This window comes from Zalophus californianus, chromosome 16 (assembly GCF_009762305.2).
Source record: "Zalophus californianus isolate mZalCal1 chromosome 16, mZalCal1.pri.v2, whole genome shotgun sequence".
Lineage (NCBI taxonomy): Eukaryota > Metazoa > Chordata > Mammalia > Carnivora > Otariidae > Zalophus > Zalophus californianus.
Window position 1 is genome coordinate 46780696 of NC_045610.1, and position 565574 is coordinate 47346269.

The 565574-nt window shown below is 41.5% G+C and overlaps 9 protein-coding genes and 2 long non-coding RNA genes across 40 annotated transcripts; 5 read left to right on the top strand and 6 right to left on the bottom strand.

Annotated features, from left to right (window-relative positions):
• Positions 1-40285: 40285 nt before the first annotated feature.
• LOC113939214 lies at positions 40286-72326 on the bottom strand. The gene is made up of 4 exons (XR_003525167.1): positions 72039-72326; positions 44349-44522; positions 41504-41747; positions 40286-41297 (listed from the first exon to the last, which is right to left on the bottom strand). It is a non-coding gene; the product is annotated as an uncharacterized LOC113939214 (long non-coding RNA).
• A 735-nt stretch (positions 72327-73061) lies between these two features.
• Positions 73062-426300, top strand: TANC2 (tetratricopeptide repeat, ankyrin repeat and coiled-coil containing 2). Of its 14 annotated transcripts, none has more exons than XM_027624902.2 (28): positions 73062-73334; positions 133940-134034; positions 177974-178045; positions 205511-205693; positions 253649-253759; positions 277757-277905; positions 283911-284097; positions 297872-298135; positions 312991-313116; positions 335150-335431; positions 339514-339647; positions 350153-350384; positions 363008-363174; positions 366352-366959; positions 382197-382305; positions 390148-390270; positions 390828-391064; positions 396875-397060; positions 399248-399341; positions 404821-404954; positions 405942-406065; positions 410181-410356; positions 410676-410808; positions 411366-411395; positions 412213-412304; positions 414411-414557; positions 416983-417083; positions 418685-426300. In XM_027624902.2, exons 2-28 carry the CDS (start codon positions 133968-133970, stop codon positions 420627-420629), a joined length of 6213 nt encoding a protein of 2070 aa, XP_027480703.1. In that variant the 5' UTR covers positions 73062-73334; positions 133940-133967; the 3' UTR covers positions 420630-426300. The 14 variants fall into 14 exon arrangements, with proteins under 14 accessions (XP_027480703.1, XP_027480711.1, XP_027480713.1 ...); XM_027624904.2 differs by lacking the exon at positions 73062-73334 and adding an exon at positions 96346-96396; XM_027624903.2 differs by lacking the exon at positions 73062-73334 and adding an exon at positions 128000-128020.
• LOC113939211 (hydroxysteroid dehydrogenase-like protein 2) lies at positions 85468-87395 on the bottom strand. Its single transcript, XM_027624916.2, has one exon. The coding sequence runs from the start codon at positions 87350-87352 to the stop codon at positions 86096-86098; it is 1257 nt and encodes a 418-aa protein (XP_027480717.2). The 5' UTR covers positions 87353-87395; the 3' UTR covers positions 85468-86095.
• LOC113939213 (U6 snRNA-associated Sm-like protein LSm3) lies at positions 129515-129865 on the bottom strand. Its single transcript, XM_035724479.1, has one exon. The coding sequence runs from the start codon at positions 129863-129865 to the stop codon at positions 129515-129517; it is 351 nt and encodes a 116-aa protein (XP_035580372.1).
• On the bottom strand, positions 404879-419001 carry LOC113939215. Its single transcript, XR_003525168.1, has 3 exons — positions 418902-419001; positions 405962-406101; positions 404879-405009 (listed from the first exon to the last, which is right to left on the bottom strand). It is a non-coding gene; the product is annotated as an uncharacterized LOC113939215 (long non-coding RNA).
• Positions 426301-428248: 1948 nt separating the features above from the next.
• LOC113939887 (cytochrome b561) lies at positions 428249-441673 on the bottom strand. 11 transcript variants are annotated; one of them, XM_035724436.1, is made up of 7 exons: positions 437881-438104; positions 437153-437297; positions 432478-432692; positions 431415-431513; positions 431017-431120; positions 430396-430553; positions 428249-430164 (listed from the first exon to the last, which is right to left on the bottom strand). In XM_035724436.1, the coding sequence occupies exons 3-7, from the start codon at positions 432680-432682 to the stop codon at positions 429972-429974; spliced, it is 759 nt and encodes a 252-aa protein (XP_035580329.1). In that variant the 5' UTR covers positions 432683-432692; positions 437153-437297; positions 437881-438104; the 3' UTR covers positions 428249-429971. The 11 variants fall into 11 exon arrangements, with proteins under 11 accessions (XP_035580329.1, XP_035580326.1, XP_035580333.1 ...); XM_035724433.1 differs by having other exon boundaries at positions 432478-432695; XM_035724440.1 differs by lacking the exons at positions 437153-437297; positions 437881-438104 and adding an exon at positions 441550-441673.
• Positions 441674-462142: 20469 nt separating this feature from the next.
• Positions 462143-481244, top strand: LOC113939154 (angiotensin-converting enzyme). Of its 2 annotated transcripts, XM_027624758.1 has the most exons (25): positions 462143-462403; positions 462941-463108; positions 463701-463797; positions 464468-464611; positions 465082-465273; positions 465824-465921; positions 466297-466469; positions 466858-467081; positions 467396-467540; positions 467839-467937; positions 468196-468318; positions 468645-468856; positions 469519-469655; positions 470725-470883; positions 471156-471243; positions 473251-473394; positions 473551-473742; positions 474920-475017; positions 475222-475394; positions 477222-477445; positions 477758-477902; positions 478237-478335; positions 479899-480021; positions 480367-480554; positions 480723-481244. In XM_027624758.1, exons 1-25 carry the CDS (start codon positions 462143-462145, stop codon positions 480950-480952), a joined length of 3936 nt encoding a protein of 1311 aa, XP_027480559.1. In that variant the 3' UTR covers positions 480953-481244. The 2 variants fall into 2 exon arrangements, with proteins under 2 accessions (XP_027480559.1, XP_027480560.1); XM_027624759.2 differs by lacking the exons at positions 462143-462403; positions 462941-463108; positions 463701-463797; ... (7 more) ...; positions 468196-468318; positions 468645-468856 and adding an exon at positions 469053-469387 and having other exon boundaries at positions 480723-480952.
• Positions 481245-488684: 7440 nt separating this feature from the next.
• LOC113939873 (angiotensin-converting enzyme-like protein Ace3) lies at positions 488685-501801 on the top strand. Its single transcript, XM_027626559.2, is given in 16 exon segments — positions 488685-488705; positions 488707-488773; positions 488872-489008; positions 489417-489575; positions 489850-489937; positions 490140-490283; positions 491080-491271; positions 491387-491484; positions 491585-491757; positions 492078-492301; positions 492425-492569; positions 494447-494545; positions 495006-495128; positions 498727-498911; positions 499446-499855; positions 501489-501801. Coding segments are annotated over 15 exon segments (2250 nt in total). The 3' UTR covers positions 499841-499855; positions 501489-501801.
• A 910-nt stretch (positions 501802-502711) lies between these two features.
• On the top strand, positions 502712-524974 carry KCNH6 (potassium voltage-gated channel subfamily H member 6). Of its 6 annotated transcripts, none has more exons than XM_027568611.2 (13): positions 502712-502988; positions 503779-504009; positions 509072-509233; positions 509336-509541; positions 512735-513160; positions 514486-514885; positions 515955-516154; positions 516385-516637; positions 519733-519926; positions 521493-521577; positions 522155-522323; positions 523041-523227; positions 523521-524974. In XM_027568611.2, the coding sequence occupies exons 1-13, from the start codon at positions 502913-502915 to the stop codon at positions 523803-523805; spliced, it is 2874 nt and encodes a 957-aa protein (XP_027424412.1). In that variant the 5' UTR covers positions 502712-502912; the 3' UTR covers positions 523806-524974. The 6 variants fall into 6 exon arrangements, with proteins under 6 accessions (XP_027424412.1, XP_027424413.1, XP_027424414.1 ...); XM_027568612.2 differs by having other exon boundaries at positions 509072-509179; XM_027568613.2 differs by lacking the exon at positions 519733-519926 and having other exon boundaries at positions 521497-521577.
• Positions 524975-528370: 3396 nt separating this feature from the next.
• DCAF7 (DDB1 and CUL4 associated factor 7) lies at positions 528371-561945 on the top strand. The gene is made up of 8 exons (XM_027625600.1): positions 528371-528730; positions 549013-549171; positions 549919-550030; positions 550379-550497; positions 553481-553690; positions 554642-554759; positions 557077-557314; positions 561880-561945. Exons 1-7 carry the CDS (start codon positions 528593-528595, stop codon positions 557247-557249), a joined length of 1029 nt encoding a protein of 342 aa, XP_027481401.1. The 5' UTR covers positions 528371-528592; the 3' UTR covers positions 557250-557314; positions 561880-561945.
• On the bottom strand, positions 535536-536066 carry LOC118356365 (60S ribosomal protein L27a-like). Its single transcript, XM_035724547.1, has one exon. The coding sequence runs from the start codon at positions 536025-536027 to the stop codon at positions 535581-535583; it is 447 nt and encodes a 148-aa protein (XP_035580440.1). The 5' UTR covers positions 536028-536066; the 3' UTR covers positions 535536-535580.
• Positions 561946-565574: the final 3629 nt, after the last annotated feature.

The following is a 565574-nucleotide window of genomic DNA, read 5'->3' on the forward strand; positions in this document are numbered from 1 at the left end:
TAACAGTAAAGCAGCAGGGGAATCGGGAAGGGAGGGGGTTGATGCTGCTTTGAGGGCAAATTTTCTCCCGATTCCTGCAACATCAGGGGTTTCTAAAAGATCAGTCAGTTAGTTGGTCAATTGGAAGTTGAATGTGTACTCTGGGTATCACACCACTATATGGCCATTACTTTCATAGAGCTCCTGAAGAACACTAATTTCACGAGGTGCTCCAAGAAAGGTCTACAATCACTAAGTTTGGGGTTTTTGCACAGTGCAAGTCCCTCTTGGAAATTCATAGTGTACATTAGCGTTTTAAAAGCTCTAAAAACTCCTGCATAGAAACTTGTTTTTAATTCAGTGTTCCTCCAACATCGTTCACAGCAGGATCCTTTAGTTATGTAAAAAAGTATGAATATCCTGTGGACACACCGCTTGAGAGACAGTGTTCTAGAACACTCCTAATCTGGTGTTCCCAGGCCCTTTACAACCTGGGCCTGCCCTTGTTTCCCAACTTGACCTTCCTTTATTTTCCTACATTCCAGCTACCATGAACTCTTCCCTTGTACATGCTTCCTTCTTCATTATAGCAGGTGATTCATCATCTGCCCAAAAATGGAAAAAAAGCTGAGCCTTCCTCACTTCACCCCTGCCCCCCATTTCTGTATATTAAGGCCTACATCAGAAAGGACACTTGATCCATCTCTGCCCCAGCCTCCCTGTTACTATAAATAATCCATTCTCTCCTTTGATCCCTTATGTCATACTATCTATTACTTTTAGAGCACTTAGCACTTTTAAATTTATGTAGGGCCATTTATGCATTTCTTTTTAGAAGACAGAATCCACATCTGATTCTTTTTCATATCTCCACCCCAGAATACAGCACATTTGTAGGATTGTTAGGGGGTGCAGAAGTGATCCTATGATCCCTAAGGTTGAAATAAATTTTTCAACACTCAGGCCAGAGATGGCCAAAAATCTGGCTAATCTGTTGCTGACCCACACTCACCTGTGATGCAAAGACCCATCAATCACCCTGTGATTTCCCCTGGGGCCCAGACAGTTCCCCAGAATGCTTCTCAACATAGTGTTTTCAACAGTCATAATCACTGGGGTAGGGCTGGCATGACAGAGAAAATCTAATTGTTATCCCTGATTTGGACTTTTCCATGAAGTGAAAAGAGAATTTAGCAAGCCGAATATGGGAGCTGTTAATACTTCAGGAACTGTCCATGGCAGAAAAGAGCAATTAGCAAAACTATTCATTATACTTTCATGTTCATGTCTAGTCTCACGGCTAATTATTTGTATAATTAACATGTTACCAAATGCAAATAATTGATGAGCCTGATTTCTTGGAATGAAATACGAGTCTTGTGAAATGTAAATAGCTGTGAATTATCAACAGCTTCCCTTTACTTCGGCTTTCTGATAGAGCAATGCCTGTAAATTAAAGAAACAATGTAAGTATAATTCTCATTTATGTTAAAAAAAAACTGACTAAATAAAAACAATATGATGTGTTTAAATGCATAGAAAAAACAGAGGCTTTAATTCTCTACCACTTTCCAGCTGGGTGACCTGGGCAAGTTACTTAACCTCCCATTACTCATGTTCCTTGTAAGCCTTCGTTTCTGCGCTTAGGGAATGGGTCCTAGGGAGCCCGTAGTTGACAGGGTTGTTTTGAGAATTAAGTGAGCTAACTAATTTGTAAAGAGCACCCAGTAACTATGAGCCTTTGTTTTCACTATTAGACTTAGATTGCTTCGATTTTTTTTTTTTTTTTACAGTAAGTGCCTAAGAAACATTGGAGGGAAAGGGATACACCAACACCACCGCATCTATTCATTCCTGAGACGCGCCCATGGTCTACAACGTGGGCTGATGGGGACAAAACTGGGTTGGGGCAGACCACACTTAAAGCCCATGCAACTTTGTAACCAGAGCACTAGCAAAAACTTTGTCAAAACTAAAAAAATGGGGGCACCTGGGTGGCTCAGTTACCTGAAGCGTCTGCCTTCAACTTAGGTCATGATCTCGGGTCCTGGGAGGGGCTCCCTGCTCTGCCTGCTTCTCCCCCCACCCGCTCTGCTGCTCCCCACTGCTTGTGCTTGTGAGCTCTTTCTCAAAATCTTAAAAAAAAAAAAAAAAAACTAACAAAATGTGAGCTCTGCTACACCTCAACTGCACAAACATCTATACATGGCATTCTGGCCTTGAACTGGGGGCTTCTTGTGGTGCTTTTGGAATAAAAGTCCTGGAGGACATTAGTTCCTAATGGAGACCAGTTGCATCACAATTCAACATTGGATTTAAGGAGTGGTGTTTACTAATCTCTCCTGGTTTAAAGGGAAATGTCTTCACCGCTTCATCTGCATTTTCACTTATTCAGAACGCTTCCCAGGAGGATTACATGGGGATTCTTAAAGTCCCTACATCAGTCCTTTTCTGCAGGTAACAAGGGCAGCTCTGTGTATTCTCAGCTTTTCCTAAAGGCCTTCATAGAATGCTCTTTCCTCTTATTAAAGAGTCAGTTACTGTGAGAAGGCTTACCTCTGGTTGCTTCAAACATTAAGATGCTAGAAAAAAGTTACATAGGAACCAACATGACTTCATGTTATACCAATTCCCTATTGACCTATGGCATGTGAGGTCATTCCCGTTTAAGGTCACATGTTGTAGCAAAATAGTGTATACTGAATATCTCCTATCACTTGCTATGGTAGGAGCTAAATATAAACCGTATGATTTACTCTGCACATTTACCTAATGTGGTAGGTGTCCTTATCTCAGACCCAAGGACATTAACTTATTGAGCTGAGATCACAAGTTTTTAGTAGCAAAGTCAGGATTCCTAGCTAGAGTTCAACTGACACCAGAACTCATGCTCTTTGAGACCACACTACCCCCTTAAGAGTGGAGGGAGGCAGGAAAGAAAACATCCCTCCCCCCTCCCCTGACTGGTGATGGGGTCTGATTCCTAACCACAAGTCACTAACATTTAATCTTTTTTTATTTTTTTATTTATTTGACAGAGCAAGACACAGGGAGAAGGAACACAAGCAGGGGGAGTGGGAGAGGGAGAAGCAGGCTTCCTGCGGAGCAGGGAGCCTGGTGTGGGGCTCGATCCCAGGACCCTGGGGTCATGACCTGAGCTGAAGGCAGGGCAGACACTTGACAACTGAGCCACCCAGGCGCCCCTCCCTTTAGGTTACTTTTAAAGTAACAGTACACTTGATTTTTACCAAGTTATAAAATTTCTTTGCCATAATGCAGTTCATGTGGAAAAGTGTTATTTACTCATCAGACAACTAAACGAAATTAGAAAAATGATGCATGAGGAAAGAGTTTAAAGAAATAAAAACCATCAAAAAAACCCTAAACAGAAATTCTAGAGCTGAAAAATACAATGCCTGTATTGAAGAATTCAATAGAGATCTTTAAAAGCAGACTCAACAATGCAGAAGAAAGAATCAGTGACCTAGAACACAGAAAATTTGATATTATCCATTCAGAGGAGCAAAAAGAAAGTGACAAAGAATGAAGAAAATGTACAGGAATTATGGGACACAAAAGAAATAATATACACGTTATGGGAATGCCAGGAAGAGAAGAGAAAGAAAAAGGGGCAAGGAATATTTAAAGCAATAATGGCTGAAAACCCCAAATCTGGAGAAATGGACATCAAGATTCATGAGGCCCAAAGGACCCAAAGTAGGTTGAGCCTGAGCACCAAGATGTATTAAATTGTCAAGACTCAAAGAATTTTGAAAGCAGCAAAAGAATAGTTATATGCAAGTGTACCCTCATAAGTCTCTTGGCAGATTTCTCAACAGAAATGTTTTAGACCAGAGGAGAATGGGATGATATGTTTAAAATATTGAAAGAAGGGGCAAATGGGTGGCACAGTCATTGGGCGTCTGCCTTCAGCTCAGGTCATGATCCTGGGGTTCTGGGATCGAGCCCCATGTCAGGCTCCATGCTCAGCAGGGAGTCTGCTTCTCTCTCTCCCTCTGCCCCTCCCCCCTGCTCATGCACTCACACTCTCTCTCACTCTCTCTCTCTCTCTCTCTCTCTCAAAAAAAGTCTTAAATAAAAAGGTAATGCTTCTGCTGCTTGGGATATGACAGATGTCTTAAAGAGTCCTCCAGCCCACCTCACAGTGACTGCTCAACAGCTCACCATCAGTGGTTCCCCATTGACTCTATCTAGAATATTCCATTTAAGGGTACTACAATTCTATGAAGTGTCATTATTCCCAGTTCTCTGATGAGGAACCTGAAGTCAGTGAGGTCCATTGACTTGCCCTGGGCCACACAGGTGCAAAGCCCAGTATTCTCAGACCCTAAAAACCTCAAGATGCAGAAGATCACGGGGCGCCTGGGTGGCTCAGTTGTTAAGCATCTGCCTTCGGCTCAGGTCATGATCCCAGGGTCCTGGGATTGAGCCCTGCATCAGGCTCCCTGCTCCGTGGGAAGCCTGCTTTTCCCTCTCTCACTCCCCCTGCTTGTGTTCCCTCTCTTGCTGTGTCTCTCTTTCTGTCAAATAAATAAATAAAATATTAAAAAAAATAAAAAAAAATATTGAAAGAAAAAAACCTGTCAACCAAGAATTCCATAACCAGCAACAATGTCCTTTGGAAATGAAGGAGAGAGAAAGACTTTCTCAGAAAAACAAAAGCTGAGGGAGTTCATAATCACTAGAACAGCCTTACAAGAAATGCTAAAGGGAGTTCTTTGAGTGGAAGTAAAAGGATGCTAATTAACATTATAAAAACATTAGGTAGTTTAAACTCACTGGTAATGGTAAAGAAATATATAGTCAAAGATTCTATAATATGATAATGGTGGTGTGTGATTAGCTTGCAACTCTGGTTTAAAAGTTAAAAAACAAATGTACTAAAAATAACCATAACTACAATAATCTGTTATTGGTTATGCAATATGAAAAATATGTAAATTCTAACATCAACAAACTAAAATGTGAGGAGGAGAAGTATAAAGTTTAGGCATGGTATTGAAATTACCACTTTTAAAATAGGGTGTTATAATTTCAAGATATTTTATGTAGGCCTCATGGTAACAAGAGAAAAACCTGTAGTAATTATAAAAAAGAACATGATAAAAGAGGTCAAAACTTACTGATACCAAAAGGCATCAAAACATACAAAAAAGACAACTGAATGTGAAAACAAACAATAGAGCTATAAGAGCCAGAAAACAACAAATTGGCAATAATAAGTCCTGACCTATCAGTAATTACTTTAAATGTAAATAGATTAAATTCTCCAATCAAAAAATATAGAATTGCTGAATGGATTAAAAAAAATAAAAAGATCTAATGAAAGTTGCCTACAAGACTTACTTTGGCCTTAAAGATACACACAGACTGAGAGTGAAGGGATGGAAAAAGATATTTCAAACAAATGGTAACCCAGAAAAAATCAGACTTTAAAAATGGTAAAAAGAGGGGCACCTGGGTGGATCAGTCATTAAGCGTCTGCCTTCGGCTCAGGTCATGATCCCAGGGTCCTGGGATCGAGCCCCACATTGGGCTCCCTGCTTGGCAGGGAGCCTGCTTCTCCCTCTCCCACTCCCCCTGCTTGCCTATCAAATAAATAAATAAAATGTTAAAAAAAACAAAAATGGTAAAAAGAGACCAGGTCATTATATAATGATAAAATGATAAATCCATCAAGAACATACAACAATTGTATATCTTTATGCAGTCAACACCAGAGTACCTACATATATAAAGCAAAAATATTTCTCCTTTTAGCTCTGCGAGAAACAGCAATACAAAAATAGTTGGGGACTTTAGTATTTCACTCTCAACAATGGATAGATCTACCACACAGAGAATAAGGAAACAGCAGATTTGAACAACACCATAGACCAAATGGACCTAACAAAAATATACAGAACGTTTTATCTGTGTATTAGCAGAATATACATTCTTCTCATGTAGAAGCATTTTCTACAATAGACCCTATATTAAGCCACAAAACCAGTCTTAGCTCATTCAATAAGACTGAAATCATACCAACTATCTTCTCTGACTATATGATATACTATTAGAAATCAATAACAGGAGGAAAACTGGAAAACTCAAATACGTGGAAGTTGACACTCTCCTGAGCAACCAATGGATCAAAGAAATTAAAGGGAAAATGAAAGAGTCTTGAGACAAATGAAAATAGAAACACAACCAAAACTTATAGGATACAGCAGAAATAGTTCTAAGGGAATTTCATAGCAATAAACACCTACATAAAGAAACAAGAAAGATCTCAACCTAACTATGCCTTTAGGAACTAGAAAACGAACAAGGGTGCCTGGGTGGCCCAGTTGGTTAAGGTCTGACTCCTGATTTTGACTCAGGTCATAAGATCCAGCCCTGCACCAGGCCCCACAGTCTGCTTGTCCCTCTCCCTCCCCCCACTTGTACTCGTGTTCTCTCTAAAATAAAAATTTTAAACAACAACAACAACAAAAGATTTGAATGACCCTGAAGATTCTACCACAAAACTATTAGGATAAATGAATTCAGCAAAGTTGCAAGATAAAAATCAAAATTCAGAAATCTATTGTTATTTCTATACACTAATAATGAAGTAGCAGAAAGAGAAATAAAGAAAACATTCCAATTTACAATTACACCAAAAAGAGTTCAATACATAGAAATAAACTTAACCCAGGTGGTGAAAGACCTGTACTCTGAAAACCATAAAACCTTGATGAAAGAAATTGAAGACAACACAAATAGAAAGACATACCATGCTCATGAATTGAAAGAAATAATATTGTTAAAATGTCCAGACTACCCAAAGCAATCTACAGATTAAATGCAATCCCTATCAAAATACTGATAGTATTTTTCACAGAACTAGAACAAATAATCCTAAAACTTGTATGGAACCACAAAAAAACCCTGGAATAGCCAAAAACAATCTTAAGAAAGAAGAACAAAGTTAGAGATACCATAATCCCAGATTTCAAAATATACTACACACAGCTATAAAAGAGTATGGTACTGGGGCGCCTGGGTGGCTCAGTCGATTAAGTGTCTGACTCTTGATTTTGGCTCAGGTCATGAACGCAGGGTCATATCTCAGGGTCATGAGATCTCAGGGTTGGCCCCGATCTCTGGGTTGTGGGATTAAGCCCTGCATCAGGCTCCATACTTGGCATGGAGTCTGCTTGAGATTCTCTCCCTCTCCCTCTACCCCTCCGCCTGACTCGTGCACTCTCTAAATGAATAAAATATAAAAAAACAGTATGGTAGTGGTACAAAAACAGAAACATAGGTCAAAGGAACAGAACAGAGAGCCCAGAGATAAGCCCATGTTTATATGGTCAATCTATGACAAAAAGGCAAGAATATACAATGGGGGAAAGATAGTCTCTTCAATAAATGGTGCTAGAAAAACTACATAGCTGCATGCATACGAGCGAAACTGGACCCTTTCTTACATAATACACGAAAATAAACTCAAAATGGATTAAAGACCTAAATGTGAGACCTGAAACCATAAAACTTCTAGAAGAAAACATAGGCAGTAATTTCTTTCACATCAGCCTTAGCAACATTCTCCTAGATGTGTCTCCTCAGGCAAGGGAAACAAAAGCAAAAATAAACTATTGGGACTATATCAAAATTAAAAGCTTCTGTAGAGTGAAGGAAATCATTAGCAAAACAAAAAAACAACCTTCTGAATGGTAGAAGATATTTGCAAATGATGTATCCAAAATGGGGTTAATATCCAAAATATTTAAAGAACATCCTGCAACAGCAAAACAAACAAACAAACAAAAACCTCCAAATAATCTGATTAAAAAAATGGGCAGAGGACCTAAATAGACATTTTTCCAAAGATGACACACAGATGGCCAACAGACATGTGAAAAGATGCTCAACATCACTAACCACCAGGGAAATGCAAATTGAAACCACAAGGAGATATCATCTTTCACCTCTCAGAATGGCTAATATCAAAGACAAGAAGTAACAAATGTTGGAGAGGATGTAGAGAAAAAGGAACACTTGTGCACTGTTAGTGAGAATGTATTTGGTGTAGCCACTGTGGAAAACAGTATGGAGGTTTCTAAAAAAATTAAAAAATAGAAATATCATATGAACCAGTAATTCCACCACTGGGTATCTACCCCCAAAAACAAAAACACTAATTCGAAAAGATATATCCATCCTATGTTCATTGCAGCACTATTTACAATGGCCAAGATATGGAGGCAACCCAAGTGTTCATCAACAGATGAATGGAATATTATTCAGCCATATAAAAGAATGAAGTCTTTCCATTTGCAACAACATGGATGGACCTGGAGGGTATTATGCTAAGTGAAATAAGTAAGACAAAGACAAATACCATTGCACTTATAATGTGGAATCCAAAAAAAAAAAACCAAAAACAAAAACCAGAAACAGACCCATAATAAGAGAGAATAAAGTGGTGGTTGTCAGAGTGAAGGGAATGGGGGATGGGCAAAATGAGTGAAGGGGAATTGGAGATACAGGCTTCCAGTCAATTGTTGTACCCCGAAACTATTTAACACTTGTGTGTCAACTATACTTCAATTTACAAAAAATGTCATCACTGGGCGCCTGGGTGGCTCAGTTGGTTAAGCGACTGCCTTCGGCTCAGGTCATGATCCTGGAGTCCCGGGATCGAGTCCCACATCGGGCTCCCTGCTCGGCAGGGAGTCTGCTTCTCCCTCTGACCCTCTTCCCTCTCGTGCTCTCTATCTCTCATTCTCTCTCTCTCAAATAAATAAATAAAATCTTTAAAAAAAATGTCATTAGTGATACAAGATCTGAATGGACACTTTCCAAAGGAAAATATCCAGAAGGCCAATAAACATATAAAGTATTCAACATCATAGTTAATCAGGGAAACACAAAAACCACAGTGAGATAGTTCTACTAGGATGGCTAAAAATGTGAACAGTGATGACACAAAACTTTGGCAAGAATTTGGAACAACTGGAACACTCATACATTGTTGACAGAAGCATAAAATTGTAAAACCATCCCGGAAAACAGTTTGTAGTTTCTCACAAATTTGAACTTACACTTATCCTATAATTTTAAGCATTCCACACCTGGGTATTTACCCAAGAGAAATGAAACTAGAGGTCCATAAAAAGGCTTGAACAAAGATATTCATAGCAGCTTTATTCATAATAGAAAACTAACCCGTACAAATATCCATCAATTGGAGAATGGACTTTTTTTTTTTTAATTTTATTTCTTTATTTTGTGAGTGAGCGAGCATGAGCAGGGGAGGAGCAGAGGGAGAGGGAGAAGCTCACTTCCTGCTGAGGGCAGAGGCTGATGCAGGGCTCAATCCCAGGACGCCAAGATCATGCATGACCTGAGGTGAAGTCAGATGCTTAACCAACTGAGCCGCCCAGCCACTCCTGAGAATGGATTTTTAGAACTTTGGTATATTCGTGCAATAGAAGAATACTCAGCAATAAAATGGAACTCCTGATAATATGCAAAAACATGGATGAATCTTTTAGACATTATGCTTGGCACAATAAGCCTGACACAAAAGGGTACACGCTGTATGGTTCTATTTATATGAAACTCTAGAGCAGGCACAAGTAATCAGTGGTGAAAAAATCAGAAAGTAGTAGCCTGAAAGGGTATAGGATGGATTGGGAAGAAACATAATGGAACTTCCAAGGTGACAGAAATATTCTAGGTCTTATCGATGAATGTATTTGTCAAATTCACAGAATTGTGTACTTAAGATCTGTGCATTTCATTTTATGTAAATTTGACCTTATAGGAGAAACAATTTTGAACTCTAGTAGGTTTGCTTTTCACAGTGGAATAGGTTAGCAATTCTGAACATTTTTTCTGTTTATTGCAAATGAATAAAAATATTCAGGATAATGAGATCCAGACTTCTTACTATAAAGAACACTTAGTATGGAAAGGATGTGAAAAAAAAAAATACACCTTTCAGATACAGAGAACACATTGGTGGTTGCAGAGGCAGCAGGGGTGGGGTGGGGTGAAAGGGGTCAAAAAGTTATAAGATATAAGTTCTAAGTTATTCCAGGTAATAAGTAAGTCCTGTGAATGTAATGTACAGTATGGTGACTATAGTTAAAACTGTATTGTATATTTCAAAGTTGCTAAAAGTCGATCTTAAAAATTACAAGAAAAAACACCTTGTAACTATGTGGTGATGAATATTAACCACATTCACTGTGGTAATCATTTCTTGAAATAATATCATTACACTGTACATAAGACTAATATAATGTTGTATGTCAATTATATCTCAAAGGAAAAAATGGATGTATCCAACACTGTACTGTTGGATACAATACTGGTTTGGAACTGGATATCAGTATGAACTCATGATTGTGTGTGTGTGTGTGTGTGTGTGTGTGTGTGTGTGTCTGCTTCCTGTCAGAGCCTAGAGACAATATCACACCATTAGAAATGAACACACTAAGAGTAAAGAACTTGGTTTCAAAATGTTTCCCCCTGAAAGGAGCCACTGGGGAAAAGACTAATTCCAGGGTTGAAATAGGGAAACTACAAGATGAGCCTAGCTCTTGTTGAACTAGAGAGTGCCTGAAAGATCTCCTATTGGCCAAATCAGAGAAAATTGGAGCATCATAGTAAATAATGGTAGTGATAGATTATAACCTGTTCAATAAAAAAGAATTCTATGAGTCCATATTGATGTAAATAAATGAAATGTATGAAGAGAAAGTTTTTTTTTTAAGGTTTTATTATTTGAGAGAGACAGAGATAGCGAGAGAGAGCGTAGGAGAAAGAGGTTCCCTGCTGAGCTCAATCCCAGGATCATGACCTGAGCCAAAGGCAGACACTTACCGACTGAGCCATCCAAGCACCCCAGAGAAACTTCTTTATAGTAGCAAGGCAACTGATGAACATAGAAGAAATGATGGTGTTGTATAGTCATCAGTGGCTATTAAAACCAGTGGGTAAATTTTTTTATGGGAAACAACATATTTACATAGTCTCAAAGTATTTCCCAAAAAATTACTACTCACAAAGGGAAAGATAGAAACTTTATATTGGAGAAACTGAGCAAACACTATCTAACCAAGTGATATATTTTTTAAAAAAATTTATTAGAGCATGAGCAGAAGGCGGAGAGGGAGAGCATCTCAAGCAGACTCTCTGCTGAGTGTGGCACATGACTGGGGGGGGGGAGCTCCATCCCATGACCCTGAGCCAAAACCAAGAGTTGGATGCTTAACTGACTGCACCACCCAGGTGCCCTCAAGTGATCATATTTAATATCATCAACATTGGGACAAACTTCCATCATGTGACATTTCCAATTTATTCTCGAGTTGCTCTGAAAATTGGATACATACAGGAAAGGAAGGGAGGGAGGGAGGAAAAGAAGGAAAGGAAGGGGGGAAAAAAAAAGAAAAAGAGGCAAAATCTAATTGGCCAACACAGGGGTATAAGGGAGCTCCTTGCCCTATTCTTGGAACTTCTCTGTAAGTTTTCAATTTTATCAAAATAAAATGTTGCCCCACAACGTTGGAAAAGATGCTGGGAGACAATCCCTCCATAATCTCCCATATTTCTCCATTACATGATCAGACCCATGATAGCTTTTGTCCCAGACTAGTTTTTCAAGGATATTTATATAGTTAAAGAGCCTTAGAAGATAAAGATTGTATCCCCTTGTAGAGCAAAAGGGCAGGTTTGTTTACCGTCAAGTATAATAATATAATGTGTCCCACCAGGGCAAAGGTTGGGCAGGTTCACTTGTAGCCCATTTTGAAAGATTCAGATTCCCTAAATTCAGGGTCCTCAGCCTTGAAGCAAATTTGCGTGCACAACATCTACCTGGGCCCCTGTGTGTCACTCTTTTAAGACTCTGGGGGGGTGGCATGTTCGGTGGAATTATGGAGCTCATGCTGCTTGATCTGCCATGAGTAATAAAGTCTTATGCCTTGTGTCAGCATTCATGAAACAGTGATAGGCTAACTCCTTAATTTGCAAGTAGGAGGAAATCTTAGACCCTTCACCATTCTTGACAAAAGGAAATATATAAACAAGCACTGTCAACCAACTTGATAAATGTGGATATGTGTTGTTTTACATTACCGGGCAGCTAACAGAAGTCATGGGGCGCCATATGTATTTGGGGAAAGTGTGGCTAGGAAGGAGTCTGGAGAGAACAGATATCAAACAGGGGAAGGAGGAGCAAACAAAGACAGCAGAGCAGTCATGGGGGAACAATGATTAAGATCAGAATTCTGAGATTTACAATATAGAAGCAAGTATCCTACAGACGTTAACAGTGGTGAAAAGATTCATTTTGAGGGGGTTGTGTATTTACTTCTCATCACTTATGTACACATAAAATAGAGACTCAGAAGAAATTCTTCATTTGAGTTTTAAGCTAATTGGGGTCAGAGACTGTGACTTATGTTCCTTTATTTTGCCCCTAGTAGCATATGACTCAGTGGTCAGCCCAATAAATGCCTTTTTTTTTTTAAGGTTTTATTTATTTGACAGAGAGAGAGAGAGAGAGAGAGAGAGCACAAGCAGTGGGGGGGCGGCAGGCAGAGGGAGAAGCAGGCTTCCCACTGAGCAGGGAGCCCAATGTGGGACTCAATCTCAGGACCCTGGGATCATGACCTGAGCTGAAGGCAGACACTTAACTGACTGAGCCACCCAGGTGTTCCCATAATTTGGCTATTATTGATAATAAATGCCTTTTAATTGATCAATTCTATAAAAAATAGCCCTATTTTTGTGCTGGTAGTAGTGAAGAAAGAAAACAAGTTTTCAGGAATACCCCTCATACTATTTCACTAAAAAAATGCTTTTTAAATCTTCATTATAAGAGTAATAAATGTTTATTATAATAAAAACAGAAAATTAAAAGAAAAAATTTAGATCACCTTCATTCTACCATCTGGAGAGAAATCACTTAATATTTTTGCTTATTTTCTCTTTGTACAAAATTAAAATTCTATTATATATAATTTTGTATCTTGCTTTTTAACCTAATGTTATATTGAACTATGTTTACATCATGAAATTTTTTTTTTAAAGCATGACTTTCATGGCTACATATTATATCTAATGAATCTACCATCATACATTTAATTATTTTTCTGGAATGGGTCATTTTTATGTTGTTTCCAAATTTTTTGCTTTTGCATGATAAACTGGTTATTTGTTTGGGATTAATTTCCATGGGTGGGATTACCGGATGAAGTCATTGTCAAGTAGCTTTCTAGAAAAGTTCTGCAACTTTGCCATTCCATATAGAAACACACAAGTATGAATGTATTGCCTGACAAAACCTTAATCACATGGAATAACCAAACTTACGAACATGTGTTTTTAAGTTGTGATTATTAGTGAGGTTTATACTTTAAAATTATTATTAATAAAACAGTATGGTACTGGCATAAAGACAGGCACATAGATCAGTGGAACAGAACAGACAGCCCAGGAATAAACCCATGCATATATGGTCAATTTATGACAAAGGAGCCAAGAATAGACAGTGGGGAAAAGAGTCTCTTCAACAAATGGTGCAGGGAAAACTGGACAGCCACATGTGAAAGAATGAAACTGGGCCACTGTCTTACACCACATATAAAAATTAACTCAAAATGGGTCGAATATTTGAACATAAGACCTGAAAACCATAAAACTCCTAGAAGAAAACGTAGGCAGGCAACTCCTTGACATTGGTCTTGGCAATGAAAATTATTTTGGATTTGATACCAAAAGCAAAGGCAACAAAAGCAAAAATCAAATGGGACTACATTCAACTAAAAAGCTTCTGCATAAGCAAAGGAAACCATCAACAAAATGAAATCTTAAAAAGAAAAAGAAGAAAAAACCGGAATAGGAGAAAATGTTTGCAGATCACATCTGTTAAGGGGGTGAATATTCAAAATATGTAAAGAACTCATAGAGTTCAATAGCAAAAACACAATCTGATTTTTAAAATGGGGAGAAGATCTAACAGACATTTTTCCAAAAAAGACATACAGATGACCAACAGGTATGTGAAAAGGTGCTCAACATCACTCGTCACCAGGGAAATGCAAATCAAAACCGCAAGGAAATAGCACCTCACGCTTGTTAGAATGGCTTTTATCAAAAAGACAAGAAATAAGCGTGAGGAGAATGTGGAGAAAGGGAACCCTGGTGCACTGTTGGTGGGAATGCAAACTGTGGTGCAGCCCCTATGGAAAACAGTATGGCACTGCCTCAAAAAATTAAAAATAGAACTACCATATGATCCAGCAATTCAACTTCCAGGTATTTATCCAAAGAAAATGAAAACACTAACTCAAGAAGGTATATACACCATGTTCATAAGAACACTATTTACAATAGCTAAGACATCGAGGCACCCGAAGTGTCCATCGATGGATGATGTATAAGGAAAATATGGTGTATATACACAATGGAATATTATTCGGCTATAAAAAAGGAAATCTTGCCATTTATGACAACCTGAATGGATCTTGAGGGCATTATGCTAAGCGCAATAAGTCAGAGAAAGATAAGTACTAAATGATCTTAATTATATGTGGAATCTAAAAAAAAAACCAAAACAAAAACCAAAAAAAGCAAAACAAAACCCAAGCTCATAGGTACAGAGAACAAGTTGGTGGTTGCCAGAGGTCAGGGGTGGGAAGTGAGTGAAACAGGTGAAGGGGGTCAAAGGAACAAACTTCCAGTTACAAAATAAGTCATGGGAACATAATGTATAGCATGGGGACTACAGTTAATACTGTATTTCACATTTGAAAGCTGCTAAGAGAATAGATCTTGAAATGTTATCACAAGAAAAAAGTTTTTGTTGGTAACTACGTATGGTGGCAGATATGAACTAGACTCTGTGTGCTATAATGGAATACAGAGGGAGGAGCTCAAGCTTAGCAGCCAAAATCCCTGGGGTTTAATCATTCTTCAGTGTTGTGAAAAAGTCAATTAGATAACATTTATGAAATATATACTATATACAAAGTACCCAACATAATGTCTGACACTCAGAAAATGTTGGTTTTCTTCTCCTATCTGGTTTTCTGGGACTGCAGAAAAGGAAATTCTTTGATAGCAAACATGGATAGGAACATTCTATTTATTATTTTTTTTAACTTCAGACAGGCAAAGGAATGAAAGAAATGTGCCTTTCTGTTAATAGACTGACTGCCCAGATCCCAACTTAACTAGATTTCCAAAAGGTAAACCTGATCTTATAACATTTTTAATCCAAATGTCTATGTACTTCACGAGAACTGTTTTCTTGTTGCCTCTACCTTCATTGTCAAACTGTCAAAACAGTCACTTCCTACTGAAGTTATATTTATATAAGCATATAAAGTGCTTTTTATTAAATTTACTTGTGGTTGAATTAGATGGAATCTTTTAGAGGAAATAAATCATTCTTATAGCGGTAAGGAAGTTGACCTTATGGGCACCTTCCTGAGAATGATATTTCATTATCATTATTATGAAGTGCTGGATCAGCTTTTGGTAGCTGCAAGACAATCTGAAGTCTGGAGACATGGAGCAGTACCTCTCACATCCCTACTTTATCAGGCTTTCTGCCTGGGTCCTACCCACCTTGGGGGTGGCTTACTTTGTTTTCATTCTTCATGTCTGTTACATAGACTGATGCATTTGAGACAAAACCACTAAGGAGGCAAGGAGGAGCTGTCTTCAGTCTAAGCATCCCACAGAAGTCAAGCCTTGAAAGATGGAAATGATAAAGAAGCTGTTTACTGTGGTCCCTTGTGAAAGAGGTCATTTGGCACACAAAGGGAGAATTTAAAAAGGGGTTGGGAGATAAGAGAGGATAACAAGTTTAGGCCCTTGGCTTCTCAGCCTGTAAATCCTGGCTCTGGTCAGACTGGGATACACGAACTTTCCAGAGATTGCTGGAGAAGAAATCACCTGCTGGCTGTGTTCTGCTGGTTGGATTGGGAAGGAACAGGTTTACCCAAGAACTCAATTTTTACTGCAGTTACATATGCCAGCACCAGGGGAAATGGATGGTAACCAATTGTCTGTATGCTTTTTGTTAGTGCCTCCTTTCTGCTGGGCTGGGCTGCGTCATTACCGGAGCCCCTGAGAATGCTTATTGTCCATGGGAGTAATTTCACATCCTACCGATTTAGCGAAAAGATGTGAAAATTGATCTCCGGCTCTGTGGTGAGATTGGAATCAGAGTGCAGGCTACAAATGCCTTGGAAGTAAGTATGTGCCCATCATTGTTTTCACTGGATGTTGCTGTAGACCAGCCTCCAGGAAAATGAACTCTGGACGGGCTTTCTGTAGAAGTTCAGATGTGTTCCCAATCTGGTGAGGTAGGCTGTCAGTTTCATTTATTGTTAAATTTTTGTAGTGGTTGTCAAGTAAGGGGTTGGCAGCCCTCAAGAGCACAGTTCTCAGTTTCATCCACAGACAGGAGACAATGTAATTTGACACTTACTGCCAAGGAGGAACCTGTCCTTCCAATTCAGCTTATTGTTTTGTTTTGTTTTGTTTCTTATGGGCTCTGTATGATTTCAAAAGTCTCTTCAAAAGGGCCTCAAAACTAGCCTTAAATAGTATTTCTTGGATTGCTTTTAACAATGGCAGTAAGGCCAAAGCTTCTGGTCTTGACAGAAGTGGTTCCTTTACAACTTGTTTTTATCTTGCCAGGATAAGCCAAAAGAACTTGAAAATGTGTTTTCATTAAGGCTAAAGACCATGTTTTAGCCGGTATGTCCCACAAGGAGAGAACAATCTGCAAATTTGTTTCTTACATCTCTCTTTAGCTTTCTGCTCCCAAGGCAAAAAGTAGGGGGTTTTGTTTGTTTGTGTTTTTTCGAGGACTGGCCTTCACTTTGCGCAATGAACACATCAACAAAAATTTGTGTTGCCCTAAGTTCTGCCTTTTATTTAAAGCGACGTTCATTTAACAAGAGCTGTAATCAAGATAAAAAAATCTTTGAGATTAAACTTGGAAACAGAAGGCTAAATACAAGCAGAAATATAAACGATTTTGCAAGTCTTCTTCCCTTGCAGGTGACATTAGCCTAACTTTGATCTACAGACATGATATCATCTACAGGGTGTACCCCGTGCCAAGCGACTGCATTCTTTTGACCAAAACAGTGGTTTTGTGCCGCCTTACAGATACGGCCTGAGCAGCTTCAGAGTCAGCTTGCATCTTCACAAACAGGTCAGAGCAGATCTGAGTCACACAACTCCTGCAGACAGAGCCTCATCCCCCATGACCAGAGGGAGAGTTTGCATTTGTCAATTACTTCCTCCAGGGCCTGGCTCAAGATTCATTTCCTCCAAGACTCCCTCTTCTACAACTCACTTCACTCAGCCATCCCCTTCTCCCACATCTGCTTATTACTCATCTAATACTCTTTGTTCTGCTCTGCCACGCATGGTTATGTTTTGCCTCGTGATCATTCTCTAAATTTTTACTTTATCCTTCAGCTAAATTAAAATTGCCTTGAAAGTAGGGCCTGTCTGTTCCTTCTTCTGTGTACTCCTGCGGCATTTAAGTATAGTGCTACACGTATAATCGTTTCCTAATAAAAGAGGAATGTTTTGTGGTTGTTGGGTTGGGGTTGGGATCCTGCCTTTGCCTTCTGTTCCTGAAAACCAAATTCACTGCTTCAACATTCACGGGTTTTCCCACGTCTGCTAATGGCGACGGGATGTCATCTTGGCATATTCCTCTCTGCTCTGAAATTTCTCTCCTGCCATCTCATTGGATTTGATAGTTCAGAGGTTAGACTGTCCACAATCAGGAAGGCAGGGGTGAGGAGGCAGGGAAGAACCAAGTCTGTGCAGAGTGATATTAAGTGGATAGCACAGGATCCAAGAGGGGAAGGCAATAAACCTGTAAGTGGCAGAGGGAAGTGTTGCGGGATGGGGTGGTTAGGTAGTTGGGGTAGGACACAGCAAAGAGCTTGAGATCTTCCTAGGAGGCTCAGGTGGGGGAGAGGCTGGGAAAATTTAGAGCAAAAGTGTTCAGAATCAATGTTGATTTGAAGAATAGGCAGAGGTACAGTCTAGTATCTCTGAAATAAAGGTACAAGGCCTCACACATTCCTGGGGGATACAGGACAATGTGCTGGGGGAAATATGAAGCCATAGGGTAAACAAGGCACTTTTTCTGGAATGTCTATTTTACTAAACAATTTAGGAATCTTCCAGTTGCAAATGAACTAGCCTAATAAGCAAACCTACCCTGCCCTATTATGGAGGGGTTCACTTTACTGGAAGGCCTATGATGCTTCAGGTGTGGTTGGATACAGTGCTCCAATTATATTCCCAGAGCTCTAGCTCTCTGTCTGCTCTGCTTGGCTCTATTCTGTGTGTAGGCTTTCTCTAAGTTGCATTTGTTCGCCGGCAACTCCAGATCCTTATTTCCCTTGCTGAGCCACCCAGAAGAAGAAAAAGAACTTCTCTTGGGGCTCCTGGCTGGCTCAATGGTAGAGCATGTGACTCTTGATCTGGGGGTTGTGAGTTCAAGCCCCATGTTGGGTATGGAAATTACTTAAAAATAAAATCTTTTAAAAAGAAAAAAAAAAAAAAGAAACAGACTGCTGTTGGGCCTTGCTGGAGATTCGTGCCAGTAGGGTACCATGGTCAGCCCTGCCAGGGTCAGTATCCCAGCCCTGTGACCGGGGATCAGTGCCATCGTGAATGCTAGCTCAACAGCAATGATGCAGCAGGGGACTCGGGTTTTCTCCAAGGAAAGGAGGCTAGCAGAAAAAAACATCATGTCCATGACATGTCCATGTTCAGTAATCTAACACATTTTTATAGTCAAATAAACCCACTGTAGGCTACCAGCAGGGGTGGGGTACATGGTTTACTTTTTTCTGCTGATAATAGAACTTTGATATGAAAAGGTTTGAGAAACACTGGTCAATATATAAGCCTTTTTAAACCCACAGCTACTGTGTGGAATTAGGTGTGATTGTACTTATCATACTGAAAAGCTGTGCCTTTCAGAGAGAAGCCTGACAGTGTTTGTGGATGTTGTAAAATTAAAGGGTGTTAGAACCAAAACAGATGAACATAGGGGAAGGGAAGGAAAAATAAAATAAGATGAAGTCAGGGAGGGAGACAAACCATAAGAGACTCTTAACTCTAGGGAACAAACTAGGGTTGCTGGAGGGGAGGTGGACAGGGGGATGGGGTAACTAGGTGATGGGTATTAAGGAGGGCACGTGATGTAATGGGCACTGGGTGTTACATGCAACCGGTGAACCACTAAACTCTACCTCTGAAACAATAAAGTATATGTTAATTTGGTTTTAAATAAAAATAAATTAAAGGACTTTTTTCCAATTTCATGGACAGCATTAATCTCCTTGTTCCTTGTATTAGACAGACCTACTTCGTTGACTTGGTGGGCAGCTGTGATAAGAGCCAATCACGGGTGTTGCCACCCATTTCACCCCAATGGAATGGACACCCTAGAAACTGATAGGACAGTAGAAGATAGGACTGGAGCAGCAACAGGAAAATATGCAGGAGCAGGAAGGAGAACTGGCCTGGAGGAACACATTGCTTTGGTCAGCACACAAGGTATCCCACTGCTTTGATCTGATCTGCACATGTTTGGCCTGCTAAGCACCCATCCCACCCAGGATTCATGCTCCCCAAGTAAGGGCAGAACCAGAATGAAGGAGTAGCATGCTCTCAGTGCCCCACCTTTATCCCTTTACCTTACCACGTCTAACACAGGATCACCAGACTTCCCGTTTCTACCACCTCCATTTCCTTGCCTGACGGTGCGCCTCCTGGCTGTGCTGGTGTGGCTGGCTAGAAGTGCTGGGTATCATTTCTCCCATGGCGGCCCTTAGCCAGTGCCTGATTGGCAGGAGCTAAAGAAATACCCCATCTCCTCATCTTCGGATGATATTCCTCTGAGGTGCATTCTACACTGGCTCTCAGAACGTGCCCAGTGGGATTAAGTTCCACTTGTTCACAGTAGTAGCTGGCTTGGTAACACACATCTTTTATGGTCTGCTACCCCTTCCTTACATCACCCTCTCCCACACTTCTATCACTTAAATAAACTACTTGCACTTGAATCTTTATCTCAAGGTCGACCTGGGGAGGAACCCAAGCCAAGATGGAACTTTCTGGTAAAGGCTTGGGATCTTTCCTTAGGCTAGGGAAGGCTTTCTGTCATTTTGGATAGGAATGGTGGGCCTATTGTGCCAATATTCACTAATGTCTCTGTAAACTCATTTGGTTATTAACCCTTATGATTAGGGCTATTCTGACGTTATGGTACCACTGGAGAGCCGATATGACCCCATAACACCTCTATTGGTTCATTATTGTTGAATAACAATAGTGATCCACCATAATAATAATCCCTTGTTATTACAGTTCATGCATCTAGCAATTGGTTGGGATTGGCTGATCTAGACTGGGCTTGCTCATGCAGGCACAGTCAATTGGGGCACTCCTATAGGCTGAGCTTAGCAGGGGAACTCTGCTCCACGTGTCTTTCCTCACACCCTGGGACCAGTCAGCCAGCTTGGGCACATTCTCTTCTTGGCAGCGGCAGAGGCAGAACAGTAACCTACTGTAACGGGAGGGGATTTCCTTTGGCCATGCCATTTCCGAACACCTGTGTGCATTTACATTGGTCTGTTAAAATAACGAAACGAAAAATCAGCCCTATCATCTTGTTAGCATGATTCATGTATTTATATAGATTTGATTTTAATTTTCCTTTTCTTTTTGTAAATTTTATGTACAGATTTGAGTTTTCATAGTTTTAGCTAGATTTTCAAAACATATGGTGCATTTGTTTTTGACTGAAATTTGGTGGTGTTAGCGTCATTACCTAGCACCCTGATTTTTTTAATATAACCAGGGTTTCATTCTATGTCCTCTTCCATTGAAGTATGACATTCCATTAAGACATTTCAATATTAGTCCTTCATTTCTAGCTGTACATAGGAGGAGGAAAGATCTTCTACATGGACATGTCTTAAATGGGTTACTGTATTTTAGAATTATAAACATTTTTCATTACTGGAAAGTGTAATGGGGACCTTCTGCATACCTGTTTAGAACCAAAACCATCACGACACAGTTTTTATAGTGTCTGTATATTTGTGATGCAATGGTCTTGTAAAGGTTTTTACTGAAAACTACCATTAGCCAGTCTTTCTTACTGACAATAAATTATTAATAAAATAAAAAAAAAGTCAGTCAATTGAGCGTCAAGCAATTGAGCAAGTGCTTTTCTGAGCCTCTGTTTGCATCCTATGAGTGTTCTTTAGCAGATGTAAATCAAATGGTCAAACTCAGAGTCAAAGGGTGGAAAATCTATTCTTCCCCTTTGGGGGCGGGAATCTGCAAAGTCACATGGCAAAGGACATGAGAGATGGAAGAATGAGGAATTGAGGCCAAATCTACTGAGCACCTAAACATTGGTCCTCGTAAGTCCACTTTTCTATTTGTCCCCGGGAAAGTTCTGCAGGAAACACTTGGCTCTTATCAACTTAAAGATTTATTTGAGAGAGAGAGAGAGAGAGAGAGCGAGCACACTCTCATGAGTGAGCACGAGTGGGGGAGGGGCAGACGGAGAAGCAGACTCCCCACCGAGCACGGAGCCCAATGTGGGGCTCCATCCCAGGACTCCAGGATCATGACCGGAATCAAAGGCAGATGCTTAACTGACTGAGCCACACAGGTGCCCCTCTCATTAACTTTTGTTAACATGTAAATTACATAGTACATTCTGACTTGCCTCTTTTTCTTAAGAAAGGATTTCCTATGCATTTTTCTCTTATGCAATAAACCTGCTTTTATTACTTTAAAATGAATCCAATAAAGGTGCCCATCTGAACTCGCTTTAGTACTGAACTAATGAATTTGAAGCGAAGTGTGTATTTCAATAGCTGAAGCATGAAAGGAATAACCAATTAGCAACCAGGAGCACTGCTTCAAGACAACACGACACATTTCCAGAAGTGTTTAATCGGAGGATTCCTTTTCATGATGAATCAGACAGCCTTACTTCTTAAACCTGACACGGACTATCTTCGGGCCTTCCCCAGACATGCTGAAATGGGAGGAAAATGGAAACACCTATCATCAGTATTCATGCTAGTCCTTTTTTGTATGCTCTGTCCATCAGAGGAAGGAAAAAAGTTTTATGACTCATTGTTTTTCAAGGATGCTGCTTCCTCTGCAGTTTTACAGGTTGTTTTTGGATAAGATTTTCTCCTTGTTTATATACTGCCCACTGGAGTTCTTTTTATATCCCAGGTCTGTATGTTTAGGGGCCCATCAGCAAACTTTGTAATACTATTTTTCTGCCCCTCAATTGTCTTTGGTGCTTTGAAGTTTGCATGATATGCAAAAGAGAAAGAAAATGTACCTAGATTCAGCCAATGCCATTAAAAACAATCCTATTGCTTGAGCCATCCCTCTGATAACCTTTTACGATAGTTTGGGTTTTCTTAGATCTGCTTTCTGGGATGGCCTTTGGTCCATTTCTGAAGGGGTAGGCTTCTGGGGTACTCCCAGGGAATTGTCCCATAATCTGTGGGAGCCCAGGAAGGAATCTTACAGTAATTCTGCTACAGTAAAACATTCGCCTCGAGGCCAGAATCGAAAACAGCAGTTGGAAGGACATTTGGAAAGGGGCGGGGGGCGCAGTGTGGGAGTACAAGAGAGGTGGAGAGGGAGAGCTTTTCACATTTGGATAAAAACACTAGCTATAAGGCAAAACTGAGACAGGGCCAGCATCTTCCACCCTTGAAACTATCCCATCTTCTCGGGCTTGTGTCTCCAAGCCAGTGACTTCAGTGCTAAGAGCGCTGACCGGGGTCAGTGCACCGTGCTTGGCAACCAACCGTGAGCACCAAGATTCCTGGATGCTGACCAGCAGCACTGGCTTTTCTTCTACCACACCAGACGCACAGAAAGATTGCTGCTTCTCCCACAGCCAGTTAGCGTCCAAAATGCAGACCAGTTTCCTGGAGTAACTAGAAACTGAAGGACTCATTTCAGCGCTCTGAAAACTTTGGGGAAGAGATGCCCCAACTTTAACCAATAAGTGTCACTGCAATCAAGGACACAGATTATAGAAGGTTTGGGCCAGAGCCTAAAAGAAATAAACACAGGGATGTAAACTAGAAATAGAAACATCTGCATAATCATGATAGAAGAGATGGTGGCGGCCAGTCTGCAAAGATGGCCTCCAGTGAGCCATGCCTCTCAGTACTAACAGTAGTGCCCTTTCGAGGTTTCTTCCCTTGAATCTGAGCTGCCTTGTGACTTGTGACTATTTGAATAGGGCTTAAATGACACTGTGGGACTTCGGAGTCTAGGTCATAAGGAGCCTTGCAGCTTCTGCCTGGGTTTCGTAGGCAAAGGGAGATACTCCTTTGGGACACCCCCTCTCCAGCCCAGCCACCAAGCCGTGAAACTCCAAGCCACACGGAGAGTCCAGGAGTAGGCACTCTAGCTGGCAGCCCGGCTGTATTCCCCCTTGACAGCCAGCATCAACTGTCACTTCAGAGGACTCAAGCTGCCACTTGACTGCAACCACATGAACTATCCCAAGAAAAACTGCTCACCTGAGACCATTGAACACACTGAACGTGAGATAATCATGTTGTTTTAAGCCATTCGATTCAATGGTGTGTAATCCAGCAATAGGTAACCAGAAGTTATACATTTACACACATGGACATGTACACTGATGGATCAATTGATCGACTAATCCATTGAACGGCTTTTTATTTACTCACTTGTTCATTTATCTATGGAACATACATGGACCAGGCACTGTGCTAGTCTCTAGTAACACAGTGGTGGACAAATTAATTATGGTCCCTGCCTCCAAAGAGCTGATAGTGGGGGCGGGGGGTGGGGGGGAAGATAATAAGCAAGCACACGCACAATTGTAAGATTATACGTTATGTCAAGTTTTAGGATAAAAAAAAAGACCTTGGTGATGTGCCAGAACAAGAGAGGGAGACCTACCCTAGCCTGGGTGATCAGGAAAGGTCACTGTGAGGTGATGATTTTTAAGTGGATAGCTGACATATAAGAAGGGGTGGGGAGTGCAAAGAACTTTCTAGAATAAGGGAGTAAGGAGGACCCTGAGGTAGGAAGGAGCTTGGGGTATTGGGAAGACTGAGGGGAAGCCAGCATGGTGGGGCTGGAGGAATTCTCGGGGAGAGAGGCTGGAGAGGGAGACCTGGGCCACAGTGGGCAGGCTTGCAGGCCGTGGGGAGGAGTTCGGATTTTCGGATTTTCTCTTAAATGCAATGGGAAACCATTAAAGGCTTTTAAACAGGAGTGACAAGATCCAATTTACATTTTAAAAAGGTCACACAGGCAGTCTGGTGGATAAAGGATTAGTAGGGGGCAAGAGGGGCATCAGGGAGGCCGTCCTCTGGGTGAGAGAATAGAGGCCTGGGACACTCCAGTCAGATCCCTAAGAGGCACCACGTGGCACCTGCTTCCCGCCCTGTCACTGGGGCCACTGCTCCTCAAACAGCTCCAGCCACATTTGTCCTAAGGTAGTTGCTTCACGGAGAGTACTTCTGATTGATGACAAATGCCACAGGCCTATCAATTCTCATTCAGAGAATCTAAATTGTTTCAGCAATGCAAACAGCATCCTTGCTCTGGCTTGACAGATGAACAGCACTGAGCGCCGACCCACCCCCGTGAGGCGGCGTGTCAGGTAGTGCTCCCTAAGCCTGCCCAGCTCACGCACCGCTCTCGAGCACACCCTCATTTTACACAGGCTACCACGCCATGGGGCGGGGCGGCGGGGGGGCCTGTAGGAACATCACCACCGCCAACAAAAATCCCACATCGTGAGACTGCTGAGGTCTGAAGTGCCAATCCATTCGGTGGACCGGATTTACTGCCTGGATGAGGCAGTGTTTCCCGACCAAGCCATTATTACCAGCCGATACTGGGTCCTTGTGCTGTTACATTAGTTGTGAATAAAAGGGAACCCCAGTAACCAAAGCCCCCAGTCCCCAGAGGCTAGAGAAAACCCATCAATAGTCATTATTCCCCAAAATTGTCCTTAGATATTTAGCTCTGCATGTTCAGCTTCCCTCTGACTTCTCAGGGTTTATAGATTGTACTTTCATAGAAACGGCCAGTCATGTTTCTGACAAAAAAACAAACAAAAAACAAAAAAAACAACCCTGCATATGTAGAGCCAAGCGTGTGTGGCAGGCACTGAACTGAGCCTTCTGGGGAATGGATCTTGCCACCCATCCCCAACCGTCCCCTGGACTTAGCTTCCCCCAGGTCTCCCACCTCCCCCAGCTCCATCTGCCCGCTGTCTGCCGTAAGTCTGGGAGTCAACCTTGACCTTCTCCTTCCCTCCTCCGCCCTCTCACCACTCACAGAATACCCTTCCAAACCATTCACTTTGTCCCCTTTGCTCGGGGAGTTCAGGATGTCCACAGCAGCTGCCTCTCCAGTCTCTGCACCCAGACTCCTCCCACCCACTCTCTGCAGCCTCTTCTTAACTCCCCAGACTCCTCACCTCCTGCTCCCACCTCATCCTCTATGCAGCAGTTGTACTGATCAACTCTCAGTCCCTCAACTCTGCTTTCTCCCAAAGCTGGGCCTTCCCATATGCCAAGGAGCCCGCAAACGAGGATCCGCGGGCCTGCTGCCTGTTTCGTAAATAAAGTTCTTCTGGAACACATCCCTACCCATTCATTTATGTGTTGTCCACAATACGACATGCAACATACAATACTCAACAGCAGAGCAGTGGCGACAGAGATTCCACGGCCTGCAAAGCCTCAAATATTTACTGTCTGGCTCCTTATAGAAAAGCTTTGCTGTCCTTGCCATATACCATGCCTTCTGCCCGAAGGCTCATCTCCTTGTCTCCTTTTGCCATGTCCACTCCTTCCCTCCCTTCACCTCGTTAACACCTACTTATCCTTCAGCTCTTAGCCTAGTAATAACTTCCTCCAGGAAGTCCTCCCTGACCACACCCCACCCCCTCTATAGGTTTTTCCAGCCCTCTATTTTTGGGTTACAACAGTAGCTACATCTGCCCACCAGTATCTCCCACTAGACTCTGAGCCCCTTGAGAAGCTGGAGGCTGGGTCTGTCTTGTGGGACTGCTTCTACATTTGTGGGCCCTGGGGCAAGAATATAAATAAAGTCCCATGTTCCGTGTGTTCAAATATTTAAGCATTATACACTACATTATAAACTACAAGCTCACACAGTTAAATAGTATGTCTTTATATTCTTACCCTGAAAAGTATTCCTTCATATGTGGTGAAAAATACATGTAAAGCTGTGATTCTGAGGGGATTACGAGTTGGCAAAATAGTAAAGACAATTATTACGAATGTCTGAGTGTTCCACTAATAGACCAGTCATGTTTAGATGGATGAGTCATGAAAATGACACACAATTTAAGAACTAGCGTATATTTTATAAAATTTATTTTTCTTGTCTTCGTTTCAGCTTAACCACTAATTATGTTACTATAATCTGATTTTTACACAATGTGTATTCAGTTGCTCATAATCTAAAGGATTAAAAATAAAATTAATTGTATTGAAAGTACAAAATTTGGGTTATTTTCATCAAAAGTATATTGAAGTAGGGGCGCCTGGCTGGCTCAGTCAGTGGTGTGTGCGACTCTTGATCTCGGGGTTGTGAGTTTGAGCCCCATGTTGGGTGTAGAGATTACTTAAAAATAAAATCTTTAAAAAAAAAGCAAATTGAAGTAAAAATAAGCAAATCATGAATATGCTATTCTTCTAAATTATTAAAAACTAGATCTTAAAAGGCAATAAGTATAATTAATCAATTAACATTGTTCAAAGCTATATTTTAATTTCATAAAAAATAATGAAATCTTAGCAAATACATATAAATAAGAGGATTCCAATTCTAGTGTGCAATGTCTACTAGTTGACAATGTAAAGAATTGGTATCATTCTTCATGTGCTATATCTAGACCTATGCATGCACAAATATGAATTGTTTAATACAGTTAATATCATACTATTTCATAAGCACCCTTAGAACTAGGAATTAAAATAATCTGAAGACAAGCAAGGAAACGGACCTTTGGCCCCACTGGGAAATCATACTTTGTTTTGCAACAATGTATTGCATTCATACAGAAAGGAAGTTTTGACAACTTATTTGCCTTTTCTCTTACCTTAAGCCCTTCCACTGCTCAAATCCTCCTGACAGGCCAAAGAAGTATCCTTCTCAGACATCAGTAGTGATACAACCCACATCTTTGGGGCATTGACACATTGTCTTTAGCCTTTTCAGTCTTAAGGACATACTGCCAGGGATGTAGCCAAGAGCTTTCCTGGGGCCCAAACTGTATGGGTTGCAAGAAGAGTTGTTGAGTTATAGGCCATGCTGTGCCAAAGCCAAACTCAGGGACCCACGTAGTCTTTCTTGTCCGTTTCTGTATGTATCTGTAACCTGCATGGCCGTCTCAAGTGAAGGGCCCTCTCGCCCCAGTGTAAGGGTGACACAGCTCTCATCCACTGTCATATCCCTACTTAACCACAGAGTCTGGAACATAGTAGGTACTCTGTAGGGGTGAACTTAGGTACACTGTGAAGGGATTTTTATTCTTTTGGACCAATGAGCCACTAATATATAAATTGACTCACCTCTGGCCTCACCGCCAGACATGTAAAGCCGTCTACTAGAGTGGGGGTCAGCAGACCTTTTCTGTAAAGGGCCAGATAGTGAACAGTTTAGGTCCTATGGGCTATGTCATCTTTGCTGCAAATATTCAACTCTGCTGTTGTCATACAAAAGCAGCCATAGACAGTAATAGATCTACAAGTAAGTGTGACCATGCTCCAATACGACTTTTTTTTTTATGTATTTTTATGAAATGAGTGTATCTCATTTATTTATTTTTATTTTTTTTAAAGATTTTATTTATTTATTTGAGAGAGAGAGAGAATGAGAGATAGAGAGCATGAGAGGGAAGAGGGTCAGAGGGAGAAGCAGACTCCCTGCCGAGCAGGGAGCCCGATGTGGGACTCGATCCCGGGACTCCAGGATCATGACCTGAGCCGAAGGCAGTCGCTTAACCAACTGAGCCACCCAGGCGCCCTCCAATACGACTTTATAGAAACAGGTGGTGGGCCAGATTTGGCCAGTAGGTGGCAGTTTGCCAACCCCCCCACCCCCACCCCCCGCCCCCACACTAGAGTATAGGAGTTAAGGGACAGTGCGGAAGGAGAGAAGAGGGAGATGGGAACTGTTTAAGAGGCGGGATTCCTAGGAGCTGGTGACTGCTAAGGACATGGCTAACCTACTCTGATGGCCTCTATTACTATGGCAAGGTACTGGGAGTCTCAGCTCAAACTGCCAAGGGATGCTAAGGGCATCCTCCAGCTGGCTTTCCTTCATCTGGGCTGTTTCTCTCTGCTTGCCTGGCTTGTCACCATGACTTGTCAGTCTTTCTATAGGTATCTGTTTTCTGTCTAGCTCAGTGCTTCTCCAGCCTGTCTGTGCATTAGAATCACCCAGGCAGTTGAGGAGAAAGACCTGTCTGGACTCTACCAGGTGTGTTAGTCTGCGTGGGCTGCTGCAACAAAATACTACAGACTGAGTGGCTTAAGCAACAGAAATTTATTTTCTCATGGTCCTGGAGGCTAGGAGTCCAAAATCAAGGTACTGTCAGGGCTGGTTTCGGATGCAGCCTTTCTCCTTGGTTTGCAAATGGCCACCTTCTTTCTATGTCCTCACGTGGCCTTTTCCCTGTGCAAACACTGGCAGAGAGAACAAGCTGGTGTCTGTTTCTTTTAAGGACACCGGTCCTATCAGATCAGGGCCCCCCACTCTTATGACCTCATTTAACCTTAATTACCTCCTTACAGGCCCTATCTCCAAATATAGTCACATTCGGAGTTAAGAGCTTCAACATAGGAATGGGTGGGGCACCATTCAGTCCTGTGATACTGTGATTTTTAGGAAATATATATTTGGCCCACTGTTCCTGGCACATAGCTCCTAAAACCCTTGTAAAGAGCCCCTTTGTAAAGGGGTACCTTTTGTTACAATATTTAGTTTTTCCTCCGTGCCTGAAATAGCTTCAGAGCTGAAAGTGAGTGTCTTTTGTTATTCATAACAAGCCCCTTTCAACCACACAGAGTTTATGTTAATGAGGTGACTTTTGGAAAGCCCCTAAGGATGGGGGCTGGTTGCCAGGGGAACCAACCAAGACTAGAGGCTTGGCACTTTCAGCCTCCCATCTCCACCCCCCCCACACCATCTCTGGGTTGGTGAGAGGGGCTAGAGATCGATTAAATCATTGGCCATTGCCTATGTAGTGAACCCTCCAGAAAAATCCAACGGGATGGGGTTTGGAGAGCTTCTGGGTTGGTGCATAAGTACGCATCCATGTGCCGGAAGGGTGACAAACTCCAAACTCCCCTGGGACAGAAGCTCTTGTGCTCAGGACCCTTCCAGACCTTGTCCTAAGTATCATTTCCTTTGGCTGTTCTCATTTGTAGCCTTTAATGTTCTTTGTAATAAACCAGTCATGTAGTAAGTAAGCTGGTTTTCTGGGTTCTGTGAGCTGCCCTAGCAAATGAATCAAACCTGAAGAGGGGAGGCTGGGAAGTTCAGATTTATCACTGATCTGTCAGAAGCACAGGGGACGACAGTCTGGACTTGCAACTGGCATCTGAAATAGGGAGCAGGCAGTCCTGTAGACCTGACATTTTCTCCAGTGTCAGAATTGAGTTATAGGACATGCAGCTGGTATTACAGAATTGCACACACACATCTGGTGTCAAAAGTAGTGTCGTAGTATTGAGAGTAGAGACATAGGAGATGTATTTTTCCCTTCTTAAGTCCACATTACCAGGTTTGGGGATTAACTGGTTTCAGATGGGGTCCAGGTACGCAGGTAATTCTACTGCTCGCAGTCGAGAAGCCACTTAGATTCGATATTCTGGTTCTGATCTTATTAGCCCAGCTCGGTTACCCCTCCGGGATAAATCCAGTTAAAGAGCTCACCATTTCTGTGCTTGGTTGAGCTCTCTTGATCGGCCCCACTTCAAAGGAAAGAGAACTGGACAGGATGTGGAAGGTGGCAGCAGGCTCATTCGCTTGGTGGGAACTCTATGGAGGAAGAAGTCTACAGGGAAAGGGGCTGTGTCTGGCTTGGTCATGCCAACTTTCAGATGCCTATGAGAGTCACATGCCATCAGCAGGTCTGGAATTGAGAGGTCTCAGCTACAAACAAAGATTTTAAGTCTGCATCAGCAAAGTAGGTGGGAGTGAAGGAATGGGAAAAGGGGGTCAGAAATGGAAACCTGGAGAACTTCAGCACTTGAGAAAGGTAGAGAAAGTTTCCAGCGGACAAAACTAGCCAGGAGCCATTTGAGTTGGTTGAAAAGCTAGAGGAGAGGACAAAAAGGAGGAGAAAATTATAAAACGTAACCAAGAGGCTAGGTTCAAAAAAAAAAAAAAAAAAATCTTAAGCATCTCCTGGACTTGACAGTTAGCAGGCGTGGGAGACTTCGTGAGGTGTTTGGGGCCTGTGGATGCCCTTGGTTTGTCCCTGCTCTGAGCCCTGGGAGGCTGACCGGTATGGGCAGCATCCATGGATTTTCTGGCCCTGCTGGCTTCAAGTCGGGCTTGGCCAATGGGGAATATTAACAGGAAATCAGAGGGAGAAAGGAGAGAAGTGTCGAGGTATCTGTCTTGTTTGGCTCCCTTGACGTGGGTCAGCGTGGCCAGCCTGCATTCCTTCCGAAGGCCATCACTCTTGTTGGGTGGTCCTCTCCATACAGTACTCTCTCAGCCTATGCTCCTGTGAAGGCTCCTTCCCCTTTTCCTGCAGGCCTAAGGTAAGGACAGCTTCCCGCTATTACCAGCCCCTGGGGTGCCGCACTATTCTTTTGGCTTCAGTATCCTGTCAGCATCTTTGTAAATAGTCCCTATATTAAACTCTCCTCAAATTACCCCATTTGTGCCCTTTGTTTCCTGCTAGGATCCTGACCGATGGAGGACGCAATCCAAACGGCAGTGGGTTGGGGAATGAGTGGGAGAGTATGGAATATACATTTTGAAAAGTACCATAGAAAAGTACAGATGATATAAAACTATGTGCTACCAGAATGAAAAAAAAATTATCATTTTACTTCAGATTAAAAAAAAAAAAATAGAGTAATAGGGGCACCTGGGTGGCTCAGTCAGTTAAGCATCCAACTCTTGGTTTTGGCTCCGGTCATGATGTCAGGGTCCTGGGATCTAGCCCCAAGGTGGGGGTCTGCGCTCAAGTCTGGAGTCTGCTTGTCCTCCTCCCTTGCTCTCGTGTGAGCTCTCTCATAAATAAGTCTTAAAAAAATAGAAGACGAAGTTTCTTTGGTTTTCCATCCCAATCCCTCTCTTCTCTCTTAACGGAGGCTACTGCTCTCATGAATCAGGTATGAAACCTTCTAACCCTTTAAAAATATATATACTTTATACTAGTATGTATGTTTTAACAATTTACCTAAATGCTACCATACTAGATCACTCAGCAGATCCTTTCTTTTCTCACGAATACATCTTTGAGGATGAACCATGTTCATATTTAGAGAGCTAGGTCATTTGTTTTAACTGTTGCATAGTATTTCATTTGTATATCTATTTATTCTGTTAAGGAACATTTTTATGATGCCAGTTTTTCTACTATTAAACAATACTGTAATGAACATCTTTGTACCCTTCTCCTGATAGGAGGGTTTCTCCAGAGTATATAAATAGAAGGGAATTACTGATCATGGTTTATATATTTTTAACTTTACTAGGCATTACCAAAGTGACAACCTCCCCAAGCCCCCAAAAGTTTGTGATTTTTGAAAATCTGATGACTGCAAAATCAGTATACAAAAACCAGTATACAACTGTTGCTATTAAATATAAATGTATTAGGGCATGTGGGTGGCTCAGTCGGTTAAGAATCTGCCTTTGGCTCAGATCATGATCCAGGGGCCCTGGGATTGAGACTCAGGTCATGATCCTGGGACCCTGGGATGGAGCCCCGTGTGTCAGGCTCCCTGCTCATTAGGAAGTCTGCTTCTCCCTCTGCCCCTCTCCCTATTTGGGCTCTTTCTCACGCACTCTCTAATAAATAAATAAAATCTTAAAAAAAATAAATATATTTTCGGGGCGCCTGGGTGGCTCAGTGTTAAGCATCTGCCTTCGGCTCAGGTCATGATCCCAGGCTCCTGGGATCGAGCCCCACATCGGGCTCCCTGCTCAGCGGGAAGCCTGCTTCTCCCTCTCCCACTCCCCCTGCTTGTGTTCCCTCTCTCGCTATGTCTCTCTCTGTCAAATAAATAAAGTCTTAAAAATAAATAAAAATAAATATATTTTCAGAGTGGCTAATACATGCACACGGTATGAAATTCAGAAGGCACAAGAGCATACACAGTGGAAAGTGACTCCTCCCCAACTCCTGTCCCTTAGACACCAGAGCTCCGCCCAGTTATTGGTCTCTTGTGTTCTTCAGATACGTTCTCTAGTTAAATGTGTGCAACACGACATGAAAATAATTGTTTGTATCTCACTTCTTTTGCTTCAGTAGATTCTACACAGTTTTATAGACTCAACCTTAATTGTGTTCATTTTACCATAAACCCTATTTCCTCAGATCCTGCAATCCTAGGTTTGGGTGACAACCTGAAGAGCCCCCAGTCCTAGGCTCCTCACCTCCAATTTAAGTTCTACTGTCCCAGGGTTTCCAATGGAAGCTTGTGGACTAGGTTTTTTTTTTTTTTTTTTTTTGTCCATCATGGTACAGTCAGGAAAAGTCACTGCTGTATGTATTTCCAACAGGAAGGGCTTTAACACAGGGAATTAGAGGCTTTCACAACTCTAACAAAGTTGCAGGAGGGATGGAGGTTAGGAACCCTGTCAGAGAATCTGGAAGGGCAGGGATCAGAAGGAAGCCACTGCTATTGATCTCGGCTGCCTGTAGAGCGGATTCTCAGAACACCTAAAAACTGGAGGCAAAAATCCCAGGTCAGACATTCTTGCTACTGCTGCCCATAATATCCTCCAGAAAACAATGGCTTCTCCTTCTTTCTCTACCAAATATCATACAAGTGACTTTCATTAGTGGAGTCTAAGCAGACCATATTCTCTTGTGGAAAAAGAGTCAGTGCCCAGAAAGGCAGATAGGATACTAAGTATCCACAAATGGCAACCTGCAGGGTTCCCCAGAAACTCCCCTCCCTCTATACAGGAGTAATAACCAACTTTGTTGGGGCAGACACCATGAGAATTTATGGGACAGCCATCATTTAGGTCATAGATTTTATGTAGGCCAACAACGACTAAGCGCCTTTTTTACCTTCCAAATGGCCCAGTATGTGAGAAAGATTTTGGGAAAAGTAACAGAAAAGGAAAGACAAGACCCAGTTCCTGTCCTCAAGGAAGCATCATTCATTCAATAAACTTTGAGAACCTACTATGTGTTCGCATCAGAAACCTTAGGAAAGCAGAACTTGATAGGGACACATAAATATGCAAAGGATAAAAATCTGCATAGGAATGATAAACCTGAAATTCAAGATAGAGATTATTTATGGGTGGGAGGGGACACAGCTACAATTGTGCAAGTAATATTTTAAACTGGATGAGTATAGACATTTGTGTATTTATTTTTACTTCCAGTTTTTCCTGTGGCTGAAATAGTTCATAAAAAAAAAAAAGAACTAGTCAGGGTCTCTGTCCTTAAGCTTACATTTTTAATGGGAAAGGTCTCTCTCATATAAACACACACACACACACACACACACACAATGGAATAACAATGTCAAAAATTGATGTGGGGAATAGCCAAACTGTGGAAAGAGCCAAGATGTCCATCGACACATGAACGGATAAAGATGTGGTATATATATACAATGGAATATTATGCAGCCGTCAAAAGGAATGAGATCTTGCCATTTGCAATACGTGGATGGAACTGGAGGGTGTTATGCTGAGCGAAATAAGTCAATCAGAGAAAGACATGTATCACATGACCTCACTGATATGAGGAATTCTTAATCTCAGGAAACAAACTGAGGGTTGCTGGAGCGGTGGGGGGTGGGAGGGATGGGGTGGCTGGGTGATAGACATTGGGGAGGGTATGTGCTATGGTGAGCGCTGTGAATTGTGCAAGACTGTTGAATCACAGATCTGTACCTCTGAAACAAATAATGCAATATATGTTAAGAAAAACAAAAGAAGATAGCAGGAGCGGAAGAATGAAGGGAGGGAAATCGGAGGGGGAGATGAACCATGAGAGACGATGGACTCTGAAAAACAAACTGAGGGTTCTAGAGGGGAGGAAGGTGGGGAGACGGGTTAGCCTGGTGATGGGTATTAAAGAGGGCACGTTCTGCATGGAGCACTGGGTATTATATGCAAATAATGAATCATGGAACACTACATCAAAAACTAATGATGTAATGTATGGTGATTAACATAACAATAAAAAATTTAAAAAATTTGACGTGGGGGGCACCTAAGTGGTTCAGTTGGTTAAGCATCTGCCTTCGGGCTCAGGTCATGATCCCAGAGTCCTGGGATTGAGTCCCACAAGTCCCATGGTGCTCCCTGCTCAGAGGGGAGTCTGCCCCCTTCCCCTCGCCCCTCCTCCTGATCATGCTCGCTCTCACTCTCAAATAAATAAAATCTTTAAAAAAATTGACGTGGGGCTGAGAAGCTCTCTTGAGTAGAAGAGCTTTCTGAAAACCAACCCTTGCAGAGTTAATCAACTAGATGCAGTAGAGAAATTATATATGAACTCTGCAACAAAGGGTAAATTTAGGGTTGGCATGAACTTTTTTTAAAATCAAGGTGATCATACTTAAAAATCTTTCTTGCTTTGGGAGGTAAGACAGAATGAAGCTAAAGCTGCACCTCATGCTGACTTTCTATGAATCGACATCAGACAGAACAACTATAGAGCAAACACATAAGTGCAAAGGGGTAAGGAGGTGAGCAGCAAGAGGTGAAGGGCAGGTGGGTTTTGAGATTGGCTTTGGTGGGCCGGAAGATGAAAAGGAGATGTAGGGTGCAGCACAGCAAAAAAGAAAGCGGAAGAAAAGGAGAAAAAGACGGCAAACATTAAAAATTCACTTGCGGTGAAGACTATATTTTAGAAGTCATAGAAAGTTAAAAGAATAAGACATGTTCCCTGGCCTCAAAAAACTTAAGTATTTGCCCAAAGGCTTGGACTGCCTTGAATGATACTAAATGTGCTGTGGGCTTCACAAGGATGGTCTCAGTTAATTCACCTGCTCACCCCATGAAGTGAGCACTTCTAAGCTCGGATTCAGGTGAGGAAACTGAGGCACAAAGCAGTTCCACAACTTGCTCCCCTCCATCAAGAAGCAGAGCCCAGAGTTTGTTAGCCCCTTTCTTAACTGCTGCCCCTTCCAGGCAAGAAAGACTTGGTGGATGATGGAACTGATAAGGTCTGGAAAGATTTGTCTCTAGAAGGTAGAAACCTAACTTGTTCATTCCTCAGCCCCCTCCCCAGGTCCCACAGATTTATTTCCTGGCTCTGTGCTATTTTGGGTCATATTGCCTATTCTCCTGCCCTCTCTAATCCCCTTTTCTACACTCTCATTTTCTCTCTCTGTCCCTCTCCTCTCCCAAAGCCTCTCCAAGGCAATACATATACACCAAACAGCTATGCTTTTAAGTTTTCCAAATGGGTCGTCCTTCTTGCAGTCTATGTTTGGATGAGATGCAATAGGTAATCCCTAAAGAGCCTTTCAGACTGTAATTTTCCCTCTGTCCTGCATCGTTGCCATCAGCTTAGAAACATAGTTTAGCTCTATCTTAAAAAAAAAAAAGTAACGTTTTTTGAGAACCTGTCCTTGACCCCATATACTCTTGCAACCCTATTTCTGTATTCCCTACTTCCAGTGTCTTAGAAAAAGTCGTCTGTAGCCACTGTCTTCATTTCTTACCTCTCTTCAACCCACTTCATTGGCTCCTGTCCCATTCTCTATGCTGATAACTCCCAAATTTATTATTTCTAGCCCAAACCTTCCTACTTCACATCTAATTTGGATGTTTAATTTCCAAATTAACATGCCTCAAGGCAAACTCTTGTTTTCCCAGCCTGATCTACTCTTCTCCCAGCTTTCCTTATCCAGCAAATAACTCTAACAAGAGCCCAAGCCAGGAATGTGGGGCTCACTCATTCCCTCCCCTCATTGAATCCACCACCGAGTGCTATCTACTCTCCTATATGTCCAGAATATCCCAAATCTGTGTTTCTCTCCATCTTTATCTTCGTCCAAGCCACCATCATCTCTCATCGGAGTTACTGTTATAGCCACTTTATATAATCCACTCTCCACATGGTAGCCAGAGTAATATTTTAAAATGCAAGTCAGATAATATCATCTCTCTCCTTAAAACCCTTCAAGGTCTTTCCCTTACATTTAGCCATAAAATCTGGCCTTCAAGGCTTTATGTGATCAGGTTTCTGGTCCTCTGACTGGATCACCCCCTTCCTGCTCTCTAAGCCACCAGCCATACTTGCTGTCTTTCTGTTTGTTGAACATATTAAGTTCTGGAGCTTCTGTACTATTTTTTCCCTCTTCCTAGATTATGAATTCCCTTGATCTTCCATTACTGGCTTCCTCCCACTATTTGGGTCTCAATTCAAATGTCACCTTCTTGGAGTGGCCTTTCCTCATGACCCAGTTTAAAACACTCATTTCCTGTCACCCTGTCCTATTTTCATATTCGCACTTGTCACTCCCTAATGTTCCATTTCTGTGTGGGTCTAGTCGCATTGGAATGCAAGCTCTGTGGGTCTAGTCGCTCTGTTAGAACTAGAACCTTGGATTTCTTGTGTTTTGCCATATGCCCAGCACCTGGAATGGTGCTTAGCACTAGTAGGCACTCAAATATTAGTTGGATAAATCAGTGAAAGATAAGACCCTTGAGGGGCACCTGGGTGGCTCAGTTGGTTAAGCGTCTGCCTTTGGCTCAGGTCATGATCCCAGATGGGACAGAGCCCTGTGACGGGCTCCCTGCTCCGCAGAGGGCCTGCTTCTCCCTCTCCTTCTCCCTCTGCTCCTCCTCCCACTCATGTGCACGTGTGCACTCACGCGCACGCGCTCTCAAATAAATAAAACCTTAAAAAAGAAAAAATCCTTGAAACTTGGGACTACTATAACTCAAACTTTTATTTTTCTTTAAGATTTTTTAGAGAGAGAGAGAAAGAGAGTGGGCCCAAGAGCAAGCAGGGGAGGGGCAGAGGGAGGGGGAGAATCTCAAGCCGACTTCCTGCTGAGTGCAGAGCCCAATGAGGGGCTCCATCCCAAGACCCTAGATCATGACCTGAGATTTCATGACTTAATGAAATTAAGAGTCGGACGTTTAACCTGACTGAGCCACCCAGGTGCCCCATGACTCAAACTTTTATATAACTTTTCCCAACTGCCTAATGACATGGCTGCACCTCTTTTAAGCTCTCAAAATAGGATGATGAAAATATGCAACACATCTACCTTAAAAATTCTAGCAGCATGGGGCTCCTGGGAGGCTCGCTCAGTCGTTAAGCATCTGCCTTCGGCTCAGATCATGATTCCGGGGTCCTGGGATCGAGCCCCGCATCAGGCTCCCTGTGCAGCAGGAAGCCTGCTTCCCCTTCTCCCACTGCCCCTGCTTGTGTTCCCTCTCTCTCTCTGTCTCTGTCAAATAAATAAAATCTTTAAAAAAAAAAAAATTCTAGCAGCAAAGGGAAAGTGAAAATCTTAATGTGGGCTTCATTTTAACAAAAATTTCTGATGAAAATTTGTTGTGATAAATGAAAGTTATACCAACAACAATCCTCTGAACATGGGAATTTTTTCTAGGTTTGGGGTTCAAGTCTTAGAACCAGTAAGTGGGTGATAAGTCCCAAAGGCAAAGCATTCCCCAACTACCTTCATCTGTCACCCTTGGCCTCCTTTCTTCCTCTACCTTGTAAACTATAGGAACAATTAAGTATTTAAGAATTCTTCTCTTCCAACAAGAAACAGTGTCAGTAATTCCATGCCCTGGAGAATTTAAGGTCTGTATTATGAAACACTTTTTTAAAAAGTGGGTTATAGGTACTTTTCTATCCACTCTGTATAACTCTCATAGATTGTGTAATGCCTTACGAAGGGCCTGGATGCTCACCACCCACATCTCCAGTCTAAAACTAGGTTATGAGTAAAATGAAAACTCGGCAAAAAAAAAAAAAAAATTTCCTCCTGCTTCTCATAGAGTCCTCAGCTCAATTCCTATCTGATAGCCACGGAAATCCAGAGCATGTAAAGAGGTCAAGTACCTAAGTAATTACTCAGCTAGTAATGAACAGTAGCAGACACTCCCTTTGAAATTGTGGAAATTCTCGGGCACCTGGGTGGCTCAGTTGGTTAAGCGACTGCCTTCGGCTCAGGTCATGATCCTGGAGTCCCTGGGATCGAGTCCTGCATCGGGCTCCCTGCTCAGCGGGGAGTCTGCTTCTCCCTCTGACCCTCTTCCCTCTCGTGCTCTCTCTCATTCTCTCTCTCTCAAATAAATAAATAAAATCTTAAAAAAAAAAAAGAAATTGTGGAAATTCTCATTTCCACACTAAAGCCAAGAGAACACAGCCCAGCCCGGCAGGTGAGAAGACTGAAGAGGTATTTTCCTCATTTACCTGACAGCTCTTGCCCTCCTTCAACCAGAACAAAGCTAGCCTGCCACACCTAGGGTTCAGGAAATTTTCGGGAGGAGGAGGGGTAGGATGGAATGGAGAGGCTTTATCTGGTTGAACTACGCGTAGTCTGGGAAAGTGCCCAAGTGAGAACAATTGAATACCAAATCATTTTCCCACAAGGCTGGCAGAGGTCTCCATAGACCGTTAAGCTTCAACCACTCTGTAAACTCTAAGACGATCTCTTTAAGGTCCTACTTTCCTCCCCCTCTGGGGAGAGGTTTTCACTCCTCTTCAGGAGGTTAGCCTGGGAAGATACACGGTTATCTTCAAACCACAACAACAAAGCCCCCGGTCCTCCTATAGTTCCCGTGCTCCACCCTAATGGAGTTTAGGAAACTGATAAGGCAGCTGTGAAAATAGAGGGTAAAACATTCTCTTCCATTCAAGGCATTTGGCATAGTTTGCACTTTTCAAAAAAGGGGCCGGGAGGTGGTTATTTTCCACTTTTTAAAATGGTTATGGATCAAAACACAACTAAGCAACCACCCCGCATCGCAGAATCAATCTGTCCGCTCATTAGTTCATAGGTAGCTCATATGTATATATTCACTTAGAACTTTGTATTTTTTAAAAGGAACTTTATATTTTATATATTTTTATATCTGTATCTTAAATATATTTATATTTTAAAATGTCCACATAATGTCGAGAATAGTTCGATGAACTCCATGTACTTGATAACCTGGCTTCAGTGATTCTCCATGTAAATCCATTCCATGTTAATGTTCTTATAACAAGACAAAATTTTATTTTGAGAATAAGCCCATGTGTCTTATGGGCTATAACATTTAATTTGTTATGATACATAACTTCTTTAGAGTTTTGGGGCAGAAGTGTAAAACTTCACAATTCTAATTGGCTCTTACTCTGTCCAAACGATTTGAAAAAGCCACATTATGCAATTTTTTAAAGGCAGTTTTAGCACTTCCAAGTTAAAGAGGATCATAAAAGCATTGCCAACGAGAGGTCCTATCAGTTTTGCTTTAATGAACACACACGCAAGCGGTAACCGTAAGATTATTAATTATCTTTGTATGCAAAGAGGTGTTTCAAAGTTAATGTAAGGTGTGTTCACCAGCTCACACTGTCACAGCAAAACAACACAGCCCGGGTGGCTTACACAGCATAAATTACTTTCCTCTCAGTTCTGGAGGCTGGAAGTCCGAAATCAGGGTGCCATCTAGGTCAGGGTTCCGGGGAGGGACTTCTCTTCTTACTGCGGCCTCACAGCCTCACGAGGCTGAGAGAACTAGCAAGCTCTGTGGTAAACCCTCTTAACAGGGCACTAATCCCATCAGGAGGGCTCCACCCTCAGGACCTCATCTAAACCTAATTGCCTCCCAAAGGCCCCACCTCCAAATACTATCACCCTGCAGGTCAGGGCTTCAGTGTAGGAATCTGCAGCTTGAGGAGGGACAATGGACACAATTCAGACCACAGCAAAAGACACGTTTTATTCCTTCATGTTGAACGCCCTCTTTCTTTGCAAATTATAATTATGGAGACATTATGTTTTTGCCGAGCACACACTTTTTATTCATGGTGCAAATTCATCACATCACAAATTCCATATTAGGTAAATTTTATTGAATAGGCTTTACAGTATATGAAATACCTGTCTGGTCAGTACCTGCCAAGCTGTTACTCTTCTCTTGGCCCAGACATTTCCCCCTAAATAAACTGATAAGGGACAAGAAGTAATAAGGAGTGGGTAGGCTTTCTGAGTCTCTCCTGGGCCTGAAGGTGGAGGCAGGGTTGTGAAGGCTGGTTTCGGGGTTTATAATCATCAAAGCTTACCTAATAATACTCAAATGGATACTAAGATCTTCTAAAACTAACCTGGATTTAAATCTTGCTTGTGTTTTTCTAAAGATCATTTTTTTTTTTTTGACAGAACTTAGGATGCTTACCAGGAGACCTGTAAAAATCCAGGCCCTCAAAATTCCCCTTGAATTTTCAAGTGGGTAATCCATTATTCTGCTCCTGTCCTGTGGATGCCCAGCTCTTGGTGGCTGAACTCTCCCACAAAGGTGACCCCACTGGAGAGGTAGGTCATGGTTGCAGAGCACTGTGGAGAGCTCACCTTGGGGTGAAACAGGGCATCAGTTCTCTTCATAAGGCCTCTCTGACTGGAGATGAAAGTGCTTTGGGGACTTGGGGCCCAACCTTGTGAATTAAGAGCAGAAAAATAAAGGGTACTTTGTGACAGGTATTTGAGTTGCCAACACCCTGAGATAACTTAAGCGCTCTCTAACTGACCAGAGCGAAACTTCGTCTTGCCATTTTCCTCGGAAGCTGGAATATTGAAAATCAGAATGCTTAGTTTGAGGAGTAGCAACAAATTTACTGTAATATAGCTCATTGTGACATATACCTTATTATACCTAATATTATTATTGCTTGTGAGGCTTGGGAGTTCAGGAAGTTTTGAGTTCAAATCCTAAGATGGAGTCGCCATGTGACCTCAGGCTAGTTTCTAGGCCTCCTTGTTTTTTTGTTTGTTTTTGTTTTTTTGAATCTGTAAGACAGAGACAACAGCACATACTTTCATTAAGTGGTTGTAAGGAATAAAAAATATATGTAAATAGCTTGGCATTCTATCTGGTATAGAGTAAGAGCCAAATAAATGGTGGCTACTATTATTAGCTTAGCATAATTGAACTTCAACAATTATAATTAACTACACTTGCAAAATCTGAGTAAAAGATTGATTTACTTACTTACCTCAACAACCAGAAACACCTTCTCAAGGGAAGGGAGGTAGGTTTTTAAACTCCTCTCAGTGTTAAGTTTGTAGATCTTTGGAGTATTTTAAAAGATGGCAAGCAGTTTTTTTTTGCTTGTTTGTTTTTTAGCACTTAGAGTATCCTTCTGGTTCATAGGATATTGGTCGCTTATTTGCCACTTACATGAGAAGCTGTGTCTTAAGTCTCACTTTGCAGGAAATAGTAGGAATATTCACCAAGCCCTTTTCAGAAACAAGAGGTAAGATATTCAGCCAAGGTTTTGGGGATAACTATACGGTGCAACAACATAAATAAGGGGTCTCAATGTAATATACAACCCCACTCAAAATAAGTGTGAGTTCACTCCCCCAGTGGTATAGGAGTTGGCTGAGTGGACTGATCTGACTATTGCAATCACAGTGAAAAGACCAGCTTGAGCTGATTGTAGCCCTGGGGTACACCCAGTGAAATAGCCCAGCCTTGATATGCCTCTGTGTCTCATTTGTGGTGAGGAAAGCAGTATTTGCCTCCGAGAGTGTGAAATTCATCTGTAGATTTCAAGGGGGAAAGCTGGAGGCTGGAGACTATGTGAGAAGACACGAAGCCTTTCAGGAAAACACTGTGAAGTGGTAATATGAAAATGATGCTCTTGAGTCCTATTTCCCCATCAGTAAGGTGCTTGAGAATAGTTGGTCTGATTAAGACAGAGAAAAAAATATTCATGTGCCAGAAAATGAAAAGTGGGTCTTGCCTTGTGGTCTCCTTGCTCACTACCAACACTTTTTTTTTTTTTTGGTCTATTAAGAGCTAGGAAGGGGTAGTGCAAAATTCTGCATTTATGAATAGTGTAAATCAAGTTTTACTAATTGAATTCTAAAACAGGGGGTGATTAGAAAATTGTGGAGTAGAATGTTTCATCAGTGTGAAGCCTTGCCAGACGCTGCAGTTGGTATAATAATATATCCCGGGTACAGTTATGGCAAACGAGTGCCAGGAGCGCTCTAGTTAATCTGGATATGATAGGATACTGACAATCACGCACGCTCAGTGGGCCTGGGTCGGTGTGTTACAGGTGATGTGTTCAGTCTCCTTAATCCTGAAGGCTTTCACAGTGCTTCTCAATCTTGCGTAATGTAATGACCCCTTCTAAAGAGAAGTGGAAATGCTCCACTGATCCTTACATTTACTTAAATTACCCCTAGTATGTTATCTTAACGTACCAACATAAAACGAGGTGCAGACTCCTAGTATTTATAGTTCTTATGAACCCAAGACTTTTATTTTTCAGATTAAATTTAAATCAAACTATCAAGCCAGTGATATTTAAACTGACAATACTAATTTAATGAGACGGATGATATTATTTTGCTGAAACTATGTAACTGATTATAAAGTAAACATGCTACCGATTGCCACAGGGCAGGTTCTTTTGATCTCAGTGTATTTATAATGGCATTTTTCTTTATTTGAACTATTAGGTTACCTTCCTTAATATAGTGATAATGCATCATTCACATACTAAGGCCAACTCTTCTTTTTTCATTTGCTTTGGAAAACTGGAGAATGTTACACTGTGTCAGTTTGATCACAAACACAAAGCAAGCAGGAGCAAAATTGAGGCAGTACTCAGTTATAAAGTGGTCATTTTATTTTTAATGAAAATGTTCTGTCTCTGCACTGTCCAAAGCCACATGTGGCTATTGAGCACTTGAAGTAGACAAGCATAACCCAGGGACAGGATTTTTAATTAACTTTCATTCAAAACAGTCACTTGTGGCTAGTGGCTACTGTTGGCCAGGGCAGAATCCTCGTTCATGCATTTACTGTATAGTTTTTTAGGTTATCATTAAAATGAAATCACTAGCTGTGTGAGCAGGGCAATGTATTCTAAACCTCATTGCCTTCATCTATGAATTGGGGATGAGACAAAACACATTTAATCACTTAGCGCAGTGCTAAGTGAAAAGAAACAACATTTAACCCCTAGGGATGCGCGAGTGGGTGAAAAGTTGGGAGGAAGGCTGCCCTTGCTCATAGTCTCCGTCACTGCCCTCTCAAGCCACCCCCGGCTGCACTTTTTTGAAATATACGTTAACATTTTCTCCATCCTATGTGAAATGCCAGTAAAGGCATCTTTAGACAACATTGCTATTTTTATTAATCTATAACAATAAAAACAGTTGTCTACTATGCAAATTTAGCTTTGATTCGTCACCTGCCTTCCACTTAGATTGTCTCTCTGATGTCTCGGTGGCTTAGTTGGTTAAGCATCTGACCCTTGATTTCGGCTCAGGCAAGGTCGTGAGATAGAGGTCCTCCCACCCGCCCCCACCATTGGGCTCCATGCTCAGCAGGGAGTCTGCTTAAGATTCTCTCTCTCCCTCTGCTCCTCCCCCCTCTAAAAAAATAGATTGTCCCCCTGAGCCTCTCCTATATTGAAATTCTGCAGCTGCCAGTGATCTTGAATAACTGTCACAGGTGCATCAAATAGCCAAGGTGTTTAGAGCTCATTTTTATTTCTCTGGAAAACAGGAAGCCTAAGCCCCCTTCAGGGTATAGTGGACCATTATGGAGTTGGTTATGTCACACTACTTACTACCTCTGTTGCTGCTCCTACAGAGGATGCCCTTCCACTCCCCAGGTCCCATATGCCCCATTTGTACCTGACAAACATTTGGTATCGTTTTCCAGAATCTGCTCAAGCTTCACCTCATCTACGGAACCTTTCCTGACCCTTCCAGGTAAAGCTTACCTCCCTTACCATGGCCCTCACCCTGTACTTGGACAGAAACTTGCATCATAGCAATCATAGTTCTCACATTTATTTTACAATTTATTCTTACCTTAGATTATTGACTGAGTTGTTTCTTCCACCAAAAATAGGTTGAAGTCCTAACTTCCAGTACCTCAGATTACGACCTTATTTGAAAATAGGGTCACTGCAGATGAAATCAGTCAGGTGAAGATGAGATCATGCTCAAGTAGGGGTGGGCCCTGGATCTGTTAGGACCAGTATCCTTAATAAGAAGAGGAAAAGAGAGACACACAGGGGAGAAGGCAGAAATTTAAGTACTGCAGCTTATAAGCCAAGGAATGCCACCAATTGCAGGCAACCCACCAGTGGCTAAGAAAAGGCAAGGAAGGATTCTCCTCTCCAAGCTTCAAAGGGAGTACAGCCCTGCTGACACCTTGCTCTCAGACCTCTAGCCTCCGGAACTGTGAGACAGTAAATTTTTTTTTTTTTTTAATCCACTCAGTTTGTGGTTCTTTGTTACAGCAACCCTAGAAAGCTAATATACTTTACAGAAATCATAAGCTCCTTGAGGACAGGGACCTTGCTTGATTTATTTCTGTGTCCTTTATAGCTGTCAGTGTCTGAACCAATATGTTGGATGGATAAATGAAAGAACACAATGCCTATTCCTTTGCCTTGATCTGGTCTCAACCTGGAACTGCAGAAAAATCACTTTAAATAAATTCAGTGCTGCTGCCTATGGTCACACAGGCTAGGTACTGCATGATTCCAGAGTTGTGTGATGTGGTGACCTTCAATTATTTATTGTATAACTGAATCTACATAAGGAAAGTCAGCAGACAGTGAACCCCCATGCCATCCTGTTAGAAGAACCACCGCTATTGTGAGGTTCAGCTCTTTGCCCAACAGCAGAAAACCATAAATAATTATCCTCTAGATGAGGGACTGGTAAACTACAGCCTTGAGCCAAGTCCACCCTGCTTCTGTAAATAAAGTTTTACGGGAACACAGCCACATTCATTGATTGACATTGTTTATGGCTGCTTAAATCCTACAATGAAAGTGATGAGTGGCTGTGATGTAGCCCATAGAGCCTAAAACAGTTATGGTCTGGCCCCTTACAGAAAAAATTTGCAAAGCTCTACTCTAGATAATATAAATTGGTAGACATTGCCAGAATGTTTTATATTAAGTGGTAAAAATCCCACCTTGAAACGGAAGCAATTCATTTTATCACACCTTGGAAGATTCTCTACTACTACTGTTAACGTCGGCACGCCAGAAAGAAAATTATGTAGAAAGTAATTTATTTCTTCCTTGAAATAGGAGACAAGGATTAAGAAGAAACGAATCTATGAGCTTATTTATGTGTGTATGTGAATAGGGGGTGTGGGTAGAATAAGTTCCAAGCAAATATAACATATGTAACTTATACAATTAGGTGCTCTACATAGGGAATTTTTTTGAACTGTGTCCAGCTCCCCAGCTTGGAGAGAGGTGAGAAGCGGAGAAATGGATGGAGATCTATTACAAAGTCCAGGAGGAAAATGCTATTCCAATGTTTACGGGAACAGTTCTGCCTGCAGTTTTATTCTTTCTGGAAAGTATTGTGGAAAGTCTTAGACCTTTCTGAGAGGCCCCTTATGCATCAAGCCTGCCATGTGACCCCATCACCCTGGCCTCAGCTGATTGGGCCAATGCTGGATGCCTGATGCAAAGGTCAAAGGTCTAGGTAATGGCCTGGTACAAGGGCTCTGCCCAGTAGGGGTGAATACTGGCCCCACCAACCACATGCTGTCTTTGGGGGGAGTTGAGAGACTTATGGAGACAGTGAATCTATTTATCAAGATTAGCAAAGCAGAAACAGAGCATACTTGTTACCACAATGACAGGGTAATTGTTACCTAAAAAGAAAAATCTGCTCACAAAAGTAACATTGCATCGGGATATTGCCATTTCCAGAGGGCTAACTATGCCACTGGTATGGTCCAGCTTGCACCATTTTTGTGTTACTGTTAGAGGATGGGTTTAGTTCATGGTCAGCTCAGTTTCTGGATTTCATCATTTCATCTACTCTCTTCCCATCCTCCGCTCCCTTGTCTGATTGTCCTTTATCTGCCACTGCCTTGCAAACTCTAACCCTCCACCAACCCAACCAATTACTTTTCTACTCTTCCAAGTGGGCAGTTAGGGCTTACCAGCCCTAAATATAGTACCCAGCCACTGTGTTGGTGGGGTTATAAACGCATGGTTTCCAGCCTCAGCTTGACTATCTGGATGTTCTTTTATGTGTCCGTATTTGACTCACTCACCTATTCCTCGCAGCTGATAGTGCAAACCTTCAGCCCTTGCCAGGCTCCCATTTCCACCGCTCACCTTGCATCCTACATCAGAGAAAACAGACCTACCTGGCCTCAATTTCCAGACTCTCCCCAACTTTTATAAACCTGCACCCTTTCTTTCCTGCTTCCTTGTTTCTAAGAGGTGAAACTCTCCTGTTAAAGCTAATCCTTTACCTAGGTTCCAAATCCCAAGACCTTCCATTCTTGATTCCAGCCTTGTTCCTGTGCAATTGATTATTCCCTCTCATTCCCGTATCTACCACTTCTCCCTTGTTTTGTTTTCTCCCTTGCCACTTCTCTATGGTTTCTTTCCTTGAGCATATGTAAACGCTTATGTGTCCCCTCTTTAAGGCCCTTTCCTGACACTTCATAACCTACTAGCTACTATCTTATTGAACTCATTCATTTTAAGGCTGTTCACCTTAAGAGGGAGAGGAAATTCTAGTCAATATGGAGAACTGAGGTAACTTAAAACAACCCCATCCCCAAGTCCAAGTATATAGAAATGCTTAAAAGACAATAAGCTATTTGTTTCTCAAACTTTGTTCTGAAGCATCACATAGCCCTTCCTGACTGATATCAAGAAAATGGCAGAGACAAAAGACACCACTTTAAAGTGCTAATGAATGAGAATTTTCTAGAATTGAAAAATGATAGTCTTCAGATTAAATGAGCATATTGAGTTCTGAGGAGGACAAATAAAAACAAATCCACAATCACACACATAATAATAAAACTGCAGAACATAAAAGCATTCTTCGTCTAGTTAAATCCTCATAGCAATCCTATTATATAGTATCATTATTCCTATTTCATATGTGAAGAAGACAAACCTCAGTAGATGGCTACAAGGTAAGTAAGGTACAGAACTGGAATTCAAACACAAATCTATCTTCCAAAACCCACCCTTTTTCAAACCTCATTTGAAATCTCACTTTGACTTTACAACACTCTATTTTTCCCACTTTATAGACAAGAAAACCAAGGCTGATAAATGCTAGATGACTTGTCCGAGCACAGAAAGCTGGTAAATGGCAAGGCTCAGGTTTGAACTCGGGTCTTGTTGGCTTTAAAGCCTAGACTCTTTTTCCCATATTGTACTGCTTCCCATACTTCCTAGGGAATTTGGCTTACATATTGTTATTATTAAATTTTTACAAATTTACTCTCCAACCATAATGGCCTTCATCCTGCTCCCTGAATATACCAAGTACGTTGTAGCCTTGGAGTCTTTACATTGATGGTTCCCTCTGCCTGGGATGCTCTTTCCTCAGGCGGCACGATGATCCTCAGGTTTCAGTTCAAATTTTATATTTAGAGGCCTTCCCTGACTACTCTCATCCCTGATGTTCTATCCCTTTACTCTGTTTCATTTTCTTTGTAGTATGTATAGTTTTCTAGCATTAGAAATCAACTTGTTTAGGGGCGCCTGGGTGGCTCACTTGGTTAAGCATCTGACTTTTGATCTCAGCTCAGGTCTTGACCTCAGGGTCATGAGTTCAAGCCCTGCATTGGGTTCCACGCTGGGTGTGGAGCCTGCTTAAAAAAAGAAAGAAAGAAAGAAATCAACTTGTTTACTGCCTCTCTCCCCATCTCTAATGAAAGCTCTGTGAGAGTGGGTTCTTTGTTCTACTTCCTCAGTGCCTAAAACAGTGCCTGGCACATTACAAGTTGCTCAATAAACACTGTTGAATGAACAAATGAACCACAGTGTCTATACTTAGCACTGACCCTCATAAGAATTACATGAAGTGCCATGGGAACACATGAGGGAGCACACCTCATCAGCAGGATAGGGTCTGAGGCAGCCTGGAGGCAAATTCAAGGTATTAACTACATCCCTGCCTTTGAGTTCAAAGAATATCAAATGTTTTTTACTTTAAATTGATCTACACAGGGTCATATGAAAAGGTTTACTCACCTGCCCTTGACCACGGAGCCTGACATCTTACCCCTTGCACCCTAATATTCACTCACGGGGTCAGAAGTGCTTATTCCTACAAAAGAACAAATCTGAGCCTCTCTATTTCCCCTCCCCACACATGCTCCTTTCTTGTCATCTTTTCTATTCTTTCATGTGGCAATGACCCTGTGAGGTAGGGATTATGACACCCCCAAACAACCACTCCATTTCATAGATAAGGAAACCTCAGTTCAGAGAGGCTAAGTGACTTATCCGAGACCACAAAGCTAATAAGTACCTGAGCTTGGATTTAAACTCAGGTAGGATGGATGGTATTATGGGTTGACTTGTGTCTCCTCCAAATAAGGTATGTTGAAAGGCTGCCCCCCTGGTACCTATAATCCAATATGATGGATGTCCTTATAAAAAGAATGGCATGTGAAGAGACAGAGGGAGAACTCCGTGTGATCATGCAGGATTGGAGGGATGTGTCTATAAGCCACGGAAAACCAAAGACTGCAGGCGAGGCACCAGAAGCTAGGACCAGGCAAGGAAGGATTCACCGACAGGTTTCAGAGGAAGTGTGATTTCAGACTTCTTGCTTCCAGAACTATGAGACAGACAATAACTTTCTCTTGTTCGAAGCCACCCGGTTTGTGGTTCTTTGCTACAGCCACTAACTAACTAGGAAACTGATGCAGTCTCTCCTCTGTGCCATACCATCTTAGATATTTAGGGCAGGATTGACTTATAAGGAATGAGCAGGGAAAGAATGCATACTTAAAGAGTCTAGAGACTTCATTTCAGCTGAAATCCCAAAAACAGAACCAGAAAGCACCTGATGATTTATTCACATTATGATGTCCACAAATGTGAAGAAGTAGGTCCTCCAGTTGACCGAGTCCAAGTTCATTCACTAGAAAGTGTACACCAGGAAAAATGAGATGTTCCCCTGGGTATCCGCCCCAACATGTGTTTGTCATTGCCCACCTCCTCACCCCCAAATTTAGGATGACACCTAGGGACCTAATTATATCCAAGATGCTTTCCCCTTCTTTCTTCTTCTCCCTACTCCCTAACCTCAACAACCACTGTTTTTTTCTTCAGCTTACCCTGGTTTTGTTTTAAATCTGGCAGTGACATCCAAAAGCCTTTCTTTAATCCCACCGGAAGGAAACAGAGTACCAAAATATCTAATCCCTGCTCTACCACTTCAATCCACATGTATTCCTTTGAACAATGTCATAACTCTCTCTGGTGCTGCTGTCGAGACAGGGAGGTGGGGGTGGGGAAGGCAGAGGGAGAGAGAGAGAGAGATTCTATGTAGCCAGGAGAGGAACAGATAGGGTAAAAAGGAACGTGAAAGTAGACATGGGGGGGTGACAAAGGGTCACCCACCTTTCCTCTTGGAGTGGATGTTCTAAAGCTTCTTGACCCTTGGGAAATAAACATTTTCCAATGCTTCCTTGCCTTCTGCTCTGAATTCCTTATTCTGATTTTTAGAAGTGAAAAAAATATTTTGATTTAAGCCATATGGCCTTTTTCTCCTTACGCTGGGGCTGTGGAAAACTCTGAGGGGCAGGTGTGGAAAGCAGTGGCAGCAGGGTGGGTGGGTACATAGGGTCTGTGAGTCTATAGCTTGTGCAGTTCTGTAGCTATGGCAACCATGTGCAATGACACTTGCATAGCATCATAACATGGCCCTAGAGTTACCCCTGGCTCCTCAACTATATCTCTTCAATGCACTATCTGCGCTGCTGTTTCCTAGCTACCATAGCTCCGTTGTATTTTTTTTGAAGTTGTGCTTAAGTATGTTTCTGTCGGCTGTGCTGCTTGTCACTACACTTTAGTTCAGCTGGTAGCAAAACCAAAAACCCATTTCTCATAGACTGTTAGTTGTTAAAAATTGTCAGTACTTACAAACATTGAGTTGTAAAGAGTCTTGAGCCTGTGGTCTGGACAAGATGACCACTTGAGACTTTTTCTAGTTCTAAAGGCCCATGCTGGATTCTTTTAGAGTGCATGATAGAATCAACTGACTGCCTGCCTACTGAAAATTATTATTTTTTCTTTTTTTTTTTTGACACTTGTTATAATTTCCCAACTATAAAAGTAGTAAAATTAAAATTTACAACAGTATAAGCAAATATAGCCTATGGAGCTTGTACACAAGAAATATACATATATGTACCCCATAAATGAAAACTTCATTGTGTTAATTCTGAGAATATATACATGAGTAATTTCTTTTATTTATTGTTAAGAAGAATCTCCAAATCCTCAGAAATATTTCTGCTATAATTAAATTTAAATGCTTTTTAAAAAATTCATGTGAGTTGGCAATTTACTATGTTCATATTTTAGCTTCCTTATGTTTGGTCATTAATTGTGGTATCATAAACAGCTAGGATTTACAGCCCTTAACCTTCCCAGGCCCAAGCAGAAGCAAGATGTCAACACCCATAAGTTATGAGCAGGCTCCCAAAGGAACTGTAATACAAAATACACTTATAATTGAATTAACTCAGGAGAGGATTCTGGGAAGATGACAGCATCAGTAATTTTTCATTCTCTCTGAATCCTTACATAAAGGACTGAGAGAAAAACTGGATACCAAAACCCAAAACCTGTGAACAATATTTACAATAGACCTAGGTGACAAGATACCCCCACAAAATCCAAAATATAAGTGGGTGGGTACAAACCACCATGAGCCACGAGACCTTCATGGTATCAGTGTCTGTGTGGGAGAAAGGATAAGGAAGATGCATCTGATGGACCTGAGAACAGGAAGACCCCCAAATAGCCAATGAGCATTGGCTGGAAAGAAGGTAAGCCAATTTGAGAAGAGCAGCTGAAACTGAAAAGAGGAGGGGTTTTGACCCTTATCAATATCAAGCCCATGAGAAAAGGTCTGATGGGGCTCCTATGAACTCTCAAAATCAACCCCTTTTAGGACAGAGACTCAAAGCAAAGAGAAACTACTTAGGGTAGAATAACAATTTAACAGGACATGGACAACAAAGATGAGAAAGAAAAGCCCCAGACCAAAGTGGTACAATATCATAAAGTATGCTGCTTTATTTTTTAATACTTTCCAAAATCAACAGAGGAAGTTCTGTGAAGTGAGGAAAGCTTTCCTGAATGCCACCTTCTAACAAAAGTTCCGGAAAACTGATTTCATATTATAAGGAGCAACAGAAAACTATAAAGGTAACATAGTTTATATAAGGAAAAAAAAAGGAGGGGACAAGAAGCTGAGTAAAATCCCTTCAGACAATGAGAGTGCTCTGGAAAGGTATACTTACAAAACAGAGCAAAACTGTAACCTACTACTTCCAAATGAGCTAAAAGAAATTAAGAAAATAATACAAGATATGAAATAACAACAACAAAAAAGAATTAGAAACTCAGAAATGATGTGATAGGACTCAAAAAACAATTAGAAATAAGAAAACAGGGGTGCCTGGCTGGCTCAGTCGGAGGAGCATGCAAATCTTGTTGGGGTTGTGAGTTTGGGTCCCATGTTGGGTGTAGAGATTACTTAAAAATAAAATCTTACAAAAAAAAGAAATAAAAAATTTAAGAAATGATGAGTATTCTAGAAAGAAGAGAAGATAAATTCAACAGTAGTGCCCAAAGAGAAACCAATACAAGAAAATATTTAATTTTTTTTAATGAAGAAAGAGACAAAAAAGGATTTGAAAGTGACAGATATTAAAGAGTGACAAAGAGGATCCAAAACACAGATAAAAGAAATCTGTAAAGAAAACAAAAAACAAGAGAAAAGAACAAATACTAAAAACTATGTCCAAGAAAACCTTTCTGGGAAAAAAAAAATGTAGAATGAGTCACTGACAGAGTACACTACCACATTCAAAGTACAGAATGAAAATTCTAGTAAGATTATTGGATTTTAAAGAAAAAGAAAAAAATCCTTTGGGCCCCTAGAAAAAAGGAATGTATGACTTGAAAGGGAAAGGAAATGAGATTATCATCAGGCTTACTTTTTAAAATTATTATCAGAAAAAGGAGTCATATCTTTAAGATAATTAAGGAAAGAACAAAGAGTCAAGTAAGAACACAGTCGAACTGTTAACAACCTCTAAGAACTCAAGGAATATTGTTTCCATGAGCCCTTCCCAAGGAATTTACTAGTAAATGAGCTTCAGACAAACAGAATGACTGGAGAGACATCAACATAAGAAATGGTGGTGAGCATTAAGAATTACTGGTATAACTAAGACTTAGTGGGGGCAAAAAGAGATTATTATACAAAATGGCTGTATGCTCCAAAGTGTAGATGTAGCCCAACTACAAAATATGGGAGGAGAGCATATGCAAAAAAGTGGTGGTGGTAGGGCACCTGGGTGGCTCAGTCAGTTAAGTGTTTGCCTTCAGCTCAGGTCATGATCCCAGGGTCCTGCGATCGAGTTCTGCATCAGGCTCCCTGCTCAGTGGGGAGCCTGCTTCTCCCTCTCCCTCTGCTGCCCCCCCATTTGTGCTCTCTCACTCTTTCTCTGTCAAAAAAAAAAAAAAAACTTAAAAAAATGGTGGTGGTATTAGTATTAAGACTGTCCAGAGGAGACAAAAGTTGGACTTCAGGGTCTATATTAGGATTCTCCAGAGAAACAGAACCAATGGGATATAGAGAAAGATATGTATAAGAGGAGATTATAGGAATTGGCTTAAGCAGTTACAGACATCAAGAAATCCCATGATCTGCCATCTGCAGGCTGGAGAACCAGGAAAGCTGGTAGATTAATTTAGTTCAAGTCTGAAGGCTGAGAACTAGAAAAACTGATGATGTAACTCCTAGTCCAAGGCCAAAGGCCTGAGAATGGGGGCCTGCTTGTATAAGTACCGGAGTCAAAAGGCCTGAGAACCTGAAATGCTGATGTCCAAGGGCAGGAGAGGATGGACATCCTAGCTCAAGGAGAGAGAGAGAGAGAGAGAGAGAGAGAAAGAGAATTCACCCTTCCTCCACCATTTTGTTCTATTTGGACCCTCAACAGATTGAATGATGCCTGCCCACATTGGTGAGGGCACGCTTACTCAGTCTACTGATTCAAATGCTAATCTCTTTTGGAAACACTCTCACAAACACTCCCAGAAATAATGATTTACCAGCTATCTGGGCATCCCTTAGCCCAGTCAAGTTTGCACATAAAATTAAGCATCAGAGGGTCCATCAAGGAGAAAGAACCCTGATAAACAAACAGGGGTTTTAATGAAGAGTCCTGGAAAGGCTATGCCCTAGGGCAAGCCTCTGGGCAAGTTAGTCTTACCCGGATAAAGATGAGGTTCCTGAAGTCTGTCTCACTGCCAGAAGAAAATGAAATCTTCTGTGGAGAGTAATATCATCATTCAGAGTCTTGTAATTTCTCATTTACAAAGTCTAGCATTCAATTTAAAAAATCAGTAATGCTGGGAAACAGGACTAAATGACTGAAAATCAAGAGACAAAACAGGGGCGCCTGGGTGGCTCAGATGGTTAAGCGTCTGCCTTCGGCTCAGGTCATGATCCCAGGGTCCTGGGATCGAGTCCCACATCGGGCTCCCTGCTCCTTGGGAGCCTGCTTCTCCCTCTGCCTCTCTCTCTCTCTCTCTGTCTCTCATGAATAAACAAATAAATAATCTTTAAAAAAAAAAGAGACAAAACAGACCATGGAAATAAACCTATAGGGGACAATCATACTTGTCTTATTTATTCAGTTGCAATTAAAAAAATATGATTAGTATGTTTAAGGAACTAGATGAAAAGATGGAGAATTTCACCAGAGAATTAGTATTAATAAAAAAAATCATTATAAATCCTAGAAGTGAAAAATATAGTAACTGAAATCAGAATCCAATAGATGCACACTTGTGTACTGTAGGTGGGAATGTAAATTGGTGCAACCATTGTGGAAAACAGTATGGAGGTTCCTCAAAAAATTAAAAATAAAAATACTATGTGGTCCAGTAATCTCCTAGGGATTTACCCCAGGAAAATTAAAACACTAATTTGTAAAGATATTTGCACACTTAGTTTATTGCAGCATTATTTACAATAACCAAGATACAGAAGCGTCCATATCAAGTGTCCATTGATAGATGAATAGATAAAGAAGATGTGGTACACAAGCGCATGTGTGCACATGCACGCACACGCGCGCGCGCGCACACACACACACACACACACACACACACACACACACACACACTGGAATATTACTTAGCCATACAAAAGAATGAGATCTTGCCATTTGTGACAACATGGATGGACCTAGAGGGTATTAGGCTAAGTGAAATAAATCAAACAGACCAAGGCAAATACCATATGATTTCACTTAACTGTGGAATCTAAATAAATAAATAAACAAAAAGCAGAATCAGCCCCATAAACATAGAGAACAAACAAATGGTTGTCAGAGGGGAGGTGGGTCAGGGAGACAGGCAAAATGGGTAAATGGAAGTGAGAGATACAGGCCTCCAGTTATGGAATAAATAAGAGACAAGAATAAAAGGTACAACACAGGGAATAGAGTTGAGATGGTATTATAACAGTGCTGTACGGTGACAGATGGCAGCTCTACTCATAGTGAGCACAGCACAATGTACAGACTTGTTGAATCACTATGTTTTATACCTAAACCTAATGTAACATTGTGTGTCAACTATACTTCAATTAAAAAAACAACAACAACTCTGCAGAAGAGATTAGTGAATTAGAAGATCGGTTGATAGAAAATATCCAGATTGAAACATAGAGAAAAAACTATGGAATATAGAGAAAAGAATATAAGAAACATATGGGACATGATGAAAGATTTTGTTATTATTGTCAGTGGAGTCCCAGAAGGAGACAAGAAATGTGTCAGGAGACATATTTGAAGAGACACTAGCCAAGAATTTCCCCTGTCAGAAGACATTAAGTCACAGAATCAAGAAGCTCTGTAAATCTGATGCAAGATAAATACAAGGAAAACTGCACCTAGTCAAACTACTGAAAACTAAATGCTAATATTAAAGTGTTAAAATCAGCCAGAGAAGGGACGCCTGGGTGGCTCAGTCGTTAAGCGTCTGCCTTCGGCTCAGGTCATGATCCCAGGGTCCTGGGATCGAGCCCCACATCGGGCTCCCTGCTCAGCGGGAAGCCTGCTTCTCCCTCTCCCACTCCCCCTGTTTGCGTTCCCTCTCTCGCTGTGTCTCTCTCTGTCAAATAAATAAATATAAATCTTAAAACAAAACAAAACAAAACAGCCAGAGGAAAAAAAGGCACATTATCTTCAAATGAGCAACAACAAAACTGACAGATAACTTTTCCAACAGAACTGATGGAAACCAGAAGACAATGGAGTGACATCCAGATAATGGAGTGACCAGAAGACAATGGAGTGGGGAAAAATTATGCAAAATATTAGCAAAAATTATGCAATATTAGCAAAAATGTTCTCCAAATATTAAGGTAGAACAGACATTTTCATAAAAACAAGAACCTACAGAGTCCAGTGTCAGCAGGTGGTCACTAAAAGAAATAATAAAAAGAATTCTTCAGTACAACTCAACAGAATCAGCAAGGAGCCCAGAAATTCAAGAAGGGAGAAACAGGATCAGAAAGAAGACATCTAAATTAGTACTGATTGTTTAAAACAACAACGTCTTGTGGTGTTTAAAAACTTTTCGGGTACCTTTTATACAGAACATCATTGTCATTCAAACCCAGCCTGTATATTCTTGCCTCTGTGCCTCTGGTCTCTCCCTTGCCCATTCCTCGAGGCTAGATGTACATCATCACGGCTTCGGGAAGAGATCACTGGCCACTCCTTCATTTATGTCTCCTCCTCACCCCTCTAACTCAGCAGCACGTCATGTGGGTCCCTTATTCAGACCTCAAATGGAGACAACTTTTTGCTCTATTTTTTGTTTTTATTTCACTCTGTGTTTTTTGGTTTCTCAGATAGAATGTAATTTTAATGTCCTTTCAAAGTGTCTACTCTGTGTTATCTATATAGTATGTGCTAAACAGATGTTGAAAAATTAAATTTGTTGACAAATAAATTGGTAATGAGTGGGCTGACCTTTGTTTTCTAGGATAGAATCTTCCCTCCATTAGTTAATTATTCTGAGATTTGATAAAGGCATCTACTATAAACATATACAAAAAAAGTTTTAGTAACTGGGGTGCCTGGGTGGCTCAGTTGGTTAAGCGACTGCCTTCGGCTCAGGTCATGATCCTGGAGTGCCGGGATCGAGTCCCGCACCGGGCTCCCTGCTCGGTGGGGAGCCTGCTTCTCCCTCTAACCCTCCCCCCTCTCATGTACTCTCTCTCTCTCATTCTCGCTCTCTCAAATAAATAAATTAATTAAAAAAAAGTTTTAGTAACTCCTTGGATGAAAGATCCATGAGGGACAGATTGGATACTCACATTACATCCATAATTTCTTTGAAATTGATTTTATGCCTGTTTTTCTTTTTTCTTTTTTTCTTTTTTCTCCCCTCCCCTCCAATTTTATGCCTGTTTAATAAAATCTTTCTTGGTATCATTGTCCAATGTATAAGGCTGGTTGCAGTATGTCACAGGTATGGCAGTTATTTAATTTCATTTCATTTATTTATTTTAACATTTATTCATTTTGGAGAGAGAAAGAACACATGCACACGGCTTGCGGGGATGGGTAGAGGGAGAGAGAGAGAGAGAGAATCTCAAGCAGCCCCCCGCTGAGCATGGAGCCCAATGTGGGACTTGATCCCACAACACCGAGATCATGATCTGAGCTGAAATCAAGAGTCAGAGGCTTAACCAACTATGCCACTCAGGCACCCCTTAATGTGAGTCATTCGTACTATTCCTGGATGCTAAAGAAATAAAAGTCACAACTCTTGAGTTCTCCAGACGATGTAAAATCTAATTGGAGGCTAAAACATATATATACAAAACAAGTTGAGATGAAATCTAAAGAAATATTTCAGTAACTGCCAGAAAATAAGGTATCGTGTAGACTAAAGCTACAAGAGATAAGAAAGCTAAAAATAGTTAAGTGATCACACTCAAGATGTGTGCAACTTTAGTCTACACGATACATGCAAAGCACAGAGGCAAAATAGTAAGTCATGTTCAGGCAACTATATTACAGACAAGCTTGAGGAACGGAGGGAATATGTGAAGCTAGAGAGAGGCAGGGGGGCAGTTGACAGAAGACATCAAATATGTTTATTTTTGAAATAGTGTAGAATTTTAGTTCTCTTTTCAATAGAAATAACCTTTATGTCAACAGCCCAGTCAGAGCCCTTAGCTGATATAATGACGATCCCAGCTTTCTAGGCTACTATCTGCAATAATTTTAGCCATATGAGTATAATGGGAAAAACATACTGCAAGAGAATTATTTTTGAAATGTACTGCATGTTGACATTTGGGAAATTAGATCCTGAACGAAGTGCATCCTAATTATTTGAGGTGCCTTCCCATCATCAAAAGATAAATTCAGTCCAACAGTTAACAAAAGAAAATCTGCATGTTAGATTAATTTAAAGTTCTGTTCTTTGGCAAGGTTCTTCTCTGAACTTTTGGTTACTATTCAGATGAATAACTGTGGGCAGGGATTATTCCTTGCCTAAACAATCTGGTCTGAGGAGTTCAGATGCCCTCATTCAAACATATTTTAGGCCAGTCACTGCCAGCCTAGCCCCATCTTGTGAAGACTTCTGTTGTGCCCATTCTCTATGTACCCAAATGTGTCAGTGCTAGAGATGACCCTGATCACCTGGTTTCCTTTTCATTTTCTGGAAAAAGCACAGCCACACTTTCTCATGGAAAACAAATGAGTCTTCACTTCTCCATCCCCACTCAGCAAATTCCTCTGGCACCATTGGCCCATCTCATCATGAACATACGTTTGCTTTAGCCCTTCTTCCTCCTCCAGTAAGTTTTTGTGTTGATGGGCTTCTGGGCTTAGCCATAGTCAGTTCCGCAGCCCTACATCCAGGAACACAGATAAGGAATGAGTTTGACAAAGGGCCTTCTGAGAGATATCATAAATGCTATTTCAAGGCAAAGCCTTCCTTGTTTACTGAATGCATTCAATTTGTGTGCTGAAGAGAGCAATGTGTTGAGAGCATGGGAAGATGGACAGGGAGAAAATGGGACCTCACATGAAGAGTAGAGCATGAATCTGGAAATTAACTGGGAATGCTAAAGAGGAAGAAGGATATAAATGGAAGAGTGAAGGGTCGATAGTTTCCACATTCTTTGTTCATTGAACTAAGCATGCATATAACTGTGGCTTTACATATAAAATAATAGCTCCTGGCCATGAACCTGTACTTTGGAGTCAGAGAGACCTGGGTTTGTATCCTGGATTTACTGCACACCAGATTAATGATTTTGATTCTATTACTTAACCTCTCTAAGTCCTTGTTTCTTTATTTATAAAATGTGAATGCTAATAGTATCTCCCTCAATGGAATTATTGTGAGAATAAAAAAGATAGTACTGACAAAGAGCTTAGTACTTTACCTAACATGCAGCAAGCACAAAATAAATGTTACCTTTTTTTTTTTTGAAATTTATGTTAGTGTAATTTCTCTAAGGCAAACTGGTTTATACTAAGAGGAATGCCTAATTAAAAGAATCTTCTGCTGAGTCTTTGGTGGGCAGCAAATTATCACCCTCTGACTGACCTTTTTTGGTGCATCTGTATTTTCATTGAGTTGGCTTAAATCAAGTTGCACCTGTAAATATAAGTATGCCTACGGTGTCACTGAGCAAGTTTTCTTGTAGAAAGCTAAACATATGTTTAATAAATAGTGAATAGAGTTTGTAATTTCCACAAAGCAGATTTGGTGAATACCTCTAATACCCCAATTCTGTTGTGATTTTATATATATATCTATATAAGTATATATTTATATTTTACATGTAAATTTTAAATATAGAATATATAGTAAATATATTTATGAATTATTATAATAAATATAAAATACACATATTTTATAGATCAGGAAACTGCATCAGAAGATTAAAGTTACAGTGCTTGCTGGATACATCTGCTTTGATCATTTTCCAGGTGTCTTATACCTAAATATTGTCCAAAACTGAACTCATTATTTTGGCCCACAAACTTCCTCTTCTTATATTCCTTTTCTCAGTTAATGGTACAGCCATCTACCCAGTGACCCAAGCCAGAAATCTGTGAATCATGTCAGACTTCTCCCTCTCCCTTACTCATCATCACACCAAATCCTATAGAGTTTAACTATTAACTATTTTTTGGGTCTGACTTTTTCTTCTCCATTCTTACCACCACTGCTTTTATTCAAGCTTCCACCATTCCTCACTCAAACTGCTGCAGTTGCCTCCTAACTGGTCTGATACCAGCCATGCTGCCTTCATAACAGTCTTCTATACAGCTGCCAAGACGGTATGTCTGAAACACACTGATCATGTCAACCCCCATCTTTTCTTAAATTTTTTATTGTTATGTTAATCACCTTGTCAACCCCCATCTTAAAAACTCGATGGTTCCCTTCTTCCTCTAAATGAAGCCCAGGTTTCTTATGGCCCTCATGATCCCAAAGCACACCTCTATCTTAGTCCCAACCAAGGTAATTTAAAACGTAATGTGTATGTGATTGTCTCCCCTTTTAGACTCTGGGCTCTTTAAAGGTAGAGGCAAAGTCTTTTCAGTGTTTTTATCTCAGCACATCTGGCTGTGTCAGTAAAAAATCATTAAATTCAAGTGAAATGGTTGACATCAGGTTTGAAGTCAGGTGGATCAGGTAACACTTTTTAACATGGTCATTATTCTTTAAAAACTGAGATTAAATCCACCATTTTAGTATACTCAGTGGTTTTTGGTATATTCATAGTTGTGCAAACATCACCACTATTTAATTCCAGAATATTTTTGTCACCTGAAAAAGAAACTGCTTACGTGGGGCGCCTGGGTGGCTCAGTTGGTTAAGCAACTGCCTTTGGCTCAGGTCATGATCCCAGGGTCCTGGGATCGAGACCCACATCAGGCCTCCTGCTTGGTGGGGAGCCTGCTTCCCCCTCTCCCTCTGCCTGCTGCTCCCCTTGCTTGTGCTCTCTCTCTCTCAAATAAATGAATAAAATCTTAAAAAAAAAAGAAACTGCTTACCCATTAACAGTAATTCTCTATTATTCCCTCTTCCTCTTCACCATCAAGAAGGTGAAAAGGTAATCCACAGAATGGGAGAAAATATCTGCAAACCATATATCTGATAGGGGACTATTATCCAGAATATATAAAGAACTCTTACAACTCAGCGATAAAAAGACAACCCAATTAAAGAATGGGAAAAGGATTTTAATACCTATTTCTCCAAAAGAAATACACAATGGCCAATAAGCACATGAAAATATGTTCAACATCATTAGTCATCAGGGAAATGCAAATCAAAACCACAATGAAATACCACTTTACACCCAAGAGGATAGGTATAATCGAAACGACATACAACATGAAGTGTTGGCAAGGATGTGGAGAAATTGGAACCGACATACATTGCTGGTGGGAATGTAAAATGGTACAGCTGCTCTGGAAAATAATTTGGCAGTTTCTCAAATAAACATAGAGTTACCATATGACCCAGCAATTCTACACCTAGTATATACCCAAGAAAACTGAAAATGTATATGCACACAAAAATATGTAGATGAATGTTCATAGCAGCACTATTCATAATAGTGCCAAAGTGGAATACAACTCAAATATCCATAAACTGATGAATGGATAAATAAAATGTGATATAGCCATACAATTAAATATTATTCAGCTTTAAAAAACAATAGGGTACTGACATATGCTACAGCATAGACGATCCTCAAAAACATTACGCTAAGCGAAAGGAACCACACACAAAAGACCACACGCTGAATAATTTCATTTATATGAAATGTCCACAGTAAGCAAATCTATAAGAGACAGAAAGTAGATTAGTGGTTGCCGAGGGCTGAAAGGGTTGAGAGGAAATGAGGAATGATTGCTAATGGGTAAAGGGTTTCTTTTGGGGGCAATGAAATGTTCTAAAATCTATTGTGGTGATGGTTTCACAACTCTGTGAATATACTAAAAAACCACTGAATTATATACTTTAAATGATGAATTTAATGGTATATGAATTACAACTCAAAGTATTATTAAAAAAAGGCAATAAAAGGGGCGCCTGGGTGGCTCAGTCATTAAGCGTCTGCCTTCGGCTCCGGTCATGATCCCAGGGTCCTGGGATCGAGCCCAGCATTGGGCTCCCTGCTCAGCGGAAAGCCTGCTTCTCCCTCTCCCACTCCCCCTGCTTGTGTTCCCTTTCTTGCTGTGTCTCTCTCTGTCAAATAAATAAATAAAGTCTTTAAAAAAAAATAAATTTAAATTTAAAAAGGCAAAAAAAAAAAAGCAGTGTATAAATATAAAACTGGCCACTTATACCTAAAAAAGGAAAAAGAAAAAGAAAAAGATGCTTAGCCTGCCTTTCCTGTCTTAAGTAGGGCTAAACTGAGGATCTGATCAGGTTGGCAGGAATTTTCACTAGGATGAATTGCTTGGAGCAAGAGAAAGGAAGGGGAATTTAAATATCCTTCGAATAAGAGACAGTAGGGGTCAAGGGGGAAAAGAAGCAATTGTATGTTTTCAGGTTCACCCCAAAACTCTGGTTTTAACAATTGTTTCCAATTTGGGCTGCTAAGCCACTCTTGGAAACAGGTATCTAGTCCTGCTTATTCTGATCGAGATCTTGAAAGCATAAATGAAAAGTGCTGGCACAGTTTATCCCAGTCCAGGACCTGACTTCGATGCCAGATTTAGCCTTTGGCAACTTCTTTCTGTTGAGAGTCCCTGGGGACTTGTTTGACCTCCTTTTGGAGTGTTGCAAGAGAATTCACTTCTGGACGGTGGCCCGGCAAGCAAGGAGTGGCTCAGCAGGCTGCCTAATCCTCTATTAAGTTAATGATAAAGTGTACCCGGGCACCATCCCCTGAAAAGCCAATTCCCTATATGTGGGGTTTGGACCAGGAATTTTCCAGATAACCAAAAGTAATTCCCAGCATTTAATATTATAATCATCTTGAGAGGAAATCTTTCAGAATGCATTGTTTATACTCCTGCCTTTTTGTACTCAGGCTTTTTTCAACTGATAATGAAAGTATTACATGGCCACCCAAAACTCGGAAAATATAGTGCCATTTTCCTTCCCTGTAGTCAACCATTGCCTATAGTTTGGTGTGTATTCTTTCAGACCTTTTTAAAAATCTGTTTATAAGCACACACACACACACACACACACACACACACATGCGCGGCACACACACTTATACCCATAGCAGGTTGTTTTTAACTTTTTTTTTTTTAAACATAAATAGGATCGTACTCTACCTTCTGGTCTATCACTTGCTTTTCTATTTAATAATATATGGGAGATCTTTCCATGTCAGTACATATAAATCTACCTCCTTTCTTAGGCCTGTATATCCTTCTATGGTATGGTTATATGTAATCACTCCCTAATGATGCATATTTCCTATATTTCCAATTTTTATGACCAAGAATGATGAAATAAGAACTCTTATACATCTTTGTGTGTGTGCATACAAGAGTATTTTGGGGGATGTCTTTGAAGAAGTATGATTATTTACATTTTTCATACTGGAAATTATCTTTAAAAAATTTATATTTTGAAATAATTTCAAATACACAGAAAAGCTGCAAGAATAGCTTATAATACACTGCCATATCCTCTTCAGCTCAATCCCCCAATTGTTATCATATACGTATGATTATTTTTTCTGATCCATTTGAGACCGCTGGTCCATTGTGGCCATAAAGCCCTTACTTATAAACACTTCAGTGTATACTTCCTCAACACAAGGGCATGCTCTTATGTAACTTTAGTGCAGGAATCCGAATCAGGACATAGAAATATAACTTTGAATTCACACCAATTTCTCCAATCCAACATCACAGAGTTCATTTTAGGCTTCTCACTTTCCACATTTGTAACACCCGTCTCCAACAGAAAACTGCTTTCACCATCCTCCATGTATTTCTTCATTTGTCCAACACCCCTGAATATGACAGATCTCCCTGCCATGCCAGTTGTCTCCTCTGCCCCACCCCTACTGTCTGCTGCTTGCTTGGCTCCACCTATGCCAATCCTAGCCATGCCAACCTCCACCATGCTGGCAGCTGCCTCTCCAGGCCTTGGCCCTGACCATGCCAATTGCCGAGTAGAGGAAGTTAATTATTTTTGAATGATGTGATGTAAGAGATATACATTTTTTCCTTTAAATGAATAACCAGTATTCTCAATTATTTGAAATTCTTTCACATGTTTGTGTCAGTAGCTGAGGATCTATCCTTTTTCATTAATCTATTCTTCTATTTATGAGCCAATATGATACTTTATTATTTTTTTTAAAGATTTATTTATTTGAGAGAGCGAGAATGAGAGAGAGAGAGTACATGAGAGGGGTGAGGGTCAGAGGGAGAAGCAGGCTCCTCGCTGAGCAGGGAGCCTGATGTGGGACTCGATCCTGGGACTCTGGGATCATGACCCAAGCTGAAGGCAGTCGCTTAACCAACTGAGCCACCCAGGCGCCCGCCAATATGATACTTTAATTACTGTGATTGTATAACAGGTTTTGATATCTGATAAGAAGACCCTCATGATACTTAACAAAAGTCTAGCTATTCTTAAGTATTCACTCATCCAGATGAATTTTAGAACTAGCATGTCAATTTTGTTAAAATTCCTACTGTAATTTTGGTTGGAATTACCTTGAATTTGTAAATTATTTGGGTAAAATGGCATCTTTACAATAATGAGTCTTCTCATCAGGGAAAATGGTATGCCTCTTATGCAGTTTTTCAGTTTCCTTCAGTGAATATTTATAGTTTTTTTGTGTGAGTATTGAACATATAGTTTGTTCCTAGGTTTGCAAAAACTTGGGGGGGCAGGGCATTATTAATGACATCTTTTCATTTCATTTTCTTTCCATATATTTTGTATGTTGTCAAGATTATGCTACATATACAATTCTGTACCCTGTTTTTTAACTTAATATTTTGCCATATAAGTTTCCTAATAAAAATATTGTTTTTATGGTTGCATAATTGTCCAACAAGTATTTTATGTGCCATAATTTAACCATTCTTTTTTTTTTTAAAGACTTTATTTATTTATTTGAGAGAGAGAGAATGAGAGATAGAGAGCACGAGAGGGAAGAGGGTCAGAGGGAGAGGCAGACTCCCTGCTGAGCAGGGAGCCCGATGTCGGACTCGATCCCGGGATTCCAGGATCATGACCTGAGCTGAAGGCAGTCCCTTAACCAACTGAGCCACCAAGGCGCCCCTATTTAACCATTCTTTAAGGGTTGGTAGATTGCTTCTGATTTTTAAAATGCTAAATACTACTGTGATGAACATCTTTGTGCATAAATCTTTGTTTAACACAAAATCAGGGTAAGTTGAAATTATCTTCATACTTTTTTAAAGTTTTAATATTTTGCTCTTATTCAATTACTTATTCTTACAAACTGTACCTGCATTCTTCCTAACTCTTAGTCACTTTCTGGACATGATTAGAAAGTAACAAAATGGGGCATAAACAAATAGCAGTTCCATAACCCAAACTGATGCATGAGAGTCTACGTGGGACCAAAAGCCATGCAAGACTGACCACGGAAGGCCATTATCTCCTTGTTCTTGCAACTTTAGCCCTTACATTCTTTCTTCTCATTGTTCATTTGTACCCTTGACTTCTTTGCATTTCTCAGTGTGATATAAAATCTCTCACATCTTCAAAATTTTATTATGTGCCTTATGGAACTATTTACATAAAGCTGAGTGCTGCATAACTCAGGGAATGTCTTTATACTGAATGTAATTTAATTTTCTTGATTCCTCAGGGTTAATATAGAATCAATTTTAGAAATTTCTTCCCTAAGGCCTATGGAGGTACGTAGGACTGTTTTCTCCTATGCTAAAGGTGCTAAATTGTTGTTTGTTTTTTTTAAAGAGTTTATTTATTTATTTGACAGAGAGAGACAGTGAAAGCAGGAACACAAGCAGGGGGAGTGGGAGAGGGAGAAGCAGGCTTCCCGCTGAGCAGGGAGCCCGATGTGGGACTCGATCCCAGGACCCTGGGATCATGACCTGAGCCGAAGGCAGATGCTTAATGACTGAGCCACCCAGGCGCCCAATTGTTGTGTTTTTTGATCATTAAGTAAATTTTTATGCCTTTTTTCATCTCTGCTGTATTTAAGACTTCCAGCTTTCTCTTCTCACTGCTATCTGCATGCCTGCATGCGATAGTTTCTCCTCCCTCTTCTAGTTTACTGCTTTTAATTTTTTATGAGTTTGGAAACCAGATTGCCAGGTCTTTTAAAATCGATTCCAAATAAAAATTAATAGCCTCTGAGAAAAGACTTCGATGAATTGAAGCTCTAGCAGTAATGGGCATGATCTTCAGGGCATGGACTTTGGTGATTTCTGTTTTGTTTTTGCAAAGGTCTTTTTTCATCTTTACTTCCCTGGGTCTTTGCTTGCTCCAGATAAATGAGATTGTCAGATAACCGAGTTCCACATAAATGAAGTTCCATTACAATTATTATATTGGTAACATTAAGACGCCTCTTTTTCTTTTCCTCTGCTGAATTTTGATTCTTTACTTTCTTTTGTTCCTTTCACATTGTGTGTCAGGCTGGTTGACTCAATCTAGAGAAAATGTTAATTGGGCTTCAGATGTGTGAGATAAGGTCCAGTGGAAACCTTCACTTCCCTTATCTTTTCTTTCTTGCACCTCTTTTTAATAATTAAAACTTCTCTTTATTTCACATCAACAAAACTACAATTCCCTTATATTTAAAATAATTCATTTTTTATCTAAAGATTCTTTTGATTAAAAAGAAGTGAAGCATATTCCATTATATGAAGGAAAGCAAAGACAATTTACACAACTACTGTATTCTCATCTTTACTTTTACTCATGGTTAATTGATAGGGCTGGGTTCTAAACCAAGATTGTGTGGGCATTCTCTGTAAAGGCCAGTCATTCCCCATTTGCTTCTAATTGCCTCTCCTAATATTTACTAACTACCTTGTAACTACTTAGGTGCTTTGAGTGAGGGGATATAGCAGGTTCAATAAAACCCATGCAATATTGGAGAATCAACTCAAACATCATGTTTTATTAATGGTGGGTCAGTGGCTTCATCTTTGTGTTTGGGTATAATAAATACCCTTGATGATGATGTCTTTATGAGGATTAAATTAAATAATGTAACATATGTGTGGCACCTGGGTGGCTCAGTTGGTTAAGCATCTGACTCTTGGTTTTAGCTCAGGTCATGATTTCAGGGTTGTGAGATCGAGCCCAGCGTGGGGGGGGGGGGTCCCCTCTCAGCGGGGAGTCTGCTTGGGATTCTCTCTCTCCCTCTTCCTCTCCCCCACCCTCTAAACTATAAATAAATAAATCTTTAAAAAAAAATATAACCTACGCAAAACACCTAGGTATAGGCCTATTACATCGAATGATAATAGTCCATAGACACCTGCTATGTATAGGCCAGGTACTTCTACATGTACCAACTTAAAATCTTCATATCAATCCTATAAAATATAGTTTTTAATTTGCCATTCACAGATAGGTAACCTGAGATCTAGAAATGTAGAATAACTTTCTTGAGATCACACATTTAGTAAATAATTAAATTAGGATTTGAGTGCAGTCAGTCTGGATCCAGTGTCCTTGCTCTTAGAACACCTGTGCTATCTATAGTCTCTCTGCATCAGTATTCATTTTCTTCCCTTTCTCACCAAAATTCAACCTGTTTACTGGTCTATTTCCACTTGGGTGACTTTCCAATATCTTGAATCAAGAATTCTTACCTGGAGCCCATGGGTGGGTTTCAGTTAATAGCTTTAACCCCTGAATTAATCAGAATTCTCATATATAAATTGCAGAAATGCAGCTCAAACAAGTTTAACCATGGAGGAATTTCAATAAAGGACTAGGTTATCTCCTGTAATTCAAGGATAGAAATGTGATGGACCCATGGACTCAAATGCCATTAAGGTATGTTCCCTCTCTCACTTCTGATCTTTGTTTTTCTCTATGAGACTCTCTTTTCCTTTTTCCTCTCATTCTGCATTTAAGCATTTTCTCTTTCTCATGCTCGTGTTAGGAAACAGATCAGCTAACAGCATCATAGTTTCAGCTACTATGGAGAGACTGATTTGAACCTCTGGATATAAAGCACAAAAATTCCAGACAGGGCTCTGATGGGCCAAGCTTGTGTCAAGAGCTTTTTGGCAGTTAGTTCCAAGGGTATCCATTACAAATGTGTAGCATGTACAAGTATGAATAATTTTTTTTTAATAAAAGAGAGAATCCATTGGTTCCATCAGATTCTTAAGTGATTTGTAATTCAAAAGCAATAAAAAACTACTACAAACACAAAATATGCCAACACCATCTCTTTCTGTCTTCTCTTTCAAACCATTCCTGTTGACTCCCCTGCTTCTGTCATAGGTACCATGGTCTTCTAGAGTTTTATCACCTTGCTGTATTTTGATTTCTCACTCTTTACCCTTTGCATTCAGTTATTCAGAAAGTTCTGTTAATTCTTTCCATGCAATAGCTATTGGAACTATTCCATTCTATTCCCACTGCCACAATTCTTGACTATCAGCTGTCACCTTCTTTAGCTCATAAAATAGTAATATCTTCTTAACCATGTCCGTATCACTAGTCCTTCCGTGCTGAAATCCACCCAACTAGATAAAGTTTTAAACACTGTCTTCTTGTCATTCTTCTATTCAAAGACATCATGGTATCTTCCTTTTCTGGGCAGCACCCTCTGCAGTTTGGTCCTGGGCCATTTTTCTAACCTCTCACCAACCAGATGTTGGTAAGATGTTACTAGATGCTTTATCTCTTAACTAGTAAATACTCTTCTATTCATCCACACTTGTTGCTCATTGGTCTGTTTCTTTCGATTTGCACCTTGTCTATCTGTAGTTCACACCAATACTTGTCTTTGTTAAGAAAGCAACTCACCTCCAAAAGGGACTTATTCTTTGACTTAAGAGTTCTTATACTTATTCCCTGCTTTAAACTTTTGTTGATTCTCTAGGGTCCTCCCTGGAATAGTTCTTCCTTCTTTCCATCTGTATTTTTTCCTATTCTACTTTCCTCAAGTAGCAGTCTCATACCATTCCAGTCAAACGTATCTTTCTTCCTTTTAAGGATGATCACAGAACCTACTGTTTAACTCATGTTTTAACACTTAGTTCTATATTATGCTGTATTAATATTTAAATATTTAAAGTATTTTGTTTCCTGAATAGATTATGTGTTTCTAGTAGGCAAGACATCTCTCAAATTAGTTAAGTATACTCTGTGGTACTTACCACAGTTATAAGCATACAGTTATAAGCATACAAACATACTTGTCAAGTATTTATAAATGTCAATGTAAAAATATATGGAGTTTTGCTTCTTCATACTGTACATGAATTTTTCAGTTTCCGGAAAAAAAGAGATATACTGGAAACTTTTTTTTTTTTTTGACAGAGAGAGAGCACAAGCAGAGGAAGCAGCAGGCAGAGGCAGAGGGAGAAGCAGGCTCCCCGCTGAGCAGGGAGCCCGATGTGGGGCTTGATCCCAGGACCCTGAGATCATGACCTGAGCCAAAGGCAGACGCTTAACCGTCTGAGCCACCCAGGCACCCTGGAAACTTCTTTTAAGTAGTATTTCCTCTATGTGGAAATGCTTTTAAGTGTTAGTCTTGAAATTATTAAATATTCATCAAAAGACCAAGGTGGGGGTTGGTGGGGAAAATGTTGAAGCTATTGAGTTTGGAATTATTAATTGCAGTTAAAAAGAAAGGAGATTATGAAAAACAATCAATGAGAAAAATCTCTTTTAAATCAACTTTTGAGATATACTTTCATGGTATAATATGGTTCACATTTTCCAAATGATGTATTCTGTGTTCTCATTTATATTTCATAGGCCATTATCTTGAGGGTAACTGATAGAGGATAAAGTTTGTTTGGGTTTAGATTGTGGCTCTGCCCACCCATTCAGTGTGATCTTGACCTGGGCATTTAACCTCTCAAAGCCCCCCCCCCCCCTCAACAATCTAGAAAACTGAGTTAATATTGATGGGATGTTGTGAGAATTAAATGAGAAAGAATATTTAAGGCATTTGGTAAAGCATTTGTGGCCAGTAGGCAATCAATCAATAGTGGATATCATTATTCTTTATTCAACAGGGAGAGAATTGAGGAAAAAGGGTAGGCAAGGTGAGCCTGATGGTTTGCTTCAGAGACTTAGAGGTACCAGGGGAAGACATATGCAGAGGTGAGTACAAGTGTGCAGAGTTGATAGACCAAGAAAGGGCATTTTGACTGGTACAGATGGCACTGATGAGTTGGTAGGTATAAGGTAAGGTTGGGCTAATTTATGCACATTTGCATGTTCCTCTTACATGGCATGCATTATGTTTCCAAATTTAAGTTACAGACTAAATGGTCATTTTGACTAGAATGGACTTTTAGTAGGTTAAAAAATTAGCATTCTCAGGATTTCAGGTATCACTGACAGAAAAGCAAATCAGGGAGAAGAGCTGAGAACAGGGTTGACTTCTCTCTACAGTGTTGCTCACCATCCCTACTATACCCCACCCTTACCTCTGTCAGGGACACAGGGTTTCCTCCACAAAGTTAGACTGTGGCAGCAAATTGCAAGACTTAACAGCAGTGTTATGTGGAAGAGAATGGGCTGAATAGAATCATGCTGGATGATCAAAACAGCAAGGCAGGGAGTTCATTCAGTGGGTACTCGTACTGCTCAGTGTGAACATGGGATCTGGGAAAGGTCAGCCAAAAGAAATGGAGACTGATCTTTGGGAGTATGATGAGGACAGTGAGTCAGAGTTACTCACTTCATCAGAGCAAGAGACCCTGTGGGTCACAGCTATTAGAGCTTACTGTGGGAAAATCCAATAAAGAGAACTCTGCTGCTAAAACTGAACAATTACAGTGTTTTTCTAATTTCTAGGAAAAATGGACTTCAAGGTTTTCATTTTGTGAATTGTTATTAAACTTTTGGTACTTTCTACTTTGTGAAAAGTTGCAAACAAATTTTAAAGGAAAAACATGGACCTATTATTTCTTAAAAATACATTTTTTTAAAATATGTGAGAGATCTGCATAAACATAATATAGCTAGATTTAGTGCTGGTAAAATTGTCATGTCCATATGGCAGAATTAAATCTATCAATATTTCATGGTGTTCCACAATGAGCACAACAATTTCTAAGTACTGCTACCTGAACTAGTTTGAAAACTAACACAGTACACCCCTGACTGCCTTTTGTTATTTCTTGTGGGAAAGAATATTAGCCTCAGTGAAACTCACAAAGGCTGAGATTCAAAGTAATCTTTAAAATAAACAAACAAAAAACCCAAAGGAGAATCGAATAGGGTAAATCTGGGTGCAAAAAGAATAAGCTACTGCTTCCTAAGCACTTACTCTATACCAGGCTTTGTGCTATTTTTCAAAGATAATTTCATTTAATTTTTACAACCATTTTGTGAGGTATCATCACTCACATTAGACAGATGAAGAAAAGAAGGCTTGGAGACTTGCTTAAGGTCACATAGCTGGTAAGTGGTGGGTGACACTGAGATTTATTTATTTTTTTGACACTGAGATTTAAACCCAGGTTTCCAGACTCCGATCATGATGATGTTGTAGTAGTGCCTCTTTGTGTGTATGAATAAATCTTTTTGCATATATATTAACCCTTAGAGTCATTAGTTAGGTCAAGATATTGAACATTTCTAGCAACCCAGAAGGCTCCCTCTTGCCCTGTCAAATCCCCCATAAATAATCACTACCATGCGACTATCACCATAGATAGGTTATAGCTAGAGTAATCTAAGTTTTTGGAGTTACCACCAAAAGATTCCATATATCAATCCTTCACCTTGCCATTTTAGCTGTAGTATTCAAAGCTGCTCTAACTTTTCAAGCATTCGTTATAGAGACTAGCTGTTGAAAATGGCTTCATATTCAATTTCCTGTATTAGTCCGAAGTTAATACTAATTTTTAAAAAAACAAAGAAACTCCTGGATGAAGTAGATTCAAAGAACTGTTAGCAAACAAACAAAACTATCTTGGGAACACCACAGACACAGGTTCCTTGACTGAAGTAATTTAGGGGCATCTATTTACAATCATGGCGTCTCATTAGGGAATAGATGACCAGGAAAGGTCGTCTCAGTTTATGGACGGGAAGATTAGCCTGGCAGAGTATGTAATAGTGATTGCTTTGCATCATTTTACAGCCCACGGAAAAATTTATGTCCAGACATCTTCCACAGTTGACTTGCTGTTTTATGATGCAAAGGAAAGAAAAAGGGGAAGATCTAGGTGTAGGGTTAATGGGGGAAGTAAGACCTCCGAGGAGGCTTTAATGTGGTGGCTTTCCGTGCCTTGCCTACTAGCTCTTAAAACCACATTACCTCTTGTCCAGTCGGGCAGCGACAGAAGCAGCGTCACAACCTCAGCTCAGGCTCTCAAGCTGCGGTCGGTGAATTTTCAGCAATTATTCTAGATAACATAGTCTCCCTTCTCTCTCCTCCCTCCCCATCCACCTACCCACCCAGGGCTGGTTTTGCACCTCATTCTGCTTCCCACCACAGCCAACTGTGGCATTTGAAGCAGTTTACATATTACAGTTGGGCATCAGGCAAAGAATAACCGACATATGTAGAGTTTGATGATTCCAGGAGTGATGTGTACGTAAGGTGACTGAAGTGGGGGAAATCCAGAGGAACGTTCTGCCCATTAAAGCAGGAGGACAGGCCCAGAAGTGAGCGCACGTGACAGCAGCAGCACCTCAAGAGTGACATCACCCCTCCGGGGGCGGAGCCGAACTATTTAGGGCCTTGTCTGCTATTGAGCTTCCACCCTTCTTCCCCACCAAAACCCTCGACCCCACCAGTCAGAGCCCCCTGAGGAAACGAGAAATGCCCAGAGCTCACAGAGCGGCACAGTCAGGGCCCAACCTCCCGGCGCAGGGAAGGATTCGGTCTTCACTCTCTCTCCCAGCCGCTCCCCACCCCCAAACTGTGGAGGGGGCGGGGGCGCGCGCGCTCCACCGCGCACGCGCCCCCACGCACGCGCTCTCCCTCCGCGCTCGCGCTCCTCCCCACCCCGGCCCGGAGGGGGCGGGGCTGCGGGCGGCCTCGGAGGGGGCGACGCCCCCGGCGCGGCGGCGGCGCTAGCGAGCGGCCGGCCGGGCGCGGGTTGCTGGGCGCGCTGCTCCGGCGGGGCCCGCTGGCACAGCCGCCTCGCGCGAGCCGCCCGTCGGGCGGGGGAAGCTGCGAGCTCTCCGAGCGCCGGGCTCGGGGCTGCCGGCGCTGCCCTCCCGCCGCCGCCCTCCGCGCCTCCTCCGGGCGGCCCCGCCCCCGATCCCATCCCCCTCGCGCTCACCTCCCGGCTGTGCCGCGCGCGAGGCGGAGCAAGGCGTCCGCCGCCGCCACCGCCGCCGCCGCTGCCGCCGCCGCCGCCGCCGCCGCGCTGAGGGGCGAGAGCCTGCACCCGCGCCGCCGCTGACAAGAGGACCGCCGCGGGCTGCGCTTGCCCGCCGCGAGGCCCCGCCGCGCCTTTCCGGGGCGCAGACCCACCGCGGGCGTCGGAGCGCAGCGAGGTGCTCTGGGAATCGCGGGCGGCGCCGGCTGGCGGCGCGGTCCTCACTGGGGATCCCGGGGGCTGGGGCTTGACCCGGAGTTGCAGCGAGCCCCTCAGAGCGGCAGGTAAGAGACCCGGGGAGCGGCGGAAGGAGGGGTCGCCTCAGTGACAGGGGCGTTCGCCTCCAATGCCTCGGCTCCAGGGAGAGGGGCGGGGGCGAGCAGGGAAGCAGCGGAACGGGCAGCGAAGTGCCTCCGGTGTCCAAGGTGTGGGGAAGGTTGGCTCCAAATGTGGCACTCAGGGTGGCTTCAGATGGGGCCGGGGACGGTCACTTCGGTGTCACCGAAGGTGTCATGGAATTTGGTACCGAGAGAGCCTCTAGATGACGGGGACCCAGGATGAGATGCGAGGCAGATTGCTAAACGTGGCAGGCAATGTGGTGCAGAACGAGTTGCAAAATGTGCCCCCAGAATGCAGCATAAAAAGTAGTTGTGAAATGTGCCAGGTAAGGCGCAGGGTGGATTGGCCTGTGTGGCACTGAAATTCATGGTAGAAGTGTTGTGTGCGATATTAACAATCCCTCTGGGAAAGGAGATGTAGTGTAAGAAAAGATTAATAAGGCTCATTGCTAGATATTTTATCACAGGAAATCGAGAGGAGCTATGATATGCTATTTTTTGAGATAGAGATAGTACGTACCCACGTGAAAGAAAAAAAGCATATTGTGTCTGGTTGTGAGATGGGAAAGAAAAAATAAGGCTAAAATAATTCCAGGTTTTGCCGTCAGCTTGGAGAGAAGCACTGTTATAATTGTATCCTGTCTTTTATTTCAGTTGTGTAAAATGGGTTTCACAAAACATAAACAATGATAATAAACATTAGGAAGATTTGGTGTTTCGGGTGTCTTTCTGTTCTCTGCTCCTCTCCAGGAAAAGAAAAACAATAAACAGAAAAACACCACATCTTGATCATAATTCTGAGTTCAAGATCATTAGGCAAAGGGATTTTTTTTTCCTGTGTGCCCCTGTCTTCATTTTCACACAGGTGAAAATATCTGGAATGAGGAAAACAAAACAATATGGTGAACAAAAGGGATAAATTTTCAGGCATTTTGAGGGGTTGGAGCCAAAAGCTGTTGCAGTGGTTAATTACAGTGAATGACAGTAGTGATCTATTCTTGCATGTTCTTGGTGTTGGGGTGGCAAAATGGGGAAAATATTGAATACAGTAAATGTAGCATAAAAAGCAGCAACATGGATACTGTCAGCATTTCCCAGGTACATCATCTTAGGAATGTGAGCACAAGAATAAAATATTAAATATTCTTTCTCTATCTCTCTGTTTCTGTCTTTGTATATGAAATTACCCACATGCTGCGAAACATTGTGACTTCCATTTAAGAAGAACATCTGTGTTTTGAGAGGATTGTCAGAAAATAGCTGGAATTTCAGGAGTAACAAAAGATAGTTCAATGAGCTGTGTAATATAAGTTACATATGTACATTCAATGAGTGTCTGGTATGAAACAAGCAGAAATATCTGGCTGTGTTCATTAGAATATAGTTAATGATTGAGATTTTAGTATTTTATGTTGTGATTATTGTAGAGAAATTGAATGACTTGCCTGAAGAATGTTGTTCTTATAATAACAGTAAGTAATTTGCTAGATAATCTGAAAATTCATACTATGGGTTTCTTCCTGCATCCACATTCAGCCACTGAGGGATCATTTGCTTTAAAGACAAAACTGGATTTTACTTGGTGATTAATACTGGGTTTTAGTGTTTTCTATAGATACATCCCTCATCTTGAGGCTATGTTGGGGCTAAAGCAGAGAGGAGAGGGCCAGAGGAGAATAAAGAGCAGTTCTGTTGGGTCTTCCTGTTTTGTTCTGACTGTAAGCCATATGTACTGCCACCCCCTACTGTCTGTAGGAAGAGGTGTTGCAGAGCCCCATTCTTTTCTTGTTATCACTGCCCCCTTGTGTAAGGGAAGAAATTGATAGTTGCACTTGGGAAAACCACTCTCCTCCGATTGTTCTTGACAGGGTGGTTATGTGGATCTGTTAATGATCTATTCTTTTCCGAGTTGCAGGGCTTTAAACTTACTGTTAGTCAGGCTTCAGATTTAATGTCTGTTTTTGATAGTATCTAATTTTAATCAGTAATTCAAATTGTTCAGAATGTTTTTAATATGTTTGGGAAGATGGAGTACTATTACTAGAAGTACTAGTTTTAATGCTCACCCTTATATAGCCCTTACTCTGTGCCAGTCCTGTTATACACGTTTTAATCAGTTTCAGCACCCTGTGAAGTATGTCCTGTTATTTACATTTTACTGATGAGAAACTGAAACACAGAGATGTTCAATAACTTGCATAGGACAGTCAAGAATCAGATTTAGCTGGCAAGTGGAAGAGTTGAGTTTCAATTCAATAAGTAAGTAGTAAGACACATAAATATTAAGCCTACAGATATAACAAAAATACAGTTACTTATAGTATGACCATTTCTTTTATGGGATTTATTTTTGTAATTTATCTCTGGGATTATGAGTAGAAGAGTATCAGTACTTTCTATGTGGTTAAGGAAATATTTGTGATGGAGGTTGGTTTTGGGGGGACTTTAGAGATAAAAAGTTACTTTCAAGTAATTTGGGGTGTGTGTGTGTGTGTGTACATAGTGTGCAATAAATGTTTACTGGTGCTTTTAAAGAGAGTACACCACACACAGACATCTACATACCATCTCTTTAAAAGCACCAGTAAATCTTTACTGCTAACTTTCTCAAGGAAAATGAGGAGAAATTGTCTGTTTTTCCTGCCTAATTCATACTTTTATGATCTATTTTATTTTAAAAAGTAACAAAAATGGATTGGATGAATGTGTATATTTTACCACTTCCATCAATAATCGTTGGCTCAGATTTTTGTCACACTTAACATTGTTTCATATATATTACATATGAAATCATATTTATGTGTAAAGTATAAAGAATAAGAGGGCCCCTGGGTGGCTCAGTCATTTAAGCGTCCAACTCATGATTTCAGCTCAGTTCATGATCTCAGGGTTGTGAGATGGAGCCCTGTGTCAGGCTCATGTGCTGGGTGTGGAGCCTACTTAAGATTCCCTCCTTCTTCCTCTGCCCCTCCCCCCTAAAAAAAAGAAGAAAAAAGAATAATAATCGTCTCTTGTATTTGAAACAATTATTTTGTTCTGTAAGCCAAACTTTCTGCCATTCTATAAATCACATAGCTCATATAATCAAATACTTCTTTCATTTTTATGTACATTTGTTGATAAGGGAATTCAAGATAATCTATTATGACTAAGACTTATTCAAGATGTATATTTATATTCTTTAGTATATTTGTCATAGATTTAGATCATGCTGTGTATTTTAGATTGGCTGATAGTTCCTTTTAGCATACTTCATTTATGAAACCTAATTTGATGTTTGCATCTTTATCATAAAGTTTTACTAACATTATTAAACATTTGATTATTTCCCTTTTCCGTGTTTGATTTTTGGACTGTCCCATGCTGGCTCTCTGGCTTTTCCCCATATTTGCCCATAAATGCAAATTATGCGTTTTCATTTATGCATTTGCTCTTTTCGTATTTTCTGAAAGATTTTGCATGCATTATTTTGAATGGAGAAAAAAGTAAGCCTAGAAAGAAGTACAGTAATCCCCTCTTATCTGAGGGGGATACATTTCAAGACCCCCAGTGGATGCCTGAAACCATGGATCGTACTGAAATGATATATACTGTTTTTTTCTATGAGTACATACCTACAATAAAGTTTAATTTATAAATTAGGCATAATAAAAGTTTAACAATAATAAGATAGAACAATTAAAACAGTATATTGTAATAAAGTTATGAGAATGTGGTCTCTCCTCTCAAATTATCTTATTGTGCTGAATTCATTCTTGTGATGACTTCTTATCATTTTATCAAGATGATAAAATGCCTATGTGATGAGATGAAAAGAGGTGAATGATGTAGGCGATGTGATGTAGCCTTGGGTTACTATTGATGTTCTGACTATACATCAGAAGGAGGATCATCTGCTTCTGGACTGTGGGTGGATTAGCAGGGGACTACCATATACTAAGCCAGTACTAGTTCCAAAAGGGGAATATTAGGATAGTTGATTTTTTTTTTAGATTTTATTTATTTATTTGAGAGAGAGAGACACAGAGCATGAGCAGGGGGGAGGGGCAGAGGGAGAGGGAGAAGCAGGCTCCCTGCTGAGCAGGAAGCCCAACAAGGGGCTCAATTTCAGGACCCTGGGATCATGACCTGAGCTGAAGGCAGACGCTTAACCGACTGAGCCACCCAGGCATCCCTAGGATAGTTGATCTTGATTAGATGTAAGGTAGAACAAGTATGCAATAGAAATGCATCAAAATTCTCTCCTTGTCATATTTCTTCCTTTTACAATAGAATTAAAATTGAATTTCTGAGACCTAGTGATTGGGCATAGTAGTTGAATGTACTTACACAGAATCACCAATGTTAGCTGGACTATTTTTACTCATGGTTCCCAGATTTTATTTTAAGGAGCTAGAACAATCTGTCGCAGATGGCTGTTTACTTTTCTAGTACTAGTTTGATCAAGGTAACAAATATAACATAGTTTGGAAGCTAGTTTAATTATTTGGAATTTTTTTTTCCCTTTGTGAATGAATTGAAACTCAGCATTGTCATATCTGCTGAGTGCCTGTACTTAACAAATACTATTATTATTTGGAGAGAAGGCACCATATAAATATACTGTATAAATAAATAGTTTTTGTTCTAATACCATGAAAACTATCACCTGGTTTATTTGAATAGCATCTTTTTTTTTTAAGATTTTATTTATTTATTTGACAGAAAGAGAGATAGCAAGAGAGGGAACACAAGCTGGGCGAGTGGGAGAGGGAGAAGCAGGCTTCCTGTTGAGCAGGGAGCCCGATGTGGGGCTCCATCCCAGGACCCTGGGATCATGACCTGAGCTGAAGGCAGATGCTTAACGACTGAGCCACTCAGGCGCCTTTCACTTAAGTATTTGTTGACTCCATACTATGTATACATAGTTTTACTACTGTAGTCTTTCAGTTGAAAGTGGACATTTCATATTCTTCCTTAAATCAAAACTAATAGTGTAATTCAGAATTCTGTGTCCTAATATTCATACTAGGAAAAATACAGGTAAAAAAACCCAGTGTATTAAATTTGTCACTTCCCTAAAGTTTTACTGGTCAATGTTGGTAAGTTTTACTGTTTTCATTAGGTGGCAAAGGTATCATGAAAAGGAAAACAGTGGGCGCCTTGGTGGCTCAGTCGGTGAAGTGTCTGCCTTCTGCTCAGGTCATGATCTGAGGGTCCTGGGGATGGAGCCTTTGGTAGGGCTCCCTGCTCAGCGGGGAGTCTGTTTCTCCCACTGCGCTCTCCCCACCCCATGCAGGCGCACTCATGCTCTCTCTTTCACAAAAATAAATAAAATCTTAAAAAAAAAAAAACAAAAAAAGGGGCGCCTGGGGGGCTCAGTCGTTGAGCGTCTGCCTTTGGCTCAGGTCACGATCCCAGGGTTCTAATCGAGCCCCACGTTGGGCTCCCTGCTTGGCAGGAAGCCTGCTTCTCCCTCTCCCACTCACCCTGCTTGTGTTCTTGCTCTCGCTCTCTCTCCCTCTCTCTGTCAAATAAATAAATAAAATCTTAAAAGCAAAAAAAAAAAACAAAAAATAAAGGAAAACAGTGCTTTAAACATTCCTTTTTATAAATATCAAAAGTATTGCAGACCTAAAATTCACAAAGCAATATATATAAGCAATAATAATGGAAAACTTATTTACTCCAAATAGGTATCTTTGGATTAGGTAGCCATGCTTTATTTCCTTGTCTGTAATACCGTACTTGCATATCATTAACTGATTATATCAGATGACATCCGATTATAGAGATTGACAACATGATGAAATATGGCACCAGTTTTTTATTGCCATGGCAACCCCACCTATGGATCTAGCCTTATAAGTAGATTAGTTATTAAGCTTGGGAATGGGACTGGGTATGTAGATACTGTGATTTAATCATTTTAGTCATAGAGAATCTGCCTCAGGTCGAGGCAAATTCCTTCTGTTTAAATGAAGGAAGTCTTTTCTTAGCCCTTTACAATCTTGGGTTGTGGGATCCCACAGTTTCTAGCTCTAGTTGCTGAAATTTGGTAGGGTAAAGCTAGTCAGGTTATGGAAGCTTGGTGGGTATTTGTTGTTACTCTAGAATTCTGTTTTTGTTTCAGTTCCAAGGAATTCTGTAGGGTCCCTCCGGATTGGGAATTAGGGTGAATGAAGGTAATTAGTTTTATTAGACATATGGGATGAAGATTTACTACATACCCAAATCCTGTTTTAGCATCAGAGAATCTTAGCTCTTTCTTTTTGGGGTTTTGAAGAGGAAGAAAGACTTCTTTTGGAAGTTATCAGACTTTCCTTTATTTTATTTTATTTTGAGGGGAAGAGCAGAGGGAGAGAGAGAATCTTAAGTAGGTTCCATGCTCAGTGTGGATCCTGAGGGGGGCTCTATTTCATGACCCTGAGATCATGATCTGAGCCGAAATCAAGAGTCAGATGCTTAACTAACTGAGCCACCCAGGCGACCCACACATTTCATTATGATAGAATGACAATACTGTTGTTTAGTTGTAAGAAGCTTTTGAAATTCTACAATCGTGAGACCCATTTTATAGTAGAAAGAACATGAATTTGTATGTTTTTGAATCATGAAAACAGATTCGAATTATTACTTTGTCACTTACTAGATGTATGAGGGGCTAAAATCTATCTTGCAGGGTTTTGGTGATGACAAAGTGAAATAATGTCAGTGAAAATCCTTAGGACAATGTTTAATACTTAAGGAATGGTCATTTTTATTAGGCCTTGGAAATCATCCTGGATTTCTCTTTATTTAATGCATGCTTCACCCAACTCCTCCCCACAATTTTCTACTAGCATTGTCAGTCCAGCTTTTCCTTGTTACCTTGTCTTGCTCTCCTTTTCAGCCTTCCAAGGCATTTAAAAGACCCATGGTAATTAAGTTACTGATTTATTTTTATCCTGAAATTTTCTCTTATGAAAGATTTGATGAGAGCTGAGAGAGAGAGTTCTTAACTGCAAATTTAAAAATAGTTTTAGAAGTGAGATGCTGTTGGGCAGGCTCCTGGTGTGCATACCTTTTTGGGCTGTTTCCCTTTAAGTACCACAAACGTGACAAAAAAAAATTAGTTTTTAATCTCCTCTATAAAATAGCTAACCATGGCATTTCTTGAGACAGTCAGCTCTTTGACAATTCTTTTTTCAATTCGATCACGTAAATGTCATAACATTTCTCACTTTTGTGACTAACTGGAATTTTCTGTGATAACTTTATCCCCCCATCACCCATGCTACATGTTGATAGCTTTTTGTAATTTTTCTTTTTTAAAAATTTGTGATAATCAGTTAAGGTGGTTGCTTTTCTTTTGTGATTTACTTAATAAAAAGGCCTTGTCTGTTTACAGTGTAAAATAATACATTAGAAAAAGTTTATCCCTCTTTCTTTAGTGTAAATAACAAGTTATTCAAAATCTCGTTTTTTTTCCTGAGTTTCCATTACTTCTGTAGCATTTTGCCCAGTGTATCATGCATAGTTATTCACTGAATATTTTTCTTTGACTCACTTTCTCTTAGTTTTCTCCTTAGTTGTCAAAATACTCATGAATGGGTAAGTTTGTGCTAGTTATAAAATAAAAACTAGTTCATCCTGAAGACATCTTGCTTATTAATGCACTTGAGAAAGACCACTTATATGCAACTTTGGTTCCAGATCGGTTTGTTTTGTATTTTTAAATAAATGAACTTCATAATAATTCCTCTCCTTGCTTTATATAATTTAATTCTAATTTTGTCTTTGGATGCATTAAAGGTAGTCATTTATTAGTTGTCAACTAATGCTAATTGTCATACTTTTAGTAGATAACTGTTCTCTCCCCCCCATTCTACCTTTATTAGAAAATTATGAAAGTAAGACTCTGCTTGCAACCACGCAAATAAATAGGGGTGAATAAAGGAAAAGTTAGTATTTTCCTCTCCCTACAGGTCTCTCCCTTCTCCGGTTTTCCTCCTTGGAGTAGCCAACATTAACCAACACTGAGTATTTTTCAACATCTTTTTCTCACTCAAAATCATATACGTATATACACACACATACAGGCTTTTTGTAACTTGCTTTATTCTTTTAAGAATGTATCATGGCATCTCTCCAGCTTAGTAAATGGAAATCTAATTTTAAAAAGCTGAATAACATTCTAAAGCATACTACACCATAATTTATTCTGTTGTTCCCCAACTGATGGACATTAAGATTATTTTCTTTTTTCTTTTTTTTTGCCGTTATAAACATTAGTCCACTCTTACTCATGACCAGAGAAGCAGACATTTTTTTTTTAAGATTTATTTATTTTAGAGAACGCATGTGCGAGTGTGGGAGAGGGAGAGAGAGAAAATCTCCAGCAGACTCCCCACTGAGCATGGAGCCCAGTGTGGGGCTCGATTTCATGACCCTGAGATTATGACCTGAGCCGAAATCAAGAGTTGGACATTCAACTAACTGAGCCAGAGAAGGCGCCCCAGAGAAGCAAACATTCTAAATAAAATATTAGCAAGATGAAACTAGTAGTGTTTTTAAAAGATAATACATCAGAGTTTATTCCAGGAAGGCAAGGACAGTTAAATATTAACATAATTTATTATATTAAAAAATTGTAAGATCAAAACTATATGATTACCTCTCTCTTTTGGTATGAATTGGAGGACTTTGTATTGTATTTATACAAAATAGGATAAGGAGATGCCTGCCTTTGTGGACAGTAGTCCAAGTTTTGTACAATTCTTTGACCCTCAAAGTTGATAGAAGCCTTTTTTCTAGAGTCTTTGGGGGGACTTTGTGGGGCCTGGACTTCAGCTTTGACTTTGGCCTGACTCCTGGACTTTGGTTGCTAAAGCCTGGTAGTTTTGACACTATGGAAATAAGTGTACTTCCTGAGACTGGGATGGATGATAAGGGTGAGCCTGTCTAACTTAGGGTTGGCATCTTTTAAGATGTATTTGATTATTCTGGGCTTAATGAGCACCTTGTGGCCTCTGTACTAGTGCTCATTGTTTGGAAATATTGGCCTGAATCTTTTTGAGGCCTTTTTTGTGTTTGTTGGCAGAATAAGCATTCCTTAGGATCTAAGTTTCTTGAAGCTTTCTAGGGCTGATCGTATATGATGTTCTTGGATTTAGCCATTTCTGTACTGCCAGCCCCAACTCTGAGAGTGGTAGAGACTGGAAAAAAAGAAACATATCACTATCTTAATGGATGCCAGAAAAACATTTGGAGTAATTTCCTCAGTGGATGTGGTACAATTTCTGAATCCTTGCTTGAGTGAAAATGTGTATCTTTTATCTTGGCTGAATAATGTTCTTGGGTCATCAGCCCCCCCCCCTTTTTTTCCTGCTATATAACATATACACCACTGTTTTCGAGCTTGCGCAATAGATAAGTCTGATTCCAGTCTGATTCTCCTTTCTTTATCAATAACTGGTTCTTCATCTCCTACACAGTCTTGCCACCCTTATGTACCCTGAGATTTTTAGATCTACTCTCATTATGCACTTTAACCCTTTTATAGCCTGGGAAACCCAGTACTGCCGGTTCATCTCTCATTTCCTAGACTCCTGTCTATAGTTCTTTATTTCCCCCTTTCTGACCCTAGTCCCCATCCCCCCATTTTTCTTATTCTTTAATGTTTAGTAATAGTATAGTAAAATAATTTTGGTTGTTCTGAGTTGATATTCTCAGGTATACATTGTGCTCTTTCAAGATGTAGTTTCAAATCTTTATTTCAGGAAAGTTTTTTTTAATTACTATTTTTACTATTCTGTTCTTTGCTTGGATTTCCTTCTTCAGGGCTTCCTATCACTGTATGTTCAGTCTTCTTTGTTTTCAATATTTGTCAGTTTTTCTTAAATCTTTTTAATCTCTTTGAGTTTTAAAATTTTCTTCTTTTTTACTTTGTATTTTTCTTAAGGAGTATCTGTTTTTATTCACTATTTCTGGAATGGTTCTTTCCTTTTGTTTTTAATTATTTTGAGTTTTGTCATTTTGAGTTTTTATAATTCTTACATCTGTTGTTCTTTCATGTCTTATGTCATTCTCTTAAGGTCTTTTAGTTCATTTTGAAATAGCATGTTACAGTTTTTGTTTTGTTTTTTTAAGATTTTATTTATATGAGAGAGAGAGAGAGAGAGAGCAAGCAAGAGCACAAGAGCAGGGGGCAGGGAGAAGCAGACTCCCTGCTGAGCAAAGACCCAACCTGGGACTTGATCCCAGGACTCTGGGATCATGACCTGAGCCAAAGGCAGCCACTTAACTGACTGAGCCACCCAGGCGCCCCTAGCATGTTACAGCTTTGATCTGTTATGTGGGCATATCTTTCTGGCATGCTTTCGTCATCTGTAGGGATGTTATTCTGCCCCTTATTCTCTCTTCTTGTAACTTAGTATATGGAATTGACCTTGATACTTTCCGTGACTTGTTTTTATTTGGAATTAATTTCAAAAAGTCTTTTAGAAAGTGGCAGGATTCAGGGAAGATCTTTCTAACTTCATAGAGCTTTTCCCGTGGTTGTTTTTGTGTAGTGTTAAAAAAGTATGGTGCTTGTGTTCTGAGACTTCCTGGCTAGTAGTTTTGTCTGGATCTTTTCTTTCCTTCGTCTCTCTTGTCTGATCCCAATTTTCACCCCTTTATGACCATTGAACCCTTTCTCTATGCCTTCTGGAGTTCACTGTCAGTCATCTGCAAAACTCCCTTTATCTTTAACCTCTTATCTAAACATGAATATCTTCTTGCTTTCAGTAAACTTACCTCTCCCCTGAGGGTGCTACTTCCCCATGGAGTTCTTGAGTGGTGGCTCCTCCTATTGACATGGGTTAAGTGTTCTCTTTGCTCTCTCTTATCTTCGGGGGCTCACTGGTACCCTCCTACTACTCCAGTTATGATTATTGGTGATTACAGTATCCACACAGATGATCCTTCTGGTATTCTGGTCTCTTAAGTGACTTCCTCTCCTCTACTGCTCTTGTCCTTTGCCTCAGCCATTCACTTTTATGGCATATCATCTGCCGTATGTTTTTAAACCCTCAGTGCATCTGCATTAACTGGGGAGCTTTGAGAAACTATAGGGATCTAGGACTTACTCCCAGAGATTCTGATTTGGTTAATCTGAGGTTTGACTTGGTATGTTATTTTTAAGTTTTCCAAAGTGACTTTAATGTGCAGCCAGGATTGAGAGTCACTGTTCCACAGCTCGTTATTACGAATAGCTATAACTTGCTATAATTTCTGGCATTTTATTCTCCAACTAGCACCTCCAATTTTTCTAGCTCACTTCTGAGTACCCAACAACCTTAAATCTTTGACCTCACTGGGACCTTTTAATTTACCACCTTTTCACTTTTCCTCGATACATACATGTCCTCAATTCCTTTTCTGACTTGGTGAATTCCCTTTTCACTGTTCCTCGATGCATACATGTTCTCAGTTCCTTTTCTGACTTGCTGAATTCTCATTGTAATTGCTCTTCTGCATCTATACTCAACCCCCTTGACCTCTGTCCCTTGGTTGTTCCTGCCTGGCAAAACCCAATCCTGGTTAAAACCAACTCTACTTTTTTACACCTGTGCACATGTACCTGTATACGGCTGGAGCAAAACAACTAGGTTAACTATAAAATCTTAGTTAATACCCAGTGACTTTAAATCCAGTGCTTAGTGCTGCCAAGGTACCCTACTTTATTATTCTAGTTCTTCCACACTCTCATTTGCTTAGATGAGTACATCTTTTCCTTGCATGCAAATCTTCAACATTTCCCTTTGCATCCTCTCTTTCAGCTGGTGACCTTCCTATTTCATTAAGAACATAGAAACAATCTTTCTACCACCTGCATCTTTACCAGTTATTGTGAATTAACTGTCTTTTCCTCTGTTGAAGGTCATTCCCACCAATTGTTCCTTTGAGCCCACCCCTTCTTGCCTTCTCAAGGACATTCTTCCTGCAGTTCTTCCTGTTTTTCCTTTTCTGGATCACTATCAGTAGCATAAAAGCATATTCTAATTTCTTTCACCTGAAAGAAACACTCTCTTGACCTTACTAACCCTTGCATCTACTACCCCATTTCTTCTTCTTCTTTTTTTTTTTTTCTGGGGAGAAATTATTTTATTTTAAGATATTTTTACACATTTAAAAGAGGATACATACTGAATTACATTAGCAAAATTACATTAATAATAGGTAACTTATACCTGGAAAGCTAGTTAGAATGAAAAACTGTTTTTGTTTCATTAGTCTTCACTATTTATTAGTTTATGTGATTTCCGCAAAAATGCATTATAGAAGATCTTCCTTAAAACAAGTATATGAAAATCTAAAATATCATTAATATTTCATTAGCATACAATCCCAAACTGAAAAATTTAAAACAGATTAATCTCCTTTTACATGGGAGATAAAGAAGAGCTAATTTTACTCCTTAAACCGGGTCATACCTTTCCCACAATGAATGAAATCTAGCTCTCAGAGGGCAAAACTCAGAAAATTCCATGGGCAGACTGTCTTAGAATTCCACTTAATGAAGCTTATGTTTAATTAGTTAGCCGTTTTAATTACAATTTCAAGTCTTATAGATACAGAAATTGTTTTTTCCAAAACAAATTTGCATATCCTTATAATACGAAAGGGAAAAAAACAAACAGATTTTAACTGTTGATCCCTTTTACTTTTTGAGCTTAGTGATCGACATTTTTTTTTCTTTTCCTTCATAACTTGGCATTCAACTGATTCATTAGCTTCTCCAATCTGATTGCTAGGGTCATGTTTCCTTTAATCTTCAATTTTCCTGACATGAATGCCATTGTTGGTTTTAGTTTTCCTGAAAACATTTTTACAAAATCATCAGTATACATACTCATCACCACATCTGCCTGATCAGAGGGCTCTCCGTATCCAACATTCCCACCTTTGCTTTTAAGATCAAGAAACCACGTTCCACCATCTTCACCTGAGAGCTCAAACTGATAAATTGCTTGAGTGGCTTGAACAACATCATCACTGAGAGAGTCCTTAACAATTCTAAATGTTTCTGCCACAGCTCCAGAACGTGGTTTTGGTGGTGGCTGTGACTTCTCTTCTTTCAATTCCGGAAGAGCATCATGTGATTCCATTTTCTTGGTAATTGTATCTGGGTGTTCATCTAAGAAGAAATCTGGTATCAAAGGATGGCCTGGCTTAATTGCATAGATGTCAAAATTTTTTATTCCTTCTTCTCTTAAGATATTTTCATCAATAATAAAGTTTCCAGTAAAACTTTTTGGCTTTTTAAAAATGGAATAGGCAGCATCTGCAATGATATCAACTTTTCTGCACTGGCTTTCAATACCAGATCCTCCCAGCATATCCATAGCAGCAGTGTGGATGGCTGTTTTAGGCCATAATGCATTGACTGCAATTTCACCCTTAAATTCTTCTGCCATTCCAAGCACACACATAGACATACCATACTTAGCAATGGTATAAGCACAGTGCTGTTTGAACCACAATGGATTTAGGTTCAGTGGTGGGCTGAGATTGAGGATATGAGCAATTTTACTCTTTTTCAAATAAGGAATACATGCTTTAGATGTCAGAAAGGTGCCTCTGGTGTTGACATTCATCATCAAATCCACTCTTTTTGTAGGTGTTTCCAATGTGTTGGTCAAGCTCATAGCACTGGCATTATTCACCAAAATATCAATTCCTCCAAATCGCTCCACTGCTTTCTCCACTGCATTACTGATTTGCTGTTCATCTCTCACATCAACAGCGCATGGCAAGGCCTTTCCTCCAGCTGCTTCAATCTCTTCAGCAGCAGTAAAGATTGTGCCTGGAAGTTTGGGGTTTACATGGGTGGTCTTCGCAGCAATGACAATGTTTGCTCCGTCCCGTGCTGCTTTCAATGCAATAGCTTTACCGATGCCACGGCTTGCACCTGTGATAAAAACTGTACATCCTGCTAGCCTCCCGGTGTTGGGTAACATGACTTCCTTAGAGCAGAGGCGGCGGCAACAGCAGCGGGAGCGAGCATACCTACCCCATTTCTTCTATCATTTATGCTAGACTCCATAAAACAGTTATCTGTGTTGACCTTACCGAACTCTCTTTTTTTATAGCTTTATTGAGGTAGATTGTACATATTTCAAAATTTACCCATTGTAACAGTACAGTTGGATGATTATGGGTAAATTTGTAGAATTGTGCATTCGTCACCACAATCCAGTTTTACAGTATTTTCATCACTCCCCAAAATTCTTTGAGCTCATTTGCATTCAATCTCCATTCCTAACCTTACCCTTAGGCTACCACTCATCTGGTTTTCTTTCTATAAATTGGCCTTTGGACATTCATATAAAAGAAATCATAAGTTTGTAGTTTTTTTTTTAATAATACGCAGTCTTTTGCTTCTGTCTTCTTTCACTTAGCATGTTTTTGAGGTTAATATTTCATTCTTTTTTGTTGTTGAATATCGTTTCATTGTATGGACGTACATATCCATACATTTTGATTATTTCCAGTTTTTGACTTTTATGAATAATGCTGCTGTAATCATTCATGTACAAGCCTTGGTGTGGCTAGATGTTTTAATTTCTTCTGGATAGATCCCTAGGAGTGGAATTGCTGGGTTTGTGGTCCATTTTGAGTTAATTTTTGGATATGGGATGAGGTAATTTCTAAGTTTGTTTTTTCTTTTTTTTTTTTTAAAGATTTTATTTATTTATTTGACAGATAGCGAGAGAGGGAACACAAGCAGGGGGAGTAGGAGAGGGAGAAGCAGGCTTCCCGCCGAGCAGGGAGCCTGATGTGGGGCTCGATCCCAGAACCCTGGGATCATGACCTGAGCCGAAGGCAGACGCTTAATGACTGAGCCACCCAGGCACCCCTTAAGTTTGTTTTTTCTACGTATAGATATCCAGTTGCCCCAACACCATTTGTTGAAAAGACCATCCTTTCTTCCAGTAAATTGTTTTGATACAATAAAAAAAAATGAGTACTTGGGGCACGAGAAGGGATTATCATCCATGATACAGTGGCTGTATCAGTACGTGGAACTTCCTGTTAAATCATCAGTCCATTAGTTTATTGTTTGCTCAGAACAGGACTACAGCCTCAGGCTAGGAGATCAGACACTGCCTCTGTTCACTTGCCACTGAGATGGCTACTTTAATTGGTAGTGCTATAAATTGAGTCCTGTTCAGCAGCAGCAGTAGTAGACCTCCTGGTTTTCATGGCCTGGTCCCCCATGCTTGAGCTACTACTTGTAGGGGGCAGGATTGGGGAGAATGAGAGTAGCCCCAGGCAAAAATGCCACAGGCTTGCATCGTTCTTACCCAGTGTTGCTTAGTTTGCTTGAATAACCATTTCTTAGTTTGTTGTATGCCTTTAGTTGATTTCCAGATCCATTCTCTTTGAACCCATTCCAGCCAGGCTTCCTCTCCCACCATTTCATTGAAACTTCTTGTTGTGGTCATCAATGAGTTTCATATTGCTCAATCCAGTGGTAGTTTCTTAGTCTCTCCTGCTTTATCTATCAGTACTGTTAGATACAATTGATTACACTCTCCTCCCTTGAAGTCTTTGACTTCCAAGATAACGCTGTCTCTTGGTTGTTCTTTATCACTGGATACTCCCATTTTTGTGGATTTCTTTCACTTAGTCCTCCTCATTCTCATAGCCTATAAAACTTGTAGTGCGTTAGGAATTTTCCCTCTCCTGAGGACGTTATTTCTCCTTCTGCCATCTCAAGTGATGCCCTTCCCTTTTTTTCTTCTCATAACCCTGATACCACTGGATATGAAGATAGATACTCTCTTCATTTCCCCCTTTCAGCATTGAAATTATTCTCCTCTCTTCCCTAAAATTCTCTAGCTTTGAAATTCATGTCATCACATATACTACGACCCCTATTGCGGTTGACTGTACTTCCTGGTTCATCTCCTACAATGACTTCCGATGATTACTACCTGGGATTAGACCAAACTTCACATGTTAAGGGCACAGTCATCCACAGGACAGCTTTCACTTCAGACACCAGCTGCAGGCTTGGGGGTTCCCAGAATTACCCTTACTTCTAACCAACTGGCTGCAAATGTGGGAGTTCCTGCTACTTCCTCAGATTTGATAATGTACTAGAATAGCTATAGAACTCAGGAAAGTGCTATACTTACACAGTTTTACTGTGGTAAAAGGATATAAAACAGAACCAGCCAAAAGAAGGGACACATAGGCTAAGGTCTAGGAAGCTCTCAAATGTGCAGCTTCTGGTGTCCTCCCGCTTTGGAATCAAGACACATCATCCTCCCGGAACATCTTCCTTCTGGCACATCTGTTTATTTACAGTACACAGAGTATTACAAACCCTGAAGCTCAGCCAAAATTTGGTGTCCAGGGGTTTTATTGGGGTTTTGGTATGTAGGCATGATTGATTGAATCATTGGCCACTGATTAAACTCAGTCTCCAGCCACCTTCCCCTCACTGGAAGGCAGGCTGTGATATCGTGGCTTAAAGCCTCAACCCTCTGATTACGTGGATGGTCTTTTTGGTAAAGCCAGCCCCCATCCTGAGTCATTTTATTAGCATGAACTATTTAGGGGCCCACCATGAGTCATCTCCTTAACATAGGCCATCAGGGTCCACCATGATTAGCAATGACACTCCTGTCACTCGGGAAATTCCTAGGATTTAGAGACTACCTCCCAGGAACCAGGAACGAAAGTCAGCCAAATTCTTTATTACACAGGATTCCTTCCTTCTTCTTACTTTTTTGTTTGTTTATACTCCCCTTCTCTCTCACCAGTACTATGTCTGATTTCAATTCTTGGTGATTTAAACCATGTAGATAGTTTTTCAACATTCAGATCTTTCAGTTCTTTGAATTTCCATCAGTAATCTTGTCTTCCACCTTACCTAAATCATTCATTACCAAAGTTATACCCTAGATCTTGACTAATAATTACAACCTCTCCATAATTTCTTTTTTTAAAAAAAAAGATTTTATTTATTTATTTTGAGAGAGAGAGAGATCACAAGCAGAGGGGAAGGGCAGAGGGAGAAGCAGGCTCCCCACTGAGCAGGGAGCCCGATGCAGGACTCGATCCCAGGACCCTGAGATCATGACCTGAGCCGAAGGCAGACGCCCAACCGACTGAGCCACCCAGGCGCCCCCTCTCCATAATTTCAATTTTATGTATCCATTCTCTGATCACCACTTGCTCTTTCTAAATCTTTTTCCCTTTAGTACCCTGACTCCAATAATTCTTTAACTCCACTAGGACCTCTAATCTATTGATTTTACCACTATTTCTGTCTCACACTCTTAATAGCTTCTTTCCCTTCCATACTCAAATCACACAAAATCATAGTTCTCCTTTGCACATACCTTTGACATCATTTCTTCTTTCTTTATTCATTGTCCTTGCTGTGCCAAAACCACATTACTAGTTAAATCCACTTACCACCTGTTCCATGCCTGAACACATGAAGCTGAATGTGGTTAGTGAAGAACATATAACGTTGGGGCGCCAGGGTGGCTCAGTCGTTAAGCGTCTGCCTTCGGCTCAGGTCACCATCCCAGGGTCCTGGGATCAAGCCCCGCATTGGGCTCCCTGCTCCGCAGGAAGCCTGCTTCTCCCTCTCCCTCTCCCGCTCCCCCTGCTTGTGTTCCCTCTCTTGCTGTGTCTCCCTCTGTCAAATAAATAAAATCTTTAAAAAATATATATATATATAACCTTGATGATTGGTTTCATTTTAAATTCATGACCATAAACCTCAAGTGGAATCCTAATGCTTCCAGGTAATCATGGTATATATCCTTAGTCTAGTAGGTGGGAGAATGAATGGATGATTATTTTACACTTTTTCCCTCTTTTTTCCCTCTCATCTCACTTCTTTTTTTTTTTTTAATTTTATTATGTTATGTTAGTCACCATACAATACCTCATTAGTTTTTGATGTGGTGATCCACGATCCATTGTTTTCGTATAACACCCAGTGCTCCATGGGTGCCCTCCTTTAATACCCATCACCGGGCTAACCCATCCCCCCTCCCCCCTCCCCTCTAAAACCCTGTTTGTTTCTCAGAGTCCATCGTCTCTCATGGTTCATCGCCCCCTCTGATTTCCCTCCCTTCATTTTTCCCTTCCTTCTCCTAGTGTCCTCCATGCTGTTCCTTGTGTTCCACAAATAAGTGAAACCATCTGATAATTGACTTTCTCTGCTTAACTTATCTCACTTAGCATAATCTCCTCCAGTCCCATCCATGTTGATGTAAAAGTTGGGTATTCATCCTTTCTGATGGCTGAGTAATACTCCATTGTATATATGGACCACATCTTCTTTATGCATTCATCTGTTGAAGGGCATCTCGGCTCTTTCCACAGTTTGGCTATTGCGGACATTGCTGCTATGAACATTGGGGTGCATATGGCCCTTCTTTTCACAACATCTTTGTCTTTGGGGTAAATACCCAGGAGTGCGATTGCTGGGTCATAGGGTAGCTCTGTTTTTAAATTTTTGAGGCACCTCCACACTGTTTCCCAAAGTGGCTGTACCAACTTGCATTCCCACCAACAGTGTAAGAGGGTTCCCCTTTCTCCACAACCTCTCCAACATTTGTTGTTTCTTTCCCTGTCCATTTTTGCCATTCTAACTGGTGTAAGGTGATATCTCAGTGTGGTTTTGATTTGGATTTCCCTGATGGCTAATGAGGATGAACGTTTTTTCATGTGTCTGTTAGCCATTTGTATATCTTCTTCAGAGACGTGTCTTTTCATATCTTCTGCCCATTTTTACTTGATTATTTGTTTTTTGGGTGTTGAGTTTGAGAAGTTCTTTATAGATCTTGGATACCAGCCCTTTATCTGTAGTGTCATTTGCAAATATCTTCTCCCATTCTGTGGGTTGCCTCTTTGTTTTGTTGACTATTTCCTTTGCTGTGCAGACGCTTTTTATCTTGATGAAGTCCCAAAAGTTCATTTTTGCTTTTGGTTCACTAGCTTTTGGAGATGTATCTTGAAAGGAGTTGCTGTGGGCAGTGTCAAAGAGGTTACTGCCTATGTTCTCCTCTAGGATTTTGATGGGTTCCTGTCTCACATTGCAGTCTTTCATCCATTTTGAGTTTATCTTTGTGTATGGTGTTTGAGAATGGTCGAGTTTCATTCTTCTGCTTGTGGCTGTCCAATTTTCCCAGCACCATTTATTGAAGAGACTGTCTTTTTTCCATTGCATGTTTTTTCCTGCTTTGTCAAAGATTATTTGACCATAGAGTTGAGGGTCCATATCTGGGTTCTCTATTCTATTCCATTGGTCTATATGTCTGTTTTTGTGCCAATAAAGTGAGCAATCTGGATGAAATGGAGGCCTTCCTGGAAACCTATAAGCTGCCAAGACTGAAACGGGAAGAAATTGACAACCTGAATAGGTCAGTAACCAGTAACGAGATTGAAGCAGTGATCAAAAACCTCCCAAAAACAAGAGTCCAGAGCCTGATGGGTTCCCTGGGGAATTCTACCAAACATTCAAAGAAGAAATAATACCTATTCTACTGAAGCTGTCTCTCATCTCACTTCTAGTACTTCCATTCTTTTTCTTAGCTAATGACATTTCTTCCTACTTTATTGAAAAAGTTGAAGAGAACTTCTGTAGAATTCCACAGTCATATTTACTCATTTATCAGCATTTGCATTCACATATTCTGACAGTTACTATAGAACTATGCCTACTTCTGCCTGAGGCAATTCCTCTATTAGTGCACTAGATTGTATCTACTCTTGCCTACTCAAGAACATTGCCTCAATTATTTTCTCCTTCAATTTTTTCTTCTCTAACTGACTCATTCCCATCAGCATTCAAACATGTTATTTCTCTCATGTTAAAAAAAAAAGTTTTCTTGACCTTACTTTTCCCTTCAACTATCACCTGATTTCTCTGTTCCATCTTGTAGCAAACCCTTCAAGAGTTGTTTATAATGCTGCTCCATTTTTCTCCTCTCATTCTTTTTTTCAATTTTTTACTTTGAAATTAAAACATACAGTAGTGTTAAATCTCACAGGTAAGGGCTCAGTTTTACCAGACTGCTCCCTCTTACCCCACTTCAGATTCCAGTCTCAAGTTCAGGTTATCACCTGTGCTTCTGACCAGCTGGCTGTAAATTAGAGGTTCCAATGACCCCCCCTCCTCAGATTCAATTAATTTGCTACAGTGTTCATAGAACTCAGGGAGACACATTTACCAGTTTATTAAAGATCATGATAAAGGATAGAGATGAACAACCAGATGAAGAAATACATAGGGTGAGGTCTGGGAGGGTCCCAAGAGCAGGAGCTTCTGGCCTTGTGGAGTTGAGGTGTGTCACCCTCCCTGCGTGGTGTGTTCGCCAGCCTGGAAGTTCCCTGAACCCCATGCTATTGGGATGTTATAGAGGCTTCCTCATGTAGGCATGATTAATTATTTACTCTTTTTCTAGCCCCCCCTCTTTGGAAGATGTGGGGTAAAACTGCAAATTCCAAGCTTCTAAGCATGGTTTGGTCTTTCTGGTGCCAGCCCCCATTTTAGAGTCATCCAGGAGCCCACCCAGAGTCACCTCATTAGAACAGAAGATGCACTCCTAGTGCTGTCATTATTTAGGAATTTACAAGGGTTTTAAGGAGCCCTGTGTCAGTGATAGGTCCAAGACAAATATCAGAACAAGAGATGTTCCTAGTGTTTGTATCACTTAGGAAATTACAATGGTTTTAGGAACTCTGTGCCAGAAACTGGGGACAGAGACCAATATATATATTTTCTATTATTTCACAATATTCTGCTATGGAAGAACCAGCCAAGCCTTCATCTTCCATTCCTTAATTAATAATATGAACTCATGGATTCCTACTTTATTTGGTGGGTTATGATCTATTTCTATCATTTGATGCTCAGATTTTTCCTGGTTTGCCCAATGGGAGCAGCTTCAGACTGGTTCCTTGCTAAATGCACTGATCATTATTTTGAGCACTTCCTTACACTTTGGAACAACATGATATTGCAGGCTCAAGTTTTGCTTTCCTATCCCAGCAGTAGAATCAGGCATTTCTCCATGGAACCTTGGATTTTTTTTTTTTTTTAATCTTCCTTTTAATTGAGGTATGATTTACAAAGAATCATATGCAAAAATATTAATGTTTAGTTTAATGAGTTTTAGCAGTTGTATACATCTGTGTAACTATTACCACAAACATGATATATAGAACATTTCTATCATCTGAGAAAGTTTACTCATGCATCTTTCTATCCAGTCCTTCTCCCTTCCCCCAAACAAGAGGCAACCTTTTTTTTGACTTCTGCTACTATGGATTAGTTTTGTGTAGTCTTCTACTTCATATACATGGAATCCTACATTAAGGATTTTTTTGGTTTGGTTTCTGTATCAGTCTGAGTCTAGTCATGAGAGAAAAACTACATAGTAATTTGAATAGCAAACATTTAATATAAAGAGTTACTCACTATAGCAGGAAAATGGAGTAATGAGGCTAGTAAGAAGTAAAGAGAAATTGGGAATAGCAAGTATACAGAGAAGACACTACTAGATTGAATGAAATAGTGTGTCCAAGGAAGAGTGCTTCCCCCAACCCCCAGCTGACATCCAGGCTTTGTTGGAAAGGGCATGGCCATGACTCACTTGAATGGCAGAGAAATTGCTGAAATGCCACACTGAAAGAACATTCTGGAAATCTGCCTTCCAGAATTGCTGGAAATCTGCCCTGCCATGGAAAGCTATACAAAGGGAAGCATCTGACTAAAGGTACTCTAGTATAAAACCACCAGAAGGAGAGTGTTTGGTGAAGGTGCTGGTTGCTGGGTACTCTTGGCTACCCTGTAGCCCAGGGGGCAGGACATTGGATAAGTCGCACATGAGGTAGTAACCTGATGTTGGAGAAGCTGCCTTTGCTATAGGAACCAGGTGCTAGAGAAATCCTGTGCACTGTAGGAGTCTGCTGCACACAAAAACAAAACTTTTCTTCCACAAAGTCTCTCCAGTGACTTTTGGTAAAACTTAGCATTGTGTCAGCTGGCAAAGGAAAAAATATTTAAAGGTCTCAGATCCATTTTCACAGAGCAGGCAAAAAAGGATGACTGTGGAGCCGAGAGTCAAAAAGTTATTAGTGCAGGTTACATTTTCTTTGGAATCTCCTAATTTTTGGTTGTATGCTAGGCATTTTGTACAAAAGAATAGTAGAGACCTAGATAAATATATTCACCTCCAGAGAGGGGCATGCTGCTACTTCTGCCCCATAACTAGAGTAGGAGGCTCAATCTGATTTATCTTTGACCTGTGACTGGGTTTTGTTGTTGTTTAGTTAATTTCATTTCACCATTGGCTTCAAATGTGTTGAGGGTGGTGTCAGGACTTTTTTGTCAGGAGGGCTTAGTATCTGAATACTGGCAAGTTTTCAGAGATTTCTTTGTACTTTACAGCTTAGCCCCCGGGTTCTGAATGCAGAACATTTCTCTCTGTTTTATGTCCTGGCTGCCAGATGTTTTTGGCTTATCCTTCCTGTGTTTATTCTTCTGAAAAATTGGCATATACATGCATATTTTAAATTTTCTCTTTCTTATAGAAAAGGTAGCATAATATAATACTCTTTTGCATTTTGCTTTTTTTTACTTAACAGTATACCTCAAATAATTTTATATGTTTTATAGAGACATTTATTCCTTTTTTTAAAGTTCTATATAGTACTTCATAGTGTATATGGGCCATTGTTTATTTCCTTTATCTCCTATTTTTTTTTAAATATTCTTTTTTTTTCAATTTTTTATTTTTTGAAAGATTTTATTTATCTGTTTGACAGAGAGAGACACAGCGAGAGAGGGAACACAAGCAGGGGGAGTGGGAGAAGGAGAAGCAGGCTTCCTGTGGAGCCCGGAGCCCGATGCGGGACTCGATCCCAGGACCCTGGGACCACGACCCGAACCAAAGGCAGACGCTTAACGACTGAGCCACCCAGGCGCTCCTTGATCTCCTATTTTTGAGCATTTACATAGTTTCCGGTATGTTGCAGTAAAAAATACTGTAATAAGTAATCTTTTGTTTATGTATTAATGGAGTACCTCCTGTTTCCAACTCCTTCTAAACAAAATTATGCTCTTACTCTTCCAGTGAAACTTCTCTTATCAAAGACCTCAGTGACCTCTATGTCGTTCAATCCAATAGTCCTATCTAAGATGAAGATTTCATATGATCTCAGTCTGTATTCATTCCCTTGATAATCTCACTCAGTTTTATGTCCTATTTACTGTCCAAATGCTGGTAACTACCAGGTATATGTATCCAATCCAGATTTCCTTCCCAAATTCCAAACTTCTATATCCAGCTGCTTACTTGACATTTGTAGTTGGTTGTCTAATAGACATTTCAAGCACATTTACCCCAAATTAAACTTCTCACTTCCATTTCTCTCTTCCCCCCAACTATTCTACCTGCAGTATTTTCCATCTTGTTGTAGAAGCTCCTTCCTTCTACTTATTCAGAATGTTGGAGTCATCCTTGATTTCTTATTTACTTGCCATATCCAGTCTATGAGGTGATCTATTGGCTGCCTTCAAAACATACTTAGAATCTGACCACTACTGACCACTTCCACCCAGGTCTGAGCTACTGGTATCACTTATCTGAATTACTGTAGCCACCCAATGACTGGTTTGCTTCTATAGTTTCTCTTCAAAATAGCAGCCAGAGTGATCTTTTAAAAATATGTCAGATCATGTCTTTACTCTTGTTAATGTCTGTCCTGTGAATTTTCATCTTACTCAGAATAAAAGCTAAAGTTCTTACAAGAGCCAGTATGGCCTACATATTTTGGCTCAAGTCAGTTCTCTGCTCTTACCTCCTTCTCTCACCCCTCCCTCCTGCCCCTGATTCCCCTGGGCTTTAGTTATACAGACCTTCTTGCTGCTTCTTGAGTAAGCTGAGCATGGTTCTGGCTTATGACCTTTGCTTCTACTATTTCTTCTGTCTAGAATTTTCTTTCCCCAGATATCTGCAGTTTATTTCATCATCCTCTTCAGGTTTTGCTTCTCCAGTTCACAGCTGAAACCTAGTCTTCCTTTCTCTCAACCCCCAGTATTTCTGTCCCCCTTCCTTGCTTTTTTTCCCCCTTCTTGGGTTTATCATTTTCTGACATACTATGCTTTACTTATTTATTTATATAAATAGTTACATAGACTCTAAGCTTGCTAAAAGCAAATATTGCTGACTGGTTCCTTGCTATATTTGTATAGAATAGTGTTTGACACATAGTGAATAATCAGTAATTACTTGTTGGATGAGTTGAATGAATTAATCCTATCTGGAACTCAGAGCTCTTTAAGTCTTAAAGCTTAAATCTTTTTTTCAGCTTAGAGCATTGGTTCTTAAACTTTAGCATGCCTCATGTCTTTTGATTAGAAGGGAAGACTGAAATTTCATTTACTATAAAAGTACATTCAGAACAATTGTTTTAAATGTTACGAATGCATGTGAAGATTATAAAAAATTGGTAGGAAAAATAGGATTTTAATAGATCTTGTAAGGCTCACAAGGAGATGGAAAGGGATGATATTAACGGGGAGGACTGGGATAATTTGTGGAGAAAAAGATTTAAACATGATAATAAGTAAGTTTGCTTAGCTAGTAGGTAGGGATCTGGCAGAGTGTGGGTGAGTGGGGTTTAAAGTTGTAAAATGGATTAACTTAAACTTTGTCCTTAAAACTTCACCTCTCTTTTTTAATCCCTAGTTTTTTTTTTTTTTTTTTTTTAAGATTTTACTTATTTGTCAGAGAGAGAGAGAGAGCACAAGCAGGGGGAGCGGCAGGCAGAGGGAGAAGCAGGCTCCCCGCAGAGTAGGGAGCCTGATGCGGGGCTCGATCCCAGGACCCTGAGATCATGACCTGAGCTGAAGGCAGACGTTTAACCGACTGAGCCACCCAGGCATCCCTTTTATCCCTTTTTATTTTCTGATTCTGTCTTGCTCTGTCTTCACCTTTTCTCTGCCCCTTTCTCTGATTATTGAATTACCTATCTATTCTGACTACTTTGCTTCATATCACGTTCTATACCCTTCTACATTCTGATTCAGAAAATTATCTTGGTGATAATCTCTTTCTGCTGTTGTTTTCTAACTTATTATTTTAAGGGAAGAGTACTTACTGGCTGTTATTTTAAAAAGTAACTAAACTTATTAATCTTTATCTGTCATTAACTCTTCATTGAAAAGTTTACTTTATCTGAAACAGAATTCTTAGTTTTAGTTGTGTGCCCCCTTCCTAACAGTGATCTCAAATTCACGTGCTTCATTCCATAGCATTGAGGGCTTGCACATTGTGGTGTGGGTATGCGGTATTAGTGAATGAACTTATAAGCTATAATAATAGAATTTTCACCCAAATGCATTTTTTTTCTTCTTTGTACCTCACCAAGGACACCTTTCTTGATTAAAACTATTCATTCTTTGATTCTCTGCTGTTAGAATTTTTATCTTAGTGAATACATTATAATACCCCAGTTTTTAATAACTGGGCTGTGTGTGTGTGCATGTACGTATGTTAGTTGACATCCCACTGTTTCATTGCTTTACTGATGAATAATTTAACACTACTTTACTGATGAATAATTTAACACATTCTGTTAAATGAGAAGTTTTGTGAGATAATTGCCTTTATTGGTCTTCTGGGTGTTAGATTCTTTTCCTAGGTGCTTTTACATACTCTATTAGGATTGTGTTCAGCTGCATGTAACAGAAACTCAAGTGCAGTGGCTTAATCAGATTGGACTTTTTCTTCAGGTAACAAAGAAACCTGGACATAGGTAGTCCAGGGTTTATGGCAGTTATGCAATGCCATCAGGCTCCTTCTTTGTTTCTTCTCTGTTATCTTTGAAGGATGGCTTTTGTTCAGTGGATTGCAAGATGACTACTTTCTCCCCATTTTAGCTTTTTATTAGCAAAACAGTAGTTTTCCTTTAATCCTTGCTCTTAAGCCTTATGATTTCATCTCACTGGTTACAAACGGGTCACGTGGCCACCGTGGGCTGCAGGGGAATCTGGGAAGTTGATATTTTAGGCCCATTACTTTCTCCAAAATTAGTATTCTGATAACAGGGAAGAGAGTGAGAATTTGGGGTAGGTAACTTTAGTAGTTGATAGGTGGTATCAGATCATACATCTTTATTCCTTACAATAGCCTTGCAAGTTAGATGGTGTCATTTTCATTGCAGAGGAGAAACTAGGGGTCATAGAAGCTAAATAACTTGTGCAGATAAAGTAATTGATAAAGCCAGGATATGAATGTAAGTAAATCTCTGTCCAAAGATCATATTCTTTCCATTATGTTGTGTGATCTCTATGTATTGTCCACTTAGCAGTCTGATTTAAGTAAAGATTTTGTACAAATAATATTTAAGATATTTTTTAGAATGTGGTGCTCTTTCAGAACAGTTTATTGGTTTTTAAAAAAAATACAGTGAGTACAAGAGGGTTCCTGCTGCTTGATCTTTTGGATATGTAAAAATGATGAAATTCTTGTATCAGAATCAAGATAAACTGTGAATGCCATGTGTAACTTTATTGAGATCTGCTCAAATAGAGGATTATCACATCTTATAAAGACCATAGCTGGCTTTTCAAATTAAACTAGATACAGTAATGTTTAATAACCTGGGAATTGTCGTAAAGCAGATCATTTCAGGTTTCTTTTACTGAGTTCACTAGTATTCTGTGATTTATAATCATCACCTGCCTAAATACTAATATTCCTTAGTGTGTCTGACTAGAAAATCTAATGTAGCAAATCATAAAGTGTCACCAATTTGATATTTTGATAAATGCTTTTATTAAGAATAAACTTGTTCTCACATTGGCAAAATATTCCGCATTTTGTTTATATCTTTTTAATTTCTTACTTGCAAATTCTGGTACTTCAGATACTTGTTAGGACCATACTTTTCTTCTTTGTCATCTTATGGATAACTACTCATTAAAGTGTATTTGTGTAGCTTACTTATAAATGTGTCAAAGAGCTTATAATGAGATATGGCTAGGTAGAGATATTAAAACAAGTAGAAATTATTATTTGCACTGCGAGAAAAACCTAAGTTCTCTTCTCCTCCCCTGCCTTCTTCCCCCACTGCCAGGGTTCAAATTCCGTGGATCCTAGTGATCATAGTTCAGTTGGAGAAGGTGGTGGTTTGCATTAAGGAATAATGATGATAATGAAGGTATAGTAGGGAGTAAACATGCAACCCAGTGGAGAGAAAGTGGTTTTTTTTGTTTTGTTTTGTTTTGTTTTTAGGAGTGTTGGGGGCAGGAGACTAGAACGTATTAATAAGAGAAGTCACATGTCACATAATACGGATATCCTCCATAGTTGTGACAGTGAATGTAGTAAGTCTCTGCTAAACACTCTTTTTGATTCACCTGTAATATTTTTGCTTGGTGAGAGTAATAATTTTTCTTAGAAGATAAGGGATAAATACGTGGGAGATCAGATTACTTCAATCTCAGGATGTCTTAGATGGGACCTGCTTTCTTGCTTTAATTACTTATAGATTTTCTTCAGCACTTAAGCTTTGTTAATACTATAATGAGGTTTTCTCTGGTTGCATGTTGAGAATAGCAATGGTGTTCATGTGTAAGAATGATTTTTGAAGTTTAAATGCAGTTGATGTATAGTGAGAGCATGTATTAAGGTGAATAATTGCTTTGGGTTATAGCCCAATATAGGCAAATCAGGAATTTAGAGGAAAATAGATAAGGAAAAACATTTTTTTTAAATGGTATACAATTAGGGCTACATAATTAGGGCAAAAATAATAAAATGATTCTCACTGAGTATGATTTAGATATCCCAGATTTACAAATCCAGCACTGAGGCACAGCTCTTAAGTTTTTGAGAACACCACATCAGCACCAGCTCTAGTTCTTCACCATGCCCTAGAACTGAGCTTAGAGACAGAAGGAAGCAAGACTAATACTCTACTTCCCTTCAAGATGGAGAAAAGGAGCCAAGTTTATTTGTAAACTTTCCCTTGAACTTTATTTCCAGGAAGCTAGGAGAAATTATTTTACTTATGCAAGTCTACTTCTAGGAAGATGACATTTTAAAAAAGAAGTTGGCAGCCAGTATAAGAGACATGTTATAAATGAACAAGTAAGGAATTTAGAAAAGTGATGGTGGTTTGTATCCCCAGTGAATACTGATTTTCAGTTAACACTTTCATGTATGTCAGTTGCTTAGCAAGTGCCAGACTATGCTGAAGTCCTTTATTTGCTTTAGTTCCCTTATTTTTTAAAACATATGAATGGAAAGTCACTTTTATATTATTAGCCTCAATTTATAGATGAGGAAACTGAATCTTTGAAAGGCTCATTACTTTGCTCACACTCAGAAAACTAGTAAGTGGCCGTGGAGAATAGCCCCAGAACCCCAGTTCTTACCATTACACTAATATAATTAACTGTTTTTTTGTTTTTTTTTTTCTGTTTGGTATGAAGAGAGAATCAAATATGACAGCGATGATTAAAGGCAGATATTGGGAAACTTGATTTCTAATGCTGGTTCTGATTTGGTGAAAATTCTGGGATAGTTAAATAATCTGCCTTGCATCTACTCCTAAGTCATCTTTGTATCAAGCCTGGCTTGTCTTCTGATGTCTTCTGCTTCCTATGTCTGTCAGCTTTAGAAATCGGAGGCTGGTCCTGGCATTATCTTTAAATGTCCAAAGTAGATCGCTGGGAGTAGTATAGAAGCCAAGTAAAGGTTGTGAGTAGTGTTTTCCAAAAATTTGAAGATGGTTCATATTTGGAGGATTAATGGATTTAACTTGTGTCCATATTTCATGATGAAACCATAAAAAATTGCTTTGGAGGACAGATATTCTGATAAGAGTGGTTGATTTCTTTCTATAATCATTATAGTCATCCCTGGCATTAACTGTTTTGGTAAAAAAAAAAAAAGTGTTCTTGTGGGTAACTTATTTTGATCTCCTTAATGACAATGCAGTTATTCGGCTAACTGCTTATAAAATAGTTTATTGACAGTCTTTGTTTGGTTTTAGGTTATTGCAATGTCTAAGAATATCTAGTCATTGCTTTCTAAGAATGTTCATTAGAAAACAGCAAATTATTTCCCATCCTCAATACTGTAGGAATTGAGATTGAGTATTTTCGTTCTGCTCTATCACTTATTTTGAAAATGTGAATTTATTTTAATGTGATTGATATACCAGGGAACGAGGTGAGCATAATGGGAAGTTCACGTGCTTATGCACAATTTCCTCTGTGAGAAATACTAGGGAAATGCAGAAAACTGTACCCAACCCTGAGATCAGAGCTGCATGCTCCACTGACTGAGGCAGCCCGGCCCCCTAGGCTGTCAAATTTCTTTCTTTTAAAATTTTTTAATTTTTAAAAAAATATTTATTTATTTGACAGAGAGAGCAAGCACAAGCAGGGGGAACGGGAGAGGGGGAAGCAGGCTTCACGCTGAGCAGGGAGCCTGATTTGGGGCTTAATCCAGGACCCTGGGATCATGACAGAGCCGAAGGCAGACACTTAACCAACTGAGCCACCCAGGCGCCCCTAGGCTGTCAAATTTCTTGAAGGCAGTGCACTGTTGCTATCCTTAGTATCCAGCATGACACTGGGCACCTTAGGAACTGTTTGTTTACTTAAACCCTCTTACAATCTCCCAACACATTTTGTATTTCTCTTGTGGTACCTAGCACCTTCTATTTTGAATTGTACTTCACTTCAGTTTTCCTTAACTCTCATTACCAGACTGGATGCTCCTTTTAGGCAGGAACTGTTACTAACTTAAAATTTTTTTTCTCCAGTAGCTTCTCAAGGCCTTATACTTAGTTTGTTCTTAATGAACTTTGAATAACTAGAAGATCAGAAGACATTTTATTTTAAATTTTATTTATAGGTTAATACTAGGAACAGATTTGAGGCAGCCTTGCCCATCTGTATTTCACATGTTTTAGAAGTAGAGAAGCATTCCTAAGTCCAAGAATATAATTTGTAAAGAATTTTAGCTAACATATGTTACTAAAATAAAGTTTTTACTGTGTAGATGTGTTTTGGTTGTTTCTTGATGTTATTTATAAGAATGCTTAGTGCCTGGACTTAGTCCTCTAAAATAGCAGGTTAATTTTAACTTCATAGTCCTGCTGGACTGGTTCATTATATGGTTTGGAGAAACCAAGGGAAAGCAAATGATGCAGGAAGTGGTAGTGGTAGTTCTATAAATACTCTTTTGATTTGACCTTTTACTGAACTGGTGACAAAACAGTTCTATAATGTAACTTTAAAGTATTTTATTAGAAAATGCATATATTAAAAAGGATCTAAATTTTTAAACTTCATTTCCATGATTTTGTGGGTTTTTTTGAGTGAATTTTTTTTTAAAGATATTATTTATTTATTTGAGAGAGAGAGAGAATGAGAGACAGAGAGCACGAGAGGGAAGAGGGTCAGAGGGAGAAGCAGACTCCCTGCTGAGCAGGGAGCCCGATGCAGGACTCGATCCTGGGACTCCAGGATCATGACCTGAGCTGAAGGCAGTCGCTTAACCAACTGAGCCACCCAGGCGCCCCATTTCCATGGTTTTGGATTTTTTTTTTATATGTGCCACTAGATATGCATTGAGACATTGTAGATTTGTGGGATCACTCTTTGAGAAGCCAGTCAACTTGAAAGGCAAAGATTTTCTCGATTTTCTAAAGATCTTCTAGCCTCTCATCCTTCACCCTTTGAGATCTTCTTTGTGGGGATTCGCAGAAAATTTATACTGACTCAATGAATAATTAAAAAGTTATACTGACATTAATAATGAATAAATGCTTTTGGGGTGATGAAAATGTTTTGGAACTAGACAGAGATGGTGAATGTAGTACATTGCACATTGAATTTCATTTATTATTTTTTAAGTTAAAAAGTATATTTTAAAAATTTCACCTTTATCTCCCTTTTCATACTGTACTCATTTTCTTTGGGAACATTTATAAAGTTTTATGTGTATTTTCTCACAGTTCTAAATATATATATACATACACACAGGTCTGTAAACACATTGTTTTAAAAATTATAATAAGGCCATACTTTACATACTGCTCTGTGACTTGCTTTTTTTCACTTAAGTGTAAAACTTGGAGAATTTTTCATCTTACAATAGATGCACTGTACACTGTTTAAACTCTACATAATATTCCATGGTTCATAGTATCTCATATGTCAAAAATTTGATCATTTCCCTATTAATTGATCCTACCTTTCCCCATCTTTCCCTCATTCTCTTCCTTCTTTCCATTTTAAAAAAGCAGTTAATAAACTTTTATTTTTTAGAGCAGTTTTGGATTCACAGCAGAGTTGAACGGAAAGTACAAAAGTTCTCATGTCCCCCCGTTCCCACACATGTGCAACCCTCCCCCCGTCAGCATCCTACACTATAGTTGTATACTTTTGTTAAAATTGATGAATTCCTACATTGACACACCATTATCACCCAAAGTCTGTAGTTTACATTAGGGTTTACTCTTGGTTCATTGACTATTTCACTGAATTACAAAGTAGGAATGGCTGAAGAGAGAATTAGTGATTTGCAGATAGATTTGAAGAAACTGTCAGAGTGCAATGCAGATAAAGAGATGGAAAATATGAGAGTGGTTAAGCAAGAAAGAGCCTTTCCCTTCTGTAGTAAACACTATTGGTTCCTGCTCATATTCCCTTAAGCCCACTTTAATACTTCGAGCAAATAGAGGGCTTAAAAAATACTTTTCAAAAATTGACTCAAGAAACAGAAAACCTGAATATACCAATAACCATTAAATGACTTGCATCAGTAGAGATGGATAGGTAGGCATAGGTGAGAAGATGCAGTCCTGTTACTCTCTTCCTTTAGTTGAATCCTGTGACTCCTTGTAAAAGGGAATACTTCTCCCTCCCCCTTTAGTCAGTAGAGTATATACTCCACTATGTGTCTTTGTCAGGCCACATACAAAGCATCCTTTCTGGGCATCCTCAGTTCATAGATCAGATTTTTGGTTGGATTCTCTGTTCCAGGGAAAGTGTTGCCCTTCTACTCCTGAACTACAGTGTCTCCCCAGCCCTTTCCACTCTGCGTCTTCCCTACTCTTTCCATGTCCTTCTGCATTACTGATACCATTCTCAAATTCTTGCCCTAAACATCAAACAGACAAAATCTACAATCTGAGGCTTGTGCTTTAGAATCAATGAAAGGGAACTCATTGCTTCCATGTGTGGTAGAGGGAGGTGTCCTTTTCTTTGAGAGGTAACTGAGGACTCCTCCCTAAGGCATTAAATATTGCCTCCCTCTCCTCTGGTTACTGTGTCCTGCTCACTTGTGGGATGGTGATATGTGTTGTTAATCTGGTCAGTGAAGGAGGCTCTTGTCTGCTCCCACTTGGAGCACTACTGGCTAATCTTTGCTTATTGCTTATCTCTCTGCCAGTTCTGGCCCTGGTTTGGTTGTACTATTTTAAGCTGGCAGGTATTCCTCTGAATTATTAGATACTACTTCTGAGAGAGTATACACCTGTTTCCAAAACCCATTTTGCTGGAGGACTGTAGTCCCTTATACAATATCCCATTAGTTAGTGATAATTTCTGACATTCCTGGAATAGAGCATTATTACCTTTAGTCTCCCCTATGAGAAGTGTTCACTGTTCACTTTCTCCCCTTTACTGCTATAGGATGTTACAGATCTTCCCACTTTATACCAATATTCCACTCTCATTTGGGAGCAGTGGCTCAAGTTTTAAGGGTATGTAAATCAAGGCTGCTCCAGATACATATATAGAACTCAGGTGACATCCACTCCTCCTAGATAATTACCTCAGTGGTTTAGGGGTGGAAGCGGTTCATTATGCACTGCCAATAATTAATACTGTGATCATAGTTTAAGGGTCATTCTTTTTGCCTTGTGACATTCAATTTAATGCTGGTAAGGACATCTATGAAGTTTTTATCAATCTGTATTTATGAAGGTATATACTCCATATATATATATATATATATATATATATATATATATATAATTTTTTTTTAAGATTTTATTTATTTTCTGACAGACAATGAGAGAGGGAACACAAGCAGGGGGAGCGGGAGAGGAGAAGCAGGCTTCCCACCGAGCAGGGAGCCCAGTGCGGAGCTCGATCCCAGGACCCTGGGATCATGACCTGAGCTGAAGGCAGACGCTTAACGACCGAGCCACCCAGGTGCCCCTATACTCCTTATATTTTTGGGTAATTATTTACCTCAGTGATAAACTCAAACTTATTAGTGGTATATTAGTCTTTCCCTTGGATGGTTTCTTTTCTTTTTTTTTTTTTTTTTAGATTTTATTTATTTGAGAGAGAGAGAATGAGAGATAAGAGAGCACAAGAGGGAAGAGGGTCAGAGGGAGAAGCAGACTCCCTGCTCAGCAGGGAGCCCGATGTGGGACTCAATCCCGGGACTCCAGGATCATGACCTGAGCCGAAGGCAGTCACTCAACCAGCTGAGCTACCCAGGCGCCTCTCTTGGATGGTTTCTGAATAGGGAATGCCATATGTTTATTTTCTCTGAATCCTCTTGATACAGTATTGTCCCCTCATTCATCTGAAGTGGGTGTATAAAGGGTAATTGTGCAAAGGCTTATGGGGGTTGTAAAGAGTCATTACAGGGACATTGATTTTTCCACCGTTTAATATTGCTGCTTGCAGGCCTTCCCCATCTCTCTCCAAAACTAGGCCATAGATTGAGTACCTGCCTTGTAAGTACACACAGTTGCCCCTGGTGTTTTCTGGCTGATATCAGATGCTAAGGCCAGCCAGATTCTCTCTAGTCAGCTTGGCAAGGGGCTTAGTGAGAGCCACGTAGTCTGTTATATCTGCTTAGTCTCTCAGATATAATTTTCTCTAAAGATGGTGCAATTAGGCCTTTGAGCAAAATCTCTCTGTTTCCTTGTTTGAGAAATTATGGCTCTGCCTCATAGCTTCTTTCACTGAGTTATGGTAGAAATGACACTCATCCAAGTGATGGTTTTAACTGTCCCCTCTAGGCAATATAGCACTGTGGGGGACATTGTTGCTTGTCTCCTTAACTTACATTCTGTTTTCCCTTTGGTTTAGTAGCTTCAATTTTAGTGTGAGATGCTGTTTTTCAATATTCCATCCACCTGGCCTGAGTGGGGCTAGAGGTGGAGGACACGACATAGGCCTCAGCTAATCACTACATCACATTGCTTTGGTTCAGTAGTACACACATGACCTAAACCATCAAATCAGAGTAAATCTCAGAACAAAGACCTTGCTCTCTCCTGCTGGACTGGATGTGCTGATGATGTGAGTGTGAAGTTGTTGGGAACCACAATGGGGAGACTGAGACTAGATCCAGTGTAGGTGAAACAGAATCAAGAGTTGGATCCTTGGGACACCTGGGTGGCTCAGGTCATGATCCCTGGGTCCTGGGATCGAGTCCCACATTGGGCTCCTTGCTCAGCGGGGAGGCTGCTTCTCCCTCTGCCTGCCGCTCCCCCTGCTTATGTTCTCTCTCTCTTTCTATCTCTGACAAATAAATAAAATCTTAAAAAAAAAAAAAAGAGTTGGATCTTCTCATCCTCAAGCCTCGGTTGCAGCAGAGGTCAACTTTACCCCTGGTTATTCTCTAAAATAAACAGAAAATTCTCTATTTTGCTTAAGCCAGTGGGGATTGAGTCTGTTTCCTTATTACAGAAAGTCTTAACTGCTGAGGGTACCTTAAAGACTTGCTTCTCCTATTCTTTGTAAGTCCTTCCAGATAGTTATGTCTCTACTAGATGTTGGGATATTTGTATAGACTCAGACTTGGTTGTCATTCCAGTTTTTAAAACAAACTTAATATGATCCCTTAGATAATTGTGACAGAGCTGTCTTTTGAAAATGTGTAGCTCTCGTTCTCTTTTTACACAAACTATATTTCCATTCATGGGAGTAGGAATACATTACTCCTGCCTCAAAGCTGTTTCTTTAGTCCCCTTTATATTTTGACAAATTGCTGAAATCAAAACTGTTTATCACCACCCTTTGGAAGGTGCCGGCTAAGATGTGTAGGTGGTGGTCTCCTGGGTCCTTGGAGCTTCTGATTGTATAAAATTAGCATACAGTACATATATTAGGAGCTTGATCAGATATTGCACCCCATTTGGTAACCAACAACCTGGATGTTATTATCTGAAATCGTAGTTGGTCAGTCTGATGTGTGTTTTTTTTCAGCACCACTGAGCAGTTATCTTAATTCTGACCCTACCTAGAGATAGCGCCAAATCCCACAGGTTAAGGGCTCAGTGCTTGCTACAAGATTGCTCGTTCCCTCCCAGAGCCCATTTCAGATGCCAATTGCAAGTCTAGGTTGTCACCTGTGCTTCTGGCCCCACTGGCTATAGATTGGAGGCATCAGACATACTGTGCCCCTTCCTTGCATTCAGTTAATGTGCTAGAGTGGCTCAAATAATTCGGAGAAACTTTTTGCTTATGAGATTATCAGTTTATTATAAAAGGATACAACTCAGGAGCAGCCAGATGGAAGAGATGCATAGGGCAAGGGATGTGAGAAGGGGCACAGAGCTTCCCTGCTCTCTAAGTGCACCATTCTCCCTGAATCTCTGTGTGTTCATCAACCTGATGGAAGCTCTCTGAACCCCATCCTTCTGGGTTTTTATGGAGACTTCATTAGGTAGGCACAGTTGGTTAAATTTTGGGCATTGGTGATTAATTCAACCTCCAGCCTTTCCCTTCTTCCCCAAAGTTTGTAGAGTGAGACTATAAGTTCCAACCCTCTAATCACATGGTTGGTTCTCTTGGCAACCAGCCCCCATCCTGAGGTTACCTAGAGGTTGTCCAAAAGTCATCTTATTAACATAACAAAAGAACATTACCACTCCCTTGGCAAATCACTAGGGTTTTAGGAGCTGTGTGCCTAGAACAGTGGTTGAAGACTAAGTGTATATTTCTTTTTATAAAATCACAGTCTAACAGTTGGTATGAAATAGTGCATTGGTACGGGCAGACTTGGAGAGTCCACATACTGCTGAAGTGTGGTAACTTCTACTTTTTTAACCCCAATATTCTTTGAGAAATTCCAGGCATTCCACAGTTCACCTCACCAGCCCCACCCCATTCAAATCTTGTGGTTATGTGTATGTGCGCCAGGTACAACAAATAGACCAACCGAAAAATGGTTGTGGCTTGTTCATCATAATGAATTTGATATGGCTCTTCTTACTGTAACCTTCACTTGCTGTCCCACCAATTTCAGGGAGGATAGGTGATATTAGAAGCAATGCTGGGGGGTTGAGTCTTAGGCAGTGTGGGGTCTGAGTAGTTTCAGTTGGGGGTTCAAAGATTATTTCCTGATCTCCTTTTCCAACAAATGGGTGGAGTTCTTGTGATGGATTTAATTTATCAGAACATGCTGTATTAGACAGCAGTGTAACAGAAACTAGGTTACCCTTACCAAGGAGGCCTCTGAGTGCTTCCCATCTTCCTTAAGATAAGGCTTAGAGTAAATTTTTATTGCATTTGTTATGGCTATTAGCACAGTAATGTGTCTCTCTGAAGCCACATCTGTCTGTTTCACTAAAAAGGGTGTTTTTGTCAAGATGGGTGTAGGGGTTCAAGTCCTGAAAATAGCTAGTTCAGTCTCAGAATGATATATTGACAAGTTAAACCAATCTTTATCTTGCTAATATTGATTGCCTCTTAGAGCAAAACTCTGGTGAATTATTATTACACTGATTATCTCTATATCCTGGCTCTGTATGAATCAGGGTCCTGGTGTGATGATGATGATGATGTGTGTGGGTGTGTGTGTGGGTGTGTTTTGCTGATTGTCCTGGAAAGGGATGGACTAGGGAGATACGTCATTGTAACTTATTTTTCTTGTAATCTAGTTATTACTGTATTAGTTTATGCCTTTATTCTGCGAATATTTATTGAGCACTTTAAAAAAATTATTTATTTTAGAGAGAACACGAGCAGGTAGAGGGGCAGAGAAGGAGAGAGAGAATCTTAAGCAGACCCCCTGCAGGGCATGGAGCCTGATGTGGGACTCAATCCCACGACACCAAAATCATGACCTGAGCTGAAACCAAGAGTTGGATGCTCAACAGACTGAGCCACCCAGGCACCCCTATTGAGCACCTTTTATGTGTGGGAGACAGAAAGTGCAAAGATAAAAAGTTTAATTTTTCCATTCATAGAGCTGATACACTAGTAGGAGCAAACAGTTAAAAAAGCAATTATGATAGAATGTAAGTGTTAGAATTGTAAGCGTTTATTATAAGGGAAGGACAAAGGAGGGACAGGTAACCAGAACATGGCAGGGGTAGTCATGGGAGTCTGAGCTAAAATTTCAAGAATGAGTAGGAGTTACACAAGCTGAGATAGAAGTATGTTTGACTATCTGATCTATATAAATCTCTTTATTTTGTTAAATCTTAACAATAAAATAGTTATACAATACAAGGCTTTGAAGCCTCCTAAAAAAATAATGATCAATATTTAATGGGCTTTTACTCTAAAAAATAATATATAATGGGCTTTTTCATAAGCCAGGCAGTATGCTAAGTTTTTACATGAATTACTTAATTTCACAGCCATCTGTAAGATATAGAAAGTTTAAGTAACTTGCCCAGTATAACATAACTAGGAAGTGGTAAGACAGTGATTCTTTCCTTTTGATCATTGTGGTACATTGCTTCTTTTTATTATAGTCATCTAGTGAGTTTTTTCCTACAAATTTTTTTTAAAGATTTTATTTATTTATTTGACAGAGAGAGAGAGAGGGAGAGCCCAAGCAGAGGGAATGGCAGGCAGAGGGAGAGGGAGAAGTGACTGACGAGCCACCCACGTGTCCTGAAATAGAACTTTTTAAGATAGACTTAACAGGGGTACCTGGGTGGGTCAGTCGTTACGTGTCTGCCTTTGGCTCAGGTCATGATCCCAGGATCCTGGGATCGAGCCCCGCATCAGGCTCCCTGCTCCACAGGAAGCCTGCTTCTCCCTCTTCCACTCCCCCTGCTTGTGTTCTCTCTCTTGCTGTGTCTCTCTCTGTCAAATAAATAAATAAAATCTTTTAAAAAAAAAGACTTAACAAACACACCCAAAATCTCGTTCTTTGAAAAGAAGAGTAGGTAAATCGCTGACCAAGAAAAAGGAAAAAATGTTTATAAACAATGTTAATCTAATTTCTTTATACCTCACATCACCATATCAGCAAATCCTGTAAGTTGCACCTTTAAAATATATATAGTGAAGTACTACAAGAATAAAAGGGGAGATAGTCCAAGATGGTAGAGGAAGAGGAGATCTTAGTTTCATCTGGTCCCAGGAATTCAGCTAGATAGCTATCAAATCATTCTGAACACCTGCAGACTCAACCAGATGTAAGAAAAGAATAGCTGCAACTCTACAAATAGAAAAGTGATCACTTTCTGCAAGAATAACAAGACGGAAAAACTCACCTCAAAAAAAGAGAACAAGAGGCAGTACGGACTGCCAGGGACCTGATCAGTATGGATATAAGTAAGATGTTGGAACTAGAGTTCAGAATAACGATTATAAAGATACTAGCTGGGCATGAAAAGAGCATAGAAGACACTAGAGAATCCCTTTCTGGAGAAATAAAAGAACTAAAATCTAATCAAGTTGAAATAAAAAAGTATTAATGAGATAAAATAAAAAATGGAGGCTCTAACTGCTAGGATAAATGAGGCAGAAGAGAGAATTAGTGATATAGAAGACAAAATGATGGAGAATAAAGAAGCTGAAAAAAAGATAAACAACTACTGGATCACAAGGCGAGAATTCAAGAGATAGTGATGCCATAAAGAAAAACAATATTAGAATAATGGGGATCCCAAAAGAAGAGAAAAGAGAGAGGAGCAGAAGGTATATTGGAGCAAATTATAGTGGAGAATTTCCCTAATCTGGGGAAAGAAGCAGGTGTTCAAGTCCAAGAGGCACAGAGAACCCTGCCCTCAAAGTCAATAAAATAGGTCAACACCTCCACATATAATAGTGAAGCTTGCAAATCTCAGAGACAAAGAGAAAATCCTGAAAGCACCTCAGGACAAGAGGTCCGTAACCTACAAGGGTAGAAACATTAGGTGGGCAGCAGACCTATCCACAGAGACCTGGCAGGCCAGAAAGGACTGAAATGATATTCAGGGGGCTAAATGAGAAAAATATGCAGTCAAGAATACTTTATCCAGCAAGGATGTCATTCAAAATGGGAGAGATAAAAAGCCTCTAGGAAAAGCAGAAACAAAGAATTTGTGATCATTAAACCAGCCCTGCAAAAAAATATTAAAGGGGATCCTTTAAGTGAAGAGAGAGCCTAAAAGTAACATAGACCAGAAAGAAACAGAGACAATATACAAAAACAGTGACTTTACAGGTAATATGATGGCACTAAATTTGTATCTTTCAGTAGTTACTCTGAATGTAAATGGGCTAAATACCCCAATCAAAAGATGCAAGGTATCAGATTGGATAAAAAAAGCAAGACGCATCAATATAAGAAACACAAGAAACACATTGATAATAATACAGTAATAGTAGGGGACTTTAACACCCTACTCACTACAATGGACACATCATCTATGCAGAAGATCAGCAAGGAAACAAGGACTTTGAATGACACACTGGGCCAGATGGACTTCACAGATATTTTCAGAGCATTCCATCCAAAAGCAACAGAATACACATTCTTCTCAAGTGCACATGGAACATTCTCCAGAATAGATCACAAATCAGGTCTCAACTGGCACCAAAAGAAATGGGATCATTCCTTGCATATTTTTGGACCACAGTGGTTTGAAACTTGAACTGAATCACAAGAGGAATTTTGGAAAGAACTCAAAACATGGAGGTTAAAGAGCATCCTACTAAAGAATGAATGGATCAACCAGGAAATTAAAGAAGAATTAAAAAAAATTCATAGAAACAAATGAAAATGAAAGCACAACTGTTCAAAACCTTTGGGATGCAGCAAAGGCAATCCTAAGAGGGAAGTGTATAGCAATACAAACCTTTCTTAAGAAACAAGAAAGGTCTCAAATACACAGCCTAACCTTACAGCTGGAGAAAGGAGCTGGAGAAAGAACAGCAAATAAAGCCTAAACCCAGCAGGAGAAGAAAAATAATAAAGATTAGAGCAGAAATCAATGAAATAGAAACCAAAAGAACAGTAGAACAGATCAACAAAACTAGGAGCTGGTTCTTTGAAAGAATTAATAAGATTGATAAACTCCTGGTCAGACTTACCAAGAAGAAAAGAGAAAGGATCCAAATAAATAAAATCATGAATGAAGGAGGAGAGATCACAATCAAAACCGAAGAAATACAAACAATTATAAGAACATATCATGAGCAACTATATGCCAACAAATTAGGCAATCTGGAAGAAATGGAGGCATCCCTAGGGATGTATAAACTACCAAAACTGAACCAGGAAGAAGTAGAAAACCTGAACAGACACATAACCAGGAAGGAAATTGAAGCTGTAATCAAAAATCTCCCAATAAACAAGAGTCCTGGGCCAGATGGCTTCCCAGGGGAATTCTACCAAACATTTAAAGAAGAATTAATACCCATTCTTCTGAAGCTGTTTCAAAAAATAGAAATGGAAGGAAAACTTCCAAACTCTTTCTATGAGGCCAGCATTACCTTGATCCCAAAACCAGACATAGACCCCACCAAGAAGGAGAATTACAGACCAATATCCCTGATGAACTTGGATGCAGAAATTCTCACCAAGATATTAGCCAGTAGGATCCAACAGTATATTAAAAGGATCATTCACCACAACCAAGTGGGATTTATTCCTGGGCTGCAAGGGTGGTTCAACATCTGCAGATCAATCAACTTGTTACACTATATTAATAAAAGAATGGACAGGAACTATATGATCATCTCAATAGATGCATAAAAAGCATTTGACAAAGTATAGCATCCTTTCTTGATTAAATTTCTTCACAGTGTAGGGATAGAGGGAACATACCTCAATATCATAAAAGCCGTATATGAAAAGCCCACAGTAAATATCATTCTCAGTGGGGAAAAACTGAGAGCTTTTCCCCTAAGATCAGGAACATGACAGGCATGTGACAACATAGTACTAGAAGTCCTAGCCTCAGCAATCAGACAACAAAAAGAAATAAAAAGCATCCGAATTGGCAAAGAAGTCAGACTCTTACTCTTTGCAGATGACATGATACTCTATGTGGAAAACCCAAAAGACTCCACCCCAAAATTGCTAGAACTCATACAGGAATTCAGCAAAGTGGCAGGATATAAAATCAATGCACAGAAATCAGTTGCATTTCTATACACTAACAATGAGACAGAGAAAGAGAAATTAAGGAGTCGATCCCATTTACAATTGCACCCAAAACCATAAGATACTTAGGAATAATAAATCTAACCAAAGAGGCAAAGGATCTGTACTCAGAAAACTAGGACATTCATGAAAGAAATTGAGGGAGACATAAAGAAATTGAAAAACGTTCCATGCTCATGGATCAGAAGAACAAATACTGTTAAAATGTTTATGCTACCTTGAGGAATCTATGCATTCAGTGCAAGTCCTATCAAAATACCATCACCTTTTTTCACAGAGCTGGAGCAAGTAATTCTAAAATTTGTATGGAACTAGAAAAGACCCTGAATAGCCAAAGGAATTTTGAAAAAGAAAACCAGAGCTGGGGGCATCACAATTCTGGACGTGAAGCTCTATTACAAAGCTGTTATCATCAAGACGGTATTGTATTAGCACAAAAACAGACACATAGATCAATGGACCCTAAACTCTGTGGTCAGCTAATCTTTGACAAAGCAGGAAAGAATGTCCAATGGAAAAAAGTCTCTTCAACAAATGGTGTTGGGAAAATTGGACAGCCACATGCGGAAGAATGAACCTGGACCATTTTCTTACATCATACAGAAAAATAGACTCAAAATGGATGAAGGACCTAAATGTGAGACAGGAATCCATCAAAATCCTAGAGGAGAACACAGGCAGCACCCTCTATGACCTCAACTGCAGCAACTTCTTGCTAGACACGTCTCCAAAGGCAAGGAAACAAGGGTAAAAATGAACTATTGGGAGTTCATCAAGATAAAAAGCTTTTGCACAGCAAAGGAAACAGTCAGCAAAACCAAAGACATTGATAGAATGGGAGAAGATATTTGCAAATGTCTTATCAGATAAAGGGCTAGTATCCAAAAATCTATAAAGAACTTCTCAAACTCAACATCCAAAGAACAAATAATCCAATCAAGAAATGGGCAGAAGACATGAACAGACATTTCTCCAAAGAAGATACCCAAATGGCCAACAGACACATGAAAAAATGCTCTAAATCACTTGGCATCAGGGAAATACAAGTCAAAACCACAATGAGATACCACCTCACACCAGTCAGAATGGCTAAAATTAACAAGTCAGGAAATGACAGATGTTGGGGAGGATGCAGAGATAGGGGAACCCTCCTATACTGTTGGTGGGAATGCAAGCTGGTGCAGCCACTCTGGAAAACAGTATGGAGGTTCCTCAAAAAGTTGAAAATAGAGCTACCCTACAACCCAGCAATTGCACTACTGGGTATTTACCCCAAAGATACAAACGTTGTGATCTGAAGGGGCACATGAACCCCAGTGCATGTGCCACATAGCACCAATGTCCACAATAGCCAGACTATGGAAAGAGTCCAGATGTCTATCGACAAATGAATGGATAAAAAAGATGTGATACACACACACACACACACACACACACACACACACACACACAATGGAATACTACTCAGCCATCAAGAAAAATGAAGCCTTGCCATTTACAATGACATGGATGGAACTAAAGGATATTACGCTAATCAAAATAAGTCAATCAGAGAAAGACAGTTATTGTATGATCTCATTGATATGTGGAATTTAAGAAACAAAACAGGATCATAGGGGAAGAGAGGAAAAAATAAGATGAAATCAGAGAGGGAGACAAAGCATAAAAAACTTTTAATTCTAGGAAACAAACTGAGGGTTGCTGGAGGGGAGGGGGTTGGGGGTAACTAGGTGATGGACATTAAGGAGGGCACATGATGTAATGAGCACTGGGGGTATTATATAAGACTGATGAGTCACTGACCTCTACCTCTGAAAAATAATACATTATATGTTAATTGAATTTAAATAAAATGTATAACAGTTCTTTAAACAAAAAAATAAAACATAGCAATTCTTTTTTTATTTTTAATTTTTATTTTATTTTATTTTTTTAAAGATTTTATTTATTTGAGACAGAGAGAATGAGAGACAGAGAGCACGAGAGGGAAGAGGGTCAGAGGGAAAAGCAGACACCCCGCTAAGCGGGGAGCTTGATGTGGGACTTGATCCCGGGACTCCAGGATCATGACCTGAGCCGAAGGCAGTCGCTTAACCAACTGAGCCACCCAGGTGCCCAGCAATTCTTTTTTTTTAAAGATTATATTTATTTGGCAGAGAGAGAGAGAGAGAGAGAGAGCACAAGCAGGGGGAGGGGCAGGCAGAGGGAGAGGGAGAAGCAGGCTCCCCACCCCGAACAGAGAGCCCAACGTGGGGCTTGATCCTAGGATCCTGGGATCATGACCTGAGCCGAAGGCAGGCGCTTAACTGACTGAGCCACCCAGGTGCCCCTATGTATAGCAATTTTGACCAGTTAGAACGTCATGTCTGTCATGATGGTGGTAGTCCTCATAATCTCTTACTTGGGCTGCTCCAGAAGGTTCCTAATTGGTCTGCCTGCAATCTTCTGTTTATGGAGTAGCCTTTCATGAAAATTCTCGTGGTTTCCCATCATACTGAGAATAAAATTCAGTCTTTACCAGGATCGACAGTACCCTTTATAATCTGAACCCTGGCTACCTCTGTGACCTCATCTACCATTCTTTCTTACTCTTTTCCAGTCACGCTGGCCTTCATTGTTGGTCCTTGAACATTCCAAGCTTATTCCTGCTTCAGTATTTTTGTAATTGGTTTTTCTCTGGCCTAGATCTTCATATACATTCTGAAGGATTACCTCCTCATTTCATTCAGATCTCTGCAAATGTCATCCTCTCAGACAAGCCTTCCCTGATCTTATTTGTGTAATATAACACCCTATCTCACTTTCTAAACATTGCCCTTCTTTATTTGTCTTCATAGCATTTTTCACTAGTTGAAATTAAATCATGTATTCATTTGTTTACTTATTGTCTCTTTTCCCTTCTAAATTAGCAAAACTCTTGTGTGGCTCTTGTTTTTTTTAAAGCTTTATATTTCCCTGCCTAGAAGGTTGCCTGATACACAGTAGAAAATGAGAACTTTTTTTTTAAGATTTTTTTTCTTTTTGACAGTGTACAAGCAGGGGAAGCAGCAGGCAGAGGGAGAGGGAGAAGCAGGCGCCCCACTGAGCAGGGAGCCCGATGTGGGGCTCGATCCCAGGACCCTGGGATCATGACCTGAGCCAAAGGTAGACACTTAACCGTCTTAGCCACCCAAGTGCCCCGAAAATGAGAACTGAGAGTTGAAGGTGGGAGAGAAAAAAAAATCTAACTACAGATATACCAGAGATTAAGAATAAGTGTAAGTTTTGGTTAACAATTTGAAAAATTCGAAGAAATGATTTTTCCAAGAAAAATATAAACTATGGCATTTAAAAATAAATGGAAATCTATTTATGTGAAATATCTGGAATAAATGAATCCATAGAAACAGAAAGCAGACTAGTGTTTACCAGGGGCTGGCTTCTGAATTCTGGTATATTTAGTATATCAGACTGTGCCCCTGCACTGCTGAATTGATTGATTTTTTTTTTCACAGTATTAGCTCTTCTTCATATATATCAACTGTGTGTGTGTGTGTGTGTGTGTGTGTGTGTGTGTGTGTGTGTGTTACTGTTTAGGTGAAGCTTCCTTATGTCAGTTATCTCCCTTTTTGTCTTTTAATTTCATTCTTTTTTTTAAAAAAATATTTATCTGAGGGAGAGAGAGAGCAGGAGCAGGAGAGAGAGCACAAGCCAGGGATAGGGGCAGAGAGAGAGGGAGAAGCAGGTTTCCTGCTGAGCAGGGAGCTCGACCTGAGGCTCAACCCCAGGACCCTGGGATCATGACCTGAGCAGATGGCAGATGTTTAACCAGCTGAGGCACCTAGGCGCCCCTCATTCTTTTTTTTTTTTTTTTTAAGATTGTTTTCTGTCCCTGTTTTATGAAAGCCATGTCTTATTGTATTGTCTTTTGGATTTGAACTGGATTCTTTTAAAGGGCATCTGTTTCCTTTGGTTAGTTGAATCATAAACTCCATGAGGGCAGGGACTACTGTTTTGTTCATTGCTGTATCATTAGCACCTAGGACAGTACTGGTGCTTGGTAAGCATGAAGGTAAATGTTTGCTGAATGAATGACTGGAAACATGCCCCCTTTATTCTGCAGCATTTTAGAAAATATACTTCATATTGATTTATGATATTTATCTGTGTTTATCACCAGATGTGGGGTATGGTGTGGCCTTGGTTTTGCCTTTCATTTATTGAGCCTCTAGTATATGTTGTCAGTGTGTAAGTACAGGGACAGCAGTGAACATGACAAACATGGTCTTATTGCCTCATGGGACATACATATGTTTAGTATGAAAGTCAAACACTGTAGGTTATTAGTGTTAATAAAAGATCAAGAAGAAGTTGTTTAAGTATTGGGAGTTATAATTGCTGGAGGTAATCTATTCTGGGACATGAGTGAAGGTATATGCTGACTGGTTAGAAAAGTGAGGTGGGTGAGAAAGAATAAAGGATGATCGAACAAATTAGTGATGATGCTAATTTACTGGGCTAGAAAGTACTAACTAAAACTAGAGGAGAGTGAGATTTGGTTATCCAGGTAATAGGTGGCAGAATAATGGCAATGGATGAACTAGAGAGGGAGGGCATTGAGAAAGGATTTTTATTTTTTTAAGATGGGAGGATCTTGAGCATATGGAAATGCTGATGGAAGGAGCCATTAAAGGAAGAAATTCAAAATCTAGAAGTCAAAATATAAAAGGTCCCAGGAAGAATGGAAGAGAGTGGGATACAGAGCAAAGGTAGAGGATATGACAGTAATACACTTATCTTTCTGTTTTTAGTGTTAGCAACAGAGATACATTTATTTTTATCCTATTTAGATTGATAACACACTTCCTTCTGGAATGTATTTATATGATTTTCTTTTTTTTAAATTTTAATTATAGTTAACATACAGTGTTATTAGTTTCAGGTGTACAATATAGTGAGTCAGTAATTCTACACATTATTCAGTGCTCATCAAGATAAGTGTACTTTTAATTCCCTTCACGTAAGTAATAATACATTTATTTTAATAGAAGGACAAGGTGTGTGTTGATGGGCTCAAATCTGTATGTTTGTTGGTAGGTAGTTAAAAGAGTTCTTTCTGATAAATTTGAAGGTACGTATTTTTCTTTGTGTAATAGGAGCCAAAACCATTGTCCTGAGAGTGATGGGGAGAAATGGAGAGTCAAACAATGTTCAGAAGGAATTGACTAGAGAAAAACAGTAGATTGCTGAACAGTGAAAGGGGTCAGTTGAAATTTGCAACTATGGATTTCTAGTGTTATCAGTCTAGTCTGGCTAGTAATGCGACTCTGTGCAGTAGTGCTTAGTGGCCTTGATAGAGTAGAATCAGCCTGAATTTTGATTTTTGTTTGGTGTGTGGAACCAGAGAACAAAGGGGCTAGGGAGTTTGGGATTTTGGTGGAAGAGTGATTGAAATGATAGATCCAGTATTCTCATTTGGTGATAAAGAATTAAAGACCAGAGGAGAAAAGCCTTCATTTATATCACCATATTTGTTGAAACCACTTCCAAAAACCGGGGGGGGGGGGGGGATGTTCTATGCATATTTTCTTGTGCTGTTGCATGCCATATTTTCCTTTATGTGACCATCTTTTTCTTTGGTGATCTAACTAGAAAACTTTAATATTGTATAGGTTGATGGCAAGATTTGAGGCTAAGGTTAGGTTTCTATATACCTTATACATCCATGGCTCACCCCAATGCTATTGTTCTTTTGTGGTATGTTATGAGAACTCTTTAGATATGGTGTAAATTTTTTTTTTCGGATTTTATTTATTTATTTGAGAGAGAGAGAAAGCATGAGCCAGGGGGAGGGGCAGAGGGACAAGCAGACTCCCCGCCGAGCATGGAGCTCATTGTGGGGCTCGATCCCAGGACCCTGAGATCATGACCTGAGCTGAAGTCAGATGTTTAACCGACTGAGCCACCCAGGTGCCCCAGATATAATGTAAATTTTTAATCAGTGTGTGTAGTGTAAATTTTTAATCAGTGTGTGAGGTTTATTTTTGTCACAACTGTGTATTATTCAGTGTCTTTCAGTTTGACTGTTGAGCTGAGTAATAAATGATGTGGAATAACTTGTTGTAAGAAGATAGAACCAGGGTGCCTGGGTGGCTCAGTTGGTTAAGTGGCTTCCTTTGCCTCAGGTCATGATCTAGGGGTCCTGGGATTGAGCCCTGCATTGGGCTCCCTGCTTGGTGGGGAGTCTGCTTCTCCTTCTCCCTCTGCCCCTTCCCACAATTTGTTCTCTCTCTCTCAAATAAATAAATAAATAAAAATTTTTAAAAAGATTTTATTTATTTATTTTACAGAGAGTGAGAGAGAGAACACAAGCAGGGGGAGTGGGAGAGGGAGAAGCAGGCTTCCCGCTGAGCAGGGAGCCCAATGCAAGGCTGGATCCCAGAACCCCAGGACCACCACCTGAGCTGAAGGCAGACGCTTAATGACTGAGCCACCCAGGCGCCCTTAAATAAATAAAATCTTTAAAAAAAAGTATAAAATCACTTTTAAACTGGTGACACCCCCCTCCCCCCCAAAATCAAGTGTTTTCACTGAGAGTTGAAAACTTTGCTCTTATATATAAAGAAATAGAGCTGTAGAGTAGTACAGTAAGTAGTTTTTAAATAACAGCATTTGGACAGCCCCATTAATAGTGTGGCAACTCTGCATGCTTTCATAGGTGTTTGAGACATTGTTATATGGTAATAATAACTATATTATACATGTTGGTTGCTATTCTGATTGAGTTCATTTCCTATTGTTCTTGTAACAAGTTACCATAAATTTAGTGGTTTAAAACAACACAGAAATATTATATTTCTTACAGTTCAGGAGATAAGAAGGTTGAAATGGATCAGATATGGGGTAAAACCAAGGTTTTAGCGCAATTGTGCTCCTTCTGGAGGCACTACCAGAGAATCTCTTCCTTGTCTTTTCCAGTGTCTGGTAGCTACCTAAATTTTTTGGCTTATGGCCACACCACTTTGACCTCTCTTCTGTCATTACATCTTCTGAGATTCTTCTGCAGTCTTTTCCTGTTTTAAGGACTCTTGTGATTACATTGGGCTCATCTAGATAAAATCTAGGATAATCTCCCTTTATTAAATTCTTTAACTTAATCACATATACAGAGTCCCTTTTACCATGTAAGGTAGTAAGTCCTGGAGATTAGAATTTGGATACCTTGAAGGGGGTCCTTTATTGACTTTGTTCTTTTTTGAGAGTGTTTTGGCTCTTCTGGCTCCCTTGAGTTTCCATATGAATTCTAAGATTGACTTCTCAATTTCTGCAAAAAGTTACCTGGGATTTTGGTAGGTTATTGCATTGAATCTATAGATCAATTTGAGGAGTGTTGACGTTTTAACAATATTACACTTTCTAATTCATGAACAGGGGTGTCTTTCCATTTATATAACTAGGTCTTTTTTAAAGTTTTTTCAGTGATGCTTTGTAGTTTTCAGTGTACAAGTCTTGTGCTTTTTTTGCTCAGTTTATTCCTAAATTTTTAAATATTCTACTTGATGCTATCACAAATGGAATTGTTTTCTTGATTTCATCTTTGGATTGTTCAGTACTATAGTATAGAGATACAACTGATTTTTGTGTCCTGCAACTTTGTTGAATTCTTTTATTAGCTCTACTAGTTTTGTTGTTGGATTCTTTAGACATATATAAAGTCAAGTTATCTGTGAATATAGACAAATTTACTTCTTCCTTTCCTGTTTAGATATTTTTCTTTCTTTTTCTTGCCTAATTGCCTTGGCTAGAACTTTTTTAACAATGTTGAATGGAAGTGATAAGAGCAGACACTCTTGTCTTAATCTTGGGGGGAAAATAGTGTCTTTCAGCATTAAGGATGATGTTAGCTATAGGTTTTCATAGATGCCCTTTATCAATTTGAGGAAGTTTCCTTCTGTTCCAAGTGTGTTGAGTGGTATTGTCATGGAAGGGCATAGTCTTCTGTCAAATGCTTTTTCTTTTTCTCTTGAGGTGTTTATTAGGGTTTTGTCCTTTATTAGTATGGTGAATTACATTGATTTTTCAGTATATTGATGGTTCAATTCTGTGAATGACCTTACATTTCTATAATTTACTCATTGATTATTGAACGTGAGAAAATTCATCTGTGAATTGGTGATTTGAAGACTCATAGTCTTGAGATTTACATTACATGATCAGTTTCACCTTCATCAGAGTTTAGAGTGCTGTCATCTGTCTTTTTTGCATTCATCTTCTCATCTAATAATTGTAAAATATTTTCCTTTAACAGTATTCTTCTCTTTGACAATTTTGGCAGAAAATGAAAATTCCTGTATTCTCAAATACGTTCTGTGAGAGCTTAAAAAAAATGTCTACAAAGCTGGCATCTACAAACTTCTATATCTTGTTGAAAGTTGATGCCACACTTTTTAGCAAAGTGATAAGAAAAACCAAAGGAGGATGTAGTGGTGATAATTTATTTCATTGTTGAATCATTCTTTGAGAAAATTCCAGCATGGAGATGCCTGGGTGGCTCAGTAGGTTAAGCATCTGCCTTTGGCTCGGGTCATGATCCCAGGGTCCTGGGATTGAACCCCACATCGGGCTCCCTGCTCAGCGGGAAGCCTGCTTCTCCCTCTCCCACTCCCCCTGCTTGTGTTCCCTCTCTCTCTGACAAAAAACAAACAAAAAACTAAGAAAATTCCAGCATGTTTCTTTTTCTTTTTTTTTTTTAAAAGTTTTATGATTTTTTAAAAAAGATTTTATTTATTTAAGAGAGAGAGAGAGCAAGGGAGGAGCAGAGGGCAAGGAACAAGCAGACTCCCTGCTGAGCTTGGAGCCTGACATGGGCTTCAATTTCATGACCCTGAGAGACCTGAGCTGAAATCAGGAGTTGGATACTTAACCGAGCCACCCAAGCACTCCATTTTTTCCCTATCTTTTACAGTGAACATACATTGTATAATAATAAAGCGATTTTTTTCCCTCAACACCGTTCTAAATCCTGTTATCTAGCTATTTCACATTTTTTTTTAGGCAGTGCGGCCTGCAGGGGCTCAGATGATGCTAGTAGCTGTGTTTGGGTAGGAGTGGCAAACTGGGGACATACTGATCCTTGGCCTAAGATATAAAGATCCAGAATCTGGGATGAATTGAGAACTCACTCAATTGTAAATCTATCTGGACAGACTATGTGGGATAAAATGTTTGGTTGAGTTGCAATTTAGAAGTTAGGACACTTAGCCTAATGGGGAGGAGGGTTGGGGGGGGGGTGTTGATATATATACATATAAGGAATTATGCTATCTTGTAGATATTTTTAAAATACATATTTTTAAATTTAAGGGTGTGTATTTAATTGCTTAGTATCTCTTTCATTAAAACCATGTATTATAAAATGTTACCACTTTTTTCCAACATTTTCATCACGTCTGCATCATTAACCACTGCATCCTTTCATATAATGTTTAAACATTTCTTTGAATTTTTGTAAATGTGTGTATGTGTGTTTTGTTGCCTTACAAAATTTTTCTGAAGGGAAGCTCTAGGTTGATAAATGCTGGAGAATGGGTAGCATTTACCTTAAAGATACATAGTTTATTTCTTGTAGTTATACCAACAAGTTGTTTTCAAGGGGACTCTGAAGGCAATATCCAGATTAATATTGTAGAGAAAATCATAAAAGGAGATTTTGTTGGTTATCTGGGTAAGGAAAGATAATTCTTAATCCATCATTTGGGTCAGTATGCATTCTCATTTTTGTAATTAGAGTTCTACAGACCTTATCTTACTTTTACTTTTCCTTATTTTTTTATTTTTTTACTATTTGAAACATTCTCTTCTGATCCTATAGAACTTTAAAAGCACTTCAGTGGTATAGTTTATCCATTAGGCATAGTTCTAATGTCAAGAAACTCGTTTCTAGAATTGGAAAACAAAAAAATAAGAATAAGCCAGTCCATCACAAAACCAAAAATGAGAATAAAAATATCAACCACTCAAAATGGAAAAGGATATAGAAAAAAACTATATATTTTTTAAAAAGCCAGCTTATAGAATAAAACAGGTCCTGTGTGGAAAAGTTAAGGGGAATACCGTGATTATTTAGCCTGAATAGTGCAGAAGTGCTTAATAGTTAATTCGATTTCATCATTATTACATAAACATTTTTATAAAGGGGGATATTGTGCTCCTTTTTTGAATAAAAGAGTAAGTAAAAGTCTTTATGCAGGAGGGATGAACACTGAAAATGAAAATCGATTGTCCACTAAAAAAAAATAGTGTAAGAATATATTGAATAATATATTGAGTGTCCAGCCTTGGTGGACCATTAAGAGGAGAATAGTCAATACTTTCAATGGTTTAGACCAGGTGTCACAAACCTGAAAGCTTAGGGGCCATGTGGATAACAAAATGTTTGAATCAGTTAAGTATAAGACAATTAGAAATGATTGGGGGACTGTGAATTGCTTGTTTGTTATCCCTCTTCCAGAGATTTTTTCACTTGCCAGGAATTTGATGATTTCTCCTGAGAGAGTTACCATTTTTAAATTTGGATATATAATTTGGAAAAGTAAGATGAAATTTAGTCATATATTACTATCATAAAACCAATTAGATGGAACTGCCATTTCCCACTTAGCTTCAGTTTTGTGGAGTTTCTGTATTAATATTTTATTACAATAAATTTTTGGATGATGTGTTAACTTGAATAAGAAAGTCATTTTATCAAAATGTAACTATGAGATGGATAATTAGTTTTAAATAAGTATTTTATGTTTCATTTCATTATGCACTTCAGTTTTTATAAAATATTTTAGGACTAGCAAGAAAAAAACCTCTATACTTCAAAAAGTGATCATTGTAATTATTTTATTGCACTCATCATCATTTTCTACTTGAGTTAACTTTATTATCTTGGTTTATTTTTAGATGTGAGGTTTTTATTTATTTTTGGATCCTAGTCTTAGTTTTTGTTCTAACATTAATCTGTGCTGTTACTTTTTTCCTTTTGCAACTTTGAAGAACTGTACATATATATTGGTAAGGTCTGATTTAGGTAGAAGTTTGAAGTATGACTAGAATTTTCTTGTGTTTTTTTCTCATGCAAAAATTTAAACTTGCCTAGGATTTCTGTGTTTCCCTGACATTCTCTGGTGTAATATCACTCAAGGTAGTGCCCATTGTTACAGTTATTTCATAATCTGCTCTTGTTTATTGAAACTTACTTACATTGTCCCCTCTTACCTCCTTAACAGGTTCGCTAGTCTGATGAATGAAGTTTTTGCTCAATTTTTCATTCATTTATTCATTCAAGAAGTGTTGAGAGTCTCCCATGAGCTAGGCATTGAGGATAAAAAGAGTAAGACCAAGTTTCCCCCCAAGGAATTTGATTTAGACAGTGAATGCAAACTGAAGAAATATAATTAATTCAGTCAATATTTATTTGGCACCCACTGTTTACCGGGCATTATTCTCCAGTTATAGGTTTGCACCAATGAATTAAACAAGCAGTTTCCATGTCTTCATGGCAATAAACAAACAGGTATATATCATTTTCAGATAAGAATTTGAAGAAAAATACAGCATAGGAAGAGATGGGTGAGGGCTTTGGAGCATAATTCATGCCACAGAGTTGTTCCCCCTTGAATTAAAGGAGCTGGTCTTTTATATCCCTGTATTAATATCATTGGTGGCTTTGCTTAGCTTAGTCAGTTCTCTGAAGGTGGGAGCACCTCTGAGCCATTCACACCGGAGGAATGGGTGCTCTGATCCTGTAATGGGGATCTGCATAGGATATCACAGAGTCCATTAAAGCAGGATATCTTTTCTTTTCCTCCTCAGTGTGTTTTGTCATAATTTTTCTTGGTGCATTTGTGAAGATTCATCCCAACCTATTACACTATCATACTTTTTTTTTTTTAACTCATTAGATTAAGGTAAAAGAAGTTAAAGTATGTGCAAGTGTCACACAAAATAAAAAGCATTATTTCAAAAACCAGAGTCAAATGGAATAATACTTGTGAAACTTTTAATTTGAATCACTAGACTTAGAAATTCTGTAGTTTCGGTTAATGTTTTAAATAGATTTATTGTATCCCTTGTGTAAGCATAGGCACTGAGGAGGGGGACAAAATGCTTGGGTTCAAATATGGTCTTAAGCATTTATTAGCTGTATAATATTAGCATGCTATTTCACTTTTCTTTACCTCAAATTTTTCTTCAAAATGAAGCAAATACCACCCATCTTAAGGGGGTTTTGATGAGGACTAAATGAGATTCTATATGTAGAATATTTTACATATTTTGTTTACATTTGTATGCACAGAAAATCTCATACATAAGAAAATAGTTATTCTCTTTTAGGAAAATAAAAATTGAGGAGTTATAAGATTTACTGTTTAAATGTTATGGCATATTTTAAAATGACGTATATTTCATATATATCATTGCATATAACACAATTTTTTCAAGTCTTTGAAATATTAGTGAAGTAAATCAGACAGAATTTCTACTTCTCAGATAGTCTCTTAAATAAGGGGCAAAAGAAGCTAAGAATAACTCTCAAGATGAATATATTTCTTTTTTTAAAATTTTTTTATTGTTATGTTAATCACCATATATTACATCATTTGTTTTTGATGTAGTGTTCCATGATTCATTGTTTGTTCATAACACCCAGTGCTCCATGCAGAATGTGCCCTCTTTAATACCCATCACCAGGCTAACCCATCCCGCTACCCTCCTCCCCTCTAGAACCCTCAGTTTTTTTTTCAGAGTCCATCATCTCTCATGGTTCGTCTCCCCATCTGACTTACTCCCCTTCATTCTTCCTCTCCTGCTATCTTCTTCTTTTTCTTTTTTCTTAAAATATGTTGCGTTATTTGTTTCAGAAGTACAGATCTGTGATTCAACAGTCTTGCACAATTCACAGCACTCACCGTAGCACATACCCTCCCCAATGTCTATCACCCAGCCACCCCATCCCTCCCACCCCCCACCACTCCAGTAACACTCAGTTTGTTCCTGAGATTAAGAATTCCTCATATCAGTGAGGTCATATGATACATGTCTTTCTCTGATTGACTTATTTCACTCAGCATAACACCCTCCAGTTCCATCCATGTCGTTGCAAATGGCAAGATCTCATTCCTTTTGATGGCTGCATAATATTCCATTGTGTATAAGATGAATATATTTCTTAAATGCTTGAAATATTCTTTTTAGGATTCATCACCTTATTTATCTTCACTGATTAAAAGGGTAAGTTATTTGTTGGTGTTCACCTATTTTTTTATGTTTTACATTGTATTAGTGACCTTACTAAGCTCACTTACTCTAATAGTTTATAAATTCATTTAGGTTTTCTAAGTATATAATCATATTGTCTGTGAAAGTAGCATTTTTATTTCTTCTTTTCCATTCTTTATATTTCATCTTCTTACCATTTTGTAAAGGCTTAGACTTCCAGGATTATATTTTTTTTTTTAAGATTTTTTTTTTTTAAGATTTTATTTATTTGACAGAGAGAGAGAGACAGTGAGAGAGGGAACACAAGCAGGGGGAGTGGGAGAGGGGGAAGCAGGCTTCCCACAGAGTGGGGAGCCCCATGTGGGACTCGATCCCAACCTGAGCCAAAGGCAGACGCTTAATGATTGAGCCACCCAGGCTCCCCTCCAGGATCATATAGAGTGCAAGTGGTGCTAAGAAGTGGTCACATCATTCATCTCATAAAATATTTTTATTTATTCACCATTAAGTATGATGTTTACTATAGGTTTTAAAAAAGATACGCTTTTATAATATTAAGGAACTTCTAGTTTTGTGCAAGTTTTCTTAGATCATGAATGAGTATTGAATTTCATCAATTACTTTTGCTTCATCTATTGATAATATGATTTATTTCTCTTGTTAATGTGGTAAGCTATATTGATTTTCATATGTTCAGTCATTTTTGTATTTCTAGATTAAGCCCACACTTGGTCCTGATCAGTGAATTGGTAGATTTGATTTTGCCAATATTTTGTTTAGGGTTTTTCCTTCTATGCCAAAAGAGAGGTCTGTGATTTCTTTCTTGTAACTTATTTCTTATAAAAACCATACTGACTTTTGTTATCAAGCTTATGCTGTCTTGGGAAAACAAGTTTGGAAGTGTTCCCTATTTTTAGTGTCTGGAACAATTTGTGTAAGATTGGTATTATTTCTTCTTAAATGCTGGTAGAATGCATTGTTGAAATGATCTGAACCTTGAGTTTCCTTTGTGGGAGTGTGTTTTTATCGTACATAAAAAATTTCAAATATATAGAAAATTTAACATAATTTTACAGTTAACACATGTATACCCACTACTTAGAATCTACTGTTAACATTTTGCTGTATTTGCTTTATTACTATCTGCCTTCCTATCACCCCTCTATGCATCCATCATTTTATCTTATTTTTTGATGCATTCCAAAGAAATTGGAGACATCATAGGCTTTCTTCTAAATATTTAAGCATGAATGTAATTAAGTAGAGTTCAATGTTTTTTTTTTTCTTTGTGATCACATTTATTGAAAGGGTTGGAAAAAAATTAAAATGCCCTTTAGCTTAAGAATTTTTTAGTTATCCGCAAATCAACTCGTTTCAGGAGTGGAAGAATCCTTGGTCATTTCTTAATATCAAAATTTATGTAGGTTTCTCTTTTGAATGTCTTCTACATTTAAAGAGGCAATCATACAAAAGCTTCTATATTCCATACATGATAAATTCTTTGTTTCAGCCAACTCTTAAAGGAGGGGCAACTAGTACAACACCATCTCCCCAGACAAAAAGCATTGGAATATTCCGTTTTGTTGATTTATATATCTTTTGATTTATATATCTATATATATTTTGTTGATTTATATATATATAGTATGTTTCCTCATCAATTTCTGTAGTAGTCGCAGTTTCTTCCACATCTCCCAATATCATATTTAAATGCTGATCATAAGCATGTAATCTGCCTCGAAGCTCTCTGTCATTTCTCATTTTCACATAAATTCGCTCATCCAGGCTGAGCCTGATGAGATCCAGGGGCTCTTTTACAGTGTTGGTAGTTTGTTGCTGGTCCACGTCGTCCGCCATGTTTCAAACCCTGGGCCTCAAGTAGAGTTCAATGTTTATTCTTTTCTTTTGAGGTAAAATATATATGGAGTATGAGTCATAAATCTGATGTGAACATTTGCTGAATTTTGACAAATGCATACATCTGTGTATTCCAAACTTCTTCAAGATACAGAATTTACCATCATCTTGGAAAGTTTCGTTGTGCCTTTTCTCAGTTAATCCTCACATTTACCCCCAAGAGACAGCCATTATTCTGATTTTTTTTCTACCATAGATTACTGCATACACTTTTATGTAAGGTTCTTTTATTCAGCATATTATATTTTGAGATTTATCTGTTGTTGATTATACGAATAGTTCATACCTTTTTATTGCTGAGTAGTACCTAACTGAAAATCCCAGTTTATCCATTTTCCTATTGATGGACACATGGGCTACTTTTGGGCTGTTATAAATAAAGCTGCTGTGAAAATTGTTACATTAATCTTTTTATGCACATATGTTTTAATTCCTCCTGGGTAAATATGTAATGTGTGGAGTCCTATGTTAGGAATATGCTTAGCGTTATAATAAACCGCTAGACTTCTGCCTAAGGCAATTGTACTGTTATACCCTTGAAAACAGTATATTAAGAGTTTCAGTTGCTCTTCATCCTCGTCAATACTTGATATTATCAGTCTTTCAAAAGTTTGCTTTTCTGGTGGAGTATAGTGGTAGCTCATTGTAATTTGTATTTTCCCAGTGACAAATTGGGAAAGTTAATCTCTTTCAATATGTGTGTTGGCCATTCATAAACTTTTTATAAGTGTCCAAATTTTTCACCCATTAAAAAATGTGATTGTCTCTTTGTTGGGTTGTAGGTGTTCTTAATATATCTTGGATATCAGTTCTATGTTAGATACATGTTTTGTGAATAATTTCTCCCAGTTTGTGACTTGCCTATTCATTTTGGTTATGTTATTTTTTATGAGTAGATGTTTTTAAAAATTTTAATAAAGCCCAAATGTATCCATTTTTTCTTTTATGGTTATTGCTTTCTGTGTTCTAAGAATCCTTTGCCTATCTCTAAATAATAAGGATATTCTCTTGTGTTTTCTTCTAAAAGCTTTATGATTTTAGCGTTCATGTGTTGTTTGACTCTTGATTTATTTTGAATTAATTTTCATATGTAGTGTGAAGCACAGATTAGGGATAATTTTTAAAAAATGAATATCTATTCCACCACCACTTGTTGAAAAGACTTCTCTTTACTCATTAATGACTTGGTCCAAAAAAATGACCATGTAAGTGTAGATCTTTTTCTGGACTACCTATTCAGTGTCACTGATCTGTCTGATGATACTTATGAGAGAACCATACTGTCATGATTTCTGGAGATATAGAGTAAGTCTTGAGTTCAGGTCATATAAATGCTCCAGCTTTTTTGTTAGTTTCCAAGATGGCTTTGGATGTTCTAAGCTCTTTGTATTACCATATGCATTTTAGAATGAGCTGCTCAATTTCTACAAAAAAAATGCCTGCTGGAATTTGAGGTTTTGTTGTCTCTTTAGGACATTATAGAGAGAATCAACATTTTGACAATATTGAACTTTCCACTCTATGAACATGGTATATCTCTACTTGTTTAAGTTTTCTTTAATTTTTTAAAGTAACTTTTGTAGTTTTCAGTGTCTTTTATTAAGGGTTTTTGAGTCTGTGTTCATGAGGTATGTGGTCTATAATTTTCTTTTCTTGTAATTTCTGTTAGGTTTTGGAATTAAGATCATACTGCCTTCATATAAAATATGTTTGGAAGTATTTCTTCTATTAAGGAAACTGTATAGAATTGGTATTGTTTGTACCTTTAAACAGTAGACTTCACCAGTGAAATAATCTGGCCCTGTAGTTTTCTTTCTGGGAGGAGTTTTGATAAGTTCAATTTCTTTAATAGAGATAGGCCTGCTTCAGATTTTCTGCTCAATTTTTGGTCAGTTTTGATAAGTTGTATTTTTCAAAGAATTTGTTTTATGTAAAACATTAAATTTGGTGTAAAGTTGTCATAGTATCTACTTACTTAAAACAGCCTTTAGTTCTGAAATGGTGTCCCCTATTCCTTTTTAATGTTGGCAGTTTCTCTCTGTCTCTGTCTCTCTCTCTCTCTCTTTTTTTTTTTTTTATTAGCTTTGCTAGGGATTTATTAATTTTACTACTTTTAAGAAATCAAATGTTTTGCTTCATTGATTTTATCTGTTTGGGATTTGTTTTCTATTTCATTCATTTCTACTCTTGTTCTTTCCTTTTGCTTTCTTTGATTTGCTGTTTGTTTTGAACTTTTTGAAATAGAAGCTTAGATACTGATTTCATCCTTCTCTTCTAATACATGCATTCTTTACATTTGTTTACAAGCATTGTTTTAGTTTCATTCTCAGTGTTTCCATAGTTTATATTTTCATTATAATTTATTGCAAATATTTTAAAATTTCCATTGTGATTTATATACTTTTATTTTTTGACTCATAGGTTATTTAGAAGTATGTCACTTAATTTTCAAGCAGTAGGGGAGTTTCTCAATTTTTAAAAATTACTCACTTCTAGCTTAATTGCCTTGTAGTTAGAGAATATATTCTCAAAGACTTAAGTCCTTTGAAATGTATTGAGACTTGCTTTATGACTCAGCCTGTGGTTCATTTTGGTATGTATTTTGTGTATAATTTGTATATTCTGTTTTTATTTGAAAGAATACACTATATTAAGTCTAGTTGGTTAATTATGTTGTTCAAATTTATATCTCATAAAAACTTTTTTTCATCTGCTTGATCTTGTAGCTATTGACAAAGGTGTGTTAGTCTTCCATGTGATTATGGATTTGTCCATATCCTCTATTAGTTTTGTATATTTTTGCTTTATGTATTTTTAAGCTTTTAATTGGGTCCATTCATACTTAGAAGTATGATATTTTTTGTTGATTTGACTTTTCATTTCAAACATTTTAAAATTGTGAATAGATTTCTTGGTTGGTGCCTGTTTTCTTTCAGAATTTTTAGGAAGTCCATTGTCTTCTGCCATTCTTAATTTCTATTGAAAGTTATTTCTGTCTGTTGATTTTTGCTTATTTAAATTTTTTATTTTTTTCCTCTAGCTCTTTAAAGATTGATTTATGTTAGGAAATTCTTTGTTGTTATTATTTCAAATATTGGTTCTTTCTTATTTTCTCCTTTCTTCTGGGATTTCAGTGATATGTATGGTAGAACCTTTCAGTGGATTCCATATTCTCTCACATTTTTTTCAACCTTTATTTCTCAGTGCTTTGGTTTGGATATTTTTTGTTAGCCTCCATTTTAGTTCATGTTTATTCTGTTTAGTCTGCTGGAGGCACCAAGTACTGACAACACTTTTCAGAAATTTTGCTATGAAGAGTTAGGATATAGGAGCAGTAATTGGACCATGTGGGAATAAAGAGAGGGACTTGCTTATTTGTTTTTGGTTAGGACATACTACCATCTTTCTGTTATGATTGGAATGATTCAATAGGGAGAAAAAAATTAAAGCTGTGTGAGAAAGAAAAGGAAGATGGTCTTTGGCTAAAAGTCCCTGAGGAGGTGAGAGAGGACATAATCCAAAGCACAACTGGAAGAATTTTCCTTTTGATAGAAGTGGGACATAAAAAGGATAGGCACTCATTCATGTATATTAGTGGTCTTTGAGGTGAATTCTGGCTTGGTCAATGGAAAATGTGCACCTTCTGGAAGTTTCTAGACTCTTAAACTTTGGGGATGTGTGTGTTGGGCCTATGGGAAAGTTGTCCACGAATAGGAGAGTCAGGGAAAGGGTAGCCTGTATTTATAGCTACCCAATTCTTTATCTATGGTTACTTTATTCTATGGTGAGTACATTCTTTGTACCCTTATTGATATCTACCTTTATCTCTTAGGATACTCAAAGTATTATAGTATTTAAGTTAAATTAATTAGATGTTTTTGTCAAATTGTTAAAATTTCTGTACTATATATTTAAACACAGTTCCTGATAGTGCATTTAAAATTAATTATTAATAGTATTTTGAGTAGAAAATCAAGTTTTCTAATGTATTTTCCCGTATTTTTTCTTTTATAGTTTTTTTGAGTACTAGAACACCACAACCATGTTTCGGAATAGTCTCAAGATGCTTCTTACTGGAGGGAAATCGAGTCGTAAAAACAGATCAAGTGGTAAGTGACTATGTTACATTTATTCTGTGTGATATTTTAGAAAGGGAAGTTCTATTAGGGATCTGAATTGATGCTACAGCGTTATATATTTATTTATTAAATGGTTTATTTGATTTAGAAAAAAAGAAAGTTTACATTCCTCTAGGCTGTCATACTCTTTAATTAAGAGGTAAGAACACTTGAATACTTATCAAGAACAGTCAGATAAAGGAAAGTTTGTGGAGGAAACATATTTATTTAAAATACATGAGAGAGTAGTGCCTCTGTGCACTACTTATCAAAAACTTTCTAGACCTAAATTTACTTTTTGAATTAACATGTGAAATTATTTCAGTCCTAGGCACTCTTTGGGGAATGAGACTGTTAAAACAAACTATCCTCAGAGGGTTGTACAGGAAGTGAAATACAAATTTTAGATTTCTACAGTCATTAAAATAAAGTTTATAAAGGTTGGTTTAAGAATAAGGAGATAATTCTTAGGCTTTTAAGGTCAAAACAAACAAACTATATATACTCTTTTGGAGAAATGTTGATGAGAGATGTACTAAATATTTGTTTTCTGCTGGTGGGTTATAAATATTTATTCTTTTAATCTTTTCAGTTTCTCAATTTTTCTGCATCTTACAAGTTATTTTTTTGATAGTTTTGAGATTTGCCTTATAGTTCAGCATATGATCAATTTTGGTGAATGTTTTGGATTTCACCTGAAAATAATGTGGATTCTGAAATTATTGGGTGCAGTTTAGTTAATGGTGGTACTCAAATATTTTATCCTTTTTTATTTTAAAGAAATTATTTACTGAGAAAGATATGATTAAATCTCACACTAGGATTATTGAATTGTCTGTTTCTCCTTCTTGTTCCTGACAGTTTTTGCTTTATATATTTAGAGGCTATTTTATAAGATACATTGAAATTTAGAATTGCTTTATCTTCCTGGTGAATTTGACTGTTTCACCATAATGAGATGTCCTCTTTATTTCTAATAATGTCTTTTGTTTGAAAGCTGACTTTGTCTAATATTACTATAGCTACCCTAACTTTTTCTTGATTAGTGTTTGCATAGTATGATTTGTTCTATTCTTTTACTTTCAGCATTTCTATATGATTATACTGTTAATAGAATATATTGAGCTTTCTTCTTTTATTCATTCAGACAAGTTTTTTCTCTTAAGGGAGATGTTGGTTAATCCACATTAATTCAACCAATGATATATTTGGATTTAAATATAACATATTACAATGTATTTTCTAATTGTCCTGCCTGTTCTGTGTTCTTTTTCCTTTCTTGCTTTATTTTAGATTGATCAAAAACATTTTTTATTATTCCATAGCTCTTCTTTTTGACCTGGAAATTACATATTCTGGTAATTCTTTCTGTGGTTACCTTAAAGATTCAGTTATCAATTTAAGTTTGATGTCAATTGGTACTTTTACTTTCTTCTTGGACAGTGCAAGAGCATTAGATTCTTTTCACCTGCGTATGTATTTTAAACTCCACAAGACATTATTATTGTTTTATGTAGTCACCACTATTTAGGTTTACTTACATATTTGATCATTACATTGATTTTCTTTCCTTCCTTCCTCCCTCACTTTCTTCTAGATGGGATAACCTTTTTTTTTTTTGTCTGGAGAAGACTCTATCATTTCCTTCCTGTGGCAGATTTACTTATCTTTATGTGAAAATATCCTCATTTTGTCTTTATTTTTTGTAGGATATTTTTGCTGGGAGTAGAATTCTAGGTTGGCAGTTATCTTCTTTCAGCACTTTCAAATATAGTTCATTGTCTTCTGGCTCCTTGAATTATTTCTGGTGAGAAGTCAGTTGTTAGTCTGCTGCTTCCTTAAAGGTGATGTGTCTTTTTTCTCCTTTTTTTTAGTTTTCTAGGTTTATACTGATGTGCCTAGGAGTGGTTTTCTTTTTTCTTCCCTTTTTTTTTTTTTTTTAAATTATTGAAGTACAGTTGACATACAATGCTATATTAGTTTCAGGTATACAACCTACTCATTGCTCACCATGGTAAGTGTAGTCACCATCTGTTGCCATACAACATTATTACAGTATTACTGACTATATTCCCTATACTGTATTTTCTATCTCTGTGACTTATTTTATGTACCTCTTGATCTCCTTTACCTGTTTTGCCCATCCCCCAAACCCCTCCCTTTTGGCAGCCACCAGTTGGTTCTCTGTATTTGTGAATTTGTTTCTGTTTGTTTATTTGGTTGGTTGGTTTTGTCTTTTAGATTCCACATATCAGTGAAAACAAATAGTATTTTTCTTTCTCTGTCTGACTCATTTCACTTAGTATAATATCCTGTTCCATTTTCTTTTTTTTTAAGATTTTATTTATTTATTTGACAGAGAGTACACAAGCAGGGGGTAGTGGCAGAGGAAGAGGGAGAAAGCAGGCTCCTCACTGAGCAGGGAGCCCGATGCGGGGCTTAATCCCAGGTCTCCAGGATCATGACCTGAGCCGAAGGCAGACACTTAACTGACTGAGCCACTCAGGCGACACTTTTAGTGTGTATTTCTTAAGGACAAGGAGATTCTTTTACATAACCACAGTATAGTTATCAATCTCAAACAGATTAACATTGATATAATGCTTTTATCTAATCTACCATTTTCCAAATTTTGTCAATTACCCAGTAATTTCCTTTGTGGAATTTTCCCCTTTGTTTCCAAGATCTCATCAGGATAAGGCATTGCATTACTTGTCATATCTTTTTACTCTCATTCAATTTGAAGTAGTTTCTCTGCCTTTTTAGACAGTTTTGTAGAATAAAGTCTCTCTCTCCCTTTGAAAATAAGCAGAATGCCCCTAATTTTGTGTTTTTGTTTTTTTTTTATGATTAGATGCAGGGTATGTATCTCTGGTCTGAATGTTACCTAAATGCATGGTTTTTCTTTGTGGGGCATCACAACCAGAAGCAGACAGTGTCTCTCTGTCATTCATTAGTGATTCTGATGACCAATCAAGGTATTCTCCAGGTTTTTCTGCTATATGGATACTGATTTTCCCCTTTCAACTTAAAAACAATTGACAGATGCACACCATTTTATTCTTTATATGGTTTCCAGTTCTTTGTCAGCATTCTCAGTCTTGTCTCTTATCTCCCCAAATGTAGTAAATATGTATATTTTTAAATTTTTTTATAAAGATTTTTATTTATTGAGAGAGAGAGAATGGTAGAGAGAGAGCATGAGAGGGAAGAAGGTCAGAGGGAGAAGCAGACTCCCCGCTGAGCAGGGAGCCTGATGCCGGACTCGATCCCGGGACTCCAGGATCATGACCTGAGCCGAAAGCAGTCGCTTAACCGACTGAGCCACCCAGGCGCCCAGTAAATATATATATATATATCTATGTTTATCTAAAAATCTGTGTCTGATAACTAAATATGTCTGTTTTTGTTGTCTTTTTCTTGGTTCTTACTAATGTTATTTCGTTTCCTCCTGCGTCTAGTTAATTTTTTGGAGTAAGCATTTTATTTTGGATGAAATTTAGATTAAAAAAAGATTTTATTTATTTATTTGACAGAGAGAGAGAGAGATAGAGAGAGAGAGCACAAATGGGGAGAGCAGCAGGCAGAGGGAGAGGGAGAGGCAGGCTCCCTGCCAAAGCAAGGAGCCTGATGCGGGGCTCGATCCGAGGACCCTAGGATCCTGACCTGAGCCAAAGGCAGATGCTTAACTGACTGAGCCACCCAGGCACCCCTGGATTAAATTTAGATTTAAAGAAAAGTTACAAAGATAGTACAGCTAATTCTCCTACACCTCTTACCCACTTTTATCCATTGTTGCATTTTTTTTATTGTGGTCCATTTGTCTGAACTAAGAAACCAACGTTGGTACACTACTGTTTATTAACCTCCAGATTTTTATTTGGATTTCATTAGTTTTTCCATTCATGTCCTCATTCTGCTTCAGAATCCAATCCAGAGAACTACATTGCATTTAGTTATTTTGTCTCCCCAGACTGAGTTTGGCAGAAGACAATAATTGACATCATTCCACTGGTCACTTTTTGATTACACACACACACACTCATATGTATCAGAGATCCAAGCTGCTTCCAGATTTGACATTTAAAGAAATGGTTTGTCCAAAATTTGTTTTGTGGCCTAGAGAACCATGATTTTCTTAGACACCTTTAGCTGTTCACTTTTGACACCAGCACCAGCATTTTCTCTCACTTCACAACTACTATCTCATATGAGATAACTATAGAAATCAATAAAGCCTTAATAGGATGCAGTTGTGGATAGTCTTTTTGCCCTGAGTACCAGATAAGTAACTTATATATACATACTACTCTTATTAAAGGTAGGCATCCTATTTTCACTTTAGCGAAATTACAAATTATTATATGCTAGGCTTCTGAGTAGTACTGCTCTGGTAGAGATATTAGTAAATTCATACATGTCAAGGTTCTACTGTAGTAGTAAAGCTAATTCCTTTGATTTACTAGGTATTTCATTATGTCAGTAATGATTTTGGGGGGTCTTATTTTAGTATTTATTCTCCATGGTTTTTCATGTAAAATGTTTATAATTTAGAGTAGTTATAAGTTAGTTATAAAAATAGTGCTTTGTATTCTGTATGAAAAGAACCCTATTGTAGAGAAGCAGTACTTTTCTTCAAACGTACTCCAAGGCAGGAAATTCTAGAGCAAGAATAAATTTTATATTTAAAAAAAAGTGTGCTTATGGAATGACATCATTAGTGTTTTCATCATTACTTTTTTTAATTGTTAACAAATAATTGGGTGGACTTTATTCTTTATATTAACTTTTGTTCATAGCTTATTTTTAGATTAATAAGGTGAGTTTTCTCATAGGCATAATTATTGTTTTGTATTAGAAAACCAACTTAGTATTAGTTTAAAAAGAATTTGTAATAAAGGGAATTTGTTATAATTTGTCTTTTAAATAGTTGATCTGAACTTTTGTGTAGGCCACTGGATAAATATTTCATAGAAATAGATTTTATATCATATAATAACAAATGAATTTTCTCAGGCAATGTTTTTTCCCAAGGATGTGTGAATATCAGCTTTGAATTTTATAACTTAATTCATATTTTCCATGTAAGAATTGTTTTTGATGCATGTGGGACTAGGTACTCCTAAGTTTTTATGAAAAAACAATTATATGACTCTCTTGAATTATGAGTTATAAAGGAAATCTTTGTGTTTCTATGCTGTTTAAAAGTTCTGTGTTTATATCTTTTCTTAACTTTGTCTTAACCTTATTACTTAAAATCATGCAAGTAATTAGTAAAAGTTAAAATATGCTTCTTTGATATATGCCAGTGCTATTGCTTGGTATCACTGTAATGGTAAACCATCATTCAAGTATGAGCAGGAAAAATAACTGCTAACTTCAGATATTCAAGGACTCAGAAAGTGTAGTACCCCAAGTGTAACAAAGCTGTTGGGAGAAACAAACTTGAGGCTGTCTCCCAGCAAAGTAAAAAATAAATGTGAAGAAGGCAGGAGGTATAGAAAGAAAAGTAAGTCAAAGTAAGTGAGTAAAACTTAGAGTTAAATACAAATAATCACCAGGGATGCCTGGGTGGCTCAGTTGGTTAAGCATCTGCCTTCGGCTAAGTCGTGATCTCTGGGTCCTGGGATCGAGCCCCGTGTTGGGCTCTCCTGCTCAGCAGGGAGTCTGCTTCTCCCTCTCTCTCTGCTCTCCACACCCCCGCTCGTGCTCTCTCTCTCTCTCTCAAATAAATAAATAAAATATTTAATAAATAATCACTGATAATGTACTACAACAAGTAGACTTTATGTCAGGAATGCAAAAATGTTGGCATATCAGAAAATCAACAGAAGTTTTTAACTTAGAAAAAATTTTAGGGGTGCCTGTGTGGCTCAGTCAGTTAAGCGTCTGCCTTCAGCTCAGGTCATGATCCCAGAGTCCCAGAATCCAGCCCCATGTCTGGCTCCCCACTCAGCGGGGAGTCTGCTTCTCCCTTTGCCTCTACCCCCTCTGCTCGTGCTCTCTGTCTCTCAAACAAATAAAATCTTTAAGAAAAAAATTTAAAAACCGTATTGTATCATTATATCCTGAAATAGCATTTTATGAAACTGAGCAGTCATTAAAAACATCATCAAATAGAAAAAACGTACTTTAAATATAATAAAGACTAGTCACCAAATCCAACATCTAAGCATTATATTGAACAAAGAAATATAGCAGCCACTTCTATTAAAACAGAAATGTGATAATGATATCTCCTGTTACCACTTTTTTTCACAGTTGTTTGGAAAGTTCTAGTATACAATAAAGACACGAAGATAAAATTACTAGTATAAATATTGGAAAAGAAAAGACAGTGTCATCTTTATATTAGAAGCATTTGCTATTGGTAGTTTTTTCCTTTTTCTCCCCCCCCTTTTTTGTCCGTAAACCGTTGAAGTTAGTTAAAATCTTCATTGCTCTATGAATAGTGAATGTTCATAATAAACTATAAAGAAATATATACAATAGTATTTAATGCAAATATACTGTAAAAATATCTTTTCCCTTCCAGGGACAGCATGTTTTATTTCACTGATAAACCGTGAAATTACAACCTAAGTTTTTCAAGGATTTTTACCTTTTCTGTAATGTGTTCTAACAAAATTTGGTTAAAAAATACAGTCCCATTTAATAAGAGGACAGCATTTTACTTGTTTAATTTAGGGCTGTAAAATCTTTTGTAATACAACCTAACCCTGTCATATTTTTGTTCTTTACTATTTGCCTTTCTGTTTCTCTGCCCATCAATTTGTTCAATTTGTGATTGGCTGTTGAGATACTCTTATGAAATTCGTTTGTCCTTGCCAATTAAGATAGGTTGGCATGGAACTTGAGGTGAAAAGTCATTAGAGGAAGTGAGAGAATGTGGTCATATAATAGAGAATAAGGATTCTTACTTGGGTGGTAGAGGACAGGGAGCTATAAAAATTAATGTGCCCGGAGAATGAAAAAAGTGGTGAGCAACCTTGAAATTGCATCTTGAAACAGGTCTGATTTGACTGGTTTTGTTTATATTTCTGATATTTGTAGCAGTTCAGAATTAAGGACACTTCTCACCAGATAGACACATACACTCACACTCATGTTTTCACATTGATTCTCAGTTTAGTTTTCATCCTCTTTTTTCAAAGTTGTTTTAGAGTTGTGCTAACTTCACAAGATGAATTGTCATGGATTTCGTCTTTCGCTGTGTGTTATGTATCATATAAATTATTTATTCCTTGTAAGGTTAGTAGAACTCATACATAAAAATGGCTGGCCACATATGTTCCTTGTTCTTTTTTCCCCTGCTTCCTGTCTTTTTTAAGATTTATGAAATTTTTTTTTTGAAAAAATTTTTTATATTCTATCCATTTTCTTGGTATTTTAGCTATATCTTCTTGGAATTTTTTTAAAGAGATTACACAAGGGATTACAGCATGCATCTTTAACTTTATATGGTTTAACTTGAATTTTTATTTTACTACTTTGTTAGCACTGTAATGACCTTATGATATTTAATTCTCTTTATATCCCAGTCTTTGTTATCTTATATTTTACAAAATGGAGTTTTATCTTGGATTCTTCTTCACCCTGCAGAATTTCCTTTGCTTTTCTTGAAGCGTAGGTCTGCCGGCAGTGAATTATCTCAGTTCTTGTTTTCCCATGATGTTTTTATTTTACCTTCATTTTTGAAGCTTATTTTCCCTAGGTATGAAATTTTAGATTGGTAATTTTTTTCTTTCAACACTTTAAAGATGTTATTCTATTATCTTTTGACTCTTATTGTTTCTGATGGAAGGTCAGCCATCATTTGTGTTGTTTCTCCTCGCCCCCTCCCCCCAAAAAACTTGGAATGTAATGTGACTTATTATTTAATTTGGTCTGTTTGCTTTAATTTTTTTTTCTTCATTTTGGCTCTTAGCACTGGGCTATGATATTGCCTAGGGATATGGCTTTCTTTCTGTTATCTTTTTCGGATTTCAGAGAGCTTTAGTTTATGTGTTGATGTCTCATCAATTGTGGAAAACCTTAGCCATTATTTCTTAAAGTATTTCTTTTTTTTTTTTTCCATCTGTGTTTTGGAACTTTAGTTTCTATATATTAGATTCTTTGATGTTATCCCTCATGAATATGGAACTGTGTTCTTTTTGTTTTTGGAGTTTTTTTTTTTTTTTCCTCTTTGGTTAATTTATGTTGGCCTGTTTTCATGTTTTTTGATACTTTCTTCTCCTGTGTCCAGTCAGCCTTTAAGCCCCGTTAGTTAATTCTAACTTAGATAGCATTTTTCAGTTATAGAATGTTCATTTGGCTCTTTTAAAGATAATTACATTTCTCTACTGAAATTTTCAACCCATTTTTTTGTTTTGTTTTTAACCTCTTTTTTCTTAACTTATACATAATAGCTCAAAATAATAGCTTAATAGCTGATGTCTCTGCTAAGACATGGAGGTCATATGTGCATCTGCTTCTATTAATTATTTTGCCACTTGGTTATGGATCATATTTTCCCACTTCTTCATACATCTCAACATCTTTCTTTTGTTTATCAGACATTGTATTTAAAAGAACTATAGTGTCTGGAGTAAATAATATTTTTCTCCAGGGAAGGAAAGCCTTTTCTTATGTAAGGCGTATGTGATGAGAGTCTGATCTTTTGGATTTGATGGACTGTTGAAGTGGATAAGGGCTAGGTGATAGTTTAGTTTGTTTCAATTCACATTTATTCCATATATCTAGGGTGAGATCTCTTCTTTGTGTTTGTCAGTCCTCACCCTTTAGCAGGACTCTGGCTAATTCCACCTGATTATGAGGTTGTCACCAACTCTGCTGTCAGGCTTTTAGTCCTCCATGTTGTTGCCACCATGAACTTGATAGAAATCCTATGTGGAGAATCACTGGGCATGGACACCTAGCTTTGAATATAGGATTCCTTCATCTTCTCTATCAGGAGCTGGTGAACTGTGGCCTACAGGCTAAATCTGGCCTACCACCTGTTTTTGTAAATAAAATTTTATTGAGACATAGCCATACTCACTTGCTTATGTTTTGTCTGTGTCTGCTTTCATGTTACAAGAGCAGAATTCTGTAGTTATAACAGAGACTAAAATGTTTAATATTGGGGCACCTGGGTGGCTCAGTGGGTTGGGTGTCTGCCTTTGGCTCATGTCATGATCCTGGAGTCCCAGGATTGAGCCCCCTGTCAGGCTCCCTGCTCAGTGGGGATTCTGCTTCTCCCTCCCCCTGCTCCTCTCTCTCTCTCTCTCTCTCTCAAATAAATAAATAAATAAAATGTTTAATATCTGGCTCATCAGAGAAAAATTTGCTAGCCCCTGTTTTATACCATCAAGCCAGTTCACACAATAGATAAAAATTTTGCTAATTTCTCTTTATCACACTGGAATCTCTGCCTGTAGCAGACCAGTCTTCCTCCTACTACTCATGCGTTGATTTTGTAAGTGACCATAGCAATCTTAAATAAACTTCATCAGATCATATCACCCCTAATCTTAGAACCCTACAATCGGTCTCAGTAGATCTTAGAATAAAGTTAAAAGTCTTTCACTAAGCTTATAGAGCCCTGGGTAATATAAACACCGCTTAATCCCCAACCTTCTTCTTTTTTTTTTAAATAGACTTTAAGAGGGCGCCTGGGTTGCTCAGTTGGTTGAGCATCTGACTCTTGATTTTGGCTTAGGTCATGATTTGGGGTTGTGAGATTGAGCCTTATGTGGGGTTCCATGCTCAGGTCAGCATGGGGTCTGCTTGGGATTCTCTTTTTCCCTCTCCCTCCACCCCTCCCCCTGCTTGTGCATGTGCACGCTCTAAATAAATAAATAAATACAATCTTAAAAAAAAATAGACTTTAGGGGCACCTGGGAGGTGCAGTTGGTTAAGTGTCCAACTCCTGGTTTCAGCTCAGGTAGTGATATCAGGGTTGTGAGATTTGAGCCCTGCATTAGGCTCAGTGCTCAGAGCGGAGTCTGCTTGAGAATCTCTTTCCCTCTGCCCCTTCTGCTTGTGCTCTCCTTCTTTCTCTAAAATAAATAAATAAATCTTTAAAAAAAAGTAAAATAGACCTTATTTTTTAGATCACTTTTAGGTTCATGGCAAAATGAGGGGAAAATACAAGGGCGCCTGGGTGGCTCAGTCGTTAAGCATCTGCCTTCAGCTCAGGTCATGGTCCCAGGGTCCTGGGATCGAGCCCCACATCGGGCTCCCTGCTCCGCGGGAAGCCTGCTTCTCCCCTCCCACTCCTCTCTCGCTGTGTCTCTCTCTGTCAAATAAATAAAATCTTAAAAAAAAAAATGAGGGGAAAATACAGAGATTTCCCACATACCTCTGCTGCCACACATGCGTATAATACTCACTGGTTTCTCCTCTCAGTCTTCTCACTGGTCTTCCTTTTCGCCCCCTACCATGTTCAGACTCCATCTCATTACCATTTGTGTCCTGAGAGTAGATACCATTTTTTGAGATATTTTACTTTGTTTGGTTTGCGTTATGGTCACTCTTTCTTGTAAGTGTAAGCCCTACAAGTTTACTGACTGTTTTCCAGCATCTAGAATATGCCTAGAAATTAGTAGATCTATAAATATTTGCTGAATGAATGAACAAATATACTGTTTTCTCTGACTCACTATCATCTGTCCTCACTCTCATCCGGCTGCCATAGTAATTTTTTTAGCTAAAAAATTCTTAGCTTGACAGGACCTGACCTCACCTAACTTCTCAAGCCTTACTCCTTGTAATTCTTATTTCTTTTCCCTGTAATTCTTATTAAGAAACTTTCTACTTTTTCTAAATCAGACTTCATAATGCTTTTTATTATTAATGTTGTACCCCTTTGATCATGACATTCACTCTGGAATAAACTTGCCACTTCGAGTTACCTCTTAAATCCTATCTAATTAATCATTAAAGTCCAGCTTATGTCTTATTTTGGTTCACAGTTATCAGTCTTTTGTCTCATGTGCTATAGTGCTTATTGCCTGTATTCCTAATATGAAACTTGTATTGTTTATGAACTTTCTAGAAATGTTTTCCTGATACAGATAGTTTAACTATCTTAAGGGTAAGGGACGTACACTTCTTTCTGTCCTCCCATCAGTTCAGACTGTCACTGTATTTATATATATATCCATATTTCATTGAATGTGAATATAAGAGGTCATGTACTATGGTAAGCACTGTGAATTGTGTAAGATTGATGAATCACAGACATGTACTTCTGAAACAAATAATACATTATATGTTAAAAAAAAAGATAGTAGGAAGGGAAAAATGAAGGGGGGGAAATGGGAGGGGGAGACGAACCACGAGAGACTGTGGACTCTGAGAAACAAACTGAGTTATAGAGGGGCGGGGGGTGGGGGGGAATGGGTTAGCCTGGTGGTGGGTATTAAAGAGGGCACATATTGAATGAAGCACTGGGTGTTATATGCAAACAGTATATCATGAAACACTACATCAAAATAAATAAATAACGTAAAAAAAATAAGAGGTTATGTAAAGTTATTGTCTTTGATGAAGCATGTATTGAGCAACTGGTACCTTACATTTGCATACGTTCTGTTTCACAAAGGCAGATGACTTTAACATATATTACCTCATTTAATCTTAATAGCAAATACCATGTCAGTTTACAGATGAGAGAAAAAAGACTTGCTCAAGATAAAAAGACTTTCTCAAGTGTCTACAGCTAGTAGACAGCCGTAGTAGAAACTTGAATTTTCATTCTTCATATATTGCTGTCACTGAATAAATGAGACAGTTAGTAATGGAATTAAGTCTAAACCGAGATCTGAAAATTTTATCTTTTCTTTGAAGTAGCAAGTTGGATGTTAAGAGATCTTAAATTGCTAAGGATTATGTCAAAGCAACAAATAGGCAAGAGTTTAGTGGCTTCTTGTGGTAATTGAGTTTTTTTTTTTTTTAAGTTGTGTGCATTTTTCCTCTGATTTTTTTCCCCTTATTTTTCATGGAAACGTGTTAAAAATGGGTACCAGTTATATGCTGTGATTTGACTGTCATTTTATTATATGTTTATTATTTGAAAAATTGCCTTAAATGTAAACTAATATTAACATCTCTCCATGGCTTTCCTGATCATTTTATTATATTATTATTATTATTATTATTATTATTATTATTTTAGAGAGAGAGAGTGTGAGTGGGGGGTGGAGGGGCAAAGGGAGAGGGAGAGGGAGAGAGAGAGAGAATATTAAGCCGGTTTCATGCTCAGCGTGGAGCCCAGTGCGGGGCTCTTCACAACCTTGAGATCACGATCTGAGCCAAAATCAAGTGTCAGATGCTTAACCAACTGAGCCACCCAGGTGCCCCTGCCTTTCCTGATTATTAAATGTACAGTAATACAGTTGATGTTAATTAAAAACAATTTTTTCATGCAGCAGAATATTGGTCTCAATCGTTTTTCTGCCCATATATTCCTGTAATATTTACTGAAAATATTAGGGATTCTTAACTAGAGTGGCAAATATAAAGATTAGAATTAGATGAGTTAAGTTGGATAATGCTTCTCTTCCAGTTGTGGATGTTTTCTCCTGTTCTTACTGGCTTAAGGTAGAGTATTTGGGAATGGTCAAGTGGGGAGTTGGCAGAATGGAATGACAAATAGTGAAGGCCATAATGAGAAATTACAACAAGGAGGTGCCCCATACCCCTTCTTTATGTCCCCCTTTCATATTTTGTCTCTGTTGTAATTATCACTATCTTATTGTATATCTTGTTACTCTGTTTTATTATCTGTCTTTCCTACTGGAAAACAAGTTTCATGACAACTTCATTCTCTTTTCCACTGCTGTATCCTTAGCACAGCCCTGGCACCTAATAAGCACTCAGTAGTACTTGTTTTATGCATTAATAACATTTGTAGGAAGTTAACTCTGGGATCAGTTCGTAAAATGGACTGCAGTGAGGAGATACTAGTTAAGAGACAATGAAAAGAGTAAAGAAGTGACAGTAGGACCAATGAGGTTATACAAGGAAGACATTTTTGAGGTAAAATATGAAGGACTTGATTACTAGAATATCTGGGAAAGGAAAAGAATGAGCAGAAATAATTTGATCTGAAATTTCTGGTTAGAGAGACTAGCTAACTAGTGACATTGCATCATTTTGGGCCCATATTATATGCACAGTGATCATATATTAAATGAATAACTATCCAGAGATAAGTTTTTACCTTTTGCATAGAATTTTGCTTTTCTTTTTTTTTTTTTTAAGATTTTATTTATTTATTTGACAGATAAGGACATAGCGAGAGAGGGAATACAAGCGGGGGTAGTGGGAGAGGGAGAAGCAGGCCTCCCGCCAAGCAGGGAGCCTGATGGGGGGCTCGATCCCAGGACCCCGGGACCATGACCTGAGCCAAAGGCAGACGCTTATCGACTGAGCCACCCCACCCAGGCAACCCTAGAATTTTGCTTTTAAATGTAATTTATTTAACTCCATAGTTTATATCCATTCTTCTGGGTTCCTTTGTAGTTTACCCTTATTTGAGCTTTGGGATTATGCTTCCCCTGGGCTTTAAGACAAATTAATGTTACAAGCCCTTTTAGCCCTGCACTGCAGTACATCAGCCCAAAAATTTGTTTCCAAGGTTGTCTGCTTTCACAGTTTTCTGTTTCCATCCTTGTTGCTGAAGAAGGAAGTGAGAGAAAGCTATGTAGGATTTTTGCTGTCAGCAGAATTCCTTTTGTGACTAATTCTTTCCAATTTAAGGGACATTGTTTTTATTCTTGTAATTAGTTTGTGCCTATCCTCCAGGTGCCCATTCTTTGCCTATTGCACAAGATGCTTGAAATTTAAAATACTGATTGAAGTTCCTCTGATGAAGCTGTCTTCAGTTACTAATCCAATCATATATTTTAAATAACAGAATTTTAAAAGATTAAATCATTTAAACTGGTTTAATTTGGACACTCTCCTGCAGATCAGTTACTTTAAAAAGCCAAGTATATTTCAGATATGCCACTTACAATCCTACATTCATAAATCAGAATGTGCAATGAAGAAAAATAAATATTTAGGAAATGGATTCTAATTTCTGATTTAAAATAGTGTTAAAACATATAATTTTCTTTTTAATGCTTTTTTTATATAACATATTTTGATATATAGTAATGCTTTCCCCAAGTTAAAAATGGTAAATTATTTTAACACTGTCAAATTTTTCATCTAAGTACATCTAGTTTTTTGTTTTCTTAGAAAACTTTAATTATTTCATGTAAAACCCTCTAGATTATAGATTGCTGCTTTTGCAAGTTTGTAATACTCAATACTACCTCATGGTTTCCTCATATGTAATAGAATCATGCTTATTTGTGGTATGTGGTAGGTTTTTTGGGGGGGGAGGGGCAGAAAGAGAGGGTGAGAGGGCATTTTAAGCAGGCTCCACACCCAGCATGGAGCCAGCTGCATGGCTCAATCCCATGATCCCCCGAGATCGTGGCCTGAGCTGAAACCAGGAGTCCAACTCTTAACTGACTGAGCCACCCAGGTACCCCTGTATGGCAGTTTTAATGAAAATACATACATGTACTCATGATAGTAAAAGGTTAATGATAGAGCCATGAAATGTGTGAGATGCTGAAAGGAGAAAGTAATCTTTTAAAAATTGCTAGGGGGTGGCTTTCATAGACTCTTGTCCTCAAGGATCTCTGGAATATAGTTCTGTAAATCGGGAACATCTTTAGTATAAGTTGTATGTCTTTAAACAAACTCAATAATTGGGGCTCCTGGGTCACTCAGTCTCGGTTAAATATCCAACTCTTGGTTTTGGCTCAGGTCATGATCTTGGGGTTATGGGATTGAGCCCAGTGTTGGGCTCCATGCTCAGTGCAGTCTGCTTGAGATTCTCTCCCTCTCTGTCCCTCTGCCCCTCCTCCCACTTGTGTGTGGGCACACATGCGCCTGTCTCTTTCTCTCTCAAATAAATAAATGAATAAATAATAAAAGAATCTCAGTAACCAGAAATTTAACATCATAAATGTGTTCTGCAACCTCCCCTCCCCATTTTCATAGATTTCTTATATTCAGGTTTTATTTGACTTCCTGGAGAAAATAGGTTAACTTAATTTTTTCCAGATTCAGAGTGTTCTAAGAGTCATGATTTTCTTTTCTTTTCTTTCTTTTTTTGAAAGATTTTATTTATTTATTAGAGAGAGAGAGATAGCATGAGGCATGCGGGGGATGGTGAGGAGCAGGGAGGGAGAGGTAGTAACAGACTCCCCGCTGAGCAGGGAGCCTGTCGCAGAGCTCCATCCCAGGACCCCAAGATCACAACCTGAGCCTAAGGCAGATGTGCTTAACTGACTGAGCCACCCAGGCTCCCCAAGAGTCATGATTTTCTTTCATTCATCCCTAAGTATCGTCCATCAAAAGAACTGGTTCTTTAAAGAGGTTTCATAAGGATCTTCTATGTCTTACCAAGATATAAAGTAAGCTGGTCATGTTTTTAAACTAAAGATGAACAAGCTGGGGTTGGTTTGGTTTTGTTTCTTCCTAAACCACCCTTAATCTTTTAATAAGTTGAAGGAATAAGTAACATTGAAAATGTCATCTTTACTATTAGAATGCCTGAAATTCTTGCATGGGTAGCTCCATGGTTCAGCAATTTTCAAATGAAGTGTCTTTTGTAAAATTACTTCATGTAATTAATAGGATATATTAGTAATTAATAGGATATATCAGATATGATAAAGATATAGCTTTCACCCTAATTCTGTTCCTATAACAAAATGGTTTTACTATCCTCAGATGAGTTTATGGTATTGAAATGTCCTTTCTGTATGTATTGTCAGGGGACAAAAATTCCTGACCCCATCAAGATCCTTCTTCCCAGACTAAGAATCAAATTGACATGAGACAGATTAACAGGAGAAAATCAAATTTGGTAAACTAAGTATGGAAAATCCATATAGACATGGAAATTTCGAAGGGAGGCATCATAATAAGGTATATATGTCATTCTGAACTAAGGAGGAGGGGAAGGGGTCTGGGGCTTCAAAGGGAAGAATGCCCTTCACAGGAAGATGAAAAAGAGTAAATATTTAGTAAACAAATGTTTGCTGGGCCAGTCAGACACAGTGGGACGCAGAGGACTTTGATCAAACAGGTCTTGTTAGGTTCCTCCCCGTATATACCATACTTAGTTTATATAATAATGTAGTTATCTGTGGGGATAGCTCTGTTCCTATAGTAGATTCTCTAAATTCTTCTTAGGCAGTTGAGGTGAGGTAAAGCACTTTTCCCGAATTTGCTGGGTTTTGATTGCTTTTTAACTCAAGATGATCTTTATGCTAAGGTGGCCCACCTTAAGGCAGCTTGCCCTTGGCTCTTACAGTATATAAAGATATAAAACTTGGAAAAATATTTTACTCATCTGCATTAAATACATTCAGATTCAGGATACATTTATTGAATATTATGTGCCTTGCACTATATTAAATACTTTAACCAAAATTATACTCTTGTATTAGTCTATATTGACTTGAATTACCTGTAAAAATTTGAAAATTGTGGGATGATTTGCTCACTAAAGATTTTATTTTAGGGAACTTGCCATTTTGATTAGGAAGGAACTTGGTATAAATATCATTTATGGTTATTGTAAAGCATTTAGTAGTAGTCTGTGCTCAGACCAAGAATGTTATTGGGAACAGAGCTGTCTCTTAGACATTTTGTATCCTTGGTCCAGTTTTCTTTTTTCTTTTTTTTTTTTTCTTTTTTATTTATTTTATAAACCCTTGTGTCGAGGGCTGACTTTCAATAGATAGCAGCGAGGGAGCTGCTCTGCTACGTACGAAACCCCGACCCAGAAGCAGGTCGTCTACCAATGGTTTAGCACCAGGTTCCCCATGAACGTGCGTTGCGTGACGGGCGAGGGGGCGGCCCCCTTTCCGGCCGCGCCCCGTCCTTGGTCCAGTTTTCTTAACAAACATTTGTCACGTGGCATGAATTTTCTGAAAAAGCCATATTATTTCATCTTAGATTTTGTAACTTTGTGACCCTTTAGAGTAATGCTGTTCAATAGAACTTTCTGTGATGACGGATATATTTTTATAAGTCTGCATCCAGTATTGTAATAGAAAGAACTTAGTACTGCCCCCAAGTATGGTTAATCACAAATTTTTATTATTATTATTATCTTAATGTTTATTCTATATCAAACATTGTGATACATGCTGGGGATAGTTCCTGTTCTCTGGGAGCTCAAAGTTTAATATAGGAGAGAGATTCCTTTTTTTTTTTTAAGATTTTATTTATTTATTCATGAGAGACAGAGAGAGAGACAGAGAGAGAGAGAGGCAGAGGGAGAAGCAGGCTCCCAAGGAGCAGGGAGCCCGATGCGGGACTCGATCCCAGGACCCTGGGATCATGACCTGAGCCGAAGGCAGACGCTTAACCATCCGAGCCACCCAGGCGCCCCAGGAGAGAGATTCCTAACCTAACAGTGATAATACATTTGGGGAATAGGCAGGAAGGAGGGGAGAATGCAAGTTGAACACTGAAGGATAAGTATGAGTTAGGGGTCCACATAGAGAACGTAGCATTTGCCAGTAGGTGAAGATAGGAGACTATATGGTGCATTCCAGCGTCTGTAAGAATTCTCTATTCCTGGAACCTAGGGTGAGTTAGAAAGTTGCTAAAAAGAATGGCCAGTTAATCACTCTTCAGTTAATGAAGCGTTTTGTGTGCCGTGCTGAAGAGTTTGGATTATATCTTTAAAGCCACAAGGGAGCCATTGCAAGGTTTTGAAAAACTGATGAGTAAAAAAAGATTTTAGCATCTAAACTCAGTACCCCTGCCCCAGATTTATTAAATTTGAAATTTCTAGAGGAAATGAGAATTTTCTGTTAAAATTTACATTTGATTAGATCCTATGTAATCTTTTCCCTGGTCAGAGTTATTTGCTGTTGTAGCAGTTAGAATAGTTAGAATTACCAAAGATCCAATTTAGAATGACTGAGATATGAAGGGAATTTATAAGTTCACATAATAGAGAATTCTGGTGGTATGGTGATTATAGGGAATATAATTATAGGCTCAGCAGCATCACCAAGGACTCAAGTTTTTTCCATCTTTCTGCTCTGCCATTTTCAGCATATTGGTAGTTGTTTTCTGACTTGTCCTTACAGAGCTGCAAGAGAGCTACCATACCTTCAACATGTATATCTGCACACATCATTGTTCAGAGACTAGTGGAACAACTGGACTTCTTGGGTCCATTTTTAAGACTGAGGAAAACTTAGCTGAAATCCATCTTTCTCCCACCCCCATTTGCTTCACATCCTGTTGGCAAAGCAAAGCATGTAACCTTTCTTAAACCAATTAATGGAATTACAATTGTTATTATTAAGATTTGTTTATTAAGGTTCATCTCCTCCTAAGGCTAGGGAGAGAACCAACCTAAAACACCTAAAATAAAATCAGGGTTCTGTTAGTGTGAAAGAAGGGATTGGATGGGCAACCAGTGGAGCCTGGTTATAAACTTTGGTTTACTAATCTAACTATGGGGTTTTTTGTTTGCTTTTAAAATTAGCAGTCTTCTCCATACCAGGAATTAGAAGGACAGCCCATGTTTGCCCCTAAATAGGAAAGACAGGACTTCCTTATATTTGTCAATAATGTGTATACTTTGCTATGAAGTTTGCAGGTGAAATAGAGCTATAGTGACGTGTCAGTCTCTTTGAGTCTTACCCACTTTGAGACATATCTTCTTTAAAGACTTGGTTTCTGACCTGCACAGCTGAAGACTGGGTCCTGAACCATTGGATTTTCCTGTATGAGAGGCCTTGCCTGGGAAACAAACCAGCTGATCATCCTAGAAGATTTCTATATTGTTCCTGACCAGGGTAATTCTTTTCTAGTCTAGAGTAGGAGTACATGGGAGATTTGTTCTTACTAATTTTTTTCTCCTGAATGTATATATTTTTAAAATTTTTTATTGTTATGTTAATCACCCTACATTACATCATTAGTTTTTGATGTAGTGACCCATGATTCATTGTTTGTGCGTAACACCAAGTACTCCATGCAGAACGTGCCCTCTTTAATACCCATCACCAGGCTAACCCATCCTCCCACCCCCTCCCCTCTAGAACCCTCAGTTTGTTTTTCAGAGTCCATTGTCTCTCATGGTTCATCTCCCCCTCTGATTTCCCCCCGAATGTATATTTTTAATGATATGAATCCTTTCTGTGTCTTTTGTTAAGGGGCCAGCTTTTTCAAACTCAAATATTTGGAACAGATTTGTCTGCTTTTTTGCCGTCACTTCCCATCCTAACCACAAAAGACTTGGCTGCTTGAATTTTTGAATGTTCGGTGGGAGAAAGACAATATTGAACAAAAATTATTTTTTTAAAAATAATGCCTATCTGTACTTTTTTGCTCTAAAAATTTACTTCATGCCTCGTTCTATTACTTCTGATATTATTCATATACTAGTTAATTAGTGCATTCATTTCTTTACTGAGAATATTGTGTTACCTTGTGATTATTCTTTGTTCCCATCTTAAAGACTGAAGGCCAGACTGGTAATAAATCTCCTTTCTGTTAACTTTCCAATCACTTTATATTCTGAGGCTGAAGTACTGTTAGATATTATTTAGATACTTCTTTCTTCCCCTCCTGTCTGTGTTCTGTCTTTTCATCCCTGATTATATTGAGAGCACCTACTAAGGGTCAGGTAAAATACTGAGGGATATAGTTTACTTAGAGATATAAGACATAGTCTTTACCAGATTTTACTCTGTGGTATAAGTGAACCATTAATATTAAAATATAGTGCGAGCAGTATTATGAAAAAGTTCGGCCAGGATACTATTGGAGTACAGAGGAAGAACTCCATGTCAGATGTGAGGAGGATGGAACAATTCTTGGAGGAGGTGCTATCATCATTTCAGGCAGAGGATACAGAAATTGTAAAGGCTGAAGTTATGAGGGAGCTTGATACATTTAGGAACTACATGCAGGTAGTATGTATGTTTGGTACCTTAGTTGGCTTTCATTTTTTTATACCTGCTTTCTGCATGTCTGTTTCATTCTTTTCTGACCTAAAACATTACTTTCCTCTACTATTCAGTTCAAATAGTGGAGCATAGCTACTCACAGCAGTTGAGTTGTACATCTTGTAGTTCAGGGGCCCGGAGGTGGATACCAACTCAGTCGTTTTGTTTTCAAATCTGTATGCCAACGGGTAAGATTAACTCTGGCCTAATTTAGGTCTGGTATTCACCCCTGGACAAATCAGTTATACTCTGGATTGGGTTTGGGTAAGGTTTGTCATCATGTCAGCTTGGGTTAGGGAACTCACCCTAGTGGAAATCAGCCACAGCAGAGGGAGGGAATAAGTTAGTAGATGAAATGCAGATCAGTAAAGGGCAGTTCCCAGAAAGAGATGTGTGTGTGAAGGTGGGCAGGGCAAAACGACACATGTCATTGTTAGGAGCAGCATCAACGAGGTGAGAGATTATGAGGGCTGAAATAAGAGGGTGGCAGTGGAGATGGATAGATACGGTGAAAGAATCAACTGGACTTGATTGATTTTCAGCTTAAATGAAGGAGGTGCCATAGTTTATTTGCTCAACAAGAATATTTGCAGAGTGCTTGCTTTATGCTAGACACAGTTGGAGGTACTGGAGATAGAGCAGTGCTATAGATCAAGTTATTTTCCTAGTTATGTAGTAACTACAAAACTTATGGGCATTAAGGAGGGCATGTGATGTGATGAACGCTGGGTGTAATACGCAACTAATGAATCACTGAACATGACATCAAAAACTAATGATGTACTATATGTTGGCTAATTGAATTTAAATAAAAAAACTCATTCAAAGATGATACTCATGTTTCTGGCTTAGATGATTGGGTGAATGGTGGGTTCCATTCACTTGAAGTCTGAGGGGGAATGTAATGAATTCATTTTTGGAGATATTAAATTTGAGGTGATAATGGTATATTTAAGAGAAGTTAGATATGTGAGTTAGGGGCTTAAGATAGGGCAGAGTAAGAGGTCTGGAATTGGAAGTCATGACCACATGGTATTGGCTGAAGTTTTAAAAACTTATCAAAAGGTAATATTTACTTTGTGTGTATCTACAGTTCAGTGAATTTTTTAAAAATTTACTTGAGAGAGAGAGAGAGAGCACGAGCAGGGAGAGGGGCTGAGGGAGAGGGAGAAAGAGAGAGAAAATCTCAGGTTGAATGCACTGAGCACAAGCCTGACACCAGACTTGATCCCATGACCCTGAGATCATGACCTGAGCTGAAACCAAGAGTCGGACACCCAACCGACTGAGCCACCCAGGTGTCCCTGTACAGTTCAGTGAATTTTAACATGCATATGGATGTATGTAGCTGCCACCAAAATTAGTATAAATGATGCTACAAGTTACATTATGATACTCCATTCTAGTTACATCCTTACCCCACCCCTCATCCTGAAAAACAATTAACTATTTTCTCTATCTCTGTATTTTTTGTTTTAAGAATGTGATATAAATGGAAAATGGAATAATACAGCTTTTATGACTGGCTTCTTTTATTCAGCGTAATGCCTTTGAGATTCATTCACGTTGTTGTGTCCAGCAATAGTTAGTTGCTTTTTATTGCTGAGTGGTATGCCGTTGTATGGAGGTACCGTAGTTTCTTTATTCATTCACCCACTGAAGAATGTTTAAGTTGTTTCCAGTTTGGGGCAGTTATGAATAAAGCCACTTATAAACATTCATGTACAGGTTTTTGTGTGACTGTGAGCTTTTATTTCTCCAGGGTCAGTGCCTAGGAGAGAGCTTGTTGAATTATATGGGAGGTGTATGTTTAGCTATAAGAAACTGCCAAACTACTTTCCAGAGTGGCTGTACCATTTTCATTCCCACCAGCAAAGTATGAGATTTCCAGTTGTTCCACATCCTTGCTAGCACTTGATATACCATATCTTTTAATTTTAGCCATTCTGTTATGTGAGTAGTGGTATCTCATTGTAGTTTGTTTGTGTGTTTGTTTTAAGATTTTGCTTATTTGACAGAGAGAGAGACAGAGAGAGAGGGAACACAAGCAGGGGGAGTGGGAGAGGGAGAAGCAGGCTTTCCGCGGAGCAGGGAGCCCGATGCGGGGCTCGATCCCAGGACCCTGGGATCATGACCTGAGCCAAAGGCAGACGCTTAACAACTGAGCCACCGAGGTGCCCTTCATTGTGGTTTTAATTTGCATTTCTCTAATGGCTAATGATGCTGAACATATTTTCATGTGCTTATTTGCCCTTCATATATCCTGTATGGTTAAGTGTCTCTTTAGATTTTTTGCCCATTTTTTTTTAATTTGGTTGGTTGTTTTCTTACTGTTGAGTTTTGAGAGTTCATTATATATTCTAGATACAAGTCCTTTGCTGGATATGTGATTTGCTTTTTTTTGGTTGTTCTCATAACAGTGATTTTTTCAGAGAAAAGTTTTAAATTCTGATGAAGTCCAGTTTATCTTTTTTTTTTAATAAAAAAATGGGTCATGCTTTTGGTATCATATCTTAAAACTGTGTCTAACCCAGGTCATAAAGGTTACTGCTATTTTTTTCCCTAAAAGTTTTATAGTTTAGATTTATGGTCTATTTTAGGTCTATATGAGGTTAAGGTTGATGTGTGTGTTTTTTGTATACGGGTATGCAATTGTTCCAACACTATTGTTGAAATGACCGTCCTTTCTCCTTTGAATTGCTTTTGCATCATTGTCAAAAATCATTTGGCCATATTTGTTTGGGTCTATTTCTTTCTTCTTTTTTATTTGAGAGAGAGCACGAGTGGGGCTGAGGGAGAGAGACAGGAAGACTCCCTGCTGATCAGGGAGCCCGATGTGGGGCTTGATCCCAAGACTCTGAGATCATGACCTGAGCTGAAGGCAGACACTTATCTGACTGAGCCACCCAGGCGCCCCTCTTTGGGTCTATTTCTGCACCATCTGTTCTTTTCCACTGATCTGTTTATGTATAATACCAAACTGTCTTGATTACTGTAGTTTTATAGGAAGTCTTAAAATGGGGTAGTGTGGTTCCTGTAACTTTGTTTTTCTTTTACAAACTTGTTTTATATAGTTTAGATCCTTTGCCTTTCCATATACATTTAGAATCTGTATGTATAAAAAAAAAAATCCTTCTGGGATATTGGTTGGAATTTCATTACATCTACAGATCATTTGGAGTAGAATTGAAATCTTTACTATGTGTGGTCTTCCAGTCCATGAACATGATACTTTTTCCCTTTATTTGGGTCTTACCTGATGACTTCCATTAGCATTTTGTAGTTTCTAGCATACAGATCATACATTCATTTTGTCAGATTTATACCTAAGTATTTTCTTTTTTTAGCTGTTGTTAGTGGTATTCCTTTAAAATCCTTTAAAGGATTTAAATTCCTTTAAAATTCCTTTAAAATATTGATTGATTTTTGTTTTTTGAGATTGTACTGTGACCTTGCTAAACTCAACTCTTAGTTCTAAGAGGTGTTTTGGGGGGTTTTGTTTGTTTTTGGTAGACTACTTTGAATTTTTAAGTGGACAATAATACCTTCTGAGAATAAAGGTAGTTTTATTTCTTCCTTTCCAGTCTGTATGCAATGACTAGTACTTCTAGTAAGATGGTAGCCAAGAGTGGTGAGAATGTGTGTTCTTGCCTTGTTCCTGATCTTAAGTGGGAAGCATTTAGTCTTTACCACTAAGTATGATGTTGGCTGTAGGTTTTTTGTAGATGTTCTTTATCAAGTTGAGGAAATTCCCCTCTATTCCTAATTTTCTAATTTTTTCATGAATGGATGTTGGATTTTGTTAAATACTTTTCTGCATCGAGGGATATGATCATGTGATTTTTCTTCTTTGAATCATTAATGTAATAGATTACATTGAGTGATTTTCAAATATTAAACAAGCTGAGCATACCCAGAATAAGCCTCTTTTGGTCATTGTGTATGTTTATACACTATTAGATTTGATTTGCTAATATTTGTTGAGGATTTTTGTTTCTTTGTTCAAGAGGGATACTGGTCTATAGTTTCCTTATTTTGTAATGTTTTTGTCTGCTTTGATATCAAATTAATTTTGTTCTCATAAAATGAGTTTGGAATGTTTCCTTCTCTTCTGTTTTCTGGAAGACAGTGTAGAACTAGTGTTCCTTATTTAAATGTTTGGTAGAATTCACCTGTGAAACCATCTGGGCCTGGAGATTTCTTTTTTGTAAAGTTTTTTTTTGTTTTTACTTTTAAGATTTTTATTTATTTATTTGTCAGAGAGAGAGAGTAGAAGCAGGGGGAGCGGCAGGCAGAGGGAGAAGAAGCAGGTCTCTGCTGATCAAGGAGCCCAATGTGGGGCTTGATCCCAGGACCCTGGGGTCATGACCTGAGCCAAAGGCAGACGCTTAACGACTGAGCCACCCAGGCGTCCCTGTTTTTTTTTTTTAACTACAAAATTTATTTAATAGTTACAGGAATATTTAGGTTACTATTTAATTTGGGGTGAGTTTCAGTAGTTAATTACTTATTAAAAGATGTTTTTGAAGACCAAGTTTTGCTGCTAATTGGCCATGTGACCTTGGGAGAGGTACCTTAGTGTTAACCTCTCTAGTCCTTAATTTGTTCATCTGAAAAATTAAAAAGATTTATTTGATTTCTTTAAGGTTTCACCCAGTTTTTAAATTCTATAATTTGGGTAGGATAAGAGTGTATGTGTTTGAAGTTTATGTGAGAGGATTGTGAGCCTCTGTTTCTTGTTTCATCTGTTAGTGTTTGAACATTGGTTTACCTTGATTCACTTAGCCTTTTAACAGATAAGTTCTGTGTTTTCTTCTTATCAATGGATTATTTGGTGATGAAAGGTATGGTTAGAGGCAGGCCTGTTTATGCATTTATACATGATATAATTATGGAAAATGAAAAATTACTTTCATAAGCTAATTATGTAGGAAGACGTAAGGTACAACATATGCTAGTTTTTAATGTTATATTTTTTGAATAATTAAATTACCAGTTTAGAATTTATACGGTGTTAGAAATGCATTTCTCTTTTGGTGATTATACTTCTGAATCTTCATAATTTGGTGATTATCCTTCTGATTTGAAAAGTCACTCATTTTTAGCTACTTAATGGCGACAGTATCTGTATAAGTATTTTATGTAAAATTCATTTTTAAAGGTGCACACTATTGTGCATCCTGTCCATTTATTGTGTTAAAGCAAAGTGAAAATAGCATACAGATCTGCTGCCGAAGGAAGCATTAAGTTGCAGGCTGCAGCTGGAGGATTTTACGTAGGCACCTGTGGGTTTGAGTGCGTTCAATATACAGACTGCAGTAGGAGGCTGGCACTGCCTCTGCTGACTCCAGTACACTCCTTCACTGCTGTCTGCCGATTTCTCCACTGTCCAGAAGACAAACAAAATGGTGCAGCACGTAGAGGGCATGGGAAAAAAATAACCGTCAACATGATTCAAAGGTGGGTTTTCTGCATTGAATAGCAGAGAAAATTGTTTAACAAGATTAAAAGCTTGGATATAGTTCAGTATGTCAGAAATCCTTAGCTGTTTTAATGTGGCCATTTAAGAATGAACATGTATAGTTCTGAAATCTGCATACCCCCTATATATAGAGGTTTCAGGTATATTATTGCATGTGTGACATTAATAAATGTATGCATGGTAGATTATAAACAGATTTATATTTGTACTAAATATGTGTAATGTATACACACACACATATGCGTGAAGGGTTTTTTTACTATTAATACTAGATTGTTAAAAAAGTAAGCACTTACAGGTTTTATATTTTCTCTGTTGCTTATTTGTTGCAGCTCCTACCAATGTCTTTTTCCTTATATTGTTCATTTTATAATAGTAGAGAGCATTAGTAAAGCATTTCTCTGGTGAGATGGAAAATAAGTAGAATGAACACTGGAGTTGGCACTTCATATTTTATTGATGACTGTAATGCAGTGTGAGTTCGCATTGCACATAGTCATCATTTAAATGATTACCTCTTTTATGAAAGCAAAATGTTTGTAAGAACGGCCATGTTGTAGACAGTGAGTATAAAATAAGGAGAGGAAGTAGGACAAGTAAAATTTCTCTGTCCTTGGTTTCTTGAGCAATGTTTAGCATTGACTCAAGGCACTGTCATTTTAGAAGTACAGTGTAGAAACAATTGAACATCAAGCATAAAAAAAAACCATGGAGGTTTAGTTTCCCACCCCCTCCCGGAAGCACTTTACTTGTGTACTCATATATTTTGGGTTTCAGTGGCTGCATGTTACTGGGGAGCTGTCCAGTTGAGACAAGATATATTTACTTAAGCCACACCCAACAGATTGAGCTTTTTTATGCATTCGGGCACTATTTTAATCCTGTGCTGATTTGTAACCATCATATGTGGGATGCCTTTGAGTTGTAAAAAAAAAAAAGGAAAGAAAATACTAGATTCACAGGTTCCAGCTTAATGTGTTCTTGAATATCTGAGTTGTTATATTAATAGCACAGAAGAGCAGTGTTGAAGTTATGCAGCATTATCTCTAGCAGAGACAGAGAGAGAGAGATTGAGAGAGGAAATATTTGTATGGTGCCAGTACAAGTGTACTGCAAGTATTCTGGTCCTGTAGGTAACAGGGCTGCCGGTATACTATTTTTTGGTTAGTGTTGTAGGTGTTAAATTGGGGTTTGACATTTAGAGTTCAGATTTTCTTTGAGAAAATATTTGTCCAAGTGTTCTAAATATTTCACTTAATTTTTCTTTGCTTTAAAAAATTGCAAAAGATTAAGCCTGAGTTTGAAATCTATTTATAATATTTTATTCTATACTAATGACAAGCTGGATGTGATAAGAATTAACAACTGTATGGCTGTTTGCCATTGTGTTGGATTACCTCACCCACTTTACTATAAACAGAAATAAGAAGGATCAGCATTCATTTTAGTAGTCTGCAGAGTGCCCATATTCTGTATTTTCACAAACTCTTTCTTTCAGACAAAGCAAATTCACTGTCTTCTTCCCAAAAAGAAAAATAACCTTCCCATCTATACTATATTCCTTTGATTTTATTGAATAACACAGAAGAATAATACGGGATTTTTATATGCCAAATTTAGGGACAATAACTAGCTAACTACGGGTTGAAATATACTATATTATTAGAATGTTTCATGTATCTAAAATGTTATATAACCCTGATGGAATGTTGCAGATGAAACAAAGAAATCTGATTGGTTCCTCAGAAGACACAGCAGCCTTGAAATCTGTTCTAACCAGAGGCTTCTACAGCAGACTGGATGGCTAGTTAGCATCACAGTAAAAACATAAAAAATGCTGTGGAGACAGGGAGGGGTTTGGAGGAGAAAATGAAGTTGTTAAAGCACTTCAGGATTTTCTGTCTTTTGAGCATTTTATTTCCTTGCAGGTCCCCCCTGACCTCAGCCTCCCCCCTCCCCCGCTTTGCTTATTGTTACTTCAGGGGTGTTATATTCTATTAAGTTAGCAAACTTTCTAAATAGTATTATTTAGTCAACTAGAAGAGCCTCTCTAAAAAGAGTTTTACAAGTGATAGGGTGGGTTAATGAATAATAACATTTCAGAATATTTATTAAATATAGATGAGTGGGACTTGTTGGGGGAGGAGGGAGGATGTGATGGAAAAGAGTTCTGAAGAACAGAACACTAAGAGGAACTCTTTGGCCCTACCCTTCCGCATCCTATTAAATTTGTATTAGATTTGTCATCTAAGACTTCAGTGATGCTTGGTGAGGGCACATTGTTATTGACATTCAAACAGCCTATTGCAAGTCAAAACAGGTGGAGAATTGTTTGCTGTCTGCTGGCTATTAGAAACATCCTTGAAATGTGAGAACAATATGTTAGCTTTTATGTATTTATTATTCTTGGCTAGATGGTCTGCTGGAATATAGTTGTAAATTGTGGCACCAAATATCCAACCCCTTTATCCTTTTATCCTTTTACAGAAAATATTCTGTGTAGTTTATTTTATTAAAATTTGAAATTCTTATATTTAAACAGTAGTATGTCAGTCTCATTTATAGGATCTGGGGGAGGGAAAAATTACTCTGAGCAGGAAATGAGCATTTAAATTAAGAAAATTAATTATATTGAAAGGAAGCGGAGAAGTATCATAAAGCATAAAGAGTAATATCTAATACATAGATACATTCTGATAAAAACGAACTCTATCTTTTAGGCTCCATTTCTGTGCTCATTTTCTAAATTATCCGATATGCTAATAGAGTCAGGCTGAAGGCAGCTGGCTGCTCCTGTAACAAGCTGAAAACAAAATGGCTGGCAAGGATTAGTACTGTAAATTTGTGATAGAGAGCTGGATGCAATTAAGCTATCTTTTGTTGAAGGAGCCTGTCACAAAGCAAGTTGATGAGGGGATAACTGTTGTAGTTGATGTTTTAGACAATAAAGAAACATCTTTTTATTAAAGAAAATGTAAAAGTACTCTATTACAGCATAAAAACAAAAGATTTTACGCTATAGAGAGTAATTCGTTTTCAACTAAGCAATAAAAAACTCTTGTTAATGTTCATTTAACCATCATTGTCTTTGTGATTCTAAGACCCAGGTATTTACTGAGTGTTTTTTATGAATCTTTCAGATTCACAGTATGGTTACAGGTAAAAGAAATAAAAAATGAATACATTCTTAGAGGAGGGGGCAAATTTAGAGATAAGTTTCTGGGAGTTTTATACATTAATGAATCTTTAGATTAACATTAGATTTATTTATTTATAAATCTTCTAGAAGGATAAAAGAAATGGGATAGCAGGAAACTTTAGAGACAGTGACTTTAGAAAATGACTTCATCCATAGATTTGTAAAGTAGTAAGGGTTTTTCTCTGTGTAACTCTAAGGCTTTTCTGTTGATGTTTAGCAATTGTCGAAAGATCAAATGACACTGAAATGGTTGATAGGCTGGGAAAGATTGAGAAATAGCTTCAGGAATTCCTAGTTCCTTAGGTTGAAGACCGTACATTAGCTCACACGTCTGTCGCACTGTGTCATGACTATATACTGTGAGAGGGCAGACAATATAAATTTGTCATACCTCCTTCTCCAACACCTAGTGTAATGCCCCAGCACTTACTGGGTGCCGAGTAACTGATGAAGAAGAATAGCAGCACTTTGTGTATGCATTCAGAGACACACAGACGTACATAAATACATACATGATTTTACCCATTTAATTTTCAGAACCTTACGGAATGAATTCTATTACATTTGACCCTTGAACAATTTAAGGGTTAGGGATGCTGACTCCCACATAGTTGAAAATCCACACATAACTTTTGACTCCATAAAAACTTTATTAATAGCCAACTGTTGACCAGAAGCCTTACGGATAACACAGTTGATTTACACAGTTTGTATGTTATATGTGTTATATACTGTATTCTTACAGTTAAGTAAGCAAATGAAAAGAAAATGCTAAGAAAATCATAAGGAAGAGAATATATATATAGTACTGTACTCTATTAATAAATAAAATCGTGTATAAGTGGTTTGCACAGTACACGTTGTCAAGATCAGCTGTACTTTATTTTACTCATTTAGCAGATAAAGAAACAGGCAGAGGAAAAGAAGTTCAGTGACTTGGCCAAGTCATACAGTAAGTGTTGGAGCCAGGATTTGTACTTAATGTGGTCCTGAAGCCTTTTATCGTCTCTTCCTCCAGTGACTGAAGATTGAGATGTTAGTATTCAGCAGGATCCCCAGCCCTCAGGAGGACACGGTGTGCATATAATCTGGCAGAAACTGCAGAGCGGAGAAAACCTTTCTGCTACCTCTCTTTCAAAATTGCTTTAACTGATATTTTGTTTTCTAAAAACCTTTTCTATCACTTAGCTATAGTGGATGACCCATTATCATCATCAGCTAATGTAGATGGCCTTTCTAAAAGCTACTTAAAAGCCCATAGCAGGTGTATTCAGGAAGTAGTTGGAAAATAACAGGAAGCTCTGCTCTCCCAAAATGGCTGCCGACATCTAATCCGTCATCGTGGGCAGTCGATTAGAACTTCTGAATGCTTCTCAACTTTGTTTTCTCTTGTCCTCTTCCATTCTCACTTCCTAATTTAGGATTTCCTCTCTTTCCACTTAAATTATTACGTCTCCAGTCTCAGTACCCTTTAGTCCATTCTCTGTTTTGCTACAACAATGCATTTTCATAAATGTAAATTCCTAGAACTTTCAAAATAAAATATGGCATGTTTTTTCACTAGTTCTCATTGCTATAACCATATCCTAACAGATGCACACGTACGTAGATCATACGCAAACTCATATATACAGATACAGAATTTGGTAAAAAAAATAAAGGAGTTGATTGGATCTCCTTTATCAGAGATGAAAAATTCTAATATAAATGTATCCATGAACAATTTTTAGTATTGTATGTTTTCTAAAATTTTCTGAGTGGTATTGTTCTCTCTGTGGAATTCTGCATCTTGCTTATTTTGCTCTTGTTGGTATATATGGATTTGGTTTATTTTTTGTATGTCTTGTGTAGTATTCAACTTTATGAGCACATTTCTTTTTTCATTTCTGTCCTAATAGAAATCTGAGTTTATTTCACTGTTTGTTTTGTTCTGTGTTATTACAAGTAATGCTGCAGTGAATATCCTTACACACATATCAGTTTTTCTAGGGGCTATACCTGGAAATGGAATTGCCAGGATGTAGGTGATTTGCATTTCACTTTTACTAGATAATTTTTGTGCTTTGTCACTGTACCAGCTTATAGTCTTCTCAGCAGTGTTTGACAGTTCCTGTTTTGCAGTATCCTTGCCAACATTCATATGGTCAGACTTCTTTTTCCCTAATCTGGTACATGAAAGGTAATATCCTACTGATTTAATTTCTGTTTCCTTAATTTCTAGTGAAGCCAAATATCCTTTGATGTGTTTTTGGCCCTTCACATGACCTCTTTTGTTAATAGCTTCCTTATATTCTTTGTGCATTTTTTTGCTTGGATTTATTTATCTTTGTCTTATTGATTTACAGATATTCTTTATATATTCTAGACAGGGTCAAGTCCAGTTGACCACCTGTTCTTGTGCAAACTGTGAGTGAAGGATAGTTCTTACAATTATTTTGTGATTCAGAAAAAAAATAATATGTGAAAATTATATGTTTTGGTGTCCATAAAGAAAGTTTTATTGGAATACAGCCACACTTGTTTATTTACATATTGTCTATGGCTGCTTTTGTGCTAGATGGTAGAGTTAAGTAGTTGCAACAGAGAACATATGGTCTGCAAAGCCTAAAGTATTTATTCTCTTTACAGAAGTTCATAGATCCCTGTTGTAGATGGATCCTTAGTCTGTCACATTTATTGCAGATATCCTTTTTTAGTCTGTTCTGTCTTAAAACTTTGCTTTTGGTTATAAGTCTAAAACTCTAAACCTCTGTTGAATGTAAGTTTTAAATTTTAATTTATTCATTTTTATCATTCTTAATTCCCCCTATATTGTTTCAGAAAAAAAATTTTTTAAGGTTTGATGTTTTGATTTTTCATTTTCAGATTTTTTACATTTTGATTTTTTTCTTTTTCCCCTTAATTTTTTAGTAATTAGATTGAGGTATGACAAAGGGATCTAGTTGTTTTCTCTCATATGGAAAAAGTTAGTTTTTGTACCCTATTTGTTGTTGAATAGCCTTTCCTTTCCCCAGTGCTTTATAATGCTATTTTCTCGTATATGAAGTTCCTTTATTTAAATGTGAGTCTGTTTTCGTGATTCTTTATTCAGTTACTTACTTTTTTTTGGTTTAAATATTTCTTTTTTTTTTTTAAGTTATTTAAGAGAAAGAGAGAACACATGTAAGCGGGGGGGGGGGGAGGAGGACCTAGGGAGAGGGAGAGAGAGAATCCCAAGCTGACTCCCCTCGATTACACGACCCTGAGAGCCAGACCTGAGCTGAAGTCAAGAGTTGGATACTCAATCGATCAAGCCACCCAGGTGCCCTAATTAAATATTTCTATATTCTACTAGATCCTAATGATTCCTGTTATTCAACTACTTAATCATTGTTATATTTATGTTTCCTAGTTACTTAAGAGAAAAATACAAAATAGTAGTGCTCGGGAGTAAGGACCTTATTAATGACAAGTTTAGAGAAGGGACTATTCTGAATTTTGTATATTACATATACCAAGGTTTTTCCTTTAAAAAACCATTTTCCTTAAAACACATTGATCTTAAATTTTTATATTCATTGCCATTGTTATAATCAAATAATATAGGCATATGGGATAAATAAAGTATAATTGGTGAAAAAAAAATTAAGGCATAGTTAGATTATATATATATATTTTGGCTTTTTATTATTTTGGTTTTTCAATGAGTGCCAAGTACATTTAAAGATACTTATCAGTCAAAACAGAAAGATGTGCCCTTTTGGGGGGTTGAGGTGGGAGAGGGGGAGATTTGATTTTTAATCTGTCAGTAGCTATCATTCTATCTTTTTAAGGTGTAAGAGGAATAAATTTAAGGGTTTATTTTATTAACATATGACATGAAATAAAAATTTTCTATTACTAGTGCTTTTGAAACTTACTTATCCTCATATACAAAGGCAGGAATTTGGGGTCAAAACCACTTTATCCTGACTCCCCAGGTATATAGTAGTTGTTTCTCAGGTTTCTACTCTAGATATCTTGAGGGTAGAGATCAGAAACTGAACGAAAGCCAATATTAGGAAAGCAAAGGGAGATCTAATTATAAATGAAGCTGGAAAAGAATCTTATAGACCATGTTAAGAATTTGTATCTATTCTAATGGGGATCACTTTAACATTTTAAACATTAAATGGGAAAACTATTACATCTGCATTTCTAAATGATTATTCAGCCGTGTTGTGGATAAACATTTAGAAGAGAATGGATATAGGAATTGGAGACAGGTTAGGTATGGACTCAAGGGACCTTAGGAAGGAGAATCAGCAATATTTGGTGATGAATTCATTGAGATGGGGAGCTCTGATAAAGAGTGTCAGGCTTGAAGGGGTGAGGAGAAGGTGAGAATTTCCTGTTTGGATATTTTGAGTTTGAGGTATATATAAGACATTCAAGTAGAGATTTCAAAAGGCAATTAATTAGAAGATGGACCTCTCCAATTTTTACACAAATAGATGAGTAAAATGAGCTCCTTTTACATTAGAATAATGTATTTAAAAGTAAAACATAAACAGTTGTGTTGAGAATTGAGAATCATTACAGAGCTCCTGTTTGAGAATTAACCTGTTTGGTTTAAAAAAAAAAAAATCAAGGGATTAAATAATTTCACTTCTGGCTGTTCATGTGTCCCTCCTTCTAGTCCTAGATCTAGAATTGATGAGGCACTACATAGAGGTTAAGATTAAGTTAGATTGTAAATTAAATCCTTGGTCAAAGTGACTTATTATTTCTCCTCCCCAGTCTCCCATCTTCTGTGCTTCATTTTGGTTAATGGTTAAATGGTTCATTTGGTTAAGTCCAGTGAAATTCCCAAATCAAGAATTCTAAGGCATCCAGAATTCCCTTCTTTCACTCATTTCACTCATGCAAATTATTTCAGATATCAGCTATTGCTCTAGGCATGGGGGATAGAACAGTGAATACAAAATTATTTGCCCTCATGGAACTTATATTCTAGTAGAGGAGATGGTTGGCCATTAAAGTAAATAAGTAAAATATAGAATCTGTTAGTGGTAACTACCAAGGAGAACAAGAAGCAGGGAAGGGAGAAAAAAGGATGTTTATGTAAATCTGGTGCCTGTGGGGGTACGATTTTAGATAGGGTGTGGAGCGAAGATGGTTGTTGAGGGGACACTTAGATACCTATATGAAGGAAATGAAAGAAGAGGCCATACTGATACCTGAGAGAGAAATATTCTAGGCAGATGCCTTGATATGGTTAAATCTTTGTTGTGTTTATTTTTTATTTTTATTTTTTAAGGGTTTTATTTATTTATTTGACAGTGAGCAAGAGAGAAAGAGCATGGACATGGGGAGGGGCAGAGGGAGAGGGAGAAGCAGACTCCCCACTGAGCAGGGAGCCCGCCGCGGGGCTCGATCCTAGGATAGGACTCTGGGATCATGACCTGAGCAGAAGGCAGACGCTTAGCCGACTGAGCCACCCAGGCGCCCCTCTTTGGCATGTTTAAAGCGTGAAGGGAACCAGTATGCTTCAGTGAAGTCAGAGGCGTGAGAGTAGTAGGAGATGAAGTCAGAGAGGTAATGGGGGCCATATTATGTAGCACCTTGATCTAAGTACTTTGACTTTTACTAAGATGGTGAATCCTTGAGGAGAGGAGTGTCCTGATGTGATTTGTGTTTTAACAGAACCATTCTGATTGCTGTGTTGAGAATAAACTGAAGCCAGGCCGGGGCAGAAGCAGAGAAACCAGGTCATAGACAAAGGTGGCTGGGACCAGGGTGGCAGGAGCAAAGGGTGAGAAGTATGGATATATTATGAAGGTACAGCTGATAGAGTTTGCTGTCGGAATGCATGTGCAGTGTGAGACAAAGAGAGGGGTTAAGGATAACTCCCAGGTTTTTGACTTGAGCAACTAAAAGAGTGGAGATGCTGTTCACAGATAGAAGGAAGACTGTGAGAGGGGGCATGTGAGGCTGCGTCAGATTTTGAGATGCCCGATTAATGTTCAAAGTAGAGATCTAGGGTAGGCAATTCCAGAAGTACTGAGCTTGTTCACAAACAAGGTTCAGGCTGGACATTCAAATTTGGGAACCGTCAGCATTTAGATGAAACATAAAGTCATGAGTCTGTTTGAGATAAACAAAGGAGTGTACATAGGGGAGAGTACAGATTAGAGAAGTGAGCCCTCGGGGCACTGGGCCATGTAGGGATTGGGGAGCAGAGACAGAACAAGCCAGGGAGACTGAGAGGGAGCCACAGAGGTAGGAAAGGGTGGAAAAGAAAGTTAAGTGAAGAGAAAGCTTCAAGGAAAAGAGAATGGTGAACTGCATCAAATGTTGTTATAATAAGGCAAGAAATAAGAAAACAGAACTGACCACTGGAGTTAGCAGTAGACTTTACAGGAGATCATGGTAAATGTGAATTTGCTGGAACAGCGTGGGTGAAAGCCTGATGAGATTAGATTGAAGGAAGAAAGGGGAAAGAAAACTGATGATAGTGATTAGAACACCTCTTTCAAAAGGATACAAAGTCTTTGGGGTTCTTAGTCCTAAATATGCCACAAACCTACCCTTTCTTCTGTATTCTCAGTGTTAATGCATTTAGTCAGGCTTTCCTTTCCTCTGGGCTTATTGCAGTGATCTCTTTGCTTCTCTGACCCTGTAGTGCCATCTATATATGCTCACCAAATTTGTCTTTTGAAAACACTGTTCAGATGATGCTACTCTCCTGCTCACTGTCCTTCATTTTCTTCCCCACACTTAGAGGATGAAGTCTAATCATGAATAATGATTATGCCTTTTGTGATGATGCTTCTGCCAACTTTTCTACTTTGATATCCTGCCTCTTCCCCATACTTTCTGTGCTCTAGTATACCAGACTCTGGATTTTCCTAAGTGCACAATGTTCTTTTATTCCTGTCTGTTTTATAAATAAAATCTGGTACTATTCCTGAACATCCCTTCTCATGCTTTAGGAGCTGTGGCTTTCCCGAGACCAGGTTAATGTGAAGAAGCAGAGGCTATTTTAGTTTTCACAATCTTAGGAAGCTTTACATCTAGGTGACAAAATCGTCTTGGTAGTGTAACTTCACAAACCCAGCTCAAAAGAGTAAATTTAGTCTAGTTAACTATACGTTAAAACCTTATTCAAATTATACAATATTGTCCTGGTTTAGTCCATAAACTCCCCAAGTCACCAAAGTCAGTAATAAACAGGGAGTGAACATATGAATGTAACTTTTGTCCTCAATTTAGAGATCATATTCTTCAGTACAATTAGTATTTTATTTACCTATAGCATCTCCCGATTAGCACTGAAAACTTGCAGGTGGATCCAGTTCATTTCTGTATCAAAGCACCCCTAATCTCTACGAATATTTTTCAACTTTGGCTGCATGCTGAATCATCCAGGGAGTTTTAAAGAACGAGTTATGCTCGGGTCTTCCTCTCAGTATTCTCATTTCATTGATCTGGGGGGTAGCTTGAGCATAAGGATTTTTTTAAATCCCTGGATTTTTAGATCAGTCTGGTATGTGGCCAAGATTGAGACTCATATGTATCCTTCTCAGCATCCAGTTTCAACAGATAAGAACACCAAAAATAAATAAAGTAAATGTGTGTATGTGTATATATATATATATATATATATATACCTGTTGTTGACATTCAGTTGTATTTTTAACTGTTAAGTTGCTGTGCTGGACTGTTTTTTGTTTTTTTTTTTTTTTCAAAGCTTCACTCTCACAAAGTGTTTAAAAAGCATCAATTGACAAAAATAAACTCAAAATTCCTTCTTAGCTCTATCATTCTGTGAATCTAAGAAGTGCTTATCTGTAGAGATATCTATGCTTACTAACAACTCCAAGCAAACTTTTAAACTGAAGAATTCAAGGGAGCCACACTAAGTACCCGATTTGAGGGGAAGAAGTTTGAAATCAGAGATTATTTCAAATTCACCTTGGAATTTTTTTTTTTTTTTGGTCTCCTACCAACTGCACTGTTGAGCTCTCTAACATGTCATGATATATTTATGTACAGACAGAGAATGGTGGAGAAGAGAACAGGCTTTAGAATAAAGGCCAAGTTTCAGATCCTGGATCCTGTGGCCATGTTTGCCTGGAATCTCAATTCCTATTTCCTGACCTAGCAAAAAGAAAAATGGTATTTATATCCTAAGGTTTTATTGAGGATTGAATGACATAAATTTGTAAGACATTTGGCACAGTGTCTGACACATAGTAAGAACCAAATAGATAACGTCTGTTCTCATTAATGTTGGCACAGCTGAAGAAGCTAGAGCTTCAGTTTTCTTTTTCAGTTATGTAGGGTATGTAAACATGTATACCTATTTATTTAGTTTCAATATATTGATAGCATGCATTCTAGAAATTAAATGATGAAGAGAGCAATTTGCCTCTGTGGTCTTCCTCCTCTCAACCTATATCCCAAGTCTAATCATTAGAAAAACATCAGACAAACCCCAACTGAGGGCATTCTGTAAAATTCCTGACCAATACTCCTCAAAACTGTCAAAGTCACCAAAAGCAACAAAAGTTCCTGAGAAACTAGTCTAAGGAGTCTAAGAATACATGATGACTAAACATAATATGGTATCATGGAATGGAAAATAGACATTAAATAAAAACTAAGGAAATCTAAGTAAAGTGGGGACTTTAGTTAATAATAATGTATCAATATTGATTCATTAGTTTTGGCAAATGACTAATCTAAGTGGGAAACCAGGTGTAGGGTTTATGGGATCTCCCTGTACTATCTCAGCAACTTTTCTGTAAATCTAAAACTATTCTAAAATAAAAAGTTTATTAATAAAAAACAAGAAAAATACATAATTGTAGATACCTTTATTTTTGACAGTTGCACTATTTAATTCTGTGTTAGGCTTGACATTTTATATATTCGTTGTGCACCTTGAAAGCCCAGTCATCAAGTTTTAAAATACTGACATTATTACTGGTGATTGCTCCATTTGCAATTAGCAAGTCTACTTTGTTTTCCTTTTATTACTCATCATCATTGATGCATAGCTCCATCATGAGAATCAAACAATTCTGTGTTTAGAACTTTTCTTGAACTACAGATCAGACTTTCTGGGATACCTTAGGCAATTTTGGATACCTTAGGCAAATGTAAGTTGATAACTCATCATAGGGAAGTTATGTTTCATATTTAGATTTAGAGTGTAGAAGCTAGATCTATGAAAACCTGTGAAAAGTGTTAACTATAGTATTGATGGCATTATGTTAAATACTTTTTTTTGGAATAGAATGCTTCCTTTTTTTCTTTAGAGGAAGAGACACTATGGATGTTTTCTTAAGAATCACTTTTAGGGGGTCTGGACTCACCTATGAAAATTCTTATTGATAATTAAGATCTTTGAGATTGATGTGAAGGATAAGGTATTTGTGCTTTAGAATAATGCCACTCTTCTTTTCAGAATAATAGTTTGGATAAGAAAAGGAAAACATTGAACTTCTTATACTGGGTCTCAAACCTCATCAGTACCACTTATTTTTTCCTTGAACTTGGATTGGTTTTATGAATGCATTAATTTTAGATCTGGCCCTTGACAAAATTGGTTTGGTTTTATGAATGCATTAATTTTAGATCTGGCCCTTGACAAAATTAATTCAACAGTTTTTTTTTTAGAATACCCTTGCCTTCCTAGATCTTAAGTTGGCACTGAAAATATCAAGATGAAAAAGGCTTTCAAAGGCATACTTTGAACTTTAGTCCAAAGATAGTCATGTAAATAATTAATCATTATGCAGTGTGTCAATGCTATAAAACAGATATGTATAGTGTGCTATAGAAGCACAGAAGAGGGAACAATTAATTCTTAATGGGAGTCTCCCGAAAATCTTACAGAGAAGATAAGGAAATGATATTTAAGCCATCTTTTGGTGAAAGGATGTTGTTATTGATCATGACGATGATAGATGAAGACTCCAATTATCATATAATAAGTGTTTACTTAGTGCCAGATGGCATGCTGTGTTTTATATACATTACTACATTTGTTTTTCACCACAACTCCATAAGTATTACTAATACCAGCTTCACAGATAAAGAAATTGAGGTTCAGAGAAGTTAATTAAATTTCCTAAGGTCATATAAATAATAGTAGTTCAAAGATTGAGTCCAACTTAGTTGTGCTAGACACTAAGCCCCATTAATATGTGTTGGATACAATTTCCTTACATTGTTAAGTAGAGGCAACTGCATTTTACGTAGAGGAAAAAGTGTGAATAAGTTGATGGAGGCCTTACAATGCATTTCCTCTTTGCATATCATCAAGTAGTTTGGTGCTGCCCGAGTATAGGGGAATGGTTGCCGGTAATAGAATATTTGTCTCAGAATTGCTTATACTAGGGGTTGGCAAACTTTTTCTGTAAAGGGCTAGATAGTAAATATGTTAGGTGTTGTAGGCCGTAGACTTTGCAGCTACTGAACTGTCATTGTGGTGTAAAAGCAGTCATCAACTGTATATCAATGAGTTATCATGACTGTGTGCTAATAAAACTTTGTGGACATTCAAATTTGCATTTCATATACTTTTTATGTCATAAAATATTACTTTTAATTTTCAGTCATTTAAAAATGTAAAAACTTTAAAAACTATTCTTACTTAGCTCCACTGGTTGTACCTTAAGCTTAGTATGTCCAGAACTGAGCTCCAAATGCTCTCCTCATCCTCAAACCCATTCTTTCACAGTCTTTCATATCTCAGTAAATTGCAGATCCATTGTTTGGCCCCAAAATATTAAAATTACCCTTGATTATTTCTTTATTTTTCTCTTCTGGCAGCTGATTGTGCTGTACCTTCAAAATGTATCCAGAATCTGATCTCTTCTCACTACCTCCACTGCGCCCTTCATCCAAGTGTTCATTCTTCTTCTGGATTTTTGCAGCAACCTCTGAATTGATTTCTGTCCACTTCTGCTCTCTTTCCCCTTCATGACCCCCCCACCACCACCTTAATGACTTCTTTGTTATAGAAGAGAGCAGCAGAGATTTTTGAAACCAGACACTTTGAATTTTAGGATTGCAGTATGATTTGGGGGAAGTCACTTTACTTCCCTGAATCTCAGTCTTACATTTAAAATGGGCATAATACTTGTTTCATAGAATTGTTATTAGTATTGAATGAGATAATATTGTAAAGATCTTTCTGGTACTGCACCCGGCAGAGAATAGGTAATGGAACAAATAAATTGTGGTTCCTTTTTCTCTTTTCTACTCCAAACAGATGAGCTGCTTTTCATCTTTTCTGGTTATTAAAGTGCTTATGTAGCCAGGGCGCATCTTATCTATGTACCGCTTCATAAGTGACATTTGGCTAATAAATAAATCTATCTTATGTTCCTGGTCCTTCCTTTTGCACTTTAAAAAAAATTCCATTCATATCTTTCAGTTCATGTCTGCCTTTGTTGGCATTAAGTTTATACAGTTCTTACAGATTCATGCCTGATTAGTAAAAGGCACCAGAGTTTATACTTGAATAGTAAAACTTTAATCTCTTTGTATTGTATTCTATTCAGTTTTAATACCCTTCCCATGCCTTCTATTAGGGTCATATATTTAAGTTACCAAAGAAGGATTGAAAACAACCAACTTTAAAATTTTTTTCATAAAAGCTAATCTGTTATTGATTCTAGCACAGTATTTAACTGAGAACACTAAAGATGAGCTTGGCTTACCAAGTTCAAGGTTACTTAAATTGTTAATTTTTCAACTCTAATATTTTGATCCTGGGTTGAAAAGAAGAATCATTTAAAGTATCCCCTTCTTACAGGAAAGAAAATATTTTTCTTGGAATTGTTCAGGCACTTTCTTACTAGACTTTCTCTAACTTAAGTTCCTTCATAGAAATCACTACATACTGAATATCCCTATATGGTTGGTATTTCTTTACCAGGCCTATTTTAGTGCTTTAATACCCCTCAATTGAAAGTTATTTACACTTTGAGATAAATTCTCCAATGACATTTTTCCCCTTTGAAATAATGGGAATAGGAAATCTATTCATGTTTCTCAGTATTAAAAGTATATTGTTTTATATTGCTGGATTTAACTCAGTGTGCAGATAAAAAAACAAATGTTCTCTGCTGATTATCTCAAATCCAGGAAACCTAAGCTCTCGTTTTAAAAGCTAGTACTTGAGTTGAACAGTCAGGTCTTTTCTTTTTATTTCTGTATCTGTTAAAACAGGGGGCTTTCCTCTGCAAAGTTCACAGTATAATCTGAAGTAAGTCTTTAACTTAAGTTTGATGAGTAAATTCTTACTTCATAGACACAGCCCCGTCCCATCTTCTACACTCTGGGGTGAGGTAATCAGTCTTGTGCAAATAACTTGCTTGAAGACTGAAGGTCTTCTGTTTTGTCCATAAATGTAGATATAAGTGTCCTGCGTGGGAGGTCTTATCTGTACTTTGAATTGTGTGTTAAGTGAAGCAAAAACATTTAAAGTACTGTATGTCATTGTAGTCTTGTTATTTTGGATAATGGATTCATTGGTTGCATAAGCATACCACAAACACTTTTAAAGAGGTTGAAATTTTTTCCAACATCATCTTGGGGAAGTGGTGAGTTTATTCTTCTTAAAAAATCTTTACTGTTTACTTCTACCTGAGAGTTAATCTCAACTCTTATGTTCAGTCTACACTGGAGTAAGATGTGGTTGGTTATAGGGTTTCAGTCTTAAGAGTGAATTGCTCAAATTTACTGCAGTGTATTTCTGATTTAATTTTGAAAATTTAGGCAGTTAAAACATTTTAGATTATGATGGTATCAAAATTGATTTTTTTGTCTTATTATTCACTGGCTTGCTGACTTAAAACTATATCTTAAGCCATTTCTTGCCTATATTTCTCCTCTCGGTTGTTTTATTGATATCCTAACATTCCACAGATGATGCAAATTTAATACTATTTGAAGCCTAGTTTTTTTTTTATTTTTTGCCTCGTATTGTTTAGGAAGACAGCGCTGATGAGGGAAATGTCTATATTTTATTCATATTACTTCTCACATACTTTAAGAGCATGTTTTTTTTTAAAGATTTTTTTTTTAATTTACTTATTTGACAGAGAGAGAGAAAGCCAGAGAGGGAACACAAGCAGAGGAAGTGGGAGAGGGAGAAGCAGGCTTCCTGGCGGGGCTCGATCCCATAACCTGAGCCGAAGGCAGACACTTAACGACTGAGCCACCCACGCGCCCCTAAGAGCCTGTTTTGGTGTTAAAACAAATTATATATATAAAATTTTATCCACATAGAAAAATCAGAAAAATGAAAATTTAAGACCCGCCTGAATATGAATGTTGCTTATTGTAATTGATTTACAAGTAAAGGAGAAGAAAGATACTTGCATAAAAAAATTAATTACTAGGATGAAAAATTGACTAGTATTGTCTTTACGCATCCTGATTTAAGATGCCATAGATTTCTGGTATACTTTTGTATTTTGATAAAATCAACATTGGGGCCCCTGGGTGGGTTCAGTCGGTTAAGCGTCTGCCTTCGGCTCAGGTCATGATCCTGGGGTCCTGGGATCAAGTCCCTCATTGGGCTCCCTTCTCAGCGGGGAGACTGCTTCTCCCTTTCCCTCTGCCTCCCTCTCCCCCTGCTTGTGCTTTCACTGTGTGTCAAATAAATAAATAAAAATTTTTTAAAAAATGAATGTTTATTCCACAATAATTTAGGACTGCATAATACTTATCTTTTTCTTTTGTTTAATCTGTTGAAAGACCTAAGTTATTTGATCTGTATAATTTCCCACAGTCTGAATTTTGTTGATTGTGTACCCAGGAACAATTCAACATTTTCCTCTGTCTTTTGTTTTTCCTGAACACTGACAGCTAGATTCAGAGGTTTGACCAGACTCAGGTTTGATCGAAAACTGTAGTTTTGCTCCTGTCATCAAGAGGCATATAATGTCTGGTTTTTACTCTTTTTTAATGTTATTAGTCATTGATGCTCAGTGCCTCTGGAGCCATTAATTCATTATGAAATGGTGATATTCTCATTTTTTCTTTTGGTTCTCATTTATTATCTGGAATGATTTTATAGAAGATCTCTCTTATGTACTCTTTGGGTACCAGTACAATTTATATAGGAAATGTAGCATGAATTGCTTAGTTCTTTCCTTTTTCCCAGATTTCAAGATAATGAACTGGATTCCTGTCATCCTCAGAAGGTGACCAGTTTAGTGTAGTGTTGTTTTTTAAACATCATTGTGATCTCATGACCAGGGAGAGCCCACTCCCCACTGGGCTTGATCCCAGGACCCTGAGATCATGACCTCAACTGAAATCAAGAGTCAGCGCTCAACCAACTGAGCCTCCCAGGTGCCCCAACTTTCTGTTTCTTTTAAGATCTTCTGTTATGTTTATTTGTTTGTTTTCTTATAGTTCAGTCTTCAGTACTGAAATGATTTTTGTTTTATTTCTAGTTCTTTCTTGGTTTCTGTTTCCTCATTTCTGAGTTTTTCTGATTCTGATTTATATTGCTCTTTGATGTATTATATAATTTTCTTATATCTTATAAGACGTATAAATGTAATTTTTATTAGTAAAACATATAGCCCAAGGGATTATTTGACATACTTTAAACAAATAAGCAGCTGTAATTAATTTAGACATTGCTTTAAATCTTTAAATCAAGGCTTAGATACTGGGATCTGTGAGTGAACTTCAGAGTTGATAACATTATTCATTACATGCGAAGTAGAGTGTATATGTATGGGGATAGGGAAGGAACTGCTTGACTTTCTTTACACTTCCAGAGGGAAGTGTAAACTGTCCTCACAAAAATATGGGTAAGAACCTTTGATTTATATAGGAAAAAGTCCTCAGATATTTCAGTGATTGAGATTATAAGAAATGAGAACAAATGCTAGATATTATAGTTTTTAAAAAAGATTTATTTATTTATTTTAGGGGGGGAGAGAGAGCGTGTGTGGGGTCGGAGGGGCAGAGGGAGAGGGGGAGAGAGAATCCAAGCAGACTCCCCGCTGAGTGCAGAACCTGATGCTGGGTTTGATCTCACAACACTGCAACCCTGAGATCATGACCTAAGCTGAAATCAGGAGTTGGACACATAACCGACTGAGACACCCAAGTGCCCCTAGATAGTGTAATTTTAAGATGCAGATGGCACCATAGAAGATATTACATCAATTCCATTATCTATTTGCTTATGCCCTTTCTACTTTTAAATAGATGGAGGGAGCGAGGAACCACCGGATCGAAGACAGTCAAGTGTAGACTCTCGCCAAAGCCGCTCTGGGCAAGGTAAGCTTTCATTAAATTTATTATTAAATTGAAAAGATATCAGCTATTCCTTTCTAGTACTAACTCTGAGGTTTGGGGTTTTCTCTGGGTCTAGTTTATTTTATTTTATTTTATTTATTTATTTGAGAGAGAAAGAATGAGAGACAGAGAGCATGAGAGGTAGGAGGGTCAGAGGGAGAAGCAGACTCCCCGCTGAGCAGGGATTTCCCCATGTGGGACTCGATCCCGGGACTCCAGGATCATGACCTGAGCCGAAGGCAGTCGCCCAACCAACTGAGCCACTCAGGAGCCCTCTCTGGGTCTAGTTTAGATATTCTAGTTTCTCCTTTAGAGCTTTAAATGTTGTAATCTAAAAGTTCTATGATATCATTTATTCAAGATAAAATGAAAAATTTTCTCATGTCATTTTTTTTAAATGCTAATACCTTAATAAGATTTTAAGTAATTTTGAAGCTTTGTGATATATATCTGGATATCACTTTTGGAATATCACCTAAAGTAAATTTTTAACAGTAACATTTGTATTAGCACACTGGCTTTTTAAAATTTAATCAATACAGTATTTGTTGTCTTATCTCAGAAGAAATGGTTTTTGGTTATAATTGCTATTTTAAATTAGGATCTTACTAATTATTTTCCTTTTCTGTTGAAAATTTATTATCTGCTGTAGACTGGTTTTTTGAAGTGACAACTTCCAAACTAGGTAAAAACATCCTGTATCAGTGAAATCTTCAGATAGGCCTTCCCTAATTAACTTATTTAAAATTGTATGACTAGTGCCCCCACATTCCTTTTTCTTCATAGTACGTATCACCTTTGTATTTATTTTATTTTCTCTGTCCAAAACTAGAATGAATGTTTCATGATTATAGAGATTTTTGTCTGTTCTGTTCATTATTGTATTTCTAGTGCCAAGAATAAGTACCAGGCATATAGTAGTTACAAAATAAATATTGCTGAATGAATGAAATGATCTCTAAGAGAATGGAATTGAGAACCCGAATTGATGAATATATTACAAAATTTCAGGCAGTCATTTTGACTGATGTATGATTATTAGAGAATGTTTACTTATAAATAAAATAAAGCTTTGATTTACAAATGTATGGTGTTTTTTATCCTGTAAAAGTTTCTGGTTCGTTTATGCCATAATCCTATTACCTTTTTTCTCCAAGTTTGCTCTTCCCTAGTTTTGGAGTTGTACTGTTTTTATAAAATTATTTGTTGCAGAATAAAAAGAGGAATAATATATGCAGGTTGATTTGGAAATTTTAACTTATACTAGTACTTACTCATTCTTAAATAATATGCATGGTATTATATCAGAAATTTGTCTGATTTTTTTTCCCCTTAAACATTTTTATATGAAAGAAGAACTTAAAATGAATTACAGTATATAAGTATATCAAATCAACACATTGTACACCTTAAACTTTCATAGTGTCATATATGTCAATAATATCTCAATAAACCTGGGTGGGGGGGAAGAAAGAAAATGAACACATGTATGAAAGACCCTAAAAATAAAATCAGTAGAAATTAATAGAAAAAAATTATACTAATTTTTATTAAATATCATAATTTGTATTAAATGTCACAGATATAGATATGGGAGATTATTTATTTATCTTATGCCCCATGGGCTGTGTCAGTTAAAATACTTTTCAAATCACTGAGTGTAGTTGAGTTTTAATAACAAAAGCTGAGGGGCACCTGGGTGACTCAGTTAAGTGCCTGCCTTTGGCTCAGTTCATGATCCTGAGGTCCTGGGATTGAGCCCTGCATCGGGCTTCCTGTTCAGCTGGGAGCCTGATTCTCCCTCTCTCTCTGCCCCTCCCCCTGTTTGTGCTTGCTCTCTCAAATAAATAAATAAAATCTTTAAGAAAACAACAAAAACAAAAGCTGAACCTAATAACAGCAAAATCAGTGATCTCCATGACCTTGAGCACAACTACCTGATCTCAGTTAGAAATTACCAGGAATTGCATCATCATTAGAGTTAACTAATAGTTAAAGCGTGTTTCTTACCTTCTCTGAGATTTTGTTTGTAGTATCTCTTTATTCAAAAGAGAAATAAAAATTACAAAGCCATCTATAATGAGCTGAATGAGCATCAGTATTATCAGGAGTAAAGAGATGGGATAAACAGGCACTTCCACTTTTGCTCCTTGCCGAAAACCTGCTAAACAATTGGTAAAGGGGGATTGGAGAAAAGCAAACATCAACACAATTTAGAAACTGGAGAGTATATGAATAATTAAAAACTGAACCCTAAGCTCAATAGCAGAGAAAATCAAGAAAACAACCTCAAAAAACTCAAGAATGGTGGCATGTAGAAATGGAGATGAAAGGAAGATTAGCTGAAAGTCAGTTGAAGCAGCATTTGATTCCTGAGACCTCTTCCTCAAAATTAGCTAACCAGTCAGCTGGTCAAGTGCCCAACTCCCTACTCTTATCATTGGCAAAACCCAGAAATTTATTCTTTGGAATAAAATAGAGATTCTAGACTGGGAGACACCTACCAGGCATAGTTGAGGGCAGTCCTATACTGAAAATAGGACAGTTGGACTCCAGTTGTCTTTATCCTGTTGGCACTAGGATACTGGCAGGTAGGCTTTCATATTTCAGGCAGGAGGTTGGCATAGTCTTTTCTGAAGAATCTGACTAAAAAGAAAGACACAAAATGTAGCCATCAGAGATTCCTTAAAAAAACAGCCCAGCTAGATCGCTCTATGTATCAAAGCTCTCAATCAGCCTTTTAGTCCTCTTCTCTTAAATATTAGCAACTAACCAAGGGTTACTTTAGATATTTGAAGAAACCCTCTAATGTATGAAAGATAGAGATTAAAATAAGTAGAATAAAGCAACTTGGAGAGAACTTGGAGAAATTTTGCAGAGAAAAATAATGGAACGATTATTAACATTCTTTGGGAAATAAAAGAAACGAATACAGTCTTTTAAGACATGTAAGTTTTTGGTTTGGGGCTTTTTTTTTTTTTTTTTGCCTGCCTTGTACCCTTTCTTAGGAATCTTTAGGATATGATCCATCAAAATGAAAAAGACAAATAAAAGGAAGAAATGGGTTACAGGAAATAGGAAGTTCAACAAAGGAGAAAGGTAAAGAAATCTTTAAGATGACAATGAGAAGACAGGGAGAGAGGAAAACCAAACCAGATTGGAGTAGGTTAGAAGCCTCCAGAAGGGTTGTTTCGCGAAAATGAGATTGGTAGAAACCTGATGCATTTAATTGTCTTCAGAAAAATTTTAAACAACTGGCAAAAGGTTTAGGGTTGAATTGGTGGTGAATACATAAAATAATAAGTAAAAAAAAAAAAGTCCTAAATTCAAGGGAAAACAAATAATGTGTAGGAAAGGAGATATTCTTCAGAATAAGCCCTCAGTCCTTGGGGCAGGGTCTGGGGTAGCTGATGTCTATGCCTGTCATACCACTTTACGTGTGGTACGAATATTTCCATTATTTGATTTGGACCATTATGGTTGGGAAGCAGGACTCTGAAGCACAGTGAGCAAATCTGGTGTATGTGGCTTCTTTTTGTACAGTTGATAGATTTGATTTGCTAAAATAATTTTTATTATTTTTGCATATATGTTCACGTGGGATATTGACCTTTAGTCTTCTTGCCTTACAATGTCTTTGTCTGATTTTGGTACCAGAGTAATGCTGGCTTCCTAGAGTAAGTTGAAAGTTGAGAAGTATTTCCTCTACTTCAATTTTCCTAGAATGTTTTGTGTAGAACTAGTATTATTTCATCCTTAAATGTTTGATAGAATTTCTCAGAGAAGCCATCTGGGCCTGGAATGTTCTTTATGAGAAAGTTTTAAGATACAAATTAAATTTCTTGAATAAAATATGACTATTTGAATTATCTTTTCTTGGGTAACCTTTTAAAATCTGTAGATCTTCAGTGATGTCACCTCTTTCATTCCTGATATTGGTAATTTGGGTATTCTTTCTCTTTGAACCGATCATTCTGGGAAGAAATATATCAATTTTATTCATCTCAAAGAATCAGTTTCAGTTTTCATTTATTTTCTCTGCTGCTTTCCTGTTCTATATTTCATTGATTTCTGCTTTACTCTATTATTTCCTTTCTTCTTTCTGCTTTGGGTTTAATTTCTTTTTCCTTTTCTAGTTTCTTGTGGTAGAAGCTAAGGTCATTGGTTGGAACTTGCTTTTCAGTATAGGAATTTCAGTGCTATAAAATTTCCCTCAATGTACTGCTTTAGCTGCATTTCACAGAATTTGATGAATATGATTTCATTTAGTTCGAAATACTGTCTGATTTCCCTTGTGATTTCTTCTTTAACCCATGTGTTATTTAGAAGTGTGTTGATATAGTTTCCGAATATTTGCGAATTTTCCATATATCTTATATTGATTTCTAATTTAATTTTGTTCTTGTCAAAGAACACTTTCTTTGAGTTGAATCACTTTTATTGAAACTTGTTTTGTGCTCCAGGAAATGATCTATCTTATGTTCAGTATGCACTTAAAAAGAATGTGTATTTTGCTCCTTTGGGGTGGAAGGTTCCATAAATAACAGTCTGGTCAAGTTGATTGATAGTGTTGTTCAGGTCTTCTCTACCTTTGATGATTTTCTGTCTGCTCATCCTTTCAGGTAGTAGGAGAGGAATATGGAAATCTCAAGTTATAAGTATGGATTTATCTCTCTCCTTTCAGTTATATCATACTCCTTATACTTCTGTTCTTCTGGTCAAAAGGATTCCCCTCCCTCAGAGATTTAAGTATCCTCTCCGTGAGAGCTGCTGATAGTGAAATAGGTTTGCCCCGGGGGCAGAGCTGGAAGAAAAAGGTAAAAAGAAAAAAAAAAGCCAGGGGATTTTTCCCTCAGTCCCTTATGGAGCCGCCCTCACATCCTTCATTCATTCTGCCTGACCAGGTAGAGAAGACTTGTTTTGCATCTTTCTTTTCACCCCTGCTCTGCTGTTCCAGGATTTGGGTTTCCGTTGAGTTCAGGCTGGGAGTTTGGGGACATAAAAAAACAGTAGGAAATGCGCCACTGAACTAGTTGTCCTACAGATTGGTTGTCCAAATTCTGCTTTCCTTCCACAGTTTGCCTGCTACCATTTTTTTTTTTTTCAGTCTTCAGATTGCTGTTCTACTTTCCAGGGTTTTCATTTACATTCAGTAGTTTTAGTTACATTCAGTTAAGGTGGAGTGTACTTATTCCATCTTAACCCAGAACTAGAGTGCTTCCATTTCATTGTATTTTGTGTTTGCCTGTCTGGAGGGACGATATTCAAATTATTAAACAATTAATATGCCATGAACATCAACTTACCAGAACAGATGGCAGTCTGTTGAGAACAAACGCTAACTTTAAACAACTGATAGGCCTCTGTAGGTGCATAATGCCTGATACCCTGCCCTGCCTGCTTGTGGATTCAGTTTCTACTTAGTATCTCTTCTCCAATGATAATAGCAGACAGTAAGGTAAGGAGTCTGGTGAGATGTCTTATCTGTTTGGGCAAGATAGCTCTCTCCTGTGTGTTAACTAGCTAGCCTGACCTCTGATCTGTCTCTCAGGTCCAGTGGACTCTGACTCAAACATAACCACACTCCCTGCTCTGGCTTGGGGCAGAGACCTATGATGTCTTCTGCTTATAAAATGTAGGAGATGGGAGACGCCTGACTCGTTGCAGTGAGTCCAGTCGTACTCCTCTCATTCAGATTGCTGCCCCTGGGCACTTCCTGCTCCTTGCATCTATTGCTTCTGTGCTTAAAACAGACCTGGAAAAACTCATCTTTCACAGTTATCCTCCTACACATGCTCTGGGCTCTAATTTCCTCACTCCAGTTGCATCTAGTTGCTGTCATCCATGGATTTTTTAACATTTATCCTCTATTATTGGCTTTTTGTTTTATTTTATAATGCTTTAAGAATTTTTCTTTTTAAAATACTTTTTGTCATTCCGCACTACCTCTGTTGTTGCCGTTAGTCTGAATTACCCTCATTTCTTTCCTTTACTACCGTAATAGTGTCTTAACATTCTTGCCAACTTACCGTCTGTTGTCCATGTGATAGCTAGAGTGCTCTTTATTAATACAGAACAAATCATGTATTTCCCCAGACTTGAAATAAAACTCCTCAGTAACCTCCTATCACATTCAGAATAAACTCCAGCCTTTATCACTCCCTACAGGACCCTCCCTGAATTGCCCTTTTCTCTAGTGCTCCAACTCTGTGCCCTCCTACTCCCTCCATTTTCTACTTTGTGTCCTTTCTGCTGGCCTTTTTGTTTAAACATGTTAAGAGTGTTTTCTTTTGAAGGCCTGTATACTTGCTCTTTCTTGAATAAAGGGCTGTAGATTTCTGCTTAAGTCAAAGAGACCTTCTGTGACCATCCTACCAAATACCCAACCCTAACCTTCATAGTATTTACCACTGATAAATTTATCCATTTATCTGATGGCTCTGATGTATTTATCCATTTACTTGTGTTTTTTTTTTTTTCTCAATTGCCAGAAAATAGGTTTCATTTGAGCAGAGACTGTCTTGTTCACCACTCTTCCCCTAGAACACTTGCATATATGAATTTGTCAGTATTTGTTGAATGAAAGAATGAACAAGTAGCACTTAGGGTGCTTGGGAAGGTATATGGATGTGCCCAGGCCACATAATTGATCCAGTATTCACTTCTGTTACTTGATATAACTAAAAAGTAAAGCAGTGTAAGAAATTTTGTTGAGGGGCGCCTGGGTGCCTCAGTCGGTTAAGTGTCTGCCTTTAGCTCAGGTCAGTCCTGGGATTGAGCCCCGAGTCGGGCTCCCTGCTCAGCCCGGGAGTGTGCTTCTGCCCCTATCCCTGCTCCTGTGCTCTCTCGCTCACTCTCTCTCTCTCAAATAAATAAAAAAATAAATCTTAAAAAAAATTTTTTCTTGTTGAATGTAGGTAGTTTATCAGACTATTCATTTGTGAAATGAGGCTCTTGGAATAGGATTGTAAAACTGTGCCAGTTAAACTTCTGAGGTTGGTTGGTTGTTTTCTAGCTTTCCAGTCTAGCATATTGTATATAATTGGGATATATTATTTATTGCATTCAGTCTTGTCTGTTGAATCTCTATTTTTCCTGGTAATTTAGGAGTTCATTAACAGTAGGATTTTTGCATCTAGCACAGTGCTGTCTTGCAGTTAGGCCATCAAATTGACCGAGGAAGCTCATCAATTCTAGGAATTCTAGTTCTGTATTTCATTTACTTTATCAGAATTAGTTTTGGTGTACTAGCTCCATTTTCTGAAGCAAATGATTTTTCATTAGAGGTCATCCATATATCAACAGAACTTACTTGGTTCTAGATATTAAATAAATGCATGAACCAATGTGATATGATTGAAACCCAATTTTTATTTACTTTTGCAAGGATAGCAGTATGCAGGTATTAGGCTCTGATATACAAAATGTGTATTGGTGTAGTAATGCTCATGACCAGCTCATGCTGGAAGACTGGGAAACTGTACAGTGTTTGACTTTGCATGATTCCCATTATCTGTAGCCAGTTTTATTTGATTAGTACATGCTGGTACATTTAGAGTAATAATACACTAAATTGTCAAATATGATGTGTTCTGATTATTTTTCTTTCCTTGCTAATATGTAAAATATTTAGTAGAAATGAGATGTTCATGCTCTTAAAACATACACAAATTATTTTAACGTCTGGTAAGTTACAAAAAAAATTCTTTATTAAACCAACTATTTTATATAAAATGATAAGGAAAATTATTTCAGTATTTAGTGTTTCATTTTTATATCATTGTAAGAGTATATCTGATAGTGGATCACTAATGAACAAAATCTTTTATTATTTTAGTAGTTTATCATTGTGATAAAAAAAATCACTTAGTTTTCAACATAGGTTGCTTTGAAAAAAAAAATTAATTATACATATGTGCCAGGCTCTGGGTGAGGTGCTTTTACATAAGCCTCATTTAATTCTCAGAATAATGCTGTGAAGTAGGTATTATTTTCAGCAGGAAAATATTTCAGGCTTTATACTAATCTACACCAAAAGTTTCAAATCAGCTTTTTTGGTAGCATGTACTTAGAACCTTTCTGTTCCGATATTTAAAATTCAAATTTGTTGGTGGTTGGATAAGACTTGGAAGAAAAGATCTGACCTGAGGTGATAAATCCCTCTGAAGTGCCTTTATTTCTAGTCCTGTAATTCTGAAATTTAACTTCATGTTGATCATTCTTTGTATAACACTCATTTTTCATAGAATTAAACTTGAAATTGGCCTTTTAGCCAACAATTTATTATCTTGGGCTTCTAGGGATGTGTCAGAATGTGTTTACATATTTTAGTCATGCTTTTTTTTAAATGTGAGTTACAATAATTTTACTAATTAAAAGATTACTTTTTACCAACAATGTAGATATTTAAAAATAACATGTTAAGGCTTCTTTCCCTTCTACTACCCTAAAGTAACCAGTATTAACTACATTCAGTCTGTGTCCTTTCATGTTTTTTTCCCTGAGCTCATATTGGCAAATGTAGGTGTGTGTGTGTATTAGTTTGAAGATTTTAAAAAATAAAATTCAATTTTAATTCATTATCCCCCAGTTAACAGTATAGCATGAACATCCCTCAGGAGCATACTTAAGTTCTAATTGTAAAAAATCTGTATAATCGTTCACAGCATAAGCAACCCATAATTTATTTCACCATTTCCTCATATATGATTCGCATTTGCAAAGTGATTCCTAATCATTTATCTAGTAACTTTGTAAACTCTTGGAATTTGAAACCCCAAGCACATTTTGTGTCAGAACATACTAAGTATCCTACTTACATTATGATAATTGGCCTAATTAACACTAGAAACATTGTAGAAACCTCTCCTTGCTTACCCATATTTATGGGAAAAAAAAGGAATAAAAGCATGACAACTAAAAAGGTTAGAAAAGGTATCTTTCCAAACATCTTTTTTGGCAAGAGATAAAAATCACAAAACCTCTGAAAAACTCATAATCTTTAATTAAAGTCCATACAAAGTTGAATAACAAAGGGTGAAGAAGAGACCTGTTAGTAAAGCCTGGGATAAAGTTATTTTTGAATAAATACATTTTTGTTTTGTTTTGTTTGAGGTACAGGTTGGACTTATTAGTAAGTCTTATTCCTAGTGAGAGATAAAGAGCTGGTTCCCACAAGGGGGCAGACTAAGACTACCTGAAAACCTTCATACTATAAAGACTATTTATTTTAAATTCATAGTTGATTTGTTAAGAAGAAAGAGGAAATTACCTGGGGCTAGAAATGAGTAGAGAGATAACTGGCTGATCATCCCGTGAATGGTACCATATTGGGGGCATCCGCCTACCTCGTCCCCACTGCAAGCATGGACTATTGGCATGTTGGACACTCAGCTCTGGCTATGGTCAGATTGGCCTTGGTGAGTGGAAGTCCATATCGCTGAGCCCATGTATAAATTCCATCACTGCTACCATGGCCACTTTGTTAATGGGACCTTTGGGCAAGGTTAGAGTGACTGGGTAGAAAGACTGACTATGTCCCCCAAATAGGTCATCTAATCTTCTGTGTTGTTAAGCAACTTCTCTGTAGTTTGCTCTTTGGTAAGCATTCACATGGGACATAAATTGCTCCATATTCTGTGCCCTTTCAAAGGGTCTATTCATATACCTCATCCCCAGATTTCCTTGTCACTAGTTTTCTTATTATTCCTTTCAAATCTCTGAATATCCATTAAATACTCTACATGAGTCAGTTCTTCTGTTATCTCTTTTCCTAGACAAAGTAAACAACTAGGTACCCTGTTCAAATTTCTGCCACTGGAAACTAATGTCCTTCAAGACTACCACAAAGTGGGACTGTAGTGTTGTCATCTGCAGTGTGTTGTTATCTTGCAGAATTATCAGTTAACAGGCCTGATTTTTCTTTTTTTTTTTCAGTGAGATGGTCATAGAGAATTTACCAAGATTAAGTGAAAAGAAGCCATAGCAAGAGTAGGAACCTTGGGCATCTGGGCCACTTGCTCATGCAAATTACTTGTGCCTCCAGGACCTGCTCAAGCCTAATCTCATGTACACTTCTTCCTTTTGCTGATGAAGTGCTACAGTACACACCCAAGCATATTGATTTGTTGTTTCAACAATACTTATTTCATGATAGGCTGCCAAGGTCACGTGCATTCATTCTAAGGTCCTATGGTAAGCCAAAAGCTGATTTTCAAGAAGGGATAGTAGTTGGTTACATAGGATGGCATAGGTTTTTTGTTTGTTTTTTCTTTTACAAAATACTAGAGGTCTTCCCTGAGATTGATCTAAAGTTCTGCAATAATGATGCAAAAGCCCTGTCTACCACAGAAGCTTCAAGTAACATTGGATCTGGTGGGTTATATAACCCAAGGGACAAAGTAGCCCATATTTATTGCAAAGCTTCTCTTGTTCTCTTCCTTTCTCACATCCAGCAGTGTCAGTAAATGGTTCACAACAGCATAACCAAATGAGGTACGGGTTGCTTAAAAAAAAACAAGGAGGCCTACCAGGCATTGTACCTCTTTCTCAGTAGTAGGGGAGAGTAGACGCAGCAACTTCCTCACCTTCCTTGGAAGGGATATTTTGAATTGCCCAAGATGATATGGCTCACAGAAATTTCACAGTGTGGAAGATCTCTGACTTTTTGTGGGATTTATTTCCCACTCTCTGGCATGCATGTTTTACCACAGTATCTAGATAGTTGCTGCTTCCTGTTCACCAAGTTTAATCATCATGAAATTATCAGTAATAGTAGAACAGCAACAGTTTCTATGAAATTGAGGGACAGTTAAGATTATTACCTAGAGCAGGAGAATTAATGGGAGGTAGGACAGTGAAAATATATAGCTGACCCTGACAGCTGAATGCATACTGCATATGATTATCTCAATCTCAGGTCAATTACTGCAAACCAGGTGTCAGGGATATGCTGATTTGCTTTAGCAAGAAAACCACATCCAAAATAGTAGCAGTAGTGGAATAAGTTACAAAAATACACTGTCATTCTCCAAGATTTGTCTGTCTTCTGCACTGGCCATATAGATGAGTTGAATGAGGATGTGGTAAGAATCATCACCCTTGGATCTTTCCAGTGTTTAGTGATTGGATCCACTTTTACCTTATACTTTAGAGACTGACTGAACTTAGTTCTGGATATAGGTCTAGAACTTCACTGTGCAGTAGAGTAGTCATTGGCCACATGTGGCTGGTCTGAAGGGAGATGTGTTGTATATGTAGAATACACACCAGATTTGAGACTTTCTTTCTGTTCATTTCAAGAATGTTTGCCTTTACTTAATGAAGCATTGTTGTAATAGTTGCTTTAAGGTCTTTGATTTTAATTCTAACCTCTGTGTAATCTCAGGAATGCTGTTTATGGAATTTTTTCCCTCATGTTGAGATTTCCCTGTTTCTTCATATGCCATATAATTTTGGATTATATTCTGAACATTTTAAATATTATATATGAGACTGTGGGTTTTATTTAAATCCTAAGGAGAATGTTGATTTTTTTTGTGTGTGTGTGGTCAGTGGCCAGTTGAGCAGAATTTGTTCCGGACACAGGTTCCTATCTGTCCTCTGGGGGCTGTGTTTCCAATGTCAGCTCTGTTTTCTAAGCATTTGCAGTACTATTGAGATGGGTCCCATGTATGTGACCCAGTGTCCATTCTGGGATCAAAGTAGTGGTCCACCTTGTTGCTCTGTTCTCAAAGCCTGTGGTATGCTGTTTAGGGTCAGATCCATGCACACAGAGCTCTGAGATGAACCCAGAAGTTCATATACAACTTGATGGGATTGTTTTCTTGATAGCCCTTCTGACCCCAGTCTTGTAAACAATTTCCATCTCCCTCCTTTTCCAGCATTCTTGCTAAAAAACAGACTCTAGTTTTCCCATTCTGCCGTTCAATGACTGTAATGGTTTGTATCTAGATCAAGAGATAAAAGGACATAGAGAGGGAAGAAAGCAGTGAGGATTTACCACAAACTAGTGGGATCACAGTTCTTGGAGTCAGAGAAAAGGGTTCCTTCTCCCAGAGTATTAGGTGCCTGCCCAGTCACCTGTACATCTCTGTGTTGCTGCTGACATAGAATTGCCTGGACACTGGTATAGAAGATAAGGGGGGAATGAGAGATTTCCCTTGTCAGACCAGTAAGGGCCCCCTTTCCTGCTCCTTACCAACAAGGGAGAGATTTTATTGGAGCTTTTTCTTACCTGGTATATACTTCTGAGTTTTAAGTGTCTAGGTCAGGCAGTATCTGAGGAAAAAACATGGTAAACTCATCACCACTTCAGTGGAACTGCTTACTCTGTGCTCCTTTCTCAGTCTTCCTCCTACTGTTTATTTTCAGTCCTCAGATGGCTACTCTATGCATTCTTTTTGTTAATTTGAACAGTTTGTGCACTTAAAATTTCTAAAAATAGATTGTATATTTTAGAGTAGTTTTAGGTTTATAGCAAAACTGAGTGGAAAGTACAAAGAGTTTCCAGATGACTCTTGGACTCACATGTGTGTAACCTCTCCTATTATCAGCATCCCTCATCAGACTGGTACATTTGTTTGTAATAGATGACCCTACCTTAACATATCATGTCGCCCAAAGTCCATAGTTTACTGTAGGGCTCACTCTTGATGTTGTACATTTTATAGGTTTTGACAAATGTATACTGACATGTGTCTACCATTATAATATCATAGTTTCACTGCCCTAAAAATCCTCTGTGCTCTGGCTATTCATCCGCCCCCCCCCAATATCCCTGGAAACCACTAATCTTTTTACTGTTTCCATAGTTTTGTTTTTTCCAGAATGTCATACTATTGGAATTACATAGTATGTCCTGTTTTCCAGTTAGCTTCTTTCACTTAGTAGTGTGCATGTACGGTTCCCCAGTGTCTTCTCATGGCCTGATAGCTCTTTTCTTTTTAGTGCTAAATAATATTCTGTTACCTGGATCTACCACAGTTTATTTACGATCATCTACTGAAGGACATCTTGGTTGTTTCCAAGTTTTGACAATTACGGATAAAGCTCCTATAAACCATCCGTGTGCAGGTTTTTGTGTGAATATATTTTCAGCTCATTTGAGTATATACCAAGGAGCACAATTGCTGAATTGTAAGATAAGAGTACGTTTAGTTTTGTAAGAACGGCCACACTGTCTTTCAAAGTGGCTGTACCATTTTGCATTCCCACCAGCAATGAATGAAAGTTCCTATTGCTCTATGTCCGTGTCAGTATTTGTTGTTGTCAGTGTTTGGGATTTCAACTATTTCAGTAGGTATGTAGTGGCATCTTACTGTTGTTTTAATTTGTAATTCAATATAATATTGAACATCTTTTCATGTGCTTATTTACCATCTAGATATCTTCTTTAGTGAGTTGTCTGTTCAGATCTTTTATCCTTGTTTTACCTGTGTTTTTCATCTTCTTGTTGAGTTTGTATATTTTGGATAATGGCCCTTTATTACATGTGCCTTTTGCAGAGCTGAAGTTTTAAATTTTTATTTTTATTTTTTTAATTATATTTTTAAAAAAGATTTTATTTATTTATTTGACAGAGAGAGAGACACAGCAAGAGAAGGAACACAAGCAGGGGGAGTGGGAGAGGGAGAAGCAGGCTTCCCATGGAGCAGGGAACCCCATGCAGGGCTCGATCCCAGGACCCTGGGATCATGACCTGAGCCGAAGGCAGATGCTTAACTACTGAGCCATGCAGGCGCCCCTGAAGTTTTAAATTTTAATGAAGTCTAGCTTCTTATGTCTTTCATGGATCATGCTTTTTGGGTTGTATGTAAAAAGTCACTGCCATTCCCAAGGTCATCCAGTTTTTCTCCTATGTTATCCTCTAGGAGTTTACTACATTTAGGTATACAATCCATTTTGAGTTAATTTTTTGTGAAGGGTATAAGGTCTGTGTCTAGATTCATTTTTTTGAATGGGGATGTCTAGTTCTCCCAGCACCATTTGTTGAAAAGGCTGTCTTTTCTCCAGTGTATTGCGCTCCTTTGTCAAAGATCATTTGACATAGTTTTGTGGGTCTAATTCTGGGCTCTCCATTTTCTTGTATTGATCTATTTGTCTGTTCTTTCACCACTGTGACACTGCCTTGATTACTGTGGCTTTGTAGTAAGTTTTGAAGTTCAGTAATGTCTATTCCCTGGCTTTATTTTTCTTCCTCAAATACTGAGTTGAATTTTTGGGTCTTTTGCCTCTGCATATAAACTTTAGCATCAGTTTGTCAATCTCAACAAAAAATAACCTCCTTGGATTTGATAGGGGTTGCTTTGAATCTATCAGATCAATTTGGGAAAAACTGACATTTTGACAACATTAAATCTTTTATCCATGAACATGGAATATCTTTCCATCTATTTAGATCTTTTTGAATTCCTTTCATCAGAGTTTTGTAGCTTTCCTCATATAGTTCTTGTACATATTTTGTTAGAATTATATCTAAGTATTTCATTTTTTAAATTCATAGTTTGATAATTCCAACATCCCTGCCATATCTGGGTCTGATTTGACTCATGTTCTGTCTCTTCAAATTGTATTTTTTGCCTTTTAGTTGGCTTGTTAGTTTCTGCTGAAAGGTAGACATGGTGTTCTTGGTAAAATGAGCTGTGGTAGGTAGTAATGTAACGACGGTAAGGTATGGGGCAGGGGAAGTGCTCTGTAGTCCTATAAGGAAGCTGGAAGTGAGCTCTCTGCATTCTTTCAAGGGTTTTAAGGTGCATTCAGTGGGAGAGTAAAAGTGGAATAGGCTTATTCCATCTTTCCTGGAACGGGAACCTAATCGTGTTTTTCAAATATATAACCTTACTGATACTTAATAAAACACCCATACAATTTGTTTCTTTGTATTAATTCTCTTATGTAGAACAAAGGAAAATTTGGGGTTGAAGACTTTCCCACATTCATAGATTTCTCTCCAGTGTGAATTCTTATGTCTGTAAAGGCAAGAGGGATCATTGAAGCCTTTCCCACATTCATTACATATATAAGGCTTCTCTTCAATGTCTGTGCTCACATTTTTCCTGTGGGATGAGTGTCTTCTAAAAACTTCTTCACAGTCATTGCATTCATTGACTTTCTTCCCAGGATGTACTTACATGTGTTTGGTAAGTGTGTTTCTGTAGAAGACTTTTCTGAATTCATCACAGTCATGGTGTTTCTCCTCTGTGTGTATTCACATAGGCCTTGTGAGCTTACTGTTCCTACTGAAGGCTTTTTCTAAGTCATTTGTGTTTGTAGAGTTTCTCCCCAGTGTGGATGCTCTGGTAAGAAGTAAAGTGAGTGATCCTGCTGAAGGCTTTCTCGTAGTTTTTGTGTTCATAGTTTCCGCCCAATATGTATTCTCTTGTGCACCACAAGATAGAGATGTTTCTGAAGAATTTTCCACACTATTTACATTAATAAAGTTTGTCTCCAATGTGAAATCTCATGTATATTTTGGGGATGACTGTAGACCAACCGGATGCTTTTCTGCTCTGAAATTATTTGAAGAACACTTCATTTTAATTCTCCCATGTCTCTGAAGAAAATAATGGTTACTGAAGGCTTTCTTAGAATTCTTACATTTGTGATTTGTTTCTCCTTCATGATTTCTCCTGCAAAATAAGATTAGTGCTCCTTCTGAAGGCTTTTCCACATAGATTACATTCATAGAGTCTATCTCATTAAGATTCCCTTCTATTTGCATCTCATTTATGCAGACTACTGTAGTGAAAAGCTGAAAGCATTCCCTCTCTGATATCTGCTATCACTCCTTTTCTTCATCTGTGTCTGGAGATCCTACCCAGTGCAGTAAAGCCTTTGTATGGAGAGATGTTCTTGCTATACTAAGATCAGGATGGTAAGAAGAAAACACTTACAAGAGACCTTAGGGCAGAGCATCCAGGCAGATGGAAGGACCAGAGCTGGGCCCCAAAGAAGATTGGGAGCCTGAGTCAACTATGCCACCCCTGTCTACCCAAGGGCAACCCCAGTACCCTGGTCTCAATCAGGCCAAGGGACAGGAGCAATAAATAAGCCAAAGAACATTTCTACTGTTCTGATGCTTTCATCATAGTGAGACAAATAGGAGGTGTGAGACAAATAAAAGAACCACGTAATTTCAGGTCATGATAAGTGCTATCAAGGAAATAAAATAGGATTGTGTGATAGAGAATGAGATGTGGGGAAACAAGTAAATGGTAAATCTAGGTTAGTCCTGGTAGGCCTGAGGAGGGAACATTTGAGCCGGGACCTTTTCAGATGAAGGAAAGCCAGCTTTGCAGAGGTACTGGGAGTGAGCATTTTAGGCAGAAAAAAACAGGCAAAGGCCTGAAGTAGAGAATGAATTTGGCCAAAGCAAAGAACTGGAAGTCCAGTGTGACTGAAGCATTGCGTATTGAGGGGGAAAGTGGAAAGTGATGGCATCAGAGAATTAAGTAGGTGGAGCCAGATTGTGGGAGGCCTTATAGACTATGGTAAGGATTTTGAGTTCTGTATTCTGCTACTAAATGACTACACGATCCTGTATTAGTTACTAAACTTCCTCTGCCTCCTTGTTGATTAATACATGAACTTGTGAGAATGTTACAGACTCAGAGTGATATAAATCTTGCCTTGAAAGGTCATTAGGAATAGTTTAGGGCAAATCCCTTTGTTGTAGAAAATATATGAAAGCCCTTTGACCAATTATGCATTGTTATTAAGTATGTAATCTTTCACATATCTGCACTTGTTGTAGGGGCTAGTTTATCACCTATGCTATTATTTTTTCAGTATACTTTAAAAAAAAACTTTAGTGAAATAAAGCATGCAATCAGAAAAGTTTACAAATCATAACTATACAGTCAGTATATTATCACAAAGTACTGTAGGGTTTTTTAAAGTCAGTTTATTGAAGTTCAATTTATATATAGTTAAAATTTGCCCCTCTTAAATATACAGTACCATGAGTTTTTGCAAACATATATGGCCATGTAACTATCACTAAAATCAAATATAGCTCATTTCCATCATCATGTAAAAGCTCCATCACAGGGGCGCCTGGGTGGCTCAGTCCTTAAGCATCTGCAGGTCATGATCCCAGGGTCCTGGGATCGAGCCCCGCATCGGGCTCCCTGCTCCGCGGGAAGCCTGCTTCTCCCTCTCCCCCTCCCCCTGCTTGTGTTCCCTCTCTCGCTGTGTCTCTCTCTGTCAAATAAATAAATAAAATCTTCCAAAAAAAAAAAGTTCCATCATACCCTTTTGTAGTCAGTCCCTTTCTGCTACCCCAATCCTTGTCAGCTAATGATCTGCTTCCTGTTACTATAGTAGTTTTCATAATATTCTATAAATGAAACCATAAAGTATGTAGTCTTTCAACTCTGGCTTCTTATACTTTAATGCTTTTGAGGTTCATCTATCTTTTTAGATTTTTTTTTTCATTTTGGGTATGTGAGTAGTTTATTTTATTGCTGAATAATGTTCCATTGTATGTGTGTCCTCCAATTTGTTTATCCATTCACCAGTTGATGGACATATGGGTAGTTTCCAGGTTTTGGAGATTATGAATTAGTCTGCTATTTGTGTGTTTGTGGTGATGGTGTGTGGGTGGGGTCAATGTGTCTTCATTTCTTTTAGGTAGATTTCTAGGTATTGGATTCCTAGGTTGTATGGTAAGTTTATATTTAAACTACCAGAGTGTTCCCCAGCATTGTATACCATTTTATGTTCTCAACACTAGTATATAAGAGTTCTAGTTCATTCTTCCCAGTACTTGGTTTGTCAGCATTTTGTTTTTTAATTTTAGCCATTTCACTAGGTATATAGTGACATCTCCTAATTTGCATTTCCCTAATGATTAGTGATGTTGAGTATTTTTTCATGTGTTTATCAGACATCCATATCTCTTACTTAACGAAGTGTCTGTTCAAATCTTTTGCCAACTTTTTAAATTGGAGTAGTTTCTTGTTACTGAGTTAAGAGTTCTACTTATATTCTAAATACCAGTCCTTCATCATATATGTGTTTTGCAAATGTATTCTTTCAGTTGGTACTGGTTTTTTTTCATTTTGTAACAGTGTCTTTTATTGTTATGTTAATCACCATACATTCCATCATTAGTTTTTGATGTAGTGTTCCGTGATTCATTGTTTGCATATAACACCCAGTGCTCCATGCAGTACATGTCCTCTTTAATCTGCATCACCAGGGGCACCTGGCTCAGTCATTAAGTGTCTGCCTTTGGCTCAGGTCATGATCCCAGGGTCCTGGGATCTAGCCCCGCATCGGGCTCCCTGCTCTGCGGGAAGCCTGCTTCTCCCTCTCCCACTCCCCCAGCTTGTGTTCCGTCTCTCACTGTGTCTCTCTCTGTCAAATAAATAAGTAAAATCTTTAAAAAAAAAAAAGAATACCCATCACCAGGCTAACCCATCCCCCCAACCCCCTCCCCTCTAGAACCCTCAGTTTGTTTCTCAGATTCCATAGTCTCTCGTGGTTTGTCTCCTCCTCTGATTCCCCCTCTTCATTTTTCCCTTCCTGCTATCTTCTTCTTCTTCTTTTTTTTTTTTAACATATAATGTATTACTTGTTTCAGAGGTACGGGTCTGTGATTCAACAGTCATACACAATTCACAGCACTCACCATAGCACATACCCTCCCCAATGTCCATCACCCAGCCACCCCATCCCTCCCACCCCCCACCACTCCAGCAACCCTCAGTTTGTTTCCTGAGATTAAGAATTCCTTATATCAGTGAGATCATATGATACATGTCTTTCTCTGATTGACTTATTTCGCTCAGCATAATACCCTCCAGTTCCAGTGTCTTTTTGAAGAGTAGACATGTTAAATATTTATGAATTCCAACTTAATTCTTCTTATAGAGTTCATCTTTTTTGGGTCCATTGTAATAATAAATCTTTGCCTGACACAAGTTCATCCAGATTTTCTCCTATGTTTTCTTCTAGAGTTTTATAGTTTTAGGTTTTGCATTAAGGTCTGTGATCCATTTCAACATAATTTTTGTATGTGGTAAAGGTTTAGGTAAAGGTTTGTTTTTTGTGTATGGATATCCATTTGTTCCAAAGCTATTTGTTGAAAAGATTATCCTTTAAACATTGGATTGCCCATACACTTTTGTCAAAAATTAGTTGACGAGGGGGTGCCTGCATGGCTCAATCAGTTAATCATCCAACTCTTGATTTGGGCTTGGGTTGTGAGATTGAGCCCTGTGTTGGGCTCCACGCTGGGCGTGGAGCCTGCTTGGGATTCTGTCTCTCTCTTCCTCTCCCTCTACTCCTCTCCCTTTCCCTCTCTAAAAAAAGAAAAAAAAAAAGGAAAGGAAAAAAAATTAGTTGACTGTATTTGTGTGAGTCTTTTTCTGGACTCTGTAGTCTGTTCCATTGATTTCATGTCCATTCTTTTGCCATTACCACATACTCTCTGGATTACTCTGACTCTGAAATTAGGTTCTGTGAGACTTCAAAGTTTGCTTTTCCTTGCTCAAAATTGTTTTGTCTTTGTTTTTAAAATTTTTACATATAAAGTTTAAAATCAGGGGCACATGCCTGGCTCAGAGCATGTGACTCTTGATCTTGGGGTTATGAGTTCAAGCCCCATGTTGGGTGTAAGGATTACTTAAAACCTTTAAAAATGAATAAATAAATAATTTTAAAAAATCAGCTTGTTGATTTTCACCAAAATACTGCCTGCTGGATTTTCATTGGAACTGCTTCAAACCTATAGAGCACTTTGAGGAGAATAGACATCATAATGATGGACATTTTCAGATCCATGAACACATTATATCTCTCCATTTAGATCTTTGATTTTTTTATCAGTGTTTTGTAGTTCTTAGCATACAAACATTGTACTATTTTATTTATTTTGTCAGATTTTTTCCTGATTAATTTCATTGTTCATAATGATGCTATTTTGATGGTATAGTTTTTAAAATTTTTATTTTCCAAGTGCTTATTGCTAGTAAGTACAAAGACACTTGATTTTTTTTACTTTGACTCTTTAACCTTTGAATTTGCCTAACCCACTTATTTTATTGTAGTAGCTTTTTGTAGATTCTTTAGAATTTTCTACAGAGGCAGTCATGATGTCTGACAACATGATCCTGTACGAGCTATTATACTTCTCTATGTCTGTTTCCTGCCTAATGTATGGATCTGTTGTGAGAATATTGCCAAGTTACAGAGTAATATAAGCCTTGAGTTATAAGGATGTTTGGAGTAATTTAGGCCAACACCTTTGTTTCTGAAATATGTAAAAGCCCTTTGAGACTTTAGGGGCTATTTTTCACTATGCTTTTTAAAAATAAATTTTTATTAAAGTATAATATGTAAACTGAAAAATTCACGAATCATGTGTATAGTTCAATGCAGTATCATGCTGGAGGCTTTGATTTGTAAGTTTTATTTGTGGTTGTTCATGTAATGTGAAAAATTAGAAGGCCATTCTGTAGAATAAGTATTGCTTTAGGCTCAAGAATTTATTAACTTGAACTTTAATATCTGATAATCATCTATATTAAATATAAAGCTTAGTGATGACTGAAATTTTCATTGAATTGTAATTAACTCCTAACACTTCTTTAGTGTCCATCTACTTGATGTCCTTGTGCTTTCTTAGTTCAGTTTTTGAAAAATTTTTTTGAATATTTTATTTATTTATTTGACAGAGAGAGAGAGAGAGAGAGAGACAGCAAGAGAGGGAACACAAGCAGGGGGAGTGGGAGAGGGAGAAGCAGGCTTCCTGCCGAGCAGGGAGCTTATATGGGACTGGATCCTGGGATTCCAGGATCATGACCTGAGCCAAAGACAGACACTTAACGACTGAGCCACTCAGGCGCCCAGTTTTTGAAAATTTAATCACCATGTGTCCAACATAACTGAATTTTTTTAGCAGTTTATTTTACTCTGCCATATTTTCATCACATTATTTCAGTAACTTTTATTTGGTTGACTGAAGCAGGAAAAGTGGTAGAAAAAAAAGTAGAAGATGAAGATGAGTAATTTGGAATACCAATAAATATCATCCTACATGCTTGGTAAATTGGATTCCCAGTTTCACTTCCTTTCTGTTACAAAATTAAACATCCATTCCTTTTGCTATGCAACTTTTCAGTAGTTCCCACTGATATGGGCCAAGTGGAATGTCAGTGAACAGAGGTCTTAAATATGCTCCTCTGGTTTAACTTGGCCTCCTGCACTGTTGTGGTCTACCATGAGAAGAGCAGCCCCACATATTCATTGCCTCTTCAGTGGCTAGGCCCAATATTGAAGACCCATTGGAGTAGTTCTGAACCTGATAGCCCAGCTTAGCTCAGCTGACCCACAGTGAATCTGCAGACTCATGAGAAAAGTAAATGTTGTAGACTACTGAGATTTTGAGGTTGCTACTTAACCAAGAAAAACTGGCTAATATAGCCAAATTCTGTAAATGCTCACCAGTACTTTTCTTTACTTGAAGCATATATTTTTAGTTTTTTCCTCTTTAGCTAAAATGAGTTCAAGCACAATTTATAGGACAAAGAAGATGGAGGAAAATATTTTTAAGCAGAAAAGTAAACTAGGACATCCAGACTGGACTAATTGCAGTATTATTCCTTAAGGAGTATTAATTAGATTCTAAAATTATCAGCCAAGTTTTAATATTGGAACATTTCAAGTGAAGAGGGATGCTTCACTAAATCACATGCATTCTTCTAGATATATTGCTTTTTAAAAATCTAATGCTGATTTTTCTCAACAAAAGGATTCCTCCTAGGGAATTACATTAATGGCATGACTCTTTGTGTGTAAACCTGTAAAATACTGTAATTCCATATAATTCAGTCTCAAGTCTGTTCATGAATGCCCAAAGATTAGAAATCTATTATGAGAGAAAGAGACTTGAAAAATATGTCTAGCAGATACTGTATCCATCTGATCATAGTTCCAGAGAGAGAAAAAAGATTAGTTGGAAGAGAAGAATTAGTCAACATAGTAAAAGAAAGGACCCAGAGACTAATGAGAAGAAAAAAGTTAAGACAAATCTTGGTAAAATTTCTAAGCTTAAGGATGAGGAAGAAATTCTGTATTTCTATCAACAGAACTTTGGGGGAAAATAATAGTGATCTGGACGATGATAATGGTAGGAGAAATGGAAAGAGCATAGCTGATTTGAAATCTGTTTATACTGATAATCTGTAGAACTTCTAATGTGTTTGTTGTGAAGGGATGTGTCAGGAAGAAATTAGCAATGGTTTACTAGGCAGCTGGTTTGAATAAATATGTGAGTAGGTGGTAAATATCTCCATAAAATTTTTTTATTGAGGTAAAGCTCACCATTTAAAAATATACAATTTGGTGGCTTTTAATACATTTATAATGTGCAAACATTACTGCATTCATCACTCCAAAGGAAATCCTATACCTAGTAAGCAGTCACTCTTCACTCCTCCCTCCTTGTAGTCCCTGGCAATCATAGTCTACTCTTTCTGTAGATTTGTCTATTCCGAACATTTCATATAAATGGAATCATACATGTGACCATTTGTGTCTGTTTTTTTCACTTAAATGTAATGTTTTCAAGGTTTATCAGTATTGTAGCATGAATCAGGCTAGCTTCTCTTTATTGCTAAATAATATTTTATTATATAAATATGCCATATTTTGTTTATCCATTTACCAGTTCATAACATTTTAGTTGTTTCCACTTTTGGATATAGTGAGTAATGCTGCTTTGAACATTCATGTTCAGGTTTTTGCTTGAAACTTGTTTTCATTGCTTTTGGGTATATACACAGAAGTCAGATGGCTGGGTTATTCTGTATTTAACTTTTTGAGGAACAGCAACTGTTTTACACAGCAGTTATACCATCTTATATTCCCACCAGCAATGTATTAGGATTCTAACTAACTTCTCTACATTCTCAGTAACACTTTTTTGTCGTCATTTTTTTTTTTTAATTGCTATCCTACCGGGTATAAAGTGATATCTCCCTATGACTCTGATTTATAGTTCCATAATGTTTAATGATGCTGAGTACGTTTTCATGTGCTTTTTGTCCATTTGTATATCTTCTTTGGACAAATGTCTCTTCAAGTCTTTTGCTTATTTTTAAATTGCATTGTCATTTTGTTCTTGAGTTGTAGGAGTTCTTTATGTAGTCTGGATTTTAGACTCTCTTCAGATAAATGATTTGCACATATGTGCTGCCATTCTAGGTGTTGTCTTTTCACATTTTTTTTTTTTTGAAATTGAGAGAGAGCGTGCTTGTGTACAAGTTGGGGTGGAGGAGGAACAGAGGAAGCTGACTCCCTGCTAAGCAGGGAGCCCAAGGATGTGGGACTTGATTCCAGAACCCTGAGATCATGACCTGAGGCGAAGGCAGACACTTAACCCTCTGAGCCACCCAGGCACCCCCATTCACACTCTTGATATGGTGACTTTTGATGCACAAACATTTTACCTTCCAGTTTACTAATTATCTCTTCATCTCTGTCTAATCTGTTTTTCAATTCACCTGTTGAGTTTTTATTTTCATAATTTTAATTCTTAGCTGGAATTTTAAATTTTTATTTTCTCCAAATATTAAGCATACTACCCCCCCTTTTTTTACAGTCAACATGACACAGACTTTTTTTTTTTTTAAAGATTTATTATTTGAGAGAGAGCACAAGAGATATAAAGCGAGTGGGAGGAGGGGCAGAGGGAGAGGATCTTCAAGCAGACTCCCCACTGAGCACGGAGCCCCACATGGGGCTTGATCTCTCATGACCCATGAGATCATGATCTGAGCCAAAACAAGAGTAGGCCATTCAACTGACTGAGACACCCAGGCTCCCCTACACAGACTTAATACAGAATTTAGTCAGTATTTCTCAGGGGAAACTCTCAGCACTTTGACCCAGTAATTCTATATTTATCATCTATAGAAATACTATAGAAAGAGCTGCATAAGTTGCCATTAATAAGAGACTGGTTATGTTATAATACATGATATACTGCAGTAAGTTTTTTTTAAATGAGTTAGAATTACATATGATGAAATTACAACTATAACACAATTGGGAACCTTAAGTGAGACACTTGCTTTAATTTTACTTCTCAGTGTAGACCATATTACCATCATTTCATGTAAGACCATGTGCTTGTTTTTTTAAATTTTCTACTCTTTTCCCCCAGGTTTATTGAGGTATGATTGAGAAATACAGATTGTATATATTTAAGGTATATAACATGTTATTTTGATAAATGTATACATTGTGAAATGATTACCACCATAACACTAATTAAATATCTGTTACTTCACACAATTACCCTTTTTGTGCGTGTGTGAGAACACTTGAGTTCTACTCAGGAAATTTCAAGTGTACCATGTATTATTATTATTAGCTATAGTCATCATGCTGTCCATTAGGTCTCCAGAACTTAATTATTGAACAACATCTCTCTTTTTCCCCCATCCTCTTAGCCCAGGTAACCACCATTCACCTCTCTTTACTGTGAGTTTTTTATTTTTTAGATTCCACATCTAAGTGAGATTATGCAGTATTTGTCTTTCTGTGTCTGGCTTAGTTGACTTAGCATAATGTTTTCCAGGTTCATCCATGTTGTTATAAGTGGCAGAATTTCTTTCTCTCTTACGGACAAATAACCTGTGTGTGTGTGTGTGTAAAATCACATTTTCTTCATCTTTTGACAGACACTGAGGTTGTTTCCAAATCATGGCTACTGTGAATAATGCTGCAGTGAGCATAGGAGTGCATATATCTCTTTGAGATGATAGTTTTATTTCCTTTTGGTATATACTCAGAAGTAGGATTGTTCTGTCATGTGGTAGTTCTATTTTTAATTTTTTGAGGATCCTCCATGCTGTTTTACATAATGGTTGTACCAGCTTACATTGCCACCAACAGAAGGGATCCCTTTTCTCCACATCATTGCCAACACTTGTTATCTTTTGACTTTTTGAGAATAGCTGTCCTAACAGGTGTGAGGTGATACCTCATAGTGGTTTTGATTTGCATTTTCCTGAACGTTAGTGATGTTAAACATCTTTTTGTGTAACTGTTGGCTGTTTGTATGTCTACTTTGGAAAAATGTTCATTCACATCTTTTGCCCATTTTATAATTAGGTTGTTTTTTGCTATTGAGTATGAGTTTCTTATGTATTTTCGATATTAATCCCTAAGGATGTATGGTTTGCAAATATTTTCTCCAATTCCCTAGGTTGCTTTTTCATTTTGTCAGTAGTTTCCTTTGCTTGCAGAAACCTTTCCATTTGATGTAGTCTCACCTACTAACCTGGTTTTGTTGCCTGTGCTTTTGGTATCAAATCCAAAAAATCATTGCCAAGACCAATTTCAAGGAGTTTTTCTCCTTTTTGTCTAGGAGTTTTATGGTATCAGGTCCTATGTTTAAGTCTTTAACCCATTTTTCAGTTGATTTTTGTATATAGTATAAGATAGGGATCCAATTTCATTCTCTTGCATGTGGCTTTTCAGTTTTCCCAGCACTGTTTATTCAAGAGACTGTCATTTCCCCCGTTGTGTATCCTTGGTGCCTGTGTCAAAGATTAGTTGACCATATATGCATGGGTTTATTTCTAGGCTTTCTGTTCTGTTCTGTTCGTCTGTGTGTTTTTTGTTTTTTGTTTTTTTTTTACGCTACCACCAAGTTCTTTTGATTATTATAGCTTTGTAATATACTTTGAAAGTAGGAAGTGTGATGCCTCCTAGTTTGTTTTTCTCTCCCTCAGAATTTCTGTGGTTACTTAGGGTCTTTTGTGATTTCATATAAATTTTAGAATTGCTTTTTTCTGCTTCTGTAAAAAATGCTATTGGAATCTTGATAGGGGTTCCATTGAACCTATAGATGACTGGGTTGTATGGACATTTTAACAATACTAATTCTTCTAGTCCTTGAACTTGGGATATCTTTCCACTTATTCTTCAGTTTCTTTCATCAGTGTCTTAGAGTTTTCAGTGTATGGGTCTTTCACCTCCTTGGTTAAATTTATTTCAAATTATTAATCTTTCTGATGTTAATTAAGTATACTACTTTAAATTCTGTGCCTCTTTGCTCCACAATCTGTATCCTTGTGAGACTATCTCTTTTGAATGGTCTTTCTGATTTACTTTTTTGATATTGTTTTACCTCTTTGTTTTTGTCAATTAAGGGCCAGATACTGTGTATGAAAAATTGTGGAAGTAATTTGAGACCTATGCCAGTATTGTCTCCCTCTAAGAAGATTTGTGTTAGTTTTTGGCAGGCATTAGCAATCCAAGATTGCCTTAATTGAATTTTGTGGTAGACATTTGGAGCCGAGCTTTATTCCTGTAAAAGGCCAGACTAGCTTTGGTTCATACTTACTCCTAGAGTGTAGCCCTTTGGGCTTCCAAACAAAAGTGTTGGAGTTTTACCAGCTTCCACTCTGTATCTTGGTTTTTCTCTGCATTTCAATATTTGTCCTTCCAGCTCTTTAAAACTGTCAGTAGCTTCTTAGCCTCTCAGATGCCACTGAGTAAAAAGTAGCCCCAAATGCCAGGCTTCAGTCTTTTTTTTTTTTTTTTTCTTTATGTAATCCTTCCTCATGCTATTAACTCTTCCGTGCCTTCAGGAAAATTTTAAAACATATGTACAGTTCTAGTTTTTCTTAGGGAAAAGTTGGTCTGAAGTGCATAATCTGCCATTATTGGAAATAGAAGTCAACAGTATATAGGTGGAAATACATAGCATATAACTTAATCTTTTTAAATATCAAACCAGATTAAAAGATCACCATATAGGGCACCTGGGTGACTCAGTCGGTTGGGCGTCTGCCTTCAGCTGGGGTCATGATCCCAGGGTCCTTGGGATCGAGTCTCACATCAGGCTCCTTGCTCAGCAGGGAGCCTGCTTCTCCCTCTGCCTGCTGCTTCCCCTGCTTGTGCTCTCTCTCTCTCTGACAAATAAATAAAATCTTACCAAAAAAAAATTACCATATAATAATGTCAGTCTTACCTACTTGTATTCGCACATACTTTCTTGGAGAAGGGGGTAAGAGAGAGAGTTAGAGTGATCCTACTAGCAATTGCATGTATTGGATTATCAGGCAGGTGAATATCTTCTTTTATGTTTCTTATCAGGGAAAAAAACTGAAGACCAGTGCTCCAATTGTAACACTTACTGCATTGTACCATAATTATTTCTTTATGGGACTGAATCATTCATGAGGTAGTGAGCCCCTTATAAGGAGGAACCTCATTTTATCCATGTTTAATTTCCTAGTGCTAAACCTGCTGTTAAGTGTCCATCCAGTAAGTATAGACATGAATGTAGGTGTTGAAAATATCTTATTTGGCTTTTCACCATGAAAATCAGCATGGGTATATGATGTTCTGAATTATCTTAAAAGGTAAATTTTAATGGAGAAGGAAGAATCTTTTCTTATCAGCTCTTTTGTTCTGTCCTAACAGGTGGCATCTCCACAGAAAGCGACTGTGTTTTTGAGCCTGACTACGCCGTTCCACCACTTCCAGTGAGTGAAGGTATGCAGCACATTCGGATTATGGAGGGCATGTCTCGCTCTCTTCCATCCTCCCCCTTACTCACACATCAGTCTATCAGTGTTCGGCTCCAACCTGTGAAGAAGTTAACTGGTAAGGACTTTACCTAAATTTAGTATATTTAACAGGAAACCTAACAGTATGACACTTTAGGTCATATCAGATATGTTTATGTGCGTCTTTAGGTTTTTCCTTTTTGGCCTTCCTAATGTCACAGACTCTTGGAAAGTGGAACTCCTACTGATTTTAATTTAGGGAATTAGAATAGTACTCCATTTGACAGATTGATGTATTTATTTTCTAAGTGATCCATCTGTTGTGGACATATTTTTCTAGGCTTTCAGGAAACTTCTAGTTTTGCCAGAATACACTGTTGTTCTGATTTCATTTATCAGCTTGTTCATGTCAGATTAACAGATGGAGATATTGTAATTTTAGGATAATAGAGCTTCATAGTTCAGCAAAGGTACATCAGTCATGTTTTCTGTTTTTAATCCTAATCTGTGTATTTCACATCTATTTCTAAAAGCTGATTTAGGTATTTTCCTCTCCCATTGTACATTCCTCCAACTTCTTGGGATATTAACTATAATTCATAAGTTGTGGATTGTACTGACTTTAATATGATCTCACAGTATGTATTACCCATTCAGATCAAGTGATTAGGTGTGAAACTGGGTCTTAATTATTGAATGAGCTTTTGTCCTTTTAAGCTTTTTCAGAGAAGAAATTTTAATATGTTGAATGATACTTACATGTGAAAATATGTAAGCCTGGGCCACTTTCTTAGGTTTCTTTTAACATTATCAATATATAGCTGGTATCATTAAGTTGACTGGTAATGGTGGGTTATGAGTCATTAGGGGCAAGAAATTAAGTCATTCCAAAAGGAAGGATACATTAACTGCTTACTATATGTCTGGCACTGAGCTAGACAGTGGGGAGGTTTGATTATCATTTGACAATTCAAAAGAAAACAGAAGGAGAGAAGGGAAAATGGAATTTCTGGACTCTTCCATCTATTTTGAATGAAGATTTTTACAGTGTTTATAATTTTCATGAAAACAATAGTATTTCTTTATTCTTTAGTTCCACAAGGCGTAAGGCATTTTTATATTTATTGTTTTTAGGCTTCTTCAGATAACTGAGTCAAAGTCTACTTTGATTCTTGGGTCATTAAATAAAAATCAGTAAAATAGCTTTAGTAACATTTTACTGAAATATTTATTCCCTCTGATATCTAAAAACAGGATAAATTTTATGTGGTTGGACTTGAATAAAATTTCTTTGCTTAGAAATCTCCCCTTTTTCTTGCAGTTTAAGATATTGTTGATTACTGAAAATATAATTAACCAAATATAAGATGGCTGTCAGGTGATGTTCTTCATTTACCACACATTGGAAGAGTTAGCAAGAAAAGTTCAGTTTCCTTGCAGAAATGAACTGGATTGCCTGAGGTTCCTATCCCATTTGCCTATCCCAATTTAAGCTTCAACTTAAATAGGGAACTTTATTAAAAGATAAGTACATTCGATAACAAAGTCAGTTACATGACTGATATCACAGAGGTGAGACAGGGAAGCAGTAATAAGAGGTATGCTTGGTTAATTACATGTGTGTTTTAATTTTTTAGTGTTTGAAGCATTTGAATGCTATCAAATAATTTTATTTGTTGAAGAGACTGTCAAAGGCCTAAGAATTTAAAGATTGAGGATGCATTTTAAAATTACCGAATGAGAGAAATCTGTCTCCTGAAAAAGGATGCTATGAACATTTTCCTGTGGCCAGTTTTCTGCTAAGTGAAGCAGATGATAAGAGTTTTTTGGTTTAACCTAGAATGAGATTACTTTGAAATTTAAATTTAAAACCTTAGTTAGTAGATTTATGAGTTATCTTTCCTTTCCTAATTATATTTTGTTATGAATAACTAAAAAGAAAGTTGAATAGAGAAAGATTTGCTGACCATAAGTTAAATGTCCTCCAGAGAATGGTTTTTAACAAAATGCATTAATTTAATCCAGCCATTAGGGCTGCACTTACTGATTTATCCATTTCCATACATTTAAACTTCGATTACCTTATATTCCTTGTATTCATATCACCAACCAAACTAAGTAGGACCAGAATAGTCATCTTATTCTGTTTTCTTTCTGAATTTCTAATATTTAGTACCCTGTGTTTGCTATAGTCAAAGTAGTTTATTATTTTTCTGTGCTTTTCACCTCATTGTTCAGCATATATTTGTTTAGGACCCATAATATGCCAGCACTGCTCTAGATGCACTTAATAGAGTGGTGAACAATTTTAGATAGTAACAAATAATATGAGGGTGATGAAATAGGAAATGGGATAGAGGGAGAGTGGAGTGGAGGTAGGATTTCTTTCTGTGGAGTCATCAGGAAGAGTCAGAAGAGGAGGTATTTGAACGGCGGAGATGTGAATAACTGAAAGAAACCAGTCATGGGAAGATCTGGGATCAGAGCCCTCTAGGCAGAGGAACAGCTAGAACAAAAGTCCTACGGCAGAAAGCAGCATTGGTGTGTTCAAGGAATGGGAAGAAGGCAAGTGGGGTTTTAGCAGAGTAAGTCAGAGGGGAGGGTAGTAGAAAACAGTTGAGGAGGTAGGCAGAAACCAGGGTTTTTAGGTCCTGGTAAGCAACCTAACTGTAGGATTTTAAGCAGAGCCGGAATAGGAAGTAATGTGATCTGATTGACCTTTTTATCAGATCTTGTTGGAAAATGTGTAAAGAATGGCATCTGAGGGACTAAGTATGCTATGTTCGTTAACCTTGTGTGTTTTCCTGATCTTTAAATCTGTCTTTAGTTCTGATAAGTTAATAGAGTGGTGAAAAGAAAATCTTTTTTTGTTTTACCTTGTGAGATATAGTGAAGGAATAACTAACCATTTCCTATCATTTTTATTATAGAACCTTTGTACTCCTCTAAAATATTTATCTGAGTCCTTCACACAAGTGTAGGTGACGACCCATTTGGTCTATCAATTAAGACTTTTTTATTCCAAGGAAAGAAGATACAGCCAAATGGTCTAAGCAACAAAGGAGAACTAGAAGACCTAAGGTTGTGCAGACCTCAAGGTTCATTTGACTTAGTTGGATATTGCTGTGCACTGGGGAGGTCCAGAGGAGAGTATGCAGAGATACCGTTGGCCCCTGTTACTGTGGTGATGGCATTGCCCCAGTTCTCTAGATTCTTGCTTAGTGCTCTTTTCAAGATGTTCTTGTTCATAATATCCCAAAGCCCCTCAAGCATACTTCTTAAAATATAGATAATTAGGAGTGCCAATAGTCCATTTATGCAACACTTACCTGAATTTATACTGTTGGCCTATTATATATACTATAAGTTTAGTAAAAGTTAAATTTTGAGTATTCACATTTTTGGTAAGGTATAAATCATTGCAACCTTTTTGTAGGGCAGTTTGATAGTGTGTATCAAAGTTGTAATGCACAAGGGTGCCTAGGTGGCTCAGCCGGTTAAGCCTCTGATTCAATAATTTCAGCTTGGGTTGCATGTCCATGTGCTCTCTCTCAAATAAATAAAAAAAAAATTGTAATGTACATAATCCTTGATACAGTAATTTCCTTGCACAGAGTTTATTTTACAAATAAACTTGAACAAGCTTGAAACATGTATGTATATATATCTCTATACATATGTATGGTAAAAACTAAAATCTAAATATTTATCACTAATAGTAATCCATTTGTGTGACACACACACACATACACACACGTGCATGCACATACATTTGGTGGTGGTGTGGAGATACAGTAACTCTAACCCAAAAGTGGGAGAGGGATGACAAATTCTGTTATGTACCTTTCTATAATGTTTGTATATTCTACCACGTGTAAAATCTGAAGTCTCATGAGGCAGTATAACAAAATGGACCCTGACTGCCATTTCTTTTTTTTTTTAAGATTTTATTTATTTGAGAGAGAGAGAATGAGAGAGAGAGAGCACATGAGAGGGGGGAGGGTCAGAGGGAGAAGCAGACTCCCTTCTGAGCAGGGAGCCTGATGTGGGACTCAATCCTGGGACTCCAGGATCATGACCTGAGCCGAAGGCAGTCGCTTAACCAACTGAGCCACCCAGGTGCCCTTGACTGCCATTTCTTAACTATGTAAACTTAACCAAATTTGCTGAAAGTCTTTGTACTTCACTTTCCTTATTTCTAAAGTAGAAATAATAGGACTATTACAAGAACTGAATGAGTTGGTACATATAAAGCTCATGAGACAGTATCTGACAAAGAATAAGTAGTCAATAAATGTTAGCCACATTTATTATAATTCTAGAAGAGATTTGGGTGACTTTCCATCAGCTATATGAAATATGAGTTCTGAGCCTTTGGAAGGTGATCTTCAAGTAATTTATATAATTACCTTAAGTAAGCCCTTTTTCTTTTCTGAGGAGTAACCTTCAAATACTAATATCCAATGGATTATTAGCTAGTCTTTAAGAATTTTTTTTTTTGCCCTGATTTAAAAAGTATTTGCTACATAGATTGGAATGACTGTGGCAGTCCAATTTAGATGGTAAATAAGTCACAATAACCCATCTGATCATGCTACAGCCTAGTTACTTTAGATGCTAGCTATAGCCAAAATATTATTTTCATCATGGGTAAAAAGGAATCATTGACTTGTTTATGATACATCCTGGGGAAAAGATTTAAAGCTATTTTGACATTAAAAACAGCCTATACGTAATATTAGTCTACATATTCTGATATATTTTAGTGTACTTATACATTTTTCACATAATTATCTTGCAATTTTTGGAAACACTGGAATTCAAGATATACTTTAGTGAATTTTATTGTTAGAAAAAATTACGGAGTTCCTGTGAAGAATGAATAAGATTTCTTAAAACCTAATACATAATAAACATTGAATCAGTGTTACTTTTCTTCTCATTTATTATCTTGGATAAAATGGAAATTAGTCTTGAGAAAACTATTGAAAAGCCAATTTGAAAATATAAAGTGTATAGAGATTTAGACTTCATAGTGATTTATTGCAATGTACTCAAGATTCTGAAGCGTGAGTAAATATCTTGCAATTTTAGGAAAAATATTAGAATTCAAGATATAGTGAATTTTATTATAGTAAAAAATATAGTGTGTGTATATATATATATGTATATATATATATATATATATAGTAGTCTAATTTCCGTCATTGCTAATGTTAAATATTTCTATTTTAATTTCCATATGTATAAAGTATCTTACCAAATATCTCACCGTGTGGTCCCTAGACCACTCACATTAGAATACTTGGAATACTTCTTTGGAAAATGCAGATCTCTGAGTATCCAGATTTATCTAATCAACCTCACTTCAGAGATTCTGTCTCATTCAATCTGGAGCCCCAGAATCTCTATTTTTTTAAGGTTAAATGAGAAAATGTATATGAAGACTTTTAAGCTCTTTGGAATGATAGTACTAATTAAACTAGGTCTGGACCTCATTACTGTTTCTAATTCAGATTCTCTAGTTTTATGGGTTCAAGATTATGCTGTTGTAAATTCCAAGGTTTACCCAGTGGCAGGAGTAGAGAAAGGGGGCTCTTACTTCCATTGCTGTCCCTGTAGTTTTCCAAACCAAAAGTACAGAATGTTAAGGGGTTGTTACTTAATTCAATTTATGTAATTTCAGTTACCATCAGCCAGTATTGTTCAAACCAGAGCTGGACAGTAGGTAATATTGAGGCACTATTGCAATGGAGAAAAGAGACCTTAGTGTAGGGGCGCCTGGGTGGCTCAGTTGGTTAAGCGACTGCCTTCGGCTCAGGTCATGATCCTGGAGTCCTGGGATCGAGTCCCACATCGGGCTCCCTGCTGAGCAGGGAGTCCGCTTCTCCCTCTGAACCTCTTGCCTCTCATGCTCTCTATCTCTCATTCTCTCTCTCTCTCAAATAAATAAATAAAATCTTTAAAAAAAAAAAAAAAGAGACCTTAGTGTAGAACTGGGCTCAATACTAAATGCAGTAAAGAAAGCTGAGGATTTATAGCCAAAGAGCAGGGTGAGGAGGGCAGCAAGGTGGATGGAAAACTACAAAGAGGGAGACATCAAGGGTAGGGGTATTATTTCTAAAACCAGTTTAACAGGACTCTTGCTGAATTGGCCAGGGTGATCCGAAGAGGGTGGAGGGATTCTCACTAAACGGACTTAGCAGGATCCCTGCTGCTCCTGAGCTAGACTTCAGGCTTCAGGATAAGGCTCAAGGAGGAGTCACAGTAGAAAGGAGCTCAGAGGAGCCTGACAAAGTTTAGTCAAGGAGAGAGTCTTTTTTTAATTAACATATAATGTATTATTTGTTTCAGGGGTACAGGTCTGTGATTCATCAGTCTTACACAATTCACAGCGCAAGGAGAGCGTCTTTATCAGTATATGTATTTTGAGCAACTAAAAGTCAACATGTATTATCAAATAAAGAATCCTTTTGTGATATTTACATGTGCTGGATTTACAACATAATTAAGTCTCTTTTTAGATTTTGTAAGAACTTAACCTAAGAATTTGTATGTAAGAAAATAATTATTTTAGGGCGCCTGGGTGGCTCAGTTGGTTAAGCGACTGCCTTCGGCTCAGGTCATGATCCTGGAGTCCCGGGATCAAGTCCCGCATCGGGCTCCCTGCTCAGCAGGGAGTCTGCTTCTCCCTCTGACCCTCCCCCCTCTCATGTGCTCTCTCTCTCTCATTCTCGCTCTCTCAAATAAATAAATAAAATCTTTAAGAAAAAAAAAGAAAATAACTATTTTACTGATTATTTTCATGACTGAATGGAAGTCACTCATATAGAGTAGAACTATTATTTATAGTATTGTAGTATTTATTTATAGTAAGATTATTTATAGCAGCTGTAGTATCATTGTATATATTTCATTGAAATATAGTAGTCCTATCTTCCTGCCCCTATTCAACCACTACTAGGGAAAGTTTGCAAAACTGCCACAATGTTCCTTAATGGCGAAGGGACCAAAATAACAAATTATTTACATTTTTCTTATGAAGTGGTTTTGTTTCTCTCAGGTTAGAAGATTTGTATATGGAGCCTTTCTCACATGCAAAAACTTATACCTTATTATAGAAAAAGCAAATGAGGGGTGCCTGGGTGGCTCAGTCAATTAAGCATCCAGCTCTTGGTTTCAGTGTGGTTCATGATCTCAAGGTCGTAGGATTGAGTCCTGCTTGGGGCTCTGTGCTCAGCTTGGAGTCTGCTTGTCCCTCTCCTTCTGCTCCTTCCCCTGTTCTCTCTCTCTCCATCTGTCTAGAGTGAATAAATGAAATCCTTAAAAAGGAAAAGCAAATGAATTTGACACTTGGAATAACTGTATTAGTATGTTTGGCTTCAAGGAACTAAATGGATGGGCAGTGGTGTTTTTGTAGGATTGAAACAAGTGTGAAGAGCCCATTGGTCCACCTTTAAAGCCTCCTCATCCGTTCGAACCAAAGTATAATGGAAATACATGGGCTTTGCTCTTAAACTAAAGCTGAATCCCAGCATTGCCTCTTTCTAGTTGTGTTATACAAAGTATGTTCGTTAATTTATGCTTTCTTTGGTTTCCTCTGATACAAAAACGTGGTAACTTACCTTCACACGATTACTGTTAAAATGAAGTGAGACCTATATACACAGCCTGGCATATACATGTTGAGTAATTGATACTTTTCTTCTAATTTTATGCACCTTCTCCAACACACACACATTCACACACACAAAAAAAGAGGGAGATCAAATTTGTGACTTCAGTACAATAGTAAAATCTTCACCTAAGTAAAATGCTTATGGACAATGTTTCTCACTGTGTGGTCCCTAGACCACTTGCGTTAGAAATAGTGGGAGGACTTCTTTGAAAAATGTGAATTTCTGAGTATCCAAATTTACCTAATCAACCTCACTTCACAGATTCTGGCTCATTACATCTGGAGCCCAAAGATCTCTATTTTTAGCAGTCTGTTTTGCTCACTAAAGTTTGAGAACCACCGCCCTGAGGAGTTACTGTAGATAATTGTTTGTAAGGATTTCTCTCTTCAGATCACTAAAAAAAAAAAAAAAAACACAACATACACAAAACCCACATTTTGGAAGAGGATCTTTTTAAAAAATGTGTTATTTACTTAAATGTTCAATTTAACCTTTTCTTGATGACTTGGAGTTGTTACTATGAACATGAAAAGCCAAACTAGACTCTAATATATCTTAGGTGACCTATTGGAGATGTAGCAGTTTGCTCCTACACCATGTACCCAAACCAGTATAGTTTTTCTGTTCTCTCCTTTAATCACAGACTCTTTTGTCGGTTTTTACAACTGTATATTTACCTATTACAGTTCTTCATCTCCTTCTAGTTTTAACTTAATGATGTGGACTTAGAAATCACATCACTAAACCTGTTGACCTGGTATATGGCATTCTCTTACTTTGTCATTGAAGGTGTGGGAGGGTAGGTACATCCTACTGGTAAAACCGTAGGCTACATATCTGTACCATAACTCAAGGGAATCTGAGAAATGTAGATTTTTGGCTTTCTAGCCATAGTAGCATAGGAACACAAGTTGGAAGAGGTTGAGTAAACCAGCTTATAGTGTTTGCCACAGTAGTCTTCACATTGCTCTTGAACTTAATAGTTTCATACTTTCTACTCTGTTAATGAATGAAATATCCAAAAAAAAAAAAATGACACATCCAATCAGAGTGATATTCAAGAAAAGACATCCAACTTAGTGAGTCTTTGCGAGCTGTATGAATGTATCAGTGATGACTTAATCTATTTAAATAGAAAGTCTTTTAATATTTCTTGTAGGTCTTCTCAGTGATGTGAGTGGTGTTAACTAATAACTGATAATATAGTCTTTTGTATTCTTTATGTACTTCTTAGTACTGCTCTGGTGCTTGGGGATTAATAATTAGTCTCTATTGGTGATTTGAAGTATTTCATAGTTTAAAGGTTGATGCAATTTTTATCAATCTAATTAGCACAAATATAGTTTTGTAGATGATTTTACTTTATAATTCAAGTAACTTTTAAACTATCACAGTACAGGTTCTTTTTAGCGATTATATTACAATGATTTATTATTAAGATAGTGGTAATATAAGTGCTGAAATGAATTTCTTTAAAAGTAGCCCTTTTGAAATCATCCAAAAGGTAATATTAACATTTTTCTACTTCTACATTTGCCTTAGTTCATAAATTGCAGGTATGGACATGTTATTTTTCTATTAAATGTTTAATAATATTTTTATATTATAAAATTTTTGGCAATTCATATTATTTTTGATGTGTTTATCAGAATGTTCTGATTATTATAGTTGATTTTTTTGATTGAAGTATAGACACACAATGTTACATTAGTTTCAGGTGTCCAACATAGTGATTTGACAAGTCTGTACATTATGCTGTGCTCACCACAAGTGTAGTTACCATCTGTCACCATAATCATTACTGTGGTACCATTGACTGTATTCCCTTGCTGTATCTTTTATCCCCATGACTTATTCTTTCCATAACTGGAAGCTTGTATCTCCCATTCCCCTTCACCCATTTTACTCATCCTTTCACTACCCCCTCACCTTTGCCAACCATCAGTTTGTTTTCTGTATTTATGGATCTGTTTTTGGTTTTTGTTTGTTTATTCATTTGTTTTGTGTTTTAGAGTCTACATATCAATGAAATCATATGGTATTGTCTTTCTCTACTTACTTCACTTAGCATAATACTCCGGGTCCATCCATGTTGTTGCAACTGGCAAGATCTCATTTTTTTTTTTTAATGGTCATCTATCATATCAGTGGACACTTGAGTTGCTTCTATATCATGGCTGTTGTAAATAAAGCTGCAGTAAACAGAGGGATACATATATCTTTTTGAATTAGTGTTTTCATTTTCTTTAGGTAAATACCCAGTAGTGAAATTACTGGATCATGTGATATTTCTATTTAATTTTAGTTGAAATAAAACATGGTTTATAGGGCGCCTGGGTGGCTCAGTTGGTTAAGCGACTGCCTTTGGCTCAGGTCATGATCCTGGAGTCCCTGGATCAAGTCCCGCATCTGGCTCCCTGCTCAGCAGGGAGTCTACTTTGCCCTCTGACCCTACCCCCTCTCATGTGCTCTGTCTCTCTCATTCTCTCTCTCTCAAATAAATAAATAAAATCTTTAAAAAAAATGGTTTATATCTTCAGAAAGTTTTACACACCATACATACAATTGATTCAGTTTTTCTTTTTTCCAGTGTGCATTTATGTATATTTCTATATGCTTGAATGCTATTATTCGAAAACAAATACTGAAAGTAATTTTATTAATCATTTAACTCAAGGAGATAGAAGACCAAGTAAATATAAAAGAAATAACCAAAATTAAAAGCAGAAATGAATAAAATTAAAAACAAAGAAACTCTTGATCAGTGAAGACACAAGCAAGTTTATTGGAAAGACTAAGAAAATAGAAAACTCTTTGACAGGAATGATCAAAGTGAAAAAGAGAGGAGAGAGGAAAGATAAATAATATATGTAATACATAGAATAAGAAATGAAATAGTCACTGATAATGTTTTCTTATTATAAGAGAATATATTTATGCAGCTTTATAGCAAAATAAATAAAAACTAGAGGAAATTGTGGTGCCTGGCTGGCTCAGTTGGTAGAGTGAATGACTCTTTGGGGTCGTGAGTTGAGGCCCACATTGGGTCTAGAGATTACTTGATCATACATACATACATACCTTAAAAAAAAACTAGAGGACATGGAAGAAAACAAACTGTAATTGACAAAAATATGTCTAGCCCCATTACCATAGAAATCAAAGATCCCTAAGAGTTAGCAGGCACAGATGATTTTACAAGCAAGTTTTACTAAACATTTAACTAATAGTAATAGTAATAATAGATAATGTGTATTGAGCTGTTTCTATGTTCCAGACAATATTAAGTACTTTACATATGGGAGCAAATTTAGTTTTCAGAGCAATTTAAGTGGATAGTCAACAGCTTCTGGGCAAACTTCCTACTTTGTAGCATAGCCTGTTCCTTTGTTGAGTAGTTTTAACTGTCAGTATTCTAATTTACATGGATGGAAATCTGCTGTTCTGTTGCTCCTACCCATTAGTCCTAGTACTGCCTGGTGTTTGGGCTAAGTGCTAGGCACATAGAGAAACTCTACACTATTTCCCATGGCAGTCATTAATATCCTGGAAAGCAACTTTCAGATCTACTTTTCTCTAGCTTACAGAACTTCATTTAAGGCCTGTCCAGTATCAAGATGGCACTACATCTGTGTTATTTCCCTTGTGTCTATATCAAAATGGACATGAGATTATTTTGGAATTACTTTTCCTTCTGAGCCCTTATTTAGTGTTTCTCCCTTTGTAAAGATTTTATATAAACTGTTTCATATCCATATATTGCCACTATCTAGTCTGTAGCCCTCCTAATTTTCTGTATGGTTTTGCAAAGACTGCTGTTAGTATTTTCATGTTCCTATCCTCATGTTCTTTTAGAACTCAAATGTCAACTGTGTGGGCATGGATTTTGAGTATATGTTTTTTATAACTTCATAAGTCATAATGTACACTTCAGTAATTCTTAACAATGTTTATTCTACCCTGTTTAGTTTAAATATATTTTCCTTGATGGAGAAGATTAAAGGAAACTAAGCCGGAGTAATTATTCTATGTCTCTTGGTTGGAGGCAGGATGTTGTTAAGCATGGCAAACTTTGGAGTCAGTTATACTTGAGTTCAAGCCCTGATTCTGCCACGTATTAGCTGTATGACTTGGTCAAGTCACTTATCTACTCTGAGCAAGTTTGTTTATCTGTATTATTATTATCATTTTTATTATTTCTGCCTCACAGTGTATTGCATGAATTGAGTAAGATATTATGTATGTCAGGAACATAGAGTTTAGCTCATAGCAGCTGATTAATAAATGGAAGCTTATAACAGAATCATTTCCTTTGTTCTCTTTTTCATGCACTGGATCTGGCCTTCCCTTGTCCATGTTTTTATTCTAAAAATATCCCAACAATCCTTTATGCTGTCTTAGAAACAAAGCTCTTCTCAGCTTAGGCTCTCTTCTTCCTTGACAATATAATCAGAGGGTTTTCCACTCTTCATTTTTGACTGTGTCCTTCTCTCTTTGTATATTTCTTTTTTGGACACAGATCTGTCTTTATCAGAAAATTCCTGGTATGGCCATATTTATTTCTTTGTATTCTTCCATACATTTGTGGTTGTATAAATTACTTATTAATTTTTAACCTGTACTCTCAAGCTATATTCCCTCTTAAAATTACTGGCCATTAGCTCATAGCTTCTTTTCTCTGCATTTTTTTTTAAAGAAATCTGCTTGCATAAAATATGAAGTGTAGATTTGACTTTATCTAGCATTTCTATTAGAGTGGTAGCCCACTGAAGGGTCAAACCAGAGACACCTAGGATCTGAGGTGGAGAGGGCAATTTAGTAAGATGCAGTCTGGTAGCAATCACTAAGTGGAGACCTAAACAGACCCTGAATATTAGGGTGACCAGCAATAAGTAATTGTGTGTCCCAGGAAGGGGGTGGACCCTGTTAATCCAAGGGAAGGGAATATAGGAGCAGATAACAGGCAGAGTTCTAGGAGGGCATGTGGTCAACATCAAGAAAGATGTTTAACAAAGACAACACACCATAAAGTAGTGTTTTCAGCAGATCTTTATGGAATAAAGGTATAGATATATCTATAATGAGGCGGAATTAAGGCTCAGAACTCTAGGCCTGGAAGAACGGGTAGTGCCATACTGGTCAAGAGCCAGGCTCTTTTAGACAAAAAAACAGTTTAAAATTCCATACTCATTCATTTGTAAGCTGTATATCTGAATAGATTAACTCTTTTTGAGCTTCTGTTTCCTAGAAACAGGAATTTTATGTATCAAAAATTTTATTAACTTAAACAAAGATATAATAACTATTTACTGAAGTCTGAAATGTGAATTGATCATAGTAAGGTGATATAATTTCATCCAAAGCAAAGTAAGCTAGCCCATGTAATTTTATGACCAGTAAACATGTATTTTCCTTGAGGCTTATAAACTGATGGTTTATAAACTGAGGCAAATAAACTGATGATTATATCCAGGATATGATGCCGAATGTTACGGAGCTTAATGGTGGTAAGGATAATGATATTTCAAAGTACGTAACTGGGACACCTGGGTGGCTCAGTCAGTTAAGCATCCAACTCTTGATTTCAGCTCAGATAATGACCTCTGATAATACCGTAGGGCTGAGAGGAATACGGAAATGTTTGTAGAGTTTCTCTATGTGCCTAGCACTTACTATTATAAAACGTAAATATGATTCGACAGTTACTTTTTTTTTTAAGATTTTATTTATTTAATTAGTTAGTTAGTTGGGGGAAGGGCAGAGGGAGAGAGAGAATCCTAAGCAGACTCCCCACTCAGTGTGGAGCTCGAGGGGTTGCTTGGTCCCAGGACACTGAGGTCATTATCTGAGCTGAAATCAAGAGTTGGATGCTTAACTGACTGAGCCACCCAGGTGTCCCAGTTACGTACTTTGAAATATCATTATCCTTACCACCATTAAGCTCCGTAACATTCGGCATCATATCCTGGATATAATCATCAGTTTATTTGCCTCAGTTTATAAACCATCAGTTTATAAGCCTCAAGGAAAATACATGTTTACTGGTCATAAAATTACATGGGCTAGCTTACTTTGCTTTGGATGAAATTATATCACCTTACTATGATCAATTCACATTTCAGACTTCAGTAAATAGTTATTATATCTTTGTTTAAGTTAATAAAATTTTTGATACATAAAATCTTTCAAAATGTTAAGTCTGTATAAACAGAGAAAATAATAAAAGGAATCCTAATAGGTGGAAAAGTTGGCAATCACTTGGTTAATAATCTCTGATATCCTTTTTAGCAGTTGTATGGTGGTTCTAAGAGTTGGATATCACTTTCATTTTTTTTAAGATTTTATTTTTAAATAATCTCTACGCCCAACGTGGGGCTCAAACTCAAAACCCCGAGATCAAGAGTTGCACACTCTGCCAACTGAGCCAGGCACCCCAGATATCATTTTTAAATGTGGCAAATACTGTGGAGGTTATAGGAAAAAAAAATCTTCATTGTCCATGCCTTCTGTGATCTTCCCCAGAAAAAGCACCACAATTTTATGCCACAGTTCCTAGAAAGTCTGTGTTTATGCTTAATTGACCCTATCTCCTTACTTGTTTATCTGTCTACCTAGTGTGGAATGTAAGCGGTTCAGAAAGTGTCAAATGTTGAATGTAAAGACTAAATAGTATTGGTCATCAGGAATACTTCTCAGTCACAAAGCATTGTGAAAGACAAATAAGTAAATATCCACGATTCAAAAGAAATGCTCTTAGTGACTCTCCAAACAAGAAATAAATTATAGTACGGGATAATAGAAAGCTTAGCACAGAATATATATTGCCATTATAATAACAATGTTTTTTTCTCATTGTAGAAAATTATGTGCCCAAATTGATGTATTAGCCCACAAAAGTAATAAAAATGTGGCATAACATAATACTCCCTCTCTGATGAACATTTTAAACACCAGAGGGCAGAATGTTCCAAAGGACATTTTCTTTATTATAAATGCATCATCTTATTGTCATTTATTCTTTCATGTCCCTGGCTGCATTAAAAATAAGATATGGCCATTTGGAATTGTCTATGTGTATGAATGATCTGTTTTGGTTAGACAACATAATCAGTGTCCTGATATATAACAGAGTTGATTCAACATCTATGTTTTCCCTCTCTCCCTTTCTGGTTAAGTCAATATTTCTGGCTTCTGAAGTGATTAAATTTTAAAAATTATATATACATCTATATCATTTAGTGAATTTCATAAATTCAGATTCGCTTAATGAATTAAGTGAGAGGAAGGAGATTTGATATGAATATCTTGTAGCTTAATATGCTCTTTTACGTTCTACTCATCAATAAAAAAATTTTGAAAGAGCCACCTGCCATCAAATGATCTTTTTCAGAAGTTGAGATTATAATTTAGAAATAGCATCACACATTTGGGAAATTTTATTCAGGGATTTAGGTAATAGAGTCAACATATCAAGTAAAAACCGCATATAATGAAAATTATCCTCAGAGATCCTTGAAATATCATTCATGGCATTCATTAAACACTGCTTTTCAGTATGTCCAACCTGCCAGTTTATCTTACCTTTTTACTGACCACCAGGTGAATAGTTGTCTTATGTGTAGAGGCCACATTATGTGGTGTTTAGGAATATATTTCTTTCTCTTCTCTTAGTCACCATCGTACTGTTGCAAATTGAAGTTCGAGTCTGGAGCAGTAGTCATTCGTAAGAAAGGAAAAACCCAACATTATAAATCTGGCCAAAGCTGGAAGGGTGCCTGGGGGGCTCAGTTGGTTAAGCATCCAACTCTTGATCTCATTTCAGGGTCATGAGTTCAAGCCCTGTGTTGGGCTCCATGCTGGGCGTGGAATCTACTTTAAAAAAAGAGAGGAAGGAAGGAAAGAAAGGAAAGAGGAAGGAAGGAAAGAAGGAAGGAAAGAAAGAAAGGAAAGGAATGGAATCTGACCAAAGCTTGAATTGCTATAGAAAGTAGGACGGATACTTTCTTACTTATGTGGGGGGGGCAGGATTTCGTATATTCATCTCTTCATAAGTATTACCCTACCTTTAAACACTGCAGAGTTCAGCGCTGATGATTACTCCTTAGAGGAAGCTTATAAAGGGGGAAGATTGAAAAAAGAATAAAAATAATATAAAACTCTGTGTAAGTTGTAGAAGGGTTTACCTAAATTAAGCATAAGGGAGTTAAAAATTAGTAGCCAAGGAAATAGTTTAGCACCTTAAATCTCTCTCTACTCTTAAATTAAGGCCATTTTTATAAAAACAAAATAAAACCTGTGTATTTTGTCTTTTAAAGTACCTCAACCATGTCCACTTCCCTATCAGCTCCTATAGAGCATAAACAACATTAAAATGAATGTCAGTGGAAAGTGATTATTTGTTAAAGTTTGCATTTTTTTTTACAAAATTATTCTAGAATCCTTCTAATGCATGGATCAGCTCAACTTGATTTGGGACAGACATGGACTTGCCCTCTTTTTCCTAAAGGTCTTGAGTTCTTTGTATTCTAAACGTAACAACTAAAACGAATTTCTCACAGTAATAACTATTGTGGCAAGACAATATTTGATTTTAAAACTTTACTAGAGGGAAGAGTTTAGATTATCAAGGAAACAGAATTTGAGGTATGCTGTCTGGAATTTTTAAATCTAACATAAATGCTTATTTTTAGGCTTGCCCTACAGTTTTCTAGTTAGGTGAGATAAAAAGTAATTGAAAGTAATTTGAAACAAGTTTCTCACTTTGCACATTGTTTAGTATTACCATTCTATCAAAATTGCTTATTCTTCTTTATCTCCAAGTTATAATTTTCTAAAGACATGAATAAGTCATATTGGGGTAGTGGAATGACTTTTGCATGATTATCTTAAATAATCCTTTAACATTAGTCCAGAACATCTTTGTTTACTGTAATTTTAAAATGAAATGGCTCCTTGCAACAAATATGTGCAGTGTGATGAGACCATACATTCAATCAAACATAAAAACTAACCTGAAATATATTTTCTCTTATGGGCCATTTTCTGTCGAGTTCTACTGAAATCTATTTTCCCTTTTTATCTTCACTGTTTTGCTTAATTAGGTATTTTTAAATAAGATAACATAGATTTTTAGAATTTCAAGGCTTTACATTATGTTATTTTGTTTTATTTCTATAGTTGCTTTAGGAAGAAGTAGAAAATATGTTATTATTCAGACTTTACTGCTGAGTTTGAGTATTGGAATTAGGTGACTTACCAGGGTTACGTCTTGTAAGCAACTAAGCCATTATTACAACTACAGTCAGAAGACAAGAGTGTGTCCTTTCTTTTTCTTTTCTTTTTTTTTTTCTTCAAAGATTTTATTTATTTATTTGCCAGAGAAAGCACGAGCACAGGCAGGGGGGGCGCAGCAGACGGAGAAGCAGGCTCCCCCCTGAGCAAGGAGCCTGATGCAGGACTCAGTCCCAGGACCCTGGGATCATGACCTGAGCTGAAGGCAGATGCTTAACAGACTGAGCCACCCAGGTGTCCCGGGTGTGTCCTTTCTATTAAATTGCAGTCCTTTTCATTCACATTGTACTGAGGTTATTATCATTTATGAAGATTAAAATACCATAAATCTGTAACTAACAAATATATAACTATACCAGAATTATTATACTGGCAATGCTGCCCACATAAGAACATTGTAATAAATGTTTTACCTAATTGTTTTGCTTTATTTTACATCTTAACATTTCATTAAATACACTGTGCTGGGAAGGAAGCATGCATCCATATGATACAGAACAATTTCATGTAGAATTGCCCTATCTAAGTAAATGGATAACACCAGTGGATCATGCTCCAGAAGCCTAATGAAGCTTGGCTCAGAGCTACATCTAAAGTACTGCAGGGAAAGTAACATAACCACTGCTCAATTCATGCATTGACACTTTCCCTAGTTTTCTCCTTCCACGATTCTTTTTTGACACTCCTTCTGTCCACTGGAAGGGAAGGGACTCTTCTGGATTCCTAGATTCTCACAGGAGAATCTGTCACGAGAAAGGTTCTCCAGGGCCAGTAGGGAAAGGCCTCCAGAAGCATGGGGTAGAACAGTAACCCTGTCTCACCAGTGATTGATAAAGGGATTTCCTTGATCATAAGTAAAGGCTATGGGCATTTTCAGGGAGTAGTGTCTTTTGAATCTTTCTGCTTCTAGAAGGAATATAGGAGGTAGTCTGCCTATTTTTGAAATTAATATCATTGCTACCATATCAGTCAGTTGATGGTTCTCTAGTTTTGGTGTCTTTGAAGCTACCATCTGAATGAAAGACATTTAGTCAAGTTTTTAGTATCTCTAACTGTTTAAAAATAAATTTTCTGCTATCACATTCTAGACAGTTCTTTACTTATCACTGTCTGATTTTACCATTTAACCCAGAAAATTATGAAGATACCACAGGCACATGTTAGCTTAATAAAGTGTTATTAATCTTTTTAGTTACCACGGTATGTGGTTTTTTTTTTTATTTGGTGTCTACTTAGTTACTGTATTTTGCAATATTTATTCACACACTTCTGACTTAGGAATTCAGAACAGAAAAATCTGAGGAGGAATTAGTAAGAGAGGGGTTAGCTTTAAGGCATGAGGAGCTTACAGCTTTTTAATATAAATTGTTCCCAGAATCCATGTCACAGCTCCTTATATGGTGCTGCTTTCCCCCACCCCTCGGTTGCTATGACAACAGCAGCACTGCACCATTCATCAGCTCTGGACCTGGGCTGCATTGCTAGCCTTCCGTGTTACTCCTGAATGTTAAGAACATACGTGAATCATTCACTATGTTAATGCTGCGCCATTAGAAACCTAAGAACCAGTTTTTCCAGCAGTTTGCTCTAACAGAAGGGTAAACTAAACTGCGCCACAGAGAAAAATTATATAAAAGCATTTCTTTTTTTTCCTGAGAGAATCATACAATCTATATTTGCTGCAGTATTCTGAGAGGATAAGCTTCTGTCAGGCAATCTCATGAAAAGAGCTCGCCTGTGTAATCTTTCTTGAAATCATTAGTTGTTCAAAACAAATCACATGCATCTCTGGATATAAAAAGAAGCAGGTGATGTTGTTAGGGGTTCTAAACTCCTTTGGGAGCATCACTTGTGCTTTGGGACCATAATCAACATCTGCTGTAAGAAGTATCACCTGTAATGCACAGTAAGTTCTGGGCAGTGTGAAGAGCTGGCTGGAGAAGATTAAAGTGTGGATCGTTACTGACGTGTCAGATCTGATAACAACATGACCAGTGAGTAAGAAGAAGCCTTTCAGATTTTCAAGAGAAAAACTATGTAGTATTGACTAATGAGGAAGAAAAACTAAAGCCTGTGAGTATGATGAGTAGAGTGTTTGTGTGTTACATGGATTTCTGAGATCTAAGGCCTACTTTGAGCTTTGTAAAAAACGAAATGCAACCTAGGAGAAGTTGACACTGTTTTTTAGGGAATCCATTAAGAAATGTCATTAGGCACATTTATTTAATTTTTAAGTGTGTGTTCTTTTACTCTGTGTATATATGGATCTTTTAAAATAGTTTCATATGTTAAAAAATATTTCACTGTGAAGAAAGATACTAATTTTTTAATGTAAATGTGATGATTAGGTTCCTTTTTTTGTTAGATTGTGATTCCAGAATAGATTTCTACTCCCTTATAAGTAAAATACATTAAAAAAAAAAAAAAAAAGGAATGGTATGGGAACCTAGAATTGTTTAAGCCTGCTTCCTTAATACATCAAATCTTTCTTATTTCATTAACGGAGTACTTACAAATGGATATTCTTGCACAGTTTAAGGATTTTTTTTTTAAGTTGACATCACTTGCTAGTTATGTTGATTTATATTGTCTATTTTCCCAATTGAGAAAGGTAAATTATTTACCATTCTTGTATTTTTTGGCCATTTAGTAATTATCAATTTAAGGCAAATTGAATTTATAGGTTGATTCTTCTCACAAGACTCAGTCTTCTGGCTCTTAATTCTTTTCCCCTTTTAGTTCTTCAGCTAACCATGGTAACTTAGAAATGTGCTAAAAGTAGGAACTTTGGCTTTCAAAATTAGAATATTTAGACTGATGTTCACCTACCTCACAAAAGAAAAAGGCATTTCATCTGGGTTTATACTTTCAGTTAGTTATCTTCCTGAATTACCCATCTTAAATGCATGTTGTTCAGAGAAGATATACTATAGGGAAATAACTGTTCCTTTAATTTGCACAATTGGGGGGAAAAAGATTTTCGTTCTTTGTTGTTACTTCATTTTGATTTATATTCCTTCTTCCATTTTTGAGATTTTTGCCTATGGGTCTATACATATGATTTTGTACAATGTTTAAAAAACCTTTAAATAGGGAGAATTAATATATTAAAGAATAATGAAAGTACTAATCACTTACACTTACTTTCATATCTGTCTTTAATAAAAGGATTTTACTTTTATTTGAAAGCCTTTAATTAAGAGATTAAGTAAATTGAATAGTCACACTTTAACCATTGCCGTGTAAGAAAATAGGGATTTTGAATTGTATGTATATTTAGTAACGGTGTACATTGTAAGTTGACACTCTTTTATGACTCCTCACAAACATATATATACAAAGGACTTTGTATTCCATTATCTCTGAAGCCATAATTCTTATTAATTATAACAAAGACTAATTTGGGCACTTTTTAACAAGGGTAGTATTTTTAATAACATAGTTATTTATTTTAAAGTAACCTTTCTTGGTATATCCTGTGATACTTTTTTCTGTTTGGGGCCTTGCCCAATGGATATATTCCAGAAAGGTTGTATATAAGCATATTTGTTTGTTTGTAAAGTGTCTAAATTAAAATCTACCCATGAAGCTGCCTATTTTGAGAGATTCTGCAGTAAGTTAATTTGGTGAATCTATATATCATGTACTAGGTTTTCTTTAAGAGCCATCTGTTTTTTTTTTCAGTATATAAAGATTCAAATTACAGATTTAACAGGCAGCACGCTATGAAAAAAATTAAGCCTCATGCTTTGGATTTATAGTTTAACCCCTCAGTTTCAAAATCTTCAGGTTTACTTTCTGAAATCCTTTGAAGTCTTTTCAGTATTATTCTATAACAGATAACTGCCTAAAATCTTAAATTGATAGTAGGCATTGCTTTTATTTGGGAGGAAATGTGCTAGTAATTAAATAATATATAAAATTTATAAATATAAAAGGCTTAAGTTTCTTCCCTGGTTTCCATTAACTGAAACTTAAATAGTCTAATAATACTTCTGGATATCTAGAAATTCATTAGTACCACTAAAATGGTTTTACAAGGAGATAGGTGCTTCTTTTATGTTAAGATCTATATTAAAATTTAAAATCTCACATTAGTGATAAATTATTTTGAAAGAATGATTCCTAGTTATTTCTTTTCTCATGGAAGTCAGCAGTCATCATATTTCTGTGATAAATGTATCTTCTTTATCACTCCAACATTATGTAATAAAATCTTTTAACCACTTGTCAGTGTTGCAGCTTAGGACATGTTAACCTCTCTGAAGTCTCCCTTCTATACCATTAATGAAATAATGCCTTTTTGCAGTGTCATTGCAGACATTGAGAAAGATACTATATGTAAAGGATTTAGTATAGGACTTAGCCCAAAGGAAACATTTTCTAAGTAATTCTCTTCCATACCCTTCCTCTCCACTGACCTACTTAAGTGGTTCTTGGGCTTTTCCTTGGGAGTACCTTTAGAACAGAGGAATTTGAATGCATACCAGAGGGGTGTGGGATGTAGCCTAAAGGGCTTACAAAAGCAAATGTGGGGGGCACCTGGCTGGTGCAGTCCTTTGAACGTCTGACTCTTGGTTTCACTCACGTTAGGTTGTGTCTCAGGTCACGAGATCCCGCTGCAAGGTCTGCCCACATTGGCGCCCCCCCCCCCCCCCGCCAGGGCAGAGTCCGCTTGGAATTCTCTCTCCCTCTCCCTCCGCCCCTCCCACTTGTTCTCTTTCTCTGTGTGTCTCTCTCTCAAAATAAATGGATAAATCTTTAAAAACAAACAAAAAGCAAATGTGGAAATTTCCTGAAACTCATGTTTTTTTCTTTTAAAATAGTCTGCATTCTACATTTTTTATCATAGAAAATGTTTTACAAAAAACTCACTCTTCAGGAAAACATGCCACATTTCTTCCTATTAACATGCATGCCCCCAACACATTACTACCTATGTCTATTAATTTCTAAATGTAAGACATACTACTTAGATCTCTTGGCCTGGGTATCATTTTTAGAACATAAAGATCATGAAATAAAAGCATGTATTTCTCTGAAGAAAAAAGATTGAAAATGAACGATGAAAAATGAATCTGGTTAAAGCTGAAAACATACTCATTTCAAAAGAGTGAGTAGTGGTTTGGAGCTGGGTCAAGCTGTAGTGAGATGAGAAAGGAATACCAAGTCAGAAATAAAGAGAAATGATAACGGAGAAACTAATAGTTTAGCATTTTTAAAGCTGTGAGAAGTCCTTCAATAAAGGAACCTATTTGCCTGTTTAAGCTCGCACCTCTAAAACTTAATTTGACAACAGATCCCCTTTACACAACTCCAGCAAAATCATGAGAGGTAAGCATTCCAAGGAGCATACTTAGTGAAATAAATGACTGAAGGAAGTTATGTCATTTAGAAGGAAAGAAGAATGGGTAACTGTACAGAACAAAGTTTGGCAGCAATCATTTTGGCACTGCAGGTGATTATGGAAAAGTTACATTTTACTCAAATTCCTCCCCAAAATTGTGCTTTAACATTTTAAAGAATAGTATTATTTATTTATTTATTTATTTTTAATGGGAGGAGAGATCATGTAGATTAGCAAGTGAAATGAGAAAGTGACTTGAGTAAATACTTGAAACAAGAGTGTACAGGAGACATTCAAGTGGTAGACAGGTCGGTTTGTCTGGAATGGGGGTATTATGAAGGATGCGCTGGAAGAAGATACCAGGATTGGATTGAGGAGGTCTTTGGGGTGATGGTAAAGTAAGATGGTAGCAGTGGAAAAGGTTCAAGGAGAGAAAGGTTTTAAGAAATAAGAAAATTGGTGATTGACTAGTTCTAAGATACAGGGATGTGGGATATCTGTCAAAGATGATGCCAAGACTTGAAGAATGGGACTTGATGGCCTCACCAATAGGAATAGAGGGACTAAGACAAGCGGTTTTGGAAGAATCAGGCACCTTGAGTGAGTTCAAGGTGACTGCAGAATACCAGAGTGGAAATTGTGGTTGCAACACTTTAAAAAGAAGATTTTAAGATATAAATGTGTAAGTTATATCCATAGAGAGTAGTTAAAACTTGAAAAGTAGGGGGGGCAAAATCTCTTGAAAATGAGAGTAGAGGGGCGCCTGGGTGGTTCAGCTGGTTAAGTGTCTGCCTTCGCTTGGCTCAGGTCATGATCTCGGGGTCCTGGGATCAAGCCCCGCATTGGGATCCCTGCTCAGTGGGGAGACTGCTTCCCCCTCTCCCTCTGCCCCCTGTTCATGCTCTCTCTCTCACTCCTTCTCTTTATCTCAAATAAATAAATAAAATCTTTAAATTAAAAAAAAAATGAGAGTAGAACACATAAACAGAAAAGGTGAGAAATGAGTATTTCATGAGCATGTATCAGGCATTTTCACTTTAATTCACTTGATTTTTTTCAATAGCAGTTTGAATTATTATGGCCCTGATCTTACAGATTAAGAAGATAAGACCTAAGCAGGTTAACCATTAAGCAATTTAAGCATAAGAGATCAGGATTCCAACTTAGGTCTTTTTCTAACTTCAGTACGTACTCTCAGGGGTCAAGAAGTAAATCTTAAGGAATATCCACTTACTAGACCAAAAGGGGAAAACCCATGTTAAAAGACAGATGAGATGAATAAGGAGCAGTCTGAAAGATCCTGGGAGAACCAAGGTGGGAAAACTATAATGGAAGCTGAAGTTTGAGGGGGTTTTAAAAAGTATATTTAATCACCATTTTCAAATTCACTTAGGGGTCAAGAATACAAATTCATATGGGAACATGAGTCTATTGTTAAGTGATTCCCCTTTTTGTTTTCTGGAACTGTAGAGATCACTCTTAGCTGCAGTCATCTGCATTAGACAAATAATTGTATTCTGTTTCTTTGAAGAGGAGAAAGGGAGAGAGGCTTCCTACAACAGGTGGGAATGGAAATGGGAGAAGGAAGAATCTAGAGAGAAATACACAGCTAAATACACTTCTTGGAGTTCTAGTTTTTCAGTGTCTTTAATATATAGTCACAAATAGGACCCTTTAAGACTTTTGAAGATAAAGTAAGTTTCTCTTCATTTAACATCACCCCAGTAAATTTCCCATTTTTTATTTTAACATAGTTGAAGTTATCCCTAAAGCAAGATGACTATTTTACATTAAATCCTGCGATATGATGTTCACATTCTGCCACATACTAGCTTTGTGATATTGGGTATGTTCTGTAACCTCTCTATTTCATTTCCCTCATCTGTGAAATAAGTACAACAGTTCCCATAGGGTTTGTAAGGATTAGATGTGTTTTTACAGGCAAAATGCTTTAAACAGCCTTTAATACATACTAAGTTACTCAGTAATAATAATTGATGACGATATTACTTATTGGCAATTCCAACACTTCATTTATCTCTTCCTGTACCTTTCTTTACTTTTCCAGTTTTTCCTTTGGTGATAAGGGGAACTGTTTTTACTCCATCTTGTTAGTTATTGAAGTGAGCAGAGAGTAAAGCTTTGATCAGATCTAAAGCATGCTTGGATTTAGAAAACATCTTGCTGTCCCTAGTGGTGGGTACTAGTGTGGACTTTTCCTGGAACTGTTACGGATCATTAATGTTCAAAGTATTTCAGTGTGAATTTATATTACTTCCAGTAGAAATTGGTTTCGTATTCAAACTAAAACAATTGGTAAGTGTACAATTTCCTCTTCCTTGTTTGAAAGAGCCTCCTTCCCTGAAAGTATGAACAAACAATTTTATTAATATGATATAATGAGAAGCTTAGAATTGTGGTAAAATTGTACATTCAGTACAGAGTGGGCTTTTTATGTTAGCATTTATGAGAAATACAAGTTTTAAATATTTAGCAATATAGTTTAGCGTAAAAGGCTATATAACATAGTTTGTGGACTCTGGAACCAGACTGCCTACATTTGAATCCTGACTGACACTCACTAGTCCTTGGGCAAGTAATTGAAACTCTCTGTGCCTCAGTTTCCTCATCTATAAAAAAACAGGTCAATAGTATCTACTTCATATAGTTGTTGTGAGGATTAAATGAGTAAAATACTTTGAACAGTTTCAGATCAAAATTACCCAATTGTTAACTTTTATTGTGATTTAGATGTAATTTAGGTCTTGTTTCTTTACAAGGCAGAAATGGTATTTATCCTTTTTATTAACTATATTCCCAGTCTTTAGCACAATGCCTGGAATACAGTAGATAGTCATAGTAGATGAGACATTCTGAGCTTACCTGGGGCTTCAGTAATATTCTTGCTTGAATACCTTCAGCAAAGCAGGCCAAAGCAGATAACCCTTGTACAATGTGAAATGCTTTTGCTCATTAAGGTCTTATTTAGGTGAAGTCTTGAAGGTGCCTGACTCACCATTTTGTTTATTGATCAGATCTGTGATGGTAAACACTTTTAAACTGAGGTTAGAAGTCAGTATGACAAATTAGTCAGGCTCTTCCTCCCCTCCCTGAGTCTCAGCATTCTCTGACGATATTATAGTGCCTAGAAAAGGAAGAAATAGCTTTCGTCATGCCAATTTTAACCCAGTTTAAGAACTTCCTACAGAAAAGTTGCTCTGATGTATGAGGATAACTTACCTACCTAAATTCAAGGCTGGGGGCCTACTACAGTTCTAAGTCTCTCATTTTTAAGTACCAGGAAAGGTCAGGTTGGTTTGGCAAAACTGAGATTAAGAACTGCTATTTTTTCCTTTTTCTCACCACTAGGTCTTCTCTATTGTGTTGTGAATTCTCTTTATTGTACTAATATTTTCTGCTCTTCCTCTTTCTGGGGATAAATCAATGCTTTAATGAACAGTCTTTGCAGCTATGTTAGTATCTAGTCTGTTTAGCTTAGATTATTTTAAACTATGAGCTACCTCTTCTACTTCTAACTTAATTTTATTTTGATTTTAATTATATAATTTTTCCTAGATTATGCCTTGGATTTTGAAAAGACTTTTTTTTTTCGTCAATGTTAATCTGTCTGAGGTAGTTTTGTTTTATATTTCTAGTATTGCTTTTGACACTTTACTTCTCAAATAGTTTATTGTTAAGAATATGGTTAGTAGAGAAGTGGAGTAAGTCGGAGGGGGAGACGAACCATGAGAGATGTTGGACTCTGAAAAACAAACTGAGGGTTCTAGAGGGGAGGAGGGTAGGGGGATGGGTTAGCCTGGTGATGGGTATTAAAGAGGGCACATTCTGCATGGAGCACTGGGTGTTATGAACAAACAATGAATCATGGAACACTACATCAAAAACTAATAATGTAATATATGGTGATTAACATAACAATAAAAAAATTAAAAAAAAAAGAATATGGTTAGTAGAGCACCAGGTATTCTTTGGAAGTGTTGAATCACTAAGTTGTATATGTGAAACTAATGTTGTACTGTATGTTAACTAACTGGAATTTAAGTAAAAACTTTAAAAAAAAGAATGTAGTCAGTAGAACATCAGATAACTCCCTTTTATGGAAATCTATTCATTGCTTTTAATGCCCATCACTGTTGAGGTCATCTCTGTCCTTTTAATTATGGACACTGGCTCTCATCAGTCACCATAGTGGATTGGCAGGATTTTATACCCTGTGTTTTATTTCCAAATCTAAATCTTGGTAATTGGTGCCTTGCAGGCATCTTGTTATCTGAAGATGTTCGGTTAGGCTTTTGAGTCCAGTCTTACATTCTCGGCTGCATTCTGCATGTAACTGTGCCCTAGGCAGGATGTGTTAGCTCTGCTAGTAATAGAAGCTTTCTTAACTGACCTTCACTTAACTACTTGCACGATTAATTAATGTTCTCCGTTCCCTTTTTGACATTCCCTGACTGTTGTTAGGATAAGATGGTTATTACAGGCCAGTTGGCCACCTTCTGATTTACCCAGGTACTTCTGTTATCCATGGTGGCATGTGCTTACTGAGAGACAGTTAAATTACTGCCCATTTTACTTCTTATTATGATCATATAACTAAAATTTATATTAATTAACTAATGAAATATAAATGCAACAAGGAGGGCATTTATAAAGATACTGTTTCTAGGAAAACTTTTTTAAAAGTTTTGGAAAAAAATCAAAATGTCAGCAAAGGTAATTTGCTAAAAAAAAAATGCTGTAATGAATTAGGGTGAACACTGAGGGGGATAAGATTGATGGTGTTTAAGGATATAAACTTGTAACAAGTAGTAAATAAGCCATAGAGATCTAATGTACAATATTGAATATCAACAATATTGTTGAACGAGTATCAACAATAATATTTATCAACATGAATATCAACAATACATAATTATGTATGTGACAAATATTGCTACATCAGCAATCATATTACAATATCTAAATGTATCAGTAACATGGTATACACTTTATACAATGTTACATGTCAAATTTATTCAATTAAAAACACTTAAAAAATCCATCTGTACTTAGGTGTCTAAATTTGTTTTATTTTAAAGAAAAATGAATACACTATACATTTTAGCATAGTTTATGTCAGAAAGAAAAACTGGAATTCATGGTCAAACAGAAAGGCCTTGGCTTCACATCAGAAGTTTGGTGAATAAAGGTACATTTATATTTTAAGTTAAAAAGAGTTTCATATATGTATCATTTTTGTCTTTCCCCACTTCTATCAAATTTTTAAAAACCGATCAACTATTAGTTCCTATCAGTGTAGGATATGAGGACTTCCAGTATATATTACCATCATATTTTTCTATAGCCCTGACCACGTTTGGGAGAATCATGAGAAGAGCCATAGATTAGTGTGGAATAGATGTGTGAATTCCGGTCTTATCTGTATAGGACTAAGGCCCAGGTTTAATTTTAAGTGAAAATTTGTGTTTAGTAACATGTCACTCCTATCATTGAGCCTAAATACCATCTGTCAAACTAGAGAGCCATGTAAAAAGAGTATTCTCTACCTTTGGGTAGAAGTGCATACTTCAAGGTAGTTTACAGAAGTAGTTAAGTTCCTGGACTTTGTTGTCGGACATACAAAGTTCAGTTTCCAGCATTACCACTCATCAGCTATGGGACTTTTTATAAGTTATTCATACTTTTCCAGTTTCAATTTCATTGTTTATAAAATGTGCATAATAAGTAACTGCCTCATAAAAACGTTAATAGGATAAACAAACAATGTATGTCAAGTGCCTAGTATTGTATATAGCAAGCATCGTATATTACCTATGCTTATCCTGTTAGAATATGCTCACAGTTAGACATTCAAACTTTTAGATGATCTTTGTTATTAATAGTATAAATAATGTTGAAAGCTCGTATAAAAATATGTGCTAGAGCTACTAAATCTGAAGTAGACCTATGTACAGAAACACATAGCAACAACTAAGAACAGGAGAGTTAGCGTTCTATCTACCTGTTGTTATAAGTCCAATTAAATTGAAAAAATAAATTATAGTCACCACCTTCTATTTCCCTTATGGTAATCCTGTTATATGTCTACATAATTACAAAATAGGAAATAAAATCTGGAAAGCTATTTATATTTCTCTTTCAGTATTTAATTATTTCTTTCCTCTTAGCCAAATGTTTTTCTCATTAGGTAGCACCATAAAAGATTTATTATCTTTTGTTAGCTGTTTGTTAATTCCTTTCCTAAAAGGAGTCAGAACTGACAATTATTTTATAAATCTGTTAATTTACTGTTTACATTTCAGGGGACATGGTCTAACCTGACTTATAATTGAATCTGTACAATAATAAAATGTTTTACTATGGGTGTTATTACCAAACAATTCTACATATCTTTATTAAGAGAAAAATAGTTTTTTCTGCCATGAGGCTTCCCTGAGAATTTGAGCTCTGATTTAGTACAGTTGAAATTATATTAAAGCACTAAATTCAAAACTACTTGTTGTAATATACACACTTCACTGCAGCTTACATTGATATGTACAAACCCCACTAAAATCTATAATTAATATATCAGTTTATTTTTCAGGAATCTAAAAACAAAACATTAACTTTTTATTCCTTCAAAGTAGTGGGAAAATGAATGTATCAAAGTTTATAAGATTCAGACAACATCAATGAAGAATAACCCTCAGGAGGTTAAAACTAAGAAACATGGAGTAGATCAGAAGACGCAAAGTACTGACTAGAATTTAAAAACCCAGGAAAGGTTTTTCAAGAATTGTGACTAAATAGAGTTTATTTAAAAGAAAATAGCTCTAACCAAACTGCGCTGGAATATGTTATGTTATAGCAGTAGGACTAGAAGACTGATTCTCCACCATGCTTTTTTAGCTCATAGCAGTTTGATAAAGTAAAATGTTTAAAAGCAAGAAGAATGTAATTACTGCTATGTAATGTGCAGATTAAAATTGGTCATAATAGAGATCTAGACTAAAAAGATTGCCACGTAGAAAGTCTACAGCTATAATGGCTGAGGATACATAACATAAAAGCTGTTGGGGAAAAGGAAAATACCAGAATCATTTGTTGAGTGGTTATATGTTTTGGTTTTTCTTGCTCAACACTCCTTCTCCACCCCATGAAAAAGGGGAGGGGGGACTAAATGTATATCTCTTACCAAATATCACATCATCATTACTTTTTCAAGAAAATTTCTTTGTTTTGCTTTTTTTCTGTTTGCATCAGTTGTATAGATTTGTATGTGAATTGGTTTTCATCACAGGACTGATACAAATATACAGTATTAATGGATGTTCAAATCAAGTGTAAACCACTTTCAAGACTTTTTCTATGATATTATTTCATAGCTTTTAAATTCTGAAGGAACTTTGGAGATCATCTGGACTGGTGAGTTCAGAGTATGGTCTATGGACTAGCACCATCAGCATCACCTGGAAACTTTTTGGAAGCGCAGATTCTCGGGCCCCACACCAAACTACTGTATCAGAAACTGTGAGGATGGAGTCCACCAGTCTGTGTTTTAACAAGCCCTCTAAGTGATTCTGATGCATGCTAAAGTTTGACATTTACTTATCTAGACAACCCAGCTTCTTAGGAAGGTATTTTTCACCAGACTGTTTCAAATAGAATTACACACTACTTGCTTTTGAGATCAGTTGGAAAGGGAACTCTTCTTTGCAGGCAGTAGGTGCCTTTGTATTATATCTAGAACAAAATGGCTATTCTACGTGTGTTAGGCTGCCTGGCTATTCTCTTTGTAGTTGAACAGCCTGGATATAAAGTTTTGGGACAACAAACTACTCTTTGGGGCCAGGGTTGCACATCAAGTTGGCTATAAGATGGACTTGCCGTAAGGAAGAACTGCAAAACTCTTAAATACTTGAGCCAGCTTTACTTTAGAATTGGTAGAGAATAAGTGGATTGGCCAGATTTCCCATAGAAAAGAAACAGAGACATATCAGTATTTCCATAGGAGTAGTAGAGACTTAGGTGATTACCACTGCCATTTATTAGACTCCAGTAAGCCTCTTAAAGCAGAAGGTTTGGCAGTTCTTTCATGGTGAATGCCTCAGGATGGCCCATTATCACTGTAGCTGATTTTATTCTTTCTTGTCTCAAAGAAAGGAAGAGAACCAAATATTAGAAGCTTTAAAAAGGCAAGGCTGTTGGGAAGAGTGTCACATTTATTTTTCTATCTTTTTTCATTCTCTCTGTACCCTACAGATTTTTTTCAGAGTTATCCAGAGATTAATATAATTTTTAAATGGGTACTTATTCTATTTTAGTACACCTAGTAATACAGATTGTGCTATGAAAATGGTACTATAACTTGCTCTTTAAAAGTTCTGTTACTATTTGAGAATAAGATAAAAGTGACTTTCTGGTAATGTTTATTGTTAATAGTTACACTCAAACTACACTGACTATTTATGGTAGAGATCAGCAAACTTTTTCTTAAACAGATAATTTAGGCTTTGTTGGCTAACAGGTAGAATCAAGAATATTATGTAGGTATTTATACAACCACTTAAAATGTAACTGTTTAAAAGTTTAAAAGCCATTCTTAGCTCACGGGTCATAAAAAGGTGGATGGCCAGATTTGACCCACAAGCCACATGACTTATGATATAGAAAGGATCCTTAGATATTTACCCTTCACATTTTGAGGTTGTGTATGTCAGTGATTATGTCATATATTAATTATGTGATTCCACATAATATGGTTACATAATAAATTTGATCATTAAATTCTTTTTCACCAGAATATTTTAAAAACATAAACATTAGTCCTTCTTCAAATAAATTACCAAGCATTCTAAATTATAGATTTAATTTCATGATATTTTACATTAATGGGAAATAAGGGAAATGGGTTCTTGGAGGCCCTTCAAGATAACTTTTGAATACTGTGAAAGTATTATAGAAATATATGTAAGTTTACATCAATTCATAAATAAGAAACTCTTCAGAAATTTGCTAGTGAGAGAAGGGGAAAAAAAGAAAATACATAATTCGAAGAGAAACTAGTTGTGTTTTAATGAATATGTATAAAATTCAGCTGTTTGGAATCATGGAGTATTCAGAATTTCAGAACCTAAGTTACAGGATCTTGTCGCATAGGAGAGAGATTTGGGAGACTATTCTTTGTAGCATTTTGGAAAAATAACCCATCGTGAACCATTTTCTTCATGCAAACAGGATAGAGACAAAATATGCATGAATAGGACACTGGGGCTAGACCTAACCATAAGTCACGAAAAGAAGTCTAGTTACTTGAGAAGAATGTGCTATTAGAAGACCTGCCTACCGTTCCTTCTTCTAGGTGATCTGATACATTCCTATGTCTTGAAAATATCTCTATGCTGATGTCAGGAACTCAGAACTCTCTTATGAGCTCCCGATTATTAACCAGTAAATCCGGCTGTCTTGTTGACAGCTCTGTACAGATCTTGTAGAGGACTAGGTATTGAGGAAGAGAAAAAGCAAATTTTGATGCCTATTATAATGTCTTGCCTGTTAAAGTTACCCAATAAAAACTGAATGTTTTAAATTTTTTTAAAGGGAGAAACTGTTGTTTCCTAATAGTTTTATGTGTGTGTGTATGTGTTTTTTTAAGATTTTATTTATTTATTTGGCAGAGACACAGCGAGAGAGGGAACACAAGCAGGGGGAGTGGGAGAGGGAGAAGCAGGCTTCCCGCAGAGCAGGGAGCCCGATGCGGGGCTCGATCCCAGGACCCTGGGATCATGACCTGAGCTGAAGGCAGACACTTAATGACTGAGCCACCCAGGCGCCCCTATGTGTGTTTGTTTTAATGAAAGTATAATACATGATTTTTTTTTTTTGTTTAAATCAAAGTGGGAGCGCCTGGGTGGCACAGTCAAGTTAAGCGTCCAACTTGGTTTCAGCTCAGATCATGATCTCAGGGTCCTGAGATCCAGCCCTATGTCGGGTTCTATGCTCAGCGTGGAGTCTGCTTAAGGTTCTTTCTCTCCCTCTCCCCCACCTCCCTGTGAACACTCTGTCTTTCTCTCAACCTTAAATAAGCGAATCTTAAAAAAAAATTTAAAAAGTAAAAAATCAAAGTGTACGGAAAGGCTTGAAATGAAAAGCTACCATCCCTAGCCTCACCCTTTCTCCCTCCTAATTCTACTCCCCTAGGAGACAATCACTTAAAGGCTTTTGGCTATTTCTTTTGGTAGTTGTGTCCACATCTTTAGTTAACATGCTTCTGCTGACATTTCTTGATTGATCAGTTTTAAAACATCTAATGAAACAGCTTATTTGCAGTGCTCCCACTTTTCCTCCCAACATAATTATGTCACTGTTTTTTTTGTTTTATTGATTATAGCAGTAAATGATTTATTTTTTATTTCCATATTTCTTGTCCCATTAGGTAAAAGACACTATTTCTTGATTTCCAATTTGTAAGATGTTAGCACCCCTGCCCTACCCATCCCTCTTCCCAATTCCTAAATTCTATCATCTGTAATTTATGGTTCAAAGGCTTGATCGTGTTTACATTCTGCTCTATAATCATAATTAAGTCATTTGTGCTTTATCTCTAGATTAATTTTAGAACTTGAAAATCAATATAAATGTTTTTCTGATTATGTAAATATTGTTACCTGCAGGGACAGGTCATGTGCTATGACTACATCTTTCCTATATCATTGTTTTTCCTGTAGTTTCTAATTATGTTTATTGTACTGCCAATATTTTTCAAACTCTTCACCATATATGATAACAGATCCTTTTTTCTTTTTTTTTTTAAGATTTTATTTATTTATTTGAGAGAGAGACAGAGAGTATGAGCAGGGGAGGGAGGCAGAAGCAGAGGGAGAAGCAGACTCCCTGCTGAGCTGGGAGCCCGACGTGGGGTCCGATCCCAGGATCCTGGGATCAGGACCTGAGCTGAAGGCAGACGCTTAACCATCTGAGCCACCCAGGTGCCCCTCGTTTTTTCTTTTCACCAGTAACCTTCCGAGTGTCTTTCAGACTCCTCTACCCAACTGGACTGGTTACTGTCTAGACTTAAAGTTCTGTTATGCTCCTGTATCTTAGCTGTTTTGCTTTCTTGGTTGATTATCCCATTTTCTGGATCCCAAATATTTCTCTTTCTTGGTTTATTCACTCTTTTGCTGTACCATTCCTTCAAGCAACTTCTCAAGAAGTGATGTGTAGGAATTCAATTTGTAAGTTCTTAGACATCTGAAAATGTTTTTATTTTCCTACCACACTTGATATAAAATGTAGAACCTTTGGAACTGTGTAGATCTATTTGCACCTTCTGTCACCTTCATGCTATCGCTGTCATATGTCTCACATCTGCGTACATTTTAAATCTCACGAGGGTGTGTAAAACAGTCACATGTAGTGGAAAGAAATTAAGGGTAAAAGAACAGTCTTTTGCATTTACTCAGATTTTTACCATTTCTAATGCTCTTCATTATTTTCTAGCACTTATGTTTCCATGTGGTATCATTTTTCTTCACTCAGTAACCTTTAACATTTCATAGTATGCATCTGCTCTTGACACATTCTCTAAGTTCTTTATCTAAAAATCTTATTTGGGATGCCTGTGTGGCTCAGTTTGTTGAATGTCTGCCTTCAGCTCAGGTCATGATCCCAGGGTCTTGGTCTTGGGATTGAGCCCCATATCGGGCTCCCTGCTCAGTGGGGAGCCTGCTTCTCCCTCTCCGTCTGCCCCTCGCCCCCATTGATGCGTGCTCTCTCTCTCTCTCTCTCTCTCTCTCTCTCAAATAAATAGATAGATAAATAGATAAATAAATAAAATGTCTTGTTTTGCCTCTGTTCTTGATGTATATTTTCACTGGATATAGACTTCTCTGTTGATTTTTTTCCAAACCCCCCTCTCTCAGCTCTTTAGGGATGTCACTTTATTGTCTTTTGGCCTCCACAGTTTCTGATGAGAAGTTAGACATCATTCAAATTGTTGGCCTTTGTATGTAATATCTTGTTTTTCTCTGGCTGCCTTCAAAATTTTCTCTTTTTTTTTTTCTTTTCAGCAGTTTGACTATGATGAGCCTAATGTGTTTCTGTTCATAAATATCCTGGACTCCTTGATTATGAAAACTTATGTCTTTTACAGATTTGAGATATTTAGCCAATATTTCTTGAAGCATTTTATCTGCCTCATTTTCTCTTCTTCTGAGACTCTAATTACATATATGTTAGACCTTTGGATATCATCTCACAGATCCTGAGGTATTTTTTTGTTTGTTTTGTTTTGTTTTTTGTATTTAATCCTTGTTCTCTGTGGTCTTCAGATTGGGTAATTTTCATTCTTTGTCTTCAAATTCACTGACTCATTTTAAACTTTTCAGTTTACTATATACTATTTGTGTGTGTGTGTGCATGTGTGTGTGTGTATACTAGCATTTAAATTGTCATATTTAAACATTTAAATATGCTGTTAAACCCATCCAGTGACTTTTTATCTTAGCTATTACGTTTTTCAATTCTAGAATTTGCATTTGGTTCTTTTTTTTTTTTTTTTTACAGTTTCTGTTTCTCTGGTGAGATTTCCTTGCCTTTTTTTTTATTAAGAATATATTCCTTTACCTCTCTGAAAATAGTTGTAATAGCTGCTTTAAATTTCTTACCTGCTGATTACAATATCTAGAGTGTTACAGTGTTGGTCTCCATCTTTTTTCTTGATGGTGGGTCATATTTTCCCGGTTCTTCATGTGATGAGTAATTTTGTATCCTAAACATTTCATTTTGTAGACACTCTGGATTTTGTCATATTCCTTCAAAGAGCATTACCAGTTTTTCTTTTAGCAAGCAATTAGCTTGGTTTGATTTAATGGAAAAGTCTGTCTTTTGGGCATCAACTGAGTTCAGTTTAGTTGTATTAGACTTTGCCAGTCTGCCCCATGCAGTGCATGGTTCTGCCATCTGCCAGAGGTTTGAGCAGAGTTTATACACAGAATTTGGGCTACCTCCTACAGCTCTCTCTCTCTTTTCTGGAAATCCTCTTCCCTGTAACTTTGTAGTGACCTATTGCTGCAAGCTTTATCTTTTGATACTTCAGAGTGGAAGAACTATAGGTTTTCTCTTGGAGTTTTAATGACCCCATGCAGTGCTGTGGTTTGTTTTTAGTCCAGAAGCCAAAAATAACAAATAACAAAAAGAGAAACTCCTTTCAATCTTTTTTTTGCAGTTGTTAGCTCTCTTCCAGAATCTATTATGTTTAATCTCCAGGGCCTTGAGGTTAGTTGCTTTTTGTATTTTGTCCAGAGTTTAAAGTTAATCTGTGAGAGGGTCCATTTAGTAGAACCTTACTTGGTTGTTGAGATTTTCGTCTTTCATAATAATGAAAGTTTCTCAAGTTGTTTCTAATTATAGAACTATTTATGCATCGGGGAGCTGACATTTAGCTTTAGGACCCAATTTTATAAAAAATGACTTGGTGTTCTTTTCCTTACCACTTATTGTTCCATACTTAAATGTAATTCTGTTTTCTCTTTTCCATACCCCCCAGTGATGTACATTATTAAAATGACAGAAATCATATGGAAAATTTATAAACTCTTAAATTTGAGATTTACTTTTTGGCTTCTATTCCTCTTTACAAGCAACACTGCTTCTGCCTCCATCCAGCTGACAGAATTTTTTTTTTTTTTTCAAATCTTAAAGAAGTAATGTGGTGAATAGAATAATATGTTTTATTAGTTTAAGAACCAGGAGTGGGAAGAGACTTATGAAAACCCTAAGAAAAAAAAGACTTCTAAGCTTAAGTCAGTGTCTACTTTTGCATATTTATAGACCACCCTTTTATTAACATACAACCAAGAAGAGTAAAGCAAACTTTTTTTGTGTACTTAAGGAAAGTCAGAATAAAAATTTCTGCTTTTATCTCTAACTCAAAGACCTGCCTGGTAGAACAGTAGTTCTGTTCCTCTCATTAACCCTCTCTTCATGATTTACTTTCTACCTGAGTAGGCAACTCCTCTTTCCATAACGTGTCCTTGTCAGGAGTTAATCATCTTAAATTCTTCCCTATTCCTTCTCAGTCAGATGATCCCAAGGTTTCTGAGAGAAGAAAAACAACTTATCCTGTGATAAAGACTGGGAATTGTTGAGAGAGATTCTACGGTTAGAGGAATGCTGATTCTTTACCCGTGGTTAGTGGGTAGTGAAGTATTCTCTGTTGTGAGTTCTTTATTATAAGATTAGTAGCAACTGCACATTCCAAAAACAAGCCGAAAAGTTATTGGTCCTTCACACTCAATCTCTGAAAATGTCTCAGTAGTCATTTTTGTTCATGGGACAAAGACTTAATTTGTTTTTAATCTACCCTTGTAGAATTTCATTACAGTCTGGCACAATGTTTATGTTTATGCAGATCTTAGCAGTTTTCTGCCTCCCACATTGACTGCCTAGGATCTTTTTCAGTATACTTTCCTGAAATTTTAAAAAAGAAAGAGGGCGCCTGGGTGGCTCAGTTGGTTAAGCGACTGCCTTCGGCTCAGGTCATGATCCTGGAGTCCCGGGATCGAGTCCCGCATCGGGCTTCTTGCTCAGCGGGGAGTCTGCTTCTCCCTCTGACCCTCTTCCCTCTCATGCTTTCTATCTCTCATTCTCTCTCTCTCTCAAATAAATAAATAAAATCTTTAAAAAAATAAAATAAAATAAAATAAAAAAGAAAGAAAAGGGTTTTAATTTCCTTCCCTAATTATTAACTTTTCTCTTTCTCTGTTAGCCCTAGACCTTTTGGGTCTGCCTTGGAGAAATCCATTTGGAGTTCTCAGTAAATGACAGCTAACCATTATTTACATGCTTACTATCCAAGTTTCTTTTTCCTCTCAATTCTTAAGTGTATGTAAAACTTTTTTTTCCAAGGAATTTTATGTTATTGTACGTAGTCAGCATGTTTTCAGCCATTATTGAGAGCTGGTGCAAAATGGAAAACAGCATTATTTATCATTCTCAAAACACTGTTCTGAGATGATTATTCTACAGTCCTTGCCCTCAAAAAGTTTATATAATCTGGTAGGCTTTGATGATTCAGACAAAAATAATAGGGCATAATGGAATTTTTACTTAAAATTTATAATGTCAGAATCCTGCCTCCAATGTCCTATAACATACATACATACATACATTGATTGATTGATTGATTTAATGTAAGCCCCACACCCAGTGTGGAACTCAGTGCAGGGCTTAATCTCATGACTTTAAGATTAAGATCTGAGCGGAAATCAAGAGTCAGTTGCTTAACGGACTGAGCCACCCAGGTGCCCCTCTTATATAACATACTTTTAAATAATAGTTTGTAAAACATTCAGAAAGAAACTAATCACTAGTTTTCTCATATTATAAACGCCTCTTCTCCAACTTACAGTACCTTTCCCCATCATACATACGAGGAACTATATTAGTAGTACTCTTGGTATAATACATATTCCACTAAAGAGAATAACTTCATTAAATAGCAGCTGTCCTTTTCGGTGCAGGGAGAAAGGGAGACAGAACTGAGGCAAGAAGTGTGAGTAGATTGCTTCTTGCAATCTGACATCATAAATCATTCCCTCTAGATGCCAAACATTCTGATCAGCATCTTGAAATTTACTTTGTACATCTTCATGTCCCTCCATTACCTATCACATCATCACCATCATCATCATATACTAATAACCACAACAACATCTAGTAGTGAGCACATTCTATGTGCAAAGCCTATGCTAATTGCTTTACAAAGATGAGTTTATTTAAATTTTTATAATATCCTTGAGAGGCTAAGTAGCATATTATTATGATTACATAGGCCACTTAGTTTAGAGATATACAAAGCATCTATTGTGTGCACTGTGGTTGATCCATGAATCTAAGATCCATATTTTAGTTCCTGTTCCAGGGATAGCTCAGTCTGTGGCCTTGAGTAGCACATTATGCTTCAGCTTACTATTTCCAAAGGATAATAAATTTATTTTATTTTATTTTATTTATTTATTTGACAGAGACACAGCAAGAGAGGGAACACAGCAGGGGGAGTGGGAGAGGGAGAGGCTCCCCGCTGAGCAGGGAGCTCGATGCGGGGTTCGATCCCAGGACCCTGAGATCATGACCCGAGCGGAAGGCAGACGCTTATCGACTGAGCCACCCAGGTGCCCCAAGGATAATAAATTTTAATACCTTCTTTTTTTTAGCCTTGTCTAAATTACTCTTTAAACGTAATCATAACAGTTCTGAGAGAGAGATTGTGGCCCACGTTTTAAAGATGCAGAATCCAGACTTGGAAAAGTTGGATAATTTGTTGAAGACCACATAAAACAGGCAGTGTGATGCAAGTCTCACTTGAAAGCCCTTTCTTTTAATCATTGTATTCTTTATCCTACTGTATCTTCCCCTTATTTTCTCATAAATGTAGATGAGAAGATATGAATTATAGATGTAATATTTCTGTCTTAAAGGTGCTAAAAAAGATATTTTTTTCCCTCTAATTTAGGAGAAATGGTATAGCATATTCAGGAATTTTTGGAACATTTACAAGTACGTCTAACCTCATGCCTTACAGTCATACCACATATCTGCTCTGTGTTATGGTATAAATTGTATATATAAATATGTTATATTTTTAGTTACATTTTACATTTTGAGACATTTTACATTTTGAGGAGGTGAGAGTCATTTAACAAGGAAAAAACTTGACTAATGACTAATATTCAAGTTCATATTAGTGGTGCAACTGTTCTCAAGCATCACAGGATCTCCCTTCATGTAAAATGTTGCTCAGTGAGTTCACTTGCCACTTTTAGGGTCTAAGTATTTAAAAGAGAAGTCAGGGCGCCTGGGTGGCTCAGTCAATTGAGCATCCAACTCTTGATTTCCGCTCAGGTCATGATCCCAGGGTCCCAAGATGGAGCCCCAAGCAGGCTCCCTGCTCAGTGGGGAGTCAGCTTGAGATTCTCTCTTTCACTCTCCCACGGCCCCTCCCCCTGCTTGCACTCTCTCTCTCCCTCTCTCTCTCAAATAAATAAATCTTTAAAAAAAAAGCAAAAGGAGAAGTCATTAGTCATTTTTAGCTGCTTTGTTGGCATTAATATTTTATATAAAAAATAAAATAATAAGAAGGGCCATAATGCTTTGAAACTTTAACAAGGGTAGGGCTCTGATCATTTTTAGTTCCATTATTTTTGCTTCTTTTATTTTCCAATCTTCCTATGATGAAACATGTTTCTGTAATATTTTAAATAGAGTTATATTTCACACCTACTTTAAAATTCAGAAGTTGACCTGACAGATATATAGAATTGCTTATATCAGTACACCAATAATCACACATAAGCCAACATATCCAAAATTTTGAAGTTTGGAACTCCTTTTTATATTATCAAAAACCTAGTGCTTCTTCGGATGTATGGAAATGAAATCTGATGTTGGGTTTTGAGTACTGTGTTGGCTTATTTAAAAGGCTTTTGTATATGCAAAGATACTAAAATAGGTAATTGAAATCTACACTGCCTTATTTTATCTCCTATACCCTGTCTTATGCCAGACACTGAAATAAAAAGATAACATTTTTGACAATGAGTTATAAGCTATAATAATTTGCCTTTTTCTTTGTAATAACCTGTATGGGTAAACAATAATTTAAATCCCAATTTCTTCTTGAATTGAGAATTTCTATTTAATTTATTCAAAATTGTATTGAAGTAATGTCTTGTAGGAACGTCCTAAAAGTTGTTGCAATGATTTTTGGAGTAACTGTTTCTTTGGCCCACCATGTTGTCTCTGCATTTGTTGCTTGTATGGTCTGTCTATATTTCAGTTTGTCTAGTATACCCTTTTGCATAGCACAACATAATTGCATGAAAATAGAAATTAGGTAGGATCAGACTTACTCTTGATTTAATTCAGATGCTTGAATTACCTTGGATCTGGTTTAGAATCACCTATTTTCTTAGGCCCTAAGCACTAAATGGATGAAGGACAAATAGATCATTTGTACCTCCAAAAATATACGGATAAACAGGAATAGTTCATTTAACAAATAATGGTATTTGTTCTGTACCCCGCACTATTATAAGTATTATAAGTATTGCTAAGGCTATACCAGTATATAAGACAGACAAAGGTTCTGCCTTTTGTTTGCTACATTGTGAATGGTAAACATCTGGAAAATGCAAATTAAAACAGGATGAGATACTTCTTCCCACTATGATGGAGTAACCAGTAGTGGATTTGCCCTCCCACTAGAAACAATTGTTTTCAGACATTGGACAGTTCACAGCATGGTAATATGATCCCTGAGAGGATGGGGGAGGAAACTAGGTGAACCCTGACTTTTTGCCTAAAGGTATTCTCTTGATGGTAGAGAACTCAGAGAGTCTTACTGAACTGAGGAAACATCAGAAATTGGGGAAGTCAAGGCAACTGAAATTTACAGAGTACTGAAGAATAGGAAGCTAGCAGAAACAACTACAGAATTTTGCAGAAGGGTCCTTTTGAATCTTTAATTTAATACTAAGTTGCATAAGGATGAGGTGAGACCCCTTGAGGCTGGAGAAAGAATACCAGGGAGCCATAAACAGAACAATTCCTAGAGTTCCCATAGGAATGGGAGATTTTTTTTCATTCTGAGCAGCCAGAATGTAGAGGAATCTTGTTAAAAACCTGGAGCATTCAGTAGAGATCCAAGAAAGGACACACTGGTAATAAGTCTAAACTAGCCTTAGAGTAAGAAGTTACTCCAGACCTGCCCAAACAAAGCTTTTAAGGCTCAAAAGGATCACACTGATCCACCAGTGACTTATATGCCTTGGGTCAGAAAGCAGCTGCTTAGCCTTCCTGTTGAAAGTTAAGAATAAAAGGATATTGACTTCCTTTGTTAATACATCCTTCAAATATCCCTGATTGTAGAAGAGTTTGGGCGCAAAGACTTTACAGCCAAAGTTTTTTAGTCTTTCCCTTCTAACTCAACTATATTGTCAACATATTTTTTTTAAAGATTTTTATTTATTTGAGAGAGAGAATGAGATAGAGAGAGAGCATGAGAGGGGAGAGGGTCAGAGGGAGAAGCAGACTCCCTGCTGAGCAGGGAGCCCCATGCGGGACTCGATCCTGGGAAGTCCAGGATCATGACCTGAGCCGAAGGCAGTCGCTTAACCAACTGAGCCACCCAGGCGCCCCTAGTTGCTGTTATTCTTAATGGTAAAACTATGTAAGGTGGTTTTTTTATTCAAATAAAATGAATTCCTTTTTCCTCCTACCTAAGGCTGTTCACTATAATCAGTGGAGATAAAGAAGGTTCATATGTGAGCCTGTCATGGATAACTAGAGGCCATACACTAACCAATATTTGAATTGGTAAACAAAGTTTACTTTGCCACACTGCGCACATTTTGTATTTCCCTTATATTTGCACAGCTTTCAGAGAAATCAGATGTCTGTATGTTTGTTGTCAAGAATATGTGCATTGTATCTCTACATAATATATCTTTATTCAGATTTAAAATAAATGTGTTCCAATTATTTGATACTTCATGGCATAATATGGATGTAAAACAACATGGAAGTTTTAATTGCAAAGTAGAGTCAGAGAGTGGGGAGACTAAAGGGTAGAGGGAGGATAATGCATGGTATTTGAGGAAGTTGCAGGAAAAAGAAAAGTGTATAAAACATTTCATTTATTGTACTTTCATAGGTAATCAGAAGAAAAGAGAACTGGAAAATATTCTGCAGCTATGTATTAATTTTGTAGTTGGTTTTAGATCAGTAAAGTTTTACTTTTCATTATAAAGAGTCAAACTGTTTCTGCATTAGATTAGCCTTTATTTGATAAAGATTGTCATGTCAAGTTCTGATTTCCTCTTTCTACATTGTATCTGGAGGTTTTTGTTTTTTCTTTTCTTTAGATAGATACTTTCTCCTTGCAAAAAAAAAAAACAAGGAACTGTGTGAATTATAGTTCTTTTTCTTCATCTGCTTTTCACTTACATCTAGTCTATGCCAAGTTGTCAAATTCAATTGGTTTTTCTTTCTCTCTCACTTTTTTTTAACTTTGTTGTTTTTCATTCCTCTGTTTTGGGGGAAGTGCATAACCAAACAGTAAAAGCTCCTTGGCATTCCCCTTCCTTCAAGGTGTTGCTAACGTCATTTAACCACGATCACGAGCAGTAATTAATTAGGAATTTGGATAGGTTAGAAGTATGGTATTCCCACCTATTTCCAGATTTTAACCACCACAGACTGGGGATTAAGAAGGAGGAAATAAAGAATGTCACAAATCTCTCTCCTACCCTTCTCCCCTACTCTCCCACTCCAGGAAATTCATGGTACCCAAAGGTTTATTTTCTAATAAGTGTTTAGGAGCTAAAATGTTATGAATATTCATATAAGATTCTGCCTATGAGGGGCGCCTGGGTGGCTCAGTCGTTAAGCGTCTGCCTTCTGCTCAGGTCATGATCCCAGGACCCTGGGATCGAGCCCCCTCATCAGGCTCCCTGTTCCACGGGAAGCCTGCTTCTCCCTTTTCCACTTCTCCTGCTTATGTTCCCGCTCTCATTGTCTCTCTCTTTCAAATAAATAAATAAAATCTTAAAAAAAAAAAATTCTGCTTATGAAAGCTCTGTTAAAAACTTTTTAAAATATAGTTTTCTCTTTCCAGATAAAATTTCCACTGTTTTTCTCCAACTTCCTTAATAGTTCTCCAGTTCATATGTTTTTCTACTGTGTTTTCCTCTAAGAGTTTTAGAATTTTAATTCTTACATTTAGGTCTTTGATCCATTTTGAGTTCATTTTTGTAAAGATATGGATCCAACTTCATCCTTTTGCATGTAGATATCCAGTTTCTCCAACACCATTTATTGAAAAGATTGTTATTTCCCCATAAAATGGTCTCGGTACCTTTGTAAAATCATTCAACCATGGGGTTTATTTCTGGAATCTCTGTTCAGTTGGTCTATATGTCTGTCTTTATGACACAGCCCCACACTGTTTTGATTACTTTATAGGAAGCTTTATGGTAAGTTTTGAAATCATGAAGTGTAAGACTTCCAACCTTGTTCTTTTTATGATTGGCTTGGCTATTCAGGGTTCCTTGAGGTTCTATATGAATTTTAGGATGGATTTTTCTATTTCTGCAAAAAATGTCGGCGGGATTTTTATTAGGATTGCTTTGAATCGATAGATCACTTTGGGAAGTATTGCCATTTTGACAATATTAAGTCTTTGAATCGGTGAACAAGGGATGTCTTTCCATTTATTTGTGTCTTTAATTTCAGCAACAGTTTGTAGTTTTTCAGTGACAAGTCTTTAGCCTCCTTGATTAAGTTTATTCCTAAGTATCCTTTTTGTTGCTATTTTAAATTTTCTTTTTTTTAAAGATTTATTTATTTGACAGAGAGAGGAGAGCATGAGGGGGGGAGGGGCAGAGGGAGAAGCAGACTCCCTGCCGAGCAGGGAGCCCGATGTGGGACTTGATCCCGGGACCCCAGGATCCTGACCTGAGCTGAAGGCAGTCGCTTAACCAACTGAGCCACCCAGGCACCCCAAATTGAATTGTTTTCTTAATTTCGTTCTGGGATAGCTCATCGTTAGTATCCTTTTGTGTTGATTTTATATCTTGCAACTTTGCTCAGTTTGTTTAACTGTTTTATTGTAGAATCTTCACTTTTATTTAAGGTTTTCTGTATTTATGGGATGTCGTCTGCAAACAGAGATGATTATACTTATTGCACTCTGACTTGGATGCCGTGTAGTTCTTATTCTCACCTATAGCTAGAATCGTCTTGTCCCCCTTTCACGTTTGACAATTAACTTGTCTTAGGTTAATCTTATGCTTATAAGCATATGAATATGCTTTTTATCATAAAACCAGCTTTGTGAAGAGAGTTTCTTGGTACTTTATGTTGTTCTCATCTTAAATGAATCCTTCAGTTCTCATTTTCTGATCCTTGCTTTGGTTTGACCTGCCCTCATACCTGTCTCCCGTAATTATCTTGAGTCCCGTGCCAGTTCCCTCCTAAAAATTCCCATCTGTTCTGAAACATTTATCAAAGACAGATACCTTGGTAGTTATTTAAAATCCTTATTTTAGCGCCCTTGATATTTGCTTGGATTAGGTGTGCTTCAACATTATCTACAACATTCCAGTATACAGAGTCACCAACACAGGCAGATTTTCTCATTCACCGTTCACATTGCTGTGTGGTATATCTGATTGCTCTTATTTCCCACCCCTCCGTCTCCTCCTCAAGTGATCTTGGAAGAATTCGTGAGTACAGAAAATATTGATCTCCCTTCAAAATAGGCCCTAAATGATGGATACTTATAATTAGGACTCTTTTAAAGAAAGAAAGAAAGAAATGCAACAGTTATGTTGCTAAAAGAGTGACTGGGGAAAAAATCTTAACTTTGACCATATACGTTAATACTGCTAGAGATGAGGCCTTGATTTATATTTTATAACAACTTTTTTCTTAGGAAAGTCCCCTTCCTTATCTGCTATGATGAGGTATTTATAGATATCTTTCTCTAACCCAGTATTCACAAACTTTAGCATGCGTAGAATCACGAAGATTGCTGGGCTCCACAGTTTATGATTCAGCTGATCTGAGGTGGAGTCCGATCATTTCCATTTTTAACAAATTCCCAGATAATGCTGTGCTGCTGGTGCAGGTACCACATTTTGAGAACCAGTGGTCTAAATCCCACTATTTAATTTTCTTTCTTGACCCACATATTTCTCACTGTCTAACCTAGACCATTTTGATTTGGGTAATCCAACACATTCTAAGTTATAACATGTTTTCTTCAACATCATTTCCTTCTCAATTAAAAGAAAAATAATTGTTGATATCTCCTTTCTTGTCATTCTCGCATGACATCTTAGATGTCTTTGTTTTTTTCCTTCCAACATACACACACAATTCAGACTTTACAAATCATGCTGCATCTGTGATGGTAGTGATGAGGACAACACCAAAAACAGTAATAAAAACAGCTAGCATTTATGGAGGACTTATTATGTGCTAGGTACTGTTCTGAGCATTTTATTTGAATTAGTGTAATCCTTGCAATCCCCCCATGGTATGGGTAATGTTATTAAGTCCAACTAACTGATCGGAAACTTAGAGAAACATTCTCAGCTAGGAAAAAGTGGAAGAGATGGAATCTAACTTAAGCTTTCTGGTTTCAGAGCCCAGACTTTAATTCTCTGCTGTCCAGCCCCTCACTACTCTACTACCAGGTTCTGTCACAGTAAAATAATCTGTCTTGGTGTTAGAATCCTCCTACCCATCTCATTTCAACCACTTTTTAAAAAATGGTCTGGTAAACCCTTTTGACACAGAATTCTTGCTCCCAGCTGAATCATCTTTACCATTTTTTACTATGAAGTCTTTTAAAATTCTAGGCTTCCAAGCAAAATTTCATGTCCTATCTTTCAAACTGACCTTTTATGTTCTCCACCGAACAGTATTAAGACTACTGGACAACCAGTCATAGCCGTGATTGTACCCCCTGTGTTTGGACTTACAGGCAGCACTAGTTTTCTGTAATTTGTATGAGAGCAACATTATAATCTACCTTAAAAGATAATTTAAGGTCATTATTAGACATGTACAGTATCGCATGAATGAAGGTAGAGATGAAGGTAGAAAAAAAAAATCAAATGTCCACTGTGAGCTGTAAAGATAACCTCAGTTGGAATTCCCGAGAAGGGAAAATCAAGAAGTCCGCATGGCATCGAATTTACAAATCTCTGGGATCCTGATTTATGCCCTTGACTCCATCTCATAATCCTTATACATTCCTCATACCACCCCCCTCAGTTTCTCCTGCCATCCTTCAGTTTCTTCCTTACATATCTACCCTAAGTTGCCGATTTCTGTCTGACTACTAGCCTACTATTTTCATTATAAAAATTGTTATTAAGATTTTTAGATATATGGAATCCCTTGACCAGGGACCAGTGCTCTCTTTGTCAGAACTCAGCAGGTAAAATAGTTACTCTGCTGCCATGATTAAAAAAAAAAAGAATTAAATTATAATAATTTCTTCTATACAGAGCAATACTGGATAAATAAAATGTTTCATTATTTTTTAATTAGTTGGTGAGATTATAATGAAAGAGCCTCTAATACTGGCTATTAGTAGCCAGATCTGCATATAAATCACTTGAGATCTTTGTGATAGTGACTTTTAAAAATAGTCTCAGTTATTACAGTTTTAGCAGAGGTGAGAGTTCTGCTATTTCAAAGCTTACTTTTGGCGGAGAACCATACTGTTAGCACCCTTAACTCTTGTTGCTATGGAGACAGTAACAGGATTTATTTTGTTTTTTAACATACACTTAAAATATACATACATATTTTAAGATTTAAAATGTGATTTAGTTGCCTGTAGGCTTTGAGTATTGGCACATTTCAAAAGTACTTCTTTTCTTTTTTAATACTTTATTATTTTTATCCTCTAGAGAAAATAGAGAATTCTGGCCATTATAATGACAAAGTTTTATATTACTTTTTACAGGGTCTTTTAGGAATAACTTAGAATCCCCTGTGGATCAGTAATGGATGAGGATTTTGAAGAACATGCAGAAACTTTTGAAAAAAGTAATGTGCTCTTAAGCACTCCCATGTCTTGGACACCTATAGTTATGACACAAATATATAATGCATACAACTCAATTTCAGATTCAAATGATACTTTTGAACCAGTGTTATGCTAAGCACTTTCACCCTGTTGTAATTTATTTTATGAAACTCAATTTGAGAGTGCCAAAGTAATCTTCATAATTTTAATTTTTAATGTATTAAACTGATTACATAAATGTGTATCAGTAGTGTTCTTTAATTCTTCCCCCTAAAAATCAATAAATAGAATTTATATAAGCCTTTGATAAATGGAACTTTAAATTCATGAAATATACTTTTTATTTCATTCCTTACAAGAATGAATGGATTCCATGGCATGGAATTTACTAATCCATAGAACTCCTGAGTATATGTGCAACTAAAGCACCTCCCTTTACCTTTAGCTTCCAGTGTCAGACCGGCATGGCCTAGCTAACATCTTTGCCCACTAGCATTTTTGACATCTTACCTTAATTAAGCTGAGCCGTCAGGTGATTGATTTCCTTTTAAGCTAGGTAGATTAATCCTAGTTATGGTATTTATCACAATCGAGTGTCATAGCAGTTATTTCTGGATAAAGAAAACCTTTAGTTACAGTTGTTATAAACAGAATTTTAAAACTCAGCCCTATACTTTCCTCAGTTCATACCTTTATTTAATGGCAAAGGAAGACAAAATAGCTCTTTGCTTTCTAAAGAGAGGAAGTAGCTAAAGGTGATAGACAATTGCAACTTAGGCTCGTAGTTTTGAATATTAGATTTTAGCTTTTCCAGTTTGCAGTGACTTTTTAACAAGACCCATCTCCTCTATGAAGAATGTAGTTCATTTTTTTTTCTGGCACAAAAAAAATAGGGTAACCTGATCTGAGTCTGACAGAGTGTGTCGTTCATTTAAGTGCTTCCATCTGTTGCCTGCTGTTCCCCTTACTCATGACCCCTCTATGTTTCTCTCTTTCCCTTCTCCTTCCCTGTTTCTCTTTCCTTTTTCTTTCTTCCTTCCTTTCTGTTTTCTTTTCTCTCTCTCTCCCTGTCTTTCTCTCTCGCCTTTTTCCCTCTCCCTCTCTCTCTGTCTGTTTTTTTGTCCTTAGCCCCTCTGAGGAAGGCAAAGTTTGTTGAGAGCCCACGAATTCCAGAATCCGAGCTTGGCTCACCAACCCTCGCTTCAGCTCAGAAACTGGACGTGGATGCGTACTGCCCTGGTAAGCATGCATGCAAAGTGTCTGCTTTGACAGAGGGAGGTTTGGATCTGGCCCATCCAGCAGAGCAGTGTTTTGCATGTATACTATTCATAAAAACATATCTGTAGCCCCTTTTGCAACTGATTGCATATTTTCCTTATTAGAACATAGTTTTTACTGAATATCCTTTTTTGACTATTGATGTAATAATGAGTAAGTATTGAAAACCATGTCAGGGATAATTTTCAAAAGAATTAAAATAATTTTGGTAGATAAATAGTTTTTAGGGTGATTTTTGTGATTTGAGATACTTGAAGAAATATAGCTTTGGTCATGTGCAAACAAGAATATTAAAGATATGAATAAAAATGTTCATTCAACACTAGCCCTTTACATATGACCTACTTTTTCTGACTCCCATTGGATTTCTATTCAGAAAATAGTTGTGATGTTGGAAACATTAAACTTAAATTAGAAAAGAAACTTTATAGGTTCCCAGTTTGGGCTCCTGGACATTCACTTTAGAAATACCTCTTCTCATGAATGGCCTATGAGCACATGTGGGAGTTCACTAAAACCCTTCTCTTGTGGGAGCCAAGCTGAGACAGAGTCATTATCAATGCTTAGATTCTTGCAAACTGAGATGAGTTGCCTGGCAACATCCTTTACACTCACTCTACAGTGAGTCTATAGAGCTGTGTCAGAAGTGTTCAAAGATCTAGTTGAGTATACAGATCAGAGCTTTAGTAGAAGGCCTTAGAAGACTTGGTTTTAGGCCTTTTGTTTATTCCTGCTCATTAAAATTGATGTTAAACCACAGAATGAAACCACTTTACAAATTTATAGCATTCTGTCAGCAGAATAAAATGATTTTTAGTTCTAGGGAAGGGGTCAATAACTCTAATCTGAAATGTCAGGATAATGTAGCTCTGAAGCCAAATAAGACATGTTTAAGGAAAAAAAAGAAAGGTAACAGTTGAAAACCTGGACCAAACCTAATCAGAGACATTGACTGTATGGGTCAGTTTTAAATATTGAAAGACCTTGGGGATTTTACTTTCAGGATGCAGAATCCCAGGTTTCATCCACTGTCAGAGATGACTATTTTTATTTATTTATTTTTTATTTTATTATGTTATGTTAATCACCATACATTACATCATTAGGAGATGACTATTTTTAAATCAAGCACAGTTATGTTTTAGGATCCAACTTTTCTGTGTCTGAGGGAACAAAATAGCTCTTTAAAGGGTACAATAGCACATGGTTAGAAGAATCTTTTTCATGTTTTGAGGTACTGTCACCTTCTTGGGCAATGGAATAGTGTGCTTTGCATTTCTTCATGGGAATTTTAGTATAATAAAGTAAAACAAATAAATGCACTAATTTCCTATTCCTGCATTGAGTTTTGGGAAAGAAACTCTGTTGGAGGCCTTTTCTTTTCCAGATTTGCAAGTCAGAATGACTGTCAGGAAGACTTATCTTTCACTTCCTGATTGTCCATCTGACATCTTTAATCTAGCCATTGTTACTGTCAAGAAGCAAGGTAGCTGCTTTTTGTTGGAATGCCAGTGCTGAATCCCTATGAAAAATCTTATCCATGTTATTTTTTATGTATATTTCCCACAAATATGAATCTTTGCTGAATTGGAATTGAACCAAACTAAACCTCAGTTGAAACTTTCAGAAGGCCAGGAAAAAACTAAAACATGTTGCCAGAATGTTAATTGCCATGCTCCTCAGTCTTTCCTTTTCTTATCTGAACAGATTTAATGCACAGAAACTTCTTAGTGTTTTATACTCATTTATAATGAAGTTATTAAACTCTCCGAAAATAAGTTTCTACTGAGATAAGATTAGTGACCTGAAGGTTGAAGCTGTTATCTTCTACATAGTACCAAAACTTAACAATGAACAGATGAATTCAGCATCCTCACAAAGCAAACAAATAATCCGTTCCTTTTGAATTTCTCTTACATAGGATATACTAACAGAACAGTGATCATGTTTTATTGTATACTTATATAGTAACTCAGTTAAAGCTCTTTCTCTTCTTGTCCACCTGCTTTATTCATTATCACATGCAAATTTAGGAAAATAGTATGTATATCTCACAGAGACAACAGTCATAAACCAAAGGCTGGAGCAGTGGCTTTCAGATTTTGGCATGCTTCAGAATTACCAGGAAGACTTGTTTAAACGCAGATTGCTGGGCCCACCTCAGAATTTCTGACTCTGTAAACCTGGGTTAGGTTGAGAATTTGCTTTTCTGACGAATTCCCAGGTGGCGCTGAAGCTGCTGGTTGAGGTTCTACGCTTTGAGGAACAGCTGGGTTACAGGACTGCTGCAGGCTGCTTACAAGCGGTCCAATGAACAATTCCAGAAAGTCATTCTGCTCTTGACTTCTGAGGCTGTTGTTTCTGTATTATCTAAACTTAAACCTTTTGATGCCTGTACTTTAGGTTGGAAGAATAAAGCTTTTGTGTCTAAGAAATAGACATGTCTTTTTTTGGTTGGTCCTTTTGTTCCTGGTATCTGTGTACCTATGTCTAGTTTTCATATTGTCGTACATATAAAAGGAAATTGTGGATCAAACCAGAGCACGTCATTGATACTTGGTCTGCAAAGTCTAGGGAAAGCTATGCTGAGATAAAGCTGTTGATCCAGAATATTTGTCTAATAAATAAGGGATTCAGTCGACATAGCATTAGATTCTAAAATACCTAACTTACATTTTACCTTTCCTCAAATCAGACTTGTTGTATGCGGCAAATATGAGAAAAACACAAGTGAACAGTATGGTTTGGTTCTGTGCTTAAAACCATGGGACGTGATTGATGATTTTACATAACTGACCTACCAGAGCACAGGGGATGTTAAGTGAATTGTATTTGATAATTGTCTTACAGTGGGGAAATTAAGACCTAGAGAATTTAAGTGATTTGTATGGGTCACAAGCAGAATTTATTGTTGAACTTTTGAAGTGGACACTATGTAATCCAGGAAGAGATTGCCCATAATTCTGGTACTGTTTAAATTCCATAAACACCCCTTAACTACCCTTAAATTAAAAAGCAGAAAATTCAGTTTTTACATATGAGACTGGGCTATAATCTATTTTTAGGGTACCCAACTGATATCAGTGATTTCAATAAAAGCAATTCCCAAGGTAAGAGAACTGATTGATTCATCCTACACTCTAACTTTCCTGCTTATGGCATTATTTATTAGCTGTGTGGTTTTAGGCAAGTCACTTAACCTTTCTGAGTTTCAGTTTCCTCATCTGTAAAAATGGGAACAGTAATCTTAAATCAGATTAATAAATATAAAGCACTTAGCAGAAAGCTTGATTCGTAGTAAATGCTTATAAATGTTAGCTAATTTTTTTATTATCATTGTGATAATCCCAAAGTATATTGCAGGGTGTTAAAGTGTTTTCTAAATAATCAGGGACGGGGAAAGATGTAAAGGTTTAGAGTCATTTTTATCTTATTTATTTTATTTTTTTATTATTTATTTTAGGGAGTGGGGAGGGGAGGGGCAGATGGAGAGGGAGAATCTTAAGCAGGTTCCACGCCTAGCACGGAGTCTAACTCGAGGCTCAGTCTCACAATCCTGAGATCATGACCTGAGGCAGGCAAAATCAAGAGTGGGACGCTTAACTGACTGAGCCACCCAGGTTCCCCTAGGGCAATTTTTAGTTAAATGTGTCTTGTGTTTCAGTTCTGATTTCCCCCCTACTAGTCAGGTGATCCTAAACATGTGATATAATGTCTCTTTGCCTGTTTCCTGTCACAGCAACCTGGTATATACCATGATGTTATTTCTGTAATTTAACATATTAAGTAAGTATTTGTATAGATACATAAATACATATATTCATAGGGAAAACATTGGTTGCCTAATGAGAGAGAGAATTGGGATTGGTTGGGAAGTCAGGAGAGAGTGGGATTGGTGAGATAATGCTCATGTTGGCAGTGGTTGTAGCTGGTTGGTAGGATTACAGGTGGATTTAATTTTCTTTCTTGGGCAGCATGCATTAGTGAATGAGAGCTCAAGTTCTAGAGTTAGATCTAGGTTTAATTTCTGACTGTCACCTACTAGCTGTAACTGTGTGTTAACTTTCATAACCTTGAATTCTTCGTAACCTTTGATAAAAATAGGTCTTTTATGATAGGTTTATCTCATAGGGTTGTTAAGATTAAGTAAAATAACATATATGCCAAATGCTTACTTCGGGCAAAAAAACATAAGAACACCTTTCCTATTGTTGTTCATCATCATCATTACACTTTGTTCATTTTCTAAAATTTCTACAATGACTTTGTACTGAAATTTTAAAATTTTTAATCAGATGCCACTAAAGGATGGTGATACTCTTTATTTACACCTTTGTTTCTTAGGGGTTTTTTTTAATTGGATATTGTAATAACACATCATTTCAACTGTAGAAACGAATCTTGACACAAATGGCAGGCCAACTCAACAGTTTTAGAGGACTTTTGACTACATGTGCAAGGTTAAGGGCCAAAGTCCAGACGGGTGTTCTGAAAATAGACAGGCTTTTATCCACACCAAATATTTTCAGAGAAATTTGAGATTAATCTTTTTATAATAGATCTTTTAAACCTCTTTAAAAATGGCACTGTCCTTCAAAGGACAGTGTTATTTAAGGTGACAACAAGATTAGGATGTATTTGAAAGTCAAGAATGGAAGAGTTTTATGATAGTTATTTGGTACATACTCATATATATTTTAAATTCATAAAAGATTTTTCCTCTGGCTTTCTTGATCAGCATTGTACATTCCGTTGGACAAGTACAAGCCACTGTAGATAAATGTTTTATAAAAAGTGAGTAATTCCTTGAACCTCTTTTCCCAACTCCTATATAGTTGTGGTCATTCTATTTAAAAGAAAAGGATGATTTGTTTTCTCATCTTTTTCTTTCCATTTTTCTTTCTGAAAACATTATCAAATGTTATCTTAGGTATGCTTCATTTGTTTTGCAATGAATTTTATACTTAAAATTATATTTTAAAACCCTCTGTATGATTTTTTGATTGGCATGTAAATACCAGGAGCCTTTTCTCGTAATTCACATCTTCTGCTAATGTTGTGTTTGTATTCCCTATGTCTACTATATTGTAAACACAGTAAGTGTAAAGCAGGGTTTTTAACCTGACTTAAATTGCTGAGCTTTAGGGGTGCTCTAAACTCCTTATTATATACAAACATGATTCTGTAATGTACATGTATGCTTCTTTCTTTTTTTAGATTTTATTTATTTTTGCAAGAGAGAATGAGCACAAGGTGGGGAGGGGCAGAGGGAGAATCAGACTCCCTGCTGAGCGGGGAGCCCAGTGCAGGACTTGATCCCAGGACTCTGGGATCATAACCTGAGCTGAAGGCAGACACTTCACCAGCTGAGCCACCCAGGTGCCCACATGTGTGCTGCTTTGTGTAACAGGCTTCCAAAGCAGTCTGTGACACATACTTTACCCACCTCAAATAAAGGAGAAAAGAGATACTGTTATAAAGATTGAAATGAAACAGAAGCTGTTAATGGTATAGCTATTAGAACAAATATATATATATATATAAATGTGTATTTTATATATATGTGGATAGTGGACAGACTTGTAAATGGAATGAAGGGAATAACTGAAAGAGTGCTGCTGTAATCACAATGTGAAAGTCAGCATAGAAAGGAGAGCTCAGAAGCAGAGAGATAAACTGAACATATTTTGGTGTATTTTATTTTTTTAAATAATTTTTATTGTTATGTTAATCACCCTACATTACATCATTAGTTTTTGAATTTTGGTGTATTTTAAGTATGAGAGACACTGCCTGGTTACTGGTTATGAAAATAAGCATGCCAAAGAACTAGAATATGAATATGAATAGCTTTTCTTGCCCACACTTCCTTATCCACTAGTAAGTTCTTAACATGTTAGAAAGTTATTTCAGTGCACAGATGCTTTGTTGAATAAAATGTTTCATTTTGATCATTTTTAGCTGTTCTCCTGATTTACATCTTATCATTATTTAAAAGATAGTTTCATCCCACAAACTTTTAGATTAACTTTTCTCAAGATGTTTTGCATCACAAATTCTGAAGACTTGACCTATGAATGTGGTGCCTAGATCCATAAATTAGATATCAAAAAGAACAGTTTTTCCATTAACTGAAAAACATTTTAACTTAGGGTTTTTGAGGCAGTAAAATGCACTGATTTAGAGTGAAATGCACTAGTGTAGACTACAGACCTTGGAGCCAGAGTGCCTGCGTTCAAATATTAGTTCTGTCACTACTTGTGTGACCTTGAGCAAATAACAACCATAAGAAATTAATTTCCTTATCTGTAAAACGGAGATTATAGTATTACCTACACCATAGGAATGCTGCAAAGGTGTATTAAAATATGTAAAATGATCAAAACAATTATGTATGTAGTCTAGAGTGCTATATAAATCATAGCTACAATTATTATAATGTCTTAGAACTTTTAAGGCCTTTTATTTAAGAATGCTGTGGGTAAGGCTATCATCCTTTTTAGAGTACTTTGCAGAGGATAAAATTACACCTGTAACCTGTAGTCATTCGTTGTTTTTATAAGCAATCTATGTATTATAGTATAGATGCTAAGTTGTGTGGGTTTTGGGTTTTGGTTTTTTTAATGGAGGCAGTTTTTCACAGTGGTAAATAACTCAGGCTGAGGGATCAGACAAGCTTGGATTCAACTCTAGCTGTGACACATATTAGCTGTGTAACTTTTATTACTTTATCTTTCTAATCCTCTTGTTCCTCGTTTGTAAAATGAAGATAGTAATATTGCCTACTCCATAGGGTGTTTGTGATGATTAAATAAGATAATATACATAATTTACTTAGCTCAGCATCTGGAACATCAGTTGTTATGACTAATAACTTGTGTCTCACATGTATATATTATTATAAATTTATTTCTGAAAATAAATGTGGTTTTATGTTTTTCTTTTCCTAAACTGTATATAAGTTCCTGCAGCCCAGTGTCCATGAAAAATTCTGTGGGAGGAAGGAAGTGACAGAAAGGTATTCTTGACTTGTGTTGACACCCAACAAACTCGAGATTTATGAATTCTGTATGATGTCGCTAGTGCCATCCTTTATTTCTAAGTCACTTAAAATCTTCCTTGTCTTTTTGTTTGTGTTTTTCCTTATCTAGAAGTTATGCATTTTAACATTTAGGACTTGTGGGAAGTGTTGGTTAAATTCTATTTATTTTCACTGAGTACCCTTGAAAATAGATCCTGTATTAGTGATTTATTGCTATAAAACGTACCATAAAACTTAGTAGCTTAAAACAACAGCACTTACTGTTTCACAGTTTCTGTGAGTAAGGAATTTTGATGCAGCTTAGCTTCTTTCTGTGGCTCAGGGTTGCGCACAAGCTGCAGTCAAGTTGACAGCCTGGGCTATAATCATCTCAAGGCTCAACTGTGGAGGGATCCTCTTTCAAGTTTATGTATACAGTTGTTGGAAGGATTTGGTTCCCTGTGGGTTGTTGAACCAAGGGTCTTAGTTCCTCACTAGCTTTTTAGCCAGAGGCCACCTTCAGTTCCTTTCCATGTGGATTTCTCCATAGGGCACCTTACAACATGGCAGCTTGCTTCATGAAAGCAAGCAAGAGGCAAAGTGAGTGCGAGCAAAATGAAAGTGATGGTCTTTTATAGTACAATCTCAGAAGTAACGGGGCACCTGGCTAGTTCAGTTGGAAGAGCATGCGACTCTTGATCTTGGGGTTGTGAATTTGAGCCCCACGTGGGGTGTAGAGATTACTTAAATAAATAAAACTTTTTTTTAAAAGTGAGATCCTATCAATTTTTGCCATATTCTGTTTGTTAGAAGCAAGTCACTGCATCCAATCCACACTCAAGGGAGTAAATTGGAATTTTGAGGAAAGTTGTTTAAATGAAGCACCAGATTTTTCTTGTTTTTTCTACATATTTGATACGTGCCATCCCATGGGCTGGAAGCATATATCTTTCTCATTCTTGCATTCCAATAGAAAAATGTACCAATCACTGCCCTTCCTTGTTGAAGCTTCTCTAGACTCTGAGGTCATACCACTCGTTCTTTAAAGGTTTTAGCTACTGGTTCACCAGAATTCCTGCTGTCCTACCCATCTTATTTTCAAAATTCCCCTGCCACTTTTAAAAAAATATATTTATTTAAGTAATCTCTACCCCCAGTGTGGGGCTTGAACTCAAAACCCAGAGATCAAGAGTCGCATGCTCCACCAATTGAACCAGCCAGGTGCCCCTCCCCTTCCATTTTTCCTATAACTATCTGGAGGTATTTCCCAGTCTGTACTGACTATTACAGTACAGTGAAATAATTCTTCTAGAATGGTGCTTTTCTCTTTAAGCCTGAGTGATTTCATCATGTTATTTTAGTGTGCAATTTCTAGAATAAAACCCAGATTTGGAAGTCAACAGAGAGTAAATTTGTTATTTAGACAAACGTGAGTTTTGAGGATAATACTTTCCTTACTGTGACCAGTATATACATACTTAGCTTTCCACATTAGAATAAATTGTGCTATGGATGAGGAAATCCAGGCCAATAGGGGAATAATATGGAGAACACCACATTACAGAAGTAACACTTCTTTACCGTAATCTGTATCTCAAACGTATGTCTATTCAAAGCAGACGTTAGAAACTTCAGTTTAAAGCCCAAGGGAATACACAGTGAGAAACAGCAGTCTTAGAGATTTCAATGAAGGATTTAAGGTTCTTGAGCTTGTCAAATACTGCTTTTTATCCCAGCCAAATAGTCATCACCATACATCATTGTGCACATACTACTTCTTATACATTGGGGGCAGTTACATAGGCAAGGAAACACTAAGTGTTGCCAGCAGTGAGTACTTTCTATATATCCTGTCTCTGCAGTGATTCCTACTTCAATGGGAGAGAATCAGAAGTAGGGCATTGTGATAGAAGATTATCAGCATTTTAAAAGCTTGTTTGCTTAGCTAAGTGCCAAACTAATGAGTTAAAAAATATGCAGAGTCCCAGGACACCTAGGTGGCTCAGTCAGTTGGGTGTCTGACTCTTGATCTTAGCTCAGATCTTGATCTTCAGGTTTTGAGTTCAGGCCCTGTGTTGGCCCCACTTAAAAAAAAAAAAATGCAGAGTCCCTAATCTTTTAAAAATTTAATTTCTAAATAGCAAAAGGAAGAACAACTATGTGTTTGTATGTGTGGGTGACTTATTTGCCCACTTATTTATGTCTAAGTTATTAGTAAAAAGACTACAGGATTATTAAAGATTAGATAAATTTACTTATTGTTTTTTAGGGAGCATATTTGTAAAAAAAATTTTCCGACGTTTATGAGATATAATTGATGTGTAACATTGTGCAAGCTTAGGGTCTACAATATGCATGATTTCATATATGTATATATTACAAAATGATTGCTGATAAAATTTATGGACAATCTCTCCAGAAAAGTGCACCTACATACAAAATTTTGCATATTGTCTGGTGTTTCAAAAAAAAATTAATGAAACATTTAGGTTTGTTGCCTTATGTAAATAGTTTTATCTGAAATCTAGTCTGAACAAATCAAAGTTAATAAGAAAGACTAGAGTATTCTGACGAATTTGCATTATTTCTAACTTCCATTCCATACCCCAAACAAGGCATCTTAAATACACCTCTCTGTAACTGGAGAGATTCCCTAAAAGTTGATCCTTTAACTTGGGCCCTAGGTGAGTTCATTTAAAGAAGAAAGTAATTTGGAAGAGAAGGAAGGGTAAGTAGGAGAGATTCAGGCACTTCCATTTTGAAGAGATGGGGTCCTATAATTAAAGATTCCTTAGATTTTTTTTATGTACCTGCCCCAACTTAGGCAGTTTTTTCCTCAGTTGAGAATTGACAGTGACCTGTGTCATTGATAGCCTAACATGGATCTAGGTTTCCCATCTATCTCGAGGGACCATTCTTCCCTCCTTTTCTGTCCTCTGGACCATATTGAGAGGTAGTTCTCAGAACTATGGAAAACATCTTAGACTACCATCTTAACCTCCAACTTATATTTAACTTTAAAATGGTAGACAGATTTTTCTAGACAGTTAATAAAAAACCTGTTTGGTAAGCACATTTTTAAAAATTAGGATTAGAATGCCCTCTTGCTGTCTGTACACTTTGTAGTTCAATATACATTTTTATCATTTCCTACTACCATTAACCCAGCCATGACAGGCATATTAAAACTGCTTGTATCCTGAAGGTATTTGAGCTTGCAATCTCTGCTCTGGGTTACTGGGAGTTGTTATTTTTTTTAGGAGGTGCAAAGAAGCACTGGAGGATAGAAGAATGAAAATTTCCTTTATTCTCTCCCAATTAAAACATAAGATTTCAGGGGATTCACAGACTTCCAAAAGAGGAAGTAGCAGAGGACCTCAGATCAAGAGTTCCTGATTTAGATCCTTTATTAGCTACTGTGGTTACCAGGAGAAAATATTCATGATTGAACAGTTGAAATGTGAGGTTACTTTGAAAAGAAAAGAACTAAGGAAACTTTCCTCAATCAATAACCTCTAGTGGTGTTAGGGAAATATTTGCCATCTCCAGTGCTGTGATCATCAGATGACTCATTCTTGTAGCTCTTACACCACTCTCTCCTTCCTCCATCTCCACCAATCATCATCCCATAGACACTAGCTCTTTTCTACCACAGTTTACAAGATTATATTAAGAATTATCTTAAGAGATCAACTATAGTACTGTAACCCCATCACCTTTACCACTATTATTTTTGCTTATTATTTCTTCTATTTCTTTTTTCTTTTCATACCCCTAATTATTTTTGTGTGCTGGATTTAATATTTGAAAATATTTGTAGAAATAACCTGAAGATAGGATGATGATTTTTTTTTTCATCCAGGGAAGATTTGTATTTGCTTCTGCCACCTAGGACCAGTTTGATCCAAGTTCAGAGTTTATGGTTTCCCAGGCTAATCAGATGACATAAGTCAGAATTGCAAGGCCTAGTTTACTTCTGGTTTATCTTTACCCCCAGGGTACAGTTAAGGGTCTCAGCCCAAAGTGTGGGTTACTTTACTAGAATTCCCGCTCTTGGCAGATCCTAGACTCCAATTTTGTTCCCCTGACCTTATTGAGATAGACAGAAGCACAGCTCAGCTGTGCAGTCATTTCTTCCCTGTTAACAAATGCCCCTTGTTAAAGTGGCCATCGGTGCTGGGCGAGATCTCCATTCTGGATTTTAATCTTCTTCCTGTTCTTTTGATTTATCACCATCTTGTTAGGTTTTTAATGCTTTAAAAAAGATTTTTTAAGGTATATTTTGTCAGTTTGTATTAGTTGTCATCAGCTAGAAGGTCTCCAGTTACTCAAAGGTCCCTGCCACCACCATTTCCTTTTGGGGCAGAGGGGGAAATTCTAGCATTTATATTTTTAGATTGCATACACATTCTAAAGTGTATAAAAAGACCATCTTAATTTTTCATTCTGTGCTCTTCATGAAGCTAAATGGGAACAGACTGCACACTAAAACAGTCTTAGAACACTACCTCTTTGAATAAACCAGTCTCCTTAAGTTCTAGGAGCTATATAATAAGAAGTTGAAATGGTATTATTAGCCAGGTGATTACTTGAAATATAAAGAAGTTCCCTTTTCAAACAGGCTTTTAGAGTTGATTCATGGCCTGTCTCTTTGAGCGAGTTGTCTCTTATTTGGACTTGGAAACTAAATCTCAGATTTGTATTTTACATCAAAATTTTGCAAGTTTTGCCTATAGTGGTTATATGACCCTTGATACTGAATTGTTGAAAAACTTGCCTTTCTGCTCCTGATCTCCATCTGGCCTCATTTGACCTGTTACCATTAGCTTGGAGAGGAAAATGTCTACTTTATCCAGCCACAGATCTCAAATGTATTTCATAGATCATTGAGATAAGTTCAGCATTATTATGTTTTCTGCTTTTATCTTAACTTCTACGATAGCTGTAAAAGTTCAGTTATAAATGTGAGTAGATGAAACTGATGTTTCTGTTGTTGCCAGGAAAAAAAATTAAATAGGGAATAGGAGTCATCATGCAAAATGATTAGAGAATTTCTTTTCATGTTTGAAGAGGATCACGGGCTGCTTGGCTCTGTTGCAAACCAATTTAAAAGAAATGTTCTTATCTGCTGGTTAATGTTTTATTAAAACATCAAATTTCAAAAGCCACACAATACATTTTTGTATTTACCACAAAATGACTAGTGTATATATTGAAGTCTTACCCTTCTATTAATCCATGTCAATCATCTTTGGCTACTCTAGAATAGAAGGCTACCCTTAAAATCTAAAGGTACTATTTGTTTTATATAAGTAATTTTTCTATTTATAAGTCTGAAAGAACTTTGGTTAGAATTCATATATGTCCAAGTAAAACTTCCATTTCAGTCAAGGGCATAAAATATGGATGCTGCTTTCTGGTATCTTAACAGAACAATGGTGCTGCTTTTCTTAGCAGCATGTTAAAATTCTATACAATTTCTTAGCAGCATGTTAAAATTATATACAATGAGTTCTCTAATACAACAAATGCCTTATCTGGTCCCTAACCAAGTAACATTTTTTATAATGACAGAGAAGATATGCTGTTTGCCCTAGAGAAAAGAAAGATTTAAACTGTAGGTGAATCATCATGGCATTTTTCCAATGAAAGCTTTTAAATAATTATTCCTCAATCATTTCTTCTCAAGTATCCAATCAAGAAAAAATAAACACTAAAATTATCAAAAACACCCATCTGGACAATTTAATACATTTTCTCCCTTATGCTTACAGTTGTATCCACAGTGCTTCATGTAGTGACTAGTACATAGTAGATGTTCATTCAGTGTGTGTTGAATGAATGAAATGAACCCAAAAAATCAGGGGAAGGCAAAATGAAACAGTATGTTATAAATATATGTAAATGACATAGATTTCTCTCTACAAAGAATATATCTTTTCACTGTCTAATTTACTACAAAGGGGTTCATAAGCTTGAGGAACTGGAGCTATATAATACTGGAGCTCAGTTTTGGGGGGAACGTGTCAGAGCCCCTGTGCTGGCTTCAGCACTTACTATGACAAAAAACAGCCCTGATTTTAACAGCCACCCATTTTCCAGTATTTATTAGAAAGGAAAAACGTTTAGGTAATCATTTAAGAACTAGGAAATGAAAATATAACCAGGTTTGCTTTGGGCGAAGCTAATCATAGGTTTTATAACTCTGTGAGAGAGAAAGAATGGGTTTCTTTATTTGATTAAATGTGGTACAAATTTCTGAGTTTTGAAATAGATGAGAACAAGTGGTTTATAATTAGCAGATCATAAAGGAAAATGTAAACAGCTCGATGTGAAAATGCTAAGAGAATGCAGAGAGAATTAAGAGAGTCTATACACTGAGACTCTGTGCAGCCTGCCATGTTCGGGATGTAGATTAGGGGTTTGGATGCATTAACTATGAGACATTCATTTCTTTTTTTTTTTATTATGTTCAGTTAGCCAACATACGGTACATCATTAGTTTTTGTTGTAGTGTTCAACGATTCGTTAGTTGCGTATAACACCCAGTGTTCATCCCAACACATGCCCTCCTTAATACCCAATCACCCAGTCATCCCATAGACATTCATTTCTTGACACAGTTTTAGTCATTGTCTAATCCCTCTGTGGTTTGGCTACTTTTAAATAGAAGACACTTTTTTTTTTTTCAAATATAAAGTGTAAACCATCTCTGAAAGGAGAATTAATGTCATCAAGGAAAATGTTCAGCACTTGTTTTTTTACAGCATCCTATTTCTTGCCAGCATTATATTTCTCACATAGTTTAATTTACTATGACTTAATTGATTGATTGATTTTCTGTTTCCCCCCCATAAGACTATAACCTCCTTAAGAATAGGGGCTATGCCCCTTGTTCATAAATGTGCATGTAACACTTGACACAGTGCTGGACACACAGAAAGTACTCAGTAAATATGTATTGAGTTAATGAATGCTTTCCTATATTGTCTATCATCAGGATACTGTTAAAGATAAAAGTAGGGGCTCCTGAATGGCTCAGTCGGTTAAGCATCTGCCTTTGGCTCAGGTGATGATCCCAGGTCCTGGGATCGAGTCCCGCATTGGGCTCTCTGCTCAGTGGGGAGTCTGCTTCTCCCTCTCCCTCTCCCGCTCCCTCCGCTCGTGCACTCTCACACACTCTCTCTCTGTCAAATAAATAAATAAAATCTCTTTAAAAAAAGATAAAAGTAAATAAAATAACCATATAAACAATTCGTATTCAGCAATCACATATTTCCTGGCAAAAAATGAGGTGGTTGAGAACATAGGCTCAGGAGCCAGACAGCCTGGACTTCAGTATTAACTCTGTCACTGACCTAACTCTGTAACCATGGGCAAGCAAGAAATTAATCTCCATGTGCCTCCCTTTTATTATCTGTAGGGTAGGGAACATTGTGAAGATTAAGTGATTTAATACATGTAAAGCACTTAGAAAAGTACGAGGCACTAATAGCCCAATAAATATTAGTTATTGTTGTTATTACTACTAGTACTACTATCATTATTAATATTCTAGAAATAAATTTAAAAGACTCTTTTAGAACAACATTAAATTATGCTGCATTTAATCCGTCTTGAACTTAGAGCTTTATATTTCTGTTGAACTGGTAAATCATCTGGAATTTGAATCTGAAAATCATTCCCTCAGCTCTTTTTCCCTACCTCTACTGTTACAAAACCAACCTCATCCATTTTAAGAATTTTGAGTATTACCTCCAAGAGTCCTCTTCCCTCCTTTTCCTGCCACCACCCTTCCAAGACAAGTTTGTTTTCTTTCTCTGTGGTCTCCAGCACTTCCTTTATTTATAAAATATTTTTTGTATCCATTGGCTTCTCTATCTGTATGTCATTGCTCTGCTTTGTTAACTGGTACAAGAGAAGTGGCCAAATAATTTTTAATTTTATACTAAATTTTGAATTACATAGAGCATTGTTTCTTTTTTATAATTCTAGACTTCTTTCTTGGAGGAAGAATCAGATATGGTGAATATTGTTTCAATCTCAAGCCCAGTGTGTCCTTAATACATTTTCTATAATTTTTAAAAATTAAACTATAAATACAGAAAGGCACACACATCATAATTATGTAGTCTTGATGAAATTCTCTGAAGCAAACACATCCATCTAACCACTACCTAAATCAAGATATAGAACATTACCAGTACTTTGGAAATTTTCCTCATGCTTCCCCCCCGCCCCCGCATCATTATCCACTTTATAACTCCTATTATGACCGCCATTCTGTTATTTCCTTTCCCCATTTTCACACTTTGTACAAATGAAATCATTAGTGTGTATTCTTTTGAATCTCTCTTCTTTTGTTCAATAGTATATTTGTGAGATTATCTTTTGCTGTCATATTTCATTGTGTATTTACTATTGATGGACGTTTTTGATTTTGGCTGTTATGAACAATTCTTCTATGAATATTTGTTACGTATATTTTGATGCACCTATGTATACTTTTCCTCTTGGTATATACCTAGCAGTGGACATGCTAGAGTTTCAGTATGTTCAGCTTAAAATTTTTCCCAAATTTAATGCTACCAATTTGCATTCCTACCAGCACAGCAGTATTTAAGTATTTTTTTACCCTGTATTGTCAGGGTTGGTTGTTTGTTTTGTGTGCCATTCTGCACTGTACATATGCAGTGGTATGTCACTGTGATTTTGATTTTCATCTCCATCTCCCAGTAATGTTGAACAGCTTTTCATATGCTTATTGGTCATTTGGACATACTCTTGTAAATTCTTGTATAGATTTTTTTGTTTATCTTTTGATAGGATTGTCTTTATTTTTCTTGCTGATTTGTATGGATTCTCTATATATTCTAGAAAGAAGCCCTTTGTTGGATATATGAATTGGAGATATCTTTTCCTACCATATGACTTGCCTTTTTGCCACCTTAGTGGTGCCTTTGGTGAACAGAAGTTTTTCTTATTAATAAACTTCACTAAAAGCCAGTCTTCTTTTGTGGTTAAGTGCCTTTTGTGTCCTGTTTAAGAAGTCTTTGCCTAGTCCTAGGTCATGCAGATATTCTATTAGTTTATCTTTCAGAAAATTTGTTTTACCTTTCATATTTGGGTCTATAATCCATATGGAATTGAGTTTTGTATATGGTATGATGTAGGGGACAGGTTTTATTTTAATTCATATCATATTGATCCATCATCAGTTATTGACAATACCATCCTGTTACTAAAACATGGCAGTGGCTCACCCTTGTCCTAAATAAGGTGAATTATATACGTATGGATATGCTTTCGATTCTTTATTCTGTTCCATTGGTCTTTTTATCTATGTTTGTGTCAGTCATACTCTGTCTTAAGTGCTTTAGCATTAAATCTTGATATTAAGTAATAGAAGTCATTCTTCTTCAAATTTTCTTTACTATTCCTGGACCTTTCCATTTCTGTGTACGTTTTAGAATCTTTTATTTCTTATGGTGCTGTATTCTTTATTCAGTGTTCTGGGAGCAAAGCCTAACACATAAATACACTCCCCCCAAATAGCCAAAATAAAATAAGAACTTAAAATTTAAATAGCTTTAATAAGCAGAGAATGTGTGAAATTTGTATGATTTGTTTTGTGTAAAATAGTCTTACAGTGATCATCTAATTTTGTTTATCATGTTCTAAATTCATCACTATTAAAGAAGTCGCATTAGAATTCCACTCAAGGAAAGTACTATCTTTGTTTACAGACATACCTTAATTGGGTGTGTTTGGTTATAAAAATGCCTGGATGGTCATGGATGAGACAAAAAGATGGGTAAAACATTCGGTATGAAGAAGAGGAATTTTTTTTTTTTTAGATTTTATTTATCTATTTGAGAGAGAGAGCACAAGCGGGGCTGGAAGGGGGCAGAGAAAAAGGGAGAGGGAGAAGTAGATAGACTCCCCACTGAGCACGGAGCCCACCACATGGCTTGATCCCAGAACCCCAAGATCACGACCTGAGCCGAAGTCATACACTTACCCAACTGAGCCACCCAGGTGCCCCAAGAGGAATTTTAACCGCAAATATTTGGTATGAGGATTTAAGAGGAATTTTGAGAGTTATGAGAGCAGGTACCCTGGGTAGAGGGGTGGTAGGAAGTGATGCCAGCAACATGGTAAGAGACTGGAATCAAGGATGACAGTATAACCTGGGGTTAAGAGCTTGAGTTCTAGATCCAGATTGCCTGGACATCCGCTCACTAGACATCTGAATTTGGATAAACTTACTTATTTTTGGGTAAACTTACTTATAAACTTACTTATTCTTTCTATGCTTCCCTTTCCTATTTGTAAAACAGGGATAAGGTACCTACCCTCGTAAGGCAGATATGATAACTAAATGAGTTAGTATGTATTACACAGTACCCAGAAACAGTACCTGGTGAGTTAGTATGTATTACACAGTACTCAGAAACAGTACCTGGCATCTAGTTAATCTTCATATGTGCTAGCTGCTGTTATAATTAATAAAAGATCATCTGTGTTATCATCTGAGATATATTTTTATTTAAGTTCTGTTCTTGATATATTTCCCTACCCTTGACATACACAATGCATCCCCAGGAGGTCCTGTGTAAGAACAAGATGTGTTGAAGACTGAAAAGATTATTAGAATCTAGTAGTGCAGAAAACAAACCCCACACTCGGGAAGGAAACAAACTAAAACTTCATTGTAAGCCAGAAACTGAAGTAATTCTAGGAATCCTCAGAAGTAACAGATTGGGAGCACCTGGGTGGCACAGTCAGTTGAGTGTCTGCCTTCGGCTCAGGTCATGATCCCAGGGTCCTGGGATCCAGCGCTCCGTCTGTAGGAGCTCCCTGCTCAGCAGGGAGTCTGCTTCTCCCTCTGCCTCTGCCTTTCCCCCTGCTCATGCTCTCTCCCTCTCTCTCTCTCTCCCCCACTCTCTCTCTCCCCCACTCCCCCACCCCCCAACTCTTCCATACTCTCTCTCTCAAAAAAAAGAAAAAGAAATAACAGATTGGACACTCTGCGTTGAGAGTACATCCAGTTTGACAAATTTGGTTTTTTATTTTATTATGTTAATCACCATATACATTAGTTTTTGATGCAGTGTTCCAGTTTGACAAATTTTAAAGGGTAAGATGTTTCAGGGTTTCTCAGCCTCAGTGCTGTTGACTGTTGAGGCTAGAGAATCCTTCGTTATGAGGAGCGCTCTTGTATAATGTAGTATGTTTAGCAGAATTCCTGGTCTCTCTCTACTAGAGCTTATGTTCACTCAAAACCTTATACATGGGTGTTTGTAGTAGCTTTATTCAGAATATCCAGAAACTGGAAACAACCCAAATGTCCTTCAGTGGGTGAATGGTTAAACAAAATGTGGTACATCAATGCAATGTATTACTACTACTCAGAAAAAGAAAAAAAAGAAAAAGGAACAAACTATTGAAACAGGCAACAATTTGAATCGATCTTAAAAGCATTATGCTGAATTTTTTAAAAGCCAATCTCAAGTATAATTTCTTCTGTATGATAGTCTCAAAATCACAAAATGGCTCACAGAACCCAGGAAAACACTTGAGTATTACCAGTTTATCATTTGGGATATCTTTTTTTTTTTTTTTAAGTAAACTCCATGCCCAGCATAGGGCTTGAACTCATGAAACTGAGATCAAGACCTGAGCTGAGATCAATAGTCAAATGCTTTACCAACTGAGCCACCCAGGCACCCCTCATGAGGGATATCTTTAATGATACAAATGAACAGTCAGATGAAGAGGTACATGAGGGGTGGTCCATAAAAGTCCTGAGCACAGGAGCTTCGGTCCTTGTGGGGTTTAGGTGCACCATCCTCCCAGTATGTGGATGTGTTCATCAGCCTAGAAACTCTCCAAACCTTATTGTTAAGTATTTTCATGGAAGTTCCATTATGTAGGCATGATTGATTAGTCACTGGCCATGGCTGATTAACTCAACTTCAGCCCCTTTTCCCCTCCCTGTAGGTTGGGGAGTGGGGTGAAAGTTCCAACCTTCTAATAACATGGTAACTAGCCTCCATCCCACAGCTGTTTAGTGGCCCACTAAGAGTCACCTCAAAAGGGGTTATGAAAAACAAAAGATGCTTCTCTCACCAGTCACTCAGGAAATTCTAAGAGTTCAGGAACCCTGTTCCAACAACTGGGAACAAGGACCAGATATGTATTTCTCATTATATCACAGTATTACATATAAGCAATATGCCTGTAAACAAGTTGTCTCTTATGTAGACATTCTCACTATTTATATTATTACTTTCCAGTGAGGGAGCCGTATAACATACTAGTTGGGAGCATTGATTCTGGAGGCAGGGAGCCTGGGTTCTAAACCTGGCTCTGCCATTTATTGCTTGTGCTTAAGTTTTCTTATCTGTAAAATGAGTGTAATAATACCTATTTCATAAAGTTGTTATAAAAACTAAGTTAATATTTGTAAAGTGTTCAATGACTTGTACATAAGCACCATATGTTAAATAAATGAATCATATAATCTAATGTCTTATTTTCCACAGATTATAAACTTTTTAAAGTCAATGACTGTACCTTCTCCACGTTATATAAATCCTCATAGTACCTAGTACATAGAAAATACTTGGTAATCATCAGAATAGCCTCCTAGAAGAAAATGAAATGGAGCCTCAGAATATCTAGAGGTCAGGAATCTATGCTAAGAAGAATTTGGAAAACCTTAGCTAGTTTAATCTATAGAAGGGGAAAAGGGTAATTCATCAATTTGAATATAGCAGTTACCTTTTTATTAAGGAATAAGAAGCTTTCATTCTCGGGGTGGGGGGCAGCAAGGACCATGTAAACTTAAAAAATATTTGTGAATAAAAATAACCCTATTGGGGCGCCTGAGTGGCTCAGTCGTTAAGCGTCTGCCTTCAGTCATGATCCCAGGGTCCTGGGATGGAGCCCCACATCGGGCTCTCTGCTCGGCGGGAAGCCTGCTTCTCCCTCTCCCACTCCCCTTGCTTGTGTTCCCTCTCTTGCTGTCTCTCTCTCTGTCAAATAAATAAAATAAAATCTTAAAAAAAAAACCCTATTGATTCTATTATATCTGTTCTGTGGCAGAGAAATCTATTTTTGTTGACTCTCGGAGAGGACATAGGGAAGAGAAAATAGAGACCGTTTTTCTACTCTGACATAAATTCAATGAAAGTTCTATATAGATTTTCCACAGATGGGACACTTGAGTTCAATAATAGTGTACAAAAATACACATATAGTCCCTTCCTCTGACCCCTAGGTTATAACTTTAGTAGATAATATAAATGTAAATGTAAACTGAATAATAACAATGTAAATCACACTTTCTTGCCATCATGGAGTGGTTTAATGTTTAAGACTGAATATCATAAAAACTTAAGAAGCTATTAAATTTTGACATTGAACCATATGATATTATAGCTAATGCTTACTGCGTTGACAGGACATGTCTCTCTCCAAAAAAAAGATTTTTGTAATGTCCTATAGGATCTGTGCCACTGTGGATTTTTATAAAGTTAGACTAAATGTATCTGAATGAAAACAAAATCTGAAAAAATGTTGACCGTGAATCAAGTTACTGTAAACAGGCAATTTAAATAAATTATTTCTACATTACATTTAGAGTAGATCATACTATGTTCCCTGACTCCTTTTTGTTCTCTATTTGCACTTAAGCTTAGCCAAAGGCTAAGAAGCAATTATAAATTCTCTCTTTGGAAAGAAATTTATCTTGATGGTGAGTCCAAGGAAAAACCTAATACTGACTTTGTTTAGCGTCCCTCAGTGAATTTGAAAAAGAATTAATTCCTATGGTTGGTGACCACTGAAAAATAGCCTAAATAGAAAAAGAACCTAAAAAGCAAATTGTATGAAAAGAATGTAGCAGTCTGGAGACAGAGGATTAAAATGAATACCAGCGATCAGAAATTGGGGGGGGGGGTCTAAATTTCAGGGCAAAAATGAACTTTAATGGGGTTTCTTTTTGGAGTGATTAAAATATTCTGGTATTAGAAAGTGATGGTGGTTGCATAACCTTATGAATATACTAAAAGCCACTGAATTATACACTTTAAGAGGATAGAGTTTATGGTATGTGAATTATATATCAATTTTTAAAAAATGACCCTGGGGGCACCTGGGTGGCTCAGTTGGTTAAGCATCTGACTCTGATTTCGGCTCGGGTCATGATCTCATGGGTCGTGGGTTTGAGGCCCGCATCAGTCTCTGTGCTCAATGGGGAGTCTGCTTGGGATTCTCTCTCCCTCTGTCCTTACCCCCCACTCTTATGTGTGCACACGCTCGCTCTCTCTTTAAAAAAAAAAAATGACCCTCACTGTGGGGGAAGTGCTAGTTGGGCTCATGTGGCATGGGGTAGGACCCCAAGCAGGGGGAGTAGAGCGTTTGTGTGCAGGGTGGCAGTGAGCAGCAGTGACATTGTATTTGAAGGTGGAACAGATTAAGTAAGGATAGTGAGAGATGTCTTACTGTTGGAGAACAAGTTTACAACTTTGGGAAAAAAAGTTTGGGGAAAAATAAAACCTAGAATTAACCTTATGGTACTAAATTGGAATTAGAGCATCACCAGGAACTTTTGGGGGGTGTGTTTGTGTACAGATTTACAAATGAATATAAGGATATGTGACTGTTGTATGTATGTATACATGTATGTATGTGCATAATTATACTGCCTGCCTCTGTCCCAGTGGACCTGGAGGACAGTAGCATCCTAAAAGCAGTGAGCATATATGATATTCTAAATGCCTTTCCCCACTAAAAAGAACCAGGGCTTCTTGGAAAAGCATCTGATTCTACGGCTAGGGCAGGGGAAGTAAAAGATGAGCCTGGAACATCTCTTACTTTCCCAAAGAAAAGAAATGCTCAGGCGATGACACAGGTGTGTCAAAAGGTTACAAGAGCCAAACTGAAAGGGCTTACCCTGGCCAAATCTGGGACAGTTGAAACAACAACATAAATAATGATAGTAACAGATTATAACTCATTGAATATATAGGAATCACTGAGTTCAGATAAATAGATAAGGAAAAGAAACTAAGCTGTAGAAAGAATGATGGGTTTAGAAAAATCACTATTTGGCATGGTAGTAATTAGTTCAACCAAGAAACATTAGTGAATGCTAAAAGACAGTGGGCAAAATTTCATTGAGGAGAGAGTCAGACTGATACTTTTACACTAACAGTGTCCATACTATCATTATTCATAATATCCAACAGATGGAAACAACCCCCAAGTCTGCAACATCAGTTGAATAAACTATGGCAATATACATACAATGGAATATTATTTATTTATAAAAAGGAATGAAATTCTGATGCATGCTACAACATGGATGACCCTTGAAAACATGCGCAAAGTCAGATAGGCAAGACATAAAAAGACAAATATTGTGTGGTTCCACTTATATGGTACCGAGAATAGGCAAATTCATAGAGAAAATAGGATAGAGATTAGCTGGGGCTAGTAAGAGGGGGGAATGGGAAGTTTTTATTTAATGGGTACAGAGTTTCTTTGGGGGAAGATGAAAAAGTTCTGGAAATGGACAGTGGCAGTGGCCATACAACACTGTGAATGAACTTAATGCCACTGAATTGTACATGTAAAAATGGTTAAAATGGAAAATCTTGGTATATATATTTTATTGCAAACATATTTTTTTAATTTAAAAATTTGTTGAGAAGTAGGATGTATTTACGCAGACCCAAAATGTCCCTCCACAACATACTTATTAATTACAAAGGGAAAAAGTGTAATTTTAGAGCCGCAAAATCTAGCAAACACTACTATAACAAAGTGATCTAAGTTAACAGCATCACTTTTGTGATAGTCCTGCCAAAAATGCATAACTTAACTCAAATCATAAGGTAACAGGAGATAAATTCGAATTGAGGGACATTGTGCAAAACAACTGGCCTATAATCTTCAGAAGTGTCAAGGTCATGAAAGTTAAGAAAAGACTGATGAGCTGTTCCAAATTAAAAGAAATAAAAGAGAACTGAGAATGAAATGCACTGCCTAACCCTGAAATGGATCCTTTTGCTAGAAAGCACATTACTGCGACAAAACTTAAATGGGATCTGTGGGTGTGATCATAATAATGCCAAATGTTAGTTTTCTGAGGTCTGTGCTGTTGCTGTCGTTATGTATGAGAATGTCCTTGTTTATAGGACTCTAACTGGGGATGATGGGACATCATGTTTATACTTTCAAAGGTTAAGGGAAAAAAATGTTCTTTATACTATTCTTGAAACTTTTTTATAAGTTTGAACTAATTTCAAAATCTTTTGAAAAAAGAGGGGCACCTGGGTGGCTCAGTCGTTAAGCATCTACCTTCAGCTCAGGTCATGGTCCCAGGGTCCTGGGATCGAGCCCCACATCGGGCTCCCTGCTCCGCGGAAAGCCTGCTTCTCCCTCTCCCACTCCCCCTGCTTGTGTTCCTTCTCTCGCTGTGTCTCTCTCTGTCAAATAAATAAAATCTTTAAAAAACAAAAAACGAAAAAATCTTTTGAAAAAAGAATATTTATACAAACTTTAAGAGAAAAGAAAAAGATAAAAGAACCTGAATGAAGGTGGGGATTGTGGCAGGAGCCATGTCCCAAGACCAGGACTGAATTGGAAACCTAACTGCAAAAGAAATAGGAAACATCTTCTATTCAGTAAATTACAAACATTCTCTCAAACCCAGGTTTCAAGTAGATACATTGAGGATAATCCGAGTAAACGATATATCAATTATAATATGCAAAAGTGGGAAAATCAGCTTCTAGGCAGGGATCTGGTAATTTTGGATTTAGAATGAAAATGAAGGGAATGACCAAATTCAATGTAAGAATAGTTGCAGGGCAAGGTCATTTTATTTTGAAAGATTCATGTGTTTCAATGTCTGCCTGTTATAGGTGATGCTGAACAGGAACTTGGTCCCCCTCCATCTGTAGATGAAGCAGCAAACACACTCATGACTCGTCTGGGTTTCCTCCTTGGAGAGAAAGTGACGGAAGTTCAGCCAGGTGACCAATACACCATGGAAGTACAGGATGAAAATCAGGTAAACTGCTTGCTGTCACCTGCGAAACGTGGAATAAATCAGCCTATATTATACAGGAAAAATGTTGCAGGGTGTGTGTATGTGCGTATCCCAGTTGTTGAATAACTTTTGAGGCCTGAAGATATAGCTTAATTTTCCATCATCACTGTATTTCTTTAGTTTATGAAACACCTTTTAGTTTCATTCTTAGGTTTAAAAGGCCACTTTAAAGTTTTGATTCATTTATGGAATGAATGAGGAAGTAAATAATGCATAAGCCAAGAAACAGAATTGACATTTATATGGGCACTGTACCCAGAAATTATAGAATATACATCATTTTCAAGTACATGTGGATTATTTACCAAATTGACAATATGCTGACCAGGTCTCAGTAAATTTCGGATTACAACTACTGTGATCATAGTAGAATTAATCAATTACAAAATGATAACCTTGAAAATGTTAGCTACAAGGTAATTTAGAAAATCCCCCAAATGTTTGGCTATTAATATACTTCTAAATAGCCTTTCAGTCAAAAAAGAAATCACAAGAAATTAGAAAATATTTTAAACTGAAATAATAACGAAATATAACAATTTATAGTATGTATTTGTAGTATATAAAACTTAGAGTTAAAGAGGTACTCAAAAATTTTTAGTTTTTTTTTTTTTAAAGATTTTATTTATTTGACAGAGACACAGTGAGAGAGGGAACACAAGCAGGGAGAGTGGGAGAGGTAGAAGCAGGCTTACCGCGGAGCAGGGAGCCCAGTGTAGGGCTCAATCCCAGGACCCCAGGATCATGACGTGAGCCGAAGGCAGACGCTTAACCGGTTGAGCCACCCAAACGCCCCCAAAATTTTTAGTTTTGAATATATATATTAGAAAAATGAAAATCTGAAAAATTATCTAAATATTCATGTCAAAAAGTTAAAAATTATCAACAATTTGAAAAAAATTTTCTTTCATAGATTTTTTTTTTCTTTTAGCTATATTTTAGTTTAAATGTAGCAAAGGAAGTAGACTCAAATTCATTTGTGTGGTCTTCATCTTTAAAATGTATGTCCTGTAGTGAATCCTTTTATTCTAGAAGATGACAATTTGAGTTCGTTTTGTCTATTCTTAACAAATATTTGTGAAGATTCTATATCCTATGTTAGTTTTGTCATAAAATAATAGTCTTCAAGGATTATTTGGATATATTTATAGATCATGTGGATAATGTTCAGGTGTTCTGGAGCTCTCTCCTGAGACTTCTCTACATCCTCATTCCCTCAGTCATTGGTTTTGCTGGCTGCACATTATAATCACATTATAATTACAGTTTTTATAAAATTCAGATGCCTGGAGATTCTAATCATATTGAAACTCCTCCGTTCTTTTTTTTTTTAAATACTCTTAACTCCTGAATTGCCTCTGGCCCTGCCTTTCCCCTGATCTCCAGTATATTTCCAGCTACTCCCTTTGCTACGTGTGTGTCCAAGATGCAGCTCAAACCTAACATGTCAAAAACTGAAGCCTTACATTTTTTTCCCAGAACCTGCTCCTTCTGCAGTGTTTTCTCTCAGAGTAGTTTGTATCACCTTCGTGCTTTGGACAAAAGCGTTGGAGCCATTCTTGAGTTTTCTCTGTCAGATTACACATTCACTCTTTCAGCAAATCGTATAGGCTTTGTCTGCAAAGTATATTCTGAATCTGCTCCCTTCTCTTTACTTCCACGGCTACACCTGAGTCCACGTCACTGTACTCTCTTGCCCGGGCTACTGCAATGGTTACTGGACTGTAAGGCCTGGAACTTTTGCCTGTTCTCGTTACTGCCGTATCCTCTGCATCTAGAATAGGGTCTAGCATTGGTAGGTGCTCAGTAAATATTTACTGAATGAATAAATAGCCTCCTCATAGGTCTCTGCTTCCACTCTTGCTCCTCTGTAGTCTGTTCACACAGTAACCAGAGTGATCCTTGTAAAATATGGATCTGATCTTTTTGCTTCTGTGCTCTGAATCTTCCACTGTTTTCTCGTCACATTTAGAATTAAATCTGAAATCTTTAGCATGGTCAGAAAGGCACTGCCTGGTCTGACCCCTTGCTACTACCTCTCCTACACTGCCTACCCCCCTCCCTTTCATCTGCAGCTCTGCAGTGACACTGACCTTCTGTCATTCCTCTGACACAGAACATTCCTTTAGTACTGGAAAGCGCTTCCCGCATAACTCACTTGCTCACTTCATTCAGTGCTCTGCTCAGATGTTCCGGGAAGCCTTCCTTAACTGCTGTTTCTAATAGCCACTGCCCACCTCTATACCCCCTTATACTGCTGCTTTATTTCCTTTATAACTCTTAACCATTAATTTATTGCACTCCATATTTAGTTGTGAGTTTTTGTTTTTGTTTTCTTGTCTGTATCTCATACAAGAGTGTAAGCTTCATGATGGCAGGGATTGATGGTTTTTTTTTTAATCAGTAACTGTGTTGGTATGCTATGCCCTGTGAATAAAAAAATGGGAATGATATATGCTGAGGGCCTTTTTGATATTGGTATAAGTAAAACATCCATTTTTATTTTTTACTTTTTATTTCTTGATATTCATGTAAAGTTAAAATGTGACTATTCTAGTGATGACCAAGGAACATGATGTTACAGTATGAGTATTTGCCAAGGATCCTGTTGTTTCTAATAATAGAAAAGTCACTTACATTTGTGGTGAGCAGAGTATAACATAAACTACTTCAATTAAAAAAAAGAAAGAAAGAGAAAAGTCCCTGAACGAGGAAGTAGAAAATCTGTGCCCTACTTCCAATTCTACCCCGTATGACTTTGTAAAATCAGACATTCACTTAACCTCTCTGAGCTTTAGGTTTTTCATAGGTAATAACAGCTGACATTTATGAAATGCTTCCTACATGCTAATCGTTGTACTAATTGTTTTATTTGTACTATTTTGCTTAAGCTTCCTTATACCGCAGTGTGGTAGGGTCCATTGATATTCCAGATTTCAGATAAAAAAGTGGAAACAGAGTGCCACAAAGTGATGGAATAGTATTCAAATCCAGACAGTCTGCTTTTACAACCTCTGTTCTTAACAGTTGCACCATACCATTTCAGTGTAATATGAAATAATAATACCTGACAGGATTGTTGTGAGGATCAAGGTAAATCACGAATATGAAATTACTTTGTAAGCTGTAAAATGCCATATAAATAAAAGGTGTAAAATACTATGCAGTATAATTAGTATATAAATATATTGCAAGAACTATGATTTGGGGAAATTATTTGATAGCTTTCATTCTTTAGGGCAGTTTCTTATTCACATTTCTTAATCAGGGAAATAGTACTCATTTGCCTTATACTTGGTTGAAAAGGAATAAATGAAATAATATTAAATTTTTTTAAATGGTAAAGCATTGAACAAATGTAAAATACTATTAATGATTGCCTTCTGGGAATATAATATACCATGAAACTATCTTGGAACCACAGAAGGAAGTGACTAAATTGATCATTGGAATTTCTAGTCTTAGGAAGGTTATTAAGAATTAGGAGGTCATATTCATTTGGTGACTTTCTTCCGAACTAAACAGCGTGCTAACAAAGGTAGATTTCTTTGTTTAGGAAGGCCTGAGGGTAATAGCATCCTCAGAATTATACTAGAAAGGACAGAACCCAGCACAGGCAAGTCACATGTATCGTTTTTCTACAAAAGACAAAGTACTGAAAGTAATATTCAACCAACCACTATATTTTCTTCACTCGGTAATTTCTGGAGTGGTAGGATATACTTTAGGAATTCCATCATCAGGTTCTTACCTTGAATAATTGTAGAACCTTTAAGAGACCTTTAGGAAGGATCCTTTGGGATCCTTCCAGAGAACACAATGGAAAAACCACTGAAAGATTTTATAAGTGGTGTGGTTTAATTAGAGGTCCATTTTAGCTTAAAGCATGGAGAATGGTTAATGTTATCTTTCGGTGTCTAGAAGAGATTTCTATATCTCATTAACTAGCTTCCTTAAATAAAGAGGAGGCCTGCTTTTTAAATCATAAGCCATGAGCAAATTTCTCCTTTCTAAACGGCTTGATCTTTAAGCTTTGCTTTTACAGTTAAAGGTTTTAAAGCATACATTCTGTGATACAAGCTTTATTTTGTAGAAGACAACTTGTAGTAAAAATAGTGTCTTTTGGGCTTAACCTCCACATTGGCTGTATTATGTATATAATACAGTTTCCTTTCTCAAAGAACAGACTGAGAATCTTGTCTAAAAATGGAAATGAGTTGCTATGGAAGTAATAGATTCAGATTCATACTAAAATGGAACTTTTTCAATATGGAATGACTATAGATATATTTAATGTAAAAAAAAAAAAAACCCTAGTATAGTTCATTTCATCTACCCACATATTTTTTTAAACTGAGAGTGAGGAGGTTAAAAATTGCCATGTTAGATTCTAACTAGGGAGGATTCTAATTCAGTAAGTCTGGGGTGTGGGGCTCTGCATTGGGGAGCTTGCTTTTTTACATTCCATAGGTGATTCTACTACATGCCCAGTTAAAACTCATTGCTTTGGTAGGCCAACATCATTTTATAAAAATAGAGGAGATTACAAAGAAATTGAAACTCCCCCCTCCTCTGGAGAAAAAATGTAGGTAGAAGAGAAATGGCATAGATCAGAGGGCTTATGGTATGACTAACAAAAATCAATTCCTAATATTATTAATGTGGTTGAAAAGATTTGCTTCATTGCAAGGTTCTGAGAATGTCACTTTTGCTTTAAGTTGAATATAGCTTTTATGACCTAGTTATAGCATTTAAATTAAAATCAAAAACTGGATTCAACACATGTGATTAAATACAAGGGAGTGTATCTAAAACTTATTTTAGGATGAGTAAAAGAGCCTTAATTTTCTCATATTTAGTGATTAACACATTTTCCAGTCAAGTTGTTAAATGTAAATCTTCAATTTTAGTGGAGAGAATGTGAATAGTGACTCTATAGGTAAAGAAGTTGAAAGGTTTCTTTTATTATTTTATTTGTTTGTTTGTTTGTTTATTGTTAATCACCATACATAACATCATTAGTTTTTGATGTAGTGTTCCATGATTGTTTGTGTATAACACCTAGTGCTCCATGCAGAACGTGCCCTCTTTAATACCCATTATATCATTATTCTTCCTTCAAGTAATTTTGTTACTGATCATTTACCATTTTAAGAAGGATAAAATTCTTTTAGTATTTGAAAAAATATATACTTTTATTCATTATTTTGGCAATTTATTTAGGTAGAAAGGGCTAAAGAAAAGTGGATTTTCATTAAATTAGGTAAGCCAGGATATATTGCCACCAATCTTTTTGGTGATTATTCATTCCTTCCTGTCAAAAACTAAACTGAGGTGACCTCAGATATAAGAATCATTCAAGATACAAAGCAATCTCAGCCTATAATCAGTTTCTACAGAGAAATTATTAAGTTTTGCTTTAAATGAACATTGTTTTTGATCTATTTTTTAGATAGACTTTTAGGATAAGGCATTTTCTCTGCATTCATTTATGTCTCAGGGCAGCCACCTATGTATCGAAAAAAATGCTTATTTGCATTAGAGCCTTATTTTTATTTCACCTTGGCTGCAGATTTTTTTTTTCAATCCAAAGAGAAGTATTAACAAGACTAAGTTCTAAGCCTTCAGAATAGTTTTATTGATAGGAAAAAGCAAGGACAACTTGCAGTTAATTAAAAATCCTTCTATGAATTCATAGCAGTGATAAAGAATATTTGTCACTAGAAATTTCTTAGGTGGAAAAACTGGCCACAGTCTCTGTTTGTGTTAAATTTATCAAGTTGCACCTTAATTGTATGATGCAGAATCTCTTATCCTAGAAGGCAAAAAACAACTAGTACCTAGTAGATGTAAAAGCTATGTATGTAGATTTTGTCCTTTTTCTCATCAAAGCATATGTTTTGCCATAAGATACAGTTTACTTTAACAGCAATCAGTTTATCTTGTTTTTCATTCCAATTTTTCAGACCTCAGCAATCACGCAACGGATAAGTCCCTGTTCCACCTTGACTAGTAGCACTGCCTCCCCACCAGCCAGCAGCCCCTGCTCCACCCTCCCGCCAGTCAGTTCAAATGCAACTGCCAAGGATTGCAACTATGGGGCTGTAACTAGTCCAACCTCTACCCTTGAAAGCAGAGATAGCGGCATTATTGGTGAGTTGATTTTTACATTAATCATTTTGCAGGGTTTTTTTCTTTTTAAAATAATTACATATTTTCAAAAATTCTGTGTTTGAATTGTTGAGAGAGATATATATAGAATGTGTCCTTTTCTTTTTAATGATGCTGGAGAGAGAAATAAAGGTAAACAAAATGAAAGCTATCCCTCCCTGCTTAACCACTTCTTTAAAGATATTACCTGACAAAAGGAGGGGTGGATAGAAAAAGTTTTGTCTACTTCTCCCTGTAAATTCATCTATCTGCCAACAGAAGTGGTTCAGAAAATGTTCATTCCTCACTGAACTAGTAGAGTTTGATGGAGGTTCTTGGTTCTTCATATATGTATTGCTTATTGTATACTTATTAAGGGGAGTCAGTCAAATGGAAATGAGTGAAGTTTTGGGAAATGAGGAATCTGAAGAAAGGGAATGCACAGAGAAGAAAACAGGAATGAGCACAGAATCTTAGGCATGTTCAAATTGAGCAGGAAATTGGAGGTGGGAGAATGAGCCAGTGGACAGGAGTAGTCAGACAAATAGAAGAATTGGAGCAAGGCCAAAGAAGATAAAAGGTTCAGGGAAGGGATGAGGAGAGGTTGGTCAACAAATGACAAAAGCTGAAAAGGCCAGGCATAAAGAAAATATTTCTTCCTCATTTGGCTTCCTTCTAAAAGTTATCAACTAAAAATATTTATTTATTTAGATGGTATAGCAGATATTAATGCCATGGCAACTAAATCTATCTCTCCTACTTAAATGCATATATATCAACATGTGAATTTATTCATTTAAAATAAGTATTAAGTAAATGAAAAGAATAGTTTTTAAAGATTTTATTTATCTGCGAGAGAGAGAACGCACAGGTGAGCACAAGTGGGGAGGAGAGGTGGAGGGAGAGGGATAAGCAGACCCCCCGCTGAGCAGGGAGCCTGCCGTGGGGCTCCATCCCAAGACCCTGAGGTCATGACCTGAGCCAGAGGCAGATGCCCAACCCACGGAGCCACCCAGGTGCCCTGATGAAAAGAATATTTTTACAGCAAAGTTGCAGGATACAAAACGAACACACAAAAACCAGTTGCATTTCTACATGCTAACCATGAACAATTCAAAAAGAAAATTAAGAAGACAATTCCATTATAATAACATCAAGAAGAATAAAATACTTAGGAATAAATGTAACCAAGGTAAAAAAGTTGTACACTAAACAGTACACTAAACTAAGACAAGTACACTAGACACAAAATATTGCTTAAGAAATTTTAAAAGATTTAAATAAATGAAGATATATTCTGTGTTCATGGATTGGAAGACTTAATATTGTTTAAGTGATAATATTTCTCAAAGCAGTCTACAGATTCAGTGAAATTACTATCATAATCCCAACAAAGTTCTTTGCAGAAATAGAAACACCGATCCTAAAATTCATGTGGAATCTCAGAGGACCCTGAGTGGCTAAAACAATCTTGAAAAAGGAGAACAAAGTTCTCCTTTAGTAGGACTTGTGATTAAAATAATCTGGACCTGATAGTCATGAAGATTTTTTTAACTTTTTTTTTTTTTAAGATTTATTTATTTTACTTTTGAGAGAGAGAAAGAACGAGTGGGTAAGGGGCAGAAGGAGAGAGAGAGAGAAAGAGAGAGAGAATCCCAAGCAGACTCCCCACTGAGCACGGAGCCTGCCTCAGGGCTTGATCCCATGACCCTGAGATCATGCATGACCTGAGCTGAAACCAAGACTTGGACACTCAACTGACTGTGCCACCCAGGCGCCCCTAACTACTGCTTCATTGTATTTAATACTATAGGACTTTCTGTGTTTCTCTTTCTTTTTGAATCTGTTTTCCTTCATTATGGTTTTTATCTTTTTCAAATTTACTGGTATAAAGTTGTCCAAAATATTCACTACCTACACCAGGAACCTGAGCTAGAGAGCTAAGAGGAGTCCGTCCTTCCCCCATCCAAATTTCTCATCCTTGGATTTTATTTTCATCTTTCTTAGTATTGCCTTGGCAGTCCTCATTATCTTAGACTTAGATTAATACAAATGTAACTGTTATTTCTGCTTTTCATCTTGTCCTTTCCAGATCTGTTTTTTTACACAACCACCAAAATGAATTAACTGAAAAGCAATTACTCCTTTGATTCCGTTACCTAGAAGGTGATAGTGAACTACCTGAAAATCAAATCTGATCATATCACTCCTTTGACTCCCATTTACCTATAAAATAAAGCCCAGGCCCTCCTGATCTGACCATGGCCAATTTCTCCAGCCTTCTGTCCCACTGTTTCTAGCCCTGTATGTATTGTTCTAGTCACATTAGACTTTATTGTTACCTGATGCATTTCAGTTTTTTCCTCTTTGTGCTTTTGCTCATATTGACCATTCTGCCTGTAATCTCTCTCTTACATATGAATGACTCCTGTGGATTTTTTAAGACTTTGTTAAGTATTCTGCCACTACCACTACCACCACCTCCCTTCAATTTTCCACTCCAACTCCTACCCAGTATATTCTTACTCCATGTTCCCAGTAACACCTGAGCATATAGATGTCATGGCATTTAATGTGTGGTATAGTAATTAATTTTTGAACCTGCTTTCCACCATTCAACTGTTAATTTCTTATTAGCAGAAACTTTGCCTTACTCATCTGTATCTGCAGCACCTTGTTCAGTAACTGGAATGAGGTAGCACTCTTGGTGCTTAGGTAAATGTTTACAAATGAAAGGAGAGCTGAAGGGGAGAAGGAGTGGGGCCTGGCAACTTGCATTCTTTTTTTGATAGTGCTTAGAGTGACCATTAGATACAAGATAGGTATTAGATTTATTAGATTTTGAACAAATAGAGATTAGAATTCTCCATTGACTAATTTTGTTCTCTTAAATTCTCTTTATGATTAATTTTAGCAAAATGACTTTTTTTTTTAAGATTTTTATTATTTATTTGACAGAGAGAGACACAGCGAGAGAGGGAACACAAGTAGGGGGAGTCGGAGAGGGAGAAGTAGGCTTCCAGCCGAGCAGGGAGCCCGAGGCAGGGCTCCATCCCAGGACCCTGGGATCATGACCTTAGCTGAAGGCAGACGCTTAACAACTGAGCCACCCAGGCGCCCCAGCAAAATGACTTTTATAATCCCAGCCACTCTTCTTCTTGGGTTCTTCTGTTGATATTGTTAGAGTGTCTATCATTGCATATCCTCTGTGTTGCCATATATAAAACTTAGCTTTAGATTGTGTTCATCCAAGCAGAAGGGATGGTGCTGGCAGATCAGACAAAATCTGCTTACAAGTAGTTACCTGTCAAAGGGAAAACCTAACACATCAGTGAATGTTCAAGGTAAATGTTCGTATGTTCTGAAAATTAAAAATGGGATCCTGCTTTGAATTACAGCTGGCAGTGTTTCTCTGTTTTTCTGATAAATTTCCAGAATTGTGTTCCTTGTACCATAAGTGCCTTTGTGGATAATAGATCTAATTTAAAGAATGATGAACTTCCATTCTTTAATGTGTATAAATACTGAAACATTTTCTTGCAAAATTATGAGAGAAGAATGAAAATAATATCTGGTCATCAAATTACTTCAACTGTAGAACAGTTATCAAATTATATATGAGCAGTTTATCTTGAGAAATGTTTTGTTTCTCTTTGGTTTTTATTTTTTTAATGCAATTTGAGTTGGAAGAAAATTGAATACGGCATAAGTAATAATAGTCAAAGATACTGAGATACTGTTATTACCTTGGAAATCTCACGACTGACCTACCTTAACTGTTAAATATGCTTTCTTTAAGTATTTTCCCCTCTGATTATACAAACACCTGCTTTTCCAAATCTCATATTGCTTGCATTATTTCAAACAAAAACTTCCAAGATGGTCTGTTTATTAGTGCTCTGTATTTAAATCCTGCCCTATTAGCAAAATGCACAAAAGCTATTAAATGTTTTAATTCATGCATTTTAAATTCCTTTATAGGTCAGTTGAGTGTGATCCTTTGTGATGCACTGCATTTTCCACTTAACAGCTATCAGAATTTTAGCCATTCATGTGTCTGACTGTATCACTCATATGGTTTGCCAAAATGTATAGAATCCTAGTTACAAGATTCAGAATACTAGAAATGCAGACTTCCTGAAAAAATTTTTAAGTATTCTTAATATAAAAAGTTGCTCTCTAGGGTTCTAAAAGATTTTAAATAACTGTGACTTAATTTGATTCTGTAGTCTGGATTCACCCCTGATGTGAGTTAATTTCTACCACAGAAAGCATTCTCTGTTCCAGTCATAGCTTCCCTCCCCCAATTCATAACCCTTCTTAAACAGGTGGTGAAACATCACCAACACAGTTGTCAGGTATTTGTATGGTAATTTTATATCGGTGTCTCTCTTTTTTAATTTTATGGGTATAACTCTAGTGGTGTAACAGTCTTATGTATGTGCCTAATAGATGATACCACTAATGATATATAATCTATCAGCTATATCTATCTATCTATATAGCTTCAAGCAAAAATCTTGATAGTTGTAACCTCCGTGAGATAGAGATCATCTTTCTATCCTATTGCTTTTTCATATTAATTTTTAATAATAGTCCTTTTTGGTATGGTTATATAACAAAATGAATTTAAGCATGGGTCCATTTTGTTTCTCCTCTTGTTTATCTGGAGGTCACAGTTCTTTCCAGAATGGTATAATTGTTGAATTATTTCTTTTAATCAAATATCAGAATGTTTTTAAGTCCTGATTTTGTTGCCAAATTTGGTCTTCTATCCTCTAGCCTTGTATCACTTAGGACCTACAAAGATGGAGTATCTGACTGTGCCCATTGTTTGTGATTATATTTTCCTAATGTTTCACATTAGTAAGTAAAAGAACCAATACTAGACTGGCAACCCCAGAAATAAGCATAGGGCTGGCCTAGTCTAGTTGTAAAATAATTCTGTCTTATATAATAGTGTAATAATCTTCCTTAGAATTAGAAAACTGAGATTCAAAAATAATTAGTCTCAGGTCACAAGGACAGTAAGAGGCAAAGCTGAGATTCAAGTTCAGGTCTGTATGACTGTAGTCCAGTAGGATGTTGTATATTCTTTGATTCAGACTGTCACATTTTAGAAGTCATACCTCCCAGAGGGAAGGGGTTATGGGGATGAACAACATCGGTAAAGGGGAGTGGGAGATACAGTCTTCCTGTTACGGAGTGAATAAGTTGGGGGGTAAAAGGCACAGCATAGGGAATATAGTCAGTGATATCGTAATAGCATTATTTGGTAACCGATGGTAGCTACACTTAGAGTGAGCATAGCATAACCTATAGAGATGTTGAGTCACTATGTTGTGTACCTGAAACCAATGTAATATTGCATGTCAATTATACTCAAAAAAAATTAAAATAAAAAAGTTACCCCCTCTGGGTCATAAACTGAACATTAGATAATTTGAATTATTTTTTCATGTTTTCCCCAACCTGTTTTCAGAGAAGTACAGGTTTATTTATACTACTGAGTTTTTCCGTTTATTGTTCTAGTGACTCCATCATCCTTCCCACCTCTCTAATTACTTAGCACAAAGTAAAATTTCAATAGCTATAATGTGGCATGTTTGTTAAGTCTGGACACTGCTTATTAGAATGATCAAGGAAACCTAACAAAGCATTTCTCTTACATATTGATCTAACTAATATAATAATAATAACCAGCATTTATTGAGTACAAACATTGAGCCAAGTACCATTGTTTAATCTTTATAATGATCTTATAAGAAAATAGTTGTAAAGATTTCACAAGATCATGTCACTGAAATGATGCATAAGACTCGATAGAGAATGCTTACAAAATCTTTTAATAAAGATACAGCATGGGGCACTTGGGTGGCTCAGTTGGTTAAGCGACTGCCTTCAGCTCAGGTCATGATCCTGGAGTCCCAGGATCGAGCCCCACAACGGGCTCCCTGCTCAGCAGGGAGTCTGCTTCTCCCTCTGACCCTCCCCCCTTCTCATGTTCTCTCTCTCATTCTCTCTCTCTCTCTCAAATAAATAAATAAAAATCTTTAAAAAAAAAAAAAGATATTGCATAACAGGTAAAAGAGAATGCAAACAAGGAGAGGACCCTAGAAAGTTCAAGTGCAGCTCTCCAAGTTCTTTCTTAAATAGGATGTGCTCTGTCTCCAGAATATAAATGACCAAGATTTGTATGAGGAATCTTGATTTCAGGAGAGCTCTGCAAGAGTTTACAGTGAAGATTTTTATGCTGCTCTGGTCCCATAGCCAAGTCGATTTGTCTAAGTCCTCCAGATGTAAGCTGTCAATAAGCAACTAGTTTTGGGTGCTGCAGGAGGAGTTTAAAACTTTAAAGAGCAAATTATAAATCATTAGTTATCTTGGCTAAGAATCAATACTAGACTTCCAGGCAACCCCAGAAATAAGCATGGGAATGGCCCAGTCTAGTTGTAAAATAACTCTGTCTTATATAATAGTCTAATAATCTTTCTTAGAATTAGAAAACCGAAATTCCAAAAATAATTGGTCTCAGGTCATATAGTCAGTAAGAGGCAAAGTTGAGATTCAAGTTCAGGTCTGTATGACTTCAAAACCCCTGGTCCTAATTATTACAGAAGAGTGCATAGTTCTAAAATAATTCTGTCTTAGGATAGATGACCTAGAACTACTATATGGCATTAAAAATTTAGTCTCTATCAACAAAAGTAATGAGTCAAGAAAAAAAATTAGTCCTATTAGTTTTAAAATATTATAGAAGACAGACAAACCAATTTTATTTTATAGATAGATATTTAAAGATTTTATTTATTTGACAGAGATAGACAGCAAGAGAAGGAACACAAGCAGGGGGAGTGGGAGAAGCAGGCTCCCTGCTTAGGGTCCCAGGTCCCAGGACCCTGGGATCATGACCTGAGCCGAAGGCAGATGCTTAACAACTGAGCCACCCAGACGCCCCATTTATATATATATATTTTAAAAAATTTTTAGTATAGCTGACACACAATGTCACATTAGTTTCAGGTGAACAGTGTAGTGATTCTACACCTGTATACCTTATACTGTGCTCACCACAAGTGCAGCAACCATCTGTCACCACACAATGGTATTACAAATATCATTGACTATTATTCCCTAAGCTGTGCCTTTCATCCCCATGACTTAATCCATAACTGGAAGCCTGTATCTCCTTCTTCCCTTCTCCCACTTTTCCCATCCCCCACCCCTTCTCTCTGGCAACCATCAATTTGTTTTCTGTATTTATAGGTCTGATTCTGCTTTTTGTTTGCAAACAGTCCAATTTCAAAATGTACAAAAGACACTGGATAGACATTTCACCAAACAGGATACATGAATAATAAGCACAGAAAAAATGCTCATTATAATCAGTCATTAGAGAAGTGCAAATTAAAACCACGATGGGACACTATTGCTCACCTACTAGAATGGCTGTTACCAAAAAAAGTACCAAGTATTGGCAAAGATGTGGAAAAACTAGAACCTTCATGTATTACCCTCATGTATTACTTTATGTTTATGAAGTAAGCATAAACTTACCATACAATCTAGCAATTCCACTCTTTGGAATAGATCCAAGAGAAATGAAAACATGTATCAGAAAGAAGCATTATTCATAATAGTCAAAAACTGGGAACAATCCAAATATCCATCACTTGGTAAGTGGATGTACAAAATGTGGACTATCCATACAGTGGAATACTATTTCGACAGTAAAGAGGATGAAGTTATTAATAAATGCTACAGAATGAATTGACCTCAAACATAAGGACTACATGTTTTATGATTCAGTTTGTATGAAATTCCAGAAAAGCCACATTTATAGAGACAGAAAGCTAATCAGTAGTTGCCTGGTACTGGGGGAGGGGAACAGAAATTAACTGCAAACAGGCACAAAGGAACTTCTAGGGGTTATGGAAACATTCTAAAACTAAATCGTAGTGATGATTGCACTGATCTATAAATTTGCCAAAAATCATTGAATTGTACATTTACAGTGGGTACATTTTATAGTATGTAAATTGTACCTCAATAAAACTGGTTTAAAAACAGAGAAAGTTAATTTTATTCACAATAAGCCTGTTTATACGCCTGTGATTCCTTCTTCCTCACACTCTTTTCTGGCCTATATGGCAATACAAACAGATATGTCACATAAACAGTTCTTTATACTGAGGTGGCAATTTTTTTGTATCGAAGGAAAATGGAGAAGGTCTCAGAAAAATCTCTTCAGTTACTTGAGACTCAGTATTTTCTCCCTATCCTTTGTTCCACCTGGTCATCATTAGAAATAATGATAGATGAGGGAAACAAATATGTGTATTTTTCAATGAGGAACCATGTCTTCCTTTCCAGGTCCATTCATAGAAACTTCACACATATGAGTGCTTAATTCATCTAGGCCAGCTTACCTGGCACATAGACTGCATGTATGGGCTTTGGGCTTTTGAAACTTTTAGTAACCACATGCATGAAAATATTACTGCTTTCTCTAATGCTTCAGTTACCTTGATGATCTTAAATTGTATTCAGTCTCACCATAGAGGAGTGGTTGAATAAAATAGGATGCATCCATAAAGTTGAATAATATACAGACATTAGCCTGTTTGTTACTAAAAATAGCATTTCATTTTGTGGTTCATTTTTCTGTGTATGACCTCTTTTGTCACAGAATTGTCCTTCTTCTAGGATTAAGGATTTAGGACCTATCTTGTTCCTGTAGCCTGATTACATATTAGTTGCTCAGTAAAAATTTATTGGATAGGTAGATGAATTAACCAAAAGTCAACCAGGTTCAGTGAAAAGCATCAATGAAGCAAAAATGCACAAAATTCCTAAGTGGGAATAGTTACCTAGAGAATTTTACTTCTGGTATTTTGTGTCAGTTATCTATTTTTACTTTCTGTGCCCCTAAGATTCTAGACCATTGTGCATCATATAAAACTAAAGTTAGAGTCCTTAGGCCACTGAATAATTCCATCTTTGGGTACCACAAATTAACTCACAGTTTCTCTAATCTTTCCACCACTGATCAGGACTTTCATAATTTTTCTTGATAGATCCCATAGTTTTGAAAAAATTTTCAGCATCACTCTATTTGTTATTATAGCAGTTTCTCATGTTTAATTTATCAAACATGCATCTCTGCCAAAGCTTCTGTTTAAATGAGGTAACTACTGTTATCACCCTTGATATAATTCTAGCTATGTTTACAGAAGTTTGATGTTTTAACTAGCTACCAGTTTTAACTAGCTACGTATTATTTATAAATTACTTGAAATACTGAAAATAGTGAACCCCATTGCTACTTTCTCAGACCTGTAAAAGTGTAGTATTCCAATATACTGAATATGCTCCTGATTTATCAGGAGAAAAGGGTTGTATTTCTGGGATATATACCAGGCAAAGACCACACAGATACAGGTAAATCTTAGCCAAATTTGATTAGGGACTTAATAATAAAAACTTCTGTAGGACACAACATAAAAAGACATAAAAGGTAAGGGGTTAAATAGCAGACATTTTACATGTAGACAAGTCCTCTGGGAAAGAAGAGTTTCCATTCTCTGGCTGGATTCAGCTGTATGAACTCCAAGCTTCTTGCAAAGAATTACAAAGCCAGCTGAATCACCACATCTTTACACCAAATGAAATATTATTTTCCAGTTTTTACTGAATATTTACCAAATTTTACTGGAAAAAAAGTTTAAATATATTTTAAATTAGATAATTTTCAGAAATTAGGATAAGGAGCATACATCTGCTTTAAAAAAACACACAGGTACATACACACATAATATAAATATGCTATCACTGAACACATTTAGAAATTATAATGCTATGGAATCCATAATAATCTCATTGGGGAAGGTACAGCATTATGTTTGATGGCAAAAAGGTTAGGAACTATTGGGCTATTCATGACTGAAAGTCTGAATATATGAAATGAATTTTTAACTAAAGTGAGTAGTTTTGACTGTATACTGAAACATGACTTGAACATTTGGATTAGCTAGAAGAATATTCCATAGTTCCCAACATTTTCATCAACAAGACTTCCTTAGCATAGATTCCTTAGAAAATAGAGCCTGAGACAAAAAGGTTATATTGAGGGAGTATATACTATATTAAAGGAGTATAAACCAAGGAAACAAGAGTGAATGAAAGAGGAGTAAGGCAAAAAAAGAGGAGAAGCAAATATAAGGAAGGGAATTACAGAGCTGGCAGAGGTGATTGCTTAATTCTACTGAATGTCTTCAGAGAAACCATACATTTCTGAACTGTGGAAGGGGGAATTACAAGATGATATTACTGCAGTTCCCTTCTCACACTGGTATGTTAGCCCTAATAGGGTACTATTTCCCCGACTCTTACTATTGCATGAATCTAGTAGCCCTACTGCATCTCATGTCTCCATGGCAACCAGGAAGTCTAGAGATGGATGAGAGAGGCTATATGGCAGTACATAAGACAATGGTTGACTTCTGCCCATGATTATCACAAAGGACCAGAAATAGCCATTATAGCCAACCCTTCAGTCTGGAGCAGGATGTTAATAACACGGACCCAGCTCCAACCCATAGGAATAGTCCACACCACTGCTAGAGTCATTGTAGCCAGAAAACAGGCAGGTGAGTACATTTAGAGTGGCAAATCCAGCTCAACTCTTGTACCACATAGATCAATCATTAGTACTCTTTTTTGGCATCTAGTCTCACCTGGAAGCATGATACTGTGATTCTCAATTCTTTTCTGAGAGGGGAGATCCAAGTCCAGTTCTTCAAGGAGATGACCAGTTGCAGTCTCCCAAAAAGACTTGGAAAGGATTAGTAAATGAAGATTAAGTCCCTGCTGCTCCTGCGGGTCCTGGAGTCCATACTGTATGCTCATCATCTCCCTCTTTCACCCATTTCAGAACAAAGAATATCAAAATAGATTTCAGAATAAACAGTGATGACCTATCAAGGAAGGTCATTTCATAATGTAAACGGGTCATTTCATCAAGAGGAAATAATCCTAAATGTTTATGCACCGAATAACAAAGCTTCAAAATGGCAAAAATCCACAGAGATTTTAACTTTTATCTCTCAGTGGTTGAAAGAACAAGTAGGAAATCAATTAGCATGTAAAAGACCTAAACAATTCCATTAATCAACTAGACCTAATTATTTTTTATAGAACAGTCCACCTATCAATAGCATAGTTCAGATTCTTTTTAGATATACATAGAAGATGCACCAGGAGACCATATTCTGGTTCATAAAACAAGTCTCAATAAAGCTAAATGGACTAAACCATTACAAACTGTGTTCTCTGACCACACTGTGTTTAAACTAGAAACCAATAATAGAAAAATATCAGGAAATTTCACAAATGCTTAGAAATTAAACACATTTCTAAATAACATGGGTCAAAAAAATCACAGTGGAAATTTAAAAATATTTTTAATTGAATGGTAACGAAAACAAAACTTCAAAATTTTTAGAATGCAGCTAAAGAAGTGCTTAGAAGAAAATTTATAGCATTAAGATGCTTATTTTAGAAAAGGAAGTTACTTAATTAGTGAACTAAACTTCTGCTTAAACAATATGAAAAAGAAATTCAAATCAAAGTAAACAAAGTAGGAAATAATAAAGAGCAGAAATCAATGAAACAGGAACGGAGAAAATCAGTGAAACTGAACGCTGGTTCTTTGAGAAAATCATATTGATAAACCTCTAGTCATACTAACCAGGAAAAAAAGAAGATACAAATTACCAGTATCAGGAATGAAGAGGGACACCACTACAGACCCCACAAACATTAAAAGGATAAGGGAATGTCATGAACAGCTTTATGCCAATAAATTTGACAAATTCCTGGAAATAATATATGACCAAAGGTCATTTGAGAAGAAAAAGATAACCTGAATAGTTTTATAGCTGTTAAATATAAATTGAATTTGGCATTTAAAACTTTCCCACAAGGAAAACTTAGTCCAAATGCCTTGACAGGTAAATTCTACCAAACATTTAAGGAAGACATAATACCATTTCTACACAAACTGCTCCAGGAAGTTGAAGTGGAAAGAACACTTTATGAGGCCAACAATATTTTAAGACCAAACTAGACAAAGACATTATTTAAAAAGTAAACTACAGACCAATGTCTCTCATGAACATAGACATAAAAGTCCTTAACAAAATTCTAACATTGAATCCAGCAATATATAAAAAAGATAACAGGGACAATATGTAAAAAGGATGTGTCAGGGCTCCTGGGTGGCTCAGTCAGTTGAGCGTCAACTCTTGATTTCAACTCAGGTCATGATATCAGTGTCCTAGGATCAAGCCCCATGTTGGGCTCCATGCTCAGCAGGGATTCTGCTTGAGGAATCTCCCTCTCTCTCTGCCCTTCCCCCCTGTACACACACACACTCTCGCTCTCTCTCTCAAATCTTTTAAAAAGAGGGGGGGATGTGTCACGAGTAGGTAGGGGTAGGGAGCATTGTCATCTTTGAGAAGCCTAATGGTGACTGCCCTCCCCGATGGAATTGACAAGAAGTTGTTGCCTTGGAACTGGACTCCCTTAGTATCAGTGAGGATACAGAGACCAGTTGACAACACTTAATTCTCAGATGCAAGGAGGACTTATTACTGTAAAGAGCAGCAAAGCTGGAAGGCAACCAGGGTGTCTTCCTTTGTAACTCATATTTTTCCCTGTTACTACAAAGTCCAGAATTCTGTTTACATTTCCAAAGAGAAAACCTCACTAAAAGGGATTGTGGAAATTACCTAATAAACTTAGGTCTCTTCTTTTAACAACAGGTACATTGAAGATGTAAGAAGAAAATATGAACTAACATATTAAAAACTCTCCTGGGATGACCTCTTTTATTCTTATAATTATTGCTGAGATTTTTATAATCTTTATTTTAATGTTTTTATTCCTTACATTCCTAGGGTTGATGAAAATTTTTGTTTTTAAGTCCTGTTAATAATTAGTGGTAAGACTAGAAAAATTCTAGAAGCCCTTTCAGGTTTTGCTTGATTTCATTCAGGGACATCTAGGGTTAGAGCTACAGGGTAGCTGTACAAGGAGGCCCTGTATTTGGACAGATTATTTCTGCAATATATCCTATATATCTACTTAAGGGACCATTTGTTTTTTCTAATTCTTAATTACATATAAGGGGTCAGGAAATAAATTTAAATGAGGGAAAATATGGGATAAAAAGAGCGTAAAGATCTTTTTGAGATTTTGGGGCTCTTCAGCAATCCATGAAAATTATATAAATTCCCTTTTTGACAAAATTCTGAAATTTTTAGCATTGATAGGCTCTAGTTGTAGATCTTTTAGCAGTGATGTATGAATGTGTTTAGTTCCATTTAAATAGAGTTGTTAAATGTATAAGAGAAGTGAGAGAAAATATGTAAGATATATTGTGCTTTCAATTATTTAAACTTCATGGTGGAGATGAAATGATCAGTAACTTTTTTAAAAATAGTATCGCTACTACTCTTATTAGCTAGTCATGAATTTGGATAGTAGTAAACAGCTTAATCTTTCGGTTTGTGGGGTTTTGTTTTGTTTGTGTGTGTGTGTGTGTGGTTTTTTTTATTTTATTTTATTTTATTTTATTATGTTATGTTAATCACCATACATTACATCATTAGTTTTTCATATAGTGTTCCATGATTCATTGTTTGCTTATAATACCCAGTACTCCATTCAATACGTGCCCCCTTTAATTTTTAACTTGTTTTACTCTCTTTTTCAGCTACGTTGACAAGCTATTCTGAAAATGTAGAACGCACAAAATATGTTGGGGAAAGCAGTAAAGAATTAGGATCTGGAGGAAACCTAAAACCTTGGCAGTCTCAAAAATCCAGCATGGATTCCTGTTTGTATCGAGTAGATGAAAACATGACAGCTTCCACCTATAGTCTGAATAAGATCCCAGAAAGGAATTTGGAAACAGTTTTATCGCAATCAGTACAGTCTATTCCTCTATATCTTATGCCACGGCCAAATTCAGTAGCAGGTAAGATCTTTCTAAAAATTGACCATTTTTCTGGTGTATATACTGAAATGAAAGTAAATTCTGCTTTAATAGAATTTTCCATTCATCTTCTTTGACTAAGCTGTTCTTTTGTGTTTGGATAATATGCATGTGTATATCTTTTTGAACCTGGGGAAAGGCTCATATTCAAGTGGTTGTTTAGTTCTGCTCCCAAAATGTGTTAACAGCATACATAAAATGAGAAGTAAAACCTATAAGGTATATTATTGAATTTCTAAATGTATTTTTTTCACATCCAAAGTCTTTGAAAGGATTTCAATTTGAGGTTTTGAAAAATGTTAGTTTTAAAAAACATCATTAAATTGATGTGTATTTCAGTAGAAGTTGTATTATCAGAAATCATTGTCCATAGTTTGAGGGAGTGGCAGGCAGGCAAGAATTCAACTTCCTAGTCCAAGAGCTCAATATTTTCACAATACCCTGGCCATCCTATCATAGAAGAATCACCAGATACCTACATTGCTAAAGAATAACTCAAACACTCCTAGCAATTGCAGTCATAAAGGGAGTATGGAGTCATTATCCTTTAGCAGCTGTTCAGAATTGATGTCAAAGGATATTGTTTATATAGCTAAGTTGCTACTTAATAATTCAGACCAGGAGCTTTTGCAGAATAGTCGGCATTTTGGCATTTTCAAAATGCAACATCATCTAGACTTTGTACCTACTATGATATCATAGTTATGTTTGTCTTTCTTATTTGCCTGATGAATGCCTGAAAGGTTTGTCTTGCTGACACAGGGTAATAAAATACTTATTGTAGTTAGGAGCTCTTATTTCCCAGGTGTAATGATTTATTTTATAAAGATGATAGTGTGATGCTTCTTGCCTTTTTGTACCTTTTCTAAAACATTACTCTTTGTTCCATCCTCTGGGAGACCATCAGCATCAGTCATCACATGCGATTATGTGGTGATGGCTCATCTGGAAGGTCAGTAACTGTAGGCTATTTTAGTATTAATTTTTCAAGATTATTCACTTTAAATAGTGACAGAAACTTTTCTCTCATAGGTTCTTTGGAATATGTTGATCCCCACTAATGATGTCATATTAGAATCCTAGAATGCTCTAACTTAGAAAGCGTTAAGCAAATTCAGTCTTTCCAGAGGAGAAACATTTAAATCCTTGCCTGCATAAAATTGAGGAAATATAGCTACCAGCCTTAATGGTACATCCCACTTTACTTCTTAACTAAGCTGCAGTGATTTCTAAGAAAATTCTGTCTCTAGGGGCACCTGGGTGGCTCAGTTGTTAAGCGTCTGCCTTCAGCTCAGGTCATGATCCCAGGGTCCTGGGATCGAGCCCCACATCGGGCTCCCTGCTCAGCAGGAAGCCTGCTTCTCCCTCTCCCCCCTGCTTGTGTTCCCTCTCTCACTGTGTCTCTCTCTGTCAAATAAATAAATAAAATCTTAAAAAAAAATTCTGTCTCTATTATTGTAGAAGGACACTGAGCACTTAGTAGGAGTCAGAAGTATAAGCTTCTCTTGTCCTCTTTTTAGTTTACTGGAGAAATTATAAAGCACTTTGCCCTTCTTGAGCATAAATATCTGTGATTCATTATTTTACCTTATGCAGATACTAACCTTAGGTTGTACAAAGAGTTGTCCAGGACTAATTGGCCAAATAATATCCTTCCCTCACTTTCTGTAAAGTTTTCTAACACTGTGACTTTCTAGAAATTAGCACAAGGCAACTGTCAGAATTATCAATGAGTTACCAGTTACTTCTCTAATACATATAGAAGAAACTGACTGTATAGCTCTATCACAAAGAATAGAACCCAGCTTTCTATACCAGGTATTTTAATCACCAGGTAAAAAATGCCAGTTGAAATGTTTTTTAAAAAACTTAACAAAGCAAGCAACATTTTATCAGGTGAAGAGTACCTTCTTTCTTTTACATGGATTGTAAGACTTTGATTTATTTAGAATTTTATCTTGTAAGAGCTCATATTCTAGTTACTTAATAAAATCTTCTAAATTGGTCAACCTTCAGGGAATTGTCATCCAGTCTGAATTTTGGGGGCTTCTAAACTACTTCTCATGGTATATTTTTTGCTAACTGCCATTTAGCAACTCTACCCCTCGTAGGCATCAATATATTTGTGGTTACACTTAGACTTCAGTAAGGTTTTGCATATTCTTTGGGACACTGACTTCAGCAAATATTAAAATAAGAATTTTACAGAGAATTACAGGATGGAATTCTAATTGACATCCATTGCTGTTTTTGTAAAATAGTCAGCTACAATGTGATGACTGCTATAATACAGTAATTTATAAAGTACCATAGAAACACAGAGGAGGGAAGCATCTGAGCGCAAAGGAAGAGGGTAGGGGCACCTGGGTGGCTCAGTCAGTCAAGCATCTGCCTTCTGCTCAGGTCATGATCTCAGGGTCCTTGGATCAAGCCCTACATCAGGCTCCCTGCTCATCAGGGAGTCTGCTTCTCCCTCTCTCTCTGCCCTTCCCCCTAGCTCATGCTCTCTTTCTCTCTCAAATTAATTAATTAATCAATCTTTTAAGAGGGGAGGGTAGAGAGGAATAGAAGACATCACAGAGAGGGATGAGTGAGAAGTCACAAGGAGGACAGAAAAAAGAGGAAGGAGGCACCAAAAAGTTAAGGAACTTGGCAGATCATTGACATTTTAGCATGACCAGCACCTGGGGTACAATGAAGGAATAGTAAAAATGATGTTGCAGGTGATAGCAAGGACCCTTTGTGCTCTCATGATAAGGATTGGGTTTATTTTGTTGATAGTTAGTATAAACAGGAGCTGTATAATCAAATTTGCAGTTTAGAAAAATGGATATAAACCCATCCCTGTAGGATGGACTGAAGGAGGAGAGCCTGGAGTTAGAGAAAATAGTTCATCAAAAGCTTCTGGTATTATGCACAATTATAGGGAGTGAATCACCAGGTATCAGTAGAATTGAGAAAATGGCTTGGGAGATTTTCTTCTTTTTTGCCTTAAAAAATAGCATTTATTAGATTTTTTTTTAAATACAGAGAAATACAAAGAAGAAAACAAAACAAAAATGAGCCATAATTTCCTTGCCCAGTGGTTCCTGCTGACACATTCTAGAAATTAAAGATTCATATATGTTACATAATAAATATATATAAATCAAATAAAAATTCAAATTCAAACAAAAAATACAAAAGAAAGAGCCACTCCCCTCTCCATCTAGTACCCCTCTCCAAAGGTTAATATAACTTACGAGTCTTTAAAATATATATATTAGGGGTGCCTGGGTGGCTCAGTTGGTTGAGTGTCTGCCTTCGGCTTGGGTCACGATCTCAGGGTCCTGGGATTGAGCCCCACATTGGGCTCCCTGCTCAGCGGAGAGTCTGCTTCTCCCTCTCCTTCCTGCTCAAGCTCTCTCTCACTATCTCTGTTGCTATCTCTCTTTCAAATAAATAAAATCTTTAAATATATATATAAAACATATAATATCAAGATTCTATATATAATACATAATATATACCTAAATATTATAATATATGTAAGAGACGTGAGGTCAAAAAATCAGTTGGATTTATAGAGGGGAAATGAACGTATATGTTCTTACAAAGATGTACAGCTTTATTTGTTAATAGCCAAAAATTGTGACCATCCCGAATGGCCACCAACAGTTGGATGGATAAAGAAATTAGAGCATATCCTACAATGGGCACTACCTAGCAGTAAAAAGAAATGAGCTGTTGATACTGCAGCAACACATACAAATCTCAAAATAGTTACACTGAGTGAAAGAAGTCAGGTAAAAAGGAGAATATACTATATGATTCCACTTATAAATTCCTGGAAAACACAAAGTAATTTGTAGGCACAGTGTGCCTCTCTTACAGCGCACCCATCTGCATCTGCTCGTATCACCCAGCTCTTTGTACTGCCTGTGGGAATTCTGCCTCAGAAGAGCGGCTCCATTGTTGATACTCTGGCTTTTGCTGTTCTTCTGAGTAATGAAACGTCTTTCATCTCTGATCTAGATGTCTCATGTCTTCCACCATCCCGGCTTGTTAGAAGTAGAATAAAATACCAGATCCTTCCCACTTCCTGGCAGTGAGATACCACTATACCCGATAACCACAAAATTAAAAGGAATGACAATGCCAAGTGTTAGTGTGGATGTGATGCAATTCAAATTGTCATACATTGCTAATGGGAGTATAATAATAAACTGGAACTAGCACTTTGTAAAGGTGCTTGGCAAGATCTATTAAAGGTGTCTAAAGCTGTATATGCATGTTACCTAAAACCTATCAATTCCACTCCTGCATAGAATGGCCATCAAAAATAAAGCTGGCTGGCTCAGTTGGTAGAGCACATGACTCTTGGTCTCAGAGTCATGAGTTCAGGCCCCATGTTGGGTATGGAGACTACTGGGGGGAAAAAAAAGCCCTTTTATTCACCAAAAAATAACTAAAATAAATATAAATAAATATGAGTGTTCATATCCATTTTATTCATAATACCCAAAAGCTGAAAATCATCCAAATGTCCATCAATAGTAGACTGGTTTAATAAATTTTATACAACAGTGAAAAGAATGTTGTACCCAAGACAACATCTTAGAGCATACTATGTGAAATACGTATATTTATATAAAGTGTAGAGAAACAAGGCAAAACTGTGTCATTTCTATGGTGTTAGAACTAAGGTAGTGGTTACCTTTGGTGGGAATATCAAGGGAACCTTCTATATCCTGATTGAATGGTGGTTGCATGGGTATGTACACATAAAAACATTTATTGAGCTATTCACTTAAGATTTATATAGTTAACATATATAAATCATACCTCAATTTAAAAAGTGTATAAAGTATTTAGGCTTCTGTCTTTCTAGAAGAATTTTCCCTTTTGTTTAGAAATAGTGGTTCTTGGTGACATACTAGATCTTTGAAGAAATACCTATTTTTAATGTTGAGTAAAAATAACCTAGGGGGCACCTGGGTGGCTCAGTCGTTTAAGTGTCAGACTCTTGATTTTGGCTCAGGTCATGATCTCATGAGATCAAGCCCTGTGTTGGGCTTTACACTGAGCATGGAGCCTACTTAGGATTCTCTCTCTCCCTTTGCCCCTCACCACTCTCTCTCTCTCAAAAAATAAATAAAATAAATAAAAATTAAAAATAACCTAGTAACTCCAACAAATGGATAGTTTACTAAAAGTATTCCACTTGTTGAGACCATAAACTTAGGATCAGTACCCAAACTAGCCAGAAGTGATTCTAACTGCCACCTTAGTTCAGTGTTAGCTAGATAAAGTCCTGAAGCAGCAGTCTCTGTGTGAATTTATCCTTTTTTTAAAAAACAATTATTTGAGTTATATTTTACATATCATAAAATTCACCCATTTCAAATAATCCACCTAATTTAGTAATTTATAGCATATTTACTAAGTTATGCAACCTTCACCATAAATCAATTTTATTTATTTTTTTTTAAAGATTTTATTTAACAGAGAGAGACACAGTGAGAGAGGGAACACAAGCAGGGGGAGTGGGAAAGGGAGAAGCAGGCCTCCCGCACAGCGGGGGGCCCAATGCAGGGCCCGATCCCAGGACCCTGGGATATATCCCAGGATCCCATGACCTGAGCCAAAGGCAGACACTTAATGACTGAGCCACCCAGGTGCCCCCACCATAAATCAATTTTAGAATATTTTCATCATCCCAGTAAGATCATGTCATGATGACATGGTCCTCATGTCTATTTAATATTAATTTTATTCCCATCCCCAGCCCCAGGCAGCCACTAATCTATTTTCTATCTCTGTAGACTTACCTTTTCTGAACATTTCATATAAATGGAGTCATATAGTCTGTGGTCTCTTGTGTCTGGCTTCTTAGCATAATGTTGTTGAGGTTCATCTATGACATAGCATGTATCAGAAGTTTGTTCCTTTTTATTGCAAATAGTATTCCTTTGTATGCCTCTACCACATTTTATCCATTCACCAGGTGACGGACATTTAGCTTTTTTCCAATTTTTGGCTATTTTGAGTAGTGCTACTATGAACATTCGTGTGCAAGTCTTTGGGTGGACATATGGTTTCATTTCTCTTGGATAGATACCTAGGAGTGGAAATGCTGTATCATAGGGTAAATTTATGTTTAACTTTTTAAGAAATTGCCAAACTGTTTTCTAAAGTAGCTGCACTGTTTTACATTCCTACCCGTAACGTATGTGTGGATTCCTGTTTCTCCACATTCTCTCTACCATTTGTTACTGTCTTATCTCTTATTATAGTTACTTGGGTGGGTGTGAAATACTATCTTGTTATAGTTTTAATTTGCATTTTCTTAATGACTGATGATGTTGAGTTTATTTTGTGTACTTATTAGTTATTCACATATCTTCTTTGGTAAAATATCTTTTCAAATCCTTTGCACTTTTTTTTTGTTGTTGGATTGTTTGTCTTGTTATTGAGTTGTAAGCATTTGTTGTATATTCTGGATACAATGCTTTATCAAAAGATGGGTTTGCAAAATATTTTCTCCAAGTCTGTTGCTTATCTTTTCATTTTTTCATTGATGTATTTTGAAGCACATTTTGATCACATCAATTTATCAAATTTTTCTTTTTTTTGGATCATGCTTTTGGTGTCATTTTTTATCTTTTTAATAGAAGGTACACTGTTTATATCAAATATCACAAAACAGTGATTTTTCTTTGTTATTCACGTTTATTTGTTTTAAATTCAAGTATTGGAAAATATTTTCTATACTCAATTAAATTCTTTCTACCCTCTTCTTTTCCCTCTCCTGCCCCTCCCCCATGGTCAAAAAAATAAAAGGGATAACATTAGCCTATGTTGCTATGCCCATAGACCATAATTGTTGATTATTTTTCCATTTATCACAGTGTTCATACCATAATTAGGGCCTTTCTGGCTAGCACAGATTTTCAGATTTTTCAGTAATAGTGATCATGCTTGTTCAAAAAGAGGGTAAAAGGTAAATGTACCGTCAGAAGCCAGATAGATCGGGGGTTCCTGGGTGCCTCGGTTAAACGTCTGCCTTTGGCTCAGGTCGTGATCATCCCAGGTTCCATGCTCAGTAGGGAGTCGGCTTCTCCCTCTCTCTCTCCCCCGCCCCCACTGGTGTGCTTGCTCTCTCTCTCTCTCTCTCTCTCTCTCTCTCCTCTCAAATAAATAAAATCTTAAAAAAAAAAAAAGTTAAAAAGGGAAAAGAAAAAAAAGAAGCCAGATAGATCTGTCCTAGAGAATAGGATTTTATACTGTGGGTGTAATAGAAATTGACTGTATTGGAAGTATGAGCATACTTCATCAGAGAATTATTTCTTGTCATTGTTGAATGTAATATAAACAGATCTTGCCTACAGACAAGTCACAGGTCAGGGAACAGTTTGTATTGGATTGTTTTCTGTATCTGGAAACCATGGTTTCAGTATCCTCACAAAGAGTCAGGAAAGTGAACTATAAACCAGAGGACTCAGTTATCTTCAAAATTTAATAGATTATAAACATTTGGTAAGACCACAACCTCTAATAGTTAAAATGATTAGGTATCTAAATCATTTTTTAAAACAAATTTTCTTAGTTCTGGAGGTCCTCTCTAGATATACTCTAGAAATAGCTCTTGCTATAAGCTCTAGAAATACTTATTTTCCTTTATTTTCTAATGTGCACATATGAGTGGTTCCCCAAAGTGTGGGAAGATCAAATACTCAAATCTCCTTGGTGACCAGGAGTAACTGAGGATTTAAAATACGAGATAGCTTAAAATAGAGGGGGAAAAAACCCAGTATATTTATTTATACTTATTAAATTACTCTAAGCATATGAACAGTTGAGGGAAAAAATAATGCCAGTTATAAAAGACCTTGTTCAAATCCAACTCTTAAATTTCCCTTCTTTTTAAAACTTTATCTCAGTATGAATAATATAACTACTTTAGAGACGAAATAATGTTGAATAATGATGTGAAATATCATTCGTGTCACTTCAGAAAATCTGGGGGAATAATCGTTTAAATGGTCCTTGCTGTGTTACAGACTTTTCCCTGCTTGGGGAAGAGACTCACCCTCTTTTGCCTGAGCTCATTGGCATCTTTATGGGGCCACATCTTCTGGCAGGACTAGGAAATTGTCAAGGAATTATTTAAATTAATTTGCTGCATTGAACTCTATAAGAATAAAATTGTCTTTGTTTATTCCATAAGACCCTTGATTTTAAAAAAGAATGGGAAGGGCACTTTTATAACACTTTACCTAGAAGAAGTGGGGTCAGTACTTATTTAAATTAATTTGCTGCATTGAACTCTATAAAGAATAAAATTGTCTTTGTTTATTGCATAAGACCCTTGATTTTAAAAAAGAATGGGAAGGGCACTTTTATAACACTTTACCTAGAAGAAGTGGGGTCAGTACATATGCAAATGTTTATGATGTTTTTTTTAAACTTTTTTCTGAGCTTTGAACTCACCTGCAACATAAATGGAAAAAATATATGTAAGGAAATTTTTAAAACAGCCATGTACTCTTTATTAACTATTAAAATAGAAGTCTGATTATTAAGTATAAATATATTGATCCATTAGATTGGTCCAAAAGCTGTACACTTTAAGAGCATAAAGATTCAAACAAGTGAAGATGTACCATTTAAAAGTTCCACCATATACCACATATGAAGGTAGTGCTATTTACTGAAAATAAAAACTTTTAACTCAAATGACAAAGTGATTAAAGCTGAGTTTGGGCAATCTCTACCATCAAGGCTTGAGTTTTTCCGGGAGTAGCTCAGTTTTCTGAGTATAAAGTTAGATGTAATTACATCTTTAAAATTCTAAGATGTAGAAAATAAAAACTACTGTCTTTTATTGTTTTCAAAATGTAAATCACTACTGCATGTTTATTTTTTTAAGCTCGTTGTGTTGGAAGGAATTAGAGAACCTTGTGGACTTGCAGTTGCATGGCAGAAATTATCAGAGTAGGATGTCTATGGTCATCCTTAATGTCTTAAAATGAGATTGGCTGGGAATTGGAGGGATGTGGGAAGCAGGAAATACTCACTTGCAGCAGCTGTCCTCAGTGCTTTGTGTGAAAATGAGGAGTCTGTCAAGGAAACATATAAGCAGTGGAAGTCAGTTAAAATATAAACTCTCACCATCTACTTGTTAATGTTTGGAGCTGCACATTTTCCTAAGAAAAGGATCTTAAGAATCAGGTAAATGCAAAATAGGAATCATGGGGGATTTAGATGAATCCAATCAGAAGCTGTAATGGGGATTTTATAAAGAAGAAAATATGGGCTTTTCAGCAGTCAGAATGTTGGCTTTATGAATCAAGGGTATAAGGACAGCAGAGTGGCTTCTTGCCCAGGCTATAGCAAACATAACATCATTCCAAGCTCCCTGCTCAGGTCAGCCAGAATGACAATCGTGCTACTAAAAAAATCTGTTTGCACTAATGATAACTGATATAAGAAGAAACAATTCAGACTGGTTTCATACTCAGTATAGAGTTGCCTCTGGAATGTTTTGTACCAAATGCTGTCTGCTGGATTTTTTTTCTGCCCACTTATTTGTTAAGTTATTTTGACTTCAAAAAAGTATGTCAGTTAAATGTTCTGTAAATGAATCAGCTGTTCCAATCCTATGAGATCTCAAAAAATATATGTATGTTCCCTTTTTCCACTTTCCTCTTCCTTCTCTGAAAACAAGGATTTTTAACGAAATAAGCTTTACTTAGAGATAGATTTTACATAGAAGTTTACTTTTTAAAGCATTTTCTTTTCACATAAAAATTTTTTTATTGTAGATTTTTTTTTCCTCTTTCTTCATTTCACTTCTGCTTACCTAGTTATCTCCTATGCCTGTATCTGGAAAGTGTTCATTAAATATTATAGTAGTAATTTAACTTGATGGAACTATCTCAAAAAGACTTGCCAGGACAGTTTCACAGTAAGTACTACTGTGAGGTGGGAATATGTATGTCCCTGTAGATCTGCCATTGGTGTTTGTATGGGATGAAGATATGCTAAAAGCATTGTTGCTATAGCCACCTCCTTCATCCTTAGCTTTCAAATAACCCCATAAGACAAAACCTAATTTGTCATTCACTGATCGTTTAAATGTAGCCAAAATACAAAGTGTATGTTAGGTACACTTATTCAGTTATTAGACAAGTGTTTATTGAGCTTGTACTGTATATATGGCAGGCACTGTTCAAAACACTTGAGAAACATCAGTAAACAAAACAGAAATCCCACCCCCCCTTGGAGTTTGCATTCTAGTCAGAGAAAATAAACATAATAAGTAATTTATATAGTATGATAGAAAGTAATATGTGCTATAGAAGAGGGGTCAGCAGTACTTGAAGGAAGTTTATATGAACATCATTGGAGCTGAGCATATTATCATAGTGGTATCTAGTAAGCATTAAACAGAGCAATGAGAAGGGTGAAGCTAGAGCCAGACATATATCTAAATCTAGGTAGGACTAGTCTGGAATTCAGTTCTATATTGAGCATTATGTGCAGGGTACTTTGACTTACTCTGAAGGGACAGGGTTATCAAAGATAAATCAGACATTGCTTTCTTGCCTTCCAGAACCTACTATAACAAGGGAAGACAGCCATGTAGGCAAGTAGCTGAATAACACAGGTTCTAATTAGCAGTATATGTATGCGGTTGCTAAAGGGGAGAAGTAATTAATTTTGACTGGACGATCAGTTAGAGAAGCAGAGAAAATGCAGCCTGAGCAAATTTGACAGTAAATGTTTGACAAACTACGACAAACTTCTCAGAAAGTGGCTTGCAAATGGAAAAGACTCAAGTGATCATGAAGGAGAGTACACCTATACAACTAATACAACAAAGGGCCACAGCTAACAGAATTTCAGGTCTCCTGGTTCATCTTTCCAATATTTGTCTCATAGCCCTTTAAATAATGGGCAAGAATTTTGAAAATGATGAAGCAGTGAGAAACAAAATAAGACTAAGGAGAATAATGATTTAATAAGGGATAAAGGCAGTGAAAAAATATTTTGGATTATTTGATAGAGGAAGTTGTGATAGATTCAGAGATCAACAAAAAGAAGATACTGATTGCTAAAAGAAGAAAAAGAACAAATGTTTTAATAGACTTGAGTAACACTAAACATAATTTATTTGCAACCTGGATTAAAACAGTAGTTCCCCATCAGCTGATTTGAGATCTGTCTGTGCCCTGAATCAGGGCTTCAGAGCTCTGGCACTTGATACTGAAGATCACTGCTTTTCTTTAGTTCACTGTTTGCCTACGAGTATTTGAATTTGTAGAGGAATGAACCGTTCATTCAGCTCAATAATTAGAGTATTTGTATTTTTCTCCTAATGTCATCTGACTGAAATTGAGACGTGTGCTCATTCCAAAATATATCTTTATTACATTGCTTGGTTTTGTGAAAGAAAGCAATAGGACAATTGATGTCCATTTTCCTAGGAATTAAGATACTAAAGGTTCGTTTGGCAAAGCTTGTTAAGTTCACACTCAACGTTTATATTTCACAAATGCTGTCAGCAGCTCTTTGAATAGGAAGCTGACCCTATGAGAGTAAGGCTGGGGCTAAAAGTACTTGCCAGGAGGTCTTTTCAGTAAGGAGAAATTAAAACGAATTATCTGTTATTCAAATCTGTACTCAAAGTATAGATCTCCCTGAGTTTAATCTTTAAAAGATTCATAGATGAATATAATATAGAAAAAATGTAGAAAAAAGGGCTCTTTTTTCCTTAACACAGCTTTTTGCTCCACTCCATGTTGTTGCTATATCATTCTACCTACTGTTAATGAAATATACGTTCTCTTTTTATTAAAACGTATCAAACCATTTTAGTACATTGGCATATAGAACGATTTTAGTAAGAGAACCTTGCTTTAAAATTATATAATGTGCCATTTATATTGCCATAGTGGCAACCCAAAACTAACCCACTCATCCAGCTGTTAAAGGTTTCATTTGAGTTTTATTTTAATGTGAGTAAAAGGTTCTCATTGTCATTGATACTCTTTTCATATTACTCTTCAGTTTTATCAGCTTTAGGAAGTACCTTATATGTATTTTTCTCATAAAAAAATAACAAATTTGGGGGCTTTTGTTTGTTCTTTTGTTTCTTACTCTGGAAAGTATTTGCAGTGTGGAGTTTTAGTAAGCACCTTCACTTTGCATTACAAGGTCTTTATTTGTCCACATTTGGTTACTGCTGTATGAAGCCATAAAAAACAGGGAGTTGAGGGAAAGTGACAAAGATGAAGAAGGGATGAAAAATAAGCTTTTTAAGGAAGAATTAAATCTATTTAGCTTGAAAAGGGGAGAAGGGGCACAGTGCAAATAGCACTCACTGGACTGATGGACCAGATGACTGGTTTTGAGGACTGGCTCTACCAAAAATGAGTGATTCACTGTAGACAAGTCACTCTAGAGTACTAATCTGTAAAATGAGGGGATTTGATTAGTTTGGGGTCAACAAACTTTTTATTAAAAGGCCAGCTAGTATTTTAGGCTTTGCAGGCCAATATGGCCTTTCTCAAAACTACTCAACTCTGTTGTAAAAGAATGCTTAACGAACAGGCAAAGCTGTGTTCCAGTAAACTTTATTTACAAAAATGGGCGGCAGGCCACATTTCATCTGCAGGCCTTAGTGTGCTGACCTCTGTCTGGACTAGGTGACCGTGAAGATTCCTTTCACATCTTCATTCTGTGGTATTGCTTTATTATCAACATCACATATATGAAAGGATTACTGCTCCGTTATTTTCAATAGTGTATCAGTCAGGGGCTGGCCAGGAGACAGAAACCACAGTTATTTTACCAGAAAATCTGAAATGTAAAGAATGGTTGACTATGTATAAATGAACTGAAGAGGGAAAAAGAAAACACTGAGTTATCATGGACTTGGCAACTGCAGGAAGCAGCTACCACCTCAGAGCCTGTGTCACAAGAAGAGGTTGGGGTTATTAAACCAGAGGAACTTGGAGGAAAGGCCCTACAAAGCTGAAACTGATCTCTGTGTAAGGCGCCCTGCTCAGCTGATGCTAATATTTCTCCCCTCCAAGGAGGGCTCTGTGGGGATGGGAATTCTGAGGGCTCCTTTTTTTTTCTTTCTTACCTTTTTTTTTTGATAGCTACACAAATATAGACGAAGAACCAAACAAAGGAAAACAGACTTTGATTAAAGCAGGAGGGACTAATAAACATAAGAAAGAACTAATTCACAGAACCACATAGTTATCTTTTCTGGATAGTTTTAGTTTCCGAATGCAGAGATCAAGATTATCTCTTATTCCTCTGTAACTCTCCCAGTGGGAATGGTGTAAGAGTCATTGCCTCCAGTGTTTTTAAATAAAAGATTAAAAACTAATCTATTCTGGATAGTTTTAATTTCAGAATGCGGAGATCAAGATTATCTCTTATTCCTCTGAGACTTTCTCCTACTGATGTGTAATGTGGCATTTGACTTCCTTTTCTTGGTTTACTTCCCTAGACGAGCTTTCAGAGACTTTTGTTTCCTCATAGAAACTATATAAATTTGGATAAGTTCCTCTTGTCTAGGTTTCCAGTAGACCCAAGTAACTGAGGTAATTGCAGTAGTTAAAGGTTGGAGTATATATCTCTTGCACGTGTTCTCTCTTATTCTTTTCTGTCTATCTCTACCTCCATTCTGTTTTTCTCCATCTCCCCCCTCACCTTTTTCAGCTCAGAGAGCACTTTGTGACTTTCTTTGTGCCACTTAGTCATAATCCACCTTAGATTGTTGCTTGTGTCTTATATCAACTGAGGATATGGACATTATCTTCATTAGAGCTCTGCAGCCAAGAGTGATCTCATTTTGGTTCCTCTCAGCTACTCAAACAGTCACCAGAGGTAAGCTGGCAGCTAAGCCAGGGAGGGCATCAAGAACAGGGCCTGGCACACAGTAAGCTCTTGGTAAATAATTGCCACTGAAGAACTGAATAACCCCCGGCACAGTATCGTACATAATTAGCAACAAACTGAACCAGCAATTTAATTAATAATTTATAAGCTCTAAATGATTGTATTCTGACGGAAGTTTGGGCCTGTTGTTGCTGTTGTTAAAAACTGTTTTGTTCTTCGGTGCTTCCTGATTCTTAATTTCTTCACTTTCTGGTTCATTGTGAATTTTCCCAACAGCTCTCAATATATAGCAGTGCCAGTTCCCATGCCATTTTCCCTCTCCCTGTTGTGGCTGGGTTAAAGGGTTTATACATGCAGTGGGGGGTCATTATTACCTGACTATGTTCAGAGAGCCACTGAGTGTTTTTTGGAATTCATGGACATTGGCAGTTCCCTAAAGACTCTTCAGCAATTCTCTGTTGTCCTGATACCCATCTTTCCAATAGATATATACACTTGAAAATTGTTTTCAGATTTCATTGTTTAGCATAAAGGGAAAATGTTGAAAACAGAGCTTCATGTTTTTCTTACAGCTCAGTATAATTTGGAACATGTTTCTCCACTGATGGTGTTTATGCCTTGTTCTACAAATGGTATTTGTGACCCCACAGAAGCAAAATATTAATAATTTTTGTTGTCAGGTACTAATGTGTTTGCCAGCTTGTTGCTAGTACTCTTCATAAGTTCAGGCAGTTGATAGTGGTGAAGGAGCTGAAGACAACTCTTGACATTTTCCCCTGGCACATGTTTGGAACACTGACAAGGACTGTGAGTTCAGCAAACTCTTGGTGGATGTATATGCTGGAGTGAGCTATGATACCCAAGTTGGGATGATACAAACGAACTGAAAGTTTTCTAAACTTGCATATTCTGACTAAACTTTTCTGTCTTGTCAGCCACCAGCTCTGCCCACTTGGAGGACCTTGCTTACCTGGATGAGCAGAGACATACACCTTTGAGAACTTCTCTTCGAATGCCGAGACAAAGCATGGCCGGTGCTCGCACACAACAGGATTTAAGAGGTTAGAACTCCAGAAGGGCTTTGCCTGGTGATTCCCAGGCAAAAGTGTACATGGGCAGTAGGCAAAAAGTTTGTTTCCTATTTCCACTCTTACTGAAGCCTCACGTAAAAAATGAGCATGTCACCATAGAAGAGAAAGATAAACACAAATACATTATATTCATCATAGACATTGTAATTTTGAACAGTTGGAAGCATTGATCCTTGAAATTCTCAAAAGAAACAAGGGTAAAGATGGTGATGGAGGAAACAACCTTTTTAAGGTCCTAGATTTCAGAAGTGAGTGTTGATTCACTTCAGCCCTAGTGTGAGCTTGGTGCTAATAGTCACATATTTCATAGAGAATTTATTTCATCTTCATCCTAGGGGCCATTTCTGATGACATACAGTCCTTTTATTTATTGGAGTTTCAGACAGTGCTTCTAGTCCTCTCCTGGAAACATTTAAACAACTTATCCCTTTCCCACTCAGGCAACAGTTTCTTTACACTTTTTATGCATACTACTTATTTCTACAATCAGGAACCTAATCTTTTCAAAGACTTTTCATTTTGTTGATCCTTTCAAAAGACAGTCTAGTTGAGAGACCTGTTAGTGGTATCGCTGCTTTGTGCCTCTGGTTTGTTCAAAATGAACCAAACCATCTCTGATAGCCTTAATAGATAGGTGGTCACCTTTCTCTAGTACCTCATAATCCATACTTCTAATATCCCAAGTGCCTTTTTAAATTTTATCTCCTAGATTATTTTCATCTTTCCTTTGCTCTCCTCCTCACCCCTGTCCAATGCTAATCTGTACAGTACCACATGCGTAACTCACACAGGAAGGGTTACATTCATGCCTGCTGTCCATTCTGGAAGTCATTGTGCTGATAGTTTTTCAATGATGACTGGGCAACTAGGAGCGTAAAATAATCGGTTGTATTGCTGCAGTTGCCAAACCTCCCATCTACTATAGTGAGTTGATGACCTCTGTCAGTTTTGGTTCCCAATCCTATTCATCCTACTCACCATTTCTTCAGTTAAGTCACATGCTAGTTGCTTAGTATATACAGCTGTGTATTTCCAGCCTAGGAAGTGGCATTATATTAAGCACTGCTTTAGTATAGCATTACTTTAGTATATATACTTTAGTATATTTAACACTACTTAGTGCTGATTGGTTGATTATATCCAAAGCCTGAATAAATCTAGTCAAAAGACTAAATAAATGATTTGTGCCAAAACCAGAATGCATAGCCATAATAAAGAAGATTGAACATATGATTTCACTCACATGTGGAATTTAAGAAACAAAATGATCATAGGGGAAAAGAGAGAGGCAAACCAAGAAACAGACTCTTAGCTGTAGAGAACAAACTGATGGTTATGGGGTTGGGGGGTGGGAGGGCAGGATGAGTTAAATAGGTGATGGGGATTCAGGAGTGTACTTGTCTTGATGAGCACCAGGTGTTATGTGTGTTAAATCACCAAATTGTACGCCTGAAACTATTATTATACTGTACATTAACTGGAATTTAAACTAAAAAAAAAAAAGAAGATTGGATACAACTATTGATCTATATAGACCTTCAGATTTGGCTGAAAATCTGCATTAACATCACCTTGCATTTCATTACTGGAAAACATACATTAATTATTTTATTTTCTGCTTTGCTAGTCATTGAATAATGGATTTTGTACTGCAGGCATACTTCAGAGATCTTATGGATTCAGTTTCAGACCACTGCAATTTTAAAGTGAATATCACAATAAAGCAAGTCAAATGGATTTTTTGGTTTCCCAGTACCTATAAAAGTTATGTTTACACTATACTGTAGTTTATTAGGTGTGTAAAAGCATTGTCTAAAAAAAACAATGTGCATACCTTAATTTTAAAATACTTTATTGCTTAGGGGTGCCTCGGTTGCTCAGTTAAGCATCCGCCTTCGGCTCAGGTTATGATCCCAAGGTCCTGGGATGGAGCCCCAGGTCGGACTCTGTGCTCAGCAGGGAGTCTGCTTCTCCGTCTCCCTCTGCCCCTCCTCCTGCTCATGCTCTCTCTCAAATAAATAAATTTTAAAAAGATTTTTAAAATACTTTAATGCTTAAAAAATGGTAACCATCATCTGAGCTTTCAGTGAGTCATAATCACTGATCACAGATCACCATAACAAATAAAATAATGATGAAAATATTTGAAATATTGCACAAATTACCAAAATGTGACACAGAGACACAAAGTGAGCAATTGCTGTTGGCAAATGGCACCAGTAGACTTGCTTGATGCAGGGTTGCAACAGACCTTCAAGCTGTTTTAAAAAAAAAAAAAAGGAATTATCTGCATGTGAAACACAACAAAACAAGGTATGCCTGAAAGTAGAAAACAAAATCCATTGACAGATTGCAGCTGTGTGTTTTTGAGAACCCTTCGTGTTGGGTCCTGTTGATACTTGATGGTATAATCTTTGCTTTAGTATCTAAAGATTTAGTAAGATCTTTGACAGATGCATTCTACTGAGCTTGATATTTAGACACAGATATCACTTATATCTAGAAAACAACGAAAAACTTTGCTATTGCACTGAACTTAAGCCTAAACATTCAGTAAAACCAAAGTACATCCAAAGATTTTTCAAAGCATGCCTAAGAGAGCTCTCTGCCTGAATAATGCATTCCTAACAAAACTAATTTTATATCCCTTGCAGATAGTCTCTCAACTTACTGTTTACACTACTACTTGAAGATGCCGTTTTTCCATTGATAAAGGTGTTATGATATGAGTGTTTTAGTTTCTTAACGTTGTCTGTTCTTTCAGGAGCTTTTCTTTTAGAGGTCTGAATGGTTAGAACATGCCATTCAGTTGAGTACTTTAATCCATAAGAGACTGGGTGTTTACTAAGCAGTATTTTGCCTTCTAAAATTAGCATACTAATCTTCCCTCAAAAAGTAACATGTTATCTTAATTAACTGTTTACAAATGAACTCTGTGTCTTCTGATATGACTTAAAACACATTAACAAGAAAGGAAAGCAAACTTGGATTAACTTTCCTTATGTTTCTATAGACCTGCTTGGCAAGCCTCTATAATTTGTGCTTGTTATATCCAAAACATTGCACTTCATTGTAGAAACAGAATCATATTGTTTTCCTGGCATAATTTTAGAAAACATGTCACATCATGCTTTCTGTTTTATTTAAAGAAACATACAAATTCCAGTCATGTTTTGGTTTTATATATTTTTCTTCTGCTGTGGTTGAAGTAAAACAACCTTACCCCAAAAAAGTAATAAAGTGATTGAAACCTTTTGTAGTATACACTAAGATAAGTCTTTCCACATTAGAGATAGATCTTTCTATATTTTAAGGTATTACTCAAGTCCTATGAAATAGTTTTTTAATCATAAAAATGGATTTTAAATCACAAGTGATGGGTTTTAAATGATCCTGGATCTTCAGAGAAGGTAGTTAATGGTCATGTACACTGAAGTGTATCTGCTGACTACTAAATTTGCTGTTTCCAAGTATAGAGTTTATCTGAAATAATATCTTTTGAGGATATGTCTAAAGAGGTAGCAAGCATTTATTGGGCACTTCATACAGGCATTCTTGCATTACTCTGTTTAGAGCAATTCTCAAACTTTTTGGTATCAGCACCCCTTTACACACTTAAAAAAAATTACTGAGGGCCTTAAAAGCTTGAGTTTATAGGAGTTATATTTATTGATATTTGCCATATTAGAAGTTAAAACTAAGAAAGTGTTAAAATATCTGTTCATTTTTCAAAAACAATAGACCTGATACTTGTTAACATCATATAAGCTTTGGAAAATTCTACCGTACACTTGTAACAGAATGAGCATGGAAAAAGATAAGTAACCTCTCAGTATTAAATGATTTTGATTTCGTGGACCCCCTGAAAGTGTCTTGAAAACCCCCCGGGGTCCCCAGATCACACTTTAAGAACCACTGGTTTAGGGACTACCACTGCAATTGAAGAGAAGTGCCTTTACATCTTTAAGGACCATATAGTCTCTTTACAGAAATGCAAAAAAAGTATAGTTTTAGAATTGGTTAAAAGTCGTTCATAAACATTGTTAAAGAGTACAGGCATTGAGCTGTACTTTTCATCTCCGTGACTTATTTATTTTATGACTGGAAGTTCGTACGTCTTAAATCTCCACTCTCTATTTCACCCTTTCCCCTACCCCCTCCCCTCTGGCAGCCACCCATTTGTTCTCTGTATTTAAGAGTCTGTTTTGTTCATTTGGTTTTAGATTCTGTGTATAAGTGAAATCATGTGGTATTTGTCTTTCTCTGTCTACCTAAGTTTTTCACATCTTTTTATATTTCCACACTAGCAGGACTTCTTGTAGCTGACAGGCTCTACTCTTCGAGCTTTGTATAGAAGTACTTTTTGAGGGGCACCTGGGTGGCTGAGTCGTTAAGTTCTGCCTTCGGCTCAGGTCATGATCCCAGGGTCCTGGGAGGGAGCCCCTCATCGGGCTCCCTGCTTCTCCCTCTCCCACTCCCCCTGCTTGTGTTCCCTCTCTCGCTGTGTCTCTCTCTGTCAAATAAATAAATAAAATCTTTAAAAAATAATAATAATTTTGGACATTTGTCCTGAGTTCACTTAGGTTTCAAGAGATCCCTTCATTCTGGAATTGTAAGCTTTCAGTGTATAATTCTTTAATCATCTTATCACTAGCATTTATTATGCTAACTTTGTGTTAGAAGAGCCAGCCTGTTTTCACTGATGTTCTTTCGTTGTGTTATTTAAATTCAGTGACTAAAACCTTACAGATTATTCCCAGAGTTGATGCAGAATGGCTCTGTCATTGAGTACTGACTCAGTGAAATTCTGCATGAAATCCAGCACTTAAAACAGTTGCCAGAGTACCTGTGCAGTAAATGTTTATTTGAATTAATAAAAAAAAGAGACTACAGGCATAGTTCATTTAATAGTTACCTTAATAATAACTACAGTTGTTTGTTCATAATGGTAGTGTTTTGACCACTGAAGCAGAACTTGCTGGGTAACATCTGAGCTAGCATTTGGATCTTAAGTGGGGGTATTAACACTAACATTTCCCCAAACAAAACAAAACAAAAAACCCAGAGCGAAGATAAAACACAGAATAAAAAAAAAACAGTAGAAAGAATTTTTTAAAAACATTCACATTTGCTTCATTAGTAAAAAGTCTCTTTTTTTTATACTTCTCAAGGCAGCTGTTTTGAACAACTGTTCTACCAAAATTGATGTTTCCAGAGACCCAGCCTCACAATGGGGAGAAGGTCACATAAGTGCACTGTCCAGGATCCCATTGCAGCAAGTTAGTAGATTCCTAGCTGTCAACCATCCAAGAGCCTGAGCTCTAAGGGTAAAACAGTTACAGAAGATTGTGTACTAATAGTGCAGAGTATATAGCTGGTTAACCAACCATAAGTGCGTTTTCTAGTCTCAAAGCCTAATGTCCTTGATAGATATTAATTTGAAACATTAAATTTTTAATTCAAGTTTTAAAAATTATTTTGGGGTCCATTTTTATAAGTTTAATCACCATTGTGTTAATGTGGAGTTATGTTAGAAATAACCTACCTGAAAACTCACTCTTTCTGACCATCTTAATGGACTCTCCTTCCACAGAAAAAGACAGAAACCAAGTTTGCTGTCTGCCAAAGAATGAAAGAGGTTGTTGGTTTTTATGGGTAAATGTAATAAATCTTATGATGGAATGTGTAAAGGGAACAAGTGAGAATTAAAATACACAAAACAAATCATAGCATGCTGACTTCCAGTAGTAGTTACTTGGGGTAAATTAACAATAAATTATTAATGATAATATTCTAACACTGTTCTGCTTGAAGAGATTACACATTCCTAATTAAAACTTATTTCCCAATATATGTTGGTTTCCCTAGGACTTTTACTAAATCCCATTACTAAATGGCCATTCACTGGCATTGGCTTTAGTTCATAGCTACCTTACTAGATACTAGGTGGGAGGGCATATGTGCAAATGATAATCTGACTCATTGGCAGACTTTATATGAAATTGACCCTGCCACAGTTAACGTGGCTTTGTCAAGGCAATATACTGAATTTTCATCAAATAAAATCAGTGCATCACAATATTTGTGAGTCCCTTTTCCAAAACAATGAATTCATTATGAAGTTGACTAAGATGCATGTCATGAAGCCAATACTCTTGCATTAGCCCACTGAGTCACACACCCTTGAGGTTCTTAGTCATCTTGATCATGACCTGGTTGGCTCTTAAATTTACAGGAGAATATTTCCATCATTGTCTTTTGTCTCACTGTTCACTGTTCTATTTTTACAAGATTAGATTTCTTTTAAAATCCAAAAGTAAAGTTGCATGCACATACTGCCTGTAGATAAATATTAGATGGGTAGATTGTAATCTTTAATTGTATGAAGTTGACCCTCGCACCCGCAGCCAGCTCTTTTGGAAAGCACCTTAAAATTTGAAAATGCAGCATTCAAGCTGGATGTCTTTGAATGTCTGCTAGAAACTACGTTATGCTTTTTGCAGTAGTCTGGCTATGATTTTTTAAAGCAAATCACTACTTATTAAAGTAGCTCCAGAGAGGTGCACAGATCTGGTTTTTATGCAAGCCAGCCTTATTTAGTAAATTTCATCTTAAAGTTTGAGAATCCAAACAGTAGCTAATATACAACAAAGTTTCCCTACACAACCCACAAGGGAGAAATAACCTTTGAGAAAGAGAAGAGACTATAAAACACATCTGTAAAACACAGGGTCTTCTAACAGGCACATATTAACCCCTTGCATTAAATAACACACTACTTAAAGAAAGTCTGTGGAGTAACATGAAAGAGATTTTAATCATGATATCTAATTCTGCAATAATAAATCACTGAAAATATTTTTAAATGCCTTAAGTGCAATAAAGGAAAAATAAGTAACCATTATGACATTTTGATGTTTTGATCTAAATGAAATTTAAAGGATGAGCTTCCCAATCTATCATTATTTTCTCCAAAAGTGACTAAATCTTATTAAGTAGTCATATTGCCAGTAAATTTACTTAGGTAACCCTTTGCAAAACAGTTTTTGATTCTGTAAAATGATTTAAACTTTCCAGTCTTGCATATAGAAGTTTTTTTTAATGGTGGGGCCCCTGGGTGTCTGTCGGTTAAGTGTCTGCCTTCGGCTCAGGTCATGATCTCAGGGTCCTGGGATCGAGCCCCCTGTGGGGCTCCCTGCTCAGTGGGAAGCCTGCTTCTCCCTGTGACTCTGCCCTTCCCCTGCTAGCTCTCTCTCGCTCACTCACTCACTCTCAAATAAAAAAAATTTTTTTAAGTTTTTTTATGGAATTACTCCCCAAGATATAATAAAATATAGAACTGGAAAATTTCCTTTGTAGGACCATAGGTGTTTCATCACTGAGAGTTCACTTAAAAATGTTTACTCTTAGGGGCGCCTGGATTGAGTGTCTGATCTTAGGGGCTCGGTCAGTTGAGTGTCTAACTCTTCATCTCAGCTTAGTCTTGATCTCAGGGTTGTGAGTTCGAGCCCCACGTTGGGGCTCATGGAGCCTACATTAAAAAAAAAATTTTAAATTTCAACTAATTAACCAGTTTTGATGCTCCAATAAAAATATATCTCATATCTCATGTTCAAGGCCAACAATTTAATAGCGTAAAACTGTGTTAACATAGCTATATAATTATTTTATCAGATGTTTCACATTTCAGAAGCTTTACTGTTTTTATATTTTCCCTACATTGTGAGGTATTTAACATGTAAAAATTGACGACTTTTGAGAGAGTTAGGCTTTCCTTATTTCCTTTACTATTTTCCATAGGGAAAATAACTTCCTGAAAATTCCACTCAGCAGTGACTCCAGATTTTTCTCAACAAATATTTTCCAATAAGACCAATGTCGGAAAGCTGAAATTTAATATACAGTTACTCAAAGACTCAAAGTATAATTTTTCAGAGTAAAACAAGCCTCTTCCTTTTTTTACCCCCACATTAATAGAATACAATGGACTTCTTAAAACTAAGACAAATTTGAGAATGGGACACTTTTAGACATATAAAAATGATAACTTGCCTTTATTGGAGTTCTTATTCTTTGTAGGCACAGTGCTAAGAGCTTTAAACATGTTCTTTTTCAATCCTCACAACCCTTTGATCTACGCAGCGGTAATAAGGAAACTGGGGTTTAGAGAGCTTAAATAACTTGCTTAAGGGTACACGTCTAGGCATTGGCAGTGCCAGGATGCATTTCATTTCTGGCCAGCTCTGGAGCCTGTGCTCTTAACCCCCATAATATACAATGTCATAGGCAGTATAATATGAAAAGCATAAGTAATGTAATAATGTACCAATACAATGGTTCATTGTAGATACTCAGGACTCTGGGGTGTTAGGTATGGGAAGAGAGCAGCATATCAACACCAACTGCCAATGACTGCCCTTTCGGCGGTGGCTCTGATCAAATGGCACCGCTGTGATTCATTATCCCAAACCAGCTCCTACTTCCCTATTTCTATTAATAGCGCCTCAATTTTCCTGTCATGTAGGCTTTAACTCTTGAAGTCAGCTTTGAATCACTGTCTTCATTATCTCCTACATCCAGTCACTTAGGACACCCTGAGGATTCTACTCTCCCAGTTGCTCCCATTCCTCCCACGTTCTCCATTCTCAATACAGCTAACTAGCTTGTCTCCCTCATCTGGTCTTTCCAAGTTTGAATCAAGCTAATACCTGGCTTGCCAGATTAGTCCTTCTAAAATATAGCTCAGATAATATTATTTCTCTGTCTTACAGTTATCGTTGCTATCATCCTTCTCTGGTCCAGAAATTAGAAAAATAAAAAAAATAGTTTTGGAGAAGACAGGTTATGGTTTGTTAGTACCTTTAAAAATTAACTTTGTTGATATGAAAAGCTAAATAATAATCTTTAAAATGGACACTGTCAGATGGACCGTGAAACAGAACCTGTGGTGGACAGGAACTAAAGGAGCAGATATACTAGATAATGTATGAGAAACTTGCCTAGATAATGCTTAATGAATTTTATTCATTCATTCAAAAACAAAGTCTTAAATCACTTGTGTGCCAGTTGAGAATTAACACAATAAATTGTACAGTAAGACCCTTTTCCATATGGAGTCACTGACAGCAACTCAGTGTGCTTTTATGTTTTTATTTTCCTTTTAAGATTTTATTTATTTATTTATTTTAGAGAGAGGGAGTGCAAGTTGGGGGAGGAGCGGAGGGAGAAGGACAAGCAGACCCCGCACTGAGCAAGAAGCCTGACATGGAGCTTGATACCATGACCCTGAGATCATGACCTCAGCTGAAACCAAGAGTCTGCTACTCACCTGACTGAGCCACCCAGGTGCCCCAACTCAGTGTTTTTAACTGAGTTAACTGAACCATAACAAGGAAAACAAGTAGAGTAATTAAGAAAGAAGAAATAGATAAACATATATTAAATTACATTTAAGATAAGGGGGGAGAAGTTAAATTGTAATGTGAAAGATATCTAGAACCCATAAGTAAAGGAATTATAATGGAAAGAAATTACTTTTGCATTTATACAGTATTTAAAAAGAGAATAAAAAGGCAGCCTATGGAATGAGAGAAAATACTTGCAAACCATATAATTGATAAGGGGTTAATATCCAAAATCCATAAGGAAGTCCCATAACTCAATAGCAAAAATAGTAATAACCCAATTTTAAAAAACCAGGCAAAGTGCCTGGGTGGCTCAGTCGGTTAAGCATCTGACTCTTGATCTCAGCTCAGGTCTTGATCTCAGGATCATGAATTCAAGCCCCGTATTGGGCTCCATGCCCAACATGGAGCCTACTTAAAAATGAAATATAATAAAATAAATAAAAATGGGCAAAGGACTTGAATAGACATTTCTCCAAAGAAAGCATACAGATGGCCAACAGGTATTTGAAAAGATGCTCAACATCACTAATCATCAGGGAAATGCAAATGAAAACCACAATGAGATACCACCTCACAGCTGTTAGAATGACCATTAGAAAACACACACATACACAAAGAAAATAACAAAGAGATAGAGAAATTGAAACCCTTGTGGACTGTTGTTAGGAATGCAAAATGGTGCAGCCACTATGGAAAACAGCATGGTGATTCCTCAGAAAATTAAAAATAAAACTACCATATGATCCAGCAATCCCACTTCTGGGTATATATCCAAAAGAATTGAAATTGGGATCTCAACGAGATATTTGCACTCCTTTGTTCATTGCAGCATTATTCACAATAGTGAAGAGGTGGAAAGAACATAAATATCTGTTGATGGATGAATGCATAAAGAAAATGTGCCATATACATACAATAGAGTGTTATTCAGACATAAAAAAGGAAGGAAATTCTGTTACATGCTAGAACATGGATGAACTTTGATGACAATTATGCTAAGTTAAATAAACCAGTCACAGAAGGACATATACCACATGATTTTATTCACATAAGGTATCTAAAGTAGTCACACTCCTCAAAGCACAAAGTAGAATGGTGTATGCCCGGGCCTGGAGGAGGGAGGAGAAAATGAGGAGTTACTGTTCAATGGGTGAAGTTTCAGTCATGCAAGATGAAAAAGTTCTAGAGATCTGTACAACATTGTGCTTATATTGATGATCTTATGTGCTTATTTGCCATCGAATATTTTCTTTGGTGAAGAAACATCTGTTCATATATTTTGTTCACTTTTTATTGGGTTGTTTCTTTTCTTGTTAATTGAGTTTTGAGAGTTTGTTATATAGTTTGGATACAAGTTCTTTATCAGATATATGCTTTGCAAATATTTTTTCCCATATTATAGCTTGTTTTTTCATTCTCTTAACAGTATCTTTTGAAGAACCAAAGTTTTTAGAAAACCAATTTATGAATTTTTGCCTTGATTGAGCATTCTTTTAGTGTTGTGTCTAAGATATTTTGATTAACCAAAGGTCACAAATATCTTCTTCTATATATTTTTCCAGAAGTTTTACTGTTTCAGGTTTTACATTTAGGTCTATGATTGATTTTAATTTTTATATATGGTGCATGATATGTATGAAGGTAGTTTTTTGGGGGTTTGTTGGGATTTTTTTGCATATACGTATCCAGTTGTTCCAACACCATTTGTTGTAAAGTCAACAAAAATCTTATATATTAATCTATGTAGTTCCCATTTCTGGTGCTCTTCATTTCTTTTTGTTAATCCATATTTCTAGTGACATTTTTCTTCTGCCTGCAGGTCTTTTTTTTTTAACATTTTTTGTAATGTGGATTTGGTGGTGATTAAATTTTTCAGCTCTTATATGTCTGAAAAAGTCTTTATTTCACCATTACTTTTGAAAGATAAATTTTTACTGGGTTTATAATTTTAGGTTGACAAGTTTTTTTCTTTCCATAATATAAAGCTGTAGGTCCACTGTCTTCTCATTTGCATTGTTTCTGACAAGAAATCTGCTGTCATCTTTATCTTGGTTCCTCTGTACTTCATGTCTTTTTATTCTGTGGCTGTTTTTAAGACTTTCTGTTTATCTCTGGTTTTGAGCAGTTTGATTATGATGTGCCTTGGTGTTGATTTCTTCGTATTTCTTGTACTTGGGGCTCATTGAGCTTCTTGGATCTGTGAATTTATAGTTTTCATCAAATTTAGAAACTTTATAGCTATTTTTTTTAAGATTTTTTATTTATTTATTTGACAGAGAAAGAGAGCACAAGCAGGAGGAGCAGAGGGAGAGGGAGAAGCAGGCTCCTGATGCGGGGCTCGATCCCAGGACCTTAAGATCGTGACCTGAGCCAAAGGCAGACACTTAACCAACTGAGCCACCCAAATGCCCCTACTGATGCTTTTGTTATTTTAGAGGATTGTTTTTTTTCTGTATGTTTAATTTTGGATAGTTTTTATTCCTGTGTCTTCAAGGTCACTCATCCTTTCATTTCTGTTGTTGTAATTTCTTTTCCTAATAGTTCAGTTGGGTCTTTTATATCTTCCATGTCCTCACCTTTTGAGCACATAGAATATTGTTATAATTATTGTTTTAATATCTCTCTCTGATAATTCTAACATCTCTGTCCTTCTGGGTCAGTTTCAGTTAGTTGATTTTTCTCCCAATTATGGTTCCTTTTTTCCTGCTGCTTTGCATGCCTAACAATCTCTGTTTGGATGCCAGACATGATGGATTTTACCTCACTGCATGTTAGATATTTTTGTATTCTTACAAATATTCTTCAACTTTTTTCGGGAATGTTGAAGTTATTTGGAAACAGTATAATTAATTTTGGGTCTTGCCTTTAAGAGTTGTTTAGTAGGACCAGAACAATATTTATTATAGTCTTATTATTCGATACTACTGAGACAAGACCTTTCTGAATATCCTACTCAATGTCCTGGAAATGGTAAGGTTTTCTATTCTGGCTGCTGGTAATAGGCACTGTTCAGCCCCTCTTCCCTCTAATCATCTTGGATAGGTCATCTCTTGGTCTTGGGCAGCTTTCTCACATACATGTGCCAGTCAGTATTCTACTTTCCACAGATCTTCAGATTTATTTCTGTTCAGTGCTCACCTTCTCAGAACTCCATCCTTTGAACAGTTGCTGCCTTAGTCTCCCTGGATTCTCAGTTCCATCTCCTCAATTCAAGGAGTCTGCCAGAATCTGACTGGGTTTTCCCTCCCTACATTATGGCCTGGAAGTTCTCTTAAGGCAGTAAATGGGCATGGGATATGCCTATTGTTTTCCATCTCTCAGGGATCATTATTTTTCATTGCTTATATCTAATGTCTTGAAAACCATTGTTTTATATACTTTGTCTAGAGGTTTGTTTGGGGATTCTTTTAGGTAGGAGGATAAATATAGTCCTTTTTACTCCATCTTGGACAGAAGTAGAAATTTATGTCATATTTTTAAAAGGAAAATTATAGATGAAGTGGACTGGAGCATAAACCCATCTCTCATTAGAAAATGGCTGGCTTAGGGGCACCTAGGTGGCTCAGTTGGTTAAGGGTCTGACTCTTGATTTCAGCTCAGGTTATGATCTCAGGGTCATGAGATCAAGCCCTGAGTCAAGTTCTGCACTGAGCATGGTACCTACTTAAGATTCTCTCCCTCCCCCTCTCTCTGCCCCTCCCCTCCTCACTCTCTCTCTCAAAGGAAAAAAAAAAAAGACTGGCTTGGTAGTTAGAATTGTGTTCTCTGTGAACTAAACCACATACTCTACCTATAATGATGAAAATTTAAATATGATCATTTGTTGCACAAGAATAAATCTCACATGTAACATTAGCAAGACCTCAGTTACTAAATGGATTTGTGTGACTCCCGCCTTCTCAGTAACTTTTCTAAAAGAAGCAAGAATTGTCTTTAGAAGGATCTGTCCTGTCCCCTCTGGACACTAGCTCCAAGATACCAATTTTCTCGCTTCGCCCAGCTTCCTGTAAGAATAGTATTCTTTGATTATTAGGCCAACATCCAGGCCTTGCCTGTGATATGCACAGAGCTTGGAAAATAACATTTTTCCTTCTCTGTCTTGTTATTTAATGACCCACTTGTTCATGACAGTTGCCTTTAAACAGGAATGTATCCTTGAAAGGTGCCAAATGAATGATTCATTTTTTTGTTATTATAGTACAGAGCAGTGATTTTTCAAAGACCTGAATTTGCATCCCTTAACTGTCTCCCTTGAACCCTTCTGCTCTACCAAAGTGAAGTGTATACTCCTATATTTCCCTTCAGTTGGGGAAGAAAAATCCATATTAACTATTTTCATTCATGAATTAATTTATTGAATGTTATTGAATATACCTACCCTATGACAAGAAGTGTACTAGTTAGTAATTTAATTAAGTTAACTTAATAGGTTAGGTGACTGTGGTAGGGCAAGTTGATGACACGTAAGGGTAGAGGGTAGAGGTTGACATGATCAAGATAGGTAGGTAGGTAGGTAGGTAGATCTGGTAGCTGTATACAGAAGGAATAATAGCCTATTTAAGTACATAGTAAAAGCAAGAGATGTTGAGAACCTAAACTATATGGCTGCCATTCTATTGAGGATTAAGATTCTGAGCTAAGAACTTAACATACGTGTTCTCATTTAGCCTAATGGGGTAAATACTCTTATTACCCTCATTTACAGGTGACAAAATTGAGACTTAGAGTGATCAGCACCTCTGCCAAGGTCATATATCTCTAGTAGCAGTGGAATAGGAAAGATAAAAGGGATTATATCTGAGAGATATTCCTCAAGAATTATTTTTTTTTTAAGATTTACTAATTTATTTTAGAGAGAGAGAGAGCATGAGCAGGGGGAGGGACAGAAGGAGAGGGGGAGAATCTCAGGCAGACTCCCTGCTGAGCATGGAGTCTGACACAGGGCTGGATCTCACGACTCTGAGATCATGACCTGAGCTGAAACCAAGAGTCGGACACTCAGCCAGCTGAGCCAACTCAGGCACCCCACTCCTCAAGAATTATTGATAGAACTTGTGACAAGTTAGATATAAATATTAAGGAAGAAGAAATCCTGATGAGTGTCAAGTTTCTATGTGGAGAGACCAGGCAGATTACTGATACTTCATTAACTGAGATAATAAGTGGAAGAGAATAGATTAAGGTGAGTGAGACAGTAACTTTACTTTTAAACACTTGAAGTTTGAGGTTTCTTTTTTTTTTTAAAGATTTTATTTATTTGAGAGACAGTGAGAGAGAGAGAGCGAGCACATGAGAGGGGGGAGGGTCAGAGGGAGAAGCAGACTCCCCGCTGAGCAGGGAGCCCGAGGCGGGACTCGATCCTGGGACTCCAGGATCATGACCTGAGCCGAAGGCAGTCGATTAACCAACTGAGCCACCCAGGCGCCCCTGAAGTTTGAGGTTTCTATTGGAAATCCAAATAGATAACTCTGGTGAGTTGTTGGAGATGCTGTATAGGAGTTTGGTAATGAGGAATAGAAATACAAACCATCACCACTTAGATAGTTGTGAAACCTTTTAGTCTATTCCTTTGAGATTATCCAGGGAGATCTTGAAGAAGAAGAAAATGAAATGTAGAACCGAGAATTGGCAGTATCTTAGGGATGAGCAGAAGAGGAGGAATCATTAAAGACACACCAGGAGGAGAGGACAAAAAGAACTAGAAGGAAGTGTTGCCATGTGAAGCCCAGGAAGGGAATGCATTTCCAAAAGTGGGAGTTAGTTAAAAGTGTTAAATCCTGAGGAGTGGTTAAGAAGCATAAAAACTAGAGGCGCCTGGGTGGCTCAGTCGATTAAGTGGCTGCCTTCGGCTCAGGTCATGATCCCAGGGTCCTGGGATCGAGCCCCGCATCGGGCTCCCTGCTCGGCAGAGAGCCTGCTTCTCCCTCTCCCTCTGTTTGCTGCTCTACCTACTTGTGCTCTCTTTCTGTCTCTGTTAAATAAATAAATAAAAATCTTTTAAAAAGAAGCATAAAGACTAGAAAAAGAAATCATCGTACTTAACAATTAGAAAGCTTTTAGTGACTTTAACCAAAACAATTTGAACCGATGTGACTAATATGGGAGGAGGCCAGGCTAGAGTGTGCTGTTGCTGCAGAAGTGAAGAGAGCAAGCAGGGCTCTTTCAAAATGTTGGGTGGGGAAAGGAAGAAGGGAGACAAGTCAGAAGCCTCAAAGGGAAGGTGCCTTAAAGGGAGTCAGTATGTTCTTGATATCCTTTTTGCTAAGTTTTGTTTTAAATAAGTGTGTGTGGTGGGGGAGGTTATGGTTACTCTGGATGTCTTTTTGGCTTGATGATGTTGCTAGTGCTGGCAGCTAACACGGTTAACCACCAGACACTGTCCTAGGCCCATCCCATCTGTTAACTCATCTAATCCTCACAGTGTCATTCTTATCCCTCTTTTTAAAAGGGATAAAAGGGAGGACTGAGATATCCAGAGCCTAAGTACTTATCCTAAAGTCACACAACCAGTAAGTAACAGAGCCAGGATACAAACTAAGGGATCTTTGCTCTGAGTCCACAGTTCTTCCTACTCTGCTGTTTCCTTATTGACCCCAAAAGTGATTCTGCTTTATTTAACCTTTATTTATTTATTTATTTATTTATTTATTTATTTATTTATTTATCTATCTATTTATTTTTAAGATTTTATATATTTATTTGACAGAGACACAGTGAGAGCAGGAACACAAGCAGGGGGAGTGGAGAGAAGCAGGCTTCCTGCTGAGCAGGGAGCCCGATGCGGGGCTCGATCCCAGGACGCTGGGATCACAACCCAAGCGAAAGACAGACGCTTAACCGACTGAGCCACTCAGGCGCCCCTTAACCTTTTTTCTTTTAAACAGGAGTTCTCTGGAATGAACATTTCTAGGCCTGTTATCTTTAGATTGTCTTTTAAGACCTGTTTCAAATTGCTTTACATTCTTTAGAAACTTATTCCTGGTGTAGAAATAGCTGTCTACTGTAGTCCTTTCCAGAGCAGCAAGAATAAACAACAGACCCTAAAGAGATTTGACTCCTGTAAATGGGAGAGTGAACCTTCTAGAAACTCACTAGACAACTCAACCCCTGCCCTGGTTTAAACATTTCTTAAGAAAAAAATAAGCGGTGTTTTTTTGACTAATGTTTGGTGCTGATGTGATATCAGGTTGTGTCTGCAGCACATGTGTTTTTTCTCTGCACTGTGTTGAGAATGGCATGCATGTCATGAACCCTAAGAATGAGCCTGAAATTATCTTTTGTTCTGAGGAACAGAGGTGCTTCCAGGCTAGACTTTACAGTCATTGTAGAAGAATGTGAGGAAACACAACTCTGCTCCTGTTTGCACCAGACCTTGGCTGTATTACACACACCCTTTCTTCTGCCAGTCCTGTGACTGACTTCTTTTAAGATGATTCATGATGGTTTTCCACGAGTAAATATGCTTTAGTCCAAATCCACTTAGAGCTCCTTTGCCTCCATTTTCCCTTCCCCTTTTCCCCTTACAGCAGATGTTTATATTTGCATTTGAGCAGGCTGATCTCTTAGCCTTAATGCACTTTAGTGTTGTTGTTTTTTAATGTTTACACTTTGCCTTAGTTAAACAAAGGTCTCTTTTCTCCATAAGCCTAGGTATATAATTACACTTATTGATGGTCTCACAGAGACTGTTTCCTAGAGAGAACTCATTCGTCTGCCACAAGCCTCATTTGCATTGAAGAGATGCACACACTGAAGAGATGCCCACACCGATCTGAGTCTAGAGTGGTTATTAAATCCTTTTTAAAACTACTTTCCAAAGCTTGTCTCATTTGTGTGCCCTTTTGAAATGTGATTCCTTTCCATGTTTTTCTTTTCCTTTAACATTTTATTAGGAAGATTTTCAGATGTACCAGAAAGGAAAGAATCTTACAATTAACACTTACAGACCCACCACCTTGATTATATCGTGAACATTTTGCTACCTTATTTTATCACCTGTCTATCCATCTGCCCATCTCTTTACCCACCCATTATTTTTTATGAATTTTGAAGTAAATTATAGGTATCAGTACACTTAAAAAAAAGAAGATTTATTTATTTGAGAGAGAGTGAGCGTGCCCTCGAGTCAGGGTGGAGGCAGAGGGAGAGAATCTTCAAGCAGACTCCCCGCTGAGTGCGGAGCCTGATGCGAGACTCGAGAAACCGAGTCAGATGCTTAACTGAGCCACCCAGGCGCCGCACTATACTTTATTAGAATGCTTTAAGAGGGGTGGGATGGTCTTTGCTGTGCTGGGACTGCCAACTCTTGAGTGCCAGGGATAAGAAAGCCACATCTGTTACTAAATGGTATGGATTAGCTCATCTTTTTTCCCTTAGCTCAGCTGTAGTTACAGTGGTAATTTCTCATGGATTATTTCAGTGTTTCTGCCTTAGAAAATCTCTTGGAAGACAGCTGATATCCCAAACAAACATTTATTTAGGAATATGAACTCCATAGAGAACATCCATTACCTCCATATCCCACAATGCAGGCCAAAATGCTTTCTTGTTCGTATGCCCTAAATTTATTGTTGGTACATAGGAAGTAGGGCTTTCTTTTATCATACTGAGCTGACAAAAGCCTTAGGTTCTGAGGTACAGAAATTGTTTGTAGGCTGTTCTTGGCATCTACAGTTGTTTTACCATATGGTACTGGCTAATTTTGTCTGTTCTTCCCTTGAGGCTTTTGTGAATTGATTACATTTTTAGAAAATTTTTTAAATAACTTTTTAAAATGTCAAAGCTTTCTCAGTAGAATAAAATATGATGGGAGATTACGTCAACATGAGAACAAGTTAAGAGAATTTTTCTTAAAAACTTAAGCGTTTAAATTGAGTCTATACATAATTCCGTATTATAAATTAGCATTGGTCATATTCGTGAAAGCCCCATTGATACGAAATATAAAGTAACCTCGGACCTGAAGAAATAATTCAGTTAGTGTAGAAATCGTATGGGAGTTTCTGTAGCTCTTCTCTCTCTGGAAAGGTCATTTCTGGCTAAGCACACAGTTTCTAAAGGGAAGCACAGGAGAGGTAAAGGAGAAAGAAGACAGCTTAGCCTGTCAGCTAAGCCTAATCAATCCTGGTCATCAGTGGGATCATTCATGTCACTTTCAGATTTGGAAGTGACAGCCTATAGAGCAGTTGCACCATAATATAATGGAAAAAACCTGTTTTTTTGAGTCAGAATTAGGTTTTGTTTCTAGTTCTGAAACCAGTTGTGTGATTTTAAGTCTCGCTAGGCCTAATTAGACTCATCTCAAGCCAACTGGTCTATTTTCTCCTTCCTCCCGGGGAGTCCTGTCACTGCTCATCCAGATCTCAGTGTGTCTGTCTGGGTGCCCACCAAGCACTCCCAGGTGCCCAGGAAGCCCCGAGTAGGTAGCAGCCACCTACTGTCAAATGACATGGAAAATGGTGGGAGTAGGGAGCTCCAAGAATCAGTCCCCCCATTGAAGTAGCCATTAAGCTGGCAAGTCTGACAGAATCAACCTTTTCAGAACTCTGGAATTGCTAAGTGAAAAATGAAAAAAGATGATAAAACAGTATGATCCCATTTTGGGTTTTTAAAATAAGTATTTATGGTACAGAAAAAAATTCAGAATATATATGAGTAGTGTTTCTCTCTGGCTACTGGGAGTACAATTATTATCTTGTTTATCTGCTATTCCTAAATTTTCTATAGTGAATATGTATTACTTCTGTAAAAAATAGCAAAAAGCAAAATAGAACAGTTTGGGCAGTTTCTCAAAAAGTTAAACATAGAGTTTCCACATGACTCAGCAATACCACTCCTAGATATATACCCAAGATAACTGAAAACATATGTACACAAAAACTTATACATGAATGTTTATACCAACATAATTCATAATAGCCAAAAAGTGGAAACAAAGCAGATGTTTATCAGATAAATTGATAAACAAAATGGGATATATCCATATAATGGAATATTACTCAACAATAAAAAGAATGAAGTACTGATACATGCTTCAACATGAATGAACCTCAAAAACATTATACTAAATGAGCCAGACACAAAAGGTCATGTATTACACAATAACATTTATCGTGTATGTCCAGAATAGGCAAATCTGTAAAGACAGGAAGTCTGGTTGCCAGGGTCTGGGAGGAAGGGGGACTGGGAAGTAACAGTTAAGGGGTGTAGAGTTTTCTTTGGGGGATGATAAAAATGTTCAGGAATTAGATAGTGATGGTTGCACAACTTTGTAAATGTATAGTTGACCCTTGACCAACACAGATTTGAACTGGGCTGGTTGACTTCTATGTGGATTTTTTACAGACACTACTCTATATGTATTTTCTCCTATGCTTTTCTTACTAACATTTTCTTTTCTCTAGCTTTATTGTAAGAATATAGTGTATAGTATGTATAACATACAAAATATGTGTTAGTTGGCTACCAATAAGGCTTTGAGTCAGATAGGCTATATTAGTAAGGTTTTGGGGGAGTCAAATGTTACATGAGGATTTTCAACTCCATGAGGCATCAGCTCCTCTATCCCCCATGTAGTGCAAGGGTCAACTTTCCTGAAAACCACTGAACTGTATACTTTAAAAGGGTGAATTTTATGATCTGTAAAGTGTAGCTTAATAAAGTAATGTTTAAGAAAGGTAAAATAGACTATGAGCTACAAACCATTAGAATGAAAAAGAATAGATTTAGCAAGTTAATAGTCAAAATTTTCACTGAATTCTGTAATTATAGGAATGGATTTTTAAAAATTTTTAAGTCCAATTAACATACAGTGTTATAATAGCCTATAGTTGTGGATTTTATTATTTTATTTTTTTAGTGATGGATTTTAAAAGAATAAGTTTTGTTAAAGAGATGAGAATCAGGAAATTATAAGCAATTATATAGCCGAATCTCCACAGCCTTTTTTTTTTTTAAGTGAAAATTTGGTACATTTTAAAACTGATACAGGAAACTGTTTTCTTCTCTTTTTAGGGTTTGGCTTTATATTTTTAATTATTTGCACTATTTTTAGAATTGTTTTCCTTTTTTTAACGCTTTTATCATTCTAATAGCTTTCAGAAAGTTTTTAATGAGAGTGTATACATGTATGCTTGCTTGTGAGTAGATTTTCTCAAGTAAGCTGCCATCTCTAGATCCCATTTAATGATGTCTAAGTGGCTTAATCATGTTCTAGAATAATATAAGCAGTATAAATAGATCTCATTTCCCCCTTTTATGATTTTCCTTTCTCCTGTTCTCATCCCCTTCCCCTGGGCTTTATACTCCAAAATATAAAATGGGGTTAGAATATAATACCTTATTTTCAATTAATTCTTTCAGTAAACATTTATTTGAGTACCTGCTATCTGTCAAAGCACTGTGCTAAGGTTAAAGATACAAAAATAAAATATCTGGTTCCTGGGGCACCTGGCTGGCTCAGTTGGTAGAGCATGTGACTCTTGATCTCTGGGTTGTGAGTTCAAGCCCCACACTGGGCGTAGAGCTTACTTTAAAAACAACAACAACAACCACCTGGTTGCAGACAGATAAAATGATACATCTTAGAGCTACTCTCTGAATAGTTAGGAAGGCATTTAACCCGGATAAGGGAGGTCACTTCTTTCTACCATCAATAAAATTAGGTTGATCTTTGAAAGCAAGTTACATCTCTTATGCATTTCTAGAAAACTATTGAAAGTAGAGCTCATGCTTGAATCTTAGTACATCCCACAACTACAGAAGCACAGAAAAAAATCTAGAGAAAAGCAGTAGGATCTGTCTCCAAGACATGGTGTATATAAGCCAAACTCTTTGTTGGTTTTTTGGTTTTGTTTTGTTTTTTTAATTGGCATGAATACAAGCAGCAGATGAGCAAATACCTGAGGTCAAAGTTTGGTTTCTGCTTCCTTGACTGCTTAACATGTTGAAGACTTTTTAAACTATCAGAGCTTTTAGAGGCTTTGCTTATCCTAATATACCTACTAAATTAAAAAGAAAAATACCATTATGAACTTGAAAGGAATCACTATTTTCACTGGTATTTTTAGAGAAACAGACAGTAGCCATATTAGTTGTTAAATATTGAAATATGTCCTTACTGGTTGGTAAAGAGCTGATGCTGTAAGCCATCTGGGTGCTCTGCCATAGACTGTCCCCCAGGGACTCCAACCCTGTATCTCCCCACAATCCAGCAGCTAAAAGATTATCTCCAGGCATAGAAGGAAGCCTTAAGGACCCTGCTTCCGTACTACTTTGGCATCCATTTGGAGTGCTGGTGCTGGGCCATCCCCACTGTTTAATAATTTTGAATATCACCCTATCTTTCTGACTGTTCCGTAAATCATTGGCATTTTAACTACGTTTGTTTTCTGCCAGTTGCAGTATCAAATGACCCTAGCTCATCTGCCGTTGCTTATCTGTGTAGAAGCAAAATTGAGTTGTATTATTTGCTGAATAACCCAGTATACCATTGTACTGTAACTAATAGTCTCCTAAACCATGCTGCTCTTCTTCTGTATTTCTTTCAATGATGACAGTTTGGCCTAAGTTCTGTGTTCTCTTATTGTTCCTTCCAGTTCATTTTGCACCTTATAGGCCTCCAGATATCTCCCTGAAGCCTCTGCTCTTTGAAGTGCCCAGCATCACTACAGAGTCAGTGTTTGTTGGCCGGGATTGGGTTTTCCATGAAATAGATGCTCAACTTCAGAGTTCAAATGCCAGCGTGAACCAAGGAGTAGTGATTGTGGGAAACATTGGGTTCGGCAAAACTGCCATCATTTCCAGACTGGTGGCCCTCAGCTGCCATGGAACACGGATGAGACAGATCGCCTCAGACAGCCCACACGCCTCCCCCAAACGTACGTATTCCTTTTTAAAGAACTCCCTGCTTCGTTGCTCTGAAAGTTTTTCTGACATATTAAGCCTTACATCCTTTTATTTTCTGATCTGCAAAACCTGACTTACGTGAGAGGACCATTAATTCAGAGTTGAGAGAGAGAATGTAATACTCTGTTTACATTTAACCCACATATCTAGTGGTCACCTAAGTGTGACTGAGAAAACCTTTCTCTGGGAATAAATTTATAACTCTTCCTTCTGGCAGTCTGGTTACTCTGTCCTTTGGAAGATGACTGCAGCATCGCCTGTAAGAGCCGTTTACATCCGTCACTGTCGGCTGTTGCTCAGCCAGGGCCCGTGTCCTCTCGCTCCGAGCTGGCACAGTCTTGTGCAGCTTTAGTTTCCTTGCTCTTGAAGTCAGTACTGCACTGCTTGGGCTCGAACTTCATTGTGTCCTTGAAGGGTTTCTCCTGCTTCCTTGTGAAAAGATGCTGAGATCTCATATATATTCATACTTCTTTCATCACAGGGCACAGCTTAACGATCACCACCAGGATCTTATTTTTAAAATACTCATGTGGTCCTTAGTACCAGGCACTCTCTAAGATCTTAACCAATATTAATTCACCCAATCCTCTTATCAACTCAGTAAGGTAATTCCTGTTATCTTCATGTCACAGAGAAGTGATCTGAGGCTCAAAGAGGTTAAGTAGACCTCCCAGGTTTCAAAGCCAGTCAGTGGTGAAACAAGTGAGCCTAAGCAGTCTGTTTCAGAGGCCAGTCTCTTACCCACTTTGCTGTCCTGCCTCTCCTTGTTGGAGGAACTCATCTGAAGAAAGAGAATGTGTAGATGTTCTTCCTATATAACCTATATATATAGAACCAGTCTGCCTGGTTTCTATTACTTAGAACAAAACCAGAAACTATTGCTCTGCTAGTCCAAATCAATAATCTAGCTCACTGCAAATTTTCAGACAGCAACCACTAGAAATGGCTTGAGATCATAGTAGTTACAGAGTCTAGCACATGCTAGAAACTCAACAGGAACTCACTTCGCATCCTCCAGATATTCTGGCTTCCTGATGAAATTAATTAGCAGCCTCCTGTCATTAAGTAGGCAGATTACCTCTGGTTAACTTAATGGATATCTCACATGGAGAAGAACTAGTGTCTACAGAGAAAACTGGTTGAATTAAGAGTCCCAGGGTATGATAAAAATTGGTATGGAAGAATTCCTTTCTCACAAGCACCGTCATGCTTAGTTTCTACAGAAAGCTTTTCTGGGGGAAATTGACATTGTGTGGTGGGAGCCAAGAGCCCAGAGTTTGAGCCCCAACAACACTCATGTGACTACACATATTTTGTAACTTGAGAATTTTAATTGAATTTTTTAGACCTGTTTTCTCATCTGTAAAATGAAGAAGTGATCTTTAAGATTTGTTCCTGTGTTAAAATTCTGTGATTCTAAAAACATATCTTCTTGAAGTTGAAAAGTAGTCAAAATTAACTCTCTAGCCTATTCCAGTATTTTCCTTTGAGTACTTAAATATCACACCAGACTACATCTTATCTGAGTAATCCAAGAGGTTAACTCTTTGAGTGTGTCAGAAAGAAAACCAGATTGCTAATAGGCTCTCTGACTCCTCTGTATATCGCTGTTGCAGATAACAGGATGGTAGAATCCTGCAGGACAGAATAAATCCCGAGGGCAAAAAGAGCTGCTTTCTGAGAAAGCAAAGGTACCTGGGAGAGCAAGAGTTAATAGAACACAGCCCACGGGCTCCCCAAAGCAGAGGTTCTTTAAAGGTAGTTCATTAAGTTATTCTCTGACATCCATTGCCTTTTATCTCTAGAGGTATTCTAAAAATACCAGGACACTGCCATACTTGAGATAAATGTCCATATGTTGTGACTGTAGATTTGCCCTGATAGTTAACCTTCAAAACTTGAAGACGGTGTCAAAGGAGATAGAATATGTGGTTATGTATTTATCAGAATTACACAGAACCAGCAGTAGCCTTGTACAAAATAATTTTTGTTGTAATCTGCCCAAGTCCAAACTACCTCCTACCTCCGCCACTTTCCCAGAGCCACTAGACCTTAAAAAGGGTCAAGAATAAGTGACTGATAAAGCGTGTGAGCTGTTTTTCGGCATTAATCTGTTATTATGTAAGCTGGGGCTGGGAGTTTTCCTGGCAGCAGCAGAATTTCTTTCATTAATTAATAAGAATGATGTCTATATGAAGAGATGGCTTAATTTTTCTACAGTTTAATTTGCATCAAGCTGGGATAGGTTTATTTGAATTCCCAAGGGCTTTCCTAACCCTCCGTCAGAGATACCAGTGATACAGTTGTAGAAATAACGAGAACAAGGTGGAAAATCATTGGAGCTCCCAGCCTTCCATCTCTGCATCATCTGCCTTCTTTCTTCCGCCCCTGCCACCCGCACACTGCGCAGCACTGCTGGGAAAGATGTGAGCCTCTCAGCCTGCAGCCCTGCCTCGCCTGGCTCTGTCCTTCCCCCACAGACACTCAGCCCCCGGCCCGCCCCCTCCTTGTCATTTCCCTGGGACAGTACAGAAAAGCTGTCAAGGCAGGCAGTAGCCTGTCATCCTGCTTTCCACCCACACCCCTTCCCAAACCTGACTCCCCCCTCAGTCTCCACCACCACCATCATCACCCACCCCCCCCAGCACAGATACACAAAGAACAAAAACATTTTGTAAAAATAGACCCGTTGTGTAATTTAGGCATTATTACGTTACCTACAAGTATACTCAGTACAGTAGTTAGGGAAGCTCTGTCTAATACAAGACTATCTTTTCTCATCACTAAAAGTCTCAGGGTAGGTGTTACTTGGATTTGACACTTGCCAACAGCTGCCAAGCCCCCAGACAGCTGTTAAAGTGAGTAACCCCTACCCTCCCTAGTCTGCTCGTTTCAGAAGTCTGTTTTGCCGGTTTGCTGTACATACTGACTGCTACCTACCTATGAACTTGTTTCTCCTGTTCTCTGAGTACCAAGCAGAGAGTAAAGATACTCTGACAAAAAGGAGGTCATCTCTAGAAAACAGTAGCTGGAATACAGAAGGTATTCAGGCAGTAATTGCCCACAAAATCAAATACCAGATAAAGGGAATGGGGTGGGGAGAAGGAGTGAACAACAGAAATGATACAGCGACAGTCACTGAGCTTTACCTCAGTTCACACATTTTCAGTCTTTTTCCACTGCTGCCTCCCACTGCTATCCTCCTACAGTTATTCTGAACTCGGCTCCAGTGACCAGAGAATTTCCTCTCCCAGCTGGATGGAAGAAGTCTTAATTCAGTCCTACTGGTGGGGAGTTAAATGAGGACTACCTTCCCCTATTCCTCCTCTTTTGCAATGGCTAGTGACCATCAACAATCTCCTGATCTTGGTACCCGTTTTTATACTGTGATCTGTACCCATATATATATAGTCTATAGTCTATAATTTCTTATAGGAGATAAGACATTTTCTAAATAACATGAACAAATGGAATTTTTTAAAAACAGCTACCTTTATTTTTATTAAGTTACAATTCACATACCACACAATTCATCCACTTAAATTGTTCAACTCAGTACTTTCTAGTTTATTACAGAGTTGTGCAGCAATCACCATAATCTAATATCAGAACATTTTTGTCTCCCCCTAAAAGCAATGCCCATTAGTGGTCAATCTCCATTCTCCCCCTAACTCCCTACCTTCACCCCTATATAACCACCAATTTACTTTTTGTCTGTATGGATTTCTCTACTCTGGGAATTTCATATAAAGAGAATCATACAGTAGACGGTCTTCTGTAACTGGCTTCTTTGAATGAGTGTAATATTCCATTGTATGGATTTTCCATATTTTAACTGTTCGTTAGTTGGTGGTCATTTGGATTGTTTTCACTTTTGCACTGTTACGAATCTTGCTGCTTTGAACATTTGTGTACGAGTTTTTCTCTGGACCTAAGTTTTTATTTCTCTTGGAGTAGAATTGCTGGATCATAGAACAAATGGAATTTAACCAATCTTCCTTTTACTCAGGGCTTTATGAATATCTCATACAAACATGTCATCTTTTTAATCCAGATGTGGATGCCAACAGAGAGCTGCCACTCACACAGCCACCTTCAGCCCACTCATCCATCCCCAGTGGAAGCTGCCCAGGAACCCCAGAAATGCGCAGGCGGCAGGAGGAGGCTATGCGGAGACTAGCCTCGCAGGTACAATAGGGTTTCCAGGGTGCGGGCATGCCAGTTCCATTTGGACATAAAGGTAGGGGGACCCTTAGCAAAGTGGACAGAAATGTGTACAGCTATACCATGAGACCATGGAGAAAAGTTTCTCTTTCTTTGCTGCTCCTAGAAAAATACTTTGTCATTATGGAATGAAAACCTTATTGTTTGAAAGGCCCTCAGAAATAACCAGAGTCCCATAATGAATAGATAAAGAAGTCGAGACTCAAAGAAGTTATATGATTTATCCAAATCACAGTATAAGCACTCAGTAGTTTTTTATTCTCATTCCTAGTTCAAAACTCTTCCTTCTGTACTGTCCATAATATTTTTATATGTTTGGGTTTTAAATTTCTATTTTTATCAAAGTAACATATGCATGATTTCAAAAATCAAATAATGCTCAAAGACTTATAATAAAAACCAGCAATTCTTTTCCCCTCCTCACACCAAAGGCGCCACTTTCAACCCCTGAGGCTGTTCTTCTGATCTTTACCTCCACTGTTTCTAAATAATATTCATATCCTGCTGTAATTTTTTTCATCATTTTTATATGTTATCTCTTGCTGCTGCTTATGGATGATGAGAATTTTAGGTCTTTCACTTTCCTTCCTCCCTCCATCATCTCATACCATTATATCATGATTTTTGTCTGAATCCATATTACAGTATTTTTAGTATTAGTACTGTGCACATATGTTTCATTGTGGAACCAAGGATAACATTTCCTTCCTGAGCAATTTTGTTTTTCCTGGGGTTAGGAAATGCCTCATTTTAAATTTTGCTTATTCTTGACAGGGGGCACCTGGCTGGTTCAGTTGGTAGAGCATGTGACCATGTGACTCTTGATCTCAGGGTTGTGAGTTCAAGCCCCACGTTAGGTGTGTAGCCTACTTAAAAAAATTTTTTAAATAAAGTAAAATTTGCTTATTCTTTTTCAAATCTGTAGCTATAATCGATAATCCTTAATAGCTTTGTAAAATGCCTCTCAGTACAATTTTCTACATCAGTTACATTTCCCCTGAGACATTGATCTTAGAGCCTTCCATCAAGCTCAGCCTGGACCTAGGATGCTCTCGAGGCTTACCACCTAGCTGTTAATCCTGGAAACTCCCATTATTTCTCTTCTGTGTTTGATCCCATGTCATCATCTTCCTTTTTGATTTTATTTCTCATTTTGGTGGGGCACATCCGCCAGTGGCTTCCTATGAAATAGTGCATGGGAGGTAAGTTTTTAAAACTTAATGTTTCTAAAAGCATCTTTATTCCATTCTCATACATTACTATTTATTTGACATAATGTAATTCTAGGTTAAGAATTATTTCCCCTCAGAATTTTGAAGGCATTGCTCCATTGTCTTGAGCTTCTAATAATTTTGTTATTAAATGATGTTCTTATTCCTAATTCTTTTTTTTATTGAAGATTTTTATTCATCTATTTATTTGTCAGAGAGAGAGCTAGCACAAGCAGGGGGAGCGGCAGGCAGAGGGAGAAGCAGGTTGAGCAAGGAGCCCAATGAAGGACTCATTCCCAGGACTCTGGGATCATGACCTGAGCCAAAGGCAGACACTTAACTGACTGAGCCACCCAGGCATCCCTTATTCTTAATTCTTTATACCATTTTTGCTCTCCAGAAACTTTTAGGATCTTCTTTTTTATCACCATTGTCCTTGGGCCTTTTTTCCATTTATTCTTTTGGTACCTAGCAAGCCCTGGAGATAGTCTTTGATTGTGGGAAGTGCTTTTGTACTACTTATTGATAATTTTATCACCACCATGTGCTCTGTTTTCTCCTTCTACAACTCTTTTTAATCAAAAATTAGATTTCTTATACTGATACTCTAGTATCTTAAGTTTTCTTCCCTGTATTCTACTTTTGTTTTTCTATTTTGGTTTTTGATTTAACTTTAAGAGATTTTTCGCAACGTCCCCTTCCAGTCCTTTCACAAGGATTGGCTGTCATAGTTTTCCAATAACTCTTTTTTTTGCCCTAGTTGTTCCCTTCTTTTTCATAGCATTCTGTTCTTGTTTTATAGATGCAGTATTTTCTCTTATCTCTTCCTTAATACTTAGGCACTGGAAAACTGATTGGAAGCTTATGTGTATAGAGAGCTTAACTATACAGCAATAAGATGACCCACCAGCCTTTATTGGAAACACCCAAAAGTCAGTGTTCATAAAGTTTTTTCCTTGTGCTGTTCTTCTCTAGCAAAAAATCCACCCATCTCTTTCCTGGAGGATATATATCCTGGGTATATATCTAGAGCTGGCAAGAGAAGAGCTGGAGTTTCACCATTCAGTATGCAGACTTTTACTCAAGTCCCTCGCTTTCAGTCCTGCACTTGACCCTCACCTGTTCTGTGCCTGATATCCCTAAGTCTATTCTCCCTGGTTTTGTTTCTCTAATGAATATAATTCTCTTTCCTGTGGGTTTTGGAGAAGGTGGTCACCTGGCTGGGCAGGGTAGGTGTGGCTCTCTGGAGATCTAACTGCTCCTTATATAAACTTCAAATAATGTCTGTATTTTCAATTACCTTCCTCACCCCATCATCCACAGCACCTGGTGCTTCTAACTCCTGTGCTTTTCTGAGGTTTTACAGATGATTTGGACCCATCCTATTGTCCTTCCTCCCAGCAGACATTTGTTTCACGTTCTTCTATCTACTAAGTCATTTATGAATCATACATCTACTTTCTAACCTTCTATGTTATAATCTGAGATTATAGATAGCCATATAGGTGGAGTTTGCATGTCTCTTATTCTCCTTGTCTTTGAGGATTTTCAACAGAAGAACAAGAGTTATAACGTGTCTGTTTCCAATATTCAGAGAAATCTCTTGTCATGGTTAATTAGTAATGAGGAACAGGGAGTCATCTGTAATATCATAAGGTTCTAATTTCTTCATAGAAATCCAGTCCAGCCCAGAGCTCGAAGCAGCATATTTCCCCCAACTACGTTTTTAACTGTCCCGACTTATCAGTGGGCTTCTGAAACAGTCTCAGATTTCTCTCATATTCATTGCTAACTCGGTACAACTTTAAAAGACATCTGCTTTTTTCTAAATATTTTGGATAAACTAGCTCCTGCTGCTTCTTTGGAAGAATCAGAATAAATATCACCTTGGAAATACATTGAATGCTGAAGAGCTTCCATTATCATCATCAATTTACTCATTTAGAATGGGTGTTTGGAATGCATCAAATACAAGACTGAAGTTAAGTCAGTGAACAAAACAGACACAGTCCCCGCTGTTACATAGCCCACGTTCTCGCAGTGGGAGAAAGCCAATAAACAAACATGTAATATGTCAGATTGTGATGAGTGCTGAAAAGAGCTCCAGGAATTATGTCTCCCCACGTTGTCACTTCTTAGTCTCTCTCTTTCATCGAGAGAAAAAGTCTCAAGAAGTTTATGTTCAGTATTTGGGAAATGTTACATATTGTTTGCAGGAAATTAGTGACTACACGTAAGTGATCTCATTTTGGGGTGCCTGGGTGGCTCAGTTGTTAAGCGTCTGCCTTCAGCTCAGGTCATGATCCCGTGGTCCTGGGATCGAGCCCTGCATTGGGCTCTCTGCTCCGCGGGAAGCCTGCTTCTCCCTCTCCCATTCCCCCTGCTTGTGTTCCCTCTCTTTCCTGTCTGTCAAATAAATAAGTAAAAAAATCTTAAAAAAAAAAAAGTGATCTCATTTTAAATTCCATGATCGTGTCTATCATAAGCAAAATGTAAATCTCTTTTGTGCCTAGAGATGGGATATCTTTAAATTTATATTGAACATTGTATAAGAAATGGCCCTTTAAATTAAAATTGGTGTTTATGTTCAAGATTTGGAAAATGTTAAATATTGTAAGTAGGAAATTAGTGATTATTTACACTTACTCAAGGAATATATTTTAAATTTCATGATTATTTCTTCCTTAAGCAAAATGCAAATGCACCTGTTTGCACCTAGAGATGGGACGGTTTTAAGTTTATAGTAAATGTTGTACGAGAAATGGCACCTTATTATCCCAGTAATTGTGCCATGTGTTACATTTTAAGTATATAAGCTTGTTCTTGGAAGCATAAAGCAGAAGCCAGCAATCGTACTTCTCACTATATAACAAGCCAGTAAGCAGAAGCCTTTTCAGTAAGATTTTCAAATCAATTAGTATTTTGAGGAGGTAAGCTAATATATGTGAATTAGAAGTGTCCGTGAAGGGGCGCCTGGGTGGCTCAGTCATTAAGCATCTGCCTTAGGCTCAGGTCATGATCCCAGGGTCCTGGGATCGAGCCCCACATTGGGTTCCCTGCTCAACAGGAAGCCTGCTTCTCCCGCTCCCACTCCCACCTGCTTGTGTTCCCACTCTCGCTGTCTCTCTCTCTGTCAAATAAATAAATAAATAAAAATCTTAAAAAGTGTCCACGAAAAACCTCTTGATTTGATAAAGTTCTTAGTGCCAATTCTTGTATATCAGTAATTATCATTGATATTTTCAGGACCTATTGTTAGGTGGGGAGGAAAGTGCACAGGAGTGACTATGGGATGCTAACTTTCATGTAAGAAAGAAAGGGATATAAAAAAAATGCACATGTATCTGCTTATTTGTGCAAAAGAAATGCAGGAAGGATAAACCAGAAGGAAAAGATACTGGTTACCTAAAGCTGGTTGGTGGGAATGGAGAATAGGAAGAAATGGGTAATGGAAATGGGGTACCCATTAAGATGAAGAGTGAATGACACTCCTTTGCATGTATTTTTTTGTATAGCTATGACTCTTGGAAATATAGTGATGTTTCACATACCCAAAACATAATTAAAACCAACCAGTATGTTGGGGTGGGGGAAGCCCAAAGTAGAATCCAAACATTCACAAATAACCCTCACTGTATTTCAAGATTTTATGCATTTATTTAGAGTGAGAGAGAGTGCACACACGCGAGCAGGGGGAGGGGCAGAGGGAGAGAGAGAATCCCAAGCAGACTCCATGCTGAGTGCGGAGCCCAATGCAGGCTCACAACCCTGTGATCATGACCTGAGTGAAAATCAAGAGTTGGACACTTAATCAGCTGAGCCACCTGGGTGCCCCAAACCTAACTATATTTCAAATGAATAACATGACCACACTGAAGAAGGCAGTTTGGAAGACAACATCTTGACTGAATACTATAAGGCTAAAGACAAAAATAACTGTGCCTAAATGCTATATTCTGATGAATAAATGTGTTTTTCGCAGGGGTGTGGTTAGCAATTCTGAAAATCCTTCATGTATATATTAGATTTGATTGGATAAATAAAAATATTGTAAATAGCAACCCCAGGTTTCTCATTGTTGGAGAAAGAAGTTAACAAATGAGGAAAGGGAAATCTAAAGTGAGCCAGGCGGTACTGGATTGAAATCTGAGATATGAGCGTATACTCGCAATTTTTAATATGTATATCTGTATCGATAGATATTTCAGTAGATAGAGAGATACAGAAATATAGATGAATCTTTATGTGTTAGTATATGTATGTGCATTTCCTAGCTCTCTCCACTGAGAGGGCCCCAAATCAAAGACACTTCAATAGCAATAAGCATGCCTACTATTCAGATCTTGTTTTATAAACACCATTCTCCAATAAAAGAAACCAGGGCTCTGAAGAAGTTAGATAATGCCAGATCTGGGCAGGGTAAATATAAGAGGAGCCTGGGGTGTCTTGTGGTACCAGAAAGCAAGAAAGTGCTTTTAAAAAGATGGGGGCTTCTTGAAAGAACACAGATACCAACCTGAAGGAAGTCCTAATGACCGAAGCTGGAACAAAGTGAACAACAAAATATAGTATTGGATATAACCAATGGAATAGAATAAGTCCATATTTATTAAATCACTCAAGTAAATAAATGGGGGAAAAGAGATAGCTCTTTCTTCCAGTAGAATTCTAATAGTAAATGTAGAAGGAAAGAGGGAGGAAATAGAACATCACTCTCAGGCAAACACTATGTGATTAATTGTTGCAGACAAGATCCACTGATGTATACTAAAGTCAGTGGGCAAAAGTTTGAGGAGAAACAGGTTTTGCATTGTCTCAGTGTCTCCTCCAAGATGTTTATTAACTACCAAGGGAAAGAGAGTAACTTTATAGTAGAGAAATCTGGCAGAAAACTTTACTTTAACCGAAGTGATCAAGGGTCAGCATCGTCAGTAACAAGACACATCAACATCGTGGGCCCCATGATATGATCCACTGAGAAGGACACAACATTCTTTTTGTGGTATTCTTGCCCAGAAATCTCAGTTGGATTATGAGGAAAACATCAGACAAACTCAAACTGACATTCACCAGAATAACTGCTCAGTACTCTTCAGAAGTGTCAAGGTCATGAAAAACAAAGACTGAGGAGCTCCTACAGACTACAGGAGTCTGAGGAGAAATAACAACTAAATGCAATACAGGGACCTGGATAGAATCGTGGAACAGAAAAAGGACATTAGTGGAAAACTGGTGAAATTTGAATAATGCCTTTAGTTAATAATATATTGTGCCAGTGTTATTTCCTAGTTTTGATAATTATGCTATGGTTATGTAAGATATTAATAAAAAGAGAAGCTGGGTGAGGGATATACAGAAACAGAAACTCTGTGTACTACTTTTGCAACATTTCTGTAAGTCTAAAATTAGTTCAAAATAAAAAGTTAAAGAATAAATAAAAGTCCTACTGCCAAAAAACAAAAAAAAAAAAAAAAGATCTACAAGCTGGAAAATTACTGAGGCAGAACCCAAGTCTGGAAGCTATTCTTAGCTTCCAGGCCCAGGGTAAGGATTAGAGTCAGAGTTGAGGGACAGGGAGAGGCAAGAAGAGGTTGTTATTCATACTAAACCTCCAGGTCCCTGGAAATATTAGAAGCCACACTAAAGTGTTGGAAGGAATGTGCTGAGCAAGAAGTTAGTCAGGTGGGGATGAGGGAATTCAAGGAGTGATGAAAAGGAGACATGGAATAAGAATATGAGAGCAGACCTGAAGGGAGGATGTTTGCAACATTAGAATTTAAATGGTACAAATGCCAGTCATTATGTAAATCAAGTTTTTATTTCCAGATGTATTCCACATAGAGCTGTCCTCTTCTTTATGTGAGATTAGCTTAATCCTGTCACAGATTATTCATTTGAAGTAGAAAACAGTCTTTGGAGAGTGAAGGCCTGGGATTTTTTTTTTTTAATTTTTTTTAAATTTTTTTTCCCTTTAAATTTTTTTATTGTTATGTCAATCACTATACATTACATCATTAGTTTTTGATGTAGTGTTCCATGATTCATTGTTTGTGCATAACACCCAGTGCTCCACGCAGAACGTGCCCTCTTCAATACCCATCACCAGGCTAACCCATCCCCCCACCCCCCTGCCCTCCAGAACCCTGTTTATTTTTCAGAGTGAAGGCCTGGGATTTTTAACACAAGCCTGACAGATTTGCTGCCACTCAATCATTTGGCCCTTTGATGAGGATTATACTTCATCTTATGATTTCTTCTCTACAGCACTAAATCAAAGTTTTTTATTTTTATTTTATTTTTTTTAAGATTTTTTTTTTTTTTAAGTAATCTCTACACCCAAGGCAGGGCTTAAACCCACAACCCCAAGCTCGAGTGGCATATTCCACAGACTGAGCCAGCCAAGGGCCCCAAATCAAAGTTTCTTATACCCAAAGCTATACTGACCTCCAGTCTTTTCTTTTGTCTATAGAGCCTGCACACCTGCTTTTTTTCCTTCCCTCATAGGAGTAATTTAAAATTTACTTTCTATCAGGGTATCTGGGTGGCTCAGTCAGTTAAGTGTCCTACTCTTGATTTCGGCTCAGGTCCTGATCTCATGGTCATGAGATCAAGCCCCACATCAGGCTCTATGCTGAGTGTGGAACCTGTTTAAGATTCTCCCTCTCCCTCTGTCCTTCCCCTCCTCTCCCTCTCTAAAAAATAATAAATAAAATTTACTTGCTGTCTTTCCCAAAGAATTAATATAATTCTGGTCATATCAGACATATTTTGGCTAAAATTATTTTAATAAAAAGTCTAAGGATTTAACGTAAGACAAACTTGAAATGGAGAGAAATTATGCATAGTTGAAAATGAAATTTCAACAAATCATCATGAGAGACAAGAATTCAAGGAGAAAGGTTCTACCTGCTGATTTTAGGGGTAGACAAGAATTCAAGGAGAAAGGTTTTACCTGCTGATTTTGGGGGTAGACTAAATTCTGAATCATTTCCAAGAAGTTGGAATGACAGTGACTGAATATAGGTGGCCATGATAACTTTCTCAAGGTTGCAGGGAAAAATCTAATACCACTGAACACTGGTACAATGAGAGACTGAAGGAAAAAAAACTACATTAGCAGACTTGTTTCCTATTTGTATATGTAGGAAAAGTTGTAGATGATGTCAATAGACAATTTAGAGAAAGTACCAAATAGGTTTGACAGATGCACCTGTGTTTCTCAGTTACTATGTGTGCATGTTCTATGTACATATGCTACATAACTGCTTTGAAATGTCTAGTAAATAACCTATTTTTAGCCACAGTGCAAATTTCGTGGAAATGTTGAATGGTCTTTCTACCTGAATTCTGCAAAGCAATCAAGACTTTATACTTGGAATGCTGAAGAAATATTTTAAACTGAAAGAAAGAAAGGTAGCCACAGAAGGGGTAACTTTAGCAATGTCCTTTGTTAGATAAAACCTCATTCAGCCAAGAGCACAGATGAGTTTTCTCCCCACCCCCCTCCCCTAGCACAGATAATTTTTAATAAAATCAGTAAGAAAAACCTCTTCCTAAATTCCTGAATTTTTATTTTCAAACTTCTATCCCATTACTTTATGCAAAGGGTAAGTTACAGCTGATTTGCTCAGCTGTGCTTCACTTTGACATGTGGAAGCAGTCAAGGTAAAATGTGATGAAAGTTCATAGTGATTCAGAGGTTTGCTGTTTGCTTTTTATGAAGTGGATATTTGTATCCATGTGGATATAACCACTGACATTCACTGTTCATTGGGAGGACAGATCAGTTGCTGCCAGGTTTTCTCTTTGGTTCCTTACATTGTGCTCAAGATAGGTAATAAAGCAATGACCAATCTATCTAAAGAAAAGAGTGGAGATTTTTTAAATATAACTTCTCATTTCCAATTCCATATTGTGCTCACATATCATTGCTTCACTCACAAGCAATCCTGTCCTCAGCTTTCTGTGGATAGTAACATTTCCAGTATTAAATTTTTCTCTGTGTGCTTAATGAGAAGGATTTCAGGTTTAAAAAAAAATGTTTTTTAAAAAAAAGTGACATTTCTAGTATTTGTAAAAGAGCAAGAATGACCATACTTGTAGATTGGGAGTCTTTTCAAAATAGAACACTTTAGTGGATGACTGTTCTCTGAGAGATGATAGAAGAGCTGGAGTCCCAGTAGTACATCTATGAATTCTCCTAGGGTAATTTTCCCCTGCCTAAAGGCACAAAGTCAGTAGTCAAAATAGAGAATACAGAACTTCGATGATGATAATAATGGAGAAGAAGAGGAGAAGGGGGAGGTGATGATGATGATGATGATGGCAGCATCAGCTGACATCACTGTGCACCTTTTTGTGCTGAGCACCATGCCAAGTACTTTCCATACATTCAAGCTGAATCTCCCCTGCCAATTTCATGTTATCTCCTCAGTCACTTCACTTTCGTGAGTAGTACTGAGCCAGCAGAGTGCTGTAGATTAAAATCACCCTATGCACTTACCCTTGAGGCAAAGAGAACAACCAGAAGGTATGGCGTGAGCTCTGTGCACATTCAAACAAACAAACAAACAAACAACCCAGAGGTTAAAACCAGGTTCCCCCCAGACAGCCCAGATGGATGGATGATATTAAGACTCACACATTTTCCAAGTTCTTTGAATTTAAGACCTGCAGCTAACAAAAATCTCAGTCATTTCCTTTTTCCTGTCATCTAATTCTGATTGTGTCTGGGTGCTAGAAAATACTAATGATAATTCTTAAATCTGAATTATTTTTTATAAAGCTATTTACAACAACATTAATTTTTAAAAGTAAGGAGTTAATAAGTATATGTGTTTATTGAGATTAACAAGGTCTTTCTGGGATCATTTTATTCCTAATGCTTTATTACAAGATTGGACTTTTTCCTGTACTATTTCATGCTGAATAAATATTAGAGAGATAAATGTAAATCTTTATTCTCAGACTTGTTTCCTATTTCTTATAATCTAAAACCCAAATTCTACAAAGGAATGTTATAATCCAAAACTCAATTTGCATTTATAAATTTTAATATGTGTATACAATAGAAATATTGTATCAAATTTCTGATCTTAGATAAAGCAGGCAGTTTCTGAGATAGCAGCTTTTGTTTTTACTTGAAGAAGTTGAGGAATGGGGAGATGGAAGACAATGTTAGAGAATGATCATATAGTAACCATGGCTATTGCTCTTGCTCCTGGTAAACCTGTTTGCATTCTCATCTTTCTGTTGTAGGTGGTTGCCTATCACTATTGCCAAGCAGATAATGCCTACACCTGCCTGGTCCCAGAATTTGTCCACAATGTTGCTGCCCTGCTCTGCCGCTCACCTCAGCTGACGGCCTATCGGGAGCAGCTTCTTCGGGAGCCTCACTTACAGAGCATGCTGAGCCTTCGGTCCTGTGTTCAAGACCCCATGGCCTCCTTCCGGAGGGGAGTCCTGGAGCCCCTGGAGAATCTCCACAAAGGTACAGATGGGGTGCACAGAAGGCAAAAGGTGGAAGCTTTGGAGTCCAAGTTCACCTAGAGTGTGCCATAGAAATGATTTTTATCACATTGCCAAAACCAAACGTGCCATAGCTGATGTCCCGCAGGATACGGTTAACAGAGAAAAGATTTTACTTGAGAAAAATGAAAATTCCTACAGGAACTGCTACTTCTTTCCTTCTTTCTCTCTAAAAATTCTCGTTCTCACTTCCAAATAGAATACATTTTTCCTGTACTAAAGGTAGTAGAGCTTCTAGTCTTTTCTGTAGAATTCAAAAAAATCAGTAAAACCATGGCTCCAACTCCATGTTGTGGAGTTTGGTTAGAAACCTCCTCATCATTATGTTTGGGTTTTGTTTTGTTTTGTTTTGTTTTACTCCACAGTCAGGTAAAATAAAATGGTATCCATGGCTGCACAACTCTGTATGTCTTAAACCTCAGCTTTCCACTAAAAACTATTTAAAAGGTATTTAAGATATTTTTAGGAAATGGGGGAAAAAATAAAATGGAATCCATCTCCCTCTCGTGCTCACACCCTTCCTCCCTCTTTCCTCTACAATTCTAGTGTCAGCTGTGGCCTACGCGCGAGCATCTCCTCCTTCACCCATGTCTACCCCATCCCCTTAACAGTGTTTGTCAGTGCTGGAAGCCAGAGAAAAGGACTTGAGTGAGCAAGAGGTTCCTGAGCAATTGTGTTTATTCCTGAGAGACTTTTACATCTTTCTTGAAGGTTTTCGAGGTACTCAGTAAGAAAAAGTGACCATAATTTCCTTTCTCTCGGCCACCGTCTTCAGTTATTTCAACCTCCATACTAGTTACTTGGATATCAGAGTTTCTCTTCTCAATTCTGATGACCTCTGTGTACCTCTACTACCGATTAGCTTCTCTGTACCCTGGACTTTTTTAAACCTTGGAATTTCTCCACAGATATTTTAAAGCATATTTTCTGTACGATCAGTCTACATCCTGCTAATTCTGCCTTCGTGATGTTTTCTCACATCCATCAGTCTCAGATTCATTCCTGCCATTGTTACCCCAAAGACCATTCAGTTGCTCATGGCATCATGTCTATATTACTACCCTTCCTGGTCTTCTCTGGGTTTTTGGTTTAATGCTTCTTTTATATCATAGGACACTTAGAAAATTATAAAAACTTGTATAGCATACTGAGCTAAAAAATCGCAACTCCTTATAGCTAGATATAACTGGCCTTGAGGTTACAGCCGTGCCAAGCCCCCAGAGCCCTGAGGGCTAAAGAGCTTCATTTTTAAGCACACCTCTAACCCATTCTTGACATACCTAGTAGGGAAACTCTGTCCCAACCTGTGCAGTCTTGTAGACTTTATGTACTGCTTTCAAATAAAGCTTCATCAAGTATCACTTTCATCACTTAATTTCCCTGTTCAGAAACCTGACTCCCTATTGCTACTGAATTAACTTCCAGCTTCTTAGTCTAGCGTATAAGGTACTTGATGGCATGGGTCCAACCCACTTTCCAGCCTCCCTATATACTTTTACCTATATGAACCCTGTGTTTACATGTAAAATACTCACTAGTTCTTAAACACTCACTTACGTGTTCCTGCCTCCATACATTTGCTCACTGTTCCATTTCTTGTTATGCCTTCTGCTTACATCTCTATCAGAATTCTACCCATCTTTCAATAACCAGCTTAAATGCCACCTCATTCATAAAAGCCTGCTGATCCCCCTGCCACCCTCTAGTAAGATACAGTATTCTTCCAAATTGATATTAGGTTGTTTTTTTTTTTACAATTTTTAATTTAGAGTATTTAACACATTATTAAATGCATAAGATTTAAAATTTTATTACTAACATTTATTGAACTCTATGTCAGATACTACAGATACTATACTTTGTGCTTTATAAGAATTAGTTATTTCTGTACCTGTCCTATCCTTTTGACTAAATTGTATGCTACTGAAGTTAGGAACGTTTTCTCATTCATCTTCTATCCTTCATATTGGTTACCCCACCTTGAACACAGGAGGCATTTCAGGAAATAAAGTTTGAACAAGTAAGCGAACATTGAAACTGCTCACATACTGGGTGCCTTGAAGGAAGGACAGTGATACAAGGATTTACATCTTACGACTCATTCAAGGCGAATATCCAAATGCTTGCAGATTCAGCTCTAGATTGTCAGCCATGACTCATGTGTTTCAGTTTTGCTTTAGATACACCTGCTGCTCATGTAGGTCTCCATAAGCAGCTTTAGATATCCTTACTGGTAAATATTATTCTAAGTGAATTTAATTATTCCACCTATTCCCACGTTCTTACTTTAAAACAAAATTCCCATGATGAGCAATAGCTGAAAACACAATTTAAAAAATAAATGAAATACTAAAAAATTATTTTATCAACCAGTAAGAAGGCAGGAAAGAAAAACAGTATTTTTTTTTTTAAATGGAACAAGTGGGAATAAAAGGCACAGCTTAGAGACTGTAGTCAGTGATATGAAAGTGTTACACGGTGACAGACGGTAGCCACACTGGTGGTGAGCATATGTAATGTATAGAGAGGTTGAACTGTGTCGTAAGCCTGAAACCAATGTAACATTGTGTGTCAGCTATACTCAAATTTAAAAAAAATTTTAATTAAAGTTAAAAAAAAGCAATATAAGAAAATAAAATGGGTGTTGTGTTCAGCTGCTAAAAAAAGAAACAGTAAGTTAAGCAGAGAAAGAAAAATACTGTATGATCTCACTTATATGTGGGATATAAAAAATCTAAAAACAAAACAAAACAACCAATCTCATAGATACAGAGAACACGTTGATGGTTGCAAGAGGTGGGAGGTGGGGTATGGGAGAAATGGAAGAAAGGGGTGAAAAGATAAAAACTTCCAGTTATAAAATTCGTAAGTCATGGAAATATACAGCATGGTGACTATAGTTAATAATACTGTATTGCATATTTGAAACTTGCTAAGAGAGTAAGTCTTAAAAGTTCTCATCACAAGAAAAGAAAGTTTATAATTTTGTAAGGTGATAGATGTTAACTAGACATGTGGTTTTCATTTCACAGTGTATACAAATATCGAATCATTATGCTGTAGAACTGAACCAAAAACACAAAATCAAATTAAATTTTTTTAAAAAGCAAAATGCTATACTTAAAGTCAGTCATATCAATAATTACATTATTTTAAACGGACTGAGCATTTCTTTTAAAAGCAGAAACTACCACATCAAATAAAAAATGAGACCCAACAGTATGCTATCTACAAGAGGGTTATCTGAATACAAAGACACAGATTGAAAGTGAAGGGATAGAAAAATATATACCATAAAAAAAAAAAAGAAAAATATGTACCATGTCACCATGCAGCATAAGAAAGCTGGAGTGGGTATATTAATGTGAGGCAGAGCAGACCTCAAGATGAGAAATGTTACCAGAGGGCCATTTGATAAACGTAAAAGGAGACAAATTTCTGGGAAGATAAAATAATCCTAAATGTGTATATACCTAGTAACAGAGGCTCAAATTACATGAATCATTGTCAAATCACTATGTTGTACACCTGAAACAAATACAACATTGTATATCAACCGTACTTTACTACTACATATTTTTTAAAAAGAATGAAAAATTTCAAAATAAAGTTTTTTAAGTGAAAAAAATACATGAGTCAAAAACTTATAGAACTAAAGAGATAAATAGGCAGATAATCATAGCTGGAGATTTTAACACCTCTCAATAAGTATTAGAACAAGCAGATAAAAACCAAGTGTGTAGATTTCAACAACACTGTCAGCCAACTTGATCCACTCACAATTTATAGACTACTACCCAATAACTGCAGAATATATATTCTTCTCAAGTACACAAGGACCATACTCTGGGCCATAAAACCAAGTCTGAAGGTTTCAAAATATTAAAATCTTATAGAAAATGTCATCTGAGATAATGGAACTAAATGAGAAATCGATACAAATAAAATCCCCAAATATTTAGAAATTTAACAACATACTTCTAAATAACCAATGAGACAAAGAAGAAATCACAGAAGAAATGATAAAGTATCTCAAAATGAATAGTGTAAAATCAATGTCTAAGTTTCTGACTTAATAAACTAGAAAAAAAATGAGGAAAATAAACCCAAAGTAAGCAGAAAGAAGAGTAAAATCAAGAACAGACATCAATAAATAGAAAAAAAATTAATATTTAAAATGAATAAACCCTTTGCAAGACTGATCAAGGAAATGAGAAAAAAACTCAACATCAGATATAAAAGGGAGATGGCACTATAGTTCCTATAGACGTTAAAAGGAGAATAAGGGATTATTACAGGCATCTTTATAACATAAATTCAACAACATAAACTGGACAAATTCTCCAAAAAATACAGCTTACCGAAAGTGACTCAAGGACAAATAGAAAATCTGAATAGCCCTTATCTATTTAATTTAATTTGTAATTTAAAAGGGAAAAAAATCTTCAACCAAAAAACTCTAGGCTGAGATGGTTTCACTGATGAATTGTTTTCAACATTTAAAGAAGAAATAATATTTCTGCAAAAACAATAAAATTAAAAAGATGAAGAAATAATATCATACACATATGTCTTCAGAAAACTGGAGAAGGGAACATTTCTCAACTTGTTTTATTAGACTAGTATTACATTGAAAACCAAATATGGTAAGGATCTCGTAAGAAAAGAAAATTACAGATCAGTATTCCTCATGACCATAATAGCAAAATCCTGAAAAAACTTAGAGCAAATCAGTTAGTCCTACTCGATCAGGAATGCAATGTTAGTTTATTCTTTTAATTTTATTTTATTTTATTATGTTATGTTATATTAGTCACCATAAAATACATCATTAGTTTTTGATGCAGTGTTCCATGATTCATTGTTTTCATATAACACCCAGTGCTCCACACAGTGCGTGCCCTCCTTAATACCCATCACCAGGCTAACCCATCCCCTCACCCCTCTCCCCTCTAAATCCCTCAGTTTGTTTCTCGGAGTCCATAGTCTCTCATGGTTCGTCTCTCCCTCCGATTCCCCCCCCTCATTTTTCCCTTCCTTCTCCTAGTGTCCTCCATGCTGTTCCTTATGTTCCACAAATAAGTGAAACCATATGATAATTGACTTTCTCTGCTTGACTTATTTCACTTAGCATAATCTCCTCCAATCCCATCCATGTTGATATAAAAGTTGGGTATTCATCCTTTTTGATGGCTGAGTAAATATTCCAGTGTATATTCGGACCACATCTTCTTCATCCATTCATCTGTTGAAGGGCATTTGAAAGTTTATCGGGGTAATTCATCATATTAACAGAATAAATGAGAAAATCTATATGTCTTTATATAAATATATATTTATGTAAAATTTTGCATACATAATCTTCTCAATAAAGGCATTAAAGCATTTGACCAAATATTACAGTTAACAATAAAAACTTTCTGCAAACTAAGAATAGAAGAAAACCTAGTCTAATAAAGGAAAACTCCAAAAAACACACAGCTAATAATGAAATGTTAAATATTTTCCCCCTAATATCAGGAATAAGACAAGAATGTTCCCTCACTCACACACTTATATTAAATATTCAGCATTCCACTGGTAGTTCCAGCTAGCACAAGAAGAAAGCAAACAAGCAAATAGTAAAGATTGAAAAGGAAGAAATAAAACTGTCTTTATTTGTAGATTATGTACCTAAAACACTCTCAGGAATCTATAAAAGAAATAATAAGCCTACTAGAACTAATAATAAATATAGAACTCCAGGCTGTAAGACCAAAATGCATATATCTATTGTATTTTTATAGTGGCAGAAAACAATTGAAAACTGAAACTTAAAAAGTAGTGTGGCAGGTTTTTTTTTTTTAAGTTTTTTTATTTATTTAAGTAATCTCTATACCCAACGTGCGGCTCGAACTCACAACCCTGAGATCAAGAGTTGCACACTCCTCCAACTGAGCCAGCCAGGTGCCCCCATAGTGTGGCAGTTTGAAAAGATGGCTGTAAATTCTTTGACATTCCTCCTACCCAGAGTTGGGGGTCTATGTCTTCTCCTCTTGAATCTTAGTAGGCTTGTGACTGCTTCAACCAGTAGAATACTATACAGTGATGCTATGTGACATCTTGAGGCTAGGTCATAAATGCATGCAGTTTCCATCTTGTTCACTGAAACACTTGCTTTTGGAGGATTGCATTGTCACGTAAAAAGTAAAGAAGTACAAAACAACGTAAGTGTTCCAGTTGACTGCCCTGATATGGGAGTTTTTGTTCCAGATGATTTCAGCACAGCCATTTAAGTAACCCCTACCTGTCTGATGCAGCAGTAGATAACTGGAACAAACAATATTTTATGTAGCATCAAAATACTTAAGAAAAAAATTTAACAAAAGATGTATAAGACCTCCACAGTGAAAGCTACAAAACATTGCAGAGTGAAATTAAAGAACTTAGTAAATGGAAAAAATATACCATGTTTGTAGATTAGAATTTTTCCCCAAACTGGTCTGTAGATTCAACATAATCCTAATGAAGAGAAGATTAAGACACTTCACAAAAGAAGATACACAAATGTGCCTACAAGCACATGAAAAAGTGTTTAACATTATTAGTCATCAGGAAAATGCAAATTAAAATCAAAATGAGACACCAATTTACTCCCACTAGAATAGTTAAAATTTTTTAGGTCAAACATCAAATGTCAGTGACAGTGATAAGCAACTGGAACTCTCTCACATTGCTGTGGGAGTATAAAATGGTACAACTACTTTGGAAAACTATTTGGCAGTTCCTTATAAAGTTAAATATAAATCTCCTTTATGACCAAGAAATTCTATGCCTATGTATTTACCCAAAAGAAATGAAAACATATGTCTACAAAAAAGACTTATACGAGAATGTTCATAGCAGCTTTATTCACGGTAGTTAAAAACTGGATACAACCCAAATGTCCATCAACAGAAGAATGGATAAACAAATTGTAGTATATTCACTCAATGGAATACTTCATAATATTAAAAGGAAATAAACTAATAATATGCTCAACAAAGTAGATGAATCTCAAAATTATGTTAAGCAAAAAAAGCAAATGTATATAGTCTGTGGTGATAGAAGAGTGATTGCCTATTGATGATTGGGAGGGAATCTAAGGGAAAGTTCTGGAATGATGGAAATGTTTTATAGTTTGATTGGGATGTTAGTTACATGAGTATATATACATATTTGTCGAAACTGATCAAAGTGTACCGTTAAGATCTTCACAATTAACTGTAAGTAAATTTTATTGCAATAATTTTTAAGATAGAGAATTTTTAAAGGTCGATGAAGCTTTCTTTCCAGGAAAGTTCAGTGGAAAACATTTTCAGTTTAGATTCAGAAGCTAGATTGCAAATTGTACATTTTTCTTTTAAAAAATGAAAGTGCTAGATTGCAAATTATACATTTTTCTTTTAAAAAAAATGAAAGTGCCTGGGTGGCTCAGTTAAGTGTCTGCCTTTGACTCAGGTCGTGATCCCAGGGTCCTGGGATTGAGCCCGCATTGGATTCCCTGCTCAGAGGGGAGCCTGCTTCTCCCTCTCCCCCTGCTCGTGCCCTTTCTCTCTTTTTCTCTCTCTCTCTTGCTTGCTCACTCAAATAAATAAAATCTTTTTTTTAAAAATGAAAGTCAAGGGGCACCTGGGTGGCTCAGTTGGTTAAGCGACTGCCTTTGGCTCAGGTCATGATCCCGGGGTTCTGGGATCGAGCCCCACATCGGGCTCCCTGCTCTGCGGGAGGCCTGCTTCCCCCTCTCCCGCTCCCACTGCTTGTGTTCCTGCTCTCGCTGTGTGTGTATCTCTCGCTCTGTCAATTAAATAAATGGAATCTTTAAAAAAAAAAATGAAAATATTTTCAAAATACTTTAAGGTTCTACAAGTGTGGTGGCTAAAACATACACAGGGGTGCCTGGGTGGCACAGTTGTTTCAGCATCCCACTCCTGATTTTGGCTCAGGTCATGATCTCAGGGTCATGAAATTGAGCCCCACATCAGGCTCTGCACTGGGCGTGGAGCCATCTTAAGATTCTCTCTCTCTTCTTTCCCTCTCCCTCTGCCCTACTCCGCACATGCAGGTGCATGCTCTCTCTCGAAAAAAAAAATTTTTTTTTAAATAATAAAACACATACATACAAAACAAATGAAAAAGTTTTGAAGTTTCCTGGTGAGCTTTTGCTTCAGCCACCAATATGCAATGAAAGGAGATACTAATTTATTACCACAACTAAAAGGAAGATAATTCACATGTACAGCTTTTCTGAACAAAAATGTCTGTTATGAGCCTTACTTTCACTTTTGATAATTCTTTTTTTTTCCACTTTTGATAATTCTTATACAGTATACTAGTAATAAAATCCCATGCAGTAGGATTTAGTTCTGACTATGGTACTAGCTACCATCTCTTCTCTTTTAGTCTCTGTAATTCTTATTTCTCTCAGGGGCAGAGTGTCATAATGGGGCTGCTAAGCAAGTCAGTTCCAGCATTTAAGTGTACATATAAGCGAGGGCAGTAGGGAATCCCTGGGGAATACAGTTTTACAAGGGAATAAAAACAAAGGTTAAAGGGTTTAGAAACTTTTCCAGGGACTTGTCAGCTAGAACAATGGCTCCTAAGCACCAGTCCATCTGAAGTTTTCATTAGTCCCATTACAAAATAAGAAAAGAGAAACAGCCTAGAATTTGTCTTTCCTATTTTTTTTAATATTAAAATATTTTTATTCTATGAACTAATGGTGGTAGTAGATGGTAGTTGCGCTTTAAATGTTCTTACATGGCAGGGTGCCTGGCAGTAGAGCATGTGACTCATGATCCTTGGGGTTGTGAGTTCAAGCCCCACGTTGGGTGTAAAGCCTACTTTAAAAAAAAGAAGAAGAAGAAGTAGCAGTCCTTTGTTGGTCCCCAATTTTTTTTTAAATTTTCATTTGTCTGTAAAATCTTTTAAAGCTACTGATGATAGAGTAGGTATTTAACCTGCAGAAGTTTGGAAATGAACATGCAGAAGCATTCTTGTAAGGCTAGTTGCATTTGAGAGGTGAAATCTAAAGATCATTAAGGCCTCATCTCTTAAATTTATAACTGAGATATCTTGCCATTTAGCAAAGGAAAAGGAAATTTTTTAGGAATACTCTCGTTTTACAATATTAATACCATTTGGAAATCCTTTACATTTATTCTTCTGAATCCTAAAAAAGGTAACCTTAGATAAACATGATGTCCTTATTTCTTAAGAGATGAAATTTTTTATTATTATGTTAATCACCATACATCACATCATTAGTTTTTCATGTAGTGTTCCATGATTCATTGTTTGCGTATAACACCCAGTGCTCCATGCAGAACGTACCCTCCTTAATACCCACCACCTGGCCAACCCATCCCTCCCACCCCCCCTCCCCTCTAGAACCCTCAGTTTGTTTTTCAGAGTCCATTGTCTCTCATGGTTCATCTCCCCCTCTGATTTCCTCCCCCCTTCATTCTTCCCCTCCTGCTATCTTCTTTTTTTTTTTTTTAACATATAATGTATTATTTGTTTCAGAGGTACAGATCTGTGATTCAACAGTCTTGCACAATTCACAGTGCTCACCATAGCACATACCCTCCCCAATGTCTGTCCCCCAGCCACCCCATCCCTCCCACCCCCCACCACTCCAGCAACCCTCAGTTTGTTTCCTGAGGTTAAGAATTCCTCATATCAGTGAGGTCGTATGATACATGTCTCTCTCTGATTGACTTATTTTGCTCAGCATAATACCCTCCAGTTCTATCCACGTCGTTGCAAATGGCAAGATTTCATTCCTTTTGATGGCTGCATAATATTCCTGCGTGTGTGTGTGTGTGTGTGTGTGTGTGTGTGTGTCTTCTTTATCCATTCATCTGTCAATGGACATCTTGGCTCTTTCCACAGTTTGGCTATTGTGGACATTGCTGCTATAAACATCGGGGTGCATGTACCCCTTCAGATCCCTACATTTGTATCTTTGGGGTAAATACCTAGTAGTGCAATTGCTGGATCGTATGGTAGCTCTATTTTCAACTTTTTGAGGAACCTCCATACCGTTTTCCAGAGTGGCTGCACCAGCTTGCATTCCCACCAGCAGTGTAGGAGGGTTCCCCTTTCTCCGCATCCCCGCCAACAACAGATGAAATATTTTTGATACTTCCTTCATATCACCTGTATTAATAGGTGACTTCTAAGTAACTTCTTCAAGGAAGCAAATCTCCAAAAAAAGGAAAAAATAGCCAAGATTGAGAACAATATAATTATCTTAAGTGGGACATATTTCCTTTTTTTAAAAAAAAGAAATGATATATTGTCTACTTTACTCTTGGCAAGAATAATATACTCTGGGAATTTATGCAAATGAAAATTTTATTTTATCAGCAATTGAATTATTTCATTCATTAAAATGTCTAGATAATTTAGAGCATGTTCTTGATCTTTATGCTTAAGAATGTGTTTGAAATGTTTTTCCCAAAGAAAATCCCAGCAGATGCATTATCACCAGACTTTTTCTCCATTGGAAGATCCTGGCTTTTTGATGAAGGAGTCTGGGTGAAGTTAAGGGAGGTATAATTGAAGTTGGGGAGGCAGTGGTGTGTTGATAAAATTTTAACAGCCAGCTGGAGAAGGAGAGCTTGTGGTATTTGCTTGTTTCCACTGTGTAAATAAATATTCTCACCTCGGCCAATTTCAGGCTACCAGGCTGCTTAACAACTAGCTCTTAAAAATACTGCAGTGGGTTCTCCTGGACCAGTACAGGATGGCTTCAGCATACCACTTGGTGGGGCAAGGTGATGGTGCCCCCACCTTTGTGGGTCAGTCCATTAGTTCCAAACAACTTTTTTCTCTTCCCTAATTCTTTGGACTTCCCTATTCTTAGGAATAATGTTTTTTCCTTAGTACTATATCATCAAGGATGTCATTTCATTAATGATCATTGTTAATAGAGCTGGAATCCATAGTTCATTTCAGAAAGTCACCAACTGAAAGTACTAGTTAAAACTCTTCATAATTTGAGAACTGACTTATAGTCCTTACAATATTGAAATTAAGTTGCTATAAATATAAAGCTTGTACTTTGGGGGGAAAATAGTAAGTTTTATTAATCATGAAAAAAATCTGCATATTTTCAAATAGAAAACCAAAATATGTATTTTTGATTGGTCTTGACTCTTTCAAAAGAGCCAATCTTGTACAGAAATCCACAGACTTTTCCTTTTGTCTCCAACTTACTCTTTTCCTCCTCAGATGTAACCTGTGTTCCATTTCAGGTATTCAGTAACTTTTTTCTTCCCCCTGCTTTCCTCCCTTAAGAACCTGTCAAGTCCTACTAACCACACTGGATTCTTAAACAACCCAGAGGTTAGGGGCACTGACACCTACAGAGACAAAAATCTGCATACAACTTGTGACTCCCCAAAAACTTACTTTTAATAGCCTATTGTTTACCTGAAGCCTTACCAATAACATAGTCAATTAACACATATTCTCTATGGTGTATGTATTATGTAATGTATTCTTACAATAAAGTAAGCTAGAGAAAAAAGTTATTCAGAAAATCATAAGAGAAAATACATTTACAGTACTGTACTGTATTTCTCTAAAAAAATCTACATGTAAGTGGACCCATGCGATTCAAAGCCATATTGTTCAAGGGTCAAATGTAGTGACTTTTACTTCTTACTTGAAATTCATTTGTACTAAAGTGTGCATTCAACCTGAGGGTTTTTTAATCTCTAATTTGTTCACTGTGGTTCAAGAATCACTAAGCATTTAACGAGAGTGGAAGCCTGAAAACCCACCAAGCCTTTTTCTACAGCTTCGCCCTAAAGATAAACGGATTTTGTCAAGTTAGGAGATTATTATAGAGTTCAGGAGGGAACTAAACACAAAAGTGGCAGGCATTTGTCTTGCCCATTGACTTCTTCCTCCTGGGAAGATCACACAAGTGTCTGGTCCCATTGAAGCTGCATTAGGTATAGTCTAAGAAGCTGCTAGTTCTGTAAGATCTTGGGATCCAACCTGCCTAGTGACCTCTCTCTATTGGCTGGGATTCCTTTTCTCTGTTCCACACCCTTCTCTCCCACTACACATTCACATCAAGTCATATATACTGTTTTGGACTTCACATTAAACCTTTTTGGTGGGGGCGCCGGGGGGGTGGTTCCCAAAGGAACATGTGACTCTGTTTTCTTAAATGCTATCAGATAGAAAAAACCAACACATTCTTTTCAGCATTTTCAAGTATGGGAGAAAAATGAATTTCCATGTGCAAATTTTCACAAATGTCATGGTCAGGCTGTCTCACACATGATAACATGGGGGAGATGATGATGATACATACACTTCATATACTACATGTGTAACAAAACTTTCACCCCTGGTAAAAACAAAATGAATTCACTAGATGAATTATTCTTTGTCTTTATAATAAATTATGTACCCTGAGCATTTAGTAAACACATAAGAGATCTTATCTAATTTTTTTTTCCCCAAACAGATACGTGATCAAGGACCCAAAAAGAACTCAGTTATCCACTTGGTAATTATTAAGTAATCTGTTTCTTTCTGTCTCAGAGAGAAAAATCCCAGATGAAGATTTCATCATCCTAATTGATGGATTAAATGAAGCAGAATTTCACAAACCGGATTATGGGGACACAATTGTTTCATTTCTGAGTAAAATGATTGGAAAATTTCCTTCTTGGCTCAAACTAATTGTAACAGTTAGGACCAGTTTACAGGTATGTGTTTGTTTGCTTTGGGACCATATATTATTTCTCTTGGAGAGTGCTTAAACAGAAAAAGTTCTAGATCCTTGTTCCTTAGTGATGAGTTTTTTTAAACCTCTACCATGTCTTCGAGCACTAGCAAGAATAATTCCCAAAGAGTATATTTTGAGAGTGAGAGATCAGATGATCTAAGTCCAGTCTCTGTGTATGACTGTCTTAGTTCAGATTCCCATTTCCATTGCTCTGGTTTTGATAAAGTGTCCCTCAAAATAACATGAAAAGAAGGTCCATTTTTCTAGACTTTGTCCTGAGCACAGCAATGCAAATTATATCCCTAACACTCTAATTTGCTGTTTGAGTTTTGTTTTACTTTTTTTTTTTATCATGTAATGCCATGTAAAACCCAGTTCTGTCTGCCATTTAGAGTCGGATTTCTCCTTCCCCCCTCTGCTTCAACTGAAACAACTTTTCTATAATAGGACAGTGTATACCTTCCTCTAAGAAATATTGGCAGCATTAAGGCTTTAGATTAAATGTACTACAACTGGGAGATAAGATTTTTTTTTATCTTTTTTACCTTCCACCCTCAGTCACTGATCACTTAATGGCCTAGAAGAAGGACTAGAAATGTGGGACTGAGCCTGCAAAGACATATGGGCTAAGGATAAATGACTTCACCTCATCTCTCACAAGATTACATAAAACCTTGTTCTTGTTGTAGCTGAGTTGGTATCCCCTATTCCTTACATATTCATACTTGGTTTGGAACAGTTTCTCAACCTTTTTTTGCCTAACCATTGCCTTGTTTGTTGAGCATCAAAGTCTCACAATATTACACACCTATCCCACTATTTCGATATAGCCCGCTTGTAATAATTACTAGTGTACAGAAAACAGTTTCTCTCTCCCAGGGACTTAGTAGCATTCCTGCATGTTGACCAATTAGCTTTGCTGCCTTCTTTGATCAGAAACTATACTTATAATGCTGGCCACCACCTTGCAGATGTTTGTTGTTAATCTCAAAGTAATTTAAATTAAAGAATGTGGATGAATCAATGTAAATGCATCTTTACAACTAAAAATTATGTAATCTCTTACTGGTCAGTAACTGGATTGTTAAAGATCAAGGATGAAAAGAAGAAACTTCCAGGAACACAATCTCTGACTAGTTTTACTAGATGTATGCTTAGGAGATGTTATCCTCATTTGTATTTTTTACATAATGCCATGTGCAGTCTCAAAAGACATTTTAAGTATGACTTGATGAGCAGATGACTTCAACTTTTCAGCTATGCCAAGGATAGGAAAAGTACTACTATACATATTAATCTACAAAGTCAAAATTTCAGTGTCCTCATAAATCAAGACCTGTATAACTTCCCAGATACTTCATTCACTTCAACCAAGAATTTTCTTATTTTCATTCAGCTCTGACAGTGAAATAATTCACAGGTCTTTAAAAAAAAACCCTCATATTTGATAATTCATTATTTCCACAGACATTTCTTAAGTACTTCAAGTGTGTCAGGCACTTTCTAGGAGCTGAAGATAGAGCAGTGAACAAGACAAACTATATCCCTGCCCTCATAAAGCTTATATTCCAGTGAGGAACACAAACAGAAACTAAGTGAAAAATTAAATATATATTAAAATTTTAGGTAGTATTGGTGTTCTGAAGACAAATAAAATAGGATAAACAGATAAATGGGAATGATAGTTATTTTAGATAGGACCATGGGAAAGCCCTCTCCCAGGAGCCTGGCAAAATAATGGGATCTGATTTACCTTTTTAAAAGATTTCTTTGGCTGCTGGCCACAAAGATAATAAAAGGTAGGGGATCAAGAATAGGAGCAGGATGGGCGAAAGGCTTAGACTAGAGTGATCATGGTAGGGACCCTGTGAAGTGGTCACATTTGGAGCTTAGACTAGAGTGATCAGTCTAGTATCACAGGGTAGGGACCCTGTGAAGTGGTCATATTTGGACTATGCTATGAAGGAGAATCAAAGGGACTTAATGATGGGCTGAATGTGGGGTGATCAAGAAAGAAGATTCAAAAGCAAAACATGGGATTTGGGTGCACAATTGGGTAAATGCCAGTATGAGGAAAAGAGAAAGATCATAGAAGCCTATAATTTGGTGGTAGGGTTGGTGGTAATGCGGTTTATTGACATGGGAAGGTTTTGTGGCAGGGGGCAAAATTCATTAGTTCTGATTTAGTCATGTGAAGTTTGTCTGTACAACATCCCAGTGTAAATGTCGAGTAGACCAACGTATATGTTGAGAGCTCAGGGGAGAGGACTAAGCCGGAAACACAGGTTAGGCCTCAGCCAGGCAAGGTGAAAATTACATAAAACCTTGACAAGAATCATTTCAGTGAAATGAGGCGGTGTTGAATCTCATTGCAACAAAGAGAGGACAGAATGGGAAGGAGGAACAAGAGATAGGAAGTAGAGAAAACTCTTCTGTGAAGTTTTGCTAGAAATGGGGACAGAGATTTAGGATAGTAGCTGGGGGGAGGGTTTGTGGTGCCATTCGTCTGTGTGATCCAGTAAAGAAGAAGAAATTGATGCAGAAGAAAGAGGATACTTGCAGGACCAAAGTCTGTGTGCAGATAAGATGGAATCCAGAGCATAAGTAACCACAAAGCTCTATCACCTTTCCCCAGTATAATTTCCAAGCAGATCACCAAGGTACCAAGCATATTAGAAGTATTCCTTTAGGCTAAGTCATCTCCAAAAAGTCTTCACTAAAATGTAGTCATCTTATTAGGAAGGTTATGAAAGGCACATTTTTATATGGTGTTCTTTAAGTCCTCGTGCATTTCTCTTACTGAATTATACCTTGATGTTATGCCATGATTTACACGGAGATTACAACAAAAGAGTTATATGGCACTCCACTTTCTATTTATGTTAGAGGTGTAATTTAGAATATTGACCATTAAATCACTCCTAAAGTACCTTTTGTGAAGACCGATAAAAAATTATCTCAAGTCTCAGTGTTAGGAAAAGTTGTGTCCCCTCTGTGCAACAAATTTGTTTTAACCTATGCATACTAATACTTGATCATATTTCCATCTTCGGCCACTTGGAAGTTTAGAATAAATGTGTGGACCTCAGAGTGTATCACAAGAGTTAGGGGAAACTGAAGGTCTTTCTGTCTCTCTCTCTCTCTCCATCTGTTTTAGGAAATTACCAAGCTGCTGCCTTTCCATAGGATATTTTTGGATCGACTAGAAGAGAATGAAGCCATAGACCAGGATCTGCAGGCTTACATCCTGCACCGGATACACAGCAGCTCAGAGATCCAGAATAACATTTCACTTAATGGCAAAATGGACAATACTACATTTGGCAAACTCAGTTCTCACCTCAAGACCCTCAGTCAAGGGTCCTATCTATACCTGAAACTCACATTTGACCTCATAGAGAAAGGCTATCTAGTGTTAAAGAGCTCTAGCTACAAAGTAGTTCCTGTTTCGCTCTCTGAGGTTTATTTACTCCAGTGCAATATGAAGTTCCCAACCCAGTCTTCCTTTGACCGGGTGATGCCTCTCCTGAATGTGGCAGTGGCCTCTCTGCACCCACTCACTGATGAACATATCTTCCAGGCCATCAATGCTGGTAGCATTGAAGGCACCCTAGAATGGGAGGATTTTCAGCAGAGAATGGAGAACCTCTCCATGTTCCTAATCAAGCGCAGAGACATGACTCGTATGTTTGTACATCCTTCTTTTCGAGAATGGCTTATCTGGAGAGAAGAAGGAGAGAAAACCAAATTTCTCTGTGATCCCAGGTAAGCCATAGACCTGTAATAAGCAATTCTGAGCCTATTTTGTATTGATTGCATGGAGCATGGGTATTGAAAGCAGTGAGAAGTGTTCTTCATTGAACATTTCACACAAAGGAAACATCATCTCTGTTTCTTCTCAAGACAAGGCTGTAATGAGGTTAATTTATTTTCTCACAATGTTATTTCCATAAGACTCAAAATCTGCATAGATATTTAGAATACCCTCCTACCTTTCTATATAGTCCTAAATAATTTTCTTTGTGCTAGTGAACCCAGGCTATAATTAATTTAGCCATTTCATAGACTTCCTCAGTGTTCTTCCGATATGAAGAATTGATATATTGTTCATCTGTTTGACTTAAACCAGAAACATTTTAAAATTGCAGTTGCCCTTTTAAAAGTCATACCATTTTTAAAGCCACCAGTGACTAACCCCATTAAAGCCCATCCAGTGCTAAGGTTTATGCTGGAAAAAGGAATCTTAAACCTCACAGCTGAAACAGACCTGAGGAGATCAGCTGGCCTAGCTGCTCTCCCTGTAGATGAAGAAGTTGCCATTGTCCCCATTTTACAAAGGCCTTAAGATGCTGAATCAGTGCCAGAAGTCATCAAGTTAATAGGTAGGAGAAAGGAGGAAGGACTAGAAAAAGAATGGCAGGTGTGTGGTATGTACCGCCTTTCCCCTGCCCTGCAATCATGCACGCCCAACACTCTTGCCTGATGAGCTTGACCCTGACTTAATCTTTCTCAGCTCAACAAGCCAGACTAGGTGTGAAACTGTTTCCCATTCTCTTGGGTAGAACCTAGATCTCTAGCATCCTAGTGGGGTGTGCTTTCTACTCCACACTGCCTTTTTTAAAAGTATTATTCCTTTAACAAAGTTGGTGTTTTCATATATCCCTGCCTTCCGGGAAACAAAGAAGACACCAACAACATAGCTGGCAAATGCAGAGCTTATTCTGGCTCAGAAAGGAGAGAGGCCAAATCTGACTGTGCCTCCGACCGTGACTCATCAGAGAGACTAAACCTCTCTGACCACGCTGGGGTTTTATTTCTCTTCTGGCGTGTTCTTCAGCCGGCCTTATTGAACACAACTGTGCTTGTGGGCATGCTGCTCAGCCTACTACATGCCACTTTGTTAGAAAATTAGTTCCAGATTCTGATGAAGATATTAAGCCAGGCAGTAGATTCTGTGGTGTTTTCCCTGAGAGAGAAACTTTTAAAGAAACAAGCTATAGTGGAAAGAACATGGGTTTTTGAGTCATTACCTGCATATAAATTCTATTTCTTCTAGGAACTGTGACCTTTGGAGAGTTTTATGTTTCTGAGACAATTTTCTTATCTATGTAAAAGAGATAATAATTCCTAAAGTTGTTGAGAACTAAATGAGGTCATATATAGTATAATACATATACGTAAAATAGCACAGAGTACAAAGAAAGTGTTCAAGGAATGTTCTTCCACCCCACCCCACCCTTTGCACCCTTTTAGATATACCTTAACTAAATCCTGTGGCTAATTGGATAGGCAACAGTAGTCCTCTGCTATTAGCATTCGGGGGCCCAATATTAAAAAAAAAAAAAAAAGTCTGAGTCTCTTCTATGAATTGTATGACATTCCCAAGAGTATTTTATTATAAATCCCACTAGTACTGCTACTATGCTAAATACATAGAGTTGGAAACCACATATTTAATAAAAAGAACCAATCTAGAATTGCCTCATGAACACTTTGAAATCAGTTTTCAGAGAAACTTTGCCAGTTGATCTCTCTGTCTCTTCCTGGAACATCTCAGAGAATTGAATGCTGAAGTCCAAGGCAGCCAGGCTCCCACTGAATTAACAGTGTCCTTACAACAGATAAAACCCTTAGGGGCTCCCAAAGGAGAAAATATGGCATTTTGCAGCCATATCATGACTTTACAAGCTTACCTTCTCAACATGACTTATTAACCAGAAGCGTTTTGGCAACAAGCTGATACACTGGGACAAGCAAACACTTCTAACTTCAGATGCTGTGTGGTCTGTTCCCTGGTGATTGAATAACACACAGAGCTGCTGAGGGATCATCATGTATCACTTAATGGCAGAGAGAATAAAATAGTAGGACCAGGAGTTACCAAAAAAGCTTCCTTACATTTCATTTCAGTTGGAATCCAGCCTTCTATCCAGCACTATCTGGCACCAGCTTTGTTACCAAAGTATTGATCTCATAGTTTGAGGCCCCCCTGGGTCAATGAGATGGAAATTCACTAAGAATTTAATGCTATGGGCAAAGCCCAAGCTGGCCTTTCAAAGAAACTGGCTCTAATTGCCTTCCATTTCAGGCAGGTCTGAGTAGCCCGACTCTTTCAAAGCAGGGATTGTCTTTGTGGTCTTCAGCCTCTCCTTCCTGTACATTCCCCCACTGCTCTTCTGTTTCTCCCCAGTTTCTCTCCAGAGCATCACACGTATTTCCGTAGACCAGAGAGACCAACTCTGTGCCTCTGAAATCACGCTGTGTAAGCCAGTGCTGACAGGCCTGTCTCGGTGTAAGGAGAACTCTCAGAGGCAGCAGAACATCTCTGTCTCTTCTAGTCCATCTTCCTCGGCTTTCAACACTCACTCATTCACCCTGAACTAGCTGACCTTGTTAGGGAATTAGACACAGAGGAGAATATTCTATACTGAAGCCAAAAAGTAGTTGATCTTCATCAGAAATAGGCCACCCACGGAGGTACTTCTGCTAAGCTGAAGAGAGTCAATAATCTGAGGATGGTGCTGGAAAGAGGAAATAGCAGAGCCAGAGGTCAGTGCTACAGCTGAGATAGAGTTTTCCTTATTTTAAATATCAGACGGCCTGTTGTCCCAGGATGTCAGAGAGCTGACATCCCAGAGAGAATGACCTAATGTTGCATAAACATATAACTGTCACAGAAAGAGATGAGTTATAGATGTCTTTTCTCAGCTTGGTAACAGTATGGGTGTGTGTGGGTGTATCAAACTGTGAGCAGAGCATCACTGAAAAATTTTTTATCACATCAGAACTTCTAAAACTTTGGATTTGCATTCTGGATGAAAATACGCCTCTTGAAGCCCTGACAAACGTTAGACCTCACCACCTTATCCTGCTTTCCATTTCCCACTATTCATCACTGTCATATCCTGTCATACTCTGAAATTAATCCATTTTATATTTTATTCCCTCGGGCACTGAGATACCAGATTAACTCACTAATCTTATAAACTAATCTCTGCTATTATGCTAATAAGAGGGAGATAGAAAACACATCTGAAGCGACTTGTGCATTTCAAGTAAGGCGTTTGAGAAAACAAGTCATCGGTCTTTGTTATCTAACCTATTGATGACTTTGATAGTTGAAATCTGAGGCTGGGAGAATAAACAGCTGGGGGCTGCTGGCCCTGTGCAACTTAAAATTTCTGCGGAGCGTTAGGCTAGCCCTGCATGAACCCCCACACTTTTTTTGTTTCCTTTCTTCACTATCTTTGTGTTCATGGTATCTAGCCTCCCCTTCCATAGGAACAGATCACAGATCCAATTTTATGTATATACATATATATAGGAATATATATGTAAGATCTTTATATAAAGATCAGAAGACTCGGTTGCCTTATTTTTAAGTGTTTGAATAAAACACATGAGGCTTGTGAACTTTGTTGAGTACTGAACTGCTACGACCTAATGAAATTCTGATTTGGGTTGACCTGATTTCCTCAGACTAAGAGAAGCAAACTTTATGGCAGGTGAAAAAGGGGAGGGAAGGGTTACACAAATCCTGTTAGGGTAGTTGAGTATTTGCTTGACTCTCTGTGACTAGAGTTGACATCTTATAATACATGGTCTGTTGAGATTTGTCCTAGTTATTTTGGTCATATTAGTCCGTGAGTTACACATTGGAGACCTGATGCTCCGAAATCCATGCCACAAAGCAGACTGTCGGAGAATAAGCAGTTTTCCTAAGGCAAAAAGAAGGCATTCCCCCTAAAAGGGAAAACTACTTTGTGCAGAGGACCTGCACAGCCTGCCTTCTTATAGAATACATGGGTCTGAAATAACCACAAAATGGTGAGTTGCAGAGTTAAGGTGATTCTGATTGTTTTTTTTTTTTAAATCACAAGGATTTTTTTTTTATTATGTTAATCACCATACGTTACATCATTAGTATTTGATGTGGTGTTCCCTGATTCATTGTTTGCGTATAACACCCAGTGCTCCATGCAGAATGTGCCCTCTTTAATACTGTTTTAATCCAAACATGAGCCTCCAGGCAGGATGACATTTAACCTTGCCCTCGCTGAAGCACAAACTCTAGGTTACTACTGATAGCCATTGCAGGCCCCCGTAACAAACCCTTAAATTGGGAATAGGTTCTGCTTTCCAAAAGCATTAGGAAAGAATTCAGCAAAGTGATGGATCATGGGAAGGAAAAAAGGGTCTGGAACCACATCAGCCCTTAGGAGGTTTGGAAGAGTTACTTCAAGGAAAAAGGCAATGTACATCCTTTACTGGCACTTGACTATTAGTAGATGATCTTACCTACCTGGAAATATTAACTCTCTAATCTCTGTGCTGGGTCTGCATCTGCTACACTTCTAATTCCTTTCTATCACTGAGGGGAAATTAGTCTTCTGATGTTACAATTTGCATGTGTACTTTCCAAGGAGAGATTTCATTGATATGTCATATTATTAGAGATTTGTCTAATTTGCCAATAAATTTTTTCCCTTATTATCTAATCCAGTTTCTGACTCCCTGTTGGCATCAAGAATAAATGTGGGACTCACATCTGAAGTATTACTCTGGTGACCTAAGGTCATGGTTTTGTGATTTAATTTAGCAGGGAGAAATTAGATGAAATCTAATGTATATCTTGGAATATGTCCAGTTTGCCAACTGCATGAATGTCCTTCAACTTTACAAATTTGTTCTCTCTCCATATAAATCATGGAGCCCACATCTATTAGTCAAATAGGCATACTGTTCCCACCTTTAAGACTCTTATACCTTCAACAATAACACTTTTTTTTTCCTTTTCAAAATCCAAAATTAAGTTTGGAAAAAGCTAGTAATTGTTCTTACTGTCATAAAAACTCATGTGAAGTTTGCTAAGTTAATAAATATACAAAGAAATAGTTATGATAAGATGGAGAGAGAGCATTCTTTTATGATTTGGAAGGCATGCAGAAGAGTCAACTAAAGAAAACAAAACGGACTTGTACTGTCCTACATTTGATTTTGCTACAAGAAAGTAATATTGCTTTATATGTTTAAAGTTATATATAAATATCTGGGCGCCTGGGTGGCTCAGTCGTTAAGTGTCTGCCTTTGGCTCAGGTCATGATCCCAGGGTCCTAGGATCGAGCCCCGCATTGGGCTCCCTGCTCCGTGGGAAGCCTGCTTCTCCCTCTCTCGCTATGTCTCTATCAAATAAATAAATAAAATCTTTAAAAGAAAATAAAGTTATATATAAATAGATATATGTATATACATATGTGTGTATATATATGTATGCATGTGTGTGTGTATATATATATATCTTTTTTTTTTTAAGTGGGTATGCCCTGAATAGCAAATGCTGGTTAAAAAAACTTACCTAAAAATCTAAAATGGGAAGTAGAGCAGGTGATTAAGGAAAAGTTTTGGTACTGAAAGTAGCATAGGAAATAGAAGCTAATTTGTCCTATTAATGAGTCTCTGAAGCAACACTGGCCGAATGAAAAGATGGGAATCCCACAGGCTTTCCTAGTTTGTCAAACCACAGTTAATGGCACAGCAATCAGAAGTAGTTACCGCCAGCTTAGGGGGACATGACAGCACGTTTTCTTTGTTGTGAGTACAGCAACTTACTCAGCTGTCTCTAGAGACTTTCTCAAAAGCAGCTAGAGCTCCACATTGGTAAAATCAGCACCAATAGCCTTCCATCCTCCCAACCGTAAGAACCCACAGCCGTGAGACATGTACTCACATGTATTCACTCAGCCATCAGCATATCCAGTTGGTTTGATCATTCCAGTTTTATTCGTAAGTATTCGCGGACTTATTTCCACCTCTACAGACCACACCCTAGGTTCTCACGTGAACTGCTTTAGCCTCCTAACTAGGGAGAGCCTCCCCTTTATCCATTCTCCACTAGCAGCCAAAGTCATTTTTTTTAAAGCACAAATTCAACCATATAACTTCCTCTTGAAAATTCTTTAATGGGTACTTCAAAGCCCTCTATAACAAAGATATCTTCTGCCTACCTTTTTAAATTGAGCTCATTCATTCTCCCTCTTATTCATGATATTCTGGTCATAACTGATTGCAAATTCCCAGAACTTACTAAACTCTCTCCCACCTCTGGGCCTTTGCACTTAACAATTCCCACCGTCTGGAGCTCATTTTCTCTGGCTCATCACATGGCAAGATCTCTCACTCCTCCTTCAGATCTCAGCTTAAAATGCCATTTCCTCAGAGAGACTTCCACTTGTCACCTTATATAAGTAAGTCCCTCCTTGTTTTATCATAGCAACCTATACACTTCCTAACAGTTGTCACACTCTATTATTAATTTGTTATATGTGAATACTTGTTTATATTGTCCGTTTTCCCCTCCAGAATGTGAGTGAGCTCATGAGGACAGGAGCCTTTTCTATCATGCTCACCTTGGGCTTGCTAGTGATTAATACAGTACCTGGCACACAGTCAGCACTCAGTAAATATTTTTTTAAATAATGAATTAAGGAAACAAAGGAATGATAAGTGGTACTAATTTTAAGCTTGCAACTGAAAATACTTAAGAAACTCTCCTGACAGTTCAACAGTGTCTTTTGTTCACTCTGTCACCATGTGTAAGGAATAAGTGAAGACATGCATTTCAGCAAAGATTCAATGAACAGTTATTAAGTAATATTTTCACGACTGTGTTAAGCACTGCAGAGGATACAAATATAAGTTAGATAGATCTGTCTACCAGGACTTACAGGTTAGTGGTTTTAACAGACACATTTATAACTAGCTATACATCAAGGCAGAGTGCTATGCTAGAGGTATAAACAATGAGCTGAGCAGCATGGGGGAGGAAGAGAGAAGTGATAAATCTTCAGTGCCTGCTGTTTTTGTTTTAAATTGTCACAATTCAGTGTAGTCATAGCTCTTCTGCTTCATGAATCCCTGCCAACTGCCCCAAGACTTTATTATCAGAGGACAAGTGTCCATTTTCCTCAGGCCAGTGATGCATTAATGGAACAGAAGGGCTATAGGAAACTGTGGAGCCAAGTGGGAGAAAGCAGGAAATCTCTATCCAGATTTCATGTTTAAAAAGAAGGAATGTTGCTCCACCCATTTCTACAAAAGCAGATCTTGGGCACACTTTACTTTTACAGTCTGCGACTTAGGGTTGACTTTCATCAGGCTCTTTTATTTCACTTCCACATTGGATATGAAACAGTAGGACAAGCTGACTAGCAATGTGTTTTGTATCCAGGTGCCATGAGAAAACCATGACGAGAACATGCCAAAGCAGTTACTGACTGATAAACTAAAGATGGAAGAAATTTTTGCAAAGATGTGTGGGTGTCATTTGCTGAGAATTGATAGCAACAAGCAGACTGTAAGGCAGCAACCACCAAAGTATGGAGCAGGCAGGATTTTTAAGATGAGAGGTGGAAAAGATCAGGAATGTCAGTCTCTTATTGAGTTCTAGTTATACTCATTTCACAGCCCACAGTGGCAACAGAGATGCCTGCAAATTCAAGGCCAAAGTGGGTTAGTGAATTAGAAAGCCGATCTGCAGTCCTTGTGTTGCTCTTCCTTGAGCCCATCTGCTTAGCATGGATTCATTCATGAAATATTTATTGAACTTCTACTCTACACCAACGACTGTGCTGTCCACCAGAGAAACTTAGACGAGTGAGACACCTCCTGACACTAAAGCCATTACCTCCTAAAGGGAAGCAACCAGAAATAGTGCCATAGTACAGAGTACCCTAGGAACCTAGACAAAGAAGGAAATACTTTGCAGAAGAGGTGACATTTCACTTGCGCCTTGAAGGATGAGTTGATTCCATGAAGCAGCGCTGGAGTGGGAGAGCACTGTAGGCAGGCAAGAAAAGGTCACGGCAGGAGCAAAAGCAGGTGTGAAGATAGGAAATGCCTTTGCGGAATTGTGAGAAGATGTGGTTAGAGGATAAGACACATGGTCAGAAAGAACGAATGGAAGTGTCACTAGGAAGAAAGTCTTGACTGCCATGTTTAAGACTTCACAGTTTATTCTATAGATAACAGAGAGTCTCTATAACTTGGAGACAATGATCGAGTAACTCTGATGTGAAAAATAGTTCTGACGAGTGGTGTGTGGAAGGTGGGTTGAAGAAGAGGAGAGAGTGCAGTTAGGGATACTAGTTAGGAAGTTTATAGCATTTGTGTAGGTGAAAAATGCCAACACCTACAATGTGAGAATAGAGAGCAAGGTATATGTGAGAGATACATTTTGGAGATACTCAAAAGCACTTGGTCTTTTTTTGTGTGTAGTCAGTGAGGGTGGACGGCTCAAAAATGACTCTAAAACTTAGCTCAAATATTTTTGGAGGGGAGTGAAGCTACTGACCAATGTAGAGCATTCTGATGGAGGAGAGCTTCTAGCATGAGCAAAGGCTGGAGGAAGAATAATAGGATTAATGGGAGAAGGTGAGTCCTGTTTTGGACATGTTGTTAGTGAATTACCTCCAAGGAAGGTGCACAAGTATATTTAGAAATGTGACTGGAAAATAGGGAAAGAGAAAAGAGAAAGCACAGGGTTATGAATTTGGAAGTCATCAGCAAACAAGTGACAGCAGAAGTTGTAGGACTAAAGATCACCCAAGTTAAGAGTATAAAGCAGGAAGTTTAGAAGCGTGAAAACAGAATAGTTACATTTAAACACTCAGGGAAAATGATAAATAGTAATTTGCAAGGGAAATATTAGAAGAAACAAGAGAAAGGAAGGTCAAGGAAGTCAAGGGAGAAAATTTTTCTGGGCCAGGTCTGAAGTGATGAATATAATTTCTGCCTATATTCCATTAGCCAGAACTCCGTCCACGACCCCACTTGAATAAGTGAATGCAAGGTTCCTGGCAAAGTAGCCACCTCCCACCACCAAGGGTTGGCTGTGGAAGGGAGCACAGATCTTTTGTAGGCAGCTCTCTGCCCCATAATTCTGATCTCACTAGGTCTCCCACATCTGCCTCTGTACTATAAAGACATTCCACAGCAGCAACACACCTTATTTCTGCCCGAATTACAGAATAGATTAGCTGGCTTTAGATTGTAAGCAACACCTTGGCGGCAGGCTGTAACTATACCACTTTAGCACATCTGAGCACTGCACAGAAGAATAGCAAAACACCTGAGTGGTGTTTCTCTGAAACACTAACGGGTTGTATATCAACTTGCAACATAAGCTAATGAAATCTTTGTGACTACACATCAGTGACTGTGACTAGAACAATGGAGAAAACATCCATGCTGGAAATATTTAAGTTAAACATTTGTTAGCATGTTTCGCTACTACAAATAGAAACTTTTAAGTCTAGCTGTCTCCCTGGGGTGTTAAGCGAAAATCTATTAGAAAAACAATCACAGTGCCATTATATATTTTGTGTAAAACAAATCTTCTTCAGTTTTCAAACTGTTAAATGGGCGGAGGGAAGGGAGGGTGATTCTTGCTTTATAAAGGGGTTTTTTTCTCTAAAAGACTCAATAGCTCTGAAGTCTTGAGGTATAGGGAAACAGGGTTATCATGTAAGAGTAGCTCCTCGCTGCCTTGTAATCTGTCGGTGTCCAAGGGTGAGCATCACTTGTCTCCAATAATCTATATCAAGGGGCTGCTGATGCCTGCAAAGGAGAATAGAGGTAGGATCGACCCTCTGCTATTCTGGATACTACCTTTTCTGCCTTTTGTCAGAACATATACATCCAGGAGGACAGGGGAGAGGAGACAGTGCTGGGGGAGGGTTCTTCAACTCTGACCTATGATTGGTTCTCCCCTAAAATACCTAAAAGCAAATCCATCTTGAATATAAAGTTTAATATCCTCTTGAAAAACCTCTGGTCTACATGAGAAATTTATATTCCTCCTGTTAGCTTAACTTTTACTTTATTTCTTAGGGACCGGTTAACTCTGTCTTCCTCTCCCCTCTCTGCCTGAAATTACGCTACCAAGTTTTCCTGCATTGATTAACAGTGAATGTCACCCATACCCAATAACGGTTTCCTGATGTGTGGATTTCTCTTTTGGTTGTGAAGGTAGTGGGGTTAAGGTGTGGGAGGGGTAGGGATTGCGGTTAAGGATAAGGTATCGCATTTAAAGATTAAAGTTCTGTTTGAGCACACAGTTATCTTCTAATATGTATAAAGTCATGTGGTTAATATTCATTCCTTAAGTATAGCACTATGCTAGTTCTTACAGAGAATATAAAAGAAATAAAGAATACATCTCACTTAATATAGCTCACTTAATTGTCACCACAGTCCTGAGAGGTCGTTATCACTATTCCTGTCTTACAGAGAGGTTAAGTAGCTTTTCCAAGGTTACAAAGCTTCTAAGTGACAGAACTAGGATTTGAACATAGGTCTATTTTGATTTTGTTTCAGAGATGAAGAGGCAGCACTGTGAATGCAGACAGGGAAGTTTGCTATGTAACTTTGAATCACAAGGTGATCTCATTGTATATAAACTATGTGAAAATAATTCTGCTTTCACCACTGCCCCCCCATTTGGTCTTTATCACGACATATGAACCCACACCAAAGTTGACTTTGATTACCACTATCTTTAATTATAGAGGGAAGACACAGTTGTGTTCAGTCATGCTTAAACTCATGTCACACTGATGAGGGTTCCCTCTGTTTCTTAACTAGTCTCTCCCAAAATGCCAATCAAAAAATGTCAAAATTAACTGCTGATTTTAATTATGTTAAGAATTTGGGGTTTATACCATACAGATGAATACACTGCTCTTTATATTGGTTGACTTTTTCACATAAATATGCCCATTTCTCACAGAAATGAAAACCAAGTTGCAGATCTCGTCAGTGTGTTAACAGAACTTGGTTTCAGAAAACCCTGGGTTCTCATCCCAGCTCTTTTTGATCCCAGCCATGTGAGCTGGGAGCTGTCCTTCAGTCTTGCCAAGTCTCCGTCTTCCACCATAATATTAGGAGTAATATTTAGTCCTGTGTCTATAGTACAGGTGTTTGTGAGAATCTAAAAAAGTGTTAAAGTATTTTTAAAACCATAAGGTAGTGTGCAATTTTACGGTATTATTAATTCAGTCATTCTACAAATACGTGTTCCTGTTGCCTAGGAGTACATGTGTGAAAAACATGGCTTCCAGCCTCCATAGAGTCTTGTGGGAAGACTGACATGCAGACAGGTAGTGTGCTGCAGTAGGTGTGATGGGGGTGTGTACCAAGTACAAGAATCTAAGGGAAAGAGCCCCTGAGTCTATCTGGTGCGACCAGGGAGGACTTCACAGAGGAGACGGTATGAACTGAGACTTCAAGAATAGAAATAGTTTGCCCTGATGAACTAAAAGGGGAAGAGAATTACAAGCAGAGGGAAAGCATATTTGAAAACCTAGAATAATTTACTCCGTCTGAAATTGGAAGCACAAGGTAAAAAGGTAAATACAAACAGGCAAGGGACAAATTATGGAGAGCCTTTGAATACCATGCTAAGGAGTTTAGATTATGTATGGGAGGAAGTATAAAGTCACTGAAGAATTTCGAGCAGACTTTTTGTCATGTTTCTGCGCTGTGGATTATTGGCATGGGCCAGGGAGCAGGGAGTGGAGAGAAGGAGGCTCTTGCAATTATCCAAGAGAGAAAGTATAAAGAGAGTAGAAATACAACTGCTAGATTTTATGCCTGAGTGACTGGCAATATATTAAAAAATAAGGAAATCCTACATGGATTTGGTTTTGAGGGAGACCTTCAGTTTCAAGTAGTGTCATTATGACAGGTCATTTGAATGATCGTTTGAAGGAAGGAGAGATCCAGCAGGCAATTAGAGAAGCAAAACAATATGTCTGTGCTAGAGATGTCACTGTGGTGAGAGCTGAAGCCAGGAGACCTAGGAAATAAGAGGAAATGGGAAATAAAGCAGAGAAGTTACATCACTGAAGGAAATGGGAGAAAAAGTACCAGGGTGGTGTCACAGATGTCAAGAGAAGAGAGTTCCAGGGGAGATAGTCAATAAGGCCTAATGCTGGAGGGAAAAAAGAAAAAGCTCAAAGGCTAAAAGACAACCAATTAAGAGGCTGCTTGTAATCTCAGAATTGCGAGGCTAGGAGTGAAAAGGAGTAAGGTTTGGAAGTGAGCAAATAATTAGAAAATAGAAACAAACACAGACAAGTGTAGTGTAACACATTCAGACGGTAGGTTAGCTGGTGGCGCCATTTCTCATCAGAACAGTAAGGGACTGATAGAAATGCCAGCATATAATATAAATTGCTGTTTTCCTTCGTGTCCTGAACACCATAAACTCCAAGTCCATTGAACTGATAAGAACCATTCTTTCATGAATACTGTGATATGCTTGTGTCCAAAAGGAAATGAACTGCAGTTGTCACCTTCATCTTTGCCTTGATTCATGTTGCTTGCTGTTTCTCCTTAGTGCCAGATCAACAACAGTAAACGCAAGCACTATCCTCTCTAGCTAGCTGGAATGCGTACTAAAGAAATACAAACATTTTACCAGGATTTCTTAGTTATGGTAGTAAAATGAAAGCACTAGGGCAACGTCAGTTCTGTGTCTAATTCATTTCCTTGTCAGATGTGAGTTTTTTATCTTAACCCTGATGAGCATGGCCTGAAGCGTAGGTAGTAGGTCAGAGGCCTATATTTAGGGGTTAACGTATTATGTAACTGAGTCTATGGATGAGTCACTTAAAGTAACAGTTCTTACACCAGGGAGGCTACAGTAATTTCAGTGTTAATAACTGGATAGGACTTTGAGAACTTGAGATAGGACACTTCATAAATGTTGCATGTCATCTTCTAATATGCTCTGTTAAAATAGCCTGCCAACTAAATTGGGCTTTCAAAGGATAAATAAAAGTTCAGTAGAAATTTCCAGATTTTGTGAACATAAAACGATCTGGGCTCATACCTTCGGATGATACTGATGATTCCATGCAAGCTACACTTCTCTCAGACATTCTTTCAATTAAATAACTTCCTTTCCATTATGATTAATTTTATCCAGTGAAATAAGTTGGTATAGTATCCACTAGAATTCAGAAATTCTTGAAGCTCAAGGTTAGAACATGGTAGAATTTCCTTTTAAAGTCTTTTTGGAGTGAAATCTCTTTATAATGATTCCTGGGTAAGTTGTCCCATCCTCTAGTCTTCAGAGTCTTTACTGAACCTTGAAAAAAATAAATAAATTTAAAATATATTTGTTTTTTCAGAATTTGGTGTGAGGTATCTCCAAATTTGGTTAAACCTGGCAGAGTAGCCAGTGAGAGAAAATCATCCAGTAGATATTTGGGCCTCTTTTTAGGGAAGTATTATCAATGAAAACTTACTTGCTATTTTTTTTTTCTTCTTTTTGACAATGGTTTCATTTCCTCTTCTGTGATACTCCAAGTGAAAGGAATAGAAGAGTTTTGTTACCAGTGGCATAAAGAACTCTACTGAGCACCAACCTGGTGGGCAGTAGAGAGATAGTCCTAAGTGTCTGCAGTTCTACAGGCTAGAGCAAATGTGGTAAGAAGGCATGTCCCAAAGGGTCTAGCACCCTTTCTTTAATACCCAGCTTTATCTTGCTTCCAAAAAATGTTACTGAGAATTTTTATATACAATACACTGTGTTAGGCACTCCAGGGAAGATAAATAACTCAGAATTTCTGTCATAATGTAAATAGAAATACACACACATGTTATATACATACACACATATATACATGCATGCATACATTCACACTTAAAGGAATATATCAGGGGCACCTGGGTGGCGCATTCGGTTGGGCATCAGACTCTTGGTTTTGGCTCAGGTCTGATCTTGGGGTCGTGAGATTGAGCCCTGCGTCAGGCTCCGCACTCAACATGGAGTCTGCTTGAGATTCTCTCTCTCCCTCTCCTTCTGCTCCTACCCCGACCCCCCTTCACATAAATAAAGGAAATCTTTTTGAAAAAAAGAATATACATCATTAGGATGCTTTGAGCTAGAAGAACTAGAATATTCCAACCGAAATGGAGTATACATGTATTTTATAAATGTATAAAGTATGCAATAATGTATAAAGTAAAAGTATAAATGTATTACTTCATATAACAAGTCCAAACTTCAGGCAGCTTCTGATGCCATACAGTAGGGCTTAGGCTCTATTTTTCTCCATTTCTCTTAGTTTAGCCCTTCTGTTAGCTTTGTCTTCAGACCAGATGACCACATGATTGTGAGAGAGCCATGGCAGTTCTGAGTATCATGGGCTGATAAGACAACATGCAGAGGCAGAAAAGAGAGTTTTCTCTTTCTTAAGAGATCAGGGATCCATTTTCAAGGAGAAAGGGGAGTGGATGCCGTCGGGAAACCTACAGTCAAGTAGAGAAGAGAGCATGAAATAGTGTGCTACATACTGTACAAGAGAGATATACAATCTATAATGCTTGTAACCAAAAAGAAAATACTCCCTGTTTCTCAGCTGCGGGGAGGGTGGAGGGGATCAAAGAAGACTTCACTTGGGGAAGAGGTGGTTAATCCGTCCGGGGATTTGTTGAGCTTGACGTACTGCGGGACCTCCAGGTGGAGAAAGCCAACAAACAGCTGGATGTATATGGTATAAGTCTCGGAAGTCTAGATCAAGAAGAAGACACAGTGGTGGTGAAGGCTGTCAGGATGGATGAGCTAATGGAGCAAGGACAGACTAGGACCAAAAAGGAGATCCTGAGGAGCACTGACATTTAAAGCATGGGTAAAATAGGAGAGTTCACAGAGACAAAATAAAAATGAATCTTTTAATGCCATCTGTGTGTGGGATGGGTGTAAGCCAACTAGAAATGACATTTTGTGATATTCACACATGTGATCTGGGTGAAGGACTGGTAAAAGCTAGGGACCTTTCAAAACCCATTATTTGCCCAGCAGCAGGTACCCTACTCTTAAGAAATTGGTTGAATGAGAGAGAGTTTTGCTGGAGGTATGGCTGGACCTGGACAGTCCCCCACCCAATGCAGAACGGGGGCATTACAATTCTAAAATGAGTCTCTTTTTCTTTGCAGGAGTGGTCACACATTACTTGCTTTCTGGTTTTCCCGCCAGGAGGGAAAACTAAACCGACAGCAGACTATTGAACTGGGACATCACATCCTCAAAGCACACATTTTTAAGGTAATTAAGAAAAGTTGAAGGCTTTTTTCTTTCTATCTCCAGCAGGCTTTCCTTAACACTGTGTATGAAGCTACTCTCATTTCAGTGTAGTCCCTGCTTTTTGTTACAAAACGTGGCCTGTCCCTCTCTAGGCTTTTGGAAAAGAGAACCACATTTGTCATCTCCCAGCTTAGCTGATTGCTAGACTTTTCAGGAAATGTACGTGGATAATCGTTTAGGTAAGAAGCATATACGCACATATATGTGTGCTCCATGTATGACTACTCTCCTGAAGACAGGCACGCTGTAGCAATTAGTTGCAGACTTTCACAATGTCTAAAAAAAAAAAAACACTGAGAGCAGTTACTCTTTCAATTTTCTTATAATTGTTTTTTGAAGATTTTAATATTCCTAGTGCTACGATTTTCCAACTATTTATCTGGAACCAACATTAACCTTTCTTTGAGCTACTTCCCCCATTCTCCATTCAAACTGTAATCCTGGTTTTTCTCTCAGTAGTTTCAAAACTTCTAAGAACTCTATGGCATCAGCTTCCCTCTCTCAGCATTCACAAGCTGGGATGGACGCATAATGCTGGAGGACAGAACATACTTTGTCTGTGCCTGTATGCGTTCATCTGTTTATTCAGCACTTACGTAGGCATTGTACTAGGGATACAAAACAGAAAAAGATAAAGTCCCTAATCTCAAGGAATTTAGAGTCTAAGTAACAGTTGTGGGATAAAGCACAAAAGTCGGGAAAGAAATTTGTTCTCCTGGTTTTTCTAGCCCACAGTTTGCTATTGCATTGCTTATTGCATTGCTACCTCCAGTTCCTGCAGTCTCTTCAGAGTGCTTTTCCTGCCTCAGGATGGAGAAATACAAGTATCTTAAATAGTTCTCTGTGTCGGACTTCCCACCCCCTCCACCCCCCAGGGGATACCGTTGAAGATAAAAGAGTTCTCTTCAGAGAGAAGGATGGCATTAAGGGCAGCTCCGAAAGCCTAGCAAATTCTTCCCAGTATATAAGCGCACAGCCGGGGGAAGCCTGATCGACAGGCATACAGAAGTGGAACTCATGGTGACAAGTCCTTTATTTGAATCATAATTGTCTTATCTAACAAATCGCTGTACCAAAAATGACTCTACCCAGTGACCTTACTTAGTGGGAGCAGAGTGAGACTAAAATAACAGGCCAGGTGTCTCATTCCAACTTCAAGTGGACCAAAAAGTCTCTGCTACTTCTACAAACTCTGAGATCATTATCCTTCTGTTAGATAGGAAAGTAACATAAGTATTAAGCATTACCGCTTTAAACACTTAAGCTTTTAGCCTCACCATCTGCCTAGGATCAGATGCAAAGAAGTTGATTCCTGTCTTTTCTGTACCATAAAATAAACAAATGCTGCATTAACAGATAAATGATATGAAATTTCTTTGACCCAGTGTGATTATATCCAATACATGGAAACCTACATTTAAAGCACACGCTCCTATCGTTGACACGGTTTTATCTTATGTTGCTACAGACAACATGGTTGCCTGAGATAAGACTGGCTCCGTGTGTGATTCAGGCCATAAATACTCGGGTGTGCAGCATATGGTGATGACATGACCGTGGCCTGAAGAATGTAGACTTGGACTATGGCTTTCCTGATGGTCCACTTTTCAGGGTCCTTTAAATGCCCAGTGCTCCCTGTTGATTCACTTTAGCTTCTCCCAGCTGCTAGAATTTTCAGTCCCCATCAGTTGAGGGTCATGAAAAGGCAAAGACAGACTGTGGTTATAACCAGTACCATTCAGAACTTCCAATCAGCAGTGACATATCGTCCAATTTATATTTCTTTCCAATTAATTTTAAATTCCCTTTGTTTTATCTTTGTTCATGAAAAATTGTGTACAATGTCATTAACCACCTTAAAAGTACGAGGTTGTAGGCCTGTAATTCTGGATATTTGACTGGCTAAGGAGCTCTTTTCATTCTTTTTGTTTTTAACAGCTTTATTGAGGTATAACTTATATACCGTAAAAGTAACCCATTTTAAGTGTACAAATCAATGACTTTTAGTGTATTTACAGAGTTGTGTAACTATCACCACTATTTGTACATTTCCATCACCCTAAAAATATACCTCATGCCCACTTCAAGGTACTCCCCATACTTCCTGGCAACCACCAATCTGCTTTCTGTCTCTATAGATTTGACTTTTTTACACATTTTATATAAACAGAATCATACAGTATGTGGCCTTCTGTGTCTGGCTTCTTTCACTTAGCAGGTTTTCAGGGTTCCTCTGTGTTGTAGCATGTATCACTACTTAATGCCTTTTTTTTTTTTTAGATTTTTAAAATTTATTTATTTTAGGGGTAGAGAGAGCGCACATGCGCAGAGGAGAGGAGCAGAGGAAGAGGGACAAGCAGACTGCACGCTGAGCACAGAGCCCAGTGCAGGGCTCAGTCTCACGACCCTGAGATTGTGACCTGAGCCGAAATCAAGAGTTGGATGCTTAACCAACTAAGCCACCCAGGCGCCCCACTTGATTCTTTTTACTGCCAAATAATATTCTGTTTTGTAGATATACCATAGTTTATTTATCCATTCACCAGTTGGACATTGGGTTTTTTCTGCTTTTTGGCTATTGTGAATAATGTTGCTATGAATGTTAGCTTACAGATTGTTCCCTTTTTTGATTTTTTTAAAATAAAATTATCCATTTGAAAGTGAACAACTCAGTGGCACTTAGTACACTTACAATGTTAGTGTTCAGGTTTTTATGTGAACATGTCTTCACTTCTCTTGGATATATACCAGGATGGAATTACTAGGTCATATAGTAACTCTGTGTTTAACATTTTGAGCAATTGCCAATCTGTTTTCCAAAGTAGCTGCATCGTTTTACATTCCCACCAGCAATGTATGAGAGTTCCAGTTTTTTCGAGCCCTTGCCAACACTTGTTAGATATTGTCTGTCTTATTGTAGCCATTTTAGTGTGAAGTGGTATCTCACAGTAGTTTTAATTTGCACTTCCCTAATGACCATGGTGTTGAGCACTTATAGTTCTTTTGTAATCCTCTAATTGCCATTTAGATTTTTTTTTTTTAATCTATGAAAAGAAAGCAGTCTGTTTGTGAATTGTGGCCAGAGATATTTCAATCCGTCTTGGAATGCAGGGTGTTTCGTTGGATTGAGTCTGGCCACCAAAAGGGTTTCAGAGTGCTCTTGCAATTAACTGCCTAAATGCTGCCCTCTGAAATGTTTCTTTGATTGGTCAGTTCTTTAACATTTCTTACCAGAACAGATCTCTTGGCCAGAGGGGAAAGGTGCTATAAGTAGGCATCTAGTAGGTAGAAGAAAGATCCTTCGACATCCGTCAAAAGGCATGGGTTCAAGTACAGACTCTACCACTTAACTTAAGCAGTCTGTTTTCTCATCTGTAAAATGGTAACAATATCTAACTCTCAGGATTGTTATAAGGATCATAGATATAAGATATATAAAAGAGGTACATTATAAGATGCAAAGTACTAGACATATATCTAAGGTTTTGTGATTAAATTATTGGTAATAATTTCTTGCCTGATAGTAAGAATTAATAATGAGCATAAATTCCAGATGGTGATATAACCTTTTCAGAGGCTACCTAGCATCCTCTACAGCAGTGATCAGCAAATATGGCTTTGTAGTCCATATAATCTGTGTTGAAACCACTTAACTCTGCCATTGTAATTCAAAAGCAGCTAAAGATGATACAGAAATAAATGGATATGTTCATATTCCAGTAAAACATGATTTATAAAAACTGATGAAAGGCTGGATTTAGCCCCAGGCTATAGTTTGCCAACCCCTTTGTTTACCAGGATCTTTTCATTATAACCAAACATGGCCACACAGATGGTCTGGTAAGAATAGTAATGATTTATTTGAGATGCTAGGGTGACTATAGGTGAGACACTAATGATATATTTGTAAATAATTTGCCTTAAAGAACCTCATTGGTTGAGCCCCCTAGGTAAGTTTTTGCCATGATCTTAAGATACGTGAGCCAGAGCTAAGATCCCTAAGTTGAGATTGCTGTCATTTCTTTATGCCTTCCTTGTTGGTATTTAAAACTACTGAGCAGGCTTTCTCCCAGCTGATAAACAGTGTTGTAAATTTAGACTCTAACAAATATTTAAGGAAGGGACTCCATTACCATCTATCTCTGACAAAAAGAGATCCCTTGCTGCCTGAGCAGTAGTTACAGATACTAAAGAAACACTTTTTCTAGTTATTTGAACTTAGGGTTCTCTTTAAGAACCCATCAGCTCAGAATTTAATTACATGTTATTTTTGGCCACATCCTGCCTGATAATGGGATCCTGCCTATCACGTCTGTTGAGATGAATTTAACTAAACTGAAACTCTTTCCTCTTATACCTCATAGAAGCAAAAGAGTCAGCCCCACCAAGCAGAAGAAATCAGTAGAGCAAGTCCATAGCACGAGTAAAGCTCATATTCCAAATCCTAGAGTCTAGCTCTGTATTTCAGGCTTCTTTCCTATGTATTTACTTCAACCTCACTGGGACCCTCAGTGCTGCTTTGTAGTCCAGTTACTGGACCATTTCATTGAAGTTCATTTACAAAGGTCTATTCTTACTCAGTTCCTTTTTCCATTTCTTTTTTATCTGGCTCTTAACCAAGTCGACTAATTCCAAAAACAGCCTGACTTATGAGTCACTGAGTAAATCAAAGCCATTGAGTGTGACTTCCCTTAACCACTCTCCTCCTCCCACCAAAAAATCAATCTACAGTATCATCAGTTCTTACCTCCCTTTCTCTTGTCTCTGAGGAAGAAATATCCCTATCCCCCCCTTTTAAAATTATATTTTAAACATACCAGAAAGCACAGATAACTGAATAATCAAATACGATCTACCAGATTTAACAGATGCTAAGATTTTTCCATATTTGCTTCAAATCTTTTTCTTTATTTTGAAGAAATGAAAATGTAACACATAGAGTAGAGCCCTCTGTTAACCCTGTTTCTCTCCCTTTTAGAGATAATTTCTACCCTAAAGTTCACATATATTCTTCTTATCCATATTTTGCATTTTTTCAACATAAAAATATATTCATAAACAGTATACAGAATTATTCCATTAATTTTTACATTTGACATAAACAGAATCATATTCTTCATGTAATTCTATAACTTTTTTTCACTGAATTTTGTGTATTCAAGATTTATCTGTAGGTCTAGATCAATGGCCAGTAGCTTTCAATTTTGGCTATACATTAGATTCTCCTGGAGAACTTTAAACACACACACACGCACGCACACACACACACACACACACCCCTGTGCTTTACTCCCAGAGATTATCATTCATGGTTCTGGAGTAGAACCCAGGCTTTTTTTTTTTTTCTTCTTCTTAATAGTCTTACTTTCTTAGAGTAGTTTTAGGTTTACAGAAAATACAGAGAATTTCCATATACTCACTCTCCCACCACAGTTTCCCCTATTATTAACTTCTTGCACTGGTGTGGTACATTGTTATAATTGATGAACCTATATTGACATATCATTAACTGAAGTCCATAGTTTATATTAGGTTTTAACTGTGTTTTATGCTTCTGTGGATTTTGCCAAATGCCTAATATGTATCCACCATTACAGGATCATACAGAAGAATTTCACTGCCCTAAAAATCCTAAAGCTATCAAAAGTACTCCTAGCTAATTCTGCAGAATTAGCAAACACATCGAGGAGAAAAGTAGCTCTAAACTGCTCTCCTGGGCTCCATCCTATCCTTACGTGGTCTAGTAATTCTTCTCCAACCTGTTATTCCTCCCATGTCTTCAATGAGGATAATTTTTAAATTTTGTAGAGTTTTTCCTAACTGTCCTTAGCAGGATCAAGTTTAGATCCACCATTACCAGAAGTATAGCCAAGTCCCCTTGAGCAGAAATTATGACTTGGTATTCTGGGAACATCCACCTTTTCTCTGAACATCTTAGGCTTTCTCATTTAAAATTCCTTTGGTATCTTTGAATGACCAAAACTGTCCTGGGTATCACACAGAAAAAAAGAAGCAATTTATATTCAAGAAAACTAAACCCAAACTTAGAGGCCCTGAGCAGAGGAATGAGTTGCTATATCTTTCTGAGAAGCTAAAATACAACATTTTCTAAACTCACTCTGATGCTGGAGACCTTGAGCAAAAGTAGAATTGCTGTGTGACTTTAATAAACACTGGTCCAGCATTCTTCTTCTGTAGGCTAATCTTTATAATATTCTGTGGATTAAGTGAACATATCTAAGGAATTTCACGTAAGTCAGTATTTAAGAGAAAGTTGGCTATTACAGGTCATAGTCACAGTTGTGCTTTAAATATCATAGTTAGAAAAGAAATAATGCTTAGTTGAAATCATAAGAGCAAAGCCCATAGAAGTAGATCAGATCGTCTAGGATAAAAAAGGACAATTTTGGAGAAGGCACTCAAGGGTGGCAAATGGTTCAGAATTAAAGGTAAAGGGAGAAGCCAGCAATCAGCTGCTTTGTTTATTTTAGTTGCTACTTTTCCAGCTAAGAATTCAGAATTAAAGTCCTGGCTCAGGTTTAACTTGGTCTAATGGAAGGAACATGAAGTTTAGAGTTAAAAGGACTTGGCTTCTAATTCCAGCTCCACTTTTTAATGGTTGTAGGACTTTGGGCAAATTACTTAGCCTTCTCTGGGTTGTTTCCTCCTATATAAAAATAGTAATAAATTCAACTTCACAGGACTGTCATGGAGATTAAAGAAACTAACATGAAAAGGCCCTAGCATAGAGCCTGACACATAGCAGATACTGAATAAATGTTGGATTCCCTTTCTTTTTTTCCTTCAACCATAATATATAGAGCTTGTCTTCCATTACTAAAAGCTTCCTCTGTTGAATTATAAATATCAATTTATAATGATTTTTCTGTATAATTGTTTAATACAGTTTACAGTTCCTCAAAAGATCTTGGTGAGGCTCACACATAGTCCAGATTAGGAGACTGAGGCCCAAAGAGGGAGTCAGAGCTAAGTTTCCTGGTTTGCCAGGATCTACGGTAGAGGTGAGCTCTAGAACCTAACTTATCTGTAAGTAAATTGTGATACATCCATATAATGGACTACTATATCTCTCTTGAAATAGAATGAGGCAAAAGCATGTGTACATGTATGGACATATGTGCACAATATTTTGTTTAAAAAATTAATATAAGAAAATCTCATTTTCCCTTTACGTTTTTAAAGTGTTTTAAAATTGGCTATAGTATATGGATCTTTTACAGATTACAATTTAGAAAAAAAATTATTTCTTTTTTTGAGACAGTCAAGGAAATTTGAACACTGGATATTTCATATTATAGAATCCTTGTTAATTTTAGGTATCATAATGATGTTGGGCTTTGTCTTAAAAAGAGCCTATATCTTTTTAGAGGCATTTACTGAAATAGTTGTATATTAACTGATAAGATGTCTGGGATTTGCTTCCAAATAATTCAGTGATGGGGAAAGGGGAATAGGATCAGGAGTATAAATGAAACAAGGTTGGCCATGAATTGCTGTTTTAGACATAAGTAGGTATTCTAGGCAAGAACAACCAGCATTTCAAGGAACAAAGCAGGCAGAAGTAGCTTAACTTTTTTAAGAGAATACCTCCCCAGATTCACTTATTAGGTGCCAAACTTCACTGTTAGTATCTTCCTTCCTTGGATTGGCTTTGCTGGGCCTGGACCTAGTTAGGGCAAGACTCCATTCTCATTTCTTAGTACAACAAACCTAGAAGTCACTCACTACTCATGGTACTCTTCAGCCGGGCTAATAATTTAACTGTCTCTATTTCTTTTTCAGGGTTTGAGTAAAAAAGTTGGTGTGTCATCTTCCATCCTCCAAGGTCTCTGGATCTCCTATAGCACAGAAGGTCTTTCCATGGCATTGGCATCTTTACGAAATCTCTACACTCCAAATATAAAGGTAGATGCTTGTGAATTACAGATAGATTAAAGAATTAGTTGTGCAGAAATAAAATTGGGACATTTAAGTGGCTATTTAACTGATATTTGACTTAACCTTAGACTATCTCCTATCAGTCAGCCTTTTATTGATAATCTAATATATTTGAAATTGTTGCGTTTTATTCTGTGAATTGAAGACCAGACCTGTTGAGCTACTACCTTCTGGCTCTGGTTTATAGGATTAGGTCCTCCTGCTTCTAGGCAGTAAATTGATCCAGGTAGGCTTTGTTCGGGTAGGAGCTTTTCTGACCAACAGTTCACTTAGAAGAGGCTGTGTTCAGCACTATAGTGTGGGTGGCGTCTGCTCTCATGACTGAGCAGTTCATGGAAAGCAGACATTTCACAACCCTTTCTGAAGGCAAGGTATCAAAAAAGGAACAAGTGAAGATTATAAAATAAAGCAGTTACTAAGTGCTACTAGGTGCTGTTGTGGGGTCCCTGATGACTTAATTAAAGATGACTGAGAGGATGCAACTGAAACTTGCCTAAGTGTAATTTCTGTGTACTTATTTCTAGGTCAGCCGACTGCTGATTTTGGGAGGTGCCAACATTAATTACCGGACAGAGGTTTTAAATAATGCTCCAATTCTGTGTGTCCAGTCTCATCTTGGTTACACAGAAATGGTGGCCCTGCTGTTGGAGTTTGGGGCCAATGTGGATGCCTCTTCTGAAAGCGGCCTGACCCCTCTGGGCTATGCAGCGGCGGCTGGCTTCCTGAGCATTGTCGTACTTCTGTGCAAGAAGCGTGCCCAGGTAATGGCTGCCCCACTCCGATGCTTTGCCTGTCCTCCCTTTCTCTTCCTCCCTGCCGTGGAGTCTTCCTTGTCTCCTGTGTCATCTCATGAGTCTAGGCAGAGCACATCAAATCCAGTAGGGCGCAGATCACGGGGAATACCGGCTGTGCAGACGTCCCAGTGCTGGCCCGCTTGCCACTGCCCCTTCCGCACCACAGCAGGACATGGTTCTAAGGCCCTTGGGAGGCACTTAGGAAGCTGCATTTATCAGCAGCCACAAGAAGTCCCCACCTAACAACCAGGGAATTCTCCACTGAGCACAGAGGGAGGAAGGAGAAGTGAAGGAGCAAAGAGACTGCAGTGGGAAGTCAGAACTGAACCGTGCGCACAGCCTTTCATGTGTAGAGAAGAGAAGTTAGCCCTGGAGGTAAGAACAGAGGCCAGACTCCCTCACCCTAGCCTTGAAGACCAGCATCATAGAGGTGTGAGGAGGACATGACTCTCTGTGTTTATACTCAAACCCACCAGAGGTACTAGGCAGTGTATCTGCTAGTGAACTTTAATTCCCTGAAGACCTTTCTAAAAAAGTGTTTGCTTTATAGTATCTCAAGAGCTGCTGATATAAAAGAACTCAGTTTCAAAATTTTGGTGAGAAGAAAAATGCTGGTCTCAACAATGTAAGCCTCTGGGGAAAATTGTAGCCTTGTGGCATTTTGTTTCAGTCTTGAAAACAGACTGAGGATTTGGGTGGTTTTGCACTGAAATATAAGTAATATGTGTGACCTCGTTCTAAGATGTCCAGTGTTCTCACCAGGGAAGAAAGGGGGACTCTTGAGACTTTTGAGAACTGGGACCTGAGACTCTCAGTGAAATTCAGACCCCTAGGTGTCTACTGTGACACAGACCTATAACGTCCACCTATAATGTCCTATTCATTTGAATGAACATCTCATCTCTAAAAACAGAACAACTGGGCCTTATTACTACTGCTGTGAATTCATATTCTCATCTCAGTTGGGACTTTCCTATTGCCCAGTTACCATTCCATACATCTCTATTTTCCCCAGAGCAGATATGGAAATCATTTGCATTCTCCTCCACACCCTGCCACACCTCTTGGCCTCCTACATTACCAAGACTGAGTTCATCTCCATGTGCCTCCATCTCAAAACTCCGTTAATCCTTACCAACACTCACTTCATGTCTGCCTCAGAGAAGGAAATGTTTACCATCCTTCCCAAAGCACTTGCCTCCACCAGTATTTTTTATCTCTACATGTTGCTTTTCTCTCACAATTCGCTTCACTCTTTTCCTAAATTCTCAACAAACCGGGACGCCTGGGTGGCTCAGTTGGTTGAGTGTCTGCCTTCGGCTCAGGTCATGATCCTGGGGTTCTCTGATCAAGCCCCGCATCGGGCTCCTTGCTCAGCGGGGAGCCTGCTTCTCCGTCTGCTTCTGTGCACGCACTCTCTCTCTCTCTCTCTCTCTCTCTGACAAGTAAATAAATAAATAAATCCTTAAAAATAAAAAATAAATTCTCAACAAACCGATGAATGTCTCCTATAACCCAAAAAAGCAGCTGCCCTCTCTCCTGCCGACCAGGGCTGCGGTCCCATCCCTTCCCTTCCATATCCACCAGTCCTACCCAAAGAGTCCTCTCTACTTGCCACCTCTGCTTCCTTACTGGCCCTTAACCATTTTTAGTCTGGCCTCCATGAGAGAAAGAGGCATTAAGTCATTAAAATCATAAACTTTGGGATCAAACACAACTTGGTCAAAGCTTCCATTTATACTTCCTTTCCCTGAAGGCTTGGGCAAGTCATTTAACCTCTCAGTCTCACTGTTTTCATCTATAAAAAGGATTAGTGGGGTCACCATGAGAATTAAAACTGAGAAAGCCTTTTTAAAAAGAGATGAAATCTTGGGGCACCTGGGTGGCTCAGTCAGTTAAGCGTCTGACTCCTGGTTTCGGCTCAGGTCCTGATCCCAGGGTCGTGAGATTGAGCCCCGTGTTGCGCTCAGTGGGGAGCCTGCTTCCTCCTCCTCCCTCTCCCTCTGCCCCTCCCCCCGCTTTCTCTCTCTCAAATAAATAAATCTTTTTAAAAAGAGAGATAAGAGTCTCTTTTCATCTCTTGCAGGGTCTAATAAATAATACTCTTTAAGAAAAAAAGGGGGGGCACTCCCGGCTGGCTCAGTCGGTAGAGCATGTGACTCTTGATCTCAGGGTTGTAAGTTCAAGCCCCATATTCAGTGTGGAGATTACTTAAAAACAATATCTTTTAAAAAAAGAAAAAGAAAGAAAACACCTAACCTCTTGTCATTCAACTGAAGCTACTCTCGAAAGTCACAAACAACTGCCGACCACCAGATAAGGTAACCTTCTGTCATTTCTCACCCTCTAAACCTGTCCATAGTGTTGGCGGTATTGACACGGCACTTTCCAGAACTCGCAGGGTGGTCCTAGTTCTCCTGCCCGTCTGGTTGCTCTTCTCTCTTCCTTCTCCTAATGTCACTGTTCACTGAGATTTTGTCCTCTCGTCTTCTCCATCCTCAGACTCTCTCCCACGGCATCAGCACCAGAGTACTGAAGAATACAATACTAGCCAGTTATTTGTGGGATGTTCTTCGGTTTTAGTTTGAGATTTTTCTCATCGTTAGGTTGAGTTTATGTATCATCAGCAAGAATACCACAGAAGTGCTGCCGTGCCCTTATAACGCAGCTCTTCGGGAGGTGTATGCCCTTGCTGTGTCCTATCACGGGATGCTAACCTCGATCACCTGGCTCGGATGGTGTCTTCCAGGTTTCTCAGTTATGAAGTTACTGTTTTTCCCCTTTGTAATTAAGAAGTATCTTTGAGAGAGAGATGCTTTGAGACTAGACAAATATCTTGTTTCTCATGCTTTTGTCCACTGATTTTAGGATCCATCAAAGATTCTTGCTGCAGTAACGATTGCTCTGGTGTTTTTACGTTTTCTATTTCCCTCATTCCTTCAGCATTTATTAATTAGAATTTTGATGTAAGGAAGAGCTGTCCCTTCTCCCCTATATATGTATTTTTTTAATTATTTATAGTACTACGGATTCCTTTATTTATTTTATACTAGGACCTATAACCCATTGCCATTATTATTTGTTGCGCAAATTGCCCAAGATTTGGCCTTTGGAAGCCCCTTCAAGTTGGCTCCTGTATCCTTTCAGCTTCCGCTAAAGTATTTTATGAGCATTTCGGTACTTTCTGGCACCACCAGATTTTCCACACTCATCATTTACTATTAATGCCCCAGCCCCAGGAATTAATCATTTCTCCAAGGAGCCAAAGCATCTTTTACTCACCCCCTAGTTTTTGAAAATGTAGTATGAGCATGAAAATTCTCAATGACTATCCATGACCTCTGATTCAAATTCAGACCACTTAGCCTGGCATTCAGAAATATCCCTGCTCTGGTCCCAGAAGACCCTCTCAACTTTGTAGTTTAAACTTGCCTTCCATGTACCTTACCCTTGCAAAAACTAGAGTTAATCATTTCCTATCTCAGCCAGCTGAGAGGGACCTTTTCTGAGTCTGTTTGGGCTGCTATAACAAAATACCACAGACGGAGTGGCTCGTAGACAGCATTTATTTCTCACAGTTCTGAGGCTAAGTCTCAAGATCACGGTGCCAGCAGATTCGGCAGCTAGTGAGAGCTTCCTGGTGTACGGCCAGCACCTTCTTGCTCTGTTCTCCTGTGGTGGAGGAGGGAAAGCAAGCTCTCTGGGGCCCCAATAGTAGGACACTTCTCACTTCCCAAACATCCCATCTCCATTTAATATCATTACACTGGGGGTGAGAATTCCAACATATAATTTCAAGGGAACAAAAGCATTTAGACTATAGCACCTTTCCTTCAGAATCTGTCCCTGATTCTAGTTAGGCATTCTCTCCAGTTTCATTGCACTTGTACTTTCCTTATGACAGTCTTTATCCTTTGTTGAATAGGTTTTTGTCACACTGGTCACATCTCCCCTTATTTGAAAGTCCTTGAGAACAGAATCTATATTTTACTACCTTATTCACCTTTTCATGCTAGGTGGTACCTTGCACAAAGTAGGCATTCAGTAAACATTTGTTAAATAGATTGCTGGTGGGTCAGAATGGCTAAAATTAACAAGTCAGGAAACGACAGATGTTGGCGGGAATGTGGAGAAAGGGGAACCCTCCTACACTGTTGGTGGGAATGCAAGCTGGTGCAGCCACTCTGGAGAACAGTGTGGAGGTTCCCATAGAGCTACCATATGATCCAGCAATTGCACTACTGGGTATTTACCCCAAAGATACAAATGTAGGGATCTGATGGGGTACGTGCACCCCGATGTTTATAGCAGCAATGTCCACAATAGCCAAACTGTGGAAAGAGCCAAGATGTCCATTGACAGATGAATGGATAAAGAAGATACACACACACACACACACACACACACACACACACACACATACACACACTGGAATATTATGCAGCCATCAAAAGGAATAAAATCTTGCCATTTGCAACGACGTGGATGGAACTGGAGATTGTTATGCTGAGCGAAATAAGTCAGAGAAAGACATGTATCATATGACCTCACTGATATGAGGAATTCTTAATCTCAGGAAACAAACTGTTGCTGGAGTGGTGGGGGGGTGGGAGGGATGGGGTGGCTGGGTGATAGACATTGAGGAGGGTATGTGCTATGGTGAGCATTGTGAATTGTGCAAGACTGTTGAATCACAGGTCTGTACCTCTGAAACAAATAATACATTATATGTTTTAAAAAAAACAGGAGGGGAAGAATGAAGCGGGGGAAATCGGAGGGGGAGATGAACCATGAGACGGTGGACTCTGAAAAACAAACTGAGGGTTCTAGAGGGGAGGGGGGTGGGGGGATGGGTTAGCCTGGTGATGGGTATTAAAGAGGGCATGTATTGAATGGAGCACTGGGTGTTATACTCAAACAATGAATCGTGGAACACTACATCACAAACTAATTATGTAATGTATGGTGATTAACATAACATAATAAAAAGAAAAGTTGAAAAAAAAATAGATTGCTGGTGGAATAAAGCTGGGGAGAACCAGATGCAGAACTTATATGTTTCAAGTATTCTGACTACCCCTGGAAACCTACCTGCCAGAAAAGGCTACTCTTCTGGTGAACCTTGTGGCTTCCTTCTGGTAGATCGATCTTAACCAGCCTCTTCTTTCAACCAACACTGCAACCATAAAAGCCACTATTGGAACGTAGTCTAGCATTAAGCTCCAAGTACCTCTGGCCATGTTGGCCAGATATTTGAGATTCTGCCCTCCCACTGGAAGAAAAAAGTAGCCTTCACCAAAGCTTGGTGGTCAGAAGTATGATTCATGATATGAGGTATTTCGCTTCTTTGGAAGACCAAAAAATTTGAGCTTCAAAATGTTTTCCTTCGCTTTCACGATTTCAAAGACAGTTCTTTTGTGCCAGCAGAGCTACAAGTCTTTCAAATCTTGGTCTGAAAAGAACTGTTTGAGGACAAAGGAGAATATACCTCAGGAAAACAGAGCTGGAGCTGGGAGTTTTGGGTTTTTGGTTCCTTTTTCTGTGAAAACAAAAGCCTGACCTTATGAAAAGAGGTTCTCCCCTGAGGGGCATCTACCAGAGTTCAAGCTCAGCAGTGATCTAGCCTGAGTAGGAGAGAATTTTCTAGATTTTCTCAGAGATTGATTCAGGGTATGGGAAGGGATGACTCTCTCTAGTCATGTGCAGTGGACCAATGTGACTGGATTAGCATGGCCACAAATCTTTGTTCACATACATTTCTCTGTCCTTCCTCTTAGGTGGATCATTTGGACAAGAATGGGCAGTGTGCTTTGGTCCATGCTGCACTCCGAGGTCACCTGGAGGTTGTCAAGTTTTTGATTCAGTGTGACTGGACGATGGCTGGCCAGCAGCAAGGAGTATTTAAGAAGAGCCATGCCATCCAGCAGGCCCTCATTGCTGCAGCCAGCATGGGGTACACGGAGGTAAGAAAGCAAGTGATAAGGTTTAGGGTTTTTAGTTTTTTTCAGGCTGTGTATTGAAGGACCTAGGAGACGGGAAAAGGGTGGCATTATTACAAAATTAGCTGCCTAATTAATGTGGATCAGCGTTTTGGTCACTGTTTTGAGGAATAGGAGACTGAACTCCATGAAGCGCTTGAATTCTCAAATAGCATATCTAGAATTATGAACACAGCCCTTGAGAGTGGAAAAGAATTTTGGAAATCATCTAATCCAATTCCTCCCCATCTTGCCACCCTTATTTAACAGACAGTGACACTCAGCTCCTGGGGATTATTTATTGACCTTTGCTCACATGGGTAGGCAGTGTGGAATGGGAAGAGCACCACATTTGAAATCTCAGAAGGACCAGGTTGGAGTCCCAGTTTACTACTCATTCACTCTGGACCTTGGGCAGTTTACCTAATCTCTTAGAACCTTCGTTTCCCATCAGTAAAATTAGTCTAATATATTCTTTTTTACACAGCTGGTATGAAAGGTGCTTTGTAAGCTGTTAAACACTATACAAACAGTATTTTTGCTAAATTGTTTTACAAATCATAATAATAATATGGTAACAAATGTATGGAACCGATAATTGCTAGGAAATGTTGAACATCCAGTTCCGGGAGGGTTGTGTAGTAGAGCGGAAGTGTGTGTGTGTGTGTGTGTATGTGTGTGTGTGTGTGTGTGTGTGTGTGTGTGTGTGTGTGTGTACATGTACATACATACTTAAAATTAGTATAAATTTGGGGCGCCTGGGTGGCTCAGTCAGTTAAGCAGCTGCCTTCAGCTCAGGGTCCTGGGATCGAGCCCCGCATTGGTCTCCTTGCTCAGTGGGGAACCTGCTTCTCCCTCTGCCTGCCATTCCCCGTCCTTGTATTCTCTCTCTCTGTGTCAAATAAATAAGTTAAAAATTCTTTTAAAAAAATTAGTATAAATTTTACTGATATGAAGAACATGTAGCATACAATTTACAGATAATGAAATATACAGTACTCTTAAGGGAATTCTTGACTTTTGTGAAATTTATATGTGAAGCCAACCTGTGGTTGCAACTCTTTGATCATTTATAGATGATCTTTTTTGTTCTTTTCCCAATAATTTTCTTGTCATTAAATCTGATACGTGATCTGTGTTAAACTACTTCTCACCTTCGTACAAATCATTAAACTGGAGCCCCTTGGAGCGTTAGCACTGAATCAAATCTTGATTTATAATGTTTGCCAATTTCCAAGGTGTAAATGCTCTCACCACAGCTGATACGGAGCTGCCATTGTGATGTCATGAAGAGATGCATAGGAGCTACATACCGTGATGGGCTGTTTCCACCATACAACACAATACATATGAATAACCTCAAGAGCATAGATAGAGTGTACTTAAATAATTAAGAAGTCGTGAGATTTTATTTTTTAACCTTTGTTTTTAATATAATTTGTTATTTAATTTTTAATAAACATCTTCATTTAATAACCGGCTTACAAAATTCCTGAAAATGTAATGCTCCGCTTTCAGGGGCCAGAACGCGTTGGCTCACCACTGCATGGGAAGCTTCGGTGACACAGCTCCCCTGCCAACTGACCTCGTATGTCACCAAGGGAATATTAACTAAAACTGGAATTTTTAATATCTGTAGGTTTTTAAACTCTCTCTACAGGCAAATTCCTGGAAACAGAGCTGTTACTTTCCTTTTTAATATTAATAGTCATTCTCCCTTTATTATCCCCAAAGCAGTGCTTGTACTTCCAAGCAGAAAAAAGAAGATCATTGCTCTACTCTGATGAAATAAGAGCCCCTACGTTTTCTCCATATTTGTTTTCTGGTTTTTATTGATTGATTGGGTTTTTTCTCTTTATTGGTATTTTTACTGGGAGGATGAGGGTTTGCTCTTTAACTTAAAGATGAGGAATAAATAATTTTTTAAAAATCACATGCTGTGTAAGTGAGTTGTGTTCAAGAGAACACAACTGTATAAACTGTACCTGATAAAACAAATGTTCATCATGGCCACTTTGGGTTTCTTTGCTGGGATAGTCAGTTCTGGTTTCTTCTGTGTGCAAGCGATTGCGTCACACTCGGGTCATCCAGGCGTCTTTCAAACCTCACAGGCCAGAGCTGGTAGCATAGTTTCCCACCTGAAGTTTGAACTGACACACCTTCTCGTTCCAGATTGTCTCCTACCTACTTGATCTTCCAGAAAAAGATGAAGAAGAAGTAGAGCGAGCACAGATCAACAGTTTTGACAGTCTCTGGGGAGAGACAGGTACTTTTCGTGGACATTACTCCCTTTTCTCATTAATGTGTTGTGTTCGTGTGGAGACACTCTGCATCTCACACCCTGATTTTTCCTCTGGCATACCTTTGGCAGCCTCAGTCTTTTTTTTTTTTTTTTTAATTTTTTATTGTTATGTTAATCACCATATATTACATAATTTGTTTTGGTGTAGTGTTCCATGATTCATTGTTTGTTCATAACACCCAGTGCTCCATGCAGAATGTGCCCTCTTTAACACCCATCACCAGGCTAACCCATCCCCCTACCCTCCTCCCCTCTAGAAACCTCAGTTTGTTTTTCAGAGTCCATCATCTCTCCTGGTTCGTCTCCCCCTCTGACTTACTCCCCTTCATTCTTCCTCTCCTGGCAGCCTCAGTCTTATGGCTTGTGTACTGGAGATCGACTCAGCCAAAGTAAAAAGTCAAGCAATGTCCTTCTTCCAGTCCTCTTTCCCTTTGGATTCTCCAAATCATTAGCACCGGAGTTGTCTTTCAACCAAAACTTTACCCTGCTCTTTTTTCCAAATAATTGTAAAAGACTGAAAGTTTCCTTACAATGTGCCAAACCAGAGCAGAAAATTCTTTTATGGGATTCTTGTAGCAGTTAGGTATGAATATTTCTCCCATCAAAATAACTCCACCTGCAGTTGTAAACCAGGAGGTTAAACTTTTATCCACACCTCTGGCTTAACCAAGTGTTATCATGGCAGAGTGGTGTCTGATGTGGTTAAACTGCTATATACTGAGTAAAGCTGCTCTCTGGATGCAAAATGAAGGTACCACCCTATAAGGCACAGCCCCATGCAGTCCCTCTTGATCTGTAGCCAAGAGATGTCTATATTGCTTGGTACTTACTACACAAACAGAAGCTTCTTCCTTGTGGTCTTTGCAGGAAATGATTGTTGTCTTTCCCCCAAGTCTAAACTGGAACATCTGGAGAAACATTAGTAACCTTTTATGTGTTGTTATGAAGCCAGGGCAAACTGTAGAGTCACCACAGATATGTGTCATGTTTGCCAGGAGAAGTAGACCAATATTGAGATGGCCAACTTAGGGGGAATATTTTCTTAAACAGAGAGGGTGTGTATTTTAGTTAGAGTCAGAGTGTTATTAAAAATAAAGGAGGCACTTGAATTCATTTAAAATTTGTCACGACCTATCAAGTTGTGACGTTTCCATTCATGGCTTCTTTAACATGATGTGGAATAGTCCAAAGCTCAGGAATTTGCTTCTCCAACTATCCCTCCCTCTGTAAGAGCCAAAGGGAACAGATGTCAGGCAGCTGCAGCTTCAGAGCCCGTGACAGATTAAAGGAAAACGTGCAGCTGGAAACAGCTGCTGTCTCTGGGACTCTTCCCCGCGGGAAACCAAGGGCCAGACTTCGGGGAAGGGACTGACCAGGACACCAGCAGTTTTGGAGCATGTATATTGTGACTGAGAGCTGCAGAAGGGGCATGGTGCTTTACTGTTCCCGTCAGCATGGCCCTGCCCGGCACAGTGTTGCTGAACCTCCCAACAGGCTCCCGTTGCCAGCTGTGCACGTGGAACCCCAGGGGAGGGCGGAAAGGAGTATGGCCTGATGAGGGTATGGATAGGAATTATAAGGCTAGCAATCATAGTGATGAATATCAAACATATTCTAGTGCTGTACTTGAAAGGATTTCTTAAAAATGTTCAAGAAGGGGAGTGAACTAAGTAGAAGACTTATTTTTATTGATACGAATTTCTTATTAGAATAAAACTTTATGGAGGCGCCTGGGTGGCGCAGTCAGTTAGACTTCAGACTCTTGATTTCAGCTCAGGTCATGATCTCGGGGTTGTGAGATTGAGCCCCATGTCACCTCTGCCCTGGGCATGGAGCCTGCTTGGGATTCTCTCTCTCTTCCTCTGCACCTCTTTCTCTCTCTCTCTCTCTCTCTCTCTCTCCCTCTCCCTCTCCCTCTCTCCCTCTCTCCCCCCCCCAAAAAAAGGAATAAAATTTTATGGCCTCAGGACTTTTTAAAATAGCTCACTTTAACATGCACAACAAAGTTTGTTACAGTAATTTATTTAAATATGTACCATATCTCAAGATTGTAAAAAAATCAAAGCTTCATGTCAGTTGGCTTGTAATCAGAATTGTGTTGTGTTTAACTTGATACATATATGAAATAATTTCAGCATTATAAACATAAAATGCTGTTTAAATAGTGCTAGAATGAAATGCATCTGTAATACAACTTACAGATCTATAAACAGTTATTTGGCTTCAGGAAAATTTCTAGGAAATAATGTCTGTGCTGTGTAAAAATGTTGCTATACCTCTCCACCAATATAGAACAGACTATGAGTTGCTTTTCTATCGTGATAGATTTACTAAATATACATGTTTCTTTCTACCTTATAGCACATAATCATTCAAAATGTGTAATGACCCAGTGAATTGTGATGTTTCCTCCAATGGCAAAATCTTACACATGTCCCTCTCATTTAGAGAACGAAGGTTTGTGACCTGCAGCCCTGGTCTAAACAACACAATTTTTACCTAAGGAAAATCAAAAGGTTGTGATGTTCCCAACAGTTTGTATCCCTTACTATATCAAATCTAAGATACCACTAACTATAGGAAACTATATAGCCATTATTTTATGTGCCACTACAAAAAAAGCCTCAGCCTATTAAACTGACACAGTTCTTTATTATCACAGCAATCACAAGATGCATCCCAGTTTTAGAGGTGTTAAAACTGAGGGTTCTAGAGGGGAGGGGGTTGGGGGGAATGGGTTAGCCTGGTGATGGGTATTAAGGAGGGCACGTATTGAATGGAGCACTGGGTGTTATATGCAAACAATGAGTCATGGAACACTACATCAAAAACTAATGATGTAATGAATGTTGACTAACATAACATAATAAAGTAAAATTTAAAAAAATATGAAGGGAAAAAAGTGCATCTTAGAATCAATGAAATTTATCTTAGCCTATAGTGAAATAATAATTGAGATGTAATTTTTACAGAGCGGATTTTCTAAAAGCAGGTCACTAGAATATCCTGGTTGCTTTTGTCTTCCTTTTTCAGCCTCTTTATTCTTCCAGATAGCATCTGCCTACATCCAGCCTCCGCCGTCTGGCTGGCCTCCTCCCATCCCATAGGGTTTTCACAGACTTCTTATGGAACAGTACAGAAGAAAAGCAATTAGATTGTTCACCACTCCCTCTTCTTCCTTGTCCTATAAGCTTAGACTGGGACCAGCATTAAAAATCATCTAGCAGTTCTGGAGGGCCTGAACCGTCCTATGACCCAAAAGAAGCAAGAGTTGACAAAATAAACGAGATACCTATAACTCATGCCCTTATCATCCTTTGCCTACGTTATTGCAACTGCCTGATCTCTGATCTTGTCACCCTTTCGTGATTCATCTCCCTTGTGACTTCCACCAGAGTGATCTTTGTTGATGTCACTTTCCTGCTTACCACCCTTTATTGACCACCTGTACCATTAATGAAGTTATATAGTGTAGCCTAAGAAGACCAGTCATGATCTCTAGCCTTATCTATTGCCTGGCTTCTCCAGTAACTCCAGTAACAATAAATTTGCTGTCTCCCACCTCAGTGCCGTACGTGCTCTCCCTGTGCCTGGCCTGCTCTCAGTCCTCTGTTTCTCTTTCAGCATCTAGCTCAGATGAACATCTCTTCCTGAAGACCTTCTCAGACACTTCTTTCTCTGTGTTACCTCCATACAACTTATACACTCGATAGCAATGTAATTTTTGTCTGTTATCCTTACTCAACCTGGAGTTCCTTGAGAGCAGAGACAGTGTCTGACAAATAGTTCAATAAATGTTTAATGTTTTGGATAGCAGTGATCAGTTTATGTCTCCCCAACCACCTGTCTCTCATTGGTCTTGCATGACCTGTCTGTGCTACACTCTTTCACAGTTGAAAATAGATAAACAGAAGAACCATTTGCTTTGCCGCATTCTGTTTAGTATCCCCATCCCATCCAAGCCGACTTTGGCTATTTCCCCAACTCTGTGCTGCATCCTGTCTGCCTCTTCAGACTTCTTAGATGTTTCGCTTTGAAAAAGGACCATTTATGTCAGATAATCTCATCAGCTGCCGACAAGCTAGGGAACAAATTCTGTTACTGGTCTCTAAGGAAGAGATTTGGCTCCGAACTGCTGTGTTTGCTCTAAGAACCAGTGTGTTGTTTTACAGAACCGACTTTACCTTAATCTTCTTTCAAAAAGTTTTAACAGTTTTTGATAAGATTTACATAAAATCCAGCCAAAGCAGTTTTTTGCTCTTGGATTTTTTAAAAGTACAGATCCCATTGTACATAGTTGTGTTGTTCTGAGATGAAATTGGCCAGCTGTGTTAATGACCATGTCCAGCTATCAGCTGGAGATTCCTGCCAAATTACATCATAACCTAAGCAACAGAGATGATACAACAAAGAAAACAGCCAAATGGAACATTCCCTCTCGTATAAATGTGTTATCCAGTGAGTTGAAATGCGCCAGCCAGAGCAATATAACTCCAGGTTAGAGTGAACAATAGTTCACTCAAAACAAAGACTGTTTAAGTTTCTCCCTGTTGTGTCCCTTCTAGTCACTATAGCTATTTTTATTATCAGTGACTCCATTATTTTATATTCAGAAGAGCCTTTGTCACACCTCTTCTCTCATCTTTAAGACTATTACCTTGAACAGTTCTGACCCTTATATGAAAATGGTTGCGGATGTACTCGAAACTTCTGTCTCAACTAATGAAGAAGAAAAGAAAACTGGCCCAGGAACCTGAGACTGCCATTCCTGGCTTTGGTTCTTTAGGTTTAAGGGCCTAGGAGTAGAGGTTGGCCAGAAGTGGTTCCTAGCTAATTCTAAAAAAGACCTTATTTGGGGCGCCTGGGTTAAACATCGGCTCAGGTCATGATCCCAGGGTCCTGGGATCAAGCCCCATGTTGGGCTCCCTGCTCAACAGGAAGCCTGCTTCTCCCTCTCCCTGTGCAGCAACCCCTGCTTGTGCTCTCTCACACTCTTTCTGTCAAATAAGTAAATAATATCTTAAATAAATAAATATTTTAAAAATAAAACAAAAAGCCTTACTCTGCAAGGCCCTTCTCTCTACATTCCCCCCACACATACACACCCATGAAAGGTTTGTAGCTAAGAAGAGATACCAAAAAAGGTAAGTCAGAAGTAGGGAAGACAGTCTGGGTAGGAAAGATGAAACCAAATAAGTTTAATCAAAGGTGATTTTTAATAAATGTATTATTACAATTGTCTCCATATATTGTAAGCCCACTAGAATGTGATTTTATGCATAATTTTTCTTTAAAAATTTCCTTCATGGCAAAAGTAGCTAATATCATCCTTGGAGGTAAAGTAGCAGTTACATTAATCAAGCACAGATGCACTGCTATGCTTACACACAGGGCTGGGGAGGTCAAGACCCACCTGTTCTCAGTCTATGTTCTCTGCCCTTAGCACTGACAGCTGCGGCAGGAAGGGGCAAGCTGGAGGTGTGCCGTCTGCTCTTGGAACAGGGGGCAGCAGTGGCCCAGCCAAACCGCCGAGGGGCAGTGCCCCTGTTCAGCACTGTTCGCCAGGGCCACTGGCAGGTAAGCAGGGTAGCTACTTCCAGTCCCTCAGGTAGGGGTGAGTTCTAGACAGGAACTTCTGAAGCAGAGAGCAAAAAAAAAAAAAACCCACAAAGTTTGGGTTACTCAGCAGTCATCGGGTTTGAGGACTTGGGTGTTTGTTATTAGTATTCTCGTTCATTGAGAAGATATCAGAAACCTAACATTCAAAATCATGGCCCATCTCTAAAAAATCTCTTAAAAAAATCATCATCATGATCTATATTGTATAAAAGGACTAGCTACTTCTGGCGTGGTCATGGAGTGACCTGCTTCTCACATATCCACACGTCCACATATTCACAGGTCCTCTGGAAGGTTCATATCCCAAAAGATCCCTGCTAACAGGTGTCTTGCAGATGTCTCAAACTTGCTAAAAGAAAACGTGGTGTATGTAAATTCTAGCTATGCAATCTTTCCAGATGTTTGAATTCCAGATAAATGTTAATTTATATACTTAGGATGGAAAAGAAAGCAGATTGGTAATAATCTTTGGAAGTATTTGTGTAGAAAAAAGGCCCTAGAAGCCAAACAGTATAAAAGATTTATCAGAGGCACTTTATTGTTGTATTCACTTTAGTTGTAAATATTCCCTACAGGCAGACTAGCAACCCCTAGAGGTCAATAAAATGGCACTGGCATAGGTAGTGACCTGTATTGGAGCTTCCACTGTGGGATTGTTTAGTCTACATCTTGGCGTTTGGTATCTTAAATTCTTTTTCACTTAGGGGCTGAGTCAGACATTCAGAGTTGAATTCTCATTTGGCTATCCTTAAAGAGAGTCTGAAATCAGATCACATGGTACCTAGGACTCTGCAGGAATTAAAGGGACCCTTGCAGTAGAAAGTTACATGGAGAGGTGACTTGCCTGTACAATAGGAGGAGATCCCCCAGTGTGGGGAGCAACATGCACATGTCTACTCAGCAGCTCTTCCTGGCTCATTCATCCCTGTTTCTCTGCACTTGCAGATTGTTGATCTTTTACTCACCCATGGAGCTGATGTCAACATGGCGGACAAGCAAGGTCGTACTCCCCTGATGATGGCTGCCTCCGAAGGCCATCTGGGAACTGTGGACTTTCTACTTGCACAAGGTCAGTCTTGGGATTCCAGAGCTGCATGGTCAGTGCCTATAATAATCCAAGGAATTCATGATTTCCAGTGATGGATTCTAAGAGATGTTAAGAATAGATATTATTGGGGTACCTGGGGGGCTCAGTCAGTTGAGCATCCAGACTCTTGGTTTCAGCTCGGGGCATGATCCTCAGGGTCCTGGGACTGAGCCCCGCGTTGGGCTTCTTGCTTAACGGGGAGTCTATTTGAGTTTCTCTCCCTCTGCCCCTCCCACCCTGTGTACATGTGTGCATTCTCTCTCTCTCTCTAAATAAATAAATAAATCTTAAAAAAAAGAATATGTATTATGAATCTAGTTGGTTAAAATGTGAAAGTCCATCTCCTCTCCTCTCCTCTCCTATATACAGTGGGACCCTTTAATTCTGATATTCTTTGTATTCTAAATTCTCTAATTCAAATCTGTAATCTCTAAACTTTGATTTTTTTTTTTAATATACACTCAATAGATGTTCATCTTCCAAGGACTGTTTTTTCTTTAACTTTTATCTTTTTTTAAGCCTGTACAACTAATATTTTTCTTGTAATCCAAAGGAGGCAAACAGAGGTTAAGACAATTGCTGACAGTGGGACCCTATTTGAGAAATCAGGATATTATATTATCTTCTATTGTAATAAATTCCTTTTGACATTAACATTCACATACTCTTGGTGAATGAGAAATAAGTTAAAGAGATTGCGGTCACACCACCTTCAAAAGCATTTCAGGCTCCTTCTGATTGCTCTGACCTCAGTCACCTATGCAAAATAGGGATGAATGAGGGTAGACTTCTGTAGAAGGAAAACTCAAGTCACTGATGACTCTACAGTACCATCTAGTGGACTTGGAGCATTTACATGAAGTAGGAGATAGTGTGATTGTGACCAGCCTAATGACTCCATTCCAGTTAGCCTTCCCTATTAGTAAACTGGACCTAAACATCTATAATTATATCTATGGGCACATTTACTTCAAGCAAGCCAACCTCCTGAAGAATCATAACCAGGCCAGCACAACTGAGGGTCATCAAGTTAAGAAGAAGACAAGGTTTCTTCTAAGATTTCAAACTAAAAGCTCAGGCAAAGATTTTTTGGATCTTTAGCTGTATCCTCCAAAGAAGATTTGTTTGTTTCCACAGCCTCAGACTCGCAGTGCTGGGTCAGAACCAGAGAACCGCTCTCCCAGCATGCATAGTGGTTCTTGCTTCTCCAATACAAGCCAACAAACAAGTCTGGTTTCGTAACATCTACCCTTACTTCTGCCAAGAGGGGGTTGGAGGAGGAAAGGGGGTGTACCTGGATTCTCAGGATAAGATATGGCAGGAATAAATGTCCCAGAACAACCCAAGTCTACTGGAAAAGGCAAGACCTCTTCAGCCACTGATAACCTTTGGATCACTGCATAGTGTCTGCCACACGCTCGTGGAAGCTTATCAGACACAGATTCCAGAGATTTGTTCTCCCTTACCACTGCAGACATGCAGGTCTTTGTACTACTGATCTTCCTCAACTTATGATGGGCTTACATCCTGATAAACCCAAGTTTAAAATATTTTAAGTTGAAAATGAATTTAATACACCTAGCCTATGGAACATGATAGCTTAGCCTTGTCTACCTTAAATGTGTTCACAACACTTAAATCAGCCTACAGCTGGGCAAAATCATGTAACACAAAGCCTACTGTATAATAGTACTGAATATCTCATGTAGTTTCTCGAATACAGTACTGAAAGTGAAAAACAGAATGGTCCTAAGTGTATCTGTTGTTTATCCTCATGGCCTTCTGGTTTGCTTCAGCTCACTTCCACTGGCCAGCATCACAAGAGAGCATCACACCCCACATCACTAGGTGGGAAAAGGTCCAGATTCAAAATCCGCAGGACATTTTCTACTGAATGTGAATCACTTTCGCACCATCATAAAGTTGAAAAATTGTAAATCAGACCGTAAGTCAGGGATCCTCAGTATTTCATTTTTTCACACTTAAATCAGAGACTTCCACTAAATCAACAAATCCTACAAAACTTTATTTAGCTGCCGTTACTTGCAGAACACTATACCAGTGCTGTGCCGGTGAGTGATTTTCACTAATACACTGTAATCTCTGCCCTCCGAGACTCTGTAATCTGGCAAGGAGGGGATGAAACGAAGATAAATACCTGAAAAGCAGAGAACCCTGAGTGCTCTGATAAAGGTATTTGAGTTAGGAAAGGACAGACTTTGAAAGGTGAATAGGAAAAAAGTTTTGTAATCAGGGAGGGGGACATGAATGAAAAGTCAAGGAGGAGATCCAGCACACAACAGGTTTGGGGCAATAACTCAAGTTGTCTGGTAAAGTACATGAGTGCTCTTGGGAAGTAATATTGGAAACATATGTGGAAAGAAAGTGAAAAGGAACAGACTAAAAGAGGGTTTGGACTTAATTCTGAAGGCAATGGGGAGCCTTTCAAGATTTTTTTAAAGGGAATTGATGCCAGAGTTGTGCTTTAAAAAAAAAAAAAAAAAATCCCTCTGGCAGGGGTGTGAATAGTAGATTTGATGGAGGAATTATAGTGGGCTGGGGGATCCATTAGGAAGCACTGTGATAGATGAGAAATAACGAGGCTCTAATCCAGGTGCAGTAGCTGTTAGAATAGAACAGAAGGGCCAAGTACAAAAATGATTTTGGATATAAAGAGTAATTATATGTAGGAAATAATGACAGTTGAGTTAAAGATAACTCCAAAGTTTTAGAAGTGGATGTTTGGAAGACGTGTGATTCCACTAACTGCAATGGGAAGAAAAGAGAGAAGGGGAAGATTACATATTGAATTTTGGATGCATTTTGAATATATGGGTTTATTTCATATGTATCTCCTATTAATTTCTTAAATTCCAGCGTTCCTTATCTTTGGAAAATCAGCTTATCTGTAATATACATCCAGAACCTTCTTATCCTGCTTCTTCTACCGTTGGAGGCTCTGTCCAGGGAATTTACAGATGGTCCATCTGAGAAAACTCCTTAGATTCTCTCCCACATTCAAATTCATTCTGTGTTGAGTCGATGTTTTCATTGTAAACTATACCATTGTGAAAAGAAAACCCAGTACATAAATGGCTGTCATCAGGGAGGGTTAAAGGTGTGGTCCCTTCCAGCTCTTCATCCTGCTGTGGGAAGCCACAAGGTCTGGTTGTCTGACCTCTAGGAGTAAAAACATGATAGGCCAGAGAACTGCTGAGTAGACCCTGAGCCTAGCTATGGCACATGCTAAGCTTGATCTGACATCTGACCCCTGTCTAGCTGAGGAGGCAGCCTGGAAAGTGTTCTGTAGGCAGTAAGTTGATCCTAATTTAGTTAGTGTGCCATGTCAACTGTGTGAAAAGAATTGTCTTAGGTACTCTTCAAAAGTAGCAAGGAAATGATAGTCCCTTTGCCATCCAAGAGCTTACAGTCTAGGCTAAGAACCAAATATATATTGAATTTTAGACTAATTACAAAACAGTGTATCAAGTATGCTTGATCCTTACAGATGAAAATATAGGAACATTGAAGAGAAACAGACGTAGAATACCAGAAAGGCTAAGAGAGTGAGGATGGGATCATTGAAGGCTGACAAGTTTAATTAAACTCTGAATTTCCTTGTGGCCTGGGCTCAGTTTCTTCCCATGAGTTCATCTCCCCCGCATTCTAGGGAGAGAGAGCCTGGCCTGGTGCTATCACCAGTGATAAACATGGACTGAGCTCCTTCTGTTTTATGAGAATCTCTCCAGGAGTTTATACTATTACAAAAGGAAGACTTTTGCTGAGTCCTGAAAACACCCACTGAGAATTTATTACATGCAAGTAGGATACATAAAAAAAAGATTAAGAACAGAATAAGGTGACATGTGTTAAGCACATTGAAGACGAGGTGAACAGTGAACCGAGAGAAGCTTCCTGGAAACGGGGGGATTTGGAATGGTCCCTACAGAATGAGTAAAAGTGAGGCAGGAATGAAAAGATTCCCCACGTGGAAGCAGACGTGACTGTGCTTCGACAGAGCGTGCAGCCTGCCCTCCTGCTCTGGATGGCCCCGTGTTTCGTGTTTCCTCAGCCCTGTGCTGCGTTCGCCCTTCCAGGTGCCTCCATTGCTCTCATGGACAAAGAAGGACTGACAGCCCTCAGCTGGGCTTGTTTGAAGGGTCATCTCTCAGTAGTGCGCTCTCTGGTGGATAATGGGGCTGCTACGGACCACGCTGACAAGAACGGCCGCACCCCACTGGATCTGGCAGCTTTCTACGGTGATGCCGAGGTGGTGAGTGCCTTTACACGGGCCTTTGGGTGGTAGGGACAGGGAGGGTTCTCCATCCGTAATGTTCTCGGGGGTTAAGGGTAGAGTAACATGTTGATGATTCCTGATAGAAAGTTCTTGGACCTGTACTTGCTAGAGGACAGGAATATTCAAAACATCATTAAAGACCAAGAGTACAACTGTGGCCTTAAGTCCCATGGCTACTACCCAGCCTGGTTCAGACCAGCGGTTGAATCAAGTCCAGGCAGCAGCCAGAGCCCTCAGTGGAGCGGTGCTGAGCCATTGGCCCTGTGTTAACTGTTCTGCTTGATCCATGTCCTAGGTCCAGTTCCTGGTGGATCACGGGGCCATGATCGAGCACGTCGACTACAGCGGAATGCGCCCTCTGGATAGAGCAGTGGGGTGCCGGAACACTTCTGTTGTTGTCACTCTTCTGAAGAAAGGAGCCAAGATAGGTAGGGGAAAGGAAGAAGGTCCTGGCCATCTGTGCCCGGGGGCCAGACTGGTCCAGTGGTCTGGCTGCCCTGGGTGTTTGGTGTGAGTGTGTATAGTTCCCCCTCTGCCCCGGCCCAGTTGTTGTCCAAGTGAACGGAAAGGCTCTTGGCCCAGAGAAAGCACCCTCTGAGCCATGGTCGCCACTGCTCTGTGCCAGAATCACCCGGTTATCTGCCGTGCCCCTGGTCGCCTTAGCCACGAGGCTGCTCTAACCTTAAGCACATCTTCGGGCCAACGCCTCTGTGCCAGCCCCACCCGTGAGCATCCTTGGTCCCTGCACTGCCATGAGCCTCTGCTTTCCCCTGCTCTGTATGTGCTTCAGACTCTCCGGTCCCTGCTGCTGCTGTCCCATCCACGCCCCCGTCCCACAGACCTGTAGGCGAGGGTTGGCTGATATGCTGGCTTTTTTGCTGCCTGCCTCTCACTGCTGCTTTTCCTTCTTTTTTTTTTTTTTTTTTCACCTTCATCCATTTTTTTTTCCTCTCCTACAACTTTTTGTTTTCTCCTTTCTTTGAAGGTTGTCAGACGTTACCGAGTCGCCCACGAGGTATATTTCACCGCTGTCAGCATCAGGCGTGGTCTGATGGCTTGGTCAGCTTTGCCTTCTCCTCTTTGATTTAGCCTGCATGAGTTCCCTACACCTCTAATCTTTTAATTTACTTCACCTTAAAAGAAGATTTTTTTTAACGACTGTTGTAGAGAATAACTTGAACTTTTGATAACTAACCCTGAAAAGCTTAGTTGGTAAATAATTCAGGCGTCTATAAACTAATCAGTTTAACCTCTTCTTTCTCTTTGTGGGTAAAGTAGTCCTCAGTCATGTTGGCTTGTTTCACGTCTTTTGACATTCGAAGCAAATCCCAGGGAGGCCTATTTGATACTTACTTAAAATTAAGGGAGCCTTTAGAATCTTTAATGGTTCCCCTTTCTGCAAAGGACATATTTTTAAATTAAGAGACTAAACAGCTAGGGATTTTGAGTCCCGGGTTCTAAAATAAACTGCCCTTTTTGGATTTTTTAAATCTCTTGGTGACATTGAATGTAAACTCTTTCTCCCAACCTCATTTAAAAGAACTCCAGACTAAGCCATGGCCTGCCCAAATACAACACGTTGGCAGGCTTTGCTGCCCTCCTGTGGCGCAGGCTCAGACAGTTCAGATGTTCTTATTTTAAGGTGAATACAAATCCAGCGCAGCTTCTTGGCAGTGGGAGTCCCTAAGATACTCCCAGGTCTAAACGATGAGGAAGTTGTGGAGCAAGTTGTTCTCTCAGCAGAAATCCCCCAGGATGTTTTTTTCACCTAGCTTCCTGCCACCCTTACATTGTCTGAGTTTTTTACCCATCATGCATCCTGTACACTACAGGTCCAGCCACATGGGCGATGGCCACCTCCAAACCAGACATCATGATCATCCTGTTGAGCAAGCTGATGGAAGAGGGGGACATGTTTTATAAGGTGAGGGGAGGAAGGAACAGTTTCCTCAAAGCAGCCACTGACTGTTCTCTACCTGTAGAATCTACTAAAGTCTTGACAGTCTCATCCTCAGCTCTAGAGGCAAAGGGAGAATGCCATCCCTCAATGATGGGCTCCTAAGTTGACCATCCTGAGTTTTTAATTTCCCAACAAGAGAGCAAGAGTGACCTACATAAGCCTGCAGCTGATCAACTTGAAGACCTAATTTTATCTGGTCACTTACAGGCAGTTACCTAGATTCTGCGTGGAATCTGCTAAGTGGGACCTGGAAACTCATGGGACAAGTAAAGTAAAATTACGTAGTACAGCTATTTTTTAGTCTGTGAGAAAGAGACATTGATCTTTGCTTTCATATTTAATATATAAATATAGATTTTAAGGTCTGTAGTGATAATAGCTTGTCAACATCCCTGAGTAAGATAAGGAAAGCAAGACAAATAGCAATTATAAGATTTTCTTAAAGTCACTCACTGAATGACAACAGAAAAAGTATGGAGTCTTTTTGTAGTCACAGTTCAAGCTGAAGGCTCCAATATCCTAACACAGACTCTCTGCTGTGGCCTATAGGAAATCCCAAAAGAACATTACATGACACGGCACCTGGCTGGCTCAGTCAGAAGAGCTTGCAACGCTTGATCTCAGGGTTGTGAGTTAGAGCCCCATGTTGGGTGTAGAGATTACTTAAATTTAAAAAAAAAAAAAAAATGAAGAAGACGATCACATGTCACAGTTATCTGGTTAAGATTAGCAGCGTCTTTTTCTCCTAAAGGTAAACATAAATCCAACCTCACTGAAATATCAGAGGCCCAAAGATGGGAAATGATTATGAAGCACATTATTACCACCTCCCATCCACCCCTGTGTAAGGGATGTTTTGAGTTCCTGGGGGAAGAGTTGTGTTTCCTGAGGATGCTCCGTGTGAAAGTCCTGATAATCTAGGAATCTTGGGCTTCTAGGAAACTCGAGTCCTGACCCAGCCAGGATTTCACATGACTTCCAAGAAGGGCCTCATTAACTCTAGGTGTCCTATTTATGGACTTGGGGATAGCATTGCTCTCAAGAATCTGAGCCCTGGTTATAATATAGCTTCTCATATTCCAACACAAGGAGTCCTACCTCCTAATGAGAACAGGCAGAGCCACTACTGCTCCCACCCAGAATTCTACCTTGGTGGACTCCAGATCGCTCCTTAATGAAAGGTGCTGAAGAGAAAATGAAAAGATTGCACTCTCTGGTGGAGTTGCTATACAGAAGGAACACAGCCGATTAAGATCAGCTAAATGAATGGGAGATGCCTCCTGCATCATGCTGAGCTCAGCTGATAGATTTTCATTTGTTTTATTTTATTTTTATTTATTCATGTGTGTATGTATGTATTTATTAGCTGATAGATTTTCAGACACAAAATGTAAGGAAAGTTCAGGGCCCCTGTTACCAAGTCCCTAAATTGGTCATAGATTTACTTCATCTTGGAAAGGCTCTCCTACACAGATGGATCACAAATTCTAGACTTCTCTACTACCACCCTACCCCCAAGGCTTTTCTAAAAACGGGAACACTGACATACTATTTTATGCATTGAGATTAGGGAAGCAACGGGTAGACCGTTTTAGCTCCCACCTCCTTTGTGAGGAAGAGAATGACCTCTTCTAGAGGACTGGCAAGGAGGAGCATCAAATGGAAGAGTTTTCCAGGCAAGCCAAAAGTAAAGAAGTAGTAGTAACTCTGGAGTGGTTGGGACTAGGAAATGATATGTGTCCCAAGGAGATCAGGTCAAGAAAAAGCTCCTTTGAAATGAGCAAGATCAGTCTCTTGGGAATCTGGTCGGGAAGCTGGGGGTTCCTGGTATTGGTTCTCTGGATTGTGCCTTGGGTATCCCCTTCAACCTTGCCCTTCCTGCCAGGTGAGTTTCCTGTTGAAAAGACTGGACCCTCTGCTCTCACAAGCAGGGCCAGCCCTCCTCCCCAGGCTGGAGTTTGGGAGGGCTAACTTAATAATCACTGCAGAGAGGAGGAAGGGAGCGGGGCCAGACCTCCTCAGCTGCTCAGCAGACCAACTGTGTGTTTTGCCATCTTGTACTCCCATTAGAAAGGTAAAGTGAAGGAGGCTGCCCAGCGTTACCAGTACGCCCTGAAGAAATTCCCTCGAGAAGGGTTTGGTGAGGACTTGAAAACCTTCCGGGAACTAAAGGTGTCTCTCCTCCTCAACCTCTCTCGATGTCGCAGGAAAATGAACGTAAGTCCCTCTCCTCCCAGCTGCTTTCTACGGCCCTGGAAGCTGACAGCCCACATCACTCACTGGCTCTTACCAGGCCCCTAAAATCGTTCTCGGCCCCATTTGGAACTTGGTTGTCCTTCACAGAGCACTGACATTTGCAATTTGAAAGAAATCAAGTCTAAGCACAATCCGTATATTAATCTGTGAAAAAGTTAATGCTGTGGGCACTTTTGGTGCTTTCTGAATTTTTAGTTCACACTGAAAGTGATTGGAATACCATCATCATTGTCTCCTACCCCCAAGTCAGTTTTCTGGTCTTTGGGAAAATGTGAGAGCAGGTCGTCGCTAGAATTCTAGCTGCAATTAGATATGAATTGTAGTCACTCCCTTCCTTTCTAGTAGACCCCTAGTCACTTAAGGAAGGGCTGGAGAGAGGACTCAGGACCATGGACTTCAAGGTTTATTTCAAAGGCTAATCTTGAACTTTTTGCTCCTTTCCTCATCTTTTTACTCCAGCATGCCATGTCCCTTCTTATCCCAGAGGGAATCTTAGAACTCTTCCTGGCCGTCTGTTACCCGCCGTGTAGTCCTTGGTCCTTCTTGCCTGCCATACAGAAACTGTCTGGTGCCCTCAGCCACTGCTCACGTGACACACAGATGCTCCCAGGCCAAGAATCCTTTCTCAGAGACTGGGAATAGCTGAGATCGTGTCAGGAACCTCTGATAACCCCCTGCCTGAGGTCTCACAGTTCCTCAGGAGCTAAAAACAATCCACCCCAAAAAAGAATGCCGATGAGTAGAGAGCTCAGCTGTGCGGAAGTGAGATTTCAGCTGCAGGGGCAAGAGGTCCGCTGTGAAGTCCAGAGAGGTTGTGTGTACGACCTTCGCATTCTCCATCTAAACCCTGGCAATGAGAAGAGCCTGGATGTCCCAGAGAACACAGTTATGGCCCGAAGAGGCAGCGTTGCCCCATGGTGCTGAGGAGAATGTGGCCAGGGTAGCAGTTCCTGTGGGAAGGAGATGCCCCAGGGGAAGGCAGTGAGGCTCTTCTGTGGAACAGAACCAGACCCGCGGTACCCAGGGTCCCCCAGGGCACCAGCCATTGAGAATGAGACAACACTCCGGAGCCAGTGCCAGCCCATTGCCTTCTCTTTTGCTTAAACAAATAATCTACTTCTTAAAAGCATTCTCATCTTGCCAGAAATGATGATTGTCCAAAAGAAAAAGAAAAACATTAAAAGATAAGATCGGAAACAGAGTAGTGATAGATGATGACTCCCGTGAGATGGAATGCTCCCTCTCTAGCTCCACACTTGCTCAGAACAGTTAGCAGGCAGCTCCCGTGACCAGCACTGTATGAAGCAGCTGAGGTCTGCCTTCTTCAGTCTTAGATGGCTCGTTACTTTTCCTTGATTTCTACCTGTGCCCCAGGCCTTTGTTCTGCCTCTGGAATCACGCGCGTCACCAGAGGTTACTGTGCTGTCCTGAGGCTTTGACATTGAATGAAAGAAGAGAAAGAACTCTCCTTTTAGCTCAGTATGGAGGGGTATCTTTAAAACCATGGCTTTGTTCCCCAGGCCCCTGTTCCCAGGGTTCTCAGATGAGGACAGATGAGACCACACTCCTCCAGGGAGCCTCAGTGAGCAAGAGATGAGGTGACCGCACGAACGCCAGTCACAGCCAGGGCCCTCTCTTACTATATTTTTGTTGTCGTTTTAAATGCTTCCTAAGTAAGAAGCCAGTTAAGAGAAGGAAAAGGCCATTTACTAAGCATCTGCTATGTGCCAGAAATGGTGTTTGGGGCCTTCAAATGCATCATCACACTTCATCCCACCTGCGAAGTAGGTATGGATGAGAAAACACACTACCCCCTCTGAGGGGCTATGTGGCCGACCAGAGGACTGAACCCAAGTCCATCTGGCGCCCCGACCCCATCTAGTCTCCATGGTCAGTGCAGCTCTCCTTCCCACAGACCTCATCCTGCTGGACCTCACTCACCCCTTAGGAAGCGGAGGAATAGTGGGTGCGACAGGAAGCTGGGGGGTAGGTTGAGGCCCCGTGAGAGGCACATGGCTGTGTTTGCCTTCCTACACGCATGTGTATCAAGGGGTCAGGTTTCCAACTTCAGGAGCTGCGCTGGGTTCACATTTGGCTTCTGGGCTGGAAGGAGCTTCATTAGAAAAGCAGAAGGAAGGCACATTAAAAGTATTTTAATGCTTCTGGGCAGATAAATTCCCAGGACCTGTTGCAGGGCCACACAGGGCAAAGGCAGGAGGAACTTCTAGTCTGGGCCACATGGCTAGAGCCATGCCAGGCATGTCGAGAATCCCAGGTGTTCCATCCATAAATGTCAAAGAAATGTACGTATAATCTGTTTTATTCCCAAATTGTCTATTTTTCCTATCTCTTCAATGACTCATTTGCACACCTATTGTAATGACAGGATTTTGGAATGGCGGAGGAATTTGCTACTAAGGCCCTGGAGCTGAAACCGAAATCTTATGAAGCTTACTATGCAAGAGCAAGGGCAAAACGCAGCAGCAGGTGAGGAGAGAGAGAGAGGGTGACGAGCAAGAGGTCTCTTTTCCGAAAATCTGGCCAAGGCAATGTAGGCCATCCTGGGGCATATGTACCCAAATGTGTCTATCCCTGAGGACTTTGAGGGACACGCTTTGGGGACGGCTCCCGTAGCACAGAACTCCACTTGAGACTGGCAGATCCTCAGGGCTGTGGAGCTCTAGAACATTCACTTTGGGAGGAAGATGCCTTCGCATTGCTGGAGAATGGTGCTTCTTCCACGAAGCCCCTGCCATCTCTCACTCACTTTTTGACCCCTAGAACAGACAGCATAAAGAGACACTGGTGACTTAAGAAGAGGTCACTTAAGCAGAACATCCTCCGGGCCCTTTTAGAAGGAAAAGTAGGACGAGTCACTTACGCCACAGGCCCCTCTTGTCCCGTAGGCGTCCGAGGGGCCCCTGGATTATTTAGCTTCCAGAGCTCTCCTCAAGTCTGGCGGCGTCGGCCCTCCTCCTCACCCAGGTCACCACCACCGCCACACCACACCCTCACGGAGACAGGAGGTCCTTGCTGCCGGGACTGAGGGGGCCCGAGAGAAACTCGGAAACTCCATCCCCCGTGTCCGTCCGCTGTGGCTTGGCCAAATTGGGCAGGAAAGGCTCCAGAAGGACCTAGAACCTGCCATCACTGATCTTTGGATAACTTGTCACTGTCCTTGATACCTCCTGCCCGGTGCCCCATCCTTCTCCCAAACTCTTCCCTGGGAAAGACCTGCTTCACATTCACTGTTGAGGCCAGGGGAAGATATGGTCCTGAAAATCCAAGCCCAGGTTAAGTCTAGTGATGACAGTGGTGATAACATTAGTCTTAACTAGCTGGGGGAACAAAGTCCTTACAGAAGCTTGACTGTCAAATTCTCTTTTTCCCCAGAGAATTCCTTCCCCACAAGGCCAGTTGCCCCTTTCCTGGGCGATTATTAATAGAGAGGATTGGACTATCTCTGAGAGTTCGTGTCCTCATCTGTAAATTAGAATCTGAGTGGCCTAGTCAGCGAGCCTAATCCCTGCCCAGCTCTGATGTAGCTGAACGGAGGAGCGACAGTGCTGTGGGGCGAGAGTGGGGAACAAAGGGCAGAAGACGGGCTTCTTGCCTGGGACGGAACAGGCCTGAAATTTGGAGCCAAAATATTAAGAATATAAAGAAAAAATTATGACGGATCAGCAAGATTTTTAAATATTGTAGTTACTGTTTTGTTCCTAAGCTAATTGACAGTGACCCTGTAAATGACAACCCCACCCAACCCTCCTACTGCCTGGTGTGCATTTGGGCACTAAGAGAATCTTCCTGAAGGGCCTGGCTGGACTGACAAAGTGGGGCCACTTCTCTGCTAATCCCAGAGAGGCCAGAAGGAAGATGGAGGCTAAACAGGCTAAGGAAGCATTCTGGACTCTTCCAGAATGACAGCCTACCTGTTTCCTCCCTTACAAACCCAACGAAACCAACCCCACCCCACCCCCCAGATGCTACCCCCCAGTTCTCTGCAGTAGCGACCGCGTTCTCAGCTCTTGGTGATTCCTGTTGATTCAGAATCACTCCAGTTCCTGTGTTTACATTTTGTCAAGCAGACAGTTTGCAGCAGCCTTAGAGGATCTGAACGAGGCCATCAAGCTCTGCCCAAACAACCGTGAGATCCAGAGACTCCTGCTGCGAGTGGAGGAGGAGTGCCGCCAGGTGCAGCCGCCGCCTCAGCAGCCGCCTCAGCCTCCGCTCCCGGAAGAAACGGAACCCGAACCACAGCACGAAGATATATACTCTGTACAGGATATATTCGAGGAGGAGTACCTGGAACAGGAAGTCGAAAACGTCTCCATCGGCCTCCAGACCGAGGCTCGGCCCAGTCAGGGGCTCCCGATAATCCAGAGCCCGCCCGCCTCTCCAGCCCATCGGGACTCCGCCTACATCTCTAGCTCACCACTTGGCTCACATCAGGTTTTTGACTTCCGTTCCAGTAGTTCCGTAGGTTCTCCCACCAGACAGGGCTATCAGTCCACCTCACCCGCTCTTTCTCCAACTCACCAGAACTCTCATTACAGGCCTAGTCCGCCACACACTTCCCCAGCCCACCAGAGCGGGTCTTACCGCTTTAGCCCCCCGCCCGTGGGAGGACAGGGCAAGGAATACCCAAGCCCTCCCCCTTCCCCTCTCCGAAGAGGCCCTCAGTATCGGGCCAGCCCTCCAGCCGAAAGCATGAGTGTCTATAGATCCCAGTCTGGCTCACCCGTGCGCTATCAGCAAGAAACAAATGTGAGTCAGCTTCCTGGCAGACCAAAATCTCCATTATCCAAAATGGCCCAGCGGCCCTACCAGATGCCTCAGCTTCCTGTGGCAGTTCCCCAGCAAGGGCTCAGGCTACAGCCTGCCAAGGCCCAGATTGTGAGAAGCAACCAGCCCAGCTCAGCAGTTCATTCAAGCACTGTCATCTCTACAGGGGCCTATGGCCAAGTAGCCCACTCGATGGCTAGTAAATACCAGTCTTCACAAGGAGACATGGGAGTAAGTCAGAGCCGGTTGGTTTATCAAGGGTCAATTGGGGGGATCGTAGGGGATGGGAGACCTGTGCAGCATGTCCAGGCTAGCCTGAGTGCGGGTGCCATCTGTCAGCATGGAGGGTTGACCAAAGAAGACCTTCCACAGCGACCTTCCTCAGCATATCGAGGTGGTATGAGATACAGCCAGACACCACAGATTGGACGTAGCCAGTCCGCATCCTACTACCCAGTCTGTCACTCCAAACTAGATCTGGAGCGTTCCTCCAGCCAGCTAGGTTCCCCTGATGTGTCACATTTAATCAGAAGACCTATTAGTGTCAACCCGAACGAAATCAAACCCCATCCACCAACTCCCAGGCCACTGCTACACTCCCAGAGCGTAGGCCTCCGCTTCTCTCCATCTAGCAATAGTATCTCCTCAGCCTCCAACCTCACTCCTACCTTCCGGCCATCTTCCTCGATTCAACAAATGGAGATCCCACTAAAACCGGCGTATGATAGGTCATGTGACGAGCTGTCACCAGTGTCTCCCACTCAGGGAGGTTACCCCAGTGAGCCCACCCGATCCAGGACCACACCATTCATGGGGATCATAGATAAAACAGCCCGGACTCAACAGTACCCCCACCTTCACCAGCAGAATCGGACCTGGGCCGTGTCATCCGTGGATACCGTTCTCAGTCCCACGTCTCCAGGCAACCTGCCTCAGCCTGAGTCCTTCAGTCCACCATCATCCATCAGCAACATTGCCTTTTATAACAAAACCAACAATGCACAGAATGGCCATTTGCTGGAGGACGATTATTACAGCCCCCATGGGATGCTGGCTAACGGGTCCCGTGGAGACCTCTTGGAGAGAGTCGGCCAGGCCTCCTCATACCCCGATGTGAAGGTGGCTCGGACCCTCCCTGTGGCTCAGGCATACCAGGACAACCTGTATAGGCAGTTGTCCCGGGACTCTCGACAAGGGCAGACATCCCCTATCAAACCAAAGAGACCATTTGTGGAGTCTAATGTTTAAAAGACGTTTGTTGGAGTGAGACCCATATGTTTTCACTGCACATTTTCAGGCTTGGTTTCCATATCTGAGGTAGTTCCCTGGCTTAATTTCTCATGTAGTTTCTGTGTGGTGTTCAGAGGTGGCAGCCCACATGCTGGAGTTCTTTGCATGCAGCCGACCGGGAAGCTGGCCTCCAGTGAGCCAGGACTTCAGTTTCTCCCGTCTGTGCCCCCGCCACATGCTCTCTCCCTCTCTTCCGACGCCAACGAGGAGATTGTTGTGCCGTGTGCTTTAACCCAGGGAGATCAGACACACTGGTCAGCTTTTTCCAGGAGACAATCGCTTTCACTGATGTTCTTGTTGTGTGAATGTCTTTCTCCTTTTTTACAAAAATAAGGTGTTCTCGTTTGTTTTCTTCTAGGAACTTTAGAAAGAGTATGATGCCCCTTTGCCTTTGCATTCTTATCCAGTGTTATCCAAATAGCCAGCCCCAGTGCATTCTTGTGCCATGGTCTCCTCCCCTGGACTGCCAGCTCCCTGCAGTCATCAGGTCTAGAACGTGCGTGTAGGTTATTGCTGGTCTTCCTACGGGGGCAAAAGGATCAAGGAAAAAGAGAAGAAATGGGTCTATTAAATTGGAAGAAAAAAATATATATACATAATTATTTGAAATGTCACTACATTGATTTTCCAAGAAATGTTTTATGAATATTTAGAGAACAACCAGCCCTTTAAATATTTCACTCAGCAAAGGAAATCGGATGAGAATCATGGATATTCTTAAATAATCCACTGAGAGGTATTCTTTAGGTTTTTAGCCAACAACTATTAAAAATCTACTCATTTTCCATGGGTGGTGGAGGGGGGGGGGAAATACATAAATATAAAGAAAGAGAGACCGAGGAAGAAAGACTGTTCTGGATTCTCAGTGAAAGGCTAGAGAACATCTTTGTCTTGGAGAAATCTGCTTTATAGGTCCTGAGATAATCACTGAGCATCATATTCCACAAAAGCAAACTCTTGCCGAGGTTTGACTGGTACACTAGCCCTGTTAGCTGGCTCTGCACCCAGAGCCAGGTTTGTGTCCTCCCGGCCCTCCTTTCTTCAACCTACATGGTATAGTGAAGAAACTGGTTCTCTTGAGAAGCAAACTGAATTCTCTCCGGACCGTAAGACTTTATTCCTGAAGTTTGCACCCAGGGCCATTGTACCCTGTGCCAGACGTCATCTGATTCTCTTTCGAGATCTATAGTTCTGTAATCTATTACTCTAGGAATTGTTTCTTCTTTTCTTTTTTCGAGGTAGGAGTGTTTGGGGAGCGATCTTTGAAAACCAGACACTGCAAAGTGTTTCATGGAGAAGACAGACCCCTTTCAGCCCTGGGTGGGAGCACATGAGACAGACAGCAGATCTTCTGATCTGGTTAGCCTGCACCCTTCCGTGTCTTGTGGTCGTTTGCTGACCTGTCCTTTGCGTGACTGAGGCCAGCACGAGATGGACAGTAAGAACACTGAAACCAAAGCCTTAGCACGGGCCTGGTACTGACTGCACGTCAGCTCTGAAAACTTAAGAAACTGAGCAAAAGAGAATCTGTTCTCTGTTACTAGGAATCCTTCTGCTCCTGTTAGTAAAGGGCTATTGGAAGGGCAGTTTCCTGCCCTAAAAATCCAGATGTGACCAGACCTGTTTGTAATAGTAAGTGTCCTCTGAAAGTATCACTAAGATATAGGGAGCATGAAGCTGAGATCAGAAACATTTCTCTACTAATTTGGAGTCTCCCAAGTAGACAGACCCCTCTGCCCCCAAGCTTGAAAGAGGCCAGGACTTGTCTCTCTGTGCTAGAAGCAGACAGCTGGGCCAGCTCAAGACCCAGACTCTTCCCACTCTCTCTGATGCCTAGGGCCTGTGTCCTGCTCAGCTAGCCCAGGGTGGGCACCGGCATCTTGTCCCTTCCCTTCTCCCTCTCTTTCTCTTACCGAGAAGATGAAATGTCCAGCTGTAGCACCAGCCCACAGCCAGGAGCCCGGCTTCTTTGTCCAGGTCTCAGCCCCACGGGGCCCTTTGCTTCTCCTCCCTTCCTGAGCACCTCACTGAGGAGCTGCTGCTACATTCTTGAAGAACATCTGCGTCTGTCAGAAAAGTGCCCCTGCTTATTTGGAACGCCACACATGCAACCTGTACTCTGCTCTCTCGGGGAGCAAGCGGGTTCTGCGTTTCACAGACTCGCCCCAGATGTCGCTTGTCCCCAGGGTCTCTCATGGTTTTCCTGGACAAACCGGAGATTTAGGGTCTATGCCTTATTGGGCAAAACACTTAAAACAGTCAAAATGCAACTCTTTGTTAGCCATTGTAAGAGGGAGTGAATATTACTACTGGGCGCCAGTTGAGTGTGACTAGAAAATGCCAACTGGACCTTCCTGGGGGCGGGAGACCGTTTTTCCTTGTAGGCAGACTGCCTGTGCCCTGTTGCGCTACTTCACTGCCATGGGCTCGTCTTACCGCATCTCCGAGATGCCCTCTCCCCCCGCAACACTTGCTGAATCGATGTCTGGCTTCCGGTGGGGGAAGTTTTTCAAATGAACCTGGTAAGTTCCACTCACCCAGTTCACATCACCCTGAAATGGAGACAGTGGTAACAAACCTCAGCCTCTAGGTTTCTCACCAAATTGTACGTTTCGTTCACCCAGAATTCTTGCACTAATGGGTTCCCATCACATCATGTCTATAAATGGGTGCACTTTACTGTTTGAATTTGTAACTCTGATAAATACTGGATATTTAAGTGTGCGTAATGTCTTCATTAGAAAATAGCAAAACCGCTCTTGTCTTTTAGTGTATCTTTCAAGGAAAAAAAGGAAAGAAATCAAGCAGTGGATCACAACATTTATAGCACAAAAAATAACTTGTATATAAGCATCAAAAAGATTAAGAATTTTTAAATACAAAAAATATTTGCAGTGATTTTAAAGTGCTTTTCCAGCAATTTTCTTAGGGACTCCTGAGACATGGTTACTTTATTTACTGGATCAGTAAGGCACACAATTAACAATTAAAAATTAATGTTTATTTACAAAGTAAAGGGAAAACCTGTGTAACATGAGAATTTGGCATGGACAAAATGGAGACCATTTTGTATCTGCTGTTGTATCTCGTCCGGGTTGCAGACGTGCACTATTAAAGCCCCAAGTTAATAGAGCACAAACCCTTCTTGTTCCTCTCCCATGTGCCCCTCTTTCTAGATGTGTTTAACTTAAACTCGAAGGCTCAGGAAAATTCCACTAATTAGAATCATGTACAGTACCCCAGGTCGTTGTCCAGAGATACAAGTTTGCTAATTTAGTTAAGCCTGGATTATTAAACACTTTTCCTAAATTATTGTAAACAGAACAGCCTAGAGAAAGGTATTCTCGGTCCTTATATTGTATAGTAGTTTATGAACCCCTCTCTAAATATTGGTATTTTTATATTCCAGAGATGTACCCAATAGAAAAATTAACCAGTATCTAATTTAATATCCATAAGTATTTTCCTTAGATTTTAGTCCTATACGGTGGGTTATGTGGACGTCACCTTGCTTCAACCATACTCTACCACTAGGTGTCACTGTGGCTCTGCACCAGGCTTGTCTGGTGGCAAAGAACGGCAGCCCGGCCCCCCTGGAGGAGCCGCTCCCAGGTCAGCAGGCAGGTCCAGAAGGTTCAGGAAGGAGGGGACAGAGGCCTGCGGAGGGGGTCTTCATGTATCTGTGCCCGCTGTGGCACGATAAGCTCTTTGAACACTACCCGCTTTGGACCTTCAGCCAGGCAGAGGCTGGGAGAACTGAGTAGAATTCCCTTGCTCTGGTGGATGGGTGGGTATGAGGAAGCCTCCTTTACTCCCCATGAGCCTCCCTCTCAGTTCCTCTTGGCTTCCAACTTTTATAACTTCAGAGATGTCACGGTTGGCTGGTTTGATTCAAAAATCATTATTTTTCTACTGCAGAAATGCCTTGGACAAAACCAGTTGCTCACTGAATCTTTGCCACCAAATGGAACAGGCTCCCCCCCCCCCCCGGGGGGTGGGGGGTGTTCCCCCCTCCCTGTCCCAGCCTCTCCCACCCCTGTCTGTCTGTCCTTGGGCTGCCCACTTCTCAAGAAGCCAACCTGCAAAGGCAGCCTGCTGCTGCTTCCACACCGAGGCCCATGCCGCCCCGTCGCGTGCGCATTGGGAGGTGTGGCTTTTTCTCCTTTTCCTCTAGGAATTCCAGACTGACCATCTACCAGGACTAACAATGAACAAAGGGCTTAGGGGTAAGAGCTACCTACAAAGACGTGTCATGGAAACCTTCACCATGCAATGCCTTGAACTCAGCTCTGGCTGCTCCCCAGAAAAGGTGGCTGGCTGGGGGCCTGGACACAAGCACAATGGGAACGGTAGAGCCACTGTGCAGAGCTACTTGAATAATCACTGGGTCTTCATCAACTCTGTTTATAACACAGACCACTGAAGGGCTGAAGTGTTGGTAACCTGCATTTCGGTGTCCAATGCCTCACAGCTGCTGAACCGCCCTGAGATGCTTGTGGCCACGCGATGGCCACGGTCAGAGCTTTGAAAAGTCAGTACCAAATGAATGCGTAATTGGACACCAAAAATCAAGTGTTACTTTCATGTTTCCTCACCCATATCATCTCATATCTTCCTGCTGACTCTGGTAATCTCCACGAAGCTGACCTGCCAGGTTTTAGCTGAACGCATGTAGACGCAGGCCAGCATCACTCTCGTTTTTCAGACAGACCTACTCTTTGGAAAGGAAGGAGCCTAGCTGCTGTTTTTGTAGCACTTGCTGGCTGGATTGTTCTTTTGCCTAATCACTAACCAGAACACCTGGTTAGGGGGACTCCACTCAATCCCTCCAGTCCCTGGAACCAGACAGACCGTTAATTCTGGAAATTCAGTACTTGAATGTACCTGCCTTATTGTGTACCAGCTTACTGGGGAAAAAAAAAAAAGAAATGCCGGCTCCAGATCTCTCCTTCATTCACAGGTTATTTTGGAAATCCTGTAAGTTACACTTCCTGTTCCAGTTTGTTTTTGTTTTTGTTTTCTCCTTTGGCTGATTCCTGCTGAGTGGGGCCAGTTCCTCATCAGGCTCAGGGCAGGTGCCGTCCTCAGGCATGGTCTCCTCTCCATTTAGCACAGCATCTCCATCTCTGTTCTGTCTCCTCCAAATCCAAGATGATTTTAATTAGTACAGACATGTACAGTCTACAATTAAAGAGTGATTTGTACTAATATGATTTTGATTCCTCCTCCTTGCTGTCCTTTCAAGACACTTGCTGGAAAAAGCTTTAATGCACTTAGTTTTCCTTTAGGTTTTCTATGACTCAGATGTAAAGGACTTTCTCTGTACAGTATATTATCCAATGCATGTTTGTTCTCTCTCCTGATATATTGAACACCACACAGTTGTGAACTCGTGCAGTGGGGATGGCCCACACCCGACAGAGGCATCTAGTCCCCTGTGTATAAGGAAAGACCTTTTCCTTTGCTGTACTTGCTTGAGCAGTTGTATTGTCTGTACATGTGAGCTGTGTGAGATAGATGTGAAAAGTTAAATGAATGCATTTTCCTGCCCATGTGTACAGAGCGCCATCCGTACAATGAACTGTATGTATGAAAGCAAATGTACTTATTTATAAAGGGTAACACTTGGAAAAACGCGGTGTGGTGGTGCTTTCTCCTTCCGGTACTGCGCCCTCCCCGAGGCCCCTGCCATGCTGGGCGGGGCGGGGTGGGGGAAACCTCACTGAGGCCTCCCCCAGGAACCGCTTCAGCAGGTTAAGGTGGAGGCCAAATTCCTGGTGATTTGTCTGGTCTCTTGTGGGACATGCACAGTCACCCCTTGGGGCTTGTGTTCATTCAGTGAGGTGACCGAACGCCTCCTTGGAGTTGGGGCAGCACATAGCTGTGGTGAAGGCTTGCAGGACCCTCTGAGGGAGGGAGGCTGTTTCCTCAGTGAGTTTCTCTCCCGCCAAACCAAGGGAGCATGAGCCCTTCTTGTTTCACTTTGGTAGCTGGGGCTGCAGGCCTGAGGGGAGGGGACAGCCCTGGCTGGCATTCCTGAAGTGAGCTTGGTCCGAGCTGGAAGCCCACAGCTTCCGGTGGCTTCTTTTCTCTTCAGAAATCTGGCCAGAATCTCGCATGCTTGCCATCCAGAGAGCTGGGCAGCTGCGTAGTATAAGTGGAGAAGCTGCAGGTTTCCTGGAACCAGCTAGACACTCGATACCTTGTTTTTATTTTTTTAGATTTTTTTTATTTATTCATTCGAGACACAGAGCTAGAACGTGAGCAGGGGGAAAAGCAGAGGGAGGGGGAGAAGCAGACCCCCCGCTGAGCAGGAAGCCTGATGTGGGGCTCGATCCCAGGACCCTGGGATCATGACCTGAGCTGAAGGCAGACGCTTAACCATCTGAGCCACCCAGCTGCCCCTCAATACCTTGTTTTTAAAAAGTGGCCCGCACGGAGTCCTGCAGCCTTTCCTGCCTCACTGGTCCCTGTCTACGGCAGGGACAAGCAAGGAAGGAGACGGCTTCCTCTGGACACCACGCTGTGCTGAACAAACATCCCTGTTGTGTGACCACATCCATTTCCCCCGAACAGCCAAGGCTGGGGACGCAGGAAAACTGCAGGCATGCAGGCATCCCAACCTGGATGCCAGAGTTCCCTTCAAAGAGGAGAGGACAGGACCCTGGAAGGAACCACCTGCTTGGTCTGAAAACTTTTGAGACCTCAAGGAGTCCCAAACCCAGTCAGGTGAGGGACATCCTGAGCAGGTGAAGGAGAGGAGAGGCATCCCCTTCGTGTCTGGGATCATTTCAATATTTCCAAACACGGAGACCCTTGATGCAGAGGCGAGCACAGAAGTCGGGGTCCAGGGCCTTCTGCCCTCACACTGAGAGCCAGCCGCGATCTTGACGGAGCCATCGGCTCGTGACCTATTCTCAAGCCGTGTGCTTTGCATGCTTTTAAAGCAAATGGAGGCTCACACAGAAGCCTCGATTCAGGAGAAAGACTGTACAGATGCAGAAAGCAAAGGCCTCTCAAGAATATGGAGAAAAAGTAAATGTCAGGAAGGATTCGTGTTACCGAGGATTAGGTATCGGAGGATTTGCTGTAGGGTCCCTTTAAATAGTGTTTTCAGGGAAGGTGCTTTTCTGGAGCATAGAGAGAGTCCCTGGTCCCTGTCCCCGTATGAGAGCCCACCCGACTTCACCATAAATACACCTCCTGCCTGAGCCTTGGGAATGGCTCTCAAGTGGAATCTCTGCTTGTTCTCAAAAGCTTTACTCCTCTTAAGGACTAAAGAAACATATTTTTAAAAGGTAAAAACTTAAGTGACTACTGGGGAGAACTGGCCAAAGCCCTTATTGGCCTCCACCCTCCAGACCACTCTCTGGGCTGGGAGAAGGCGGTCTCCCCCACTGGGTGCAGAGCCCGAACAGCCCGCGGGCCCTCAACCAGCCTGTGGCGCGACAGCACCCCTCACTTTGCCCCCTGCACCCAGCCAGGGGTGTGAGCCCAGAACTGACCTGAGTGTCTGACTCTGCTGGGAGCAGCGGCCCCTTTTGTCGCCACAGCAAGTGAGGCTAACAGGCCCGAGGTCTGCGGTAGACATTTATTGAACCATCTATTGCACCCACGCTACAATGTACTTCACAGAGGACTGACCACAGGCAAAGTAAAATAAACCACCGCGGGGCAGTTTTCAGGGGCCTCCAGAATCATCCGACAGCCACTTGGGCAAACAGACCGGTTTACAGATTTTTACCACCAATCCAAGGTTCCGTCCCTCTCTGTGGCGTCCTGGCCAGGGAGATGCACAATTGTACCTTGGGAGGTGGAAGAACGGCCGGGGCGCTAGACACACAGCGCAGTGTCACCGGCGGACACCCGGCCGCCCCAGGCAAGCTGCAGCGAGAGGGGGGCGCCACTGTGCCAAGGGCCCAAGGCCCAAGGCGCGTGTTAGAAACCCGAGCAGGAGCAGAGCACGAGCGGGGGCCAGCCCCTTTCTCTAAGGCAGCACTGACGTGAGGAAAAGACAACTGTCAAAAGCAGTGGTCAGGCCCGGAAATCTCCTGCATTTCTTCATTTAAGGAAACGGTGTCTGTCTCAAACTGTGTCATGTTCCTCAAAGCCCAGAACACGAGGTAAACAAGGAGAGAGCATTCACCAGGTCCAAGAAGCACAAGGTCAATGCTCTGATTACGTCGCTTCCAGGCCGAAGCCCAAGAGCGAGTGGGGCACATGGAGCACACGTGCGCAGCCGGGAGCCTCGGCCCCAGCTGCTGCCCACACAGCGGGCCCGGGGAGGAGGCTGAGGCCTTCCTCCTGCACAGAGGCCGGCAGCCCTGCCTTTGGCGCTGGAAGCGGTGGGGGGGGGGGGGGGGGGGCGCGGCAGCCGCAGCTTTCCACTTCAAAACAAAGCAAGGCTGCAGCCCCCCCCCCCCCCGCCCTCCCCGGCCTCAGGTCCTAGCCAGAGCAGCTGGGGAGGGCGGGGACCCCGGAGGCAACTGGCGGGCGGGCCTCAACACGAGTAGACCCACCCGGCCACAGCGCGCCTCCACAGGGCCCCATCTCCTGCTCTCTCTGTGGCCCTCAGCCGCCAAGTACCATTAGTCTCGGGCCCATGGCCCGTCCCTCTCCCAGCAGGGCCGGCCTGGGGCTGGCCCAAAGCCCCATCTCCGCAGCTTCCCCGGGGCCAGTCCCTCCCCGCTCCTGGGGAACACTGCTCTGAACACCGACATAGTTCATACATAATATCACTTGCTCCCTGCCAAGGCCGGGCCCCCTTCTCACCACGTGTTGTTCAGACTAGCGAGACTCCTGGTTTGAATTCAGTGTTACACAAAGCAAGTCTCAGCCTTGCCAGGCCTGTCACTAAGCCCCAGTTTCTCCCACAGCTTTGTGCTCTTTGCAGCCCCTGGACTCGGCCCAGCATCCGCTGCCTCAAGAGGAGCGAGCCACTCTACGTCTTCTTGAAGGATCTGTGCTTTTGTAATGAGGACTGACCACCCAAAACCCGACCCAAAGCTGCTCGATTTGAGGGGGTGATGATGACAACAGGGGCAGGGGTCTGTGCATGACTAACAGGACTCTAAAGCAGCAACAAGGAGGGAAAGCAGAGAAAGCCAAGCCCTACACCCCAGAAATGAGCGCTCCAAGGGGAACGCTGCCCCCACGCTCCCTAACCACACTGCCCAGCCCTCCCAGGAGCCGCTGAGCCTAAAGACAGCCTCGACAGAGCGTGGGAAAGACGCCTATCCAAACCCCCCAGAACTGAGGCCAGCCACAGCCAGGCCCTCCCCGCGGGACAAGGGCAGGCCGTCACTGGGAGCTGGGGCTGTCGCCTTCTGTCAGCGTCTTGAAGTCCATGGAGAGAGCTTGTTCTTCCGCCTGGGGTGGCCGCTTCCAGTCAGGGCGAGTCAAGATGTAGAGCACAGTCCCCCCGAAGCCGACCAGCAGCAAGCCCAGCACGTTGGCCAGGACACCCTCGGCCTCAAATGTGCTGTACCTGGCCCTGCAGGGTTGCGGGGGGGGGGGGGGGGAACCACCCACGGGGTCACCGTCAAATGCCATTCGCACCCAGGCCAGACAAATGGCCTGGTGCTCCAACCCCAGCCCCATCCGTCTCCCTCCCGGAGAGGAAAACCACTGCTTCACTAACCACCAAAAGCGGGAAGGCAGAGGTCCCTGAGGAGCCGAGGGCAGGGCTCGCTCTCTGCCGCCCATGGTGGCCTGGGACACTCACCCGAGCTTAAACAACAGCGCCTCCTTCAGGCCCAGCAGGGCTGTGCCCACAGACAGGAGGAAGATGGCGGCGCCAAAGAAGATGTGCTGTGGGCGGTATCGGCTCCGCAGCGAAAACGCAGCTCCGGGGAACAGGAAGAGGCTAAAGCCCACGAGCCACTGCGAGGAAAGGCGGGGTGCGGCCGGAGACTGAGCTGGCCCTCCGTGCGACCGGCCCGAGGACACCCCAAGCGGGCCGCGTCCACACGCAGTCTGGGACCCCCCCATCCACCCGTCTGGCCTCCTTCACCCTAAGAGCTGCTGGGGGGTGGGGGCAGTAAGCCCTCAGGGGAAAGGTCCTGGCCCCCGCGCCCCAGGCCTGGGCTCAGTTCAGCGGGCTCGCATGCTCGGAGACCTGGGCCTGTGGCCAAACAGATGTGCCGCGTCAGCTGGAAGGGAGCCTGGCTCTGAGGCACCCTGGCCTGGAAAGTCCTGGCTTTTGCACCCATTTCAGAGTCTGAAAGCAGCCCCCAGCCTCCTCCACTTTCAGGCACGTGCCCCGGAAAATGGGCCCTTGTGGGGCGCCCGTGTGGGGCACCCGTGTCCCCCCGCCACCCCCCACGCCGTGGGGCCAACGCCTCACCTGCACGAAGTAGAGAACGAACCCGAGGATGCCGCACCAGCTGTGTAGGCTGTACAGGTCTGCGTAGCCCTGCTCCCGGTGGTAGTCGAACACCGCCACCATGCCTGGGCCGGGGGGGGGGGGGGGGGGGGGGGGGGGAGCCGCATGAGGACAGGGCTGCCGGGAAGGGGGCCGGGGAGGTGACCCAGGGGAAACCTGACTCGCTGAGACTTCTGGGATCCGGTCCCGACTTGATGGCTGCCAGCACCCAGTGTCCCAGCCGGTGATGCCTGGACGGGGGAGGAGGGGCGGGGAGGGGCCCGGAGCAGAACTGGAGTGGAGACCAGAGGTATCCTACAGCTACTTCCCCAAGGGCCGAAGCAGAGGCGGGAAAGGGTGAGCTGTGCCCGGGAACTCACCCACCAGGGCGATGATGAACGCAAAGACGTGTAGCAGCCCGTGCAGGACTTTGGTGGTGCGTCTGGGCTCATTCCTGAAGACCCGGTAAACCAGCAGGGCTTATGGGGAGCAAGAAAGGGAACGTGAGGCCGGCCTGCCACCCGCACCAAGGTGACACCCCGTGGCTGGGGGAGGTGATCTGAAGGAAGGGCTTGTCAAGGTCCCACAGCCACAGCCAGCGGGAGAGAAAACAAGGCTCTGTGGGGCCCGGCAGGGGCCCTCGGGTATGTGTGCCCTAGCAACGCCCCCATGATTGCTCTCTTGTCAAGCGTCTTGTGTATTCCAGGCTGTGCTGCAGGTTCATCGTGCACTCACGCTGAGGTGTCACCAAGCTTGCGTTCACCTCTCAGTTGTGATGATCCTCAAATAGTCCAGTATGGAAGCCTGAGCAGATACTCACTACCTTTGGCAAGCAGACTCCCTAAACGGGGAACCCGTGGTTCCCAAGCTAACCCCCCGTCATTGGGCTGAGCCAGAGCCAGGTGGCACGGGGAATGCCTCTCAGGAGTGGCTGTCACCAGGACCACCTCTAGGAAGAATGGGCCCAACAGATCCACATCCAGACTTGTTAGCAGAGGAGGCGGCCACGGAAGGCAGGGTGGGGGCCAAGCATGGCCTCACTCCTACCTCAGAGAGGGACTTAAGCTCTGCCAAGTCCAACGTCCCCCCGGCACATGTGCACGCGCGCGCGCACACACACACTCACCCTCTTTCTCCCACTATGAAACCACCCCACAGAAGCCGGCCTCAGCTCACAGTCCAAACCCTGGGCTGCCTACTCTAAGCAGCACACACCCTTGGATGCTCCTTGTCGAAAGACCAGGACAAGTAGGAAAGGAGTTGCCACCCCCACACCTCAGGTCCCTGGATTTGGATGCCTGGTGTCCCCAGGCTCCAAGCCAGCTTCCTTCCTGTCTTTTCTGGAATCTTAGACATGTCTAACTGCAAGAGACCTCCGGAATGAGAGTATTTCTGCAAACCGCCTCTCTCAGGAGCAGCTCCAGGTGCAAGGGCAGGACTCACCATCTCCCTGCAGGAAGATCAGGCCTATGACCATGCAGAGGGGATGCGCGTTAAACTGCAGGGCGCCCTCCCAGGCGATGCCGCCCCTGTACAGACCGAGCCAAGCCCCCGTCGTGGCCACCACAGTCAGGCCCAGCAGCTGGGAGAAAGCCACGTAGTAAGGCAGTGCTCTGGGGGCGGCTGCCAGGCCGGCCCGACTCTCCATGCTGAGGCAGCTGCTGGAGGAAAGACAGAGAGCTCAGAGCAGCCCGCACCTCCCCAGGACACAGCCCTGGGCTCGCGAGGCCAACCCCAAGCCCCCACCCTCTCCGCCCACCACCCCCGGCCCCTGTGCTAAAGCCAGCCACCCCAAGTCTCTAGAGCGGTCGGCAGAGGTGCCCTGCTTCCCCAAGAGACAGGCCGGACCCCTGGAAGAGATGCAAGGAGGGTGCAAGGGAAGGTCCTCCAAATTCTGGTGGGAGCAGGGGGGCCCCGCGCCTGGCTTTACATTGTTTCACGAGGACCTGGGTTTTCTCAGGGGGGCTTCACAGATGACGTACAGAGAAGAGAAGAAATCCCTTGAAGGAACAGGCTTCCTCACGGTTTGTCCCCAGGTGGGTCCTAAGGACATCCGGTGAGGAGACCCCCCCCCCCGCGCCCCGCACGCAGTGTGCAAGCCTGCAGCCCGAGGTGAAGGGGGGGGGGTCCTGCCCTCCCCATGGGCCTGGGCGCGGCCCCACAGCAGGCCCCCTGCTTGTAGAAGGATGTACTCGGACCCCGCCTCACCCGACACACATGGGGAGCAGGGGCAGCCCAGCAGCCTGCCCCCCTGCTGCCTCCTCTCCCCCCCCCCACCCCACGTTTAGGGCAGGCCGGTCTGCACTCCTGCTCACGGGATGTCTCCAAAACTGAAGGCACCAGAAATGAGACCCACAGGGAAGAGCACGTCGCCGTTCGGGGCTCATGGCGTGCTTCATACGGGACACTTAGCTCCCGGCGGGCCTGTGGAGGCCGTAAAGCAGGGAGTTACCACCGACCCGTGCGACCGAGAAGAAAACGGCTGCTGGAGGTCTGGGAAGGCTTGCTCAGGGGCTGCGTGCGTGCGTGCGTGCGTGCGTGCGCGCGTGTGTGCGTGTGCGTGCATGTGTGTGTGTGGTGAGCGCATTTCCTGGCTCCTCCGCCCAGGCCGCCCCCATGGTAGCCTCCCTCAGGGTCAGAACGGCTTTCTTGCCCACTTCGCCCTGAATCGGCTGGTCCTCCAGACCCAGAGCCCAGGCCTGGGAGAGGCAGCCCCGGCAGGAACAAAGATGGCCTCCACCCGCCTTGCCTTGGTGCTGGGGCGTCCTGTGCCCACAGAAGGGGGCTCTCCTCCTCCCCAGTCCTGGCCTCTCCTCGCAGCGCTGGAAACATCCCAGAGAATGACAGCTGAGCAGAGACACGGCCTAACAGGCTTCTGGGTCCCCCGCTCACGGCCGCACGTGCTCTGTCTCTACCCTGTACTGCGCAAGAACTCGTGTCCGGTCAGCCTGGTCTTCTACTAGTAATGGGGGGGGGGCTCTTTTTACCCCCCACTTCTCTCTGCCATATCCAACAAATGTTGGCAACTTCACCATTAAAAGTCGGGGACAGTCGGGAGTGTTACTAATACACACTCCCTACAGTAAAATACAGATTAGGAAAAAATTACAAGTAATCAGCATTTTCATGTGTGTCCTCACATCCCTTTTTTCTAGAAACATTTACATTATTTTATAGAAACATACCGATTTCTAACCCGTTTTGACTTCACAGTAGGTCATGCCTATCTTTTCATGTCAACGAATATCCATCTATGCCATAGTTTCAACGACATCACAGGATTGCACGGTAAGGCTGTTTCATGCTTTAACCAAGCCCCAACCCCTGTTGTTCAGCGTTTAGCTAGCTCCCAGTTTTTCACTAAATAAACCACACTCTGTGATCATCTTTGCGCGTGTGTCTGATTAATTCCTGACTGGAGAAACAGAACCCTGCAGCAAGCCTATGTTCTCTTTTAGGTTTTTGACATTTTATAAAGTCATTTTCCAAACACATTCCCACGGCAGGTAGCAACCCCTGTTTCCAGAGGGCCTGGCAGACAACAACCCCTATTTCTGAAACTCTTGTCTCTGTCCATATATGTCCCCTTTGCACAGGTAACTCCTAAATCGAGGGCCAGTTCCATGCTCTCCCCCAAATACCCCATTTCTAACTACCCACTATACACCTCTACCGACATCCTACAAACACTCCAAACTCAGCACATCCAAAATCAGCTCATCTGCCTGTCATAGCCAAGTCCTCTCCTGACCTCGCACATGGCCGAAGTGGCTGCCCTCCTGGTCCTGGCGCTGACATCTGTGGAGAGGTCAGTGGAGACGGGCCACTGAATCCTGGAGGATCTCCCTTGGGCCCCCCGCCATCACCTCCCTCCTGGCCATCCTCATTGCCACCACCCCAGCCAGGGCATGGAGCTTCTGCCCCAATCTCTGAACCCCTGCCAGGGACAGGGACAAGGCCAGCTCCCCATCTCCTGTCGCCCCACCCTGCACAAACAGGGCCCATGGTCTGCTGGTGAAATGCCACCTCTGTAACATGATCCTAACTCAGTTTTCATCTGTGGCCCCGGGTTTTCTCACCAAATCCACTCAGAGGAGACTGACTTCTGAGACTTCCCCTCACACCACCCTCTGCCTCACACTCCCCGCACCTCACTGCCTGCTCTCCGCCACGCCACTCGCACCCCCTCCTCCATCTCCTCCCCTCACTCTCCCCTCCATCTGTCTGCCCATGACCTGAACCGGGCTTTTTCTTCATCTCCAGCCCCTCCTGGCTTGGGGCTTACCTTATCCTGTTGGCCGTCTGCCTCCTGTGAAGCTCGCCTGCGCCCCTCTGCTCACCTGCCCTGTAGCTCGGGCAAGGCAGGGGAGGCGTCCGGCTCTTCCTTGGGTCTCCTCAAGGACCTGTTCCCTTGCACCGACTCTAACCGGAAAGATCTACCAAACAGATGCTGTCCTTGGGTCACTTGTTCTTGGTCCTCCTCCCCTTTATTAAATTCATCCCCTGAACGCCCGGGGCGCAGTCAGAACCTGATTAGCTCTGAATGAGAAAGAACAGAAGGGACGTGCTCTGCTGCTGGTGGACCTGCCACAGCTCCCTCCTGCTAAGCAGAATGACCAACGATGGCAGTGGGAGCTCAGGGCAGCAAAGGAATTGTCACTCCTGGATCTCGGAGCTACTCTGTGGCCAGGCCAGCCAGTCTCCTACTGAAACAGGCAGAAATCAGAGCGAGGTTCTCTGCAGAGCTGTGAGGTTGTGACTTACAAGAAGAAGTATATAGGATGGAGCTCCTAAAACCCTTGGAATTTCCCAAGAAAGCCAGAAAGCTGTCTTTTGTTAATGAGCCCTTAGATAACCTGTGGGCGGGGGCTGGTTGCCAGGGGAACCAACCATGTGATTGACGGCTGGACCCCCTCCGTTCCACCTCTTAACCTCTAGGGAGGGGAGAGGGCCTGGAGATTTGAGTTCCATCACCAATGGCCAATGATCTGATCAAAACTGTCCCAGTCATGAAGCCTCCAGTAAAATCCAAAAGAAGCTTCTGGTAGGATGGCTACCCTAGTTCCCTGGGGATAGGAGCTCCTGCGTTCAGGACCCTTCGGGACCTCACCCTAACGTTCCTCTTCCATCTGCCAGTTCCTGAGTCATATCCTTTTATAATAAATCTAGTAAGTAAAATGTTTCACTGAGTTCTGTGAGCTGCTCTAGCAAATTAATTGAACCCGAGGAGAAGGCCGTGGGAACTTCTCATCCACAGCAGGTGGGGCAGAAGCCCAGGGGCCAATCTGGATTTGCGACTAGCATCCAAAGTGAGGGACAGTCTTGTGGGACGGAGCCTTTAGCCTGTGGGTTTTGACACTATCTCCAGGTAAACGGTGTTAGGACGGAGTTAACTTGCAGGACACCCAGTCGGTGTCCGCTGAGAACTGAAGAAGTTGGTGGTGCTGAAAAGGAAACGCACTTTGGAGTAGCCAAACGACTGAACAGGGGGCTTGAACGTTCTGCACTGTAAATTCACATCCTGAATTTCCCAGGAAGTCAGACCCCTAGTGCTGTTTGCACCCCACCACAATGGAGCTGAGAGGCCTGCCTGTGTGTGCTGGAAGGACAGGGGGCCTCACAGCTGACTGCAAGCCCCTCCTCTGTACTCAGCCTTCTCTCACTTAACCTCCAGGATACTGCTAGGATAATAAGACTGTTGTCCCAATTTAATGGATGAGGAAATTGGGGCTCAAAGAGGATACATGACATGCCCCAAACTATCACCTGCAAATAGCTCAACGCATTTGTTCATTGAGCACCTGCTGTATGCTGGCGATACTGCAAGATGCTGGAGCTATACAGCTAAGACGTGATCCCTGCCTTCGAGAAGTTTGCAGACAAGTTGCAGAGCAGATGTGGATTTTTTTTTTTTTAGTAAAGGGTAGTAAGAATTCAAGCCGAAAGTGCAACTCAGGCCTCCAAGGGCACTTGCCACTATCCACACGGAAGACAGTTTCTGCCTGCTTTAATACAGTGAGGTGGCACGCCCCGAGCTGTTGGTTGTCGGGTGAAGGCGTGGCTCTGCGCAGCATGGAGGGTGGAGCTGAAGGCAATCAAGGATCTGAATGCAGCTTACCAGAGAAGTCACTTTGAACCAGAGCACCAAGAAGTCTCTCCCTGTCCCACGCCAGTCCTCCTGTGTCCCTCACCTCTCAGGAAACCAGGCTGCTAAGGCAGTTTAAGCACATCACTACATCAAGCACTGGTGTCCCCTGTGGGCTCTGCTGGGAGAAAAGGAGGCAGGATCGAAACAGGCAGTTAAGAGAGAAGGGGTGGCAGGAGGGCGAACCAGCAGATCCATGAGATTTTCCCGTCAACTGTTCCCAAGGCAGCTCCCCTGCCCCATCTGTGTGGGGAACTAGGCATCTGGGTGATGCAGCATCCAGGAGGAAGCCATAGATAAAGAATGACCTTTGGAACTATGAAGGCCCAAGCTGTCTCCTCCACTCCTCCTTGCAGTTTGAAGGTGATTTAAGTCCAACTCTGAGGGATGCAAGAAAACTCACACCAAGCAAGACCATCCTGACTCAGGCAGGCCCGTGCCTTGCCTCCAGGTGACCTCACAATCAATAAGCTCCAAGGGTAAAAAATCCAGATTCACAAAAAAGACAAAGTAGTGAGTGGTTCTGTGCTTTACAGAACATGAACTGAAAGATTCCTTCAACAACGGCTTATCCGGTTCAACATCAAGGACAACCTATCTTTGTGCAAGGAGGGCCCGCTTCCAACGCTGGAGAGAGAACACATTGCACTGACTCTGGTTGGAATCTGACCCACCCACAAACACATTTTGTTTGTGCAAACCTGGAAATCAGTTGAGAGTCACTCCCTAGTAAGCAGATGCCTTTGAATCATGCTCTTTCGGTTCCCAATCCAGACAGTGACAACGCTCTCTCTGCCTTCCCAGTCGGGCTGGCCCCCCAGAACGCTGGTGGTTCCTGGGCCTCCTTTGTTCCCGGAGCAGAAGTGCGGGTAGCAGCATCAAGGGCCTGGAAGCAGCCATTCTCCACCCCAAAGTTCTCCTCCGCCTAGCAGACCAGAGTCTTAGAAGCAGAGGAGGCTCTTACAGCCCCTTCCACAACCACCCTCCTTCCTGTCAGAGCGCGGGATGGGGGTGACAATTCTGGCAGCTTCTGGAACTTTGGGCTGAGACAGTCACACACCACCCCCACTCCGCCCCCCCCCACTTGCAGTCAGACTCCACTTAATGCAATCTAATAGGGACAGGAGCTACCCGCAGGGCCTGAACGTGCTGAGAATCACTCTCCCTCCCCATGTCCACGGTTTCATTAAAAGGCCACCAGGCCTAATCTCATTATGGGGACCAGACACTGCCCCTGTCCTAGAGCCCGGAAGCAGGCAGCCTGGCCTGGCCACGGCCCTCCTTGTCCACAGCGCGGTTTTAAAATTGGGTTAGAGAAGATTATATTGGGGACGGACGTTCGAGCTTTTCTTGATGGGTGAGTGCCGGGAGGGACAACTCAATTGCCCTAGAATGTCCTAGAATGTGATGGAAGAAAAGGCAAAATGAAGGTTGAGCTGTCAGGCAGGCCCAAGAAGCCCGAGGGAAGAAAGCAAAGCTTGACGTCAACACTGAGCCTGGTTCTCCATTAGGATACAGCGGGCTTGGCGCCAGGGCTCCCAATACTTGTAGGGACCCACAAAAACTCTTATGATTTCTGCTAAAATCAGGAGGAAAAACAAATTCAGTGTTGAAGAAAATGTTTTAATTTTTAATCCAGCCTGGGTTATATTTGCCTTTATACCAACACAGTTGTAAAATATAGGTTTGTTTTGTTTTTTATTGTTATTATTTGTAATGGAAGAAGGGTCCCAGCAAGGCAAAAGTGCCTGGGACCCATGAATGCAGCTCTGGTCAAACAGATGTGATTTTAGAGCAAGCCCCACTGTTTATGACTGTGTGCTCCTGGTCAAGCCAGGTCCCCTCTCTGAGTCTGCTTCCTCATCCACAAGATAGGGGATATTGAGTCCCACCTTACTACTCACTGGCCTAGCAAAAATTAAGCAGGATAAATATGTACTGGTGCCTAGCAAAGTGCCTGCCCCATGGTAGGCATTCAGATAACAATCTAATAAGAACGAAATCTGGTCCTAATAGCACCTTGGGAAGAGTCACACATCAGAAGTTGTTGACGTAAGAGGTTTGGGGCCACAAAGAGCCAGAAGGCAGCAGACAGCACTACCCCCTCCCATAAACCCACACTCCTCTTCTGTCCACTCTCAGTCCCCCGCCGGGCAGAAACCCCTGGATCTGGGGCAGATTCCTCCACCAATGCCTCTGGTGCTACTGCACCACTCCATATTGGCAGAAGCCAAGCTCTGCCAGCCAAGGAAAGGTGGCCAGGGCTGGGAAGCTGTGGGGCAGGCAGGGGATGGTCCCACCTCCCAGTCTGGGAGGCTCCTCCTGCACAGCGCGGTGGCTGGGTGGGGGTTTGCAGCACCCTTTCTCTATGTGGGTCTCACCTTGGCATTTACAAGTTCTTTCTGTATTTTCTCTCTCAAATCCAATGTCACAAGACAAATCAAGGTATCTAAGAGAAGGTGGCAAAGCTTTGGCATTTCTTCATTTGCTATGAAAACAAAGGAACAGAATCCAGCTGTCCTGAGATGGAGCTACATTTAATGAGACTTAGAAATTCCTCAAAGACTGCCAAGTAAGGGTGTATGAGAGGAGAGGGGCAACCTCAAGGAGAAAGACTGGGGGTAGGGTCCACAGGGATCCCTTTCTGTGCGGCACCCTGGGGGAAAGAGCAGGCAGAGAGGGGAGATGGCCCTGCCATTATCCAGGCGTCAAAGGCAGCAGTGGACCCCTCCCTCGGCTCAGTTCTGCAACCCCTGTGCCCACAGCTCAGGGCCCACCAGGGCCAAGCCCACGAGCCAGGGTTTCCCAAACGAGGGATTCCTACCCTCACGCCAAGAAGCTGCGGATGTTCCAGAACAAGGAAAGACTCTCCTGGCCAGATATGTTTCACCAAGAGGCCAGAAAGGCAGGTTGAGGAAGGCCCCGCCACCAGCAAAGCAATTCGGCCAGTCTTGGTTTCAGGTTTCAAAAGAACAGTCGTGGCAAACGTTGGTTGATCCACATCTACCCTACCTTGTTTCTAGAATATGGCAGAATATCAGGCGTGAGCCCCTGGATAAACGTGAGGTCACCTGGCGTTCCAGTCTAACTTCCGCAGGCTGGCACGGAGGCTGACCCAGGGCGCGCGGCCTGCTCTCTCACCTCTGGCCCTGCTCCGTGGGGCTCAGGAGCAGGTGAGGCGAGGGGCAGGTGTGGTGGCAGGTGAGGGGTTGGGGAAAGGCTCGCGGCTGCTCGGGGCGGGGGGGGGGGGGGGGCGGCCGCTGCGAGCACACCTGGACCCCTCCCCGGCTCCGCGCGGGGGCTCGGCTCGCAGCCACCCGCCCGGGCCGCCTACCTGGCCGGGCGCCGGGCCCGGAGCTCGTCCCCGCCGCGCAGCGCCGCACCGCGCACGGGCCGGCGAGCTCCCCGCGCCGCTCCCCGGCTGCTCAGCCGGTTCCGCCGGCCGCGCCCCGAGCCGAGCTACGGCGTGGCCATGACGACAGGGCGGCGGCCGCGGGTGGGGCGCGAGGCGGGCGGCGCGGCGAGGGTCACGCGGAGGGCAGGGGGCGCCGGAAGTGCCCCCCGCGCGTCCTGTCACTCGGGGCAGGGCGCGGCGCCCACTGGTGCCCGGTTCTCGGGATGGGGACCCGCCGGATCCCGGGCCCAGACCTTGACGCCGCGCGACAGAGGCTGCGGCGCGGGGCGCTGAGGGGCGACAGCCGCGGCCACCGCGACCCCGGCCTTCTGGACCCGAGCTCGGGTAACCTTCGAAATCCGGGCCTCGCGACCCGGGGCGCGTTCAGGGACGCAAGAGGGTCTGCGACCCCGTGGGTGTGGGGGCCTCCTGCCCAGGCCTGACGCGGAGGCCGCGGTCGCTGCTGGGGGGATGGGCTGCGGGGCGGGGACCGGGAGCCGGGACGGGAACGGGGACGGGGACGGAGCCCGGGCGCCGAGGGGAGGGGCTGCCCGCCCAGAGAGCAGCCGCCGGGCCTGGGCCTGTGCCTGTGCTCCGCGCTTCCTGAGTCCCTCCACGCCCTCCCCCCTCCTCCTCCCCCTCCCCCTCCCCCGCTTCCCTCCTACCTTCTTACCCCTTCCCCTCGCCCCGCCTCGGGCTCAGGTGGCCACTAGGTGTCAGGCACGGCCCGGGCCTGGGGCCACGCTGCAACTCCCGCAGCCCTGGGGGACACATCCCCTCCCTCCTGGCCCCGAGGGAGATGTCACTGGAGGGGAAGGCTGGACTCACCCCTTCCCCGGTACCACCTCCCCAACACACACACAGACACACACAACTAGGTGACTTCTTTTTTGCGCCCCTTTCTCAGGGGGCCTTGTCTGAGACTGACTACCCACCCCCCAGGCAAACCAGCCTAAGGATAAATACCAGTTCTCACCAGCCGGCTCGTGGAGGCCTAGACCTTGCCAGCGGCAGCCTCCCCTGTCCCAACAGCCAAGAGGAGGATGCCAAGGCCAAGGCTGGGGCCAGCCCCTACCGCAGTCCCCTATCCAGGAAATGCTGTGGGTAGATAACAAGTCCAGCTCAGACTTCTTACAAGCTCAGAACAAAAGGTTCTTTCCTGTCAGATGCCTGGCAAGTCTCACCGAGAGCCTGAGGGTAGGAGGGAAATGGGGTTTCCTCCCCTGGAGTTGTAAAAGAGACACCCCTCCCCAGGGTGTCGCTCCCCCTCCCCCTATCTTCCACACCGTGGGCTTCCCATGGGCAGTGGCCAAAGGCTCCTGAAGGACCCTGACCAAGGGGGGCCTTGGGGATCTAATTCCCCCCTTACAGAGAGACATACTCTCAAGCCCATGGCAAGATGCCCAAGGGTGCCCACTGCCCTGGGCACACCTTCTAAGGGGGCAAAAAGCAGGGCCCACCCCTCAGAGTGACCAAGCTTAAACCTGCCGCAGCATAAATTTGTTGGAGTAGCTTTCCAGTTGGAGGGAGTTAATGGACATTTTAAATTAAGAAACAGCTTCCTTAGTGTGCCAACAGGCAAACAGCAGGCAACAAATGCTCTGTGTGTTAAATGTGGAGCTGAGCCATTTCCCATTGTTTGGCCTGTATATCTGGGCTTAGAGGAGGAGAACTGGAGTGGGCAGGGTGGCACGGCGGAGCAGAGCCTGCTGGGAACTCTGTGATTTGAGTGCTGAGCTTCCCAGTATAGGGCTTTCAACCCCTTACAAAGCTGGGAGAGAGACGCCTGCTGAGGCAGGATGGGGTCCCTTGGGTCCTTCTTCCCCCTGCCCCCATGGTCCTATGGCCCTGGGCAGCAGCACTTTCCTCTTAGAAGGGAAAGAATACCCTGCCGGCTTACAGTGGGGAGGGGATGGAGGTGGTGCTCTGATGGAGGTAAGGTGCCTCCCTGGGGACCAGGCACACTGGGACTTGGCTCTAAGGGCTCAGGGCTCCACTCAACCATTTTATTTTATTTTATTAAGATTTTATTTATTTATTTGACAGAGAGAGACACAGCGAGAGGGAACACAAGCAGGGGGAGTGGGAGAGGGAGAAGCAGGCTTCCCGCGGAGCAGGGAGCCCGATGTGGGGCTCAATCTCAGGACTCTGGGATCATGACCTGCGCCGGAGGCAGACGCTTAACGACTGAGCCACCCAGGCGCCCCTCCACTCAACCATTTTAAAGAGCAGGTGATCCCACTAAACTGCCATCCAGTGCCAGAATCCCCAGCCCAGGATGGCAGACACTCCCACTCTTTCCCCACTCCCTGCTGCTGAGACTCCTGCCACAGAAGCTAGAGAAGCTTCCACCCTACAGCTGGGGGCAGAGGTAGGAAAGAACAGACCGACTAGTGGAGCAGCACCAAGGCGCCTTCTTGAGGACAGAGGTTGTGGTCCAGGGCATTTTCCATGCAATCCTCTCCCTTCTCGAATTCACAAAACCACACTAGACTCACCACATTCACTCCTGCCTCTCCATTGGAATGCCTTGATCATCACTTGGCTCATTCCTTCAGATCTCAACTTCTGAGACAGGCCTCCCTGATCATCCAGTCCAGTGGCTGGGGTCGAGGTTGAGATGGAGGGAGAGGCTTTGCATTGAGTGTGTTCATAACAGCTCTGGGAAACCACACCTGGTGCTCACCGTGTTCTTTGTCCAAAAGCATTTATTTAAAGAACAGGAAGAACCAAGAGAGTGAGCAGAATGTACCTCATGAGTAGGACCTCAGATCCCCCTGGGGAACCAGGCTGATCAGGGCTGCCCTTACTAGGGTTCGCAGATTGAGAAAGATGGATTCCCAGATTGAGAAAGATGGATTCCCAGTTAAATTCGAATTTAGTATTTTTTTGGCAACAGCATGCTCCACTTATTAGGTGTAATACACTAAAAATGTGTTCGTCATTTATTTGAAATTCAAATGTAGCTGGATATCCTGTGTTTGCCTGGCAAGCCTATCTTGCTCCTGTGGGGAAAGGACAGGAAAGGAGCCTCCTAGCCATTCTGGCCCCTCCCAGCAAAGCTTCCCCACCTCAGACAAGCTGAATTACCCAGTTAACTCCTGTTCAGAGTCAGATCAAGGTGCATCCAAAGCACATTCCTGTTCAGCACGGGATGCAGGCAGAAGCCTTCACCTTGGGCTACAGAGAATGCAAAAGGCATAGGAGATGAGGTTCCCCAGGCCAAAGGCTCTGTAAGACACACACACACGGAATTCATTCACGCTGTACAACAATGACTTATCAAGTCCCTTCTGTGTGCCAGGTGCTGGGCAACCCTGGGAAAATATTAGTGAACATGACAGGCACAGCCCTGTTCTCTCAGGCCTCAGCTCATAGAAAGGCAACCCAGATGCGAGGGTCAGGGAAGGCTTCTGGAGCCTGTGACATAGACTCAGAGAGCGACAGGACAGCAGAGGTTCACCTGGCAGAGGGACAGTAGGGAGACGGCAGGAGTGTCCTGGCCAAAGAAACAGCTTGAGTGGCTAGTGCATCACTCAGGAAATGGACACGGCCTGACCGTACACTCTCGGGGCTCCTGGGCCACCAGCAGCAGCGACAAGCCTGAACCGAAGCCGGCACAGGCTCTGGGAGCTGGGCCTTGCCGTGGGATGGCGGATCACAGACGGACACATCCCCTGAACCGTCTACAGAGCGAGGGCCGCCTGCTGCTAGGGGTGGCCCCCTCAGGCCCGCTCCCTGAGAAGCTCGGTCCAACTTCCTCGAAAGGAAAACGAGTCTGATTCTGAAAGTACAGGGCCACTTCGATGCGCTGAAGATGGGACTGGAATCACTCAGGGAGAAAACACCTGTCTTGCCATTTCAGGGGCAGCAGCCCCAGCAGGGTCAGCCAGAGCGTCCAGTGGTCCAGTGAAGGCGTGGCAGGGACGCAGGGGGCTGGCCACGGATGAAGACAGTCAGTCACCCAGGACCTCCCGAATTCCAGGGCGTTGGGCTGAGGGATGTCACAGGCTGCGCGTCCCAGGCTGACCCCAAAGCTGACCCAGTCTGGGAAGACGAGACTCAGACAAATACAAAAGTAACCTGCTCACAAACCAATTTAACACTGTGGGACGGCTGGAGAAGCAAAGAGAATCAGCGTAGTCAGGCCATCCTTTCTCTCTGCCAGGCTCTGAGGGAACCGGACGTGGGTTAGATAAACAGGACCAGCCTGGAGCAAGAGGCGGCACGATGGCCCTGGGCGCCCAAGGTGGGGGGCCATGAAAGGGGCGGGCTTTCCAGCCTCCCAGGGGTTCCCATGCAGCCCCCTCGGGAGGGAGGGATCAGGAGGAAGTCTGTTTTCTCTTCTCCGGCCCTTCCTTTCTTCCTTCCTTCCTCCCTCCCTCCCTTCTTTTCCTTTCTTTCAGCAAAGGTTTATTGGGCACCAATTTGTGTCAGGTGCTGTCTGGGCCCTGGAGAAATAGTAATCAATTAACAGAAGGTCCTGCTTTTATGTAACTTATATGAGGTGGGGGCGACAGATAATTGAAAAGTAAACTAACAAACGACACATACACACACAGACGTGTACACCCACACACAGAAACCTAGTTGCGTGTACCAGCAAGTGTTATGAAGAATTAATAAAGCAGGGGAAGGGCTGGAGTGTCACAGAAGGAAGGCTCTCTGAGGGGAGAGGGGTGCAGGCCCTGTGAAGATCTAGGGGAAGGTAAGTCCAGCAGAGGGAAGAGGGAGGGAGGGCAAAGGCCCTGAGGCAGGACTGTGCATGATCAACTCCATCCTGCCCTGCCCTCTAACACTCCCCTCCCCCCGACAGAGGACACACTGTATACAGAAGGTGAAACAAGAATGCCAACAGGTCCTCCGGGAGGGCAGAGGTTGGAGACATGAGGTGTGTCACAGGGATTCAGCGGCGGTTCGTGGGGCGTCTAAGAAGTGTCCACAGGCCCATAGTTGTATCTGATCGCTGAGCATGTCCTTCACGCAGAGGAGAATCTGGATGGAGGGTCACAGTTGGTAGGGCACCGCCAAGCTCCCCTTGTCCAGCACGGCCTGAGCAGGAGGCACTGGAGCCCAGCTCTGGGACCTCACGCCCCTGGGCCAGCTCTCGGCTCCAGGAAAAATAACCTGAAGAGGTTTGTAACCCAGTGGCGTCCTCCATCCTCACCTTCCTCTTTTCTCCTTGGATAGATCAGGTCGGGCAATCGACGGACATTGAAGACCGGCTATGCGAGTGCTAGGGGCAATCACCGTAGAGAGCGAGGGTGTGAGGCCTGGGGTGAATGGTGGCCAGAGCCTCGGGTGTTGTCAGCAGGGGTACGGGGAGGGAGGGAAGATCCTGCTGATAATGACAGCCATCTAGTTAACTCCATAAACCGGCTGGAAACAGGACTCTTGGACTCTTGCACTTTGTCCAAAGCCTGTGACAGCTCCTTGAAAGCTACGCCAACTCCATACCCTCTGGTTCCTGGGCAACCTTCTCGTGACGGGAGTGCAGCAAGGGTGTGGTGGCCATGCTGAGCCAAAAGTGAGGAGTGACCAAGCCATGGCCCAGAGGGTGCCCCCAGTGGGTAGGAGATGGGCAGAGGCTTAGGCAGCATTCCCCATGGGTGGCTTTACAGCATCCCTCTCCAAGTCAGACCTCAGCTGAACCCAGAAGAGCGGGAAAAAAGGGGGTGCTTGTAGAAGACACTGTCTCTGATGAGTGCACTAAGGCTGATGACTCTTCCAAGGTCATAACAAGTTAGCAGCATAACTGTCCTGAGTCAGAGGTTTCACTTAACCCGGCTCCATCCCTCCCACCTCCATCCTTTACACTCTCTTGACCTTGGCCATCACCTCCTACCTTGAGTGCTCCTATCAGCTCAGCTGGTGCTTTTTGAGAGCAGATTAGATCTGAAGGCACCTTGACCTTAGCTCAGAATCTCCCTTACCCAAGAAGCCATGCTCCTTTGATCCCTCCCAGCTGATCAGTGGGAGACGTTAACAAGTGGGCTGCAACCAGGGAGAATTGCACCCCTCTCAGCTGGTCCCGCAGTTCGAATTGATCCTTGTCTCTTGCCTCATTGTGCACTGTGAGCCAGTCATGCCTCCTGCTCTAGCACGGATCCGAGGGGCCTATTCTGGAGCAGGAGTGGGACTGGGGCCTCCTGGGCTGGCAGCAGCCCATAGCTCAAGTCTCCTGGGTAGGCTTGCTTCAAAGTCTCACCCTAAAGCTCCAGGGCCCAAGAGTGTTGCCCAAGGGCTGGCTCTTAGGTTCCAGAACCTAAGACTATATCTTTGGAAGGCAAAGATACTATTTGAAGGCTTTAATAAGTCATCTATCCCAACATCCCGTTATCCCCTGTGAAGTGACAGCCCTTTACAGCTTGAAGGGCAATGTCACGTCCTGACACTGATGGGACTTTGAGCACTCTCATGTATCTTGAGTGTTTCTCCCCTTCCAAGGGCCTCTCCTCATTTGATAAATTCAAGCACCCCCAGGGCTTGTTTTGGCCAACGGTTCAGTCCTGGCTTCCCTTCACCACGAAGTCAAGACCTGGCTGCACCTGCCTGCACACAAGCAAATGTGGGGGCCCCATGTGAGTGAGCCCAGCTCCTGAGCTCTGTGGTGGCCCGGTGCTCTGTTTACCATCCCCATGGCATCCTGAGCACTCAGGTGGCCAGGTCACAAGCCGTCCCCGAGATGACCAGGCCACTGCGGAGACTGGCCCCATGCAGGTTCCTCTGTGGAGAGGCTTCTCCCCAGAAGCCCCAGCGCCCACACCCTTCTTGCCTTCTGACGCCAGAGGAGGTCGGCTAAGATAGAAGGGTCTCGGCTCACATTCTTTCCTCCTCCCGGGCATGTTGGTCAACCCGCCTCGCTCTCAAGGGGGGTGACATGAGGTGGCCTCTGTCTCGCCGAAGCCTGTGCCACCTTCCCCTCAGCCTGGGACTTTCTGATAGCTGTTTAAAATGCCCTCTCAAGAGTACTCCCTAAAACAAACCACTGCGAAGTAAGGAAGAATATCATTCTCTTCCCAAGGAGTCCCTCCTCTGACCCACCTTTGATGCCCTCAGGGAAAGGATGGGGAGGCCAGGCAGGGTCAGGGTGCTGCCCGGGGCTGACAGCAGGGCTGGAGGCCCCTCAGGGGTCCTAGGCGCTCCGAGGACTTCGCCAGGGCCCTGGGCATCGACAGGTGGAGGGTGGACCCCGAGATGAATTTGCCTCCTGTGCCCAGGGTCCCACGATGGAGGCTGTGTTAGAGCCAAGAGACAGGAACCTCTCCTCCAGCCCAGCGGGAGGCTGGCCGGAACCCCAGCCCCAGGCTCCCAGCGCCACGCCCCTCTGATGGCAGCTCCCCTCCCCGCTTCTCTGTGGGCCCCCCAGGTTTCTGTCTCTGCTGCCACCCTCGGCCTGGATTCACTCTCGTCCGCCTATTTCTCAGCTTCTCTCAGGGCTCTCTCCCTTCCCTCCCTCCCAGTCTTCCTGGCGGACCTGAGCTTAACTGGGCGGCCGGGAGGCGGGTGACAATCAGCAGCTCGGGGTGTGGCCAGTCTCCCGGCCCCTCTCTGGGAACACTGCGCCAGATGCACACAGCCCCAGGAAGGCCCCGTCGTTCTTTGGGGACAGTTAGACTCCTGAGGGCGCGCGCGCGCGCACACACACACACACACACACACACACACACACCACGCGCGCGCGCGCGCGCGCGCACACACACACACACACACACACACACACACACACACCCCACACACACACACCCCCACACACACCCCAGCCCCTGAGCTTCCCTCCGGGCCCCGCTGGGGCTGGGGAGGGGTCGCCCGGGAGCCGTGCCCTGGGCTCACCTGCCCGCGGCATCCAGCGAGGCCCGCCCCCGCCCCCGCCCCCGCCCCCGCCCCCGCCCCCGACGGCCCCTCAGCAGCGCACGGCCGTGCCTGCTGCAAGGGCGGGGGGGCGGGTGGAGGCGCCTCCTTCTAGTCAGGGTCTCCGCCCAGCAGCCGGGTACCTGCGCCGCCGGCTGCGCCAGGCTCCGGAAGCGTGAGCACGCCGGGCGGCCACCGGCCGAGGCCCGCACTCCTACTCCCTGGATGCCCTGCGGAATGCCAGGCCCTGGGGAAGAAAGGGCAGGCCAGGCCTGGAGGGACGACGACGGCTGGGGAGCAGGCAACAGGAGGAGGGGGGCGTTGGGGGCAGAAGGAGCGAGAGAGGCGAGAGGGGCGGGAGGGAGCCCGGGGGGCCGAGAGCTCAGGGTTGGCCTGGCAGCTTCTGTAGACCACTGAGTCATCAGGAAAAAGATGGAGTCTGACTGAGTCGCAAACACTTTTTAGTTTGCCAAGTAGAGACATTTACAAAAATCCGTTTTCTCACGCCACCATTTTATGAAGTAATATTTTAACTGCAAAAAAAAAAAAAAATAGAAAGGATATTTGGGATAAAAGATAATGTGACCAAGAAAGGACAACTGGCCACTTGGCTGATATATGCTGATTGACTTTTTATATCTGACTGTTCTTGTTTTGCCCCCTTTCTTGCTGATTCTCGAACACGTTATCAAGCTCAGAGCCTCCAGCGATGGGTCTCCTCCCAGGAGCACTGATAGAGGGACCTGTGGAGGGAGGGCCAGGACTGGGGATGTGAGGAGGCAGGGGCCACACCAGGGAGGACTTTGGACTTCACCCTGAGGAGTGCGGATTTTATCCCTAAGATGATGAGGGAAGTGTTTTGCCAACCCATGCTGTTTTCAGGTTTGTGCTTTAGGACGAGCATCCATTCCCAGGCTGCCCTTGAGAATGGCCCTCAGGGAGAGTGTCGGGGGGTGGGGGGAGAGCAGAGGAGGGGCCCCTGAGAGAGGATGAGGGTCTGTAGGTGGGGACAGTGGCACGGGGGCTGGGAGGGGGGCTGGGCACTGCCGGGAGCAGGTGGGGCAAGAGGAACGGCACAGAGCCGGGAAGAGAAAGGTGTCATGTCTGTCCAAGTTCATGCAGGGACTGCAGCAGAGGTCACCTCACCAAGGGCAAAACCGGGAGACGTGGGTTTGAGATTTGGGATTAAAAATAAGAACTTCCTCACTCTAAAGAGGATGGCACTCAACCTACCCCGTGCAAGTAGATGGAGACGGTGAGCATTCTGGAGAGCAGGCGGGGACAGTGCAGTGGCTCACAGTGGGGGCATTTATCTGACTTTGTATTTGGGCTCCACCACTCGGGTGACCTTAGTCAACTTACTCACCTTTTTGTGCCTTAGTTTCCTCATCTGTAAAATAGAAATCCAATAGTAGCTAACTCATAGGGTTGCTAGGAGATTGAAATGAATTAAGATACATAAAGCACTAAAAGAAAAAGGTATATAAAGCACTTAGATGCCTGGCTCAATGGACATGGCCTGATATTATTGTACATTGTTGTATCTCAAGCACCCACATAGCACCCACAGCATAGGAGGGACCATTAATGTTGGTGAAATGGATAAGGAGGTATGACCAGGACAAATGCCAGGCCTGGCTTTATGGAAGGACTGGGGTCTAGGACAGGACTTTGAATGCTCCTTGGTGGGCTTGGGGCGGCGGGGGGGGGGGGGTTACTCACACCTCCTGAAGGTTCTCTGGGACCCAGCAGCATCTCAAACAGGCAGAAGGCAGGCAGAGAAAAAGCACAAAGGATCCCATGGAGGGCAAGTGGACCAGAGGACCCATAGCAGCTGTGGGAGTGAGAAGAGCTGGTTCTTCAGTCACCCACCTCCTCACACCAAAGGACCAGTACCCTCCAACACCGTCTTCATCTCCTTTCCCTCCCACCCCTCAAACCTGCTTCTAGAATGTTCCTCTCCTAGGAACATGTCTTTCAAAGCATTGTCACCCCCCTCAACTCCTCCACCCTTCCCCTCCGACCAGCCACCTGCTTCCTTTCAGTCCCACCTCGCTTGGCACACCCCTCAATCTACCACTTCCCTCAGACTCTGGGGGACCCTAGCCCACTGTCTTCTTCACCACCTCCAGGCCCTCTCAGTTTGTTAATCACATCTTCACTGACGGCTCTAAGATACAAATGTGGTCAGGGCACTGCCCAGCCTGAAGCCTTCCTTAGGAGGAAGTCTGGCCGGCCACCTTGGCTTTGGCAGCCTCAGCCCCTGTTCACAGCCTAGTGCTAAGCTGCATGAATTTCTGTTACTTCTGCTTGAAATGTGTCTTCCAACAACTGGCCCGATCAGATCAACTCCTACCCCTTCTGTCAGGGCTCAGCCCAAGCAACACCCCTAGTGGGGGCTCAAGGACCCGTCATGTCTTCGGGAATTGCTTGTTAAACATCCGGGTAATCTGTGTTGGTGAGACCATCTCTGGCTTAAGCACAGTGGTCTCAGGAGAAATGTGCAGAGGAACAAGTGAGAGAAAGAAAAGCAGGGAGACACTGTTAATGAAGACCAGGCAAAATTAGGTAATAGGAGACCGGACAGCTCTGAGTCAAAGATTACTCAGAGGTTCCTGGCCTGGGAGGCGGAGATGGGTTATCACTGTCCACAGCTATGGCAAAGCTGAGCTTCACCCTGGGCCCGGAGAGAAGAAACCCCCCTTCCCCTTGGCCTTACTTCCTGGAAGCCAGGGGCCTGACACCCCAAAGGCAGAGGGTAATATAGAGACAAAGTCCAAGGATACTTAGTTGCCACAGGGCATTGTCTATGGAATGCCAGCATTTTTTAAAAACAGTATCTTGCTTATCTAATTTGTGCTTGACATGAAGCTGTTGGGGGAGAGTTAAAAGAAGACTTGAAAGTTAAGAAAACTTACTCAAAAGAGGGGAGTGCTGAGGCCAAGCGGAAGAGTGAATTCGACAGATATTCTGCATGGAGACTGTAACAACACACATAAACAAAGTGGCTTTCATCAGCTCCCGGGTTCCGGGTTCCGTGGGAACACAGGCTGACGGGGCTGTCGGAACCGCCACCACCCTCTGCAGGTGCACCAACAGACTCGCGTTAACAGGATCAGCCCCCTCCTCACCCACCGGTGAGACCAGCCCTGAGTCTTTCCTCAAACAAAGGTATACAGTTTACAAGGGATGCAGAAAATCTGCAGTCTGTTCACAAGAGGATAATCAAGTGCAGAGAAATCTGGAAACCATCTCTTCCCAGGAATCACTGAAGGTGATAAATTTCTCCTGGAGCAAGGGAGACACAGATAGACCTGGAAGGACCTGCCTCTCGTGCTGGAGGGTTGTCGTGTCAGAGAGAGGAAAGACTCACTAGGTGTTTCTCTAGAGAACAGAGTGAAGAACAGCCAAGTAAAAACAACAAGGCAGGAGATGCAGTTAGCATAAGAAACAGTTTCTAACAACTAGAGCAGCCTAGCCCACCAAGGTAGTGAGCTTCCTGTCGCTGGAAATGTTCAAGTGGAGGCAGGGGGGTGTCAAGGCTACTGTAGGCATCACTGGTAAGAGTTCCCAACCATTTTTCTCCTCCCAAACATCCCAGTGCTAAGGAATCCCATGTTTTGAAACACTGTATCTATTTTATAAGCTGTACTTATTCAAAGGAACAAGTATCCCATTTTAATAGTCAAACACCTGTCTTCTGTCAATCATTGGATGCTTAGGCAGGCTAAGCCCACTGACTAGAAGTGACTCAACCATGGGTGGCTGGAAATGCTTCTAAGAAGAGGAGGTGTGCCTTTCGGCCAGAACCCTCTCTTCCAGCAAGGTGCCAAAACGTCCGGCCCACAGGGAAAGAAAGAGAGGCAGCACTGTATGTGCTCTACACCTTTTAGAAAACACCAAGTCGCTCCTTTGGCCACATACATGCGAATCTTCAAGAAAGGTGAAATTGTCGACATCAAGGGAATGGGCACTGTTCAAAAAGGACTGCCCCACAAATGTTACCATGGCAAAATTGGAAGAGGCTGCAGTGTTACCCAGCATGCTGTTGGCATTGTTGTAAACAAACAAGTTAAGGGCAAGTTTCTTGCCAAGAGAATTAACGTACGTACTGAGCATATTAAGCGCTCCAAGAGCCAAGATAGCTTCCTGAAACGTGGGAAGGAAAATGATGAGAAAAAGAAAGAAGCCAGAGGGAAAGTTACCTGGGTTCAACAGAAGCACCAACCTGCTCCGCCCTGAGGCGCACACTTGGGCAGAACCGGTGGACAGGAGCCTGAGCCGCTGGAACCTGTTGCCCAAGAATTCGTGGCTTTATAGGTATAAAAATGGGTTAGTAAGTAAGTAAATAAGTAAATAAAAGACCTCTGGACTGTTTTGTTTTGTTTTGTTTTTTCCAAAAGGAGCTTATGCCAGAGCTGGGATTTAACTTGGGGTTCTGCAAGCCGACAGGGGGGTCCGAGGGGCAGGGAAAGACTCTGATTGGGAAAAAAAGGTTCTGGAATAAACAACCTAAGTATACAGTGGGGCTGACATGAGGCTGGAGGCAGGAGGGTACAGATTCCAAGGGGCTGTCTATGCTCTGCTTCACAGCCTGTCAGTTCAGAAGGCGCTTTGACCATAATCCCCAGGGGGCAAGATCTACAGGGAGTGAAGAGGAGCCCAGCCCAAAAGGTAAAACCCAACTACCTTAAAAGTAAGACCCTCTGTGATTGAGACACCCCAAGGAAATGCAAACAAGTCATAAGCTGGGAATTCTGTCTGCAGCACCTTGAAATGACAAGGGACTACTAGCCAGGATATTTGAAGAACTATATGAATCAAGAAGAAAAAGAAAAGATGTGGGCAAGGGAACAAACAGGAACAGCCCGGAAGAAGAAGCACAAATGGCCCCTAGACACAGGAGAAGGTGTTCAACCTCATCAGCAGCAAGGGACTGAAAACGTGTCCTCCCCACAGAACTGGCACAAACTTAAAAACGCGACAAGAGTTAAGTGTTGGTGAGGATGGGGAGCAGTGTAGGAGTTCTCAGCCACTGCTGGCAGGAGGGCAAATCGGTATGAGTATTTTGTTTTGTCTCTTAATTATTTTTATTTTAAGTAGGCTCCATGCCCAATGTGGGAACCCACGACCCTGAGATCAAGAGTCACACGTTTCACTGACCGAGCCAGCCAAGCGCTCCCACGATAAGTATTTTAGAAAGCAGTTTGACATTTGGACACCCTTGAACTTTTGCATGTCTTTGAACATCTGCATACCCTTGACTCAGCGATTTTACTCCCAGTGTATTCCCCAGAGCAGTATTTCTCAATGAGGACCAGTTTTGTTTTTGTTTTACTTTCCAGTATGCTGGGGGAAACAATCGTTTTGTAAATTACAATAAAAATGAATTTCTGAAAAATGAAGTGAAAAAAGGACCTACAATATACAAGCCCTGATATTTTATTTTCAATTCAACATACAGTTACTTATGTATACTGAGGAGATGTGTACAAGCGTGTTACTGGCATATTGTTTTGTAATAGCAAAAAACAAGAGGTAACTCACGTGTCCAGTGACAGAATTAGAGACTGGGGAAATAAATCGTGGTGTCATCACGCTGGGTGATGGACTATCACTCAGTTGTGAAAATAAATAAACTACAACTCTATGCAACAGCACCCATAAAGTCTCAGAAACATAACTGTGAGAAACAAAACTACCCTCAGAAGACTCTAATATGCCTTTTTGAAGAAAGCTTTATCAGAGTATAATTTGTGTATTTTTTCCTTTTTTTAAAGACTTATTTATTTATTTTAGAGAGAGCGTGCATGCGGTGGGGTGGAGACGCAGAGGGAGAGGGAGAGGGAGAATGTCCAGCAGACTCCCTGCTGAGCACGTGTCAGAACTTCATTCCTCTTTAATGTCCAATAATATTCCGTGATGTGGATATACCACATGTTGCTCACCCATTCACAAGTTGATGGACATCTGGGTCGTTTGCACTTTTCGGCTGCTTTGAATAACACTGCTTTGCATGCAAGTCTTTGCACGGTTATGTGTTTTCATTTCTCTTAGGTACATTCCTAGGTGACACTGTTTTTATAAAAAAACAAGCAAAGCTAAACAGTGTTATGTTTAGAAATATAAAGTACTGAAACTATTCTTTAAAAGCGAAGAGAGTCGGGGCACCTGGGGGGTGCAGTCAGTTGAGTGACAAACTCTTGGTTTCGGCTCAGGCCATGATCTCAGGGTCCTGGGATCGAGTCCTTGTATCAGGCTCTGCGCTGAGTGCAGAGTCGGCTTGGGACTCTCTCTCCCTCTCCCTCTGTCCCTCCCGCTTGTGAGCTCTCCCTCTCTTTCTCTCTCAAATAAATAAATAAATCTTTAAAAGTGAAGAGAGTAATAAACACAACATTCAGGGGGGGGTCAGTCGAGGGTGCATGTGGGAGCAGAAGATGGGAAAGGGAAAGATGGGTCTCAGCTAGATAAGAATAATGTGGCAGAGAGAATTTATGGTGTTCATTTTATTATGCTTCATAACATACATTACATTGGATATCATGTCTACATACATATTTATATTACTTATAATGTATGTATATTATATAAAAAGAAGACATTTTTAAAAATGAAAGACTATCTCCAGTACCCTCATTCCACTGGGTTCTCATCTCACGATAACCAGGCCCCACACTCTGGCAGACAAGATTACACACGCTCTGGCCACCTGTCCGCACTTAGCCTGTTCTCGGCTTCCTATGCACCAGCTACACCGGCCCTCTCTCTGGCTGTTTCTCGAAGGTGGGGCACAGCTCCTTGCGGGTCCACAAGAGCCCCTCCCCAGAGGTCTGCAAGCTTCTTCCCTGAAGCTCTGGGTGGGACAGCATGTCTGCTTGTCTTCCGCTCTGTACCCCAACCCTGGCCTCGTTTACTTTGCAACATAGCATTGTCATCCCCCTGCCACAGACACCTGCGCAGCTGGGCTCTGTTTTGCTCTCTGCCGAGACCCCAACACACAGAGTTGCCTGGCTGTAACAGGGTCTCAGTAAATACATACAGAGGGAAGTAAAGCAAGCCAAGCTTGTGATCAGATGGAGACTATTGTGTTATCCAACTGAGCTGCTCTGTGTCCACTGAAGGCACAAAATGGTGTGCTCTAAGTAACCTGGGAATAGATGCACCTCGGGGAAATGTAGGATTTCAGTTGGAAGTGCTTCTCTGACCCTCATGAGCACCTTCAAGGACCCCCTAGGGGTCCAGGATCCCATTTGAAGGCAACTGGGCTAGGTGAGCCTTAAAGTACCCTGCAAAGCTAGGATTCCATATTTCCATGGTGGGGTGGCCTCTGGGGGAAAGGGGTCTTACAGTCATCACCATCATAATCCAGACCCCAGATAGATAATTCTGGAAGGCAGTGGAGCATGAGCTTAGAGCCCAGGGAGGTCGGGGCTGAAGGTGTGGATTTAGAAGTTCTCCAGCTTCAACCCCACAATCTACTCTCATAATCTTAACTCTAGGGCTTCACTGACCAACATGAAAACCACTAGCCACATGTGGCTATTGAACATCTGAAATGTGGCCAGTGTGACTGGATTTTAATTTTCTTTGATTAATTTTAATTTAAAAACAGAAGCAGTACAAAATGTTTTCCCATTGAACACAACTCTATTGCTTTGGTAGGATTACATTTCACTCTGTTGAAAATTTACCATCCAGGGCGCCTGGGTGGCTCAGTTGGTTAAGCGACTGCCTTCGGCTCAGGTCATGATCCTGGAGTCCCGGGATCGAGTCCCGCATCGGGCTCCCTGCTCAGCGGGGAGTCTGCTTCTCCCTCTGACCCTCTTCCCTCTTTCCCTCTCACCCTCTTCCCTCTCGTGCTCTCTATCTCTCATTCTCTCTCTCAAATAAATAAATAAAATCTTAAAAAAAAAAAAAAAAAAAAAAGAAAATTTACCATCCAAATTGTGATGTGTAAAATGCACACCAGATTTTTAAGACTTAGCACACACACACAAATGTAAAATATCTCGTTACTAATTTTTATAACGATTGCATATTGAAATGATAGAATTTTGGATATATCAGTTTAAATAAAAAATTAAATTATTATTACATGAATGCTATTAAAATGGATGTTACCTCTTTTTATTTCTTTAAATGTGGTCACCAGAAAATATACAATCCTATGTGCAGCTCTCATTATATTTCTGGTGGACAGACATTTCCACCGTCACAAGAAAGTTCCACTGGACAGTGCTGGTTGAGTCTAAACAAACCGTGGTCACCTTGGCCTCCCAGCATCCTTGTTACTCCTCTCCCGTACTGGGCTCCTGCTTTCTGCCTGGGGGCCTACCTCTCTCAGATTCTTCCTTCCTCCCAAGGAAGCTGCCTTGCCTATCCTCTCCAGCCTGCTGGAACCTTCTTCCTCCCAACTCCTTATAGCACCTACTACTGATACCAGCCTTCACCACCTGGCCTCAGGAACCTAATCGGCTCTTCACCCCATTTTTTACATTAAAGGCAATAATCTTGTATTTCTTTTTCAGGCCAGTGCCTTGCATATAACGAATGGGAGCAGATGGTTTTTTAAAATGTTAACAACATCTTGGTTTTGTGTGACAACTGACAAGGGATCGGTCTTCATTGTCTCACAACCCTTCGAGGGAAGATGGGTGAAAGTGTCTACAGCCATTTATACGTGATGAAACTGAGGCTCGGAAAGGTTATTTTAATAATAATCACCCAGATGGTTCTGGCTCCTAATCCAGTGCTATTTCCCCTACCCTTTGCTTTGGGTGCCTGTATGAGTTAATGCTGAATAATTCGGAAAAGAGAGATTAGCAGAGATTAAGAAAACTAGAGCTACATATGGGCTGGGCTTTGAGAGATGGGTAGGTTTTAGCTAAGCAAGGAGGAGTAGGTGGATATTCAGTCAGAGAACCACAGCTTCTCTGAAAACCTGTCGGTAATCAGGAGATTTCTTGAGGAACATAGAATGAAAGAAGTAAATATTTGGGCATATTTTTTAACAAACAGCTTTCTTGAGATATAATTCACGTACTATAAAATTCCCCCTTTCGAAGTGTATAATTCAGTGGTTTTCAGTATGCTCACAGTTACGCCACCATCCCTGCTAATTTCAAAACATTTTCATCCTCCCATAAAGAAAGTCCATACCATTGGCAGTCACTCCCAATTCCCCTCCCCCACAGCCCCTGGCACCCACTAATCTACCTTCTGTCTCTATGGATTTGCCTGTTCTAGAAATTTCATATAAATGGATTTATAAAATATGTAGCCTTTGTGACCGGCTGTTTTCACTTAGCATAATGTTTTCCAGGTTCATCCATGTTGTAGCATGTAATAGCATCAATATTTGTAATATATAATCAATACTTCATTTCGTTTTAGGGCAGAATAATATTCCATTGTATGAATATACCACCTTTCGTTTATCCATCCATCAGTTGACGGACATTTGGGTCGTCTCCCATTTTTGGCTATTATGAACAATACCATGCTGCTTTGAGCATTTGTGTAAAAGTTTTTGTGTGGACATGTCTTCAGTTCTCTCGGGTACATACCTCAGAATGGAGTTGCAGGGTCACGCGGTAACTCTACGGTCAACAATTTGAGGAACTGACAATCAGCCTCTCACCGTGGCTGCACCATTTTACAATCCCACCAGCAATGTATAAGGGTTCCAATTTCTCCACATCCTCAAAACATTTGTTATTGTCTATCTTTTTTTTATTTTTAAATTTATTTTTTTTAAAGCAATCTCTACACCCAACAATGGGCGTGAACTCACAACCCAGAGATCAAGAGTCACATGCTCTTCCGAATGAGCCAGCCAGGTGCCCTATCTTTTTTATTTTAGGCATCTTGGTGGGTGTGAAGTGGTAGCTCATTGTGTAGTTTGATTTGCATTTCCCTGATGATTAATGAAGTTGAGCATCTTTTTTCATGTGCTTATTGGTCACTTGTGAATCTCTTTGGAGAATGTCAATTCAAATCCTATGCCCATTTATTTTTAAATCGAGTTGTCTTTTTGTTGAGTCAATAAGAGTTCTTTATATATTCTGGACACAAGTCCCTTATATGCATGCTTTGCAAATATTTTCTCCCATTTCGTGGCTCGTCTTTTTCCTCTTCTTGATGGTGTCCTTTGAAGCCCAGAAGTTTATAATTTTGACAAAGTCTAATTTACCTAATTTTTCTTTCTTTTTTTTAAGATTTTATTTTTATTTTGCTAGAGAGAGAGAGCATAGGCGAGAGACAGTGAGCAAGAGCACAAGCAGGGGGTGCTGCAGGCAGAGGGAGGAGCAGGCTCCCTGCTGAGCAAGGAGCCCGACGCAGGACTCCATCCCAGGACCCTGGGATCACGACCTGAGCCGAAAGCAGCCACTTAACCAACTGAGCCACCCAGGCGTCCCAAATTTACCTAAATTTTCTCATGTCATTTGTGCTTTTGGTGTCATATCTAAGAAACTACGGTTCAATCCAAGGCCACAAAGATTTATATCTATGTTTCTTCCAAGATTTTTATGATTTTAGCCCTTACATTGTCTATGATCCATTTGGGGTTAATTTTTGTAAATGGTATGAGGTGGGGGTCCAACTTTATTCTCTGGCACGTGGAAATCCAGTTGTCCCAGAACCATTTGTTAAAAAGAATTTCTTCCCTCTCCCTCTACCCTGTTTAATTGTCTGGGCACCCTTATCAGAAAATCAATTGAATATAATGTAAGGGTTTATTTATAGACTCTCAAATTTTATTCCATTTTGGGACATATTTTTTAAGGGATTTTTTTTTTTTTTCCCCCTCTGTGATAGCTGGTGATTCCTCCTTCCCTGGACGAGAGGTGGAGCTAGTGAGTGGTCTCCCAAGCAGACTGCATTTCCTTTGTTGGGCCTGGCATCCACAGCTCTTTGCACTGACCTAATCATAATGACCTCCTCCTATAGGAATCAGAACACCCGCCGTCGTTTTGATGGCAGCTGAGAAGTAACTGAGGGACCTTCTCTCTCTTCTACCTCTCAAGGTTATTACCAAAATCAAATTAGATAATTCCCACAAAAGAATTTAGGAGGTCTAAAGTGCTATCCAAAGTAATGTGTATTCTTATTATACCTCTCCTTCATGAATAAGACCTTAAAGAGAGAGAAAGAAGTTATTTTAAACTTTTACTCATTGGGATCAAGGTTGCAGCGTCAATATTATTGCAAATCCCAAATTAGTGAGCTTTGGCCCTTCCTGTTATTCTTGCAGGAGGCTGGGAGCCTGCTACCTGGAAAGCGAATATGAATGATGTTTATTCTTTTATCCACATACCCCCCTTCCTTGAATGAGGACCTACTTTGTGCCAGGCGCTGTGCTGCGCTCTGGGAAAAACCAGAGACTAAGGCAGACCCAGTCTTGTCTCCTGGCACTGATGGATAGTGGGCAAGCAGGCTATTATAGTCAATGTGACTGTTGGGGAGGTGCGGAGGGACACCTCCAACCAGCCCTGGTATCATGGGGATGAGATTATCTTCCAACCCATTTACCTTTGCTCCTATTATTTTTCAATGAGGCAGAGGCTGTTCCGTGCTGAACTCAGTCCGTAACCCAGATGTTCTATAAACATCACAATGCCACACAGACCTGAGAATGGGCCAGCCTGCTCTACTGTCCTCCTGCATCACGTTCTCAGACGGGAGCTCTTCAGAGGCCAGTCCTGGCTGAAATCTACTTCCCTCCTGCTTTCCTTGGGTTTCTTTTCTGACAACAGAGAAAGGCTCCCTAGTTACAAGCTAAGCCTCAGGCTCTTTTTCCACTCCATCCATCCTCCCCCACCCTGACCCTTCCTTTCAGGGCCTGAAGGGGTGTGAGACTCCACACCGGGCTCCCCCCACCCCACCACTGCAAGACACCAGTGGAGACTCCTCCCTCCCAGAAGACAGCTGCTCACTTGTGTGCACACAGCTCATTGCCCTCAAAGCGTGGAAAACCAAGCCGTTAGGACCACCCGAGAGCCACGTGGTCCTGAGAAGGAGAGCCCAGGCCCACTGCTTCACCCTCGGCCTGGGCCCTCCCCCTTGCTAGGGCAGCTCTGGTCACAGGGGTCCACCTAGCCAGCCCTGAGGTGCACCAGTGTCCCTTGGCATGAGGAAGAGCCAGAGGGCCCCCAACTATCCACTCTCTTCCCTTCGCCTGTCCCCCCCTCCACCCAGTTTCAGGACAACACCAACCTGCCTCCCCTTCTGGAGCAGTCACCTCTACCCCATCATCTTTCACACACCTCTCCCTGGCACCATGTCATCTGATAAGTCATCTCAGGGGTACTCAGGTCACAGGCTCCTGCGTACCCTCCATATGACAAGGGGAGCCCATGTTTTCCTCGGAGCCTCAGACACTGTCCCCATACAGATACCCGGGATTCCCAACTTCCTCAGCAGCTGAATGGGTTGGGGAACCACCCAAGTTGGTCCCTTTCCTGCTTCCTCTGCCCTGCCCCTTTTTCCTTCCACCACCCCTCCCATATCCTTGTCCAGGTCTGCTAGGGTATAGGGTCCTCCCACCTCTGGGGACAGACACCGTGGTGCTGAGGAGTTAGGGGAGGACCCTCAGCTTCCACAACCACCTCAAGCAGATGCCACCCTCTTCCCTCCCTGTGCTTGTCCCTTGGAGGGACACGTGGATGACACAGGAAAAGAATGATGGCGAATGTGGAGACCTGAGGTGACTTGGAGCAAGCCACTCAAACCTGAGTTTTAATTTCTTCATCTGTCAACGAGGGGGTAATTCTCATCTTGGAGGCTCATCTTGTCGTCCGGGAAGGCTGCAAGTCTGTGTGGTGGTTTTCGCCTAAGCCACCGACTGCTCGTGTCCCCAGTGGGAAAGGGGCATGGGCGCCAGCGCTCCTGCGCCTCTAGACAAACCGTCCCAGAACAGCCCCTCCGTTCTCCCCCCTTTCCTGGCAGTCCCCCCGCCAGTCCCCGGGGAGCCTCGGGGCAGCACGTCCCCCCCCACCCCACCCCCGACCCCCGCGCCTCCAAAGCCGAAACTTTCCGCGGCGGGTGCAGGCCACACCCCCTCCCCCTGAGGCCTGGTGAAGAAGCTGGACCGGTTAACCCCATCTCTGCTGCACTAGCGGCGCCGCGGACGGCTCCCCCACTTTGTCCCTCCGGAGCCCAGAGAGGCCTGGGGCGGTTAGGCCGGGAGATTGAGCCCCGGAGACCGCGGGGCTCCCGGGTGCCTGCGCCGAGGCTGGGTGATGGCAAGGAGAGGGCACCGTGTGCAGACTTGGGTGTTCCGGCAAACTGCTGGCTCCCTCAGCCTCGGAGGTGTGTGTGTGTGTGTGTGTGTGTGTGTGTGTGTGTGTGTGTGTCCGTGTGTGTGTGTGTGTGTGTGTGTCCGTGTGTGTGTGTGTGCCGGGGGGGGTCCCCCTTTCCAGCCTTCTCTGTGAGAGCCTGACCTGAACCCCATCCGCCACCCCCCGGGCTGCAGCTCGCGGGGGGCCGCCTTGGCCCCTCCCCGGGCAGGCGCCCCTGCCCAGGCGGGCCAGGAAGCGTTGGTCCCCGCCCCGCTCGGTTAGGCCCGCAGCCGTGGGACTTTGGAGTCGGGGAGGAAGCGCGGCGGGGCGGGGAGGTGGGGGTGTGTCGAAAGGCGGCGGCGGGGTTTTATAATCCGCAGGGCGGACGCCGCGCGGGAGAAGGGGCAGCGTCGCGCACCGCGCACCGCGCACCGCGCCATGGGGGCCGCGTCTGGCCGAAAGCGGCGGGGGCCGCCGCCGCTGCTGCTCCTGCCGCCGCTGCTGCTGCTGCTGCCGCCGCCGCCCGCCGCCCTGGCGCTCGACCCCCACCTGCAGCCCGGAAACTTTGCCGCCGACGAGGCCGGGGCGCAGCTCTTCGTGCAGAGCTTCAACTCGAGCGCCGAGCTGGTGATGTACCAGAGCACGGTCGCCAGCTGGGCGTACGACACCAACATCACCGAGGAGAACGCGCGGGGCCAGGTGGGCGCGCGGGCCCGGGGCGGGGGCGGGGGCGGGGCCCGGACGCCCAATCACAGGCCTGCGGTCGGGCGCTGGGGGGCGGGGAGTCACCGCCGGGCGCGCGCCCCCCGACCTCGCTGCGCTCCATCAGACCGGCGGTGGGTGTCCCAGCACGATACTGGGCGCATGGTCCGTGCCCAATCCAAGAACCAAATGGATAAGGGCTGGCTCGCCTGACCTCGAGTCACCCCGGGTGGCAGCGCCCTGGGATGACATCGGGCTGGGTCAGAGAGTGCCGGGTCTGCTCTGGGCCCTCATCCTTTGCAGCCTCAGCCTCCCCCTCTCTCACTGTTCCTGTCACTGCTCATCACTATCTACCCTCCCCCCCGCCCGCCTCTCTTCTGGCCCCAGTTTCTGCTCCACCGCTCACCTGAGGCAGATTCCCCCGGCTCCTGACCCCCCAGAGGAGAGAGCAGTGCTCCCATAAGCCCCAGTGTCCAGGAGCCCCTGGCCTTCCCAGCGCCATGGTCTTCCCTGTGTCCCCTCCGGTGCCCACAGGAGGAAGCAGCCCTGCTCAACCAGGAGTTTGCTGAGGTCTGGGGCCAGAAGGCCAAGGAGCTATACGACCCAATCTGGCAGAACTTCAGCGACCCGATCCTGAGAAGGGTCATCAGCGGTGTGCGCACCCTGGGCCCTGCCAACCTACCTGTGGAAAAGCGGCAGCAGGTGGGCCTGGTGCACCTGAGGGGTGGGTGCAGAAGTGGCCAGCATGCCTTCCAGGGCCGCCCTGTGCTGGCGGTGGGGGAGCCTGGCAGAGAGGGACCCTGGGATCTGCATGTGCCCTGACCGTAGGGGAAGCCTCAGTGAGCACAGAATGGCTCCCTGCAACATTGATTTCCCTTGGAGATGGGGTATAGAAAGCGAAATTCAAGTTAAAAGATGAAAAGGGGATTTTCAAAATTTCTCCATAGCCCGGTGTGGTTTGTGGGCTTCTGAAAGATTGAGGAAGACTGAGAAGCCATGGAGGCCAGAAAGTGAGAGGGATTTGCCCTCACTGCAAGGCGGTGACCGAGCTTAGACTTGAACCCCATCCCAAATTCTAAGGACACTTGTTTCCACTTCCACAGACTGCCCCCACGGAAAGTGGAATCAGTATATTAGTGATCGGAAGTGTCCTGAGTGCCACGAGGGAGGGGCCTTGCCCAAGCCACATCCCCTCTCCAGGCTTCCATTTCATCCCAGCAAACAGAGGAGGGGGCCGCCCGATTGTCCGTGGGGGCCGTTCGCTGCTAACATTGTCTCCACTCTAACCCCCCAGTACAACTCTCTGCTAAGCAACATGAACAGGATCTACTCCACAGCCAGGGTCTGCTTCTATCCCAACAAGACTGCCATCTGCTGGTCCCTGGACCCAGGTATGGCTTTGTCTCTACTTGTCTCTCTCTGCTGGCCCCTCCCGGCCCTTCCCCATGGCTCTGCTGCACCCAGGAAGAGGGTGTGTTTCATGGGTGGGCCCACGGAGGGAGTGGGTAAACCCAAAGGCATTGACCTCCAATTGGGGGCTGGACTGTCGGAAACCCCCACACCCCTGCTTCTCCTGGCACACTGATTCCTGAAACCTCCAACCTCCAACTCCCATCCCACCCCACCCGCACCCCCATGGGTGCTTTGGCCTCTCCCATCCCCACTAGCCTTCCTCCTGGCTGCCTGGTTTTTCCCTTTCATGGGTCCTCTCAGTGTCTCAAGGGCCCTCCAAAAGCATACACCGACACCCCCATCCACTAGGCAGCCTGATGTTAGCCACTCCAACCAATGAGCCGTGAACGGTCTGTCTGGGTTTTGGCCTCTGGATGGCCTCTTGGTTCCACTTAGAGCCTCACTTCCCTAGGGACAAGGGCCCCTCTTGGGTGCTTGCCTTGTATAGCTCCCAGCCCCATCCCACCCAGCCTGCAGGCAGCCCTTGGCTTGGGGGGCACCCTGATGTTGAGGAAGCAGGTAGAGATGGTGAGGACTGGCGTGGGAGGTCTACTGACGACAGCTGCTGCCTTCAGTGGAAGCAAGTGACCCTACTCACCTGTGTCTCAGAGCTCACCCACATCATGGCCATCTCAAGAAACTACGCGTTGCTGCTCTATGCCTGGGAGGGTTGGCACAATGCGGTGGGCACCCCGCTGAAGCCCCTGTACCAGAACTTCACTTCCCTCAGCAATGAGGCTTACCAGAAGGATGGTGAGTTGATCTACCCCGTCCATGGTGTGAGTCAGTGCTTCCCTTCACAGCTTGCCAGGTGCTCTCCCATCCATGGTCCCCACGGAGCCCAACCTGAGGCAGACAGAGCAGCTGTTACAATGACTCCATATACCGACTCAAGGTCGTACAACTAGTGGATGGTGGGACCGGCTCGAGCCCCATCTGCCTTCCTCGGGGGCTGGGGGCTGCCGTGTGGCCCTCACGCTGCCCCTCCTGGCACACGTCAGAGCCCTAGCCCTCATCTTTGCCTCTCCGGGATCTATTTAGCGGGAGTTGGAACAACCCCTGGTGGGGAAATCATAGAGCAGCAGTCCCCAAGGCATTTTTTTCCAACTAGCTGGCAGGTACACAGGCCCCGAGCCAGGAGGATGGAGAAGTAGGAGCTGGCCGAGGAGGTGCCAGAGCCTTGGGCCTGAGCTGCACCCTCAACACCCCCCCCCCCCCGCCAGGCTTCTCAGACACAGGGGCCTACTGGCGCTCCTGGTATGAGTCACCCACCTTCGTGGAGGATCTGGAGCACCTCTACCATCAAGTAGAGCCCCTCTACCTGAACCTCCATGCCTACGTCCGCCGCGCACTGCACCGCCGATATGGAGACAGATACATCAACCTCAGGGGACCCATCCCTGCTCACCTGCTGGGTAAGGACATTGCCTCGCCTCCACGCGCACCCCACGGGTCGTCTTCCTGTCTCACGTTTTAGAGCACCATCCTGTGCACTCCTCCCCCCCCACGAGCCCACGTGGCTCACCCCGCAACCCGGGAAGGCAGGTGGCCCCTCTCAATCATCATGACCCTGCTTTTCAGACAGGGAGCCCGAGGCTTGTGGTGCGTAGACTTGGCAGAGAACAGAGAACTGGCGAAAGGTGGAGCTAGGAGTCACACTGCAGACTTTGACTCCAGGTCCAGTGGGGGAGGAATAATCATCTTAGATTCTGTCCCAGGAAGCAAGCCCGCGGCTGGCAGTGCGAGCCCAAGTGATGCTGCTGGGGTCCCTCCCGCTGGTGCCAGGGTCCTTGCCAACCCCGGGGAACCTGGAGCATTCGGGAGCGTGAGTGGGCCTGAGGCGCCAAGCAGGCTGCTACCTTGAGTGCCGAGGGCCCGGGTGCCAGGGACCCAGGGGGCTGCTCAGTGACACACATGGGGAAGCGGGCGGGCAGCTAAGCTGACTGGCACCCCTCCTCTGTCTAGGTGACATGTGGGCCCAGAGCTGGGACAACCTGTACGACATGATGGTGCCTTTCCCTGACAAGCCGAGTCTCGATGTTACCAATACTATGGTGCAGAAGGTAAGCTCGGAGTCGGGCCAGGGTGGGGGCAGCAGAACAGCGTCTGACATGGGGAGAGGGGCAGGAAGAAGTCACGGGAGGGAGATGGGTCCCCCCCTTTCTGTAGAGCAGCAGCCTGGCATGTGCATACAAGCAGTGAGCTGGGGTCTGTGTCCAGGGTGAGGTGCCAACCCCTCCCTCCAGGACCCCACAGGTGGGGTGTGGCCAGCCATCTACTTTTGCTTAGCCACTGTGGTTAGTAGGGGCCCTGCCTCTGGGAACGGAGGCTACAAGAGCAGAGACTCCCTTCGTGGGCAAGGAGCTGAGCTGGGTGGGAGCCACAGTGAGCTCCCACAGCTGGTCCCTGACCTGTGGCTGCACCCCACCCCCAACCAGGGTTGGAACACTACGCACATGTTCCGGGTGGCAGAGGAGTTCTTCACCTCCCTAGGCCTCTCGCCCATGCCTCCTGAGTTTTGGGCAGGGTCCATGCTGGAGAAACCAACCGACGGGCGGGAGGTGGTGTGCCATGCCTCTGCCTGGGACTTCTACAACAGGAGAGATTTCAGGTCTAGACATGGGAGGGGAAGGGGGGTCTGGAGCTCCAGGAAGGGTGGGCAGCCTGGGCCCAGAGAAACCAGTTCCCAGAACCAACTCTACTCCCAGCCCCAACACTGTTTGGGGGGGGCTGGGTCTATTCCAAGGCTATTGGGCATATGAGACCCCTTATGCCACCTTCCCTGAGCCGCTTTGACAGGTAGCAAATGTACTTTGGAGTGGAGGAAGAAGGCCCCGAGTGTGGGCTGGGGCAGGGCAAAGATCTGTGTTTCCACCAGCTCCTTCGAGGCCCAGGGCAGTGCCCAGCTGGCTCCTTTCCCTTAGGTACCAGCCTCCCCGTGCTCCGGTCCTTGCCCTGCCCTGTCCTTCACCCTCACCCTCGCCATCTCCCTGCCCCAGGATCAAGCAGTGCACGCGGGTCACTATGGACCAGCTGTCCACGGTGCACCACGAGATGGGCCACGTGCAGTACTATCTGCAGTACAAGGAGCAGCCTGTCTCCCTGCGCCAAGGGGCCAACCCTGGCTTCCACGAGGCCATCGGGGATGTGCTGGCGCTCTCCGTCTCTACTCCTGCACATCTGTACAAAATTGGCCTGCTGGACAATGTCAGCAATGACATGGGTATGGGGGGTGGAGAGGACCCAGCCCGGCCCCACCTGGACCCCATTCCATCCCACGGCGGACAGCTTGCCCACGCTCCCACCTGCCCTTCCTGTTTCTGCCTCTCCACCCCAGGTCAGGCAGGTTTGGGCGTCCACCTGGAGCCTCACAGCTCACCCCAGGTCCCAAATGGACACTGCCCAAGGGCCCTCTTCCAAGCAGGGCTCCATGGTCGTGAAGGCCAGCCTTCCCTTCTCTTCTGCATCTGCCAACCCCACCCTATCCTAGCTGGACCCCCGTCTCCCTCTGACCTCTCTCTTCTCTTCTTCCAACAGAAAGTGACATCAATTTCTTGTTGAAGATGGCACTGGAAAAAATTGCCTTCCTGCCCTTTGGCTACTTGGTAGACCAGTGGCGTTGGGGGGTCTTTAGTGGGCGTACCCCCCCTTCCCGCTACAACTTTGACTGGTGGTATCTTCGGTGAGTAAAGAGGGATCAGGAATGGCCTAACCCCAAGTGGCCCTCCTCCCTCTCCTGGGCACCCTGGAGCCTCCTGCCTCCATCAGTCCGGTCCCCTCCTCTCTAATGTTGTCTCAACCCTTTTCCCTACCCATTCTTTCCTACCTAAAACTCCCTCCTCCAGGAAGTCTTCCAAAATTCAACAGAGGGGGAAGGGATGGCCTGGTGAGAATGCCTGCTTCACAGTGTTTTCTGCAAAGGCTAAGTCAGCCTGTTTGCAACTTTTATGTCCTAAGTCAATTCAACCATCCTCTTCTAGAACCAAGTATCAGGGGATCTGTCCTCCAGTTGCCCGAAATGAAACCCACTTTGATGCTGGAGCTAAGTTTCATGTCCCAAATGTGACACCGTACATCAGGTACCAGTGCCCCTCCCCCCACACTGTTAGTCCCCCTCCCCCTTCTCAGGGCTGGTCCCCACACTCTTCTGGCTCCCCACCCCCACCCCCCCACCCAAGGGCCTGGGATTTAAGTGGGCCTCTGTCTTGAGCCAGGTTTGGTTCTCTCTTCTCCCCCAAGGCAGCCCCTGTGGTCTGGCCTCTGCGCTGGGAGGGGCTGGGTGGTCCCCGGGTGCAGGCCCCCCAACCATTTGCCCTAACGCCCCCTTGTACCTGCAGGTACTTCGTGAGTTTTGTCCTGCAGTTCCAGTTCCATCAAGCGCTGTGCAAGGAGGCGGGCCAACAGTCCCCACTGCACAAGTGTGACATCTACCAGTCCACCCAGGCAGGGGCCAAGCTCCGGTGTGTAGCGGGAGCAGGAGGGCAAGTGGGAGAGGGGAGAGGGGGCGAGGAAGACGTGTCTGGGAGGCAGCTGGCTGCCCGTGGGAAAACCACAAGGCCCTGCTGGGGGAGGAGGGTGCCTTCCTTCCCGCCCCCTTCTTTCCCTCATCAAGGATGTACGGAGTAGGCCTCTGCCTGGCACAGGAGAGGACGATGTCCCTGCCCCCTTGCCAGAGCCCCTAGTCCCCAGAGTCTTAATGTTGCCGTTCTGGCAGGCCAGTGGGGGACAGAGGTGGGCCAGGGGCCTGTATCGGACGCTGGCCTGAGCCCCCTGTGCCCACCGACAGGGAGGCACTGCGGGCAGGCTCCTCACGGCCCTGGCAGGAGGTGCTGAAGGAGGCGATTGGCACAGACACCCTGGACGCTCAACCCCTGCTTGACTACTTCCAGCCGGTCTACCGGTGGCTGCAGGAACAGAACGAGCGTCACGGGGAGGTGCTGGGGTGGCCGGAATACCAGTGGCGGCCACCGGTGCCCAATAATTACCCACAGGACATCGGTAAAGCCCGGAGTGAGGGTGGGCCGGGTACTAACGTAAGTTCTCGGTTCTGGGCTCTGGACCCAGGCCCCTGGTTCCTGGTTCCTGGTCAGCTGCTCCCTGCTGGGCCCTGGCGCCCTGCCCTGAAGGACCATGCAGCGCCCTCAGCTCATCACAGGGCCCTGGGGTGGGAATGGGCATGTCTTTTCTCCAGCATTCTAGGGAGGGTGTGCCCAGGTCTGAGGCCCCCCCGGGGGCAGGCTGGTGGGCACACTGCTCTATGAGGTCACATTGTGGGCTCCACTCTTACTGGCCAGGGGGCTGTGGCTACAGGGCTCTGCTCTCCTGCGGCCATGGGCCAAGGTTGGGCTGCTCCAGGACTGCTCAGCCTCTTCCTCCTCTTGCTCTGCTGTGGGCACCCCATGCTGGTCCCCAGCCAGGAGACCACCCACCAGCTGACAACCAACCAGGGAACAACCAGCCAGGCAACAACCAGCAGCCAGACAACAACCAGCCAGGCAACAACCGACAGCCAGACAACCCAGAGCCCAAGTGGGACCGGCTGGGGGGCGGGGCGGGGCCTGGGGGGAAGGAGCAGGAGGCTGGGGCAGCTACAGGCTCAGGCCACCCGGCAGCAGAGGGCAAGGGGAGGCCTGTCTTTTTCCCTCCACTCTGTTCCACAGGACTGGTGACCGATGAGGTTGAGGCCAGAAGGTTTGTGGAGGAATATGACCGGAGATCCCAGGTGATATGGAACGAATATGCCGAGGCTAACTGGAACTATAACACCAACATCACCACAGAGGCCAGCAAGATCCTGGTAGGGGCCCTGCCTGTGCCCCATGTTCATGCACACACACACACACACACACACTCACACACACTCACATACATACTCACACACACGTGCAGCACACATGCGTGCTCCTCCCCCCAGGGACCGAGCCTCAAAACCCAAGACAGAGCAGAGAGCAGGCTGCCCCCTCCCTCCCTTGAGGGAGGCTGTCAGGATTTGTGAAAAATCCAGATGGAATATTTAAAATAATACTCGGGCGCCTGGGTGGCTCAGTTGGTTAAGCGACTGCCTTCGGCTCAGGTCATGATCCTGGAGTCCCGGGATCGAGTCCCACATCGGGCTCCCTGCTCAGCAGAGAGTCTGCTTCTCCTTCTCACCCTCCTCCCTCTCATGCTCTCTGTCTCTCATTCTCTCTCTCAAATAAATAAATAAAATCTTAAAAAAAAAATAAAATAATACTCAACTTCAGATTTGGATGGGCATATACTCAATGCCTAAAAAAGTTGTCTTTTTTTAGCAAGCAATCTGTTGTCCGTAGTAGAATGATTTGCATAGACACAGGTGAGGCTAAAGGTGGATTTTTAGGTTGAAAGCCCCTGTTTGCCACCACAGTAAGGACTAGCTGCCCCTCAGCCCCTTCCCCGCCTGTGTGGTGAGCACAGGTTTCACAGAGGTGAGCCACAGAGAACCAACATCCAACATTTCTTGAAGACCACTGTGTGCTTTATGGCTGTTGCCTCCTTTATTCCTCAACAGCCTTTGCAAAACCAGTGATCTTGTTCCCATTTTACAGTTGGGACCCTGAAGCTCAGAGAGGCCATAGAACTAATACCAACCTGTCCCCATCCTAACAGGATACGAGGTGCGGGGGGCACTTCCCCTTCTGTCTACCAGGACATGTCTTGTGTGATACTGGGTCTCTGCTGAGGGGCACACACTGCATCCAAGACATTATAGACAGTCCTAGTTAAAGAGCAAAGGCAACAACTTGATAAAACTTCCCTCCCCACTGTAACCCCCAGTCCCTTCCACTCCCCCTGTGGCCCCTCCAAAGCTCCTGGGCCTCATGGCATGGTTTCCCCTGTGCCCTCAGCTGCAGAAGAACATACAGATGGCAAACCACACCTTCAAGTTTGGCACCTGGGCCAGGCAGTTCGATGTGACTAACTTCCAGAATGCCAGCATCAAGCGGATGATAAAGAAGATTCAGGACCTAGAGCGGGCAGCGCTGCCTGCCAAGGAGCTGGAGGAGGTATGTGGCTTGTGGGGAGCAGAGAATGGAAGGTCCAAGGTCAAGACCAGGTCCCAGCTCAGGGCAGTGAGCCCAGTACAGGGTCTGGCCTTCCTGCTGCTTCTTCTTCCTCTATCCGCCATGTTGACATCACCTGCAGAATTCCTGAGAAGGCAGCACCTTTGAGAACATGCTCCCCCAGCTCCATAGTTCCCCCCCTGCCCATGATGGTGCCTGGGGCAGAACAGGTAGCAAAGGGATGCATCTTGCTGCCTCTCTCCTTCCTCCTGCAGTACAACCAGATCCTGCTGGACATGGAAACCACCTACAGTGTGGCCTCTGTCTGCCACACCAACGGCACCTGTCTGCAGCTGGAGCCTGGTGAGCACACGCGGGGAAGGGGGGGGTGGGGCTGGCCCATGGAGGGGGCGGTCAGGGGCTCCTAACTCATGGGGCCAGCATGCCCAGGGGATTCACTCCCCTGTTTTCCACCAATGGGGGGCTTCTCTGCCACCACTGAAGATGGGCACCTACTTCATCTCTGCTCTAATCACATCCCTCCCTTGTATCCGCACTTCTGCTCCCTCTGGGTCCCCCCTGGACTCCTCTCTTTTCCTCTCTGCACTCCGCCCTTCAGAGTAGGAGATTCTTCAGATTTGTCTGCCGAGTGCTTAGACCCCCAACTAGGGATAGTAACTCTAAGTACCTTCCTTCCTTCACCCTACGCATATCTTTCCCACCTTCTCTGGCTTCCTTCTTGCCCCCCACACCCCCACATTGAGGCCACGGCTCATGGAACCCACTTCCCCGCTCGAAGGAATGCACCGGCTCTTGCTCGTTCCCTTTGTCTCGTCTCTTCACACCGGCTGGTCCTTCTTAGCTTCCCACCCGCCTTTGGAAGAGCTCACCCTGGACACTCGAGTACCTGCACCCAGATACGTTCTGTCCTCCTTCCTGACCCACCCTCCCAAGGGTTGGGGAGCCAGGGGCATAAACATTCTTCCTGAGGAATCGCTACCCAGAAACCATCTCTTCCTGGCCCTCTGCCCAACTCCAACATTAGAACAATGACAAATAGAAGGGGAAATGGAAAATAAACAGGAGAGAGAGAGTTTTCCTGAGACAGGGTTTGGCCTGCGGTTTGTATACATGGGGATGCACGCACTGTGTTGCGGGGGCGTACGTGTGCCTGGGTGCATGTGTGTGCACACGTGTATGCGGAAGAGAGTAACCTTCAGCCTCTCCCCACCGCCCCCCGTCAATTAGCCTCTTAATCCAGGCCCGGGCCATCAGTTCACTGCCATGAGTAAAACGAAGAAGCACCCACAAAACAGAATACTCACATCAACAGAGGGCAGAGGTGAAATTCTCAAAATACACTTTTTTTCCCAAACAGTTCATTTGAATGTACTTTCGCTGTGAGAAGTAGATATCCCAAAACGTATTCCAAAACAGAGAGAAAGCACAAGTCAGATAGGGAGGTGCGGCTGGCCCCGCAATGGCATCCGCAGTCTTCCAGCTCGGGGCTGGGTGGCCAGGAAGGGGAGCCACCCCGGGCCTGTGGGGGGCTCCGGAAGTGACACGTGAGTTCAGGCCCTCCTCGTCCCAGCTCCACCAGGTGCGTGTCAGCTCCGTGCAATCCATATGGAGGAGGCTGCACACACAGTGTGGCTTTGACGGGACACAGACCCGGGACTCTGGGCTCCCGGATGGCGCTGGGATGGCTCTCTGTACTTTGTCTTCACAGCCATCCTTGTGTTCCGTCTGGCTCACTAGCATTCCTACAACTGTCCTGGGCCCCGTGAAGACTCAGAGACCCATGAGGCACACTCCCTGCTCAGGGCCCTTGTGCTCCCATTTGACTTTTGCACCGCCCCCCATGAGTGTTGGCTTTTCCCCATTTGGAAGATAAGGGAAGAAGGGTCCCATGACTTGCGAGGTTATTCTGGGGTCAGTGGGAGACTAGACAGGAACTCAGGTCTTGTGCCCTCCAAGGCACTTGTCCCTCCCACGGAGGGGGTAAGCAGGAAGTCCGTGGGGAGCGGCAGCTCTGGAGTCCAGGCCTTTGGTTTGTGCCCAGCCGGGCCACTTCTTGGCTGGGGAGGGCCCTGCCATGTCAGCAGCACACTGATGTGAAAACCAGTGCACCCCTCACGGGGCTGTTGCCACCCTGAGGTGGTGTGGGTAACCTCTGAGCCCCGGGCCGACCCCGGGAAGTCTCTGTAGAAAGCGCCCGAGCCTTTCTCCCATGTTACTAGACTGGCTGCCCGGACAGGCCTCTTCACGGGACCTCCCCAGCTTGACCCCAGCTCCAACCGAGTCCACTTTATAGGAGGTGGGAGGTGAGCCAAGGGCTGGAAGCTTGAGCCCTTCAACCCCTCCCCGCAGATGTGACGAATCTCATGGCCACATCCCGGAGATATGAAGACCTGCTGTGGGCCTGGAAGGGCTGGCGAGACAAGGTGGGGAGAGCCATCCTCCCTTCCTTCCCCAAATATGTGGAACTTGCCAACAAGGCTGCCCGGCTCAACGGTGAGTTCCTCCAGCCAATATCCCTGGCTCTCTGGCCCCAGCCCCACTGGGGCCCTCAGGAGGGTCCTCTGAGCCTCCTAAACTCGGTGAGAGGGAGGTCCCTAGAGGAGGTGGGGCGGAGGGTGCTCAGGGAATGGTCGGGTGTCCCCTCTGCAGGCTATGAGGATGCAGGGGACTCCTGGAGGGTCATGTACGAGATCCCGTCCCTGGAGCAAGATCTGGAGCAGCTTTACCAGGAGCTGCAGCCGCTCTACCTGAACCTGCACGCCTACGTGCGCCGGGCCCTGCACCGCCACTACGGGCCCCAGCACATCAACCTGGAGGGCCCCATTCCCGCTCACCTGCTGGGTGAGGACAAGGACTGGGGCGGGGGCAGGGGCGGGGGACAGACGCCACGAGGGAGCGTGGCGCCAGTGCTGCCCAGAGGGCAGAGGGCAGCCTGGGAGGGATCTTCAGAGGGCCCATCAGGTGGAAAGAGTGAAGATCTGAGGCTGAGGCAATGTTGCCAGGGCTGGGGTGGGGTGACAGCTGGGTGTGGGGACGCAAACCCCCTGCTTGCCTTGAGCACCCCGTTTGCTATGGAGCTACATGGCACAGAACACCCAGATGGAGCAGTGGGGGAGCTCATAATACTGTTGCAGGAGACCGTATCACCCAGCCCAGCTCAAAGCGGCATGATGCTTGGGGCGGGGGGGGGGGGCGCGAGGAAGGGGCCGAGAGTGAGAACCGGGGTCTCCCTGAGAGGCGGCACGTGAGCAGAGCCTTGAAAGATGAGAGAGGCTCCTACAGATGAAAAAATAAGCGGCGGTAGGGACAAGCGCAGAAAGAACGCTCAGGCCAAGGGGAGTTAGGAGCACAGAGGGACAACATGGAGAGTGTAGATCCATCACGACTTTTGGACCCTCCTGTTTTCAGGGCTTGTAAACTCAGACGCCCTGAAGGCAGGAAGTAGGCAGTGGAAGACAGTGAGGGATGACGGGGAGGGGAGCAAAGCAGAGGCTCCCGGGTTCCTGTCCCTGTCCAGCCACTGAGGGCACAGCCCTGGAAGGCTTGTTGCTGTGAGCAGAGACCAGACAGGGCCACAGACCATTTGTCAATCACAAGGGAGACCCCAGAAAGCTCGTCCAGGTTTGGGGAGCTTGTAGCCCAAGAGCCCAGCCATCCTTGATCCCACTCTGGTAAGACCAAGAATATCAGAGGGGACATCAGCTTGATGACTGAGAAACACAGACCCCGTAGGGGAGGCTCCATGCCCAAGTGGCCCCGGGAGCGGGTGCAGATCTGGGGCTTAGAACTCAGACCTTGGCGCTCAGAGCAGATAATGACTTGGTGCGCTGGATGCGCGGGCTGAAGACGATGTGTGTCGAATGCCCAGCATGGTTTACAAACAGTAGGTGCTCAAGAGACAGTGTGAAGATCTTAAGGCTGGGATCCAGTCCCCTTTCCATGGGTGATGGTGCTGAGTCTAAGAAATAACATCCGTCTCTCCTCTCTCTCTGCCTTCTCTTCCCCTACCTGCCTCCAGGGAACATGTGGGCTCAGACCTGGTCCAACATCTATGACTTGGTGGTGCCCTTCCCTTCAGCCCCCAAGATAGATGCCACAGAGGCCATGATAAAGCAGGTGCACACTGGGCCCCTCATCACACTTCTGCTCCTCCAGGGCAGCCCCAGGGCACAGGGGAAGGGAGACCTCTGCTTCAGTGGGAGAGGACCCTCTTATTCAGGAATTCCTTCTGGTTTGGCCCTCTCCCAGCCCCCACCCCGACTGCAGCACACAGTCCGTCCCCTTAGTCCCCAGTTTGGGCAGAGCTCCCTCTGCTTTCAGGGCTGGACACCCAAAAGGATGTTTGAAGAAGCGGACAATTTCTTCACCTCCCTGGGGCTGTTGCCCGTGCCCTTTGAGTTCTGGAACAAGTCAATGCTGGAGAAGCCGACTGACGGGCGGGAGGTAGTGTGCCATGCCTCTGCCTGGGACTTCTACAATGGCAAGGACTTCAGGTGTGTCCAGGTAGTAGCCAGGGGACCGTAGCCTGAGCCCAGTGAGCAAGGAGAGGAGCCAAGTAAAGGTTCTACTATTGTCCCCTCAGCCAGAGCAAGCAGAAACAAGCACAGGGACCAGAGCTTAGGATGGAGGGTCAAATGCGCTGGGCCTGACCCCAGCTTGGCCATTGGCTTCCAGAGGGAGAACCTTGACTACCAAGCGAGGGTCTTCTCGGACACTGGCCAGTTCTGGGTGTGAGCACTGGTGAGCTGCCCAGCCTTCCCTCATCTGGGGTGGCTCCTGCTTATAGAAGGCCATCTCCCTGGCTACATGGGCCTTGACACAGAGAGGTACCTGAGGACACTGGGGGCTTCACACAGGCCCACCACTGACAGAGGCTCAGAAGCTGTCTTGGTCTGAGGATCGTTATCTCTTGCTGCATAACAAACCACCCCAAAACTTAGTGGTATAAAACAACCATTTGTTTATGTTCATGATTTTATTGGTCAGGAGCGCAGGCAACACGCAGTGGACATGGCTTACTCCTGCTGTACTATGATGGAGATTCTGATGGCTGGGGATTGCGGGGTGGGGACCCGGTTCTGGCTCTTGGTCGGGTTCCTCAATTCTTCTCCATGTGGCACGTGCTGGGGCAGGAATGTTCAAGATGACTTCTTTACTCATGTGTTGGGTACTTGGACCGGGATGACTGGAGCAGCTGCGGGTTGACGGGACATCTCTCTCTCCAGGCTAGATTGGGCTTCCTCCCGGTATGACAGTCAGGCAGTTAGATTTCCTACCCGGCAGTCGGCATCCCCCAGAAAGAAAGCAAAACAACCAGGTCTCTCTCTTAAAGGCTCAATCCAAAACGCCCGAGTCACTTCTGCCGTACTTTATTGGCTAAAGCAAGTCACAAGGTCAATCCAGATTCAAAGAAAGGAAAGAAGACCCCGCCTCTTGGGAGAAGTGGCAAAGATGATCTGCCATTATTGATGAAGTGTCTTCTTTTAAGAATGGACACAGAGAGGCTAGAACAAAGCAGCCAGGGTTCACTGGATTGCCTGTCCTTGGGCCCCTCCTTCAAAGGCATGAGGACTGAGTGTAGGGCTGGATGTAGACAGAATCAAGAGGGTGAGAGCCCTTTTTGGGGGGGGGCTTCCCTGGTATGGGGAGTCATAAGGAGAAGGTGGACACCCCAATCTCAGTGTAACCGGGATGCTGAGAAATTCTTCCCCTCCCAATACAAATGACAGAGAAATGGGGCCAACTGAACTGAAGGGCTCTGGTTAGATCCAAGGGAGAATTTCGCTGGTTCACAAAAGAGAATAAGGAAAGACAAAGAAGGAGGTGGGACCTCTGGCACGGACAGCTCTGCAGATGACATTTCAGCCCTAGCCAGAAGCACTCTGGGGTGAATATGTTTGCTGATGTTGGGCGCATGGGATGCAGAAGAGCTGAGAATTACTGTTGTTTCCTTCAGGAAGCCTAAGTCTTGGAAGAAACAAAATGTGTGCATGAAAAACCACAGAACCCATGTTCTAGAAAGTCCTGCACAATTATAGCCGAGTGTCGCAATGCCTCTAGAGCGACTACTTCGCACGGTTAGAGAGCAACATGGCAATGAGGGCTGGAGTTTTTTGGGGAAGTAGGAGACAGAGGGATGGCCTGAATGGCCATACTTTAGGGGCTTCCAACCCTCAGATTCCCTCTTTCTCAGGCTTCCTCCATACCTCCTTTGGTTTTCCTTCCCCTAATGCTGTGTTCCCTGCATAAAGCACTGATGGGGGTCTGCTTTGTATGCAATAAGGACAGCAGGTCCCTTTGCCCTGCTCCCCGTGTTCCAGGATCAAACAGTGCACCACCGTGAACATGGAGGACCTGGTGGTGGCCCATCACGAAATGGGCCACATACAGTATTTCATGCAGTACAAGGACTTGCCTGTAACCTTCCGGGAGGGTGCCAACCCTGGCTTTCATGAGGCCATTGGAGATGTGCTGGCACTTTCCGTGTCTACCCCCAAGCACCTACACAGTATCAACCTGCTGAGTAGCGAGAGTGGCGGCTACGGTGAGAGGAATGGGAGGTCCTGGTGGGCAGAGGGACTGAGAAGGGGCAGCGAGCTTGGGAGGCTGCAAGAGGGCCCTTGAGGGCTCATAGGCAGAGGTTGGGGCAGAACAGTGGGGAATAAGGAGGTCACCAGCAGGGTGAGCTGGGAGGATGGAACCCTCAGACCATCCCAAGAGGCAGGTCGCTAGATCCAGAGAGGCACAGCCTGCTCCCCCTCTCTCCACCCACTGCGTACCCATCCTGGCTGAGCTGCTGGGACCGGGCAGGAGGCAGGCAGAGAGATCTGATGACCAGGCTCCCTTCCCTTGGCAGAGCAAGACATCAATTTTCTGATGAAGATGGCGCTCGACAAGATCGCCTTTGTCCCCTTCAGCTACCTGGTTGACCAGTGGCGCTGGAGGGTATTCGATGGAAGCATCACCAAGGAGAACTACAACCAGGAGTGGTGGAACCTCAGGTTCTAGAATGTTCCTGTGAGGGTGTGGGTTGGGGAGGGGTCTCCGTCAGTGTCTGTGCATGTGGGGGGGGTGTGGTATTTAGAGAGGATATGTGTCTATGAACAACACATGGGTCGTGTGTGTGTGTGTGTGTGTGTGTGTGTGTGTGTGTGTGTGTGTGTGTAAGTGATGAGGTGCACAGAGGCTGATTGTGCATAGAGGCACAACACACCAGAGTGTGGAGGGTCCAGTGTAGCTCCAGGGGCAAGGACCTCCCTTTACTTCAAAAACACCAACTCTTCCTGACTTGATTCTCCCCAAACCCTCCCTCCAATGTACCTTTGCCCTTGACAGGCTGAAGTACCAGGGCCTCTGCCCCCCAGTGCCCCGGTCTCAAGGTGACTTTGACCCAGGGGCTAAGTTCCACGTTCCTTCCAGTGTGCCTTATATCAGGTAAGGGGGCAGGGAAGAGGCCATTCAGTGTTCAAAGTGCTGTCACTGTGCTGTGGGGAGTTACCTGTCTGGGTGATCTGGGGGGCCTGGCTGCATGACACACTGCCTAGCTCACTCACCTGAGACCAAGGTTCCCTGTTTTTTCACACTTTTGATGCAATGAGAGCCTCTCCCCTCTAGGCAGTTGAAAAGAGAAACTCTACTATATTTGGCTAATGGTTACAAGACCTTGGTTGGATAGTTAACATTATTAACCATGACCCATGATCCTTGGCTAGATCATGACCTAAGCACTTTTTGTTTTTAAACAAGATTGTGATTGTATAGTAAAGGTACCCTATATTCAACATGTTGCCTGTGATATAATTTGAGTTGTGCCTTGAAGACCTTCTATACACTAAAACCAGGGTTAGAGACCCAGTTGGATCTGGGGCCCTCCCTGGGAGAGAAGGGTCTGGAGAAACCTCAAGGGGGAGGGGTCCGGATGTCTCTGAGCTGCAGGGAGCCCAGGCTACCCATGAGGCAAAGCAGTGGGCGGTGAGGGCTGCCCCAGGAGGGCTGTGGCCGCCTCTAGCCCTTGCCACCTGTACTCCCAGGAAGCCCGTGAGGGAGGGTTTGTGCTCACTGTGCCCCTCTTTCCACCCTAGCACCTGGCATGATGTCTGCATATAGTCGAGACCTAATACATAAGTGTGGGGTGGGTGAATTGTGTTCCCAGAGTCCAGGAAGGGAGAGGAAGCCTGTTCAGATGTTCCAGAGAGCAAGTCATGAGCAGGGGACCAAGGGGGCACAAGGGCACCTCGGAACAGGCCCAACCTGCACAGTGCACAAGGTTGACCTGTAGGGAGGACCCCCATCTGCCTTCTCCACTGGTTTCCCGGCTTCCAGGCTGGCACTAGCTTTCCCATGGAAGCCAGGCCCAGGTGATGGCTAGCTTCTGAGCTCAGTGTAGATCATTCTCCAGGCAGGGGCGGGCAAAGGAGACGCATTCCAAATTCTGACCAGCAACCTTGGCAAAGCCCCTTTAAGAAATGCCAGGGAAGTCAGTGGCACATGGCTTGTGCCCACCATTCAAAGTGGGAGGCCTGCCCTGCTGGTTTGGGACATTCTGAACCAAGTGTGGAGAGGCTGCTCTGGTCTTGACCAGCAGATTTCTACCAGGGAATCCCTGCTGTTTGGGATAAAGGAGATCATTTGGGCTGGCTTCCTTGCCCAGACCGCCCTGCCAGGTGCACGTGACCCTGGAGGCGACACCTGGCCTCTGCTTGCATCTACCCCAGGAACTGAGACCTCACTGCCTCAGAAGCAACCTGCCAAATCTTTGAGGGGCTCTGCCCTGACCCTTCTCACCCATGAGTGATCCCCAGAGCTCCTCAGAACAGTCTTCCTGAGATGTAGAGGGAGCCTCTTGGGGGCGGGGTTGGGGGGAGGCATGGAACTGGGGAGCCTTGCTGACCCTGCAGACCAGAAGGTGCGCTCACCCCAACAGCCTGTCTGCGGAGGAAGGTGAGGGCCATAGGTCCCCAGCCACCCCACCCCATGCCTCGCTCCCCTCCATGCCAGGTACTTCGTTGGCTTTGTCATTCAGTTCCAGTTCCACGAGGCTCTGTGTCAGGCGGCTGGCCACAATGGCCCCTTGCACACGTGTGACATCTACCACTCTAAGGAGGCAGGGAAGCGCCTGGCGTGAGTCTTTGGCTTTCTTTTGACCATTTTCCACACTCTAACCCCTCAGCTTTGAGGAGCCCAGTGGGGTTCTTCTGGGAACACATGCCCTTTGGGGGCCTGGGCTGGGGATCGCAGGTGGAGCCTGTGCCATCTCAGTAGGGAACTAGAGCCCTCTGGGCCCCGGTCTTCCCTCCCCCACTCCCACTCCCACCCCCAGACCTGCCCAGGCCCTCCCAATCCCAAAGGAGTTTGAGGCTGGGGAGTGGGGGGAGGCTGGAGGATGGGAATTAGGCTGAGGGCAGGAGCAGTGAGCCTCCCCGCCTGTCCTTCTGACTCAGTTTCCCTTCTTTGGTGCTCCCCCAGGGATGCCATGAAACTAGGCTTCAGTAAGCCGTGGCCAGAAGCCATGAAGCTGATCACTGGCCAGTCCAACATGTCTGCGTCAGCCATGATGAACTACTTCAAGCCGCTGCTGGACTGGCTCCTCACCGAGAACAGGCGGCATGGGGAGAAGCTGGGCTGGCCTCAGTACAACTGGACGCCCACCTCCGGTACTACTCCCTGTGCCCCTCGGCCCCAGGCCAGCCCCCAGAGCTCACCCAGGGCTGGGCCCCTCCCCAGTGCAGGCAGCCTGCAGTCCGACCTCCGAGCCGGGACAGGGAAGCCAGCCTAACCTGCCGGCCTGCCCACCGCCTGCTCTCCTTGCTTCCCCTGCCCAGCTCGCTCGGAAGGCCCCTTCCCGGGCACCGGCCGCGTCAACTTCCTGGGCCTGGACCTGGAGGAGCAGCAGGCCCGCGTGGGCCAGTGGGTGCTTCTCTTCCTGGGCGTCGCCCTGCTGGTGGCCACCTTGGGCCTCACCCAGCGGCTCTTCAGCATCCGCCACCACAGCCTCCGCCGGCCCCACCGCGGGCCCCAGTTTGGCTCCGAGGTGGAGCTGAGACACTCCTGAGATGACCGGGTCGGGCTGGGCCTGCGGGGGAGCGTCCGCCACCGAGAGACCAGACTGAGGGCACGGGGTCGTGGGCGGAGGACCCACCACCCCCTCACGCCTCACCCCTGCCCGCCCTCCCCCTCTCACCCTGTCCCTCCTCACCGTGCCTCGAACCCTGTGCTGACAATCCGCCCTCCAGACCACAAACCCCCACGGCCCCTGCCCCCAAGTCCCCGGGCAGCAGGCCGCCTAATGTGGAGCCCCCCTCCCAGTCTTTCTGTGAATACAATTAAAGGACCTGCCTCCCCCATCTGAGTCTGTGTCCCTCCTGGGGAAGCCAGGGGCAGGCACAGGGACGCTGTCCCGCCTGGCAGTCAAGTGGGTCACTTCACTGGGCGTCTTCATCCTCCTCCAAGAAGAGCCTGGGAAAATGCCCCGGAGCTCTGGCCCCAGCACCCACCTCTAGCCCAGGCAGTCAGCCAATGTCCTGCCACGGCAGGCAGCCCCTGCCAGCCTCGGCACCCACCCAAGGGGACTCTGGGAAGCAAAGGGAGAGCAGACATTCTGGGCTTCTGGCCTTGCATTTCCAGTGCTTCAGCAGCTCTGCCCCAGCTGTTCCCATAAAATGGCAGGTCCTTAAGATGGAAGGCTCCTGGCTGTCCTCTGGTTTCCTGTGGGGGAAGCCTTGCACGTGTCTGACTCACTGAGGGTGCAGAACTGTTCCCGTTAGTCACCTAAGGCTCCTGCCTGCCCCAGCTCCATGTCTATTTGTGTGACTGGACAGAGCCCCTTGAGTATTGCCCATGGGGTCCCGGGCCAGATCCCTTTACCTCAGCTGGAGAGGGGCCCTAGATGCTGGAGCTTGGCAGGAGCTAGTGCTCAGGTAGGGATTAACTGCCGGAGGCCACCCCTGCCCTCCCCTGAGCTCATGCTCTCACCCTGAGCCTTCCCTCAGAAAGCCAAGGTGGGCTTGAGGGACTAAAATTTTGAGGGATGCTTTAATAACTACTATAGAAAATTCGGAAAATACAGAAAACTATAAAGAAGATTAAAGCCCTCTATGTGAACACCAAAAGACAAGCACCGTTGACAGTTGACTTTCCGCTGTTTTTTTCTCAGCACATATTTGAAATGAGATCCTAGTATATCGACAGTTGTGTATCCTTTTTCCAGTTAACATACAATCTGTTTTTCAGATATTTAAATGCCAAGTCTAGAACCTGGTCAAATAGAAGTTGGCAGTTTTCCAGGGCCAGAGGCTCCCATTGTAAGCCTGGTTCTCTCTGTCAGGACCCTGGGCCCAGCGCCTGTCCCCAGCTTTGCTGATGCTTTGACCCCACCCAGGCCGAGCCCCCAATAACTGTCCCCCTGTATCCCTTAGTCCACAGTTTTTTTTTACTCCCCGGTCTCCAGTTGCTATGTGTGTCTGTGTTTGTGTATCTGTGGGCATGCTCCTGTGTGTGTGTGTGTGTGTGTGTGTGTGTGTGTGTGTGTGTGTGTGTGTGTGTGTGTGTGTGTGTGTGTGTTGTGGGTAGACTAGGTTATACAGGCCTATTCCATGGAGCCGGATGTGGAGCTGAGGTATTTTGGATATGCAGGCGGGTAGAAGTTTATGATTACTTAGGACAATGGAATTTATAAACATGTCCTCTAAATAGTTCCAAGCCTTCTACCACCAATGACTTTTTAATTACTCTCCTCCCCAGCCTGATGTTTCAAAAGCTCCTGGTCTGTCAGACAAAGGTCATTGTCACAACACTCGGTTTCCGATCTTTGTGAACACGGGGGTTCATACTGCCTGTCCCAGCTGGTAGAACAGCATGAGGCACCGGCATTCAACACCCAGAGATCTGAGCCACAGACTGAGGACAAAGAAACTTAACATTGGGCTCCGCCTGACCAGCTTTATCCCCTAGACCTTTTGAAATATTAAAATTGCTTAGACTCGGGCGCCTGGGTGGCTCAGTTGGTTAAGCGACTGCCTTCGGCTCAGGTCATGATCCTGGAGTTCCGGGATTGAGTCCCACGTCGGGCTCCCTGCTCGGCGGGGAGTCTGCTTCTCCCTCTGACCCTCTTCCCTCTCGTGCTATCTCTCATTCTCTCTCTCTCAAATAAATAAATAAAATCTTAAAAAAAAAAAAAAAAAGCTTAGACTCCTGTCGCTGCCGCCCCAGGTAAGGAGGGTAAGACGGGTCTACCTAGAAGAAGGTAGAGGAAGGGGAGGGGGTGACAGCAGAAAGAGAAGCCATTCTGGCATTTTCTACCAATGGCCCTGAAGTCTGAGTCCTTCCCTGTGTTGCACCTGCTGATGTCTGACAGCTGATCACTCCTCCGTGACCAGCTTTCACCTACGAGGGCCAAAGTTGGGTGTGGTCGCTGGACAGTTTTTCTGATCTCTCGAACCCCTTCTTGTCCCACGCTGGCTCTAACGTACGTGAATCTGGTGGCTTTGGTCTAGGCCTGAGTCAAATCCTGCCTCTGTACTTACCACCTATGTGACCTGGAGAATTCCATTTTCTGAGCCTATAAAACGGTTCTTGCAAACCCTCTCATGATTGCTACAAAGATTAGATGAGATAATATGCAGCCTCAAGTATATGGTTTCCTCTCTCGATAATGAATGCATCACCACCCCCAGTCACAGACTGTGAGAGCGGGAAAGTCAAGCAGAGATCAACCCCTCGCTAGAAAGACGGAGGAAAATGTCCAGAGCAGCTTGCTGGAGCCAGCTGAATGCTCACATCTCCCTCCAGTGCCTTCCAGGAACTTTCTCATGGGTTTTGCACCATTGACTTCCCCGGAGTGCAATGAGCTTGATCACCTGGGGACTCGGCTTCCTTCAGTTCTGGAAATGAGGGCATCATCTCTTTGAACGACACTCTCCCCCTTCTCTCCAGGCTCCTCTTCGGGGTCTCCTACCAGATACTGCTCAGGGCTTTCTATGTTGCCCTCTGTGTCTCCTAAATCCTTGCTCATAGTTCTCGTCTCTTTCTCTATCCTGCGTTCCAGGAGACTCCTCAGTCGTGTCTTCACATTTCAGTCTGCTGCTTCACCTGTCCACAGGGATTTTTGTTTTTCTAATTTAATAACTGCATTTTTCATTTTCACATCTCTCTTTCAAATCTCCTGTGTGTTCACAAAAGCCCATTCTTGCTTCATGGATTCTATTCTTTTTTTTTTTTTTATGACTTCAAGATCTGTATTTTTTTTTTAGGTTGTGGTAAAATGTACATACCATACAATATACCATTTTAACCGTCTTTAAGCATGCAGTTCAGTGGCATTGAGTACATTCATACTGCCCTGCAACCATCACCACCGTATCTGCTCTAGACCCTGCTTCCAATTCTTTTGAATACGGGCCCCAGATTGGAATTGCTCGATCTCATGGTAATCCTATAATTTTTTGAGGAACCGCCATTCTGTTTTTCACGGTGGCCGCACTATTTTATATCCCCAGCTGCACAAGGCTTCCAGGTTTTCCACGTGTTGACCAACAGATGAGGTTCTCTGGGTGGTTTGGTAACAATCATCCTAGCGATATCTCATGGTTTTGATTTGCATTTCCCTAATAATTAATGATACTGAGCAGTTTTCAAGTGCTTATTATCTGTTTATATCTCCTCTTTAGAGAGATGCCTATTTAAGTCCTTTGCCCCCCTCTGAATTGAGTTTTTTTTTTCTTTCATTGCCGAGTTTGGGAGTTCTTTATATATTCCAGATATTAATCACTTACCAGATATGTGATTTACGAACACTTTCTCTCATTCTGTGGGTTGCCTTTGTGCTCTGTTGTTAGTGTCCTTTGATGTGCAAAGGTTTTTAAAATTGGTGAAGTCCAGTGTGGTTTCCGTTGTCATTGTTGTCTGTGCGTTTGGTATCCTATCCAAGATAGCACTGCCAAATCGAATGTCGGGAAGGTTTTCCCAAATGATCTCTTCCAAGAGTTTCAGGATCTTAGCTCTTATGCTTAGGTCTTTAATCCAGTTTCATTTAATCTTTCCATATGGTGTAAAGATCTACATTTTAAATCGCTTTCAGATTGCTCCAAGACCCGTCCTTCCTCAGGTGTGTCTGTCATTTAGCACAGGCTCTGGAGCCAGCCCATGCGGATTTGAGTCCCACCTCCACTACTTGCCGGCTGTGTGATTGTGAGCAAGTTCCTCAGCCTCTCTGTGCCTCTGTTTCCTCATCTATAAAGTGGGAGTGTTGATCACAGTATGTACCTCATATATTTTTTATGAGGATTCATATACTAAAAGCTCTCAAAGGGTCCCTAACACCTGGAAAAGCGCTCAGAGGGGACCGGTGATCATTACTGACCCTCATGGCACGCACTTTCTCTTGTACTTGGTCACCTTGACCTATGAGCCGTTTTCAGTGGGAACATTCTTCTGCAGGGTCCCATGTGCACGGCAAGTGCATGTGTTGTGAGGATGTCCCCAGGGTCAAATTTATGGCTGCTTCTTGCAGGACCCCCTTAGAAAGGAAGCCATCTGCTGGCTCCCAGCTTGATGGAGGATCAGCTCTCCCCATACAGGCAGCCATGCTGAAGCACTTTGGGCATGGACATACTCTGATTTCCCACATGGGCCCCCACTCACTGTTGCATGAGCTCTCTTTGTCTCCCCAGCATCTGAAGAGTTCCCTTTCTTGCTTTCCATCTCAGCTCTGTATTTTGCATTCTAAAAAGCCCTATTTTGGGACACCTGGGTGGCTCAGTCGGTTAGGCGTCTGCCCTTGGCTCAGGTCGTGATCTCAGGGTCCTGGGATCAAGACCCACATCGGGCTCTCTGCTCATTGGGAAGTCTGCTTTTCCTTCTCTACCTCTGTGCTTGCTCTCTCTCTCTCCCCCAAATAAATGAATAAATTTTTTTTTAAAAGCACTATTTTTTAACCCCAAATAGCCAAAGCAATCTTGAGAAAGAAGAATAAAGCTGGAGGCATCACACTTCCTATCTTCAAACTATGTTCCAAAGTCATCGAAATCAAAACAGTATGGTATCAGCATAAAAACAGACACAGAGATCAATGGAACAGAATAGAGAGCCCAGAAATAAACCCACCCATATATGGTAATATATTTATGACAAAAAAGCCAAGAATATGCCATGGGGAAAGGATAGTTTCTTCAATAAATGGTGTTGGGGAAGCTGGACAGCCGTATGTGGAAGAATGAAACTGGACCCCTATCTTATACCATACCAAAAATCAACTGAAAATGGATTAAAGACATGAACATAAAGCCAAAAGGCATAGAACTTCTAGGAGAAAATATAGGGGGTGAGCTCCTAGACATTGGTCTTGGCAAGGATTTTTTGGATTTGACACCAAAAACAAAGACAACAAAAGTAAAAATCAACAGGTGGGATGACATCAGACTAGAAAGCTTTTACACAGCAAAGTCAATCATCAACAAAATGAAAAGGCAACCTACAGAATGGGAGCAAATATTTGCAAATTACATATCTGATAAGGGATTAATATCCAAAATATATAAAGAACTCCAAAACAAACAAACATACCAATTAAAAAATGAGCAGAGGAACTGGACAGACATTTTTCCAAAGATGACATACAGATGGCCAACAGGTACATGAAATGGTGCCCAACAGCACTAATCATCAGGAAAATGCAAATCAAAACCACAATTAGAGAGCACCTCATGCCTGGTAGAATGGCCGTTATCAAAAAGACAAGAAATAACAGGTGCTGGCAAGGATGTGGGGAAAAGGGAACTCTTGTGCACTGTTGGTGGGAATGTAAATTGGCAGCCACCGTAGAAAACAGTAATGGATGGGGCGCCTGGGTGGCTCAGATGGTTAAGCGTCTGCCTTCGGCTCAGGTCAGGATCCCAGGGTCCTGGGATTGAGGCCCGCATCAGGTTCCTGGCTCAGCGGGGAGCCTGCTTCTCCCTCTCCCTCTGGCTCTCTCCCTGCTCATGCTCTCTCTCTCTCTCTGTATCTCTGTGTCTCAAGTGAATAAATAAAATCTTAAAAAAAAAAAAAAAAGAAAACGGTATGGAGTTTCCTCAAAAAGTCAAAAACAGAACTACTATACGACCCAGCAACTTCACCCTGGGTATTTATACAAAGAAAATGAAATCGTGGGACACCTGGGTGGCTCAGTCGGTTAAGCGTCTGCCTTCGGCTCAGGTCATGATCCCAGGGTCCTGGGATCAAGTCCCACATCAGGCTCCCTGCTCAGCGGGGAGTCTGCTTCCCCCTCTCCCTCCACCTGCAGCTCCCCCTGCTTGTGCTTTCTCTCTTTCTCTCTCTCTCTGACAAATAAATAAAATCTTAGAAAAAAAATGAAATCGCTGTCTTGAAAAGATATCTGCACTCCCATGTTCATTGCAACACAATTTACAATAACCAAGACATGGAAACAACCTAAGTGTCTAATGACAGGTGAATGGATTATGAAAAGGTATACATATGGTATACATTTGCATATACATGTGGTATACATTTGAACAAAAAACTGAGCTCATAGACACAGAGAACAGATTAGTCGTTGCCAGAAGTGGGGGTGGGAGGGCCGACAAAATGGGTGAAGGTGGGCAAAAGGCATAAGCTGCTGGTTATAAGACAAATAAGTCCTGGGAAATGTAAGGTAGAGCATGATGACTATTGTTAACGACAACAAAATACTATATTTTATCAAGCATGTCTATATACTTGAAGCAGAACTCAGTTGGCAGCTTAACCAAAAGTGTCACTGATCTTTTTCTTTCTTTGTGTTTTAAATAATTTTGATCATGGCATCATATCTGGAGGGTTATTTGGTCGGTTTCTCTAGGGGATGTCAGCTCATGTGAAGAGGTGAAGCGTCTGGCAGGATGTGGGTGCACCTGGGCCGAGCAGGGAGAGTGAAAGGAACACACGGTGGAGGGCGTGTGAGTGTGGAGGAAAGTGAATCTGAGGAAGAAATCCCAAGGTGAGGTAGATGGGCTCATCTCCCCCAGACTAAGTGTGTCAGGCTAGTGGGGAGTCACCAAGCCTGGCAGAGAGCTGGGGTCCTGCCAGCTGGTGTTCAAACCAGGCTCGGGTACTCAGGGACATGCGTCTTGAATGGAAGGTGCCAGCCACATGTTCCCTGCAGCCCTCTGCCTCCTGTGCTTCCTCCTGCCTGCAAACTCCTAGTGTCCGGCTATCCCTGGGGAAACAGATATAAGGACAAGGGGAAGGGAGGAAGGGTCCTGCATTGCCCTAGGAATGATTACACATCCCGTAAGAGAGAAGAAGGCCAAAAATGAGAACATAAGAGGTCAAGTCAGAAGAACAGGGAGAGACACCTGTGTTTCCAGATTCCAGAGACCCAGGGATGTCACTTCCATGCATCTATCCATCTACTCATCCATTCCTCCATCATCCTACCCACCTTCTCAGAGGTGATGCCAGCCTGTGGAGGGCAGGGTGTCATCAATCCCTGGCCAAGGTCCAAGGGTGGTTCCAACGCCAAGGAAAAGTGACCAATTGGACCAAAATAAGCTTTGGCCTAAAAATCAAGAGCCTGGGTTCTCTTCTTGGTTCTGCCACTAACTAGCTGTGTGAACCAGGTCATGTGGCTTGACCTCAGTCTCCTCACCTGTAAAATGGGAACAGCTGGACCAGAAGGTGGGTGGGGGTTTTCCAGTTCTGACATTCCATGGCAAACCCTTCAGCCCCTGATGTCACAATATGGAGCTAAACCGCGATTGGTCCATAGCCTCACCCAGCTCTGCTGTTCTCTTGGCCATGGACACAAGATGGACTTGCCATGGACCTTCTGTATTTGTCCTCTTCTGTTATGGGCAGCTCTTGCCATGGCTCAGGACCGAGGGTGATCAGAGCTTAGGTGGGGCTGGGACCTGAAGGAACCTGGGACCAGACAAGGGGACCAGTCAGGGGCAGGCCCCTCCCAGGACAGCATGATGCCCACCTCCTTCTCCGCAGACGAGTTCTACAATGAGACCGTGGCAAAGGCGTTCCTTCAGTTTTATGAGCATACCACCCAGGTTGTGTGGAACGAGTTCATGGAGGCCACCTGGAACTATGCCACCAACATCACCAAGAAAAATCGGGAGGAGATGGTGTGGTCCCACCTCAACTCCAGCCCCTTCTCCCCTTGCTCTTCTCAGGGATCTGGTGGGGGGGTGGAAGGAAATGGGGGAACCATATTTTCTGCCCCTGTCCAGAGCTAGAGGAAGGAGGGAATCCCCAAAGTACATGTCAAAGCAGGCTGCAAGCTCTGGGCCTCTTGCTGGCCCCGGAAGCAGTCTGGGCAAGAATCTCTTGTTTCTTTCCCCTCGTAAATATTACCTCCTTGCTTTTAAGGACCCAGGCTCCTTCCCTTCTCCCTCTTAGCAAATTTCCAGGGATTGTGAACCCTTAAAGTAGGTTTTGGGAGGAGGTTGGAAGGACTGTGACCCTGGAGTTCAATGTGGGGCCCTTCCTCCCTCCCTAAGTCCCCATGATAAGTATGGTGACCCTCATTCCAGCTGCACAAGGACTCAGAGAGGTCCCAGCACATGCTGTACTTTGGCACCCGGGCCCGCCTGTTTAAGACCTCCAGGTTCCACGATGTGGCCGTGAAGCGCATGCTGAGTAAGCTGCAGAACATAGGCAAGGCGGCCCTGCCCCAGGACGAGCTCCGGGAGGTGATGGATGGAGCCCCCAGGTCTCCAGGCACATGCTCCCCACCCCAGGGGTGGGTGGGCTGGGCTGATTGGGGCGGGGACTGGGGGGAAGCCAGGCTGCCTGGGCAGGAGGGAGGTTGGCAGGCAGGGCTAGAGCTTCCTCTGGGGAGAGGAGAGAAACAGAGGCTGGTGGGAAGATGCCTTAGACAGGCCTGCCCCTCCCAGCTGGTGGGGCTTGTGCTGGGGGTGGGCACAAGGGTGCAGGCCTGCTCTAGGTGACACCTGCCCCCCCCAGTACAACAAGCTTCTGGCCTACATGGAGACGACATACAGCATGGCGCAGGTGTGCCTGAGTGAGGGACCCTGCCTGCCCCTGGAGCCTGGTGAGCACCAAAGCCCTGCCCCCATCCAACCCCAGAGTCTCCAGCATCAGCCCCTTCCACAAGCCGACCCCCCCCCCCCCACTACCATTGTCCTCCCTGCCCCAATTGCACTCACTTGTTGGTGGGGGAGGGTCTGCAGGTGAGGGCAGGAGGCAGGCAGGAGTGGGAGGGGGCCCACCTTGGCTCCTTTTTCTGGGCGTAGACCTCCAAGAAGTCATGGCCACCTCCCGGGACCAGAAGGAGCTGCTGTGGGCCTGGCAGGGCTGGCGGGACGCTGTGGGTCGTCAGCTTCGCATCACCTTTGAGCGCTACGTGCAGCTCAGCAACAAGGCTGCAAAGCTCAACGGTGAGGCCCCCCCCGCCCCCCGCCGCCGCCCTCCCGGGCCAGCCCAGTCTGTGCAGATGGCATGGGGCACAGGCAGCAGTGGGAAGGGCTAAGCAGAGTCTGCAGAGGGTCAGAGGGTAAGGGCAGTAGTAGGACCTGGAGATGGGGCCCCTGAGACCTGCGGCCGGGGGAAGCAGAGGTGTTTCATTCACCATTGGTCTACAGACATTGCTTGAGCACCTACTGTGTGCCAGGCCCTGGAGAGTTTCTAAGGATTTGTAGGTGAAAACACAGAGAAGGTGTCCGCTCTTCTAGGTAGGGCCTACGGTCTGGGGGACAGACAAGATTCGTGCAAACACACATCTCTGGACAAGTACCGAGAGAGAAGGGGAAGGGGAGGCCTCGAGACACTTCCCAAGGCCTGAAAGAAGGCAAGCAAGAAGTGAAAGAGCGTCCCAGGCCCCACGATGGGAGGAGCCAGTGTTTGGGAGGATCTGAAAGGAGCCAGGGTGGTCTGAGGGCTTGGATGGGTGGGGCTCGAGGTGGGTGTGAGGACCAGGGCCTCATCCGGGTCCTATTCAACCAGGCACGGTGAGGAGCACGGAGTGTGTACTTTGCCAAGTGCTTTTCCACCCCTGATCTCATCCAATCTGAGCAGTGACCTTGGGAGGCACATTTCCCATTTGGCAGATGAAGACCCTGAGGGACAGGGAGGTCAGGTGGCTTCCCCAGAAAGTGCCTGGGTCTCCTGCCTGCCAGGCCAGGGCAGAAGGAAGGGTGGGTGGTGAGTACTTCTGAGCCCCCTCTCCTGTCCTAGGTTACAAAGACATGGGGGCCTTGTGGCGGTCCAAGTATGAGTCTGACTCGCTAGAACAGGATCTGGAGCAGCTTTACCAGGAGCTGCAGCCGCTCTACTTGAACCTGCACGCCTATGTGCGCCGGGCCCTGCACCGCCACTACGGGCCCGAGCTTATCGACCCGAGGGGGCCCATCCCTGCTCACCTGCTGGGTAAAGCCCTAGCTGGTAGCAGAGTGGGGTGGGCAGAGCAGGCCTCCAAGCAGGCACCCAGTAAAGGGAGGGATGCTCTCTGGCCTCCTCTGAGCCCCTGCATGCCCCCTTCCAGGGAACATGTGGTCTCAGTCCTGGGTCAACATCTTAGACCTGGTCCTGCCCTTCCCAAGGAAGCCCCCTGAGGATATCACGAAGATCATGAAAAGCCAGGTTAGTACTCGGCCTCCATCTGCCCCCGCCAGTGCTGCACCCACCCCCCTCCCTGCCCCATACCCCGGGCAGGGCCCCACGCACCCCCTCTTCCCCACAGCACTGGAAGCCCTCCAAAATGTTCGAAGAGGCGGACAAGTTCTTCACCTCTCTGGGGCTGCTTTCCGCCCCTCCCGACTTCTGGAAAAAATCAATGATGGAAAGGCCAGCCGATGGACGGGAGGTGGAGTGCCACGCCTCCGCCTGGGACTTTTACAACGGCAAGGACTTCAGGTCTCACCCTGCGCCAGCACCACCCTCCCTCCTTTCTCTCTCTCTCTCTCTCGCTCTTTTTCCCTTCGGTTTTCTCCCCCTCTGTCTGCCGGTCTTAGGAGGTGTGCAAGGAAGTGTGTGAGCAGGGCTGGAGCCAGGCAGTGGAGGGGGATGTGAGCTGGCAACATAGGCGTGGGGGGCCCGGAGTGAGAAGGGACAGCACCCGAGGCCCTGGTGTCTCCAGCCCAACCACCCCAATCCCTCCATGGAGTCTGAATGCAGAGATCTCCCCTTCTCCCAGGGCCTCCCCATGCTCCTTGACCCCTGCCCTTTAACCCTAGGATAAAGAAGTGCACTGAGGTGACCATAGAAGACCTGCTCTCCATCTTCCACCAGATGGGCCACATCCAGTACTTCTTGCAGTACAAGAACCTCTCTGTGATCTTCCGCGCAGGCGCCAACCCAGCCTTTGAAGAGGCCGTGGGGTCGATGATCACCCTCTCGGCCTCCTCCCACAAGCACCTGCTCAACAGAGGCCTGCTCAGCCACCAGCGCCAGGACTCAGGTGATGGGGACCAAGAGGGCCTTAGCAGGGCAGCCGAGCCTGAGGCTGCCACCGGGGCTCTCTGGGCAAGGCTAAAGGGAGGGAGAGCCGGGGGCCACCTCCTGACTGCCCCCACTTCCCTAGAGGAGGAGGTCAATTTCCTGATGGGCATTGCCCTGGAGAAGATCGCCTTCATCCCCTTCGCCTACCTGATGGACCTGTTTCGCTGGAAGGTCTTTGATGGCACCATCCGGAAGGATGCCTACAACCAGGAGTGGTGGAACCTCAGGTGGGGAGAGGATGACTGCCCTGGGCTCTGCCCCCTGTGCCCCTGCTGGGCTGGGCTTTCCGGTCAGCCTTAAGGGCACTGCCCCTCGCCATAGGATGCTGCTGCCTCTCCTGGGAGGGCAGTGAGGTGTGCCCATGCTGGTGACCTGGCAGCCATGGGGGAGGGAGGGGCCCTGGGTTAGTGTTGGCTGTTCGCTATCACCAGATAAAAGGGTCCCTACTAAAGTGGATCTCTACTAAAGGGGATCAGCCTCACGCTGAATGTGGCACCAGCACTGAGCTGACTTCTTAGGGACCTCTAGGGACCCTGGCAGTGGCCCTGCCTGCTCCTGGGTAGCTGGGAAGCTCACACAAGGGTGCACCTGGGCTCCTCCAAGAACAAAACATTGACCACTGGGCAGGCCCACCTGCTCCTCCTCTCTCTTCCAGTTCCCACCAGTGGGGTTAGCAGAAGGGTGTTTGGTGCCCTGAGTTCTTTCCCTTCGTGGAAAGAGTCCGCATGGGAGAGAGGCAAGCCCACTGCCCCTTTTCCTGCCGCCCCAACACACACACATGACTGCCTCTGGTTTAGCATCCTTAGGCATGTCCAAGGTCAGAACTGGCGCCGAAAGAGCCCGCCAGCAGTCAGGTAGCACCACTCTTGGGGGTGAGGGGCGTCCACGGTGCATCTCCTCACCGACCACTGGCTGTCTGATGGGATAATGAATGCCCATGGCCAGGGCGCTCCATCTCCACCAGGCCTCAGATTGACCTGCTCGAGTCTGCCAGCCACAGCATGGTTTGGGGTGACCGTAAAGGGGCTGCCTGCTCTGCACGAGGCCCTTATGTTTCTTTGAACCTGTGCAACATCTCATGGTCATTCACAGGAGAAGAATGTGTGACCAGCCCATGGTCACACGGCAACTGAGGGTGGCAAAGCTGGGTGCTCCTCTCTTCGTCCACTCACCCTCCTACCCCCACCCCAAATTCAGGCCCCAGCATTACTGGTGAGGTTGGCAGGGTCTTGACCTTGTACTCCTCCAAGGGCAACCCCCACCAGCCATCTGGTATACCTGCAGGGGCCCTTTCCCTCCCTGGGTCAACTGCACCCACCACAACCAATGGTGGAAACCAGGGGCGAAGGGAGAGAGGTGGCAAGTTCCTGGGCCTGAACAAGGCAGCCTCTGTCGACTGGGAGAGCCAGCAGCTGACTGTCAACCCCAGAGAATGGTTCAGAGGTGACCAGTGGGCCAATAGTCAATGAGAACTTTTCATAGACTTTGTCTCATCCCCAAAGATGGGTCATTTTACCCCCATCTTACAGACGTTTTGCAACAGGGCTCAGTGACAATTAGTAACTTTCCCACAGTCACATAGCACAGAGGGTTAATGGGATCTGAAAGTTAATGGGAGCTGCCAATGACTAGTTCTGTGATCTCCCACCAGTTCCCTGACCTCTAAACTTTGGTCTCCTCATCTGTAAACTGGGAATAATAACAGCATTATGCCTCAGAGATGCTATTCTGTTTTCTTTTTGGCACTTCTTGCCAGATGAAATGACCTTGTGGATTGGTCTCTAACCGTCTCCATCATTAAGATTATAAGCAAGACCTTGCTTAGCCCATTCCCTCCCAAGTCCCCAGAACCATGACAGTGTCAAGTGAGTTTGTGTGAAGAGCTTAGCACCGTTCCTCCACAGAGGAAGTCAGTGTTAACTACTGCTACTATTTGATTCTGATTCCCAATCCCACGTGTTTTCAACTCACTTATTTAATCTATAAAAATGCGTTAAGTGTCCTGTGTCTGCCAAGTCCACTTTGGTAACTATGCAAGTGCTTCCAGGGGAAAAGGTTTTGAGAACTCAGCTGGATGGTACCAGCCCCCCATTCTCCCTGGCAGGTTGAAGTACCAGGGCCTGTGCCCCCCCGTCCCTCGGACAGAGGACGACTTTGACCCCGGTGCCAAGTTCCACATCTCTGCCAGCATGCCCTATATACGGTAATGGTCTGGGCCCCTGCCAGCAGAAGCAGCTCTGGGAGTTGGGGGTTGGGGGATATGGGAACCAGGCTGAGGATTCCCAGGAAGGCCCTAGATCCAAATGTTCCCCCCAGATCTCCTCCACTGGGTCACACAGCCTCCGGAGGGTCCCACCCTAGGATAACTTGAGCTTTTAGATCAGATCCTGTGTGGAGGGCAGAGTTGTTGGGAATATTCTAAAGCATCTGTACTGTCCCCAAGAGGAGGGTGGGAAAGAAGAAGGTAAGGGTTGGTTCAGAAGGCTAAGAAGGAGAGCCCCTGGCTGAGGCGGGGCCTTGCCGAAGGAGTCTCCGCCCAGGAAGACTGGGCCCTGGCAGAGCCCTCAGGCCCCTGCCCATCAGAGCTGCCAGGCTCCAAATGGCTCTGGACTTTCCACCACTGGCACCAGCTCCCCAGCCTGCCCTCCCGTTCCTCTACCCAGGTACTTCATCAGCCTCGTGCTCCAGTTCCAGTTCCACGAAGCTTTGTGCAAGGCCTCGGGTCACGTGGGCCCACCACACCGGTGTGACATCTATAACTCCAAGATGGCTGGGAAGCTCCTGGAGTGAGTGCTCTCCTCCCTCATCTGTTCTCAGCTTCCCTGACCCTTGCTGGACGCCTGCCCCTGGCCCCCTCTCTTCACCAGGCCACCCTAGGCACCCCAAGCAGGCCTCATTGACCTTAGAGTTTAGTGGAAGTTCTTCCTTGTGTCAGACTGCAGTCTCTCCTACAATAATTGAAGCCCATTTCCTTGTGTGTAGCCCCTCGTGGTCAGAGAGACTAACCTCTCCTGAGCTCTCTCTCTCCCTCCCTCTCTCTCTCTCACACACACACAGAGTCATTCTCATACCCACACACTCGCACACAAACTTGCACACACTCACTACTACGCCCTCCCTCACTCACCTGTGCCCATGTGCACACGAACACACACACACACGCGCGCGCGCGCGCGCCAATAAACTGTCCCAGATGGGAAGTCACTGCTGGAGTCCGGCCTCAGCCCCCAGACTTCCATACGAATCCCTTCATCCTTCCCTCCCAAGGGGCTCGCCTATCCTTGGCAGCATTTGATGCACCCTTGGGCGCACACCACTCTTCCCATCTCTTTTTGGGGTGCCCGGATGCAGCTCCCAGGCCGATGCAGGTTGCTTTCATACCAACCTTTGGAATGCTCTGGTCAGCGTGTGGTCCACTTTGACTCCCTAACTCCCAAACTTTTTTCCTGCACTTGGTCCCCAGCTATCCTTTTCATTCCTGCCTCTGAGGAGGTAGTTTTGTCCTGAAGCAAACGTGGAGGGGTGGGAGGCTGACCCGATGGTAGGGAGCATTTGCTATTAGAGGCTGGGCTCTCTAAGGAGCGTTCTTACAAGGTCTCACGTGAGCAGCTCATAACTTGCAAAGTGGATATGATTAGCCACATTTCATAAATAATGAAACTAAAGCTAAGAGAGATAATATAATTGCCCATCACTGACCTAGCAAGTGGCAAAATCAGGCTTTGAGTCCCAAACTGACTCCAGAGCACATTCTCATTCACACTGTTGCTTCCACCAATCAAGGGATACAGGTCTGGTGAGGTTAGACCCGGGTCAGCAGGCTCCAAGATCTGTGCTCCAACCACTGGGATGCAGAGCTCACCCACTGACACGGTCTTTTCCCCACCAATTTTCAACCCCTTTCGGTGGGTCCATTTCCCTAACTGGTCAAGGTCATCTTGAGTTTTATTCCTGTCTCCCAGAGGATTAACATAGCCACATAATTTAGTATCCTCTGCGAATTTAATGAGCATATGTGTGATTCCACCACGGATTTTGTCAGTAACCACCAGGCCAGATGGGGCTGCAGGACTGATCCCCTGGCTTTGCTCCCAGGGAGGGCTGCACCTTGCATGACGATTATCAACCTAGTCTGTTTGCTTTTCCATCTTTTCACACTACAAGGGTTTATGATAGCCAACTGCCCATGTCTGAGCTTTGCTGAATGTGTGGAACATAAGGGGCCTCTCTGCTCTCTGCATTCATGTCTCTGGCCTCCCATCGTTTATTTATTCAGCAAACATTTACTTGTGCACGTGCCAATCAGCCTGCCCTGTGTCCAGCAGGGGGCAATGGGCCACAAGATAAATCAATAACCATAATACAAGAAAGGAGTTGGCGCAGTAGGAAAGGGCCTTGGTGAACATGCAGAGGAAGAGGAGGTCATGCTGGGGACCAGGAAGGGATCTCTGTCCCCAAAAGCAGAAGTGCAAGAAATGGCAGATATCTGTTTTCTATACATCAACTTACTTTTAACTCTGAGCCTTCACCACTTGATTGGTGGGGCATTTGACCTCGGTCATTCGCACCACCCCCTGTCCTACCACTACCCCAGGGCACACAAGGCTCCCAGGATCTGACTCGGCACCAAAGCACCTGCCAGTCAACACGGGTCATTGCTCACCCATCCTCACATGTTGCCATCCAGATACCTGGATGCCAGGGAAGACCCCAAGTTTTCCAGGTTTAGGACTTTGAATGCTATCTTCTGGGCAGAGGGCAGAGGAAAGGGCTCTGAGAAAGGGGAATGTCCTGAGCTTTGGAGAAATGAGACAGAGCAGAGTGGAATATAGGTTGTGTGTGTGGGGTGAGTGCTTGCAGAGGAGAAGGGGGAGGGCAAGATTCTTGGCTGCTCTTTTACCTCATATATCTTAGAATTTGACTCATCTTCCTATATGTGATTGCTCTGGGTTGGTTCTGCTGGGAATGGAGAGTTGAAGTGGATTTGGTCCAAGTTCCCATAGCCCTTGGCTCATCCGTCCAGCCATGGTAGGCCTGACCTTGTCCATGGGGCCCACTGCAGCCGCTGTGGAGTTGAGGATTCTAGTTACCACCTTTGCAAGTCTCCTGTGCTGGCCACGTTGGCTGTGGGCTGGGTTTGGGTCAAACTCCTGTCCCACTGAGTCTGAAGGAGTATTTCTAAATGGGTAGACTCAGTGGTCAAAACTTTTCTCTCCTCAGGTCCTTCCTTTCTCACGGGACCCCGCATCTGATAAAATCCTCTTACCTGAAGTTAGTTGTGGGGTTTTGTTTTGTTTTTCTTTTAGCCTTCATGACTTTTCTCCTGCATTTCTCTCGGATCTTAACTACATTTTTCCCTAGCAGTTTCTGTCAAGGATCCCCTAACCTTTAGTTTCCCCCCTCATTCTTTCTCCATTGCTTATGAAATGATGCATACAAGTGTGCGCACGCTACAAGGCCCCCCCCTTCACTACCATTATTGGCTTAATCTGCACCACAGTGAAAAGTGGGTATTAATGGGGCCCATTTTGCTGATGGAGAAACTGAGGCTAAGAGGAGTTGAGTTGATTGCCTGAGGTTATACGGCCCATAAGTAGCACTGCTGAGTCTTGAACCTGGGTCCTGTTGGTCTAGACTCCACCATCTGACTTGTGCGCCTCTAGAGCCCATCTCTCTCCTGGTCAGATGGGGACGCAGATTAAGAAGGATCAACATATGCCCCCCACCGCCTCGGCAGGGGGCCCTAGTGGGGAGCAGCCTGGAGCCCTGGCTTCAGCAAACTCTGTGCCCCCACCAAGCCTCAGGCTGGTCCCCCTGCCACCAAACACCAGGTGTGCTTGGTGACACCTGACATTAGTACAGCGCTGCAGGCAATACACAGAGCACATCCCACGCTTGCCACCTCCCTAATCCTCCCAAACACTCCCCACGAGACCAGAAAGGAGCGGCCCCTCCTCCTACTGACACAGAGCACCTCATGGGAAACAGCATCTCAAGACTTTATGCCTATCTGAGTCCAGGAGAATAATGATCATCACAGTGGCAGTAATAATAATCAGCCGCTAACATTTATCGTCCATCTACTATGATCCCAGCATTGTGTCCATTTAATCATCATGCCAACCCTAGGAGGTAGTACTGTTATCTCCATTTTATGAATATGGACACTGAGACTCAGAGAGGTTAAGTCACTGGCCCAAAGCCCCACAGGATTCAAACCCAGGTCGGTCTTATTTCAGAGCTCGTGATTTTATCCCCGGCGCTGAGCTCTACGGGAAGAGTCTGGCTAGCAAAGCTGTAGGGCCAGGGTGGGGCACACAGAGGGCTCCCAGCAGCACCAGCTGATGCTCCCACACAGCCTCACAGCTGTATCCACTCTCCCAGAGATATCCTAAAGCTGGGCTCAAGCAAGCCCTGGCCAGAAGTCCTGCAGAAGATAACTGGGCAGACTGAAGTGTCCACAAAGGCCCTCATGACCTACTTCAAACCCCTGCTGAACTGGCTGGTCACCGAGAACGTGCGGCAGGGGGAGATCCTGGGCTGGCCAGACTTCAGCTGTACCTTTGAAGGTTTGATCATCTGACCCTGGTGCTAGGTCTGGTACAGCCCCAAGCCCTACCCTAGCCTGCCCCGGGCCAGTCCTTACCCCAACCCAGCCTTAACCCCTAGCTTACCTATGACCTGGCTTGAACAAGCAACAGCCCTGTGGCTACGTGACCCTGTCTGCACCTGAGGCAGCCTTGGCCAAGACTGCAGCCCACGGCCCAGCCACTGGCTCAGTTGCTTCCTTGCACACTGTTCAGCTAGCGGGCCAGGTTGGCATCTGAGCACAGGGTGGGGTTCTTTCCTCCTGACCCTTGCACGGAGCCACCACTGGGCACCATGGGGACGTAGCCCTAACTAGGCCCATATCCTCCTCTCTCCCTTCTACTCCTCTTTCTCACCCTCCTTCCAGGGCAAGGCCCTCACCTATGGCTTGAAAGGTAGGTGCCTGAGGCTGAGGGAGGAGGCCAGTGGCAGTCAGGTACTCTGATTTCCGTGGGGCACCCCAGAGCTCGCTCCCTCCTTCTGCCTGCTCTACAAGACTCCCATATCTTCCACAGGAAAAAACACAGACAAAGTGACATTTCTGAGTCTGGAGCTGGACCCTGACCAGGCCAAATTTGGGCAGTGGGTGTTGCTGGCCCTCAGCTTGGTCATGTTCCTGGTGGCCTTACTGCTGGCCCACAGGTTGTACTCCCTGGAAAAAAGGTCACTGTCCCAGGACACCGATGCCCAGGACACCAGTTCACGGAACTCCAGTGCCCCTGAGACACAGCCCAAGGCCTCCTTCCTGGGCGTAGCCATGGAGTCCCGCCTAGTTGCCAAAAAACAGTGGATCCTGCTGGGCCTCTGCCTCATCCTGACGCTGTGCTCAATCATCCTGACCATTCGGATTTTCACACAGCACTACAGGAAGCCTCCGTGGATGAGAGCTGAATGGTGGAGCTGGGACTAGACACCAGTACAACTGGTGAGGCTGGAGGGCAAGAGCAGGGTGGCCAAGGCAGAGAGGACTGGGGGGCTGGGGAGGGGACAGCTTGCATGCATAGTGTCCAGCTGCAATTGGGTGCAGCTGTGGCCGATCTGGGTACGTGGGCGTTTGTAACTGTGTCTGGAACTCGTGTATGTGAAGCCATGTGTATAGGCTACTGACTCTGTGTAATTCCATGAATGCCCTGGGTTCCAGACCAACCTCCCTCCCCTAGGGAGGGCTCAAGAACCATGTTTTTAGTGACCCAGTGACTGTGTCCCTCCAATCCAGCCCCCACCCCCAATTCATGCCCCAAACTGTTCTTCACACAGCCTTGTTTTCTTCAGGAGCCCAACTGTGGGGCTGGGCCAGGACTGCAGTGCCCAAGAAACGTCCTCTCTGGCTAGAAACAGGACACTGCTTCAGTCCCCTTATAAAATGTATTCAAGTAGAACTGGACATTCTGTACAAATCATTGGTGCCCAGTTCGTGAGCATTGTGCTCTGTATGCTATCCAGCACATTTTCCTGCTGATCCTCTGGCCTACCCTGTGTTGGGCTGCATAATCCAGCCCCCAAAGCTGCTTGTCAGCTGTGTGAGATGGAAGTATCCTCACAAACTACCCCATGGCCCTCCCTGCCCCAGTCCAGTCCCTCCTAAATGGAGACAGTGGGTAGCCTGGGCACCAAGCCAGGCTTGATTAATGATTGACTTCTTTAATATTTAAACAAAGCTCATCTCCAGCCACTCTGCTCCAGAGATGGCCTTGTTCAACACACACACCTGCTGCCTGGCCTGTTGCCCTGGGGATGGAGCACAAGGCAAACAGCACCTTTCCAGGCTCAGTGGGGGAGGGGCAAATGGGATGGAGAGAGCTGTAGGAGGGCATTTGGGAAATAAGTACTCTAGGGACAAGCTTGAGAAGAGAGAGAGAAGGCCTCTGCTCCTTTCCCTTCTAGCCCTTTCTTTCCAGCCCAGGTCTGCCCACCACAGGGATGCCACATCCAATATATGTAGGCTCAGAGTTTGGACTGAGGCCCCAAGGCTAAAAATCAGTACCTGTCAGAGATTAGGGAAGTCTTGAGGCAAGTAACATCATAGCAGTAACCACAGAGACGGGGCACTAGGGCTAATGTTGAGTTGGTGGGAGGGTGGTCAAAAGACGGGACTGGCTCTGTCTAGATTAAGGATCTGAACCTAGAAGTTAAGGGTTCAGGGGACAAGAGGGGACTGGGCTAAGATCTCCATGGACCCTACCTCTGCCCCAGGTTCCAAGAAGTCTTCTTGAGCTCTAGCTGAACCCAAGAAATTCCTGCTCTGACTGCAGACTCCACAGCACTCTTGTTTGATGTGTCTGTCAGTGGTCTGACTTTGCTGTGCTGTAATGTCCTTACTTGTCCCCATTACTAGCTGTTAGCTCTGTAAGGGCAGGACACCCATCATCAGGAGTGTGCCTCTGCATAATATCTTTAGCCAGCACAGACCAGAGAACATGGTGGAGACTTGTTGCCTGGCCTGTTGCCGTGTTTGAATGAGAAAGTGAATGAATGAGTATCCCACTGCCCAAGTCCCTCCTCAGAGCTCAGCATCCTGCTCTGAGCCCACGAGAAACAGCCCCACCTTTCCTCCACAGCCAGCCTGCACCCCCAAATAAGGGGCAGCCAGAACAACTCTGCCCCCTTAGGAGGCCACACTTGCAGCCCTCCCATTCCCCAGCCACAGTGGCCAACCAGGCCCCCATCAGGCATTGTGGCTCTGCGTGGCAAAAGCATACCCAGCCCAGGACTCCAAGCCTCTCATCTGGACTCCAGCAAAAACCTCACTGAGCCTCCTTGTCCATCCTCTCTCCCTCACCCGCCATTGTAAAATTTCTTTCACTGGCATATTTCCTTCGTGTCTAATTGCTTAAGAACTTGGTTGTCCATCAATTAAATCTAGATGTTCAAAATGGCATCTGAGGGTCTTTATCAATTCCCCTTTTGTCCAAACCTCACCTCTCCCGTGCCCCAGCTCAGCCCCTTTGCACTGATTCCACCATTGGCCTTTGCCTAAGGTGCATACCCCATTTGAATGCTTGCTTTCCAAGGCCTGACTCAAAACTGTTCACTGGACCCTCTGCAAAGCTCCAAGACCACCGAGATGCTCAGTGAATAGTGATCCCCTTCTCTCCCTACTCTCCAAGAAGCCTCTTTCAATAAACCTCACCCCATCCCCATCTGCTCTTCTAGTGTATTCATTTTCAGTCAATAGTCAGACACTTTATCAGTGGTCACTTGCTAATAGGTGGCTTTAAATCCATTCTCCCCCTTAAGCAGTGCCTGTATGCTAAGAGCTCTCAGGCCTCTGAAGAAGGTACCTGATTGTATATTTTTTTGTACACCTTCATATGTACTCCTACCCCATGTTCCCAGAGCCAAGCCCACTGAGCTTGCCACTTAGGAGCATGGGCACTGGGCTTCAGCTGGAGGTCACGCAGCAAGAGCGGGTTAAATGTTGTTTAACCGTGAAAGAAACAGTCAGCAAAAGACCACCTGAGGGCTCAAACAACTGCTCCCCCCTCCCTACCCTCCACCTAAAAGACCCGGCCCGGGGACTGCCCTTCGGTAGCGGGAGAGGGTCCGAGAGGGGCTGAGGCCACTGGCCGGTGGGACAGGAGCAGAAAGAAACTCCTGAGAGGAGCCCAGACCCATTCCTGGTGTTGCACTTCTGCCCAGCTCCGCCCCCTAGGAGTCAGGGCCCCGCCCCTGCCCCGTCGGGTCCCGGAGAAGTTGCCCCCGCCCAGCGAACCCCGCCCCGCCGCCGCGCGGCTTATTTCAGCACCGCGGCGCGGACAGCTCCGGGGCCGGCGCCTGGCGGGTGAGGCGCGGCAGCGGCCGGCCTGGTAGGGCCGACCAGGGCAGCAGAGGGTAGGCGCAGGCGGGCAGCCGGGGCACGGAGCCCCGCGGCCCTCTCCGGGGGCTGCGCCCACCCGGAACCGGACGCCACTGAGCCCGAGGACAGGCGGAGACGCAGGGAGCCGGGGCACTTGTGGCTCCGGGCGGAGGCTGCCACAGAAAGATGCCTGTCCGCAGGGGCCACGTCGCGCCCCAAAACACGTACCTGGACACCATCATCCGCAAGTTCGAGGGCCAGAGTGAGTGTATGCGTTGAGGTGGGGGCCGATCTGAACTCCTCGTTCGGTGGCAGGAGTGGCGAGGCCCCTTTACTTACTTTGATTGGAGCAGGGTGGGGGGTACTGACGCTGAATGCAAAATTCTTCTCTTTAATGTCCCCGGACACCTTCTGTTCCAGCGAGCCCCAGTTACCTCAAATGCCAGGCTCTCTTCTGGGGCAGGAGAGGCACAGGGCAGCGCCTCCCCTCCCCTGAGTTGATTTCTTGGTACCCCAATCGCTGACCTTCCCTTCTATCACTGTCCTGCTTCCTCCTCCTGACACCCCCCACACTTCCTCCAGAGGTTTCCTTGATCCCTCCTTTTCACTTCCTGACCCTAGCCACTCTAGTTTTTCTAGGAGCTCTCACCAGGCCTGGGCCCCATCTGTTCACATCCCTGCTCCCTCTTCCTGACTCCCTGCACTGACTCCAGGAAGCCTTGGGCCTCTTTCCCACTTCACTGACCCCATTACTGCCCTGGTCTTCCCACGACCCGAGGCCTGACTTCCCCTCCCCCACTTCTCTGGTCACTGTTCTGATCCCTCATCCTTACCATCACCCTCATGACTTTCAAGAGTTCCATGACCATCCCCCATGACTCTGGCCTCCTAGGTCTTCCCACCCCTGCCAGGCCTGACTTCTCTCCCTCATTCTGGTTACTGCTCTGCTCCCCCATCTAGACACCCCCTCACTGCTACCAAGAATACCTATGATCTTTCCGCCCCCTGTTGCCCAGTCTTGGTTGCCATGGGCTTCCCACATCCCACCCCAGGTCGGAAGTTCCTGATAGCCAATGCGCAGATGGAGAACTGTGCCATCATTTACTGCAACGACGGCTTCTGTGAACTCTTCGGCTACTCCCGAGTGGAGGTTATGCAACGACCCTGCACCTGCGACTTCCTCACAGGCCCCAATACTCCGTGCAGCGCCAAGTCCCGCCTAGCACAGGCCCTGCTGGGGACCGAGGAGTGCAAGGTGGACATCCTCTATTACCGCAAGGATGGTGAGGCTCCCTCGGGCCACAGGTTCTGCAGGGCTGACTCAGCCCCTCTCTTGTCCAGCCAGAGTGGCCATCGGGAGGGCACTGACCCAGGGACAAGAGGCCCCCAAAAATCCTGCTCCTCTCTGCTCCTCAGTTTCCTTATCTGCATGGGGGGAGCAAAGGGCAATGAATACAATGCCTTGTGAGGTCCTTTTCCGAAGCTGGGGACCAGGCTGACTCACAGACTGATCCTCACTCCAGGCAGGGTCTCCCGCTCCACCATCCCTCCCCCATGTCCCCAGTCTCCTGGCTGCCCACTCTGTACTGTCAGCCCCAGCTGTCAGGCAGCTGGAATGAAAATTAACCTTTCCTCATCTCCGTCTGCTCTGGGGATTAGAGGAGGAGTCACCCCCTCAATGCCTCTGTGGGCAGGCAAGGCTTGGGGGCTACTGGCTGGGAATCGGGAGTCGACCTGGCTCACCCAGCCCCAGATCCTTGGGGAGATAGAGTCTGGAGTTTGCCCTTGCCCAGAGGCTCCTCCAGTTTGGGATGTTACTGCCAGCCCATGTTTATTGCAAGCAGAACAGAAGCATGGGGCAGGAGCTGAGGACAGAGCTCTGTGGCCCTTTAAGACTCTCCCCCTAGGACCTCAGTGTCTCAGACAGTGGGTGGGAGGGAAGGGAGAGATGAGTGGCAACTAGGATCCTGAAAGTCCTTTTGAAATCACTTAATGGCCCCCCACCCTGGTTCTGCATCAGAATTACCTGGGGCCTGTTTTCCAAAACACACCTTCCCTAGAGAGAGGCTGACTCAGAGGTGTGAGTTGAAACCAAAACAGGTGCATTTGGAGAAATCTCCCTGGCGGTTCTGATGTTCTGCCAAGTTGAGGAACCAGTGGCTTAGATAAATCCCTTCATTTCATGGATGAAGAAACCAAGGCCCAAGACAAAAGAGGGACTTGCCCAAGATCCTACTGTTGGGGTCCAATTTGGGGCCAGAACCCAAGTCTCTGGATTCTTTCCTCGGGATATTTGTTCTGAGTAATCCCAAGAAGGGAGAAAGGACCCCAACTGCCTCTGCTCAGAGGCCAGACTTCTGGAGAAGGCAGGCACGAGAGCCACCTGAGCATAGATAAAGGGCAGGTTCCTTTGGATTGGGACTGAGGGGTACTAAGAACCTGGGTCCTAGGGGCCTGGGGTGTGTGTAGAACATGAATGTAGATGTGAACATGAGCGTGTGTGTGTGTGCATGTTTGTGTTTAAGGGCTTCTAGGGTACTTCACGGGTGGGTCCTGGCTGTCTCCCTGACTGCCTCCTGCTGCTGCCAACCAAGCGGACGCAGGGGTAGTGAACAGGGCTCTAGGAAGAATCTGGCTTAGTTCAGCAGCACTCATGGGGTTCATGAAGTTAGAATATTTTTAAAAGCTGTGACCTCACCTCCTCACATCGTTGCAAGGAGGAGGTGACAGGGGAGTGAGAAGAGTCCTCCAGGAATAGGATGGGACAGCAGGAAAGGGGGAGGGACAGCAGGAAAGGGGGAGGGACAACAGGTCCTTCTCTTCGACCCCAGAGCTCTACCTGGGCCCCAGAAGGGTATGGGCTGATCTCAGACTCCTGGGGATGTCAGATCAGGTCTCTTAGCGTCTCCTCAGCACGCTGCATGGGCCTGGGCAGGGGCCAGAGATCAAGACCAGGCTTTGGACCTCTGAGATCAGGATTCAGATCTTCAGAACCCTGCTGGGGTCCGCCAGCCATCAGAAGACACTCCAGGACCTAGTCTTGGAGGCTGGCCCTCTGTGAAAATGGGAAATTACCACATATCTGCTGCCCCCAAATCCCAGCCTATGCCACCCAACCCTAAGCCCCTCTCTGTCCTGTTACCCTTCAACCTACCTGAGAATGGCCTGAAACCCAGAAAAGATAGCTTCTTGGCCTGCATTACCCTAAGGAAAGGATGTGGTGCTCAGATAACTTAATGTTCACCTTACGGTCCACTCTGACCACATGATTCTTTTTTTATCATATTCACATACAACTTTTAGTCCTCCTGACAAGCATCCTAATGGCGATTTCTTCTCTCCTCCAGTCAATACCTCTTCTCACCCCCTCCCCCTGATTCCAGGGAGGTGGAAAAGGGTCCTGACCAGAACTCTAGCTGGTTTATTTATAATCCTCTTTTCCTCTAAAAGGGTAATCCACTGACGGTTCTCCAACTCAAAATGAAAAGTCTGTGTTCATTTATTTCCACATTATACCGCTGCACGGCGTTGGATTCAAAGAAGCCGGGGCACTTGGCAAAAATTACCCTGTGAGACAGGACTCAGAGATCCCTGAGAACCTGACTCTTCCTCCATCTGCCTTTACTAAGGAAAGTAAGAATATAACAGATAAGGAGGAATGGGAACAGTCACAAGACTAGAACTAATGAGAGTCTGGAGGGAGGGATGGAGAGCACTCAGATCTCCCCCACCTCATTGCCCCCACTGGGCACCCGCTAGAGGAGCCTTAGCCCTGCCTGCCTTTGTCAGGCCCTCTTCACTAATGACCCCAAACCAGAGAGTCTCCTAATCTCCAAGCCACACTGGAGGATGCCTGGGCTCCTCCAGTCCTCAGCTCTGGATGAGGAGGACAGGGTAAGGGCTGAGGTCTGAGGCTCCAGTGTTTTCCACATACTCACTCAATGCATGCCAGAAGCACCAAGCAGGAGGCCACCGTCCCCTGTTACCCTCTTAGTGTCAGCTTTCTACAGCACCAGCTTCTCCCTGAGGGCCCCCTGCAACCCTGGACGGGGTGGGCATAAAGAGATGGGGGTGATAGACAACTAGGAGGCTATGTGGAGGAGGGGCAAGGGCCAGGGAGCAGGGGGTGGGAGCAAAGGGAAGCTGAAAGAAGGAGCACATCCAGGAGGCAGAGAAGAGCAGAGAGAAGGGCTGCGTCCCAGGGGGCAGAAAAATCTGCTGCCCTTGGTCAGAGATGAGGTGGGTGCTGGAAGGAGCCCCTGGAAGGGAGAAAAGGCAGAGACTGTGGCTCCCCCTCCAGCAATGAAGCAAGAGCACAGGGACACTGCCACTCCTGGGTACAACCTGGGGCGACACACCCATCTGCTTCTGGTCACCCAGACACAATTACTTGTGAGCAAGGACAGCCTAGGGTTGTGGAAAAAGAATGCTTGGAACTCATCTAAATCCTCACAGCCTCCTGTCTCTGCCCACCCTACAGGCAGCAAGAATGAAGGTCGGGCATGGGATGCCATGCATAGCTCCCCTCCAGCCCTCACTGATATGACGGGTCTTTGGTCTGTTCCCAGCCTCGGTTCTCCAAAGAGAGCATCAGTGGGTGCCACTTGAAGACTGGGCCTCTATGGTCCCCAGCAGCATAGAGAGCCTGGAGGCCCTGCCCAGCTCTGCCCTCTCCCTGCCCTCTCCCGGGCCAGATCTCTGTAGTGCCAGAGAGTGAGGAGACAGTCTGGCTTTGGGGGGGGATGTCTCGGACCACTGGCCAATGACACTTCCTGGCTAGGTCCCAGTGTCCAAGGCTCACCGTGTCCCGGGGCTGACAGGAGTGTCAGGTTGTGGTCTGGGAGGCTGAGCCTATAGCCCTGTGAGCCCAGGAGTGGTCACAGAGGCAGGTGGGTGGCCTCTCCTCGGTGTGGATGTCTCCCCCGGGGCCCAGTGCAGCAGCTGACAGATGGGTGCCTGGTGCCTGGGAGTCAGGGAATCTGATCCAGGAGATTCTTGTTCCCAGGGAAGAAGGTGGGAGGGAGGATGAGGGCCGCTCAGCTGTACCCCAGTGCTGATGGTGTGAGGAGGCAGTTTGGGGGAAGAGAGATCCTAATGGACCCCAAAGTAGCAATGCTTCTGCCAACCGGCCTCCCGCCCACTCACATTTACACATTCTTTCATTCACTCAACCAACACACAACACTTGGGACAGGTACTGGCCCCTCACACATGAGACAGACCCAAACCTGCCCTCAGGGAGGGCAGCTCTGCCTTCTGATTTGCATATTTACCTGAGGCCCCTGCTCTTAGCATCCTGCCCTTTGGGCCTGATACCCACCAACAGTTTGAGCTGATGGACATGGGACCACTGGGTACTAGGGAGAGGGGGCTTATGGGGCACCCACCCACCCTCTCAGCCCATAGGCTGGGCTCTGGGGGTATGTGGTTGTCTTAGCTTTGATTTTTCCCATCCACCTATGTAGGGTGGGGGAGACCCTGAAACCAAGAAAGAACAGAGGGCCAACGGCTAGGTCTAAGCTGCCCAAGAGGGTGTGAGAGTGGCAGAAGGGGGCTGGCCTGTCCCCACACTGCCATCTCTCTCCCTCTCCAGACCCCAGGCCACTGCTCTGCCTGCTCTTCAGTCCCAGCACCTCTGCCTTGGGACCCTGAGCGCCTTCAAGGCCTGGGGCAGCAGCCTGGGCTTCACTCCAGTGTCTTCATCCTGGACCTGTCCCTTCTCCTCTCCAAGCTATTATGTGCTGAGAGCTCAGGGAGCCCCACTTCATGTCCCCTTCCAGCCCTAGCCAGTCAGCTTCTCAGAACCCCAGGCTCTGCAGAATGGAGGAGGGGGTGTATATGTCTGCCCCACCCGAGGATCCACGGGGCACCACCATGGACCTTGAGGCCTAAATTGCCAACTGGTTCCATGCACAGTACTTAGCGTGTTCTCCAAGAGTTCCTTCCAGCATTGAGGGAGTGGGGCATCTTTGTTTGACAGGAATATGAGAGCTGAACCCAGGGCCAGCCAGAGCAACATGGGGTAGAATGCCCAACCTCACTTAATCCACCCCATCTGCTCAGCTTTAATTACAGCAGAAGCAAACCTCAAGGTTAAGCCCTGAGCGGAGGCTGAGTGTGGACTTGGGCCTGATGCTACATTATCTCCCAATGAGCAGCTAAGCTGCTCTCCCCACCTCTACCCTGTGGGTGGGACACCTGCTGGGCAGCATCACCAACCCTCTGCCCAATAGTCCCGTGGCTGCCCTTCACTTGACTTCAACCCAGCCCCCTCCCTGGCTTCCCCTGGCCATGTTACTGCAGGAAAGGATCCCTTCCGTGACCCCTCCCAATGGTGTTTTGCAGCCTCCAGCTTCCGCTGCCTGGTGGACGTGGTGCCCGTGAAGAATGAGGATGGGGCCGTTATCATGTTCATCCTCAACTTCGAGGACCTGGCCCAGCTCCTGGCCAAAAGTGAGCGCCGCAGCCTGTCCCAGTGCCTGCTGTCCCAGAGCTTCCTGGGCTCTGGTGAGGTGGGGTGCAGGTGGTGGTAGGAGGGGTGAGTGGGGGTACCAGATGGGGCAGCTGGTCCCCTGGCCCTGGCTGCTCTGACCCTGGGCCTGCTTGCAGAGGGCTCTCATGGCAGGCCGGGTGCACAGGGGCCTGGCACAGGCAGGGTCAAGTACAGGACCATTGGCCAGATCCCACAGTTCACGCTCAACTTTGTGGAGTTCAACCTGGAGAAGCACCGCTCAGGCTCCACCACGGAGATCGAGATCATTGCACCACACAAGGTGGTGGAGCGGACCCAGAACGTCACCGAGAAGGTCACCCAGGTGCGGGCTGCAGGGCAGGGTGGGCGGGGCTGTGCTGGGCCTCGAGGGTCCCTTCTCAGGCTTGGGGCTGGGGATGGCAGAGGCAGTCAGCTTGTCCAGCTCCCTGGTGTCTGGTCTGAGCCCCAAGCCCCCTGTCCTGCCGGAGTCTGATTCCTTAGACCTAGAGGCCACCATCCTGACGGTAGAGCCAGCAGAGGTCGGTATCAACAGAGCCTGTGAATCGTGCCACATCCTAGATCTGGAGGAGCCTGGGATGGGGGGACACCCAGGCCACCACGGGGGGCCTATTCAAGCCTCTGCTGGTCACAAAAAAGGAGAAGCAGAGAGAGGAGCGTCGGCCATATTGAGGGGAGAAGAGGAAGGATGGAGGGCCCTGTTCCTGTCCCTGTTCCCTACCCCCCCCAGCCCCCACTCCCAACTGGATCCTCCCCCGCCAGCCAGGCAGAGGGGAGTTGGCCCTGGCATCTTAAACTCTCTTTGAGCAGCTTCCTGGGGATCATGCCCTGAATGCCTCCCTCCCCTTAAGCCCCTCCTCAGCCAGCCCAAGGCCAACCTTCTTGGGTTTTCTGTTTCAGCTGACCCCAATGTGCCTTTGCATGGGGCCTGATGCCCCAGTCCCCCCCCCCCACCCACCACCATTCTAGAGGGAAAAGCAAGAGCCCTGCCTGAGGTTCAGATGACCAGAGTCCTGCCCCTGACTTGCTGTATGACCTTGGACAAATAATCTTATCCCGTTTCTGGGCCCCAGGGCTCTCATGGGGAGAGAGTTGGACTATGTGGTCTCTGAGGACCCTTTTGACATTGAGTAATGCAGTCCCCAGGAGGCATCAAGGGGGGCTAGGCCAGGCCTGAGCGAGGAAATACAGGTCATGCGGGTGGGAGGCGTGAGGGGGCGTCCACCCAGCTTTCTCTGAGGCTTTGCCTTCATGGGGGATGGGGGCAGTTCTTCTTCCTCCTTTCACCTGTGCCCCCTTTCACCTGTGATGGAGCAGGTGGGATGGAAACTCCCTGTGACCGAGCCCCTTCCCAAACATGAGAACTCTGGGAGGGAAGCATCCCAGACTGCAGGGCTGGGCCCTCAGAGGTCAGGCAGCGTGGCCCAGTGGCCTGGCCACGGGAACCCCGCCGGGGCCACTCACCCCAGGACCCTCAGGTTGGCACAGCGGTGATGGGGGCTGTTAGACTGGAAAGTTGCCCGTGAAGACTGACAGGCCTGGCTGGGGCCTGTGGTCCCTGCGCCACCAACCCACCTGCTCCTATCATGCTCCCCGCCCCAGCTAGTCTTGGCTTTACTAGCTCACCCCGTAAGGGCCCTAAGGTAGGAGAGGTGCCTGACAGAGCTTAGGGGAGGGGGCTGGCATGGGCCCGGAGTAGGGAAGTCACCCGGGCCTCAACCAGGCCTCAGAGGGCTGGGCCCTCACACCTGAGTTCCTACCTCCTGAGGACCCTGCAGCTCTGGGCAACACTGGGAAAGGCCCTCATGCTGGCTTCAGAGGCAGTGGGAAACTAAGGAGGTCTGTGTGGTGGGGGAGAGGGCACCCCTGTCCGGGGGCCCTAAGGAAGTGGACGTTCTCTTCTCATCCACCGCCCCCCCCACCCTCTGAATTCCTGCTGCCTCCCTCCGGCCCTCTGCTTCGGGGTTCCATCATAGTGTGGTCTTGAGCAGCCAGGGAAGAAGAGGAGTAGCTATGGCGGCCCAGACTCTCAGTGCTCATTCAGCTCAGTTGGCTGAGGTCGCTCCCTTTAGTTGAGCCCCCATGTGGACTAAGTGCTGGGGATATAAGATGGCCTATTGTTTAGTGGAGAATAACTGTATTCAGGGGTGTTTATGGGAGACAGGGAGAAAAACCAAGAAAGAGGGTCAGAGGAGGCTTCCTGAGAGGCAGAATAGGAGCTGAGGCCTGAAGGCAGAGTAGGGGGTCACTGTTAGGTGGGAACAGTGTGACCCCTTTTGGGGTTTAGATGGCTGATCAGGGAGCCACAGGGTGAAACCAGCCCTCTGATGGATCTTCCTTATTGTGACCTCATCTGTTAATGGATCTGGTTTGCAAGGACAGAACCTTGTATTACAGATTTTCTCAAACAGAGGCCATCTGCCAGGGCCTATCCAGCGGTGGTGGTGGGGTCAGTGGGCCACTCCTCAGGCTCCATCCCTGTTGGGGCAATGCCTGACATGGGATGCGTGGGGAGGAGGGATTATGGTAGAACAGCAGGTGCCATTGAGATGCACCATCTCACCTGGAGTTGGTTGTGCTTTGTTATCCATTCGGCTGATGAGGGACCTGAGGCTCATAGAGGTTGTAAAATTTGCCCCAAGACAGTCATATAGCAATATCAGGCCTGGGATCAACCTGGAAGGTCTGGCTGTCTTCAAAACACATGCCCTTCCTGATGCCCCAGCTGTTTCTTGTGTTGGGTAGCTGGCCAGAGCCTGGGCGTGTGGGGCTGGGCCTCGTGACCCTATGTTGGCCATAGTTTCAGAGGCAGGGATGGGAGGGGCAGAGAAAAGGGGGCTCAGCTGAAAGTAATGAGCAAAACACCCTGGTACATGTGCAAAGTAGTCGGGGCTTCCTGGTGCCCAGGACCTGTCGAGGGCTCAGATTAGCTACACGATCCCAAGTTTGACTCTTCCCATGGAAGGCTCTGTGAGTCGGCCCCAAGGAGGCCCCTCCCTGGCCTAGGCTCCACAGGAATGAAGAGGTTATTCTGGGAGTGACTTGTTCCCATCAGGAATCCTGACTACTGGGAACCTCCCAAACCCACCAGAGAGGATCGAACCTCCAGCTACCCCTTCGATCTAGGTTCTTCTCTGGAACATGCCCACAGATGACGCTGAGCCTGGTTCTCCTCTGCCCTCCCCCCTCCCCCAGCCCTGTCTCCACTCCAGGCTGGCCCGTTTGTGAGGGAGCTGGTGAGCTTCCAGCCCGGGGTCACTAGGCAACAGAGCTGCATCCTTCCCCCTGTATCCTGTCTCCTCTCTGCACTTACTCCCAACACACCTGTCCCCTTATGTATTTGCCTCACACACGCTCTACCCCATCTTTGCTTCATCCCCTCTGCCCTCCACAGCCCTCAACACCCACCCTCTCCCAGATCCCCCTCCCCAGGCCTCACCCTGGCGTCTTCATCCCTCCCAGACCTGTCTCACTAGTCATGGACACCCTGCTGACTGCCCTACGGCCCCCACCCCCAGGTCCTGTCCCTGGGCGCCGACGTGCTGCCGGAGTACAAGCTGCAGGCACCACGCATCCACCGGGGGACCCTCCTGCACTATAGCCCCTTCAAGGCCATGTGGGACTGGCTCATCCTGCTGCTGGTCATCTACACAGCTGTCTTCACACCCTACTCGGCCGCCTTTCTGCTCAGTGACCAGGACGAGTCTCAACGCGTGGACTGCGGCTACACCTGTAGTCCACTCACTGTGGTGGACCTCATCGTAGACATCATGTTCATTGTGGACATTGTCATCAACTTCCGCACCACCTATGTCAACACCAACGACGAGGTGGTCAGCCACCCTCGCCGCATTGCCATCCACTACTTCAAAGGCTGGTTCCTCATTGACATGGTGGCCGCCATCCCCTTCGACCTGCTCATCTTCCGCACTGGCTCCGATGAGGTGAGCACACCCCATTCAGGCCAGCTGCTGTGGCCATCCCCTGTGTCCCAGCCCTTTGGCCTCCCAGCCCCATGGTCCTGGGTGCAGAGAGCACCTGGCATTGACTACCTTTGCCAAAGCAGGTGGGGGTAGAAAGGGGGCCTCAAACATGTGTTGTCCCCTAGCCCCAGAGAAGGACCAGCCAAGGCTGTACCCTAGGCCTGGATGCCCTCCTTATGCTCCAGGATTCTGCCCTTTCTGGGATGGGCACTTCTGTAGTCCCAGCCCCTTGTGCTGGCTTCTAAAGCACACTTACCCTGGAGTCGGAAAGGGAATCCACAGGCAGCTTCCGCAAGGCAGCCTGACCCCTCTGTCATCCCCAGACCCTCCACTATGCCCACTCGCTTCCTACAGCTGACATGAAGGTATTTGAAGGCTCTTCTCATGGCTCCTAGTCCCACGATGTCCTTTTGCCCCACCTCCTTGGGATCAGCTTTCCATTCAAATCAGCTCTGCCTTCTGTGTACCAGCCACCCCCTCAACGGCCTGTCCAGCAGGAGGGATCCTTCATCACTCCCTGCTCCCATGCCCACCCACTTCCAGCCAATCTCTTCCCTTCCTCTCCACCCCCACTGCCCTGCCAGAACACTGAGCGGCCCCCTTACTGACCTCTGCCCCAGCCCTGCACCTGCCAGTGTCACCCCTCCACACAGAAGCCAGGACCAGTTTCAGATACTTTATCTGAGACTATAGAACCTTCAGTGGCTTCCCAGTGGTTTGAAATAAAAGCCAAACTCTTTTTGGACCTTGAGGCCCACAGAAGCAGCCCCTGCCCACCTACCTTCCAGGCTCGTCTCTCACCACTCCACCATCTTCCACCCTGCACTCCACGCGGCAACACTGCACTTGGTTTCCCACGCGGGCTGTGACGTTTCACGCCTCCACGCCTTGCTTGGCTCATTCTACTCCCTGTGCCTAGAATGCCTTTCCCTCTGCCTCCTGTCTGCCTGCAGACTCAGCCTCATCTCTCAAGATTCAGCTCGTGGGTCACCTCCTCTATGAAGCCTCCCCTACCCTGCACCATAGAATTGACCTCTCTTTTCTCTGCGCTCCCCTGGACTTCTGTCCTCACAACCATAACACTGTTTGGGGCTTTAGGCTGAGAGCTCCTTAAGGTCCTCCGCTGTGCTGCACTGTGCTGCACTGTCCAAGAGCCCAGAGCAGCTTCTCTATAAGTGTTTGTTGAATGACTGTGTGACCGTATGCACAAGTGAACAAATGTGGCCCTAAGTGCAACCTTTCCAGGGCTGACCCTTGGCTCCATGGCCCCCTCCCTGCCCCTCCAGACCACAACCCTGATTGGGCTGCTGAAAACGGCGAGGCTGCTGCGGCTGGTGCGCGTGGCACGGAAGCTGGACCGCTACTCTGAGTACGGGGCAGCTGTACTTTTCCTGCTCATGTGCACATTTGCGCTCATTGCACACTGGCTGGCCTGCATCTGGTATGCCATCGGCAACGTGGAGCGGCCCTACCTGGAGCCCAAGATCGGCTGGCTGGACAGCCTGGGCGCGCAGCTCGGCAAGCGCTACAATGGCAGTGACCCAGCCTCCGGCCCCTCGGTGCAGGACAAGTATGTCACGGCCCTCTACTTCACCTTCAGCAGCCTTACCAGCGTGGGCTTCGGCAATGTCTCACCCAACACCAACTCTGAGAAGGTCTTCTCTATTTGCGTCATGCTCATCGGCTGTGAGTGCCACCTCATGCCCAGGCCTTACCCATGGCATTCAATTTTTGTTTCTTAATGAGACATAACACAGTAACGTTGTGTGTGATGGGCAAATACTAAGCATGTGGCACAAGGAAATTTTGCATATGTTCACCCAAGATACACAAAATTTAACACACGCACAGCCCTTGCTCTGTGCCAGGTACCAGGACCAGCTCCATTATTTGCAGGGCCCTGTACAAAATGAAAATGTGGGGACCATAAACAGTCTTAAAAAGTCTTAAGGATTTCCAGAATGGTGACAGCAGAGCCAGGAACCAAGCATGGGGCCCTTCTTAGCACAGGTCACACACCCATGAAGCTGGCCCCCCAGGCATTTTTGTAAGTGCTTGCCAAAGGTGCATGCTTCGTGTTCATCACTACCTGGTGGGGGCCATGTTACAAGCCCAGTGTCCAGACCAGGGAGACTGAGGTCTTAACTTGCCAAGGATTACACAGAGACCCAATTTTCTCGCAGGGGGTCAGCTCCTCCGGCTGTGTGTGCCCCAGGCCCTGCACTGTGCTGCCTGCTTCCCAAGACCCCTCGTCTAGCAACACAAGAGTCAGTGTGGAATTTTACACGTAGATTAAGTTGTCATGTTCAGAGTAGAGATGTGAAAGCCCAGAGAAACAAAAACAAGAAAAAAAAAATGGGTGAAAACAGAGACCAAGAGTTTTCCCTTTATTATACCTTTTCTTTTCTTTTCTTTTCTTTTCTTTTCTTTTCTTTTCTTTTCTTTTTTACAACTTGAAGGAGGAAAACAAATCTGTACTAAGAAAATCATTGCCCTAGTTCTCAGGAGTCTGGCCTCTGGGCCCAGGAAGGTGCCAAGAGACACAGCACAGAGGGAGGAGGGCAGGAAGCCCAGGGCCTTTTGTCCCTCTGTGTGCCCTGGCGCTGTTCTGGGCGCTCTGACTTGGCTCTGGACAGAGGGGCCCCTGATCAGAGGGCTCCTAGGGAGAAGGAGGTCTGGGGCAGGCCCTGGGGTGCTGTGGCCTGGTGGGGCTACAGAGGAGCTCACTCCCCGCACCCCCGCTTCCTCACCCCAGCCCTCATGTACGCCAGCATCTTTGGCAACGTGTCAGCCATCATCCAGCGCCTGTACTCGGGCACTGCGCGCTACCACACGCAGATGTTACGTGTCAAGGAGTTCATCCGCTTCCACCAGATTCCAAACCCGCTGCGGCAGCGCCTGGAAGAGTACTTCCAGCATGCCTGGTCCTACACCAACGGCATTGACATGAACGCGGTGAGTCCCCGCCGCCCGACCTCGGGTGGGGCAGGCGATCCAGCTCAAGTCCCAGCTCTGGCTAAATGCCCCCCGGGGGGAGGCTGGGGTCCCCTGGGCACAGGGCACCCCCAGCACCCTCCCCACCCGTTCCCCACCCCCCACCCCGGTCTCCCAGGCCCAGGCCCAGGCCCAGCCACATCCCGCTGGACGCGGCCGCCCCCCGCTGGACGCGGCCGCCCCCCTCGCAGGTGCTGAAAGGCTTCCCCGAGTGCCTGCAGGCCGACATCTGCCTGCACCTGCACCGGGCGCTGCTGCAGCACTGCCCTGCCTTCCGCGGAGCCAGCAAGGGCTGCCTGCGCGCGCTGGCCGTCAAGTTCAAGACGACCCACGCACCGCCGGGAGACACGCTGGTTCACCTCGGCGACGTGCTCTCCACGCTCTACTTCATCTCCCGTGGCTCCATCGAGATCTTGCGCGACGACGTGGTCGTGGCCATCCTAGGTGGGTCGGGCAGGGAGGGCCAGACCGGTATGGGTGGGTGGGGTGGAAGCAGAGATGTCCTGCCTGGACTTCTCCATTCCTAAACGATGGTGGCATCTTTTACTGGCCTGCCATGTGCACATGCACGGTGGCAAGCTTTTTTTTCCCCCGCCTACCCAGCCCACTGAATCCTTAAAACAAACCTCTACCATAGGTTCCATTTTTCCTGATAGGGAAGTAGAGGCTCAGAGAGGTCATGCTGACAAGTGGCCAGACAGGGATTCCAGGGCTATGTGTCTGACTCTGAAGTCCGAGAAGGCTCCTACCTTCTTCCACTCTTGGGGAACTCAGTGTGAGAGGGCAAAGGTTTGTCTTGGGTGGAGGGAGGACCCCAGTCTCATTCACTGCTGCTACAGGGACAGCTAGACCCTTTGGAGGAAGGATATGAGCACTGGACAGGGGACAGATTTGGGGGCATGCTCAGCCTCTGCTACTTACCAACCATGTGACCTTGGGCAGGTCACTTCACCTCTCTGAGATGATTCTCATCTTTCTTGCCTTCTCCCTGACTTCAGCCCACCCCAAGACTCTGATTAGGATGTCAGCCTCTCCTTCCTTTGGTCTCCGTGGCTGGGCTCTCTTCCAACCCCACTGGACAGGCCCTCTCCAGTTCCTCTGCTCAGTCCTCTCCCTTTGGTCTGCCCTCAGCTGGTGTCCACCAAGTGTGGGCTCTGCTTTCTTTTCCTCACCCAATACCCTCACCTGAGCTACCTCCTTGCTCCCATGCTCTCCGCCTCATCTATCCGCAAGTACCCGCAGAGCTCTGTCCTGGCCCCAATCTCTCCTTGGACCAGAATATTCCATTCCTTCCTGGGTATGGCCACCCTATATTCCACAGGCAGAACAAACAACATGTCTGTGTCTGAAATCATCATCTTTCCTCAAAAGCTGCTCCTTCAGAATCCCCATCACTGTGAACTGTTCGTTGTTGGGGTCAGAGATCTGGGAGTCAACCAGGGGAGCATCCTTCTTTTCCCTGCCCCACCCCCACCATCCAGGCAACCACAGACTCCTGTGTGTTACTCTCATTAATACTTCTCTGTCCCACCCCTGTCTCCTTGTCCCTGCCTGGCCCCAGCCTGCATTGCGTCCTCCCTGGGCACATGTCAAGAGCTCCTTTCCTGTGTCCCTGCATGTGGTCTACCCCCATACTCCATCTTCACCTTCTGCCAGTGACCTGAAATTCACATCTGTGCATATTCCTCTTCTGCTCAAAATCTTCTCATGGTTCCCCATGACCCTCAGGACACATGTAAACCCCTGATCACAGCATGCACAGTCCTCCCCAATCTGACCTCCCTAAATCCTGCCACCCTCCCCCCTGGTACTTCATGCTGCAGCCATCCAAACTACTTAGAGTGCTTTAACCTGCAGTCTCTGTCACACCTCCCTGCCTTTGCACATGTTGCCACTCTGCTCGGAGCACCTGCCTGGCAGACCCTGGTCATCCTTCAAGACTTGAGTTCAAGCCATGGGCTCCTCTTTGAGACATTCCCTCCCTCCCAGCCTACTTTAGAAGTGCCATCCAAGTGGGAAGGATGATAATTCTATTTAATAATGAAGAAGCTAGTCCAATCTAAGTTTCAGTTAGAGACCTGAAATCCTCTCATTTTGTCTTGAGTGAAAATGTACATTAGAGCATAATCCTTCACCTACTGGATAACCATCATTTTATAATGCTGCCCAGATTCCGAGCTTATGAATTTCATATGTGACTCTGGCAAGTCCCTTCCCTCCTTGGACCTCAGTCCCCTCCTCTTGAGTGACCTTTGATCCTGTTCTCTTGGACAACAGGTCTTGGCTTCCATCCATCATTGTCCTGGTCATATTGCCAGGCTGAGGGGCTGGACTTCCCTGTGGGGAGTGGACGTCAGGCAATCATGGCACCCCAGCCCTGGACCCTCTGTCTGCCCTCACTGTGCAGCACACAGCTGTTTCTTCTGCTCTGATTGCCCTTCTCCTGGGGGCCCAGCCCTCATTGTCACAACCCAGCCCCCACTTCACATCTTCTGTAAGCACCCCCTCCTTTCCTCAACTATCCCTGGTAGATTGAGCCCCTCCTCCTCCTCGGCCCTTAGCTCTTGGTTCTCCCCTGTCCTAGGGCTCTGGAGATGATGTATAAACTAGTTGGTGGCTTAGGTGCCTGTCTTGTGGGGCTTTGGGGGCTCTTTGTGGGTGGGATAACATCTTATTCATATTATATCCTGTGGCCAGCACGGTGGGCCTGGCACCAGGAGGGACTCCTACCCTCGCCACATGCCCCAAGTGTCACCAGCCTATGTCCACCCTGGGACATCTGTCCCCCCCAACGCCTGGCACCAACCTGTCGGGTGCTTCTTGCTATTTGAGGCAGTTTCTCAAGCAACACATCTGTTCCTCTGGACAGTCCAGTGGGGCAGGCAAGGCAGATATGGTTATACCCATTTTAGAGATGAGAACAGTGGGGTCCAAAGAGGGGAAGTGACTTCCCCAGGCTTCCTCTGCCAGGGCCATACCGGTTACCTGGCCCCACAGTAGGCTGTGGAAACACAAAGACACAGAAGCCTGAGGCCTTGCCCTGGGGGCAGCAGGGGGCCCCTGGCCCTGGGTTCTCTGAACTCACAGCACCCCCAGGCTGAGGAGCAAGGAAGAGGTTGAGCAGGTAGCCTTTAGTGTCCCTTCCTGCCCACTGTCTCCTGGAGTGGAGGGGTGGATAGGGGCAGTACCAAAGAACATGGAAAATAGGAAGGGGGCAGATTCTGATAGAGGGTGGTCCTGAGGAGAATGGAGACTGGTATTGGGGGAGACCCACATGCTGGGACAGTATGTGCTCTCTGCAGAGTTCAGAGAACAAAGGAAAAGGCAGGTCTCACCTCCAACCCCTCCCCACCCCCAGCCAGCACATCTAGCCTTGTCCCCAGAGCTTGATCCTGAGCACCAAGCCCCAGCCTGGCAGGATCCCTGAAATTGGCAGGGTGGGGGGGCGGTAGTTCATGATCAAGGGGCCCTCAGGGAGGCTCTTCCAAGGAGAGCTTGGAGCCAGACCCTGGAGAGACCCCTGCCCCTCTGGCTGGCAGGAAAGAATGACATCTTTGGGGAGCCCATTAGCCTTCACGCCCAGCCGGGCAAGTCCAGTGCAGATGTGCGGGCCCTGACCTACTGTGACCTGCACAAGATCCAGCGGGCAGACCTGCTGGAGGTGCTGGATATGTACCCTGCGTTTGCAGACAGCTTCTGGAGTAAGCTGGAAGTCACCTTCAACCTGCGGGACGTGAGTCTGGGCTGGGTGGGCCTGGGAGGGGAGTGGCCCTCGGCCAGCTGGTAATGGGCAATGGAGTCTGCTGAGCACTTGGCCTGCCTGGCCTGAGGGGACCCACCCGACCACCTTCCTTCTTTTTAACCCCATCCCGCATACTTTACTGTAATTTCTTCTGTGTCTGCCGTGGCCAACATAATGCCAAGTATGATGATAGCTACCAATTTTTGAGCACCAACTCGGCTTCATTTACATGATCTCGTTTAGTCTTCTCTTTGCACAGAGTGTTATTTCCCCCACTTTCTAGATGAAGAAACTGGGGGTCAGAGAGGACGAATACATTGACCAAAGCCATACCGCCATACAGAAAGCCATACTTTCAAATGCAGAGCCAAAGAGTGACTCAAGTTTGTGCGACTCTACAGCTGAGGCTTTTTCCACCCCGTGGCACCCAGCTGGAAAGGGGGCGATGTCTGGCATCCAGGGGCTCACAGTGCCAGGTCCCAGGGGTGTAAATGAGTGATAGAGCAGCCTCTCCTCACAAGCTTATCACTCAGTGAAAGAGACTAAAACAACTCAGGGAAAATAAAGAGCCTCATAGTTAAATAACCAAGGAAGTCACGAGGATGTGTGGGGAGACCAAATTTCTGTGGAGCTCAGGGTTACGAAGGAGTGGGACAACAGTACAGACTGGAAGTGCCCAGAAGGGGCTGTATGGACAGGGGGGTCTGGAATCAGCTAGTGCAAAGGAGGGAGCAGGCGTGCCTGGCAGGGGCAGCAGGGGCTGAGGCCCTGGCACTGAGCCCCCCACCCCCAGCCTCAGGAGGAGGGGCTCTGCTGGCTCAAGCCCCACGCCCAGCTTCTGGAGGGTGGCGCTGAGGCAGGTTTTCTTCCTGTGGACAGCCATCCCCACCCTGTCCGTTTTGCTCTTCTCCCCACCACCGGTCTCTCCTCTCCCCACCTGATCTGTCTAGGAGACATCTTGTAAGGACCCTGCCTTGGGGGCTCTAGCCCCTAGGAGCCATCAGATGGCCCAAGTGCTCAGTGGCTGGACCCTAGGGCAAGACAGATGTGGTCTCCATGGCCTGGGCATCTGTAGCCCCTGGGTACCCCCAAGTTTCATAGTGCCAAGAGGGTGGTCTGCCAAGGGTGCTGCTGAGGGTATCCTGGATGGATTGGGGATTCCAGACCCAGTCTCCTCAGAGGAAACTCCCCAGTAGCCAAAGCTAAGGACGGGAGCACCAGGGCATTCAGGAAAGGGAGGACTGCAAGAACAGCTCCTCTGTCCCCCTCCCCCCGCACCCCACCAAATCTTGCTGCTCAAGGCTGCCTCTCCTAAGACTCTTGGTGGGTGGGGGGTGGGGGCTGCACATCTCTAAGCCCCTGTTAATCTCCTGCCCACCAGCACAGCAGAGAACCTGCAGGAAGCTTCCCGGAGCATCAGGGGAAGCCCAGCCACCTGTTACCACTTTCTTTCCTAGTTGTCTCAAGGGCAACGGGAGCGGGCGTGGTGCAGGGGAGAAAAAAGAGACTCTGTCCCAGCTTTGGTACCTGTTACTTGATGCTCTTGTTCCCCACAAGGCAGGTGGGGGTTTGCAGTCATCACCCCAGCCAGTTCCAGGCACCCAAGACCACCAAGGCTTCTTCCTCGGTGACAACCAGTCAGGTAAGCAAAGCCAGCCTCCACCAGTGTCAGCCCCAGCCCAGCCTGAAGCCCCTGACCAGGCCTCCTACCCCTTTCAGGTCCTTCCTGATCTGCGTCACTTTGGGAGAGACCTCCCTAGCCCCTTGATGAGAGGAGAGGGGCTCCCTCTCCGAGGCTCAGTAATAGACACCCTTATCTCCTTCCTGCCCCCGTGTGCTCAGAGCCTGAGTGAGGGCTGTCCCCAGGGGTGGATACAAGCCAGCCCCCTGGGGTTTCACATCAAGGCACCAGGGGAGCGGCTGGGCTGCAGCTCTCTGGACAGTGAGGCCAGGGCTGGACTGTCCCCACCCAGTCAGCGCCCCCAAGCAGGGGCCCCAGTCCCCTTCCCAGGGTTACAGCTTTCTGGGAACTGGAAGCCAGACCTCTGTGGGGATAGGACCTTGTACTCCAGGGCACCCAGGTAAGGAGATCCACTGGATCTGCTGGCTCAAGCCCCATGTGTTCCCATGGCAGTTAGGGGAAGGGGATGGGCTCTGCTCCAGGTCGTGCCTGTGGAACCAGCCAGACTGAAGCTCAGGCTTCCCTTTCCCTCCTGCAGCCACAGCCCCTTCCCTGAGCATCTCAGATGCATCTGGCCTCTGGCCAGAGTTGCTGCAGCAAGTGCCCCCCAGGCCAAGGCACAGCTCCCCTAACCCTCAGGGAGACCCAGACTGCTGGCCTCGGGAGCTAGGCTCCAGGCTAGAGCATCTCCAGGCCCAGATGAACAGGTGAGTGTCCTGTGGGCCAGGGATGGGGGTGGCTGCAGAGAGCAGGCCCAGCAGTGGGCTAGGCACGGGTGCCCCCTCTTGGTGGCTCAGGGACATCACTGGGTACCCTGTGGGTTTTAGAATGGTTAGCCCCATTTAGCTGCAGGTCTTCCCTTCCCTATGTCACTAAGCCCAGTTCCTTGGATGGCTTGTCCTAACAAACCCCAAAACAGGCCAAGGGAGCCTTTTTGGAAGAGGGGCATAACCTCGTGCAGAAACAAATTCTGTGGACCCTTGGAAAGGGGGTGTGGCCTGTGGATGGCAGGGCTGTGGTGGTAGAGTAAGGGCTTGGGGCATTAGTACTGGGCTCCTAACCTGGCTCTGCAACTGACCAGCAAGGATGTGGACAAGTTACTTAACTATTCGGAGCCTCTGTTTGCCCTTTTATGAAATAGGGATAATCAGAATACCCATACCAAAGCTCCCTTATGAGGGCTAAATGAGGTGTGCACACTGCCTGGTCACTGTTATTATTGAAGTCAGTGCCAAGGGAAATTTTGGCAGGGGCTGTGGATTGTAGCAGGGAAGTAGCTTCAGGGAGGTCCCAGGCTGCCATTCTATCCAGCAGGAATGGCATGCAGGCTACAAAATTGAGAACTGCCTCAGGACCTGAACGGCTCTCCCTTACCCTGATGCTGACTCTGACCCTGACCTTGACTGTGGGGTTCTGTGTGGCAGGTTGGAGTCGCGCGTGTCCTCAGACCTCAGCCGCATCCTACAGCTCCTTCAGCAGCCCCCGCCCCAGGGTCACACTGGCTACATTCTGGGAGCCCCTTCCTCCGATGACCTGGCCTTGTTTCCTGTAGTCTCAGCCACTCAGAGTCCAGGCACTAGTCTGCCCCAGGGCGGTCTGACCCCTGAACAGGTGAGCAGATGAAGGGATCCCCAAGGGCTTTCCTGGAGGCAACTGCATGTCTGCCCCACCCTGAACTTGGTCTCAATGTGGCATCAAGCCCAGAGCCTCTGTGGCCAGAGAGCAGCTGTTGCTTCTGCTGTCCTCCTTTATATCCTGACAAGCAGCCTGGACAGGTGGTGGCAAAGCCCAGATTGCAACCATAGACCCCACAGCTGGGACAAGGGCAACAGGACACAGCTCCTGCCAGTTCCCATCCCTGAAATTGGTGGCCTCCCCCTTTCTTGCCCACCCCCATCCCCCAGGTCCCAAGCTGTGGTGACTTGAACAAGTATAGGCCGACGCAAAGGAACTCCTCCTCCAGGATGCCTCCACTGGCCGTGGCAACAGACAAAATTTTCACAGTATCCTCAGAACAGGAGCAGCCTAAGGGGCTCCTGTCACCCCTGGCCTCACCTCTTCATCCCCTGGAGGTACAGGGACTCGTCTGTGGTCCCCGCTTTCCTTCCCTTCCTGAACGCCTCGGCCAGGTCCCCCAGCAGCTGGAGTTCCAGAGACATGGCTCAGATCCTGGATTGGCAGGGAGTTAGAGCCACTGAACCCCAAGATAAAAGATACCATGAGGGGATTGAAGGTGGGCGAGAGTGAAGGATTTGGGGGAGGCAGACAGCTGCCAAATGGGCCTCTGAAAATCATTCTCCTACTGTAGCTACAAACTGCCAACCCAAGTGACCCACAAAGGCATGGGTGAAGAGGTTCAGGACTTTGCCAGACTCCTCTAGGGCTCTGTTTAGACGGTAGGCCTGGTGGAGGGTGGGTGAGGCGTGGGGGTAGAGGTAGCTTACAGGACAGAGGTGTCACTGAAGAAAGAAATTTCTGATCTGCATGAAAACCTTGCTCTCAGCTGGGTACTATCACCTTGCGGCTCAGAACTATCTACCGCTTCACGGCTCAGCACCCAAGGTTAGTGAGACCTCCTGCCAAGAGCCTTTGAACTAGCTGGGGATGAAAGTGTCTTCTGTAGTGGACACATCAGGGCACAGAGCTCCAGCCCCCAGCCACTCCACCCCTCATGGTTCTGTGATGACCGTTGGGGCTCTACCGGGCAGTGGAACATCTCACAGCTAATAAAGTCTGCACATTTCATGTTGGGCTGGGTGTGTTACTTACCCAAGGGTCATCTGTCCTTGATCGTGCTGTGAGTCCAACATCTGTGGTCTTCTTCAAGTCCCTCCCACAAGGATATGTGTGTTGGGAACCTCAAGGTGCTCTGCTGGGCGCAGGAGGCCCAGGAGCATGGGGCTTCTAGCCAGGCTGGGGTAAAGGGAATTGGAGAGGCTCTGACTTGGTCACCATCAAGAATCATGACAACAGCAAACACTTCCATAATGCTCCCCCTGTGCCATGCCCCTGCTGACATTTCTGCAGATAGTAGTTCACTAAGCCTCACCACAACCCTGTGGGGTCGGTATTGTTGGCCTCATTTCAGAGATGAGGGATCAGAAGCAGTGAGAGGCTAAGAAATTTATGCAAGCATGAGGGGGACGTCTGGGGTGCCAGTGCCTGCCTGCTTCCTGATCTAGGAGATGGGGACGTGAGTGTATTTCATATTGTGAAAATATGTGTACTTCTCTCTGTAAATTATACTTCAATTAAAAAAAAAAAAGGAGTCTTGGGGCGCCTGGGTGGCTCAGTTGGTTGAGCATCTGCCTTTGGCTCAGGTCATGATCCTGGAGTCCCAGGATCGAGTCCCGTGTCAGGCTCCCTGCTCAGCGGGGAGTCTGCTTCTCCCTCTGCCTCTGGCCCTCTCCCACACACCTGTGCTCTCTCTCTCTCTCTCTCTCTAATAAGTAGATAAAATCTTTAAAAAAAATAAAGGAAGCTTGCCTAACATTATGGGAAAAGGAGGACATGGTTTCAATCCATATGGTCTGGCTTGGGAACATGTGCAGTTAATCGCTCCAATAACGGGCTGTTGTCCAAAAGTACCTGATCATCAGTCCTCAGTCCTTTTTTGGTACTCCTTGAAAGAATTTTGAAGATGAATCCCTTCCTACCACATACACATTTTTAAGTTAACATTCGAAGTATTTCATTGATAAGTTTAAATAGTTGCAAGCATGTAATTTCTAGTATATTGTGAATATTGATACTTTATAAATTGCCTCATTTATATCGATCCATTTAGATCCAAGTAGCATAGTGATTTAAGAACTAACATCATTCAGGAGTGCCTGGGTGTCTCAGTCGTTAAGCGTCTGCCTTCGGCTCAGGTTGTGATCCCAGGGTCCTGGGATCAAGCCCCACATCGGGCTCCCTGCTCCGCGGGAAGCCTGCTTCTCCCTCTCCCACTCCCCCTGCTTGTGTTCCCTCTCTCTCTGTGTCTCTCTCTGTCAAATAAATAAATAAAATCTTAAAAAAAAAGAGCCAACATCATTCTTCTTTTTTTTTAAAGTAGGATCCATGCCCAATGTGGGGCTTGAACTCATAACCTAAGATCAAGAGTGACATGTCTACTGACTGAGACAGCCAAGCACCCTTCACATCATTCATTTTCTTTCTTTCGTTTTTGTTTTTGTTTTGTTTTTAGTGCACAATGGTGGTTTATTAAAGCAGGGGACAGGATCTGGGGGCAGAAAGAGCTGCTGCCTCTTTTTTTCTTTTTTTAAAACTTATTTAAATTCAGTTAGTTAACATACAGTATATCATTAGTTTCAGAGGTAGAGTTCAGTGATTCATCAGCTCATATAACACCCAGTGCTCATTACATCACATGTCCTCCTTAATGCCCACCACCCAGGTACCCCATCCCCCCACCTGCCGCCCCTCCAGCAACCCTCAGTTTGTTTCCTATAGTTGAGAGTCTCTTATGGTTTGTCTCCCTCTGATTTCATCTTGTTTCATTTTTACCTCCCTTCCCCTATGAACTTCTGTTTTATTTCTTAAATTCCACATATGAGTGAAACCAAATGATAATTGTCTTTCTCTCACTGACTTATTTTGCTTACCATAATACCCTCCAGTTACATCCACATTGTTGTAAATAGTAAGATTTCATCCTTTTTGATGGCTGAGTAATATTACATTATATATATATATTATATGTGTACACACACACACACACACACACACACACACACACACACCCCGCATCTTCCATTCATTTTAAAAACATCAGAATAGGGGCACGTGGGTGGTTCAGTCGGTTAGTGGCTGCCTTGGGCTTAGGTCATGGTCTCAGGGTTCTGGGATCCAGCCCCATGTTAGGCTTCCTGCTCAGCCTATAATCTGTTTCTCCCTCTCCCTCTGCCCCTCCCCCTGCTCGTGCTCTCTGTCTCCCAAATAAATAAACTCTTTAAAAAATAAAATAAAATAAAAACATGAGAATAAACTCTTTAACATTATTCTTTTTTCTCTTCTCATAATTCCATTCTATTCCCACCACAGTTTATGCTACATGTAGTTTATTTCCAGATTTAAGGTCTATTATCGATAACTTGATCATAACTGTTTGCAGCAAATATATATATATATGAATTTTAAAATTAAATTTTTGGGGCGCCTGGGTGGCTCAGTTGGTTAAGCGACTTCGGCTCAGATCATGATCCCGGAATCCCTGGATCGAGTCCCACATCTGGCTCCCTGCTCAGCAGGGAGTCTGCTTCTCCCTCTGACCCTCTTTCCTCTCATGCTCTCTCTCAAATAAATAAAATCTTTAAAAAAAATTTAAAAATTAAATTAAATTAAATTTTTGTAATCTTACCAAGGCTTTTAGGATTACACTCATTAGTACAGAGTTGTTCAAAACAACAGAGATATATTTCAAATTTTTTAAAATTATTTTTTAAAGTTTTTAAAAAATTTAATCTCTACACCCAACGTGGGGCTTGAACTCGAGGACCCCAACATCAATAGATGGATGCTCTACCAACTGAGCCAGCCAGGAGCCCAAATATATTTCAAATTTTTATAGAAATTAAAATTTTATTGGAAATGCATGTATAAAGGAGGGTATTTTCCTCTCATTAGATCAGGTGTGTGGATGAATATTACTTTTTTATTAAAGTGAAACAAGGTTCAGCAACACTTTTATACCTATTTTTCTTTTTAAAACACTTAAGCAGAGAAAACTTGTTCAAATAAGTAAGCAGATGGAACACTAAGTGGTTTGTTACATACAACAGTCACTTAATTCTTTGAGTTGTTCAACAATCCACGATATTTAAAACGATATTTAATGATACCATCTAGCAGTTCCATAGGATTCTCCTTTAATTGCGTTGAAAGCAAATCATAGGAAACCACTTAAATTATAAAGAGATGTTACCTAGATTCAGACCCTTCTCCATTTCAAACTGAGGACACAGATATGTTTAGGGCTTGATTAGCTTTTGCCTTGGGCTCCGCTTCGGGGAAAGAGATGGAATGAACGGGAACGACAAAAACTTAGGGCCAAGCAAGTAGGGCCGCCGACTTGACTGAAAACCAACCCTGAAATTCCGAGCGTTTCTAGAATGTCCAGGAAAGCGCGGGAGGGCCTGACTAAAGGTGGATCGGTCTGCAAAGGCGTGTGCGCCACCTGCCCTTGGGGGGACTGGGACAACAGCTCCCCGGTATACAGGGCTGTGGGCACCAGGAGGAAATTAAGGGGATTCCCGTTTGGCTGGGGCCAGGCTGCCAGGCCGCGGGCCCTTGGATGAGGCAGAATGTAAATTTCCACTGGACAGCGTGGAGAAACCGCTCGCAATGGCAGCTGCAGAGAGGAGGTCAGAGCAGGTCACCCGGGGGGTTTCAACTCTCAGAGACTTGGCCTAGAACTTGGAGGCCTTGCCGGGCCGCAGCTAGATAACTAGCCTCTAGGCCACCCACGCCCCCATTCACCCGCAGAGCGCCGTTATCTCTCTGACTGACATCTTTGTCAGCCAATCACCTTTGGAGCTGAGAAAGCGCCTGCCCCCTGAAGTTGGGCCGGGCCAGTCATTGGAATGACAAACACTTACGCCAATAGCGAAGGGTTTCAGAAGCTACGGATGCAGTAGCCAATGAGGAGAAGGAACCTTTCGAAAGGACATGTCAGGCAGCCAACGGCCAGCGCCGCTTCGGGGGTCGCGTGGCTTCCGTTTCGAGAGGGCGGGGCGGGGCTTCAAACGGAAGGTGGCTGTTGTCCGAGCCGAAGCAGGTTTGAAACTGGGGGTCGGGCCCGGCAGTCGTTGTCTGTCGCCGCGGTCCCGCTTCCGGGCTAGGCTGTCCCTGCCCGCCCCCGCCCCGCCTCCCTTTGGACCCCTCAGTCTCAGGCCCGGCTCCCCGCCTGACTCGCGCCCGGCCCGCAGCAGCTTGCTGTCGTCCGGGCCCGCACTGCGGCCTTGCCGCCGCCACCATGTCCCTGCACGGCAAACGGAAGGAGATCTACAAGTATGAAGCGCCTTGGACCGTCTACGCCATGAACTGGAGCGTGCGGCCCGACAAGCGCTTTCGCTTGGCGCTGGGCAGCTTCGTGGAGGAGTACAACAACAAGGTGGGCCGGACAGGGGCTCGGAACCCAGCTGGCGGGGAGCGGGCCCCGGGAGCACCCTTTCCGGGCCCGAGCCCAGACCCCAAGGACCCTGCTGCGGACTTGCCTTAGCGCTCCCGAAGCGGTTCCTCTGTGTCTGGCCCTGTGCAGAAGCTTTCGCACTCGTTATCTCATTTAATCCTGGCAGCATTTCTTTGTAGTCAGAAGCGTAATTACCCCCATTTTACTCTTGGGGAAACTGAGGCACCATGTTGTGACTTGCCCGAGTCAGACAGCTATTTCGCGGGGGGAGGAGGGGAATGGCACTCAAACTCGACTTTACACCCAAAAGCCACGCCATTTATCACTCCATTCCTTTCCCTTCGCGCCGCATTGCTTCAACTGGGGGGCGGATAGAGGAAGAGAGGGATGCCTGTGAAGAAAGATGCTGCTGCCTCAGTTGGTGGTCATACACACTCTTGGCTACACTAGATTTCTGTTAGGGCTGTTTACTGCGCAGGCTTCCCCGTCTCCTGCTCCCACCCCCAGGTACCATTCGTGGATCCCCCAGCGCGTCTGCCAGGAGTGTCACTGCTATTGCTGCCTCATATCTGTCCTCTTAAAAGTGATCTCTTTTTGTAAGTTTTGGTCTGTGACCGTGATCCTGCCACTGTTTTCTGAATAGAGAAGGATGACACTTTCTTTATCTTTTCTTGGCTTCTTTCATGGTGATACAGAAGTGTAACTTTGAGTAGTAAGTCTTTCTGGACATTGACAACTTGAGGATCTTTCATAGAAGCACAGGCAGGCAGTAGGAGGAAGCTTTTTTTTTTTTTTAAGATTTTGTTTATTTATTTGACAGCGAGAGAGGGAACACAAGCAGGGGGAGTGGGAGAGGGAGAAGCAGGCTTCCTGCGGAGGAGGGACCCTGATGCGGGGCTTGATCTCAGGACCCTGGGATTATGACCCGAGCTGAAAGCAGACACTTAACGACTGAGCCACCCAGGTGCCCCAGGAGGAAGCTTTTAAGCTGACATTGCAGTATGAATTTATTTTTGAAAGTTGTTGAATATGTCAGTGGGAAGAATTTTCTTTCCTTTATCCCTTAATCTCTTCCACTTACTGTATTAAACACTGTGAGAGTGATCAGAGCAACTGAGGGCCTCGGCTAGTGGTGTTTAAAGCCTTATCCTCCTGCTTGAGACACCACGAACACCATGACTTAAGAAGAATGAAACTGGACAGTGATCGGCATGGTGCAGGGGGAGAAGCCAGGTGGAGTTTGGTTCTGTCTAGTCCACTGACTAGCTATAAGGTGTTGCACAGGTTAATCTTATTATTTCTGACCCACAGTTTGTTGTAGGAAAAGAGTTCTTTTTTACACATAAAGGTCCTGTCAGAAAACATTTGTACATTGTGAGTTTGTTTACAGTTTTCCCGAAGTATTTCTCTAGAGTCTAGGTTTCAACTTTTCTGGAACCCTCCCCCCCCTTTTTTTAAGATTTTATTTATTTATTTGAGAGAGAGTAGAGCGAGCTTAAGCACACGAGTTAGGACGGGGGGAGGGAGAGGGACAAGCAGACTCCCCGTTGAGCAGGGCTCCATCCCAGGATTCCCCCAGGATTCAGGGATCATGACCTGAGTGGAAGGCAGACACTTAATCGACTGAGCCACCCAGGCGCCCCTCTGGAATTCCCTTTGAGAAGTTGATGAAAGCGACAGACTCTCATTGCCCGGACAGAACACGCACAATTTACACACAAATCCCTGGGACTACACACTGATATTAAAGTCCACCCACTGTCCACAGAAAGCAGAGAATCCTGAGACATAGTTTTATTTTCCGTAATGGGTCGCTCTTCCTTACACCCCATGTTGGACAGCAGAATGGAATGGAATTCAAGGTCCTGATGTGGAAACTGTGTCTGTGTTAGTAAAATTGAGACTACTAGAACTATTACTTAAGAATATATGTTTAAAAAAAGTAAATATATCTTTCAAAGGGCTTGAGATTTTTTACACAAATCAATGGCCCCTTTCTTCTTGCAGGGTCTTTCAGAGTCAATTTGGATAAGCAGTAGCAGCCCCATTTCTAGGAAAGGAGGAACTGAGCCACAGATAGGCTGCTGGTGAAATCAGTGAAGTAACTAGGGTCAAACCTCATTTAGAGGAACTCTACCCCAAAGTTTGTCCTTTTATTTAGCAACCTAATGGAACTCCTTTGTTCCAGGCACACAGGAAGTGTGGGTTTTGGTAGTGAAATATAAACTAATAATCCCAGTAATCACACCATAAGCAGTTACTTCTATCTTAATTAACTCACTTGCATGATGTAGGCGACACAGTATCTTAAAACTATTTTTGTGCACCAGCCTATCCAGGTCAGAGTTCTTAACGTGTGTGTGTGTGTGTGTGTGTACATGTGTGTATGCATGCCATGGACACCCTTGACAATCTGAAGCCAGTAGACCTCTTTTCATAATTACGTTTTAAGATGCATAAAAAACATAAGAATATGAAGGAAATCAATTATATGGAATTACAGTTATCAAAAATATTTTTTAAAAAAGTGGAGCTATAGTAATATGTACTTTTGGCGGGGAGGGGCAGAGGGAGTGAGAGAATCTCAAGCAAACTCCCTGCTGAGCACAGAGCCCATCATGGGGCTTGAGCTCATGATCCTGAGATCATGACCTAAGGCAAAACCAAGAGTCGGACACTTAACTGACTGAACCACCCAGGCACCCTTGTACTTTTAAATTAATTCATTAAATTACACCATCCAGTGTAATTATGACTATAATTTTAAAGTAGTGATGAGGGTAAATAGCATTTCAAGATGTTTAATTATAGTAATGTGATATAAAAATCTGATTTCTGTCAGTGACAAAGTTAGATACTGACATGGCTGTGAGTAGCTGCCTCCCTTCGTAATGGAAGGAAATGCTAAATTTCAGTCAGAGGTTAGTGAAAATATGAATGTGATTTTCCAATTCAAGCTCATGGACCTCAAGTTAAGAAACCCTGATGAAAAGGATCTGTGCCTGGAGGCTGGTGAGCAGTAAATACCACCTTAACACAGTGCCTTTTAGGCTCAGTTTTGGAGACTTTTACCAAGGAGGTACCAGACTTCAGTTTAGAGGAATTTCTAAAAGTTATTGTTGGAATTTTCGGATCTTTGTTTCCTGCTTGCTGTTGGTAATGATTGCCAGCAGAGGGCAAAATAAATGGATGCAGGTTTTAACATGGGTGAAAAAGCCCGGAAATGTTCATCTTTTTTACTCTGGAGACACCGACATAAGAATACATGATTATAATTTCTAAATTTTTTGTAGTAATGTAATCATGTTTTTTCTATAGTAAAATTATTTGTATTTGTAGTTTAATAGAATTAAATTTATTTGCATTTCAAGAACAACTTGACTTTCAAGTGTTCCATCATCTGAATACATTTGGGAGTTGTTTCAGAGTAAAGAACTGGATTCTATCATCTACACCTGGAATAAGAAGTCCCATAATCAGTAATTGTGTTTCATCTTCTCCTTTTGTGGTTTCTGCTGGGGGGTACAGCAGCATTGGTGTTGGAGTGGTGGTTCCCTAAATCCTAGTGTTTGTCTGAGACTCCCCTGAGGGATTTGCACATTCCTGGGCTCTACCCCTGAAGTTAACAGACACTCAGCTGATTCAGAAACAGGTGGTACAGATGGCACTCTAAGAACATTACCCTGGGATTACCTTGACATCTGCTGACCAGAAGCAGAAATCCTATCTTTTTTTTGCATCTACATGCACCTGAACATTGATTCTTCTCTTCCATCCCATACAAAAAGCTCTATTACCAGATAGCCCCTTTGGGGTACTTTGTGTTGAGATCTCAGTTCTGCCTCTTCCCAGTTAGTGTGGCCTTGGGCAAGTTAACATCTGTGCCTCAGTTTCCTCATCTGTAAAATGAGAGTAATAAGTAAGATTAAATGAGTTAATGTATATGTAATGGGTTTAGGAACTCTGCCTCGGACATACATGGTAAGCAATTTAGAAATGTTGCTATTATTATTTAATCATCATCTTTACTATATCTGTATAATTGAAATATAATCAAGGAGAATTATATAGGTGTTAATATAAATGTGATTTATATTTTCAAGAGAGGAATCAGGATCCCAGGCCAGAAAGCTACCTCAGAATGTCATTATGTTCATTCCTCTGCCTTTTAAAGACCCAGAGGAAAAAATTCCCTTGATTCCTTTCAACTAAACCCATTTTTGTGGTCTAGAAGCTTCTTCTAGTCAGACGCCAAGTACCATAATGTACTAGTTAAAGCCCATTTTCTCTTGTTCTACCTGACTTAGATACAGTAGCTGATACAAGAATGCTGGTAGTCTCCTGAGTTTATAGGTGGTATTTGCCCTGTTTTAGGGCAAAAGATGAGTAGCAGTTCCCAGGCTTCTGTTTCACTTAGTTGCATGTTTCAGAGTTGGTTTTGAATAGAATTGGCAGAGTCATAGGGATTTATCTTGCCTTAATATTTATCTAACTGATCATCGTGCTTTAAAATTTAGCATCTAGAAAACATTTTAAGGTTCTGAGGAGAGAAATATAGGTATAGTATACCTGATGCTTTTTGAAAAATACTGATAGTAAGACCACCTTGTACTTGAAATAAACATGGGACGAATGCTTGCCTTCTCAGCCTGTGTTGATGCCTCTGAGATTTTAAAGCAGTTATTTTATCTATTTGGCACATAATGATTTTGACTCTGGCATATAAATTTTCACTTCTTAGTATTTGTGGCAGCCCTTCAGGAATCTCTTCATTTAATTCACCAGATATGATATATTGGACCCATATTTATGTGTTTTGGGCACAATGATGATACTTAGTAATCTTCTGTAGCCTTTGTTAGCAGATGTGAAATTGGCAACAAAAAAGACTTAAGTGTTTTAGTACACCTAAGGGTTTGTGATAGACACTTAGAATTTTGCAGTGCTCCACCAGTCCCTCGCAAGACTGTGCAGGGGAATTTAAAATATAAAACTCTTCTGGTTTTAACTTCCTCCTTTCTTTTTTCTAGACAGTGAGAGGACTAATTCCTCCATGGGACCACTGGATAAAAGTGCTGCTGCTTTATTCCTTTTTGTAAAACCTAACCTGGTTCATACAGACTTACTGGAGATGCTGTGATTTGAACAAGGAATGAATCTCTGTTCTGTAGGTAGTCTGGCTTGCCTGAGGCCAGGATGCCAGAGCTGATTGGTTAGCCTCTGAGCCAGGAGCTGAAGGGGTACTGGGCCAGAACTCATCTCAAAGTTTGACAAGGCAGGACTTCTCTGCAGACATTGATCAACAATAATCAGTCAGGAACAGGCTTGAAGGGAGGACAAATGGAAAAGATTAAGTTTATTCTTTCAGGATTTTGCTTAGCTAAGGTTGTTAGAAAGTGTTCCACTGACTGGAGTGGTATTGTTGATTTGCATAACTTGGGGCTTTAAAAAAAATTACATATATACAGGGGTGCCTGGGTGGCTCAGTTGGTTGAACATCTGACTCTTGATATCAGCTCAGGTCTTTTTTTTTTTTTAAGATTTTATTTATTTGAGAGAGAGAAAGAGAGAGCGAGTGAGCGTACAAGCAGGGGCAGAGGGAGAGGGAGAAGCAGACTCCCTGCTGAGCAGGGAGCCCGATGTGGGACTTGATCCCAGGACCCTGGGAACATGACTTGAGCCAAAGGCAGCCGTCTAACCAACTGAGCCACCCAGGTGCCCCATCAGCTCAGGTCTTGGTCTGAGGGTTTTGAGATCTAGCCCTGCATTGGGCTCCATGCTGGGTATGGAGCCTACTTAAAAAAAAAATAAAAGAATTACATATATACACACACATTCACCTTAATGTTCTGGTACTAGCACTGTGTATAATAAAGTGGAATACACAGGTTCCTTCCTCAAGGAGTGTCTCATAACAAGATAGACATGGTACCTTTTAAATTTTTTTAAAATGTAAGATGTGTGTAATGTGAATGGTAACTTACGTTGTTATTCATGAAAGCATTTGAAAGTGAAGATGTGGTCATGTCTTCATAAATATTTTATATGGCATATATGCTTCTTTAAAGATTTATTTATTTGAGAAAGAGCACGTGTGGGGGTGGCAGGGGCAGGGGCATAGGGAGAGAGAAAATCTCAAACAGACTCCACACCGAGTGTGGGCTCTGTCCCACAACCCTGAGACCATGACCTGAGCCGAAACCAAAGTTGGATGCTCAACTGACTGCGTCACCCAGGCGCCCTGCATATATACATCTTAGGAGATACCTGACATTGTAATATCCACACTTTTATTTTTTTTTTTTTTATTTTTTTTTTTAAAGATTTTATTTGAGAGAGAGAGAATGAGAGAGAGAGCACAAGAGGGAAGAGGGTCAGAGGGGAGAAGCAGACTCCCTGCTGAGCAGGGAGCCCGATGTGGGACTCGATCCCGGGACTCCAGGATCATGACCTGAGCCGAAGGCAGTCGCTTAACCAACTGAGCCACCCAGGCGCCCTGTACTACCGTTAAAAAGTGTGTTCTCCCCCCTCACTGTAAATTCAGAATATACAATGCAAACTGGCCTTTCAACTACATGTGCTATCATTCTCATGTTATAAATGAAAATGTTCAAGTTAGGTATTGGGCCAAGTCCTCTAAGTGCTGGTGCTCTCTTTCACACTTTCTGAGGGGAGTTGGCAGAGGGTCTCAGGCCCTCATACCCTTACTCCTAGAATCTGTTAGGTGGATTTCTGATGTACAGGTAAGGAGGTAGGGGTGCTAAAGCATTTACACCCAGACCAGAAGAGAAAAGCACTTGTTAGCATTTAATGAACGCCCTCAAATGTGGCTTCAAGCTACTAGAACGCAGGCGCCCCCGACACCCTTAATATTCTCCTCTGCTCTTCTACTGAAGAATTTGGCCTTCACGATGACAGGCTGTTTTGGGAGTTTTCCCTTTCCCAAAACTTTGTAGTAGCCCGATCGCACCACATCAATGATAGGAGCAGCTCCAGTCTTGTTTTTGGCAGCATTTACCCGTGTCTGCTCACTGACCAAGGTCCACAGTTTATCAAGGTTGACAGTTGGGCAGAAGCTCTGGTTCCTCTTTAAGTGGTAATGTCTCATACCAACTTTTCCAAAGTATCCTGGGTGATATTTGTCGAAGTTGATCCTGTGGTGATGCATGCCACCAGCATTACCCCGGCCTCCTGGGTGCTTCCGGTGCTTGCCGATGCGGCCGTGGCCGTGGCTCACGTGGCCCCGAAGTTTCCGGGTCTTCCTCAGTCTGGATGGCATGTCGGCAGCTCAGACGGAAAAAAAAAAAACTCCACACTTTTAAAATAAGTAAAAATGATGGTTACATCCTTTTCATTTTAGGGACATTTTTTTTTTTAAGATTTTTTTTTTTTTTAGAGAGAGTGTACAAGCAAGGGGAGCGGCATGCAGAGGGAGAGGGATAAGTAGGCTCCCTGCTCATCAGTGAGCCCGATGCGGGGCTCGCTCCCAGGACCCTGGGATCATGACCTGAGCCGAAGGCAGACGCTTAACGACTGAGCCACCCAGGTGCCCCTTAGGGGCATTTTTTTTTCACATGTTGGGGTAAAGCATCGTGAAGCAATAGTTGCACAAAGGCAGTGGAAGTGGGAGATAAAAGTTTGATAGGACAGGGAAGACATGGAGAAAAAGGGACAAGGGTAACCTAAATGTTGACAATTAAGATGTTTAAAGCCAGGTCATTTTTCCTTATGCTCCCAATACTAAGTGAGGAAGGACAGAAGGATAATGAAGATCGCGTGGGTATAGGAAGATGCTAAGAAAGGAGATCTTTAGCTTCAGATTTCGAGCTCATACAGTTCTCCAGAATTGGATTTTGCAGGCAAAATCAGCAATCCTTTGTTTGGGACAGGGAGAGGGGGTTACACAGGCCGGCAGCAGGCGCTTCTCCATTGGACACCTGGGGTAAGGGGAGCTGAGCTGTACAGGGAGACCTATAGACGTGCCATCTTCTCAAGACGCAGCCGATAAGGTGGGTTGGAAGAGAGGGTGAATTGTGAGCAGCTTGACAGTTTATCATCCCGATTGGCTGGGGAAATGCAAAAGCTTCATGTGTTTCTGTTAACTTGGAACACGGCCCTGGCTTCTCCCATAGGGCCTTCCTTCAGAGCACGTAAGAAGCAGTTGCCTCAGTCAAAAGGAACCAGGACAACAGCTATAGAAAGATGCTATAGAAAAGAGGAAATTATGGGAGACAACTGGCAGGTAAAGTACCCACACTAGAAAAATGTTTTTTACCCTCAGATGAAAATTAATGGCCACCGTAAATTCAAAGAACTTAAGAAAGTAAAGAACTCCAAGCAGAGATACAGAAGGTCAGGTAAAAGAAGGCACAGTGACAGGAGAAAATGGAGCATCAGCAGGTAGAGCCAAGGAAGATAGTGGAAAAGAAAACAAAAGTTATCACAGAATTAAAAGCCACATTAGAAAGAGAATAAAAAATACAAACTCCTGAAAACCTAGTGAAGGATAAGAAAGACAGGTCGAGCAAATGAAATGGAAATAAACAATTGACTGTAGTAGATGCAGAAAACACAAAAGCTCATATGTAATTAAAGACTTTATGGAAATAAAGGTTTGAAGTAATGAGTTTAAACCATCTTTCAAGAAAAATGGACACAAAACAATTGACACTGAAAACTTTCCTAGGAAAGTTTCTCAGTTTTAAGCGTGAAGAATCTTGGGCAGCCAGGCAAAACAGTTGATTCCTCTTGAAGAGGAGAAATGAGGCATACCACATTTGATGACAGCAGGTAATGGAGCAATGTCTACAAATGTGCAATTATTATAGATTGTGCCACTAGAAATACCTGAGAATGTGTTTAAGAATACATAAGATTTATGTTGTAAAAATAATGCACTTTTTAAAAAGATAGCTTATAAAAATGGACCATATATTAAGAAAACAAATTTTTTAAGTTAAGGGAAGCCAGTTGATGAGGAAAAATTACTACATATTAAAACTTAAGGGTAGATGAGAAAACTGAGGCCCAGATATGATAAATGACTTGCCCAAAGTGATACAGATGGTAAAGGCAGGGCCAGAATTGGAATATTGTTTGTCGCCAGAGCCTTAAAAATAAATACATAGAAATGTCAAAAAAAAATTATGAGGAAAAAGAATGTGTTGAAAAACAGAGGGAAACAATTGCCCTACCAGAATAGAATAAATATATTAGAATTGGTATAGTTAAGCCAAAGAGATTGGTGGAACCACATAGAATGTTCCAAAGCAGATCTAAGTGTATATAGAAACGTAGTATGTGGTAAGATAGAACCTTAATTCACTAGGAAAAAATAATAAGTTGTATGGCATAATTGGCTGTCCATCTGGCAGAAGAATTTAGATCCTGCTAATTCACTTTATATATGAAAATCAATTCTAGATAAAATATTTAAATGTTAAGTCCTACAAGCAATAATAGAAGAAAATTGACTAGGAAATTTTTACTGAGGCAGTGGAGGTGAGCAGAGGAGAAGGCAGTCTTAAAACCAGTCATCGAATCCAGAGTCAAATAAGGAAAAGATTGACAGATTATACTACATACAAGTAAAACATTTCTATGTGAAAAGATAATGCTGTGGACAAAGTCAAAAGACAAATGATAGGCCAGGGGATATATTTTCAAAACATGACAGGTTAATTTACTTAGTGGGATAGAAAAATGGACAGAGTGGGACGCCTGGGTAGCTCGGTTGGTTAAGTGTCTGCCTTTGGCTTAGGTCATGATCCCAGGGTTCTGGGATCGAGCCCTGCGTCAGGCTCTGCTTAAAGGGGAGCCTGCTTCTCCTTCTCCCTCTGCCTACTTGTGTGCTTGCTCTCTCTCTCTCTGTCAAATAAATAAAATCTTAAAAAAAAAAATGGACAAAGTATAAATAGCCAGTTCATAGTAGTGAATGTGAATGCTCAATAAATAGGAAAAGATGCTCAACCTCACAGGTAGTTAAGGGAAATGAGAATTGATCTTGTGATTTTTTTTTTCCTTTCAAATTTATAAAAATTAAGTTAATGCTTCTAGTGTTGTTGATGGTATGAGGAAATGAACACTTACATATGCTGGTAGGAGTGTGAATTGCTACAGCCTATTTGGAAGTTGCACATACCTTGGGGTGCCTGGCTGGCTCAGTTGGTAGAGCATGTGACTCTTGATCTCAGGGTCATGAGTTCAAGTTCCACATTGGGCTTGGGCATAGAGCCTACTTAAAAAATAAGTAAAGACACGGCCGGTTAGCTCAGTTGGTTAGAGCGTGGTGCTAAAAAATAAGTAAATAAAAAATAAATTAATTCAAGTATTGCTGCATTAAAATAAAATGTGCATACCTTCTAATACAGAAGTCTCATTCTTGGGATTGGCCTCCAGAAATAAAGATAGCAGTACATAAGCACATATGTACAAGGCCCATGTAAGTAGTGGCAAAAAAGGGAAACAATGTACATTTTTAGGGGAGTTGTTGAGCCACATAATATGGTACATTTATTCTATGAAATATGCATCAATTAAAGAATGAGTTGGATCTATGTATTGACCTGAGGGATGTCCTTATTTTGTTAAATTAATGAAAAGATTCATAGCATTGGATATAGTATTCCATTTTTCTAAAAGTTGAGGGAAAACCCTACACTTGTGTATATATTTGAGCATAAAGAAGCAACATACACTAGATAATTGTGATATATTGGGGATAGGTTGGGGGAGAAGTTATTCACTTTTTTTATGTACCTATACTTTGGTTTTATACAATGGTCATACATTTTATAATTCTTTAACAATCTATAAAAGTTCATTTATTTATTTATTTTTTAAAGATTTTATTTATTAACTTGACAGAGACACAGCGAGAGAGGGAACACAAGCAGGGGGAGTGGGAGTGGGAGAAGCAGGCTTCCCGCTGAGCAGGGAGCCCGATGTGGAGCTCGATCCCAGGACCCTGGGATCATGACCCAAGCCGAAGGCAGACGCTTAACCAACTGAGCCACCCAGGCGCCCCTAAAAGTTCATTTAAAGAATAAAATAAACCCAATTGAAAGATTTTAAAAATAAATAAAAAAGAAAGATCATTTAGTTAGAACTTGTAAGTCTGAGCAAGAAAGTAATAGAAGATACAATGGTAAGGGGTTTAGGGTAGAATTTTGATGTCTAAATTCTATCAGTCTCCCCCTTTCCCCTTGGGAGCTTCTTATCAAGGAAGTTATATACCAGTAATAATAATAGCCGAAGGAGAAATCTAGCCCCACTCTACTAACGACTGAACAAGCACCTCCAATGTGGTGCTACTCCCTGGTAAAGTAAGCTGGAGAAATGAAGATTAGCCTTAAAGCCCGAGTGAGACTTTCTGCTTTTCCACATCTAATTTATGGGCGGACCCAACCTGACCTCGCCTGTTCAGCTGAAGGTGGAGAGAAGCTGGAGCAAAGGATGGTCAGACCCAGAATGAGTAGGCTGGTTTGCTTCTCCATGTAGGAGCAGGATGGGAAAGAGCGAGAGTGCAGTTGTGCCTGCCTAACAGAGCAGTCAGGCCGCCTAGTGAGACATGTCCATGTGCCTGGCTCAGGGCTTTGGTCAGTTTAGCAGTTAGAACTAGTTAACAGTGGGGATGCAAGTGCAGAACTCTTCACCCTCAGTATTTCTTCCCATGGGGGACAGGTACAGAAACTCCCTTTCCTTTCCTTTTATTTTTTAAAGATTACTTATTTATTTGAGAGAGGGAGAGCAAGAGAGAGAGAGCACAAGCAGGGGGAGTGGCAGAGGGAAAGGGAGAAGCTGACTCCCCACCGAGCAGGGAAGCAGGAAGCCCGAAGTAGGGCTCGATCCCAGGAACTGAGCAGAAGGCAGACGCTTAACTGACTGAACCACCCAGGCGCCCTAGAAACACCCTTTTCTATGGGCATCAGTGGACATAGGGAGTAGGAGATGAGGTGTAAAGATCGAGAGTGCTACTAACAGTTTTTAAAACTATGGTCAAAAGCCTAAAGTATAGTTTTAAGGCAAAACAAAGTGCCAAATTTCAGTAGAAAATCTGGATAATTAAATTCCTAAGGATTTTTTGAAGAATTGAAAAGGTAGTCAAAGATCTCCCAAAAAGGCACCACCTCAGAGTTTTATGGGCAAATTTATCAAAGGCACAGTAACCATCTATAAGAGTTCCTATAAATCAATAAGAAAAAGATAGACACAACTCAGTAAAACAAATTGGGCAAATGTTTTAAGTTGGTGTTTTTTAGCATAGTGGTGAAGAGCTTGGCTGTGGGATAGGATTACCTATATTTAAAAGGCAGCTTCAGGGGGCACCTGGGTGGCTCAGTCAGTTGGGTGTCCTACTCTTGATTTCGGTCAGGTTGTGGTCTCAGGGTCCTGAGATTGATCCCCAAAACTATACTTTATCTGGGCTTTTGACCATAGACCACCTGGGTGGCTCAGTTCGTTGGGTGTCCTACTCTTGATTTCGGTCAGGTTGTGGTCTCAAGGTCCTGAGATTGATCCCCAAGCTCTGCACTCAGCTTGGAATCTGCTTGAAATTCTCTCTCTCCCTCTCCCTCTGCGTCTCCCCCAGCAGGCACACACTCCCTCTTTCTCTGTCTCTCAAATAAAGAAATAAAATCTTTAAAAGGCAGCTTCATGATTGTGGGCAGGATACTTCCTGTCTCTTTATTCAGTATCTTAGAAAAATGGCAAGAAGACCCAGTACCTGGGTCATGAAGACCTTGAGAGGGTTAGAGGTAGTGCATGTACAGCAGTAAGCCCAGTGCTTGTACTTGAACCACCATAAGCACACACATAATTAACTTGTTACTGTTAATCAGAAGTAGAAATAATAAGCAAATATGCTCAGCTTCAAGAGTAAGATGGTGAAATACCATTTTTATCCATCAGATTAGGAAAAATGTAAAAGATTATTTTTAGTGTTTTAAAAGTTATGGAGAAATTGGCCCTCATACACTGTTCAAGAAAATGTAAATGGAAGCAACCTTTCGAAGGCGGTTGGATCAAATCCATTAACTTTTTTTAAGCTTAAAACAACACACATTATCTCATAGTTTCTGTGGTACTAACATTTAAAATGTGATGCAACAATTACACATCTAGCAATCTATTCAATAAAGCATTTGCACATGTGTACACAGTATTATTTATAATAGCAAAACAATGGGTTATAACCACAATAACTGTGAATGGTTAATAAATTATGGTGTGCTTAACATGGCCTGCTATAGAAGAATGAGGTAAACCTGAGAAGACCTTCCAAGATAAGTTAAGAGCAAGTTGCAGAATACACTTTGTGGCCCAAGCCTCTTTATGTTTTTTAAAACACCCCACCACATATGTATGCATACAAATGCACAGAGGAGGGGCGCCTGGGTGGCTCAGTTGTTAAGCGTCTGCCTTCGGCTCAGGTCATGATCCCTGGGTTCTGGGATCGAGTGCCGCATCGGGCTCCCTGCTCGGTGGGAAGCCTGCTTCTCCCTCGCCCACTCCCCGTTTGTGTTCCTGCTCTTGCTATCTCTCTCTCTCTCTGTCAAATAAATAAAAATTATAAATCTTAAAAAAAGAAGAAACAAATGCACAGAGGACCATTTGGAAAGATACACATTCAGCTGGTTTGAGAATAAGTTGAATTGGGGGTGGAGTTAATGGGAGACTTTACCCTTTGCTCTGTATTATGTGAATTTTCACAGAGAACTTCCCATTCTCTTTCATCACATTTTAAACGTGTGAGTATCTGAACAAAAAATTGAATAACAGCGAGAGCCAGTTGTTACTCTTTTCAATACTTGGTTGGCAACTTAGAGCAGAAGAGCTAAAGTCAGGTTAAGGATAAAACACAGGTCTGTGCAAACACGTGAAGTCTTTGGGGAGATCAGGAAAGATAAAATCCCAGCCATTACCTACTTCCCTGGGTTGGGTACTGTTGTGCAGAGGTTGTCAGACCTTGCCGAATCAGTCACATCCGGGAGGTTCAAAAGAATATAGATTCCTGGGGCGCCTGGGTGGCTCAGTCGTTAAGTGTCTGCCTTCGGCTCGGGTCGTGATCCCAGGGTCCTGGGATCGAGCCCTGCATCGGGCTCCCTGCTCAGTGGAGAGCCTGCTTCTCCCTCTCCCTCTCCCTCTGCCTGCCTCTCTGCCTACTTATGCTCTCTATCTCTCTGTCAAATAAATAAATAAAATCTTAAAAAAATATATAGATTCCTGGGCCCTACTTGACACTTGTAGAATCAGAATCTTGGGCTAGATCAAAAAAAAATGAAATCTTGCTGTTTGCAATGAGCAACGACATGGATGGAACTAGAGGGTATTATGCTAAGTGAAATAAGTTGATCAGAGAAAGACAGTTATCATATAATCTCACTGATGGGGAATTTGAGAAACAAGACAGAGGACCATAGGGGAAGGGAGGGAAAAACGAAACAAGACGAAACCAGAGAGGGGGAGAAACTGTAAGAGACTCTTAATCTCAGGAAACAAACTGAGGGTTGCTGGAGTGGTGGGGGGTGGGAGGGATGGGGTGGCTGGGTGATGGACATTGGGGAGAATATGTGCTGTGGCGAGTGCTATGAATTGTGTAAGACTGATGAATCACAGACCTGTACCCCTGAAACCAATAATACATTATATGTTAATTTAAATAAAGAAAGAATCTTGGGCTAGAGCTGGGGGCCCCAGGAATGTGTAGAGCACTCCAGGTAAATTTGATGCCCAGATTTGGAGACCACTGCTGTCTACAGTACAAGCAGAAGTAAGACAGGGCCTGATTTTAAGGCTTTTACTAAGTGAAATAGAAGACAGTAATGTAAGTACTTTCATTTGGTAGTTGGGGGTTGGTCATCAAATGGATGGTACAGATCAGTACAGAAAGATCCCTGTACCAGGAAGACTGCAGATGGCTTATGAAGGAGGTGAGACCGAGTAGTAATATTAAAAGCTCAACACTCTGAGTATGAGCATACTTTAGCCTAAGCAGTTTACATACAAAGGGTGTTTATATACAAAGAGTGTTGCAAAGAACTCTGAGGTAGGTACTGTGGATGTCTTCACTTTACAGATTGGAAAACCAGTTTAGCAACGTTAGGTAACATGTCCAGGGTCCTACAGCTAGTGAGTGGTAAGTAAGGGGCCCTGGCTTCCTAATGCCACTGTGCTATATTAAAACTGGGTGGGATTTAGGTTGTTGGAAAGGAAGTAGGAGGGTTTTACAAGCATAGAGGGCAGTGTAAGGAAAGGACCTGAAAAAGATGAGAAGCAGTGACTAGATAAGTAAGAGTAGAAGTAAGATAGGCTAGGGACGGGTGGTGAAGGGCCTTGAATGTCTGGTTAAGAGGATCTTAAGTGGCAAATGCTCACAGGATCTGATATTTATTTTTTTTTTTTTAAGATTTTATTTATTTAGGGGCACCTGGGTGGCTCAGTCGTTGGGTATCTGCCTTCGGCTCGGGTCGTGATCCCAGGGTCCTGGGATCGAGCCCGGCATCAGGCTCCCTGCTCGGTGGGAAGCCTGCTTCTTCCTCTCCCACTCCCCCTGCTTGTGTTCCCTCTCTCACTGTCTCTCTCTCTCTGTTATTTATTTACTTGACAGAGAGAGACACAGCGAGAGGGAACACAAGCAGGGGGAGTGGGAGAGGAAGAAGCAGGCTTCCCACCGAGCAGGGAGCCTGATGCCGGGCTCGATCCCAGGACCCTGGGATGACCTGAGCCGAAGGCAGATGCTTAACGACTGAGCCACCCAGGCGCCCTGGGATCTGATGTTTCAAGGTTGGGGTGAAATCTCTGATGACTTGAAAGGTAGCTTTTAAAAGGGAGTGTAGTGTTTTCTCTAGTTTAACCTCACAATGTTATTTGCATGGTTAGGGAGATTTTGTCTCTTGCGCTTGCTGCTGTATCCCCAGCACTTAGAACAGTGCCTGGCACCTAGTAGCCACTCATTACAATTCATTGAATAAATACATGAATGAAATATCTGGCTCAAAATTTATATGAGAGGCTTATTCTTTGTTCTGCCCAATGAGCCCAAAAATTTAACCTCTCATCTGTTTGTTCTTCCCTCCCCCACACAGGTGATGCCAGTTTTCCCTGTTCCATCTAGAATCTTCCTTCTTTATGTATTATTTTCTGCAAAGGTCTGCATTTTAAATTCTCAAAGAACTGTTCATTCAGTCAAAATCCCTCTTGTGGTTATCTCTGGTTGTCCCTTGTCATTCTCACTGCCTGTCACCATAGGCCCTTAACCTTTTCCAGTTTTCCTGTGGGTCTCTGGGCTGAGACCCCTGCCTGGCAGACAATCCTGCCCAGCATTACCACACCTCATACTCTTTACTTCCAAGGCCCCATAGTCCTTCTGCCCCTTCTCAGACACCTTCACAGGGGAAAGCCCACCTAGGTCCTCAGTTTGTTTTCGGGGCTCTGCAGCCAGCCCCAGGCACACCTTCCCAGTCCTATCTGCACTGCTTTCTCAGATGGTCTCTCAAACAGGTTTTCATGCTGCCATTTAGTTTGGGTCATTTAGTTTGCCGCCTTAGTGCACTGATTTGTTCCTTCTCTCCCATCTGCCTGGGGTGCCTTCCCTTTGTTCTTTGCCTCCCCAGAACCTTTCCACACACTTGAAGACTGCTCAAATCCAATCTCTACTTTACCTCACTTGCCCCCTTTGAATTACTGCTCTTTCTTCTAAACTATTACCAGTTATCTGTGTTATAAATAAGCAGCTTATCATGTATTACCTGTGATATCACTTTTATTGCTGTCTTAGGGCAGTGTTACTGTGTTTTAGGAAAGTGGGTTTTTTCTCCTTTTACATTTTCATACATCATCTCCCCTAACACATTATATTTTTTTATTTTTGAAAGCCTTTAGGTGTTCCATAAAAATGATTTAGTCATCATCAGGTTTTTAAAAGTCAGACATAGATGGCAAGATCTATAAATATACGTAGAAAAATCCTTAGGAATCTACCAAAAGCTACTAAAACTAATAACTAATTTACCAAAGGTACAGGATTCAAGATTAATGTTCAAGTCAATTCCATGTAGTGGCAATAAACAGTTGGAAATGGAATTTTTATTTATTTATTATTTTTTATCTATTTTTTTTTAAAGATTTGATTTGATTTATTTGACAGAGCGAGACACAGCAAGAGCAGGAGCACAAGCAGGGGGAGTGGGAGAGGGAGAAGCAGGCTTCCTGCTGAGCAGGGAGCCCGACGCAGGGCTCAATCCCAGGACCCTGGGAGCATGACCTGAGCTGAAGGCAGACGCTTAACGACTGAGCCACCCAGGCACCCCTGGAAATGGAATTTTTAAGACAATTTCATTTGTAATAGGATAAAAAACACTTAGGAATAAAGTTAATGAAAAAATGCAAGACTGGTACATTGAAAACTTCAAAACACTGCTGAGAGAAATTAAAGCCTAAATAAATGGAGAAATATGGTGTTTATGGGCTAGACAACTCATTGTTAAGAAAGCAGTTTTTCCAAACTGTTTTATAGATGCAACACAATCCCAAGCCAAATCTTAGCAGGCTTTTTAAGAATTTAGCAAGCTGGTTCTAAAATTTACACAGAAAAGCAAATATATGGAATAGCTAAATCATTCTGAAAAAAACAAAGTGGAAGAACTCATACCATCTGATTTCAGGACTTCACTGGAAAATTGCTATAATCGAGACAACGTGGTGCTGGTAAATGGGTAGGTGTAGAGAGAATAGGACAGAACAGAAAGTCCAGAAATAGATACACAAATACACCGTCAATTGATTTTGAACAAAGCGGCCAAAGTAATTCAAAGGAGAAAGGATAGTTTTTATCAAATGATGCTGAGACAGTCAGACATTCATATATTAAAAAAGCGAACCTTGATTCATACTTCATATAAAGCAATGAACTTGAAATGGATCATAGGCCTAAATGTAAAGCCTAAAGCTATAAATTTTTAGAAGAAAACATAAGAAAAATTTGTGGCCTGTGGGTGGGGCAAAGAACTCCTAGCAAGGACACAAAAACCATGAGTTAAAAGAAACGATAAACTGACATCATCAAATTTTACTATTTCTGTTCTTTGGGGCTGGCTCGCTCAGTCTGTAGAGCATGTGTGACTCTAAATCTTGGGGTTGTGAATTCAAGACCCACGTTGGGTGTAGAGATTACTTAAATAAAACTTTTAAAAATAAAATCTCTGTTCTTCAAAAAACACCGAAAGAAAATGATAGAACAGCTGTAGACTAGGAAAAGATAGTTGCAAAACACATAACCGGGGGCTTGTATCCAAAATATGCAAAGAACTCTCAAAACTCAGTAAATAAGAAAACAACCTGGTAAAGAATGAAGTGAAACATGGGGCACCTGGGTGCCTCGGTCCTTAGGCGTCTGCCTTCGGCTCAGGTCATGATCCCAGGGTCCTGGGATCAAGCCCCGCATCAGGCTCCCTGCTCCTTGGGAAGCCTGCTTCTCCCTCTCCCACTCCCCCTGCTTGTGTTCCCTCTCTCGCTGTGTCTCTCTCTGTCAAATAAATAAAATCTTTAAAAAAAAAAAAAAAAGAATGAAGTGAAACTTCTGTATGATTCTGATCATACAACACAAAGGGCGAACTCTAAACTGTAGACTTTGGGTGATGTGTCAGTGTAGGTTCATCAGTTGAACAACTGTACCACTTTGGTGCAGGTGTTTTGATAGTGGAGGTGGTGTATACCTGTAGGGGCAGAAGGTATATGGGAACACTGCTTTCTGTGCAGTTTTTCTGAGTCTAAAAACCAAGTCTCTTTTTTTTAAAAAAAGGACAAAATACCTGAACAGGCTTTAGAGAATAAATAGGGATGGCAAATAAACACATGAAAAGATACACAGTATCATTAGTTAGTAGGGAAATGCAAACTAAAGTATTGCTATACACCTGTTAGAATGATTTTTTTTTTTTTAAGCTGGCAATACCAGGTGCTGACAGGAATGTGGAGGGTGTGGACCTCTCCTGTATTGCTAGTGGGAATGCAGAAGGACACGGCCGCTTTAGAGAACAGTTGGCCGTTTGTTTTTTAATCCAGTTAAACCTACATTTACAACATGACCGAGCAGTTCTACTCTTAGTTGTCTACCCAAGAGAAATGAAAGCTTGTCCAAGAAAAACTTAGGCATAAGTATTCGTAGCAATATTTATAATGGTCCCAGACTAGAAATAACCTAAAAGTTCATCAGCTGGTAAATGGATACATAAATTACAGTGTTTCCACATAATGCAATGTTTTCAGCAATGAAAGAGGAGACACTACTGATACACCCAGTAATGTGGATGAATCTCAGGAGCATTGTGCTAAAAGTAGCCAGTCACAAGACTCATAACCATATGATTCCATTTGTATGATATTACAGAAAAGCCAAAAGTACAGATAAGTGGTTGCTTGGGGCTAGGGGTAAGGGATTAACTGCACAGGAGCCCAAGAGAACTTTTGGGGGTAATAGAAATGTTCTATATCTTAATTATCATGAGAGGTTTCCCAACTGTATGCCTTTGCAAATGTATACATTCTAAATCATTGAACTGTACACTTAAAGTGAGTTTTATTGCATATAACTGTACCTAAATAAAATTGTTAAAAAAAAAAAGCAGGAAGATACTGGTATCTGAGACTGAAGTTAGGCAACAGTAGAAGGAATTCTGTTTTTCTGCTGTGTTGTTGGTGCTTATCCAGTTATTTTGGATCTTTACCAAAAATTCCCCATTACATCTTCCAGTTGGTAGAAGTTCATAAACAACTGTATACTGAGTGGCATTTCTCATTGAGCCAGATTGAGTTTGACAGAAAAGAATGGAAGTTAATATTGGTCCAAATCAATTCTAAGAAAAAGTGGCTGGAAACCAGGGAACTTTGCCATCGATGGCAATCACTTTTTTTTGCTGGTTACCGTGGGTTTGGGTTCTTTTTAGGGGGAAGGGTGGAGGGAGGGGCAGAAGGAGAGGGAGAGAATCTTAAGCAGGCTCCAGGTTCAACGCAGAGCCTGATGCAGGGCTCGATCTCACAACCCTGACTGAGATCATGACCTGAGCCAAAATCCAGAGTTGGACACTTAACCAACTGAGCCACCCAGGTGCCCCAGTGGTTTGGTTTCTTGAATGCTCCTTTGACACATGCTTATGTGTAAGCATGTTACTAGCCAATGCGTTGGGAGGTAGGGGGAAGGATCTGATGTATTTGATACTGCTCCAGAAAAACAAATGTTTACATGGCTCAATTTGGTTGTGTTACAGGTTCAGCTTGTTGGTTTAGATGAAGAGAGTTCGGAGTTTATTTGCCGAAACACTTTTGACCATCCATACCCCACTACAAAGCTCATGTGGATCCCCGACACAAAAGGCGTCTATCCAGACCTACTGGCGACAAGTGGTGACTATCTCCGTGTGTGGAGGGTAAGCAGGTGCTCAATTAGGAGCCAGACCAACGGGCTTTCTCTGTGTTGGCTGTTACTAAGCAGCGTGGAGTCACAGAACTGAATGGGGTTGGAGGCAGTGAGTGTCATTGTAGCCCAGGAGAAACAAATGGTAGTGGATCTGGAATGACCTCGTTTGACTCATCAGATTCCCTGGTAAATCTAGCCAAGATTCCTTGAAGTCCTGCTGCGGTCAGGCCACAGTCAGCTCTGGAACTTGAGAGGCTCAATTAACCTGATGAAATGAAGAGAACCTTCCGGGGGTGGAGTGGCAGGTGGGGATGCTTGAGGCTTCTTAGTCTGTATATAGCCAAGATATTTTTGAGTGAATTAAAAACAAAATACTGGGCCACTGATTCTAGTAAAGTATGTGAGTGGATTGTGGAGCCTCACCTCCTCCCTTAGCTGAGCCCATCAGCAGCAGCATCTCTCCTAGCCTGGAGGTGTAGTGCCCAGCCAGGCAGGCTACAGAGGTTCTGGGTTGGGCAAGGTGAGAAGACCTCTCCTCTAGGAAAACCTAGGGGTGAACATTTGGAAAAACAAAGTGGGGCAGAGGAGAAAGCTTGGAAAGAAGTAGCATTCAGGGAGTTCCTCTGGCTTTTATTACTCTATGAGAAAAATGTTTTTCCCCTATGTCTTCTGTTTAGGTAATATGTCTAAACGGAGCTTTTAAAGGTTTTCTGTGAAGATAAGACTGGCTGATTTTTAAAAATTATTGTTCCTTCAGGTTGGTGAAACAGAAACCCGGCTGGAATGTTTGCTAAACAATAACAAGAACTCAGATTTCTGTGCTCCTCTAACTTCCTTTGACTGGAATGAGGTGGATCCTTATCTGTTAGGTAAGGGAATGAGGGGGTGCGTATTCCAGTTTGAAGAAGCAAAGATACATTTCCTCAGATATAACACCGGGCCTGAGGTCCATGCATCAGACTAAAATGGGCCAGAGGGAAAGTGGCTAAATATGGAATGTGGTTATTAATTCCTCGTATGGAGCTGAGCTTCCCATGTGTATATATCTTGTCTCTCCAGTCAGCAGAGTCCAAGGTCCTGGGGTAGGGATTGAATACTTGACTCTTGTTGGCTAGTAAGTAACTATGGCATGTCGCCTCCTGGGCTACACAGAGCAGTAGACACAAGGAGGGAAGCCTCACTCCTGTCAGCCACTGACATGCACTGGTTGTTTCCAGGTACCTCCAGCATTGATACGACTTGTACCATCTGGGGGCTGGAGACAGGGCAGGTGTTGGGGCGAGTGAATCTTGTGTCTGGTCATGTGAAGACCCAGCTGATCGCGCATGACAAGGAGGTAATGATGCTGTTCCTCTTTCTGCTTTCCTTAGCTGCTTTCTGTGCCTTCAGTTCGAGGTCAGACCATCCTCTCACTATTGTGCAAAGTATGTGAAAAATCATAATGCTGATGTCTTGTTGAAATTGAAAATAGTAATGTGTCCCAATAGTGAGAAACAACACTGTTATAAACTAACGTGGGGTTTTTTTGGCCGATGTAAACAACTTAATCTACACGTACAGTTTTTGTGCCAGAGATTGCTCTTTTGTAATAATGAACTCTCTTACTGGACCTGATGGGATTAAAAAATAACACTTATCTTGAAATATATTTACTTTTTGGAGGAGAGGGAAATGGGGGGAAACCAGGAAGAGGGAAAATTTCTTGGCAGACAAACCTAAATCATCATTTTTTTCTCTCAACTTGTTTTATGAAATTCTAGTATGTTCCTTAATACTTTTAATACAATCTGGAATGCAACATGGTTTATTTTCATGGTGATGTTTCTCCTGTGTTTATTGGAAAAGCCGAGGGGAGCTATTTGTGATTGTGTTTTGATCAAAGCATTCTTCTGAGGAGAGCTTTTGGAAACCGGTCATAAATTTTTTCCTCCCAGAGCCACTGCATGCCTCTTGTACTCTGGTTTCCTGTGGGTTGTGTTTCCTTTTCTTTTCTCCCTTACCCTGCTCAGCAAGGAGTATTAGTCTAGATACAAAGAATGCCTTGAGCTCAGGTCAGACACTTGAGGTTGTCCTCAGAATGGGAAGATGGTGACCAGGTTATTACTCTTAGTAAGGGGCTGGTCTTTGGCTTTCTGAGCTCCTCAGGGTAAGCTCTGTTACAAGACTGCCAGACTTGGCTGCTGCTAGGCCAAGGAGCAAAGGAAGAGTTTGTCCTACAGAGGGGACGAGTAAGGAACTTCTGGAAACCCTCTTGACATCAAGTAGAACAGGTTGCTACATTTTAGTTCTGTGACAACCTAGTTTGCTCTTCTCTGTCAGGGTCCAACCCAGAAGACTAGAACTACTATAAATATTTAATCTTGGGATTTAACCTAGTAGGGCATTGCTCACAAAGACGATGGTGAAGCTGGGAAGCCACACTGGCAACAGCGAGTTAAGGTGGAGAATAGGAGACACAGGAAGCTGTTACTGCCTGTAGGCCAGAGGGGCGAAGGGAAGAGACAGGGTTCCTGGAGCCTGGGGGCTGGATCTCCCTGGCAAAAGCTAAAACCACGGAGGGGACACAGTCATTGCCAGAGACACTGAGGGAACAGAGAGGGGATGAGAAATACCTTAGCTTCTCCCTAGGGTAAGGGCCAGGGATGGATCTTAACCAGCACCCCGGCCTTGAAACAGACCTGGGAGGGTGGCTCTCAGAGAAACAGCGACACCTCCTAGACCTTTGCTTTTCCTCAATCCACCTCTCTGTCAAAGTGGGGACTTGTTTGGAGGCTCTTTCTTGTTGCTGCCCGCCAAAGGGCTGGGTGTGGAAGAGGGGAGTGTCTATCCAGGAGTTGTCACCTTCCCTAGGTTTAGGAGGAGATGCTCAGGTGAAGAAAGAGGAAAGAGCTGAGAGAGCTTGACATGCTCGACCGCATTGCCTGTGGCACCTGAGCACTTAGTGGGGCAGCCGAGGTGTCCCTGTCGCTGGGATTCCTGGGAGCCAGCTCGTGGGGAACACATCTTATAAAACATAACCTTGCCCTGACATGGCTGGACAGTGCTGGTCAGAGCCGTGATCTGTCAGGCCTCCTTGTGATGACCAGCCAGGTTTGCTTTTGTACCACTCCTAATTCCTGCCATAGAAGGAGAAGTGTAATTTCGTAGTCAGCCAGAGAAAAAGGAATTTATGAGGTCGAATAGAAATAGATGCTTCTTTGGCAATGTCCCTTAGTAGGCAGAACCTTAGGAAGACTAGAGTCATGGTATTTAGTGAGAGATGCCACTCATGTCTCCCCAGAAGTCAGCTGTTACTATCCTTGACCCCAGGAGATCCTTGGCATTGGTTTTTCAGTTTTCCTCTCTTCCCCTCTGGCTCTGGCTTTGTCCGTCTCTCTTTGTTGCTTTTTTTTCCTCTGAAGCTCTCTGTTGCTCTCTGCCCGTTTTCTCATAGATATTAGTGGTGTGCAATGTTTGCAGCAAGTAATAAATGCAGAAAACAATGATTCAAAACCTAAATTGATTCACTTATGAATACAGACCAACTAGGAGAAGAAATAGAGCATTCACACCCTCTTTGTGAAGGCAGGAACACCTGAGTGTCCCATGATTTAAAACTGCTCTTCTTTCTGGAAGGGGTGCCTGGGTGGCTCAGTCGGTTAAGCGGCTACCTTCGGCTCAGGTCATGATCCCAGGGTCTTGGGATCGAGCCATGTCAGGCTCCCTGCTCAGTAGAGAGCCTGCTTCTCCCTCCCCCTCTGCCTGCCTCTCTGCCTACTTGTGCTCTCTATCTCTCTGTCAAATAAGTTAAAAAAAAAAAAAAAGAAAAGAAAATGAGTTGCAGGTCCGGGTTTCACAGCAGAACCCACTTGGCTGCTGTTAAGTGGCCACAGGAGGGCTGCCTCCACCTCTCAAATCAGTGGCCTTAATGTGGGCATGGATCTGTCTCTGATCACACACAAATGAAAGCCATCAAGGCCAGGGAAATAAATGTCTCAATTTTGTAGTGTGGCCGAGGACAGCCATTGGCTGACAGCATGCAGAACACTCCGCCCTGTGCTCTGTTGCTCAGCAGGGTTTATGCTCTTTGTCTTATCACGAGGGTTGGAGGAAACAGACTCAGAAAGCAAGAATGCAGGAAGAAGCCAGCCAATTTGTATAGCAGAAAGTCACCGAGGTTAGAGGTCTCAGGCGCCAGAACTCACAGATACCGTTTGGCTTTTTTGACCTCCTTCTGTGTCATGAGGGGGTTTAGGGGAACTAGGGATAGTAGGGTTCCCTGCTACAGGGAAAGAAGGTCCCGGATCTGAATCTGACTGGAGCTTCTTATTCACCCACAGGTCTATGATATTGCATTTAGTCGGGCTGGGGGTGGCAGGGACATGTTTGCCTCTGTGGGCGCTGATGGCTCGGTGCGGATGTTTGACCTCCGTCATCTAGAACACAGCACCATCATTTATGAAGACCCACAGCATCACCCACTGCTTCGCCTCTGCTGGAACAAGCAGGACCCTAACTACCTGGCCACCATGGCCATGGATGGAATGGAGGTGAGTACCCTGCTTCAGGCTGCCATAGGCCTGCCCACCTAACTGTGGCACCACTGAGGCTAGCTAGCAGAGTGGTTCTCGGCTGGTGGCAGTTTTCTCTCCAGTGGAGCTTTGGAAATGTCTGGGGACGTTCTGGATTGCCCCAACTTGGCAGGCAGCGGTGCTACCGGTATCTCATGGGCAGATGCCAGGGGTCCTGCTAAACATCCTGCAGTGCATGCAAGAGCGGCCCCCACCCCAAGAAGGATCGGACCCAAAATGTCAGTAGCACTAGGATTGAGAAAGTCTGATCTAAAACAAGGACTGTGTGCTAAGAACTTTTAATACTGGAGTGTTGGAGTTGGAGCCAAGAAAAGCAATGTCTAAAAGGCAAACCAAATCATATGTGCTTACGGTGCTGAGTAAAGAAACAGGCAGTTTTCCTCTTCTGTGGTCTGGACAGATTCTTCCAGCTTCAGGAAACAGACACGGAAATGACAACTCTTCGTACTTAATAAAAGCAGTAAAGTGTGGTTCGAGACGATGCAGTAATTAACTTTTGGGGATGCCGGTACCTCAGACTTCTTACATTTCAAATTCTGCTTTGGGGGTTGTGGGGAGAGGCCTCTCATTCTGTCCGGCTGAGCATGCACGGAATTCTTAGCACACGCACAGAATAGGACTTGGTGGATTATCCAAACTCACGATACCTACTCCCGCTTCTCCCCTTCCTTACCAGTCTAAAGGCCCTACGTTGCTTAAGATAGAGACTATAAACTGCTTGTGTCTCTTTGTTTTCTTTTTCCTCAATCCTGTAGCTGCTTTTGGGCCCAAGACCCTCTGCCTCTAATGGTCTTTAAATCCACAAAGGAACACGTTATGCTTTAGAATTTTTTTTTCTTTTGTGGTGTCTTGTTTGTTTTTCTGTTAACACCCTGAAGTACCTGAGCCGTTTACTTGTTATTTCTGCAGGTAGTGATTCTGGATGTCCGAGTTCCCTGCACACCTGTCGCCAGGTTGAACAACCACCGAGCGTGTGTCAATGGCATTGCTTGGGCCCCACACTCATCCTGCCACATCTGTACTGCAGGTAATCATGGTGGTGGGGCGTGGGGAGGAGCCATGGGGAGGGTGAGGGGAGGAGATCTTCCCCTTCTCTCCTTAGAACTGTAATCCTCGCTATTTCCCAAGGGTAGTTTGAGAGATTTAGCAAAGTAACTCAATTGAGAGGCTCCCTCCACTTGTGAAATTGAAGTAGTCCACATTTCCAGATGATCTTGTACCCTCAGTGATAGCAGAGCTCCTGCTGTATACTCTTTACATCATGTATCAGTTATAGGCTGTGCCTCCCTGAAATCTAGGTTGGCCCAGAGGACTCAGAACCAGGACTATGGAGAAGGGGGGCAATCTCTCTTAGATGGAACAGAATGTTTGGGAATGGCCGAGGTTGACACTCCCTGGGGAGACAGAACAACTTTGCAGTAGGCTCTGGAGGTGTTGAAGGCCCTGCGTGGCTTGATCACTGGTGTGTGACTTGTAGTCCCCACCTCACCATTTGCCAGACCGAAAAGAGTACCCCTGAAAAATAGGTTGGCTGTCAGTGTGCTTCTATTCTAGGAATAATATGTCTGTTACTAAAAATTAAAATAATACTGAGGTGTATAAAATAAGGTGAAAGTCATCTTTTCTCCTTCCTGTCCTATGTCCACCTCAGTCCCACTCTCCATAGGTGGCCTCTGGCAACAGTCATTGTGTCTCCTTCGACACCTTTTTATGTGGGTACATGCCTACATATACCCCCGAAGACGAATGTCTGCCCCTTTATTTTACACAGACAGGATTCCACTCTCACCCCATAATGTTCTGCTTCTTATCTTTTTCATTTTCGGTGCCTCAGGTTTCTCTCTAACATTCTTTTTCCTCTCCTCACTAATCCATAGCATCCTCATTTCTTTGTTCATTATGAAGCCAAAGGAGCAGAGTAGTTTGGTGGTTTTGTGCTATTTTAGTATTCATTTGAAAGGCCTGAAACTTTTCCTGTTTTTGGCCTTCTGCTCATGCCTGTATGTCACTGAGGAGCAGTTAGGGGCCTTCTGCCTTCCTCTGCACCTCAGGCTGTGGTCTGACTCCTTCATGATTGCCTTCTTTTTTCCCCAGGGGTGTGGATAGGGAAGGGGGGGAGAAGGAAGAAAGAACGGTGTCCCTTGTTCGTGGAGAATGGTACCAGCGCCCCCCAGTAGAAGCCCATCTTCCGCTCCTAGCGGCTGCCTTTGTGCAGCCTGCTGCTGTACACACAGTACCTGTCCCGAGTCCCTTCGGTTGCAGGAGCTGTGGCTGAAGAATGTGCTTGGTTGAGAGTGGCACTGAGGACAAAGAACTTAGTGCTCTAGATGTGCTGAGTGTTGCGCACAGCTCCCCGGAGCCCCTGACAGAGGTGGTCCCTGGGAAGGGCATCTTGCACGTTGCCTGGGTTATATGGCCGTGGCAGGAGGCTGGTGTTGCCCACACGAGCCTGCCTGGCATGTTAGGCTCCTCAAATCTCCTGTGTGTCAGAGACAGGTTTTCACATCAGGATGGGCTTATGGGATCAGGGGACACTGTGGTATTGAAGGATATTGCCTTTTTATTTTTCTTCCCTTAAACTAGGAACTTATTGTTTTGATTATAAAAGTAAATGACCACGTTACAGGTCACTTACCAACTAGAGGAAGGTAAATATAATTCATAACTTTGCCATCCTCGTAGGTACCACTGTTCTCATTTTGATATATTTTCTTCCAGTCCTTTTTCTTGTGCTTATGTATTTTTTTAAGGTGATTGCCTTCTTTCTGGTATTTCCCAGGGCAGAGAAGGTAGCTTTTCTAGGGAAGATTGTTTTTAATAGCACATGTCCACTCAGCACCTCATCTCATCTGTGTAACACCTCATCAAAGTATAAAAGTTCATGAAATCGGGTAAAATCCCATTAAGTTGAATCATCAGAAAGGGATCTTTAAGTGCTCAGGTACTTTAAGTGGCTGCAAATGACATGTTTGGGGATCATTTTTATATCCCGTGGTCCTTTCCTGATGCCTACCCCAGGTGAGAGGTGCCCGTCTAGGTCCTGTTCCACCATCCTAGCTCTGCCGCAGTGACCGGGGCCCTGGGACACATCAGAGGCCTTGCTCTGAGTGCTGGCTCTGCCGTTCACTGGTTGCATAGCTCTGGGGCTTGGGGCAAGTGCCTGAACATTTCTGAGTCTCACTTTCTTCATTTATAAAACGGGGGCTTGAAATCAAACCTCCCTAGCTGGGATCTTGGTGAGCAGATGCTTTGTGAACTGTGATCCCTCCACCCACCCCAAATGCAGGGGCCATTTTCCTCCTTGCCCGAGTTGTGACCTTGCTGCTGGCTTTCTCTTTCACTAGCGGATGATCACCAGGCTCTCATCTGGGACATCCAGCAAATGCCCCGGGCCATCGAGGACCCTATCCTGGCCTACACAGCTGAAGGAGAGATCAACAACGTGCAGTGGGCGTCGACCCAGCCCGACTGGATTGCCATCTGCTACAACAACTGCCTGGAAATACTCCGAGTGTAGCGTTGGCGGCGCCTTGCCCACGAGGCGGGGGCTTGTGTGTTTCCTGCCTCTGCCCCATCCCGAAAGTAAGAAGAAACGTGTTTCTGGTGGCCAGTATGTGTCTCACTGCTTTGCATCACTGTTAGCAGAAGCTGCTCTAGGAGTTCCTGGCCAGTCGTCCCATCGCTGTCTGCGCCAGGCTCAGTGCTAGTGTGGCGCCTCCTCAGCCCAGGGCCGAGTTTTACGATTTTCTCTCCCTTTCTCTTCTCCTCTGGTTCCTCCATTAAACTTTTCTGTATATTTGTTTGTCAGCTGTTGTGTTAATGAGCATTGCAGGCACTGGCTATGTTTGTACTCATCTGCCCCAGATGTCTCTTACCTGTCTGCTGCCCAAGGCGGCAATCTGTGTCTGTGTCCTGTTAGCACTTACGTGGGAACAAATACCAATTTGGAGTTGTCTTTCCTCCTATTATCAATGTCTTTAACAAATTTCAACTTTGTATATTTTTTACCTATCAGGCTAATTTTTTTACAAAAAGAACTTTACTCTTCCCGGTTTCTTCCTTTGTCTCATAGTCCACCCCATTAGCACTTCCTCTCTTCCCTCAGTGCCTGGATCTAGCACTGGACCCCAACCCCATGAGCAGTTTGCCTTCTTGAATCACTGCCTGAGTGCAACGTACCTGACCAGGAGTCCCAGACCGCCTCGGTGCTCTGAAGTCGGCCAGTTCTCTCACCTGTTCTCAGCCCGGCTCTTCTCAAGGGCATTCTGGGCTCCCAAACAGACACATGAAGTCTTCTGTTATTTCCTGAAGTACCTCTGTCCGACCCCACTGGGACCTGCTGGCCATGTGGTAGAGCTGAGAGAGACACCGTGTCTGACTTGAAGGGAATGTTTTCAGAAAAGCTGAGCTTAGAGTACATTTCCAGTACCTAGTTTCCGAGTCAGTGTTTCCCTCCAGATGTAAGTCCCAGGCCATTTTCTTTCACGTCTTGAATGACAGGCAAGCACAGTCTGTAAGCTGAACTTTGGTATCTCGATTTGGTTGGTTTACTGTGACTGATGGTTGGCTACTCTTTGAGTGAGAGAGTCCTGCTCGAAAGACACATAGTCTGTGTGTCTAATCCTGAACAAGATCTTCTTTAGATATGGGGGACTGTCAGCTCCTGGAAGGAGTGGATTAATAGGCTGTGATAGTCCCAGGCCATCAAGTAAATAGATAGCTGCAGGGCCAGCCAGTTAAGGCGTACCTGTCACCACCCTCCCACCCCATCCCCCACCATTAGGTGCTGAGCAGTATTGGACTTGCAGGCTGCAGTGTTTGTTTCCGTTACATGAATGAGTTCCACGGAGAGGGCTTGTGTGTGATTCTGGTGGTAGTTGAGTCTTTGGGCAGGCAGGGTTTGGGACATGCTCAGAGTCTAGGGGGACTTTGGTCTAGCGTGTTCTGCCATAGGTTTTTGAGCCTCTCTGAGTTGTGCAGCTGTTGAGCAGGAGAGTAGCAGACCTTAAGGCTGGTGGTTTTGTCCACTTGGGTTCTCACCTGCTTTTGAGAAACAAAACAGTTTTGTTCTCCTGGGCCCTTAAACTCTTTTGGTTGAGTCTCCTTTTCCAGAGCAGATGTATTTTTATCTCCAAAGTCACAGCTCTTTGCTTTACTACACAGGCACTTGTCCAAAGAAAAAGGCTTAGCATATTTCCCCTTCTACTTTTTTACTTTCTTACTCTGATTTTGAGGCGCGTTAGCTGGCCATCCACTTGAGGTTGACTTTCCTTCATTTACTGCCAGATTTGCACTGTGTCATTCAGCGGTGTAAAGTGAGCTGTTCTTGGTCTGAACCCTCCTCTGCTTATAATTTGCTGGCTCCAGGGTCCTTCTCTCAAGGGTAGCAAGTCTAAGTTGATGGTTGCTTGCTCTAGGAGGCCATCAGGTCCTTCTCCTGGAAAAGGGTCTGAGATGGCAGTCAGAGTGTAGGAGGGGCTGGTCGTCCTGGGGCAGGGCTTAACTGCACTGAGTTCTAAGTTAAGGTTCCTTTCCTGATCTGCACTTAAACGTGGTCTGCATGGTGAGATTTGTCAACTGGAACTGGAAAACAATCAGGAGAAAAAAATTAGTCTGTAGTAATTAGAATATATTTGCATAAAGTTGCTACTACTCTGGAAACCAGCAACTTTTGGTGGTTTTTTTTTTTTCCTTGCCCTGTGGGCTCCCAGACCTCTCACCCCTCCCTAGGTCCTGCAGTGCAGTCTTCCTCCTCCTGGCATCCACCTGGGGCCCAGGTGAGACTCCCCAGTCTCCCTGAGCAAACACACACACTCACAGTTGCTGAGATGCCAGTATTTTGAAGTCCCAGCTCCCTTTCTCTCCATTTCCACCATAGGCCAGGTGGCCTCATGGCTGAGGAGGGGATTTCTGTAGTCTCAAGGCTGAGAAAGCCTCTTAGCCAGGCATGGTCCAGGAAGCAGAGATCTGTTGTAGTTTCAAAAGCAAGTGTCTGTTTAATTTGTTCAGGTTTTCAAATTGCCACCCAGAGAGAATGGGCGGGAGGCTCTGGATCTGCTTTCCTTGAGTGTGAGAAGAGCAGTGGCCAGGGCTTCCCTGGAAAGGCCACAGGGCAGCATGTCTGGGCTCTGGCTCTCCTGGCGGTGGCCCTTCTGTATGCTCCTACCTCCTGGGCCGAAGCTGCCTTTGTTTTCCTTGTCTGCTCTGAGGGGATGGAGAGGTGCTAAATAAATTCAGCTTCAGGTTCCTCATCAGAGAGTTGGTGAATGGGTACAAGTCCTTCAGGGGCTTGAGTATTTACACCCCAAAGAGTTGGAACCCTCTCCTTCTAGGGAGGAATGGAGCTGCAAGTCAAGGACTTGAAGAGGGAAGATATTTGATCACTGGGTGAGAATTTCTTGTCAGAACCAGGATCAGCTCTCAAAGAACCGGTTAAGATTTGGGAAAAAAAAAACAGAAAAAATTGAGACTCCTACAAGGTTTTGATGATAGTTTTGGCTGAAATTTTCGGAGGAGATTTGGGACGTGGGAGAAAATCTATGGTAAGTGTTTTTTTAGATCAAGGGAGATGATATTAGAGGGCATGAAAGGTCTGGGGTGGCCATGGAATGAGGCTGTGCCCACAGCCTGTGTCAGCCGTTTTGGACCATCTGTCAGGTATTTGTGACACTGTCTAACTGTGGAGACAGGATGGCAGCTCGGGCAGGGAGCCCCTTCCTGCAGCACTGAGCCATAGGTGATGTTCGGTGGCACCAATCCACAGGTGGTGGGAGTCCCGTGGCCATTCCTCATCATGGCTCTCCTTGGTTGTAGGCTTGTACAGAGCAGAGGTTGTGAACAGTCCTGCCGATTTTCCTCCCCTCCCTCTTCTTTTCTCTTCCTCTGGTCTTGCCCCCATAGAACTTTCTCCCTGCTGTAGCCTGGGCCTCAAGTCGGAGGCGGTAGGACAGGTGGGAGCTGCAGGGTTTACCACACATGGGAGGGCCATCCCCAGTTTGAGAATGTGGCAGCTTCTTTGCCTGCCTGGCTTGGAGTAAGGGAGACTATTCAAGTAGACACCTCTCTCAACACAGATGCTTCCCTTTACTCTCTGCACTCCAGGATAAGGAAGGAAGGTCATGCCTGGCACTTAAGTTGGGACTTCTGAGGGAGGAGAGCTGAGCTGAGCTGACCATCACTGTGAGCCCTGGACGAGGCTCTCCATACTGGCTGGGCCAGCTGCCCCCAGCGTCTCCTGTTGCAGAGCCTTGCCCGCCTCTCCCACCTGCACCCTCTTCTCCCACCGTTGTCTTTGCTGCTGAGTTAAAGGTGTGGCTACACAGTGCGGGCCCGGTCCTCTCAGGCTACTTTGTGGATATTATTTTTTAAGTTTGGAAACGTGCAGGTGCCTTCCCAAAGAGGCTTGGGCTGGTGTATCAAACCAGAAACAAATAAGCTAGTGAAAGTATGAACTCAAGAAGAAAGATGTTGGCAGTCTTTGTAACAGCTAGAAAACTTACAAGGACCCACCTTTAGGACAACCCAGTGGCTATGGACTTGTGGTGTCTGCTGTTTAAGAGAAATGCTCTCGCCTGGGGTTGGTTGTGGTAATCCAGTGTGCAACGAGACTTGTTGAGCTACAGCTTTGACTCGCTTGAGTTGAGTATGAATCGCTTGCTTGGGTTCCTGTGTATTTTATGACCCTGTCAGTGACTTCCCCCCCTCCTCCCCTGAGTGTGAACTTGTAGCATGATTGTACAAACCTCTGTGTAGAAAACAGAGATTCCTTGTTCTCTGAGATGTTAAGCTCTAGCCAATCAATGTCTGTCCCCTCTAGCCTAGTACGTCTGAACTTCATTTCTTGTTATATATTTAAACTTTTCCTCTATACTCTAGGTTTTGTGACCTCCCATGGTCAGGTGGAGAGGAAGCTACCCCCTATGGAACTGTACTATCACCCACTTTTCTTTTTAAAATATTATTATCACAGGACTGATTGTACACAGGGCTTGTAATAAAATGTTAACACTGTGCTGTGAAACCATAATGGTAAATCTCCATTGAAGGCGACTTCAAAGGCACCTGAAAGTGGAGTGTTACATCTATGACTTTATTTCTTGCTTCCTGAGTATATTAAACCTAATTTTCACCCTTTCATTCTGTTTCAGCCTCCTGTATAAGAAGTACCATATTTTCTGCCCATCATACTTTGTAATAAAACTTGAACATGTATAGATTGACTGAATTTCTTCTTGTGATGAATTCAGTTCTTCCCATTCTGCCACTGTGGTCATGTTCCAGAGATACTGGCTGGGGGATGAGAGTCCACCCCAGCCCATCTCACTATCTGACAGCCTGAGTCATCCCTTTTAATAAAACACAGAGCACCTATTCTGTGCCAGGGGCCATGACCCTCAAGTTGCTTGCAGTCTCCCAGATAAACAATTCCTGGCAATGTTGTGCGATACGGGTGTGTTTAGGCTTACTGGTTGCCCTGAGGAGGAGTTGATCCCCTAAGTCTGGGTAGGAGCCAGAGGAGGTCAGGGAAAACTTCACAAGACAAGGGATGTTCAAGCTGAGTTTTGAAGGCTGAGTAGTTGTCTGGGAATAGGGAAAGATATTTAAAGCAGAGCGAACATCCCTGTACAACACCATAGAGGCAAGAAAGAATATGGCCATATTCAGAGAATTATAAGTTGATGTGGGGTTTTAAATGGGGAATGATGGGGAGTGTGACTAGAAAGGTAAGCAGGAGCCAGATCAGGCAGAGTCTTTTGTATGAGACTTTGGAAAACACATAGAGGGAAGTCATGCTCAGAATTGCACTTTAGGAGTCAGTGAAGAAAATGCCTGAGTAGGGGGTGAAACAGGGAGGCAGTTCACTTATTGTAATAGTCAGGATGAGAAGAAGTAAAAGCCTGACCTAAAGCAGGAGCAGGAGGGGAGGAGAGGATGGGGCATAACTGAAGAGATTTAAGAGGGTAGTCAGGATGCAGTAAACTATTGGCTCTGAAGGGTGACAAACGATAACTCCCAGACCCTGTGTGTTTGGACACCAGGTTCTGATGACTGGCTAGGGTTTCCAAGTCCAAGCCAGTTTCCTCAGCCTACGCCCCAACGTGGTAAGATGGAGGAGTGCCTATCCCCACTGCTATTCAAATGCTCTAAGTCCTGGTTGAATATTCCCTCCGTTTATTTTTATTTTCATTCTGGATTCACATGTAGTCATTTCAAGGGAAAAGAAGAAGGGCAAATTGTGACTGATTCCGTGAGCCAGTATTCGGCAAGTAACTGCCATCGTGTCACAAGCATTGAGCTGGGGGTGGCAGTAGGCCTGGGGGAAAGTATGTCCTCTAAGAGTTTATGGGGCGCCTGGCTGGCTCAGTCAGTAGAACACGCAACCCTTAATCTCAGGGCTGTGAGTTCAAGCCCCATGTTGGGTGTGAAGCCTACTTAAAAAACAAAAGACCACTTCCAAGAGTTTAGACTCTACGTGGCAAAATGAGCACCTGATGGCTCTGTTAGAACTGTGCTATATGGTCGACAACATGTATGGGAAATAGGAGGTTCCTATTTTAAGGGGAGCTCTGGGAGAGTCATACTGGCGGTATTCATCTTGCTAGCCTGGGCTAAGCTGCGGTAACCAACCCCCACATCGCAGAGACTGAACACAACAAAATTTTACTTTTTGCTTATGTGAAGTCCTTTCGAGTTTGGTCAGCTACATCATCCAGAACTTGTGGCCTCCAAGGTTGCTTAGAAGGGGAAACTATGTGAGGAATAGTTTTGCCTATATCTGCCAAATTTAGTCACATGATTCCAACCTAACTGCAAGGACACTTAAGAAAGATAAATCTGCCTGTACGCCTAGGAAGAGGAAATAAAGTGGCGGATAAATAGTTCTGTCTCTGCCACACCCATCAAATTAGCAACCAAGCTCATTGTTAATGATTTCAATGATCCTGAAAACCAGGCTCTAGAGACAGTTCAGTCATCTGTGAATTTATCTTGAATATTAGCTTAGATTGAGAAAGTAAAATTCTGCCCTGCTGTTCATCACAGATAGACACATAAAACCAGTTGCAAAGTTAACAGGAAGCAATATTTCTTCCAAGCACACCTGCAACTTAAAGTGTTATAAAATTCCCTTCTCTGAGTGACTGCTTTTCTTTTTTTTTAATTCACTGAGAAACTTTGTTCTCTAATATCAGAGACTCCTGTTTGAAATTCTGTCAGGGAGAATGAAGACTTATAGTCTTGCTTGGAGAATCTAAGTCACTCTTGACAGAGAAGCAGCCTTGATTTCCAACCCAGGTGTAGAACTTCAGAGCAGGTGTTTCTGAACACGGCACTCCCCATTTAGCTTTGTAGTTGGCAAAGAAACTGAACTCGGTCTGCTTTGCAGTCCAGAGCTGATGTTGACCCACTTCTCATACAGCTCTGTGTTCCGTTGAGCCTATCAACCTCTATTTCATTGAAATTTCACCTAACCTCCACCTTTCCCCACAATCCTATAATAATTATCTTTTCCTTTGATGAGATACCCCACCATCCTTCCAGTGTGGAGTTTTCCTCGTTGGACTGAGTCTGTAGCCTGACTTTGTTGAACTACAGTTTTGCCCTGGTAGACTTAGGCTGCTTGGACTAGGGCAATCTCAGACTTTGCTTTGGCCTTCATGCTTATTTGTGATTATAAATTCCCTTAATTTTCTTTTTGCTATTCAAAGTTACATATTAAACTATATTTTTAAATGACAAAAAAGTAATACTATATGTGAATAGCTAGTAAGCACATGAAAAGATCTTTGACATCATTAGTCATGAGGGAAATACAAATCAAAAGCACAATGAGATATCACTTTATACCCACTAGTGGCAACAGCTATAGTCAAAAAGAGATAAGTGTTGGCAAGGATGTGGAGAAAAGTGGAAACCTCATGCATTGCTAGTGGGAACATAAAATAATGCAATTGTTTTGGAAAACAGTCTGGCAGTTCCTCAAAAGATTAAACTGAGTTACTATACAACCCATCAATTCCACTCCTAGGTATATACAAGAGAAACAAAAACATGTCTATACGAAAACTTGTATTTGAATGTTCATGACAATATTATAATAGTCAAAAGGTGGAAACAATCCAAGTGTCCATCAACTGATGAATGGATAAATAAAACATTGTAGCTTCATGGCATTATTGATACTATTTGGCAATAAAAGAGGGATGAAGTACTGATACATGCTATATCAATGAACCCTGAAAACATCATGCTAAAGAAGCCAGTCACAAGGGACCACATATTGTATGATTCTATTCACGTGAAATGTTCAGAATAGGCAGACCCATAGAGGAAGAAGTAAATTGGTAGTATCCTAAGACTGAGAAAATTGGGGGGAAATGGTGAATGACTGCTAATGGATACAGGGTTTCTTTTTGGGGTGACTAAAATGTAAAATTGATTATGGTGATGGTAACTCAAATCTCTGAATACATATACTAAAAACCATTATACACTTTAAATTGGTAACTTGTATGACGTGAATTATTTCAATAAAGCTGTTATTAAAAAACAAAAAAACAACTATGCTGGACACAGGGGTCGCGTCCTGCTCTCAAAGAATTTAATATTGTGGCGGAGACAAACATTTTTAGGTAAGTGCTAAAGTACAGGCGAGTATGAAGAATCATGTGAGCACAAAGTAGGGCATCTGAGCGCAACTGGAGAATTAGGGGATGTTTTCCTTTGGTGGAAAATGATGTCCGAACTGAATCTTGAAGGAAAAAATTTAGCGAGGTGAAGTGAAGTGGAACAAGGATCAGCAAAGACCCAGGTTTGTGCCGAATACAGGAACTTGGAAAAGTAC

Coding starts and splice junctions, on each gene's coding strand:
- LOC113939211 (XM_027624916.2), bottom strand. CDS start 87,352: ATGTTACCCAACACCGGGAGGCTAGCAGGATGTACAGTTTTTATCACA.
- LOC113939213 (XM_035724479.1), bottom strand. CDS start 129,865: ATGGCGGACGACGTGGACCAGCAACAAACTACCAACACTGTAAAAGAG.
- TANC2 (XM_027624901.2), top strand. CDS start 152,855: ATGAGAGGCCTTGCCTGGGAAACAAACCAGCTGATCATCCTAGAAGAT. Junction 390,271..390,827: donor TCTACACTCCAAATATAAAG/GTAGATGCTTGT, acceptor ACTTATTTCTAG/GTCAGCCGACTGCTGATTTT. Junction 411,396..412,212: donor GTTACCGAGTCGCCCACGAG/GTATATTTCACC, acceptor TGTACACTACAG/GTCCAGCCACATGGGCGATG.
- LOC113939887 (XM_035724440.1), bottom strand. CDS start 432,682: ATGGAGAGTCGGGCCGGCCTGGCAGCCGCCCCCAGAGCACTGCCTTAC. Junction 431,514..432,477: donor GATCTTCCTGCAGGGAGATG/GTGAGTCCTGCC, acceptor GCTCCCCATAAG/CCCTGCTGGTTTACCGGGTC. Junction 430,165..430,395: donor GCGCTGTTGTTTAAGCTCGG/GTGAGTGTCCCA, acceptor GCAACCCTGCAG/GGCCAGGTACAGCACATTTG.
- LOC113939154 (XM_027624758.1), top strand. CDS start 462,143: ATGGGGGCCGCGTCTGGCCGAAAGCGGCGGGGGCCGCCGCCGCTGCTG. Junction 463,798..464,467: donor CTGCTGGTCCCTGGACCCAG/GTATGGCTTTGT, acceptor CCTGTGTCTCAG/AGCTCACCCACATCATGGCC. Junction 478,336..479,898: donor TCCAGTGTGCCTTATATCAG/GTAAGGGGGCAG, acceptor CCTCCATGCCAG/GTACTTCGTTGGCTTTGTCA.
- KCNH6 (XM_027568611.2), top strand. CDS start 502,913: ATGCCTGTCCGCAGGGGCCACGTCGCGCCCCAAAACACGTACCTGGAC. Junction 513,161..514,485: donor TCCGCACTGGCTCCGATGAG/GTGAGCACACCC, acceptor CTGCCCCTCCAG/ACCACAACCCTGATTGGGCT. Junction 516,155..516,384: donor ACGGCATTGACATGAACGCG/GTGAGTCCCCGC, acceptor CCCCCCTCGCAG/GTGCTGAAAGGCTTCCCCGA.
- DCAF7 (XM_027625600.1), top strand. CDS start 528,593: ATGTCCCTGCACGGCAAACGGAAGGAGATCTACAAGTATGAAGCGCCT. Junction 550,498..553,480: donor TGATCGCGCATGACAAGGAG/GTAATGATGCTG, acceptor ATTCACCCACAG/GTCTATGATATTGCATTTAG. Junction 553,691..554,641: donor TGGCCATGGATGGAATGGAG/GTGAGTACCCTG, acceptor TTATTTCTGCAG/GTAGTGATTCTGGATGTCCG.
- LOC118356365 (XM_035724547.1), bottom strand. CDS start 536,027: ATGCCATCCAGACTGAGGAAGACCCGGAAACTTCGGGGCCACGTGAGC.